General features: G+C 39.8%; 2 protein-coding genes and 1 pseudogene across 5 annotated transcripts; 2 read left to right on the forward strand and 1 right to left on the reverse strand.

Moving 5' to 3' along the window:
• Positions 1 to 24,601: 24,601 nt before the first annotated feature.
• Positions 24,602 to 467,232, reverse strand: KCNN2 (potassium calcium-activated channel subfamily N member 2). 4 transcript variants are annotated; one of them, XM_072728791.1, is made up of 9 exons: positions 466,973 to 467,104; positions 353,104 to 353,176; positions 296,287 to 296,372; positions 125,978 to 126,396; positions 61,428 to 61,569; positions 48,259 to 48,369; positions 34,509 to 34,636; positions 28,254 to 28,323; positions 24,602 to 25,203 (listed from the first exon to the last, which is right to left on the reverse strand). In XM_072728791.1, the coding sequence occupies exons 4-9, from the start codon at positions 126,388 to 126,390 to the stop codon at positions 24,916 to 24,918; spliced, it is 1,152 nt and encodes a 383-aa protein (XP_072584892.1). In that variant the 5' UTR covers positions 126,391 to 126,396; positions 296,287 to 296,372; positions 353,104 to 353,176; positions 466,973 to 467,104; the 3' UTR covers positions 24,602 to 24,915. The 4 variants fall into 4 exon arrangements, with proteins under 4 accessions (XP_072584892.1, XP_072584888.1, XP_072584890.1 ...); XM_072728787.1 differs by lacking the exons at positions 296,287 to 296,372; positions 353,104 to 353,176; positions 466,973 to 467,104 and adding exons at positions 165,070 to 165,165; positions 165,783 to 167,077; positions 167,850 to 167,933; XM_072728789.1 differs by lacking the exon at positions 353,104 to 353,176 and having other exon boundaries at positions 466,973 to 467,232.
• On the forward strand, positions 167,068 to 172,129 carry LOC140594833 (uncharacterized). The gene is made up of 2 exons (XM_072731917.1): positions 167,068 to 168,074; positions 171,901 to 172,129. The coding sequence occupies exons 1-2, from the start codon at positions 167,068 to 167,070 to the stop codon at positions 171,992 to 171,994; spliced, it is 1,101 nt and encodes a 366-aa protein (XP_072588018.1). The 3' UTR covers positions 171,995 to 172,129.
• LOC112932458 (probable ATP-dependent RNA helicase DDX43 pseudogene) lies at positions 454,677 to 456,534 on the forward strand (annotated as a pseudogene).
• Positions 467,233 to 576,716: the final 109,484 nt, after the last annotated feature.

The following is a 576,716-nucleotide window of genomic DNA, read 5'->3' on the forward strand; positions in this document are numbered from 1 at the left end:
AGGTGAACAGAGTCATGAGCGCCAGCAAGCACCATCAATTCTAGTGGCTCCAATATAGTGTTTGGGTGCTCGCAGTGGGCTAAATCCTACCAAAAAAAAAAAAAAAAAATATATATATATATATATATATATATATATATATGCGCATTAGGTCAACCTTTACCTTTTTTTTAAGATTTCATTTATTTGAGAGAATACATACAAACAGTGGGGAGGGGCACAGGGAGAGGGAGAAGCAGACACCCCACTGAGCAGGGAGCCTGATGTGGGACTTGATCCCAGGACTCCAGGATCCTGACCTGAGCTGAAAGCGGATGCTTAACTGACTCAGCCACTCAGGTGCCTCAACCTTCACTTCTGAAACAGCTCTGGGTGTTTTGCCACTGATTTACTGTCTCTGATAAGCAAATACAAATGGTCTCTAGAGACCATTTGGACCATTTGTATTTGCTTAACCACTGAGGTCTTCAATCCAGCACCTCCTAGGAAGCCTTGCATGTAATGGGCTTGGGCTGGTAGTGCTGGTCAGGCTTAGATCACAAAAATGACTGGGAGCTTAAAATGACTCCTCTCATGTCCAGAAAGCTCTGTCTCATCTTTCTTTTTCCCCAGTATTCCTAACCCGGCCTACAGCATGGTGGCCCTTTGGCCCATGGTAAGCCTCTGGAAATGTGGGGATCTGTGAAAAAGCCAGTCTGGGAGTTAGGAGACCAGCCTCCAACCAGAGTGTTGCCCGTTACCAAGGTCTGTGCTTCTGAAGATGCTTCACCAACTTGAGACCTGGTTTCATCTCCTGTAAAATGGGAATCATTTATCTAACAAATTCTGCTGGTCGGTGTATCATATAGAGATTGGTAAGACTGACTTGTTCCATGGAGGCTGCCAACGTTGTTGAATCAAGGGACATAAACCATGATCATAATGGGTTTCATCGGCACCATTGTAGAAGAGCAAAGGGTGGGACAGGGCCAAGAAAAGGCAACAGCCCACCTTCCTAGGGAAGCCAGGACATGGTTTTTTTGTTTTTGGATTAAAAAAAAAAAGATTTTATTTATTTATTTGTGAGAGACACAGAGAGAGGTAGAGACACAGGCAGAGGGAGAAGCAGGCTCCTCACGGGGAGCCCAATGCGGGACTTGATCCCAGGACCCCAGGATCATGACCTGAGCCCAAGGCAGATGCTCAACCATGGAGCCCCCACGTGCCCTCAGGACATGTTTTGTTTTTTTGGGGGGGTTTTTTTTGTTTTGTTTTGTTTTGTTTTTTTTAAGATTTTATTTATTCATTCATGAGAGACACACAGAGAGAGAGGCAGAGACACAGGCAAAGGAAGAGGCAAGCTCCATGCAGGGAGCCCGACGTGGGACTCGATCCCAGGGCTCCAGGATCATGCCCCAGGCCGAAGGCAGGCGCTAAACCACTGAGCCACCCAGGGATCCCCAAGGACATGTTTTGAATTGGAACTGATATCTGTTCTATAGTAAAAGGTGGGGATTTAATGACCAGGAAAGAACACAGTTCCCCTTTGCCAGGCATACATTCAGAGCCTTTCAGGGCCAGGCAAGTGATATCAATATGCAAAAAGGAGTGGGGTAGACGGGCTACTAAAGGAGCCTGTGGCACACTGTGGGGAGAGGGGGTGTGTGTGTGCCTGTTCAAAGCTGTTCAAGCTCAAAACAATTTTCTATAAGCTTGTCTGACCTAAGAAACCAAATCTGTGGGCAGATAGTGGTGATTTTGTGCATAATGTGTTTGAGGAACACAGTGCAGGATGCCTGGGGGTGGGAGGGAGGGGCAGTTGGCACAGTCCGGGGAAAGTCCGAGGGAGGAGAAGTATTTGGGAGTAGGTGGGAAGGGCCTTCTGTGTTGGCTCTGTCAGGAGTCTGGCTTTTATCTTGTGGACAATAGACAACTGCATTCTTTAGTTAGGTGAAATGACACACCAAGGTTTGTTTTGTAGGGTAATGTCTCAACCTGGAGAGAACAAGAAGAGTGGACTAGATGTTGAGGGCTTAGACACTTTGTGCGAATCCGTGTGAGCATGGTGACGACCTGAGCCAAGGCAGTGACCGTGATATTGGAGAAGGGGTTTAGGAAAAGTTTAGACTTCTGAGGCAGAATGAAGCTGGTCTCCTCAGGGCTCTTTCAAAGGAGTGACATGAGTGAGTGCAGTTTCAGCCAGCCCTGTGAGGTGTGGATGGGAGGTGATTTTAATCCCTCATGTGGAGCATGGCTGGGGTTGGGGTTAGACAGCCTGTGTTCCTCTGTCACTGTCAAAGCCTCTTGGTCACTCAGTGGTCTGGGTGAGAGAGAGAGGTGGGACTGGATCCCTCTGAGGCTACCCTCTGGGTTGCAGAAAAACGGCCCTGACCCCAGTCTAAGCCTGGCCATTTCTCCAGGCTCTGGATGCTTGGGATTTCCCGCTGCCCCCATCAATGTTTTTTGTTTGTTTTTTTTTCCTGTGAGCATTCCATTTTCTTCACTAAGAGAAAAAGCAGCAAAGAACAGACAGTTAAATCTGCAGGAATGGTACTCCATGGTAAAAAAATAAATGAATAAAATTTAAAAAATAAAATAAAATTAAATTAAAATAAAATAACAACACTAATACATGTTACAACTTTGAGCCAGGATCTGTTAGACTGCTGCTATAGCAACCGCAACAGAAAGGATTCAACAAACCCCCTCCAGATACCCTCCTGAATCCATCTACCTGACAGTCACCCTCCTGGTGAGGCTGTCTCTCTTCCATGACACCCACTAAGTGAAGATCCAAAGCAAAAAGACAGAAAATAACATCTTCTAACAATCTGCTTGTCATTTAGAAAAAGCTCCCCATATAAATGTCATGGAAACAAGCTGTTCACGCAGAAAGGAAAGAAGAAAGCCCGGCCTCACTTGCTTCCCTTTTCAATTTTAATCTTCCTAATAAAAGGGTAACAGAAAGCAAATGTTAAGTGTTTGAAAGCAAATATCTCTGGAGCTTGGCCTCGGTGGGGTTCAGCCGTGTTCAGCCTGCTGGTAGGCTCCAAGCAGCAGGAGCCCCAGATCAAGCTCTCTGTGTGAAGATAAACTGGCTGCTCAAGATGCCATCCGGAGAACACAGAGAACTCAAAACAGACTGTTACACGAGACAATGTGTATTTTTCTTCTAGCTGGGACCAAGAGTTCTTGCTAGGGTACTGGCTGCAGGGCCAGGGCATTTCTGTTCAGTTAACAAGCATTCACAGGCACAGAGCATGGACAGTTCATTGTGCTCTGATCCTTAGAGGGATGCCCAAACACGTCATTCCCTGCTCCTGGGTGAGTGGTCCTACATGTCTCAGCAGTGGCAGAAGGCAGGTTGTGTTAAACATACAAGGACAGTGTTGTGGATGCTTGGAACCCAGAAGAAAGAGCCTCTCTTTTCAGCTAGGATGGGGGCGGGGGGGGGGGGGGGGATGCTACAGTCGTCAGCATTTGAATTGAGTCCCAGGAGGAGAGGCAGGGTTCTAACAGCAGGATGAGAGGAGGAAAGGGAATTGCAAGGAACACATTCAGTGGAAGCAAGGTCAAGAAAGTGAAAGGGGAATATTTGGGGTAAAATCATGGAAGGTCTTGAATAACCTATAAGTACAGTCCTGTCTGAACTGGAATAGTTCAGGTCCATCAGGGGTATGTGTGGTTAGCCAATATCCACACCCTAGAATCTACTGATTTCCTTAAATGCATAGAAGCTTCCTGAGAAAGGCACTTGATCCTGTCTCTGCTTAGGGTTGACCTATAGAGACAGGCATAGCAAAGTGTTGGGAGAGGCCATCAAGAAGCTAGATTGTAGAAAGAAACTGCAGAGCCTTCTAGGAAAGAAACTTCTATAAAATAAGAAAGTAAGCACAGTGAGTTAGACTAAGCATAATGTTCTAGGGGTCAGAGAGGAAATCTAAAGAGAATGAAGCTCTGTTGGTGTGGAAGAGAAGAGATCCATGATACCATGATCACCATGTCTGGGGAGGAAAGCCATACCATGGTGGCACCAATGCAAACAGCAGCTGAGAGACTATACGTATCTTTTTTTTTTAATTAATTTTTATTGGTGTTCAATTTACCAACATACAGAAAAACACCCAGTGCTCATCCCGTCAAGTGTCCGCCTCAGTGCCCGTCTGAGTCCTGAGAAGACTAGGAAGTTGGGGAAGGATCCCTAAAAGGAAATGGGTTCACACCTGAATTTATCCAATTGGAAAATGCTATAAAACTGGAGAGATGACAGGTTTAACACTTGAATATATAAACTGATGACATACAAGGAACATTTGGAACTATGTGTAGAATTTGTGGATGATTCCATGGGCAAATTTTCAAAGTGCATTCTGCAGAACGCTTGTTCGGAGCAGGCTCACACTAAGCTGAGTATCTTGGGATGGGAAGAGACCGAGATGTACAGAACAGTGAGGAGACCTTTGCAGAAGACCAGGAAAAATGTGAGGCTCTGGGCTTGGCAGGTTGGATGGGAAAAGGAAGGAGGGACTGACAGGAAACATTTCACTGAAGAAACATCCACCAGGGAGAAAGACTAGTTGTATGTTTGATTGGTTGATTAGACATGAATGAGAGAAGAAACAAGAATGAAGAAAAAAATTATTGTAAACATTTAAGAGTCAGGAAAATACAGCATAGCTACTGAGTGAAGGGGCTTTAGAAACAACTGGATTTGATCCAGCCTCCTGGGCCACTTACTAGTGAGTGACCTTAAGGACATCACTTGGCCCTCAAAAGTATGTTTTGTGAGGCACAGGGTGGCTCAATCAGTTTTAAGTATTGCCTTCGGCTCAGGTAATGATCCAGGGTCCTGGATCAAGCACCATATTGGGCTCCCTGCTCAGTGGGGAGTCTGCTTCTCCCTCTCCACCCCACTCATGCTTTCTCACTATCTCTGTTTCTCTCTCAAATAAATAAATGAGATCTTTTTTTAAAAGCGTGTTTTGTAATCTGCAAAACAGAATAATGTCGATATCTGAAGCTTAGCTCTTGGGATTAAATGGTATATTTTATATAACATAGTTAAAAAGATAATTGCCACAAGGAGGAATCAGTTTGTGGAGAAAAGTGATAAATGTGTATTAAATAGTAATAATACCAGATCTTTTTACAAATCTTGATGGATAATTTTCTCTATAAGGATATTTTACAACTTCCATTAAATTCACTCTTAGGTATTTGATATTATGCTATTGCAAACTGTATCTTTTATTTTTTAAAAAAAATTAAAAATATTTAATTTATTTATTTACTTATGAGAGACACAAAGAGAGAGGCAGAGATATAGGCAGAGGGAAGAAGCAGGCTCTATACAGGGAGCCTGATATGGGACTCCATCCTAGAACCCCAGGACGTGGCCTGAGCCGAAGGCAGATACTCAACCATTGAGCCATGCAGGCATCCCACAAATTGTATCTTTTAAAGATTATTAATTTATCATTATTTGTTGCTGATTGGCTTTTCTTACTAGCCTTTACCCAACAGCCTTACTGATTTTACCAATTTTATAATTAAGTTGCAAATTGCTTTTTCAGTATCTATGTACATAATCCTATTGTCCACATGACTATGTTATTGCAATAATACTATGTGAATAGTATTTTTTCTTTCCTCATAGTCCTGTAGTTACTTCATTTCCTTTATTGCATTGTTTAGAACTTCTACATAAGTGTGATTAGAAGTGGTGATAGGCATCCAGTCCTTCACCTGATCTCAGAGGGTGAACTTTCAACATTTCACCATTAACTAAGATGTTTATTATAGGTCTTGTGTAGATTAAAGAAGGACTTTCTTTTCATAGTTTGCCAAAGTTATTTTAATGATACGTCATTTGCAAATATCTTCTCCCATTCTGTAGGTTGTCTTTTAGTTTTGTTGACTGTATCCTTTGCTGTGCAGAAGCTTCTTATCTTGATCCTAATAGTCCTAATAGTTCATTTTTGCTTTTGTTTCTTTTGCCTTCGTGGATGTATCTTGCAAGAAGTTACTGTAGCCGAGTTCAAAAAGGGTGTTGCCTGTGTTCTCCTCTAGGATTTTGATGGAATCTTGTCTCACATTTAGATCTCTCATCCATTTTGAGTTTATCTTTGTGTATGGTGAAAGAGAGTGGTCCAGTTTCATTCTTCTGCATGTGGATGTCCAATTTTCCCAGCACCATTTATTGAAGAGACTGTCTTTCTTCCAGTGGATAGTCTTTCCTCCTTTATCGAATATTAGTTGGCCATAAAGTTGAGGGTCCACTTCTGGATTCTCTATTCTGTTCCATTGATCTATGTGTCTGTTTTTGTGCCAGTACCACACTGTCTTGATGACCACAGCTTTGTAGTACAACCTGAAATCTGGCATTGTGATGCCCCCAGCTATGGTTTTCTTTTTTAAAATTCCCCTGGCTATTCGGGGTCTTTTCTGATTCCACACAAATCTTAAAATAATTTGTTCTAACTCTCTGAAGAAAGTCCATGGTATTTTGATAGGGATTGCATTAAACGTGTAAATTGCCCTGGGTAACATTGACATTTTCACAATATTAATTCTGCCAAATCCATGAGCACAGAATATTTTTCCATCTCTTTGTGTCTTCCTCAGATGAAGGGCTAGTTTCCAAGATCTATAAAGAACTTATTAAACTCAACACGGAAGAAACAAACAATCCAATCATGAAATGGGCAAAGACATGAACAGAAATCTCACAGAGGAAGACATGGACATGGCCAACATGCACATGAGAAAATGCTCTGCATCACTTGCCATCAGGGAAATACAAATCAAAACCACAATGAGATACCACCTCACACCAGTGAGAATGGGGAAAATTAACAAGGCAGGAAACAACAAATGTTGGAGAGGATGCGGAGAAAAGGGAACCCTCTTACACTGTTGGTGGGAACGTGAACTGGTGCAGCCACTCTGGAAAACTGTGTGGAGGTTCCTCAAAGAGTTAAAAACAGAACTGCCCTACGACCCAGCAATTACACTGCTGGGGATTTACCCCAAAGATACAGATGCAGTGAAACGCTGGGACACCTGCACCCCGATGTTTCTAGCAGCAATGTCCACAATAGCCAAACTGTGGAAGGAGCCTCAGTGTTCATCGAAAGATGATGGATAAAGAAGATGTGGTCTAGGTATACAATGGAATATTCCTCAGCCATTAGAAACGACAAATACCCACCATTTGCTTCAACGTGGATGGAACTGGAGGGTATTATGCTGAGTGAAATGAGTCAACCGGAGAAGGACAAACATTATATGTTCTCATTCATTTGGGGAATATAAATAATAGTTAAAGGGAATAGAAGGGAAGGGAGAAGAAATGGGTAGGAAATATCAGAAAGGGAGACAGAACATAAAGACTCCTAACTCTGGGAAACGAACTAGGGGTGGTGGAAGGGGAGGAGGGCGGGGGATGGGGGTGACTGGGTGACGGGCACTGAGGGGGGCACTTGACGGGATGAGCACTGGGTGTTATTCTCTATGTTGGCAAATTGAACACCAATAAAAATAAATTTATTATTAAAAAAAGTTATTTTAATGAATGGATATTTAATTTTGTCGAGTGCTTTTTATGAGTCTGTTGAAATGATTGTGTTTTTCCCTTTGTTCTGTTAAATGCAGTGAATTTTGAATCACTCTAAATTTATATGTTAGTCCACTTTTCAATTCTTGAATAAAACTCAGATAGATGGAGAAATATATACATATATAGATATATGATAAATTTATTTAGTATGTCAGTATGTTGTTTTATAATTTTTGCATTGATATCCACGAGGCAGATGGGCCAGTAATAGTTTTTCTTGTCATATCCTTTTCAGATTTTGGTGTAAAGGTTTTCTGTCCTCACAAAATGAACTAAAAAGTGTTTTAAAATTTCTGTACTTATTATATTTATTTAAATGTTTGGTTGAATTCATTGATGTTTATCTAATCCTAGAATTTTCTGTTGTAAGGTTCTAATTACAAATTTAGGGTTTTTTTTTTTAATAATAAAGGACTCTTCATATTTTCTATTTCTACTTTTGTCAGTCTTGGTAAATCATATTTTTCAGGAAATAGTCTATTTTATCTACATTTTCAAACTTACTGCTTATAAAATGTTCATGATATCCTTTTAATATATTTTAACATCTGTGTAATCCTTCATGAAGTCTCCTTTATCACTTATTACATTGACTGTTTTGTTTGGTTGTGTGTTGGTCTTAATCATATTTGTTAAAATACAATTATTAATCGTAATAATCAAAAGTCAATTTATCAAAGTAAGTTTATTAATTAATCAAATGAGTTTATTAATTTTATCAATCTGTTCAAGAAACCAAAATCTGGCTCTGAAAATCCTCTGTATTTTATGTTTTCTACTTCTTTCATTTATGATAATCTGCCTATATTTCTAGTAACTCCAATTAATACTCTGTGTCTCCTTGTAAGCATAGATTTAACAGCATGCTGCAAGTTTGATGTTGTCAGTGAGGTTCCTCTGACATGGCAGCCTGGTAGTGAAGAGTTAGCTGTATTCATAAAACTGTGCTGTGTCTGAGGGACAGTCTTTGGGCCAAAAGCAATAGCCTCTATGCAGGCTCTAGGGCAGAAAAGAACTCATTGAAGTAAAAGAAGGCTAATAATGTTAATGAAGAGCAGAATGTTATCTGAAGCACAGACCAAATGTTAAGACAGCTACTGAACTAGAAGGCAGATCTGGAGAGAATATCCAGAATGGTGTATAAAATAACAAAGTGAAGTTAGGAGACATGGACTCTAGATTGAGGATTCTAACATTAGAATTTCAGGAAAGGAGAATAGAGAGAGATAAAAAAAAAAAAAACACATTTAAAAATAAGAGATATGGGGGTGCCTGGGTAGCTTATAGGTAAAACATGTGACTTTGGCTCAGGTCATGATCTCAGGGATCATGCCTAGAATTGAGCCCTGAGTCAGGATTCCTGCTCAGTGGTGAGTCTGCTTGTCCCCCTGCCTGCCCCTCCCCCCCAATAGTGTGCTCTCTCTCAAATAAAATCTCAAAGAAATAAAAATAATACAAATAAGAGAGTTTCTTCAGAATTGCTTAAATGGATGATTTCTTAAATTCAAGGAGCATATCAAGCCTCAAGAAAAATAAATCATAGAAATTAATATCTAGACAAATTCTACATCATAAGAAAATTACATCATAGATTTAGATAGAAAATTAGCAAGAGAAAAAAAGCCAAATTGTCTCTTTCAAAATTCACAAAAAGTTTTCTTCTAATTATGACAATATAAGCCAAAAAGCAACAGAATTTTATCTGGCATGCATAAAAGAATTCCTACAAATAGATAATAAAAGGAGTAATAAAATGAGTGAGATATCTATATAGATAGATATAGAGATTTATATATACGTGTGTGTATGCTAAGCTATAGATATATAGATAGAGAGATATACATGTGTGTGTGTGCATGCTAAGCATATATATCAATGCTAACATATATCTATATATATAAATGCTAAACATCACTATTGATTAAAAAATGTAAATTTAAACTACCCTAAGCAATTGCTACACAGCCACCAGAACAGCCAATATTAAAAAAGACCAACAATATCTAGTATTTCTGACAATGCAGAAGAATCAGGACTCTCCTATACTATTTTTGGGAATGCAAATAAATACAACCAGTTTGGAAAGTTACTTAGCAATAACTATTTCAACTCCTAACACTGAACATGTTCACATGCCCTATGCTTCAGCAATTCCACTCCAACATGGACATTTAACAGAAAAGTGTGCACATGTTTAGGGATGTTTATGGTAGCATTATTCTTAATACTCAAAAATTAAACATAACCCAAATGCACATTCATGGTAGAAAAGGGAAGTAAACTCTGATTTGAGTATATAATGGAAATACAACAGTATAAAGGAACCCCAGTAGTTAGTTCCACGCAGATGGATTTCACAGATAGAATGTTGTATGAGAAATGCAATTCACAAAGGCATACATACTACATGATTTTATTTAGGTCAAGTTCAAAATAAGCTAAAATAACTTCTGTTGTTAGCTTTTGGAATAATGGTTACCTTGGAAGAGGAAAGGTAATAGTTTCTAAAAAGGTCACAATGGGGGCATCTGGGCTCCTGGCAAAACGTATGGGGTTGTAATCTTATGGTTTGTGTACCTTTCTGTATGTCTGTGATACTCCAAAAAAAGGTATATTTTTTAAAAAAAGATACTAACAAATTCCTGAAGGAGGAAATTTTAATTTTAGGGTGAGCGAAGCACTCACCTTACTATGAAGGAAACACCATTAAAAAAATAAAAAAAGTAGGGGTGCCTGGGTGGTTCAGTCAGTTTAAGTGTCTAACTCTTGATTTCAGCTCAGCTCATGATCTTAGGGTCATGAGATCAAGCCCCACATTGGGCTAGTTCAGGTCATGATGTTGGGGTCATCCAATCAAGCCCCACAGTTGGGCTCCGTGCTGGGTATGGAGCCTGCTTAGGATTCTCCTTCCCCCTCCTGCCCATCCCCCCATGCATGCTCTCTCTCTCTCTCTCTCTCTCTCTCTCTCTCTCTCTCTCAAACAAATAAATAAAATCTTTTTAATAAATAAAAAGGAAGATGGAAGAAAATATTGACAGAAAAAAACAGACGTGAGAAAATTATAAAGTCAGAAAAGTTTAAGGAAGAAAGACAAAACTAGTAGGAACAGTATTTAGTAAAATTAAAAAAGAAGCAGTTGGAGCAAGGCCAAAATTTGGGTCTTTGAAAATACTGATAAAACAGGTAAACCTTTAGGGAAATATTATCAAGGTAAAAAAAGAAAAGAAGGTACAAATAAGCAATTCTAGACATTTAAACAGAGGTTATAACAATGGAAATGTATATTTTTAAAAAGAATACATGGGTAACTTTACTCAAGCAAAACTGAAAAGATAATGGAATTGTTCTTAGAAAATAAGAGATTTTAATTGACTCAGAAAGGAGAACTCTTCAATAGACCCAGAGCTAATTTTTGAAAACCTGAATCAGTGAGTGGTAAAATATCTTCTCACAGACAACCAGATGCCAGATGATTTTCTAGACAAGTTCAAGGGAACCTTCGTGTAGCAGCTAAGTCTGATTTTATAAATCTAAAAAGAATCCTAAAATAAAAAGGATCACTCCAGCACCTAACAATTACTTCCACCATGCCTAAACAGCATAAGAAAATAGATTATAGTCCAAAATCCTGTTAAGAACATAGAGCAAAACTTCTCAATAAGCTATTAGCAAATTAAAGTCTGCAATAACTCTCTCTCTCTCTCAAGAATAAATAATTAAAAAAAAAAAAAGTGACGCCTGGGTGGCTCAGTTGTTGAGCACCTGCCTTCAGACCAGGGCATGATCCTGGAGTCCTGGGATCGAGTCCCACATCGAGCTCCCTGCATGGAGCCTGCTTCTCTCTCTCTCTGCCTGTGTCTCTGCCTCTCTCTCAAGAATAAATAAATAAAGTCTTTAAAAAAAAATAAAGTCTTAAGCACCCATCTTAAAAAGTATAACCAAATTAATACAAAGGGTATTTCAAAACACATAAGGCCTACAGATCAGTAAACAAAATACTATCCACTGGGGGCAAAAAGAAAGAGCAAATGAGTGAATAGGCAGCTGACAGAGGAAGAATCCCAAATGTCCCATAAACATTGAAAGATCTTCCAACTCAAAAGTACAAGGAGACAGAACTTCACAACTATAAGATTTCCAAAGTTAAAAATTGTGTCAACACTAATAGTTGACAACTGTGTCATATAGTGTGAACAGTTTTCTCCCATAGGTAGGGTATAAACTGATTCCATTACTTTGGAGAACAACTTGACCACATTGGTAAATTTGAAAACATGCAAATTCCATTCCATTGCATAGCAGTTCAGGGTATATAGTCCAGAAGAGTGCTACTCCAAGTGGGGTCCTTATAGAGACATCACCCTGCAAATTGTCCTGACCAGTCCATGAAATGAAAACAAAAACTTGAGAGTAGGCATTTAGAAATTTTGATAGTAATTTGACATTGCCACATCATTTCTTTTGGGTTTTATGAAAGTTATCTGTCTACAGCCCATTGGAAAACTTAAAAATCCTTCCTTGTACATAGTCTAGAAGCACTGCCTTGTATCAGTTAACACTTGTGTGTGACTTGAGAGATACAATGATAATAGTTCATGGCATAAGAATTTTCATATAAGTATCATGTGTTAAGATGATAATACTGAAATTGACTTAATATCCATAATATACAGAGACACATTTATGAATTTTTTAATGTTGAGTCAAAAAGGGAATTAACAAAGTACATACAGTAAAATATATTAAATAACATTTTAATATTTAAAAATTATATTAAATAATGAAATATATAAAATAAAGGAAACATCCTATACAAACATAAAAGCAATAGGAAGACAAATATTAAGTTGAGGTTAATGGATACCTCTGGTGAGATAGATACCTTAAAAAGAAATAGAGTATCATAGGAGTACAGTGGATTTCAAATGTATTTATAATATTTTGTTTTTAAGACAGATTATTTTTCTATATTTTAGTATCTTTAAAAATAGTTTGTAATATCTTTTCAGAGATAAGTTCCAAAACAATAATTTGGTGACAGGAAGGCCCAACCACAGAGCTCCATCACTTTTGCTAGAACATCGTGGGGAGTGGTTGTAGCATAAGAGGTATAGACTTGAGAGGTCTTGATACACTTAGACTGCGGTTGTTAACATCCCCAAATCTCTGCTTAAACAATTCTAGTGCCAGGGAACTCACTACCTGTCAAGGCAACCTGTTCCATGTTGGAAAGCCATGATTAAGAGCTAAAAATTGACTTTGCAAGGTCTTGACTCCTGTCCATGTAGAATGAACCCATTCCTCTATCTAGGAGAGCCCTCCATGTATTTGAAGACACCTTTCCTGTCTTCCATGGGTGTGGTCTCCCAGACTAAAGTTACTCTGAAAGCCCTCTCCTTAACCTATAGTTGATCTCACATCCTACTTCACACAGAAACAGAGGTCTTTAGATTTGCCCTAACTTCCCTAACCCAACCTCCATACATGTGTATACCTACCTCAAGCTTCATAGACTCCCTTTCTGGATATTAGAATCAATAATTTCTATATTCAAGGGTGACGTTTCCCTGGTACTCTTGAGTCCATCCTGTTTCATTTTCTCCTGTTTCAACACTTACTCAGTTTCTGGTATGTTTTAAACATTTTCCCCATTAATTTGTCTTCATTAATATAAGAATAGATTTTCTTTAAAACAAAAAAAATCAGTGGGTGGTTCAGTTGGTCAAGCATCCAGCTCTTGGTTTTGACTCAGGTCATGATCTCAGGGTCATGAGATCTAGCCGCATGTCGGGCTCTGTGCTGGACGGGGACCCTGCTTAAGATTCTCTCTCTCCCTCTCCCTTGGCCCCTTCCCCACTCCCTGCTCATGCACACACACACTCTCTCTCTCCAAGAAAAAAAAAAAGAAAGAAAAAAAATTAAAAACAACAACAAAAAATTAACCAATAAGGATGAAGTGGAAGTCCTCCTTGATCACTCCAACTACTTTTTACTCCTGCCCAGAGTAATACTTTTGGTATATTCCAACATATTTTTTCTATGTATTTGCACATATTTATATGAATGCAGAGATATATACACCTTGTGTGTTACATAAGTGGGATAATAATTCATTTATTTTCCAAACTTAGAAACTCTGTATACCCTTTAACTAAATTCACAAGTTGTTAACATTTTTCCATATTGCTCTGTCAGTCTCCCTTCTCTCCAGTCCACACTTCTGCCTCATTGTACAGGTCACATTTTTCTGAACTTTTGAGAATGAGTTGAGGACATTATGTTCCTTTATGATACATTTTTGAATGTGTATGTTTTTAAGAACAAAGACTTGTCTTTTATCACCACAATATAGTTAGCAAATTTAAGATTGATACAAAACTAGTACCTAATCTGTGGTCCATATTCAAATCTGGTCAATCATCCTGTAACGTCCTTTATAATTTGTTTTCTCCTCCTCATTAGAAAGCAGACTTGCATTTAGTTATATCTGATCAGCTTCCCATAATCTGGCTTTCTTTGTCTTTTCTAAAATTGACACTGGGGCACCTGCGTGGCTCAGTGGTTGAGCCTCTGCCTTCGGCTCAGGTCATGATTCCAGGGTCCTGGGATGGAGTCCCACATCAGGCTGGGAGCCTACTTCTCCCTCTGCTTATATCTCTGCCTCTCTCATGAATAAATAATAAGATCTAAAAAAAAAAACCCAAACCTATAAAATTAATATTTTCAAAGACTGGTTAGTTGTTTTAAAAGTCAGTTGACATTTCTTTTTGGTTTATGTCTTTGGGATTATCTGATAGCTCCTCATTACTAGATTCAGCTTATGTATTTTGGGTGGATTATCACATAAATGATATATCTTCCTTTACTGCCTCATATCAGGAAGCAAATTACACTGGTCTGTGCCATTTATGGGGATGGTATTTTTTTTACTTAAAGAAGTAGTCACTAGGTTTGCCTTTCCTTTATCCTATTTTTTCCCTTTTTAATTTTAAACAGCAAAATTACGATGAACCATTTATAATTAGTAAAATAATGTTTTGGAAGGTATGTTGATACTATGTAAATAACCATCCTGATCTCCACAAACTTTCACTGACTTTAAGGAAGAGTTTTGTTACTTTTATTTATTAAGCAAGTACCTAAAAAATTTCTTTTAATTCCGTTTTTATTCATTTTATATGTATCAATTTTATATTTTATATAAAATATATTGATTTTATATTTTTTATTCATAAATTATTTTAAACTATTTTTTAAAGATTTCTTTATTTGAGATATATATATATAGAGAGAGAGAGAGAGAGAGAAAGAGAGAGAGAGAGAGAGAGAAAGCATGAGCAGGAGGAAGGGGCAGAGGGAGAGGGAGAAGCAGACTCCCCACCAAGCGGGGGTTCAATTCCAGGATGCTGGGATCATGACTTGAGCAGAAGGCAGACACCCAACCAACTTAGCCACCCAAGTGCCCCTTATAAACTCTTAATATCAGTATTTATTGATGAGCAGTCTGATGAGCAGACTCTCCCAGATTTGTGTACCTTGAGGCTCCACTTTGTGTCTCTCATCTCCTTCATATCCTCTTTTGAATGTTTCGTCCTTTCTGGTAGAAGTTGTTCCAAGCTCATCTTGAACTTTCCTGCGCTACTTCTGTAATCTGCTGCTTCTACAAGGAGAACAGTATCCAATATTTAGTGGAGATTGGTATTAGGATTTCAAGGTCAAGCATGAGGTTTGGGATTCTTTTGCTGCTAGGTCTTTTCAGCAAACAGAATTAGGAAGTGAGTACACAATCATGTTTATTTAAATGTATATTTCTACCTGTTTCTAAATCCATGAATTCATACTGATGTCTCCAATACCAGTCTAATACCAGAGGACTCTTTCTAGCCTAGCCCCACTCTGCATTTGGTTTTGTGTGTGTGCATGTGTTTTTAAGATTTTGCTTATTTATCTGAGAGAGAGCATAAGCAGGAGGGAGAAGGAGAGAGAATTCTGAGGCAGACTCCACGCTGAGCACAGTGCTCAATGCCGGGCTTGATCCAGGACCCTGAGATCATGACTTGAGCCTATACCAACACTCGGATACTTGACTGACTGAGCCACCCAAGTGTCCCCCCACCTCCCCGCCACTGCATTTGGAACTCCCCTCTCCAACAAGGAGAAACCCACTCCTGCTCTCTTCAATATATTTGTTCATCGAGCAGCCGGGTGGCTCAGCGGTTTAGTGCCGCCTTCAGCCCAGGGCGTGATCCTGGAGACCCAGGATCGAGTCCCACGTCGGGCTCCCTGCATGGGGCCTACTTCTCTCTCTGCCTGTGTCTCTGCCTCCCTCTCTGTGTGTCTCTCGTGAATAAATAAATAGAATCTTTAAAAATATACATTTATTCATCTTCTCAACCTTCTGTATACTGAAAGCATTTTTATAACCAGTAACCCCCACACTACTGTGACAAAAAAAAAAGCATAATAAATATCTTTAGACTGAGGTTATTTCATTCAAGTAAGGTCTATAGATTGATTACTATTGAGCCAAATATTAATATTTTGTTTTTATAATTATACTAGGGTTGTGTAAGATGTTAGTATCGGGGATATGAGTAGGGATATAAGGAGACCCTTGTTCTGTTTTTTTTTTTTTTTTTTGAAGCTTTTCTGTAAGTCTATGATTAGTGCAAAATAAAAAAGTTATAAAAAATTACTGTTTGTTTCCCCACCTGAACACATACTTTGAGATGGTTATATTTTTCATTTTTTTGAATTTTTTTAATATTTTTCATTTGAAATGTAGCAAGATTTATTTAATTTTGTTGGTAGTCTGTTTTAGGGTTTTTCCCATATTCTCACTGATATAATTGTTTCTCACTGGTAAAATTTGAGCATATAAAACATTGACATGGTTTAAAAGTAATAATTACTAGTAACACCCAGAGAAGTGTCACCCACCCCCATTCTTTCCACCCTATTTCCACGTATCCCCTGTAGGTATACAATTTTGTTACTTTCTGGCTTATGTGTCTAGTATTTTCTGTTGCAAAAATCAGCTTGCTTTTCTTCTTTCTCCTTTTTATACAAATACACTCTATGTACATCTTTACACTTTGCTTGCTTGACCTCTATCAATAAGTTCTTGATGCCACTCCCTATCTCTTCATCGGGATCTTCCTTATTGTTTTACACAGCCACTTGTTCTATTTTGAGAAAACACTATAAAATGTGAGCATTTATGTTACATGCAATGTTCTGCAATTACTGGTAATGTTGTAATTCACCACCTCACTTGTATATTCTCCTGTAACATTTGAAGTTGTATCTTCAGAGTCAAAACCTAGAAGAGAGCTTTCTGAGTCAAAAATAAGTGTCGTTTTCTTAGACATTGCCAAATTTCTTTCTAGAGGGTTGTGCCCTTTTACACGCCCACACACACAGGATTGAAGTGCTTATATACCCACTTCCAGTGAATTGGGCTGTCAAACATTCCACTTTTGCCAATTAAATGGGTGAGAAATAGTCGATCAGTGTAGTTCCAATTTGCATCTCTTATTATAAATAAAATATCTCTTTATCCGTTTAAGAATCATTTTATATCTCTTATTTTGGAAAATCACCTATCTCTTACCCATTTTAAAATTTTTCTATTAGAATTTTCAATCTTTCCCTCTCAATTTATAAGAATTCTTTCTCTAGGGGAACCTGGCTGGCTCAATTGGAAGAGTGTGAGACTCTTGATCACAGGGTCATGAATTCGAGCCTGGATGAGGTGTAGAGGTTAAATAAAAACTTTAAAAAAGTTATTTCTCTATATTAATCGTTTTAGTCCTTTCTCTGTGATGAATCCTGCAAATATTTTCTTGTAGTTTATCAGCTACTTTTAACTCTGCTTACAAGCTTTGCTGCTATGTAAAAGTTTTTTTTATTTTATTTTATTTTTTATTTTTATTTTATTTTATTTTTTTTTAAAGTTTTTTATTTTTATGTAATCAAATGTATCTGTCTTTTATTACCTCTGGATTCCAGAAAGCCTTTCATTATACCTAGATCTTAAAGGAATTCATCCATATTATATTTGAATACTTGTAAAACTTTAGTTTTTACATTTAGCTCTGTGATCCATTTGTAATTAAGTCTTGTATGATGTAAAGTATGGATCTAATGTCTTTTTAAAATTGCCTATCCAGTTACCTCAGGCCATTTATTAAAAAGTACATCTTTCATGTTTCTACTAGTTCTTGGGCCTGTTCTGATATTATTTATTTTTCTTTCAAAACCATAACTATTTTTTTCTTCCAAGTTTTTTAAGTTCTAGTTAACATATAGTGTAATATTGGTTTCAGGTATAGAACTTAGTGATTCATCAGTTGCATACAACACCTGGTGCTCATCACAAGTGCCCTGCTTAATCCTCATCACCCATTTCACCACCACCCCCAACCCTACCTCTGGTGACCATCGGTTTGTTCTTTATAGGTAAGAGTCTGTTTCTTGGTTTGCCTCCCTCACCTCTTTTTTCCCCCTTGGGTTCATTTATTTTGTTTCTTAAATTCCACATATAAGTGAAATCATGTGGTATTTGTATTTCTCTGACTGACTTATTTTGCTTAGTATAATACCCTCTAGCTCCATCCACATTGTTGTAAATGGCAAGTTGTCATTCTTTTTGACGGTTGAGTAATATTCTATTGCATCTTCTTCATCCATTCATCAGTCAGTGGACATCTGGGCTCTTTCTATAATTTGACTATTGTTGATAATGCTGCTATAAACATCAGGGTGCATGTATCCCTTCAAATTAGTATTTTTGTATCCTTTAGGTAAATACCTCATAGTGCAATTGCTGGATCATAAGGTAGCTCTATTTTTAACTTTTTGAGGAACCTCCATACTGTTTTCCAGAGTGGCTGCACTAGTTTGCCAAAACCACAACTGTGAACTTTTTTTTAACCCCCCAGGCTGAAAATACGTCTTAAAAATCTCCTTTTTCTCTTTTGTTTCTGGTAGTTTTGCTTTAATTTATATGCTTTGCTATTTAGTGCATGAGACTCATGTCCACCTTCTCTGCAGCATGAAATAAACTTTTATCAATCTAACATGAGCCATCCTTTTGTGATTTTTTTATTGTTTCCCTTGAATTCCATTTGCCTGACATGAATATTGCCACCGCTGTTTTTGTTGGTTGACACTAGTCTAAACTCTCCTTGCGATTTGGGTTTTAACTTCTCCTATCATTTTCTTTTATATGCCCTTTATAGAAAGCTCATGGATGTGTATTGTTTTCAATTCAATCTTAAATTTTCTCTTCTTTAAGACTGCAAATTCATCCATGGTTACTTATTGCGAAGTTGTAAGGTTTCATCTTACTTTGGAGTCCTTGTTTTAGGCTTTCTCATTTTTTATGCTTTCTTGCTGGGGTTTTTGTTTGTTTCTCTGAAATCATTGTAATCTCTAGCTTTTTAATTATCGAAAACACCTGTTGCTTCCTTTATTCTCCTTCTTATAAGCAGACTTTCATCAGCTACCTTTGTAAAGGGCTTTTCCTTTAAAAATGTAATCTTTTAATTTTATATCAATAAAAGGCTGCTTTTTAAAAAGCAGTATTTGACTTTTTACTAATATTTTACTTTTTACCTTTCCTCCCAACTGCATTCTAAGAGCAATAAACCCTTTGTCACTAGTGTTCTCTCTCAAGTGAAGTATAATCTCCCAATTCCCTGAACATGTTTTAAAACCCATAGAAATATTACAAAATCAAGTTTTTAAAAGAAATCAGTGAACGGTGCCCTTTTGCAGCCATGTTATATTCTTTCCCCTTGCAAACTCAAAAATAAAAATATGGGCTCACTTGACACCTTTTCTCTCTTCACTGTTCGTTTTCACTCTGAGGCACTGTTATTTTACCCAGCAGAATGGTTAATTTTGGTTTTATATTCCCAAAACCCACAAAAATAAGAATGTCCGACCTAACATTTCCATTTATAAGCAGTAAAACAAAAACCAGAATAAATGAGATAGACAATAGGTTCATCTGTGATTCAGAATTTTGCATAATCACATTACATGTGTAAAAATTGGAGAGACAGGCATGCATCTATTCTAGCCCCTCCTAAAGCGATGGTAGGTGGCACAGTGAAAATTCTGGTCTTTTAGAATAATGTAGATTTAGAATGTTATGACCAGAAGGTGTTAGATTTTTGTCGTACATTATACCAAATGTCTTCTTACTAAAGCAATTTTGATTCTTCCTGTACAGTGAAGATATAGATGTCTTTATTTTAGTGTCTCAAATCATCCCTCATTTACCATCTGAACAGGGCTGGTGGCCACAGTCTCTCTAGCATGTGAGCTGCTGGCTTTTGTGAACTGATCCAGCTTCAGTAGAGGTAACAGGTGGCATTGCCTCAGAGTAGAGGTGGCCACACTGAGTTTGTTCTGTCACCTGTTTGATTCCCTTGTCACTCATACCCACAAAATATTCCACAGTGCGTGTGCATTTTTCCTTTGAGCTAAACTAACTTAAATGAATTCAAATATTTCCATTCTTTTTGTTAAATATTTTTATTGTTAAATAATTTATACACCCAACATGGGGTTTGAACTCATGATCCCTAGATTAAGAGTTGCATGCTCTATTGACGGAGCCAGCCAGGCGCCCCTCAAATACTTCCATTCTTTAACCTTAGCTGAGGGCACTAGGTTTTTGTTGCTACAAATATGTGAAGTAACATGACTGACTTAACAAGAAATCTCTTTTTTAAATTTTTAATTTTTTTAAGATTTTATTTATTCATGAGAGACACACAGAGAGAGTCAGAGACATAGGCAGAGAGAGAAGCAGGCTCCCCTTGGGGAGCCTGAGGTGGGACTTGATCCCAGGACCCTGAGATCACAACCTGAGCCAAAGGCAGGCACTCACCTGCTGAGCCACCCAGGTGCCCCCAAATCTCTTGTTTTTTTAAAAAAAGAAATATCTTGTTTATAGATTTTGGGGGTGGGTGGGTAGCAGACCCCAGGGAAGTTGATGATTAAGTATTTGCACTATGGAGAGAGACAAGGTCTGCTTTCCTAACGAGGAGTTGAGGAGTCAAGTTATTAACAAAGGGGGAAGTCTAGAGAGAGAAAGGATCCCTGTTCAGCTTTCTGCTTGGCCAGCCTGCTGATCACTGTCTTCCTCACACCCAACTTACAGCTGGACAAGTTGAGCCAGCTCCAATCCAGAATGCCTAACACTGCCAGGACTAGCAGCCCCAGGAATTCCTCATTACTTTTGTAAACCCCTTCCCTCAACTCCACTATGTGGGGACCATGAACACTGGGGCAGAAAAAAACCCATAACTAGAAAAAAGGCCATGCCTGGGGCGGGTGGGGCAGGGGAGAGAATTCATATTATTTCTAAAAATTTGAAGTGGGAAATATCTACAAAGTTATAATCTTTATTTTCTATTTCTGGGTTCACTGACCTGAGACCTATTTCACAGAAGTCCTAGAAAGTAGCATTGATGGGCTTGCTTTTTCTTCCCTGACCTAAAATATTGGAAAGGAGCATGCCCATCAAAGGCTCTGGCCAACATGTCAGTGTGGTGGAGAAGTTGCTGGTGTCCTACCCCTTGTTGCACTGGCTCCCTGCCTCACAACACATACTAGGATTCATTTGTCAAACAGCCAGTGTTTGATAGTATTTTCTTAGTGGATTGGCTCGACAATTCCATTAGAACTCACAAACTGTATCCATGAATTACAGACAGGGAGAAGTATGTAGAAGCTCACCAAAGACAGGGATGGGTTTGGGAAAGGACCCTTTGGTGCAACTCTTGGGTGACTTTGTAGTCCTAATCAAGGATTAGGACTGTGTTGTAATGACTAATGTGTTGTAGTCCAACACAGTCCTAATCAAGGATCCCAAGTCCTCATGTGGGACACAAGCAGCTTCCACACTTCTGGATCATGTTTACCAACAGATTTTGTGGGTGGCAAGAGGAGGAAAGAATAGAATCACAAAGACAAAGCATATGTACCTATTGATATTCTGGATCTAAATCATGTTACCCTACAAATAGCAATAGGATCAGGAAATGAATAAACAAATCCAGAGTCTAGGAACTTCCTTTAAGAATTAATTAAGCAAAGGAAAGAATTTATAAACTATACTGCCAGGTATTAAAAGCGGCAAGATGGGCGGGTATTAGGGGTCTTTGGCATTTATTGCCTTATACTGGAAATGGTAATAAAAAGTGTTTACCATCTAACTAACTAGATGTTAGTCTTCATAAAGGCCCTCTGGTATCTCTTTGTGCATTGGTTTTGTGGCCGAGAAGAAAGGGACTCAGTACGATTAAGGCTGTTCAAGTGCATGGAGCTAGCAAGTGTCAGGACTCAGTTCTGAACCCTGTTCTTTGAACCTCATGCTTCTTATACTTTCTTATTCTGCCTCTCAAGATGGGGCAAAGTTGAGAAATGGCAGGGCTGTAAAATTTTAATCCACCCCTTGAGATTTGTATTAAATCTAACCCACAGGTTTTATTCCCCACTTCCTATCCTCTCTTTTGGAACATAACACCCTCTTTGGGAATATAATTATTTGATTATTGCAGCTGTTTCGGTGTGAAATCTCTTGGAAAACTATTACCAAGGGAGGAGCAATTGGGGAGGAAGCAGATACAATTTCCTAGATCTAGTACCTGTTAGAGATCTGGTTCATCCTCATTTCTTGATACAGGGGATCTTCTTCATTAGGGCCAACTTGTGACATTGTGTATTAGTAGGAGAGGTAAAGACAGTTACTGAGGAAGGAGGTACTGTTGCAACTCAAATGATTTGTGGTAGCCATTTGTTCTCATCCTGGCTACAAAGAAACAAGGAGGCCCAGTTGTGGTAGGCTGGCACACTCGATTATTGTTAGAAATTGTGACAAAATGCAAATTAGAGCAGGGCATGGATCCCCACAAGACAGTAGTCATCTGAGGAGCCTGTAGGGGATTCAGTCTCATGCTAAAGGCCATGTGAGAGGAGACTGTGGTCACGTTGCAGGAAGAAGGACTCATTCAGCAAAACGTTGACCACAGCATCCACCTGATTGATGGGTTCCCTCTTCTGCTACATCTACTTTGCCTAAAGACGCAGTAAAAGATTGATCAAATCTGGGGTGCTAATGAATGCCAACCCATAGGAGCTGGATAAATACAAGGCTGTTAATTCTAAAATCTAATTTCTGGGATCCCTGGGTGGCGCAGCGGTTTCGCCCAGGGCGCGATCCTGGATACCCGGGATCGAATCCCACATCGGGCTCCCGGTGCATGGAGCCTGCTTCTCCCTCCGCCTATGTCTCTGCCTCTCTCTCTCTCTCTCTGTGACTATCATAAATAAATAAAAATTTAAAAATAAATAAATAAATAAATAAATAAATAAAATCTAATTTCTTTTCTCTGCTCTTCAACTATATGTTATTTCCCTAGCCTTGTAGTATATTCTGGGATGGTGGTGCTAATTGATGCATACGATGATCATTAAATTACCTGCTATTCTGCTTTTTAGTCACCATAGAGGTAGGACATATAAGAATTAACTATACCAATTGCCGGAACAAATCAATCATCTTTCAAAGTTTCTCTCTTTCTTACATCCAGTGTTTACACCAAATACTGGATTCCTGTATGTAACCCAGAATACATAAAATTTTCATTTCATCCATCATCATTTCATAGTCACCCCCATGATGTAGGAGTTTGAAGTTCATTTAACTCAGCAATATGTCCCCAAAGATGTGCTCTGTTTTTAATTTATTAAGACTTTCTAGGCCTCGTCTTTGTCCTACCCAGACACACATAGGATGTGTGAATGCTTTTCTTTCCAGGCACTTTGGATGGATAACACCTTGGTCTTGAATGGAAATGTCTGATTTTTGCCTCACTTATGGAGAATAGTTATGAATGTGATTTTATTCATCTAATTATGCAAAGTGATGAGCTTGATCACTCTAGTTTTGTGCTAGAGAAGAAAAATACTTGGTGTGCTAGCATCTTGAAGCGTGGTAAGGTAGACACTAAAGGGTATGATGTAAAATAAAGGGGAAGTGAGCAAAGGCCGATTTCTCTGAAAATGAAGGAGTATATTTTAAGATTTAGGTCAATCCAAGCAGATTGGCTGAAGAACTGTCCACATTGTGCCTTACTTTTGAGATGTGTTACCCCTGCCACTGCAGATAAGCTCTTCCTATAGGCTCTGGAGACCATCAGCAGGTGAGGAATTCCACTCTGCTATTCCCTCTAAGATGGTTCTGCTAAACCCACTCAATTCTTAAATTTGGAAAGAGATGTGCTGGCCACAGTTAAGCACCGCAATTCACCAAACTCCCATGAAACAAGTGTGATAAAAATCAGGAAATTGACTAGGCACCATTTACTTCCTTGTACCAAATATGTAAGTACAGACCAAGAGGGGACCATTTGCTAGGTGATAAGGGACATGTTGGGTTTATGTCCATTATGCTGTTAGGAACTATGCAAACGGATGTGTGTGTGAATACGCATGGAATCCAAACCAAGTGCATCCTGGGGCTTCCCATAATAAACGAATACAAAGGAAAAGAAGAAATAACTTGTTTTGACCAAAAAATCTTCAATGTTAGTTCACAAACAGTGGTGTACCCTGATACTTTCTTTAGATACATTTCCTGGTAAACTGGGGATAAAATAATGTTTGAAAGCATCTGTGCATCCCTGGTCTATATATATACCCCAGCTCCACCCTCCACATAATTTGGAAACAAAGGGAATTAGAAACTAGACATCATGAACTCAAAAAGAATAGTAAGCTGGCCGCATTAAATGAATGTGACAATAACATTTCATGATGGGGGAAAATCTTTGTGAATAGAGTACAGAGCGATTAAAAGCCTTCTTCCAACTGGCTAGACAGGGTGATGAAAGTTATCAACATGTGTCAGATAACCAGTCATTTTAGCTTGAAAACAAGGCAAGAAGTGAACCTTTAGAAATGTCAAGTGACCAAACAAGTATGTGCAGAAATTAACTTTTTTTTATTATATATCATATAATGTAGTAGTAAAGTTTGTTTGAAGTGCATGAATAAAAAGTTAGTGAAATTACAGGAGGAACAATCTATATAGCAATAATAGGTGCATTCCTTGTGCATCTGAAAGGAAAAGAAAGAGTTTTCACTCATTTTGGCCTAAAACTTAGTGTCAGGTTCCCAGGATTCTGACATCAGAACCCGGATAACGCTGATTAGAACCATAGGGGCTTTACAATAAAAGCTAAAATATTGACCATATGATGGCAAAAAGTCTTATTTTGTGGTTAACTGATTCTCTTCTAGCTACTCTCTGATGAAGTTGGTGGCGCTGTGGAGGAGGACCGCCGTCTCCTGGACGAGGACCGGGACCGCTCGGCATTGTAGGTGACATGCTTGTCATAGTTCTCCATCTGAGCCTCAATGAAATCTCTCTGCTGTTGCCTGATGGTCTGGCTGATTAGCCCAGGGAGGGCGTGGATGCTGCCAATCAAAGTCTCTAGTTTTGTTTCCACGGTAACAATCCTCTTCTCAAAGTCTTCACTCCGTTCGTTTAGGTCAGAAATCATGTCATACATGATGTTCTGGGTCTGCAAAACAGGATGGGAGACGAATAGAGAAACCAAAAACAAAGGTTTCAGGACACTTGCCCTGGAAGCAAATGGTCAATTCTCACAGTCTGAGGACCGGTTTCCTTTTGGTGGCATACAAAGAAACAAGGGCATCAGCTAACGGAACACTTTACTTTGCAAAGCAGATTCAGTATGTCTGTTCAATGCCAAGATTTAGAAATGTAAAATCTCTGGGTGCCTCAGTTGGCTAAATGTCTGACTCTTGGTTTTGACTCAGGTGGTGATCTCAGGATTATGAGATTGAGTCCGGTGTTGGTCTCCATGCTGGGTGTGGAACCTGCTTATGATTCTCTCTCTCCTTCTGTTTCTTCCCTCACTCTTTGGAAAATGAATGAATTTTTTTTTCTTTTAAAATTCTTTTAAAAATGAAATTAAGGCCTGAAAATGATCTTAGGCCTTAATCTGAGGCAGTTGCAGAAAATGTCATATAGATACTGCTGGTGGTATGCCCAGTGATTTTTGGTAGTGTAGAGACAAAGTTGTGATTTAATATTTATATAAATCTCTTAATGGCAGTTACAAAAGTTAGCAATGTCAAATTCATTTTGCAACATATAATATTTATTGGGGCAAGGCTAATTTTTAACATCAAGCAGATTTAAAGAACAATATGCAACAGTACAGAGGGTACTAGGATGTAGCAGAAAATTCAGAAGTTGTAACATGAAGGAAGTTTAGGACAAATTAATTTGGTCAAGTAATTTAGTAACTTAAAGCAAGAAAAAGTTCTGAAAGATCTTTTGTGGTCCTCGGTTTCAAATTATAGACTCTACATTGGGTCACATAGCATTTTTTATAGGTAAAAAATTGGGGGAGATTAAGTTACCAGTCTACACTGTTGGCTACAGGTTTATCAGAGCTGAGTGGTCTAAAAGAGAAACATGTTCTTGGTCTCCAGCAAATCTTGAATTGATTGTCTTGATGAAAGGCTATTCATGGGGATCCCTGAGTGGCTCAGCGGTTTAGCACTTCCCTTCAGCCCAGGGTGTGATCCTGGAGTACCAGGACGGAGTCTCGCATCGGGCTCCCTGCCTGGAGCACGATTCTCCCTCTGCCTGTGTCTCTGCCTCTCTCTCCCTCTCTGTGTCTCTCATGAATAAATAAATAAAATCTTTAAGGAAAAAAAAAAAAGAAAAGCTATTCCTAACTTGGTCACTCGATTATGTTTCTGGAGGGCACAGAAAGGCCAGGAAGGGAAGGACTGAGATATGAATCGTAGTCCACTGCTGCTCTTCCTAAGTTTCAAACCCTTGGTTGAAACTGTCCATCCCTCTATAAAATATACTCTTATCTACTTAATAACCTCTGAATGATTATAAGTGAACTGATTCACTAAAAGAGTTTACTATTCAGGACACAGACACCTAGTTTGAGCTTGGTCAGGGACACAGAGCACATTCACATTATTTTTTACTACATGGTCTTGAGATTATGTGAGCCACATCCATTCATTCAGAAAATACTGAACCCTTATGGCATGACAGCCTTGCAGCCATAATAAGCAGCATGCAACTAAAATAATTTGAAAGAAATAGCACAGCATATATCTATGAGCATTTTGCTTTGTAGACAGACTCCTGAAGTGACATTATATAGATTTATAATATTATATTAATTATATATTATCCATAATTACATATTATACATAGTAAAATGTTATATTATTTCCAGGAGTCTGTGACATCTTTGTTCAAGATGTGTCCATGTGTGTAAATATTAATTGAGAACATATTCAAGTCTCATTTATGTGTGTTGCCCACCTTAAATGCCAACGGTAAGTCATTGAATTCTTTATCTTCTAAGACCTCAAATATTCAACTTTTATATACTTGTATGTGTTATTGACATACATTAACATGAATATAATTTAGTTATGTTATTTCATGAGACTAGGACAAATAGGTATAATTTTCATAGATGATACTGGAGGCTTTTTAAAGGGCATAGCTGGTTTGTTGAACAAATAAGATGTACAGGTCCAACTGGAGTTGCCCCCTTTTATTATTATTATTTTTAAAGATCTATTTGTTTATTTTGAGAGAGAGAGTGCATGTAGGGATGGGTAGAGGAGCCAGAGGGAGAGAGAATCTCCAGAAGACTCCCTGCTAAGCTGGAGCCCAATGTAGGGCTCATCTCAAGACCCTAAGATGATGACCTTAGTCAGAGTCAAGATTTGGATGCTTAACTGACTAAGCCACCCAGGCACCCCAGGAGAGAGCTGTTGCCTCTATAAAAGCATTTGTGTTAAAAGGGTAAGAACTCCACACATGCTATTGTAATGCCTCCCATGGAATTAGCCCAGGAAAATGGAAGGTTGTCATTCTTGGCAAATATTCACATTTTTAAAGTGGAGTTGATTTGAAAGGAACAACTGAAAATCAACCAGATGAATCTTGTGTGACAGAAGACTCAGGAGACTATCAATGTACTTTTAAAAAAAAGTAGTATGATTTTTCAAATAAGGATCATAAAGCTTATTCAAAAAGAATCATAAATTATAAAAGCTGATTCCATTTTTTGGGGGGGAATGATGACTTTCGTGTTATGATGTAATTTCTTACATTTAAAAAAAAATTTCAATGCCACAGGCTTTTGAGTGGGCTTAAAGCAAATGAAAAATAATTTTATTGATGAGTCCTAGGTAGCCCTGAACATCATGGTCAAACCCGCGTAGGGTGTAGTTATGCCCTTAGAGGGATGAGACTGAATGACAAATATGAAACCAAACAGTATTGCTTCATGTTCCACTTAGGTTTCTTACAGTATTTTCAAGTCCCTGTAAATAGGAAATTTTTTTAGAATGGGGGTTGAATAATTTATGTAGGTAAAGAGCATCTGAAGGAAAAGGCTTAGAAAAATTCTAAGTTGGGTCATCATTTTGAGGGTGGTTAGTTGGCTTGATGCATTAAACAAATTTGGGGTGTCTTCCTCCTGAAGCATGATCAGTTAGGGTGCAGTGCTTCATTCCAACAGGCCTCATCACGAGGGCTTGAGACCTCCAAACTTACCTTTGCCAGGTCCACCAAGGTATTGGCTTGGTCATTCAGCTTCCTCTGCTCCATCTTTACACTTCTTAATCTAAAAGACAGAATCTGGAGTCACAAGGGCTCCTTCTTTTCCACTGCAATCATATGCCTTCCAAAGAGCATGCAGAAAATCGACAAGAGCAAAGAACTGCATGGATAATGCCTTGAATACTTGGGGTCAAGTCCAAACTGGTTATGTATCTGGTACAATGAGAAGCATGCTTCCCCAACACCGCAAAAAGGAAAGGAGAGAGAGAGAGAGAGAGAGAGAGAGAGAGAGAGAGAGAGAATATGAGGTGTCCTTAGGACAACTATTTCCCAGGGAGTTAAAAGTTGAACGGAGAAAGGCTCATAAGGATTTAACCATATGAGAAAAGCCAAAACATTCCTTAAAATCCCAGTATCGTTTCAAATAGACATAGGAAGAAATAGGCAAAGCGACGGGAATTTCATCAATGTTCGGGCAGTGAGCACCTTCCTATGCCTACATGACTGGATACGGGGCATAGCCCTGTTCAGTTGGAGATGGATTGGGTTAGGTATTTGAACCTGATGAAACACAGTGATAAGTGAGATTCTTATTAGCAACAATAAAGCTTTTATTCAACCAGCAGCACAATAACTCAAAACACATAATTCCCTTATTCTTCATTCTATTGTGCTTGACTTTTATCTTAAGCAGCCATGAATTTGAAGGGGAGCCAGACCATTTCCTGGGGAGAATTTCCCTTAATTTTTTTATTGTAGATAAAAGTCAGCGGACAATTAAAATGTCTGACAGATGGGACTGCTACTTGTAAAGTTACTTTTAGATACTTCGAAATATCATTGCGAGTATCTGACAGTCAAAAAGACCACTTTAAAAAAAATATTTCTGAATGAAAATTCTTACTATTCCTTATCTACTGTAATATTTCAAAAAATATCTATTCATTGCTTACTCTGTACCAAGAAATTAAGATTTTTCCAACAAGAGAAAAGTGTTTTATTGTTCTTTAAGCCAACAATTCCAAGCCATGCTCCAGGAGAGGAACAAGACTCTCTCAGCTACTTATTAAAAAAAAAAAAAAGGCCACGCTCACCTTATTTACCTTGATGACACATTGTTTGCAAAATATGGTGTTGATGTTGGGAAGAATAATCTCAATTTCCCAATTTAAAATGAGAGGTAATTACAAAAAAAAAAAAAAAAAAAGGATAAAAAAAATTCACAGGGCAAGATTTTACTGCCAGGGAGATTTTTGCAACAAATGTTCATGATGTGCAGTGATTTTTGTTTTGAAACTATGATATCCAATATGTCACCAAATCTGCTTGACAGTGAAGATAGAGTTCCTTCTGCCAGTATGGGTTTAATTGACACCTGCCTATAACACGATATTTAACCATCTGAAACAGCTTAGGGTTATAACTTGTGGTTGTGAAGTCTGTGTTTCTCTATTAGGATGCCTGGAACTATGTTAATTGGCTCCTTTGTGTGCTAGTCTAGAGATGGAATGTGTTTAAGTGTAATAGGAATTTACAAATATGAGTTTAAGTCTAACACGTCGTTGAGATAGGTTTCTCTAAGTACTTAACAAGGATTACCGTTCTTGATGTAAGCCTTTTAAAAACAAGTCCCTGACCTTCCCCCTGCCAAAAAAAAAAAAAAAAGGGAAAAAAAAGAAACCTTGAAACGTGTGGAGGTCATTCTACAGAAATGTACTAAAGAGAACAAAGGCGCGGGATACTGGCTCCATCCTCCCTGGCCCTAACTTGACCTTCGGTTTCTTAATGTAGGAAAGGAAGTGGGTTAGGTTAGGACAGTGTTTCTGAAGTGCTGGATTTATCCCAGCAGAGGTGCTCGAGAGGGCTAAGTGACACTCAAAAAAAAAAAAAAAGAAAGAAAACCTTGAGTACTGAACCAGATGGAGAGACAGTTATTCTCTTGAATTCTCTTCCAATTCTTGATTATTACAAGAAAAATGTCGCAGGCTGGTCCTATCCTGTTTTTATCTCTCAACACCTGCGAGTCTCTCCTTTTTGAAAAAAAGAGAGAGCAGGCTTGCAGCTGAGAGCTTTCTGCGGCAACAGTCCGTGTCTAGAATTCAACTCCAGTGTTTCAATTGTCGGCTGATGCCACCTTTGCCTCTCCTGGCTGGGAATGGTAATTTTTGTGATAGGGATTTGCATCAGGCTTTGTTTTCAAATTTAAGTAATAGAATGGTAGGCATGTGAGTAGTTCAGGTTTGGGGAACAGTCAGAAGCCTCCAGCTACTGGTGAGCGAAGTCCTGAGCCTGGCCAGTATCCAGGGCTGGTCCCTTAGCTGAAGTGGAGACTCTGTATTTCAAACCACGAAGCCTCCTTTGCTTCTCTTTAGTTCCAATATTGTGTTTCTGACAGTAGAATTTTGCCCATTTTCTTTGCAACTTGTCTGGAAAGCTGCCATGGAGCAGCCCTATTTGATTGGAATCCCTTGAGCTCCCTGAACTCAAGTCATCTTGCCTCACTGCTCCTGAGACTGCCTGTGCCCTGGAACTGGCAGAAAAAGCCTGCTTAAAGCTGTAGCTGCCAGAATAAAAGGTAACCTGCAGATGTGTATTTTACTCCCTGCCCCAGATAAGAAGAATAAGGAACATATGTTGACTTCTTCCTTGTGAACTTCACTTATCACAGGAAAATATCATGATTTTGGATCACATTTCCATAGCAGCAATCAGACTACTAGAATTCACAAATAAAGGATCCGCTTGGGTGCATGCAGCCGGTAGAAAATTCTGCAAATGTTGAGGGGAGTGGCTCACACAACTTACTTCCGAGCTCTATTTTCATTTTGTTGAAATAAAAAGACAAAACAAAAGAAAAGAAACTGTAAAATATTCCAGAACAAAATAACACAGTGTGGCGTTCAGTAGTGCACAGGGGGCTCGATTCATTGGCTGAAAGATCCTGTTAAAGTTCTGCAGGATTTTGGAACAGTGATCAAAGAAAAAAACTGTTCAATTAGATCACCATCCTTCTCAGCTGTGAGACTGTCCCACCTGAAACACAGCACTTTCTCCAGAACTAGGGTTCAGAAGGTGGAACCTCTCTTGGGTCATTATGGCCTCTTTGATACATGGTGTCTAAGGAAAAGACAGGACCCATTTGGGCCTCATGTGAATGTCTTAGGGTTAAAAGGGCAATACTCCCAACAACAGGATCATAATGTTGTCGGTGTTTTGGGAAGGGGGTACATCTCTTCTGATTTGGGGCCGTTTAGAAGTCTGGCATTCTGGAAAGTGGGTAATCCAAAGGCTCAGCATTAGAGAAATTCCCTTTTACTGAATTTCTCAGCTTGGAGACAAGTTCCTGTTGATTGCTGGGTCTGTAGTTGAAATGGAAGAACGATAAACTTTAAAAAGGTAAAGCTGATACCAGAAAAAGTGCTCAAAGGTCTAGAGAAACAGAATGCTCCATGGCACTATAAGTGATGATCCCAAAAGATCCGTACCGAAGAGGACGGGGCCTGGAGGAGCAGGCATGTCTAGAGGACCCTAGGGGAGGCCATGTGTCATGGAGAGATGCTAGGAAGAAGGGAGTCCTGACAGAGCTCCGGAAAAGCTCTCAGGACACATCAGAGGATGGGTGAGGCCAGCAGAGCTCTAGCAAATGAATTTGTCAATCTGTGTCTAAATAGTGGGCAATGGGAACCTTGCCCTGAAGAATCGAGCCCTGTGTGCTTTCCTGCATGACTTCACTCACTAACTTAAAATGAGAGTTTAGGCATGATTAGAATAATCTAGCCAAACCCAGCCCTTATAAATTCTCAGCTATACTTTTTTTTTTTTTTTACAAAGTATAAGTACCCTCCCACCTCAAAGGAAATCTGATAACCCCAAAGTAAATTATAAAACAATTCAGAACGTTTGCATTGCTCAAAGCTTCTATACTTCAGAAGTACATGTTGCTACTGAAGAAACAGAATGAGAAATGTCTGCAAGAAGCAGAAGAATCATGAATGGTTTCCTCTGTTACTCCACCCCGCAGCAGTTTGCTGGAAGCCCCATGGAACCGAAACCCTTAAGATTGGGTCAGTGCACCTTCTAGCAATCTAACTTCCAACTTTGCTTCATCCAGTATTTTTTTCTAACACATTATAAAAAATTTCCAAACCTATAGCAAAGTTGAAAAAAATTTACAGTGAACACCCGTAGGCCGCCCTCCACCCCCCGCCACCCGAGATTGGAGCATAAATGACTTTGTGACAAGATACATTAAGTATATAAATACCCACCATTCACATGCGGCTACAAAATTATTACAGAAACCATCAAAGCAGTTTTTCCAATAATTCCGTTATATAGAAATTTGTCAATGGCACCAAAGGCCAGTCCCGTTTCATTGTCTAAATAATAGGTACATGGAACTGACAGAGGGGTTATAAATGTGATCCCAGAGAAAATGGGATGTGTGGCCGCTGGACCCAGGGATGGACCACACCTACCCACCTCCACAGGGGTAAGTTTTCTTTTTTAATATGCTTGAACAATATAGGTTAGTATTGAAACATTAAAAGTACAAAGAATGATGTTTCCACAGTATGCCACAGGTATCTCGTATATGAGTGTTGGGTTTCTATGTGGTACGGCTGGGTGGGGTGGTCGTGTAGGAATGACCACTCTACCAGGAGAGGTGTACTTGGGGAACCCTGAGGAGAAGACTATCCTCAGAGGTGAAGGCTCAGCATCTCTCAGCGGACTCGCTCTCTAAGATCTAAACTTTAAGGAATCAAGATATGGAGGCTCCTAGGGGGTGGCATTCGGTTGTAAGGGCAGTCTTGATCTCCAGAAAGCAGTTTCCTCTTGGGAGTCAGATCTGAGCCAGGATTCCCCAGTGTTTCCCAGACTTTGACAGAGTATTATCTTAACATTCTAGCCTTTCCTTACAATGGGATAAAAAAGAGTTGGGGCCCCAGTGTGAAGTCCCAGAGATAAGAGAGAGATGATGTCACTTTGGTGCTGGTGGCAGCAAAAACATGACTGAAGAGCTCTGAGTAGCCATGAGGGCCAGCTACTCTACTGGACGTGCAAAATCTCCCTCTGTTTTAGACCTCAGGGTGCCCTGATTTTATTCTCATTAAGGAAGGTAGCAATTTCTAGACATTGTCCACATGTTCGGTGATAGCTATATAAAAACGCACAGTTGGATGGAGAGGTGACAGGGTAGACATTTGAAAGCTTAGTGACCTCCCATGGACTCTAAGTGTGGTATGTAGAGTCTGTACCACCTGAGGATATTGCATGAAAAACTCCAGCTTCAGAGCTTTCTGGTCTGCCATGCTAGGCAGCTTGAGAAAGGCACATCTTGCTGTCTAATGAGGATGCCTCGTGTTTACCCATCTTTCCGTAATTTCCCTGGTAGGCTGAATGAGGAAAGCTACTTTTTCTGACCCACGAATGTGACAGATCTGCTCTTCCCCACACAGAAATGGCATTGAGCTAGGACCAAGGCTGCACAGCCTCAAGACTGATGCCCACAGGAAGGTACTTACGGTAAGGACGCTGCCAGCCTGGGGGAGAAAGAGCTGGTGCTTTCAAGTCATTATTGAAACTCACTACATAGGCACTTGTCCTTTAAAAGTCTATGATAGTTATATACAGCAGAACAACAAAATGGCATGAAAAACTTAAGCGGAATCACGGTGGTCTGGATGAAGTCAGAATAATGATACAAAAGTGGAAGGCCTAAAGGCACTATATAATCTATAATGGACACATAGCATATAGAAATTCCCCCAAGTCCTGAGTAAAGACTAATTAAAAAATACAACTATTAAATCAAGTGCCTATACTACCTTCATATAAACATCTTGTTAAAAAATCCAGATATGTCATAAAATATTAAATGTTTTTCAAGATTTTGCAGTAGATACGAACTAAACATCTTAGAGCAAACTAGACGAATAACTAAGCTACATTAAGAAATACAATTGCAATGGAAAATATTGTTTCTAAAGAGAGAAACTGAGGAGACATTTTAATTAATATATTAATGACTATTCTCCCAATAACGAATGCTTTTTAGTCCTCAAAAGAATGGACAGTTTTCTCAGGCTTTCATTTATGGAATTACTAAATTGCCAAATAATGTCTTCTGGGCACAGACATGACAATGTTTTCTTTTTCCCTCTCTCACGAGAGAAGAATGACTGAGTGTGAGAATTCAGACCCAGAGCTACACAAGCAGGATGACAATGAATGAGAAATGGTACTTACTGATGAATAGCTTGCAAGAATTTTCGTTGATGTTTTCTTACTTTTGCATGATCTATCTTTTTTACTAGCTTGGTATTTTTGTAAATTAGCCATGTTTCCCTGAGTACATTGGCAGCTGCGTTTTTCACCTGTTAAGAAAACAAACAAACGAACAAAGCAGTTGATAAATTCCAGAGCAGAGTCCTTTGCAACGTGGCTGGGGGTCATATTTGTCAACTGAATGATCATGTTTAGCTCTGTTTAGTAACTGTTTCTCAAATATATGTATTTGTCTTGAATCTGTGCCTGTTAAAAAGTACCTGTTTCTATCTGGAAACCACATTTAAAATGGAATATTAGGGAGGTACTGATCTCTTTCTGGGACAACCTCTACCCCTTAGGAACCTTTTTATTCAACCAGTTCGTTCGTTCGTTCGTTCGTTCGTTCCTTCCTTCCTTCCTCCCTCCCTCCCTCCCTTCCTTCCTCCCTCCCTCCCTCCCTCCCTCCCTCTCTCTCTTAAGTCAAGAAGTGCTTGTCACCTGTCTGGCAAAGCTACAGGAAAAAAAGAGGTGTTGATTTCCCCACCCCTTAGTGCAATTGTTATCACCATGTTCTTCATTTCCCTGGAGGAAGGCAAAGTGCCAGAAGGCCAAGGTGAATCTTGTCTTTTGCAAGCTTGTTTGGCATTTTTGGCTGCAAACTACAGGAAGGGTATGTTTCCACCGCTGAATGTCCAAGCAGACCGATTATTCTTCTGCCCTCCTGGGGTGACTTAGCAAACTGTTTGCCTGTTCACACACTTTTAATGAGCTAACTGACAGAGAGTCTATGTTGTCCTGATTTTGTTGGTTGATTTAGGTACACTGCATTGCAAATGGATGAGACAAACCTGAAAGATCGAAGTATTTTAGTAATGCTGCCAAGACCTATTGCTGCTGTTGGAAGGTGTGAATACTTTCTGGTAATATTCAAGCATTTGCTTTCTTGATTAGCATCCTCAACAATTCCTGAAACCTGAGAAAGGCCCAGCCAGGGTCATGTTCAGCCTCTTCCCTGCTCACAGTACAGGGTCTGATGACTCAGAAGTTTCACTTAGGCTTATTATTAATAACTTCCTCTAAAAAGTTGACCCATGAGGCAAAACATGAGACTCTTAACTCTAGGAAATGAACTGAAAAAAAAAAAAAAAAAAAGGAAATGAACTAAGGGTTGCTAGAGGGGAGGTGGGTAGGGATGAGGTAACTGGGTGATGGGCGTTAAGGAGGGCACTTGATGTGATGAGCACTGGATATTATATGCAATTGATGAATCACTAATCTCTACCTCTGAAACTAATAACAAGAACAAAAAAGTTGATCCATTGAATTCTTCTGAGTGATGGATGAAGGATGTTTCTGTGGGGGCTGGGTAGAGGAAGATGACTTTGTAAGAAAGGCAAAGTGGTGGGGAAGACAGAGCAGTGAACTGGACTTGAAAAATGGTTCTAAGTTCTTGACTTTGGACTAACCAACTTGGGCCAAGGAGACTAGCTAAACTTTGTAGGAAAACAAAACTTTGTAGTTTTCTCTTCCCAACATAAGAAGAGTAGAGAATTATTTCTGAAGTCCTTTTCAGGCCTTAGTTTTCAATAAGGAAGAGTCTTAGAATTATAACTCAGGTCCCAAGGATGTGTATGTTTTTCACTTTTAGCATAGAAAACATCAGGTCTGGTGGCTGATGGTGAATCCTGTTTGTGCTGCTATAAAGGTTTCTTTGTGTGAAATTGTATTGCTAGAACCTGCTTTAAGAAGATGACTTGTTTCTTAAAACTGCTTTTAGCAGTGGCTTTGCTTTATGATGCATTTCCTCTGGATATTCAACAGACTCTGCAGAGAGAACATTCATTCTGAAACCAGCAGAAATATGGCTGAAAACCTTAGGTGCTGAGCACCAGCAGTGCATCCAGGAAACATCACCACCATCTGCAGTGAAATTAAAAGGTATTCCAGTGAAATTCTTGGCTCTTCATTCTTAGAGAAACAGATTTCTCTTCTTTACAGGGGTAGGAGTCACCTTTGGGAAGGCTTTTCCATCTGCTCTTTATGTCCTTTTCAGAGGTTAGGATGCTATGTAGGTGACCAAGGGTTGTGGACCTTGATTTTAAAGGGAGAGGGGCTGGAAATTACTGGCCAACACTGACTGGGATTGGAATAGACCCTTCCCCACTAAGTGACAGAAGGGCCAGTGAAGGGAAGTCTCAGCTGTCTGAACAGCTTTGGCTCCCCGGAAGATAGTAAGGGGCCCTGGTGGATGCCTCCTCCTTGATTTTATCAGCTCAAGACACAGAGGAGGAAGCTAGAAAACTTGGGAAAAACAGATGGGACAGTAACACAGCAGTTGAACATACTAATGTTTGCAAGAGAACATAACAACTGATTTTTGCTGTGGATTCCCACCCATAAACAGCAAATGCCAAATTACTCAAGTTCTTAAATCTTTAAAAAGGCGATTTGCTGCTTGTCCTCAATGTATTTTAAATGATTTTTTTTTCTCTTTGGGATGGTGGGGAAATGGCCGAAGTGGAGTAGGGAACCTCTATTTCTGAGATCATTGGGGTGGGTAACACCTCCAAAGTCTTCGTGGCAGGATTGGTATGCACAAAATGCTCATTGCAGTTGACAGGCTAAAAATGAAAATGATTCCTCATTTGAAAATGAAATCCCTACAGCTGCTTTTAAAAACTGTGAGACAGATGCATTTATGTTGAAACATTCCCCTTTCTAACTCCCTAATAGGTTTTGAAACACAAGAATAAAACTCTGAAGGCATCCCACTTAACTGGTACTTTTCAAGATGGAGGCTACACAACAAACATCCAAGAGTAGAAACACGTACTCTCTGCCTAGTGATCACACATGTGTCCAAGATAAGTAGGTTTATCCAGTCCCTCTTAGGGCCAAAAGGGAAAGGGAACAGTGAGAAAACAGGGTAGGAAGTATCTCTGTGTTCTATAAGTTTGAACAATGGTGCAGGATTGTTACAGGGCAGGATTGTTACAGGGCAGGATAGCCAACTGGAGAAAAGAAGTGGGTCTACATCATTCAGATGAAAGGGAAGTTGATTTAGAGGGCAGGTTTCTTTTGTTTATGAAGTTAAGAACCCTGCCATCCAGTCATCTCACAAAATAACCCAAAAGCTCCCTCTTGCCCTTTGGGGGCATTTACAAACTCTCAGAGGGCAGGGGCCTTGTCACTAATCTTTGTGTCTCTCTAGCTCCATGCTTTGGGCATAACTGGTACTAAATATTTGACACCATAGTATATACTTTGTATCCAAAAAACTTCTAATCACAAACCACAGATACATATTTATCAACCAAAGGACCCTTTTGATAAAAAGGGTAGACAGGTTACAAAAGAGACCCAGGATCTAAGTCTTCCCTAATAGCCATTTATGAATTCAACAAATTTATTAAGTGTCTACTACATGTTAGACACCATGATAGTTGCTATGGGGGGAATCCTAGCTATGGCCCCTCCAAAATTAGTAGCTGTAATCATTCTAGTGCCAATTAATGGGCCAACACACCACTGTGAAATAGAACTTCTTTCCTCCACATCAAAAAATAAGGAGCAATAGAAGGGAAACATGAACACTGGCTCTGCCTGACTCATGCTCAACTCTAATTAAAATCTTTATTCAGAAACATTTTGAAAGGCATATTAATAAGCAGGTATTTTGAGAAAACAAAGGCCAGAAAAGTAATACTAATTAAAAGTAATAGTACTTACCCAGATGCCTTAAAACCACCTTCATAGGTAGAAAGAATATGAAAATGTTCTATTGCTGATTTATAGGTAATAATAACAAATTAAAGCCATAGTAGTAAAGTAAACAACATTGTTAAGTGTACTAATATTTGATAAACCATAAGAGCCCTGAAAACTGATTGGCTTTGAATTGAAACTTTGCTTTGCTCAAACCTATTTAGATACCTGTTATTAGAGCCCTGTTTTGTTTTGTTTTTTTTGTATATTTTTTTATTGGACTTCAATTTGCCAACATACAGTATAACACCCAGTGCTCATCCTGTCAAGTGGCCCCCCCTCAGTGCCCGTCACCCAGCCACCCTAACCCCCACCCACCTCTCCTTCCACTACCCTTGTTCATTGCTCAGAGTTAGGGGTCTCTCATGTTCTGTCACCCTCTCTGATTTTCCCATTTTCTCTCCTTTCCCCTATAATTCCTTTCACTATTTTTTATATTCCCCATATGAGTGACACCATATGATAATTGTCCTCCTTTTGACTTACTTCACTTGTTTTAAAGGGTACTTTGTTTATAATTTTCCTTTGTTTTCGACTACTTTGATTCTTAAAGAAGAAATCTATTTCTCTGGCTTTTTTCCTCTTGCCTCTTCCTTCAGAGAGTTATTTTGGTGCAGTGCCTCTGCTCTTCTCAAATTTAAAAGGATGGGACATAATCTCTGACTTAAGCAAGAGAGTTTCCTGCTTCTCATTCTCCTAACTACAGTAAAATGTGTAAAATGTTGCCTCTTGTGCTGTGGGCAGATGTCCCCAGGATGCCTGGGACAAACATAGATAACGTTTCCAAGCCTGGACATGGACACCACATGCCGCCTGTGTCCCTCCAGAGCAGGTATGTGGTTGGGTGAACACTGTAGCTTTGGAACGGGTCAAGGCCAAGTGAACCCATTTTGTGTTTTCACCCACTGGGCTCTGTCACCAAGCACAAGGTAAAAGCTAGACAGATTAAATCCTCCAGGATCTCTGTTCACTTGCTAAGATACAAAGTAGGAACCCAAATTATATAACTGCATAATGATGTTCTTATTAGGGATCTTATTGCGAATCCTTAACAGAATTGGAAACACCCACAGTGGACATTAATATGTATAATTATCTTTTGTGGTACACCTAGCTCCTTTAAAAATCATGGCTGGGCTATCAGAGTTGCTTACTTTCATGTTCCTTTCCCAAATGGAAGTATGCAGAGGGCCAAACTCCAGGATTTCTTCTCAGTTCAGATGCGAATGAAGAGTCATAATATTTCCATAAGATAAACACACCACCTCTGTGAGGGGATGAACTGCAAACCTACAAAATAGCTGGTCCTGTCTCACCCAGCTCCATGACAAATTATTGCATTTTCATTTTGAAATCATTAGATCATTCTGGGTACATACACCTACTTGGCCATTTTTGACCTGCAGAGCGGCATGTAAACTTTTGGAATTACGTGGAATAATCTCTCCTAATATCCTATGCAACAAATAGTGTGTCCTGCTTTCAAACATACTATTTTATGTGGCTAATGTTGTCAAACAGAGAAACCATTTCTGTATGAAACTGTTCCTCTGGAAACTTGTGTACAGTGAATAATTTTTCATGGAAATTGTTCAATTCAGCTAAGAGACACAATGAGAAGCTTAGAAAGTTACATCTCTTCCTGAAAGAATAATCAGATGCTTAATATTCATACTGCTTCTTCCTTATAGTCCTCTTCAGCTTTCAGGATGTCTATAATCATTACCCCTGTTGACCATCAGGGAAAAAAAAAAAAGATTTCTTCTGTGTAGTGTTTCAGGCCAGAGTTGCAGTTTTCTCTCATAAACAGCACCCTTCAATCTGTATTTTTCACAGATTGCAAAACTTTTGGAAACTGTATGGTGTTTAGGTTCTTGTTTACTTTTGGTTATGTCCCAGAAATCATTCTCCATCATTCAGAAGCTTTTTGAACTCTTTTTTATATTTTAGGCGACCATAACATTAGTTGGGTGTGTGCAACATGGTGACTTGACACAAAATGCTCAGCATTAGTGCAGTTACCATCTGTGTGTCACCGTACAAAGTTGTCACAAGAATATTGACCATATTCTCAATGCTGTACACTTCATCCCCATGACTTACTTATTTTACAACTGGAAGCTTGTATGTCTTATTCCCCTTCAACTATCTTGCCCATCTAAACACCCCACTCTCCTCTGGCAACCATCGTTTTGTTCTGGGTATTTAAGAGCCTGATTGTTGCTTTGCTTTTTTGGTCTTTATCTATTTTTAACTCTGTTTATGCATTTAATTTCCACATATGAATGAAATCATATGGTACTTGTGTTTGAATTATTTCACTTGGCATGATACTCTCTAGTTCTATCCATGTTGTTGCAAACTGCAACATTTTATTCTTTTCTATAGCTGAGTAATATTCCATTGTATATATGTATCACATCTTCATCTATTCATCTATTGATTGAAACTTACATTCCTTCCATTATCTTAGTTATTTTAAATAATGCAATAAATATAGGGGTACATATATCATTTCTAATAAATGTTTTTGTTTTCAGTACTCAGAAATGGGAGAGTGGATTGTATAGTATTTCTAGTTTTAATTTGTTTTAGTCACCAGCATGTTGTTTTCCATTGTGAAATGGTGGAATGGTTTTCCATTCCATTTTACATTTCCACCAACAGTTCATGAGGGGTCCCTTATCTCTACATCTTCATCAACACCTGTTATATCTTGTCTTTTTATCCTAACCATTTTCATTTGGATTTTCCGAGATGACAAGTGATGTTAAACATCTTTTCATGTACCTGTTGGATATCTGTGTTTCTTCTTTGGAAAATCTCTGTTCAGGCCCTCTTACTATTTTTTAATTGGGATTATTTGGGGGTTTTTTGATGTTGAATTATATTAGTTCTTTATATATTTTGAATATTAACCCCCTATTTGTCATTTGCAAATACACTCTCCCATTGAGTAATAGATTACCTTTCTGTTTTGTTGGTGGATGGTCCTTTTAATGTATTGGTCAATGTGGTTTACTCATATTTTGCTAAAGATTTTTATATCTATAGTTATCAGGAATATTGGCCTGTAATTTTTTTTTTTTTTTGTAGTGTCTTTGATTTTGGCATGAGGGTAGTCCTGACCTCGTAGAATGAATCTGGAAGCATTCCTTCCTCTTTCAACTTTTTGGAAGAGTATGAGAAGAGTAGTGTTAACTCTTTGTTAAATGTTTGGTAGAATTCACCTGTGAAGCCATTTGGTCTTGGACATTTGTTGGGAGTTCATTATTGTTATGGGTTTAGTTTTACTACTAGTAATTGCTGTGTTCATATTTCCTACTTGCTGATTCAGTCTTGGAAGATTGTATGTTTCTAGGAATTTGCCCATTTCTTCTAGGTTGTCCAATTTGTTGGTATATATTTTTTTGTAGTAGTCTCTCATAATCCTTTTTATTTTTGTCATGTCCATTGTTACTTCTCCTCTTTCATTTCTAATTTTATATATTTGAGTCCTTGCTCTTTTTTTGATTGAGGAGTTTGGTTAAGGGTTTATCCATTTTCTGAACTTTTTCAATGAACCAGCTCTCAGAGTCTTGATTCCTTCTATTGTTTTTTAGTCTTGATTTCATTTACTTTGGCTCTAATGTTTAGTATTTCTTTCCCACTACCAACTTTGGGCATTATTTGTTCTTTTTTCTAGTTTCTTTAACTGTAAGGTTATGTTATTTGTGATTGTTCTTGTTTCTTGAGGTAGGCCTGGATAGATATAAACTTCCCCTTAAGAACTGCTTTTGCTGCATTCCGAAGATTTTAGACTATTGTGTTTTCATTTTCATTTGTCTGTAGGTATTTTTTAAAATTTCTTCTTTGATTTCTTCATAGACCCATTGATTATTTGGTAGCGTGTTAGATAGCCACCATGTATTTTTTTTTTCCAGTTTTTTCTTGTAATTGTTTTCTAGTTTCAGAGGACTGGTTGGAAAAGATGCTTGTTATGATGTTAATCTTCTTAAACTTCTGAGACTTGTTCTTTTACCTAATATGTACTCTGTTCTGGAGAGTGTGCCATGTGCACTTGAAAATAATACGTATTCTGCAGTTTTTAGATGGTATGTTCCTTATATATATGTTAGGTCCACATGGTCTAATGTGTGTTCAAAGCCACTGTTTCCTGGTTGATTCTGTCTGGATGATCTATCCATTGATGTAAGTTGGGCGTTAAAGTCCCCTACTATTATTGTATTACTCTCAACTTATCCCTTTATGTCTATTAACATTTGCTATGTATTTAGGTGGTCCCATGTTGGGTATATGGATATTTACAATTATATCCTTTTGTTGGACTGATCCCTTTATCATTATGTAATTCCCTTCTTTGTCTCCTGGTTTGTCTATTTTGTCTGATGTAAGTATTGCTACCCCAGGTTTTTCCCCCTTCCATTTGCATGAAATATCTTTTTCCATTCCTGTACTTTTTAGTCTGTATGTGTCCCTATGTCTAAAGAGAGTCTCTTGTAAACAGCATATAGATGGGTCTGTTTTTCTATTCATCTCATCACTTGGTGTCTTCTGATTCAATCATTTAATCCACTGACATTTAAAGTAACCATTGATGGGTATATACTTATTGCTATTTTATTGTTTTTTGGTTGTTTTTGCAATTCTTTTCTGTTTCTTCTTTTCTTGCTCTCTTTTGGTTTGATAGCTCTTGGTAGCTGTATGTTAGGATTCTTTTTATTTTGTGTGTATCTATTACAGGTTTTTGGCTGTGGTTACAATGAGGTGCCTATATAATATCCAGTGTATATAACAGTCTATAGTAAGTTGATGGTTACTTCAGTTTAAAGGCATTCTAAAAGCGCTACCTTCCTAGAGGGGTGCCTGGATGGCTCAGTCTGTTAAGCATCCGACTCTTGATTTTGGCTTAGGTCATGATCTCAGGATTGTGAGACCGAGTCCTGCATCAGGCTCTGTGCTGGGTGTGAAGCCTGCTTAAGACTTTTTCTCTCTCTACCTAAAAAATAAATAAATAAAAGCACTACCTTCCTTCCTTTCTTTCTTTCTTTCTTTCTTTCTTTCTTTCTTTCTTTCTTCTTTCTTTCTCTCTTTTCTTTCTCTTTTCTTTCTCTCTTTCTCCCTTTCTTTCTTTTCTTGAGATCTTATTTATTCGTTTGAGAGAGAGAGAGCAGAAGCAGGGGGAAAGAGAGAAGCAGGCTCCCTGCTGAGCAGGGAGCTCAACTCCAGGCTCCATCCGAGGACCCCAGGATCACGACCTGAGCCAAAGGCAGACATTCAACCACTGAGCCACCCAGGTGCCCCAGAACATTTAAGTTTTAAGTTTAGTCATTTCAATACGTGTTATGCTGTCAGCCTTTTTGGGTTTATCTTGTTTGGGTCTACTTCCTGGACCTGGATATTTGTTTCTTTTCCCCAGGTTAGAGAAGTTTACAGCTGTTCTTTCTTTGGTAAGTATCCTGCCCCTTTCTTTCTCTTGCTTCTGGGACCCCTATAATGTGAGTTACCCGGTCTTCCATCTATTTCCTGCCTCTGATCTGTTGTTGATTCCCTCTAGTGTGTTTTTCACTTATTATTGTATTTTTCAGCTCTGATTGGTTCTTTATATTTTCTATCCCTATTGAAGTTCTGAGTTCACCCCAACTCTGGTAAGCATCTTGAGGACCATTACTTTAACTCCTTATCAGGTAGGTTACTTATCTCCATTTTGTTTGTTCAGTTGTCTTAGATTTTGCCTTTTTCTTTCCTTTTGAATCTATTCCTCTGTGTCTTAATTTTGTCTCTCTTTGCTTATTACAATGTATTAGGTAGATCAGCTATGTCTCCTGGTCATGAAGTATTGGTCTTACATAGAGAGTGTCCTGTGGGGCCCAGTAGCATAGTCAAATCTGGCCACCACAACCAGGTACTCCGAGGTGTCCCCTGTGTTGGCTACATGTGCTCAGGCTTTGACTGCTCTAGGACCACTGGTAGATGGAGATAGCCCCCCTCCCTGGGGCAGTAGCTGCTTCAGGGGGATGCTCACTGGATGTAGTTGGATCCAGTGCTAGCAAGGTAGATGGAGAGTACCAGAATTGGCTCCTACAAGTCTGGCCAGCCAGGCTGAAGGAGGGCAAGAAAATGGGTGTCCATCAGCCCTTCTATTCCTGGAGTAAGCTCCTACCAATTTGAATTCAGAAGCTACAGGGACTCATCTTTCTGGTGCAGGTTCCCAGTAATGGTAGATGCCCCATGTGGGGTTAGATGCTTATAGTCCTTAGGTAGGATCTCTGTGCCTGTCATATCCCTGGCCATCCTATGGGTTACTCTGCAGGGGATTTGGTTCTCAACCACATCTTTGCCCCTTTCCCATGTGGCTTTTTCCTTATGTCTTTAATTGTAGAAAATCTGATCTGCTAGTCTTCAGGTAATTTTCAGAGTCAGTTGCATTATCTTTCCTTGTAGCCTTGGTGTATCCATAGGAAGAGGTGAGCTCAGGATCCCATTATTCCATCATCTTCCAGTATTTTAGACTTTTTATTTAAAAAGTTAAAATTATAAATGGGCCCATTTAGAAATTCCATAAATAACTGATGGAATCAAGTTCCAAGTAAATGATACTTGTTAAGTTGAAGAGGACTATAAAAGAGCTATATTTTCATATATTGTATTGATTATAATAATGAAATGGGTATCATAAATGAGAAATTTGTTTGATTCTAATGCCATTTTAACACTTGTACCTCTACTGAGTGACATTTCGCCTATAAAATTCAAGCTGTCAGCAAGTCTGCTGGAGTGCCATAAGAGATTTCTGTCCCAAGTAATACTGCAAAGCAGCTACACTTTTAAGAAGTAGTAATGAGGTAATATAATTAATAAAGCATTGTGGAGAATGTGAATTTTGAAATTAGAATAGTATTTCTTACTAAAAAAGCTTTCTATAAAGAAAATCCCTATAGATAATGTTGCTTTAATACAAGAACTTAGAACAACTGCAAGAAAGACTTGAAAACGTGTTCTATTTGGGGAAATGACACCCATTCACAAAAACCAAAGGAAGTCATCTAGATCCGCAATCCTCCAAAGCAGACCAGGAATGGGTTTTAGGAGGCTCATGAGCAACAGAAGCAAGAACACAAGTACATAGATCTTCCATCTGTTTGCTGGAGGCACAGTAAAAGCTTGAAATTCCCTGAGTCGTGGGCTATATTTCAGTTCTACATCCTCAGTGGTTAACGCAGAACCCCAACTATACTAGGTATGCTGTATACTTTTGTTAAATACCTATTATAGTAAATTGAGTATATATAAGGAATATCCCTGGGGAATAACCCATGAAAGCAGCAGTTCTCACCATGGGCAATTTGGTCTCATAAGGGGACATTTGGCAATGTCTAGAGGTATTTTTGGTTGTCACAAGTCAGGAGAAATGCTATTGGCATCTACTAAGGATGCTGCTAAACAATCAACAACTCACAGAGACATCTGCAGAACAGAGAACTATCTAGTCCCAAAGGTCCATAGTTGGTTGAGTGACCCTGGGCTAAACTAATTCAATTCTAAAACCAAGCTAGAATATCTCCCAAATGAACCTGGGAGACCTGTACAAGTATCACAGATATCTTCATCAAAGGTGTTCTACTGTGGGTTTGAACATCAGTCTGTTCAGAAGTAGGATATGGAATAGCAATAAGTTGAAGAGGACTATAAAAGAGCTTTGAGCCTTTTCATAGCCTAAAGTCAACCTAAAGAAATTATATGTATGCTTCTTTTTTTTTAAGATTTTATTTATTTATTCATGAGAGACACACAGAAAGGGAGAGAGGCAGAGACACAGACAGAGGGAGAAGCAAGCTCCCTGCAGGGAGCCCGATGTGGGACTCAATCCCGGGATTCCAGGATCACGCCCTGGGCCGAAGGCAGGCGCAAACCACTGAGCCACCCAGGGATGCCATATGCATGCTTCTTAATTTTATTTATTTATTTATTTACGATAGTCACACACAGAGAGAGACAGAGAGAGACAGAGAGAGAGGCAAAGACATAGGCAGAGGGAGAAGCAGGCTCCATGCACCGGGAGCCCGACGTGGGATTTGATCCTGGGTCTCCAGGATCGCGCCCTGAGCCAAAGGCAGGCGCTAAACCGCTGCGCCACCCAGGGATCCCCTTTTTAATTTTTTTTTATTTATTTACGATAGTCACACACAGAGAGAGTATGCTTCTTAAGTTAAAACTAAGTACCTACTTATGAGACACGGAGGATTCTGCCCCAACATGCTAACTTGGTTTCTCCTATTTGTGATCCTGTCACACCTTTTGTTTTTGTTGCCAAAAAGATTTACATGTTTGGGCTATTTTGTATTCTCATGTCGTTTTCTACCTCTGTATGGCAATAAGTCAATTCTTGTGAAATTTATAATGTGTAATCTTCACAATCAGAATATTTGGATCATACAAGGGACTCTATGGAAGAGTTCTTTTGATACTGCACAACTTTTGATTCTTAAACATGACTCTTACAGTACGGAACTCATCCAAACAAGCCCAGGATGAGATCCAAAAACGTATGGCTCCAATTTTGGATTGTATGTGGACAAATAGTCTAAAAGTCATGTATTTGCATCTCCTGGTATATTTTTGAAAGTGATAAGAATCCCAGCCCTCCAATCAGTTCTGCACTTATGTCTCTCCTTGTGCTTTTCTGTAACATTACCCATGTTCTTGAGTTTGGAGAGTGAGAGGAAACTAGATGGGATACATCCAGGCCAAGAGCATGGCGTCTACAATCGAGTGGCTGAGAACATCAAGAATGCACGTGGACCTTCCAACTGCAATAAAGTCACACAATAGTGTCTGACTTAGAAATGAACAAGGTAATTGGAATCCATGTTTCCATTTCATAAATAGAACCGATAAGCATAAATATTTGCAGAGAAGTGACTGATCTATTGGGAAGTATTTACCAAGGTAACTTTTAGGTTTACAGACAAAATCAGAAGTGAGTAAAAACACTGAGAAATGAAACTCTGCTTCAATCTCCATGGATTCGTTTATGGGTAAATTTACCAAATGACATTATATTTAGTTAATTCAATGACAACCTGACTAGATTCTACTTTGGGTTATGCAGCAAGATGACACTGCTATAAAATAATTCTTTAATATCTGACCTTTTATTTTGGTTTCTCACGTAACTATTAAGAGAAGCTGAAAATTTAGTGGAAGTGGGATACAAATCTTTTCCCTTTGATATAATGACTTTGAACAAGTTATCTAAGTTCTCTGTTATCTAACCTCTCCACATTTCTAAAATGGGCATAATACTAGCACTTCCCTTATAAAGTTGTCTGAGGATGGAACTAGCTTCCATGGGTGACATGCTTAGAGCCAAGCTTTGCATAGAGTGGGTGCTCTGTAAACACTGTGATTACTGTTTTCTACCGTAGTTTTCCCATGGGGATGCTACACTTCATCTTTTGCACAGCCTTTAAATCACAGAAAGAGCCTCCTATCTCTGCTCCTACCTTCCTTGAGGTCCTAAAAGTCATTGGCTGGTTCTTATTGTCATTGCAACCCCAGTCTTTAGAAGAGTGGTTCACAGAAGCTCAATAAAACATTGTTGAACCACTTTCCTGTAAAATTTCTAGATTACATTGACAGTGTGTTCCTTCCTACTTGATTACATATTGCAATGTCCCTTCTCATGTCCTGCAAACTTAAATGTTAAGTGTGCCTATTTATTGAGATTGATGTGATCTGTTTTTATTCTTTAGTAAATACCAAGGTCATCCAATTATTTCCTCCTTGACCTAAAGTTAGGATGAGTCTGTTCTCAATGTGAAAAAAATGGAACGGATTCCAAGAAGGCCTTAACTGGAAACCATGTCATTTTAGCTTCAGAGGTCAAAAGAAAAATCCTATTGCCCAACATGGAAAAACACACAATCATATTCCCTTTGAAGATCCAGGGATGATAACTCACTCTTTTAGTCAGCTGAGTATCCATCATGAAGTTGTGCACGTGTTTTTCTGCTTTGGTAAGTTCTAGCTTCCTTGCCACCACAGCGACCACCAGGGCTGTGCAACCAGCACCCTGAAAACCACAAGAGAAGAGAACCCCAACACATTATTACTTTTGGTCTCAGTGACATTAAAAAAATCATAATTTTAAAAAAATATTTTATTTATTCCTAAGAAACACAGAGAAAGGGGCAGAGACATAGGCAGAAGGAGAAGCAGGCTCCCCACAAGGAGTCTGATGTGGGGCTTGATCCCAGGACCTGAGCCAAAGGCAGATGCTCAACCACTGAGCCACCCTGTGCCCCCAAAAATGTTTTTCACCAAGTAGAGAAGTATCTAGAGATAAAACTACAACAACAACAACAACAACAACAACAACAACAACAACAACAAAACACTGTGGCATTTAATGCCTTCAATAAATATTACCAGAAATGCCTGGTCAGCAAGCACCAGCAGTCTGCCTGTAGGTGGGGATCTAAAACTTTAGTTCATTTATTTTAAGACCTAAAACATTGATATTTGAGTCAAACATATTTTAATCATATGAAATAAGTAGTAAAGGAGCAACATGTGGAAATTTCAGAGATTTCTTAAAACATACAACAGAGCATTTCAGTTATATACCTAGAAGTATAATAGGAAACAATAATAGCTGAATAAATGAATATAAACGCATGGAGTAGAAATGACAACTGTTCTCTAAAAAACAACATTGCATAATCTTCCCTCAACATACGACCAGAGGTCTTCAGGCCAACTAACTGTGTATGCAACACAGTGATTTGAACCTGGACAACCGAGCTATCTAGTGCTGAAGGTAAGGGATAACTATGCTATTCCTGATGTTTACCAGGACCAAGAAAGGCAAAGGCTACTTTTATTTGGACAAAGATCAGCAATGTCCCTTTTTAAATTATAGGCTGCTGTGCTGATCTCCTAGGAAGAGACAGGAGACACTGTGTGGTACCCCAGGGATTAGAGTCCTGCTGCTCCATGATCACGTGCATGAGGTCTAGGGTCTTCTTAACTCTTAGACCAGTGATCACATGCAGGGCCAGGAGGCAGGGCTGTGGTACCCCTGAGTACCCCCTAGGCAAAGTCATGCTGCTGCAGTTACCTCGTGGGTTCTGGGAACAGCCAACCTTGTGGGAGCAAAGGGAGCATGTGAGAACCTACCAACCAACAGGTTCGTGAAAGGGATGTGGGGCCATGTGGACAGAATCACTCCCTTGAGAGGACCACAGGACAATAGAGATTACCTGACTGTCTCAATAGACAGCAATGAAGGCAGAGTTTAGGCAGGAGCCACTGAAGATGGACACCAACAGCGCAAGGTTACAATATATGCAGATCTTTCAGCAGACTTGAATTTTCTTTAAAAAGATTTTATTTATTCATTTGACAGAGAGGGAGAAGGAGCAGGAGCAGGGGTAGCAGCAGAGGGAGAGAGAGAAGCAGGCTCTCTACTGAGCAGGGAGCCCAATGTGGGGCTTGATCTCAGGACCCCAGCATCATGACCTGAGCTGAAGACAGAGGCTTCACAGATGAGCTACCCAGAAACTCCCAGACTTGAATCTTTTAAAACTAGTTTTCTTTTATTTTTCTTTTTTATTTTATTATTATTATTTTTTAAATTTTTTTATTGGAGTTCAAGTTGCCAACATATAGCATAACACCCAGTGCTCATCCCACCAAGTGCCCCCCTCAATGCCCATCACCCAGTCACCCCAATCCCCTGCCCACTTCCCCTTCCACTACCCCTTGTTCATTTCCCAGAGTTAGGTGTCTCTCATGTTTTGTCACCCTCACTGATATTTTCACTCATTTTCTCTCCTTTCCCTTTATTCCCTTTCACTTTTAAACTAGTTTTCAAAAGCATCCCCTTTGGCTATATAAAATAAGCCAAAATGGTAAGGTGCTCATTGGATAGCTATCCAAGAGAGCCCCAAATTCCCATAAGGGGACCTGGTTTTCCTCATTCCCAGTAAGTCTGAAAATCACTAATTATAAAAGCAACTCTGTGCCTTATAAACATGGTAGTCTCATCTTCAGTAGTGAATACTGAGGCATGGGATTTACTCATAGCATGTCCACATCCATAATTTGGCCATTTTGAAATTTTATTTCTATAATGCTTAAAGGCAGCATAAAATTTAAATAAGCAAGTCAGAAAATTAGATGCATTATTTGCTCCTATTTTTAAAAAGGATCCACATTTGGGAACAAATTTAAGGGAGTGAGAGACTTGTACTCCAAAAATTTAAGACACCAAAGAGTACACAAATCGATAGAAAGATGTAGCTTGCTCATGAATTGGAGGAATTAAGATATCCATGCTATTCACAGTACTCTACAGATTCAGTGTAATCCTTATCAAAATTTCAATGGTATTTTTCACAGACCTAGAACAAATGAGCCCCAAATTTTTATTTAACCATAAAAGACCTCCCAACAGCCAAAGCGATCTTGAGAAAGGAGAACAAAGCTAGAGGTATCATGCTCCCTGATCTCAAACCACAATACAAAGCTATAGTCATCAAAACGGTATGGTACTAGCACAAAAATAGACACACAGATCAATGGAACAGGATAGGGAGCACAGAAATAAACCTATGCTTCTATGGCAAATTGACAACAAAGGTGACAAGAATAAAAAATGGGGAAAAGATAGTTTTTTTGATAAATGGTGTTGGGAAAACCAGACCACTTTCTTATACCATCCAAAAAAATAAACTCAAAATGAATTCAAGACCTAGATGTGAGACCTGAAACCATAAAACTCCTAGAAAAATAACATAGACAGTAAACTCTTGGACATTACTCTGAGCAGTAAATTTTGGATTTGTTTCTTTAGGCAAGGGCAACACAAGCAAAAACAAGAAATGAGGTAACATCAAACTAGAAAACCATCCACAAAGCAAAAAGCAATCTACTTAGTGAATGAAGACGATATTTGCAAATGATAGATCCAAGAAGAGGTTAATATCCAAAATATATAAAGAACTACAAAAAAAAAAAAAAAAAGAAGAAGAAGAAGAAGAAGAAGAACTACAACTCAACACCCTGAAAAACCAAATAACCTGATTAAGAATGGGTAGGGCACCCAAATAGACATTTCTTCTTAGAAGACTTATAGATGGCCAGCAGACACACAAAAAGATGTTCAGCATCACTAGTCATCAGGGAAGTACAAACCAAATCCACAATGAAATACTGCCTTATACCTGTCAGAATGGCTAATACCAAAAAGACAGAAATAACAAGTGTTGGCAAAGATGTGGAGAAAAAGGAGCCCTTGTGTACTGTTGGTGGGAATATAAATTGGTGCAGCCACTATGAAAACCAGTATGGCAGTTCCTCAAAAAATTAAAAGTAGAACTACATACAATCCAATAACTCCACTTTTGAGTATTTATCTGAAGAAAACAAAAACAGTAATTTGAAAAGATATACACATCCCTATGTTCATTGTAGTAGTAAAGTAGCCCAGATACAGAAGCAACGTGTCCATCAGTAGATGAATGGATAAAGATGTTGTGTGTGTCTGTGTATGTATATATGTGTATATATATGTGCATGCATGCATACAATGGAATATTACTCAGCCATAAAGAATGTGCTCTTGCCATTCAACAACATGGATGGAATGAGAAGGTTCTATGCTAAGTGAAATAAGTCAGAGAAAGACAAATACTATATGATATCAGTATATGTGGAATTTTTAACAAACAAACAAACAAACAAACAAACACAACAGAAACACAGAGAACAAACTTCTGATTTTAAAATAAATAGATCATGGGGATATGGAATACATTCTAAGGAATATAGTAAATAATATTGTGATGACTTTGTATGGTGACAGAGGGTAACTAGACTTGGGATCATTTCATAATGTATAGAAATGTTGGTTCACTGCATTATATGCTGAAACTAACATAGTATTATGTATCAAGCATATTTCAAGTTAAAAAGAAAAAAAGGATGGCCCTTGGAGGCATGTACATCTATTTTGTTCACTTGCAAACATTTGCCAAAAAAATCTAAATAGTTTCGGTGTACTGATAAGGGGCTAACCTAAATCAGTGAATGGGATCAGTAGCCACTCAAGATGGCCATCCATACCTGACTACTGTAGTTAGCATTTGTTTGAGATATATGGGATCACCTGTTGCAAGTTGCTCCCAGGGTGCTCGTCAGAAACTTATGAGAAATTCAAGAGCAGTGATGGTTTCTGAATAAGCAGAGAATGTAAAAATCGGAGGGGCTTCCACTGCTTAGGGAGAGAGAGCTGTGAGCGGCAGTTGGCACTCAAAGTTGAATATTGTTCTCCCCTGGCAGGTGGCCCATGCTGAGATCCTTCTGGAAAGAAATCAACATTCTAACAGGAGTGGAAAATCACTGGTATCAAGAGCCTTTGAAAGTCGATTTTTATTTGTGTTTATTCTTGGGCTTTTTTTTTTTTCTTCCTGATACTGGCCCATTCCCTCGTGGAGTGTTCTCTAGCTCCCCAAAAGTCTTGTGCACTAAAGTGAGTACCTCTGTTGCAAATTGCAGAAGCAGGTAAGTCTGACAATTTAGGAATTATTCAAATTCTTTACCTGTATCTGTTACTCCATTATCCTAACTGTACCCTTTAAACGGTATCTGAAGGGCCACTTAGAAACCTCCTTCTGTTCAAATATGGTCACGCCTTTAGTTTTATTTTAATTAGGGAAACCATAAACTCCTATGCCCCCAAGTCCTTAATATTCATAAAAGGATTCCAAGTGTATAGAATCTGGTTTCAAAGATGTAACTTAAAAAAAAAATTAGAGGTATACAAAATGAGGCCTGCTCATCCCTGAAAGCTTTCTGGGGTCAAAGGAAATCCCTGCCCCCATTAATGGTTGTACTGATTTTATTGTCCATCCGGTTCCCTGAAGTGAACACAAATGAAAGTAAACATGCTTTTACAACATTTTCTCCAAAGCTTGTCGTCATCACAATGGATGTAGAAACAGTTGGGATGAACATATGTTACTCTCTGAAATGAAGATCTCTGTATGCCTTTAACAAGATGAGTCATATTCCTTTCACCAAAGTCAGAAAATGTATCCTGGTTACTTGTCTCCCATTTCATTTACATTTGATGGAAAAACGAAGCAAATCATTGGCCTATCCCTTCAAGATACTTGGGCATCTAAACACCACGTGAAGAAAACACGGTATGTTTATGAAGCTGATAGATTCAAGGCAGATGTAGAGGTTCTCCTTAGCTGGTGTATCATCTTTCCTTCTAACAAATTAAATGTTGCAAGAGAGAGAGAGGAAGGAAGGAGAGGTCTTGTCCTTAGGAGGTATCATTACTAATGCCCATTGCCCTAACCAGATCAAAGCAAACAAATGACAATCAGCAGAAGCAGAGGTTGAGCCCCAATACCTAGAGAGTCTGAGCTGCTGCCAAATGAAAACACAGTCTTTTCTCCACTCTGTATTTCCTCATCCTAGCACAAAAATTGTAAGCCATGTTGTACTCCAGAATGTTCAGAAAGAAGTTCATCTTCCCCAAGATCATTTTAATACATTATGCTTGAAAAATCAACATCCTAGTCGTTTTACTTCAGGTCACCTGGCTATGCTCATCCTGCACATACTTTCAAGAATCATTTTGGAAAACCATTTTGGGAGCAAGCTTTAACAATTTAATAATGCAAGCAATGGAGAAGGGAAGTTCCTTTAAGAGCACACTGGGTAAAGGTTTTGATTCTTACTTCAAAAGGCAGCTGCCAGAGATTTAACATAAATACTGAAATGTGTAATTTTCTTTTAGAAATTCCAGAATCCACAGCCTCACCAAGAATGACTAATGAAAAAATGCTAGTGTTCAAAATACTCCAGTGTTAAATTAGTTATCTTCCTGCAAGTCTTATACTAGCTCCTAAAAGCTCAAACTTTCAGTGCGATAGCCAATTTGTTCAACTAACAGTAATTAAAATTTATCAAAATATAGTCAATTTGAAAAAAATTGCACTTTTCCCCTAAAATACATCCAAATTAATAAAACAGCTTTAAGACTGATTAACTTTCATTTAAAAATATCTGCATATCCTCCAAAAGGAAGGTAAATGAGTCTTTGGCAATAACTGCCCATTTTTCTGTCTCTGGGGTTGACTGATTCAATATCACGGAATAATAAACACATTTTACTGCATTTATTGTCTGATGTTTTCTTTTTTATGCAAATATGTCTACCAATCACTTCTGACAAATAAAATTTTATAAAACACTCAGCTTTATTATTATGTCCCACTGGAATTCTGCAAGATCTCCTCAGGTCATGAAAGTCAACAACAGTCAAGATAATTTGGAAGATAAATGCCCCAAGTTTCTTCAAAGACAAGTCGGTATTTGCTGTTAGGAGGGCAGAAGTCAAGTCCAATGTCCTCATCCAGGGGAAGAGGGGACAAGAGAGGTGTGTGTGTGTGTGTGTGGTTTTCTGAGGTCAGTGAAAAAACCTATACCTGGAAAACCCCAATCTCCTTTGGAGTGATTTGCTTGTTCAGCTCATTCTTGTACTTGGATGACTGGAAAGAAAGAAGTGGTGCATAAACCTGGTCATCAACAATGAGTCATGCCTGGGTTTAAATCTCCTTATTAGCAATGGTGCCAGCATGAGCGCATGTATTTTAAAGATGGGAAGGGTAGCCCTGCTGCCAAATAAAAATGCTGAGAGTTGAGAAAAATTAGGTGGAACTGCAGAGTCAACATGTCAAAAGCTAGAAGGTCACCACAACTTCCAACTCCACTCGTCTGGACCTGGAAGAAAGCAGCTATTATATTTCTTACAAAATATTCCCAGGAAGAAATGAAGGTCCTTCAGGCATTGGTGGGGATTTTGGCCTTAGGACTGACAAGGCCCATCCTCCCCACCTGCTCCTCTGCACAAAACAAACTATTCTAAGAATTTAAAGATAGGCTCTCCTCACTGAGCCTTTATTTGATGAGATTCACTAAACACATGTAAACCAAAAACTTTTTCAAAGTTATTATTGGAGATTATCAAGTTGTTATTCGATATTAAGCACCTTATGTCAAATTATATTAACACCTATAAAAAGGATTCTGGGGTGGATTGTTTTGTTTTTGCTTATTCACACAGCAATATCAAGAACTGACTTTAGTTTCTCAGGATATCTATGTCCACTGGCAGAGGGAAAAAAAATCTCCAAATGGAGAGACAGTAGCATGAATAAGTAGCACGAATATAACCAGATCTGAGGTTTAGCCCTCCTGAATACCATTTTCTTTATAAGCTTTGGCTAATGTATGTCTGTGTTCTGGAATATTCTCTGACTGAGTGAAGAGTGTAGGGTTCCTACCCTTCAGAATGAAAACTGACCTCTGACGATTGACTGAGGTGCCATGTAACCTCAAATCAAGACCTTTCAACACTGGGTAATATGATGGCAGCAGGATTATTATCCAAAGGTCTCATCCTAAAATGGTATACAAGTTCCCTGAATAAAATTGAACAATTCACTGGTGCTGTGATTTTTACATTGTTAAGAACTGCAGAAATGGTTGGAGAAAACCTTAATCATACTTCTGAAGTGGACTCACTTGTGTTCAGGGATCCATGGGGGACCACTTATCAGATAATAATCCATGTCCCAAGGATGGGGCAGATAATACTTCACATTTTAAGGTAATTTTGCCAAAAAATCTAGTCATTTATAGTCTAGTTAAAGGGCCTGCAAGAGATGCCATAATTCTACAGAGTAGACAAGCAAAATGACAAGTGACTAAATGACCTGCATTCTCATATAAGACAAGAGATACTCTTTCACCAATGAAGCTCTATTCTCCTCTTGAAACAATCCTATATATTCCCAAGCAAGGGGAAATTAAAGCTTTCAGCATGTATTTTGTCTATACATACAGATATGAAAGGGTAGATAGGATAACTTTTTAAATGCTAAGCAAAACAATTACCTTCTCTACATCAAGTTAAGATAATGAGAAACCAGCTGACAAAACGCTAAGATACCAATGATCTAACAACGTTGTTTGCCCAACTCCTTCAACCAACAAAATAAAGCCATTAAGAGCTCATTGCACTGGTTGTTATGACATCTACACTAATGAAGCGTCAGGTCCTTGGGAGGACCCCACAGAAGGAAGACAGATGAATAAAGAAAAAAACCTTCATGTTTTCTCTGGAAGGCTGATGAGTGACTATTATGCAATCCTATGAGTTCATATTTTTAAAATACTGTCCAGGAGAGAGGAAGTGATCTTTTGTCTCTTCAGTTTTACTATTAGGTAGATCTTGGTAAGAAGGAAACTTCTGCTGGACTTGTCTGATCTATCACAGTATAATACTTCCATCTAAGATCATCTTACTTTAGCATTACCATCATTATCTGTGCAGGATATTGTAAACAGTGCTGTAAAAACAAGAAAAGCTTTGCACAACTGTCTTGGATTCACAATTGACATCTCGGGCGAGGAGAGGTTATTTTTTGATAAGGCCGTTTGTTTGTCTCTTAGAATATTCTGGAGAATTCTGTCTCTTCGCCATTTAACAATAGATTTCTGCCCAGAGCACTGCAGATTAATCTTAATGTCCTTGGAACCCAAAATATCACTCATGACACAAATCAGCTATTTAAAAATTTTAAATTATAGTTTAATTTTGGGTTTTTAACTAATGAAATGTGAACATCTAAGAAGGTGCCATGAAGTAATTCACTAGTTTCAGGAGTTTTCTGAAGAAAGGCAGTGCTCATTTCTTTATGTGTACATTTTGAAATGGGAAAGCTTTATAGATGTTAACATTTGGAATGACTGTATCTTAGGTCAAAATAAAAAAAAACACACACATAAAGCTATAAATTCTATCAATTTCATAAACACAAGAACCAGAAAATTCAAATATAAAAGAACACAGAGAAATACAGCACTTCAGAGATAATATACAAGATGATTCAGGGATGACCCTGTCCTTTCTCAAGAGTGTTGTAAATTGTGCTTCTTTTTCACAATTTAGTAGGGACCAGATGGAGAGAGAGAGAGAGAGAGAGAGATGGCCCATGGGAAATCTGACACTGTGCATTTTACCTAAACAGGCATTGCAAAAGCCCAAGGGGGAATAGGGATATAAATGCCTGAAATAAAAGGAAGTCATGTCTGGTTTAGATAATCCCAAAGAGACAAATTGGTATTTAAATTTCCTGAAAGCAAAAGCAAAAAAAAAAAAAAAAAAAAAAGTATCTGGCAAAACACATTTCATCTTAAGGAAACTAACCATTTCTGTGGGCTGTGAAAACAAGTTAGCTTCTTCTATATATCTTTACTGTCAGCCAAACACTCTCCATACCAGTTTGTAGGTAACCTGCAGCCAAGCACTGTCAATACCCAGGAAATTTACGGGAAAGTGTCAGCTCCTGGATCTCTGATGCCTGGTTCCATAGGAAGTTGCTTGGTCTAGGGATAGACACAATCCAACTCCATGCAGTGTTTTGTGTAAGTTAGCTCAAGATTACTAAATTTCTCTACATGCAAATAAACCATTTTTGATGGGGCCAATTAAGAAATAAGTCTGTTCGAAGGGGGACATGCACTCCAATATTTACAGCATCAATGTCCACAATAGCCAAACTATGGAAAGAGCCCAGATGTCCATCAACAAATGAATGGATCAAGATGTGGTGTATATATACAATGGAGTATTACTCAGCCATCAGAAAGGATGAACTCTTGTCATTTGCAATGACATGGGTAGAACTAGAGTATTATGCTAGTGAATAAGTCAGGCAGAGAGGATAAATACCATATGATTTCACTTCTATAAGGAATTTAAGAAACAAAACAGATGAACATAGGGGAAGTGAAAGAAAAATAAAATATAAAAACAGAAGGAGGCAAAGCATGAGAGACTCTTAACTATAAGGAACAAACTGAGGGTTGTTGGAGGAGAGGTAGGTGACATGGGGTAACTGGGTGATGGGCATTAAGGAGGGCACGTGATGTGATAAGCAGTGATGAATCACTGAATACTACCTCTTAAACTGATAATACACTATATCCTAACTAAATTCAACTTAAGAAAAAAAGTTTTTTAAAAATCTGGTCTGTTCCTTACACAGGAAATGGAGTGGAGCTACTCAGCCTAAGAACAGAGCGTCTGTTTCATCATCATTCTAGAGGGCAGCGATGAGGTCACTGTGAATTTCAGGGCACATATCACCTTTGTTTTCATACAGAGCAAAAGTTGATTATAACTTCTATTTTTTCTGTAAAGTAGGATCAGTAGTGAAACTTAAGCAAATAAGTAGTTCAAGTAACTAAATAAATGATTTGTGCTGTCAGGTGAAGCTGTGGAGACTGTAAGGACGAAGAAAAAAAAGCGAGGAAAGCTAGAAGTAACAAGAAGATCTGGGCAAGGTTAATCTCAAACCTGGTTCTGATCCACAGCATATTAAGCTATTTGCATAAGCCCTGAGTCATACCTGATTCAACAATAAAAAGAAGGTTGGGGGTGGGGGGGGACACCTTACCAAAAAGGAACACCAAGGAAATTGTTTCTAAGAAGCTTAAGGGGAAAGACTCTGCAATTAGCAGTTCTGTTTTTATAAATAGCATCATTCATGTCCCTCGTGGGCTTGTTATGGCCCTCCAAAAATACATCCCTGCAAATTTTATTTCCCAAAGCATTATGCTATATAATAAAATGCTATTTTCTGAGGAAAGAAGAGGAAGTGACCCAATAGTTAACAGGACAGACCATAACCATCGTCATGAAAAACCAAGTTCGTTAAAATGCACAGAACTATATTTTCCTTTTATAAGCAAACAATGTTAAATGATAAACCCAGATTATATTCTTGACAACTGGGACTTGAAATTAGCATCTTGTTTCTTCTGGTGACCTTAAAATTGGCCCCAGATTTTATTTTCACATCTAGCTACCTTATCCCTGGTCAGTACTACCAAGTGGGAGAAGAACGTCCCCACTCTATCTATGCCATGGGCACTCCAGCTAGCTCTAACTCTTGGAACAATCTTCCGAGGCAGCTGCTACAAGGGTACAGGCTGCCCTGGCTACCATTCAAAGGCCCTCCTGTGGAGAGCTTATCCCTCTGCTGCCAACCTGGGGGTGGACACAGTGGAGGCATTGGGAGGGATGCCTAACTTCAGAAATTCTGGGAATTTCCTGCTTAAGGAGCTCCCGGTACCAGCTCTCATATCCTGATGTCGGCAGAAAACCAAAGAAGCATCAAGATAATGCTTTTCGCTGTAACCAAACTATAAAAAAGCAGAGGAGGAATAAAGAGAACCTGGGTCACTGAACACAGAGCATCGACTGGAAGCTACACCTGGCTTAAACATTTCAAAGTTCATTCACACTGCATTATGATAAATTTGAGACAATTTGCTGCCCTCCCATCTTGATCTACCTAAAACACATGTCACAAACTAGTCCTGGTCAAGTTGTAATGTGTAAGGAGTAGGGATCATGTCTGTACCTGCTCTGCCTCCCAGAAGAGCAGTGGCATGCCGGGCATCTGGGTGGCTCAGTCAGTTAAGCATCTGACTCTTGATTTCAGCTCAGGTCATGATCTCATGGGTCATGAGGTTGAATCCCACACTGGGATCCCCACTGCTTGGTATTCGCTCTCTCCCTCTCCTCTCCCCCTCCCTCTACCCCCGACTCATGCACTCTCTCTAAATCAAGCAATCAATCAATCAATCTATCAGTGACATATCATCACAGGCAGCAAATCCTTCTCAAGAGCTCCCCAAGACCTGGCCTCCTATCCCAGCCTCATGCCATACCACTTCCCTACCTGACTCTGTGCACTCCTGGCCCAGTGGTCTGGCTCGAAGGTCCTCCTTGACTCACTACCTTCAAATATTTCCTCCTTCTGGATGCCTACCTTTGCCTAAAGCCTACCTTAGCTTTACAAGTCAACTTTCCAGGAATAGAAAAAGGAAAATATTATTTTTAAAAAGATTTTATTTATTTATTCATGAGAGACACAGAGAGAGAGAAAGGCAGAGACACAGGCAGAGGGAGAAGCAGGCCCCATGCAGGGAGCCCGATGTGGGACTCGATCCCGGGTCTCCAGGATCACACACTGGGCTAAAGGCGGCACTAAACCACTGAGCCACCAGGCTGCCCAAAGGAAAATATTATTAAGAAAATCATAAGGAAAACACATTTACTGTACTTTACTGTACTTATTGGGGAAAAATCTGCATATAAGCAGCCCCATGCAGTCCAAACTCATGCTGTTCAAGTGTCAACTATAGTCTAATTCATTTAGTGAGAAAATGCAACTCTTCAGCCCTTCAACACACTTCAAAGTAGGTTATTATGATCCACATTTTGCAGGTAAGGGAAGTAAGTTTTTTTTTTCTTTTTTAAAGATTTTATTTATTGGAATGTCTGGGTGGCTCAGTGGTTGAGTGTCTGCCTTCAGCTCAGGGTGTGATCCCAAGGTCCTGGGATCAAGTCCCACATCAGGCTCCTTGCAGGGAGCCTGCTTCTCCCTCTGCCTCTGTCTCTGCCTCTCTCTCTGTGTGTGTCTCTTAGGAATAAATACATTTTTTAAAATAAGTATTTTATTTATTTGTGAGAGAGAGTGAGAGCGTGAGCAGGGGAGAGGAGCAGAGGAAGAGGGAGAAGTAGGCTCCCAACTGAGCAGGGAGCCAGACATGAGGCTCGATTCCAGGACCCCAGGATCATGACCTGAGACGAAGGCAGGTACTCAACTGACAGAGCCACCAAGGTGCCCTGGGAAGTAAGTTTCAGAGAAGATAAATCTACCCAAGTTTACATAGCTAACAGGACAACAGCAGAATCCTTTGAAATGAACTTCCTGGTTGAAGCTGAAGCTCCAAGACCAGATTTGCTCATCAAAATTAGTACATCTTCCACAAAGAGCAACCCAGCAGCACTGCATGCTTAATGGAGCTGCAGCATGGTAAGAACGAAGATGAAAATCAGTGATGTTTTCTCCCAACCTAGACCTGATTATTCATGCTTCGCTGCTTGCTGTCGGGAAACGAAAGCTTATGATCACATGGAATGCCTTCATGATCTAAGAGTATGAGTAAAAGAAACAAAATAAAGAGACTTACCATAATTCCAGTAAGCAAACAGACTCCTTTCCCACAGTATGTGTTAGGTACCATGTCACCATAACCAATGGAGAGAAAAGTTATTGATATCAACCACATTGCTCCAAGGAAGTTGCTAGTAACATCCTGTTGATCATGGTACCTGAAAAACAGCAAACAGAGTGCCAGGCCTTTATAATTAATCTACAGTAGGGCTGCCAAGGGCAGTTGGATGCAGACCAGAGATTTCACTAAGTAGTTTCTATAAACTGATCTGTGTGGAGGTTTTCTTTCTCTCCTTCCTTCCTTCCTTCTTTCCTTCCTTCCTTCCTTCCTTCCTTCCTTCCCTCCCTCCTTCTTTCTTTCCTTTCCTTTCCTTTCCTTTCTTTCTTTCCTTTCCTTTTTTTCCTTTCCTTTCCTTTCCTTCCTTCCTTCCTTCCTTCCTTCCCTTTTTTTCCTCTTTCTTTTTAAAGATTTTATTTATTTATTCATAGGAGACATAGAAAGAGGCAGAGACACAAGCAGAGGGAAAAGTAGGCTCCATGCAGGGAGCCTGATGCAGGACTCGATCCCGGGACTCCTGGATCACGCCCTGGGCCGAAGGCAGGTGCTCACATCCCTGTGTGGAGGTTTCCAAACCTCAGTCGTATGTGTAAATACAATTGAGGTTCTACCCAAACAGTATGATGGACATCAGAAAGTTTCTCAATGTGAAAAAGTCTGAAAGGGAAACCATAAAATACGACAACTGCTTCTCTCACTGGTGTAAACTTATGAATGCACATTTGTCTCTAAACTCTGCCCAGACCTTGCTCATGGCTCATCATTCCTTGATGCCCACCCATGTGCCTAACTTATGGGATGCCATGCAGTACTGCATGCAATCTGCAACCCACAATCTCTCCGCACACCCTTACAGTAGCTGCAACCCTGAGACTCCCTCTGCTTAGACTGTCCTATTCTACCTTTATTTCCATGATGGTCCAACCCCTAGTCAGCCTTCCACTTAAATGCAGGGGGGAGTGTCTTCCATCTGCTCTTATCCAAGATCCTCCCCCACACTCCCTCAGCATCCTGCATCTTCCTCCATCACTGGTCAATACTGCAACTGTTGACCTGGAGGTAGCCGCTGTCTTCCTTAAAGACACAAAATGTGCCACTGATTGCATAGTCCCTGCCCAGAACCCGAGATTAATAGAACTTACAGCCTCACACTTACACACAAGAAGCTTGCAGTCAGAGAGAGGGAGAGAGGGGTACATTTATCCTAATTGGTCTTGGTGCTATGAAGATATTTGTGGTGAGGAGGAGGGTTTTCATATCAGAAACAGATACCCTATGATGTTTCGGTTGAATCAGCAGTGACCCTGGCCCATCATGGGAACACTGTTGTCCACCATGCATACAACACTGAGGCCACGTAAGTTGGTACCTGGAAGAACTTGCCCTGGATGCATGTTCTATGTCACTGAGGCAGAGTGGCCCTCCTCTGGTCTCCGTGGCAGTCAGACCCCAGACTCTGGTCACCAGAGGCATTCTCGGCTCTTTGCCCTTCTCCTAAGGACTGCCTTCCTTCCCAGCTGCCAGACACCACTGGAGAGGGTTTTCCTGTCCTCATGCCTTGCTCTCCAAAGCGTGCTGAAAATCTCCTACCTTGCACACACACGCACGTGTGCACATGTGCGCACACACACACACACACACACACAGAGCTTACTCAAGGGTATCCTGTGAGCCACTGGTGTTCGGAGGGCAGAAACCTTCACTGGTTTTCCCCCAGTGAAATGTCACTGACCCAGCTGTGGGGTCCCTTCTTCCCAGAATGGCCAGGCGGAGGGAGGTCAAAATGCATTCCTCAGTTTCTGGGAAAATAGAAGAGTGCATTTACCTGGGAAACTTTGTTAAGTACCCTGTGCACAGGGTGATGTGATCCGTGGCACACCTGAGTTACAACATGGGCTGAAAGGCTCTGTAAACTGCTTTGGGGGCATGCTCTGCCTCAGTAATAAGACTTCTGTGGGAGAATGTGGTTTTTATTTTAAATAAGACCCTCAGAAGCTTTAGCTTATAACTCTTTCATGATACTGGGGATCTCTATTGAGTATCCTTCATCAAGCAAATTGCCTAAAACAGGGAATGCATTACCCAATAGAGAGAAAGCAAGAGCATCCATGCCCTACTCAAATTTTAATTGTGATACAAAGCTTCTTCACCAAGGATGATCTACAGAAAGATCGGACACATTTAAGAGCTGAAGACTCTATTTCATTGATGTATATAAAATATTTGTGGTGTTCAGGCCTTGACTTGCATTGTCTATTACTACTCGGAGACCTTGGTAATAACCCTTTTGGCTGAAATAGCTCCTGTCTTTACCCTCTCTATATCCACAAAGTATCCTCAGTAGCTCAGAAAAATGTGATCATGTCCCAGCAAAACCCTCAAGTTATTGGGGTGAGCAGAGTGAGCAGAACACATCTGCAAGGCACAAGAGACTACGAAGAAGAGTTTGAGATTTAAAACTGTAAGCAAAGGGTCTCTAAGGGGATCCTTCATGGCTGGTTTCCAAATCTCAATTCTAGCATGGGTGTGGAAATCTTCCCAATCCGTTCCCTCTGAAACACTTTTGACTTGGTTTCCAAAGTTTGGAGAAGTAAACAATTTTGAAAATTGCACTAAAAAGCATTCACTAGAACACTGAGGCAAGCCAACACCTCTTTAGTTGCTGGCTTTAATACACAAGTTGTAAATACACAAATTTCTCCCATTCTCATCTGTCTCTTCGCAAAGACTCTCAAGCATGATGCCATTCTGTCAAAATTTATTACACCCTATGCACATTCTTTGGGGCCAGACACTGTCATCCTATAGCAGAGGGCCTACTTAGAAATAAACTTTCTAAGAATTGGTATTTTAGGGGCTTGGGACTCCATGGTAAATCATTCTTTTTTTTTGCTTATGAAATAATAAACCTGCCTAAAAGTAGCTTAGAATGGAAAAATAACATCTCAGACTAATGTTTATGTTACATTCAGACATACTTAGTTGTGAACAGTCAAGAGGGAGATAATTAGGGAGCTGCATCAGACACTATTTGAATAATCAAGATTTCTTTCCTGGCAACTCAAATATTAAACTTATCAGCAGGATGATATTATCGCTTACAACACTGCCAGGTTTGGCATTATGCCAGATTCACACCACTGTGAGTGATTAATATGCACAACTTAAACGCTAAAGAAAAATTTCAAGACATTTTTACAGATGTTTACTTCACAAACTTAACTCAGGCAATTGCAAGCTTCTTCAAAGTCCAACTTCTGATCAATATGAATACTTAGTTAAGTAAAAATAGGACAAATAAGAATAAAATTAGAGCATGGAAGGCCTGATGATCTCAGGGTTTTAAAATAAGAACTCTGGGGTTTAGAGAGAAGACTTACTGAATTGTTTTACTGCAGTGCACACTTCATAGACATAAAGGTTGTGAGATCAGCTTTGAGGTTTGAAAAGAAGCAAAATATTCCTTTTCTTAAGTTTCCATTCATTTTTTTCATTGTTGACTGTGGATCTACCACTTTTTCTTAAATATGGCGGTTTTCTATAATACTTGTTTAAATTTGCCAGGGTAATCTTTCCAAGGGCATTAGGAACTTCTTCCCTAAACGAGGCTGACCCTGCCCTATGCCCCTAACTACCCTCCCCCCAGTACCTTTCCACAAACAATAGGAGCTTTGGCCACAGGAATGGCTGGCACTTATTGCCATCCTCTTTCATGGTTTTGTTGACAGATGTGTTTTCTTCTTCCTGGAAACAACCTCACCCCATCCTAGCCTTGATTTATACTTTGAGAATCTCATCATCTGTCTCCTTTTCCAGACTCCACAGAGCTTTTTGGGTAACATGGTACTCCAGGCTGCTTCTCTCCCTGCAGAAGTCTCTTGCTGAGATCTCTAACACTCTCAACCAATGTGAACCTTGGCTATAAGACATATAGTGTATAATTTGCTCATCTAACGTGCCCCTAGAATCTTAATGATGAAGAATTTGAGGACAAAAATTATGTCTTTATTGAATTAATTACCGTGGCAATAGGAAACATTTGTCCTCAAATTGACATGCCTTTGTGGCCATATGCTAGGTCTTCAGGATTAGATACACAGGGATACAAAAAGGGGACGAAAATGGGTCTTGCCCATCAATCAACATGAATCAGATCTGTCACATTCTCTTCCAAGATCTGTGTGCAACTTATAAGGTATTTTTACACTTATAAAAATAATTCAACAATGGAGTTTAAGAGTGACAAACTATGTTCATTAATCTTTTTTTTTCATTAATCTTTTTATATTAAACATACCATTAATACTACAAATGGCAAAAAGATCTCATCTCAGTTGTCAGCTTTGATTTCAAATGCTAGCCTTGGTAGTGGAGTAAAAAACATTATGAAGATTTAAATGCATGTGATTAATCCACCATCAGTTTTCTCCTGTGAATTCATCTTTCTCTCTGAAGATACCACTAAAAGGAAAGTAAGGCAATAACTCCACAAGAGTAAAGTATAACTCCTCAAGAACAAAAAGAAAGGAAGGGAAAAATCAGAGGATGAAAAATAACATATTTTTATATAAACCAAAGAATACGGGCAATTCTGTTTCTAGCCAAGAAAGACTAACAAGGGACTGCATCTATACTGCCTCCTGAAACAACTACAAAACCAGACAAAGTATTTGAAACAACAGTTAACAAGACATAGATCATCAAATAATAAAGGACAATGGTCCCTGAGAGACAGTAAAGTACCAAAGTGGTAATACAGTTACGCTGGCTTACTACCTGAAAAAAATCCCCAGGATGCAGCTCAGGAGGGAAACTGGGCAAGCCCAAAGGTCTCCCCAAGTTCAGGGACAGAGCTGGAAATCCAGGGAGGCCAGCAGTTCACAGGACCAAAATCCAGAGAGCATAAATCTGCACAGAGGGAGATCCAGAGGTCTGCACAAAGGTCTCCTCAATTATTCAGCTGAGGACTGATCAGTACTTGGATGTAAAACCCCAGTGCTGGAGAAACTGAAGTATTATTTGCAAAATGGTTCAGTATCACTTGAAGATAGGTTGTAGTAAGTGGTAACAATGTCAAGTGAAGAGAGTATAATTGAGTTACAGTGTACCAAAGTGTATAGGTATGCTAGAACCCTCAAGGAACCATTAAAATAATACCTCAGAGAGTAATAACTGATAACACAGTAAGGATAGAATATGGAGAACATATGGGAACAAACAGAAAAGAAACAGCCAGAGGACAGATTTATCCAAGCACATCTGTAACCGTATTAAATATAAATGGCCTAAATACCTCCAATTAAAAGGCACAGATTGTCAGAGAACCCAAGGATAGTTCACAATTTGGAGAAACCTGTTATCATGCAGAGTGGGTAAGATCCAAAGTTGAAAACAGACAGCTGATGATGTCTAAATACACTGAACAATAGATGCCCAGGTCCTGTCCCTGTCTGGTACTACCAGACAACTAACAGGAGACAGGAGTTTATTCTCTGGGGATAGACTGGAGATTCTGACCCAGGGTCCAGTGAAGATCAGGAAAGATGTTTGGGGCTTGAAAACATGGGGATTGAATAATTCAAGTTTCCAAACTGAACAACAGCACCTCTAGTTTCCTTTCTTCACTCTGTATCCCCGACCCTATAATACAATTCAATAATAGAACTCACTATTACAGAGAAAGAATATTTTCCTTTGGAGAAACAGAACAGTTTCAGTGAAGAAAAGAGATTCATGTATAAACATCAAGGATTCCCTAATGAAAAATGCAGCTTTCTACTTGTCCATCCTACAGGAAGTTTCACCACACAATGAGCTCCTCTCCTCACAAAGAGCTTCCAATTCCCATTCCTGAACATGAAAGATCTGCAAATGATTGACACACATTTGCAGTATATTCTCTGTAGAAAAGATGCAGACAAAAAAGAGGAGGAGCAAAGAAAATAGAAAGGAAGAAAGGCAAGAAGGAAGGGATGGAAGGAGGGAGGAAATGAATAATCATAATATAAGAAGAATATAAATTAGCAGAAATCTCCCAGAAAGTAGATGGAAAAGACAAGGGTAAAAGAAGGAAAAAGATAAATTCTCAGAGAATCAACACAGAGGGCCTAACAACTGAATTTCCAGAGCAACACAGAAAGTGGAGGGAAAGAAATGCAAATGTTCTTTTATTTCTTTGGTTTTCCAGGAAAACTCGAAGGCAGGCATCTCTAAGGTTCTAGTTAGTATCTGCACACAGAATAAGAAAAGACCCATGCTATTGGGAGTGGAGGTGGTTGCATTAAGTTTTTAAGTATTATGGGCAGCCCAGGTGGCTCAGCGGTTTAGTGCCACCTTCAGCCCAGGGCGTGATCCTGGAGACTGGGGATCGAGTCCCACATCAGGCTCACTGCATGGAGCCTGCTTCTCCCTCTGCCTGTGTCTCTGCCTCTCTCTCTCTCTCTCTCTGTGTGTGTCTCATTTAAAACACACACACACACACACACACACACACACACACACACACACCTTTTAAGTACTAGGAATAAGGAGATCTTAAAGAGTTCCAAAGGGAGGAGGCAGATCACAGCTTAACAATGGTTGCCTCTAATAGGATTTAATTGTTTAAGTTTTGTGTGTGAATTGGGAGAGGGGACACAATCTATTTCTCCTGGATTTATAGAGGAGAGGGATAAACAATTTGGGAGAAGGAACTGAAGAGGCACAGCTCAGCCCCACTGTCTGCTTGCCCACAGAGCAGGCATCTCTGGCTCTCTATGTGGTCAGCTCCCCAGGCAGGGGTGACTCTCCCAGATTATGAGGCGTACCTACAACTTCATTGACTTCAGTAGTGAATCACCGGAATACTCAGCAGCCCATGGGGCTTTGGGTCAAGTGGTAGAACCCAGATCTGCTTTATGTCAGTAATGCAGCTGGTATTTTGATGTCTACCAGCTGAAGACACAGAGAAGTGAGAGCAGGATGATAAATGATCTCTCTCCAAATCCCAACTTTGTGCATATAATTTGGATTTAAAGTAAAAGCAAATAAAATAAATGATTCAATTAATAAAAATCTAGAAGCACAAAAAGAAGTCCAATGAAGGCACATACCGAGGTTCAAAGGAGAAAAGTACTGAGTGACAACAGCTAAGAAAGGAGGGGTGACCTGTATCTCTGATCTGCCACCAGTCCATGTCACAGGTGGTCACCTGTATCTGTATTAGAATCACCTGCAAAACATTTAAAAATAACTGTGCAAAAGCCTGGTATCCCATGACAGGGATTTTTTTTTTTTTTTTTTTTTTAGAGCTCCCAGGTGATTATAATGTTATCAAGGCTGAGAATAATCTATGAGCTTTCCTTCAGAAGTTCCTCATCCAATAACATGCAGAACATCTACATATAAGAGGGAGCATGTCGATGAACAAAAAAAAGAGAAGTGTTTATGAAAAGCCTAAAATATAGGAAGGTAGAAAAACCAATGGCCAAGAATGACATGGAAGCTATGATGGATGTGACTACAAAAGGTAAAGGCCAAGCAAGATACAATGTACATAACAGATTGAAAGTAATGATAGGAACATGGAATAATGTAGTACTGCCACCTTAAATTATCATCTTAAATTCAACTAGAATGTAGAACCCAGTAGGTCCAAACACGTTACTAAGTACCTCTCTAAGCGAGGGTGCTCTAAAGTGAGAACAGATTAATCTTATGTATAAAACTACTCTGTAAATGGTTTACACAAAGTTCCTTCAGGCCAGAGAATGTGAACGGCCTCAATGGATGTGATTCTCTTCTTTGCTTTCCTGTTTTCTATCACTGAGTTGTGAAAACACAAATTGGGGGCCCCCATACATTGACTTCCTTCTACTGATCAGCATGTCCCAAGAAAAGGGGCAGATAGAGCCCAACTTTAATTTAGGCAGGAGCCAGTTCTGATTTTCCTTAAAAGTATAATTCTTTATTAACTTTAAAACACTAAAATGAGTTTTCTATTTTGATTTCATTTTGCTCCTTTACCCTTGCACATTTAGAATGCTTTCCTCTCTTCTGTTAATTTGGAAATGTCAAAAGGCTAAATGCTTCTCTCTCTTCTTCCCTCCTTCCTCCACTTCTCCCTTCCTTTTGCTTGTTGCCCACCTGTTCTCTGTGTGTATGTGTGTGTGTGTGTGTGTGTGTGTGTGTGTGTGTGTAGAGGGAACAGTTCTGTAAAATGACTGATTTCTTCTCATCTGTTAACCTTGGCTAATGAGAATTTCATTCACTATATGGATACAGAAGATTAATCTTTGGGTAGGGACCATCAGTGGATATGTTCTAAGGGCATAAGCTTCCTATGAAATAAAGCTAAAAGTCTCTACAAGAAAAGAAGAGGATAAGAGAATGGATTTTCGAACTCGAAGAATTACATTATGTTACCCTGAAAAGATGTTGTCTCTCAATTATTCAGTCACACATTTTCATTTATGTGAGAATAAGTGAGTTCGGAAATGCCTGTTACCAGTCTCAGTTCTCTATAATTACTGGACATGACCTGTAGGAAGACAATGGTATCACACTATGACACCCTAAAAACATACTTGAAAAGCCTTCTCAACATTTGGGCTCTTTGGTGAAAGGGTTTGGTGAAATATGGCCAGCTTTGGAGAGAACTTCTAGGTCTGAAAGCCATGGTGGCAAGTCTGGTTCCTAAAAGTGATGATGGAAGACCCTAGGGTATGCATGGCCATCAGAGATTTCCCTGAGCAGAGAACGCCATTTAACCTATGGTTCTCAATCCTAACAGACCTGATGCCTTCTTTTAAGATCCTGAAATGGAATTCAAGTAGTATACCTTATCCATACATAGGACTTATAGGAACAAAAATCAGCTTAACACCCTAACTTCAATACAGAGAAGCAAAATAGGAATACTTTACAATAAAGTATGTATTTCAATATCTAAATACTTGGGTATTTAGACTAACTTAGAAGACACAGGAGCAGTCAGTTTGTTTGCACCTTTTTTGTAAAAGCACTTGAATGCAGCTCAGTCCAATGAAAGTGAACTGTTCTGGCAATTCAAAAGCCACAGGGGCATGGTCAGAGCTGATGTGATTTTTCTGAAATGTGAAAAACTTCTGTCCAAACCCCAAGTATAGCAAATGACAACACTCCCTCCATTTACACATTATAAATAGGGTATAAATTATATTATTATAATTCAGGTCATAAATACCTTTTCTAAAAATGAAATATATATTACAATTGAACAAAAATATTTTGTTCATATTTAAAGTGGATTTAGGTCTAAACTATAAAAATTATAAACAGGGTTTTAGTATACAGAATGTCTAGCAGTTCAAGGTTGGTTCAAGGTCAAGGGGGACACAGATCCTTTGTTGGATGGGACTGTCCCAGGCACATCAGAATACAGAGCATCCCTGGCTCCACCCAGTGATAAACAAACACCCTTTTCCAAAAGGGCTCCTACCCTCAGTGAGAACCACTGGTCTAGAGCTTCTGCTGGGGTTCTTCAACAGCCGTCAGAAAATCTGGAGCTGGCTGCATGTCAACATGTCTGGAGAGCAGCCAAACTAGAAAACCTTGGAATTTGGCACATATTATATTCTCAAGCCCCTGCTGCTCCCCAGGCAATCCAAGAAACATCCAGTTCCCGAACAATGTTATAACCAAGGCTAGCATCCCTGACCGAGTTTCTTTTCCCTCTTGGCTTCTTTATTAATTTCCTGACCCTTAGGTATTTAAATTTTCCGAAGCACCTTTCATTCCTCCAGCTCCTGCTCTGGGCCAGGTACCTCACACACTGTGAGCTCCCCTCCAAGGGGCAGGTAGAGGCCCTGCAGAGATGGAGCCATGCGGAATCAGACCCAAAGAATCCCCTACCAGAAAGTCAATTTTCCAAATAACACTTAATCTAGTTCATGTCTGACATATGTCAGGCTCTGCCAATGGCAGCTAGAGCTTGTCTACACTGGCCCAAAAGGCTCTAGTTTTAGAAGTCCCTGGCATGATCTTCCATGGGCCCAGCAGTCTGCAGACAGATTCACCTTCCTTCTGGGAGGCTGAGAAGATTGGTGGGAAGGGCAGTCACTAGGTGGCAGTGCCACACCAGTTTATCCTCAAGACTGTCCAGCAGAATTTGGCCACATCAGTGCCAGAATGAGGGCTGTTGTAAGGGGCTTTCCTGGGAATACCTTCAAGTCAAAGCTCCTGCCCTGGCCATCCTGGAAGCAGGGCATCCTTGGAAGCCCTATCTCATGGGCATTGTTCCACATGAGACACAGCAGTCACAGGTGATACAGACAGTCCCAGGCCACTCCTACACCTGGGAGCCCTTGGGTATTACCAAGAACCTTAGGGACATGTCTTGAGGCAGGGTGGGTATGTTGGAGGGGGAGGAAACAGGGAGAAAGAGAGAGAGAATGTATGTTTGTCTGTCTAGACACAGACTCCATCCCAGATCCAATGTAAGTAATCTAAGCTCGCAGCTGATCTTTACACTTCAGCCCCCAACCTGAGAATCTCTAGAGCAAAGACCAGACTTTATCTCCTAAGTCTGTAGGAAAAGAAAAACAAAAACAAAAAGTAACCAACACCTGTGGTTTTCTTTTAAACTTGTCCATGTTGCAACTGAACCCACATTTGAGGATACAGAACTTGCGGTCTGTTTACGGACCCGAGATGGGGTCACGGAAGGAGGGACAGCTGTGCATTCGGGGCTGATGCCCCATTTGTTAGCGCTGTGCCACCCAGAGCAGCGAGTCTGTGTGACCCAGCCGTCCTCTCCTCCAAACACGAGGATCCTGCCATCTACCAGCCTGTGGCTTCGAGCCTCGGGGACAACGACAAGCTCTCCAAAGGCGGCCTGATGGATCCAGAAACACTGCCCGAGTGGCCGCAGGCGCGGGCCCTCCAGCTACAGGGGGACACGGCCCTTGCGAGCGCGCCGGCCTGCACACGGGCAGCCTTGGGTTTGCCCCCTCCTGGCACAGGGGACCAGCACCCCTGCGGGATGCCCAGAGCGGGAAGAAGACTGCAGGAAGGATGGGCAAGAAGGAAGCTAAGTCAGGAGCCGTCTCAGCACCACCAGGCAGAGGACATCAGTGCGCAAAATACACGGAGAGCGGGCAGGAAGGGGGATGCTCGGCCGGAAGCCCAGGGGAGGCCTCGAGAAGCAGAACCGGCTGACAGCCTGCCTGCCTCGGCCCTTCTCTCCTCCAGCCTCCCTGGCGCCCTTCCTCCTGCCACGGCACCGCTCGCCACCCTCAGGGGGCCCAGGGAGCAGGAAGGCCCGTTTCTGGATCTGGCATCTGCCAGGGACCCCTGAGAAATTTTTGGCAGGGCTGTTGAGGGCTTTCAGGCAACTGAAAAAGGATACGGCCCAGGGATCCCGATCAGTCTACTCCGAGATGGCCATCGGCAGGGAGGCAATGATCACGCATTGATTCTCAATCTTTGATTTTCAAAATCCAAGCGAATGAAAGTTCCTACTTAGGACAGGTGATGACAAGGCATGTGAGCCTCCAGCGCTTCACTGTTCTAGGCTAGGCTTCTAGGGAAGCAAATATTCCTCAACGTCATTCTTCCCCACCCCCCCCCCCCACCCCCGAGAGAGAAGCAGAGAGTCAGAACACTGAGCCACCAAACTGAGAGATGGAGAGAGTGGAGCTGAAGGTGACTCTGGCATGGCACGAGAGAAGGACAGAAAAAATCACGGATTTTCTGAGAAGGTAATGTGCAAGGTTTTCCTGTTACATTTTCCCACTTCAGTTGTAAAAATTAGTCTGGGAGAGCCTCCTTTTTTTTCTTTCTTTCTTTTTTTTTTTTTTTTTTTTTTTTGGTATTTTAAAACTTTTTATTATAAAATGGGTCATATTAATTTTTATAAATTTATTTTTTATTGGTGTTCAATTTGCCAACATATAGAATAACACTCAGTGCTCATCCCATCAAGTGCGCCCCCCTCAGTGCCCATCACCCAGTCACCCCCACCTCCCCTTCCACCACCCCTAGTTCGTTTCCCAGAGTTAGGAGTCTCTCATGTTCTGTCTCTGGGAGGGCCTCCTAATTGTACCTTGCTTGCTTCAGCATGGGCAGCTAAAATACAGTCTGCAGTGCCAAAACATCAGGAACTGAATGAAAACACAGGTCCAGGTTCATGCAAGAGGAGCACATGTGGGTCACAGGGCCTCGCCCCACCTAACCCACCGCCATAGAGGGTCTCTCAAACCCCTGCTGCATCAAGCGCCTAAAGGTTTGTACCTGGAACAGTATATTTATGAAACCCAGAAAGATATTTTCATACAGGCAGAAGTGAAAGAAGAGAAGGAGCGAACCATAGCAGAACACAAGAGGAGGTTCAGAGTACCAACAATGAGAAAAGAAATTGTGGTAATGACTGCGCATAAAACTCTGGCTAAATGCACACCGGTGAGTGGAGAAATCACTGCATGAACTATCTTCAACTGTAGCCGGCCTACTTATGAACTTACAAAAATTAAAAAATCAATCTCATTTTTGAGCATGAAATAGATCACGTCGCTGTCACTAGTTCCTATGAATGTTGCCAACTATGCCCAAAAAAGAAAAATGAGAAGGCAAAAAAAGCCCATTCAACATGCTTTCATTAGACTTCAATTTTTTGTATTTGAAATATTTAAAATGGCAATCCAAAAAACAGCTCCTGGCTGAATGGCCACTGTATTTGGAAGCCAGGCAGGGAGAGAGAGGGCACACTTAGGAAAGTAGGCTACGTTCTGAGCTCACCCAAATACAATGGAAAAATAGTTGCTGATACCAAAGACAGCAGATATCCCTACCACCAATACCACCAAAGAATCAAAATTTTAGCTTGCCAAATTGGTGAGATTGACTTTCTTTGTTTAACCCAGAGAATTCAGAAATCCATAAAAAGGAATAGCACACAAAGAAGCCTGAATTGATGAAGACCTCCATGCTGGGACTGTTTGCTGGGTACCAAAAGCCATCAGGGGCAGAATTACAACAATCCAATAAACCCAGGAGCTTAAGCTGGATTGTGTAATGCGTATCTACCACCTCTTTAGTACAACCACCCAGCAGTGATATGATCTTCTTAAACTCTATTCTTCAGCTGTACTAACCAAATGTGAACCTTACCAAGCCAGAAGTGTTTCCTTCCACTCAAATGACCAAATCAGGCTAACAGCCACCAAACCCCTAGCCCAGATGTAAGAGCTCGATCTAAAACATAGAGTTTTCTGTATGGTACATTTAGGTGGCAGAGGCCTGGCCCTGCAGGTAAAAGTCAATCAATCAGTACTCACTTTCTCACTCCATCGCGCCAAATTAGATTAAGAATTGCTAAACTCACAGTTTAGCAACCACAGGGGTGCCCCGGGGGATAAAGCATTTGAGTCTGCTCTACATAGGCTTTGGGGCAGCCTACAAGTGTCTGACTGCAAACATTACCCATTAGAAGGGGAAGTATCAACTACCTGCCAGCTCTGTCCCAAAGGGCTTTCTGCAAAAATTCTGAAAATGTTCCATATCGATGCTATCCACTTCAGCAGCCACCAGCCATACGTGCCTACTGAACACTGAAAGGTGGCCAGGACAAATGAGAAACTGAGTTTTCAGCTTTATTTCATTTTGACCAATTTAAAATGAAAATTGAATAGCCGTATGGGGTGACTGGCTACCACACTAGACAGTGAGGAACAGACGGCCAAGTGGGAACAGGAAAGCCACAGAACACACATAATCATGCCTTAATAGCACAGTTCATTTTAATTCAGCCATAGCATTTGCTCTAAACCTTCTCTCTGCCAACGTGAAATGAGAAAAAGGAGTCTAATTCATTCCCTGACTTTCAGGACGTGAAACTAATAGCTACATCTGACACAATCTTCTATGCTCCGTGGTCATTGTCCATGGCTTAATTTTTTGTTGTTATGCTTCTTAGGTAAAGAAGCATTTTAAAGAAATAAGTTGAATTTTGATTAATGTGTGCGTATCCATTCATTCCAACATCCAATGACCTCAGAATTCATGGGCTGATGGTACTCAGTGGCACCGAGGCCAGGAGGGGAGGTGAAGCAGCCCTGCCTACTGGACCTGAAATCCACCTCAAGTGATCTTTATCTCCACAGGCTGGCCAAGCACCCATGTTCTTCCAGTCGGCTTTACTTTTGTCACTTTCCACGATCCTGCCTATACTGAGGGACATAGCTGATGCCCAAAAAGGACCCACAAAAAAGCTAGTGTAGGTCAGGGGCTTTCTGGGTGGGCAGCTTTCCAAATCAAACATCCTGAACCAGAGTCTTTCTCTCATTATCAGTATTCCAGTTCTGCTCACTTGGCATCCTCTTCAAACAATGACTGAAGTGGGCTACAGTTCATATAGGTACCAGGTCAATTTTGTCAACTGTTGAGTGACATGTGTATCAATAGCAAATTATAGGGGGAAAGAAGTCACGAGGATAGGTGCTGAGGTGATCTTTTGTTACTCTGAGACTTTTGATGCGTCAAAATTATTTTGAACCTGATGTTCCCATGGTGTGAATATTTTACTTACGCAGCTACTTAGCTCACACAGAAATAGTTTCAAAGCAGTGTGAAGAGTAACGCAGCCCACAATGGCTTTCTTTTACTCAAGTTGCTTTAATTAGCATGTTTGTTTCTTGTATATTTTACTCAAAAATAACATGTTCTTAGAGTCTATCACGGATGTGAAAGCAGCTAAACACTTTATGAAAGTGTGGACTTCTAAAATTAAAGCAATTCAGTAATAACTGCCAGACATTTTTGCTTAGTAAATGGGGGTAAGGTATGTTGTAGGGCATGTTTGTTTTCATTTTATCAAGGATTTGATTCTCAATTTATATGCATACACGTGTATTATTAATATACAAGGTATTTAACCTTCAATCACTTGGCATGTGTCACTTTATATACTGTCCAGAGCATGTATCTTCCACACCCATAAACACACTGTATATAGGTATATAAGCTACGTTACTACTGCATTCAGAATTACAATTTCCATCATATACAACTCAGGTACCACCTGAACTTTGCTTTCTGAGAATGACCAGGAGGGACCCCTGGTGGCCTTGTGCTCGCTTAGGAAGGGAACATAATGCATAGAAAATGAGATCCTGAGGCGCTGGGTTAAGCATCTGCTTTCAGCTCAGGTCATGATCCCAGTGTCTTGGGATAGAGCCCTACATTGGGTTCCCTACTCAGAGAGGAATCTGCTTGTCCCTCCCCCTCTTCTTCTCCCCCTCTGTCTCTCTCCTCTCTGTCTCTCTCAAATAAATAAGGAAAGAAAAGAAAGAAAGTCCTGTACTGTGCAAGCCAATGTACTCAGTGCAGTAGAGGATGCTAAAAGGAAATTCATTTGGGGGCAGAGGGGGGGTTGGCCAAAAGGCGCAGAGGGCTTCCCCAGCTCTGTACCCTAATTCTCTGACTCGAGGAGAGACAAGTGCAGTGCTCACCACCACATCTGGGGTGCACATAGGCCTCTGGGGAGGCTCGGGTCAGCGCTGCATCCAGACATACAAGTGCTACTCTGTTTCCAATCGGTACCATTTATGCAACACACGGCAGTCCTCCCTCCACATTCCTCACCTCCAGAGAGCAAGCTGTGCCACATCGCACAAGCTGGGGTCACCTTTAACTATGCCACATCCTGACAATCAAGGAGCCATCATGCTGGGAGGACATCCACTTTCAAATGTTCCTAAATTAGAAGCCCTTTCTTTTAAAGTTTTTATTTATTTATTCATGAGAGACACACAGAGATACAGAGACATAAGCAGGGCAGAGGGAGAAGCAGGCTCCCCGTGGGAAGCTTGATGTGGGACTTGATCCTAGGCCCCTGGGATCACAACCTGAGCCATAGGCAGATGCTCAACCACTCAGCCACCCAGGCATTTTAGGAGCCATTTCCTCAGGGCCTGGCTTCTGCTGGCCTCTCCAGTCTTAAATCTTGCTGGTCTGACATGTGCATTGTGAGCTCCAGTGGAAGTAATTTCAGTGCCATAGGGTCTATGCTATTCCCACATCTCAGGGCTTCTGCACTCTCCTTTCGTCTATTACCTTAAGCCTCTCTGAATACCTCACTTCAGGCCTTCACATCCTATCTCCAAAGATTTCTTAACATCTCCCCCCTCTCCTCCTCCTCTTCCTAAGGGTGGGCCGTGTGTCCCCCTCTATCTGGTCCTGTGATACCTGTAACCAGTCCCACTGCACCCGTAACACCCATGTTCCTTAGGAGGTGTACGCTGTGCCCTGTTCAAAGCTTTATGCCCAGTGCCACTTTGTCCTGTGGCTGTTGCACAGCAGATACAAAAAAAAAAAAAAAAAAGGATTTTTAGTTAGTGAATAAGTGAAAGAATCCCTTTATCCACCGTCTCTCTTCTTCTAGGACTGAGATGACAAAGGCTGAGTCAATTCCAACAGTCTCCTTTCTCTAGTCTATCTTTTGGCATCCCCTTCCTCCCTGATCCCTGGGTTAGAGGTATCTAAAATGCAAATGTGACCATGCCATTTTGTCTCACAACCTTGGATGGCTCCCTCTTTTAGGAAGCAAAGTCCTATTCCCATAGCATGATGTCCAAGGCCATTTGCAATTTGGTCCCAGTCCTACTATGCCTGGCATTTTTTTCCTATCACCAGCTACCTACCGAGCTCTGCTGCTCTTGTCCTTGGCTTCTAAATGTCCTTAGTTAACTTCACAATCCCATCTGAGAGATACTTCCTACCTCCCTTAGGCACAAGTCCATACAGGCATCACAGCATTTATGTCAAAATGTAATTTAAATATTGTTATTTATTTGTCTTTTCCATTGGTCACTAAGAACCCAAGTGGGGACTGTCTCTAAAATCCCACTGACTGGCTCAGTACTTGGTTCCCAGCAGGAACCCAAAAAATGTTTGTATAATGAATTACACAAAGTCCAAATCCTAAACGCTAGGGAAGTTAATTGCTTTAAATAGGAATATAAACACCAGATAGATAAAAGGTAGCACAGTGGTATTTTTGTCATGTAGCCAGAGAGTAAGATAAATTTATTACTTAGAATATTAATGCCCATGCTTTTACTTACAGGTTTTTATTGTTTCCCGTGGTGGTATGTTGTAATTTGTTGATTGCTTATGTGAGTCTCCACTTCAAGAAATTTAACAAAATTTATGAATTAAAAGGAAACGTGGATTTTATATTATTTTTCTTTCATAATCCAAATCCTATCAACTTAATTAAAATTATTATTACCCTTTCCCCAGGGTAAAAGGACAAATTATTTAATGCGTAAGATACTATGTATTTTAGGCATTTGCCAATGTATGATTCTTGTGTTCTTGTACTTTTTAAAACTCTTTAGTTTGACTTTGACTCTAGAAGAAAGATGTTCCTTATATAGTCCTAATGAAGCAGCATGATTCCAAAATTCTTTCCATATGTGAATAATGAAGATTATGTGCCAAAACACTAGAAAGAGCCTAAGGGACCTACGCACTAAAAGAGAAAACGACTTTTATATATTTATTTATTTATTCATGAGAGACACAGAGAGAACGAGAGAAGCAGAGACATAGGCAGAGGGAGAAGCAGGGTCCCCATGGGGAGCACAATGCCAGACTCGATCCCAGGACCCCAGGATTATGACCTGAGCCAAAGGTAGACGTTTAACCACTGAGCCACTCAGGTGCCCATAAGAAAACAAATTTTAAAACGACTCTTATTACTGTATTAAATACCTCCAAGTTACTATCACATATGTGTGTCATGGATAAATAGGAAGGTGCCTTGGTTCCACAGGGTCTAATGATTACAAAAGTCACAAGACAAAGGGGAACACAGGGCCGTGCAGAAAATGAAAAAGCAATACAGTCTCCTGATTTTCATGGCAATCAACAGGACAACTTACTATACACAAGATGTAACCCGTAAGATGCAAAAGCACTTAGATTAGGAAAAAAAAAAACAAAACTTCTCCTGTTTCAGTTTAGAGTAAGAAAACTGCAATATGCTAGTTTACTAAAACTTATATTTCTTCTCTCTGAAGTTTTTTCCCTGCATATTCACCATCTCCTTTCCCTGTACTTAGGAACTGACAAATGGATCTTTGAATTCCTCCAGTTCCATCCAAAGGCCAACCCTTTCATTTAGCAGCTAGAGAAACCAAAGCCTGGAAATGTCCAAGGTGGCTGAACTAATCGTCGGCAGCCAAGAGTGAGCACCCAGGTCTCTTGCTTCCGGCCCCACACTCAGGCTTCCCCTCCTTACCTCTGAGGGTCGCCAATGGGCATCCAGGTTTCAATACTTGCTACCCGTGGATCTATTCCATGTGCCTTCCCAGACGATTTCTACTATAAAAATTTTAAAAGCTTCTAAAATCAGTACTCTTCATTAAACTGCTTTCCTGAGAGCCCTCAAGGGCAGAAAAATAATTTTAGTAAAATCCTCTTATTCATAAGAAATTAAATATTTTATGTCATGGATAATTTGAGATCCTTGTGTTCTTGTGCTTTTTTAACTCTTCAATCCGATTTAGACTCGGGAAGCAAGACATTCCTTACGTAATCCCAATGCAACGGCTCCTAATGATTCTCAAGTTCTTTCTGCAGGAGAACAATGAACATTATGGGACCAAATGCTGAAAATAACCAACAAGACTTCCACTGAAGCAGAAAAAATTTAAATCAACTGTGAGTACTGCATTAAAGACCCCCATGTTCTCTAGCATTTAAATAGTCATTCTCTTGTAGAAAACGCTTTAAAAATCTCTTGGGCTGGCTCTTAGAGTTTCCTAAATGAGGATGTTATCTGCCCTTCTGACCTTATCTGTACACAGTATGTTCTCAGACAGCGTTACTAACATGTCCTCTCTTTAACGTGAGCTCTTGGTTCATGGCTGTCTGATATTCTCAAGGACACCTGACAGCATCAATCCTATTCAAAGGACACTTTAGTTTGTTCTACCATAGCATTCTCTATCCCATTCTGGGGCAGTCACCCCTTTCCAACCAGCTGGTACTGGTGCACATCTTCAACTATCCTGGATGGTGAACCTTAGGGAAAGGTCCATGGCCAAAGCTTTCTTTATTCTTTAACTGCCCTCCATCAGCCCTGACAACACCTGGCAAGCCCTGTTAGAGATGGCAAGTACTCAAGAAACATTTGCTGAGTGAGGGCAGGAAGCAGCCAACTGCGCCCCAATAGAGAAGCATCAGGGAGGTCCAGGCTGGTGAAGGCTCTTGGTACAGTGCAGAGCACATTCAATACATTTCTGATCATTGAATCCCAAACAACGAGGTGACTTACTGCATCAAACCAACTTTACTGCTTATATGTATTTTTTGTTTTCTAAAATTGTCTACATAACTGTCCCTGTCCTCCTAACTTGACTAAGTAATACAGATGTTAGTTTTTTTCATGACTAACATGATCTTTTTCTCTATTGGGCTCTAGATAATTGTTCAGCTGTAACAGTGACACTGCACTGCTCACTATGGTTTCTGATATAGTACCCTTTTCACTGTTTTGTGTGTTTATCCTATTCCCAGACAGCCCGGTTGTCACTAACTTGTTAGGCCCACCCCAGTGGCTCCCTTCTCTTTCTGATTTACAGTTGTTGGAGATGAAATTCTGAGCTGCGCTAAAATCAAGTCTCATCAAAGGCAAAAAACTCTCACCGAGACTGCCAATTATTATTTTTTCCATGAATAAAGCACATCACAGATTTAAGACCTGTATTTTTGGCTATCCACTGACAGTCTTGAGTCTTTCTTAGTTGAATTCTGGAAGAACAGGATGTTAGATAATAGATCACCAGGAGCAAAGTGAGGTGACCCAAGGTCATGTACCTCTTGTGCGAAGCTTTTGTTTTAGACAGCAGATTTTATCACAGTCATCTATTATGGAAGGACACCTGCATGTGCTGTCATGAAAACATATCTGTGATAGCCTGAGTTAAAAAAAAAAAAAAAAAACAGAATGATGTAATCAAAAGAACAATCCTGTTTTTGCTTTGGAAAAAATTCTTTATCAATATAGAGTTTGGAAGGATGTAGACTCTCTATTGACATGGAGTTTTTGTTAGGGCAAATAATGATTATTACCAGAGACAGAGAGGCTAAAAGGGGATGATTTTAGTTTAGGTTTAGTTACCTTTAGAGTTTTGGTTGCTAATTTCTCTAAACTGTTGTTTAAGAATATGCACTATGTACACTGATGCTAATTCTATAAAATCTCTTGGAGACTTATTTCATGGACTACATATGGTCAATTACTGAAAAAGTCCATGAATGCTACAAAGAAACATATGACTCACTAATTGCTGGCTACAAGGTTGAATATATGTATATTAGATTGTGTTGTGTTAAATACTCTATAAGTCATATATATATACACTAACTTTTTTTTGCATGACCCATTAAATGCTGAGTTATATTAATTTTCCACTTTGATGGTTCATGTGTAAATCTCTGGTCCTACTTTGTTAACTGTCTTATTCTATGTATTTTTGAAGCTATATAATTAGATACATAAGAGTGGTTTAGAATTACAATTATTATATCTATATATATATTAGAATTATTATATCTGGTGAATTGTACTTTACATTATCTAATGGTCCTTATCAGTAAAATGGTCTTATCAGTAAAACAATAAAACAATAAAAATTCTTTGAAGACTTTTATCTGATATTAACAAAGTAACACCAACCTTCTTTTGATTAGTATTTGCCTGCTGTGTATTTTCTCATTTTAAAATTTTTAACCCATTCATGTACTTTTTGTTTTAGATAAATCTCTCTTATTTTAGACTCTAGACAGGTAAAATTTAAAAGAAAATTAACAATCTCATTTACAGTGACTACCAGTATCTGTGGGTTTGTTTCTCTCATCTTACTCTGAAATTTCTAATTGCCCAATTTGTTAAATGTTTCCTCCATACCACATTTTTTCTATCCCCTGTTTGCTTAGGTATTATACATTCTTCTACTATTTTATTGGCTTATCCTTGTAACTTTCAACAAGACTTACTTGACTTTAGATTTCAGGTCAGTAATCCACCTTCCCCTGAGCCGTTCATGGCCAGTGGAAGGCTTGAAATCAAATCTTCTCTGAAGGATATCCTTTACAAGGCCCTTTAGGGAGGATCTGTTGGTGGCAAATACCCTCCTGTTCTTATTATCTAAGAATGCCTTTCGTTAGACCTTGTTTCTTTAATGAAATTCAGGTAGGTATAGAATTCTAGATCTATAGATACCTTCCTCCAGCCCTCTAAAGATATACCACTGTATTCCAGCTTGTTTTCTTAAGTTGGAATATCTACCTAGATAGGGAAAGCAATCAGTGTGACAAGTTTCCTCTCCAGATTCCTTTTAAGATCTTTTACTTAATGTCCTATAATTTTACTATATGTGGACTTCTCCACCCTGCTTGGGATTTGTTAGGCTTCATCACATCCATTAAAAAAAATTCCAAACCACATCCCCATTTGCATGATTTTCTTCTTCTGGAAGTCTAATCTGAAGTACTTAAGCCTTGTTATACCCACATACCTCTTCATTTCTTTGGTATTTTCCACGTACTTCCAGAGACAAGGAACAGGCAATATTTGAGAAACAATTCGATCTCCAGTTTACTAATTCTCTAGGAATTAACTGTGTTTGGTCTGCTACTTAGCCTATTCATTGAGATGCCTGTTTGGCTCTTTTAAAAAGTTTTTCCTGGCCTTTTTCATAGCATTCTTCTGCATTATGCTTTTTTTAAATCTTTCTTTCATCCATTCAGACGTGGTTTTGTTTTTTCGCCCTCTTCTACATATTTAAAGTTCTGGGGCGGTGGACATGGTGTTCAATTTTCCTGTTATTTCTGCTTACTCTCTGGATGGTGTGTATCCTCATGTACTCTGCAGCCCTGGTTGGTTGGTGGGGATGGCGGAGGGCTTAGGTCTTCTGTCAGGAAAGACACCCTGCTGGGCCTGGCTTGATTTGTGTCCTTCTATCGGAACCTGTGTTTGCATCTGCCAGGTGACTCAAGGTGCTGCTTACCAGGGACTGAAATGATGCTTTCTCACCATGTCGTAGTCTAGATTCCAAAGCAAGTGTAAACAGGCACACATTACATATTCTTCAGAGGAGCCCACCACCCATTCTCAACCCCACCAAACAGATGCACCACCCAGACTGAGACATAGGTGTCTTTTTTGTTTGGCTGGTTTCCTTCTGTGATGGGAGATTTTATACCTTGTCTACTCGTTCATTTAACATTTACCTCCTTAGAGTGGTGTTTTCCAAACTGCTGTCAAGTCCCATTAGTAGACAGTAAAATCAATTTAGTGTGGTGGTTCTCCACCTTGGCTATGCATTAGAATTACCCAGGGAGCTTTTAAAACCCTGACTCCCAGGCCACAACCAATACCAATTAAATCAGAATTGCAGAGAAGGGGACAGGCAAGGTCTATTTTTTTAAAGATTTTATTTATTTATTCATGAGAGACACACAGAGAGAGGTAGAGACATAGGCAGAGGGAGAAGAAGATCCCTGCAGGGAGCCTGATGTGGGACTCCATCCCAGGACCCTGTGATCATGCCCTGAGCAGAAGGCAGATGCTCAACCACTGAGCTACCCAGACATCCCAAGGTCTATTTTTATAGCTCCCGGGTGACCTGAATAAAGAGCCAGGATTGAGAACCGCCATCCTGACCAGCATTCTACAATAAAAACCAGCATTCTACAATTAGAATGGAATACAATACAACAGAGTGTACATTAACATTAACATTGGGTACAAAATCTGCTGTTCAGTGCTATGTGTGTGATGATGTATCATGTTCTAATATAAATTATATTCTTTCCCTTTAAAAAACAAAACAAAACAAAATAAGCTTCTTGGTTACCAGGATTAGATGCAGTCCTCAGAGTAGCTGAAGCTTGGGAAGCAGTTTTTTACAGAAATTTCTACTGAAATTTTTTTTTTTTTTTTTGGTCCATGTGGAGATTTCCCTGGCTTTCTTGGATGTTCAGCTGTGCATTTCCATTTTCTCCAGCTCCTCTGGGCATTTTGTAAAAGATCACCAGGATGTCAAATTTACCATATTGCTGAATATGGAATTCCAGATTTCTTTATACATTTCTTGGAACTTTATTTCAACGTGCACTAGAACACTGAAGTTAATTTTACATTAATCATGTGCTGTGATTATTCTTGGTTAATATCAATATATTCTACAAAGGCTGAAGGATGGAGTCATTACTACTTCTCCCAATAAATTGGGAAGGGAGAAGGCATCATAGAGAGTATGTTTGTTGTTGCTGCTGTTGTTGGCATGGTTTAGCTAGCCACTGGGAACAGGAACATGTGAGCCCTTCCCAAAGCTCTTCTGGATCTGTTTTTTGTTTTTTAAGCGAGATGTGAGATTAAGGATTCTGGCTGTTATACCCTTTGTCTATGCTGTCCCCAACACATCAAAAGATATCACAGACATATTTTTCTCATACCGCCATGTCCCATCTCTGGATTTCAACACTTTCTCCTATCTTAATCCACCCAAATGTCACTGACCCAACCCAAATTCCATCCGGCTACCAGGAGTGATGGGAATTAGTTCCCAGAGCATTTTGTCCAATCCTGGCTGGTGCAAAGCATCTCATGATCTAAGACTTTTGACCTCCCTTTATGTTACTGTTGTGGTACTCCTACATTTTCAACTGTGAATACAGTGTGTTCTCCTGCAATCCTTACGTTCAGAACTGTCACACCTGGACCACATGCTGCAATCTGGCAGATTGCCGGCAATCTGTTTTCTCTCTCCGAGGAAGTACACAGCTGTACAGTTGCTTCAGAAATACTAAGGTGGTAAAGGTGAAGTGAAGTATATTAACAGATTGAGGTAAGGTGGGGCTTTGGGTTTTATTTTGATTTCACTGAACTGATCAAAACATCTAAATATGTTACTAGGCACAAGGAACTGGATGATAATCCTTTGAGGAAGGAAAAAAAGCAAGAGAAATGGAACTAGAGAAGAAAATGTTTAGGAAAAAAATAAGAGAGATATAATGCTTAGGAAAGAAAAAGAAAAAATCAAATTACTGCCTACTCAAACCCCGTCTTACTCCTCAGGCACTGGTGCTTGATCCCCAGGACCCCCAGACTCACACAATCTGCCACTGTCCCAGAAGGGCGGGGACCCTCTTAAACCAGAGAGTCCTACCAGGATGCTGGTTCTTTTTTCAAGCTTTGTTTGTTATAGGACAACAAAGAGTTGGAAAACCCCTTGAGTTCATCAAAGAGGATTTGAATTGTGTAACACTCTGAGAAGTCCTCAAATGTGTAAATGTAATGCTCTCTGATTTGCTACTTTTAGCTCTTTCCATCTTTAATCTGAAATTTAAGTTAACCGTTGCAAAGGAGTAAGTAGATTTTGCAGAGCATTGTTTACTTAACCATAACTCAAGAGTCTTCCCTAGGAAAAGCAGCTAGGTTAAATTAGCCTCTTCCCCCAGCTGTATTAGAGAGAGCCAGTACATGCTCTTACCTCAATCAGAATATCTAAAATTTAAATAACTCCCACTTCATGCATATCCTCTTTGTCCCTCACTCTCCCCATTTCTCCCTCTTTCTAGCAGACACTGTTTTTCAATTCCTCGACTGCTCTTCCATTGTTCTGGGAAGAAGTCCATTTAATTCTGTGTACCAAATTTATTATGCTTTAAATTATCTCTTGGGCAATTCTTACAGATTCTATATATAACCAGTTCTGTAGTGTTGGTGCCAGTTTTTCTTCTTGATAGCTTTCTTTGGATGAAAGAGTTGTACTTAGAGCCCAACTTTTTCTTACAACACACGCGCGCGCACACACACACACACACACACATATGTGCACGCACACACACACACGATTTTATACATGCTAAAAAACCACACAGTCAAAACACAAAAATCTAAATCTGTGCTGTCCAGTATGGGTATGGGAGCCAGAAGCCAAAAGTGCCTGATTAAATTTTTTAATTCACAATTTTTAAAAATTAAAATCTATTCTCTAATAAATGTTCGGCACATTTCAGAGGCTCAACACTCACAAATAGCCAGTGACTATCATACTGAATGCTGCAAAAGAACTGTCTCATCACTGTAGAAAGTTTTACTGGACAGCACTGTTTTAAAACTATCTATAGAATTGGAAGTAACACTGGAAAGCTGAAATACATGATTCACTGATTTTTTTTTCCCTTTTTATCCCTTTCATGCCTTCTTTTAACCAAAGGGTAATCTACAGACATGTCTTTCATTAAATGTCACTGTTTGATTTAGTTCAAAAGATGGAGAAACAGAATATCATTAAGGATAAAAACAAACAAACAAACAACTCTCAGGTATGTGTGTCCAGGTAGAGTTTCAGCAAACATCACGGTCAAAAGTCAGGACTTCTTCCAAAGCTGACTTCTTAGGGTTGATTTTCTAAAGCTGTATCCACCAAATCACTATCATTATACACAAGTAAAAAACCAAGACTGGTCAATTTAAGACATTCTCTGTCCTCCTAATTTGCTAATAGTTTAACGGTCCCTAAGGGAAAACAAGAGAATTGCCTGAACTGTTTTATTATCACATCTATACACTCGAGTCCAAATCCGTGTGTTATAGCTATCTCGGTGTTGACAGAAAACCATTCTTAGAAACATGATCCGGATAAAATGCCTAAAGCCTCAGAAATACCAGGAAAACCAATATAAAGTATTAAAGCCACTTTGATATTTATAACCTAGAGCCGGCATGGCCTTTTCTTAAGGGAAACTCCTTAATTTTTAAGTTTGAGAATGATGAGCTGTGGGGTATGATTTCATATTTCACCTATGAGGAGCTGACCATTTGAGCAGAAAATGCAAAAGGCAACTTTCCAGAGTCCATGCAAGCATATTAAAATTAGCCAGCTCCACAGCTAACCAGTTCCAGGTTTGCAGCAAAAGTACTTGCACTTGGGGGGAGAACAAGGACAAGCAGAACTTCACGGCACACCTTATTAAGAAGCTTAATAACTAGAAGAACAACAAAAGTTCAAGTGCTTGTTGATTTATCTAGTTAATGAACTGTGCCTTCTTGATGATACACCAAAATACAGAGTTTGTCTGTAGAAGGGGATGACTAAATTTTGTCTTTATATTTGTGTACAAATTCAAAATCAAAAGATTTAAAAATAATTATCACCCAATACTTCATGTTCCTGAAGTCGTGTCAGGGGAGGCAGAAGGGGGAAGAATCTAAGGAAGTTGAAGTGAATAAATAAAATTAACTAAATTAAGTGGGTTCTTGGAGTTACAACATAGACAATTATGTGATGTTTAAACTTGGGTCTTTGATCAAATTAAAATCTTTACACGTCTTTCAAAAGAAAAATGTGGTCAAGAGTTAGGTGTGCATCCCCAGGATGGAATACTTCACAGGAATTAAAAGTGATGCTTCTAGACCTCCTGGGTGTAGTATGACAAGAGGCTTAGAAGGTGTCACTCTCATAGTCACATAAAAGGTGAAAACCAGCTACTCTTCTTCAATCTGGCAGAGATGTGAGGTCCAAGGGCAAAGCACCACCCTGGAAACTACAGTCACCAGTAGACACAGAAAATGAAAGCTCACTTGCTCCAGAAGCTGCTCAGAACCAGCTCGGATGCCAGTATCCCATACGAATGCTTCAAGTAAAAGTGACTGAGTAATTGGTAGAATCTGAGCATGAACTAACCAAGAGAGAAAGGCTCCAGGAGGCCTGACCTTCAGTGAGGGTAGGGCATCACACTCTCATGGCCTTGGCCTTAAGGAGCCCCACTAGGACCTCAGGGGACAGATCTTAGAGAAACCCCTTCCTGCTTCCAAAAGGGACAAGGGGGAAAAACATATTATAGTAAGCCCAGAGCATTTGGTTCTCCTCAACAAAAATTTTTTCAGCATCCCCAGCCAGGGAGATACCCAACTCCAGCCCCAACAGGGTCTGACATGGGGGAAAGCGGGAAAGCAGAGTGGTACAGCCACTTTGGAGGACAGTTTGGCAGTTTCTTACAAATCTAGGCATGCTCTTATCCTATGATGGATCAAGCATACTTCGAGCTATTTACCCAAGTGAATTGAAAATTCAGTGCCTGCTTGCACAAAACCTGCACACAAAATGGTGATGGAAGCTTTATTTATAATTGTCAAAACTTGGACGCAACCAAGATGTCCTCTAATAGGTGAAGGGCTAAGCATATTATGGAACAGTGGAATATTATTCACTCGTAGAAAAGAAATGAGCTATCAAGCCATAGAAAGACATGGAGGAAATTTAAATATATACTAAGTGCGAGAAGCCAATCTGAAAAGGTAACATAGTGTATGATTCCAGCCCCATGACATTCTAGAATAGGCAAAACAATGTAAGCAATTAAAAAATCAATGGCTGCCAAAAGGTTTGGTGAAGAGGAAGGAATAGATAAATTGGGGAAGCACAGGGGATTTTTAGGGCAGTGAAACTACTCTATATGATACTGTATTGATATATTCAGGTCATTATGCATTTGTGAAAACTCACCGAATGGACGACATCAACAGTGAACCCCAATGTCAACTCTGGACTCCGCTTCCCAATGAGGTGTCAGTAATGGTGCATCACCCATAATCAGTGAACCACATTGGTTCTGGCTGTTGATGGTGAGGGAGGTTGTGCAGGGGAAAGGAGTTGCAGGACTTTGTGGGAATTCTATTTTCTGTTCAATTTTGCTGTGAACCTCAAACTACTCTAAAAGATAGTCCATTAAATATAAAAATGCTTCTAGATACAATTGATTGCAGTATGATAATGTGAAAGAGGTCCGATCCTATATGCAGTATGACCCCAACTGCAGAACAGGAATTAGGTTAAGCAGTGGGTTGAATAATGATGAGGTCTCTGTAAGTAAAAGAGCTCACAATCTACTGAAAAGGACAGTCATCAAGACAAAAGGTCACACAAATAAACATACAGTTGTAAACTATAACAAGTGTTTTCAAGAAAGATCCCAGGAGCTCACCATGGGAACTAATTTAGAGAGGGAGTGGGAGGAAGGTGGTCATAAGGGCCAAATGATGTGACTTTGAGGAAGTGAGACTAAGGCTGGGACTTAAATGAGGAGTAGGGATTAACATGTAAAGAGTTGGATGAAAGATCACATACGAGGACTTCTGTCACAGCATGGCTTAGGTGTCCCTCCCTGGGAGAAAAAGATTAAGCACGGTAAATGCATACAGTGGGCTGCATGGCATTAGGATGGACAAGCTCAGCTTGCAAACAGCAACCCACATGGATCCCCCAACAGTGTCAAGATGGAAAAAGAAATTGAGTGAGATCTATCATCCAATGACATTAACGAAATTCAGAACTCAGAAACACATGCGCTCACAGAAAACATTACCCATCTTTCAAAGACAGGCAGATCTCAAAACATATACTTAATAAAAGCAACTGGCTTCCTTGAAGAGGGGAAATAATGAAACTAATAGGGACTTAAAAAGGTCGTATGAATTACAGAGTGTGACAAACTCTATGACAGGAGCACAAAAAAAGAAAGATGACACAGGAAGGGGGATATTCTGGTAAGCGGAAACATGATCCTCCAAGGCAGTAAGGCAAGCAAAGTCCTGGCTTTTCGAAGAGCCCAAAGTAGGACCTGTGTGGTCTCCAGAGTAGCGGAAGTTGGGGGGTGGAGAGGAGAATGCAGCTAAATATGAAGTTGGTGGGGGAAGCATAGGCCAGGCCAGTGCCTCCTTGGGACCTCACAGAGGGCTCAGAGTCTATCTTAGCTCAGTTTTGAGAAATGGAAAGCCAACAAATGGAAATATTTTTTAAAAAAAAAATTTAGGAAAGATAGTAGTATTAATATTGAATATAGCCAGGTGAAATTCTTTTAGGTGACCTTGTAAAAATTTTACCTGTGTTTAAAAAATAATTTTATAATAAATAGGTGCTATTTCTGTAGATGAAAACTTGAATTATAGTGAAACATGGCTTTCCAAAGTGTTCAAAACTAGCATTTAATAGGTTCAAGAAACAGAATTAGAATTCTACTTTAGAAAGTACCAACAAATTCTGAGAGTATAAAAACATCTGCAAATATGCCTGAAAGAATGAATATTTCCCTTTAATGGATGAAGTGGATTCATTTAATGCTTGTTCCTTTAAAGCATTTATTACTTTTTATAAGTGTTATTAAAACATGCTTTCATTACTCTAATAAGAAAATCCCCCATAAAACTGAGAGAGTAAAATGAAAAACCACAGTCTAACAAAATTACTTTGTAAAATTGAGATTGATAAAAAAGCTATCATTTTTCCACTGGATAAATATAAAAGATATAAAGAAACAGAGGAAGAGAGAATCATCCTTGATCAGCCCTTATATGAACTGAAATGTATATAGTTATCCTAACCTGTAACAGAATTAGGCCTGAGGTATTTCATTAGCTCTGCTTTATCTTCGCATGCACATTTTGCCCTTTCAAATAAGAACAAATGCCCAGCATGATGTGTTGCAATTCCGCAAGCTACAGAGGCACATGAAATTTAGGTCTGAAATAGCACTTCCAAATTAATGCTACTAATTTATCTATACATGTCTATGACGGATTCACTCTGTAATGATGAAATGCTAAGTAGGCCACAAGGCCTCATTAAAAGATTAAAGAGAATAAAACATGAAAGTGTCTAAAGGCCTACAGGTGATTTACTTCACTCCCCACCTTATTAATAAGGCTATCCTTGAGCATTCCAAACCAATCTTCAAAGAATTCTTAAGACAGAGAGTTCCTTTATCTGGAAAGGCCCCATTTCTTGAAAGCTGCAAGGAAACATTCCAGAAGAAATCAATACACAGGATGACTACTCTTCTAGAGTGCTATCATCAATTGGAGTAAAAGAGCTTCAGATAATAGACCTATAAGACTGAGACCAAGATGAGCATTATTCAGACTTTAATAAATGAGTAGGATGGATCTGGTGGTAATTTAGAAGCCAGAAAAATATCTGCATAGCCATGGAGGCTGAATTGTCATCTGAGATCTACTACTCCACCCAATGGACAGTCCTCACATTGGCCAATCCCACTCTCACTCCACCTGGTCCCATTTCATGTTTTCCCCTTCTCTTCTTTCCCCTCTTCAGTCTCAGCATACCCAGTGCACCCACATGTGAACTTTTTTTGTTCTTGGTAACTGGAAAATATTTCAAAGGAATGGCAAGGTTCCTGAAGTATCTGCAGAGAAAAAAGACTTGGCAGGCTAAAATTCAGGCCAAAGTCCTGGCGAAATTTTCTCTGGGAAATGAGAATGAGAAGAGACCATGGAAAGAGAAGATGGTATGTGCAGTGGCAGGACAGAGATGACTTCAGGATTTGTAGCATGACAGGCAACAGGTTTGTGCCCACTTCGTTCATTTATAAGGAATCATTGAGGGACACCTGGGTGGCTCAGCAGTTGAGCATCTGCCTTTGGCTCAGGTTGTGATCCCTGGGTCCTGGAATCGAGTCCCACATCAGGCTCCCTGCAGGAGAGCCCTTTGCCTATGTCTCCCTCTGCCTATGTCTCTGCCTCTGTGTCTGTCTCTCATGAATAAATAAACAAAATCTTTAAAAAGAAAAAAGAAGGAATCATTGAAATGTTTCCTGTCCCACAATAAGCAAGTATTTCTTGTAGTCCAAGAAATGTGAAACTTTCTTGTCCTCTGAGATTTATAGTGCTTTGACCTATGGAAAGAGTCAATATTTCCACTAGATAACCTGGCTAAAAACTGACAGAAAAAACTGGACAGGTAAAACTATAGCCTCAAAATATACCCTAGTAGACATGGTGTGATATGAACAGCCAAGTTATTCTCTTCTCTTTGCCATATGAAACCATTCAATACACAAATGTGAAAACATTCCCACTGGAGTGCTTTTCTTCACCCCACAACAGCAATACAAAATGCTACCATGTTTTAAAAACTTGGTTCAAATGACTTCAAATATTTTGACATTCACATTTAGCATATATTTTTTAAAAGAGCAGGATGGGACAGAAGGCCGGAGAAGAGGCCTAAAAAGACATCAGTGAATTCTACTAAACATTTAAAGCAGAATAACCAACTCTTCATAAATACTTCCAAAAAAAGATCAGAGGGAACGTGTCCTAACTCATTCTACTAGCTACTGTTTACCTGATACCCCAACCAAAGACATCACAAGAAAAAATTATAGACCAATATGCCTTATAAATATAGCTATAAAAATTCTCCAAAAAAATACTAGCAAACCAAATCCAATAATTTATTAAAAGAATTATACAACATGACAAAATGGGATTTACCCCAGGAACACAAGGTTGGTTTAACATCCAAAAATCAATTAATGTAACATACCATATTGACAGAATAAAAACCAAATCACATGATCATCTAAATAGACACAGAGAAAGTATTTGACAAAGTCCAACACCTTTTCATGACAAAGACATTCCATAAACTAAGGAAGGAAGGAAACTTCTTCGACCTTCAAAAAGGCCATCTATGAAAAATCACATCTATGAAAAATTCCACATCTAAAAACATATTTAATGATAAAAGACAACACTTTTCTTCTAAGATCAGGAACAAAATACTTGGTGCCCACGCTCACCATTTCTATTCAACAATGCAGGAGACCTTCTAGCATGGCAATAAGGCAAAACAAGAAATAAAAGGCATTCATTTGGAAAGGAAGAAATGAAACTACCTCTATTCACAAATGACATGATTTTGTACATATAAAACCCTAAGGAATTCACTAAAAATATTAGAACCAATAAGTTCAGCAAGGTGCCAGGATTGAATATATACAAATATATTGTATACTCGTAACAATTCAAAACTAGGGTAGCCCGGGTGGCTCAGCAGTTTGGCACTGCCTTCGGCCCAGGGCCTAATCGTGGAGTCCCGGGATCGGGCTCCCTGCATGGAGCCTGCTTCTCCCTCTGCCTGTGTCTCTGCCTCTTTCTCTCTCTCATGAGTAAATAAATAAAATCTTTTTAAAAAATCCAAAACTAAAATTAAAAACCAATTCCTCATTTAAAATAGTATCAGGAAGAATAAAATATTTAGGAATAAATTCAACTGGGATGCCTGGGTGGGCTCAGCAGTTGAGTGTCTGCCTTGGGTTCTGGGATTGAGTCCCGAATCAGGCTCCTTGTGGGGAGCCTGCTCCTCCCTCTACCTGCATCTCTGCCTCTCTCTGTCTCTCATGAATAAATACAATCTTTTAAAAAAGGAATAAATTCAAGAAAAGTACAAAACATATACTCTGAAAAGCATAAGACATTCTTGAAAGAAACCAAGGAAGACTTCAATAAATGGAAAGACATACTATGTTCATAGAAGACTGCATATTGTTAAGATGGAAACACTCAGATTAATTACAGATTCAATGCAATCCTGACCAGAATCCCAGGTATTGCCTTTGTTGACACTGATAAGCTGATCCTAAAATTCATATGGGATTAGAAGGGACCCAAAATAGCCAAAACAATCTTGAACAAGAGGAACAAAGTTGTGGATTCATACACCCCAATTTTGAAACTTACTCCAAAGCAACAGTAGTCAAGACAAAGCAGTACTGGAATAATAACAGACACAGAGATAGCAGAATAGAAAGTGAGAATCCAGGGATGCCTGGGTGGCTCAGTGGTTGAGTGTCTGCCTTTGGCTCAGGGCATGATCCTGGGGTCGAGTCCCACATCAGGCTCCTTGTGGGGAGCTTGCTTCTGTCTCTGCCTATGTATCTGTCTCTCTCTGTGTGTCTCTCATGAAAAAATAAAATTAAAATAAAATAATAAAATAAAATAAAATAATAAAATAATAAAACAAAAATAAAATAAAATAAAATAAAATAAAATAAAATAAAATAAATAAGAAAGTGAGAGTCCAGAAGCAAACGTATAAACCTACAGTCAACTTATTTTTAACAAGCAGACCAAAAGCATCCAATGAAGAGAAGAATAGTCTTTCAACAAATGGTGCTGGGATAATTCAAGAGCCACATACATAAGAATAAACTTGGACTCCTGTCTCACGCTACATATAAAAATTAACTTAGAGTGGAGCAGCATGGGTGGCTCAGTGGTTTAGCGCCACCTTCGACCCAGGCCATGATCCTGGAGACCCAGGATCAAGTCCCACGTCAGGCTCCCGGTGCATGGAGCCCGCTTCTCCCTCTGCCTGTGTCTCTACCTCTCTCTCTGTGTGACTATCACAAATAAATAAATAAAAATTAAAAATATACAACTCTCAGAAGAAAATTTAGGGATAGGTCTATATGATATGGAGTTTAACAATGGATTCTTAGGACATTGAAAGCAAGAGCAACAAAAGAAAAAATACATGGGGCTTTATTTAACACTTCTGTGCTTCCAAGTACACTATCTAGAAAACGAAGAGACAACCCACCCACATAATGGGAGAAAATATTTGCAAATCATATACCTGATAAGAAAATATCTAGAATAGTCTCCAAATATGTAGTATATATAAAAAACTCTTGCAACGTGATAATTATAAAAACAAATAACTCAACTAAAATATGAGGAAACGTTCTGAATAGGCATTTCTCCAAAGAATATATACAAATGGCCAATAAGCATATTAAAAAAAATACACATGGTCACAGGCCTCTGGGGAAAGGCAATCAGAAGAACCACAATGAGACATAACATTACATCCAGTATGAAGGCCAGAAGAAAAAGTCAGATAGTAATGAGTGTCAGTAATGATGTGAAGAAATTGGAACCCTTATACATTCTTGATAGCAAAATGGTGCAGCCACATTGGAAAACTCTGATAGCTCCTCAAATGCTTAAACATAGTGTGACCACATGATCTAGCAATTCTGCTAAGAATAGACCCAAAAGAACTGAAAACATATGTCTACACAAAATCTGGACATGCATTTCACAGCAGCATTATTCAAAATAGACAAAAGGTGGAAACAACCTGAATGCCCATCAACTACTGGATATTTAAAATGTAGTAGATTCATACAATGGAATGTTACTGGGCCATAAAAAGGAATGAAGTACTTAAATAGGTGAATTATATCTCAATAAAGCCATAACTTAAAAAAAATCAATAACCTAAAATGTACACAGTGCAACAAATGTTGACTGTCATTCACTAGCATAACTCAAGGGAATGAGCCAAACCCATGGGAAAGGATGTAGAACTCAATTATGCATTCAGGGAAACAGCTGCAATCAGGTAGGAAAAGTAGGTGAAGAAGGAATGTGAAAGTGGGTCTAGATGGTAGATTAGGAGGATGAGAACCAATTCCATCTGAGAAAGGTAGCCTGAGTTCCCTTTTCAGAGCAGCTATAAGAAAAGGCCTGGCATGTCCATCTGCAGCTTGGGTACAACTACTGTTCAGATTAGCACCTGCTCAATGTCCTGCATCAGGCCTCAGGGAGCAGTGAGATCAGTACTTCAGACTCCTGAAGAAAAGATCTCTCCTTAAGGCTGGCTAAATATTTGAATACTATGTAAGCTTAAAATTTAATACAAATAAGACCATAGGTCAACCCTTTCATATTAGTTATGTTTTAGGTTCAGTTTAAGAATGATCTATTATTTCTACTAGAGATGTAGAGATATGAAATATTTTTTTAAAGGCTTGATTTATTTATTCATGAGAGACACAGAGAGAGAAGCAGAGACATAGGCAGAGGGAGAAGCAGGCTCCCCACAAGGAGCCTGATGTGGGACTCGATCCCAAGACCCCAGGATCATGCTGATGCTCAACCGTTGAGCCACCCAGGCATCCCAGAGATATAAAATGATTTTACTAAGTTTGTAAAGCAGTATTAGAATATTTAAGTGAATGTGATTTGCTAGAAGTTTAGTTGATTAGATTAATAAGAGTAACTGTTAGAGAAATTTGGCTTGTTCGTGTTGTAAATGTTTCTTGTGGCAACTGAAATGCCTAAATAGAAAAATGAATACATTAAATTACAACAGAACTCATAAGAGTGAAGGGAATTCCATTAGCCAAGTTTATAAATGAGAGCTACTGTTGTAACAATTTATTCTGATCACCTTGAATTAATCAACCATTAAGAAAAGAAACAGTAAAGCTGCTTGTTTTTTATTTTACTATATTTATCAATAGTGTATTAAGATTTATAAAGTTAAGCTTAAGTTCTTAAGGGAAACTAGGTCTTAAATATGTAATGTGAAAAAGATTAAAAATTTACAACCTAAGTAACATATACTCTTCTTACGTTAAAAAAAAAGGCCCTATTCAGACTTTCATGAAAATACTCATCTTTACATAAATCTCTTTAAACAAGAAAAGCAAAGAAAAAAATTCATTCATTCCATAAAAGTTCTGAAGTTACTGAGACCACAGCAGTAACTAGAAAAACTCAAGTCTCTGCCTGCGTGGAGTTTACATTCTATTCGGAAGAGACAGGCAACAACATATATTTATGTATTAGATAATATTTCTAAAAACATAATTACATCACACAAAGAGCGGAGGGCAGAGCAGCATAGTGGCTTAGAATACAGATTGTGAAGACAGCTGAGCTCAAATTCCAGCCCCAATATGTAAGCCATATGATCCCAAAAAGTGCCTCAGTTTCTTCATTTATAAAATGGAGATAATAAACCTATGCTATAGGCTCCTAAGAAGATGAATGAATCAGTGTTTGTAAACCACTTAGAACATCGCCCAGTACTATGCATATTTTGTTATAGAAAATGTCAGGTAATGAGTGCCATGAAAGAAAATAGAGCAGAGTTAAGGGGACAGATCTGATACCTCTCGGAAGGGACACAGAATAGTTTTAAATTATACTGTCAAGACCTATCCCCCTAAAGAGCGACTATCTGATCCAGGGGCTTAGTGTGGTAGGGAAGAGTCTGTTGAAAACTGGGAAGGGCACTGGGACACCCGGGTGGCCCAGCAGTTGAGTGTCTGCCTTTGGCTCAGGGTGTGATCCCAGGGTCCTGGGATTGAGTCCCACATCAGGCTTCCCTGCATGGAGCTTGCTTCTCCCTCTGCCTGTGTCTCTGCCTCTCTCTCTGTGTGTGTCTCTCGTGAATAAATAAATAAAATCTTAAAAAAAAAAAAAAACTGGGAAGGACATTCTGGGCAGAGATGTGCAAAGGCCCTGAGGAAGTGACGCATTTGATGAATGTCAGGGAGAGGAGGAGGTTCTGAATGGTTCTGATTAACAAAGTCCTATTATCTTGTTTAAATTTTAAAAGGATCTCTGGCTGTGTGGGGAGATCTGACCAAAGAGGCTGGGGCAGGTGGCTACAGGAGCCCACACCAATGGCAATCCCAGGAGTAACTCTTTACAACCTGTTTTCCCCTAAGAATGAGACACAAGGGTGATGTGGACTACAGTGATAGCCAAGGAGGTCCTGGAAGCGGATGGACGCAGGAGACAGTTTTGAAGGGAGAGCCGACAGGATTTGCATGCAGGATGCTTCTGACTGCCAAGAGCCTTCTGACTTGAAAGGTGGCTCTTGGGCCACCAGCATCAGTATTACTGGGAGCCTGTAAGTAAGACAAGCCGAATCTCAGGCCCCATGCCACACCTACTGAATTGAAATTGCATTTAGCATCTCCAGGTGACTTCTCCGCTCAGGAAAGGTAGAGCGACGCTAAATTAGGGTGGTGCCTTGGGGTCGGGGATGGTGCAGGACAGAGGACAGGAACCCGGAGCTCAAGGACAGGGTGACAGACATGCTGCCTCTGTGGGTAACTGAAGGCCTCAGGAATGACGGACGTTGCAGAAGCGCTGGGGTGTCTTAAGGAGTAGAGAGAGGAATGCTGGTCTGGGAGTAGAAATGGGGAGCAAGGACATCAGCAGGACCTCCAGTGTGTGTCAGGTGTGCAAGTGAAAACAGCCTGCCCCTGAGGAAGCTTCCAGAAAAGCAGTGTCCTCAGCGGCAGCCTGTCTAGGTTACCGAATGTAACACTAACACACCATCCGACCCACAGCTGTCGAGATGCCAAAAGCATCAAGGAGGGTGGCAGGTTTGGTTTCTTTGGGTTCTCTTGACAATTCAAACATAGTCTGCAAACACCTGAGTCTCTAAACATGAAATGCTTTAACAGCATGCAAAAGTTGATTTAAATAACGGGCTTGCAGAAGTAAGATAGTGAGGTATGCGTACAACTTCAAAGGCACTGGTGAGACTCTTTTTCAGTTGTTAAATAAAGATGACAAAAAGCCTTTACACATTAAGTCTTTAAAAGATTTTATTTTAATAAACCTCTATGTGGCATATTAAATATTATTGGGGTGCCTGGTGGCTCAGGCGGTTAAGTATCGACTTCAGCTCAGCTCATGATCTCAGAGTCATGGGATGAGCCCAGGATGGTGGGATCCAGCCCCATGTCATGCTCTGTGCTCAGTGTGGAGTCAGCTTGATCTAGATTCTCTCTCTTCCTCTTCCTCTGCCACTCTCTCTGCTCATGCTCTGTGTCTCTCTCAAATAAAATAAATAAATCTTTAAAAAATATATTTTAAAAAATATTAACTTATTAAAGCCTCACAACACCTACATACCCGACTTAACATATGGGTAAACAGAGGCAACACAAAAATTCAGGTAAGTTCCACAAGATCTCATAGCCAGTAGAGAGTGGAATCAAGCTTCAAGATCTGTGCTATAACCACTGTGCACCTTCTTTTGAAGTCAATATATAAAGGTGGCTTTTAAAAAAAATCAGACACTCACTGGAACAAAGGCTATATTTAGAGTAACTCCCCGTTATCTGCAGGGGGTCCGTTCCAAGACCCTCAGTGGTTGCCTGAAACCTCAGATGGTATTGAACCTGGTACAAACTACATATTTTCCTATACCTACAAACTTGTGATAAAGTTGAATTTATCAATCAGGCACAGGAAGAGATTACCAACAAAAACCAATAATAACATAGAATGATTATAATGTACTATAATAAAGGTTATGTGAGGGTGTCTGGGTGGCTCAGCAGTTGAGCATCTGCCTTCGGCTCAGGTCATGATCCTGGGGTCCTGGGATCGAGTTCCCCATCAGACTCCTCACAGGGAGCCTGCTTCTCTCTCTGCCTGTGTCTCTGCCTCTCTCTCTCTCTCTGTCTCTCATGAGTAAATAAATAAAATCTTTAAAAAAAAAATAAAGGTATGCGAACGTAGTCTGTCTCTCTCTCTCTCACTTGGCTGTGCTCAACCTTCTTCTTGGGATGATGTGAGATGATAAAATGTCTGTGTGAGGCAATGAAGTGAAGGGAATGACACAGGCATTGTGACATGGTATTTGGCTACTAGTGACCTTCTGATAACATGTCAGGAGGAGGATCATCTGCTGCTGGACCTTGGTTGACCGCGGGTAACTGAAACCGCGGATGGTGGGGAGGGACTGCTCTACTCCCAAGGCAGACTTATCCTACCTTCACTTCAGACAGATAAGAAATCAATCTTATATTTAAAGAGCCTTTGAGAAGGCCAGGTCCTTACGTCCTTTGATAAATGATTCCAAGGTCGAATGTATCCAACTGCCATGGTGCTCTTCCTTGCACTGAACTAACTCACCCTAACTTAATCTCAAACATTCTTACTGCAATTCAAACACACTTCCCCCTTGCAACTTCTCCAAAGACCAGCCTGCTGGGCTCTGAAATTTGAAATCCATTCCATGTCAGGGACACCTGCATCACTTTTTTTTTTTTTTTCCTTTCACATCCTAGAAATTATCTGTGCTGAATCATTACATTCATTAGGTTAAGTCCAACTGTGATTCCCTTGCTAATCTTTGCTTAACTTGCAGCATTAGAAATCGGGTACATCAAAGGTGTTGTGGCAGCGTGTCCTTATGTGACTTGAGTGGAAAATACCTCAGTGGTGAGGCTCTAGGGACAAGCAAGTGTCACCAAGGAGATGCGCTGTCCCTGGGCCTCACTCTCAGTAAACACGACCCAGAGATCCTGGCTAAATCTATATGGGGGACCTGAATCTGCAATGCTGGTCTTACAAATCACCTCCACCTGTGTCATTAGCTAGCGACAACCAGAGTATCTGCAGTGATCACAGGAATGCAATAATAAGAATTCAGTGTTTCAGTGCATTAAGTGTCTCAAGTGCTGGGAAATAATGCACCACCAGAAAGAAGCAAATGTGTGCAATGATCTGCCTCTGTGGATTTCACCTATGCCAGTAACATAAACCAAAAGGGAGTGTGGGGATCTTAAATTTACAATGCCATATCTTTAGAATCCCTGGAATTTCTTTCAAAATATTAAAAAAAGAAATCCACTCTTGCTATCATAAAAATAATTAAAGTGAATTTGGCACACGCACCGTTACAGGGCACTCATCTGTAAAATTCATTGGTCTGTTCAGGAACATTTGGAGTTTGCCCTCCCCTGCTTCCCTAGTGCCCCTCCATCACCCTTTCACTAAATTTTATGAACATATAGTCCAAAGTCCCTAACGCCTGCATGGCTGATCCCTGTACACCAGCTAGCAAGTTTGCAAAGTACAGTCATCTCCTAAGGTCAGTTGTGGTGGGTGCAAGGGCCAGGCATGCTGCTTACCTGTCAGGTAACCAAAGTCAGGCTACCTCAACTTTCTCAGACTTTCCAGCTATAACTTGAGAAAAATCTGCATTTCCCAACCTTTTTTAACTTACCATCCCCCCTAAGGAGCCTTTTTAAAATTTAACCACCCCCATGATATTTTAATATCATTGGATACTATAGATCTGATGTGTCCTTAATGTATATTTAAAGGTTAAACATAGAGTCAAATTTGTTCACCCCTCTTCCCACCAAGAACCCATGTCTGCCCCCTCCAAGTGATATCTCCCTTATTGACAATATATTAGATAAGGATGTCTATTTTCCAGAGTAGTTCAGTAGAGAGCTAATGCTCATGATTAGGCACCAGGCATTGCCCACATCATTCTCTCATGGAGCTGATATCTTAGTGGTTTAACTAAGTATACCAAGCCTCCCTGAGAGGGTGAGACCTGTTATTCTTTACCATAATGTAGCACTCCATTCCACACTGCTAGACTGGGCTCCACAGTATAACCAGATCAGCGAAACTTGGGTCACATTACTAAAGACAGATCTCTAGAGCATCTACCAATAGCCTCCACCTCATCACAGAGAGCAAAGCCCAAGATCTCACTGAACTTATTAGTCCAACTCCAGTATTTTACAAATGAATAAATCAGATCCATTTTCAATGTGTATTTTCTTTTTACCTAAATTTTCAGGAAAGAGTCAGTCCACGGAGATACAGGCATATTTAGATATTGCAGGCAGTATGTCTCTGTAAAATTCTTTTTTTTTCTTAAGATTTTATTTATTTATTCATGAGAGACACATAAAAAGAGGCAGACATAGGCAGAGGGAGAAGCAGGCTCGATGTGGGACTCATCCCAGGACTCTGAGATCATGACCTGAGCCAAAGGCAGATGCTCAACCACTAAGCCCCTCAGGTGTCCTCAGTAAAATCATTACAGAAATATTTACATCCTTTCTAACTTGTGAAACTTTAGTAAAGGAAAGGCAAAAACATAATATTCAATGGTGCTCTAACTCGACAACATAATTCAAGCTTACTTAAAAAGAAACTCCTTTACGTTGCTAATTTAATGCAAAAAAAAAAAAGGCTGCTTGATATTTAGAACTGTCTATGGAACAAGCTTTATTCATTTTTCTGTTCCTCCTCATTTCTGAACTTTTCAGAGAAGCTATGGAATCACAAAACCGAAAAAAGACTACAGCTCATCTAGAGTCAGATACAATCATTTCATGGGCATTAACCAAAGGGAACATTACCCTCTCTTCTTTTCCCTGCAAACCAAAGTCCAGGGTTGGTTCTTCTTGACTAAGGAGAATATGAAAATCTTTGTCTTCCAGCTATTTTTAGGAAGAAACACTATTTGCTCATTTCTGCAGAGGCTAAATGAGTAGACCGAAGACTCATTCTCAAAGCATTGCAACTCTTTCTCCTTCCCATGTGAAATAAAGCAAAATGATGCCCTGAGCAGCCAAGAGGCAGAATTGATCACTTACTAGGACAATGAAAAGTGGAGGTAGCACCCAGCAGGAAGGTGACCCCCCCACCCCCACCCCAAGGACAGGGTTGAAGCAGATGCTATCAGGAGAAAAAAAAATACAATCGAGCTCTGGAGTTTGTTTCTCTGAGCTGCCCACGAAGTGGAAGCAGCAGAGGCAGAAAGACATTGACAAGTGCTCCTGGACTGTGACAGGTCACCTAGCAGAACCCGAGTAAGTACCAATTTTCTCCACATTCCCACAACATCCAAGGGGGTATATTCACATAGGTGCCCCTAGATCAGCCATCCCCTCAAACATTTTTGAAAAGAAATGCTTTACCACTAGTTTTTCCTCTTGTACCGTCAGCTGTGCTTACGAGTCAAGGCCACCTCTGGCAGAAATTGTGTGCTCCTCAGGCGGATCCAAAGCACACGCTAGAAGGGCTGCTGGGTCTCTGGGAGATGCAGGAGGGAGCAAGGCGATCAGCATTTGCTGCTTTCGCCCTGCCTTCTCTGCACCTGCTCATCCCTGTCTGATGTCCCTGGGGGGCTGGGTATAAGCACACGGTTTTGTTTGGCTTTGAATGCCTGTCAAACCCTTCAACCCTCTGAGGTCTGAGATCTGAGCTAGGGCTGTAGCGTCGTGTCTCACCCGTCCCACCAGCAGCAAGATGGTGTAGCAAACTCCAGCACTCTCTCTAGCACATTCCCCTGGTTTGTCACCTATTTATGGAACAGTTACATGTGCCCGGCCCTGGGCTAGGCACGCTGACTCATCTACAGAGGAGTCCACACAATGGCACCTGTCATTGTTCTGAGCTAGGACCTGAGACAGCCTCACCTGGTGCAGAGTCTCTATGTGGTTGACAGGTGGATACATGAAGCAATGCAGGAGAGAGAAATGACTCTGCCTTAGAGAGCCTGTGGTCTGCGGTCTGACACAAACAGCCATCATAGTATAGTCCCAGGTGGATGGTGAGGAGAGGTGCTCAGGTAGGGTAGATTCGAGATGAAAACACATGAGAAGCTCCAAAGAGAAAGAGACATAATTGCAACTTAAAATCTGTATTCAAGGGTACCTGGGTGGCTCAGTGGTTGAACATCTGCCTTTGGCTCAGGTCATGATCCCAGGTTCCTGGGACTGAGTCCCACATCGGGTTCCCTGAGGGGAACCTGCTTCTTCCCCTGCCTATGTCTCTGCCTCTCTCTGTGTCTCTCATGAATAAATAAATAAAATCTTTTTAAAAATTTGTATTCAAATGTAAATAGTTAATTGAACTACTCCAGGCATCATCACACAGAAGCGACTCCATTTTTGTGTCAAGTAAACTCTGGTGCCACTAACCAAGCTGCCAGATGATTCTCATTTCTTAGTCTAGTGAGGGTTAGAACAGGGGAGGAGGAAAGTCTCCCCAAGAAACTCAGGTTTAGTCAGCCAGGAAAGACACTATAATTTTTACGGTGCTCTGAAAGAATTTTAGCATATTTAAAAATAGAAGAAACTGGCCCAAGGACAGAATAGGCTTTTTCAGGAGTTGGTAAGGGCATCCTCTGAGGTTCTAAGTATGGCTCGAATGACACTTTGTATAGTTGACAGGATTTAAGAATTAAATTAATAGTTGGACAAGATAACCTTGAAAATCCCTCTCATCTTCCAAAATCCTGTGACTTGGACACAAAGATGTGCGCATTTTAGGACTGTTGGTGTAGGTCATGTAGAATTAGGAAATGTGGAACCTGGGGCACTTGGGTGGCTCAGTGGTTGAGCATCTGCCTTCAGCTCAGGTCATGATCCCGGTGTCCTAGGATCGAGTCCCGCATCTGGATCCCCAGAGGGAGCCTGCTTCTCCCTCTACTATGGCTCTGCCTCTGTGTCTTTTATGAATAAATAAATAAAATAAAATCTTTTTTAAAAAGGATTGTGGAACCCTTGAGATGTGCAAGAACAAGAGTGTATTAACTCCTAGCTGAATCTTCCTAATAGTTATGAGTACCTGAGGTTGCAATATCTTGAGATTTTTGCAAAGTTCAAAATACTAAAAATCATAATAGTTAAGCTCCTTATTCATACCAAAACCTTGGGTAGAACAGACTAATATCTTCCATTTATTGAATTTATTGCCATTTATTCACCAAGCTTGTTCTCCATACATAGCTTTATGTCCTACTTCATAGAGAACAAAGGTGATATATTGAGGATTCACTTAATTTCCCTTTCTTTGGGGAATGCCTGGCTGGCTCAGTAGGTGGAGCATTTGACTCTTGATCTTGGGGTGTGAGTTTGAGCCCCATGTTGGGTGGAGAGATTACTTAAAAATAAAAAATCTTTTAAAAATAAAACGTTAAAAAAATGTTCCCTTTCTTTGGGTCTTACCCTATCTCCGCCTCTTCCCATCTCTTTAAATGAAGGTGGTACCTGAGCTTGTCTTAATGACCTTATTTTCTTCTTTCAATATCTTTTGAGCATCTTCAGAATAAATCCCTTCACTGCCCCCTCTTCAACTCTTTCTTCCTGGGTTCAGCATATCTGTAGGTCCCTGTAACATTCACACAAGTTAGAGTTTCAGATTCCTCTCAGATGCCCATATATCACTCCCTCGGTACCTGGCCCACGGAAGGATCTGTAAAAAATTAATAAAAGGAAATCTGAGAATGGAAGCAGATGGCCAGGGGGAGGAGCTCTCACACCCTACACTCTTGTTCAATTGCAGCTCCTACTACTTTACTACCAGTGGGAAAAATAAAGGTTTTCCTTTTCCCCTAGCAACAGCCCAGCCAATGAGAGGCTGTCACAGCTCAGCCAATGAGAAGCCACCATACTTCAAACTCCCCCCCCCATTACTCCCGCTTTGCTCTGTAAAAGAGAGATTCTCCCTCAGTTCCATAGATTCGCCTACCCTTTTGCAGTAGCTTACTTATCCCAGATCGTAATTCTCTGCAATTCTCAGACAAAACCATTTGCGCTGGTGAAACCACTGGCAGTTTCATTTTTAAGGTTAACATATCCATCCCTTAGTCTGCCCCCCCCCTCTAGCCTCTCTCCTGGTTTTCCTCTTCCCAGCTGCCCATTACAACAGAGCTGCCGGGGTTCTCCTTCCAAAGTGCAGCAAGCGTTTGCATTACTCAGATATCCTAAAACCTTTCCAGTGTCTGTTGGAGAATTTCCAAACTGGTGGATGTAAGCAGTGGTCCAGGCTAAGGTTTCCAGAGGTATCTGAGATGCATGTTGCTAGCACAGAGACTCTGGATTTAAAAAATACCATATATCTCAGTAAGTCATTTATTTTTATTTCAATTCTCTTTGGGTCCTTCTGAGAAGTCTAAGAAAAAGCATCCATTTAGGGCTAGTAGGTCAAGATCCAGCCTTCGACACTTGCTAATATCCCTTTTGTGACAAGCCTACAGGTACAGCTCAGAGCATACCTGAAGGAACAGTGTCAGATCAGAATTTAGTAATGGTGTTGGGTTGGCTGGATTTATTGAAAGCAAGTAATATAGGTTTATAAGTTCCTTCTTCTCCAGTAAAAGTATTTTAAAAAACTAAATGTCAATTTAATATGCATTCTAATAAAATAATGCAGGTGATGTGAATGTCATGAAGAAGGCATTTGGGAGCAGGCCTACAGGTGAACATCCAGACCCCTTGGCCTCTTGGACATCAGCCCCAAATTAGGTGATCTCCACCACAGCTCTTCATAAAGTCTTTACTGTGGACATAGCTGCTTTCTGCCCCCCCTGACCATGCCCTGTACTTTCTCTTATCCATACCCCTTACTTACTATGCTGTTCCTGCAGTACTAGTCTACTTCACTTTGGGCCCTTCTGAAATTCTATTTATTTTAAGCCCCAAATCAAATGTTTTCTTCTCTAGGAAGTCTTCCACTAAATCTCAACATTATGATTGAATCATCCGTGAGCTTGTCCCTCAGCTGTGGTACTTACTTTATTTTCTCTCATAATAGAGTTTGTTTCCAAATTTACCCTACAACAGCTGACTCTTGAACAACTCAGTGCTTAGGGGCACTGACCCCCCTCACCTACCTATGACTTTTGGGTCCCCCAAAACTTAACTGTTAATAGCTTACTACTGATGGAAACTTAGCGGTAAGAGTCAATGAACACATATTTTATATATTATATGTATTATATACTATATTCTTACATAAACTAGGCAAAAGAATGTGTTATTAAGAAAATCATAAGAGAAAATACATTTATAGTGGTATACTGTATTTATCAAAAATATCCACATAAAAGTGAACCAGTACAGTTCAAACTATGTTATTCACAGATCAACTGTATATTGTAAATTCCTAGAGGGCAAAGACTATGCCATTTTTATATTTATGCTCCTCACAACCAAATAGGAATGCCAACATATATATTTGTAAATGACATAATGGGTAAAAATTTTCTATCTCGTCTTGTTGCCTGATCCAGAGCCCATTTGTAGCTTTTTTTGTTCTTTTGATAAAATGAATACCTTCAGAAATGGATCTTAATATACATATGGACAACTCTAACTCGAAAACAACTTATAACACACTTCTTAAGTCCCCTGAAGAGGTGAGATTTTTATTAGTCTCCTTAATTAAGCTCATAGGATTCAGGGTTTTGTTTTGTTTTTCCTTTGTGTGTGTGGAGGGAAGGAAGGAGGGGGGAACATGTGGGTGGGGAGCTGTGTTCCAATCTAATTAGATCTGAGGACTTAGGGAAAGGACCTTAAGAATTAGCAAAACATCCAGAATTAACCACTCATTCTCTCATCTGACAATTATTGACTGATTGCTGGCTTTGCTCCAGGTTTCATGCCTGGTGCTATGTAGAGAGAATCAAAGCCACCAGCCCTCCACTGCAGGAGTCAGGCATGAATCCATTACACAGTGCTCCACGAAAATGGGGCTATGTACCCTGTTGCTTTGCTTCAGGGGACTCTCAACTGACAATTAATAAACTTATTGAACACCAGTATTTTGCCAACTGGGTCCCAGGGACTTGTATACTTCTCTGTTTTAACTTTACTTGCCACAGTAGATGATTTATGACTTTCACCTCCTAAGATAGTATCTGGCCAATCAATAATGACCAGCCCTGAGGCTCATAAAACTATGGACACTAATGATTATAAAAGTGCTGATCATTTGCTTGGTGACATGCCAAGTGACCTTGGTAGAACTTGCTTTTCTGAACACTTACAGTCAGATTTGTACCAGTAACCTAGGAGCCTTGGATGATGGTCTGCTCTGAGACAACAGTTTAAGGCTGAGCCCAAAGTCAGTTGAAGGTTTAAACACGTCAGACTCAGGAGCTTGACCTCATCACCATAGTGGCCATGATGAATGATCTCACCCTGAATGCAAAGGATATTCACAAGGGAGTGCTCAAATTTTTAATAGATATGTGTGTGTAGATATATGTATGTGTATATGTATACATATATACACACACACACACATAATATATATATGTATTGTATATAATACATAGCATACAAACATAACTTAAGCATAATTTAATATATAGTATATATACTATATGAAGGTATATACCTTTTTGAATGCCCAGCCATTTCTAGTCCTGAAGAGATCTGCACATACACAGGCTTTTTCTCAGTTTTTTGGAAGCCTAAGTCATTCTCAGCCAACTCCCTAACATGGAGATGCCACCCAGAGCGGCTCAAGCTCTCTCTCTGATGTAGTCATATTTTCCCTTTGTGCCTAGTGGTCATTTTAGAAAAGACCGATGAGCACAATGGTTTTAATAGAAAACCACTGAGCAAATACCAATAAGGAGAAACTGGGAAACCTAACAGTGATTCTAAGGCAGTGCTTCCTGGCAGAACATACCAGGAAAATGCACTTGAATTTGAATAAAAGTGGGCAAATTACAGATACCTTCTTTTAAAACTTAATCTATGTTAACAAAGCTTAACCCACATGTGGGCTTTCTTTCTCTTCTTTTTTAATGTTTCACCTAAGTATGTTGGTTCACTAGTAACCATAACTCAGGATCTCCTCCTTTCCAACAATCTATAAAAAGGAAATATAATATATGCTTAAATCAAGAACATCCAAAGCTATGTGCAAAACAGATTGGAAGGTGGTTAAGACAACTTAAGGCTGTACTGGAAAGGTACAGAAGTGTTCAGCATTCAAAAAATGAACTTGTTTTGGGAAAGACATGTGATGCAATTTTAAGTCACATCCCACCTGTCTTAAATATGAAAAATGTATCCATCCAAAACATTGGGGAAGGAAAGGGGAATATTATTTCTACGTTGCTTGAAAACTGCAATGAAACAACAGTCCTCTGAGGCCAGAGCAGCCTCAGCTGAAAGGAGATGAATCTACAGGCACTATGAAGGATCTAATGGAATGAGGAAGGAAGGAGGGGGAGTGGTGATATGACGATCATATGAAATTCTTACCAGGCAACAATGCCACTGAAGTTTTTGGATCATCTATAAAAAATGTTGTGTGAGCAATTTCTTAATATAAAATGTTGCCACAATCATGACATTGTTCCAGATGTCTGGTACCTTTGCTAAATTACAGCTTCCTCCTTTCTACTCTTCTGAAGGATAAGCATTATGTTGATGGAAATGGCAGCAATGCTTACAAGACATAGCAAGCAAACCTCATGAAAGGACAGTAAAGATGCATCTAAGAAAATCAAATGGGAATTATTTTAACGTCTTGCTGGTGAATTCCTCCCATGTTAAGCAACATAAACTAATTTGATAGGAACCATACTGAATTCAGAAGCAGAGACCATAGGACCAAGACAATTGTGGTATTTTATGATGCTATTTCATTACATAACAGATATAAAGGCCGTTTCACCTTGAAAGTGCCAAGACTAAACAGCACGGAGTCACTGCTTTACCCACAGCTCAGCGTACATGTTGTGGAGAACAACACTGCAAAGAAGACTTTAGATTATTTTCCTGGTCAAAGGAAAGTCATTCTGCCAATGTTCAATGACTTTTGAAAGCTTTGGTTCTAAATCCATCCCAGGATCTGCTCCTCTACCACTTCCAGATTAGATTTCTTAGTGACTTAGTGTTCCTACTGATGTTACCCAAGTCAGTGAAGTCAGAACCAAGAGTCCTCCAATAGGGCAGGGCCCTTCTTCCATATCTTGCTGCATTAGCTTTAGGTGGATAGAGGAGGTAGTCCTTGTTTAACATATATGAAAAATGAGTTCTACTGGGTTCTAGATAGAACTAGTCCATATAGCTTAGGTCACATGTTATGTTAACATCCATATGATACTCATACCTATCACTTGAGCCAATGTCAATGTTTCTTCCTTGGTCACCACAGTACTTTAATATTTAGTCATTAAATATATTATAACGGCTAATAAAAAAAAACCCTCCTCATTTAAGCTATGACAAATAGAAATTCATCGCCTAAACCTCACAGTAAAATTAGAATTTAAGCAAAACTGGATGAAGGGCCATGAAAAAAACTCTAATGTTATCTTTCAAATAGCCCACTTGGAAACCCCTGCACTGCTGTAGGGATATCTTACTTGAGATATGACTGTATGAGGAATTAAACCTGATGAAGCTCATGATGCTCTTTTTCAGAGGGCTGTCTTTGGGATTCTCTGAAGTTCTTCAGACCATGTTCAGCAGCACTTGCTGGTGCATTTCCAGCAAGAGCAATGCTAGGTTACATATTACTATTAATGAGACTTTCAGGAAGTACCCATGGCACTAAAATACACTGTGGGACTCAATGGACTGAGTTAGGTGACAAGGAGACAACAACAGTAATTTTAGAATAGTAGGTTTTGAGAAGGAAAAGATGGAATGCTACCTTAGGTGTGCTCATGTCATCTGCATGTTTCTCTGCACTGCTCTATCACTAATGTCACTTCAGGATGGGGTTCCCTCTGTCCTCCCTTTGCAAATCCCGGTTAGTGACTATAACACACAGATGCTGAAAGCCCACAAAGCAAAACACAAGATAAAAGACTGCAAAATTCTGTCAGGAGTCTATGTGCTCCAACAGAGTAAATAAAAATACTTCCAGGCTGAACACTGAAAAGGGTTTCAAGCAGTGCTGTATCATGCCTGTTACATTTCTGCGAGGTCTTCTGCCTGTCAGTTTAGCATATTATGAAGATTTCAGATTTCCAAGACCAATGTGCCTGCAGTCTTCAAAAATTCAGCAAGTAGCCACAGCACTAAGGCAAGAAAAAGAAATAAAAGGCATGAAATTGGAAAGGGAGAAGTAAAACTGCCACTATTTGCAGACCACAGACAGAAACCCTGAAGCCTCCATCAGAAAAAATGTTAGAACTAATAAATGAATTCAGTAAAGTAGCAGGACATAAAATCAATAAACATGTGGCATTTCTGTACACTAACAATAATAAGCTGTCAGAAAAATAAATTAAGAAAGCAATCCCAATTATAATCACATTAAAAAGAATAAAATACTGAGGAATAAATTTAAGCACAGGGATGAAAGGCTTGTACACTGACAACTTTAAAATACTGATGAAAGAAAGTCAAGACACAAATAAATGGAAAGCCATACCATGCTATGAACTGGAAGAATCAATATCATTAAAATGTCTATCCAGCTCAAAGCAATCCACAGAGTCAATGCAATCCCCACTAAAATTCCAATGGCATTTTTCAGAGAACTGAAACAAATTATTATAAAATGTGTATGGAACCACAAAAATTCCCAAGTAGCCAAAGCAATCTTGAGAAAGAAGAACAAAGCTGGAGGTATCAGGCTTCCTGATGTCAAACTACACTACAGTTATATTAAACAAAACAGTAAGTTTTGGTCATAAAAGCAGACACTAAGATCAATGAAACAAAACTGAAAGCACAGAAATAAACCTCCATATATATGGACAATTAATTTATGACAAAGGGCCAAGAACATACAATAGGGAAACGATACTATGTTTAACAAATTGTACTGGGAAAACTGGACAGCTGCATGCAAAGGAATGAAATGGATCACCACCTTATACCATACACAAAAATGAACTCAAAAAAGATTAAAGACTTAAATGTAAGACCTGATAATATTAAATTCCTAGAAAACAAAAGCAGTAAGCTGCTTGACATGTATCTTAGTGATATGTTTGTGGATCTGACTCCAAAAGCAAGGAAGACAAAAGCAATAATAAACAAATGGGACTGCATCAAACTAAAAACCTTCAGTACATTGAGGAAAAACGTCATCAAGATGAAAAGACAACCTACTGTATGGGAGAAGATACTTATAAATCATATATCCAAGAAAATGTTAACATCTAAAATATATAAAGAACTCATACAACTCAATAACTTAAAAAAAAAAACCCTGATTAAAAAGTGGGCAGAGGGCAGCCCAGGTGGCTCAGTGGTTTAGCACTGCCTTCAGCCCAGGGTGTGATCCTGGAGACCCAGGATCGAGTCCCACGCCAGGCTCCCTGCATGGAGCCTGCTTCTCCTTCTGCCTGTGTCTCTGCCTCTCTGTGTCTCTCATGAGTAAATAAATAAAATCTTAAAAAAAAAAGTGGGCAGAGATGTGAATAGACATATTTTCCAAAGAAGACATACAGATGGCCAACAAACACATAAAAAGGTGTTCAACTTCCTTAATCATTAGAGGAATACAAATCAAAAAGCACAATGATATCACAAAGATATCACTTCCCATCATTAGAATGGCTATCAAAAATATAAGAAATAAATGTCAGAGAGCATGTGGAGAGAAAGGAACCCCAATGCACTGTTGGGAGGAATGTAAATTGGTGTAGTCATTCCAGAAAACAATACGGAAATTCCTTAAAAAATAAAGAATAGATCTCCCATATGATGCAGCTTTAGGTTCTTTATTCGAAGAGCATGAAAACACTAATTTGAAAAGATATATGCACTTTTATATTCACTGCAGCATTATTTACAATAGTCAAGATATGAAAACAACCTAAGTATTCATCAACAGATGAATGGATAAAGAAGGTGTGGTATATACATATGCAATGGAATTTTACTCAGCCATAAACAGGAATGAAATCTTGCCATGTGCAACCACATGGATGAGCCTTGAAGGTATTATGCTAGGTAATGGAGAAAGACAAATATCATACGACTTCACTAATATGTGGAATCTTGAAAAAACAAATGAGCTAACAACAACAACAACAAAAATACAAAACAAACTCAAACAGAGAACAGATCGGCAGTTACCAGAGGGGAAGGGGATTGTGGAGCGGGTGATATGGGTGAAGGGGGTCAACTGTACAGTGACAAATGGTAACTAGACTTTTGGTGGTGATCACTGTGTAATGCACAGTTGTCTAATTATAATGTTGCATATCTCAAACTTATGTAATGTTACATACCAATGTTGACTAAAAGAAAAAAATTCAGCAAGTGCTATTTTTGCCCCTGCTTCAAAGAAATTTTAAATTAACACAGAGTTGCTCATTAAGCTTTGTTAACTTACTAAATAGTAAAACTCTAATTGCTTTCAAATGAACCAGTTTCTAGAAGATACTAAAATCAAGACATTAGAATTTTTCCCCATTTAAGATACATTATTCCCATGGGAAGTATTCTTTATGTCTCTTGGAGAGTTAAACTCATGACATGAAGTTACTCATGAAGCATTAGTAGTCAGCCCTCTATTCTTCTGATGGGCACACATCTGTGCAGAAACACCTCGCAAGTCCTCATGGAGTGATAGTAATTGTCACTGCTCTTGATCTGATAGAACTAGAAGACTCGTAAGATCTTACAAGACCCATGTATTAAAGGGTTCCGGGCCCGCTGGGATCAAGATGTTACTAGACATGGTCTTTATCCTTGCAGTTTGATTCAAGCAGGGCTTTGTATCCTCATTGGTACAGCATGGAGAATACCCTAGGCATTCAATACTTTGACACTGGAGAAAATTCATCCCCTCACCTAGCCAGGATCAGATGAAAGTTTGGAGCATGTTATGCTAGTGACCCAGGACGTCTTCCTGTTCTTCTTCAAGACCACACCAACCTGCCTATCATGGCACCTGCATCCTTTCTACAATACAACTGCATACCTATCCAGAACACCTGCCCCATCACTATATGTGCCAATGACAGGATTCCAGAGGACACAGTAGGTGAACGGTAGATGAGAAGAGGAAGAAAAGCTATCAGTCCATAAAAAATGAAGAATCTTTAAACAGGAATACAAAGCCTGACAGACTCTCAATTCACAGGGACATCCTGAGCTTCTTAGAACCTAAAGAACCAAAGCAGGACCGCCTGGGTGGCTTAGTGGTTGAGCATCTGCCTTTGGCTTAGGGAGTGATCCTGGGTCCTGAGATCAAGTCCCACATCAGGCTCCCCTCGAGGAGCCTGTGTCTGCACCTCTATCTCTCATGAATAAATAAAATTTTTACTAAAAAAAAGAACCAAGGCAAAAATGCCTTACCGTCCACTAGAAAGCCCAGTAGGCAAACGAGAAAAATAACAGTAGTAAATCTAAGAATACTCGTTCCTTTTCAGAAAATACACACAGTAAGCCAGATTTCTAAGGGCTGGCCATCACTAAGCCAGATTAAAATTACTGACCAAAGCTGATCTTTCTGTATTGGATGTTTTGTTTAGTGATGCTTTCTGGGACAAAAGCATAAAATTACCCCAAAATAATAATAAGTGGAGATTCAGGATGATTCTCCATAAATACCTAACCCAGCTTTGGTTTTGTTAAAAACAGAGAGCTTATGATTACTAAAATGCCCAATCACATGAAATATTAGGAACCTTTTACTTAAGTCAGGAAAGTTATTAAATTTAACTTTTCACTCTGATCACTGCCAAAAGGTATTTTCTTCCAATCCAGCTTGATCTGAATACTTTGTGCCTTACTTCGTGGCTTTCATATTTACAGACCAGACCATGATTCTTACATGAAGGTTTCATAAGAAGTTCTAAAGCCCTGACACTAGATATCACAAAGTCTGCAAAAATTTATTTTTAAATTGTATCCTCGTCTGTTAGACTATTCAGTACAATTCTGTTAAGCTAAAATGGCACTCCTTACATAACACAGAAAGCTTTTAGAATATTAAATCTATGACAAACAATAGATATTAGGAGTGGCTACTCAAAAATCTCTTGGCTCCTGAGCCAATGTGGAAAACTGAATGTCAGATATCAATTGCCACTTCCCTGTGAGTTGTACTATGATATCCTGTCACTCTGATACAAAGCACACTATGAAGAAAAATCAATCAATGGTCATCTGGTCAGGCAGCCCATGGCTAGAGCATCACTCTTCCAAAGACATGACACCAGACTGTCAGAGAATTCAGTGAGGTCACATAAAGGGGCAGGAGGAGGAACTTGGTTTTTAACAATCTTTAGCTGTATCTCTAAAATGGGGTCACACCTGTCACAGACATTTACCCTTGGTCATGAAGATACCTGTAGATCATTTAAAACAAATTACTGCCTAAATTGGGAAGAAAAGAAAAGAATTTTAAATATCCCCATTAGAAGCAAGTCAAGAACCTAAGGATTAAAGTGATAGATGCTCTCTGGACTTCCATTTTCACAGTGACTACCATCATCATAGCGATGCAAGACCTGGACAGATATTTTTCAATTCAGGTTGAATAAACAATGTGCCTTGTTCTTTCCTCACTTTCCTGTAACTAGCAAATGGTAGATACCAGAAACACAAGGCTTTAGGGTAGCAAAAGGCAACAAGGAGAAGCATACAAAAGCAGAAAAACTTAACAAGGGAGTGTAGCCTTTTCAAAGAGTTCACCATAGCTCCCTGGGTGTGTGTAGCTGGCTTTTTATCCCCTTGGCTTTCAGAGGCAAAGCAAGACTGCTTTAGTGAAAGACAAGTATGCATGGCTTCAGAAAACCACAGCATTCAAAAAACACATGAATGAAAATGGAAAGACAAGCTGCAGAAAATATTTGCAAATCACACATCTGAAAAGGCCCAGTAATCAGAACATAGAAAGTTCTTACAATGTAGTAAGACAAACAACCCAGTGTAAAAATGGGCAAACGCTTTAGATGTTTTGCTGAAGAAGGTACACAAATGGCAAATGATCACATGAAAGGTGTTGGCCATCACTGGTCATTGGAGAACTGCAAGTTACCACTACAATAAGGTACTACGTTGCACTCACTAGAATGGTTATAAGATTATAGAAATAAATATATGTGTGCATGTGGAGATGACCCACAGTGTTGTCAAAGCTGTGTGATAAGAAGCGGAACCCTCACAGAGGCTTGATTTCTGACAGGAAGGCAAGATAGTGTGGGCCACTTCTAGATGTCTCCCCAAGAAAAATAAAACCTGTCTTTCAGAGACTTCTGTGCACAAGTTCACAGTGAGTCTAGCCATCACAGCCTCCAAGCAGGAAACCTTCTAAAAGTATATCAACTGGTGAATGAGTGGACAAAGTCTGGCGTATCCTTATAGTGGAATACTACTTGTCAATATAAAGCAAACTCAATGCAATGACAGGAATGAACATCAAAATCTTTAAGCAAGATCAAAGAAAACACTATATATTATCTGATTCCATATCTATAAAATGCTCAGAAAAGCAAGTCTATGGAGACACACAATATAACAGTACTTGCCTGGAACCAGAGGAGCAGAGACTTCATGCAAACGAGAACAAGGGGTCTTTTGGGGGGTGATGAAGCTTTTAAACCTCAACAGAGGTTAGGGCACTGGGTGGTTTAAATGTCTGACTTTGGCTCAGAGTATGATCCTGGGGTCCTGGGATTGAGGCTCCTGTCAGGCTCCCCACAAGGAGCCTGCTTCTCCCTCTGCCTATGTCTCTGCCTCTGTGTGTCTCTCGTGAATAAATAAAATCTTAAAAACAAATAAAGGAAAATAAATAATTTAAAAAACTCAACAGAGGTGATGGTTGTATAGTTCTCAACACTTACTAGAAAATGACTGAAATAGACACTTAAAATAGGTATAGAAGCTATATCTCAATAAAGTTGTTTAAAAAATGGAAGAATGACAAAAATCCTCTTTTCTTCTTACATTTTAGTCAAAAATATGGTGAAACTCTGCATGAGGTTTTTTTTAACTCCTTTACTTATTCACCAAGCATTTCTTAAGTAATGACCATGTTCTCAAAATGGCTTTGACCTCACCACCATACTAAGTATCTGAAGATTGCGCCTTTTCCGGTTAGCCTAGGAATTTGTCAGTGATCAGACTATTTATTAATCCGTGGGCTTTTGAATCAGGGACAAAACAGGGCTGGACGTGGCAGAGTGGGAGATTTCAAGGACTGCCATTCCCCTTTGTGAAGGCTAGGTATGACTCTGCCTGGCTGGCAAGCACCAGAGAAACAGTTCATCTAGTACTTACTGGGGAGTCCAGCCAAGCATCCTGCCTGAACAACAGGAGGTGCTCTCTCCCCCATCATCAGCTCTGGGATATAATTCTAAAACCCACTTCATTTCCTGAATGGATAATCATAACATGAAGCAAGCCCATTAATATGTACTAAGGTTACAAAAGTTTAACATTATGATAGAAGGCAGATTTGTCCAAGCTCTGGAAATGCTCAAAATTTGTTCATTTTATTGCTTATAAAGGCACTTTTCTTGTCGCAAATTGCTTTTGTTTTTTTAATGCTATTTTGCCATAGATCACATTAAACATAAAGGATATAAATTTTAAAAAGAAAAAAGAATGTACAAAATCCTGCAGGCAAGTGGGGAAAAGTTGAATTTTCTCCAGTTGAGCCTTATAAATGTTTAAGAAATATATTAATTTTCTTAAAGATAAAATAGCATGAAATGTCAGGGCATCTAGATTTAGACTTTATATTTTTTCTTTTTATCTGGCACAGTTATTCTGAAGCTCCAATGCATAAGAAAGCTGCATAGTATTGCATACACACACCCAAATGTACTATGTGGATTTTCCAAAGTTAGTAGGCAATCAGGACCCATATTCTATAAAATCTGTACATCAGCATGAATGTCAGGATGGGAAGGACTATAATTAATTCACTATAAGACCTGCAAGGTTAGATTTCTGAGCTATTTTTGGCTTCATGTTTGTTGTTTGGTGTTTTGTTCTTGGGTTGGTTTGGATTTTTTTGTTTTGTTTTTTTTTTTGTTTTGTTTTTTAGCTTGAATGCTGGTATTTTCAAACTGTACTTTTCAAAACAGGATCTCAAAGTATCTTGTCAACAAATATTAATTCTCATTGTTTTCTTGGGAGATTGATAAAAAAAAAAACCAAACAAACAAAAAAAACCAAAAACAGAACACCAAATCATATCTATGGAGGAATGAAGAGAAAACTGAACTTGACAAAGTATTGGCTTTTTTTTCATAAGACTTTAATGATCAATTTATTTGGCAAACAGTATACTGAGCATTGATGCTTTCCAAGTCACAGATGCATGATGAATGCTTTCAAACTGCTGACTTTTATAACTTGAAAGGGCCCATTTTAAAGTTGTGACTCATTTATGAGTCCGAAAAGGCTATATCCGTATGTATGAATCAGACTCTGGAAGTCTAAGTTTACAAAGTAACACATTACCATCAACTACAAATTACAAATCCATTGATGAAATGCTTAGAGTTTACTTAGCAACAGCTGAAACTTTAAGTGGTAAGAAATAATCTAATTATCCAGTACACCATGATCAATCAAGGTATTAGCAGGATGCTTCCCCAGCATTGCAATGGCTATTTTATGACTACTTTGACAACTACTGAAGAAACTTGATCCCAAGTAACATGCTTCCAATTTAAGGAAATCAACAGAAAATAAAGCATTTCTGATGGTCAAAGTTTGAAAAAGTGTAGACCTCCCAGTGAGTCTCCTAAAAATATAAAATAAAATCATGGATGGCAGATCAAGAAAGCAAGCTAACATTCGAAAACAGCTCCCTATTTCACATTTCCCTGTGGTTGATCCTATATAAATACATTTTTGAAATAAATAGAGCAAGTGAGACTCAGATGCCATTTATTTATTCCACCTTGAAAAACTGGCTTATATCATATTAAAAAAAAAAAAACTAAAACTCCTTTGAAATGAGGAAGTTCAAAATTCGAATCCAGATCATTTAAACATTCTATATAGTTTATCACCTATTAAAAACTGAAGTTGTTTTATTCAAAATCATGCTCTATAAAGAAGAAGTCAAAAATGTCTGAGTTTAGAAGAACAGATTCACATCTGGTTACAAAAAGGTAACCACAACAATCCTGACTTAATTTTCTAAATGTCAATAATGACCTTGCAGGAAGAAGGGTATATTCACGTTACCTTAGTATATACAAAAATGACAGGGTATTCAGGACCTGTATGGGATGGAAAGTGGAACTCCAAATCATATATCCTCTATGAAGTGGTGCTAAAATTGGCCCTTCTCATCCTGCAAGGGCTTTCCTTATCGACTCCTTCGTTAATACTGATGTTGGAAGACATAACAAATCCTTGTGTTAAAAGCAGCTATTTTATATAAAGTTTATGTTGGATACAATTTTATTATGGGACATAATTTGACTATAATATTCCACAATATACTGTTATAATAAGGGAATTTCAGCTGCATTTCAGAAATCATTTTGGCATTAAATTTCATTTCAGGCAATTAAAAAAATGTAATGTAGGAGACTATTAGTGACAATTTTCTTAATTATTTTAAAAACTTAACTAAGAAAAAAGAGAAATCTTATGTGATTAATGCAAGAAATAAAACATATTTTTAAAACATATATTTAAGACTGAATAATAGATTCTAAACACAACTAAAACTCCATTCCTCAGTTGTCTTTGATAATTTTTTTGTCTTTGATAATTTAAAAAAATAAATACTGATTTTATAATATATATTGTTATATTATAAAAATAAATATTTCTATATAATAAATACTTATTACCTATATTTATCTATTAGTTTTGAATGGTGAAAAGAGTTTATTCTTAATCTGTCTAAAATGCAGTTTAGTTTATGAGAAGCTCTACACAACTTCTTCCATTGTTCATTTCTCCAATTTTCCCACTTGGGAAAAGGGCAAACCATTCTAAAGCCATTTTGAGAAGCCTTTTTGTCTTAACTAATGCACACTAGTTAAGGCATACTTAAGCACTCTCAAAGATAAAGCAATGAGATAAATAAGAACAGCCAATTTAGGAGTATCTGGGTGGCTCAGTCAGTTAAGCACCCACCTCTTGGTTTTGGCTCAGGTCATGATTTCAGGGTTGTGAGACTGAGCCCCATGTTGGGCTCTATGTTCAGTGCGGAGTCCGCTTGAGATTCTTTCCCTCTCCCTCTGCTCCTCCCCCTGATGCTCATAGGCATGCTCACTCTCTCTCTCCAAAATAAATAAAATCTTAAAAAAAAAAAAACAGTGAATTTACCTGACCATGAATGTCTTAACTAAATTAATCTTTTCTAGCAACAAATAGGACCACGCATCTGACATTTGTACATTTTTACGTTATTACAGATTGTTTGTGTCTGCTTCTTTCCATGGTAATACTGCCACCAAGGTCCCCAGCTCCCCAAGCTTTACCCTTTCTTTCTGTCCATCCCAAACTCAGCCCCCACATCCACATTATAAAACTTGTAGAAATCAGGAAAATAATATTGTGCAGAAAGTTAAAATGCCTTTCCATCTCTGAAACTTCAGTTACTGATATGTGCCAACTCTGGTTCCCAGATGTGGCCAAGTCAACGTTCCTTTCCTTGCCTGGATACATCCAAAGTACATACACATATAAAATCTTCTGAGAACCCTTATAGGGGAAAAGAAAAAAACAAAACAGAGCAAAACACTTTCCTTTGTGTAACACAGCCCCGGCCCACAGTATCCTATCCTACCCCTTTGCAAAACAGTTTCCTCAAAACCATGTCCAGTGAAGCACACACTTGCATTGAACACTCACCCATGCTCTTCACCAAAACAGTGAAGCCTCAAAAGGTCAAAATGGGATAATTCCCAGCTTTCAGGACCCCAAGCTATGGGGTTCAGACTTCCTGTAAAACATAAATGTTCCTGAAAGTTCTCTTGATACACCTGATTCAATGCTGTGGTCTATGTCTGCAAGACCAAAAAAATCATTTTAACAGCATCAGGTCATACTTTATGGGTTGTTTTATAAGAAAGTGTTCTTTCCAGGCTTGAGATCCACCTCAACATAAAGCCAAAACAAAACCAGAGAGAAAAGGGACACTGGTCTGGGGCAGCCTCCGCAACAAATGTAGGCTACAGACATAATGTCATATACTTGCCACTCAGCTTCTTCCTGCCTTCCACAGAAGAGGGGGTTAGGGGTAGGAGAAGGGAAGGAGAGAAATAAAACAAAAAAGGAGTTTTTATTTCTTATAGGTAAATCAAAAGTACATGATCTGTCAGGAAAAATAATACCACCAGGAAGAGAAACATCCTACAGGATGTCCTCCTCATCAGTACGCAACATTTTTTCAGAAACCTCTAAATGTGCTATGCTCTGTGGAAGGAGAGGGATAGGTCTGTGAAACAAACTTCTCCCAAGAGCCATGTGCTTCTCTCTCTCTCAAAAGCTCCCTCTTTTAACCATTTTCTTAAAAAGATTTATTTATTTATTTGAGAGAGAGAGAGAGAGAGAGAGAGAGCTCACACATGATGAGGGGAGGGGAAAGGGAGATAGAATCTTAAGTAGATTCCAAGCCAAGCATGGAGTCCAATGCAGGGGTTGCTTGATCCCAGGACCCTAAGATCATGACCTGTGCCAAAATCAACAGTCAGCTTCTTACCCAATTGAGGCACCCAGGTGTCCTAAAAGTTTCCTCCTTATAAAAAATATTCCTAAACTTGTTCTAATTTACTAAGAAGAGAATGTCTATGAGGTATGAATCCTCCTTTACTATGGAGAGAATAGTGGGGTTCATTCAAATCCAAATCCCAAACCAAAGAAATAGGAAAGCTGTGTTGTATGAAGTACTGCAAATTTAACAGGAGGAAGGAAGGAAGGAAGGAAGGAAGGAAGGAAGGAAGGAAGGAAGGAAGGAAGGAAGGAAGGAAAGAAAACATCTAAGGAAGGGTAAGATGTGAATGACATCTATCAAAATCAACTTTGTAAAAAATAGGGCTAATTTCTTTTTTTCTTTATATCTTACAAGTTACTATCTGGAGATTTTGTGCAGCAAAATGGGAAATCAAATGAAAAACAAAGTGTAGAAAATCTACTATCACAACACTGGTTAATGATTTTATTTTCTTTTGCACATTTGTACAATTAGGAAATGTTACCTTTGGAAGAGGAAAGCCTATCGATCCATTTAGTTTGCAATGAAGCAATTAAGACAAAAAGAAGTGAGCTGGTTGGCCTGAGGGCACACAGCCCCTCCACTGCACCAGTGGAATGAAATCCCAGTGTCCCAGTCCAGAGTCTGTTCTCCCTCCCTACCCTGCGATGCCACAGTATGTTCCCATTATGTAACTGCTGGCAACAGACTCTCAGTCTTCATATGAAATGGGAAGTTTTCACTTTCTAGTGTCTTTTTATATGAACACAGGACTGGCCTTTCACCTAACAATCTCAGCATGTTAAAAAACACACATACTTTGTGCTGCTAGGAAGGTGTGGCACAGTTTGCCTTAGGCATTCTGAATGTAGTGAAGATGGGTTCAAACAGTTAAGATGGACCACTTTTGAAAAGAAAATGTATGGGATGTACACAGTTTTGAGGCCACTTATTTCCTACCCTTGGGGAGCAGATGCACGAGGGACCACTCATACAAATGTATATACGGTTAAACTATGCTTTTATCCCCAATGTAATATTACCTTTAATTTTCAACTAAGAGTAGTTTTCATAAACTGGGTTTATCAACTAGGATTTTCCATATTTATTCTTCAAACTTTATAGGTACATCCACTCCAGAAAATATCATAAGCCTCTAAATACCATGACAGCTAGCAAACAAAGCCCTACCATAAGGAGTCTACTTTTGTTTGAAAAGAAAACTTTAATCCTTCAAATGCCACACCTATGAAGAGGTCTAAAAAAGATTGAGATACTTGATATTAAAAACTAATCACTACAGAATTTCTTATCAAATAGGCAGACTCAACAAATATGCTGATCTCAGCTCCCTCCCTAAACCCCATTAAAATGACGGTAAATAATTTTAAAAGAGACAAAGAGCACAAACCCATAAGGACAGCAAGAATGAGTGGCAAGACAGTATTAAGAGAGCTCAAAAGCCAATAGACACATAATCACTGACTTACCTGACTTGAGGAAGGAGAATTCTAGACCTGGAGTGGTGAAAAATCATGAAGCAACCATACTGGAATTGAGAACCAACCCCCTATCCCGCCCGAAGACTCAGTAATCCTTGGTACCAGTACCTCTGCAATTGGAGATTGGGACAGAGCTTTAAATGTGAGGACAGCTTCATATACCAACCACATAAAAGCAGTTAGATACCTAGATCCCCTTCTCCAGTTTTTGTAACTATAGTACCTTTTTCCAACTGGCAAAAGCCTAGAAGTTTGTTGTCTGGAGAGGCAAAACACAAGGTCAGTGGGTTGACTGCAGAGTATCAAGCATCATAGGGAGTAGGCTACTCTACTACAACTAGGAAAACAAAGGTTCACAAATTAATGGTTGAGACCTCTTCTCTGCCCTTTCAGTTCGCAGTATGCTCTCACCTAGGCTTACACTCTCAAGGCAGGACAGGAGAAGCAACTTCCCATGCCTGTCAGATTGCTCAGAGGAAACAGAAAATACATCAAGATACTAAAATTGGTGTTCTGTACCCGCCACCCCCAATGATCCTGTTGGAAAGCCCACAGTTGACAGCTTTTAGATTTGCACAGAAAGTTCCACTCACTCAGCTCTTGAGTGTTTCACTGTCAAGTATGAACAGACAGTTAGGTTACCTAGCTACTCAAGGAAAGCTAGAAGCCAAAACCAACAGAAAAATGAATCTTTGGGGGAAACAGTACATATACAAAGGGAAAAAAAATCTCAAAAATTATCATTAACATCTATGAACACATAATGTGTCTAAGAACAAAAGTACAATGCTATTTTCTTCAAAGGGGGGCACTTAGGGACGAAAAATGAGACACTGGAAATTCATATACATTAAAAAGAAATTAAATTCCAACAGAAAGCATGGAAGATAAGACTAAGGTTATCTTCCACAGACAGAGCAAAGACAGAAACAGAAAATATAAGAAAGAAAACAGAGAAATTATAGAACTAATACAGGAGGGCTAATATCCACACAACAAAACAGAGGAACAAAAATCATTAAATAATTCAAGAAAACTTCCAAGAGCTGAAGGACATTAATTCCAAGATTGAACAGGCCCATTAAATTCCCTACAGTCCTCCAGATTAAAACAGATTCACACCAATATGCGTCCTGCTGCAACTGTAGAACCCTGATTCCAAATTTCCAAGGAAAAAAAGGATCAAAAAAAATGAGAATAGTAACAGACTGATGGATCCTGGATGCCAAAGGAAAATAAAGCCTTCAATATTCTGAGCAAAAGTGATTTCCAATCTAGAGTTTTATATCCAGACCAATTATCAAAGAAGCAGTAAAGAAGAATGGCCATTATCTGCAAATTCCCAAAAAAATCTCTCTCCCCCCCCTCCATGCTACCTTTTCTTAAAAGCCACTGGAAGATGAATTCTGCCAAAAATGAAGAAAAGGTGGAAAAAGACAGAGAAATGGGGTTTGAGAAAAAAGGTACCCAATATACAAAGATGCCAGAGGAAATTCCCAGTGTGATAGACAAGCAGGTTAGAAGTCAGAATTGGTTTTCAAGGTGAAATTGACAGACTGTTCAATATACATGGATCTGGCCAAAGAATACTTACATAATCTGGAAGAATGTAGGAAAAATAAAAAGATGTGCAGAAAGAGCAAAATGCTAATAAGATACTACACACTGTTCAATCACAAATGCGGTTCACATCGTCATGAGGATGTGAGTGTGGAATGTAGATCATTGGTGTTTACATAACTTCTTGGGAAGATGGTAATTACTCTTCTGGGGAGTAGAATCTTAAAAGTAGTATTTATGTGTGAAAGAAAACAAAAACCTCAACTTTCATAAAATACTAGATGAAAAACCTAGTAGTGGTAGCAAAATAAGCAATATTATTCAGAAATATGAAGAGTAATCACCAAAAAAAAAAAAAAAAAAGACTAAAAGATCTTTGAGTGGTTGCTTCTGGAAAATCAAAATGGGGAAAGGGAATTGTAGGTTTACTATTTTTGCAACAATTCTCATACGGATATTTTTTCTTCATTAAACCATCTGTGTACATGTATACCTTTGAACCTGCAAAAGCTAAATTTAAAAAAAAAATCCAGTGGCTACAAAGAACATCCTAATATTTAACAGTTCTATAAACTACTAAATCGGTCCTGTCTATTGCTAATTTCAACTTGAATTTTCTTAACCAAGGTCACATGAGGTTCTCCCCTCATTAGGACAGAGGTCCTCCTATTTATGTAACAAATCTATTTTTGTTTGTTTGCTAAATGGCAAACAAACTAATTTTTTAGTTTGACGCTACTACTAATTAATTCAGATTCACTGGATGGCTCCTAAATTCTGAGAATGTGTGTCTAGCTCTAAACCACCAGAGCATCTCAGACAATAAAACAAATACATACCTCCCCTTCTCTCTAACTGCTGAGCTCAATAAAAAACCAAGTATTATACCTATAAGCTCCTTATCAGTAATCAGGTGGACACTGTGTAAATAAGCACTGCAATCAACAAACCACACTGAGGTATTTCCTAAAGTTCAGACAGCCCCAATCACCACTTTTCCACTAGATTTCTGTCTCAACAATAATCCATACTATGACCAAAATGAATCAGTATTACCATTCAACAGACATTTCAAATGGAAATCTCCTATAAAATTCTTAGGTCTCCAAATTTTGACACCAATTATAAAGACAGCCCTCACTGAAAACTGATCAAATCAGAAAGATAAATACATAATCAGGGCACTTGGGTGGCTCCATTGGTTCAGCGTTTGACTCTTGATTTCAGCTCAGGTCATGGTCTCAGGGTTATGAGATCAAGCCCCGAGTAGGGCTCCATGCTGGGCATGGAGTCTGTGTTCAGGAGTGCTTAAGAATGTATGTCTCCTCTCTCTCTCTCTCTCTCTCTCTCTCTCTCTCTCTCTCTCTCTCTCCCTCTGCCTCCCCAAAATCCCCTGCCCTCCCCTCGCACTCTCTCCCTCTATTAAAAAAAAAAAAAAAAGAAAGAAAGAAAGAAAAAAAGAAAGACATAATAATCAAGGCATTACTGTAAGAACAAATGTTAAGTAAAGTTTGGTCAGGCTCGTTTAAAACACCAGAGAATCCAACATTTTCAAGAATGAGTCACTGCGTGCCTCTGGTCTGAAATGTGTTCTTCCTCCCACTTCCAAATCACGTTCCCAGGAAAAGAAACAAACTTACCTTTCACAAGCTCGGACAGTCCATGCGGCAATTATCCATAACGAGATACTAAACACCAAGAGTACAGTTCCTGGACAGATAGTCATTAGAGTCTTCATAACAAAACGGGTATTGAAGTTTATCTTATTCAGTGCTCCGATGCTTCGAGAGGAGGCATCGGTGAAAAGTTTGCTATGTAAGAGCATGACTCTGGCGATCAGATAGAGTCTTAAGAACATCGGTATAGATAAAATAATGTCCACATCGGCGGTGGTTGTGGATGGGGCATAGGAGAAGGCAAGCCGGGCCGTCCATGTGAATGTGTAATTCCCAGGTATGGGATGGATAGCACACACCAGTATTTCCAAGCAGATGAAGAAAATACGCTCATAAGTCATGGCTATTCTCCAGTCATCTGCTCCGTTGTCCACCATGAACAACTGAAAAAATAAAGTAGAAAGTCAGCTTCAGTATGGCATGAATGGTCTACAAGGGTTAGTGCAGAGTTGAAAGATACATAACGCATGACTCTTAGCGACTGTGGCGAGCTAACGGGTGTAAAATGCTTAAATGCTAGCCAGGGACGCTATTTTGAGAAAATGGTCTTGGCACGAAAGGAGGACTGCATCTGGCAAAAACCGAAATGAGAAACTTGCTCCACGGGAGCTGAAATTATTCTGGGGTCGATGCTCCCGCAGGATTGGGTCAGTTACATCATTTTAAGAGAAGGGGTTTGGGGGCTGATGGGTACGGCGATCCTGCCTGGATGGAGCCGTACTGGACTTTGCCTTAGGAGGAATCTGTTCTCCTCATCAAGCATCTGGATCTAACCCTTTCCTCAGTTCTAACCATGTTCCAGGTGGAATCTATTTACAGTGCCTCTGTGGTCAGCTGTAGCCTGTAATGCAACTGCACATGAGCGCCCTTACAGGAAATCTCATCTGCTTCGGGGACAAAATCACAAGGGACCACAGACAAATGGGGCAGAAACATTTCTTCCAGCTTCTCCACCTATTAGTCTACCTTCTCTTGTCTTCTCTTCTTCCTCAGCCTTCCCTTTGATTATTAACTCACTTCCAATCTTTCTTTAAAGATTCTTTTTTAGAAATTTCTAACACTCCTCACACCACAGTGAAAGAAAAAGGAAATAGATGTGTAAGTAGATAGAGAAAGAGACAGGCAGGCAGGGGGACAAGAAAAGGGACAGGAAAGAAAGTTTGCTGTCTTCACTGGCTTCTCAGTAAACAGGTCCACCAGGCTCTGGGAGTCCGTAAACAACCAGAGGCATCTGGAACTGTGCGGTGACATTTCTGACTGCACGGTGACTTGTGGGGGCTCTGGCATTTAGAGCCAGGAAGCCAGGGGTGCCAACCACGCTGCAGTTCTGGGAGTCCCACGCACAAGAAGGACCTGTCTGCCAGAATGCCAGTGGCGCTCCCCCACTAAGAAAGATGACATATTCTGTGCCTTTTGGTAAGTAGGAGACTCTTGGGGAGCAGTAAGCAGAAAGCATGAGATGACAGTCACCCAAATGAGAACAGTGCCTCCTCAGGTAAATGAATCGCAAAGGAGGTGAGCAGAACAGGTCTGCTCCCTGGCTGGATCCCATGTACTCTGCTCTTCTAGAGTCAGGAAAGCCATCTTCCCATTTTGGCTACAAATTCTCATTCCAAGTTAATTAGTCTGCAGGGCATAGCTATTTCCCATGGTGCTAGTCCAACACTGCCATCGGTGGCACTTTGCAAGGACAGGAATCTGACAACAAAATTTACCTGGCACCTCGAGGAGGTGGATAACCAGCAGAATCTCTCATAAACATACCAAATTTTAACAAATTCAGTTAGATTGGGCAATATAATGGCTTATGGCATATGCCTTTGTCATAAGTTTTCATCTAGGGACCTTGCAATGTTTGACAAATGCTAATAAACATGGTATTTTTCCAGTTTCCAGTAAAGAAACAGATCACAAACACAGAGCAGGCCAAGTGGGCTATAGAAATATCCTTGCTCAGTCTCGCCACTTCCAATAGCTCGTTGGCATTAAGGAATAATATATACAAAAAGACTGTACTGATATAATAGTAGGAACCTGCTCAGCTTTGCACCAGTGAGTGTTTACTGGGTACTGTATAACTCTAAAGGAATGTGATCCCAAAATTTCTTAAGATGTTTACATCCAAAAGAATGTGCCCTCAAACTAGTTACTCTGAGAGGCTATATACATTCCAAAGATGCTGTCACTGCTCTCTTTAGAAACTGCTGTCAGGGCCTGGCACAAGCCACATAAGAAAAACAGTTCTGTTATTTAAATCCACATTTCCATTTCTACTGAAAACGGTATTACCCAGCTTGATTGTCTACTTTCTTCACCAAACTTGGCTCTGGATGCCTTGGCAAAAAAGTCAAAGCCACCCCCAAAAACTCCACCCCAAGACTCCAGATAGCCATAAGCTGTGCCACAGATTCTGCGTGCAATTCCAAGATAGCCTTTCCACATACCATTCTGGGCAAGAGCAGCATAAATGCAGAAGTACCTTCCGGGATCACTGGGGAAGAAATGCCAGGTTAGGTGAAGAATTTGGATACTGCTCCCCAAGAGTCTCCTAACCTTTCCAGGACTGGCCCTCCCTCCATTACTCACAACACACCTGCTCCTCTGACTGCCCACGCTGCTTCTCACCCATCACTTCACCTGGGATCTCACCAACAGCCTAAGCAGCCTCCCCCTTTCATCTACAGGTGGGTCCGCCCAGGTAACCTCCAACCCTGGATTCAACAACCAGGCTGCTACAGGTGGACTGGGGCCACCTGTGCCTTTGTACTCAGCTGAACTCTCAGTATCCCACGGGACCGTTCTCCCATCCTCCCCAGCACCTGCTCTGAACCATCATCTTTTCCCCTCACCATCTCTTGGCACCCCTCTCTCTCTCAACAAGCTGTGCCCCCAAGATCAGAAATGCCCTCTACTTTATACTTCAGCAAGTTGGTACTTGCCACATCTCACCTTTTTCTGCTTGTTTTCCTTTTCTTTTGTCCAACCTGTCTAAAGCAATACTGCACCCCAAACCAGGTCTTCTGCGCTGAGAACAGGGTTTCTGTGCTTCCTGCCTCAGCAGAGTACACAAGTAAGTGCAAATCTCAACTGTGAGAAACGAAGGAAAGCAAACAAACAAGAACCCCCACTGGCTCTGCACTGCAGGTGATACTCATTTTCTCAACTTGTTTTCAGAATTCCCCCAACACACCGCCCATGGGGCTTTGGCCCCCACCAGCCCACTAACACTATTCTTGTTAAGGACACTTGAGATACCTTAATTATGAAATCTAGCCCTTCCATCTGACTTGTTACTTGATCTACCTGACATCAATCACCACTTCCCACCTAAAAAAGATCTCTTCTCTCGGCTTGTTTCATATATAGTTTTTTTTTTTTTTCATCTCCTGCCACTGCGAAAGATCCAACCCTTTCCTTAAAAAATCCACCTTTCTCCTCCCCAACCAAGTGCCGCTGCTCTACTATGTCCATCTCTGACTTCTATCATTCTGTCCTATCTTGGGAGATCTCTTCCATGCCTTCCATCTCCACTACTAGAGTCTTCTACTGGAAGCTATCCTCCATCCTTTAATGACCTCTCTAAAATGTGCATGATAGCAGCCCATCGTCCTCAAGATGAAGAGCATTCAAACAGCCCCCATTCTACAATCTGCTTTTCCCTATCTCTTCAAACTCAGTGCCTACTGCCTCTAATTGCAGGGCTTCCAGAACACACTACCCCAATGGTGCTTCCATGATTTCCCATGGCCTGAAAAGTCTTCCCATCTAGCAAATTCTTACTCCTTTAAGAGCAAACTCCATGGTCACTTCTTTTCAGGACATTGGCCATGCCCTAGCCAAATCTATACATCCCCACTCCTCTGCTCCATACTTCCTCTATGTGCCTCTTAATGGTGCTTATTGATACCAGAGGACAGTAACAATTTCTTTGGAAGATTACCACCCCTACTCATCAGTGAGGCTCCTCGAGGACAAGAACCACACTTATTAAATGAACTATCCTAATCACTGCATAGGTCCTAATGTTAATTGGGTAGCTCACGGGAGATGGGAATACTAAAGCATAATACAAATGAAATAAATGTACATCATTTCTCAAATTTGTATACATGTCCTACTAAATGCTAAGTCATTACAGCAACATAATTTTGCAATTCCACAGGAAATCCAGAGAATATTCTTCTTCAGTAACTTCCCCAGAAAAATCTTTTATCACAGAGTTGCTTTTCACCACAAGGGGCTTAATCGACACCCAAAATTAGTTTATTTTGGTTTCATTTTATCATGGTACCTATTTCAGTGCTAGAGTTAAGGGAGAAAAATTTTTTCTCTTCTACTTTTCACATAATCCCCAGCCTTAATGGCTGCTTATCCTTTTGTTTATCCTTTCATTTGCTAAATATCTAGTGTACTGGATACACACGATGCACCAGGTAATGTGCTACTAGCCATATAGCAGGATTTACAGCAGATAAGAGGTCAGCTCCATGAAGCTAACATTCACCAGGAAAGAGAGACAAAGTCAAGAGAGCAGACCTGGAGCAATTTAATAAAGTAATTACGTCTGTGGACACTGCCATAAAGGAAACACTCAAGAGATGAAATAGGGAAGAATAAACTGGAAGTGACAGCAGATGTGGGCATCAGGGAAGACACGTGGAGGAGTACCATTATCAGGAGAGCCCTGGATAAGATGGAGAACCAGCCATATAAACAGCCAGGAGAAGAACTTTCTAGGCTGGGGAAACAGCACGTGGAAAGACCGTGGGCTTCACAAAGCTTAGCGTGCTTAAGGAAATAAAAGGATGCCAGAGTGTCTGAAACTAGATGATGACTGGGCAGGCTGGAAAGAGATGAATTTGAAGAGACAAATTGGGATCAGACGTGCAGGGCGCTGTTGGCCACAGTATTGAAACTGGATTTCATTCCAAGTGCAGCGGGAGCCCACCGAAGGGTATCAGGCAGGAGGGGGATATGATCCCGTTTATGGCTGTAGGAGTTCATCCTGACTGTAAGGGAAGCCAGGGGACACAAGGGAGGCTACAAGGGAGGAAGTTCTACTGCAGCTGATTGGTTGTAGTTAATATCCCTCTGACCTGGACTGGGGGGGTGGGGGTTGCCATGGAAATGGAGACAGTGGGCGTGCTAGAGATAGAGTTTGCAGATCTTGCTAGAACTTGCTGATGGGCTGAATGTGGGAGTGATAAAAGAAAGAAAAGAATCATAGGTGGCTGAGCCTATGAAAAACACAGTGGATGGCCTTGCCATTTCCTGACTACAGTGGGCTGGTGGGGGGAGCAGGGGAGGAAAGGAAAGATTCTATGTTGGCCACCATCATCTGAGTACAGACGCCAAGTAGGCAGCAGTATATGCAAGCCACCGAGAAGCCTGGACTATGGGGATGAACTTGGAAGGTATCAGCATCTAGGTACTTTCCTCAGATGAGGTAGAAAGAAAAGGACAGGACACATGACCTGCAGAACCCCAAATGCAGAGGGCAGCTGGAAGGTCAAGCTGGTCTATGTGCGAGGAAGACAGCAAAGTGTTTGAGGGGTCAAGAGTGGGGGCTGTCAATCGAAACTGCAAAACAATATACTTTCTGTATCCTTCTAAACACTGCAGTTATCAGTTCAACAACTGATCCCATGTCAAGCATTCAAACCCACCTACAAAAAGCATTCCGATTATATTCCATATGATCAATATATGTGATAGGATTCTTTTTAAATATTCATTTATTTATTTGAGAGAAAGAGAGAGAGAGAGAGAGAGCGCACATGAGCAGGATGGGGAGGGGCAGGAGGAGAAGTAGGCTCCTTGCTGAGCAGGGAACCATCCCATGACCCTGGGATCATAACCTATATGATTGGTTTTTAGCTCACTTTTGAGGGACTTAGAGTAATCCCAATGACAGATACTAAAACATCTTTATATTCATTTTTCATGTGGATGTTCATAAGACAGGTTTTAAAAAGCAGGCATGACAGTTGACCATGCTCACCTTCCAGAGCTGTGGTCAACAGTCTTCACCACAGGTCTAGGGTAACCTGCAGGCATAACACAGAATGTGTCCCCAGAAAATACCCTCCCACAAGATTCATCTTCCCAATGCAACTGTTTTATAACTGCTCTGATGCCCAAAACATTATATTCAAAGCCCACTTTCCAAGAGGAATTGGCAGTGAGTGCCAGTAGCAGGAAGAGGGTTTGGAGTGTAGTGAGAGAGGCCTGCCTCAGGATCAGGTCACCTGCTGGCATCAGGACCTCTCCTGAGCCAGCTCTCTGGATGGAGGGGTTCTGATGCAGAAGCCCTCACTGCCTTCTCCATGGGCTTTTCCCCCCTCAATGAGATTACAAGACCTATGTCAGATCTGGGACAGTGTCTTACACAGCCTGCATTTCCTTCCTAGTAAAAAACCCTTGGCAGTACTCAGCGCAAAAGTGGTGCTTAAAAACACAGATACTGAGGAGCGCCTGGGTGGCTCAGCAGCTAAGCATCTGCCTTTGCCTCAGGTCATGATCCTGGGGTCCTGGGATCAAGTCCTGTATCAGGCTCCCAGGTTGGAGCCTGCTTCTCCCTCTGCCTATGTCTCTGCCTCTCTCTGTGCCTCTCATGAATAAATAAATAAAATCTTTAAAAAAATACTGAATAAAAATGCAGTCATGGATACAAGTAAATACAGATGCAATAGCCAGAAAAAGTAAATATAGGTAAACTAGTCAGGAAAATTCTATAAAGGAACAATAATAATAAGGGAGAAGATACCCCCATAGATTATTAAACAGTCATAATTAAAACCATGTGCTACTGGCATATAAAATAACTGAGATACCAGAGGAATAGAACAGAAAATCCAGGGGATCCCTGGGTGGCTTAGTGGTATAGCACCTGCCTTTGGCCCAGGGCGTGGTCCTAGAGTCCCGGGACTGAGTCCCACATCGGGCTCCCTGCATGGAGCCTGCTTTTCCCTCTGCCTCTCTCTCTCTTGCTCTCTCTCTCTCGTTCTCTGTCCCTCATGAATAATAAATAAAATCCTTAAAAAAAAGAAGAACAGAAAGTCCAAAACTGACCCAATACCCTGAGAATTTCATAGAACCATAAAGGCTGACAATTACATCAGGGAGGACAATACAGTGTATTGAAAAATAATTTGAGAACAACCATGTAGCCATGTGGAGAGACAGGAAGTTGAACCAGTGCCTTATAGCAAATACATCAAGAAAAAACCCAGGTGGATGAAAGATTTAGATATTAGAAAGATTTAAAAAATGAAACTACTGACATAAGAAATCACATAAAAGGTGCCTGGGTAGCTCATTGGTTAAGCATCTGCCTTCAGCTTAGGCCATGATCTCAGGGTCCTGAGATCCAGTCCCTACATGGCTCCCTGCTCAGTGGGGAGTCTGCTGTTCCCTCTCCCTCTGCCCGCGTGCGCTGTCTCTTTCTCTCTGTATATGTCAAATAAATAAAATCTTTAAAAACAACAAGAAATCATGTAAGAATTGTTTCTGTAAGCTCACAAAAACAAAGGCCTTTTAACTGACAAAAACACCAGAGCCTTAAAACATGGATACATTTAACTACATCAAACTTCTGTTTTCTGTACCTGGTCAAAACTATAATAAAAGGAAGTTAAAAAGACCAATACCATGTGGGGAAAATATTCACAACTGTTCATACAAACGACTCATTTCCCTAGTATATGTAAGTTCCTACAAATCCTTAAGAGACAAGCAGTCCACCCCCAAAAAAATGGATAAAGGATATAAACAGGAAGTCATGGAAAAGGAACTCAAAAATTTTTTAAAATATTTTATTTATTTATTTGAGAGAGTGAGTGAGAGAGAGAGAGAGAGAAAGAGAGAGAGCAAGAGTCGGGGAGGAGCAGAAGGAGAGGGAGAGGGAATCCCTGGGTGGCTCAGTGGTTTAGCGTCTGCCTTTGGCCCAGGGCGTGATCCTGGAGTCCCCGGGATCAAGTCCCACATCAGGCTCCCTGCATGGAGCCTGCTTCTCCCTCGGCCTGTGTCTCTGCCTCTCTCTCTGTGTCTCTCATGAATAAATAAATAAAATCTTTAAAAAAAAAATGGAGAGGGAGAAGCAGACTCCCCTGCTGAGCAGAGAGCCTGATGTGGGACTCAATCCCAGGACTCCGGGATCAATCGTGACCTGAGCCAATGGCAGATTCTTTACTGACTGAGCCCCCCAGGTGCACCGAAAAATGTCTCTTAAACCTTTTTTTAAAAAAAAAAAAAAAAAAAAAAGATGCTCAACCTCAAACATTGGAAGAAATGATTTTTTTGACCTGTTATGTTGCAAAAAGATCAAACAGCTCTGTAACACACTATGCTAGTAGACGGATGGGGATGAAGCTATGCTCATACATTGTAGGTGGAAGGATACACCCATATGACTCCTGAGGGGGGCAGGCTGCCAGGTCAGAAAGGGACATAATCTTTGACCAACCAATTCCACTTCTTCAAGTGAAATGTTTCCTATTGATATATTTGCCCATGTGACTGTCAACATAGAGGATTGTCTGTTAGAGCATCGCTTGTATATTAGCAAAAGATTAGAAATGATCTAAATATTCATTACTAAGAGAAGGGGTTCAACACATTAGGGACTTCTACAAAATGGAATAGCAGGGTATTAGAACAAGATAAGGCAAACTGTTAAATGCTATTGAAGAAAGTGATCTAGGAGGTAACTGAGTTTAACAGCTAACACAACTCTACTACTTGTATAGTTTTGTTAAGGGGGAGAACGTATATTTCTATGTGCATAAAATAGCTCTGAAAGAATATTCTAGAAACAATGATAAGTATGGCTTAGGGGAGCTGAACTGAGTGGCAGGGGATCAGAAATGGAAGGGGGACTTTCAATTCCACAATCTTGAATACCTTTCTATTTCAGAGCCATGTAAATAAATAAATTTTATTAATTAATAGGTTAATTAATAAAAATAAGGAATCATTATTGGTACCCAAGAGATAGAGGAACAGTGGGAAAAAAATCAGGTCGTGAGACATTCACAAGCATCCTCACAAGCAGTCTCCATGTGGAAGACTGCAAAACCAGAAAGCCCTAGCCACAAATACAAGCTACAGAACAAAACACAGCGAATCCAACTTATATCTAAAATATTCTGCTGCTAAATGAAACCTTGAACCATGACATTACATAACTGTTTCTAGCAGCATGAACAAAAATAAATAAGCTTTCTTGGTTAACCTTTAAACCAAATATTCAATAAAACCAAGCTCTCTCTTTTTCGCCCCGTTCGGTTATTGAATGCTTCTATTTGTCAAATTGTGTGGCTACAAAGATTAAAAAGCCTCTCGGTGTTTGATGAGGAAGAGAAATACAAATGAATGTTTACAGTGCCTGTGGAAACAGCCCCAGCAGAGGAGGGACCAGGGGAGGAGGCTCCCTCATGGGACAGGACATGGTACCTACACACCTCCCTTCCTCTCCTGGATCGTTCATGAAAACCAGGACCATGACCTTCCAAGTTCAATTCTAGGATATCAGCAGGATAATGGTCCCCAAGAAAATTCAGGGCAATGTGTTCATCTGAAAAAAAAAATGCCCCTTCCTGAAAAACTGGCTTTTGTATAAAAGTGAGTAAAAAAGCCACTACAGACACAAGCCAAATAATGAGTCTCTTTACTGAAGTCTGGCCAAGACTAAGTCAACACCGAAGTGAGAACATGACTGCCCATCGCAGATTGGCCAAAGGACAAACAAGGAAAGAGAGAAGTCTTTTCAATGGCCTCACTGAAATGTCCTACATGACCCTCCGCCCAGAACCATAGGAGGCAGATAGAGGAGAGCTATGTTCAGAATTCACGTTCAATGTCCAGTCCTGAGCAAAGAAACAAACAAACAGCACTGGTATTTGTCATTCTCTTGCCCCAAGCCTGTTACCTTTCCTGGCTTTTGGAGCCTCCCGCACACTTGCACTGCCCTGAGAGATTCCTGCCTCTAAGAAGGAGGTTTTCAGAGCCAATGTAGTAAAGTCATATTCACTGGAACTGCTCACTGCTCCCTGGGCAAAGAGTGTGGGCAAACCAACTTGCCTGGAATGCAGGAAACCAAAGGCTCAGATTCCAGATATTCTAACTTGTCATATGACCTTGAGAAGTCATTTAAACTTCATGGACCTTATTTCCATCATCTGTCACATGGAGATAATGTGCTTTGCTGTCTCTGAAACTGTTTGTGATGAACACACATTGTATATCATGGATCACCTGTCAATCGGCTAACCCAAAGCCATTCCCATCCCTCTCCTCCCTTGGTCGTCTCCATTCCAGAAATACCCACGTTCCCACACTCTTTTGCAGGTGTGCATAGCCATGTGATGCAGCTCTGACCAGAAGTCAGAGCAAAAGATTGTTGGAGGACTAATTAGGTGGGCTTTGCTTTTTTGGGTAGGATTAACAGCTGGCTGGCAATGCTCTCTCTTCCTTCCCTTCCTCTAACCCCAAACAAGAGGTGATGCTGGGTGTGCAGCAGCTGTCTTGTGACCATAAGAAAAAGGCCACAAGAATCACAGGAATGCCAGCCCCAACATCTGAAGCCACTGAGCCAGGAATCAATCGTCCTATTTGTGCGAGCCACTCACTATTAGCTGGGGGTTTTCCCCTATTTGAACAGCCAAAAGTCACTGCTACATTTAACTTAATACACATTGAAGTGCTGTGTGAGGCTCCATAAAAGATAAAGAATAATCATTAATTAAAACATTTCATGGAGAGAACGGCCAAACAATTCAAAAGGGATGCATCTCAATTATTGGAATTTAAAGCACAGTAACTATTGAGCAGTGGAGTTACTTCTGGGTGGGTGGCTTTGGTTCATGCCTTTTAAATATCAACCAACTGCTCAGAATATCGTGTAGTGTGACTCATAGGAAACACACACACATTTTGGAGCCAGAGAGGCTTGGATTTCATTTCTGGCTTGACCACTTACTAGCTAAACGGTGGTGTGCAAGATACTTAATCTCTCCAAGCATTGGTTTGTTCATCTACAGAAATTTAAAATACTGTCAATCTCGTGTGGTTATTGATGAGGCAAGAGCCACTCTGCTGACCTGAATAAAAGTGACCCTATGAATAAGTAATAGTATTCCATGAGCCTTCATGGTAGAGGAGGAAGGGAATTTGGTAAGGAAGGTCATTAAAGCAGTTAGTGTTGAAAAGAGTTCTAGAAACTTCCATTGGCCCTGTTTTTAAATGAATTCTTATCGTTTGCTCAAATTGGGAGTTTCTGAAATTCTCCCTTCCTGACTTACATAAGAGCTCTACCTACAGACCAAAATCCTAGAACTACCTGCTGAGGTCCAGCAATAGGTAAGGTTATCATAAATCTATACCCTGCTGCTCTTATAACTTATTTAAAATCTTCACTCCCTTTCATGTGGCTTTTCTCAACTGTGTCCACATCTCCTGCAGCCCTTGGGCATTTTACACTTGGTGATGTATTACCAGGCAATTTTTCTCATGCAGCCTGGGAATTTATGTAAGTTCACTCTAGAAATTACTTCTGAACTTCTCCAGAAAGCAAAAAGAATTCTTCTTCCCTCCTTGGCTTCTCCCAACAGTGATGTCAGAGAAAACGCTAAGGTGAATGGTTGAGGAGCCTGTGCTCTAGGATCCAGATTCTGGCAGATTTATGTCTTTACTTTCCACCTCTGACTAGTTCTGTGACTTCAGGAAAATGACTTAAACTTTCCACAAATCTCAGTTTTATCATTCAAGGAGGGTCTAATCACAGCATCTCTCTCATGGAATCGGACAGTGCTCAACAAATGTTAGTTTCCTTCATAGTAATTCATGTCAGTACTGGGACCACAGCTGGCCTCCCATGAATGAATGTACTCTTAATGAACTATGGAGTAAGATGAGAAGGACAGACATACTGACACCACTGGTTATAGCTACTGGAAAGGATAAACCACCAGATTAGAGGAAATGAGAAATTGGAATAAAATTCTTCCAGGGTCACTTTTTTTAAAACTAGTTTTTCATCAACAACACTTATGTTGACCATATATACATTTTTGAGAAGTGTCCTCAAATCATTTTGGTGGTTGGTAGGGGATAAATCTTAAGCAAAGTAAAACAGGTGCAGCAAGTCCTAAAAAGCCACGAGATAACTAAATATGAACCAACTCCGCTGATTCGAAAAATTCAATCTGAAATTATAAAAACCGCATATTTTCATTTGAAGCATTATAGTAATTATTGCTGCATAGCTAAAATGTTTTATCATCCCCTTAGTTTTTTTAAGTGCTTAAAAAGCTAGCTAAAAGCCAGTCACATTTATTATCTCATTGTCCCTTATAACAGTCCAATTAAAGGACAGACAATTGAAAGAACTTGGTCACGGTCACAATTACGAATTACTGGGGGGGGGGGGCTGGCGGGGGAAACGCAGTTCAGGTTCATGCCTTCCAGCATTCACATCCTTTGATGAGGGCATCAGGCTGAACTGAAAGGTTGGATGCAGATCAAATATTTATAAAGCACACGCTTCCCCACTAATTTACATTATGATTTCTAAAATGTCACATCTTCACTCCCTGATGATCCTGGGTGACGGTCGTTGTTTGGACCTCCTATTTCTCTAGCAGGAGCAAACACTTGAATAAACCCACACGTTGCACTCAATGTCCCATGGTAACAGAAATAGACTGCTTCCAAGTTCAGGCTTTCTCCAACTCAGATATCCTTCATCCTTGATGCATTTTTCTTTCTACCTTTGGTTGTACAGAGCCTCAAACTGTACACAGTACTTGAGATGAAATTTGAGAGCTGTTTTAAAGTGTGTCTGACTCACTATATGTTTATAGGGCCAGGCACTGCTTTGACCTGTTAGCGTGTGTTCATGGACTTAAAACAGATAACCACTCAAGAAGGTAAATACTGTTACCATCATCCTCATTTTAGGAATGAAGAAACAGGGTCAGGGGTTAGAGAATGAGCCAACGTTGTATGGTACTGAAGGAAAAGGCTAGAATATGAACCCAAGCAACCCAGCTTCACAACGCGTGTCCAGAGTAAAAAGACTGCTGCCCATCACTTAGCCAGTCATAAAACAATTTTAGGGGTGCCTGGGTTGGCTCAGTTGGCTAAGCATCCGACTCTTGGCTTAGGCTTAGGTCATGATCTCAGAGTCCTGGGACTAAGCCCCACATCCACATCCTGTTCTGCACTCAGCGGGAAGTCTCCCTCTGCCCCTCCCCCTCCAAGTGCACGTGCATGCTCTCTAAAAATAAATAAGAAAATCTTCAACAAAAAATAAAACAATTTTAAGAACACACACAACACAGTAACAACATCAGATGAACCTATATGTTATTGACAAGCCTGATTATCTAGGGCTCTAGCAGGTAACCAAGGAGAAAATGTATCAATAGAGAAGCAAACAGCATTGAAGGAAGGAGAATTACTACATTTTGTAAATCAGTTGTAGCTAGAAGTAGTGGCAGAGAGAAAAGGCACTCAACATACACACACACACACACACACACACACACACACACACACACACACACACAGTAAAAAGCAGATAGAAGGTCTCAAAAGACCGAACAATCTTCTACAGCTCAATCACCAAAAAGACATCAGCGCTTTATAATACAATGCAGTATTTCATGTTCCAAAAAGTAATGCTGACTTTTAACACAGCCTCCATGAGATTCAACAGATCCTCTTCTTGAAATCAAGAGTGTACAAAATCATTATTCCTATGTCTACATTTTAGAAATGCTTCGACCTAGACTGTTAAAATAAAAATTGATGTGAAATAACTGATTATCCTCTCCTTCAAAGTTCTACAAGGAAATAAGTCAGCCTGGCTGTCTCCACACAGGTAAGCTACCTTTCAAGGAGGGAAAAAAAAAAAGGTGAAGGGTGTTTTCAGACACAAAGATTAAGAGCAGAAGTGGCTACTCCAAGACATGCTAAGAAGGAAGAAAAGTGAGAAGGAAACCAAATCCAGAAGGAAGGAGCTTGAGGAGCCAAGAAACAAGTCAGCATGCTAGTAAGGCTGAATAAAAACTGACTGTAAATCATTACTGTCAATAACATAATCATAATGGGCTAATTTGAAGAAGGTTGGAAAAGCAAGATATAAATAAAATCTTGGACATCAATAATGTAGATGGAGGGAGGAAAGGGGATTAGAATGGAGGTTTCTAAGGGTCATTGCATTGTGTGGAAGAAGAGGAATTCTAATTTCAGACATCACTAAATATATATATTTGCTAAAAATTAAAGAGTAACCACTAAAAGAGAGGAAACAAATTGTGTAACATCCAAGGTGTTGGGGGTCGGGGGGAAGAATTTTAAAAAATCTTCACATCACCCAACATAAAGAAAGAAAGGAGAAAGATAGAAGCAGTGGGAAACATTTTGAAGTCAAAATAAATATCAGAAATAGGCACCATAATAACCGTTGCTATAATGAATGTAAATGAACCAGCCTTAGCCTATACATCCAAAGTATGATGCTGAGTGGGGAAAAAAGCAAGTTGTAAAATAACAGGTATAGCATAGCATCTATATGAAATGTAAAGAATTACAAATACTATAGATGGGTTATAAAGACATTAACATTTAGTGAACATATAAAACCATGAGCTGGAAGGCTACGCACACTATTCTGAATGGCAGGTGCCTCTATGGGTAGGAGGAGAAAAATGTGATTGGGAAGAAAATGAAGAACAATTCATCTTTGACTCTGATGTTCTTTTTCACCTACTTCACCTATGAGAGATAAGATCTGGAGGGAAAAGGAAACAAAAGAGCCCTACTGCTGACAGGCAGAAAGCAAGGGAGCCTCTGGGAAGGAACCACTTCTGAAATGTCAGGGAAGCTCCTCTAAGTCTCCCTCCCAGCATGGGGCTCCAGGCCTTTCTTCTTTCCTTTCTGGCGGACAACAAAAGGTTGTCTGTTGGAACTGAAACCAGGGAAGAAGATGTGAAGGAGGAGTCTCCAGAATGATTCTTGGAGCTTAAGTGCTCAGCCTTGGCAACTGGGTAAACATCCCAGAGGCCCAGGATATGAGAGCCCAAAGTACAAACCACAGGGAATAATTTATTTAGATCTTTTTTTAAATTTGAAATTTTTCTCAAGTTAGTTCCAATGGAGCATTACGAAACACATTAAACCCAGCCTGGTGACAGTCAAGGTTAAGAAAAGTGTACTACACTGTAGCTTAGTGTTTAATTCCTCAAACTTCCTTTTTAAAAAACATTCTACTTTACTCTTCCGTGGCTGCCATGCGCTGTTATATTAATAGTTACTTTCCTGATTTTAAAAACAACACAACAAAATAAAACATTAAGCGTCAAGTCTGTACAACTAGCCATGCCTGTAATTAACTGTAATTAAGTCCAAATCATGACTCCCAGCTCGGAACACCTACACGGTCAGACCCATCAGTCAGGGCTGGTACTGGTGATTTGTAATAAAGCTTAAACCTTATCAATTTGTATGCTTTGAATTTAAATCAGTCAGGTATTTTTTTCTTACTGTTTCATTAAAAGGGAAATAATCAGGGCACAATGAAGTTTGGTTTTCTCCGGAACCCATAGGAGGTCCATTTTTCTACCCTAACACAATGGGAAGTGACACATATCCAGTCATGACTGGATCCCATGATCACCAACTGGCCTGACATATAAGTATTGATTGATCCTAAAGGTAGAATGTAGAAAGTAAGGAATGTAGAAAGTAAAGCCCCACGTACTTCTTCTCAAGGAAGATTCCCCATCAAAAAAAAGAACCACCAACCTTGCTGATAAATCAGTGGTGGTACATAGAAGGTAGAATTGGGGCACCTGGATGGTTTAGTTGGTTAAGCATTTGCCTTTGGCTCAGGTCATGATCTCGGGGTCCTGGGATCCAGCCCCAAGTTGGGTTCCCTGCTTCTCCCTCTGCCCCTCCCCCCAGCTTGTGCGTGCTCGCTCACTCGCTCTCTCTCTCTCTTCCTCAAATAAATAAATAAAACCTTTTTAAAAATAGAGAGGAGAGGGACACCTGGGTGGCTCAGCAGTTGAGTGTCTATCTCTGGCTCAGGGCACAATCCCAGAGTCCCGGGATCAAGTCCCACATCAGGCTTCCTGCACGGAGCCTGCTTCTCCCTCTGCCTATGTCTCTGCCTCTCTCTGTGTGTGTCTCTCATGAATGGATGAATGAATGAATGAATGAATGAATGAATGAATGAAATCTTTAAAAAAATAGAGGGAAGATTCTGTGGTATAAGAATTCTGACAGGAGGAAATAATCTATTTGTGGTCACTTAACCACCTAGGTCTTTACCTTATATATATGACATCACCTGTCCCTTAAATTCCTTAATGTTTATATTAAGGACACAGCAATTAAGAATCAGAGAAAGAAACCCCGCTCAATCCTTCAGACGGCAGGAATTTTAAAGTTCCCTATTCCTTTTGAACACGTTAAATTCAAAAGTAAGACTACTGCCAAGATGTGATACTGAGGATACGTGATTGTTAAATTGGCAGAGAATACACACAAATCTGAGGAAAAATAAATAAAAGAAACCAGTTTATTGTATATTCCTACACTCTAAAATTTGGAGAGAAAACAAAAAGATTGCTTAGCCTATCATAACTAAGATTTCAAATTTTATGGGGCAAACATTTTGAGCCTATACTACAGGTCAGACCATAGTAGAGACACAAAATCAACAAAATTGTCCATGATGTCCAGAAGCTCACAAGTCAGGAGACCAAAATCTATAAACAACCGTTTAAGTTCTGTTGAAAAGGCTCAACCACACTTGAGCGATTGTGCTCCTGGGCCAGTCACTTCTGTCTACTTCACTTTCTGCAGTAAGATCATAATCCTACTTCACTAAGTTATTAAATGATTACAAGATAACCCAAGTACAGCCCTTACATGGTCCCTGACACACAGAAAAGACTGAACAAATATTACCCGGGGCATCCTCACCATGACTTATAAGAGTAGTAGATCAGTACTGGTATATTATATGATGCTAACATAGGAGAAGGACAAACTAGGTCAGGAAAAGCTTGCCAGAGAGAGAGACCTGAACTGGATCCAAAGGCAGATGGATGAAAGTAGTAGATTCCAGAAAAAAAGGTGTAGCATATACATAGAAAACTGAAAGAACGGCAAGGCTTTCTCCCAAGAGTTAAGGAAGGCTCCAATGGGGGGTCTGCATGTCTGTATACAGGGGTAGGACAGGCTGCCCTTAACAAATTATGAGGCTGAAGGGGTGGGAGAGATCAGATCACAAAGAACCTTCCAGGGGGCACTTGGATCGCTCAGTTGGAAGCATCTGCCATCAGCTCAGGTTATAGCCCTGGGATTCTGGGATCAAGCCCCATATCAGGCTCTCTGTTGTCCCTCTTGCACTCCCTCTCCCCCTAATTTGTGCTCGCTCTCTCTCTCTCTCAAATAAATAAAATCTTTAAAAAATCATTCATTCATTCTTAAAACACGAACCAATCTGTGCACGTCAAACAGCATAATGAAGACAGTTTCCTTAACGATTACTTTTGAAATGGAGTAACTTCTTCATTCAAGGCTTCAGAGTTTATCTGCACAGAGAAGGAAACATGAATGATCTGTTTCAGGTAGCAAAAAAGGGATGGCAAGTATGTGTCACCCAGGCTGTCACTCACTTCCCTATCCTCTCCTCATGGCAGCTATAAGTAACCAATCAAGGTCTTGGCCAGTCTGACCCTTCTGGGGGCTAAAGAATCATTCTCACTTCCATGCTACTACAGACAGTGACCAACAACTGAGAGGAGTTAAGAGAGGAAACCTATTTGCCACATCCAGCTAGAATCATCCATATCTCCTTCCCAAGAATCTTTCCCTGGACCACCATGCCATGTGGTTTGGTTGAGATATATGTAGCTCCATTAGGGAAATACGTGAAGAAGTTGTCCGATCTGAATAAGGGGCTAAGGTGGGAATCCCAAAGTACAGTGCAGGCTCAGGCACCATCTGGGTTTTATTATAGTCCTCAGTGATCTTCTACCTCACCTTTGCGGATCATTAAATATTGGCTTCAACCCCATCTCTGTGGGTCTTTCTGAACACCCATGTAGAGACCGATGAAAAGGACTCAATAAAACATATTATACAGGACAATTAGTTATGGATAAAAATGGTTCTACCACAGTCTCCTTGCATCAACTTGGGTGAACTGGAATCATGTAAAATTCAGAAGAAATGACTTCCTTTATATTTATTAAAGTAAACTAAATGTCTGAGCATTGTCAGTTTCACATGATTACTTTGTTACAGTGGTTACTAACTGGACATGGAAGATGGTGCTTTTCTCGAATATTCCAGGTGAAATCATTTGAAAGCAGTAAAGGCTGCGGTTGCAAAAGAAAAGAAAATGCAAAGGTAGAGATGTGGATTTCAGGCTCAATCTTGCTACTCACCAGCTGAAATAAGAATTATAATCTATAAAAAAAGAATCACAATCTAGATTAAATGAGACAATATGTATACATATACTTAGCACTGTGCCTGTTCATAGGGAGTATGGGACACATATTGCCTATTTAGATACATATTAGTGCTTTTACCTTTCCAAGGAATAGTCATAAAGCTGTAGCTAACAAACCCTGTCTTCTCTCTTATGCTGTTCATCAATTAGTCATGTCTGTGGTCTTCTATTCCCATCCCATGCCCACTCAAAAGCATTAAGGATGTTTATTAAGTCTTCCATTATCTTGCCTTCACCTCACCTTCTCTTCTAAGACCGTATTTCTCCTCAGGCAGTCAATCTTCAGTATATTCCTTAAGGAATATCACTTCGTCTCATCATTACCTTTGTTGTCAAATCTAATTTTTGAGATAATCCCCAAATACTATAGGAGGTAATTACCAAATTCAGAGTTGACACATGCAGACTTCATTGTAGCCTCGAGGCTCCAATTCAGGAACAGGAGACTTTACTAAGAAAACCTAGCCAACCCCTTACTATAATGGCACAAAACCCAAAGACACAGTCCTTCCACTGGATGTCACAGATTGATTACTGTAGCTTAACACCCAGGAAGACTAGAAAACACTTTACCAGGACATGCATTTGTTCCTATTAATCTCAACTGCTAGACTCAAGAAGGCTCACACATTCAACCGTGACACTAAACACAAACAGCCCAGGCACAGGCTCAGAACATGAGCAGCTCCAATCACATGAGTTGAACAGAAGCAAGCTGCTATCCTGGGAGTGGCTGATTTCCAGAGATGGACACATGACAGGCATTTTTGAGAGCAGCTGCCATCTATCTGTTTGTTTTATGGCAGGAAGCTGCAAAAATGGACGAGGGACTAAAAGTCTCTTATTAAACATGAGAACTACAGATTCCTGAGAAAGGAACTGTCTCCCAGGTGCTTTTTCTCTGTTGGCGTTCTCTCTTAACCTCCAGAGAAAGAGGCATCTCTGCCCCCTGCCTGAAGGCAGTTATATGGGTCTGTTAGTGTGAGTATGTGAACCCAGAGAACACAAATGCCAACATGTGAATGAACATAAGACCAGGGACTTACTTTTGTCCTCAGAGATGGCAATAATCTCCTGTAGACACCTACACATCAGACAATGAGAACTCCAATTCAGGCTGGCAAATATGCACCATAAACAACAATTTACCATATTTACTAAACTTCTCAAATGGCTGTCTATCACACAAAGGATCAAGGAAGACAGCCAACTTGGAAATATGATGGATGCCAATGACAGTCACCTACTAACTAAAAAGCTAAGAAAACCTATTTTTCCTTGAGAGAGAGAGAGCGCACATGTGCATGAACAGGGGAGGGGGAGTGTAGGGACAGAGGGAGAGAGAGAGAATCTCAAGCAGGCTCCACACCCAGTGCTGAGCTTGACACAGGGCTTGATCTCACCACCCTGAGATCACAACCCCAGCCAAAATCAAGAGTTAGACACACAACTGACTGGGTCACCCAGACACCCGATGGGAAAACCCATTTTAAGAGCCATAGAAGGCAAAGACTTTACTGCAGATTCTTAATAAAGGAAACCATATTCCATGGCCTTCTATTCAATTCCACTGCACAATATTTTCAAAGCCTCATTCTAAACCATGATTAAAATATGGGAAAAGTTATATACACAAGAGAAGATCAATCTCATGGCTCACCTATTAATAGATTGATAGTCTATATTATCTTGCAAGTACAATTCTCCAGATCTATGAACATTCTCATATTTTTCCAGGTTAAAGAAGAATCTGTGCAATCAACAGATAGGTATTGATAAAGGAAATTTTCAGCTTTTCATGTTTGTGGACCCTTCTCCTGGGTTCCCAGGGAAAGCTATACTTAAATATTTACCAAGGTCAAAAATGACTCTGCAAAACATCAAAGCATGGGCTCTATTTCTGCCCCAAATACACACTGTGTATCTGCTTCATTAAAATAATAACCAAAAAGGAGCAATCTGAACACAAAAGATAAGAAAAAGGAAGAAACTTCCCTGGTTTCCATAATATTAAATTACATAGTCCTGCATATACTAGAAACTTAAGGTAACTTTCTGAAATGTCCTTTGTCTAATGACTTGTAACTTTTTATATAAAAAAAATGAATGTATATAACCCCACAGAAATGTTCCCTTGCCTGAGCACTCTCTTCTTTATGAACATTGTGTATCCTGGGCAGCTGTCCTAATATGAGCTCGAATAAAAGTCACTTCCTCTCTGGGCGCCTGGGTGGCTCATTGGTTAAGCATCTGACTCTTGATTTTGGCTCAGGTCGTGATCTCAGGGTTGTGAGATTGAATCCCACATGGGTCTCCATGCTGGGTGGGAAGCCTACTTGGAATTCTCTCTCTCTCTCCCTCCCTTCCACCCCCACCCCTGCACACTCCCTCTTAAAAAAAAAAAAAAGAAAAGAAAAAGAGTCTCTTTCTCTCTTAGAAATTCTAAAAGGTGTGTTCATTTTGTGTTGACAGTCTCACCCACACCCTGGTTCAATTCCACAAGAGCAATGGATAGAAGCCTACAACAGTGCAGCCTGTGATGCAGCTTGGTGGCAAAAATATGCCCTTGAGAGGTCATGCATGGGCACACAAAAAACTCAAGGAGGCTGTGACACTCAATTATACAGAATGACAATAAATGCAAACACTGCTCAATAAAGGAAGAGAATCAAGTGACTGAAGTAATCAAAGGAGGCTTCCTAGAGAAGAGGATGTCTGAGATGAGCTGAAAAAGTCAGAGGGTGTTTTGTAAGGATCAGGAAGTCAAAGAGGATAATTGCAGTGGGAGACTCTGCAATCGATCATCTTTCAGGGAACAGTGAGCCTCAAAGAGAAAGGCTCTGCCATCAAACAAAAGTATTGGAAGCTAACCTATCACCTATTAGAGCCTCCTGATTCCCAACCTCCTAAAATGGATCCAGAGCCCTACTGGAACTGCAGAGAATCACTTCCACATTCTTTCAGCCAAATGTACAAGATTTGTCTCTATAGATACAACTACTAAAAATAGAAACAAATACACAGCTACAACTTCAACTAATGACACGGTCACCAGACTGGGGTCCTTGGACCCAACTGTAGACACGAGGCTGGACCCAAAATTTAAAGGCACAGGCAAGGCATAATTGGGTCAACAGGTGCAGCTGAAGGGAAACACAGTCCCGACAAAGGTGTGGGGCTGACTCCCCAATGATGGTCAGGGAACGTTTCACAGGGGCTGATGCGGAAACTGAGTGATACCCAAGAACACAGGGTGAGGGCAATCCCAGGAAACTGGGTGCAGGTGCACAGGTGCAGTTGAACAGTACATGCTGCTTCCTACTTGGTAGATTTCATTTGCATACTAAATCTCCACTTCTGGGCATGTTTTTTAGCATTAAAATGAGGGGAAAAGTTGGTGAAAAGTCATAATTGGCACCCATCCAGTCTTGGATCAGTTTGAACAGATCTGGCCTTGCTCTTTGGTCTGTGCTCTCCTCTACAAGAAACAGATTAAAACTCAGCAGCCAGTGTCCCCCATGGCTGTTGCCAAGGTCTCTGTCTCAATATCTAAGTACACTTTTACTCACTTTAATATGTAGTTTTTATTTTTAATTATTTTTAAAATATTTTATTTATTTATTCATGAGAGAGGCAGAGACACAGGCAGAGGGAGAAGCAGGCTTCCTGCAGGGAGCCTGATGCAGGACTCGATCCCAGGGCCCCAGGGATCATGACTTGAGCCAAAGGCCGACGCTCAACCACTGAGCCACCTGGGTGCCCCTAATAAATGTAGTTTTTAATACAGAGTCAAGCTGAATTACAAATAGTGAAAGCTAAATTTTTTGAGTGGTACAGAAATTATGAATAGAAAAATACCACTGAGTAGAAAGAGCTTATGCTACGATAAAGCATGTTTATTAAAATATTGTTAGTATTCTATGGCCCTTACGATCTCTTCTAAGATACCTTATTTCCCATACATGGTCAATTATCTGTCAGTAGACTCAGAAGCAGAAGTAGCTATGGCTGTTCCCATTTCAAAGACAAAGACACAGGGATGACTTAGGTGACTGTCACAGAGATCACAGTAAGTGTATGAACATTAAGAAGAAAACCACAGGCCCAGCACCAGGGTGGCTCTGTGGGTGAGCATCTGTATTTGGCCCAGTCATGTTCCCAGTGTCCTGAGATCGAGTCCCACATCAGGCTCCCTGGGGAGGGGGGTCTTCTCCCTCTGCCTGTGTCTCTGCCTCTCTCTCTCTGTCACTCATGAATAAATAAATAAGATATTTTTTAAAAAGGAAAGAAAAGAAAAAGAAAACCAGAGGCCCGAAATGGCATCACTTATGTTAAAGCCCTGTGTTAGCAAACCCAGACCTAGTACCTAACCTAAATGCAATTTCAACATTCCCCTCCGCCACACAACCTTCAACTAGCTAAACCAGAATTTCCTAGTTATAATCGCTCACAGACCCCTTCCACTCCCCTTAGGAGGGAGACCTTGCCTAAAGCAATGCATTCCTTGCTAATTCCCTCTCTACCTTGAAAAACCTACCATTCTGCACAGCCCCTGGGAGCTCCCCTCTACTTGCTGGATGGGATGCTGCCTGATTCATGAATAATGCCATTTAGATCTTCAGATCTACCTGGCTGAATTTTGGTTTTTTTAACAGATCCCTACATGCAGATACTTCGGGTGTGCTACCTGGACCGCTCAGCCTGGGAATGTACAGCAGGATCAGACACAGCACCTGCCCTCCGGGAGCTGCCAGCTGAGGCAGGACTCAGAGCCGGATGCACGCTGCTGTATTAATGCCTCCGCTCCACGGCACCGAAGGCTACATATTAAACCAGATGCTTCACCATTCTCCTGCACCCTGACTGTCCCCAAACCCGTCCAGTCCTAACAAAGGTCATGATTAATGATGGCAAAGACAACAAAGTCAACAAGAAGGCTACAGCTCGTGTGATTGCTATCTGTCTAGCACTGGGCAAAGCATGCAATCCCAGTATAATCTTTACGGCCATTTCACGAGCTATGCCCTCTTCTCCCCATTTGATGAGAAACTGAAGCTCAGAGTGGCTAACAGGTTGTCAGAAGTCACTGGGAAGAAGTTAGGAAAACCTGGGTTCAAATTGAGTTCTGTTTCATACCAGGGCTCATCATCACGGTGTTCAGCCCCAGGGCAGCCAGAGAAAGGAGTGCAGGTCCATCAGACTCATGAGGAGGTGAAGCAGGGAAGGCTACCTAGCAGGATTCTTGGGGTGAATTTTCACCCACCACCAGGATTGGGACAAATAAAGGGGAAAGGTATTCCAGGCCCAGAGGCATGGAACAGAGTGCTATCTTTCAGGAACTGCAAGCAATTGGGTATTGCCAGAGCAGAAGAGATATATTCAGGGCCACGACCATGGCTGAGTGGGGCTGACAGGCAGATGAAGGCCAGATCACAAGAGCTGAGTTATGACGCATGTACATTAAAGCTGTCACCCTGACAACAACAGAGGGCCATGGAACGTGATGTGACAGGCTCAGATGTACCTTTGGGGAAGACATTCCTGCTGTGGGGACGATGGACCACCAGAAAGAAATGAGGTGCAGGGGAGAGAGATCAAGCATTAATGTGCATTAAAAATGATGAGGATAAGAAGCAAGGTAGAAATTCCTGAAAGGGGCTTTACATATTTCTCTGAGATGATTCTGTGCTTTACTTACAGTGTTAATGTACTGTATATTAAAAACATATGCAATATTACACTACAATCCATAATTTCACGGATATTATTACTTAAGATGAAACTCAAAGAAGGGAATTAATTTAAAAAAAAAATACTGAATCAGGGAGCCTGGATGGCTCAGTTGGTTAAGTGTCTGGCTGTTGATTTTAGCTCAGGTCATGATCTCAGGGTCCTCCCTCAGTGGGGAGTCTGCTTGGGATTCTCCCTCTCCTCCTGCCCCTTCCTCCACATGCACACATGCTCTCTCTCTCAAAAAAAATCTTAAAAAGAAAAATACTAAAAATAATAGTCTAAATATTCAAATATAAATAATATATAACATATACTATTACTCTAATATATTTTATATAAATATTTTATATAACATTGTGTAATATACAACATATAATTACTGTGTTAGGTTTTACTTAGTATGTTCTATGATATATATTTTATGATTATATATAGCAATATATTGTCACAGGGTAATACAGAAGTACATATTGTAGAAGCATCAAAATATGTTATATATAATATTATATATTATATGTAATACATTGCACATTATAGTACCACAATATAATATGAAATATAGCATATAATATAAACAACATAAATATAAAATAGTAAATAAATGTAAATAGAGTAGACATTGCAGGAGGACCAGGAAAAAGTTAAAGTTCAGGAAACACAGAACTGAGGTATTTGAGAAAGTCACCAGAAAGCAGGGGTAATGCAAAAGGCACTAAGAAGGAAATGTCTTTAGGATCCTGTGAGTCCACTGGGAGGAAAGGAGGGAGGAGGGGGTGGAAGAAGAGTCAGTTCCCTCCCTGGAACCCTAGGAGGTTGGTCAGGAGAGCCCTTTGCTAGGTAAGCCAATGTAGGGCAAGGAGGAGGCCTGTGAGAATGGTAAGGGGGAAAGGGCCAACAGGCAGCTAGGAGGGGTGACGATTATCTATAGGAAACGGAATTTTAATCATGAGGGAAGAGAAATAAGCAAATCAATCAATTATTCATTCCAGACTTAAAGAAAAATTCTGGAAATCCAGACCTAAAGAGAAAACCCAACACTCTTTACTGCTTCCCAGCTTCATGTGTGATTTTTTTTTTTTTTCTGGTAAAATATGGAGGTAGAGAACAGTCAACTATACAACACTTGCTGCAAAGTATGAAACAAGTGAGCCTCCCTTCCTTGATTGAGGCCAGCCACAGCCATGGTGTCCTGAGCCTGACACCACCACCAGCCTAGCTTCCCAAGCCCAAGTTACGGGGCATCAAGGAACAGACAGGACCAGCCTCCCATTACGGGCAGGACCTTGAGCTCTGGGGTTCTCAGACTTCCCATGGAAGTAGTTTCTACTACAGCCACTCGACCCGCCTGGGAGGACCTAAGTCTAACTCCAGTACGCCATTTCACCTCAATCCCAGAAATGTAAGATCCGGCAGGGAGCCGGAGGACTTAGGTCATGCAGAAGACTTTCCTTTATAGAAACCATACTTGCCAGGGATGACTGGGTGGCTCAGTGGTTGAGTGTCTGCCTTTGGCTCAGGGCATGATCCTGGGGTCTCAGAATTGAGTCCTGCATCAGGCTCCCTTTGAGGAACCTGCTTCTCCCTCTGCCTATGTCTCTGCCTCTCTCTGTGTGTGTCTCTCATGAATAAATAAATAAAATCTTTAAAAAATACAAAAAAAAAAAAAAAAAAAGAAAGTCAATGAGAGGATTTTAAAATCCTGCCCTTCTTATCTCCTCAGTAAAGAGGGACACATTTGTAGCACTTCACTGTAATGCCCCTCACTGTGGTTATGAAAAAAGAGGACTAGGATCATTGACTGCTTTGACCTCACTGGAAATGTACAGGTTATCCCTATACCTCTAGAGGACAGAGGAAATTAGCAAAAATTCACCCTCAGCCTGGGAATGCAGCTAGAGCACACCTCACAGAGGTTCTCTGAGCTTCTCAGCTCCATCCCACCAGCCTCCCAAGCCTCTCCCTTTGCAATTGCTTGGTGAACTCCCATGTGGCAACCAGTCCTAATTCAGGTCCTGAAAATGAGCCTTCATCCCACCTGGCATCTCAGTGAACATCTCCTTGTGGCCACATGCGCTCCCGCACAATGATGCAGAGAAGCCCTTTTGCTACTGGACACACGTTTGCTGCTGACTGTGCTGTGTGGTGTCCACACAGGATGTTCTGACACAGGTTTGAGGGATGGAGTCCTACACGCACGTCCGCTTTCCCTCTGTGGCCAGTTACATAAGGCTACAATGAGATGGATTTGGATAAATTATTTTGAAATAATTTTAGCTGCCAGTGAAGCAATTGGTGTACAGAGGATCAGACCAAGCAAAGATCGTGAACACAACAGCAAGTGGGCTTGATCTTCATCCCCCAATGCGAGGAACACCCAGGGGATGCATCCGAGGTGTAAAGCAGAAACACGGCCAAAGTCCAATAACTGCCAAGTAGGTACAGTTGTCACCAAGGGATAAAAGAGATCATGTAAAATAGATTCGCTGAAGAACAAAAAGAAAATAAAGAAGATGGAACCTTTCTAAAATGACACAAGAAATATGTAAGAACCAGTCAATCAGCTCCAAATCGAGACTATTTTTTAAAAATATTTTTCATCCCTAAATGCAAGTGCTATGGTTTCCCTCCTCCTCCCCCCTACTCCAACAAAACAAGCACATTAGGGATTTCTCTTTGTATCGTTACTGCTTAATTTGTGAAAGTCTGGCCAAATGCACTTTCATTAAGTATCCTTTTTGATATTGACAAATGAGAACAAACAGTGAAGTTCTAGACTGAAATATTAATGAGAAAGAAGTAGAAGTTCTGTTCAAAGTATTTTCCAACAGCAGCGTTAACTTTTGAAACATCAGCCACAGGTTGAAGCCTGAGCTAAAGCTTTCAACTAACAGCATATTTAACTAAATAAATGTAACTCAAGCTATTCTCATTTCAACAGACAGCATTTCATGCTCCTTGATACAAGGATGTTTCTCTCAAGTAGGGGAAGAGTTACCAATACAAAAATCGACCTATGGCAAGTTTCTAAAAACCAAAACTTTTAGCCTTAAAATTGCATGGCTAAATCCACATAAACAGGTTCTCAGTAAAAGCTTTGCTTGGGCATATGTCTAGAGGTCTAAGGCCTTTGAAAAAGCATGAAGTGATGATTCTAACCTCCAAAGCCATCACTTTTATATTGCTGCTTCAGTAACACTCAGCCTAATTTCTATTTTTCAATATTTTAAGTAATCCCTGACCTTAAGAATAAATTCAATAGTAAGACACAATATCCCTTAGCCACTTAGCAAAAAATGAAGCAGTGTAAGCATTTGGTCCTCACGTATTTTTGCACCCTCACCACAGGAGACTCTAATCTGAGGAAACAACTACCCAAGGTCCAAACCATGAGAAACACATGATAGTGTTTTAGTGCTTAATGCCTCCTCCCCAAAATTCAATGTTTGTGTCAAAACTAATATACAACTATTACATAGAACTCCCTAGGAAGACCAAAGCTTTCAGAAGGAAAGAAGGCTACCTCAGTGACCATACAAATGTCAATAGTCAGATGACTTGGAAACAACTCCATCTTGACACCTACTGGACAAAACCACTATGGATAAATACATTATTGGGCAAACATGCTCAGAATAATCCAGAAAGCAAAGGACAAATGATTGCTATAGAATGCCAGCTGTTAAAACTTGTCAACAACAGTTTGGTTCAGTGTTCATCATGTCTGAATCCTAGTGTGCTTTATAGATTCAAAAAGCAAAGTCCAAAACTCACCCATCAATAACACATTGTTCAAAAAGAGCCTGGCATAATACAGACTCAACTAATCATTATCTGACATGGAACAGGAGAGATGTAAGCTCTCTGAGAAAAAGTCAATCCAATCACTGAACCCAAAGATACTTGTCATATTTGTACACAAAAATTCTCCATTCCTTCAGAATGTTGCTCTCCAAGCAATGTGGCAGGGAGTGGTGACCTACTAAACCAAACTCTTGCCAAAGACAAACGCAGTGCAGAAAAAAAGCAAGTGTTTTGATTTCCATATCCTGTAGCCCAACAGTGAATATGGAAAGAAATACTGTCAGTTACAGTCCTTTACACGCATGCCTTTGGCTGTTTACTACCTCGCATCCTTTAAGCAGGGGGTTAATACCAGAACTTTCCATTATCCAAATTATTCCCTTTGCTTACGTTTCAGAGCACCTCACTTAACTCTTTTAAGTCACCAGGGTCCTAATTAGTGATGAGGAGATGCCATCAGCTAGGGCCTGGGTGCCTGAAGGAGTTAATGAAGCTCACAAACAGCTTTATTTTCAGCATGAAGCCAAATAGATGGTAGGTTCATGGGGGAAATGGCTATTTTGGTAAAAACCGTTAGCCATAACATTATAGAGCAGTTTGACACTGGTTAACAGACCTGAAACCTAACAGCCAAAATGAACACTTACCTTCTCAGGGAGCCAATGTGCCCAAAGGGAGCATGTGAAGGAACTCAGTTAAAAATAATATTGGCTGCCCTCAGTAGATATCAAAGCTTGTATTTAAAAAAAAAAAAAAAAAGAACACATTCTAGATAGTTAAACTAATGAACACTGCTCAAATGCCCAACTTTTTTTTTTCCTGTTCCCATTCATAAGACTTGTAAAAATCAGCCAATCAACCAGTCATCACTATTTTCTAAAGTCCAGAGAGGCTAAGCACCAATTGCTTCCCTTCACCCCAACAAACTCCAAAATAGCTAACAATAACCATCAGCCGACGTCGAAATTGCGCTTACCATGCCAGCCAGGGTTCCAAGTGCTTGGTATTTATACTTATTAACTCACATAATCCTCATAAGAACCCGATGAGATGACGGGATGAGCACTGGGTGTTATTCTGTATGTGGTAAATTGAACACCAATAAAAATAAATTTATTAAAAAAAAATTTAAAAAAAGAACCTGATGAGAGACATACTCTCTCTATTCCCTATTTTATAAACAAGGATACCAAAGTACAGAGAGATTAAGTAACTTGTCCAAGGTCACACAGCTAATTAGTGGCAGAGCTGGGTATGAGCCCAGACAGAATGGCTCCAGAGGCAGTGCACAAAGCCACGAGGCTCTGCTGCAGAAAAACAGCAAACAACTCCAAGGAGGGTCGGATTGCTCTGCTCAATGAGAAAGTTTACAGAGAAAAATTTCAGAAATTATGATTTGTACAGTTTCCTATAATTAAAAAGACTGGGAACAAAGTTACCTTCCAATACCAGCTCTCACACTGTTCCTGCATAACTTTAATTGTTAAACAGGGATATGCTTTTACAAACCTGATTAGCTAGTGATTTAGAAACCAAGATCATGGGGAAGTAGGAAAACAAGGCCAACTATAGACAAGTAAATTCCCAGACTCTCGAGGTAGTACAGTAAGCCAAATACTAACCAGTATATTTTACCTAGACCTCCAGAAAATGCTATAATGGGTTTCTTAATGAAATGGTTTGTAAGCACTTTAAAAATGAAAGCACCAAGGGCAGCTGGGTTGCTCAGTGGTTGAGCATCTGCCTTTGGCTCAGGTCATGATCCCAGGGTTCTAGAATCAAGTCCCTCATAGGGTTCCCTGCAGGGAGTCTGCTTCTCCCTCTGCCTATATCTCTGCCTCTCTGTGTGTGTCTCTCATGAATAAGTAAATAAAATCTTTTTTAAAAATGAAAGGACTGATACAAACTTTTGGGGGACAACTTAGAAACTGTGAATTGTCTTAAATAATATCCTCAGTAACTTCTCTCCTGGCAATCTTTCCCCTAAGAAATCATCAGAGATGCTCACAAAAGTTCATCTGCAACAGTCCTCATTATAGAAATGGTTTTAGGGGCACCTGGCTGGCTCAGACAGGGGACAGACGGTGTTGTGACTCTTGATCTCCGGGTTTTAAGTGTGAGCCCCCACATTGGCTGCAGAGACTAGTTAAAAATAAAATTTTTTAAAAATTATTTTAAACAGGGTTTTTTCTACCTTTTTAAGCTTCCAAAGTAAGGGAAAGGATTAAATTGATTATAGCCATATGATGGGGGAAAAATATGGCATGGGGAAATCCATAGAAAACCACATGAAAAGAATTCCAAATTTCTTTCTACAGATCTACAGCAAATACCATGTCCATCTACTTTGCATAAATACATTAGAACACAAATAATAATCATCTCTGGGTGGTGAGACCACACTAACATTCTTTCTCACGTTTTCTTTATTTTACCAATTTTCTAATACAATAGTTATTAATTTTATACTCTGAACAGGAAAACGAAATTTTTAAGAGGAAAGGCATTTGGTCACAAAGGCTACATCACAACGCTTAAAATAATAAACACTTCAGTCTTGTTTCCTTCTTGGATACTGTTAACAGACGGGGAGATCGCAAGGTTACAGCTCTCACAGTATACGGGGATTCAGCTAGGGATCTGACAGTCTCCATGACATTCTGGTAGAGAAACGTGGGCTGGCTGATAGTTAGGGTTCACAGAGTTGTCATTACTTGAAAGGCTGTACCAAATATCATGAATGAGCAGATGTCTCACAGCAAAAAAGTTCCTACTTCTGAGCTCTGACCGTGGCTCATGAACTCATGCCTTGAATTCCCAAGGCACATTTTTCAAACTCACAACTAGCCAGAAGCCGGGAAGAAGAGTTAAACGTATCAGTGGCAGGTGTGCAAATCAGGTGGGGCCATTAATATTGGCCACATTTCTGGAACACAGGTTAGCACGAATTTGCATCTTGCAATGGAGCAACTCTTTAGTCCATCCCACAGCATTTTCTGAACTGAAACATGTGTTTGTCAAGAAAACATTGGAATTACGATTCAAATAATTCTGAGGCTGAAACACTAGTCTGAAACCAAGATGCTACAGAACAGGGTACTCTTGGTTCAATAGCAATTTTAGGAATCTTACTTGGTGATGGTTCCTATGGCGCAATGACCATCTCAGACCAGTACTAGTCAGTATCATGTAGCATCTTTGAAGGAGGAAGGTAACAGTTCCATCTGAAAGTACCTGGGGACGTTTCTAACTTTCCCTTTGGAAAAGGGAATTCAGCAGAACAGAGTTAAATACGGAAGAATATAATCAGGGACATTGTAAGTCTGATCAGGAACATTCAAGGAAACTAGGCCTATTTAATTAGGAGGGCATTTAAGGGGAACTAACCAATGTTTAAATGTTTGCTCTGTGATTCTGTGAAGCGGGGTGGGGGGATCAATTTATTCTACTATACTGGAAACTGCAATCTGTCTTCTTTCTCTACCACTCCACTGAAACTGCGTCAAGGTCAGCAATGACCTTCAATTTGTCAAATCCAAAAAGACACTTCCCAACCCCATTTTAACTGACTTCACAGCATGTGATACATAGCACTGCACCTTCCTTCACGATCCTGCAATCTCCACATCAGGGACAATTCATCCCATCTCTTTCTGCTCTTCTTCCTTACACAACCTCTAGATGTCTAAGGTTGATCAACGCTTGACCTTCTTCTCATCTTTATTCTCACTCAGTGACTTTATCCATTCTTTTCTTGTGAACCCTAGCTTTCCCCGTAAAATCAGAAGCCTTTTAAATGTGTTCTGCCAAAACAAACTCCCACCTCCCCATCCTTACCCTTCACTGTGGGTCTTCCTCTTCTCAGCACCATGCATTCAGCTGCCCCAACCAGAACCCTTGGATCTGTCTTTGCGACATCCCTTGTCTCCACCTGTCACATCCCATCCAGGGCTAGGAAGTACACTCTACCTCCAACACAGGTCTCAGGTCCGACCATGAACATCACCTTCCACTGTGGCATGACTGGCCAAGAACCTCCTAAGCATCTCCAGACCAGTCTCCACACAACATCAGCAAAAAGTCTGCTTAAACAGTATGTTAAATCATGACTCTCCCATGCTTTAAACTCTTTAATGACTTCCCCCACCATGCACTTGATAAAGAAGGGGAAAAAAAGGCTTGAAATCCTTATCATGGCCCCACAACTCTGCAGTATGAGAATCCTGCATCCTCCCTCACTCCACCCAGTACTGTCCTCCTGTTCTCCCCCAACTTGGGCCACACTGGTTTGCTCTCATTTGTTTAAGTGCAGGAAACTCCCTTTGGTCCCGAGGCCTTAGCACAAACTGTTCCCACAGACTCTGCCAATTGCTGACAACTTCTTTTCTTGTAGGTTTCAGTTTCAAAGTCAAATCCCTAGAGAATGCTCCCCCCAATTACCCTCGGATGTGTACCACCGCCCATTCCTCCAAGTACTTTCTATCTCAGCCCTTACAGCCCCCCTGACAACATTGATCACAACTAGCAAGGATTGTGTTTCTTAACATGTGCCTCTCTAACTCAACCTTGTGTCCTTGGAATGTCACTTCCAAGAAGGAAAGGGACCTTCCCGTCTTCTCCTCTATCAGATCTGCAAAGCTCAAAAACATTTAAAATGTTGAGCATGCAAGGAATAAAACCAGAGCTGACCTCAACGTAAAGAAAATCTTCCTAAAATTAAGAGTTGTCTGGCAGTGGAACAGCCAGCCTTGTACAGGCCAACTGCCAATCATGGGAAGACGGTGCAAGCAGAAAAGTGGGTGACCACTTTCATCGAAGATGACATCAAGGGCTTTCCCATGCTGGGTGGGATACTGGGCCAGGTAATCCCCTCCACGTACTTGCTAGTTTTATAAATAGAATTCTTAAGGAGTTTCGGGGTTAAAAATATACTCCCAAAGCAGCAGGCATCCTATTATTTTTTTTCTTGAGCAGCAATTCATTCAAAAGTAGCCTCACAAAGCCACTTCATATCCTGACCATAAGTAACTTTCTGAAATTGAATCAGCACAGGCTCCCTCTGCATGCCCTGCTAGATGTGGTTTAGGACATCGGCAGCCCATAGCCCTCTTCTTCCCCAGCTGTACAAAACGTGGCCCAGAAATAAGCTGGCAGATCACAGAAATCCACTTGTGGTACACCTAAAATTGCACTCTTCATTCATTTGTGATGCTGCTCTGTAAACATACCACGATCACTTTATTTAGTGTCATACCCATTAATAATGCAGAGATCTTCACACGGGCAGGCAGAGAAAATTAGTCCTGAGTGATTTCGTTACTACAGCGTATACACAAGTCAAAGGGACCGAGAGTCCCATTACAAGTGATATAGGAAGCTACTGGCAACATCGGTATCAGCCCAGGAGCTAACCACCACACAACAAAGCAATTCAGGCAAGTTCCCTGCCTCCCTATCTTTTGGAGTCTTACAAGTTAACTGGTAATTCTCATCTACCTCACTGACAAGAGCAGAGACCTTTTGAAGAACCAATTAAAGATTTCCTCCCTCTACTCTCTCAGCTTCCTTCATCTCTGAATTTAAGTAAGAAAAAATTAAAATGTGGCAAATATTTGCCTTTGGTGGCATCTTTACAGTGACTGTTAAATCTGTCAACAGATCATTATAAGGTACCACCAGACACCACAAAGTGCTACAAATAAACCTATGAGGCCATGAGCTTTGTCCTTACATTTTTTTTCTTCAAAATAGTTTTTTATAGAAAAATAAACCTTTTTAGACTTCAAAAAGCTAAAGATATTTAAAATCCCTTTTTTTAATATCTGGGGTTAACAATGCTGTGGGGGAATAATGTGTGAGGATGTGGTGAACATAACCCCTTTTTGAAGGGCTGGTGGGCAATACCTTTCCATTTCAAACACAAACGCCCTTTGATTCAGCGATCTGACAGCTGGATATTTACCATATGCACATACTCTAATTAGTAGTTTAAAATAAGTACACAAGAATGTTCATTTGTAGTCCTGCTTATAATAGCAAAAACCTAGAAAACTCAAAATGCCTATCAGTGAATGCAGTACATCCATAAAATAAGATCACGTGCAGGTGCTATAAAAGAGAACGAGACAGGTGTTTATGTGCTGAGGAGGAAAAAACTCCAAGATCTATCAGGAAATAAAAGCAAGGTTTGTCTGTATCTAAACACATCTAAATATTCAATTCTGAAAACTCTGGAAGAGTATACGAGAAACTTCAAAGTGGGTGCCCCTCAGAAATAGGTCTGAAGGTAGAGAGGATGTGCCTATCCCATTTCTTTGAAACTCTTCTGTACTGTTTATTCTTACTATATGTATTATTATTGTATGAATAATAATAGCTATATGCCATATTATCTGCGTGGTCTGGAAGCATCCACTTGCTCTGTGTAGAAGTGGGAAAGTGAGCATCCTTTCCTTTCCAGGAACCACAAGGCAAATCAGAGTTTACAAAGTGGGTGCCTAGCCACTCCTCTCCAACCAGAGCCTTTCAGACATTGCTAAGGCCCTTGCTTTCACTCACTCCTTCCTCTGTGCAGCCTAGATGCATGAGCAAAGAGAAAGTTTAATTTCTATTTTTCCAGCTTTAGATCTATGTCACCCATCACTAAAAAGCTAACTTGGAAGAGGAGTTTAGCGCATTGCAAGAGATATCAAAGAACAGCAAGTGTTTTCCTTTAATGCTACTTATTATATAATTATGCTTTTTCCAAGACAAAATCAAACAAAAACATTCACTTCAAAGTATGTACCAGCGATTCTTCCAAATCCCATGAAAACCTGGAGGATCGAGGTCCAAGGGACTTTCTTGATTTAGAATCGTATGTTTGTCTATCTCAAAATACTACCCAACTCTTTCAACTAAAATTGCTTCCATATGAGAAATTCTAGTATACTGAAGTTGAAAAGATGGAAGTGAAATCTATGTTCAAATTTTCTGATGTTGAAGATTTTAAATGGTAGTTGAATTTGATTGCGTACTTGTTCCTTCCATCCCAGACATATTCCTGATCCCACAGAGGAGAGGAGGCAAAAAGGAAAGTCATAAGATGTCATCCCTCTGTTGTTATTATTTGACCTGAGACATAAGAAGGCAAAGCCACTTATTTAGTATCAAGTGACCTTTCCAAATCACATTAAAACACACACACACAGACACACACAAAATCCCCAGAGTGCCTTTTCTTTGTTGGAAGGCTGTGATACACAGGCATTTTACTCATTTCTTTTTACATCATTCATTCTTGGATGGGTTTTTTTTGTTTATTTTTGTTGTTGTTGCTTTGGCTTTACTGATGGATGTAGAAAGTAAAGCCAAATGTCTACTGGAAAAAGGTCTAAGATCTACTTAGCTGAAAACCTGCTCCCACTAAATCTAATTTTGTATAAGCATTCTGACACATAGATTCACAATAGTGATTTCATCTTGGGTGGGGGCGGGGTATTCAAACAATTAGTGACATGGACAAACTAAGGCCTGATGCACAGAGCTGTCTGTGGTGCTGAAAAATGATGCCAAAACAGCAATGTACTGAGCTCTGTTCTTCCAAAGCCTCCTCATTGCACTATTTTAATTCAAGCACTTCCGACCATGACTCACCTGAACCATCTTATTTTGCCAAAGTGTGTATAAACATTTTATAAAAGGTCACACTGACTTGCTTTCCAAGGTTCTTCATGGAAATGTCAGGGCCTCCCCAAGCTTCGTTAAGCAATTCCGGTGGACAGAGAGCCAGAACATATCTATGACACTTTGTCTGACTGCAGTGAGAAATCATACCATATACCAGAAGCCCAAACTAGCTAGCTCTCCCTATCCAATCGTCATGCTAGTATACTAAATGGAAAAAGAAAAACTGTCATTTTAGACTACATGCTCCATCCAAAGACATGCTCTGATTGGCAATATAACCCCTACACTTATTTCTTTCCCTCAAAGGTACTCCGTATGTTTGGAATTGTTAACAGTAAACTGACAAGTGCCTACTTGCTTAAAACTTATGAAACAAATACACCTAGAGCAGTGACATCAATGAGTAAGAAAGGGGCACAATGCATAATTTTCCAAACATAGATAACGTAAGCCTGTGTGCTTAGTTTCACTAAGCTTCAGGGTCAACTATTTTGGCAGCATGGCTGACTCTATTATCTGGATAAATTAGTACATTTTTTTCTGTTTCTTGACTTCTAGCTGAGGGTCCTCATGTTTATTTGGTCCTCTTTCATTTCCAATTTTTTTAAGAAGCATCTCAGATAAGCATCTGGAGCTTCAGCATAAGGAAGAAATCCCCCCTCAGATAAAACACTGAGTGGAAAAGCTATAACCAAAACAACTGAATGATACTATCCAAGCATCTATTTTGAAATTCTCTTAAGTGTGTGGTTTTTTTTTTAAGATTTTATTTATTTATTTATTAATGAAAGACACCGAGAAAGAACGCCAGAGATTTAGGCAGAGGAAGAAGCAGGCTCCATGCAGGGAGCCCAATGTGGGACTGGATGCCGGGACTCCAGGATCACACCCAGAGCCAAAGGCTCAACCACTGAGACACCCCAGCAACCCATATGTGGCTGTTTTAACAGATACTATATCATGCAAAATAAACCCAATTTTTAAAAAATCCAACATTCTGGGATATTTATGTTGAGTAGAGAAGTAGAGAAGAATAAAGAAGTTCACTGTGCTTGTAAGTTTTAGAGGAACAACCCAAGTCCTCATTTTTGCCACCAATGCTATTCATCTTCTAATCAATATTCCCATGCATTTGTGCAACAGACATAGTCCTCAAAATGAGCCAGTGAGTGGAATTCCAAGTGTGAAAAACCCATAAAAATATGATTTATTGCATTTTTATTAGTTTCTAGAAGTTTCAAGAGTTCTAATATGGTATCAAAAAGTTTTAATAACACATAATTAACATTTGGGCTATTCTTCACAAATTCCTATAAGTTACTTTTTAAAAATCTCCCAATAATCCTTTAAAAGTCAGTGTTTTCAGGAAGACACTTTGCCCTCGATGGGACTATCACCCAATGTCTCCCCAACAAATGCCTGTTTAGCTGTGTACTTTTCAGAAGGAATGGACAGTTGTACAAAGCTAATGCTCAATAGAAACATCAGCAAGTTCTCTTTCACAGTGAACAAAGTAAAACCACTCCAGGCACCAAGAAAAAAAAAAAATAGTTGTTTTAAGTCACTTGATTTTTAAAAATACCTGCGAAGATTTTACAACCACCTTTTAAACTTAACCTATTCATATGATGAACTTTTAGATTTAGAGAAAGACACCATGAACCAAAAACTGTCCATGCTTCAGGGCCGCTGGCAAGTACCAGACCACACCACCGCAGGAATCAAGCTGGACTAGAAGGTAGAGGACAGAGCCAGGTCACATTCTGCCCTGCCCAGCTGTGTGACCCAGCCAGCCATGTACCTCTTCTCACTTTGGGCTCCCCATCTTTAAACTGAGTCAAAGTACCATTAATTCTATTTTGTTCCTCCCAGCTCTGAGTGTCTACTCTTGAAGTCAAAATGAGAAGATGGACTCATCATGTGTAAGTCACATTTCAGTATCACTTAAAAACGTTTGAAAGAATCTCAGAAGACCACTATCACAAGCACCGAATCAAAATGGGCCTCCGTGTCAATTACTGAAATGTTAGAGTTCTGGTACGGGTCTGTCTTGTTTTGCCAGTGCAGCTTTATTACTTACCTCTAATTATGCTCACTCTAATTCTCATTTTCTAACTTTCTCCTTTCAGAAGGACACTGTTCCAAGTCTTTGCAAATGTGAAAATGAGAAGAGGTCATTCTCCCCTCTCATTCAGGGTCATGGGCATCTTTGCACAATAGTTAAAATTGGTTTCTTTGTGATTGCTAATGACTAACCTCAAACTGAATTAACGTAATTAGTATTAAATTTAAATGGCAAGTTCTATATGATGTTTTAAATTTAAGGGCAATCCCTAAAGAAAAGCACCCGAAATTTAAGGGTTTAAGAGTTCCGACAAATATCTAACAACTGCCCCCCCCAAAAAAATAAATCAGAAAATATGTATTAGTGTAAATTCTAAACTAGAAAATCCCAATCTTATCTTACTTCATTTTTGGAAACTCGAGTCATTTTAATTCACAAACCTTAATATTCCTTTGACTGAAGCCTACAGCAAAGAAAACAACTCAAAAGATAACCTATGAATTTTATACGAGTATTCTGAAATTGTTAGTAATAGCCAAATCCAACAACAGAGTTCCTGGCTGCATTTAAACAAAAACATTTCCTAACAAGACTGCTCACAAGGGCAGTGGCCTTTGCTCTTAAATGACTTTTTTTTTTTTTTTAAAGGCAGTGTAATGACTGCAGCTTAAAATCTACCAAACTACCACATATACAGAATTTGTATTCTGACCTTTGTATTAGAACAGATTTTTTTTTTTTTCTTTAATGCTTGGGGACACAGAAAGAGTTTGAGCTTTCCTCGGGTCTTATTTACATTTACTAGCTACGAATGTCATGAGCCTATTTTCTTCTCTAAGCTACATTATAGAAGATGATACAGATAGATGGACACTATCTTCCATAATGACGCACCCACTGGGGGTAGGTGTATCAAATGAGACTTCGTGTTTACCCTACAGATGAAGGCTAGGACAAAACTGGCCTTAGGGAAAACAAATGCTGGGTCTGATTTAGGGAAGGATATCTACCTGAAGAAGAGAGGGGAAAATCTTCAAGCGTTTAACAAATACAACCCAGGGGCAAATGCAAATTTACATGCTGCACTGTTTTGTTTTGAACTTCTTGAAAGAACAGGTCAGGTGCTAAGGCAAGACTAGAGCATGTGCCTTCTGTAACGTCAAGCAAGGACAGGAGGGTACGGGAAAAGCTGCCTCGCGCTTCTCCAGGCTGGCGGCAGCGCCCTGGGTCATTCACAAAGAGCAGAATCCAAGTTACCTGTATTTCCCTGGCGTGGTACACGATGATCAGCCCGAGCAGGATGATTGTGGAGAGACTGATAAGGCATTTCAGAGCTAAGGAATACAGTGACGCCTGTAACACAGTCAGACAGAAGCACTTTTAAGAAACCAGTACTTTTAACCACCTTCCAGGACCAGCCCCCCTCACCGCGCCCCCAACGCCGGAGTGGGGGTCGGTCAGTCCCCGGCCCGCGAGGTTGAACTCCCAGGAGGAGGAGGAGGAGGGGAGCACCTGTCTTGGCCCTGTGATCTCTCAGACCACTTGGCCTCAGAGGGAAGCGAGAGGAGAGCGGGGCAGGCGGAGGGCCCGGCAGCGGGTCGGGGCCATCACAGGCTCCAGCACCGATCCCGGGCTCTTGAAGCCCAGCGGGACTTAATCCTGAGTTCAAGCGCTCTGGGTTGAAAGGGTCTCCTAAATCCCGAGCACCTGGAAAGGAAAACAGCAACCCCCCCCCCCCGCCCCCCGACTCCTGGAGCCAAATATCTAATGTCCCCAAACGCGCTGGACGCTCCCTGCCTTCAGAACTTTGGTGCGCGCGGAGAGGCTTCCCCAGAGTCGCCCCGCGGCTTGGGGTGCGCGCCCGAGCGCCGCTCGCTGTCCCGGCGGGCGGGCGGCTCCCACCGTCCCGGGAGGCTCGGAGTTCCCTGCAGGGCCCGGCCCCGGAACGCCGCGCGGGTTCGAGCGCCTACCTTGTCGTAGGCGCCCCACGACAGCTCGGTCTCGATGACCATGACCACGATGCCGAACATGCCGAAGATGAGCGCGTAGTCGCTGAGCCGCTTGCGCTTCTCGAACAGGGCGCGCCGGTGGCCCAGCTTGTAGCCGATGTTCTGGTTCTTCTTTTTGCTGGACTTGGTGCCGCTGCTGCTGCCGTGCCCGCTGCCGCCGCCGCCGCCGCCGCCGCCAGCGCTGCCGCCGCCGCCCGCTCCGTAGATCGCCAGGTTATTGGAGTTGTTGTGCTCCGGCTTGGACACCACGATCTCCGGCGCTGAGGACGAGGCGGCGGCGGCGGCGGCGGCTGCAGACGGGGAGGACGCGCCGCCGCCGCCGCCGCCGCCGCCTCCGACCGACGCGGGGGGCTGCAGGGGCTGCGCCTCCGAGTCCATCTCGTGCAGGTTCCGGCGGGACGCGCTCAAGTTGCTGAGCGGCCGCATGACGCCCCCGTTGTACCTGCAGCTGCTCATGGCTATTTCGGTGAAGGGGTTGCTCTCGCGGCGCGCCTGGGGCTGGTGGTGCTGGTGGTGCGCCGGGTGCGGGTGGTGGTGGTGGTGCGAGAGCGGGGGCCCGGAGCCCAGGCTGCCGAGGCTGCCCGTGGGGCTGGCGGCGGGCTGCAGGCTGTGGCACTGGTGGTACTGGGAGGCGGACGCCGGCTGCTGCGCGTGCTGCTGCCGGAGCGCACTGGCATGGCTGGACGGCGTCAGCTCGCTCACATTGAGCTGGCTGCCCCGGCGCGACGAGCAGCAGCAGCAGCACGACGAGCCCGACAGCGGGGACGAGGCGCGGGTCCGGAAGGCGCCGCCGGGCGAGGAGGTGCGGAGCAGCAGGGACAGGTTATCCCCCGCCCCCGCCCCCGCCGCCGGGGCGCCGGAGGCGGCGCAGCTGTTGCACCGGAGGCATGGGCTGCTGCCGCCGCTGCCCGGCTGCGGGTGCGCGAGGTGCGGGTGCTGCTGCGGGTGCGGGAGGGACGCGAAGGGCGGGCACGGCTTGTCCTGGCTCTGTGGCTGCTGCTGGCAATGCAGGTGTGACGAGCGCGGCGGCGGCGGCTGCTCCGAGAAGAAGCCGCGCTGGAACTGCAATGGGGTTTCCATGTCAGGGCTGTTAAAGCTGCAGGGAGACCAGGCGGTGGTGCACCCTGCGCAATGCGTTATGGTCGGGAGCGGGGACTCCTGCTGCTGGTGCGAGGAAGGGCCCATGCCGGCTCCGGTAGAATCCAGGCGGCGAGTCCGATTGGTCGCGCGCACCAAAACAATGGGCATGACATCACCTGCGGGGACCGACACGGAGCTGCGGCGCGCGCGGCTTGGGGGCGCGAGTGACAGGGAGACGGGGGGGCTGCAGGATGAGAGCCCCGGGGTGCGCGGGCGGGCGGGCGGGGAGCACCCCCGGGCCGGGCGGCAGGGCTGCCGGGGGCAGGGGCGTCCCTCCCTCCCTCCCTCCCTCGCCGCCGCCCCCCAGCGAGGGCCGCACGCGCGGGCCGACCGCCTGCCCACCTGCGCCGCCGCCGCAGCACGTCGGGCCACCCCGCCGCGGGCCAGGCGCCGACCCCGCCGCTCGTCCGCCCGCGCGCACGCCTCGCCCGGCCGCGGGCAGCAGCCCCCTCGCCTCACGCCCACCTCCCCCCGGTCGCCCCGCCGAGAGTGGGCCGCCGGCTGCCGGCCAAGGAGCTGCGGGGGCTCCCGCTCGGGAGAGGAAAAGTTGGGCGACTGGCTGCGCCCGTGCGGCAGGGCTTGGGGAGCGCCTGGGGCCCGACCCTGGGCCGGCGGCTGCGAGCTGCGAGCTGCGAGCTGCGGGCGGGCCCCACGCCCCGAGCGGCCCCGCCGCTGGGCCCCGGCGCCCGGGCGTCGGGATCCGCGTGCCGCGCTCCGGGCCGAGTGCGCCGCGGCGCGGGGAGGGTTAACCGCCCGGGCGCCGGGGCCGGGAGGGTGGGGGCGGGGCCGGAGGAGGGGATCCCCGCCGTCCGCGGGAGGAGCCGGCGCGGGCTTCCCGGGTCCCCCTGGCGGGGGCGGAGGGCTTTCCCCGCTGCCGCCGGCTCTCACTGGCGCCTGCTGCAGCACGCGAGGGGCTGGCGCCCCCGGCTCCGGCTCCGGCTCCGGCTCCGGCTCCGGCGCTCAGGCCCTCCGGCCGCCCCGGTGGGTGGGTGCGCGGGCTTCGGCGGCGGCGGAGCGGCGGCTCGCTCGAGGGTCTGGGGGCTGCTCAGCGCCGCCCCCGCCGGCGTCTCCTCTGCGCTCCTCCTCCTCCCACCTGCAAAGCACAGACACCAAGTAAAGGCGGGTCGCGGCGGCTGGTGGGCGAGGGGCCTGGCGCGGGCGGGGTCGCGGGCGGGGTCGCGGGCGGGGAGAACCTCCGCAACCAAGGCCCCGGCCGAGAGCCCGCGCCGCGGCCAGGGCTGGGGCTTGCGAGAGCTCGCTGAGAATCAATTTACTTTCTAGTGGGCCGATAAAAATTGCATTTTGTGTTCTCAGCGAATTTCCTGCAATGTGTTCTCCTCTTAGGGGATATACCAACCCAAAGCGGTAGGGGACCCTTTGCTACTGCTCCATCTCGGGAGCTTCTCAGTCGTATTTCTTGGTAAACTGCAATTCCCCTCTCCCCGAAGCGGACGTGAAAGAAACAAGCCAGCTGAATATGCGTGATTTCAATGCATGATTTCTGTGACCGAGATTATAATGAATTAGACCAAGAAATGAGAGTGTAAGCCGATCACCCTCATTAGGTAATTGGAATTCTCAGCTGGATCCGATTTCTTGATATTCTACTCGGCAGCTGCCCTGAAGTTGCTTACCTTGTCCTAAGTGTGTGTGCGCGCGCGCGTGCGCGTTTTCCATGCCGTGGAGTGAATAATTCATTTTAGGATATCCTTTGGACACGGGTTAGACAATTTTAATGTCTTGTTACATGCAAGTAAACATCCAGAAGAGAAAAAAAAAAGAAAAAGGACGGAGTTGTTTTTAGGCCCATTATTCCTCCGCTTAAGATAATGAGTATTGTCAGAAATTTACATTTTTCGATTATCTTGGTCAAGAGTAGAATGTGAATAGCTAAAAAACGGAGCCAGCATTTTATTTTGATACTCTATCCTGATTTCTGGCAATTCAATAAAATTTATTTAGAATTATGAAGTTTACTGAATCACTGGGATGGCTGAGGAGATAGTGCATGAATTGCATGGTGAGCATGACCACTAAAAACAATTCTAATAAGCTGAATTTGAAATTGTAAGGAAAGCTTTCAAATTAAGTTATTCGCCTTAGGATGTGAAACAAAATGCAACTCAAGCACAAAATCAATCATACATTTATTTCCACTTTGTAATACATTCTATAGGCTTCTAGCTCTTGCTCTATGCAACTGAGTTGAATGAAAAGTTTGATTTTGTTTTATGAATTAAATTCTTCAAGGGGGGCACCTGGGGGGCTCCGTGGTTGAGCATCTGCCTTTGGCTCCGGTCATGATCCCTGGGCCCTGGATCAAGTCCCGCATCAGGCTCCCCACAGGGAACCTGCTTCTCCTTCTACTCATGTCTGTCTGTCTGTCTTTCTCTCTCTCTCATGAAAAATAAATAAAATATTTTTAAAGAATATTCTTCAAGAAAGTGTTCCCATGGTAAGTTATTTTCCTTAGCATTTCATAAATTTAGATGAAAGATGACACAGATGCCTCCCCAAATATCAAGATTGTTGCCAGCAATCAAATTTGATGTAAGGTTCTAGAATTACTAAAATACCATAGGTAATGGCTGCATTCTATTTGTCAAACTGATGTTCTCAAATAGCAAGTTCAAGGCTTCACACAGAGGATGCACAAACAATAACAGGGACAAAATATTGTGTCTTTTGCCCTCTATATTTCTATGCCTTGGTACGGGATTAGGCGCAGTGACATTAATCATGTAGAAACAAAGAGTGTTTACTAAGACTTATGACAATGATATATGGAATTCCTATAGCTCACAAAGGGGGCTCAGGGTGAGGATGGGAGGCACAGAGTAAGAAAGAAATGGAGATTTGACCCACAGCATGAGGAGTTGTCAGGATACCAAAACTCAGATTCATAATGTTTCTGCTCAGCCAATATTAAAAAAAAAAAAAAAACTCATGAAAAAATATTGTGAAACTCATTGTGACTGGAGAGAGAAGTCAGATACATATCAACTTTCTGTTTTAAGGAATCATCTGATCACATACACCCAAAAAATTGCCTTACTAATAAATGTCTGTGTTTGGAGAGTATGGTAATCCTCTATCAGTATTATCATGAAAAACCACAAGATGCCCCCTAACACCTTCACGTTTCATTTTTCATCTGTGACCTCATAACTTGCGGGTTTGGGGCATCTTACACTATTGGGTTATGACAGGGGCACATTTAAGAAGTTCCTGTTTTCATCATTCTTCTCTTCTTTATAATATTAACAAATGAATTGCAAACTTAGATGTCAACCTTTAAAATACGGACACCATAATTTTGCCTTTTTTCCTATAAAGGATTGTAGAGATTACATGTAACCAAGTCAAGCAGTTGCAACAAAGACAATGTTGTCCCATGGGGATGGCGCTGTGCAGGTAATAGACATTCATTTATATCTGTAAGAACAAGGAGGGAGAGAGCGAGGGAGAGAATGAAGTTTGAAAGAAAAGTCACAGAACAATGCCCTGTAACCTCTGACCATAAGGTTTTAGAAAATGACATTTGCTTCTCTTTCTGCCGCTGAGATATAGAAGTGCTGGAATTTCTCTAGTTTAACACCAGAGGTCATACTCATCCACAAAATGCATTTAGAATCTCCTCAATTAGTCACCTTCATTTCCAGTATCATTTTTTTAAAATTACTTTTTTTTTTTTAATTCTAGACTAGAACAACCGTGTCCCCAAGTCTGTGGTATTTCAAGATTGCCAATATGCACATACACATAAGCCCCTTCCCACCCCCTCCCAGGCATGCTTAACAGCAGTCTTAGAAAATCTGTTTTCCCAGACCACAGGGGCTTAGAAAAAGCTGTAGGTCCCTTGTACTCGGATCCCTTCCTTTACCCAGATTGACGTTATGCCACTGTTTACAATTCTCTGTTTCCTAGAAATTATTTGTGCGCGCTCTCTCTCTCGGTTCATTCTTCCTTCCAAACCAGGACTCCCCTGAATTTGGATGTTTCTAATCTATTTCCCGAGGCAGGCAGAGCAAGTGAGGCAGGGAGCCAGGGCATCTGTTACCCACACTGAGAAGTCTGAGGGAAACTCTGACCTACAAAGTAAATGTTTTTCTGAGATTTTCTTTTTTCTTTACCCCAGTGAGAAAATTAGTTGGTGGTGCCAAACAGAGAGGCTGTGATAAGACACAGCCTCTCTGAACTTAGTTCATATAGCAGCAAATACAAATGCAGAATCAGGGAAACATCAGAATTATTTTCTTAGCCCAGTAACAGGCCCACGTTTCCCAAAACAGAACCATTAAAAGGCCATAAGAACAGTTATTTTTAAACCACAGATTGTCCTAACTTCACAAGAGAGAATCCATATTTGATTTGACTCCTACAGGCTTGTACTCCACTAGTCATCCGGGAATGGACAGTAGTGGCTTGTCATTACCATTTACTTCCTTTGAATGGCCACTGGCATGGCTGGGATTCTGTGATTCTTGACTGTTGTCCTCTTGTCGACTTCATCTGATCATCAGAATAATTTATAAGGATCTAATACAAGTCTGCATAAAATGGCAGTGCTGTATGCATGAAGGTCCAAGGTGCCTACTTAAAAAATAGAGAGATTCTGGGCTATTTATACAGTTTTCTGCCCACTTTGCTGGCTGATCTGGCATTCCTTATTGTTGGCAACATCCCTCGTAGAAGCTGAAGGCCAGTGAAGAGTATATATTGGCACAAACAAGCCTATTTTGTCTTTTTATGTAATGAGGGGGATCCCATGCTCAAGCTCCCTGCCTTGTGACTTGAAGGAACTTGTCAGCAGTCCTGCAGGGACCCAGCCAGTTACCTTCTTGCTGCTTCTCCCATTATGCCAAAGAGTAGGGAGAACCATGTTACCGTAAGAGCCCCGTGGAGAATTTTTCTAAAAGCTGTTGTTTTTTTTTTCTAGTATCTCCCCTGCAGGTGTTCCTGCCCAGAAGATTTTGACACCAGACCACAAAAGACTACCAGAAACCGGATCAAACCAGATGGGCCCAAGATGATGGACACAGTGGGCCAAATTCACATTATTCCTTCATTATGCTACATTAACAAACTAAAATCTCCTCCCTAAGGGCACCATGACAGGAAACCCCGAACCAAATACAGAAGAGAAAGGGATGTGGCCTAAGTTCCTAGACACCTCCACCCCTTCCTGAGACTCTCACTGACATTGGGCATCCCCCCTCAGCCTGCAGTCATATCATTTATATCCTCTTAGCTTCTTGATGCCCCTGGAGAATGAGCTCCCTTTCTCCATTCTCTGCCCATTGGATCAACTGTCTGCTTGCCATCAAATACCCTTTTGTTACTTGACTATTTGGCCAAAGGTTCTGAGTAAGAAAGAGTCTACCAGTTTGTTAACAACCAGAGAAAGGAAGCCAAACGGTGTGCTGCAAGAAGAGAGAAACCAATATGTCTCACAGCTGGGGTCAAGAGTCAGCAAAAATAGGACCAGAGATATGCAAAACTATCCCTAAATTCTGAGGTCAAAGCTTCCACATGGTGATCCCAAAAGTGCCAGGGTTGCTCAGTGCTAAAACATAATGAGGCTACAAGAGTTCTGGAAGATTTATTTTCCCCCTGAAATCCAGTTTATTTCCCTACTGTTATTTGCTCCTCTTTACAGGATTAGTGCATACAATGCATTAGCTCTTTCTTCTCTTTTCCTCTTAATCCATTCCATGGGTTTATTCATCAAACCCTCTGTTTTCCTTTTGCTTCTCTACTGCTTGCCAAACAGGCTCAGGAAATCATTGTATCCCCTTTGTCTATCTTTGTACTATTGTCACCCCCTCTGGAACTATTTGTAAATCCCCATTCTCCAAGTAATCACCTCAGGACAAGAAGAGAGCTGGTGCCCACTTATAGGAAGGGAAAGAATCACAATTGGTTCTGAGTTGAATTAAACATAACCAGTGTCATCAGCAACCAAATACTCTACATGCTAATAAATCTTCAAGATTTGCATTTTCATCATCATCTAATACACCGGATTTTTCTTAAAAAGGACTTTTGTTCAGTGCTCTTGCTGTTGCATTTTATGGCTGTAAATTCAGTAGCAGTTTTCCTCTGCTATTTTAATTATTGTTGTGCAAGAATTATCCATATGACACAAAACAATACATGTGATACAAAGTATCAGAAAAATCTGACAGATACATACTAGACAAGACAAAACTATGTGACAGTGTTTTCTTCTTGCTACTTAGGATGAGTCCTAGAAAATTTTTTAATTAGTTAAAACTATTGGATTCTTTGAAGTCCTCTTAACAAGGAGTATGTCTAGCCTCAAATAACAGAAAACATCGTAATTAGGGAAGACTTTAATGCTTTTGATTCAGAGGTTAAGACATCATCAGGGTTCTGGCAACTTTCCTCAGCTATATTCCCGTCATTGCCTTTCTTCATAGACCCTGGCTTAATCCTCAGGTTATTTTATTTACTGCCATGGTGGGGAAAATAGCTGTAGTGGTCCTAGGCTTCATATCCACACGTCCATCATTTAGAAGGAAGCAGATCATCTTGTATCCCCCACCTGCCAAACACATCTACTGACACATCTCCTGACATATCTATTGAGCCAGTTTAATTCATAAACCCAGCTCTAAACCATACTGAGAGAATGGTTAAAGAGAGGTACGATGGGAATGACTTACCAAACAGAGAATGCTGATACAGAGATAGAAATTATTAAAGAGAACCAAATGGAAATTCTGGAGCTGAAAAGAACAATAACCAAAATAAAGTATTCACTTCAGAGGTTCAGGAATACATGAGTGGTCAGAAAACAAAAATCTCTGAACCTGAGGACATCACAAGAAAACCACAAACTGATGGCATTTATGAATATATATGCAAAGATCCTCAACAAAGTAGAATGAAACTGAATATGGCAATATATATGGAAACATATAAAAAACATATAAAAATTATATGCTGGGGCACCTGGGTGGCTTAGTCTGTTAAGCATCTGACTCTTGATTTCCACTCAGGTCATGACTGCAGGATCTTAAGGTCAGCCTGTGGCAGGCTTCTCTCTGAGCATGAAGGCTGCTTAAAATTCTCTCTCTCCCTCTGCACTGCCTCCCCATTCACATGGGCAGTCTCTCTCTTTTAATTAATTAATTAATGCTATGACCGAGTGGGGTTTATTATGAGTGTAAAGGTTAGTTTAACATTCAAAAACCAATTACTGTGATTAAAGAGTGTAGTTGTCATAATGAGCACCAGGGGCTGTAGGGAAGTGCTGAATCACTATCTTGCACACTTGAAATTATTACTACACCAAATGTAAACTAACTAGAATTTAAATAAAAACTTAAAAAGAATCTAATATAATACAACATATGAATAGAATAAAGGGCGAAAACTATACAATCATCTCAATAGACACAGAAAAGCATTTGACAAAATTCACAATACTTTCACGATAAATACAGCCAATAAACTAGAAACAGAAGGGTATTTTCTCAAAGCAACAATAGACATCACTGAAAAATTCACTGCTAATATCATACTTACTAGTGAAAAAGGCTAAATGCTTCCTAAGATCAGAAACAAGACAATATCTGTTCTCTCTGCTTCTATTAAATATTGTACAGGCAGTTTTAGCCAGTGCAGTTAGGCAAAAAAAAAAAAAAAAGAAGAAGAAGAAACAAAAGACATCTAGATGGGAAGGAAGAAGTAAAACATAGATGACAATTTTGTATACAGGAAATCTTAAGGAATATAATAATATCTCAAGGAAGATATTAATAAAACTAACAAGCTCAGCAGATTTCTGTATACTAAATTAACATTAAAAATCAATTTTAAAAAATCAATTTTATTTTTCTACACTAGCAATGAGCAATTTGAAAGTAAAATTTAAGGACACCTGGGTGGCTCAGTGGCTGAGCATCTGCCTTTGGCTCAGGGCATGATCCCAGGGTCCTGGGATGGAGTCCTGCATCAGGCTCCCCATAAGGAGCCTTCTTCCTCTCCCTGTGGTCTCTACCTCTCTTTCATGAATAAATAAATAAAATCTTTTACAAAATGAAATTTAAAAACAATTCCATGTGCAGTGCAACAAAAATATTAGAAATATATCAACAAAAATGTGACACTTCTACTCAAACTAAAAAAATATTGTTGAAAGAAATTCAGAGACCTCAATAAAGGGAGGGACATTCCATGTTTGTGAATGAGAATATTTGATATAATTAAGATGCCAATACTCCCCCAAATTGATGTACAGATTCTTCAAATCCTTATCAGAATCCTAGATTAATTTTTGGAGAAATTGACACACTGATCCTCAAACTCACATGGAAATGCAGTAGCTCAGAATAGCCAAATAATCTTGAAAAAAAAAAAAAAGTTGACGGGCTCATAGTTGTTGAGCAAAAATTTACCACAAAGGTACAGTGATCGAGATAGTGTGTAATGGAACAAGGATAGAGATGTTCATCAATGGAATGGAACTGAGAATCCAGAAGTAAGCTTTTACCTTTATGATCAATTGATTTTTGGCGAACATGCCAAGACAATTCAATGGAGGTAAGACGGTCTTTTCCACAAAAGGGGAAAATGTGGTAAAATCTAAACCCTTATACGTGGCTGATGAGGGTGTAAGACAGTTCAGCTGCTTTGGGAAACAGTTTGTCAGTTCCTCAAAATATGAAATGTAAAGTTAGCTATTTATTGATTAATTTATTGATTGATTGATTCATGAGAGACACAGAGAGAGAGAGAGAGGCAGAGACACCGACTGGGAGAAGCAGGCTGCACGCAGGAAGCCCGATGTGGTACTCAAACCCAGGACCCCAGGATCACGCCCTGGGCCAAAGGCAGGCGCCAAACCTCTGAGGCACCCAGGCATCCCTAAATTTAGCTTTCTAACCAGCAATTCTACTGCTAGGTAGATGCCCAAGAAAATACACATCTACACAAAAAAACTTGTCCATGAATGTTTATTAGAGGCATTATTCATAATAATAGCCTAGGGTTGGAAAGGACGCATATGCCCATCAACTGCTGAATGTATAAATATAATATGGTATACTCTTACAATGGAATATTCTTCATCAGTAAAAAGGAATCAAGTTTTGATGCTTTGCTACAACTTGAAGGAGCCTTGAAAATGTGTGAAGAATTGGGACACAAGGGTGGCTCAGTGGTTAAGCATCTGCCTTTGGTTCAGGTCATGACCCTAGGGTCCTGGGATCGAGTCTTGCATCAGGCTCACTGCAGGGAGCCTGCTTCTCCCTCTGCCTATGTCTCTGCCTCTCTCTCTCCATGTCTTTCATGAACAAATAAATAAAATCTTAAAAGAAGAAAAGAAAATGAGTGAAGAAAAGCCAGTCGCAAAAGATCACATGTATGACTCCATCTATAGGAAATATCCAGAAGAAGCAAAGCTATAAATGAGAAGTTACATCATTAGTTATCCTGGGGCACTAAATGGAGAGTCACTCTAATGCTGTTTCTCTTTAGTGTGACAAAAATATTGAAAAATTTGATTGTGATGATAGTCAACTCTATGAAGACACTATTACTGATTTGTGCACTTTACATGGATGAATGATATGATATGTAAATTGTGTCTCAAAAACTTGCGAAAAACTGATGAGAGAACTCCCCAAACAAACTCAAATATGGAAGTAATGGGAAATGTATCACTGAAATGACGGGATCAATTTAAAATGAATATTGGCAAAGTAACAACTGATCCATCAGATATGGGAAGAGCAAGGATAAGTTTTCCTCAGTGGCACAAGCGACTATTAACCTATGCATCTGAAGGCATTTGAGGATTCAAGACTTTTTTCTTGTGAGACTCTCCTTGGGTGGGTTATAAATCCTGAGTCTTGTGGCTCAGTGAATATCCTAAGAATTTCAATTCAAAAAAAAAAAAAAAAAGAGCCATTTCAATAGAAGAAGGAGCTGTGGCACTTTTAAATATGGAATGTACATTTCTCGTCCTGACATCTAAGTAACAGAGCAGGTATATTTTGTACTGAATTCTACAGTTTAAAAAAAATCACTGTCCTCAAATGATCCCAACCAATGAAGGAACTAGAATTAAAGCATTCTCCGAAGATGACTGGCAGTCATTACTTGTGGCCATTAATTAATTTTCCATGTGATGTCTTAGCTCTATCACCCTTCAGAAACTCAGATGTATACTTAAAATACAGTGAGACTGAAGCCTTTTTTAAGAGGTGGCAGTTTGGGAAGTACAGGCTCTCAGGCTTGAGGGTTGGCAGCCAAAGTGCACTCCACATGCAGCCTGCAGCCTGTGGTTTGGCTGTTTGAAGCTTACATCTTAAAGGACTCAGCAGTCAAGGAGACATAGCACGAGGCAGGCACCGTAGAGGTGGCAGGGGTCTCATTTGATATTGACTAGTGACTGTAGCACCCAGATGAGACTTAATTCATCGCTCACTTCAAAAGACAGACCAGGGGAGTCGGAAGCCCTCTTATGAAAGCCCAGACAATACTGCAAAGCTGTCTCTGTCTCAGGGATGGTTGTCTGGGGGAAGCTCGGAGCTGGGTATTTTGTCAGAGGAATGCAAAATCCCTGACCACTTCCCACTTTTCAGGAAAAACTAATTTGCTCATGGAGTTGGTGTTTTAGCCAAGATAAAAGCCATGGTTTTGCTTAAATGTAGTAAATACTTTGCTAAGAGTAAAACAAAACAAAACTTAAAAAAAAAAAAAACTTTTTTAGCAGCCCCATAAACAATGGGAAAAAGATGTGGGAAAGAGAACATACTCTGTTCTCAAAGATAAGTTATATGAAGTGTACCAAACTGTTGAAATAAGATTAATCAAAAAGGTTTTTCTGGCTATTAACACGCAGAGTTCCAAGATAAAGGACTCTTATATTTCCTGTTCTGGATTTTAGCTTTTGGCTTATCCCAAAATCAGGGCTTTGGAGGACACTAGAGAAAAATTAGTCTTAAAATGAGCCTTACTTACAAGTAAATGGTGGAGTCTGCCATAATTTGTGGGGGCCCACTGTCCCCCTCACCTGCCTGAGTGTTGGCTTATGCAGTTCCATTCAGAGGGCAGAGGAGTTACATAAGGTGGCCTTTCACCTCTTTCTTTTTTTTAGATTACTATTTATTTATTTATTTATTTATTTATTTGAGAGAGGAAAAAGAGAAAAGCAATGAGCAAGGAGAAAGAAACAGACTTCCTGCTGAGCGCAGAACCTGATATGGGACTCAATCCCAGGACTCCGAGATCATGACCCTAGCCAAACACAGACACTCAAACAACTGAGCCACCCAGGCACCCCTCCCCTCATGTTTTAAAGAATATTTTTTTAACTTAATTTTTTTTAGTAATCTCTACACCCAATGTGGGGCTTGAAGTCATAACTCAGAGATTCAGAGTCGCATGCTCTTCTGATTGAGCTAGACAGGTGCCCCCCATCAAGTCATTTTTGTCCCTTTAACAAGCACCAGAGAAAATATCATAGGTTTCTATGTCTCAGGCTTATGGTCCTTAGGAGGCCCTTATGGTCTATTTTCTTCTCTTTTCTTTTCTTCTTCTCCACTCCCCGTCTGCCTTTTTTGTTCCTAAGAGGACTCTGGATTTTCCTAGGAAGCAGCCTTTGTCTCCTTCCAGGTTCAAAGAGGATCTTGGTTTCAGCATCAACAGGAGAGTTAAAGGAAAAAAAGAGAAGGATGGAGTATGTCTGATAGCTAACTAGACAGACCCCACTTATCAGCAGACTGCAATAGAAAATAGGCAAGAAAAGGAAACATTAGTTTATAATGAATATAGTGGTGCACAAAACACAGATTATGTCCTCAAGAAGCTCAAAGCACAAGACACGTGTTTCTTTCTCATTCAATTGTCCTTAAAACTAGGAAAATTGCTTCAAAGAAACCTTTAGGAAGAACTTCTAAGCCCTGTTCATGCAGTTGACACAACTCAACCTTACAAAACAGAACTTACTAAATGTAAGAAACAAAACTACATAAATACAGAATATTATATAGGAGATATAGCTTTTTAATCTCAAGATAAAGTTTCCCTAAGCAAATGACTAAACCCAATAGCCATAAAGGAAAAGAACATAAGATTTAATCTTATGGCATTATGAAACATTCCATAGGAACCAAACCCAAAAAGACAAGTGCCATATTTAACAGACAGAATATTAACATCAAGAACATGTTTTTTTGTTTTTGGTGGCACCTGGGTGTCTCAGTCGGTTAAGCAGCCAACTCTTGATTTCAGCTCAGGTCACAATCTTAGAGTCATAAGATCAAGCCCCGCATCATACCAGGCTCCACACTCAGCAAGGAGTGTGCTTGAAATTCTCTCCCTCCCTGTCTCTCTGCCCCTTCTCCTCCTCTGAAAGAAAAAAAAAGGAAAAAAAAATTTAAAGGTCTAAGAGATTGTAAGAGAAAATGAAAAAAACAAACCAGATGGAAAAATAATAAAAGGGCATGAACAAGCAATTCTAAGAAGATGAAATTAAATGGTCAAAGAAAGAAAGAGGAACTAAATAGTCAAAGAAATGCACATTGAAACAAAATATTTTTTCCATTACACTGAATGATAATTATATATAAGGCATTGATAAGGATGCAAGAAACCAGCTTTCTCATCCACCAACAGATAGGAGTAATTGGTAAAGCCTATTTGGTTTGGGGCGAAGGGGATTGTTTTTTGTTGTTGTTGTTTTGGCTTCTTAACCAAAAAACAGACTTTTAACTCTAGAGAGCAAACTGATGATTACACCAGAGGGGAGGTGAATGGGGGCCTGGGTTGACACAGGTGATGAGGATTAAAGAGTGCACTTATCATGATGAGCACTGAGTAATATATAGAATTGTTGAATCACTATATTGTATACCCGAAACTCATATAACATCATATGTTGAAATAAGAAAAAAATTAATAAAAAAATAAAAATCATATGTTAACTATACTGGAATTTTTTTAATATGCAAAATAAATAAAAAATAAATCCTCTCCAAAAAAATATTGGGTGGATGAAAACAGAAGTTTTTGTTCGTTTCTGTTAGAAATTCAGGTGCACCTTAGCTAGGTGGTTCTGGCTCAGGGTTTCTTTTGAGGTTGAGGATGAGGCTCAAGATGGTTCACTCATATAGCTGACAAGTTGGTGCCTGCTACCAGCAGTCCTTAGGTCTTCACCACACAGACCTCTCTGTAGGGCTTCTTATGGGTCTTCATAACACTGTGGCTGGCTTTTTAAGAGCCAATGACTCAAGAGAGAGGAAGTGTCTATTATGATGTAGCTTCAAAGTTACACACCATCATTTTCACCATGTCCAGTGGTTGCAAAGGTCAGCCCTATTAAGTGTGGGAGTGAATATGATCATGACTATGGGACAAGAAATACTGAGGCCATCTTAGAGACTGACTGACACAGTCTACCCTGCAGTCCCTAATAATTCACCTCCCTCCCACATGCAAAATACACTTACCATCTGCCATGGCCCCCAAATATCTCACCATTACAGCATCATTGCAAAATCTAGGATCTTATCATTTAATGAGATGAGGCTTTCATAGATTCAGTTCATCTTGATGTGAGAACCTTAGAATGAAATACACAAGTTTTCTGCCCCCACCCCATTCCCAAAACACACAGGTAAGGCATTACAACATAGGAAAGGATAACTTTATACACACTCTCACCCAAAAAAGGAGGACATGGGAGTAGAGGGGTGAGAATCACTGCCACATGGAAAATGTGACATCTATAGAGAGCATGCTGGTAGTGTGTTGATTGGGATTCAAGGCTCAGGAAAGATTCCTCAGGACTCTCAGCTACTCTCTAGACTCCTCTGAGTTATCCTGCTCTGTCCATACCTGGTGGCCCAATTTTGCAGTTGAGTAGTTTCTGCAGTCCGCTACTTCCCTATAAAAATTCAGGATCTGAAGGCCCCTTCTCCTGTTATGTTATCTCAACCCCTTTCCATTCAAGCTGGCAGCATTTCTGCCAGTACAATTCTCTGAAACACCATGTGGGGCTCCACAGAAACTTATTGGAGTTTGTCGTTAGACAAAAGTCACACCCACAAGTCTTAGACATAAATCCTGTCATACCCTGGCCTGCTCCTGGAGCTGCTGGGGACAAGGCATTAAACTTCATTGAGGGCCATTGCTTGCCTGAACAGTTCTGAGGCAGCTCCTTAGATCGTTCTGCATTCTAAAAAGAATTTTGGGGGTGCCTAGGTGTCTCAGTCTGTTCAGTGTTTGCCCTTAGCTCAGGTCATGATCCCAAGGTCCTGGGATCCAGTCCTGCATTGGGTTTCCTGCTCAATGGGGAGTTTGCTTCACCTTCTCCCTCTGCCCTTCTCCCCACTCATGCTCACTTTCACTCTCTCTCTCAAATAAATAAAATCTATAAAAAAAAAAAAAAGAATCTTGCAGTCACCCCTTTGGCTTCACCCTTGTCCAATGGTAAACTGACACTGCCCTGGATTGATCTTGCTTGGAGTCTACTTCTTAAACTCCGGCAACATTTGCCACCATGAAAGACTGTGAATCTTCTGAACCAGCAATCCTTGGCTCTCTTCTATCTGACGGTCCTAACTTTATCTTCTCCCTCTTCTCCTGTGTTTTACAATACGCAGCGAGCAGCAGCCAGGAGTTTGGCATGCTGCCTGGAGTTCTCCTCAGCCAGATCACTCAATTCACTGGACACATTTGCTAGCTTCCACATTACCCGGGGTGACAATGTCACTAAGCTTTCTGCAGCTCAAGGAGCCCATTTCTTCCAGTGCCCAATAACATTTTTTTTACATTTTCCTTTAAGTCTTCACAGGCAGCCTCATGACAAGTCATTAAGTTTCTTCTAAGGGTCTCTCTTCAAAGTCCAAAACTCTCCTCCGAGTTTCTCTGGCTTCTTCCCACTGCCTGGCTTCAAAGCTTCTTCCACATCTTAATTTTTGTTATGGCAGCACCCTACTTCCAGATACTAAAAATTGTTCTCCATTGCTGCATAACAAGTTCCGTGGCAGCTCAAAGCAATCAACATTTATCTCACACAGTGTCTGTTGGTCCAAAATCCAGGAGTTGATTCACTGAGTGGCTCTGGCATAGGGTTTCTCATTAGTTTGCAGCAATGTTGACAGGGAATGCAATAATCTGAAGGACTGAAGATTACCTTCCAAGACGGTTCACTCACATGACTTCAAGCTGGTGTTGGCTGTTGACTGGTGTTGGCTGTTGTCGAGTCTGAGTTCTTTGCCTTGTGGACCATCCACTGAGCTGCTCGAATGTCTTTAGGGACATGGTGACTGGTTCCCCTCGGCTCTCCCCCACCCCGCACATCCCAGGCATAAAATATGTGCTTTGAGGATACCGAACAAATGACTGACTTCTCTTGCCCACTCATGATGTGGCCATTTCCTGACACAGAAGCCATACATCCTAGGAGTACAAGCAACTGGGAGGCTGCTTCTTTGAAGTAAAGTCTTCTGGCTATGCCTATGCCATCCCATATTCCAGCTTTGTTTGTTTCAGGAAGGACTGCTTCCATGTCTACGAGCCCGGGCACTGAGAAAAGTTGCAGAAGGCTTATTTCTTCAGACACAGGTTTCTCCACAAGTGATGACTCTCTACAACCCTATTTTAGTACCTGTTCACCTGGGAAGCATGGAGCAAGCTGAACACATCCAGGAAAGAGAAGACTTTTAACATCGGCACTCAGGCAGGTGGCTCTATGTTGCATGGCCTGAGCCTACATTCAACCTCCTCTATCTGAAAACCAGTTTAGTAATACCCACCAAAATGTTAAATATACACCTTTTCACTTATGTCCAGTAACAGGAATCTCTTCCTTAAAAATATTTGCACGTATGAGCAAAGATACATGTACAGTGGTGTTCCCTGTCGTGTCGATATATTGTAGGGAAAAAAACGCTTACCAAAGAATACCCTACAATGTTTTTTAAAGGATGAAAAAGACTTCTATGTAAAGAAATGCAGTGATTGGGGCACATGGGTGGCTCAGTGGTTGAGTGTCTGCCTTTGGCTTAGGTCATGATCCCAGGGTTCTGGGATTGAGTCCCACATCAGGCTCCCTGCAAGGAGCCTGCTTCTCCCTCTGCCTGTGTCTCTGCCTCTCCCTCTGTCTCTCATGAATAAATACATAAAATTTTAAAAAATGCAGTGATCACTAACACCTACCATGAAACAAAACCAGTAACAGAACAATTCCTGAGTGTGATTCCCCCACATGCAGAAAAAATCATGCTTCTATTTATATAAATTCATAGGAGGGGCACCTGGATGGCTCAGTCAGTTAAGCATCTGCCTTTCTCAGGTCATGAGATTCTCCACCCCCACTAGACCAGCGCTTCCCAAGATGCTGTGTCATCTCTGGCCACAGAATCTGGCATATGGGTGGTGTCCAAAAAGTGTTTGTTGAATTAATGTTGAATTAAATTCATAAATTAAAAGTTGCTGCTTTAGGAAAACAGAAACCCCTAGAAGCTATGCAAGCATTCAAGATTCACAGCATGGTTTCTTTATTTGTCAATGTATTAAGTAAATTACTAGGAAGGGACATCAGAGGGATTTGACAGCCTCTCAAAGTACCTTATACAGAAAGCAGGTGGGTACAAATATTATATATACTGTAGTGATTCACTGGTATTTGCAGGAGGGAGCCATTCCCCACCTCTCCACACTCACCACACATAACCACATATCTCTGACCTCAAGTAGCCAAGATATTACATGCAGTCTTTTCTTAGGTCCATCCACTTTGAAGTGATGAACATTCTCCCTGCCACTCTGACTTCCTTACTCTGTTCTTTTCATTCCCCACTTGTCTTAATCAGCTCGGGATTCTATGACCAATGCCACAGACTAACCAGCTTGAGCAGCAAAGAGAACATTTATTTCTCACACTTGTGGAAACTGGCAAGTCTACAATCAGGGTGCTGGCTGATGTGATTCCTGGTGAGAGACCACTACCTGGTTTATATACTCACATGGCAAAGAGAAAAATCCTCCCCTTTTTTTCTACTAAGGGTATTAATCCCATTCATGAGCATTCCACTTCAGTGATCAGAGTTTCTCCAAATAGCCTCCACCTCTCCAAATACCATCACACTGGGGATTAGATCTTCAACACATGAATTTTGAAAGGACACAAACATTCAATCCATAGCACCAACCAACCCCAGTATTCATTCTCTTCTATGGTAAACTCAAGAGTTTCAGATGCACCTGACATTTCCTCCATATCCTACCAGTCTTATTGATCTGAGTCATAGTTGAAAGAAGATGTATTCAGGCCTCAACCTTCCTTTTATTCATTTCTCCTTATGCACATTTATGCTTTAATATTTTTAGGACTGAGGCAGTAATAATTATTATTTTCAATAACCAAACACACATAAGAACTCAGTTATATGGACCCTCTTAACCATGCAACCCATCTTTCCAGAATTTAGCTAAAGACTGAGAACAAACTACCGCCCTTAGGAGCCAAATATCAATGTCAGAAAGCCTAGGCTGGTTATCCATAAGCAAGCCTTCCAACCTCCAGTAATCCTGATTGTCTGTTTTCCTGATCCACCACATATCAAATTCTAAAGATAAGAATAAAGAAATATTTATTGATTTATTGAGTTTAATCAAGTGAAAACAGCAAGACAAGGAGGAATGACAATAGATTGCTTGAAAAACTACCTAATGGTTAATTTATAAACAAAGCAATGTACATTCAGATTCATACACATGAGAACTAAAAAATCACCTTAAGTGGTGATTTTAAGAAAGACCACCATAAGTGGTCTTTCTTACTCAAATAATTCCTAATGTCATCCTTGAATTCTACATGATGCTAATATGTATTTTGCTGATGTGTTAGTTGGGGTTCTCAAGAGAAAAAAATAAGACACACATATGCGCACACATGCAGACACACACATACAGTTTGTTATAAGTAACTGGCTCACACAATTATGGAGGCTAAGAAGTCCCAAGATCATTAGTCAGCAAGCTGGAGACCCAGGAGAGCTGGTGGTATAAATTCTATTCCAACAGTCAAGAGGCATGAACCCAAGAAGAGTCAATATTTTAGTTAGCATCCAGAGGCAGGAAAAGACTGCTGTACCAGCTCAAAGCAGTCCAGAAGGACAAGTTCTCACTCACTCAGCCTTGTTGTTCCATTCAGGCATTGGAATGATTGGATAAGGCCCACCATATTGGGGAGAACAGTCTACAAACTCGAATGCTAATTTAATCCACAAACACCCTCACAGACATGTCCAGAATGATATTTGGCCAACTGTCCTGACAGCTGACAGACAAAATTTACTATCACAGATGATAATCCTGTGTGATCAAGAAAACTTTAAATTATGTACACCATATCCTATGTAATAAAACAGGAAAGCATAGAACTCCTTTTTGAAGAATTATCTCCAAAATTACTCCAATCTCCAAATTACTAAAATAAAAATCTTAGTGCTATAACCTTTATCTCAGACTGTCGATTTTCCACAAATAATTCTAGCTTTCTAAAAACTCACTGTAGTTGAGAATTTGTTAAGGCTTTATTGTGGAGAACCCACTTTTAGGTCCCATAGGTTGGTATGACTACTAGCTCAGAAGGAATCTTTCTGGAAGGAATCTTTCATATACGTGAATATGATGATTGGTACACAATGATCACCCCACACCCACCTTACATATATCACATGACTTGCATGAGATTAGACACTTCTATAATTCTTGATATTCTTCAATAATTCTTGATATTGATAAAGATATATCTTTAGATATAGCTTTAGATATAAAGATATATCTTTATCAATTCACTGACGCCTTTAAAATGTTAGCAAGCTCTAAGGGAATCTATTAATTTGCTTTTTATGATCACCCTCACAGCATTTTGCCTAAGGAGACATTTCAATACAGTGTTTCATGAAATGATTAAAAGAACTGGGAAAATAAAATTCTGGGGATATATGTTTTTTAATAGTAGGAACTTTTCAGTTTTTGCTTCTGCCTTATTTTAACAAATGGCAGATTTGTGTCATTAACAAACTTGAAAATACTGAAAATACTTGAAAATACCTCTACAATTTGGTCATAAAACCAAACCTAAAAACAGAAAATTCTATAAACCTTTGTCATTAGTATTTTATGAGTAAAACCTCTGGCTAATGCCATATTTTTTATCGACATTTGATCATATTCAGGCTATTGATCATTTTAATGGAAGACACTTGCTTGGGAAAGAAATATCAACCAAGGGAAATGTGTATTGTTTTTGATATATATAATACATGTTATCTGGATATTATATAAATAACGTATATCAGTATATATATGATATATATATGTGTGTATAAAATCAGCAGTCTTCAGATCCTAGTCATCTGGCACATAATCAATTGGCTACAAATAATGAAAATATTTGTACAATACATTATAATTTGGTTTGCAAGTGAGAAGTTAGAAAAACCTAAATAGAACACAACTAAGCAATGACAATCTGCTCAATCTTTGGGCAAGTGATCATATGAATTTCTCTTAGGTGAAGGAGAGATAGAATCAATAAAATCTCTTTTGGGGGAAAATGTTAACTTCTGCTTTATTTCATAATGCTTATGTTCAGTGTCTAACATTTGGATGTGGAGGCAGAAAGTCCTGAATTCAAATCCTGATTGAGTCATGTATCCACAGGCACATGTTCCATTTTTTCTAAGCAAAATGTTTTCCATTGTATGTGGCAGGATTAGAGGACAACTAACTTGCATGCTGTTTTCCCTCTTCCCTCAATCTTTTCAAGAGGAATCTAGGATGTTGTATCCAAAACTGGGACTTTCCTTACCTAGCACAGGGAGGCTGATAACTGGGCTTTATGGTTTGAAGGTCTGGGTGGAGGCTATAAACTCAGACACCAGAGGAGCCTAGCCTGAAACAAATGAATAAATCCCTTGGGGTGGGACCGGATAGGGGTGACACTGAGAGACAATCAGTAGTCATGGTAACTGAGAAGCATCTGTCACACCTGAAGGAAGCTGACCCAACTCATCTCAAGCTAGCTGTTGCCACCAAGGTCTGTAGGCCCAATATTGCCAGGTTTCCTGTGTTTTTAAGATAAGTACAAATCTAACATTTTATGTTAACTCTCTCAATTTTAAAATATTTGCAGCTTAATTAAAAAAATATAAAGCAGTAAGTGAGACATGTTTATTGCTCAAAGGGCAAGACCTCAGCCTTCTCGAATATGGCATTATGGCAGTAAGACTTCTGCAAGTTAGCTGTTTAGGTGACTGTGAGGAACCAGGCCAGATCCTGTAGCTTCGGGAAACTTCATGGTGATTCTCCTCACCTGGGTTTGGCAGAAAAGAAGAACCACCAGTAGAGTTGCCCACCTCTGAAAAGGCCACGCAACAGCAGGGGCTGTCATCTTCAAGTCTTAAATGGCCACGCAACAGCAGGGGCTGCCATCTTCAAGTTCTTAAATGGCCCAGCCCAAGGCCAACCAGACTCTTCATATGTCCCAGAGTTCATGGTTTCTTCTTTATGGGTTTTCTCTCTCATGTTTCTAGAATAATGTCTTCAGCAACTTCTATGAAAGCGCACACTGGGAATCACCAGCTGCCTCCCATCTCACTAGCTACCTCCACCACCTTACCTTCAAACCTAGTGGAAGTGCTATATCTCAGGCTGTTGGGGTCACCAATTGGGGCTGGCGACAGGGAACTTCCAGCTCCCACCCCTACAAGGAAACCTCAAACCCAGAAAAAAATGCTGGATTTTCCAAAACTCTAACTGTAGTACCATTCTTCATTCTCCCTACTGGTTATATCTAATTCTATGGGCTGGTTCTGGCACCTAATCTCCTCAATACGGTGATGTAGAGAAGTCAAAAGAGCTGTAGAAGAGAGAAGACCAGGATTGAAATCCTGCTCACCCATTTTCTTGGCAGACTACTTAATCTTTCTCAAAGTTCAATATTTTCATCTGTAAACAGTGAGGACAGTCTCTACCTTTCTGGAGTGTCATGAGAATGACCCCTTTTTGGTACTTATTCAAGGTGCCAACACAGATTAGACATGAACTGAAATATTCAAGCTCTTTTACATGTACAACAAGAATATTGTGTTTCCTTGTCCCTAAATATGTATTCATATTCATAAGGGATTGGTGGCAGCTTGGTTACACTTTATCATCACCTCCCTGTGCTTATTACTAATTCATGGAAGTCCTTTTAGCTCCAACCAGTTTTTGGTAGGAGGGTTTCATGTGGAAATAGCACTTGAATAATCTGTGTTCACCTACCAAATTGTGCATAAAACTAAAAAAGGAAAGAAAAAATGTAAAAAACAGATGTGCATTAAACTAAAGAAGGAAAGAAAAAATGTAAAAAAGTGTTGGCTTAATGAACCTTTAAAAAGAAAAACCCCGGGATCCCTGGGTGGCGCAGCGGTTTGGCGCCTGCCTTTGGCCCAGGGCGCGATCCTGGAGACCTGGGATCGAATCCCACATCAGGCTCCCAGCGCATGGAGCCTGCTTCTCCCTCTGCCTGTGTCTCTGCCTCTCTCTTTCTCTCTGTATGACTATCATAAATAAATAAAATTAAAAAAAAATTTTTAAAAAGAAAAACCCCTACTCATAAAAGGTCCTGCAAAAGATATTCAAAGTACATATCTGGCTGATTTTGCTCAAGGAAATGACTTGAAAGCCTTTGAGAGAAAGGAAAACATAACCAGTCTCTTCAGCTGCTATAAATTCAATACATCTAATCTTTCATTCTCAGAGACTGGCTTGATCGGAGGTACAATTCAGACTTAGAGATTTCATTAATTTTTCTGTCTAATGACTGAAGGCACACCAAATGTCAAATGAAACTTTTAATATGTAAGCTTACTTGTCCCAGAAAGAAATCTAGTTGGACTGAAGTTATAAAATCATGCTGGGCTCTGCATGTTAAGATTCAACCCAAGCCAAGTACAGAATTTTTTTTCCAGCATTAAAACCCTATTGACTATGGTTATTCACCAAGAGTAACTTGAAATTATCACAAATCAGCCAGCCTTGTTATGGCAGTAAGGTGAGCTCTGGCTGCAGTCTCAAACTTTGCATATTTGGACAAAGGAGCCACTAGTTACACAGTCATAGAGCACGCATGATAAATCTTTCCTGATCATTTCCAGGAAAGGTTAACTCTGCATAGTCTTGGTCCTTAAATACATTATGTTTAGTTTTTTTCTATGTCAACATGCTTTTCATAAATAACTACAAGTTCCTTTATTACTCTATGCAGATGTTCTCTTCTCTAAATCCACAGGATACCTTTCTTCTGTTTCGATATCACCAACTAGAATATTCACTAGATATCTCCACCCCAGTGGGTTCCAATACTTACACATCTCATGTCCCTCATAGACTTTATCCACCTCTTAATTTCTTGTCTCTGTTTATGGCACCCTGTTGCCCATGGCATAAATCTCTTTCCCTCCACTCTGTCCCTTCTGTCCAAATTTTAGCTGGTCCCATCAATACTGTCTCCAAAATGTATCTCAGATCTCTTCACCTTGGTTCTGGTTCTCTCATTTTGATCACCAGAGCAACTTCTTAATGAGCCTTATCACTTCTACTCTTGTTCTTCTCAGATCTATTCATTATACAGAAAGCAAGGGTTTTGTTTGTTTGTTTTGTTTTGTTTTGTTTTGTGCAAAACTCCAAAAATCAGATCGTATCATTTTTAAAGCAATTAATGATCTTTCTCAAGTAGCTTTCCCCACTCACCCCCCCCCCATACATTCTGCACTTCTGTTCCTTATCTGGTTCCTCCACAACTAACAAATAGTAAGTATTTTATCTATATGTTTATTTTTCTCAATATGTTTCCTTTACTAGGATGTAAGGAGTGTTGGTATAATGTCTGTTCAATGATTCATCCCTAGTATATAGGACAGTGGATGCACATAAATTTTGGAATGAATGAATGAATACCTAGAGCTGGTGACAAGATGACTAAGATTATTTGAGTACTCTTTATATTACAGGAATTCGGGTTGGCATTGCTGATACAATATCCAATTCCTTTATGAGTAAGAATTCATAACATGGCTTTTAAAAGAACCTAGATATCACTTCATTTTCTGCTCTCCTGAACAGATCATGCATACATATACATACAAACATTTATAATGATTTCCTATGCTCTTCTTGAAGACAACTAGAGCCAGACACACTAACAGTTACCAAATGTTCTTCTCCATTTAATGGCTATTTCTTTCATGTGATTGCTTTAAACATATTTGCTTTCACTAACCACTTTGCAAAATTTGGTGAATGGATCATTCTTACTTATATACAGGTAAAAGCAATTATCACCACCCTTCAGCCTTAACATCAAACATTTACTTTAGGATGTCTTCCTGAGTTAATTTTAAATAATTTTCATCATTTAAATTTTTTAATTTTTTATTTATTTTTTTAAAATTCAAATATAATTAACATACAGTATTATATTAGTTTCAGGTGTACAATATAGTAATTCAACACTTCCATACAACACTCGGTGCTCATTAAAAGTGATCCCCATCACCTATCTCACCCATCCCCCACTCACCTCCTGTCTGGAAACCATCAGTTTTTTCTGTAGAGTTAAGAGTCTGTTTTTTGATTTGTCTCTTTTTTTTCTTCATTTGTTTTTTTTCTTAAATTCTACATATGAGTGAAATCATATGGTATTTGTCTTTCTCTGACTTACTTCACTTGGCATGATACTCCCTAGATCCATTTATGTTGTTGCAAATGGAAACATTTCTTCCTTTTTTACAGCATACATATTTTTACGGTGTGTGCATAGGTGTGCATATATATATACATATACACACACATACATGTATATGCACACACATACATAACATGGTTTCTTTATCCATTCATCCATCGATGGATACTTAAGTTGTTTTCATATCTTGGCTATTGTAAATAATGCTAACGAACATGAGGGTGCATGTATCTTTTTAAATTACTGTTTTCTTTGGATAAATACCCTGAAGTGGAATTGCTGGAGCAAGAGTAGTTCTATTTTTAATGTTTGGAGGAACCTCCATACTGTTTTCCATAGTGGTTGCACCAATGTACATTCCCCTCAACAGTGCTAAAGGGTTCCCTATTCTTCACAGCCTTGCCAACATTTGATATGCCTTGGCTTTTTGATTCTAGCCATTCTGACTGGTGTCAGGTGAGATAGCATTGTGGTTTTGATTTACATTTTCCTGATGATGAGTGATGTGGAGCAACTTTCAAATGTTTGTTGCCCACCTGTATGTCTTTTTTAGAAAAATATCTATTCTAATCTGCCCATTTATAAATTTGACTGATTTTTTTTTTTTTTTTTTTTTTTTTTTTTGCTATTGAGTTGTTATGAGTTCTTTGTATATTTGGGATATTGGATCCTTGTCAGATATATGATTTACAACTATTTTCTCCCATTCAGTAGGTTGCCTTTTCATTTTGTTGATGGTTTCCTCTGCTTTACAGAAGCTTTTTAGTTTGATGTAGTCCTACATATTAAGTTTTGCTTTTGTTTCTTTCACTTCTGCTGTCAGATTCAAAAATCCATCACTGAGAACTACATCAAGGAGACCTAAGTTAATATGATGCCTAGGTTTTCTTCTAGGAGTTTATGGTTTCAGGTTTTGCATTCAAGTATTTAATCCATTTTTGAGTTAATTTTTGAGCATGGTGTAAGATACTGATCCAATTTCATTATGTTACATGTGGCTGTCCAATTTTCCCAACACCATTTATTAAAGACACTGTTCTTCTCTCATTGTATATTCTTGGCTACTTTGTTGTAAATAAATTGACCATATATGGGTGGGTTAATTCCTGGGCTCTGTTCTGTTCCACAGAGTCTGTTGTCATGCCAATACCATACTATCTTAATCGCTATAGCTTTATAATATAGTTTCAAATCAGGGAACATGATGCCTCAAATTTTGCTCTTCTTTCTCAAGACTGCTTTGAGTTCAATGCAAATTTTAGGAAAATTTGTTCTAGTTCTGTGAAAAATACTATTGGAATTTCGATAGGGATTGCATTGAATCTGTAGATTGCTTTGGGTAGTATAGACATTTTAACAATATTTATTCTTCCAGTTCATTAGCATGGGATAGCTTTCTATTCATTTGTGTTTTCTTTAATTTCATTCATTAACGTCTTGTAGTTTTCAATGTATAGTTCTTCCACCTCCTTTCTTAAACTTATTCTGAGGTATTTTATTCTTCCTGATGCAACTGTAAATGGGATTGTTTTTTAAATCTCTCTTTCTGATAGTTTGGCATGAGTGTAGAGAAATCCCACAGATTTCTGTGAATTGATTTTGTATCCTGCAACCTTATTGAACTCATTTATTAGTTCTAACAGTTTTTTGATGGGATCTTTAGGGTTTTCTATATATAATATGTCATCTTCAAATAGTGATGCAAACCTCGTAGGTTAACAATTTGGACGCCTTTTATTTTCTTTTTCTTGACTAATTGCTCTGGTAGGACTTCCAGTGCTATGTTGAATATAAGTGGCAAGAGTGGACATTCTTGTCTTCTTCCTATCTTGGATAAAAAGCTTTCAGTTTGGGATTCCCTGGGTGGCTCAGCGTTTGGCACCAGCCTTTGGCCCAGCGTGTAATCCTGGGGTCCTGGGATCGAGTTCTACATCAGGCTCCCTGCATAGAGCCTGCTTCTCCCTCTGCCTGTGTCTCTGCCTCTCTCTCTCTCTCTCTCAGGAATAAATAAATAAATTTAAAAAAAGAAAAGCTTTCAGCTTTATCACTTTATCATTTCCTTCCTTGAATGAATTTAAAAAGCTCACCTCCTAGGGCTTCCTCCTGCAACTCTGATCCACTGTGTGGAACGTACTCCAAGTCTTTGATAGGCTATTACATGTTTTTGTCTCCTAATATTTTCATATTCATACATCTTATTTCCACCAAATGTGCAGAGAGAATTCATCTTCAGGGTTGCTATCACTATTTTTGGAAATCTTCCACAGAGTCTAGCACGGTGCTGGGCCATTTGGTCAGTTATTATTTTTACATTTTGATTAACAAAGTATTTATAATAGTTTAAAGATTCATTCATGTAATTGCATGGAGGTACAGTTTATTAATACTCATTGTTCAATATTTATATGTAGTTGCATTTTATATAGTTTTATAGCTTATGCATACAGTTCCTTATATAATTTATGTAGAACCTTTCCTCTTCTTTTGTACTACTTTCTTCTTTCTTTTTGTATCAAGATACTGTACTGAGATATTTATGTTTTGTTGTTTCTAGTACAGAAATTAAAGAGAGATGTTTCATCTTCCTCTATACTAAGAAGCCCATGTTCTGAGTCTAGGTTCCAAAGTTTAAGGTGTTTACAAATGGTTTTAGCTAACAGAGCCAAAAACAGAGACTGCAGAACACCCAGGGGATTACTCCTCCTACAGGCTATTTGGAGAGTACAAGAAAATTGAAGAAGGCTTGTGCTAGAGGGAATTCACAACCACTTCCACATTTGGAGAAGAGACTCTGCTTCTCTGAGCCTTGGGAAGCAGTAAAGCTGGGTGGGTTGTGATGAATGCATTCTACAAACAGTGACTGTTTTCCCACTTGCGTATTTGTAGCTGAGACTAGTTGATGCAACATAATGCTTATGGCACCCCAATGTGATGGATACATGTGCATCCACAGAGCTGTTGGAAGGGCAGGCATGGGACTGGGAAGTGTAAGCTTCCTGGGATGGCAAAAAGAAAAATAACTCTCTGTCATTTATGCAGCAAAAAGAACAAAACACAAGTGAGTAGGTTAATAAATTATCCTGCCTGGTTTTGCCCCAAACTTTCCAGACTTGGTAAATAGCAACAAGCTCATAAAATTAAGATGGCATAAGAAGTGCTCTAGACTCCATGCCTCAGGACAGTATATAAAGGAAGGAATTGCCTTTATATGTATCTACTTTACCCAGCACCTGGTGGGTGTTTAAGGATTACAACAATAATATATCCAATACGTGGCTTTTTATCTCCAGAGTTACTAGGAACAATAAATCCAAGAAACTCTAATACATCTGTAAAATGAAAGGGTTTAGAAGACAGCCAAGAACCTCCCCCAATGTTTTCTGTTACTGAAACCTCCCAACAAAAATAATAAATGTCATCTACAGAAATCTAGAGCTCCATCAGCTGGTGACTGTGTTTATCAAGTCACTTGCCTGGAAAATGCAGGAAGCCGACACCTGTGATACCCAGTCCCCATGACACCCAGCACAAATCAAATATACTTTGCTCAAACACAATAGACTGCCCAAGAGAGCAAAGAATCTCTGCACTGTCAACCTTTAGAAGAAACATTATTTTGAAAAAGAAGTACTGGGACACCTGGGTGGCTCAGTTGGTTAAGCATCTGCCTTTGGCTCAGGTCATGATACTGGGGTCCTCGGATCAAGTCCCACATTAGGGTCCCTGCTCAGCAAGGAATCTGCTTCTCTTTCTCCTGATGCTGCTCCTCCTGCTTGTGCTTTCTCTGTCTCTCTCTTTCAAATGAATAAACAAAAATCTTTTTAAAAATACAACTTAAAAAAATCTTTGTAAAATAAAATAGACAGTTGATCCACTTCTTCCCTAGGGTTTTTCTCTGTATTCTCATGCATACCAGCATTTCTTCTTCCCAACTATAAACTTTCACAGGATGTGATGGCCACATGTTGCCAAATAAACATGAATTTTTACAGGTAAGAGTACCCACTAAGGTTAACAAGGCCAGTATCATCGTCAGGCAAGGCCAGGTAGATGCTGGATAAATGCGAGCAGGGAGAAATGGATTCCGCCGCTGCCCCCCATGCCCCATCCCACCCACAGGCATTAAGTGACTCTGACATAGGCACTGCCCTTCCCAGTCCACATTTGTGGTGACACATCAGTGAAAGCAGGCCAAAAGGAATACTATCTGGATGAGTCAAGGGAAATATGGCAAAGAATGGTTTTTTGGATTCTGTGAATGTTTACTTCAATCTATCAAAGCAGTTGAGAAACTAAGAGGTGCCCCTCTATTGAGTTGTGTTCATTGGCTTACTAAGTACAGACAGTTCTGTCACTGTGGGGTAGCTGGGCAGGAGCCCAGGATCACCTCAGATCTTATTCTCCTCAGATCTGGTTGAGTGACAACCCAAAACGACACACTGCTTATCACGACAATGAAGCCATTTCATGATCTCTCTCCAGCTTTGTCAAATCACTGCTCTCCTCACTCCCTTATCATTTAGCCTTACCAACTACTACAGTTTTCTGGTATTTCCCTTCTATGGTACTGTTGGTACTGGTACTGTATGGTACTGTTCCCTTCTATGGTACACTTGGCTCCTGTTCCTCAGGGGCTGGGGACAGTAGAGGAGACCTTTTTTCCTCTGTCAGTTAAACTCGTATCTGTCTGTCTGTCTATCTGGCAGCTGAGGAGCCTGGCATACATATTTCAGGCAGTGGTAGATCATCCCCTTTCTGCACTAAGTAATTATCCGTCTGTCTCTATCAGATGTTCCTGGCTCTTCTACTCAACCCTGTTCCAGACTGTGACCTCCATAAGGGGACAAAATAGCTTCTATTTTTCATCAGCATGGCCCCTGACATTCAAAACCCTAGAATTACATGAATAAGCAAATGAAATGAAATGAATGAATGAATAATATCTGTGCCTCCTGTAAACTCCCAAAGAGCTCATACATACATACCTCTCTCTGGTGGAACTTTCAGGTTTTCAGCTTTTGTATTGTAGATTATTTTTGCATACATGAAAACTCCAAGCTCTATTCTCAGCAACCTGTGAATAGATCTGCGTTTGGTTCTCCTACAGCCCCAACTGATAGAACAAGCCCTTGAATCCAACAGGTGTTCAACAGTGAATAGGCTAAACCGACCAGTAGGTGTTCTCTGAATAGAAGATCATTCTATGTTTGGAGAAAATTTTGAATACCTTTCAAGGAATGCAGTCTTGTTACAGACACGTTTATAATTTAAAATGTGTTAACCAACTGTAGTCTGATAGATGTTTATAGAGAACATACTTGCTCGCTGTTGAAGAAGAAAATTAATCATTGTTTTTATGTAATCAGTGCCTCTAACGTCCTTGAGGGTACTTGAAAGCAGTTGATTTTCTTAAGTAGATTAATTATTTATAATTTAAATTTACATAGTAAATTCTGCTACAGAGCAGAAAGCCCCTTAAAATGCCACAAACTCTACATTAGTGGGATTCAAATTAATGAGGCTCCTTTGTTTCCCGACGTTTGGCTAATATTAACAAAATACCAAAAAGTCTTCATGGCCTTCAAATGGCTGACTCATTGCTAGTGAGCCTCATCCCTGTGCCACACGCCTTCCTCAGACTGAGAGGGGAGGGGAGGAGGTTTGCAGACCACCTCAGCTTCCATCACTCAGTAACCTCCACCTCTTCCACTTCCAGCCCACCCACTACTCTCTCCCTCTCTCCCTCTGTGTCTCCAAACTGTAGGCTCTTCTAGCTCTTTTTCCCCTCCCAAACACTCCTTTATTCATTTTTCATTTCTATCTCCTTCCCCCCAAGCCTACCTTTGCTTTTTCTCCACACTTCACAATTTGCCACCCTTACCATCAGCCTACACCCAGAAACAGGATGGCCCCTTTGACAGTTCTAAGCAGAACCATCCAGCTACCTGTTGGCTCTGCAGCCCTTCAGCCAGGAATGGAAAGAGATCCAACAAGCCACTAGAGAAGCAGAGAATTTGATGGAAAGTTAACTCACGATGAGAAGGTGGGTGGCTTTGTCAAAGGAGATGAGGGTATCGTTACTAGCTGTTCTTCTCACACTCTGTCACCCTTTAATAAACACCGAGCACCCAGCACCTGCTGATTTTCTCTGCCCTCTACCGAGATATAAAACTGAGTGAGTCAAGGTCATCCAAACCAGCAGGGAAGGATGGCCTAATGTGGGAGAAAGATCCCATTCGCGGGTAATGAACACACAAATAGCAAGTCCTCCAGTGTGGGTGAGTGCCCACAGGAGCCACAGGAGGAAGCAACCACAGCCAGCAGAGAACAGTTCACAGGGAAGTGATTTGGGAACTGTACGTCGATGGTTGACCGAGCATCTGTCAAACAGACTAAGGACAGCCTGCTCCAAGAAAGGGGACAGACTTTGTAGAGGCTCGGAGGTGTGAGAATCCTATTACATTAAGGAAGGAACCCATGAGGCTGTTATCTAGAGGAGGAGTGCTTCAGGGTGGGAGGAAGTGAGGAAGTGAGGCAAAAAAGCTTTGACAGGATCACTGGGGCCACTCTGAACACTCTGTAATGCTGCATATAATTGAGAGTCTTTGATTTGTTTTTAAGATCTTATTTATTTATTTGAGAGAGAGAGAGAGAGCATGGGCGGGGGGTGGGGGACAAGGGGAGGAGACAGAGGGAGAAGCAGGCTGAGCAGGGAGTCTGAGGCAGGGCTCGATCCCAGGACCCTGGGATCATGATTTGAATAAAGGCAGATGCTTAACCAATTGAGCCACTCAGGCTCCCCTAAGTTAGTCTTTGAAACAGGAAAGTTACACTATTCAACTTTTTAAAATGAGATGAATGCTTAAGTGAAGTCTGGGCATTGCCAGGAGTTTGAAACCAGTCTGGGGGCATATGTGGAAAATGTGTGGAGCATTCCACTAGAGGTGTGTGTGCACGGGGGAATGTTTACAATGGGGAGCGGGGTGGAGTGTTGGTAAGGAGCCCCTTGGGACAGAACTCATCCCTGTGACGTGCCTTATCTGGGCCCAGTAAACCTGACACAGGGCTGCTCCTTAGGTAGGAGAATGGAGAAATCTGGGTGCAGCCGGCTAAGAGAACAGAACTCACAGGGGGCAGGACCAGGCTTCCCTTCTCTGCTGCAAACCACTGCAGAGGGTGGTGCTCACAACAGAGTTGCAGGGGTGCTACTTGCAGAGAAAGACTGTGCCCAGCAGAGTGGTAGGAGAAACCATGGCACCCCAAGGAGCAGCATCAGGGTGCCACCGTGTCCAGCAGAGAAGCGGCAGCAGGCAGGGGCTCAGACTTTCTGGAGCCCCCAGATCCCTCAGGGAGCTAGACTTGGCAGGCAGCCGGGTATTCCGCACTAGGAGATGGGCATGCGGTGCCAGAGGCATTCAGGATGAGTACTGTTAGTATCCATGGAGAGGAGAATCCTAAGAGAAATTCTGGCTACAGAAAGAACAGTTAGCTGGTAATACAGGAGAGGGAACACAAGCACAAAGATGCGTTGTGAGGCTACTGGAATGTTCTAAGTAAAGAAGGATGAGGACAGGCATAAATTTTGGGTAGGGTTAGGGGAATATACTTAAAGTTGGCTGAGAGACACCGTTTGGACCAGCCAAAGAAATGGATGGTGAATGTCCGGTGGGATTTGCTACCCAAGGGCTGACAGTATGAGAAGCAATGATCAGAAGTGTCTAAAAGCGACCCTGGCTATCCATGTGGCCTTGGTTACATTGGTTTAGCTAGGATCAGTTGGAGGTAGGAGGATTCTCCCTATAGGAAGGGCTGCTCCAAAGTTCAGTTTCCTATAGGAACTGTGACTTCTTCACTGCAAAGGGAGGACTGCAGCTTCCTTTGGGCCCCCACGTGAGCAGTCCCTAGGTCACACCTGGAAACCACTGGCATTCAAACAGTGCCACTGTTTGGCACCAACATCTCTGTTTATCCCCCACAGATTGTTTTCAAGTCTTTCCTTCTTTGATCACACTCACACACACCAAACCAAGAGAATGACAGTCAGGGAAAGTTAGGGACATGAACTATCTGACCAAGGCATCCTGGCATGGTGGGAAGAAGGCAGGAAACTCAGGCTGGGGCCTTTCTTCTCTTGCTACTTCATGGCTTCTTTAGTTCCTTCTGTCCTCGGTGAAATCTATTTCTTTTCCTTTTTAAATCTTTTATTTCTTTATTTGGAGTAAGGAGAGCAGAGGGAGAGGGACAAGCAGACTCTGCACTGAGCACTTTGATGTGAGGCTCAATTTCATGACCCCGAGACCATGACCTGAGCCTAACTCAAGAGTTGACAACTTAACTGACTGGGCCACCCAGGGGCCTCCAGCAAAGTCTACTTCTTAACCCATGCTATTGTGCTGCAGAAGAATTAGTCTCAGACTCGGAGTATAACACGTGAGAGCAGGTCCATTAAGGGATCCACCTAGCATGACCCAGGGCAAGGTCTTAGGAATAATTCCACCAAAGTTGGCACATCCTATAGCTATAAATTGTAGTAAGAGCATGCTACATGATTAGGACTGGGTTTAGACAGAGACCCACCAAAAACAAGACAAAAGCCATTCACAAATTGACCACTACTAACTATATTGATGGTGACACAAAATAAAACATTCTAAGCGCTCCACCAGCAACCTGGATGAGTCTTGAGGTACAGAGTAGTCATGAATGTGCCCAGAGTCTTCAGACCTACATCTATATAAAAGGCCATTTGCCTCTTCAGTTTGTGATGCCCATAGGTTTTTTTGGTGAAAGTAAAATCAGGTGACATTCACATGGATGGGCAGACTCAGTTTGCAGTCTTTCTAGGAGGGAATTAAAATTAACAGGGTACCAACCACTTGCCACTTACTTGTATTTTCATGTGGTTCTTTGATTTATAAAATTAGACTAGCTGAACACTCCTTTTGGGACTGAATAACAAAGATGACTGTGATTGCCAAATGCTGCCTCATCTTTGGTCCCAACAAAAGCGTAGCACAGAAAGAGCACAGATTGAGACCCTTGAAATGATAGTGATGACCAACCCACTGCCAATACCAGAAAATTCTACGAATTTCTGGTAGTTTCTACAAATCTACGATTCTACAAATTTAGTTTGATCTGGCCTTCTGTAATTTATGTAATTCCAAGCTTCTCTCCACTGCACTATTTCATTTGTTCACTTGTTTTTGCTAGTTATTCCTTAGCTCTTCTACAATAGTTGAAATCAACTCAGGGAGAGTCAATGGTTTTCTCAGGATAGCCTTGCGATTTTTGTCTGTGCTTTGAAGTGATATAATTATGGCAACTGTGTTAACAGATCAAAAAGCACTGCACAAAAAATGTTTACCCGAATCCCACTCTGTAGCAAAGAAGGACATTCCAGAAGGACAGATTGGTTCTGGGAGCTGTGGAACTCTGCTCCCAAATAGATGCGTCTGAAAAAAGACCAACTTGCAAATATCTATTTCAAGGGAGGCAGATGAGAAAATTAAAACCAATGATACTTTAATCCCCACTAAGACTTCATTTCAATTGACTAATCACAATTTGTCTTGGAGGGCAGATTGCTGGGATCGTATATCTACTTTGTATCATATCAAGACCAATAATTCTTTTCATCTGGGTTCTGGGAAATGTGACTTTTTATTGGCAGGGAACATACTGTTTTCAACTTTTTCTTGCTTTGATCGCACTTTGTGTGTGTGTGTGTGTGTGTGTGCATGCGTGTGTGTGTGTGTGTGCCCTAATTTGCTCTTGGCCCCTTTAATCTGTCTGCTTTCTGAACAGTATTTGGTGGGAGGCACTAGGTGAAGAAAGGAGAGCCCTCCCCTTCTGCAGAATGTTCTTTAGCTTATAAACAGCATCTCTCATCCTCTGAGAGTCAGAGTCCAGGGCCACTAACAAAACAGAATCTGGTAGGTCCCAGAAAGAAAGGGCTGCCATAGCCATGAGGAAGCTTGCCAAACAGAGAAGCAAGAATGAGACCCATGACTTGGAAATCACAATAGATCCAAAAAAAAACCCCATAATTTTAAAATAGGACCTCCATCACAAAATCCTTTATCAGGATGCTGAGTGTGGCCACACGGCTGTGAAGGCAACCCGATGTAGGGAGAGAGCTGAACCCGGACCAGAGGGCGGGAAGGGAATTCTAGCCACGTTATGGCAAGGGCTGGTACTTAGAGAAATTAAGGAGAAGCACGGTTTTCTAGATGCACCCACTCTTTAGCCCATGGCTACAGGAGGATCTGGCCATAATATGCCCAGTTTAGAAGCCCATGTTGAGACAGAAGAAAGCCCACACTCCTTGGCCCTCTCAGTCTGGCAGAAGCTCCATCTCCTACTATTCTCTCCTGATGACCCATAGTCCCACGTCATCATCTTTCTCAGTGCCCTCAGATTGTATTCCTCGCCCTCAGCCTCTGGCTACTCTGTCCATATAGCTTCTTTTACCTAGAATGTTCCCTTTACACCCCCACCCCTGCCACATCCTCTGTAAAATTCTACCCACCACTTTGGTCCAGTTCATACTCTCCTAGGGCAGAATGAATGCTTCCCTCCAAAGACGCCCTCTGCCTTCTCTGTCTCAATATCTGTCTCTGCTCCTCTCTTTCTCCCCTACTCCCCCTTTTTCTTTCCATACACCCCACACACACACCCATTCACTCTTTTCACCCCTCCCATCCTCTTTCTCTCCCTGCCACCCCAGTCCCTCCCTCTCTCTCCCTCTCCTTTTCTCTCCCAGCGACTTCAAAATACTCCAAATTCTGGAAGCTAGAAGTTTTCTTCATGATTTGTTAGGTGGCAAAACTGGAATTTACTAGACTAACTGAAAGTTACTCATAGTCTTGACTTATCCCTTCTGTTATGAGAACTCATGCATTTTCTGCAAGCAAAACAAAACAAAAATAAGGACAAAAGGACATGAGTTGGATCACAGGTTACTATCCCAGGCCCCACTGGAAATAGGAGATAATATTTGGTATTAGCAATGCTAACACCAGGAACCAGAAGTGCTCCTGGAAATATTCCACACAAGCCTTCCCCTTGGATGCCCAGACAGGCTTAGGCAGCAATTCTAGGGGAGAAAGAGTTGCCTGAGCCCTGGCCCAGACTCAGAACCAGACAGGTCATGCTTCTCATTTCTCCCCTTTCAGGGCATTGTGTAGTCCACCAAGTGGCCTGAGGATGTCCACATATGTCTCACTGATTCACTCTATTAGACAAGAGGTTCATCTGCAGGTCTTTCCTGGATAATCCCATCTCTGGTCTTGGCTTTTGCTGAGCTGGCTGAGTGTCAATGTCCTTAGGCTTCCCAGCTGCTCCCGGTTTGATTGAGGGGATCTCTTAGTCTACATATTTTCTGAGCCATTAGCAAAAGTTTGTAGAACAGCACCCTGGGCTTTTTCCTGAGAGCATGCTTTCCTGACAGTGAACTTCTTAACTTCAGTACCTTTTGAAAACTATATAGGCTGCGAACTTCCCCCCTCATCACATCCCTGTTCTTTTTATCTCCTCAATGTATCTCTCTTCTTGTGTTGTACTGTAAATAGCAAGAAGAAACCAGGCTGCAGCTTCAAATATTTTATTTGGAAGCCTCCTCAGTGAAATAACCTACTTCATCATTTATAAGATCTGCTTTCCACATAACTGTTAGGGCACCATCCTGCTATTCAAGATCTCCTGTTCCTCACTTTCTAATAACAGTTCTAATTTCCTCTGGAGCTCTCATTAATAATGCTTCTAGCACCCATCTTCTAGAACAGTCTGTCCACAAAGATGTAGGTATTCTCTAGGGCAGTTTATGGCATTTTTTTGTTTTTGTTTTTACCATGTTTCTCACTTTGGAGTCTTTACTAGGTCGGTCAATATCCATTTTCCTACAAACAGCCTGTTCCAGACAATGCTGGCACTTTTTTTTTTTAATCATGCTTCTCAAAATTCTTCCAGCCTCTGCCCCCAACCCCAATTCCAAAGCCACTTCCATATTTCAGGTGTCCCATAGCTGCATCCCACATCCTAGTCCCAAAATTCACATTAGTTCTTATTGCTTTTATAATATATTATCATGAATTTAGTGGCTTAAAACCAATATATTATCTTACAATATAGTTCTTTAGGTGAGAGGTCCAACATGGATTTCTCAGGGCTAGAAACCAGGACCATTCTGGAAGCTTTGTGGGAGAATCCATTTCCTTGCCTTTCCAGCTCCTAGAGGCCACAAATATTCCTTGACTCTGGTCCTCCTCCTCTATATTCTTGCCTTCATCAGCACCATATCTTTCTGATCTGTCTTCCATAGTCACATGTGCTCTGACTCTGAGCACAGCCAAATAAAGGCTGTCTACTTGTAAGGGCTCAGTTGATTAGATTAGATTGACCAGGACAATCCAGGAAAACCTCTGCATCTCAAGGTTCTTCATCAAATCAGATCTGCAAAGATCCTTCTTCTACCTCAAGTAACAGATTCACATGTTCCAAGGATTAGGGCATGGACATCTGGGGGACATCATTTTGGGATACATTATTCTGCCTACCACAATATTACTTACTTCAGATTTCATAGGATTTGGGACACAGCCTGTGAAGAATAGGTCAGAACAAAAGTTATTTTTTAATGGGGAAGACAAAAAGATGGTCAAATTAATGATGATTTTTCTTTTTTTTTAAGGTTGTATTTATTTATTCATGAGAGACAGAGAAAGAGGGGGGCAGAGACACAGGCAGAGGGAGAATCAGGGAGCCCAATGCAGGACTTGATCCCAGGACCCCAGGATCATGCCCTGAGCTGAAGGCAGACACTCAACCACTGAGCCACCTAGGCATCCCAATGATCATTTTCATGCACTGCATTTTAGTTTATACTCAGCAAACACTTGCTAACCTATTAATCAGGGTTCTAGCAATATTAGGTATATGAAAATAATGTCAATGTTTTAGATTTTATAGGACTTTATAGAATCCACTGTGCTTTCAGATCTCAGTGAGAGCTGATTAATGATTTATAATAATAAATAGAATTTATATTTATAATAATTAATAATATGATAATCAATTATATTTATAATTATATTAATTTATTATTGATAAATTGTGAATTAATAATCAGTGCAATCTGATTAAATAATTAAATCTTTTAATATGTTTATATCATGATATGTATTCTTTCCATTCAATGTTTTCTGTCCTGCTATCAACTCAATGCAGATGCAGTATTTGGAGCTTTGGAAGGCACCAAAATGAGATGAATACTTGCATTATTTTTAATATATAGGTAAGGAAAATATATTTCACAACTCTGGCAAAGTTTTGCAACTGGTTAATAGCAAATCTAGGTTTAAACCCAAGATGTGTGACTCCAGAGTCTGTGCTCTTGACCACTATGCTTTGCAGATTCCTAATGAGAAGATTTACTGTTGATGGTAGCTTTATAATTAGGTAACTCTAATGTAAGCTGGGCTCCTCATTGTCCAGACTGAGCAGAGGCTCACTTCAAAAAAGCATAGTAATTTTGTTGTGTCCAAACACATTACCATCAAGATGTCAAGTATATCTAATCTGTAAAAGAAGTAACAAAGGAAGGCTTGCAAAAGATCACGAAGGTTCTCTTTAGACCAGTGTCTCTCACTCTCAAGCTCTCTTACATGCTTAACTGAGGCTTCCAAGCATCTGTAAAAATATTCTGCTCCTCTGCTGTCCTGGAACCAAGTGTGTGTGTGTGTGTGTGTGTGTGTGTGCATATGTGGGCTTGCAAACACACATACAATAAATCCCCAAGTTCAACAAAAAAAGCAAAGAATACATATCTGATTTATAACCCTTAAACTGTCACTAATTAGTATCTTTACTTTTAAAATAAATGGGTATGTCTACATGGGAGTCAAATCTCCATCAAGTTCTAAAAATTCAGGTTTCAAGTAGAATTTAGAGATTACATTAAGAAAAATCCCAGGTTTTACTTGGAAGATCATAAAAATTCTGAGACTTAAAAAAGTTTATTAGCCTACTAACAGTATTTGTAAGCTACTGAATCCTTCTGGATTTTAGTTACATGGACCAATAAGTGAAACAATTGGACTAGCAAAATTTTAAGGTAACTTTAAGCACAAACATCCTGCCATTCTTGGTTAAGTAACTCTTACTACAGTGGGTTCTACAAACTCATTTTGAAATACAGCCAAGAAATGGAAAATTCAGGGATCCCTGGGTGGTGCAGCAGTTTGGCGCCTGCCTTTGGCCCAGGACGCGATCCTGGAGACCCGGGATCGAATCCCACGTCGGGCTCCCGGTGCATGGAGCCTGCTTCTCCCTCTGCCTATGTCTCTGCCTCTCTCTCTCTCTCTCTCTCTCTCTCTGTGTGTGACTATCATAAATAAATAAAAATTTAAAAAAAAAAGAAATGGAAAATTCAAACTATTAAGTCTTCATGTCATTTGTAACTTGGTTGTAGGCTTGATTGTAACAGGATATAGAACAGGACTTCCAATTCTCTTAGGCTTTCATGAAAGGATTTCATTTAAATCTTCTAACTGAGGAAAGGGGGCAATAAATTCTACCATATTCTGACAAGAAAAACTGGATACATGTCTGCAACCTTCTGTAAAGTGTCCGGTGGCTCTCACATCTATGAGCTGATATAAAAGAAGGCAAGAGATCCATTATTAGAGCAGAAGCTTCAGGAAGGATCTTTCATAGTTGAGAAGAACATTGTAGGACTTACTCTTTCTTCCATGGGCTTCCAATTCTCTGCTACCAAATCAAATGAGGGGAGGCCAAGAGAACTGCTCATAAAAAACTGGTTGTTTTCCAGAAAAGGAGACTTCTGTCTCATCATCACCACCCTGCTGGTTCCTGAGCTGAAGAAACAGGTAGGCCTGTTCCATGCTGCTACCAGAGAAGAAAGAGTGCAACAGAGTTCTTGGCAGAGCCCAGGGCTCTTGAGGTTTGTAAGCACATATAGGCACAAGATTCCTCATCTGTAGAAGATGAAGGTGGGAACATGTTTAGAACACCCCTTAATATAAAATGAAGAGAGAGGACAACACTTATGGCAAACAGCACTTCCATAGTTTGGAAAAGCAGAGTTTCCCAGCAATCAACCCAAGGCTCAAGAAGATAACTCAGCTCATGGTGTACTGAAAGGACCTCTGTGCACAGAGGTGGAGAACACAGAGAGGCATCAACTGAGGCAGGAGCTGGGGAGGATCCTGAAGGGTCCAATTGGAGACTATCCACTCAATCAGGAACTTGCTGTACAATGTGGGGAACCCTGTGCAGAGGGTGTCTGCTCTAGTGAACCTCGTGAAAAAGCTAGCTTGCTTTTTGCCATGCTTGCCATGACAGAGAATATTTGACAGGTAAGAGAACTAAAAAAAAGCATCATCTTAACAACGAAAAAGGGACCCTCTGCTCCCTTTCCTGTCACTATCTGCAACCTTATGCCTTTTCTTGAAGAAGTAAGGAAGGAGATGCATCAAGCAGTGAGAGGAAGAGACCATATCCCTCCCCACCCCCACCCTGCCCCATACTCCCAACTCTGGCTATGGAATCACCAGCTGGGCCAGATCTGGTGAGGAAGGAGAAGTTTGGAATTGGGTGAATACTTTACAAGTATCCAGTTAAAATAGACTGAGGTATTTCAATTTGTTTTGTTTTAGCCTTCACTGATCTAATATTTTCAAGTACCCAGAAAAAGTCTGGAGGTTGCCCGAGATATTACTCAGATCCAAGGAAGTAGTGGGAAAATAAAGCTCTTACCTGATCTCACCCACGGGAGCCCCCCCATACAATCCACCAGTTGATTTACCCTTGAATCTTTTCCTCCTTAAGGATTAATCATTCACATTGGGGGAGGTGTAGCAGAAATGGGGATCCGCTTTTATTTGTGTTAAAACTTCCATTTAAGAAGACAATGGGATAGGGGTGTCTAGGTGGTTCAGTGTTGAGCGTCTGCCTTTGGATCAGATCATGATCCCTGGGGTCCTGGGATCAAGTCTGACACTGAGCTCCTCACAGGGAGCCTGCTTCTCCCTCTGTCTATGTCTCTGCCTCTCTCTCGTGTTTCTCATGAATACATAAATAAAATCTTAAAAAAAGAAGAGAAAAGCAGAACGTATATGTGATGCTGCGGTAAGCATTTTGTGCCCATAATCTAATTTACCTGAAGTATGTAGCACTAGAGCTCTTTGACAGATAAGATGAACCTCCCAGGTTAATAACTTATGTAAAATCACACATATATTGGGGACCCTGGGTGGCTCAGTCATTTAAGCGTCTGCCTTTGGCTCAGGTCATGATCCCAGGGTCCTGGTAATGGGGGACAGAGAGCTACCTGAGGACAAAGCATAAGGTGACACCCCACAAACAACACCCCCCCCCATATGTGTGACATTCCTCAGGAAGTTTCCAAGTGTCTTAATGTTAATGCCTTGCTAGAGGGAAAACAACCTTAACTTGACAATGGCAAGGCCTCCAAGTATCTTGTAGGTCCTCTTTGGCACTTGAAAGTTCTTTTAAAAACCTCCCTTTTTTCTTTCCCCTGCTGCCAAGTAAATAATCAGCCACCCCACACAACCCCGGTGCAGCAGCTCTTCCTGCCCCCAGGTCCTGTCCCCGGGCTTTAATAAAACCACCATTTTGCACCAAGACATCTCAAGAATTCTTTCTTGGTCATCGGCTCCAGACCTCACCCCACCAAGCCTCACCTGCACTCCAAAGCTTCATCACTGGCATAGAGCCCCGAGCTGGGCTCCTCCTCAGCGGGGAGTCTGCTTCTCCCTCTGCCCTCCCCTGACTTGTGCAGGCTCTCTCTTTCTTGTTCACTCTCTCTCTCTCTCAAATAAATAGTCTTTTTAAAAAATAAATCAATCAAGTAAAATCACACAGGTATTAAATGATAAACCTCACAGAGGAATCCAAAGCAAAACTCCACACCAACCACTACCAACCATGCCCGTGTTCACAGCTTCAAACAGGCAGTAAATGCTGTGAGAATTCCTGCTGTCAAATATAAAACAAATCTCTAACTTTGCCTAACAGGGTAGCACGCCCACTTATTTCTTCTCCCTGCCTCCAAATCTATAAAGTACTACGAGATCATTGTTTAGACACGTACTAGAATGTACTGACCTCTACGGTATTTTATAAATGTCTTTAGGCTTCCTTATCACCCGATAATTTTAAGGCATTTTAGGTATGCTTATGAAGGAATTCAAATGTCACGTGTTAGGGGCACCTGGCTGGCTCAGTTAGAAGAGTATGTGACTCTTGATCTCAGGGTTCAGGGTTCAAGCCCCACCTTGGGGGTAGGGATTACTAAAAAAAATAAATAAAAGCTTTTTTAAAAATGTCACATGTTAAAGTTATGAGCAGAACTGTCAACTCAAGAGATTTTACCAGGAAATCATTTTGGGGCTATCATATGTGTTTTGCATGGAAGTGGAAACATCACTTAGGGGAAAAAAAGAATCAAAATGGGGGACACCTGGGTGGCTCAGTGATTGAGCATCTGCCTTTGGCTCAGGTCATGATCTCGGGGTCCTGGGATTGAGTCCCGCATTAGACTCCCCGAAGGAAGCCTGCTGCTTCTCCCTCTGCCTCTCTCTCTCTGTGTCTCTCATGAATAAATAAAAAAACTTTTTTAAAAGGAAGACAATGAGGCATCACTGTTGAATACTGTCTCCACAATTTCTATGAGCTTCAAGGAGAGAAACGAGGGACTGGAAATGAGAGAAGTCTTTCCCCAACCTCTGTGCCAAAGCAAACTCTTGATTCCTTCCTTTGACTAATAACCAGGAGGAAGATGGAGAACTTCTACAAGCAGATTTTATGATTAGCACATAAAAACCACAGAATGAGACAGAAGATGGGATGGTGCAAAGCCTCTCTGATTTAAATTTCTTTAAAAAAAAAAAAAGAAAAAATGGTGCTATGTTAGTATGATAATGGGACATGGAGTAAAACATTGTAAAACATATTTTACAGAGTTTGACTTAGGAGCAAGAAATAAATAAATAATTGTGTTATACTATATTTTGCTTAATATGGATGCAACATAAGTCAGGATTTTTCCTAAATGCATAAAGATTTATTTACCATGAACAAGGAATATAATCATCGTGGCAGAAGAATAGAGATTGTCATATAAAACAATGACTTCCTACCCGGCCACTCATCTCAGCTTTAAGTGTATTTATGGGTATTAAGGGACTGCCTTTTATCTCTGTGAGCTTCAGGCTGTATTCTAAATTGCTATCTATGAGAGAGTTATCCCTCCTATGAATTTCCACTATGTTCATACAAATAGCCAAAAGATGATAGAAAGTCTAGGTTTGAACTGCTAGGAGGTGCATTTGTGTAGGGTATGGCTTCCTTCCCTTTGCAGGGCTCTTTGGGGAAACATCTCTCCCCTAAAGGAAACCTGCCTGCTAGGTTGCTCAGGGCGGATGCCACAATGCAGAAGGGCTGAAGCCCCATCCCACCGAAGAGAACATGGTAGGAGAATGACCACGAAAGAACCCAGCAGACCTCTCCACATTCCCACTCAGAATGTAGTCTTGCTTCTGAAGGTCACTGTTTTATAGACTTTATTCTCCCTATTTTGGACAAATTGCCTATTGGAACACAGTAGGGATTTCTGAACGTATACCCAGAGCTTCAATATTTTATCCACCGAGCTCTGGACATGGGGAGATGGGGATACATCAGAAAGGAGACTAGAATGACAACATTTAGATAGCATGACTGAGGCCTCACTCAATATCTTTGAGCCCCAGTTTACCCACAGGTGAACCATGGTTCTCCAAGGTCTCTTTCATCTCTGGCACTTAAGTTGTTGAATGAAAATGGTGGAAAGGAGAACAACCAGAACAATAAAATAACACAGGCCCATAGGAAATAAGCCTTTCCAAGGAGCAGACGGCAGGGAATATGGAGGAGCAGTTAAGAAGGAAGAGAATTTCAATGCAACTGTAATTTATACCCACAGCATATAAATTTAGTCAGTGAATCCTGAGCAAATTTAAGAGTACAGGAATAATATAATTAAAGTGCCTATCAACCAGTGAACAGTAATGTGGAATAGTAATTTATACATAATAACTTATATATACAAATTACCAATATAATTATATGCTCTCTACAATATAGCATTATGATATTATAATTGTTAAAAGTATATAATTACATACAATGGTATGATAATATAGTATACATACTATAGCTACGGTTTATATTTTTTTTGTCTTGACTCTTTCAGATCTGGCATTGTAAATATATACATTAAACAAAATGTATATTCTACTCTTACCTATGTAAGTGGCCATCCATCACACTTTATGGAGACAGAAAGATGTTACAAGACAAAATTAAAGAAAAAATAATGGGTGATCATAAGAATTTAGCAATGGACTTCAAATATTCCAGAACAAGCTATAGACAAAATCTGCAGACAGGGCACTTAGAGTGCCTGTCTTTAAACTCTGTTGACTTTTCCTCAAAACACAGCTTTATCCTGCCTAGGCAAAAAAAGAGATCAAACTAATAAGCACTCCCAGAAAGTAGAAATGTGGTGAGTTCCACCGAAGAGCAGACAGGTAGCAAGCTGGACATTGTCAAGGGCAGAGCAGCCATCAGGGCCATACAGTGTGATTGCCTGATGCAGCCACGCAGAGATGGAGCTAAAAGCATGGGGGTGACACACAGTGATTTACAGCTCTGATACACTACAGCAGATATCCAAGTGTACTGTTGGTCTGTTGTTTCGTCCCCCTGTTAGCTCTGTCCCTTCTGGTCCCCTTTCCCTTGTCTCTTCAGGTCCTTACAACCCATTTCATGGTCACACATGAGCCTCTGTGAAGATTGGCAGGCACACTGCCCATGGTGGGTAGTTCCTTGGCCACATATCATGCCTATTTTGCTCAAAATGGCATTATTATGGAATTGCACATAACAACTAATGTATAAGCCACTTCATTTCTATTGGTATTCCTTGAGTCCTGTGACATCCAATGAGCTTCTTGCTGCTTCCTGTATTACACCAACCCCATACTGACTGATATCACCAACAGCCTCCTGACTCTGTATGGCACTTCACCTCCCAGAGCTACTACTTCTTGCTCGAAGAATGGCATTCATCACTAGCAAAGTCTTCAAAATTCCTGCTTCCTCTAAGGCCTGCTGTGGCACAAACCTCATGGAGGGGTAGACTCTTCAGAGTGGGCAACACTACCATGGCATAGCTAAAGCCAAAACTGGGGACAGGATGGTGTCAGATATGAAAGTAAAATCCCAAGAAGAATCAAAGGCAGAAGCAAGTTAATCTCCAGGCAACAGAGGTTCAAACCCAACAATGACCATCAAAGGGAGAATGGATCCTTTTAGCTATTTTTATGAGCTTTATTTATTTTTTAAGATTTTATCTATTTATTCATGAGAGACACACAGAGAAAGGCAGAGACATAGGCAGAAGGAGAAGCAGACTCCTGGCCAGCAGCCTGAAGTGGGACTCGATCCCAGGACCCTGGGATCATGAGACCTGAGCCAAAGGCAGATGCTCAACAATTGAGCCACCCAGGTGCCCCTGGAGCTGGGGCTTCCAAAGTCAAAATCACCTTGGAGTGGGTGTTGCTTAAATACAAGTCAATGAAGAAATGATACCCAGTAGAAGCCTGAAAGGTCAGATGATGTAAGCTTTGCAAAAAGTGTATTCCACTGAGATGGATTTGAGACATTACCCAGCTGACTTCCAGGAAAAGAAAAAAAATGACACCAAGAAGCTACCAAATTTCTGCAGTCCAGACAAGCTTCTATTTTCTTTTTCACGTCTACAAGATCTTGATTGGCTATGTCTCAGAAGCAGAAAGCTATGGTAGCAGCAAAGAGTCAGCTGGGGGTCACTGGGAAAAGAGATCAAGGAATGAACCAACTGCCCCAAAGAAAACAGAATGAAACCCAAAATGATCTGGGAAGAAGTTGCAAGGACACAGCCCTCCTGAAAAGCCCCTTATGGAAGGCATTTGTGGGTCTCAGTGGGCTTTAGTCTGAGCCCAGAATCTGGAATTTATTCTATAAACATTTACAAAGTGACTGCGATGATTCACAGAGCACCCTGCCCCATTCTCTCCCTCACCTTCCCTTTGGGCCTGTATGTATTTGATCTCAGACAGGACCACAACAGTCATGTGTGAATATACCCACATTTATAAATTATACATATGAGCCTTAATATGACAACAATTTCATGCCAGCAGGTTTTAAATGGCTGGGCTGAAAAGTCATTTGTGTTAAATATCTAGACACATGTTTTTAACATGACTGGTGGTGATGTAGTTTCTAGATAGATTCATTTCTGGGTCCACATTACCATGCACCATCATTCCTGAGGACCCTGGAATACCTCCAATAGCTACCCCTAATAACATCGGATCAAAGGAAAAATTCCATTCAGCAATTCCTATGGAGGGAAAGAATTCAGTTGCATATCTGGAGGTCTAGGTCTCCCCAGATGGCCAATCTTGAAAAAGAAACCTATCCTCTCCAAGCCTAGATTTTGGTATTTGTATGGTGAATGGGTTAAACCAGTCTAATGATTTCAAAATTTTATTTTCTGAAGTCCTCAGTTTCCTAGAGGTGTCTTAGATGCTCCTTTGGGGGCCAGGAGGAGGCTCAGGTGACCTCTAATTCCAAGAAAACAGTTCTGCTTCTCTCTTGTATATTGGGACTCTGCACAGGATGTCACGGGATAAAAAGAAGTTTGTTGCTAAAAAGGGATTTTTAATAACACAGACCTAATAATACAAGTACCATGCCGTACCTCCTATAAGTCAGAAAGTCCTCTGGCTGATTCTACTTGGGGGGGCTCCTGATAGAAGATGAAATTCTAAAATAGGTTACAAAGGTGGGGCTCCTAGGTGGCTCAGCTGGTTAAACTCTGACTTCAGCTCAGGTCATGAGCCCAGGGTCCTGGAATTAATTAAGCCTGGCTCCCTACTCAACGGGAGTCTACTTCTCCTCCTCCTCCTGTCCCTCCCCCAACTCATGCTCACTCTTTCTCTCTCTGAAACAAACAAAAATCTTAAAAAAAATAAGTTATAAAACTGATGAACTATATAAGGAGTGTGCTAAATAGCCTTCAGGGCTGTCAATGTTTATCAGTCCTGTGTGCATAAACTTACTGGAGACAGCCTCTCGATTTGAGGTGCTTGGTAAATAGAAGGCTGACGCTGGATGGTTTTCTTGCCTCCCTTCAAGTCCCACCCTCAGGATAATACCTGGTCACTACCAGCTTCCCTGCTCTGTGTATCTGTGTATCTTGGATAACCCTTGCTTGCATGAATAGAATGTTCCAGTAAAATCACTCTGCAGAAAAGCTCCTCTATTCAAGGACCCAGAGAACCCTTAAGGGTTCTTTATGTTTCTGTTGTTATATCTTTCTAGATATAACCTTAGAAAGGGCGTTAACAGGGTTCCTTGATTTTGAGAAACATATTTCAATGATCAAAATATTCAATTAGTCCAAATCCAATAAAATAAAGAAATTTGAATAGTCCTCTGAATTTGTAGTAATAGGAGCTGACAACTATCATAGTCTGTTTTTAATCAGTGCTGCTTATTTCATGAAAGATGAAAATATAGTAAAATATTTCATTTTCCAACCATCTAAGCACTGAAAAGAACAATAAAATAGTATGAATCCTAAATGGTAAAAACAGCCCCATTTTTTTAAAGCATAGAAGTGAGAGATGAAAAAAACAAAACAAAACAAAACAAAAAAACGCCTGCCTTCCATGGGTAGGAAGCATAACGCTGTTTAATTGTGTCCCATGGGATGCAGTAAACTTGTCCTTTGAAAGCTTTGTAAAATAAGTACTAGCACTGCATTTGACCAGATATTTAAATAACTGGAATTAGTCTTCTTATTATTTTGAGAAAGAGGAGGAGAAGGGGCAGAAGGAGAGAGAATCCCAAGCAGGCTCCACACCCAGCATGGAGGCCAAGGCGGGGCTCAATCTCACAGCCCTGAGATCACGACTGGAGCCAAAATCAAGAGTTGAATGCTCAGTCGACTGAGCCACCCAAGGGCTCCTGGAATTATTTTATTAGGTGCCTGTAATAACCAGTAAATGTTATCTGAACTAACTGGCTTCACCAGGTATAACAGTTTATGGGAATATGACCCACAACACAACACACAAGGAAACAGGAAAGCAAGAGATGCTCATGTCTTTGTGGGGTAGAGACATTTGAGAGCAATGAAGCACTGATGAGAGGACTCTGATGCCTATGGGCCCCCATTCTAAGAAATCTCGGCTGGGGTCACTGATAGTTTTGAATTCCACTGAGTTAGTGGCCTATGAATCAAGCTAATCAACCCAGTGAGTACATGGGATGGCAATCAAACCTGTGTGGTCTCACTAGGAAATCTAGCATCAGTGACATCCTCAAGTCTGCTGTTTTATCTATGGCACTTGTGGCTTTAACCTTCATCGTTCAGGGGGCTGAGAGCCCCAGAAGGTCTTTACCATGTAGCAATTTATCATTTTGTTAAGGAATACATTTGACTCTCATGCTTCAAGGCTTCATATGCAAGAGGAAGTCCCTTAGCAAGTGAGTGCACCTAGGTGGTCTCTACATACTTATTCCTCCAGCTGGCTGGTTTTGTTCTACACTTTTGCTCCCTTGGCAATAACCTTCTGGGGGTAAAATTCATGTTCTTCTCAAAAAGAAAATCTTCAGGCAGCCCAGGTGTCTCGGTGGTTTAGCACCGCCTTCAGGCCAGGGCCTGATCCTGGAGACCCAGGATTGAGTCCCACGTCCTGCTCTCTGCATGGAGCCTGCTTCTTCCTCTGCCTGTGTCTCTGCCTCTCTTGCTCTGTGTGTGTCTCTCATGAATAAATAAATAAAATCTTAAAAAAAAAAAGAAAATCTTATGCTAATTCAGTGATGAAATGAAGGGGAAATAATGTAAATCCAGGGCATGGTTCTTAACCAGATTTTTTTTTTTTAATTTTGAAGGGAGAACCGCTATGTTGGCAAAGAAGCACTGTGTTAGAGAGGGCAAGAAATTAGATGGTTGCCAGGAGCTGCTGGGGGAGAGGGAGGTGGAGGGGAAAGAAATGAATAGGTGGAGCCCAAGGCATTTTCCCAGCAGTGAAAAGATTCTCTATGTTACTGTAATGGTGGGTATATGTCATTACATATTGGCCAAAGCCTAAGAAGTGGACAACCCAAAAAGAACTCTACTGTAATATAGACTTTATATTTTAGTTATAGTTAATAATAGTTAATAATAATAATATATCAATACTGGCTCATCAATGTATTATATTAATAAGAAAATTATTATATTAATAAAATTATGTGCAGTAGGAGGAGTGTACATAGGAACTCTGTGCTTTTTGCTCTACTTTTCTATAAATGTAAAACTGCCTGAAAAACAAAAAGTATTCATTTTAAAAACCGCATCAGAAGGTGGCTCTAACTACACACCAGGGACAACTCCATAAATATTGTAGAAACAGAAAAATGATCCATTTCAGCAAGTGCTTACACCAGGCGCGGAAGTGTTTATCAAACAAAAAATAAAATGTTCATCAAAATTAAATATATAGTTTTCTCGTAATGATAAAAAAAAATAATAAACCCTTTTACTGAATAGCAATACTGGCAAACGCCAAAGCCTATACAAATATTTCTACAAAGTGACTAGTAAAATCGCCGGAATGACCTTTTCCACATGTAAATTTTAGGAAGTGTTTTTATCAACGTTCCACGGTGTGAAATTAACAGGAGAGGCCACATAACTGCAAAAACAGGCCTTCAGAGTGGAAGACAGGAAATGCACGTATACTAAAGGAAGGTGCCTTTTGCAAATGTGTGTATCCAAGAGGGAAGAAGAAGCTGTGTAGTCTAAAAACTCTGAAGGCAGGCCATCTCCTCTGATACCTTACTGATCGGCCCAGGATCTTAGGGTCACCTTCCTGAGCAGCTGTGACCCACCTCATGCTGTTGTGCAATCCATTTCTCCGTCACCTTCATCTTTGTCCACACCTCAGAACATCTTATCATCACTGTAGCGGTTTTTGCTAATTTAGATTACTAGCAAGAGATTATCAGGCAATAAAGGGTTGGGCTTATTTTAGCAATGACTGCCAGTAACAGCTCTATATACATGCAAATGACTCGAGCTCATATATCTAGAACTGTTAAGGGTCTGAGAATTTTCATTAAAATCTTCAGCTATTTTTCTGCGGAGAGGGGAAATGAAATGTTCCCTGAAATTAATCAATTCAGGATTCTTGAAGACCTCGGGAAGATTCCCTTGTGAAAGAGAAGGTCTACTTTAATTTGAAGGCATTGATAACATTCAGTGTCCCAGCAGAAGGGAAAGTGAAAATTCTCTTGTACTTCAGAATAAAAGTTCGAATGATGGAGCTAACTGTTCAGGAGCAATGTTAAGTGGAAGCCAACTGAACAAAAACCAAGAAAATGTGTAATAGCAACTCATGCTAATATCTTCTTTTCTGCAGAGATCAAAATAAAATTTCAGAGAGGCAGGGGAGCTCATGAATATAATAGCAGGACAGCAAATCTGAAAAAGCATGTTTCCAGCTCAAAATGTAATTAACCAGGCACTTTGCAATTACTGACAATTTGGGGGTTTCAGTCTTATCACAGATCTTCCTGGAGCTACATATGTTACTGAGAAAATTAGCCATGTTCCATAGCAATAACAAAGGCATCACTTTGAAAAGCACCACATAAAATAAACATCGCCTCAAAAACTGGAAGTTGCTAGGAAATTATGTCAAGTGCAGTCCTCTCCAGTTATATCGGATTTTTTCCACTTTATATCTTCCTCAATCATTAGGGCTTAACCCCTACAGGAATTTACACCAGGATAGCTTACATACTTCCGCCACCATAAATTTTTCAGGGGTTCCATTCCATCCTTAGAAGGCCATAGGCATCAGTGCTAAGAATTTTGGGCCAGGTCAGCTGTTCTGGAAAAGGGCAATACTGGTGTTCTTGATCATATGGGGGTTTGTACTGAACAGAAGATGGAACTAGGCTGGGTCCGTGGGGATATTCACATTTTCCTGTTCTGTTGCTACAGAATGGAGCAAGAGGGAAAAGGCTTAGTGGCAAGCCAAATCCAATGATTTGAGTTATTTTAAGAAGAAGCAATTCATTGCACTGGTTGCCAAACTTAAAATGCCTGGACAGCCTGTTCAAAGAGCCAGCAGCAGGAAGAGATCATGCCAGAAATTCATGCCAAGAAGCAGAGTGAGAGCTGGGGCAGTTCCCCCTCCTATGAATTAGCATTTCAATGGTCCGACTCACTAGGGGGCTGAGAAAGTCTTGGAGATTTCTGAGCTACCTCTATTGGCACCGTGGGTTCCTAAGATCTTTCTTTGCATTTATTCCATCCACTCTCTACAGGTGGGTCCTTGATTCATGGATACAAACAGGAATGGATAATACCGGGAAATAATTCATTGCAAGGTTTGGATTTTTCTTCCTTTTCATACCAAGAGCAACTGTGTGTGCTACACCTCACAGAAGCCGAAGCATCTTTGCATTCACTGTCTTATCAAACCTCACTGCACCTGATGAGATAATATGACTCTGCCCATTGATAGATGAGGAAGTGACTCTCAGGGAAACTGGAACTGGCCCAACATATCAACATAATAAGTAGTAGAGCAAGAATTTGGGAATCTAATCAAATTTATGGGAAATGAAATGAAATATTCATTTCTAATCCACGCACAAATACATTAGTAACAATGGTAATAAAATGAGCACCTAGTAAGTACTAAGTATTTTGTATGCTTGACTCCTTGAATCTTGAAAAAGCAAAGTAGAGGGGAAGAAAAATCTTTCCATCAGGGGCACCTGGGTGCCTTAGTGTTTGAGTGTCTGCCTTTGGCTTAGGTCCTGGTCTAGGCGTCCTGGGATCCAGTCCCACATCAGGCTCCCTGCAGGGAAGCCTGCTTCTCCCTCTGCCTGTGTCTCTGTCCCTCTCTCTTTATCTCTTATGAATAAATTAATAAAATCATAAAAAACGGAAAACTTTCCATCAATGCAAGGCACAAAGTAGATCGAGATGACATGAGAATGATTTTCCAGGAGAGAGGGAGCCTGCCAAAGACAGTGAAAATAAACTTTTTCAAAGGAAAATTTTAATCTTCATACAACTATAAATGAAGAAGACTCTGCCAAGGGCCGCTGGCCCAAAAGCAGCCTCTCACTGGATAGTTTCCACAACCACGGTCATGGTTATTACACTGTTGAGATTATTTTATAAATCAGTCATTGCTAAATAGTGATTTTAATTTCTGGAATCCAAAGAGTATCTTCATCAACCACAAATGAGACAGTAAATGAAACAGTATTTTATTTACATTTTTACCTCTTACTTCAATAAACCACAAATATGCCTGGGTTCAATCATTCTGAAATCAGCGTCCTTATCATTGTGGGAGGAAGTCTGCCAACTCCTAACATAAAAAAAAAAAAAAAGCACTTGATGCAGAGCCATGAGATCACTTAAAGTTCATGTAGGCTTAATGTTAATACGGTTTTCTTTCAGCCAGTCATCACCCTCATTTATAGAAAAGTAGAGTCTTGAGCCAGCAAGTTTCCTTGTTTCCAGACTCATGTGATGCAGTAAACTGTCAAGTGGTTGCAAAGGCAGTAGACTTTGATTGATGAGCAGCTCACACATTAAGATATATTGGACCCTAGATCGTGCTGTACCTCATTTCCTGGCACACACACGCCCTCAGAAAAAGGGAAATGAGTTTTGCTTTAAAAATAGAGCACTTTACTAGACTCTACTTCCAACTGGCTTTACGGAACAGGAAACTATGATTTTATCTGTCCATTTCCATATGTAGTACCAACCTTCAAGAACTCATAATTTATGAAATACCTGCATCTTGACACAGTCATGGTTGCTATGTCCTGTCTCTCTGTTCAGAATTTTCCAGTTTTCTCTATTTTAGTCAACGGCCACTTGAAAAAGCTTAACCTTTAAAAATTTAACCTGATTTTAGTGCAGATCCCATCCGGTCCCCCCTGGAAACAGAGTCTCTAAGAAAAATGACACATTCCCCAAATGTTGAGCTGCCCCATGTTTATGAGTGGAGGGATACTTTTAGTTTGTAATGTGTTTTAAAACCTTTAATGTGGCTTAAAGATTTTTTCTTTTAGTGGAGAAAAGAAAATTAGACTGATGACTTCTGCACTGCAGGACTGGTCTCCCACAAAGACATTTCTGAAGGGCAGTCCTGTGTTTGTGCAAGGGTCTTTCATTTGTCATTTGGACTAGACCATCACTGGAGCACTGCGGTTTCTGTGTATTGTGATGGTTCCTCCTCTCTCCTCCCCCCTCCGCCTCCCCTTCCTCTTCCCTCTCACTCTCCTCCTCCTCCCCCTCCCTGGTCTCCCACCACCTTCTCTCTCTCCCATGTTAGTGTGCAAACACAGGAGGGCACATTGCCAAAAGACAGAAAGGAGGACTTCAGACTGTCCAGAATATCTCACAAGGGGAACAGAATAAAAATTGGCACATAAGACTTGGACAAAACGTGCTGGCTCTGCTGCTCACTGCCTTTCTTATTCATGCACTGATGTTAGTGTACACTAACTCTGTCCAGAGTCCTTGATGGGATACCCGCGCTCCACTACAGAGTCAGACCTGAATTCTCCCTTTCAAGCTGTCCTCACCTTGGTGAGGGCGCTGCAACAGGCAAGTAGCAAGAATCTCAGACAGTACGGCTGGAAGTGCTAGAGAAGAGGCATCAAAAGCTTTAAAGGGGGTTGGTTCCTGCAATTTGAAAGTAACATGGAAGGGCTTGGTGAAAGGAGTCCTACTGGGCTGAGCCTTCAGGAGAGCAGAGCTGTTCCCTCCACTGGGTGTACCATTCCATCCCTACATCACCTTTCAAAATACAACCTATCCCTTCAAGGCTCAGTGTGGACCCTAGCCAACTTGTCAAGCCATTCTTGATGCTATACCAGAATCCGTTCATATTTTCTTCCCACGTCTTTTGAGGCAGGAATCACTTTGCACCTTCTCTCCTATAACATCTGTCACATTCTTTCTTGTGTTTTACTTGTTGGTACACTTAATGGCTGGCTCTCCTGGACAGCTTGCTCTCCCCAGCCCTCCAAATTCTTCATGGCATCTAACCGGGCAGGTATCAAGCTCCCGAGTGGGTCTTTCTGACAAACATATAAATGAGCTCATTTGGTCTCCTTTTCATCGTGTCCACTGGTCTATCACAACACTTTCTTGCCCTTTCTACAAAGGAATAATTCACACTACTGTTGCCCTCTCCTTTCTAATGGGGGGGGGGGTAGAATATGTTAAGAAGCTTCCATGTATACAGTGAAACCTGGGCTCACAACGTAAGGCTGTACTGTGCACGTGGGTGTCTTACAGGACTGCATGTAACACAGGAGGACAATCCAGTATCTAAACCCTCATGCCATATTATTATACCACTTCCCACAAGTGATCAAGGTGAAAGTTGGACTTGGCTTTGATAATGGAGTCTAGTTATGTAATATGATGGACCCTGCCTTTAACAGTAAATTGCTATTTCTTCTGAAATATACTGTCCCAATTTTGTCTGCCTCAAGGGAAACTGTTGGCCCATGTGAAGCATTTTAAAGGTGATATGCAGGCTCTCAGGCCAGCCTAAGTCAACAAGTATAATTGCTGACATGGCTAAATTCAATATATTGGCAGCTAGTTCACTAATGGTAAAAAAATAGATCAGACAGTGAAATTAATCTCATTTTCACCTCCATCAGGCCTAAACCAAATATTGGAATGAAAGATTCTGGTTTCTTTAATCTGGAGTTCTGGCGTAAAGACAACTGTATAACCACCAAATCCTTCGATACTTATTAGAATATGAAAACAACTTTGCCATAAATTACTATTAGCAAAATTTCACTTTCCCATTTGGAAAGGGAAAAATTTAACATTGGATTTGGGTTCTGTAAATTATTCATCCATCCATCCATCCATCCACCCATCCGCCCATCCATCCTGGTGTGAGTCACTGCTGTGCACTACTTTGGTGATCTGGGTGACTATTATGCAACATCTTCCATCCTTCCAGCTCCGATTTGCTAGAGCCATTATCATTACCCCTGTTCCATGCTAGTGTAGACTGACCTCACTCATGCTATGTCAATGCCTCAACTTGAAAAGTGTCTTCTGGCTTCCTGTTTTGGGGGTTCTCCAACTTGGGCATATAGGACATTTGTGGGAACACACTGGACACTCACACATGTATAATGCAGAATTTCAGGGGATTTCACGACCATGAGGCTATTCTTGACCAACATATGCTTAACTACCAGGCATCAGCAAGGTGGTCAACTTGATAGTTCAATCTCTTACAATCTTTATCTGCTTTGCTGCTTGTCTTCCCAAGCCCCCATACCCGTTCTCTAGGATCACTTCCCAAATAAACAACTTGTATACAAGTCTTCATCTCAAGCTGAGTCTTCAAGGAGAATAAGGATAAAATGGTTGGTACCAAAACTGGCTGCAGAAAGATGTTATGATGGGATCTGGAGCTGGATCACTTAGTAACCGAAGAGCAAAAAGGACCCATTATTGGTGATGCAGTGGTGGCCATCCCTAGCATGTGGTGGTGTCAGAATTATTCTCGGACATGATGGATTGGGATAGGGTAGGAGAAAGCCACAGCAAAGCCTGATATGGGGAGAGCAGTTCCTTCTCTGGGAGAAAATTACTTTCACAATGAAGGAATCAGCTAATATATACCTGGAGAAATGCATAAGCTGTATGTGAAGAGGGATCATGAAAATTTTGAAGTGTAACGTAGGAAGGATAAGGCTGAATAGGGGTTATGAAGAGGAGGAGGCTGATGGTGAATGTCCTGGCAGGTACCCATGGATCCAGTCCTAACATGCTGCTTGGAGGGCTTCTTGAAGATAGGCCTCAGTGATGGCCTACAGTAAATGAAGTGGAGATGCTGAAACTGTCTTGATAGAGTATTGAGGTTAGATGCTTGAGGAGGCAGGAGTATCAGGAGGGACTTATATACAATCAGAGAACTTGCTCCCTATTTTTTCATAAGGGCCCAGAGAATAGCCACTTCATTAAAGCAATAAAAAAAAAAATGCACTGATAAGGGTACACTGCCATCTTTGAGAACCACATAGTGTGGTGGCTGTCCCCTTTAGATGAGAATTTAAGATAAAAGGATCTACCAGAGGATTGATTGGGTCCCATAGTGTCAATGAGGATGGCAGGATTCTAGAATGACAAAAGGAAGGTGAGTGGGATTTAACCATCAGAGACAAGGCTGATGTAATTATCACAATGAACAACAAGTTGAAAGTGCTAACCAGAACCACAGGACTTAGAATTATTAGGAGCAATATGTATATAATCACTAGTGTGTTACCTAAAAACAAAAACAAAAACAAAAACAAAACAAAACCAGAAATAGGCAAGCAGAATTCTGTTGTCAGTTGCTATAATGGAAGAAATCATGATCCCTCATCCTGTCTCCAGATCTGAGCCAGTCAAGAGAACCAAAACCTGATGAGATAATTCTGCAGTGCCACTATAAATGTGAACAATATTCTCATCGTCTTCCTCAAAGGTATCTACAGCCGGGAAAAGATATCCACTTTTTTCAAGGATCACTGGATACACACTCTAGCACTGACAATAGGGGTACCAAAGCATCCTCGCAGTCTCATTATTTTTTTTAAAGATTTTATTTATTTATTCAGAGAGAGAGAGAGGCAGAGACACAGGCAGAGGGAGAAGCAGGCTCCATGCAGGAGCCTGACATGGGGCTCGATCCAGAGTCTCCAGGATCACGCCCTGGGCTGCAGGCAGCTCTAAACTGCTGTGCCACTGGGGCTGCCCCTCATTATTTTTTTTAATTATTTATTTCTTTTCATTTAAATTCAATTTAATTAACATAGAGTATATTATTAGTTTCAGGGGTAGAGTTCAGTGATTTATCAGTTGCATATAATACCCAGTGTTCATTGCATCACATGCCCTCTTTAACACCCATCACCCAGTTATCCTATCCCCTCACCCACCTCCCCTCCAGAAACCTCCATTTGTTTCCTAGAAATCAGTCACTTTTATGTTTGTCTCCTTCTCTGTTTTTATCTTATCTTTCCCTCCCTTCCCTTATGTTCATCTGTTTTGTTTCTTAAATTACACATAGGAGTGAAATCATATTTGTCTTTCTCTGACTTACTTCACTTAGCATAACACCTTTGCATTCACATTATTGTAAATGGCAAGATTTCATTCTTTTTAATGGCTGAGTAATATTCCATTGCATACATATACCATATATTCTTGACCCATTCATCTGTCAATGGATAGCTGGGCTCTTTCCATATCTTGACTGTTGTGGACACTGCCCTAGCAGTCTTATTATTAAGTGGGGACTGAAGGAAAACTGGTGACCAATGTATTTCTGTATATCCCCAAGTACATCCCCACTGGGTCCTCAGACACATCCTGTGCTTATTTTCCTGAGTTCTTAGTATATAAATTGTGCAACCTATGATTAGTAGCTAGCAGAACTTTCACTTTGACCTCTGACCAATGAAACGCGAAACATTTTTGTAGAAACAATTAACTCTAAGCGTCAGAAACTGCCCCCCCCATTAAAATGAGAAATTAAATTAGCAATAATAACATACTTTAGAAGGGATTGCAGAGATTACTACCACGATCAAACATTTAATGGATGAAAATACTCCCCATTGCACTGAACATATCTCTTTGGTCTCTACAAAACCAATAAGAGGTTTTTATTTTTCTTAAGATTTTATTTATTTATTTGAGTGAGCGAGCCAGAAAGAGCAAGCACGATAGTGGGGAGGGTAAAGGAAGAGGGAGAAGCAGACTCTTCCTCCCTGCTGAGTGGGGAGCCTACCTAAGGTGAGGCTCAATCCCAGGACCCTGAGACCATGACCTGAGCCAAAGGCAGATTGCTTAACTGACAGAGCCACCCAGGCGCCCCTGAAACCAGTGAGAGTTATGATGCATGATAGTGCTTACCCAAAAAGCCAACCAAATTGCACCTTTAATCATAGCTGCTGCGCTGAAAGAGGTATCCTACTAGAGATAGAGAGATCAGTGCAGACTCTGGCACTTGATATGCATTCAAGTCTGATGAAGGATATGTAGCTGGTGAGCGCATCTTAATTCCCACCAGTAAGGAACTCAAAAGCAGTGTATTTTTATGTGATACAGGTACCGGTTCACATTCACTGTTTAGCTCCTGGGCCAGGAAAACTCTTCGTCACAATACACCCTGTAGGCACCTTATGCAACTTGACATGCCACAGAATACCATGCCATTAACCAAACTAATGACATTGTGTTATCAGCTGTGATGACCAGGAAACAACAATTACCTAACAGAAATGCTCAAGCCACAGCATGGGGACTGGATCCCTGGGCCAGTTACAAATTAATGCCTCAGCTCCACATCTACCCAATGTCAACCACTTCAGTAGGAACATTCCGGAACCTGGGAACATTCAAAGCATCTCTCCTTCACAGTGAGAATATTGTAATATTCAATTTGCCAATAGAGGGCACTGGAGGACACCGCAAAGGGAAGGGGCTACACTCCACAGTTCAGGTATGTGGTTGCTTTGCTGCCTCTCACTCCTGTTCTGCAATTAGCAGAAATGCATGTGTAGGGACATCCAGAGATGCCTCTCCATAGCTGCAAGCCCAGAGCACACAAGTCGTTGGGGATCTTGCAACCACAGCCTTGGCACAATGACCACCTCACAGAGCCCCCTGGATATAAACACAAGCACCCTGGGCCTTTGGCTCTCCTGCTGGTGAGCAGGCTCCTAATTAATGTCCTGACTCCTCCTGTTGGCCCACCCACCGGCCTACACCCATCTGCAGCCTAGAGCCTTGTTCCCTCTCCTTCCCAACACTGAGGACCATCTACCACCTGGGCAAAGTAGCGAATTCTCTGCCACGTAGTGGGCAGCAACCATATGTATTCCAGGAATTTGAATCTCAGCCTTGTGAAGGGGACCCCTCAGCAAGTTAGGTCCTTCCTTGCATATTCTCCTTCAACCCTAGGATATTCTTGAGAATCTTCTTTAAACCCCTATAGTTATTCTCCTTCTATAGTTAATAATTCCTGGTATTTCACTTGCCCTGTTCAAATTATTCTGTTTCTGTGTCATGATTATACCCTGACTGAGGCAATCTCAAAAAAAGTCAGGGTGTGCTTACTTAGGCTAATATTTTGGGAGTTCAGTGGTCCGTGGCATGCTGGGGTATCTTCCCTAAGGTAAAAGACAAGGGTTATACCTCAAAATCTTCATAAATAAGAGCCATAGCACTTGGTGGGTCTCACTAGATTCTGAAGGCACCATACACAGCTTTAGGCATGCTCTATGACCCTGGTTTTGAAGAAGCACTTGATCATGAGCCATCAAGTGATTGCATGACCAGAGTTCCCATCATTAGCTGTTATAATAAAATTCACCAAAATCAGTAAGTGAGAGCAGACTCAATTGGGATGAGTATGTTGGAAAGGATATATTTGTGGTTAAGCCTGAATGTGTCCAAAAGGCCTAAGAACACCGCATGATAAGATGACACAGGCTTTCTGGGCACCTATTTCTGTTGCATGAACTCCTTTCCAACTCACACATATGGTCTTATGAGAAGTTCCTGACAGCTAACTGCTGGAGGAGATCCTCAAGCCTGCTTTCCCAGATGGGTTGGCTGAATATGGTATCAGCCAACCCATCTGAAAAGAGACAACTCTTGTCCATAGCCCCACTCTGGGGTAGCTCTAAAGGACAGTGATAAACAGAAACTCTTCCAGTGAGCACAACTTTGACCACTATGCTTGTTGTTCATTTTGTATGGGAGAAACATGGCTTGAATACGGATATGTATGGTCTCCTAGACAATGGTGAATGGCTTGGCTGGTTGTTGAGGGGTCTAGAAAGGATATCACTGGAGAACTGGAGACAAGGAATTCTGGAGAAGGGATGCTTGGGTGGCTCAGTGGTTGAACATCTGCCTTCAGCTCAAGGCATGATCCTGGGGTCCTGGGTCCGAGTCCTGAATCAGGCTCCCTCTGACTATGTCTCTGCCTCTCTCTCTGTGTCTCTCATGAATAAATAAATAAAATATTTAAAAGAAAAAGAAATTCTGGAGAAGTATGTAGATAGACCTATGGCAGTGGTAATAAAGAACGGATTTTTGTGTCCATCTTAATCTCCACCAAAGAACGTTCCTTACAGATTCAGCATCCTTTCTCAGATATTCCAGTGGTGTTACAATGGATTCATGCATGAAATAGCCATGACAGTTTAAAAAAACAAAAGGAGGCTACCCCTGGGTCACTTCCTCTCATCAAGATAAGGTTCTTCAAGATTCCCCTCATATTTGCTGTTGCTCTAGGTTTCTGGCTCTCTCTTTCATTTTTATTCCAACCTTCTGGAAACATGAATTTACTTAGGTTGACCCTCCTTCCTCATAGCTAATCATCCATCCACTCCATAACCTCTGGCTGTATCACTTTCCTGGCCCTCATCCCACAGCACCCATTTTTAAAATGATACCAGGGACTTCTCTGTCCACTAAAATATGAAATGGTCTTAGGCTTAGCTTTCTTGAACTCTCTGAAATTTGGTTCTTTTTCTCCCCACTGTCCTTTCTTGCTACTCTTCTCTGAAAATCAGTGCTGTTTTCTGTTTCTCCTCCTTCATTGACCAACCCTTCTCCCTCTGGGGATCCTCTTCATTGACTGGATGTGCTCAGAGGCTTAGTCCTCTGCCCCATGCTTATTTTCTGACTATACTTTCCTTCCTAAGTGATTTTATTCAAAATGAAGTATATAACAGTGTTTGGCACTGTTTTTCATTACTTTCTTTTTATGCAAACGACTCCTAAATCGTATCTCGGCCAGAACTTTTTTTCCAAGGGCAAGTCACAAATTTCCATCTACTGGAAGGATTTCTCTGTTTGCATATACAATGGGTAGCTCAAATTCACAATGTCAAAAATACAACACATCATCCTTCCTCTTGAGTCTGCTCTGGATAGTGGCAATGACAATACTTCTGTACTAATCACTTCTCTTTTTCTAGTGCCCTAGATCTAATCAATTCCCAATTTCTATTGGCTTGTCATTTCATCCATCTTAAATTTGTTTTATCCTACCAATTTTCATTATAACCCTAGCTAGGTTCCTATTTCTTACAATATACAATATTTCTTGCAATAAGTTCTTAAAGAGTGTTTCATATACTGTGCATACTCATTAGAAGTTTGTAAAGCACAAATAAGGAAATGTCACTTTCTTCCAATGAATTAGTGGCTCCCAGTTCTCATGTTCAAGATTCTTGGCTTAGTATTCAAGCTCTGGCCTCTGCCTGCCTTCATAAACCTTTTTCCACCAATCTCCCCTCATAACCTCTACTTCAACACAAACTTGGGCTGCATGTGGAAGGAGAAATCAGAGTGTAAAAACCAAATACTCTGTGTGCAAGTCTGAGCTCTCTAACTCAATGACTGAGAGATCTTGTGCCAAATCTGTAGCCTCTATTTCTATAAACAATGATGTTCAGTTTTTCTCATTGGAAAAACAATATAATTAATACCAACCACAAAGCCTTGCTAGAAGAGTTAACTATGATACAAAGCCCTGAGCATAGCATCTGATACCTAGTGGGAGAGCAATTAATACTGTTTGGTTCATCTCTTCTCCCTTTTTCAATATGTCCCGAGATTTACAGACGCAAGCCAATTCACCAGAAGCCAACTTGCCCCATGGCCAGTATGTCTAATTGAATTAACTTTTTGGCAAACTGGTTCCAGTAAACTTGGATATACTGCCTCTCCTCTGTGTTTTGCTTGAGATGGTCCTACCTGCCTGTGTGTTGTTGTGTATGGTGCCTCTTCTAGGTCTTTCAATGTACAAGTCTTCTATCTTACATCTGAACTTCTGCAGTGGCTTGTCTGTTCTTCCTCACCTTCTGAGCCTAACTAATGGTCCCTGCAATGCAGAGTAACAAATGCTGGGGTAACTTGTTTATCCTTCTGAGGGCCATTGTATTGTTGACCTGCTTCAGAGATACTTTGTCCCAAACTCGGGCTTGCTATAAATTGTTTGCAGTGACCTCCTGGCAGAAAGCATAAACCCTCCAGAATACTCGGCATCAGTCTAAATGCTCAGAACTCTCAGCTGCATTGGTGGAGTCACAAGGTACAGAGAAGTGTCCTTTCATTGTCCTCTCTCAGGGGAATTCGGTGTACAATAAATAAAGCAAAATTCTATATATACCCTGCCATTTGTTTTGTCCGCCTTTCTTTGTCAACCATCCATTCTCATTACATCCAAAAGTTAATGTCTATCGTCTTCTGTTTCTTCTCTTGTAATTACTATTTCAATTGCCTTGGTTCCTCTACTACTAGATGAAGAAACTCTTTGTGATTAGGGACCTCATGTCTGTATACTTTGTCTACAGCAGCATCTATCCAAAAGAGTGCTTTGAATGAAGTAAGTTCTAAGTAACTATGCTTGGAATGAACAAATGTTCATGATGTTGTATTAGATATGGCAAGATATGTAAAGAAAAATAGACAAGATCTCAATCCACAAGGAAAGCACCTTTTAGGGGGAGATGTAAATTACTTACAAAATGAACTGCTAGGGCAGCCCTGGTGGCTCAGGGGTTTAGTGCCGCCTTCAGCCCAGGGCCTGATCCTGGAGACCCGGGACCAAGTCCCATGTCAGGCTCCCTGCAGGGAGCCTGCTTCTCCCTCTGCCTGTGTCTCTGCCTGTGTGTGTGTGTGTGTGTGTGTGTGTGTGTGTGTCTCATGAATAAATAAATAAAGTCTTTTAAAAAAATGAACTGCTAATAACCATGCAAGGTCAAGCATCATTCAAGTTCAATACTACAAAAAGGAGGCGCTGTGGGGGACATCTGCACCCAGCCAAAAGCACTGTGGGCAGGCGTCCTCCATCCAAAGTAGTTCTAATGCACATACTCCAAGTCTTAGGCAGGTGGAAAGAGACTTCTCTGAAGCATGACAGATGTGAACTGTAATATTTTGGAGTGCTACTTAATGCTAAGTATCAGTATGCTCAAATCTAAAATACCGATTCATACTCCCAAGGATTTTTTGAAGGGAGGATCAGAGACAATATAGGTAAAGTGTTTTACTTCTACTAGTGACTTAACAAACATTAGTTGTTATGTATTTTCAGTCAAATAAGCAAATTTGGGTTCACTCCAGCAGAAAAATTTTGCCAGCTTGTTACCCAGTGGTTTTGAATCTGTCCCATGCTGAGTAGATCAGTTCTTCCTCCTTCTCTAGGTTTCCATGAAATAACTTCTCAGCTAAGAAGCTAAAGAGGACTCGGATTCCTGTCAGGCTGAGGAGTGCTGACTGCAGCCAGTGTTATGTTGTGTCAGCTTGGCTCCCACACGAGCCTTCTCCCGGGAGTTCAGTGCAGGTGTCTCAGGAGGCAGCTGTGAAGAAAGCATAGTATGTGGGGAGCGGGAAACAGTACCACTCTCAGAACCACCAGCAAGACCAGGAGAAGGGCAAGCCCATGTCTACCAACAGGGTGTTTCATGGCATCAACATTAGAGAAGAAATAGATCACAAGACAGCTCTTTGTAAATGGAGGAATGCCTCCAACAAACGCCCTCATCAGACCTAGGAAGAGGGAAAGGACAATACAGAAATTTCTCTTGTACCATCAAATAATTCTAAACATAATAAAAGTGGCTACCAGGCCTTATGTAATTTTCTCAATTAATCCTTTCAAGAAACAGTAAGTTTCATCATTCCCATTTCACAGAAGAGGTTAAATCAATGTCCTGGGCTACAGAGCTAACAAACACTGATGTTGCAATTTCAATTGCAGGGGTCAGTAAGAGCAGTTCCAGGTAGAAGACACTCATTAGAGAACTTACATACATAGGAACGGAAGGACCTTCAGGAATAGTCCTCACATCACAGGCTGAAAACAAAATAAATACACAAAAACAAAGATACAGAATCAAGAAACTGAAATTTTACTTTTTGAAAAAGCTCTTCTACTATGAATCATCACTAAAAACAGGACAGTTACTTCTCAGTAGCTGTTGTTTTTACATTGTCATCAAAGGAAAATGAAAAGATCTCCCGTGACCCCCTCCCCTCTATATTGAGAGCATAGGCACAGTCTAGTGCAATCATGCAAAGAGGACTGGGTAACAAAAGGGGGAATGGAATAGAAGAGAACTCACTGAGCAAGTATGTACTTGAAAAATACTTTCTGAAGGCAATGAGAACTCTTGAATTGAATTTTTGTGTCCCTCCAAAGTTCTGGGTTGAAATTTAATCCTTGATGTAATGACATTTGGAGGTGAGGACTTTGGGAAGTGATTAGGCATGAGGGTGGAGCCCCATGAATGGGATTAGCCACCTTCTAAAGGACCTTAGAGAGCTCCCTTACCCAGTCAGCTACATAAGGACACAGAGCAAAGAGAGCCCTCTAAAAACCAAGAAGTGGGCTCTCACCTGACACCAAATCTGCTGGCACCTTAATTTTGGACTTCTCAACCTCCAGAACTGTGAGGAGTAAATCTCTCTCATTTATAAGTTACCCAATCCATTGTATTTTATTATAGCAACCCAAATGGACTAAAGCAAGTACCCTCTTGAGGGAAATGCTATTTGTAATCAATAATTATACCTACAAATATATGGATTAACTCCTGCCTCAGCTGTGCTGGAGGTGGAACTTATTACAGAGAATATTCTCATTTCAACAAAAGCAAGCCACCAAAGATAACATCTTTTCTCTTTTCCTTTTCTTCTTATCAAACTTGTACTTATTCTTCAAGAAATAGCTCAAGTCCCACTACTTGCAGAAATAATACCTGATTTCCCTTGCCAGAATGAAATTTTTCTTTTCTTTAAACCCCTGTAGTGTTTAATATCTGCATGATTCTTGGCATTTATTATGACAGCAAGACAATGTTTTGAAATATTTCTTAATGTAATTGCTTTAAAGCCTGTATTTTACCCTAAAGCCCTTTTGCAATTAAATCTAGACTTAAAGACCGAGGTCAATTGCTCCAGGGAAGAAAACTCTGAAAAGAACTCAGTGAGAACCAAGAGTTGATCTCCAGGCTTTTAAACTCCAAATGCAACTTTTAAAAAACCCATAGTGGGTAGAGACAATGGTTCTGAAAGACACTTTTGAATCCAAGAGGCCCAGCAAGTGAGTGAAAGGCTTGGAGAATTTTCAAAACTTTTCTTGGAAAACCAATAGCCAAAGCCTGAAAGAAGAGGCCATAAGGTATGTCCAAAAATAAAATATTAGAGGAAGAACTGATGGTCATGTAAGAAAGGCAGGAAATGTTGACTATGAGGAAGGTAGGAGGGCTGAGTAATGGGAATAAGGTGGCCAACGAAACCCCATCCTTGTATGAATCACTGCCAGGCTCTTAGGGTACAGCCCAGGGAACTGGAAGCCCTCCGGGAAACATTCCTTTCCAACACGGCCCCATATATAAGGCAATGATGGAGGGGTAGGAGATGACAGAGCAGATCTGGAGACAATCTCACAAAGTCTGGTTTAAGCTTTTCATCATTTTCAAAAATTTGTTCAACATTTGGAAATGGGGCCCTTGTGAGATAATTAAATCTGGAATGTACTCTGAACCAATCAGAATAACCCTATCTTTTTTGGCTCAGAATTGATTTGGGAAGGAGCATGAAACTCAGACCTCAGCCAATTAGAATGTGATGTTCTCCCACATGACCTGAGTTGGTCCATTCATTACATCTGGTATGTGTCAACGAGGAAGGGTGTAGCCCTGGCTGCTGCTAACAGGTAGAGAGGAGGCAGACTTAGGATAAAACTAAAGTAATGGAAAGAGCAAGAAAATAATACAAAGAAAGAATGATAGAGAGGAAAGGAGAGGGTTCTTGGTGGCATTATTATGCCATTAAATTAACCTTCACCCTCTGGATGAATTACTAATAAATTCCTTCTATTTGTTATGCAGGTTTGATCAGGTGTTTTGATACTTCCAAATGATTCAAAGTGGTGACTTATTACCGAAATTCCTCATGAAAAACACTGTACAGCTGAAATGAATCCACAAAAGAGGTATCACACATGATACAAGAAACCTTTATACAGTTTCTTGTCTTCTTAAAGATACCTTCTTTAAGAAAGTCTTCTTAAAGATACCTCTTTATACAAAAGAGGTATCACACGTGATACAAGAAACCTTTATACAGTCATTCCTACAGTTTCTTTTTGGTACCTCCAAATTATAGAATTCTGGGAAGCAGAAAATTTGAAAAAGGACAAAATAAATCTCCATCCAAGAACAACTTTTTGGTACAAATTGTTTCTTTAATTTGATTTTTGGTTTCAATCAGGATAATTTCTTATAACATATTTGTAATGATCTTTTCTATCATAGTTTTTCATCCTGGTTTATTCACTTAATATGTAATTGCAGGAATAAGCTTCCCAACCCTAAAGCCTGAAGCTGCTGGGGTTGGGGGGAGATACCACTGGAAAACTGACGCAGATTCAAATTGTGATCTGGTGATCACCTGGGAGTGTGCTGGGATTGCCACTCTGCTTTGTAGCTGGTGAGCTGGTGGGCACAGGCCTTTGTGAGAGTGGAAGGCAAGGGAAGTTTGGCCCAGTAAATAGGAGTAGTTCTCCAGTGGGATCTTTTGCCCACATTAAAGAACTTGTATACTTTGCTAGTGTCTACTGGCTTCTTTCCCTGAGTGCTACTGTGACAAGCCGATGGTAATGATGATAATAATAGTAACTCTGTGCCAGGTATTGTTCAAGCAGTTGACATATACTAAGTCCTAATCTTCATGGTCATGATACAAAGGAATCACGTCATTTTACTGTTTTGCCATTCCCATTTTACATATAAGGAAACTGAGACACAGGTTAAGCAACTTGCCCAAGTATATAGCTAAGGCCTTATGCTTCTATCACTGTGCTGGCAAGCCTTACTTGTTAGATACTACACAAATGATTCAACATTTTCCATGTTATTATAAATACTTAATGAAGATTATTTTTAATGACCAAATAAATATTATATCTTTTACATAACCCAACCTCTCTTTTGTAATATTTATTTTCCATTTTTAATTTCATATAAAATGCAAATATATTTGCACAGAAACACTTTTTCTGTATTTATCATTACTTTTAAGGATGCATTCTCAGAAGTAGAATTATGAAGTGTAATAGTATGAGTATTTTAAGGCTCTTGAGATAAATTGCAAATTTCTTACCAAAAGTGTTATGTCAAGTTACATCCCCAATAGCAAAGTAGGACATGGTTCTCTTTCATCAAAATCCTACTATCATTAGGTCTTATTCTCTTGTTAATCAGCTACGACAGATTAATAGTACAGAATAATACCCAATCATTCTTTTTTCCTTTGTTTTTTTTAGTAAATGTTCTGTAATAATTAAGAAATGTAGACAAATGATATGATCTCACTAATAAAGTTAACACCTTAAAATGTAATCCTGTATTTAAAATGTCATTTTGCATCACTGAAATCATGAATTAGTTATGCTTAAGAAGAATCCAAATACTTCACAACTACACCAGTACTAATTCTTCCATCAATATAACACCAAGGAAGTAGCCAACGAGGAAATTTTCACAGAGAGCCACTGACATAAAATGATCTCCTAGATTTCATCTTTCAATTGAAAGAACAAAGATTATATGCAGGGAGGAAAAGAATGAAAAATATATCATCACATGTTGATGTTAAAGTATAATAATTTTTCTCAAAAATTAAAAAAAAGTTTACTCACTAATTCTTCCTATTGAGAGTCTTGATGCTTCCATTAACTTTTAAATGTCCTTTCCAGTTGATGACATAAACTAGAGCCTTGAGAAGCTAGAAATAGCTCTATCCATGCTCCCTCCTCCTCCATTCAGTACTTGATGGCCTCCCTTAGGGATGTGCTTGGGCCAGATGGCCTTCAGCCCAACTTCCTGTAAATATCCATTTTTAATAATAATTAAAAATACTAATTTTCTCTTACCCAAAGCCATTTCTATAGAGACCTCTTGGTGCTATACTGACACTAATTAAGCCTGAGAAATGAGGCTTTCTTTCTTAGTCTTACTAACTATCTAAAGGTTTGTCCCCAAAGCTATTTTTTTTTAAGATTTTATTTATTTATTCATGAAAGACACACAGGGAGAGGCAGAGACATAGGCAGAGGGAGAAGCAGGCTCCCTGCGGGAAACCTGATGCAGGACTCAGTACCAGGACCCGGGGATCACAATCTGAGCTGAAGGTAGACACTTAACCACTGAGCCAGCCAGATGCCCCCCAAAGCTATTTTTTTATAGGATAAGCAGTAACATAAGGCAGAGTTTCTTTTTTTTTTTTTTTTAATTAATTTTTATTGGTGTTCAATTTACCAACATACAGAAAAACACCCAGTGCTCATCCCGTCAAGTGTCCACCTCAGTGCCCGTCACCCATTCCCCTCCAACACCCGCCCTCCTCCCCCCTTCCACCACCCCTAGTTCGTTTCCCCGAGTTAGGAGTCTTTATGTTCTGTCTCCCTTCCTGATATTTCCCAACATTTCTTCTCCCTTTAAGGCAGAGTTTCAACCTCTTCCTTCCATCATGACACTGAGATGGACTTGCATCATTTAATTCCAGTTTGGGCCCAAGATGCCACCAGAAGAGAACATTGTCTCTTCTCCAGACCAGAGATGACTAGAAGGGACTGAGGTTGCCCGTTTCTTTTAACCTCAGAAAACAACATTTACTCAATGGCTTGGTGCATTTTTTTTTTTCAAACTCAAGAACAAACCCATTAAACAAGGGCTTCACCTATGGTCCTTAGGCCTCCAGAGGGTCTGGGGATAGAATTTCATGTGTTTGTGAGTTTGAGTGGGAAGATTGGCACCTTAATTTTCACTAACTTTTAACTGAGACGTATTATTTCCTTTATTTATGAACCTATGATATTGTCACCAAGAAACATGACAGATTTTTTATGTCACATTAGGTTATATAGTTATCTTGAAATATTGTTTATATACATTACTACTTTGAGATTCTGGTAGTCTATTTAGGATTTTAGTTTAAAATCCCATATATTGCTACATCACACATTTCAAGGTATTTTAGTACCTATATTCTCAGTTTTCCTTTATAATCCAATGTACCTTATTTTATGTACAAAAACATAACAATATAGCTAATTACAGCAGAATGCAGATTCTTCTCAAGTTCACTGGTACATTTTCCAGCACAGATCATTTCTTAAAGCCATGAAATAAATCTCAGTACCTTTAAAATGATTGTAATCATACAAAGTATCTTATCCAACAGCAATGAAACAAAATAAAAAATCAGTAACAGAAGGAAAACTAGTAAATTCATAAATGTGCAGAAATTAAATAACACAGTCTTAAATAATCAATAGATCACAGAAGAAACCACAAGGGAAATTAGAAAACAGAAACAAATGAGAGCATAAATGCACCATTACCAAAACTTGTGGGATGTGGCCAAAGCAGTGCTCTTAGGGAAATTCAGAGCTATAAATGCCTACATATACAAAGAGAAACTGCTCAAGTCAATCACCTAACTCTACACCTTCAGGAACTAAAAAAGAAGCTAAAGCCAAGGCTGGCAGAAGGAAAGAAATGATAAAATGAAGAGTGGAGATAAATGAACTAGGAAACAGCAACATAACAGAGAGAATCAATGAAACTCAAAGTTGAATCTTAAAAAGTTCAATACAACTGATATACTTTTAAGTAAACTGGCTGCAAAAAGAGGAGAAAGACGCATAAAACTAAAAACATGAATGAAAGTGGAGATATGACTAATGACCTTAAAGAAAGAAAAAGCAAAAGAGAATATTATAAATAATTATAAACAAATTAGACAATATAGATGAATAGAAATTCCTACAAATACACATTTTCAAGATTGATTTGGAAAGGAACAGAAAATGTGAACATACCTATAACAAGTAAAGAGATAATAATCAGTCTGCCAGCTAGGAAAAGTCTACAACCAGGCTTCATTGGTGATTTCTATCAAACATATAAAAAATAATTAATACCTTTCTCAAACTATTCCAAAATAGCAAAACAGGAGGGATCACCTGCTAACTCATTCTATTAGCCTGGTATCAGCCTCATACCAAAGCCAAACAAAGGTATCACAAGGTAAGAAAACTATAGGCCAATGTCCCTTGACCAATCTTGAAAGTGGTCAAAGCAATCTTGAAAAAGAACAAAATTGGAGGACTGTATCCTGATTTCAAAACTTAACAAATCTACAGTAATCAAAACAGCATGCTACTGATTGATATGTAGGCCAATGAAAGAGAATTGAGAGTCTAGAAATAAACCCTTTCTCTATGCCCAATGGATTTTAAACAAGAGCACCAAGACCATCAATGGGGAAAGATTAATCTTTTCAACAAATGATACTGGGACAACTGGATATCCACATGCAAAAAAATGAAATTGGACCCCTACCTCACACCATATATAAAATTGTCTAAAAATGCCATCAATGGTCAAAATAAAGAACTAAAGCCATATGATAATAAAAATATAGAGGAATAAAAAATATAGGAGTAAATCTTCATGACCTTGGCTTGGCAATGGGTTCTTAGATATAACACCAAAAGCACCTGTAACAACAACAAAAAATTTGATAAATACTTGAACACAGGTATTTAAACAAACAAAACAGACACGCAGCAGCATTTTTTGTAATAGCTAAAATGTGGAAACAACCCAAATATCCATTAATGAATGAATAAATAAATACATCATGGTATATACACAGAATAGAATATTGTTCAACCACAAAAAGGAATGAAGCCATCATACACCATGAGTAAATCTTGAAAAAACCTTGAAAACATTATACTAAGAAACCAGACCAAAACAGTCACATACTGTTTATCATTTAACATAATGATACATAGTATCATTTGTATGAAATATCCAGAATAGGTGCATCCAGAGAGGCAGAAAGCAATTTGGAACTTCTGTTTTTTCTTTACATGTCAGTACAAAGACAAAGGTAATATCTAGCTCTAAATCAGAGATTGCTGAATGTATGGCCAACTGCTAATAGACATTTCTGTTGTGATATTCTAGAGGCACTTCAAAGTAATCATTTTTTTTTTTTTCTAAACCTGTTCTTCTGGCTTCCCATATTAGTAAAGGACAGTCTCATCCACTCAACTTGCCTAAGCACTAGAAACTCATTATCATCTTTATTTCACATCCTCCCTTGTCAAGTTGTCCTGCTAGTTATATTGGTCAACTAAAAGGTCTGAAACAATGCCTGCCCCCTCTTCTGTCCCCACCAATTTCCTTTGCATGGCTGTTGTTCAGGCTTTTTTTTTACCTAGAACACTGAACTGAAATGTTAAGTGTTCTTGTATTTAGTCTCTGCCTATGCTAAAATGTTAGTCTCCCTCAGAATTTCAGATTCTCCTTTTCTCTCTTCATCAGTCTTCATATTATCTCTGGATGATCTAATTATTTTTCTTAGGTTCAATTTCTAATTGACTCTCTGAGGACTCCTAAATTAATACACATCAGATTTCACAAACTTAGACTAGTCTGTTGAATACCCTTGCAAACATCTCTAACTGCTTCTCTGATCCCTACATGAGGATGTCCACAACTGAACTCAGTCTTCCTCCCTAATGTCACTCTGGCCCTGTGAATTCCAGCTGTGTGGGTGGCACACGATCTACCCCAAGATTCAGTATAAAATCTGCCATCAAAGGTGGATTTATCATGAAGCTAAATTGAGTGAGGCCTAGAAAATTCTTAGGATTTTGCATTATTTTGTGTCCCCCCAAACTATATATGCTTCAGACCTATACAAATCAGGATCCATCTCTGCCTGCAAGGAATCCTGTACATCTCTCTCTTAATTTCACTTAGGAGAACACTGAGATGTTCTTTTACTTACACAAGAATATTTAGACCTGGGGCACCTGGGGGGCTCAGTCTGTTAAGCATCTGTCTTTGGCTCAGGTCATGATCCCAGGGTCCTAGGATCAAGCCTGCATTGATTGGGCTCCCTGCTTAATGGGAAGTCGGCTTCTGCCTCTGCCCCAACCTCTGTTTGTGCTCTCTCTCTGGCACTCTCTTTCTCAAATAAATAAATAAAATTGTTTTAAAAAAGAATATTTAGACCTATTTCAACCCTTTCCATCTTCTTCTGTATAATGTAGTAATTTTAGACTTGACCACTTATTACCTGGAAGACAAAAACAATTTCCTAGTGATCTCCTCACCCTCGATTTATGTCCACAATAAACTCATCTATACAACCTGCAATTGTTGATTCAAAATGATAGAAGAAGAAGAAGAAGAAGAAGAAGAAGAAGAAGAAGAAGAAGAAGAAGACATAATAATAACAAGAATAAACACACAAACATCACTTTGTGAATCCACTACCTAATTCTCATCTATTTTTTTAGGACAAAATCCAAGTTCCTTAGTGCGGCATTTAACAACTTCCATGAAATGGCCTCATTTATTTATCATTATCTTCCATATCCTTCCTTAATTATCACAGTCTTGTGTTTATGTTCTTGAAATGTTAATCCACTTGCACACTTCCCCCCAGACCACTGTTATTCTTTCTTTTGTGGATTTGTTCCAATTTTCCCCACTAATTGGAATTATCTGCATCTTCCACCCAACTGTATGAGTTTGCTCAGGCTGCTATAACAGAAGAAGCCCAAGGGATTAAGCAGCAGAAACATACATTTCTGGAGGCCAGAAGTCTGAGATCAAAGTGCCAGCATGGTCAATTTCTGGTGAGGGCTCTCTTCCTGGTTTATAGACGGCTGCTTTCTCACTGTGTCCTCATGTGACCTCTCCTTGATGCATGTGTGTGGAAGGTAAGGGGAGATTGAGCTTCTCAGTGTCTCATAAAGACACCAATCCCACTGGATCAGGGCCCCTATGTTTATGACCTCTTTTAACCTTATTACATCTTTCCATAATTTCTAGCATTTCCATTTGATTACTTCTTATCATTTCCAGCTCCACTGATATTATTCATCTGATCATGGATGTGGTTTACCTTTTCTACTAGAACTTTATTTAAAAAGCATTTTTACATTTTTCCTTGGATTATATTTTTACATTTTATGAAATTCATTTTACTTTTTAGTACTCTCTATACCCAACATGGGGCTTGAACTCAGAACCCTGAGATCAAGAGTCATATGATCCACCAATTGAGCCAGCCAGGTGCTCCTCAACTAGAACTTCTAACTTTTTAATCTACTTATAAGTGAATTCTCACCATCAGCAGATGAGGATAGCTATACTCAATACAATTGTAGCCCTTTGTCTTAGATGCCAAAATGAGATCATTTCCACTGAACAGAAAAACTTCCAAGTGCCAATTATCTAATTGATTAAATGTAATTTTATTAACAAAAGCCAACAATAAAGAAATTTGAAGAGAATATTTTAGAGTACAATAATTTGACATGAAAAAAATACTAAAACCTTTTTTCTGTTATCTGGAAAGATCTAGAACTACGGTGTTTAATGTACTCTAATACTTTGAAGAAGTGAGAATATTTTGTTCTTATGTTTAGACATTGATAAAGGAGCTTATATATATGTGTGTTAAAAGCTTACATATGGACATAAAAATAACTAACATTTATTGAGCATTTATTAAACCATAAATGCCATGTATCATTCTAATTGTTTTATGTACATTAATTCATTTATTCTTCATAATTACTCAGGTGGTACTATTATTATCCTCACTTAAGACATTAAGAACATGAAATATACAGAGAATAAATCATGTGGCTTAGATCACACAACTAAGAAGTGCAGAACAGAGATTCCAATTCAGGTAGTGTGGCTTCAGTACCCACACTCTTTTTTTTTTTTTTTAAGATTTTATTTATTTATTCGTGAGACAGAGAAAGAGAGAGAGAGGCAGAGACACAGGCAGAAGGAGAAGCAGGCTCTATGCAGGGAGCCCGATGTGGGACTCTATCCTGGGTCCCCAGGATCACGCCCTGGGCTGAAGGCGGTGCTAAACTGCTGAGACACCTGGGCTGCCCCAGTGTCTTAACTGTAAAGCCTGTAGAAACCATAAAGGTGAAAGGGGTATACAGGGGAACACCAACCCATCCCTTGTACTGCCAGTTAGTGCCAAATATGGGAAACATCGATCTTTTTGCCCACTGTTGGAATAACCGCCCAGAGCTTCAGGGTAAAGTTCATCCATAAATTCATGTAGTGAATACATTCTCTCATGCTGGGACATACCTGCCTATTTTTCATCCAATACATCTAGGAAGATCTCAAACCATACTGCGGATGAAGGTCCACAGGACCACAGATGGAGACCTCATCAGTTAGCAACACTCAACTGTCCAGATCTGTTTTCAGTGAGTGGCCAGTGAAAAATCATCACACATAGGATAAACACTCATAATCTAAAAGGAGAATAACAAAAAAAAAAAAAAAAAGGAGAATAGGAAACTGCACAAATGGAAAAAATCACAGCTTGTACTGAAATAGAATTAGTACTGGAAATGAGTTTTTAAAAGAAGTCTAATTATTATACACACACAGACACATAAGCAAACACACAATCTTCCACTTTTGGTAATGGCAGACTAGGTAATTTGCACTAAGCCTTTGTTGAGGACCTCTAAAATGGTTGGTAAAGAGCCATGAAAGATCTTAATTAGCATCAAAGATCCAACAAGATAGGAAATTTATTGCTGAGAGGATAAAGCAAAAACAAATGCACTAGAGACCTTCTTTTCAGAGGTATTTTGCTTTGTAGGTGAAGCAACTGAGAGCTGGAGTTCTTTAAATTGAGAAAGAGGGAGGTGTTAAGGACACTAGGAGTCAGTACCCTGAATAATATTCCCTCTTCCTTAGGTGTCACTTTCACAGCAATTTGCCTATTCTTGGGGAAGGGGCTTAAAAGCAAGGAGATCTTTCATGAAAATTTCAGGAGCTTAGGAGGACGGGTCTGAATTTAGTGCCCACCAAAACTACTAATGTAACATAAACTCTTCTTGTGGTAGAGACACAAGGGCTAAACTCTATTTTGGCAATAGCTCTGAAAATCCTCAACCCTTGATTCCAGACTGCTTCACTCTTAGGTACCTGTCATGAAAGCACAAAACTCCTCTCTGGTAGATTTTTTTTTTTAATTTTTTTTTTTAATTTATTTATGGTAGTCATACAGAGAGAAAGAGAGAGAGGCAGAGACACAGGCAGAGGGAGAAGCAGGCTCCATGCACCGGGAGCCTGATGTGGGATTCGATCCGGGGTCTCCAGGATCGCGCCCTGGGCCAAAGGCAGGCGCCAAACCGCTGCGCCACCCAGGGATCCCCTCTCTGGTAGATTTATTCTAAATACCACAGTATATCTCAAAAATAATTTTTCAAATAAAATTTTCAGTTAACAATAAAAGACTATATGACAACAATAGTCAAAATCATTACAAACTGTAGACAAGAGAAACAAGTTCCCTGTTTATGCATCATTGTCAGATGTAGAAAGTCATGTAGTTATAGTTGCTATGATCAATGAGATATAAGCTCAATTTAAGTATTATGATAAGTCGTTGCAAAAAATAAAATCTGATACTGACAATTTGAAAAATAACTAGAAGTTATAGAACCAAAAAATACAATAATAAACTCAAAAACTCAATAAATGGGTTTAACACCACTGAAGAGAAAGTTAATAAACTGGAAGATTGATCAAAAGAAACCAGGTGGAAGTGTAGAGAGACAAAAATACAACGCATACATCAGACAGGGTAAAGCACATAAATAATGTGGTCTATACATTATTTTGAGTTCTGGAAGGAGAAAGCAAATGAGACAGAAACAGTGTCTGAAAGGAACTGATACTTGAATTCAGAGTCTTTATAATGCTAATGTAAGTGTGATTTTCCATGAGAGGCATTCAGCAAGTATTGCAGTCCTTAATTCATTCATCCTAAAAATAGTATATATTGAGTACCTGCTATGTCCTGGTCACTGTCATATTTATGGAGGATAAAGCAACAAGCAAAATAAAGACTCTTGAAGAGCTTATATTCTCATAGTAGAAACAATAAATAAAGTATTATATAATGTAATGTCAATTTTTTTTTAGTGTCAAGTAATTTTGATTTTTAGAAGGCAATTAAAAGTGGAGTAAAAGGACCAAGAGCAATGAATGAGGCACTATGACAGATAAGATGGTCAGAAAGTACTTCTCTAAGGAGGTAACTGAGTGCAAATCTGTATCAAATAGGAAGGAGGCAAGTACAGGAAGATATGTGTGTAGAACATTCAACGAGGAGGGAAAGATCAAGTATAAAGGAATAGAGGCTGAAGGATGCTTGGTGGGCTTTGAGGAACAATAAGAAGGGCCACTTTGGATGGAGTGGCCACAAAGACGGAGGAAAGGAATAAGGACAGAGTTTCAGGAAGTGAGGCTGGAGAAGTTGTAAGGGATCAGATCCTGTAGTACCTTGGAGACTTTGTTTGTTTGTTTTTTTTAAAGATTTTATGTATTTACTCATGACAGACACACACACACAGAGACAGAGAGAGAGAGAGAAAGAGAGAGAGACTGAGACAGCGGGAAAGGAGAAGCAGGCTCCATGCAGGGAGCCTGATGGGGGACTCAATCCCAGGACTCCAGGATCACGCCCTGGGCTGAAGGCAAGCACCAAACCACTGAGCCACCCAGGGATCCCAGAACCTTGGAGACTTTGGATTTGATTCCTTTTTTTTTTTTTTTTTATGATAGGCACAGAGAGAGAGAGAGAGAGAGAGAGAGAGAGGCAGAGACATAGGCAGAGGGAGAAGCAGGCTCCATGCACCACGGGAGCCCGACGTGGGATTCGATCCCGGGTCTCCAGGATCGCACCCCGGGCCAAAGGCAGATGCTAAACCGCTGCGCCACCCAGGGATCCCTGGGTTTGATTCTAAACATCACTACCACTCCCTGGAAAGTCTGAACCATGAGACTGATAAGATATGCTCTACATTTCCAAAGGATCACTCTGATTGTCAAAGAACAACAGATTGTAAAGAAGAAAGGGTAGGGACTGGTGGAACTCTTACCAGGCCATTTGCACAGCCGAACAAGAAAATAAAGTGGTTTGACCTACAGAGGAGCAGCAGAGGTACCGCCAAGTAGCCAGCGGTCAGTGTATATTTTAAGCATATTTCCAATTGCCTTTGGAGATGGACTGAATGTGAGTTATGAAAGAAAAGAAGAAAAGGACAAACGTGAGTAGGACTCCAAGGTTTTAGCCAGCAAACTTAGCACCTGAACAAATGGAGCATTCCTATTGTGGAGGCCGAGAAAAATCAAGGCCATTCCACCTCAAGTTTAGCATTAGCACAAGTACAGCCATCTTAGGCCTCTGGGAATAAGAGCTGAACTTTACAGGAAAAAACTGCAGAATGTCCTAGACAGAGAATCCCATATCAGAAAGACAACAGAGCCCACGCCCATGGTAGAAAGTTCCATATTAGAATGAAAACAGAGCTCAATGCCCTTGAAAGCCCCATATCAGAATGTAAACAGAACTTGAGAAATTCCTCCACCCCTTCTGAAAAATCCCCTAGACCAGCTCATTAAAAACCCAGCTGTAATCCAGTTCCGGGTCCAAGTCCCTGCTCTGCTGTGTCAGGTATACTTGGACCCAAGCTGGAGCTTCCTAATAAACTCTCATGCGCTTGCATCGGTGTTGGCTCCTTGGTGGTTTCTCGGATTCGCAATCTTGGACACAACACTATTAAAATTAAGAATGTAATAAGGACGATAGCATCCATAATTTGTCAACAGTGTACTAGAGATTCTGGCTAATACAGTAAGAAAAAAAATGAATACTATAAATATTGGAAAGGATGAGACTTATATTTTTTATACTTCATAGGATATCTATCTTAAAAAAAAAACCCAGAGAATAAACTGAACAAAATCAAGAATACTAATAGGAAAATCCTGTAATGGAACTGGATATAAGCCAAAAAAAAAAAAAAAAGAAAGAAAGAAAGAAAGAAAGAAAAACAAAGAAAGAAAGAAAGAAAAACATTATTAACAGATTTCCTATTTAGCAGTAGTAAAACTCTAAAATACATATGAATGAACCATAGGAAAAAAAATGTATAAAACCTTTCAAAGACAGTGACATATTGTCTTATTTTGGCATGAAAAGATTTCTAGCATTTACCAAGTGAAAAAAACTCAGAAATTTATAACCCAGGATATTTAGTATCATCTCTTTAACAGTCACCAAAATTATGTGGATTTGAATGTATATATGTGTGTGTACAAAATTGTAGTTATAGCAAAAATGTAACATTGTAAACTTCTGTTCATTGATTAATGGATAGGAAGAAGCTATGATTTAGGAGAAGGTATTTTCTTTACCCCATCTGTATAGGGAAGTGTTGTTTACAATAAGGATTATAAAGTTTATAATAAGAAAAGAAAAAATGATTTTATAAAAGGCATAACCATAATTCCTGTCAATAGCTGGCATACTAGTTAACATTTATTAAATACGAGATAATTCACTAAGGTCTTCACATGTATTAATTCATGGATTCCCCATTTGGATGATTGCTGAGCTTTATGACATCAGTGTGAGAATTTTCCCCATTTTACAGGTGATAAAGTTGAGGCAAAGGGAAATTGTTTAAGTTCATACAGCATGCAAGTGGCAGGGTCAAGTGTGGAATGGAAACAGAAGCCCACGCTCTTATCTACTCTACTGACTCTGAATAAAAATAGTCTTATGCATCACAAATAGCCTACAAAAAATAGTCCATATTTAAAAAGACAGGGATTAAAAGGGAAGACCATGTTGAAATGAAAAGAACAAAGCATAAGCTGACAGGACAGATGACTCAAGATTAAGAATTCCTACTTCACAATAGATATTAAACTTCTCTCTGGAGAGAAATTACTCTCATTATGTATTTACCCTGGGAGAGAATTCCAGGACTTTAACATTTCTTCTTTGTGTTTTTTCTGTATTTTAAAGCTTTTCTACGGTCTATGCAATTTATTTAATAGTAAAACTGCTACAAAGCATTCTGGGTACGGATATACCAGATCTATCAAACATAAAGGCCCAACTTGGAGATACTGAGAGTAAAATATGACACAATACAACACCCGTGGATATAAGTGAATCCTTAGTGATTCGCACTGTGCTTCAGCTTCATATACATCAACTGTTTTATATTAGTGACTTTACATGTATTAGTGAGTACAGAAACTCCCAATAAGATGTCAGATAAGTAAGCTTTTATAACATGTTAACACATTCTTGCCTTGAAGACTAAAACTTGACGTATACATCATGGATACTATCCATATTGTCAACGTTATTATCAGGTTAAAACAAACTGCTCCATACAGGTTGTCTGCTTAAAGTTACCATACAATAAAAGTGCCTCAAGACTGGAATAAGAGCTCATATGATTGTTGTTTTTGTTTTTTTAAGTAGGCTCCACATGCAGCATGGAACCCAATATGGGGCTTAAACTCAAGACCCTGAGATCAAGACCTGAGCTGAGATCAAGAATCAGATGCTCAAACAACTGAGCCACCCAGGAGCCCCAGATTAGCAAATTCTTATGAAGCGCCCACAGTTACCCAGGAAAAAAAAAAAGCGAATCAAAATTAACCAGGAAATTAACTTTTGCCTATGCTATTCTGAGTCTGAGTAACTTACCCTCACTTACCCTCAGTTTTCTTTATTCTTTTCTTTCTTTCTTTCTTTTTTTTTTTTTTTTTTTTTTGCTTAAACTAATAGATAACATTCCTCCAAATTTGGAATCTAAACTGATTAAATAGTAAGAATGGTTGCTTTCACTATTACTATAATTAAACCTAAAGCAATTAAATTATTTTCACTATGAATTCTGTCTCTATATTTTAGCATCTGATGGGCAGATTTTCACTTTCATTGGGAGGTAAAACTTTCTTACAGAGAACCAGATTTTAGCCCTGAGGTTCACAGACAGACTTCATGGAGTCCTCAGATAACCTGTTAAGTGTGAATCTGTGTTCATGTTCAATTATCTAAGGAGATAATAGTATTCAACCAATCTAGAATGGGTCTGTGTGCTCTCCCAACCAAACAACGAGAACACAGACCAAAGAGTTAACACTGCGACTTTATCAATCAGCAAAAAAGTAAAGTCTAAGCTAAGAACTTTAGAGAAATTGCTTCAAGAATTTCCCTTCAGGAAAGTCCATGTATTAGGCTAACTCAGAAGAGTTGGTGTAGGAACGGGGACTGGGAAAATTAATTGAAAATTCTATCATGTCAAATGCCTTTGGAGAAGCTTATTGGTTATGTGTGGGTCGTAGTTTTAGGCCATGCAGTCACAGAAAATTCAAGATAATCAGAATAAACGAGTAGGAGAGGAAGCATTTTTTTGGGCTGACAAGACTGGGGACCTCCAAAAGGCCAATCCCAGGCCAGCAACCTCCCAATAACGCCGCCTTGCCGCCCACCCCCATCTTCCCACCAACGCCACATTTGCTGCCCTACCCTAACTTAGCTTACAAGACTAGTAACCCTTGCCCTAATTGGAATTGTGGAGGCCGAGAAAAATTAAGGCCATTCCACCTCAAGTTTAGCATTAGCACAAGTACAGCCATCTTAGGCCCCTGGGAATAAGAGCTGAACTTTACAGGAAAAACTGCAGAGTGTCCTCGGCAGAGAATCCCATATCAGATCTTAAGAAACTCCCCCACTCTTTCCCCCAAATTGGAATGGAAAAAATTCCTCCACCCCTTCTGAAAATCCCCTAGACCAACCCATAAAAAACCCAGCTGGAACCCACCTCGGGGTCCAAGTCCCTGCTCCGCTGTGTCAGGTAGACTTGCATCAGTGTCAGCTCCTTGGTGGTTTCTCAGATTTGCAATCTTGGGCACAACAGGAATGTCACCCTGCCCCCATCTTCCCCGCCCCCAAAATTCTATAGACCCCCTGTGGTTTGCCTGGGCGCATCTTCACTCACCAGCCTGCGACTTCCCCCGCTCTCCCTCCCCTGTGGGCCAGAGAACCTCACCCGAGAGCGCGTGTCCCATCAAAAGCCTGTTTTGACAAATTTTTGCCTGACTTCTCTATTCCATTTCACTACCAATCGGATTAAACCTGACACATTTGAGACCCAGTTTACGTAGGGGTAGAGTATGGCTTTCCAACTGCTTGGAGAAACATGAATGACAGGAAGAGACACATTAAGGAGAAGAGAGTACTCGTGCATGCAGATATGTTTCATAAAAACAGCTTGCAGGAGGAGCCTATACGTTTTTCAAAGTTTTATAGATGAACTTATGATCTGAGGGCAAGCCTCGTGGACAGGAGGCTCCCATTGCCTCCAGTCCCTGGGAATCTCAGAGAATTCCCCACAGATATCTGGGAGAGCTGGGACAGGATGGCTTGTCTCTCTTTCCTATTCTGCACCTGCTGCCCTGCCAGTGGAAACAGCTCTTCCATCCTGCACTCACATTCTTGAGGTGAATTCCTCACCTTGAGCTCTAAGACAGTAAAAGCATAAAAGTAAAAGCATATCCCTAGCTTGCCAGTACCATCACCAAGAGCCAATTATTTCATAGGGACTAGACCAAATAGTTCTATCTGGAGAGAAATGACCCCCGAGACCTGGCCTCAGAATGTCAGGTGGGATTCCAGGGAGTGGTTCTGGTCTTCTAAATCCCCAGCAATCCAGGAGGCACCTCTGTTCATGATCCACTTCCTCTTTTCTTTTGATAATCAGATATCCCCTATAAAGTACCAATCCATCCCACGGAAAAGTGAAAGGGGCTGGGTTGGTCTTTGCACAAAGAAGTTCATATTAACCCATGCAGGTGCAAACTCAGAAGGAGGTGCCTGGGTGGCTCAGTTGGTTATGCATCTGACTCTTCATTTCTGCTCAAGTCATGATCTCAGGGTCATGAGATTGAGCCCCACATCAGCTCTGTGCTCAGCAGGGAGTCCACTTGAATTCCCTCTCCAGCTTCTTTCCTTGCCCTACCCCCTCAATATAAAATAAATCTTTAAAAATAAGATAAAATAAAAGCGTAGTGAGGCAGAAGGTGAGGGATGAAATCATAGTGAGCTCTGCAGCTCTGAGGGTGGTTTTTCTTGTTTGTATTAAACACATTGGATCTGTTGGTAATTGGAGAACTGGAATACAAATCAAGGAGTTCTACAGAGAAAGGATAATAAGCATAAAGCATATTAGTAATAAAAGTTGGTGACAGAAATCAGGAAAACACAGGTAGAAAAGCAAGCAAATGCATGACAAATGAACTGGTACACATGGCAGGGCACTTTTCAGAATTTGCCAAGAGGCCTGAGCCTTGGCGAGTGTTAGTGCATTGCTGTGTGCCATTCAGGGAGCAAACCAGGTGATGAGGGAAGCATCAGGAAGGAAGCACTGAGGGTAGGAACCCAAGGAAGTAGCATTTCAGATGTTGTAGCATAACTGGGGAGGGAGCTCCTTGCAATGTGATGAAGTTTTGAAATATAGGTGAGGTCCAGAGCCGATGACCAAGAATGAATTCTTGAGACGTCTTTGGTGAAAAATGGTGGTTTTATTAAAGCCCAGGGACAGGACCCTTGGGCAGGAACAGCTGCTGCACTGGGCCTGTGAGGGGTGGCTGGTTACATTACCCAGGGGTTAGGGGAAGTAAGCAAAAGAGAGATTTCAAAGGATTTTCATATGCTAAGGAGGACCTACCAATACTGGAGGCCTTGCCATTGTCAAGTTAAAGATTGTTTTCCAAAAAAAAAAAAAAAAGATTGTTTCCCCCCCCAGCAAGGCATTAACATTAAGACAATTGGAAACTTCTTGAATGTCACAGATTTCCCACCCTGAGTGGTGGTGGTTTGTGGGATATCAGGGATATCAGCTGTGTTTTGTCCTCAGCTAGCCCTGCTCCCTCATCACAAAGGACATAACGTTTTCCCAGAAACAGGAGTCATCATATCTTTGTTTATGGTGTAAGAGAATGGTCCAGTTTCAGTCTTCTGCAGGTGGCTGTCCAAGTTTCCCAGCACCATTTATGGAAGAGACTGTCTTTTTTCCAGTGCATTGTCTTTCCTGCTTTGTCGAAGATGAGTTGACCCTAGAGTTGAGGGTCCATTTCTCAGTTCTCTATTCTGTTCCATTGATCTATGTGTCTGTTTTTGTGCCAACACCACACTGTCTTGATGATCACAGCTTGAAGTCAGGCATTGTGATGCCCCCAGTTTTGGTTTTCTTTTTCAACATTCCTCTGGGAAACAAACAGAGGGTTTCAGAAGGGGAAGAGAGTGGGGTGATGGGGTAACTGGGTGAAGGGCACTAAGGAGGGCACTTGATGAGAGAAGCACTGGGTGTTGGCAAATTATATGTTGGCAAATTGAATTTAAATAAAATATTTAGCAAAAGAAACAGTAGTCATAAAGCCTCCTGAAGACAAAAAGAGAAACCCTGATTTCCTCTACATAAAGAAAAATCAGTTAACTTTAGGTTGACTCAAAAAGTCTGCACCTACACCTGAGTGCCTGAATTAGAGGCAATTTACGTAACTAAGTCTGACTTTAATGTAAATAGTAACAGGATTGGAAATTCTTTTTCCTCCTCAAAGGAAAAACCTTTTAATCACTATCCAAAGAATGGTGAGGGTTTCCTCAGGGAAATAAAATCATTTTTATCTAAGAGGACAAAGGAGATTTAAAAAAAATTGGTCTGTGGTTCATTAAGCAAAATTATTTTAAAAATTATATTTTAAGAAAAACACCACGATAGAACAGTAAGGATTGGTTCTCAGTGTATTCTATCTTCAAATTCAGGGTCAGCCACTACTTTTGGGGGGCTCTGGTCCCTGAGAGTTGAGATGGTTTTTCCCTCCCTTGATATATAATATCAGTGACTTTGTCCACCCTCAAATGGATACTCAAAAAAAAATGTCATCACCAAGAGCAGGTCCAAGAGCTGGAGAAGACTCGGTCTATGGTATTTGGGGGAGAGTGGCAAGTAGACCTGGATATGCCTTCCTGGGCAACTCTGCCTATGAAAGCCTCATGAAGAAATAAAGAGGGAAGCATGCTCATGTAGCATCTTCATATCAGTTACCCAAATGGGACAAAAATAGAAGCTGGTTGGAAATGGAATTCTTACATTGTCTTAAAAATATGTTGTAGAGATGTGGAGGGAAACCACAGAACTTTACCTAGAAGGGGGCTGCTGGTGAGAAATGGGGGAAGAATAAATATGATGGCATTCAGTCAGCAAAAGCTTGAGATACTAGAATATTCTCACCCTTGATTGTGTGCAAGGTGAGACACTTGTGTATTTTTTTTTTAAAGATTTTATTTATTTATTCATGAAAGACAGAGAGAGAAGCAGAGACACAGGCAGAGGGAGAAGCAGGCTCCCTTTGGGGAACCCAATGAGGGACTTGATCCCGGGACTCCAGGATTACAACCTGAGCTGAAGGCAGATGCTCAACCAATAAACCACCCAGATGCCCTGGTAAGACACTTGTGTAAAGTGTGATTTGGCTTATTCTTCTGTCTACGAGTCCACATTCTCCTAGACCCAGGTGTCCCTCCTGTGACACGAAATAGGAAACATGACCTGGGAGGGAAGTCATATGAGTAACGCAGAACAAGAAGTAACAGCTGGAAGCAGGATTGTCCAAGAAAGAGCCTGCTCTGGCCAGAAAAAAACAGATACACTTGTAACGATGAAGGTCTGGCTGTTTGTAGACGGAGCAGAAGTATCAACAATCCAGCCTGATTATCCCAAACAGCTCGTCCTGAGAAACATCACTTAGACCTCCCTTAAGTTATATCAAACCCTCGGAATAGATGCTCTCTACCTCAAAACTCTCAGCGACTTGGTTTGAAGACCCACAACACAATGAGATAAGATGCAGAAGACGCATCACTCACAGCAGACACAGTGGCTGCCCACAAGTTATGTGTGGCCACGGAGCCTGTGAACTGCAGCTGGTCTGAATTGGGATATGCTGTAGCTGCAAAACTATTCACACTGTTCAAGGACATCAGACAAAATAAAGTGCAAAATATCTCGGTAATTTTTATGCTGATAACATTATTATGATAACATTTTGGAATACTGGGCAAAATAAAAGTATTATTAAAATCTGCTCTCTTCATGGGGTGCCTGGAGTGGCACAGTAACTCTTGATTTCAGCTCAGGTCATAATCTCAGGAGTGCAGGATCGAGCCCTGCACCAGGCTCCATGCTCAGCATGGTGTCTGCTTGCGGTTGTCTCTCTCCTTCTGCCTCTGCCCCTCCCCCCCCAGCTCACACACACTCTCTCTCAAAATGAATAAATAAAATCTTTAAATAAATAAATAAAAATCTGCGCTTTTCTTGGCTTCTAAAAAATCTAAAATTACACAGGTGGTTTGAATTTGTGACTTGCTCTCTACTTCCAATGGACAGCATGGCTCTAGAGGCCCAAAGAACATTTCCTCCTGATGGTGGACTCAGTTTTGTCTTCTCTTATCCTGCGGGGCAGATGCAAGAAGTTTTGCTTCTCCAGTGCGTGGCACGGGGCTGAGTGCAGGGTAGACAGCCAGAGCTGGTTGCCTAAGGACCATATACCATATGCCGCATGTGGGATGGTAAATGCTATGTGTCAACCTCACTGGACCATAGGGTGCCCAGACATTAGGCCAAACATTATTCTGGGTGTGACTGAAAACAGATGGCTTTAACATCTGAATTGGCTAAGTGAATAAAGCACATTCTCTTCCTTCCCCACTAATGTGTGTGGGGCTCACCCAATCGGTTGAAGGTATTCACAGACTACAGGTGCCGAGTAAGAGGGAACTCCTTCTGCCTGAACTGCATGAGCTGGGACACTGGTCTTTTTAAATCCTAAGATACAGACTGAAACACTGGCTCTTCTTGGGTTTTGAGCCTGCCCGCTTTCAGATTGGAACCTGTACCATTAGCTCTCCTGATTCTCAGGCTGTGGGACTCACATATGAACTATACATCTACTCTCCTGAGTTTCCAGCCTGATGGCTTCTCAGCCTCCATAGTCATGTGTGTCAATTCCTTATAATCAATCCACACATGCATACGTGAATGCATGAGTACACACCATTCCTATTGGTTCTGTTTCTTTGGAGAATCCTAATACAACACGTGTAACATTGGCTAATTTTAGAATACAATCTCCCACAAAATCACAATTTTAAAAATTAGTGAATAAGAGGCTAGTTTTCTGAATATATTTTACAAGTGGAATTTACACAGATAAATTCCTCTTAATCTCTATTTACTCCTTAAAAGAATCGTATTTCCCTCACAGGGATAATGTGTTTGACAAAGGGAACAATGCCTAAGAATGCATGTGGTCCCTCAAAAACTCTCAAAGATTCTCCAGTTAAAAATCATTTAGTCCTGTCTTCTTTCCATACATCGAAACTAAAAGTCCAGTAGTGGACATAATGAAAAGATCTACGCTCATTGAAGAACTCATATGCTGAGTTAGGTTTTCAAGCAAGAGGTAGAATTCACCTGACATGCTTATATCCTTGAAGGCACCTGAACCCCTTGTCATCACTTTCTGGGACTAGGAGGCAAGGATATATGACCTACAGGCCAAGGAGGCAAATAGGGTCTCATGGGTGGATCTGCCATTATGGCTGCCATTGGTGTGGGATGATTCAAACACAGTATGGCTTCTCACAAACAGCTAGCAAGTTCAGAGTCCCATTCCAGGCCTAGCACCCTCTCCACTCTGTTTATGGTGCCACCTCTTTGCAGTCTGTTTCTCTTAAAAACAATTTCAAGTTTCTCTTAAAATAATTAATGCCCCCAAATAATCACCCAGTGTATTTTTTTTCCAGTAGGCCCACAACCATGACACAGTGACACCAGGACAGGGGCTTCCCCTGTACCATCGATAGGGATGATGTGACCCATCCTTTGTCTTTCTTATTGCTGTTATGCAACAGTTCATTGTTTTCTGACAAAAACCTCATGACTTTTTCATTTATGTTTCATGAGATATGCTTTATATAAACAGGTCAGTTGATTTCTGCACTTTCACCTCATGCTTTATACTTGGACAAACTAAGCACCATCAGAAGGAAAGCTCAGAAGTGCTGGGATTATGGAACATGAAAGCAGGAAAACATAAAGCAAGCCTTACAATTCATACTCAGGAAATGTCACCAAATGTGTATTGTTAATGATCATATCGTGGGTATGAAGAAAATGCAGAGTTATAGAAATGATGATAAGGACAGGAACTTCAAGGAGTTGGGGAAAAGATGAGCTGTTTCCAACTATAAAGACAGAGTCAGTCATTAAGCATATTTAGCTGGGAGCCCAAAATATCATTTAATTGGAAGGAGGCTTCCTAGTCCCTCAATGAGGTTCCCAGGCACTTCCTCATTAAACCGCATGACACAGCTGTTGAGTAGGGAAGGTTCTCAGCATTCCCTGGGGAGGCCAGCTTGGCAGCCCTGCCTGCCCATGTGGCAAGCTCAGGACAGATGAGGCGGCATGAGGGGCACCATCCCAACAACCCCTTTGCTGAAAGAGGATTCCTTGGAAGCTCCCAACACCCCTGCTAAAGAAAGAGGCACATGTACAGTCTACAGGGTGCTGGTTGCGTTGGCCATTTTATTCTTTGATCTCTTCATGCCTCAGCAAATAGAGTTGCTTTTCAGAAAAGGGAGGATTTCTCATGTGAACTAAAGGTCAAAGACTGAGTTTTCTGTATTTTATAAACTAAGACTAAGAATTAAACATAGAGTTGTCTCAGTGGGACAGGGCGAGGCTGGTTGTAGACTGCCAGAGGAAGAGGTGGGCTGGAGAAGCTTTGAGAACTCAGAGGGCAACCCAATACAGAGGGTGGAAGAGAGAGACCTCTCTGTCATACAGGAACAAGTGTGTAATAGGTGCGGCAGATTTTTTTTTTAAGATTTTATTTATTCATGAGAGACACACAGAGAGAGGCAGAGACACAGGTAGAGGGAGAAGCAGGCTCCATGTAGGGAGCCTGATGCAGGACTCGATCCCAGGACCCCAGGATCATAACCTGAGCCGAAGGTAAGATGTTCAACCACTGAGCCATCCAAGTGTCCTTACTTTTATTATTTTTATGTCTTTTTGAGACTCTCTTTGGAAGTATTTTCTGTAAGATCCAGAATGGGGATGATATTACAGAATCATAATATTCTAGAGTCAGGGTAATTTGGAGATTATCTGGGCCCATCACTTTCCTTGTAAATAGGAGGACTGAAGTCCAGAGAGGTCAATCATTTTTCCAAGGCCACAAAGCTGGATGGCGGATAAGCCACAAGTAAGATCCTGTTACTCTTTGTATTACAACAAGCATCCTGTCTAAAGTTATGATTTAAAATGACTCTGAGGGCCACCTGGGTGGCTCAGTTGGTTCAGCAGTTGGCTCTTGGTTTGGCTCAGGTTGTGCTCTCATGGGTCATGAGATCAAGACCCGTACAGGGTTCTGCACTCAGCACAGTCTGCTTGAAGATTCTCCTCCCTCTGCCCCTCCTTTCAACTTGTGTACGCACTCTCTCAAAAATAAATCTTTAAATACATAAATAGATAAATAAATAAGTAAAATGACTTTGAAAATATTCAATATTGACAATAGTTTATTTTAAAAAATACAGGTTTCAGCCAGTACCCGAAGCACTTCTCAGGCCCAAATAGAACATAATTTTAAATCAACCCCATAAAGAAGTTACTACTATTTTTGCAATTTTACAGGTAGGGAAACTGTAGCACAGTGAAGGAAATTTCTCAAGATTGTTCAGTAGCAGAGCCAGGATTACTCCCAGGCAGTTTGGCTCTGAAGCCCATCCATCCTTTTTTATCCACTCTACTATAATTAACTCTCTTGAAAAATGTCTTCAAGGCCTCTATAAACTTTGGAAGTCATCTAACATTTTTGTATTTTAACTGCAATTTGCTTTAATGAACCAAAACATTAATTTGTTAAGTGGCTGGCCTTGAGCTGTAATTTGCCCTTTCCAGAGTCTGATGCTCTTGAGAATTGATACTTTTTCAAGATCAACTACAAAGAATACTTGTTGATCCACTGAGTACAGAGAGGCTACCTCCTCCAACAGGTAATTTTTTAAAAATTGCCCCAATGAGGAAGTCTGGCTTGGAAATAATAACGGGTAAGGATAGCACCAAGTCCGATTGGAAAACACAGATGGCAATAAACAAGCTGCCAACACTCAGAAATTATAAATTGAGGGACGCCTGGGTGGCTCAGCGGTTTGGTACCTGCCTTTGGCCCAGGGCATGATCCTGGAGTCCTGGGATTGAGTCCCGTATCAGGCTCCCTGCATGGAGCCTGCTTCTCCCTCTGCCTGTGTCTCTGCCTCTCTCTCTCTGGGTCTCTCATAAATAAATAAATAAAATCTAAAAAAAAAAAAAAAAACAAATTATAAATTGAACAGGAATCTCTTAAGGTATGGGCTAGAAATTGCCATTCCCCATACTGAGATGTCTTTTAATAAAAGCTATGTCACCATAAGGCTTTAAATGTTTAGCAAAGTGGGGAGTTCCCCCCTACTTGACAGATGAGATGCCACTCAAGTCATGAACTGCTTCTGAAAGCTAATTAGATCTTTCAAAACAAAAGCTCAACAAAGTGGTACACAGCACCCTGTGTTCTGAATGAGCCTCCCCTCATTTGCCAGGCAAGTTTTCCAGATGTGCAGTTCATTCAGGACCAAGCACCACAGCAACCAGCACCACATCCCCAGCTCTCCCGGGGCCCTCTGTAGAATGGCAACTGCCCGGCCATGGACTGTGCATTTGTGAGTGAGACGTGAGAGCACGTCTTCTGAAGTGACTTGAGTCCATTTTGCCATTCCCAAGCATCAGAGTCTCTAGTAAATGCACACAGCCCTTGGCAGTGCATAGGCAGCATGACCAGCCTGCACCCTCTCCCAGCTCCTGATTAGTCATACACTGCCATGGAAATAATTATGAGAGGAAACCCCACCTCAAGTACAACCATTTCCTAGAAGGCAGGTGCAAAAGCATCACAGGTCCTGCTCTCGGAAATTCAGTGATGTTCTGGTTCTCTACTTTTGGGCCCTCCGATCGCACTTTGGATGAAAGGTTCACCCTAAGGCCAGCACATACTATTCTGATGACAATATCAGCCTGTCTGCTTCTAGACTGTGTGCCTGGGGCCTGCATTCTGGGATGAATGGGTGGCAGGACCACGACAAACTGGGGTTCACACCTGCTGGACTCCTGGATGCTTGTTTCTAGAAGGACAGATATTTCTTCCAGGCCCTTACTCTCACCATGAAAGGGCAGAAGGGCCCATGTAATCTCTGTAGCCAACCGGATGTCTTGAACACAACTTACTTCAGCCATGGAGAGGTACTTATATCATCTCTGCTAGTGAATCTTTAGATGTAGATTTAAATCACCAGGCTGAGAATCTTGAGGGAGTGGTTCACATACAGTGTATTCTTAGTTTCAGATGTACAATGTAGTGATTCAACACTTCCATACAACACCGGGTGCTCATCATGACAATCTAGCGATCTTGAGACAGGGAATTCCCAAATGGAGCTCTTTAAATGTTAACAAAACACCCAAGAGCATCCTATTACTAATGTGTGCACCAATGTTTGTCACCTGATTATTCTGAAGTGTTTAAAAACATGACCACCCTGGAGAAGCACAATGGTCCAAGAGACAGCAGCAGTCACACACTCATGCCACATGGTCTCAAAGGAAAAGCTTCTCCTTCTCTCTGCTCTGCAGTCTCACCTGATAAGGCTTAAAACAGACCTGTGGCCTTACTCCATGGAAACATTGGGAAGACAGGAAGGTGGGAGGGTTGCCAGCTTTCCACATGCAAATAAAAGCCACCTGAGTCTCCTGGAATATTCTGCTGTGAGGGGAAACTTGGGTAGAAGGGGAGGCAAAATCAGACAAAGGAGGGAAAAAGATTCCCCAAAACTGCTCTCAGGGAAAAGAGAGCTGAAGGCACCAAGACAGACTTTCTTTTCCTTTTTCTCATTCATTTAAAAAAAAGTTACTTATTCACATTCTACTCTGTCACAGGCACTGTGCTATCAGGATACAGAAGAGGACAAGATATTCAAGGTTCTTGCTCTTAAAGATTTTACTCTTCAATGAGGAAAGACAGTATCAGCACACATAAATCAGCCCACAAGCAAATAACTACAGACACTCATTCAGCAGCATGATTTAAGTTAAGAGCTGATGGACAAGCAGGGGGTAAAACCATGGAAAATCTGGAAGAAGGATTATAGAGGATAGGAGGGGATAAAGCCAAGGGACTGAGCTGTAGAGGAATCTCAAGATTGCACTGGAGAGGGAAGCCAAAAGTCCACGTGTTTGTTTGTTTTTTGTCCCCTTAGAACCAATTTTCACCCCCTTGAAGGTGATATCACTCCCTCTTATGGAGAATGCATGATGTACATTTAGCAGAATGAAAAGGAAATGCCACCTATATTCTAGCCTTTGTATAGCTAATAACATGACCTTTGCATGGTTCCATCATAATTTTTACAATTTTTCCCCATGAGCCAAAAAGAGAAAGACTCCACATTTTTTAAGTTTTTATTTAAATTCCAGTTAGTGAACCTACAGTGTAATCTTAGTTTCAGATGTACAATGTAGTGATTCAGCACTTCCTTTTTTTTTTAAGATTTTATTTATTTATTCATGAGAGACACACAGAGAGAGAGAGAGAGAGAGGCAGAGACACAGGCAGAGGGAGAAGCAGGCTCCATGCAGGGAGCCTGATGCAGGACTCAATCCTGGGCCAAAGACAGGCACTAAACCACTGAGCCACCCAGGGAACCCCTGATTCAACACTTCCATACATCACCAGGTGCTCATCATGACAAGTGCACTCCTTAATCCCCATCACCTGTTTCACCCATCTTCTCACCCCTCTCCCCTCTGGTGACCATCAGTATATTCTCTAGAAGGACTCTGCATTGTTTTAAAAGATTTTATTTAGTTATGAGAGAGAGGGAGCACAACTGGGGCGTGGGGCAGAAGGAGAGGGAGAAGCTGACTCCCTATTGAGCTTGATCCCAAGACCCTGAGATCATGACCTGAGCTGAAGGCAGATGCTTAACCAACAGAGCCACCCAGGCGCCCCAGGGCTCTGCATTTTAGACCAGGAAAAGGCTTTGAAATTTAACTCTAAAAGGAGTGATGTGGTTTGATTTACTTTTTAGAGAGATCACTAGCTGCTGTGTGGAAGAGAATGGGCACAGGAAGACTGCTAGGAGCTACTACATAGTTTGAACAAAGATGGCAGCATCTTGCAGTAGAGTGGCAGAAACACAGAAGGCAGAAAGGAGACAGATTTAGGATAAGTTTTGAGGTAGAACTGATAAGATCTGCTGAAGAACTAGATGTGCTAGGAGTGGAAAAGAGGAGATAAAGATGGTATTTAGAGTTTTTTCTTCTCCTTCTAATACTTTGAACAACTTTTGAATCACAGAGTCAGAGGCCAACCTGAACCCTGGTCTAACTACCCGCTAGATGTGTGTGTGTCCCCATGGCCTCCAAATGCTCAATTTATACCTTTACTACCTCTGATATATTAAAATACCTGCAACCTCAACCTTTTGCAACTCTGGCTGTAGTGGCCATCTTTCACCTTGCTGGACTGAAAATCTGATCCTTGAATCCTCTCTGCCTACAAAGATAAAATCCAAATCTCTTACAAAAGCATAAGGGCCTTTCCTGATCTGGCTCTTGCCTCCCTACCTCTCTCCCTCCCTTTGTCTCTATGTGTGTGTGCATGTATATATGTGTGCACATGTGTGTGTGACCTCCACCCCTGGATGTTCTTCATTAAGGCTGTAGCAAGCAACTTACATTTCCCAGAACACACCATGCTTTCCTTAAATTGCTTTCTTCCTTCTGTCAAAAGCTCTCCTTAACACCTAATCCATCTAGAAAATTCCTTTTTGTCTTTCAAGAGTCTAATGAGTTTCCCCATACATTGTCTCCTTCAGTCAAATTTTAGTTGGCAAGCTCAGATACAACACCGCACTGTACTTGTGTCTCACTCACACATCTTCCTCTTCTCTGGATTGTAAACTGCTTGAGGGAAGGCACAGGTAGCCATCCTAGGTTCTCCTCTTTGTCTACCATGTAGTTTTCAGTGACTGCTATCTACCAAATGATCAATAATCGCTCATTAAAAAAATGAAAACCCTTTACCTTATTTCCATCAAGGAGCCACCTAGCGTTTACATAAATACCTTTACTGACTCTGAACTCAATATGCCTGTTCCATATTTTTATCCATCCCTTTCCATCCACTCATCCTGGGCTTCTTTGCTTTTTAAGTTTTTCACATATCTATTAAATACCACAGAGTTAAAGGGGTCAACCAACTAGACAGGATCTCAGTTTTCATATTATATTCAAATATGGAGGAGGGATAGAGTAACAACAAATAAGCAAGGAAAGTATATGTGGTAGTTTCATAAAGAAAATTATACAGGTGGAACTGATAAAGCAACTGAGATACTTAAATTTCAGGAAGTGCCTCTCAAAAAAGGTGACATTTGGAATGACATTTGTTTGTGTTTTTTTTTTTTAAGATTTTATTTATTTATTCATAGACACAAAGAAAGAGAGGCAGAGACACAGGCAGAGGAAGAAGCAGGCTCCATGCAGGGAGCCCGATGTGGGACTCGATCCCGGGTCTCCAGGATCACACCCCAGGCTGCAGGCTGTGCCAAACCGCTGCGCCACCAGGGCTGCCCTGGAATGACATTTGAAGAGCACCTGGGTGGCTCAGGCGATTAGGCATCTGCCTTCCACTCAGGTCATGATCTCGGGGTCCTGGGATGGACCTCTGTATCAGGTCCCTGCTCAGTGGGGAGCCTGCTTCTCCCTCTCCCTCTTGCTCTGTGATCTCTCTCTCTCTCTTGCTCTCACTCTCTCAAATAAATAAAATGACATTTGAAGGATTTAATAAATAACTAAATAGACATGTGAATGATTAAAAAGAGAAAAAGGATCCAGCAAGATGGGGGTAAGAAAACGGCAGACAGCAGGGTCACTACTTCAAGGGCTCTAAGGATTTTCAAGGAATGGAGGCACTCTGTGGTTGGAGACTCAGAAGCCGGAGGGTGAATGGCAGGGGTCGGCTTGGCAGGTGGGGCAGGGGCTGGATCAGGGTGTGTGCTGAAGGCATGGGATGGAGTTTAGATTTTATTCTAAGCACAATGGAATGCCCCTAGGGGATGGCAATCTGGGTAGTGGCATGACTTGAATTACATATTTCAAAGGGTGCCTTTGGCCGCTGGGAAGAGCCTGTATTAGGAAAGCCTAATGGGAAAGCAGATAGAAGCAAAAGAAGGCTGGTATCTCCCGGAGGTAGAACCGATGTGAACGGAGATTTGAAAGCCTTTCAGCTATTTGAATCAGCTTGTTGTCAAGACAAACCTCCAGGTCTTGTTTATGGATACAATGTGATCCCCTGCTGGCCCTACTAGTCTTCTTCAGCTAGGGGCTCTCAGACCAGGCACAGTTCAGAGCATGTCCAAATTCGAAGACTGTTCCCTCCCTTAGCCCAAGACAAAGTCCTTCTGTTATGCACCCATAGTCACATGAGCCCTATGGGTATCTCTGGGACTCTTAGTCAACACAGAGAATATCCTATACTAATGTTATTAATTTATGGAGGCTCAGAGCAGGACTTCATTTCTATCTGCAATAAATTCCTCTCATTAAATTCATCCCATCCACCAGGAGCTCTCTACACACACCCGGCATCCTAGCTTCTCATGTTCACTTTCTTCTTTCTATCCTCCAGCCTCCCTCAAACCCAACCTCCCCAGGAGCCTCTGTGTTTGAATTAACTACTGAATTTATTCAACCACAGCAGGTCCAGAAAGGTCAGCTATGGTTCAATCTAAGGACTAAATATTTTTTCTAGAGAAAAAGGGGACTGCTTAGATTTCTAATTTAAAAACAAAATCTAGGGATCCCTGGGTGGCGCAGCGGTTTGGCGCCTGCCTTTGGCCCAGGGCGCAATCCTGAAGACCCGGGATCGAGTCCCACGTCGGGCTCCCGGTGCATGGAGCCTGCTTCTCCCTCTGCCTGTGTCTCTGCCTCTCTCTCTCTCTCTGTGACTATCATAAATAACTAAAAAAATAAAAAAATAAATAAAAACAGAATCTACTTTGATCTTGCTATTGATGAATTAAAGTACTTGTGCATTTTTGTAAGCTGTATGAATATCAGTCTCCTCTTTGAATCAACTGGAGAGTTAAGCTAAGGAAATGATGGATGGGCTAATGGGAGACATAATTAGCCTGGGAAAAGAGAGTTTGGGGAGAGGGGGAGAAGACCAGGATTTGGAATTTCTTAAAGACACTTCCCAATTTTGATCATTTAGCTCTGGTTTTTAATGAGTGCAAGTACCTATAGATATGATTCTTAGAATAACAGGTCTGCAACATATGCCAGAGAGGAGTGTCAGATCGTCGCATCACTGCTTGGGACCTTCTGTTTCCTCCTGTTTACCTGGTCTTCTGCCTCCTTTCTAGAACATGTCTATAGGAGAAGATCTTTCAATACCACACTTCTGTGGCACCTCTTCCTCTCTCCCTTCAACTCCATATCACCACCTCTGCCCTCTAACCAAATACAAAGGACAAGGCAAATTTAAGGTAAATAGAAGTTTCCCCTACTTTAAGCTCTGGCATTTGGTGAGCTATGCCCTGGAAACAGACTACTCTTTAAATGTGGCAAACCAACAAATTCTTATTGATTTACCAGAGTGAGTAAAATCCAGCCTCATAAATTCATCAGATTACTTAAGATTTATTTCAGGTAAAACCAAGCTTATGGGTAGCCATTGAATAGGGTAGTAAAATCAGAACGTTCAGCATAATTGCATATGGATTTTCTAAGATTTTGAAAACATGGCTGATCATTTTTTTCCCTCTAACTAAATGAACACATTTCATTTAAATAGGTTTTTTTTTTTTTTAAGGTACAGTTTCAGGAGATTAAGGGATACAAGGATAAGCCCTGGCAACGTGGGGCAAAGAACGAGTGTTTTATGGCACAGTTATGATAAAGAAAAGGCTTAATCCAAGTGCTCTATTAAAATACAGAAAAAAAAAAAACCACACTGTAAGCTAAAAAGGACCTAATACCTCTTAGGATTACTTTTTTTTCTGAAATATTTACTATGATAACTTCTTTGTAAGCTCCATTCTGTAGAGAGTGGGGGCTGTTCCAGCTCGACCATTTTGCTCTATCAACGGGTTTTTAAAGAAGATCATTCTGCAGAAATTGAATGACCCATATGAGGGCATAATTTTGATCTCTCTGACTAAATATCAGTTTTAAAGAAATGAAAACTGTCATTTCAGGGAAGCTAATATCTGCTGCTCCCCACAATCTCAAAATCAGTAGAAGAAAGGTTTCTAATCTTTACACACACAGAATTCAGACACTGCATTTTGGGAGGTTTTTTTCTTTCTTTTTTTTTTCCCCCCTTCAGATAGAAATATTTAAAGGTCTTTTTTTTGTTAAGATTTTATTTATTTATTTGACAAAGAGAAAGAAGAAAGCACAAGGCAGGCAGAGCAGCAGGCAGAGGGAGAGGGAGAAGCAGACTTTTTGCTGAGCAGGGAGCCTGATGGGGGGCTTGATCCCAGGACCCTGGGAACATGATCCCAGCTGAAGGCAGACATGTAACCAACTGAGCCACCCAAGAGCCCCTGATTTTATTTTTTTTAAGTAGGCTCCACACCCAGCGTGGAGCACAACGCGGGACTTGAACTCACATCCCTGAGATCAAGGCCTGAGCTGAGATCAAGAGTTAGATGCTTAATGGACTGAGCCACCCTCTAAATAATCTATAGCAAAATACTGTGATATATTTACAGTTTCTTTTTCTTCCCCCCAGAAATATTTTCATTAGATAAAAATATTTTTTGCCAACGAGCCTCAGAATAAAATACTCATAAACTTTATTAGTAAATAACAACTATGTGTGCCATCAAGTTTCTCTTGCTCACCATCTTCAGACCTTCCCCAATGAAGTCCCCTTACAGGCATTTTGCTTATGATAGAAAATAAAGGTCCTTCAAGCAGAGTGCCAAGATTTTCAGATTAATTGCAAAATAAAGACTCAATAAAGATTTAACAAGCATCCAGCCATCTACTACAACCATGAAGCTCGTTCTGAAAAAGAATTATAAAAGATTCATAACTTGTGAAAAGCCCGTGGTGCAAACAGGGTGGAGATGGAACAGCAAAAGAAGAAACAAGAAGGCAAATAAGGAGAGATCTCTTTCTCCTCTTCAGATGTCCTTTCCAAAAGCTTGTCAACAAATGAGAAAAAGCACATTGGCCTTGATTATGCCTGGGAGCTCTGTGAGCAGCTGGATAAAAGATCCTCCCCTTACCTGTTGCACTTCTCCTCTGCTTCTGCTCTGCTCCGGTTTGGAAGCTAGCTCCAGCCTCCCTGTGGGCTTCCCCCCCCCCCCCCAGGGGGGCTCTGCCCCTCCCACAGGACAGACATTCCTGCACAGCCAGCCTGGTCTCCAGACCTTACTTTTTCAAGGGTTGAAGGCACTAGGAAAGATATCTAGGTCTGCTGCCCCAACATCCCAGATGGATGGAACAGCAGTCTTTAGATTCTGCTGGGGAAGACAATCAAAAGGGGAAAAAACAAAAAACAAAAACACCTGCTACTTTCCTCTCTGACTAAACATGGAAAAGAATCCTATGGGCCACTTGAAGTGTACACAAACTCTATTTAAGAAGTGCTAACCTCCCAGGGCACCTGGGGTAGCTCAGTGGTTGAACATCTGCCTTTAGCTCAGGTCTGGGGTTCCGGGATCGAGTCCTGCCCCAGGCTCCCTATAGGGAGCTTGCTTCTCCCTCTGCCCATGTCTCTGCCTCTCTCTCTCTCTCCTTCTAATCTTCCATGAATGAATGAATAAGATCTTAAAAAAAAAAAAAAAGTGCTACCCTCTTGCAAACAGATACACAGCCATTCAGGATCGAGGCAGTTTTCAACAAGCCAGGAGAAAGACCCTGCTTATGGAAGAGATGCAGGTGCTTACGGTAGGTGGGTCAGGGACAGCTGAGTGAGGTTCACGGCCCTCACTGCTCGCTTCTCTTTCCAGCCCCAGCCCACAGCTCCTGGGACCATCCACACAGGTCCTCACAGCATCTCCCCATCGCTCCTTCCATCCTCTGTGTTCCACACACAGTAGGAGGAAGCATTTCCTAGGACGCTTACCTTCCATAAACTGATTTTTAATGTTGCGATCTGACCTTTTCTGTTAGCTAAGTAGAGAAGAAATCCTCAAATGAGATCAGACTAAGGGTCTCCTGGTGCATTTCCCCTCCATTGTAGGGCCCATCTTAAGCCAGCTTCACTGCTGGAAAAGCAAGCAAGGAAGGAATATACCCATGCACATGGGGAACCACCTTCCTAGGATCCAGAACGTGGTAGGTACTCATCATAAATCCTTTTTGCCTCAGCTGGGAGACAAGGCAGAAAGAAATTCTGTCATTGTAAGCTTCTCTGCCTACCTATTTCTCTCCATTCTCCCACATTACTATGTATTCCTTGCCTGATTTTTGTTGCATGTGTTTAATAACCCAACTGGGAATATAAAGAAATACATGTTAATAGAAAAATACTTTTAAAGTATTACAGGAAACAGAGAAAAGCTGTATAAACCACGAATAAACTATGTAACTATATTATTCTATTTCTCCAGTTAAATGTAGAAAATAAACTCAGACTCAAAGAGAAGTAAAAGAATCCATACCTTCAAGGTGCGGGGACCAAAAATAACCAATGAGCGCAGTATAATTGTGAGAAAATATAAAATATAACTGACAGGTGGGATGCACATGCTACCCTATCTAGTGCACAATTTTATTTAAGAGAGTTTTTTTAATGTTACCAAAGAAAAGGCTTAATGAAGTCATTTTTTCTCTTAAGCAGTAATGTAGAAAGAACCAAAAAATCATAATAACAATAGCAAAAATAATACCTACCATTGATTTAGTGCTGTTTTGTGCCAGGCCTTATACTATGTATTTTCTATAAAAAAATTTTTTTTACTATATATTCTTTTCATTTTTTTATACTTATTTATTTATTTCAGAGGGAGGGATGGGGCAGAGGGATAGGGAGAGGGAGAATCTCAAATAGAAGGCCCGTTGAGTGCAGAACCCAGTGTGGGGCTCAATCCCAGGACCCTGAGATCATGACCTGAGCCGAAATCAAGAGTCAGACACTTAACTGACTGAGCCACCCAGGCGCCCTGATGTATCTTCTTGAATCCTTAAAATAACCTTGCAAGGCAGGTATTCATACTCCCACTTTACAAATATGTAAACTGAGACTCAGAGAATTTAAGTCATTTGTTCAACATCAGACGTCTAATAAATAGCACAGAAAGAATCAAACCAAGATCTGTTTCATAAGCCTCTGAACCTTCCATTAAGCTGTGGGGACTGCCCATCCATCTGGATCAAAGTTACAAAATCAGATGTTTAGAAAGGCTAAGGGGCAATAAAAATGGGAAAAGAAGGCAGGTTGCAATAACAGTTGGCACCACAACTGAGCATTGAAGAAAGGTCTGTGGCAAACTGAAGAGCTCTGGCGCCCTCCTACAAGGAGTCCATTTGATTGCTACCAGGACACCATGTGGAACCAGCATGACAGAAGCTTTCAATTAATCAGAGGATTTGTAAATCTATATATTTTTTGGTGAAATCATTCTATTTTTTAAAAGATTTTATTTATTTATTTATTTTTTAATTTTTATTTATTTATGATAGTCACACACACAGAGAGAGAGAGAGAGAGAGAGAGAGAGAGGCAGAGACACAGGCAAAGGGAGAAGCAGGCTTTCTGCAGGGAGCCCGATGTGGGACTGGATCCTGGGACCCCAGGATCATGACCTGAGCAGAAGGCAGACCTGAGCCAAAGGCAGACACTCAACCACTGAGCCACCCAGGTGCCCCCAAATCACTCTATTTTTTAAATAGTGGTGCTCATGTGGCTTACCCATGAAAACCACATCAACCTTCTGGGCACCATTTGGCCTGGACATGTCCTTAATAACTTAAAGCCACAGTAACCTGCTGAGTTGCTCCACTCAGGGAGTCACAGTCTTCTCAGCACTGTGGGTCAGCAAAGAATGGTCTCTGGACAGTTGTGGAGATGGACTCAGCTCCTTTCAATTAGTACCAGACGGAGTAAGTACGACTAGGTCACACCAATGTGGCTCTCAGTGTGGTCCAAAATAGACCATGGCACCATTCACTCTGAATTCTGCCTGCACATTTCACAGACTCTTGCCTGCATTCCTCTGGGGCCCTTAGACTTCATTAGATCATTTATAGGGTCCAATTACCAGCCGTCTCCTGGATGCCATTTTCATCAGACTTACGGAGATGTGCCTTGTGTGCTCTACCTTTTCATGGTATCAGCTGACATTTCCATCCAAGTCCTGAAAATGTCTCTAATTTTGTTCCGACACATCAAAGGAGAGAGAGCAGCCTTTCATTTCTAAAGCTCTGGTCTCAGAGAACCTTTGAAAATGAGCTCAGCACTAAGCAAGCTGGCTCTCTGCTCTTCAGTGAAAGAGATACTCCCAGTTCTCCGGAGACCCTACGTGGGTGAGCTCAGAAACCCAAGATCCCAGTCATGAGGAAGCAGTTCCACCAAGTTCCCAATTCGAAATCCAAATGTGCTAACAGAGAGCCTTTCTGTCTTTGGGGAGAGGCATCAATTAAAACAACAGTGAAGCTTGTTTGCAATGTAATAGTCCTTTTACTAAAGCTTGACCCAAATGCTCACACTAGATTTGGTATTTCCAGTCTCCTTACAGGCCCATAGAAGACAAAGATACAGAATCACATGCTCATTAAAAGATTTCTCCCAATTTTCCTAGAGTCTTATTAGAATTTTATTAGACATCTCCATGCTGAACTTTGTATACCACAATGAAAACCACAGGAACCAAGCAATCTAGGCGAGGCTGCCTGAGTTATCAGAAAAGCTCACACAAGGAGAACCTGACAAGTATCCAAAGTCACAGAGATCCTAAGCCACTCCTGTAACATGTAACCTGAGATGTTAAATTTCAGCATTTCTAATTTGACCTGTGAATCCTCTCCTCAAGGTTTTGATCCATTTTATATATATATATATATATATATATATATACACACACACACACACACACACACATATATATACACATATATATATAATGGATCATATATATATGATATATACATATCATATATATAGCAGTAAATCAGCTTTGCCCACCTCTTGCTGAAAAACAAAACAAATGCTTCCCTTTGATTTCTCTCTCTCTCTCTCTCTCTCCCCCCCTCTCTTTGGAAGCTAGGGAAAAAATTTTTTTAAATTCTTAACTGTTGAGGCTTTTATTCATTCAGCTCAACTCCAACTTACACCTATTTTAATGGCTGGATTGATTTTTTGCAAATGTGAATCTATTATAATATTGTCAGGGAAAAATTCTTTTTGAACAAAGACAAAGAACCTTTAGGGTACCATGTTTATATCCTCTACAAAGTTAGTCCCTGGCACTTCCAATTCACAACCTTAACAAAATTGTTTACTCTTCATGGCTAAACAGCTAATCAGAAGAGCTTCAATGAATGTGTTAATAATATATTCATTATCATGGAAGCAAGCCGGTAAAATTATTTGAAAATGTTTGCTTTAGATAATGTATAATATCTTCCTCCCAGATCAGAAATCCAAGTGATAAGTAGTTGAGTTTAATGTCAAAAACCGTGTTTTCTTCTCTGTAAATACATTCGATATCATTCTCTATCTGGTAAATGACACTACAAAACCATATATACTTATTTTTTGTTTAGTTGCCAGGAAATAGAGCCTAACTTACTGCAGAAGCAATGCAATCCTTCACAAAAGCACCTAGAAACATCTATGCCTTCTGTTTCCTTGAAACAGACTCTGAGCTCTTTGGCCTGCAAATACCTTACTTTTTATGATCATCCACCTCCTATATATTTTTTTGGGAAGTTGGTCAAGCATACACTTTATATTAAGTGTAATTTTCCAAAAATAACTAAACTTCTCACTAGCCTTGCAGTTCTGAGATAAATTATAATAGATACTCTAGGTAGCATTTGATGGTACAACTATATTTGGTCAGCATTCTACTAAACATGATGGGGAGCTTTCTTATCATTATGTGGATAATACCCAAAGAAATTGTGTGTATGTATCTGAATTAGTTTGAGCCCCTACTACTCATTTTCCCCTTTTTTGCTCATGTAACAATTTGGATGAAGTCAGGAGTGTTATTATCCAAGAAGGTCTAGGATTGATAGCCTTGAGTGAAACACCTATGACCCAACCCAAACAATGAAGGAAGCCTGGGGCCCCTCCATGGCAGTCAGCCTACTGGTGAAGAGCCTATGTCGTGCTCTAGATCATGATGGAAAGCAAAAGGAAAGGTCAGAGACTCAGCTGCAAAGCATAAAGACAATACCACATTCTGAAAACAACTGTGCTCAGAAAGGCACAAGGAAGGCTTCCAATTAAACTTGAAAGAGGTAAACAGCAAATCTAGAGATCCACCTGAAACATAACCCCTCTTCTGGAAAGAAAAATAAAAAACACAACTAAATCAATAATAGCTACTTTCCTGAATGCTTGCTAGTGAGTCAGACAGACACTGTTGTTAGCAATTTCCATAGATTAAATAATTTATCATATTTGATTAAATCTAGGCTTCTGTTGATTATAAGCAGCATCATTACATTGTGTACCACTGGAAAAGAAAAAAATGATATGTATTAGAACACAGCATTGATTGTATAGTGTACTCTGCAGAGATGGTAAAATATTTTTTAAGCATGCATTTTTTTTAAATTTTAAGTTTGTGGGATCCCTGGGTGGCACAGCAGTTTGGTGCCTGCCTTTGTCCCAGGGCGCAATCCTGGAGACCCGGGATCGAATCCCACATCAGGCTCCCGGTGCATGGAGCCTGCTTCTCCCTCTGCCTATGTCTCTGCCTCTCTCTCTCTCTCTCTCTGTGTGACTATCATAAATAAATAAAAAAAATTTTTAAAAATTTAAAAAAATAAATTTTAAGTTTGAGATACGGTCATTTTACAAGTCTATTATGGAAATAGGCATTATTTCTTATCTCTGACTTTCAGATGAGGAAACTGAATCAGTGTCACTCACCCATGGTTAAAGCACTAGTTAGGTGGAAAAGTGAGTATTCAAACCTAGGCAGTCTGGCTCCACAGACTGTGCTCTTAACCACCAGGGTATAAACCTAGCCATATCCCATTTCCAGCAATATTGGTACCTTCCAAGGCAACCCATTATAGTTCTGGATAATTCTTAGAGTTGTAACAAATAGTAACAATAGCCACAGCAGAAGCAATGATAGCTACCACTTATATATACCAGGTAGGATGCCAAGTGCTCTACAACCAGAAACTGGCCAAGGGACCCAACCCTGAGCCACACACGTATGAGTCTCACCAATCACCTGTTGAAAACAGAGTCTCCAGGGCCCTTACCATGAACGTCTGATTCCTGCAGGGCTAGAGTAGGACCCAGAAGCCAGATATTTTTTTTTTAATTAACTTTTATTGGTGTTCAATTTACCAACATACAGAAAAACACCCAGTGCTCATCCTGTCAAGTGTCCACCTCAGTGCCCGTCACTCATTCCCCTCCAACACCCGCCCTCCTCCCCTTCCACCACCCCTAGTTCATTTCTCCAAGTTAGGAGTCTTTATGTTCTGTCTCCCTTCCTGATATTTCCCAACATTTCTTTTCCCTTCCTTTATATTCCCTTTCACTATTATTCATATTCCCCAAATGAATGAGAACATACACTGTTTGTCCTTCTCCGATTGACTTATTTCACTCAGCATAATACCCTCCAGTTCCATCCACGTTGAAGCAAATGGTGGGTATTTGTAGTTTCTAATGGCTGAGGAATATTCCATTGTATACATAAACCACATCTTCTTTATCCATTCATCTTTCGATGGACACCGAGGCTCCTTCCACAGTTTGGCTATTGTGGCCATTGCTGATAGAAACATCGGGGTGCAGGTGTCCCGACGTTTCATTGCATCTGAATCTTTGGGGTAAATCCCCAACAGTGCAATTGCTGGGTCGTAGGGCAGGTCTATTTTTAACTCTTTGAGGAACCTCCACACAGTTTTCCAGATATTTTTAGAGGGGGCTTATAAAAAACATCACTCTATCATTTCAATACCTTACAAAGTAAGTATGATTGGATCCACTTTGTAGCCACATCTCCTCCACTGGATGGCAGAATCCCCACTTGGCTGGGCTTGCCAAACGCGGGCTGTGTTTTCTAAAATATGCAAATTAGCATTGTGGGAGTGGTGGGAAGCTTACAGCTGTCCTAGCACCAAACCTGAGGAAAGGATCACTTCTTCTAGGCTCCTGACCTGATCTTTGACTGCCCTGGAGGTGGGGCATGGGACAGGAAGTGTGGCCTCTGGGGGGCCCCCCCGCTGCTGTGTTCACACTGGAAGGATGAACCTGAAGGAAGAATTTTAGAACATACTGCCACAAAATATACCACGTTGGCATACTGATTATTCTGGGCTGAAGCACCTGAGAAAGAGCAGATGCAGGCAGGACTCTCCAGCCTCCCATTCTCTCTCACTGTACATCCTATGATTTCCTCTGAGAAAGGTGCCCTCCCTGGACCAGGAAGAAAAAGAACCCCCTTATCATCAGAGCCTGAGAATCAGTGGCAAGTCAGGACCTGTACAAGCAAACCTACTAAATTAACCCTTAGCTTCCATCAGTTCCCCTAGATTTCCTAACCCCATGATTAGTAAACTGTCCCCACCATTTATAAGATTATGGACCTAACAGCTTAGGTCTCCATCCGCCTCTGAAGATGCCCGAGTACAAGTACAAATATTAAATAAAACGTGTATGTTTTTCTCCTATTCATGTATCTTATACCAGCTTAATTCTGAGGCCCAGTTGCAGAACTGTGAAGAAGATCAAGGAATTTCTTCCTTCCCTACTGAACCACAGGTTGGCCAGGAGTTGGAAGGACAGGAGGGTGAAGTAGTTGATACTGAGACACATTGCTGTAGAGAATCTGAGTGCGTGTTTACACTGGGATTTTCCACTCCTGAGATGAGTGACTGCCACTAGATGATGAATGATGCAATGATCCTCTCTGTCCCAAGCCTTACTGGGAAAGGCTTACCCAAACGCACTGAACAAAGCCACTTTGATTCCTGGCACCAGAAGCCTGTTCTCTTTTGCATCCTGGCATAAGGAACCTGACAGTAGTCTGCCTAACTCACCTGTCACCGTTTCATCAGCCTCCTCTGGCAACCATTCCCAAGCTCACCCAGCCCCTGCTGATTCAGAAGGAAGGGACAGTGCCCAGCATGTTACCTTTGGCCCACTCTAGCACAACATGGCGGCGATCCAACCTACCCAGTGCCTGTTCTTGGTTGAGGAGAAGAAATCCATCTGGGACAGATATTTATAAACACTGACATTATTTGTGAATATTGCAGATGATTAATACTTAATCTATTGGGTGAAGATTCAAAGGGGCTTCCCTGTGTTTACATACTCTTAATCCCTCTGTGAGGATAATAGACACGGGGCTCTCTAGAGACAGCTGAGAGGCAATTTTTTGACATATTTTCCCAGAAAGTTTCTAACACATTCTCGCTGCTTTTTCTAGGATTGTCTAGACTGGCACTGGATACCCCAGTCACAGGTCATTGAAATGTTTTCTTTACTGTCCAAAAATATCCTAGGAATAAAAAGGCTGTTGGGGTACTCCAAAGACACTCTTTTAGATGCTCCAGGCACAGTCTTTTGAGATAAGACTTTATCTGTGGCTCTCAATTAAGCACTCCCAGAGCAAGAGATCAGGAATCATGCTTCTCAGGCCACACCCGCAGAGATGGCAATCCAGGTCATGATATGGTTTTCTCTGGCTCCATCTCCAGCTGCCATCGAAAGATCTTGCTTTGAGATCCACCTTCACAAGAGATCCCCACAAACTTATTATTCTAGGATATTCTCAAGGGTCATCTACCCTCCTCGGTAACACTTCGAAGTCTGCTACTTTCTTCACGTCCTGACTTCCCTTGGTGACATCTATGGCAGGACAACCATCAACTGGTGTCCAGTGATGAAAATGATGCCCTCTCCAGCTTCTTCCACAGGACAGATGTGGGCAGGTCTGTCTGAGATTCAAAGAGTCGTTGCTCTAAGGAGCTCCCACGTGTCCCAATGTATTCCCTGCCACAAGTGTTATTCTACGCTGTACTGGGTCAGTCTCAATCCCAATATATTTTATAAAGATGTATAAAGATTATAGTATAAAGATTAGCTTGGCATAGTTCAGACCTTCATAAATTTCAGTTGCCCCCTCAACAACACAGTTAAATTTCCATTACCACAGCATTTTAACTGCGAGAAAGTGTACAATGCACCTACTTTGCTGCTACCTCTACTACTCACAAAGAGACTTCTCCCAAAGCCTCCCATTGATTTGTCATGGTCCATATGGGATTCAGTTTATTTTTTTTTTTAAGATTTATGCATTTATTTATTCATGAGATACAGAGAGAGGGAGAGAGAGGCAGGGACACAGGCAGAGGGAGAAGCAGGCTCCATGCAGGGAGCCCGATGTGGGACTCGATCCCGGGACTACAGGACCACACCCTGGGCCAAAGGCAGGCGCTAAACAACTGAGCCACCCAGGGATTCCCCTGGGATTCAGTTTACACAAAGACAGCAAAGCAGGCAATTGTCCCCCGACTGATAAACTTACATGATATTTTACAAAGCTGGTAATGGACAGAGGGAAATGATCAACCAAGATGCAATTGCAGGAAAGAAACAGACACAAAAATTATAACACTGGGAGGAAAACTGTAATAGAAGACAACTAGGCTTGCAGAAGAAAAGAGTGAATTGTGAGAATGCTGATGATGTCAACATTTAAGAGACTCTGATAGGCAGCCAGAGAGATTTGGTGAAGGTAAATTTAGGGATTAAAGAGTAAAAGGGAATTTATGGATTATATTTATGTTCTAGTGGATCCTCAGTGGCTCAGTCAGTTAAGCATCAACTCTTGATTTCAGCTCAGGTTATGGTTTCAGCCCCACGATCCCAGCTCGATTGTGGATCGAGCCCCATGACAGGCTCCAGATTCAGTGTACAGTCAGCTTGAGATTCTCTCCCTCTGCCCCTCCCCGTGCTCACCTGCTCTCTCTCTCTTGTTCTGTAAAAAAAAAAAAAAAAAAAAAAAAAAGTGAAGATGTTCTAGAAGAAGTGATATGAGAAAAAAACCTTTCCATTAAAGGAAACCTTGGAGCAATTTCATGACACTGAAAGAGCAAATGATAGAGCATAGAAAGCTAATCCATGCTTAGAGAGCAGCATGACAATTGACCAAGGCACAGAAAAGACATCCACTCCATAGAGTAACGTGCTTGACAAGAGGGACAAAGCAAGCACTGTTCAAGCTATTTTTACTAGATTGTTGACAAAGAAACAAAAACTTTAGTTCTCAGTATTTCTAATGTTTTAAATGAGAGTGTACTAAATCTAGTTTTGCTATGTCCTCATTTCTCTACATATTTATAGCCAACAGCAAGAGAGTTTTTGATAGTTTGACAAAAATTTTGAAAGCTCTTGGGACAATCTTAATTTTTCCCATGGATTATTAAGATTGCTATGCACATTTCAGCTTGTACACTCACTGATCTTGCACTCCTGCGTGGAGCATATACCACTTAGACAATTTGCTATTATGTAACTTGCAGCCTCTTTTGTCTTAGACTAAGTGATAGCCGCATGATAAACACTGTATCGGTCCTCTTTTCTCTTTTCTTTCTTTTGCTTCTTTTTATTGTATTTTATTTTGTTTATTCATGAGAGACACAGAGAGAGAAGCAGAGACACCGGCAGAGGGAAGCAGACTCCCTGCAGGGAGCCCTAAGAGGGACTCGATCCCAGGACCCCAGGATCACGCCCTGAGCCGAAGGCAGACACTCAACTGCTAAGCCGCTCAGGTGCCCCTTTTTCGCTTCTTCTTACAAATCAGCTGAGATGTTCTATACCTACCACCATGCCCACCAACTCACTATGTTTCCTATATACACGCCTCATGGATGCAGGCACCACCTTAGATGCTCATGCTAGAACAGAATGGAGAAGAAATACATCTGTATTTACAGAAGGGCTCAGGATGTCTGCTAAATGCCACCATGGAGAGGACTGTGCAGGCATGTCCTCAGCAAGTTCAGGCTACCAAAAACAGATGAGGTGATTTCGCTATTTTTTGCAGCTGATCTAACTACAGGATGGATAACTTGAAAGTGGATCCTATATCTCTCTTCATTCCTGGTCCTTTCATTAAAAATGCCTTCAGAAGTTATGCAAGAGGGCAGAAGTTATTCACTTTGGGCTACATTTCCAGCACTTTGCTAGCTTTTTGGTGCTGGCCAATAACAGAGCCCAAGTGCAAAATCTTACTAATCAAATTCTATAGTGCCCTTTTCATCTAAATGGACCTAAAATATACAGACAGACAGACTTTTGAAAGTGTTTATTGGCAGAGTATGACTGAGATAGACTCATTCCTCAAGTGAGTAACAAGGGGATTTAGGAAGGTTTCTATCACTGGTGGGGTCAGCACAGATATTTCCTTATTCATTTGGTCCACATCCCTCTTTGGTTCTATTCACTAGCTGGGATACCATCTTACCATTTCCAGGTCACATATGTTTTGCTTGATTTTTGTCCTTGGAAGGACGTGGCAAATCAGAGAAAGTATGTTCCAACAAAAGAGTTAATTTTGTTCTTATATTGATTAAGAACATTCCAGTAATTCATGGATTTAGATTTGAGAAATTACTATCAACTGCCGTTAGATGATAAAAAAGCATTACTTATTGAGGCTTCTGGATGGAATTAAAGTAATTCATTTGAAAGTTAAAAACCAACTGGCTTCAGAAATCTCCTTGGGATTATGATAATCACAAATGTTTTCCTGCTTAATCAGCCTTAAAATAATGTACAATCAGACTCAGGAGTATGATAAAAAATATTAGATTTTTTAGTTTTACATGACGATCATGTTGATTTTACTTGGCATAATTATTGATTGTTGTATAGCCTTTCTGGGTTCTGAATGATTTATTCTACTCTAGAAACAATTCAGTTCAGAGGCCAAAATATATCATTATAATAGGTAGAAATTCACAGACATGAAAAATGACCTTGACATTATATTTCTTTTCTAAATTTTCAAAAAACACAGTTTACTTCTACCGAGAAGTTTAGACTGCTCTTGCTGCCTAAGGAATCACAAAATAATTTTACCAAATAGGATATATAATCACCCCAAATTACATTTATTAGATGTTTTTTATGCATATCAACAAACAAAAGGACAGCATATGGCAGCCTTGTTGATATTAGATACACTTTTGCCTCCAAGAAGTATTTGAGTACTTACCGAGGCAGATTTACAGAGAGAGCTACTTTTGGAGGAAGTTTAGAGAGAACCTTATAGAGAGAATTAGAGAGAAAGCCTGCTGACATTCATGAAGGTGGGAATTAAAATCAGGGAAAATTCAACCAAAAGATCAGTGGAGACCAGAAATCAAAATCATGATGCTGTATCAAAGCCTAAAGATCATCCTGATGCTACAAGCAATCATTTCTAGCCTAGGAAATCTGTTTGTAGGTTTTAATATCCCCAAGTGATTTGGGGCCATACCGACTCACCTGAGCTTTAGAGTGAATTCCCCATGAGTTTCAATGGAGGTGGTATGGGCAAACGGGGTGATAGGGGATGAGCACTGAGTGGCAGCCCCAGAGGACAGAAAGTACACTCACTGGCTGGTTGTGGACCATATGTCAATTCATTCTCCTCCAGTCTGCTATATGCACCTTGGCAAGGTTGTTTCGCCATCCTGACCTTGCTTTTCCCATCTGTGAAATGAATGACTTGCACCATGAATACTGAAATTTGTTGATCAAGTTGCTTATATTGTTCTTTCACTGTCAGAAAAGCTGTTCTAGAAGAAAAACAACTCATCAGAGCTGCTTTAAACAAACACACAGCTATCCTGTGGCTGAAAGCAGGCTGTGTGGGAAATTAGAAAATCTACTTTTGATACAGTTTCCATGTAAACTTGGGCAATTCATCTTCCCTCTCCGAACCTCTTGTTAGTAACAACAGTCTTGAGAAGATTAAATGTAATAATATATGTGAAAGGCTTCTGTGAAGTATAAAATGCTACACAATTGCAAGGTGTTTTATTACTTGCCTGGAGAGGGATCACATCCATCAATAATCCTGCTAACATTCCAGGTCATTCTAAGTCTGACCAGACACCCAAATTCCTCTCTGCCTCCCTCACCTGCATACCAAATGCCACTTCAGTGACAGCAGGACCAGAGTTTTTGATTAAGGAAGAAACTTACCCTGTTTTTACCATAGAGTATTTATTTTCATCCAATTTGACACCTTAATCTTCCTTTATTATTTTAAGGGCTTAAATATTTTATCAGCACCTGCTTTTGTCTGATGAATTTGTTTGCAACTGGCTGAGCCCTTTAATTGACAATTCTTTTTAAACAGCTAATGCATTGTAAACCTGTTATTTCTTGGCTTTTATGCCGAGTAATTTGGCAACCATTAACATTTTTTTTTGCTTTTTTTTTATTTAAGTGTTTCAACTTGCAGAGTTATGACTGAGTTACAGAATAATCCAGCAGTTCCAAGAGCTCCAAAATGAAGGCACCATTTTAAACAAACCAACCCACTAAGAAAATAAATTGGAATTTATGACTTTAGGGACCCATAACCTGCCATATTAAACTCACTAAGTACAGTGTCAGGTAGCACAGTTAGTGGAAAACATAAATATAATACCAGGAACTGTTAGAATTATCCCAAACATCAGCAAGGAAACATGACTGGACTAGTGTCTGAAGAAGTCCACACACTTCCTTTTTCTCTTTCTTTCTTTCTTTCTTTCTTTATTTATTTATTTTACGATTTTATTTATTTATTTGAGAGAGAGAGAGTACAAGCAGGGGGAGGAGCAGAGGGAGAAGTAGACTGCCTGCTGAGCAGAGAGCCAGATGCAGGGCTAGATCCCAGGACCCTGGATCATGACCTGAGCCAAAAGCAGATGCTTAGCTGACTGAACCACCCAGACACACCCACCTCTCTCTTTCTCTCCCTCTCTGTTTTTAAAGAAACAAGCAAAAAGTCTTTCTAGCTATTAGGTCCAAAATTTCTACTGATGGTCCCATCTGGAGTCTCTTGAATACCTTCTCCAACAGGAAAATGATGCAGTCACTTTACCCCTTCCTGTTCTTAGGAAATCCTACAATTTGAGGACAGCCCTGAGTCTGCACATGAAGCGCCTTTAAAGCTGTCTTTTCATTCTGGATTTGGGGGATCACATCTTCAGGAGCATTAATCAAATACATACATTTGTATCTCAGTTGGCCAGCTGTTGAGGTGAGATATGCAGGTGTCACCAAGAGTCAACAGTAACCATAGTCATCTTGCAATTACTTTCGGTGACTCCTTTCTTTTGGGAGCTGTAGGCACTTGTAATCTGCAAGTGGTGGAAGACAGGGATTTAAAAGTGCTTTTTATACCAATAAGGCACTCTGGAGGGAAGCTTGCTCATCTTCTGCTTACTCCAGCCCAAAGTAAAACTTGCTTTGGCTGTCTGCGATACATGTGTAAATTGTTATGCAGCTGCATTGATATCAAAGATCAGTTTAAGTTTCTGTTCTCCATTACTTGCCATTTAACTGTGGAATTTATGATACCTTTCTTCTAAGCCATGATCCAAATAAGTCAGATAAGGGCTTTTTTTTTTTGAAAAAGAGATTTATTTATTTTAGAGACAGAGAAAGAGAGCAAGAGTAGGAGGGCAGAGGGAAAGGGAGAGAGAATCTGAAGCCAACTCTGAGCAGAGCCCAGAGCTTGATCTCATGACCCTGAAATCATGACCTGAGTCAAGACCAAGAGTTAGCTGCTTAACCAAATGCACCAGCCAGGTACCCCAAATATTTTTCCTTTTCTGTATGAAATATATTATGTACCAAGAATTTTATATGGATGCATTATTCTTTTTTCTTTTCTTTTTTTTTTTTTTTTGAATCAGAGTGTCTGATGGTAGACTCAGGAATTCGTATTTATTTTATTTTAAAAATTTTATTTATTCATAAGAGACAGAGACAGAGAGAGACAGGCAGAGGGAGAAGCAGGCTCCATGCAGGGAGCCCGATGCAGGACTCAGTCCCAGGTCTCCAGGATCAGGCCCTGGGCTGAAGGCGGCACTAAACCGCTGAGCCACCTGGGTTGCCCTGGGTGCATATTCTATGTTTGTTTATTTTCTGACATCCCCACTATTATTTTAGTTCCACGAGATGACAGAATTTGTGTTCACAATTATATTCCCAAGTAGCTAAGCAGCATTTGACACATAGAAAATACTCAATTACATTTGCTGAATTAACAAATGAATAAGTGAGTTCTGAGCAATGCTTGTTGAGACCCACATGTTGCAAAGTAATGACTAATTTGATTTCTTTCTTTCTTCCTTTTATCATTAAATAATTTGTAATTTTTGTAATTGGAGAGGGGTGCCTGGGTGGCTCAGTCAGTTAAGCACTGACTCTTGATTTCAGTTCCAGTCATGATCTCAGCGTCGTGAGATCGAGCCCTGCATCAGGCTCCATGCTCAGCCCAGAGTAGGGCTCTCTTTCCCTCTCCCTCTGCTCATGCTCTCACTTCCTCCCTCAAATAAATAAATAAATCTTAAAAATAATAATTTGTAATAGGAGAAAGGATACAAAGAGGGTAGGATTTTTTTAAATTAATAATCTACCCTCTCTACATTGCACTCTGCCTAAGGAATCCAATGTAATATTTTTCTATCCCTTTCACATGTTCACAATGATACAGAGATAGGTTTCCTTCCTTATTGCCTTTCTTCCTGGGTCTTCTCCTTTCCCTACTTCTCTTTCTTTCTAACATTTATTCTGAAGTATCTTTTTTTCTACTTTCTGTAACAGATTTCTCTCCAGTTCAATAGAAATAGATTTAACACTGGGTCTTTCTAAGGACAGAATATTTAAATTAATGTAACCGTTCTTCTTTGCTAGACATTCAGGTTATATCTCAATTCCTGTCACTGTAAAGGATGTTTATGTAAATATCCTTGTATACGGATATTTACAGGGAACTGGATTTCCATCTGTCACATAAATTACCAGAATGGAATTTCTGGGTCAAACCTATGCATGTTAAGGATATATATATATATATATATATATATATATATATATATACACACACATATAACAGACAAACTCATTGCCTATCATAGATGGTATAAATATTTTTATGGAGCTTATTGTTTTACTTCTAACTTTGTCTATGCCACTTTGGGGAGTCAACTCTTCATGAATCTCTTGACTTTCTGTCGCCTGAGCAGAGGCATTGACTGCCTGTGTCCTGCACTATCCTTATCAGGATGTTTGTACAGAGAAAGCAGGACAGACAGAGATAGTGCTTCACTCTGGAGAAAAAGGTACCCATGCATATTGGCCATCATAAAAAATTCAGTCTCTGAGTTCTCTAATCTCTCCTATGCCCCATAGTACTGACAAGTGTCACCTGATAATCTCTGCTTCACTAAGTGGGAATCAGGGCTCTGGAAACAAGTGCAAGAAAATGCTCTGGCTGCTGCTGGCTACAGTACTCTGGTTACTGCTGTTCCTGTGAGCAATAAAGTCCATTGTCTCTGAACCAGGAAACATATCTTCTGTCAGCATCTGTAAAATGGTGGCAGGCTAATGTATTAGGTTACAAGTTGGTCAAGTCTCAGATACTTCATGGTTTTAAATACCTATACACAGGTTAAAAAAAACTGATAGCACAATATGTATATATTTAAGCTTTCTGAGTATCAGGTCTCATTTGGATGGTCTTTTATACTCTCAGATTATGCAAATACTGTCATAAATTTTCTTCTAATTTTTTTATGTTTGAAGAGTCAAAACATTACATTTTTTCTTCCATGGGACACCAATCTTTATTAAATAAAACATCCTTTATCCACTGAATGAAAAGTTTACTCTTATTGTACACTAACTCCTCATACATACTTGAATCTATTTGGGAATATTTTAGGTTCCACCAACCCACTTATTTATATTCTGGTGAAAATAAAATAATGTTTTGATTATAACAGCTCTGTGTACATTTTAACTTTTGTTAAGGCACGACTATTTTTAATGTTTTACTGCTCTTAAACATATATCCTACTGTATGGATTATTTGAAGTAAATTTTACCTATTTTATAATAAATCCATTGAAATGCTGAGCAGAATTGCATTAATTTATGTAATATGTTTGGAATGACTACTATTTTGTGATATTCGATCTTTTTATCTAGACATTTACTATTTGATGTTAGTAAGTACTTTTATAATATTTCATGCCCTCCTTATATAATTATCTTCTTTTCTCAGTGCTTTATGCTTATTGTTTATGTTTGGATTAGAATAGATACAGACACACACACACAAATTATTCTCTCCCCAAAATAATCCATATTAAGTAGATATTGCTGGTTTGCATGAAAGCTATTAATTTGTATATAAATGTATATGTATTTTTTAAAATTCAGCACTTTTATCAATTCCCCAATTCAGCCTAAGTGTTCTTAATAAAGCCTCTTGAGATTTCAGGTATGTTACCAGTGACTTTTCATTCTTTTCAAATATTTACATAGATTTTCAAGGATTTAAAAATTATTTGTCTGATTACATTAGATATAATTGTCAAAACAGTATTGCACAATAGTGTTGATAAGTATATACCTCTCTTTGTTCATGATTTTACTGAATATGGTTTTCTTTTTAAAATACAATGACAAAGGGCACCTGGGTGCCTCAGTGGTTGAGCATCTGCCTTTGGCTCTGATCATGAACCGGGGGTCTTGGGATTGAGTCCCACATCGGGCTCCCCAGATGTAGCCTGTTTCTCCCTCTGCCTGTGTCTCTGCCTCTCTCTCTGTGTCTCTCATGAAAAAAGAAATAAAATCTTTAAAAAAATAAAAATAAAATACAATAAGTATTTATATAAATAGTATTACCACGTTTAAGTAATTTTCTTCTATACTATAAGTTCTTATGAGGAATGACTGATGAACATTAGCAGTGCCTAAATTTTATATAATATGTAAATATTTTTAGTGGCATCTTATAACTACATATTTGTAATTTTAAATTTTTTGACAATATATTTTGTAATTCAATTCACTAATGTTGAACTATACCTGCATTCCTGAAGTAAACTTCACTTACAGGTTACTATTCTGTTAATATGTGGCTGGATAGATAAGCTAACATTTTATTTAAACTTTCACGTCAATATTCATAAGTGAAATGATCTTTAGTTTTCTTGGGGGGTAGTATTTCTAACAGAGTTTTGGTATTAAAGTTCTACTGATCTCTTAAAATGAATTAAGAAGCTTCCTCTTAAAAAAAATAAATATTCCCTGGATTCTTTAAGTAACATAAGAATTACACTTAAAATATTTAGTTAGAATTCAACCATAAAATCATTGCAGTCTATTGCTTCAAAAAGTTTGGATTTCTAATCACCTATCTAATATCTCCTATGGCTCCTGTTTTTTGGTGTTTGCAGCTGATGATTCAAAGGCTCTAACATCTGCAGCATAAACTGAAGGTCTCAGAAGGTTTCCTCGAGAAAACTGGTAAAATAAGTGGCCGGGAAGAGCTAAGTCCTACCGGAAAAGTACTGGAAAATTACTTCACTAGCAGAGCAAAGAACCATCTTTCTTACTTGGACCTGAGTAACCAACCAGTGGACGCAGCAAGATAACCAATGAACCAAATGGTTGAACCCAGATATGCTCCATTGTCAAGTACTCCTTCAAGTGAGAGAGACCAGAGGAATCACATGTGGTCCCATCGCATCTTCTTTGTCCCCATATTGGCTTTGCCCCAGTGAGTCTCCATTATAAAGCAAGGTCAGGAAACAAATTTGTCATTTCCTTCACAGAAGTCAGTTTTAAAGCTCCTAAATATATTTCCCTCATGATTTCAATAAGCACCTCCTTTCTAGTCTTTATTCTTCATGCCAGGCAACTTTCCCTTTCTTCGTTCTCAGTCTCTCTGGTGGCTTTTTTATCAGGCAGTGAGAACATGTCCCTGATGCCCGTCATCTCCTACATCATTAGGTTTGTAACTTTATCTTTGCTTCTAGCTGTACTGTTGTCCCAGTTCTTTCAAAGCTACACGCCCACGCCAAGCATGGGCTTCTTTCCATTCTGCTCGTACTGTTGCTTTGAGTCACCAGAAATCACCCCCCGAAGAGCACACTATCTCAGCAGTGGGCCCTTCCTGAAATGATTTAATTGCTTCTGATGCAAGCTTTGAACCTCTCTCGATCATCAACAAAGTCAAAATTGAATCTGTTGTTTCAGAAAGTGAACCATGTGCTGCAAGATGTACCACCAAGAGATGAGATGCGGCTCTAATAATAAAGACCATACCATCAAGCTCAAAAAAACACAATTAAGTCACATCAAAGATGGCCAGAAGGACTGTTTCTACTCTGTTTTCCTTCATCTCGGCCCAACACAGAAGAAAATAGGGAAACACTTCAGGAGAAAAAGGCCTTGGCATTTTGATCTGTGTAAAAGGAAGTAGATTGCTCAGGCTGGAAAGACACAGGTTAGCGGAATTACATTCCAAAATAATGTGAATTGCTATACCTACTCCTCAGGGTAGAACCTGAGAAATTATTTTTTTAATTGAATATTAGTTCAATAGAGAGCAATAATCCAATTTTTTTTTTATCTTTCAACCCTAAAAGCAAGAAAATTATGGGTCGTTGGGGGAACACTGCCTATTTCCCAGGAAACAAAACAAAATGAAGGACTGTGCTGCAAATCTTCTTAAAAGAATAACTTACATGAGGATAACAAAGTACCTTTCTGAGGAAATTTCTCTGTTTAACTGTGTATCACCTTGACACTGACTCTTCTGACCTTTTGCATCTGAGTCATGTTTCTTGCACTCGATACATGTGCTAGAGTTACTGTATACCAAATACTCATTGTGCTTCCCAATGTGTCCCAGTCTCCTTTGTGTTGACTCTGGAGCCATGGGGCTTGGTTTGGTTAATGGGCTATGAGTTCAAGGATCACTTCTGGACGGAGTCACTCAAAGGTGGGTGGGCTTTGTCCATTCTTCTACTCCTCCCTATGCTGCTACAATCTACAATGAGGCCACAGGGTAAGAACACAGCATGACAGGATTGAGGGCTCTGTCACCTAATGGAGGAGAGCCTCTGCCAATCTATAGAAGGCCATGTGAGAGTGAAAAATAGACCTGTCTAGGGACGCCTGTGTGGCTCAGTGGTTGAGTGTCTGCCTTTGGCTCAGGTCATGATCCTAGGGTCCTGGGATTGAGTCCTGCATCAGGCACCCTACAGGACTTCTTCCTCTATTTAAGTCTCTGCCTCTCTCTGTCATGCATGAATAAATAAAATCTTTAAAAACAAACAAACAAACAAACAAACCTGTCTAGGCTAAACCACTGAGATCCAGGGCTTTATCTCTTGTAGCAGCTAGCATTAGTTACCCTAAATCATACAATGCATAATCACAGGATATTAGGGTAGAAAGGGATTTATGAGATTACCCATTCTGGTATGTTTCATACTTTTTTTTTTTTCACACTTCTGATCATACTTAACAACACGAAATATAAGATACTTTTTTTTTTTAAGATTTTATTTACTTATGATAGACATAGAGAGAGAGACAGAGATGCAGGAAGAGGGAGAGGCAGGCTCCATGCTGGGAGCCTGATGTGGGACTCGATCCCGGGGCTCCAGGATTGTGCCCAGGGCCAAAGGCAGGTGCTAAACTGCTGAGTCACCCAGGGATCCCCGAAATATAAGATACTTACTGATTAAAACAAAACTGATTTGTTAGTGGTGTTGATGGGTCTCCTGGGTTCCCAGCCTTCTCCCTACTTCCCCTCCCTTACCTTCACCTTCAGCTAGTAAGTAATCTCCAACATCTACACCTCCACAGATGCACAGATGGAGGTCACCACAGGACAGTCTGAATCTAGTCTAGCTCTTTCCATTTACAGAAGCTCTAGGAACTTCGACATCCTGCCCAGGTTCTTTCTCATATAGAGAGACAGAACCAGGGCTGTTTTTCTATGTATGTGTGTGAATTTTTTCAACCCACACCATGAAATGAAGGTACCAGATAGTGAAATTTTTAAGGAGAAGGATTACGACATTGGTTTACTGCTTTATCTCTAGGGCTTTGCCTATCTATTGATACTCAGTGAACAGTAGCTGGGTGGATGTTTATCAGAGGATGTATTGATGCTTGCACATATCCAAGACACCAATATACAATTCAAAATGTAAATGAGAAGTGTTTCACTCATATTGGAAATCAGTTTGGCATTACCTCCTATAGCTAAACAACCACATAACTCCTGGGACCCAGAAATTCCAATCTTGCGAATTTATTCCCAAGAGAAACATATGTGCATGTACAATGGAATCCCCATTCAAGAATATTTGTAGCAGTACTGTTCCCTATAGGAAGAATTTACTGTGAATAGTGATCTCCCATTGGAGAGCTGATGACTACGATTTCAACTTGTGTGAAATGAACCAATTATAGTAACAGGAAACATACAGATAAATCTTGGCAATGGACTATTATAAAGGAATTAATTCCCCAGAGATTACAAACAGCATGGTATTTTTATAAACTTAAACAACAATAAGTATGCATACATGTCTTTAAATCTGTGTGTAATACACATGGAGGCAACAGATGTGCATTTCACATACACAGAGTAAGGCAGGTTAATAATAAACACATGATTCCAGATCATTATTAGGTTGGATTACAGGGGCAAAGGCAAGGAAGACATATGGTTAGATGCTAGTCACTATTTCTGAGTTCTTAGCTTTTACTTTAGATGCTGGGTTCACAAGTACTTGCTCATTTTAGATAGTTAGACAGATAGATATAGACCCAAAATGGGTATCTGATTTAAATCTTACTACTGCGATTAATCTAAATCTGAGCCTTAGATCTGAAGGAGAAGAATACTGTTAAAGAAGGTCAACGGATTTTAAGACCAAAAATATGGAGGCAAAACTTGTTTGTCTATTCCTCTGTAAGCACACCAAATACACACTTAAGTACTCTACTAAGGGAAAATTGGCACTTATCTGTTAATATCAGTAGCTTTTAGGAAGATAAAGAACTATTCTAGGTGATCTGAAGGGTACAAGTGGCAAATGATACCCAATTGGAGAATAACAATGGATTCTCATGCCCCAAATAGGAGAATAATATCTATGCTTCATTCAATTATGGATGTTTACATACATATAAACACATACCCTTCACCTAAGGAAGATAAGTTTGAACCAGAATAGTTTAAATTGCTCAGCCTCTGAACACTTCTCTACTTCTCATTTCACATGCTCAACACCAGCATGGTGACCTTTCACTCTGACTAGTTTTCTTCTCTGATTGGGTAATCTTGAGCTTACCACCCAGGTTTTTATACCCTAGTTTCTCCATCAACTTTTGTGAGCATCAGGAAATAAATGAAAATACCAGCACAGTGTCTGATATTTAATAGTTGTCCAAGAAATGTTGACTGAATTTAATCTTGAGGTAGACAAAAAGGAAAAGAATATTGAACACATCATATTCAGTGATGCTTCAAGCAAGCTGCAAGGTGATGATGCAGAGGTGAGTCCTTTACAAATGAGTAGCTAAGCCTGTGCCTCCACCTGCCCCTAAATCTGTGCATCCAGAATCATAGAAAAAGAAATACGTATACACGTCGGCAATCCATAGATAGAGTTTAGAGGTTTTCTATTAAATAACCAATGTTTGTTTATAGAATATCTTGAGTTTCCAAGTAATGGTTGTGTTCTATTTGGCACTGTTATAATGAAGGTAATGAATTTCATCTTCATTTTTGTGCTAGAGTTCCATTAAAACATTTACTAAAATTAGGGAATTTTTAAACCATGGAAATATAATTGCATTAATTATCCCTTCTCACCCTCAAATGTTTTATAATGAAACTAAATAATGGATGCAATAATAAAGCAAAGTACAAGTTAGATTTGCATATTTTATAAACATGCTCAGGAGAGTAACTGTGCTATTTTGCTGGGAATGGTAGTTAGGTTAATCATGTGTTGATGAAAGAGAGAGTCAATTTACTTGGCGCAGGGAGGGGCACAGAGGGGTGACTTTGAAATGATGTCCTGGTGTCCTCCTTTGCTCTGATGAGATAGAAGATGAGAAAACAAAGCTTTCAAAGTCATATTCACATTTGCAAAGATGCTAATTGTGAAACTTAAAGCAGTTTCTCCATTGCCCCTCATGTGGGCCATAACTACATTTAATTCACTTAGTGCAAATCTAGACAGATTGAAAACCTCCTTTCCAAGCTTTAGTTCCTGAAATATCCTGAACTTGCTTAATGAAATAAAGACTATTTGTAAAAAGAGTGGAAGAGGCCAGTGTAGTTGACCAGTGTTGGCTCCTCCATCCACTCCAAGGAGATACACTTCTCACAAGGTTGGCATCCTGCTCTGATGCCTACATCCTATGCCCTAAGGGTAAGAAGAATGTAGTCCTGGCCACTGTTCTCATTCCCCTCTCATCCACAATTCCTTTAAAACACACATAAAACTGAGACAGCAGATCCCTGATAACTGTGAAGTAAGTAGCACAGTGCATTTTTAGATTAGTCACCCTCCAAACCACATCTCACTGGGTGAAGAGTCTATGAATAAAGAAGCACCCTAATTCTTCCAGAATTCTTTTGTTAGATATATTACATTAGTTCAATATAACTGATGTAACAAGGCCCTGGGGAAGAAAGAAAATGACATTTGAGCAGGACAGAATATGCTATGTGGAATTCTGACTGAATCTTAGAATTTAAGTAGAAACAACATATCTGCCCTGCAGTCCAATCTGTTTATTTGAGCAGAGAAACTTCCCATCACACATGTAGACCAAGGACAAGACCAAGGTCAGCCTTTTCTGCTCATTGGAAATTCTAATTGTAGATAGTTTGAGGATGAGAGAAAAAAAAATTGCACGTGACCTATGGAAAATATTGCCAATGAAGGTAAAGATTCAAAAGACAAAAGCTACTTCTCAAAATAAGTTAGACTAGGGCTCAGAAAAAAATTTCCAGGAACTGTTGACATCTTCTATAAAGTTCAAGCTACTTGGTCATTATGAAATAAAAGGAGACTGTTATAATAACTAGTTGAGGTAAGAAGTCAAAATAAATGAGAACAAGATGGATTGCTTAAAAAAAGAAAACAAAATGCTATAGCCAAGTTAAAATTCATGTTGGAGACTGTAACAAAAAGCAGTTCTATGACACACATCAGTGAAGTGTATGAAAAATTCTAGAGCCTTCTCAGAACTCAGAAGAATGAGACACAATTAAAATAATGCAAGAGGAAATGGCTGATACAGAGAATAGAAGACAGAGGAGAAAAACATGCAAACAAGAGGTTTTCTTAAAAGTAAGAACAGAAGAATCAGAATAAAAGCAATCAGAAATAAAGTATACCCAATCTTTTCTAAGCAAGCTGAAAAGTCTTATTGTGTTCTGAGTTATGACCGAGTAAAATGGCCCTCTTGATTCAAATGATAAGAATAAAGGAAATTCTGATATTTCTTTGAATTGTACAAATAACGAAAAAGTTTTGCATATATTAGTTCAAAAAAAGAAAGTGGTTTCCCATGAAGAACCCAAATAGGCTAGCTCTAGACTTTTTCAGCATATAATAAAATATGAAGAGTCAAGGAAGAAACATGTAAATAATGATCAGATAAGATTGTGGCCCAATTTTTAAAAATGCTATGGAAGCTTTTTTTTTCATGAACTAAGGTAGAAATATGTTCTCAGACATGTGAGTGATAATGTACCACTCACATTATCACTTCATGTACTTCATGAAGTACATGAAGAAGTATTCCAATCGACCCAGAAAGAGCATAATCAAGGAGTCAAAATTGCTTACCATTGTAAAACAAAAAAAAAGGACTTCTAAGCAGTAAAATCAGTTTTAAAAGGCTAGAGACTCACTTCAGTGTCTGGTAAGAATAAATATTATGTTAAAAAATTACTCTGATAATTAATAATAAACATTTTCTCCTTCAAAATCATCCTTCTGCTTCCATGAACAATACTGAAAATCACTTGAAGAGGTCTTATGAAGACTCAATATCCTTCCTTCTCACACCATGTTCTGAGTGTTCAGTATCAATTTCCTGGAATTGACCTTTACAATAAAACGATGTCACATCACAGCATTAAAGAACAGGACTTAAAAAATTTTTTTATTTGTTTTGAGAGAGAGAGAGAGCACGAGCAGAGGGACAGGCAGAGGCAGAAGGAGAGATAGAGAATCTTAAGCAGACTTGAGCTCCCTGAGCACGGAGCTGGAGGCAGAGCTCAATCTCACAACTCTGAGATCGAGACCTGAACCAAAATCAAGAGTCAGATGCTTAAGGGACTGAACCACCCAAGTGCTGCAAGAACAGGTCTTTTTAAGATAGAGATGGTAACTCAGTGGGAATTCCTTATTAAAAACTTCAACAAACCAAGATCATCTCAAGACAATAAAAAAGATGTGACAAATTTTGGTTAAGCCTGATTTACTGTGATGTATTCCTCATTGCTGAATACAGTTATGCATCTTCCTGAATACATAAGAAAAGTATACTATAAATAGGATGATACAAACCTGGATGACTATTATGTGGACAGATTGGAAAGCAATACACTAATATGAAAAGATTCCTATTGGTTACCAGTGACTATTTAGTTATGTTTTTAATGAAATTTTTATAATTTATAAAGGAAGAAAAGGAAATACTGCATGATTTAAGGTGGACCATTAATTTTTATATATTTTATAACACTAATTCAGAATTAAATTTAATGTAATAACTTGTAGGATAAATAAGATTGATGATGTGTTCTGATCTTATTTCCAAATCAGACTAGACCATTAATTCTCTATTCAGTGGAGCCTCTTGTCGTAATGGTTTACTCCTATGTGCCATGTTTTACTTCAACTCAAAACAATAAAAAGTCTGGCCAAATAGCAGATTCTCAGTGGAATTAAGATACTGAGAGTCCCATAAATTTTGCAATATTCTTTATCTTTGGGCTATTGGTACAAGATTAAAAGTATAAAAAACATTTAAATCAGTGGATTAAAATTGTACTTTTAACTGAATTCAATACTTATAACTCAATTCGCTTAAACATATTTTTGCCAATTCAGATGCTAACAGCCATGAATCCAATTAACCTACAGATCTACCTGTAACAACCTAATGCCAAGTACATGGTGTTAATAGAAAAACAAGGCATTTCATGGGATAATAGGAATTGGAAAAGAGGATTATGAAGGGATTAAGTTATCCAGTTATGGACACAGCCCTGAAATATTCACCTTTCCTTACTGCACAAAATTCAGCCAACCAACCCAGCCTAAATTTTCTCTTAATTGGCTGTCATAATTTTTAAACTGTAACTGGCAAACTTAATTCACACTGGGGTTAGAAAAATATTAGAAGCAAAAGGCTAATAAATGTGACCATGGTGGTCATTATTAGCATAATTGATCACAATGTCATCTACCATCAGCTGAACACATGGAAAATCAAAGAACAGACCAGTTTCCCCAGGTAACTCTAAAATAAAGACATTGGGGCACCTGGGTGGCTCAGTTCGTTAAGGATCTGACCTAGGCTCAGGTCATGATCCAGGAGTCCTGGGATGGAGCCCTGCTTTGGGCTCCCTGATCAGCAGGGAGTCTGCTTCTTCCTCTCTCTATGCTGCTCCCCCTGCTCATGCTCTCTCTCTGTCTCTTTCTCATTTTTAAATAAATAAATAAAGTCTTTAAAAAATAAAAATTAAAAAAATAAGGATGTCACTAGTCTATAGGTCTATCACTGTATCTCTCAGAAATGAAGACTCCTAATGTATTTAAACTTACCCTTCAAAATTCTATTTCAGAACTACGTTTAAAGAAGAAAACTAACTGCCAATCCAGCTCAAAAGAATTTCAACCTCTTCTTTTCAAGGCAAATTCTTTAACTTCTACTGGATCTAAATGCCATTGTCTGCTTTTTAAGTCTTTATAACAGGTTAGTACATCTGTCTAAAACACCTGACATTCCATCCATACAAAAAGAGAAAAGACTGTGAAGTGTCTTCCAGCAGTGAGGATGTATCTAGTTCAAGTCCGACCCCAGGGCTCTATCCTTTCTCAATCTCCATCCTCATTTCTGGCTTTAAAATGGGACTCTGTTCCCTGTCCCATCTACCTCAGATGGCCCCGTGTTTCAGGGGTCCAATTGCTGCTACCTTTTTCGGCAATGCCATAATGGGATTTTGACTGATTCCAAGAATTAAGTCTGAACAACACAAGGTTATTTTGCTCTGTTTCAAAAAAGTTTATAGATTTAACTGTTGAGGTGCCTGGGTGGCTCAGTCGGTGAAGCATCTGCTTTCTGTACAGGTCATGATCCCGGGGTCCTGGGATCAAGTCTCGCGTTAAGCTCCTTGTTTGGTGAGGAGCTTGTTTCTCCCTCTCCCCACCGCCTGCTTGTGCTTTCTCTCTCTCTCTCTCGAATAGATTTAACTGTTGCTTCCACATCTTCATTTCCTAAATCAAATAATGACCAATAGAATTTTCTTTAAAATGCCTAAAATACCTGAAAAAATTTTGATGACTTGCAAGTGAAACACAAGAGTATACAAGGTGGTTAAGATAAAGATAAAGAGAAGGGGTCTTTTAGGGAAAAGGAGAGTGTAACTAGGCCAGTGGGAATGTACTTGCTGTATCTGAATACTAGGTTAAATCAAGAGCTACTAATAACAAAATCACAAGAGGAAAATGCAAGAAATGGTTGCAGAAATTTTATTAGATGACAAAGAAAGCAAGCTAGTAGTTTACATTTTCTAGGAATCAAAATTCTAGAAAGAAACCGTCACCATCATGTGAATCCTACAAAAATGAGCACAGAGTATCACACTGGAAAATATCTTCATCTGAAGTTCTGAAAAAAGATCAGTAAATCTGTGTTCATTTCTAGGGCAATCATCTATTTTTGGAGCTTGACTTTTTCTATTATTTAACTAATTCAATAATTGATGTAATTATTTAAATAATTAAGAAAATAAAATTCAATTCTCCTTGAACTATTTTCCTTTATTGATATATTCAGGAAAATGTATTGAAATTTTTAAAAATATTTAAATATTAGGTATTATGCCATTCAACTTATAATTTATTGCTGTCACTGTCTTTCATGTTTAACAGTAAAAAATTCTAACATTTGTAAAGAGAAAACACAAGTGACAGATTTTATGTGTAAAAAGCAGACAGTCATAATATGAATTTAAATCATATAAGCCCAAAAGTCACTTTTTTCCTTGTGCATGATTCACAATATTCTGCACTTTCTGAACCCCAAATAAAATAATGAAGAAAAACAGAGAGTGAAAAATCATGAATGGATAATTTTCAAGCAAAGAGTTGAGTAAAAAAAGCTCCATTTACATACCAGAAAAGGAGCAACATAAAAGAAATTATCAAAATATAAGTTCCAGGCAATATTCTGCTATTTGGTCTATGTTTTGATTAAAAAAATATTTCTAATTATTGATATTTAGTGTAATTCCTGCCAAAAGTAGAATATAACATCAGGATTTTATTTCAAAGAATAAGGCAGGTGGTTACATGGTATACATTTTAAGCTGATTGCCTTTTAAATTTCTGTGCTTGGGATCCCTGGGTGGCGCAACGGTTTAGCACCTGCCTTTGGCCCAGGGCGCAATCCTGGAGACCCAGGATCGAATCCCACATCGGGCTCCCGGTGCATGGAGCCTGCTTCTCCCTCTCCCTGTGTCTCTACCTCTCTCTCTCTCTCTCTCTCTCTGTGTGTGTGTGTGTGTGTGACTATCATAAATAAAAAAAAATCTTAAATTTCTGTGCTTGAGAACATTTAAAAAATTGGAAATGTGGTCACTAAACTTACTTTTATTACTTTGGTAAATTATTTGTTATTTTGGTAAATTCAAGATTTTCTCTTCTACCCCGCATGTTAATAAACTTTATATAACTGTATTTTGCTTAGATGAAGTAAGCATTCAAAAGTAATTCACCTGTTCTTCATTTTATTTGAGACTTCTATTGAGAAGAGGCTCCGCGTTTGCTCATTTTTCAGTGAAACAAAGTTTGATTTTAAAGAAATTGAAAGGACATCTCAAGACTGGAATTCTGTTGCTCCAACAGAGCGTATACCTGAACTTCAAATGTCTTAATTACTTAAATAAAAATGTATTTCCTTGTTTTTTTATCCTTCCCCAAATTACACGCATGTATCAATCCCTACTAAACCTGGGGATTTCTTCTCCTTCATTGTCATCATCATCATCATGTGCATCTGGTATAGTATGCCCTCAAATGTTTATCAAATGAATGAATGAATCACTAAATACCTGTCTACTATGTTTCAAGAACTATATGCTCCATATATACTTTACACGGGTACATGTTTTATATTTAATAGCCATTGCAACCTTGCAAGTTAGGAATTCCAATCCTCATTCACACAAGGGGAAAGAGGTATGTGGAGATTAATTCAAAGTTGGTATCTTAGTGCTAAGAGGGAAAGACCTAGGTTTCATAGAGTTTTGTTCTGTTTTGGTTTGTTTTGTTTTTTCTGGTTCTGAGACAGGCTGGGATTCTGAGGGACTTGCCTTTTTAGAGAAGCAGATTTTGGCAGGAGGTTGCCCTGGGTAGGCCTAATCTCATTAAAATTTCAGTAGGTTTCAAAACAAAAGCTCCTTGAACATGTGTCAATCTGTTTATTGTTTTTATAGGCATTTGTCTTACTGGACAGGAACTGGCAGAAAACCCCTCGGCCCCCTCGGGTCACCTGTTCCTTTAGCTCACCTGGCAGGTGCTGCATGCAAGCAGGGAGCCAAAAGCCACAAGCTTGAAACAAACTCCAGAGTCCAATTTGCAACAGGCTGGCTCCTGCAAAGACCAGACCAGACCAGTCACAGCCACAGTGCATCCCACCTCTGACCTTTCACTGACTTTCCCCCTCATTATAATGGTAAAAGACTTAACATGCAAATGAAAGGAGGTATGGCGTAGGCGGTCACACTCTCCTGGGACTCCCCGCCCTCACCTGCTTAGCCAGGTGCCTTTGAAATGTTCCCTGGAGAGTGTTCAGGGAACAGCCGGGTATCCTTCTTCCTAAGGCTGTCTCCTTCACACCTGGGCATGAGTTTGCAATAAACAGTACCTGCCTTGCATCTGTTTCTACACGGATAGTCAAAGAACCCCAAGGTCATTTACAGTTCCGAATTTCACTCTTTTTCTACTAAGCCTACTAAAAATTATGAAGGTACTTAATTGTAGTTTTTCAATTCAATTAAAAATTCTGTCAAGTCGAAAGGTACAATGATCAGTTCTCCAGAGGGCAGGAAGAAGAATGCACATAAGCTCTCCCTTCAAAGACTTTGCAATCTTCTGGGAGGCCAGCTGGGTGGACAATGAATGATGATATTCTGGTAGAAGCCAGAGGGAAATAACATGTCGAGTACTGCAGTTCAGAGCATTGTAGAAGCGGGAGTGGAGCAGAACGTTGTCTCTGACAGGCGAAGGATATAGGGATGCTTCATGGATTAGAAGGAAATAGAACGAAGTCTTGAAGATTAAGTACAGTTTGACAGGGGACATTTTTAAGCAGAGGGAATAGCAGGAACTTACTAACTGCTATCAATGTTACGCATATAGCAGGTTGGACAAAGTCTTGGCCTAAATAGCCTGCATTCTACAGGTGAACTGAGTAAAATACCAGGAAAACAAACAATTGAATCAAAACTCAAAGAGCTGTAAGAAGTTTGTCTTAGAATGAGTGGTCTGGAAAATGAATAGGTTAAAGACAAAGAAATTCACCTGTGATTTGACTGGGCTGTCTTCCTTTACACAAGAGCAGTTGTTCAAGAATGTTCATTATTAATAAGAGCAACAACAATGAAACAGGCATTATCTTAGTAAGTACCAGCTACTCTGAAACGTTGTGTAGCTGTTTAAAAGAAGGAGTTAGATCACCTTTTTGGATTATGAGTCCTGGCACTCATCAGCCTGCCCTAAATGATTAAATATTTGAGTTCAAATATAGACACCCTGTGGCAGCTCATTCTCAACAAGTAGCCCTATCACCAGTTCTAATAATTGAAAACAGTGAAGGTGAAGCAGTAACACTACACACACAAGACTGGGACTCTATCATAACAGACTTGCCAGGATGTATCAAATAAACACATATTTTTGAGACCAGAACCACCTGCTTTAAAAAGTCTGGCTTCTTAAAATGCCTCAGCAGTCAAGAGATTGTGAACGTAAGTCATGCCTCTCTAAGGTAGAATAGCTCCCCTCTCCATGCTTTTGCTTTCTCTGGTTTCTGTGACCCATACATAGTCAACCACAACCTGAAAATATTAAATGAAAAATTCCAGAAACACACAATGTATAAGTTTTACACCAGGAGCCATTCTGAGTGGTGTGATAGAACCTCAGGCCAGCCTGCTCTGTTCTGCCCAAGAGGTGAATCATCGCTTTAACCAGTATATCCTTGCTGTATATGCTCCCTATTCCTTTGCCACTTAGTAAACGTCTTAGTTATCAGATTGACTGTGGTGGTATTACAGGCTTATGTTTCATTAATTCCTCATTTTACTTAATAATGGGCCCAAATGGAAGAAGAATAATGTTGGCAATTTGGATGTGCCAAAGAAAAGCCATAAAGTGCTTCTTTTAAGGGAAGCACTTAATAAGAAAAAAATACTGTATGCTACAGTAAGAATGAATCTTCTCTCCATGAAATGGCAAAGGAAAAAGAAATTTTCACAAGAAAACTTTGCTATGCCTAATTTATAAATAAAATTTATCTTAGGTATGCACATATAGGAAAAAACATAGTATATACATGATTTGGTGCTGTCCACTGTTTCTGACAGCCCCTGGGGGTCTTGTAACATCTTCCCTGTAGATAAGGGAGGACAACTATAATCAAAAAATTAAGCAAAGCACCCTGACTATTAGTGCCAGTAATCTAAATGTACCCAAATGTGGGGTGGCCAGCTAGTCAGGGAGCAAAAGTATAAAAGAATTACCCCTAGTCTGCTAAGATGAGGATTTTACCACCAGGATGGAGCTGCCAGGCCATATTTGAGATTTCCCTAAATAAATAATAGGGCAGCAATGCATCCTGGACTCAGAAATTGCTTCTAGACTGAACAAAGGAAGGTGAGAAGCTTGTTTCTGTCTGCTACATACAAAAATAACTGGGTGACATATCCTGAAAGAGTATCTCATTAAGAACTTTATCTTCAAAAGTATGTTTCTATTTTCCAACCAAAAATCATTTTTTTGTTCTTGTCTTAATAAAACCAGAAAGTATTTTTAAACTTAAGTTATTTGAGGGCCTAAAAGACAACTCCACAGAAGACTATCTCCCCAAAAAGTATTCACTGAAGCTTGAAATAAGTTTTTAAAAAGGTCAACAGTGTAATATGTTTTAAACTATAGATTCATTTTTATCACAGTGTGCTGGTAAAAAACAAACTAGGGATATAATTCTCGGCTCTGATACTTAATCCCAACAAAGTGCTGTCTCTCATAGGAAACTATCCTTAAAGTTTAAAAAAGAATATATTTATTCACTCAGGAAATATTTTTGAGCACCTTCTATCTATTAGTAGGCATATTAATAAACACTGGATGAACCTTTCCAGAAGTCACAATGACAAATGAAAAGTTACTCTGTAGGCTCTTTTTTCCTCAAACTATCAATATTCCACATCCCTTTTCTTAGCATAGGTCAGCTAGTAAGAGGAACGAGCAGCTAATGGTTGAAAAAGAGTCACTATGTTGAAAATAGTTGAAGCCAGAGGCAGAGAGGAGAGTCCAATTGAAGTAAATTTAGCTGGCCTAACTTTAACATTTTTTTTCAATAAATTACCATGTTTTACATTTGAACCAAATAACATATTGTACTGTTTCTACTCACTGCTATTGCTTATAGCCCACTCCATTCCTTGGATTCACTTTTCCTCTTGCTGGGGTCCATCCTTTTGTAGTTCTCTCAGAAACAATCTGTAAGAAATAAATTCTATTAGACTTTGTCTGAAACTTTATTTCATCTTTACTCTGGAAAGATAATTTCATGTTGTATAGAACCTCAGGTTATAAGTCCATGTACAGTAATTCTTGGCCTGTACAAAGTAATAGTGCTAAGGGAGGAAGTGAGGGCTGAGAACTAGGTCATGGGCCCCTTAGCTAAGTCATGAAATTGAAGGATAGCTTCCACCAGAGAGTCCCAAGTTCAATGTTACACAGAAGTGTCCTATAGGGTAGTGATGCCACAAGACTATAGAAAGGATTAGAGTTTTCTTTTTCAGTGACCATTTGGGTCACTGTCTCTCAGAGGACCTAAGTCTTTCTTCAATTCGGAAGATACTTTGTCATTGTTATGGTTCTAATTTTTTGAATATGTAAGACATGTTGGAGCAAACTTCTTGATTGATCTGATCTGGCTCTTTAACTTTATTCTCATTTTTTAAAAGTTTATTTATTTATTTGAGAGAGACAGAGAGCAAGCACATAAGCCCAAGATGGGGGAGGGGCAGATGGAGAGACAGAATCTGAAGCAGACTCCCCACTGAGTGTGATGCCCAATGCAGGACTCAATCTCACAACCCTGAGATCATGATCTGACCCATAATCTAGAGTTTGACACTTAACTGACTGAGCCACCCAGGTGCCTCTTTCTGTCACTTAAAAAAAAATTCTCAGTGTTTTGTTCTGGGTCTTCCAAGGTATTCATTATCTCTTGAGTTATATTCATCCGCCAATTTAAAAACAATGAGAATTTTCAATTCCAGGGTTCCTGATTGGTTCTTTTTTTGTTTTCCCTGTTCTTGAGTCACAACCTGTCTTTATATTTCACAGTTCCTTTTTCCTCTGTTATGAATATTACTTATTTCTACCTCTTTTTAGAATTTCAAAAGTACTTCTCTTAAAAATCTGTTTGGGAAGACTGCCTTAGAATGATAATTCACTCACTCACTGAATTTTACTGGCCACCTTTTATGAAGTTTTGTGTCTTTCCTCTTGGGTAAGATTTTTCTTCTCTTTTGCTCCCTTCCATAAGTGATGCAGCCTGGAGATACTCTAAATATATATTTTAAAAGATTTTGTCCAACATAGCTATGTCAGGGGTGTTGAGAGAGGAAGTCCATGCATTAATTAATGACAGAATTTTAATCATATTCAAATATACATTTCTGATGCATTATTTGCTAAACCAGGAGGTGTGCAAAAATATAGGTTTGGTTTTCGAGGTTAACATTCAGAACTTTTTTTTGCGAGATCAATGTTTCTAATTACACAGTCCAGAGATCAGCAAACTATAACTCATGGGCTTAATCTGACCTGCTACCTGCTTTTATAAGGCCCAACAACTAAAGATTATTTTCTCATTTTTAAAGAATTACACAATTGAAACCATATGTTTAGGCCTATAAAGCCTAAAATATTTATGATTTGGCCCTTTACAGAAAGTTTCCTGATTCCTGACACAATCTATCATCAGATGCCATCCAGTGATTTTTTTCCCCTGATATTTAAAAATAGATTTTATTTGCAAGAGCTTTCTGTTCACCGCAAAATTGAGTGGAAAGGAGATTTTCCATATACTACCTGCCACTTCCACACCCATAGGTTGCCCCATTCTTAACATCCCCCATAATGGAGCCGCTTTTATTACATTTGGTGAATCTGCATTGACACATCATTATTACCCAAAGACCATAGTTTACATTAGGGTTCACTCTTGATGTTGCACATTCTATGGGTTTAGATAAATGTATGACATATATTCACCACTATAGAATCGTACCACGTAGTTCACTGACATAAGCACCTCTGGCTCTGCCTATTTATCCCTCCCTTCCTGTTAGCCCCTAGCAACTGCTAACATTTTTACTATCACCATAGTTTTGCCTTTTTAAACAATGTCATATAGTTGGAATCAAACAGGCTTAGTCTGAGGAGGGAACCTGAGAAAATAAGTTACTTTGTGATTTTGATTTTTCCTCACATTGTTGAAATTTCAAACTATTTTTTCTTAGTAATGTCAGATGGAACAGAGAAATAGGAAGTTATCAGTTGAAAAATAATGAGTCAGTGAATTAAGAATATTTGAAAATCACAGATAGGAACATCCCAGGTGAAATAAATTCATCAAACCAACAATGTTCTTTTCAATAAAATAACTGAGTTCTACAGAAGTTCATTATGTTGCACATCTGAAAATAATATATCAATTATACCCCAATGAAAATGAATCAAATGCTACATTTGTCTCTGAGTATAGTTTGGGCAGCAAGTTAATTAATAAAAATTCTCCCAATTCTAAGTGATGGACCCCCAAGATTTTGTTGTTTCTTAGTCTTATTCTGGGTACAAAAAATTGCTAAATGCTTTTGGCCCAAACAGAAATGTTCCAGGGCAAAGTCATAGCTACTTCTTAACATAAAAGTGCAAAAGAGCTTCTAAAATTGTTTGCAGGGCTATTTTCCCAGCGAGGGAAAGGGTACAGGTGACATTTAGTTGGTGATGACAGAACAATCCATTGTTGTCATCCTGTCTCTTCCCAGAGACAGGGGTCCAGGAACTAATCGATACAGAAAGACATGGTGATATTTTTGACATGCAAAGAAAATGGTTCAAGTACTGAATGCAAACGGAGGTCTGACTCTCTAAAGTTTTGTGTCTTGGGTTCTAATCTGATTTATTGATTCAACTGCAGTGACTATACCTGACTCTTTTTCAAATCATGGAGACATCATGGTCTCTTCCTGCCTCCAGAGTCTTAGTCCCTAATCATGCGGAAAGGGTTTTATATTGCTGAGCATAAGGACTATGTTTCCTAATGAAAAAAGTAACTCTCCTTTGCTACTCTTTATCTGGCTACCGGTTTCTTTCTCCCTGCTGAATATAAAGTATATTTTCCACTTTAAAATCACCCTTTAGAAATTTTGTTCTTATTCACCATGGCAGAGAGGATAAAAAGTGATTAGAGTTTCCATCCGGAGCCTTGGATCCTGGTACAGCTGACAAGTCTATACTATGGTAGGAATAAAATCTTAAATGATTGCTATCATGCTGGCTTCCTATACAATACAAAGACAAGCTGTGAACCGAATCCTTTTGAAAAATGGAAATATTTCATTAAGTCTCTCCAAGTTACACTCTTGGCGATGGAAAATCATTCTGTCACCAAACCAGTACATTTCTACTCCTTTCTAAGCCCTTGGCTATGTGGAGGTGATAAGCAAACCTTTCTTCTGATCTTGGTTCCAGATGAATAATATGAGAGATGGCATCTCATTATTCACTTGGAACTGATGATACCATCTGTTTTTTGTTACCAAAACCATGAGGCTGTAACAAAAAAGTTAGGCACTGATGACTTCACTGATGTGCCCCTTTTGATTGACATTGAGGTTGCTTCTAAAATTTTTCCTCAGAGAAAGTTTTTCTTAAGGTGTTGGAACATTGAAAGATCCCAGGTTATGGCTTACAACCACATTCATTCTTTAACATAGTGTCCATGGCTGTTTTCATGCTACAATAGCAAAACTGAATAACTACAAGAGTCAAGACACACAAAGCTTAAAATATTTACTAACTACCAGGGCACCTGGGTGGCTCAGTTGGTTAAGCATCTTGCCTTCAGCTCAGGTCATGATCCCAGGGTCCTGGGATCAAAGCCGCATTTTGGGCTCCTTGTTCAGTGGGGAGTCTGCTTCTCCCTCTCCCTCCGCCTGATGCTCTGCCCTCTTGTGCTCCTCTCTCTCTCTCTCTCTCTCTCTCTCTCTTTCTAGAATAAACAAATAAAATTGTAAAAATATATATTTACCAGAAAAGTTTGCTGGCCCCTGGTTTAGAGTCCTGACACTATTTAGGACTTTCTCTTACATTTTGTGTGAACTTTCTATGGCTCAACTTTCTCATCTATAAAATGGGGAGAGAAATAGGAACTTTCTCATGAGGGTTCTTATGAGGATGAAATCAGATAATGTATTTGAAGCACTTAGCACAGGGTCTAGGGAAGCAATCAGCTTCTTGTTTGAAGTTATCAGTTTGTACTATTTCTTGTAAAGCAGTTTGTATAAAGGACAAGAGCATCAAACCCAGGCTCAATTTGTATGGCACAAGTTCTTATGCTGTCTTAAGCAACTTATTGTACCTTTATTTCTTATCTAGATAATAAGAATAAAGAAAGCTACCTCAGAGGGTAATTGTACCACGATCTACCAAGGAAGATAGGAGACCAAATGCATGCCCCCTGTAAGGTCTCCCAATGTTCAACTAAAAAAGACAATAATAGAGTAAAAAGGCCAAATTCTGCAAAATCTACGGATGCTGGTGAAGAGATGAAGCAGATAAGAAATGTTACCATATATTTACAAGCCAGGAAGCAGATCATGAAGTATGAATGATTAGAGGAAGCTGAAAGCTAAATGTGGATTGTGGGGGGTGGGGGGGAGTGTGCAGATAAAAATCAAGTCAAGCCCACTTCAAACAATTTCGTGCTACACCTGCCATCTCATGTAAAACTCCCCACAGGACCTGCCTATTGCTTAAGACACTCCCTCACCCTAGTCTAGCTGTTAAGCGCACCCTTATGGGAAACCAGCCCACAAAGGAATGCGGAACCTCTAACCGCCAAAAAATGTAAACCCCGTCTTTTGCCCGCCAAACCTGTGCACCAATTCTAACCAGAATGATAGGCTAGTTCAAACGGTCACTATAGGGTAAATTATAATTCAATTGGCCACCTGCGTATGGACCGACATGACCATGCAACTTTCTCTGTGTGTTACAATCTCATTGGCCACTGGCCCCTATAAAACTGCTGTGCTTCTTAGTCTCGGGATCCAAGTCCCTGCTCCGCTGTGTCAGGTATACTTGGAACCAAGCTCGAGCTTGTGAATAAACCCTCCTGTGATTACATCGGTGTTGGCTCCTTGGTGGTTTCTCGGATTTGCATTCTTGGGCATTACACTCACCTCCTCCCATGGACACACCAATGCTACAACTAAATGCAGAGCAAACATGACAATGATCTAAAGACTAGCATGACAGCTCTTCCACAGCTTAAGTGTAGCAGGGGTAGGGACCCACACCTCTAGCCTGGTGACCCACAAATAGAAGGGGTATCACAGGCATGGAGGTCCTCCTGAGGAACAAGCAAGCACCCCCCACCAACTACCACTTATTAAGCTAGTATAAAGTTAAAAGACAAGAGTAGTACAATCAGTTATATATCTATAAGTAGTTAAGGAATACACAAAATAAAAAGATGTAAAATTTTATGTCAAAAACATAAAACCCTAGAGGGGGAGTTAAAATTTAGTGCTTTTAGAATGCTCATACTTAAGTGACCACTGACTTAAAATAGTCTGTTTTATACATAGGGTGTTATATAGGAACATCAGTGGTAACCACAAATCAAAAACCTACACAAAATACACAGAAAATAAAAAGAAAGAAATCAAACATAACACTAGAAAAAGTCATCAATCACAAGAGAAGAGACCAAGAGAAGAAATATGAAAACAACCAGGAAATAATTAACAAAATAGCAATAAGTATATACCTATGAATAATTACTTTAAAATGCAAACTAAATGCTCTAATAAAAAAACATAGGGTGACTGAACAGATAAAAGAAGAACCATTTATATGCCACCTATAAGACACCCTTCACACCAAAAAACATATACAAACTGAAAGTGAGGGAGAGAAAAAGATATTCCATGCAAATGGAAATGAAAAATGGTTGGGGTGGCAATACTTCTATGTCACAAAATAGATTTTAAAACAGGTTGTAACAAGAGACAAAGAAGGGCATTTCATAATGATGAAAGGATCAGTCCAACAAGAAGATATAACAAATGTAAACATCTATGCACTCAACACAGGAGCACCTAAATATATAAGCAAATATTAGCAGACATAAAGGAAGAAATTGACAGTGATACCATAATACTGGGGGGCTTAAAAACCACATTTACATCAGTGGAGAGATCGTCCACACGGAAAATCCTTAAGGAAACAGTAGCTTTGAATGGCATATTAGATCAGGTAGGCTTAACAGATAGATACAGAACATTCCATCCAGCAGAATACAAAGTTTCAAAGGCACATGGAACATTGGCAGGAAAGATCACATGCGAGGCCACCAGACAAGTCTCGAAAAACTTAAGGAGATTAAAATTATATCAAGCCAACTTTTCCAACCACAACAGTATGAAACTAGAAATCAATTACAAGGGAAAAACCTGGGACACCTGGGTGGCTCAGCCATTGAGTGTTTGCCTTCGGCAGGGGGCATGATCCTACGGTCCTGGGATGGAGTACCGCATCGGGCTCCCAGCCTGGAGCCTGCTTCTCTCCCTGCCTGCATCTCTGCCTCTCTCTGTGTGTCTCTCATGAATAAATAAATAAAATCTTTGGGGGTGGGGGAACAAGGGAAAAAACCTGGGAAACCACAAACATGTGGATGCTAAACAAAACACTACTCAAAAATCAATAGGTCAACAAAGAAATCAAAGAAGAAAATTTTAAAAATACATGGAGGCAAATGAAAATGTTAACACAACAGTTCAAAATCTCTGGGGTGTAGCAAAAGCAGTTTTAAGAGTGAATTATATGGGTAGCCCGGGTGGCTTGGCGGTTTAGCGCCACCTTCAGCCCAGGGCCTGATCCTGGAGACCCGGGATTGAGTACCCCCTCTGGCTCCCTGCATGGAGCCTGCTTCTCCCTCTGCCCGTGTCTCTGCCTCTCTCTCTCTCTCTCTCTGTGTCTCATGAATGAATAAGCAAAATCTTTAATTTAAAAAAAGAGTGAATTATATATATAATGACACATGCCTACCTCAAGAAGCAAGAAAAATATCAAATAAACATTCTTACTTTATAAGGACTAGAAAAAAAAGAAACAGAATCCAAAGTTGATAGAAAGAAAATAAAAATAAAGATCAGAGAGGAAATAAATAGGGACCAAAATGAATAGTAAAGATTGATGGAACCAAGTATTGGTATTTTGAAAAGAAGCAAACTTGATAAACCTTTAACCAGGCTCATAAAGAAAAAAAAAAAAGAGCCATATAAATCATATCAGAAATGAAAGACAACGGATACCACAGGATAACAAAAGTTTATAAGAGACTAATAACACACTGGACAATTTAGAAGAAATGGATAAATTCCTAGAAACATGCAATCTTCCAAACCAAATCAGAAAGAGAGAATCTGAATCAAACAATTAATAGTAATGAAATTGAATTGGTAATAAAAAATCTCCCAACAAACAGGTGTAATCCAAGATGGCTTCACAGGTGAATTCTACCAAACATATAAAGAAGAGTTAAGACCTATACTTAAACTATTCCGAAAACTGGAGAGGAAGGAACACCTCCAAATTTATTCTATGAGGAAAGAATTACCCTGATAACCAAAAAATGAACACTACAAAAAAATAAAAAATTACAGGCCAATATTTTCGATAAACACAGATTCAAAACTTTTAACAGCATATTAGAAAACTGAACTTAATACTGCATTTCAATGAATCATACACCATAATTAAGTGGGATTTATTCCAAAGATGTAAGGATGATTTAACATCCTCAAATCAATTAACATGATAGACCTCATTAACAAAATGAAGGGTAAAAATTGTATTATCATCTTAATAGATGCAGAAAAAGCATTTCACAGAATTTAACATCCATTTATGATAAAAACTCTCAACAATGTGGGTGTAGAGGCAACACACCTCAACATAATAAAGTCTATACATGACGAATCCATAGTTCAGATCATAGGTAATGCGATAAGCTGAAGCCTTTCCCTCTAAGATCAGGAACGGGACAAGAATGCCCACTATTGCCAATTTTATACAATATAGTATGGGAAGTTCTAATCACAGTAATCAGACAAGAAAAAGATTTAGCATCCAAACTGGTAAGGAAGAAATAAAACTGCCACATTTATAGATGACATGATATTATATACAGAAACCCTAAAGATTCCACTACAAATCTATTAGAATAAATAAATTCAGTAAAGTTACAGAATACACAATTAACATACAAAAATCTTTCATGTTTCTGTATACTGATAACCAACTATCCAGAAAGAGAAATTAGGAAAATAATCCCATTTATAATTGTATCAAAACAATGTAATACCTAGGAATACATTTAACTGAGGGGATGAAAGACCTGAGCTCTGAAAACTTAACACAATGATGAAAAAAATGAAAGATAACACAAATAGATGTAATACATACATCTAGATGTAATACATACCATGCTCATGAATTAAAATAATTAATATTGTTGAAATATCTGTACTACCCAATCTAAAAAGTCAATACAATCCCTATCGAAAATATCAATAGCATTTTCCTTTTTTAAAAAGATTTATTTATTTACGTGAGAGAGAAAGAAAGAGAGCATGAGTAGGGAGAGAGTTAGAGGGAGATGTAAAGGGAAGGAGAATCTCCAGCAGACCCCCTGAGCACAAAGCCTGATGTAGGGCTTGATCCCACCACCCCAAGACCATGACCTGAGCTAAAATCAAGAGCTAGACACCTAACAGATAACTGAGCTACCAGGCACCCCAGAAAAATATCAATAGCATTTTTACAGAACTAGGACAAATAATCTTAAAATTTGTATGGAAGAACAAAAAGTCCTGAATAACCAAAGCAATATTGAGAAAGAAGAACAAAGGCAGAGGTATCATGCTTTCAGATTTTAAACTATACCACAAAGCTACAGTAATTCAAACAGTATGATACTGACACGAAAACAGACACATCCATGCTTATATGGTCAATTAATCTATAGCAAAGGAGGCAAGAATACACAATGGGGTGAAAGACACCTCCTCAATAAATGGTATTGGGAAAATTGGACAGCTGTATGCAACAGAATGAACCTGGACCACTTTCTCACATCATGCACAAAAATAAACTCAAAATGGATTAAAGACCTAACTTTTAGAACTGAAACCATAAACCTCCTAAAACAATATATCAGTACTTAACCCTTGGACATCAGTCATTTTACTATTCTCTGGGATCTATCTCCTTAGGCAAGGGAAACAAAAGCTAAAATAAATAATTGGGACTACACCAAACTGAAAGGCTTTTTGCACAATGAAGAAACCATCAACAGAATGAAAAGGAAATTTAGTGAATGGGAAAATATATTTGCAAATGATATATCCAATAAGGGGTTAATGTCCAAACTATATAAAGAACTTCTACAACTGAACACCAAAAAAATAAGCTAATTTAAAAATGGGGAGAAGTTATGACTAGACATTTTTTTCAAAGAAGGCATACAGATGGTCAACATAGACATGAAAAGAGGCTCAACATCATCCATCATTGGGAAATGCAAATGGAAACCACAATGAGGTATCACCTCACCTGTCAGAATGGCTAAAATCAGAAACACAAGAATCAATAAACGTTGGTGAGGATGTGGAGAAAAAGGAACCCTCGTGCACTGTTGGTGGGAATGCAAACTGGCACAGCCACTGTGGAAAACAGTATGGAGTTTCCTGAAATTTTCAAAAATATGATCCACTAATTCCACTACTGGGTATTTACTCAAGGAATGCAAAAACTCTAATTTGAAAAGACATATGCACCTATGTTTATTGCAGCATAACTTATAGTAGCCAAATTTTGGAAGCAGCCCAAGGGTCCATTAATAGATGAATAGATAAAGATGTGGTACATCTAGACAATGGAACATTATTCAGCCATAAAAAAGAATGAAATCTTGCCATTTCCAATGATGTGGTTGGAGCTAGAGAGTACAATGCTAAGTGAAATAAATCAGTCACAGAAAGACGAGTACCATATGATCTCACTCATATCTGGAATTTAAGAAACAAAACAGATGAAGGAAATGGATTTTTAACCAGAATGTTCTCTTTAGCCAAACTATCAACGAAAGATCTATATAAAGTAAATTAAGCAATGCAAATTATAAAATAAAATAAAAACCCCCATAATCTCATTCTTGGTTATTTCCTGTAAGATGTGCTGAACAAGAAAAAAAATATTAACCAAAAAAGAAGAGACATCATGGTTTCTGGAGACAATCCAGGAAGATAGAGGGTTTGCAGTATAGATTTTAAATATCCCTGAATTAGCCCTAAGGAAATAGCAAATGGGATAAACCAAGCAAAACTAATGGGAAATGTCTACAACAAAATTGAGTGACAGTGTACCTCCCTACATCATGAAGTATGAGTATGAGTGATTGGGAAAGAACCACTGGAACAGCAAAGACCTGAATTTTATCAGCAGCCATGTGGGAGGACATATATGGTGCAGGGCAGGGGAGACAAAGGACTTCTGATGGCCTTCTAGCTAGAAGACCTAAACATTTATACATTTTCTATTGGATTCCTGCTCTCAAATTAGTTAACAACCTCCTCTCCCTGCCCTCTTCCCCAGCATCTAATTTAAAGGAAATTCTTTTATCCTCAGGAACACATCAAAGGCAATTATTAGGCTCATGCTAATTTTTATAAACTCATCCAGTGCTCCCCCCATCATTATTAAGTTGTATTATGTATCTGTATTGTTAGATCATATTGCCTTTACACATGCTACGCCTCCCATAACTCAAGGACATTCATATAATTTACTAAGTCAGAAAAGTTTTGAAAGTTAAGGGACCACTATTAATCAGGCCAGGGCAAAAGGCATAAACTAGACTCTACTGGCAATTTGCATATGTCATCATCTTACTTATAATAATCATTAAGTCTTAGTACTACAAGTACATGTCTATTTCATGCTTATCACCTGTCCTTACACTGGTATCTCTAGTTATTCTCATCTTTTAAAACCCATTGTCTAGTAAATTCTGCAGGAAAAGCTCACGATGACAATAAACCTGAGTCTCTGCCCATTCATGGACATTCTATCCAGCCATTATACTTGAAGTTCAGGTAAAATGAAGATAAAATGTGTTTCATATTTTCTTTCATTAGTAAAATTTTTATACCAGCTTTATTGAGATAATTCACATACAGTACCATTCAACCATTCAAAGTTTACAGTTCAGTGTCTTTTAGTATATTCACAAGGTTGCTCAACCATCATCCCAATTTTAGAACATTTTCATCACTATGGAAGAAGCCCTGTCTCCATTATCCATCATTGCACATTTCCTGTCAAAGTTTCCAGCTCTAAGCAACCACTCTTTTCTGTCCCTATAGATTCACCTGTGATGGGCATTTCATATAAATGGAATTGTGCACTATATGATCTTTTGAGGCTGGTTCCTTTTACTTAGCACATTGTTTTCAAGATTTAGCAATGTTACAGCATGTACCAGCACTTCATTCCTTTTTATAGCTGGGTAATATTCCATTGTGTATGTAGGATAAAATGAGCAAAATTAACATTCGAATGTAAATAAGAGCTGACAAAAATTTGTAAGAAATGGTTTGAATCGGGGCACCTGGGTGGCTCGGTGGTTGAACATCTGCCTTTGGCTCAGGTCATGATCCCAGGATCCTGGGATCGAGTCCCACATTGGGCTCACCATGGGGAGCCTGTTTCTCTCTTTGCCTAAGTCTCTGCCTCTTTCTGTGTGTCTCTGATGAATAAATAAGAAAAAATAAATGGTTTGAATGATTTTTTCTTTTATCAGCATTGTCCTTGATACGGTTATCACATTAAGTATAGGGCATATATTCATTTAACATTTAATACATAATTAATAACTATATGATATATTTAATATAATAAAATACATTTAATATTTTAATAAGAAGTATCATACTTTATTTAATACAAACTAATGCAAAAAAAAAATACAAACTAATGCTTATTTTAATACAAATTCAACACTTAATTGAATTAAAATGTTGTGTACCTTATGAAACCAACCACAAATGCAATTATCAATATGGAGGAGTAATAAGCCCTGTTCAAGGTTCAGGCATAGACACAAGAGATGATAGAAATGTGGCTCATGGATTTTTTTTCTGTCTACAGGGGAAATACTCTCAATAAAATCGTATTTTAGTATACCAATCACTATCACACCTTAATCATTGCAGTTTTTCCAGAGCAAAGGAACTTCATATTCAGTGAACAAAGCCCTGAGTGGGCTAGGTTTCTAAGTGAGAAATGGTTACAACTTTTGAGGTCAAGCATATACGTGAGAAATAGTGAACATATCAATTATAATAACTGAGGCATAAACTATTTACCTCTTTGTGTTTCTTTTGTCACCACCAGTAATAACTATAATTTTGTTCCACTGGTATTTAGAGGCTTCTTAAAATTTAGATTTAAATATTACTGTAGTACTATCATTTTTTTTCACTTTAGTTATATGAATACTAAAATTCACTCAAGTCAGGTATGGTAATCAGGGCATGTATGTGAAGAAGAACATTATACCATGATCATGACTTGATATAGTTGTGTTCTGCAGAGAGGAACAGTTTTCAACACACACAAGATATTTGACTTTGTGGAGTTTTTAGCCTAAGAATGGGTTTCCAAGCCTGGCTGCTCATGGAAGCCTTGCTATATCTAGGGAGCTTTTAAAACATTTTGATACATGAGCTTCACCCTCGGAGATTCTGGCTTCATTGGCCAGAGGTAGGGCCTGAGCATCAGTTTGGCAAAAGCAGGCCAGCCCATTCTAAAATGCAGCCAAGGGTTGAGATCCACTGTTCTAGAGGGACAGACAGACTGAGCAATACAGTTTAGAGCCATGGAGTAGATCTGGCCCTTCAACACCATCCTCATGTATTTCAACAGCAATGAAAGATGCCAGCACGGGATGGATGGAAAGGGAGGATTGAGGGGAACTATCACTTAGTGACCTTTATTCTCTCCATGAAGTTAAAGGTAAAAACTTTCACTGAGAGTGAGAAACGGAAGAAAACTTAAGAAAAGGACAAGGGTGTAGACTGGTTTGCCCCAAAGGTTGGGAAGAAATGACAGCTACACAACAAGAATTGAGAACCAGATAGAGAAAGAAATCTTGAATTTATATCAACCTACCTGATTTGTAGCTAGGCTGGACTTTCTGTTCCAGATGACAAGAAGAATCTATGTCTTACTTTACCAACAAAATGTGAATTATTCTCATTTTTATTTTAATATCTGAGCCCACACGGTGATGTTGGCAATATTATCTGCACAGACTCAGTAAGCAGTATTTAAAGGCCAGGAATCCAGTGAAACCTCCAGCATAATGAATTGCCATTGTAGATGCTTGTTCTGACACACACTGCCTATATATCAGCCTCTTCTGGGTCTTACATATATATAAATCACTTCTGACTCAGATGGCGCTTTTGGTTTAATGACTAAATTCGCTATTACTTTGATTCTTTGTGATTAGACATTCCCACTCCTTTCTAGCAGGTAAATGATAAGCCTGGGTAAGTTTAGAGTACTGGGTATCACTGGAGAGATGGATACCATTTAAGAAAATTGTCTAATGTTTTCTTTCCTCAAACTGCCCTCCAGAGGTAAACACAAACAGACTTAACATTCCTGAAAGTCATTCTGAGAGAGACAACGTATTAGGAATGTTCTTGTTTGCCTTTCCTTCAAGCACAAGAAAACATTACAACAGCAAATTAAGAAAGGCAAAGGGAGCAGACATGAACAAGATTGCCCCAGACAAGATGTCTAACAAAGGTGCCGAAGATGTTAAAAATGAAGCAACATGCATTTGCTGAGAATTTACCAGTCATTCTGCAAAGATCACTCAATTTAATAGATATGGATATAGAAAGTTGGCCAACAAGGCAGGGCCACTGAAAACAACACATACACCATGACCAGAATCATGGAATTCACCTTGGCCATTCATTATTGTCAATTCCTCCTTTTACAAATGAGGGGACTGACTCTTACAAAAGGTAAAACCTTATTTAAGGCGTGGTTAGTCCACTCTGACAAACAAGGCACCCGGTAGCCATGTTATTTATGGTGGTGAGAAAGTGAACACAAGGCTGTCTATATGTTCAGAGAACAGTTACTATCAGAGGTCTCCTCAGAGACCCAGGTCGTGCTATACGCCAAGCAGGAGCTTGTCACAAGGGAGCTAGGTACAAATACTCTTTCCTAAGGTCCCACCAAGACCAGCTTCCAAGACAGAATCCACCACAGATACCCACTAAATACGTTTTGAGTGCAGGAAATAGCCTACAAAAATAAAGAGGGGTATGGTGAACAGGCATGTATGCATCTCGCTGGGCACAGCAGAAGAAATTGTAAGTGAGAAATATGGAAGAAAAGGCTCACAATCCAATACAGCAACTAGGGTCTTGCTGATGGGTCAAAAGACTGGCTTGGCTGGAGTGGAGAGACCCAACTGAGAAGGAGTAGAAAGTGAGAGGAAAAACACAGACTGGGGGCAGACCTGTGTCAATCCTTGAGTCTGAGGCTGGGATCTTTTCATTCTACTGTGTGGGCAAAAGAGAAGAAAGAGGGTATAACAAACAGCTGAAAATCTTGGTGACATCAGTATTTGAGGAGGGCTGCTGTGGCCTTATGAAGGATGGACTGCAGTCAGGAGAGGGACACAAGGGGCCCAGTCAAGGAACTGCTATCCCAATGCTGGGTGAGCTGTGATGATGGCTGGGACAGGCTGAGGAGGGTGATGCTGGGGAGAGAAAGCAGGCTCTTGAAGAGAAATTCAAAGAATGACCTGGATCTGGTGCTGAAGAGATGTGGGTAGAAGGGAAGTAGAGGACAGGAGAAAGAAAGGTGAGTTGGAGAACCAAAGCCTGGGGCAGGAAGAAAGATGGTGTCACTGAGAGAAATAATGGGCTTTGGAGATATGAATGGAGAAAACAGGCAAATTTGGTATTTGACACATCAAATTTTGGTGTATCTTCACATTAAAAATGGAAATAAACACAGAAAGGTTGGAGATTAGGAATTAATCTTGGAAGAAGGGAGTATGTCTTTGGGCACCTGGGTGGCTCAGTGATTGAGTGTCTGTCTTTGGCTCAGGGCATGATCCCAGGGTCCTGGAATCGAGTCCTGAATCGGGCTCCTCGCAGCGAGTCTGTTTCTCCCTCTGCATATGTCTCTGTGCATGTGTCTCTCTCTGTGCATGTGTCTCTCTCTGTGTCCCTCATGAATAAATAAATAAAATCTTTTAAAAGTGGGGGGTGGGGGAGTCTTGAGAGCTCCAGATGTGAAAGTTCATGTATTGGGGGCTGAGAGTCCAAGACACAGAAACAGGTGTCTTGGTGAGGCAAGTAGGCAAACAGAGTAAGAATATTCTTGTTTCAGATGGAATTGTCTACTGGTACAAATAAAAACAAAGCAAACAAACAACACAATCAGAGAAGCCAGATTAAAAACCAACTAACTAGCATTTATGAGAATTTTTATAAACTTTGACCTTCAAGTCTTTCCTTTAATTGAACTATAAGGAACAGTTACGGTAGGCAATCACTAGTTGGTACTATTTAGTACATTAACAAGCTTGCTTTTGAAAAATAACACTTTCTCTCTCTGTATCCTATCCAATTATCTGTAGGAGGCAGATGCCTTTGAAAAGGAATGACTTAGCTAATTTTTTAAAACCCTGTAAGTATTATCACTTACAGTTTTTAATATACCGTTGAGAGCAGTGAGAATGTGGATATTTTAAATTAGGCGTAAAATACTGAGAAAGAAGTATTGTCTGTAAAATAGAAACTATCCTTAAGTGAATTATATTTAACTCTTCAATTCATTGGGATTGAAATAAGTTCCCATAGGTCCATTTTGGGGGGCTTCTTTCCAAAACAAGAAATCTTCTGAAAGGTCTTTATTCTGGTAGTTTGTTTTGCTTAATATTCCATTTTCATTTGTGATGATTCTATTGTATTGCTCTCCTTTACTAACCACAGTGACCAAGGCACATTCCTTTTCATTCATGCTTCTTTTCCTTTTTTTTATAGGTTATTTAATACTGCATAATAAGGTAATTAGGCCACAACCCACTGCATACCAAACAGTGTGGGAATGATCCCAAAAACACAAAATAAAGTTAATATAACATAAAAATGACTGTGCAGCATATAAAGAAATCATATTACTGGTAAATACTTTAGTGTCATTAGAATCCACAATAAAGCCTATTAGCAAACTTAATATCTTTAGTGTCTTCTACATGGGGTGATTTTAACCAGACTCTTTCCAAATGGGTTTTAAAATATTTTTCTAAAAAGACAGAACCTCAAGTTTAAGTACATTTCCTATTAGCTTTCTGTGCTGCCCAACAATCAAAATTGAGTCCATTTTACCTCTACACAGAGATGGACAGTGTTTTACCAAAACACAGAAGTGAATTAGAAGGAAAAAACCTGAAGAATCTTCTCAGGCTTTGGGCTCCATTTATGTTTGCTCTTTCCTGCTACTCCTCAGAGGGCTTAATAGGCATGGTGTTCTCCTTAGTTCACATTATCAAAGAATTCTGCAAATTGTGTTCAAAGTGACTCTTCTATGCAACAACGGCTAGAAGTGATCTCTTCTCCTGAGCTTTGGAAATTATATTAAGGACAGAGTAGGCGATGCCGAGGTAACAAACTGACCTTGCAATCTCAGGGGATTAACACAACAGAGTTTTACGACTTTCTCACTCTACCTGTCTAAAACTGGCAAGCCCAGTGATCTGCTCCACAAAGTCACCCAGGCTTTTGGGGGCTCCACTGTAAGGTAACCCTTTGCTGTGGCAAGGAAGGCAGGCCATGATGAATTCTTACCCCAGAAGTGTTGAACATTAAAAACTATCTTTATATCCAGGAAGTTACCTCTCTTGGAAGGTAGCTCCTTGAGCTCAAATAAGGACTTGGAAGCAAGAGACCTGTGGGACTTTGGACAAGTCACTTGGTTTTTCTGGGTCTTGTCCTGGACACTTAGATAACTTAGATGAGATTGTGGGAAGAGGAACATTAAGATGTTAGAACTTTGTCCTGTTACACAAGGCTCAGGGCTTTAGACACTGAGTTCCAATACAGTTTTTTTTTTAAGATTTTATTTATTTATTCATGAGAGACACACACACACACAGAGAAAGAGGCAGAGACACAGGCAGAGGAAGAAGCAGGCTCCATGCAGGGAGCCCGACGTGGGACTCAATCCCGGGTCTCCAGGATCAGGCCCTGGGCCTGAAGGTGGTGCTAAACCACTGAGCCACCTGGGCTGCCCTCAGTATAGTTTATGACTCAACTTACAATAATCACAAAAGGTGTGATGCTAAAACAGAATTAGATGTTAAACCCAAGGAAGCCAAAAAATCTGAAACTTTCTTCCCTCCCTCCCTCATCCACTGCTTGAAAATATTTTCCACCCAGTGAAAGAGCCTTGAATAGCAAGGAGGGCAAATATGTAATGGATTTCCTTTCCTGTTAGGTTGGAATTGCTTTGTTAAACCTTTGTCAAACGAGGATGCTTTCAGAGTTTGGACCCAAGTAGGTCCTCAGAAAATACACTAGAAAAGATGAAGGTCTCCTCCTTGTTTGTGGTACAATATCCGATACTTATGATTTTTTTAATGCTAAACAAAAAGTACTATAATGTCCAATAAAACCAGGATTCTTTAATGTTTTTGGTGGAAACTGCTGATTGTAAATTACTAGGAACTCACAATGACAAGATAACTTTTTAGAACTCTCAGAATAAAAAAGAGAAGGAGCCCCATGTTGATAGTGGAGTGGTTCTCTATTCCTTACCACCATGCTTATTGCCATTATGTGGATATGGATAAAGTGCTATATTAGAAAATTATCAGAACTAATAGGAAAGACCTAGAAAATTGGTTTATTTGGGGCATAATATGATATCTTAAAATACCTCTTTCTCTGAGTCATGATTAGCCTGGTCTTTGCTTGACTCTCATAATATGGGGAAAGCCCCATGTCCAGTGAAATTAATTCTATCATGCAAATTATTTCTGCCTTAATTCCAACCATAGGGCCCATGGCTACTGGAGGGAAATATAATTAATACATTATCAAGATTATAAAGCTGTATACTACGTCTGGATTGGGAGTGATATCTCCGCTCCAGTATTAAATCCAGGTAGGAATCAGAGGCCATTACCGGGTTTGGTCTGAAATTTAATGCCATGTAACAAGGCATTGCACAAGCAAACCAAAGGATGTGATGGTTTGCCTGAGTAAGGTTCCAAGATACTGTTCCCAAAGTGCTGTCTGTGGAAGCTCACAGACAGTAGTACATCACTGTTATATACGAACCAGAGCAGATTCAGTATAATGTTATCTACAATTTTTATCAGATTCAGACTCCACATAAATCTCAATGAAGCCATCTGTGTTCATGGAATAGCTAAGAACTGGCAGACAGTGAGCCCATAGAGAAGAAGCTATTTATTGAATATACCTCTACAATTCCATTTCAGGTTACTAACACTGAAATGATCTTCTTATAAAAATAAATCATCAAACCAAGAGTGAGACAGGAAATAGAAGGAAGCAAAAAAAAAAAATCATGGTATTTCAGAATCTTTAAAAAGGAAGGAAGGAGCAGGACTTTGCAAATGAAGGAGTAAGGAGCTGGGCAGACTATCTCCCGAGAAAAACAACAATTAGTGCAAATTATAAAAAAAAAAACAACGATTAATCATACATGTGCTCTGGAAATCATCCTAAACGCATACACAGCCAGTAGGGAGCCATTCACCACCACCCCCAAAATCTACTACATCTTACTAAAAAGAGAAACTGTGGTATTTGAGCTGTGACTCAGTCCCTTATACCCATTCCCCAGCTCCCAGGAAGCTCAGCTCCAGGCACGTGCAGCCAAGAAGACAGGAGCTCCCTTTGTTCTACCAGCTCTCAGTTTGAAGCTCTGGATTCACCACAGGAGGACTAGGTTTCTGGCACTTTTTGTCTCCCCCCTCTCACAAGCCTCATGTTGCAGAAGTTCTGTTCCAGGCAGATGAGGCCAGCAGGACTGGGTCTATATTCTCCACCCAGCTGCCACTCGAGGTGAAAGCTCTACTCCAGGCTCTGTTGGCAGAAAGTGAAGGGGCCTGACCCCCCTGTCTCACTCACTCATAGGCTAGACGTTCCACACTGAGAGGGGCAAGGTGAAAAGGAACAACTGGGAAAAATAGCCAATTCAGCAATGATAGTTGGAAACTTTATTACCTCACTTCCAACAATAGGTGGAACAACCTGGTGGGTGATAAACAAAGAAAGATAAGACTTGATGAATTCTATACTCCAACCAGAACAGCTCTCCCTGGAATATTCTACTGCACAAGAGAACACACAGTCTTCTCAGGCACACACAGAACATTCTCCAGAGCAGACAATACACTCAGCCATTAAACAAATCTCAATGTATTAAGAATAATTGAAAGAATAGGATGTATGTTTTTTGATCACATAGGAATGAAATCAGAAACCAGTAACTGAAGGAACTTAACCATGCTAAATAACCAACTGGCCAAAGAAGGAATCACAAGGGATACTAGAAAATATTTTGAGATGAAGAAAATGAAAAAAATCAGCCAAATCAGTGTTCAGGGTGAAACTTATAGCAGTAAATGTCTATGTTTACAAAGAAGAAGGATCTCAGTGAGTAGCATCATGTTCTATCTTAAGAAACTACGAAAAGAAAAGCAAACCAAATGAAAAAGACTGAAATTGGGCTAGTTCCTCACTTCATATACAAAATTTAACTAAAAACTGACCATAGAGCTAAAATTCTAAAACTCTTAGAAGAAAACAAGGAGTCATCTTGGGCAAGGTAATGGTTTCTTAGATGTGCCACCAAATACCCAAGTGACAAAAAGGAAAAAAAAATACAAAAATTAGACTATACTAAAATTTAAAACTTTCACATGGCAAATAAACAAGGGTTGGGGGAAATGTGGAGAAACTGAAATCTTCATATGCTGGTAGGAATGTAAACATGATATAGTCATTTTGGTGAACAGTTTAGCAGTTCCTCAAATGGTTAAACAGAGTTAGCCTAAGATCCAGCTATTCCACTCCTAGGTATCAACCCAAGAGAAATGAAAACATATGTTCACATAAAAACTTGAATATGAATATTCATAGCAGTATCATTCATACAAACCAAAAAGTGACCAACAGATGAATAGATAAATAAAACATGCTATATTCATATAATGGAATATTATTCAACCATAAGAGGAATAAAATACAGATACATGCTACAACATAGATAAGGCCTGAAAACATGCTAAATGAAAGACGCCAATTATAAAAGACCAAGTATTGTATGATCCCATTTTTATGAAATCTCCAGAACAGACAAATCTAAAGAGACCAATACCATATTAGTGGTTGCTTAGAGCAGAGTGAGTCAGAAAAAGGGGAGAGATGGGAAGTGACTATTAACAGATATCGATTTCCTTTACAGGGGATGAAAATGTTCTAAAATTATATTATGATGATGGATGCACAACTGTAGAAACATTCTAAAAAATATGGGCTTTTACAGTTTAAGTGGGTGAATTGTATCGCTTATGCATTATATCTCAATAAAGTTGCTTAAATTTTGAAAAAAAAAGAAAAATGTATAATTTTTTTTCTAAGTATAGTCAACATGCATTGTTATATTAGTGCAGGTATAAAACTCAGTGATTCAACAAATCTACATGGTTTTTTTTAAGATTTATTTATTTATTCATGAGAGCTATAGACTGAGAGAGAAAGAGAGGCAGAGACACAGGCAGAGGGAGAAGCAAGCTCCTTGCAGGGAGCCCGATAAGGACGCCATATGCTGGATCCCGGGATCATGACCTGAGCCAAAGGCAGGTGCCCAACCGCTGAGCCACCCAGGCATCTCAACAAATCTTCATGTTAAACTTTGCTCACCAAAAGTGTAGCTACCACTTCTCACCATACAATACTATCACAATACCATTGACTATATTCTCTATGTTGTACCTGTATTTCCATGACTTATTCATTCCATAACTGGAAGTGAGTATCTCCCACTTCCCTTCACCCATTTTGTCTGGACAAAGAAGATGTGGTAGATATATACAATGGAATATTACTCACTGATAAAAAGGGTAAGATCTTGCCATTTGTCACAATATGGATAGATCTAGAGGGTATATGCTAAATGGAATATGTCAGAGAAAGACCAATACCATATTATTTCACTTACATTTGAAATCTAAAAAATGGACAAATAAAAAAACAAAAAGCAGAATCAAACCTATAAATACAGAGAGCATAGGACATATTTTTATTTACTAAATTTGTGTCTTTCTTAGCATTTATGTTTGCTAACTATGGCAACTTTAACCTAGTGGATGAAGCTAGTTAATGAAATATCCAGACAATCACTTGGCATTCATAAAGGCTGGAGAATAAGAGAGAAGCTCCAAGAGATGAAGACTGGGACAGAAGGAGAAGATAGCTGGGGCAAAACCCGGAAGAGCCTATAGCAGCAGCAATTTAGAGGACTTGGTAGCTCCATTTTAAAGCCTTGTGTAAGGAAATTACTAAAGATACATATCTACTATGGATAGAACATGAGATGGTTTGATTTCTTGGCTGCATGTTTAAGCAATATAAGCAATATGAAGATTATTTCCTGGCTAACATGTGACCACTGGTAATAGTTACAAGAACCAGCACTTTCAGGGAATCCCAAATGATGACCCTTTTTTACTGGACCTCTCAAAAGTTTAAAGTCCTATATTCCCATTCCCAATGATCCTGAGACATCTCTAGAGCAGCTACCCTATGAAATCCTCTTCCATGAAAGAAAAATTGAACTCTCACTGCCAGCTGAAATCCTCAGAAACAAGAGAATGAAAAAGGAAAAGCTGTCAAAGTCCACACATACACAGGAGTGAGTTGTCCCCAAGAACTTGAAAATAGAGTAGGTACCCTCAGAATTAAACTAGCAAAATCTACCCTAAATCAGTGTGATTTACCACTTGGGGGAGTGAGTGAAGAAATAATGTGTCACCGACACATTAGAAAACAGTCAAAAAATTCAATCAAAGGGATAGGAGTGTGACCTCCAGGAGGCAGACATGGGAGAGGCATCTAGAATGCAAATATAATGGAATTTGTCAAACATAGACACCCACATAAATAATTTCAGAAGGCAAAGCTAGTGGTGTCCATTAAAGCAATGTTGTAAAAGTACACATCTTGGTTAAGTATACGGAGGTATTAAAATTTGTTTGACTGGAAACTCTCCAGGAACTTTGTTAATAAGTTGAAAATGTACTGGTCAGACTGATCTAAGTAGTCAGGTCATTGTAAATCAATAGTCTACATTCTGGCTTGTGCACATTAGGCTCTGTGGGCTTGGTTCAATGTGACTCCATCCCTGAGAGGCAGATCCACTCTCACCACATTACTAAACCAATCTGGTTAGTGTTTCACAATTAATGTTTCATAGTTTGGAACACTCAAAGCCATCTTCCAAGCTGTGGTGAATGGCCCAAGGAAAGCCTTTGGTGTCCTGTCTGGTCAGCCAGCCAAACTTCACAGGGCAATGCCTCAGGGCTCACTGCCTACCTCCTTTGAACAAAAATGCACAGAATTCCTAAGCCAAAAAACATTCCTTAAGTGATTTTACAGGCTTAAGTTTCCTACTTATTGCAGGCAAACACTCCAAGCCATAAATAAAGCATGGGGATGCTTTGGATGGAAAAGCAAATGCCTCAAATAACAGATGACTGCTGACAAAGAGGTAACGTATCTCAGACAGTTTCTAAACTCTTCCAGCTCTTGATTTTCAGCCTTCATCTAACTTCCAAAGACTTACAGAAGCTTTATGCCTTGTATACAATCTGAAAAATTAAGTCCAAATCTACAAATAACTCAATTCATATAATACTACCAACAACTACCACTGAGCATTTGTAGAGTGACAGATATTCAGCTCCATTCCTTACATCTATGTCTTGCCCTGTTCTTACTGAAAGAATCAAGGACAGTCATCAGGGGTGTGTTTGGAGCATGCTAGCTCCAGTCTGCAATATCAATAAGGTCTGTACTGCTTGCCTCATGATTTCATCCTAAAAGGGTCCAGTTGTCTACTTTGAGAGCCAGTAATCTTGGGTTCCATGAGTACAGAAGGGGCTACAGAAAGTCATAGCTCACTCCCTCTCTTAAATTCTCATCCTTCTCTCATCAATAGCTCATCAAAACCATGACATGCAGATGAAAGAACCATGACTACCCCAGTTTGTCTCTATGGTACGATTTTTTTTGTATTTTATTTCAATCATTATTATTTCATAATTATACATGGGTAAAGATGGTTATATTTTTAAAAATCTACATTCTTGTTACCCAGAAGTAATAAATGTTAACATTTTACATTCACTCTCATTGAAAAAAAATCACTAGAGTTATAGTAGAAGCTCACAATATATTGTTTCAAGTTTTCTTATATTTCTACATTCTTAAAATTTGTGTGTTAATAAGTGATATACAAAATGATTTTTTGTGTTTATAAAAGTAGATAAATGATATTTATACCATATGTATGCTCTACAACTTGCTCTTTATCAATTTTTTTGAGATTTTATTTACTTATTCATGAGAGGCAGAGCCATAGGTAGAGGGAGAAGCAGGCTCCCCATGGGGAGCCTGATGTGGGACTTGATCCCAGGACTCCAGGATCACGACTTGAGCCAAAGGTAGACACTCAACCACTGAGCCACCCAGGTGCCCTATCACTCAATATTTTGGAGGGCTGTATCTAGGCTGAGCCATATAGATTAAGCTTATTAATCTCAAAAAATTTCAGTTATCTGAATATGTCGTTACTTATTTATTCATCAATTTGATTACTGAGGGTATAGTTCAGGTGCTTTCAATCTTAGGTGATTTCAACAGAGCAGCCATGAAGATATACAAGATTCCCTGTAATGTATCTTTTTAGAAGCAATATGGCTAAGTCATAAAGTATGTACATCTTCAGTTTGTTTTGTAAGGAATAACTCAGTTAATATATTCAAATGATTAGCAGTACATGGCAGGGAACAAGCTTGTTTGAGGTACAGGGCCACAGATGTTTTACACTTTGATGTAACTATCAATCCTGGTGGGGTCTTCTGTATCTTGTCTTAGAGAATTCCTTCCCTACCACAGTGTTACAAAGATTTTTTACATTTTTTGGTCAAGTTTCTGAACTTTAGTATTTCACTTTGAGATCTGTAATTCATCTGTAATTTGCTTTGGTATATGTTATGAGCTAAAACAGCAATCATCACAATACCATCTTCTCCCCAACTGACTGGCAATGCTGTCTTCATCATCCTATCCCAAGATTCCGTGTACATGTGGCTATTCCCTGGCTCTCTATTCTATACCACTGGGATAAATATTCAGGTTTCTAACTTTAGTGAGCCTAGTTTCATTTTTAAAATGGAGATGAAAATCATACCTATTTCATAGGTTACTGTGAAAACTAAATAAATTCACATATGCAGAGTTCTTAGAACAGCACCTGGTAGATTGTGAGTAAAATACACAAGTTACCTATTGTGATGGTTGATTTTAAGTGTCACTTTGACTGGACCGTGAGGTGCCCAGATACTCAGTCAAATATTATTCTGGATGAGTCTGTGACAGTGTTGCTGGGGAAGACGAACATTTGATTCTGTAGACTATATAAGCCAGATGCTCTTCCTAAAGTGCGTGGCCCTGACCTCATCAACTGAAGACATGGATAGAACCAGAAAGCTAAATAAGAAGGAACCTCTGCCTGAGCTGGGGCATTGGTTTTCTGCACTCAGGCTGGAAGTCATACCATCTGCTCTCCTAATTCTCAGGCCGTGGGATGCAGAATGGGAACTACACCATCAACTCTCCTGGGTCTTAGCCTGCTGACTGCAGATCTTGCCACTTCTCAGCCTCCATTTTTACATGAACTAACTCATTATACTCAATCTTGATCCATCAATATCTCTCCCTTCCTCTTTCCCTCCCCTCCACTTTTCCATTTCTCTGGAGAACCTTAAGTTTATATTACTTCCTGATCTTTGGTATTGTGAGTTTTCTTTATTTCTTCAGTTTTTCTTCATTTACTTGGGCCTTCGCTCTTTCATATGATTTTTGGTATCAGCATTTCAAATTCCTCAAAAGGGCGCTAGGGATTTCAATCAGAAATGCACTCAGATCACAGATTCGGGAGAACTGAGATTTCACAAAACTGAGTCTGACCTCATGACTAGCTTCTATCTCTTTCTTTGAGTCTTCTTTTATTTTTCCAATTAAATATTCTGATTTTCCACATGATGAACTTAATATAGGTTTCTATTTTTTTTTCAAGATTTTATTTATTTATTTATTCATGAGAGACAGAGAGAGACAGAAAAGAGAGAGAGGCAGAGACATAGGCAGAGGAAGAAGCAGACTCTATGCAGGGAGCCAGACATGGGACTCGATCCCGGGTCTCCAGGATCAGGCCCTGGGCTGGAGGTGGCGCAAAACCACTGAGCCACCTGGGCTGCCCTAATACAGGTTTCTTTTGACTTTTTTTTTTTTTTTACTGTATATTGTTTTTATTGGAATTCGATTTGCCAACATACAGCATAACACCCAGTGCTCATCCCATCAAGTGCCCCCCTCAGTGCCTGTCACCCAGTCACCCCATCCCCCCATCCGCCTCCCCTTCCACTACCCCTTGTTCGTTTCCCAGAGTTAGGAGTCTTTGTGTTCTGTCTCCCTTTCTGATATTTCCTACCCATTTCTTCTTCCTTCCTTTCTATTCCCTTTCACTATTTTTTATATTCCCCTAATGAATGAGACCATATAATGTTTGTCCTTCTCCGATTGACTTCTTTTACTCAGCATAATACCCTCCAGTTCCATCCACGTTGAAGCAAATGATGGGTATTCGTCCTTTCTAATGGCTGAGTAATATTCCATTGTATATCTAGACCACATCTTCTTTATCCATTCATCTTTTGATGGACACCGAGGCTCCTTCCACAGTTTGGCTATTGTGGACATTGCTGCTATAAAAATGGAGGTGCACGTGTCCTGCCATTTAACTGCATCTGTATCTTTGGGGTAAATCCCCAGCAGTGCAATTGCTGGGTCGTAGGGCAGTTCTATTTTTAACTGTTTGAGGAACCCCCCCCCCCACAGTTTTCCAGAGTGGCTGTACCAGTGCACATTCCCATCAACAGTGCAACAGTGTTCCCCTTTCTCTGCATCCTCCCAACATTTGTTGTTTCCCGTCTTGTTAATTTTCCCCATTCTCACGAGTGTGAGGTGGTATCTCACTGTGGTTTGGATTTGTATTTCCCTGATGGAAAGTGATGTGGAGAATTTTCTCATGTGCTTGTTGGCCATGTCTATGTCTTCCTCTGTGAGATTTCTGTTCGTGTCTTTTGCCCATTTCATGATTGGATTGTTTCTTTGCTGTTGAGTTTAATAAGTTCTTCATAGATCTTGGATACTAGCCCTTCATCTGATATGTCATTTGCAAAGAGATGGGAAAATATTCCATGCTCATGGATGGAAGAATAAACATTGTGAAAATGTCTAGCTACCCAGGGAAATTTACACTTTCAATGCAATCCCTATCAAAATACCATGGACTTCCTTCAGAGTTGGAGCAAATAATCTTAAGATTTGTGTGGAAACAGAAAAGACCCCGAATAGCCAGGGGAATATTGAAAAAGAAAACCAGACCTGGGGGCATCACAGTGACAGATTTTAGGTTGTACTACAAAGTTGTGATCATCAAGACAGTGTGGTACTGGCACAAAAGCAGACACATAGATCAATGGAATAGAACAGAGAACCCAGAAATGGGCCCTCAACTCTATGGTCAACTAATATTTGACAAAGCAGGAAAGACTATCCACTGGAAAAAGGACAGTCTCTTCAATAAATAGTGTTGGGAAAATTGGACAGCCATGTGCAGAAGAATGAAACTAGACCATGCTCTTACACCAGACACAAAGATGAACTCAAAATGGATGAAAAATCTAAATGTGAGACAAGAACCCATCAAAATCCTAGAGAAGAACACAGGCAACACCCTTTTTGAACTTGGCCACAGCAACTTCTTGCCAGATACATCTATGAAGGCAAGGGAAACAAAAGCAAAAATGAATTACTGGGACTTAATCAAGATAAAACGCTTCTGCACAGCAAAAGAAACAGTCAACAAAACTAAAAGACAACCTACAGAATGGGAGAAGATATTTGCAAATGACATATCAGATAAAGGCCTAATACAGGTTTCTAAAAGATTTATTCCTAGTTACCAGTTTTTCATTATTACGGATGAAAATATTTTACAAATTCATTTTTATATTGGAGCTGCACAGGATCCTGTCAAGTCTTAGGTACAGATCTTGTGTTCAACAAGCTTGCTGAATTTTTTATTGCTTTTTAAATATACTTTAGTTTATTTTTTATTTATTTTTATAATTTATTTGAGGGGTACTCTGCATGTTCTGTGTACACACTGTTTAGACTGCAGTATATGCCAGGGCTGCCTTTCTCTTTTTTTTTCTTATCCTTTTACATTTTTAGTATTCTTATCTTTTGCATTAAGACTTCCAATAAAACTTCAATACTGGCCTATTATCAATGTCCTAGCCTTCTAAGACACACAAAAAACGTATATGACATAAAGATAATGTTTGCCTTTATGTCATATACATATGTCATATACATGTTTGCCCCTGGAAACATGCTCTAAGAAATAGGTTGGCAGGGCATTTGTCCAGTTGACTGCTCTGATCTGAAAGAATCAAGAGGGCCAAGTGGTTATAGCCTGGATGGGGTCCCTAAGCTAGGTCCCACCACAGGGAAGATTGAAGCCCTATCACCCTGAGTATTTACATTTCAACTTGGGCACCTACATCTCTCAGTCTTAAAAGCTGGAAACATCAGCCATTTCTCTGGCCCTTGGAAACACATATTTGCATTTCAAAGGTAACACTGAGAATCAAGGTTCCTTTCTATCCTCTCGATTGAGTAAAAATACATTTCTTTTCTTGCTTCAGGGCAGGAGAGTAGCTGTCTCCTGTACATAAAAGGAATACATCCATTGCTCTCCATCTCACACATGAGTCTCAAGGCTACTTGCACAGGAGATTGTTCCATGTGGGTTTTACTCTGTTACCTTAGGGGCAGAAGGGGAAGCAGAGGTGATGTGCTTATCATTCACTATAAGGTAATAAATAATATATCTGTCTCTCATCCAAAACACCTCAGAGGCCATTCAGGATACAACTAATAAATATCGTTATTAAAAATTCACATTAATAGATTTTTCTAATGTTAAATCACTTTCGCCTTCCTGAGCCAAACCCTAATTGATGATGAAATATATATTTCATTTTAAACATTTTTTTAATTTGTTTAAGTAATCTCTATACCCAATGTGGGGCTCGAACTCATGACCCTGAGATCAAGAGTTACATGATCTTCTGAGCCTGCCAGGCACCCCTATTTTAAGTATTTTTAGTTTGGATGAAGCAGCATTTTATTTAGAACTTCTACATCAATGTTCATGTACAGAATTTCTTGTGAATTTATGTCCTTATTTTATCAAGTTTGGTATTAAGGTTATACTAGCTTTATAAATGGTTGGGTGGCTTTAGCTTCTTTCTCTCTAACACTGCACAGAATAAAAATCACCTGTCCCTTGAAGGATTGCTTTAATATATTCTGTAAAACCACCTGTACCTGGTGTCTTGATGAGGAGGACAGGAAAGGGCATCTCCAGGTTCTAAATCTTTAGTGCATAGTGTTCATTTAAGTCATCTTTTATCATGTGTGGTATCCAAAGAAATTGTGCATTTCATTTATGCTTTCAAAATTACTGTCATAAACTTTTATACTAGGTGCTAAGACCAATATAATTATGCTTGTGAGTTTCCAACTTTGGCACATTAGACACCTTCCTGGATTTGCATTAACTTTGGTATCTGGGATCTTCCTTTCTAGCTTTTGAACTCAGACAGATTGACTAGTTGATTGACTGACTGCCTGACTGGGCTGACTTATTTACCTTCTCTTATATTTTATCCAGCCTCTAATGTGTCTGGAACATGAGTGACATTTCTGGTTTCAGCTCATTCATTCATCTTGACCAGAAAAGCACACTTCATTTTTCTCTCAGGGATTCTGGTTTTAGTCCCATTTCTCAGCTCTTTATTTCAATTTCTGATGAGTTAATGTTTATAAAAGTCTATTTTCAGGGCACCTGAGGGGCTCAGTCAGTTAATCATCTGACTCTTGGTTTCGGCTTAGGTCATGATCTTAGGGTTGTGGGATGGAGCACCACCTTGGGCTCCATGCTCAGAGTGGAGTCTTCTTGGGATTCTCTCTCTCCCTCTCTCTGTCCCTCCACCTGATCACATGTACGTAAGTTTTCTCCCTCTAAATAAATAAATAAAGTATATATTTTTAAAAGTATATTTTCTACTATCAAGTACAAAAGTTTCTCATTTGACTTTCCTGGGGTTACACTACTGTAGCCAAATCTAAAGATATCAAATTCCTAGGCAAAAAAAAAAAAAAAAAAAGTTTATAAACATGTACTTAATTAGCATAATTAAAACGTAATTTGTCAGTAAGGGACAATGAAGATGGCAGAAATTCCACAATTCCTCAGTCAAGTGAAAGAGGAAGGAAATTGACTTAGATTTGCTAGAAATTGAATAATTGATCAGCAACAAGAAAAATATAGAAAAGGGAACAATATGAATCATATCGGGTTTATATTCTGCCCTAAAATGGCCTCAGCTACTGAATTTATCTGAATTACATGTAAATCAAAATTTTCAACCATCTCTATAATAAAGTCACCATCCTATTTCAGCATGTTCCCAACACAACAGTCTTCCACCAGGTCAAACAAAAAGTTTTACCCAAACCAGCTGATAAGCACCTCATAGCAATAATCCTTTCACTTTGGCCCCTCCTTACTGTTAGTCAAATTCCTTGAATTCTGGGCAATCATCCAAATTTTGTTGATGAAAAAAATTCATCTCATTTCCCTACTGAATCAATCACTATCTTATTTTTTCAAGATTGGCATATGGCCTTTAATAATATTCACATATAAGGATGAACAGAATCTCAGGTCTAGTAATTATAATTAACATTTGTGTTTTTGGAAGAGTATATTAAAGCCAAAAAGGGCTAAATAGGGGATCCCTGGGTGGCTCAGTGGTTTAGCGCCTGCCTTTGGCCCAGGGTATGATCCTGGAGCCCAGGATAGAGTCCCACGTTGGACTCCCAGCATGGAGCCTGCCTCTCCCTCTGCCTGTGTCTCTGCCTCTCTCTCTCTCTCTCTATGTCTATCATAAATAAATAAAATCTTTAAAAAAAAAAAAAGATTCTCTTAAAAAAAAAAAGGCTAAATAACTTGCACTGGGACACATCCATGTATACAATGTCAGAGCAGGCCTTGAACTTGGTTCTACTTATTCCTGGTCCTGTACCTTCCCCACTGTATCACATTCCCTCTCCTTTTCCTTTTTCCTTTTTTAAACTGCAGCAATTTGAATCACCTAGAAAGTAGTACAAGATGCTCATGAAAATTCAGAGCCATATTTATTTGCCAACAATCAGCCATCTTTTGAAAAACTGAAATAAATGCTTATATTAGCAGCATTTAAACACTGAAAAGGGCTTTGCTAGACTCAAGGAGATTTATGGTTCCTTATAATTAAAATTTTCTGTTGTAAACAAGAGATTAAAATGAAAGCTGCTACATAATGCACAGACATGTTACAAAAAAACGTACACAATGAATATTATACCTGTTACAAAATCAAATCCAAAAGGAGTTATAAAAAAAATATATATAAAAAAAAACTAAAAAAAAAAAAACAAAACAAAAGGAGTTATATTAGGGACAGTCTGAAATCTCACAAATTATGGTTAATCTGGTTAAGAGAAAAGGAGAAACTAACATTATTTGAATGTTTACGTTGTGCCAGGAGAGTGGGGAACATTTTTTTTAATAAATTAATTTTTTATTGGTGTTCAATTTACCAACATACAGAATAACACCCAGTGCTCATCCTGTCAAGTGCCCCCCTCAGTGCCCGTCACCCATTCACCCCCACCCCCCGCCCTCCTCCCCTTCCACCACCCCTAGTTCATTTCCCAAAGTTAGGAGTCTTTATGTTCTGTCTCCCTTTCTGATATTTCCCACACATTTCTTCTCCCTTCCTTTATATTCCCTTTCACTATTATTTATATGAGAGTGGGGAACATTTTATATCATTTGGCTCAATTAATCTTAAAACAAATGGGAATACTAGAACTACTGAAGTTATTATGACCTTATTTTTAAATTATCATTTAAAAATAATATTGTTTATATGTTGATATTTTTAAAATATCAACATATAAACAAGCATTCTTAACAAATGTCACAGCACAGAGCCACACCATAATAAAGTACAACTCATATTGGACATTTCAAACGTTTCTCAAAACTTCTGAAAAACATAGCATATAGTTTGTTCATGATTAGAGAATTTGCAATCAAAACATCTTCAAGTTCCAAACATTTCTTTTCTTCCTATATGTTTTCTTATAATGTTTTGATTTGACTAAATTGCTTTATTTGCCTGGCACTGCCAGGAATTTCTCAACATTGTTACCTATCTGATAACATTTTTGGATTTTTCCAATTACAAAATCACTTCTGAATTCCTCACCAACCAAAGCATTTCCAAATGCTCCAGGGTAGTCCTGGTGACTTACAGTATTTATTTATCAGCTAGGCATTGTTTTTAAAACACAATGGTACTCTGAGTCCTTTGAGGAAAGATGAGCTCTTCACCTTTCACAATCCTTAGGAACAAACTAAAACATCTAAGTAACTTAGAAGGCTGTAGATGTAAAGACAGGGAAGGGGAATTAAGCAATATAATCCAGTGGAAGGAACACTGAACTAAAAGCTATTAGGCCATATCTGAGACCTAACTGTATCACTACCAAGGTGTATATATCCTCTGGAAAGTTATTTTACTTTTATATGGCTTCATTCTTACATTAGAAAAGATGAAAAGTTTAAAATCAATGACCTAATTTTTCACCTTCAGAATCTATAATAATAGCAAAGCAAACTCAAAATAGAAGGAAGAAAACAGTACAGATCAGATTAAAGAAATTAACAACATGGAAAACAAGTAAACAACAGAAAAAGTGTAAAAACTAACAATTAGTTCTCTGAAAGGTCAGCAAATTTAAAACCACCTTGGTATTTTGGGCAAGTGAAAAAGGGAGAACACACAAATTACTAACAAGAACAAAAGTAGAGTTGCAACTACAGATCCTACTGAGATAATAAGAAAATTATGATAAATTTTATACAACAAATTCAACATTGAGATGAAATGGACATATTCTTTAAAAAACACAACTTACTAAAACTGACAAAAGATGAATTAGAATATCTGAATATTTCTATATTTATGAAAAAATTAATTTAGAGGGACACCTGGGTGGTTCAGTGGTTGAGTGCCTACCTTTGGCCCAGGGCATGACCCCGGAGTCCCAGGATAGAGTCCCACATCAGGCTCCCTGCATGGAGCCTGCTTCTCTCTCTACCTATGTCTCTGCCTCTCACTCTCTCTGTGTGTCTCTCATGAATAAATGAATAAAATCTTTAAAAAAATTAATTTAGAGTTTAAATTTTTTCCACAGAGAAAACTCCATGCAATGATTGTTTTACTACAGAATTTTTCCAATATATAATGAAGGAAAAACACCAATTTTACATAAAGTCTCATTAAACACAGAAAGAATTCCAAACTTATTTATGAAGGCACCATGATCCTGATACTAAAAAAATGAAAAAGATACTCTAAAAAGAAGACTACAGATAAATAACACTCAAAGTCTTAAAGATATTAGTCAATTAAATCTAGCCATACAAATAATATATCATAATCAAGTGAGGTTTATTTCAGAAATGCCAGATTAGTAGAGCACTTGAAAATAAATCAACTGTGATTCATTCTACTATTATAAAGGAAAAATAGTTAGGAAAATTTCAATAGATTCAGAAAAAAAATATTTCACTAACTTCAGCTTCCATTTATGATGAAAATGAAATAGTCTCAATGAACCAAGAAAAAAAGAGAGGTTCACATTCTGATTAAGAGCATCTGCAAAAAACCTACAGTTGACATTACATTTTAGGATAAGGTATTAGGGATCCCTGGGTGGCGCAGCGGTTTGGCGCCTGCCTTTGGCCCAGGGCGCGATCCTGGAGACCCAGGATCGAATCCCACATCGGGCTCCCGGTGCATGGAGCCTGCTTCTCCCTCTGCCTGTGTCTCTGCCTCTCTCTCTCTCTCTCTGTGACTATCATAAATAAATTAAAAAAAAATTAAAAAAAAATATAGGATAAGGTATTAATGCTTTCCCCCTAAGTTATGGAACATGAAAATAATTTCCAGTCTCAAAACTTCTATTCAACATTATACTGACAGTTGTAACCACTGCAATAAGTTAAGAAAAAGGAATTAAATTCATAACCAACAGAAACAAAGAAGTAATATTGTCACTATGTGCAAATGGTAAAACTGTTTATGTAGAAAATCCTATAGAATAGAAAAAAAGACTACTAGAAACTAGTAAGTGAATTTAGTAAGGCTGAGAGGTAAAAAATCAATTGTATGATTTTATAATAGCAGCTAACAGTTGGAAATGAGTTTAGGAAAACAATTTTTTACTCTTGTGCAAAAACATATAAAATATTTGTAATAAAATCCTCTATGCTCAAAACGGTAAAATATTTCTGGAAGAAATTAAAGAAACCCAAAAGAAGTAAAGAAATAAACACTTTTAATGGATTAAAAGTCTCAATATTGTTAAGACATAATTTCTTGTCTGTAGAACCAGTTCCATCGTAATCTTGCAGTCATTCTGATTTTATATAAAAATATAAAGAACCATGGATTCATAGCTATACATTTAGAAAATAGTGATGTTGAAGTCACACTATTTGATTTCTAGGCTTACTATAAAACTAGAGTTAGCAAAGATAGATTAACAGACATGATCAATAAGTAGATCAATGGAACAAAATAGAGAACTTATATAGGATCCATACCTCTAGGGCATTTGGTGTTTAACAATGATGTCAAGGTAATTCAAAGGAGAAAAGAATGTCTTCAGTAAAGAGTCCTAGATTAAATGGATAGCCATAGCTTTAAAAAAAATAACACAAGTTCCACCCTCACACCACACACACCACAAAATTAAATTGAGGTGGATCATAGATCTAAACATAAAAACTATAAAGATTTGGAAGATAACAGAGAATATCCTTGAAACTTCCATTAATAGGAAGCAGAAAGCAATAATTATTTTAAAAGTTGAGAAATTAGACTTTATCAAAATTAGAAATTTTGGCTCAACAAAAGATATCATTAGCAAAAATGAATATACACTGGGGAAAAAAATAAATGCACAAAGGACAACCATCCAGAATTTAAAGAAGTCCTACAACTCAATGATTAAAAAACAAAAAATAGCAATCTAACAAAAAAAAGGCAAATTACTTGTAAAGATTTCACAAAGAAACAAATAGTCAACGAACACATTTAAAAGTACGCAGTATCTAATATATAGTCAATAGTATTGCAATAGTGTTGTATGGTGACAAATGGTAGCTATACTTGTGATAAGCACAGCATAACATTTAGAGTTGTTGAATCACTATGTTGTATACCTGAAACGAATGTAACAATGTGTGTCAACTATACTAAAAAACAAAAAAAGTGCCCAGTATCTTTATTCATCAAGAAAATGGAAATTAAAACTGCAAGGAGCTATCAATACCTCCTATATACGGCTAAATTTAAAGACTCTCAAAACCAAATGTTGGTAAGCAAGTATATTACTTTAAACTGTCATGCAATGATACAACCATTTGGAAGGAAGCTCTGAGAGTTTCTGAACAAGGAAATATACTAACACTAAAAACATGTCTACTGTACCACCAAGGAATTTCAGTACTCTTTACCCAAGAGAAATAAAAGATATGCCCATAAAAAGACTTGCATGAAAGCATGTACAGTGGAGGAGGTGCAAGATGGCAGAAGAGTGGGGTCCCCGAGTCACCTGTCCCCACCAAATTCCCTAGATAACCTTCAAATCATCCTGAAAATCTACAAATTCGGCCTGAGATTTAAAGAGAGACCAGCTGGAATGCTACAGTGAGAAGAGTTCGCGCTTCCATCAAGGTAGGAAGACGGGGAAAAAGAAATAAAGAAACAAAAGGCCTCCAAGGGGGTGGGGCGCGAGGAGCCGGGCAGAGGCCGGGGCGAGTGTCCCCAGGACAGGAGAGCCCCGTCCCGGAGAAGCAGGAGCTGCACCAACCTTCCCGGGCGGAAAGGGGCCCGCAGGGACTTGGAGCAGGACCCAGGACGGCGGGGATGCCCTCGGGCTCCCTGGGACACTAACAGGCACCTGCGCCCCGGGGGAGTGCGCCGAGCTCCCTAAGGGCTGCAGCGCGCACGGCGGGACCCGGAGCAGCTCGGAGGGGCTCGGGCGGCGGCTCCGCGGAGGGGGCTGCGGGGCGGGAGCGTGAATCCAACAGGCAGGCCCTGGAGCACAGGGCGCCGGGACACAGCCCAGGATCCAGCCTCCCCCCGGACAGGCAGAGGCCGGGAGGGCCCAGGACAGCGAGGACAATCCTGCCCCAAGCTAAGCAGATCAGCGGCCCCGCCCCGGAGCCTCCAGGCCCTGCAGACTGAGAGCCCCGGAGTTACTGCAGGAGCTGACTCCAGGGCTGCAGAGCTGGCTGCCGCCACTGTGGTTGTTTCTCCAGGGGCCTCAAGGGGTTAACAACCCCCGCTGAGCCCTGCACCAGGCAGGGGGCAGAGCAGCTCCCCCAAGTGCTAACACCTGAAAATCAGCACGACAGGCCCCTCCCCCAGAAGACCAGCTGGACGGACAAGTCAGGGGAAGTCAAGGGGCGAGATGCAATCCAAACTAGAAGTTCTAACGATGAGGGTTAACGAGGTGGAAGAACGAGTGAGTGACATACAAGACAAGTTGATGGCAAAGAGGGAAACTGAGGAAAAAAGAGACAAACAATTAAAAGACCATGAGGATAGATTAAGGGAAATAAATGGCAGCTTGAGGAAGAAAAATCTACACTTAATTGGGGTTCCCGAGGGCGCCGAAAGGGACAGAGGTCCAGAATATGTATTTGAACACATCATAGCTGAAAACTTTCCTAATCTGGGAAGGGAAACAGGCATTCAGATCCAGGAAATAGAGAGATCCCCCCCCCCCAAAACCAATAAAAACCGTTCAACACCTCGACATTTAATAGTGAAGCTTGCAAATTCCAAAGATAAAGAGAAGATCCTTAAAGCAGCAAGAGACAAGAAATCCCTGACTTTTATGGGGAGGAGTATTAGGGTAACAGCAGACCTCTCCACAGAGACCTGGCAGGCCAGAAAGGGCTGGCAGGATATATTCAGGGTCCTAAATGAGACAAAATTGCAACCAAGAATACTTTATCCAGCAAGGCTCTCATATAAAGAGCTACCAAGACAGGCAGGAACTGAAAGAATATGTGACCTCCAAACCAGCTCTGCAAGAAATTCTAAGGGGGACTCTAAAAATTCCCCTTTAAGAAGAAGTCCAGTGGAACAATCCACAAAAACAAGGACTGAATAGATATCATGATGACACTAAACTCCTATCTTTCAATAGTAACTCTGAACATGAACGGGCTTAATGACCCCAATCAAAAGGCGCAGGGTTTCAGACTGGATAAAAAAGCAGGACCCATCTATTTGCTGTCTAAAAAAGGCTCATTTTAGACAGAAGGACACCTACAGCCTGAAAATAAAAGGTTGGAGAACCATTTAACATTCAAATGGTCCTCAAAAGAAAGCAGGGGTAGCCATCCTTATATCAGATAAACTAAAATTTACCCCGAAGACTGTAGTGAGAGATGAAGAGGGACACTATATCATACTAAAAGGATCTATCCAACAAGAGGATTTAACAATACTCAATATATATGCCCTGAATGTGGGAGCTCCCAAATATATCAATCTATTAATAACCAAAGTTAAGACATACTTAGATAATAATACACTTATACTTGGTGACTTCAATCTGGCACTTTCTATACCCAATAGGTCTTCTAAGCACAACATCTCCAAAGAAACAAGAGCTTTAAATGATACACTGGACCAGATGGATTTCACAGATATCTACAGAACTTTAGATCCAAACTCAACTGAATACACATTCTTCTCAAGTGCACATGGAACTTTCTCCAGAATAGACCACATACTGGGTCACAAATCGGGTCTGAACCGATACCAAAGATTGGGATGATCCCCTGCATATTCTCAGACCGTAATGCCTTGAAATTAGAACTAAATCACAACAAGAAGTTTGGAAGGACCTCAAACACGTGGAGGTTAAGGACCATCCTGCTAAAAGATGAAAGGGTCAACCAGGAAATTAAGGAAGAATTAAAAAGATTCATGGAAACTAATGAGAATGAAGATACAACCGTTCAAAATCTTTGGGATACAGCAAAAGCAGTCCTAAGGAGGAAATCCATCTCAATACAAGCATCCACTCAAAAACTGGAAAGAACTCAAATACAAAAACTAACCTTACACCTAAAGGAGCTAGAGAAAAAACAGCAAATAGATCCTACACCCAGCAGAAGAAGAGAGTTAATAAATATTCAAGCAGAACTCAACAAAATCGAGACGAGAAGAACGGTGGAACAGATCAACAGAACCAGGAGTTGGTTCTCTGAAAGAATTAATAAGATCGATAAACCATTAGCCACCATTATTAAAAGAATAAAAAAGTCTTATTAAAAAGAAGAGAGAGAAGACTCAAATTAATAAAATCATGAATGAGAAAGGAGAGATCACTACCAACACCAAGGAAATACAAACGACTTTAAAAACATATTATGAACAGCTATACGCCAATAAATTAGGCAAACTAGAAGAAATGGACGCATTCCTGGAAAGCCACAAACTACCGAAACTGGAACAGGACGAAATAGAAAATCCGAACAGGCCAATAACCAGGGAGGAAATTGAATCAGTCATCAAAAACCTCCCAAGACACAAAAGTCCAGGGCCAGATGGCTTCCCAGGGGAATTCTATCAAACGTTTAAAGAAGAAACCATACCTATTCTACTAAAGCTGTTTGGAAAGATAGAAAGAGATGGAGTACTTCCAAATTCGTTCTATGAGGCCAGCATCACCTTAATTCTAAAACCAGACAAAGACCCCACCAAAAAGGAGAATTACAGACCAATATCCCTGATGAACATGGATGCAAAAATTCTCAACAAGATACTAGCCAATAGGATCCAACAGTACATTAAGAAAATTATTCAACATGATCAAGTAGGATTTATCCCCGGGACACAAGGCTGGTTCAACACTCGTAAAACAATCAGTGTGATTCATCATATCAGCAAGAGAAAAACCAAGAACCATATGATCCTCTCATTCGATGCAGAGAAAGCATTTGACAAAATACAGCATCCATTCCTGATCAAAACTATTCAGAGTGTGGGGATAGAGGGAACATTCCTCAACATCTTAAAAGCCATCTACGAAAAGACCACAGCAAATATCATTCTCAATGGGGAAGCACGGGAGCCTTTCCCCTAAGATCAGGAACAATACAGGGATGTCCACTCTCACCACTGCTATTCAACATAGTACTGGAAGTCCTCGCCTCAGCAATCTGACAACAAAAAGACATTAAAGGCATTCGAATTGGCAAAGAATAAGTCAAACTCTCCCTCTTCGCTGATGACATGATACTCTACATAGAAAACCCAAAAGCCGAAAAAAAAAAAGAAAGAAAGAAAGAAAAAAGAAAACCCAAAAGCCTCCACCCCAAGATTGCTAGAACTCATACAGCAATTTGGCAGCTTGGCAGGATACAAAATCAATACCCAGAAGTAATGGCATTTCTATACACTAACAATGAGACTGAAGAAAGAGAAATTACGGAGTCAATCCCATTTACAATTGCACCCAAAAGCATAAGATACCTAGGAATAAACCTAACAAAAGAGGTAAAGGATCTATACCCTAAAAACTATAGAACGCTTCTGAAAGAAATTGAGGAAGACACAAAGAGATGGAAAAATATTCCATGCTCATGGATTGGCAGAATTAATATTGTGAAAATGTCAATGTTACCCAGGGCAATTTACACGTTTAATGCAATCCCTATCAAAATACCATGGACTTTCTTCAGAGAGTTAGAACAAATTATTTTAAGATTTGTGTGGAATCAGAAAAGACCCCGAATAGCCAGGGGAATTTTAAAAAAGAAAACCATAGCTGGGGGCATCACAATGCCAGATTTCAGGTTGTACTACAAAGCTATAATCAAGACGTGTGGTACTGGCACAAAAACAGACACATAGATCAATGGAACAGAATAGAGAACCCAGAAGTGGACCCTGAACTTTATGGTCAACTAATATTCGATAAAGAAGGAAAGACTATCCACTGGAAGAAAGACAGTCTCTTCAATAAATGGTGCTGGGAAAATTGGACATCCACATGCAGAAGAATGAAACTAGACCACTCTCTTGCACCATACACAAAGATAAACTCAAAATGGATGAAAGATCTAAATGTGAGGCAAGATTCCATCAAAATCCTAGAGGAGAACACAGGCAACACCCTTTTTGAACTTGGCCACAGTAACTTCTTGCAAGATACATCCACGAAGGCAAAAGAAACTAAAGCAAAAATGAACTATCGGGACTTCATCAAGATGAGAAGCTTTTGCACAGCAAAGGATACAGTCAACAAAACTAAAAGACAACCTACAGAATGGGAGAAGATATTTGCAAATGATGTATCAGATAAAGGGCTAGTTTCCAAGATCTATAAAGAACTTATTAAACTCAACACCAAAGAAACAAACAATCCAATCATGAAATGGGCAAAAGACATGAAGAGAAATCTCACAGAGGAAGACATAGACATGGCCAACATGCATATGAGAAAATGCTCCGCATCACTTGCCATCAGGGAAATACAAATCCAAACCACAATGAGCTACCACCTCACACCAGTGAGAATGGGGAAAATTAACAAGGCAGGAAACCACAAATGTTGGAGAGGATGCCAAGAAAAGGGAACCCTCCTGTACTGTTGGTGGGAATGTGAACTGGTGCAACCACTCTGGAAAACTGTGGAGGTTTCTCAAAGAGCTAAAAATAGACCTGCCCTATGACCCAGCAATTGCACTGCTGGGGATTTACCCCAAAGATACAGATGCAATGAAACGCCGGGACACCTGCACCCCGATATTTCTAGCAGCAATGTCCACAATATCCAAACTGTGGAAGGAGCCTCGGTGTCCATCGAAAGATGAATGGATAAAGAAGATGTGGTTTATGTATACAATGGAATATTACTCAGCCATTAGAAACGACAAATACCCACCATTTGCTTCAACGTGGATGGAACTGGAGGGTATTATGCTGAGTGAAATGAGTCAATCGGAGAAGGACAAACATTATATGTTCTCATTCATTTGGGGAATATAAATAATAGTGAAAGGGAATAGAAGGGAAGGGAGAAGAAATGGGTAGGAAATATCAGAAAGGGAGACAGAAGATAAAGACTCCTAACTCTGGGAAACGAAGTAGGGGTGGTGGAAGGGGAGGAGAGTGGGGGTTGGGGGTGAATGGGTGACAGGCACTGAGGAGGGCACTTGATGGGATGAGCACTGAGTGTTATTCTGTATGTTGGCAAATTGAACACCAATAAAAAATAAATTTATTATTAAAGAAAAAGAAAGCATGTATAGCAATTTTATTCATATTCATATAAACAAAAACTGGAAATGGCCAAAATGCCCGTTTACAAGTAAATGGATAAACTGATAGATTCATACAAAGGAATACTATCCAACAACAAAAAGGAACCTTGGTGAAAGATCTCAAAAATATTACAGTGACTGACGAAGTGTTAAACCATAAAAGTACATATGGCATAATTCCATTGATATGAAGTTCTAGAACTGGCAAAATGAGCAGGAGAAATTCAGATCAGTAGCTATCTCTGAGGGGTTTGTGGGAAATGAACTGAGGGAATTTTCTGGAGTGATGGCAATATTCTGATTCTTATAGGGGCTTGGGTTGCAGAGGTATGTATGTACACTGTTGGAACTTATCTAACAATACATTCAAACATTGTGCATTTGGTATCCTTAAGCTTTCTGCATTTAACTGTATATAAGTGTAACCTTAAAAACAAAAGAACCATAAAAATATGCATGCTAAAGTATGGTGGTGGTGGTGGTGTACTAGTGTCCACAATTTACTGTATAATGAGTAAAAATTCAGTAAGATGATGGATATACAGAAACAAGGATAGATGGATAGTGATGTGATAAGGGTAGTAAAATGATAATTTTAGAGTTAGTGTATTAGTTTTTCACTGAAAAATTTTTGACCTTTCTATATCTTTGAAAAATTTTAAAGAAAACATTAGAAAAACTATGACTAAGACCTACCTGATTTGGAAGGTACAATCATGAATTTGATAAATTTTCAGGAACCCTTCAACCCTTAGTATTTCTTCTTCAAATCACTTAGAGTGACATTAATCATTAAGAGATATTAGCTTTCCGAATGCACAATATTCACTTCAATTTTTTTATCCCTGTTCACATATTTGATTTTCTCCATTTAAATCTGTGCCCCATTTGTTTTCTACAAATTATCTAGATAAGTTGCAGAGTATAAAGCACAGAATTTTTAAAATATTTTATTTATTTATTCATGAGAGACACACACAGAGAGGCAGAGACAAAGGTAGAGGGAAAAGTAGGTTCCCTGTGAGGAGCCTGATGTGGGACTTAATCCCAGGACCCCAGGGAACATGACCTGAGCCAAAGGCAGAGGCTCAACCACTGAGCCACTCAAGTGCCCTAAAACACAGAATGTTAACCCAATGGCCTTCTTAGTGGACAATCATAATTATTTAAGGAATATACATTTACTTTGGTCAAATGGATGCAAGGGATGGGAGTAGTTCAGAAACCAATTTCAACAGAAAAAAATGAAATGTGATCTCTTGAGATCATTTATATCAAAGTTAAGTCTTGTAATTTCTATGTTAAAAGAGAGCCTAATTCTACTGAGAAGAGGATAATTAGTTTTGGTGAAAGATTTTAAGCAATAGCAGCAGCATTAGAAATTATAGGTCAAATAAGTATTTTGTGTATTTTTGTTGTTTTTCTTTTTCTTAAGAGGAGTCTTTTTTTTAAATTTATTTATTTATTTGAGAGAGAGAACACATGTGTGGGTGGGGGAGGTAGAGAAAGGAGGGGCAGAGGGAGAGAATCCTCAAGCAGACTCCCCATTGATTGTGCAGCTCAATGCAGGGCTTGATCCCAGGACCCTGAGATCATGATTTGAGCTGAAATCAAGAGTCAGATATTCAACCAACTGAGCCATCCAGGTACCCCTTAAACACTTATTTTGGATGGGATTGTGATTAACACTATAGTCAGTGCCAGAATGAAATAAAATTGAAATTAAAGCTGCATTACCTTTACTAAAAAAAATGATTAAAATAATAGTAAAGAAGAGAGCCCATTCCAATAATTATGCATTGGTTACAGAACTTTCCAGAATTATAGACATCTTTACTAATTTAAAATCAATGAATATAAGAGCTTATTTGAGCTATTTAACTCCTCTGTCTTTTTGGATCCTAATTCAAACCAATTGATTTTAAAATGACATTTCTGATATCACTGGGGAAATATTAATGGACGGCGTCTTAGGTGATATTATGGAATTATTGCTAATTTGTGTGTGTAATAATGACATTTAGTAATCTTCAAAAAAAAATCCCCACTGTCAAAATAGTATAAAATGTCTGATAGTTATTTCCCTAGTCTACTCTACTGTGGAGATCCTACAAATACAGTTGGATAGCTCTGATTTGTGTAGAGGATGTTGTGGTGCACCAGCCAGTTTGGTCCTGCTTCAAGACCAAGCCACTCATTTCCCCCAGCTGTGGGAGGACTGGTTGCTAACAACTCACAGCTGAGTCCCTTCACAGACACTGAGCCCTGCTGAAAGCCCCGCCTAGCCTAAGGTTGTCCATCTCCCCCTGGGGGAAGTCTACTTTCAATGACTGTCTGTTAATGGAAGACAAAACCCCTTGCCTTGCTTTAACTAGGCATGATTCTCAAAGTCCATCTCAGACTAATGCTCCCGCCAGGATTGGCTTGGACTCTGTTACAACTACATCTAAATTCAACTGGTTCTGCTCAGTCCTGCTTCCTCACTCCATTAAAAGTGTAGCTCCTAAGAGCAGTCCCCACCCATGCATATAAATCTTCATTCCAGAGTCTGTTTCAGAGTTCCTTTCTCAGGTAACCTGAAACAGACACAAAAAGGTAGCAAAAATGTTCACTGATGGATTGTCCCCAACAAAAATTCTTCTTCTACAAAATAGAAAGAGAACAAAACTAATACTCTGTCCTCCATTTGGCTGTGATGACTCTTTGCTTCCTGCCATCAGTAATAATCAGCCACTAAGGCCTTTCTCCGTAGCAATCCCAGTTGCCAAAAGTAATTCCAGTAGCTCTTCAGGGTCATAGACAAGCATCCAGAATGTTTCCCTGATCCCATGCCTGAGTGGAAAAACCCCTAATTGCCCCTTAGCATCTTCTCACAGCACAGTGAGATGTCTAGAGTTCTAAGATCCTAGGGAGTGATAATCAACGTGGTTGGAGCAGAGATTTCACAGTTCATGCCAAGCCAGAACAAACCTCCAATCTCCATTTCTTTCAGGATTCACAATATGCTCTGTCAACCCCTGTAGGCCAAGTGTGCTTCTCTAACCTCTGCTCCAAAAAACCTTACATCGTGAGATCAGGAATTGAGCCTGGTTAAAGGCCTGAAATAGAGGCCCTCAACGAGTGTGGTTGAGGACAGCCCTAGCCTTTTGTAAAAACACTACCTCTGACTTCTTTGCTTAAAAGCCCTACAATGTAATTGCTTCCCAAAAGCATGTGTCACACAGTCTCTTCTGTTTCTTCATCATAGTAGTTTTATGATCATATCTACATAAAAGTAAATTGGAGAAATAAAATTGTTTTTATTTTCATATAACATGATCACATACATAGATGACCATATATCTACATATGTGTATGTAAGAAATCTACATATGTGTGTGCAAAAAATCTACAAAAACATGTAACTAAGGAGGAAATGTGGGAGGGTGACAGGATATAAGGTAATGTACAAAAATCAGTAGTATCTTTTACATATTAACAACAGACAATTAGAAAATGAAATTAAAAAAAAACAAAAAAAAAAATTAAAAAAAAAAAAAAAAGAAAATGAAATTAAAAACCCATTTCATTTACAGTAGCATAAAAGCCATAAAATATTTATAAATAAAGCATGCATCCTTCTCATATTGCTAGAAAAATTAAAGAAGACAAATAAGTGGATCCAGTGCTATTCAGATGTCACTCTTCCCAATTAATAACCCAGTGGACATTTTTTATAGAAATTAATAGTTTAATTCAAAACACATATAGAAATGCAAAGGTCATAAAAAATTAAAATTAATCTTGACAAGACTGAACATCCAATAAAACATCACTAATCAAGAAGTCAGATATTCATTATAGTAAGTGACAAAGTAGGAGAATGCAGAGATACAGACTTACACAATAAATTGATTTTCAATAGAAGTGTTAAAGCAAAGTCCTTTGAACAAATGGCAGAGGAACAACTGGTTATACATACAGGAAAAAAAGATGAGTTCTGATCCCTACCTCACACTGTAAAAAATATGAATACAGGGTAGAAAATAGACTCAAATGAGAAAACTAAAACTATAAAGCCTTTTTACAAAAATAGAGTATCATCTTAAACTACAAATAGGCAAATATTCCTTAATTCAGACACATAAAGTAGTAATCATAGAAAAAAAGTTTAAATTATATTTTATCAAATTAAAAATTTCCCAACTAAAGATGCCATTAAGAAAATGAATGCAGTGAATTCATTAACTGAAATTACACAGCTAAGACTTGTGCCTTACAATGTCAGTAAATTTTACCTACAAAAGAAATCACTATTTAATAAGAATAAATATGGGGATCCCTGGGTGGTGCAGCGGTTTAGCGCCTGCCTTTAGCCCAGGGCGCGATGCTGGAGACCCGGGATCGAATCCCATGTCGGGCTCCCGGTGCATGGAGCCCGCTTCTCCCTCTGCCTGTGTCTCTGCCTCTCTCTCTCTCTCTCTGTGACTATCATAAATAAATAAAAATTTTAAAAAAAAGGTTTAAATAAGAATAAATATGAAAGCTTAAGTAATTGATAAGTGTCACTCCAGCAGAATTCCTCAGAGAGAGCTTCCTGGCTAGCCTTTTCCCATCTTCAGCTGGAGTATTCAAGCTCAATCCATAAATTCAATTGAGATATTAATGGGAGGACTTTCAGAGTGTGAGTGTGTGTGTATAAAAACTTCCCTATCCAACACTTTTCAAATTTCTCATTCCTCTACCTCATTATACACGTACATATAGCATGTATATATAACATATATAATGTATAATATATAACATGTATATATAATTTATATATATATGAATTGTATTCTGACAATTACCATGGAACATTTAAATTAATTTTTCAGGGAAATATAAAACATTAGCCTCCTCTCTTTTTTAATATATACTAATGTTTTAAATTCTTTTAAAGAAAATGTATGCTTTTCTTCACTGATTCAAAAACATCCTTTAAACAGTATCTTCAGTTCTCATCACAAGGACAAAATTCTTTTTCTTTTCTCTTTTCATATCTATGCAAGATGATGGATGTTAATTAAACTTACTGTGGTCATCATTTCATAATATATGTAAGTCCAACCATTCTGCTATACATATGAAACTTATACCATGTTATATATCAACTATATCTCAATAAAACTGGAAAAAACTAATGTTTTCTATTACTTTCTAATCATTCCATGTCACAATTCAAAAACAGTATCTGGATAGCCAGGTTTTTGAGGTAAAATAGTAATAGTGTCCTCATCAGCTAGGTTTTAAACTAAAGAGAGGGGCAGCCTCGATGGCCCAGCAGTTTGGCACCGCCTTCGGCCCGGGGTATGATCCTGGAGACCCAGGATCGAGTCCCATGTTGGGCTCCCTGCATGGAGCCTGCTTCTCCCTCTGCCTCTCTCTCTCGTTCTCTCTCTCTCTCTCTCTCTCTCTCTGTCATAAATAAATAAATAAAATCTTTAAAAAAAATTAAACTAAAGAGAGGAAAAATATTACCTATCACAATAAGCCTCTTTAATAGAACTCAGGTGTGTAAAGCTAATTTTAAATCTAGAAAGAATACTTACTTGTTCCTCTCTCATTATGTATCAGTTATAATATTTCAACATTAATTACAGGAATATAAAGAAAAATAGTCAATTCAAAAATAGTTCATCAATGATGAAAAGCAAAAAGCATACAAGAAAAGACAACCTACTGAATGGGAAAAGGTATTTGCAAATGATGTATCTAAGAAGGAGCTGATACTCCAAATGTATCAACAACTTGTACAACTCAAAAACAAAAATATCCATTAAAAATGAGCAGAGTAAGACATTTTTCCATAGAAGACATGCAGATGGCCAACAGACACATGAAAAGATGCTCAACATCACTCATCATCAGGGAAATATATATCAGACATATATCCATAGTGATGTATCACCTCACACCAGGCAAAATGTCTAGTATATACAAGACAAGAAATCAAAGTGTTGGGGAGGATGTGGATATAAAGGGAACTCTCATGTTCTTGGTGAGAATGTAAATTGGTGCAGCCACTATGGAAAAGAGTATGGAGGTTCCTCAGAAAATTAAAAATATTTAATTGTATTAAATTGGATAAAAAGTTCTGACATTAACCACCGGGGGTGAGTGTAATAATTTAACAATTTCTGATTGGATATAACATGCAAACCAAATGCAAAGAGAACTCAATTTGAGGGATTTTTTGGTATTGCTATCTTACATTCACATTTGGACAGAGACAAACCTTTCTGCTTCAGCAAAGGTTGCTCGGAAAATGTCTCAGTGGCCTTGCACACATTCAGGCCAATCCTGCTGTCACCCACTTAGGCTTTTAAGAGTGCAAAGCTTGAAATTGCTTATTTCATCTTATATGTTCATAAATAATTTATGTCAATTCCCTATGATCGCATGCTGTTTAATGAGTTCTAAAGATTTTTCTAAAGAGAAGTGAATAAAATCTGTTTATGTGATAAGTTAACTCATTTTGTAGAGTATTCATGCTTGGTTTATACACAGCTGGCAAAGAAAACCACCAAAGGAGAACCATTTCAAAATAACTCTGAGGCACTGATCGAAGGGTGTGGAAGCAGTGCGAATGCCAGAGAACTTTCCTAGAAGACTCTCCAAAGCAACAGAACTTCAAACCTGGTCTTTCTCCTACTCTGAAACTTCAACAAAATGTCAACGACTTCAATTACTGAGAAAGAAATAATTCTTCAATTATTAAGAAAAATGGATTCACAGCTAAGTACTTGATTTTCTTCATATATTTGTTCTTTTAAACTCTGATGAAGCCTTCAGATGCACATGTCAGTCGTGCTAACTTATTCTTTGATATTAATATGACCGTGGCTTAGAAACAGTATTTTTACAAGGAACATTGCTTTTATTTAACTTTTCATTTAAAAGTAAAGCAAGGAGGAGCCTGAGTGGCTCATTTGGTTGAGCATCTGACTCTTGATTTCAACTCGGATTGTGATCTCAGGATTGAGTCCCCTACCCCACCCCATTGGGCTCCACACTTGGGGTGGCAGTTGCGGGGTAGGGGTGAGGCTGCTTGGGATTCTCTCCCTCTCTCTCTGCACAACCTGCTCTCTCTAAATAAATCTTTTTAAAAATGAAAAATAAAAAAATTAAAATAATAAAATGAGAATAAGAAGGCTAATATTTCTCTTTTAAAATTCTTATTAAAAAAAAAAAACAACACACACATGCTTGTTTAAATGCAAAGCCCCCGAAATTCACTGTGTATATAGTTAGCTTAAAAGATAAAAGCAAAGGATTCAAGGAGGATTATACTTATTAGGATTATAAATATTGCCTGAATATATTGCCAGCTGTAATTGTGACAATAAAGGAAGAGATTAAATATCAGATATAGCAAAGTTTGTTCCTAGACAAAATGAGACTTGGTAGCAGTGACTGAATCAAGTTCTCTGTGGTGACCAAGGGCTCAAGTTGAGACTCGAAGGGGGGAAAAAAATGTCCATACAAATTTGGGAGATGGAAAGAGCAGCACAAGTGTGATGAATGTGCCCAAACTATTTTGCTATTTCTTATTCAATGCCGCTCTTACATTCTGTTTTGTTTTATTATGCAAAATCTTGGTAAATTCCAGTAAGGGAGCATCTGGGTGGCTCAGTGGTTGAGCATCTGCCTTTGGCTCAGGTAGTGATCTCAGGGTCCTGAGATCAAGTCCTGCATCAGGCTCCCTGCAAGGAGCCTCTGCCTCTCTCACCGTGTCTCTCATGAATAAATAAAATCTCAAAAAATAATTAAAATAAAAAAATAAAACTATTACCAGAATTAGAAAAATAGAAGGTCATAGATAAGAAAAAGAAAAGAGAATTCAGTTGCCAAGTATTTCTGGTCATAATTCAGAAGATACATCAAGCCAGAACAGGAACATACAACCTAAATTTAATACACCCACAAGGGGGAATCCCTGAGTGGCTCAGCAGGTTTGGTGCCTGCCTTCGTTGGGGGGCGTGGTCCTGGAGTCCCAAGATCGAGTCCACGTCCAGCTCCCTGCGTGGAGCCTGCTTCTCCCTCTGCCTGTGTCTCTACCTCTCTCACGCTCTCTCTGTGTCTCTCATGAATAAATAAATAAAATCTTTAAAAAATAATAATAATACAGCCACCAGATGTGACCTCAACAAAATGACAAGTGAAACTGTAACTCCATGAGTAACCTAAATTCCAGCGCGAGATAAAATGCAATGGGAAATTAACTGCCGTATTCTTGGACTGTTAAGAGGAAGCACTTAAAAATATCAAAAGAAGAGTGTTATATAAAACCAAGCGAAGCCCCCTTAAAGACTAAATGAATTGAAGTGGGAAGGTTATGCATTTAAGATGTTCCTATCACAGGGGACATAAACAGAACAGGCTTGGAACAGGCTTTGGAGGAGGGAGAGGTGATTGTATCTGGAATTCTTCATCTACAGCTTTTGATAATCTCCTAAAAGCTCTGAAAATTGTTTTACTTCCACAAAAACTGTCTTCAACACATCGGATCACACAGTCTACCCTGAAATGTAACATGATTTCACAGCTGTGCTGTGTGAGAATCCACTTGTCTTCAGATGGTCACGTTCAACCACCTGATGAAGTAAATCAGACCAAAGCGAAAAGCAATTGCCAGTCAGCAAATAGTGTACGGAACTATTGTTGGTCTGCCCTCCTTCTGTATATTGTAAATATGAACTTATGAGCCTCTGTAGAAGTCCAAAGATATGTACATCAAGAAGTCTGTATATTTCTTATTTAAATGCTGACAAGGGACGCCTGAGTGGCTCAGTGGTTGAACATCTGCCTTTTTGGCTCAGGTTGTGATTCTGGGGTCCAGGGATCTAGTTCCATATCAGGCTCCCTGCAGGTAGTCTGCTTCTCCTTCTGCCTATGTTTCTGCCTCTCTCTGTGTGTCTCTCATGCATAAATAAATTTTAAAATCTTTTAAAAAAGTAAGTTGGATTGTTTAAAAAAATCAAAGGAGCCACATTTAAGGTCAGTTTTAATTGTCTTTCACGACTGAATGAAAAACACTACCAGGCATTAAAATTGCAAAGGTGGTCTAAATTTGATGGGCTTCTCTAAAATGGACAGATTTGGGCAACCTGCGTGGCTCAGCGGTTTAGCGCCACCTTCGGTCCAGGGTGTAATCCTGGAGTCCTGGGATCGAGTCCCACGTCAGGCTCCCTGCATGGAGCCTGCTTCTCTCTCTGTCTGTGTCTCTGTCTCTCTGTCTCTCTCTCTCTGTCTCTGTGTCTCTCATGAATAAATAAATAAAATCTTTAAAAAAAATAAATAAAATGGACAGATTTCTGCACTTGGGTCACAACCTCTGCTGTTTTGCAAAGACCTCAAAGTATTTCTTTCAAAGGCCTTTATTTAAAATAATGTCTAACTGATCAGAATTATTCCTTTCCTTTTCTGGTCTTTTCTTTTTGTTTATTTCCTTGAGAAAAGAGTATTTTCAATAAAATATTAAAACAGAATAGTAGGATAAGTTCCATCCTGATTAATTACCCATTTTAACTTTGGAAGTAATTCTAGGTTTCCACTGAGTTAGCACAATTTTAATTAAAGCACTCCAGGGAAAAGCTCTAATTATTATTGTTAATAGCTTAGACTTACTAATGGTCTATTTTTCTGGACCAATTTTCACACGTTGCATCATATATTCCAAAGAAACCAGCTAATGTACCAAATTTTACCTTAGGTCCACCACAGGAGCACACAATTATTTCGATTCTAGTAATCCATCTTAATTTTCTTGTGTAAAGTGTGACATGTTAGCAGTATTATAACCCAACCCAGATTCAATAATCCAAAGATATTGGATGCCTGATTTTAGGGTGTGGAACACAGATGCAGTCACTGTGGACCATTTATTCAATATTTCAGAGGTGAGTACAGAGATACATTTGGGGAAAAAAAAAGCCTGTTTCCCCTGGTACAATGCAAAAGAATGGATAAGAAGTTGCTCTTTGGAGAGACATATGTTCTGGAGGCGGAACAGTTTACTTTAAGAAAGAAAAATATTTCTACCTATGAACAAGGAAATGTTTAAACACTATTAAGAATATCAATTAAAGGTCTGAGATTTAGTGAAGTTCCATATTAACTTGTAGACTTTTATCTTAATGCTCTTAAGACCAGTCTGGTATTTTACTGGTTCCCTTATTAATTTATGTGTTGAATAAAAAATGGTTGGCATGTATTAATTTTATATTTAAATGAGAGTTATGACTAATAACTTACAGAACTACTAATAATAAGTGATGCTAGCATTGCCTTATAAATGCATCGTCAAAAGCAATCCCATTCTTCTCAGTCATATGGGTGATGTTTTCTTCATGATATTTAGAACTTGGAAGCATCTGAAGAGCTCTGGCCCCCACATGAGTAAAATGTTTTATGAACTACACTTAAATATACAACCTTATAAACTTAAACTCTTCCAAGCCCTGGATAAAGCAGGCTCCATGATTATTTCACAATTTTCTTTGACATGAATGAATAACCAATTATTTCCAAATGAACAAGAGCTTAAGGGGCAGGATAGTGAAAAAGTTAGAATCAGACATGGTATAAATGCTTTGTCTGCAGTGGTTCTCAACTTGGGCAATTTTTACTCCCCAGAGGACACCTGACAACATCTGAGGTCATGATTAGCTGCCACTACTAGGTGGAAAGTGCTACTGGCATCGTGTGGATAGAGACAAGGGTTGCTGCTAGGGATCCTATGTTGTACAAGATGGCTTAAAATGTCAGTAGTGTTAACACTGAGAAACACTGGTCTATCATACCAAGGCAAAGTGAGCAAAGAAATTAGGAGGCAAAAAAAACAAGGGAGAAGGCAATTACAAATGAAATATAATTCTCCCCAATAAAAACTATGTATGAGAATATTACATCAGCCTAAGAAATAGTACAGCAATTACCTTCAAAACGCACTGTTTTCAGGTAATATAACTTGTGATTCAGTTCAGAATTGATGTAGAACATTAAGAATAGCAAATTATTTTCATTTTTCACAATAACTTTGGCAAAATGGCAAATTATACGGCAATTCAACTCAAGTACAATTAGCACTTGTTTTATGGACGATGTTAACTCTAAAAAAATGAAATATTTCATAGATTCAATTTCTTTTGGTCATTTACTACATGAATTTTGAGGCCAACTATCTGTTTTCCCCCTGGAGGGTATGTGTCCTTAAGAATACCTATACATTATGTCTCCTTTCATCATTTGAAACTAGATTGAAAAATGATTTCATCTATAGAATTATAAGCACTTCCACCAGGGTTGTCATGGTAAAGAGAATCCTACCAGACTCTTCTATTTGAGCACAAAGAAAACCAAGAAAATCCTCACCTTTTCCAAGCTCTGTCCATGCCACCATATTCAATTATAAATCTTTTTCATCTTTGTACATACCCTGGATTTTTTTTTAAGAATCCATTCCAAGATTCATGAGCACATTATTTTCAAGAGGAAACAAAAGTCCTTATGTTCATAATATCACAACTTAATGCTGCAGAGTCTCAAAATCTAGAAAGGTAGTTTGAGGCAGAAACTGACCTCCAACCATCAGGGAGATACATCGAAGGTGGGGGAAAGTAACATTTTCCGTATGTGTTAGAAGAATATTAAAGTAAGAATTCCAAAAAATCCTCATCTATAGAGAAAATGATTGATAACATTCCAGTCTTTTTTAGAAAAACATGTCTAAAAAAAAAAAAGAAAAGAAAAACATGTCTAAACCATTGCCTGAAACTACCTCTCTCCAAACATCACATGGTGGCAAGTAAAATCCCCCTGCAATAAATACCAGTAGGTGTTAAAAGTGAATTGGCATTTGAAGGAACTAAGGATTTTTAATTATTTCCTGATGGAGCATACAACAAGACTCACAAAACCCACTGAGGAGGCTTTGATTTCACATCCTGAGAGGTCAAATGAAAACTTCCCATTCCCTGCCTTGCCTTGAACTGGATTCCTTTTTTTTAAATTTTTTTTAAATTTTTATTTATTTATGATAGTCACAGAGAGATAGAGAGAGAGGCAGAGACACAGGCAGAGGGAGAAGCAGGCTCCATGCACCGGGAGCCTGACGTGGGATTCGATCCCGGGTCTCCAGGATCGCGCCCTGGGCCAAAGGCAGGCGCCAAACCGCTGCGCCACCCAGGGATCCCTTGAACTGGATTCCCTGTCCAAAATCCTCTCAGGGATGGAACATATATTAACCCATGACCAGAGGAAGCAGGCCTTTTGGATCTAATGAGAAATTGGACTTCATGAAATGCTATTTCATTGTGAAGGAAAATGGACACATTCGTCTGCCAGGGCATGCCAGATACAGAGGTTTTCTGTTGCATCTGAGCAAACACAGGATGCCTGACTGTAACTGAACTCTTTGAAATATACATCAAAGCCCATGCAGTGAGGAATAAATTATTCTCCTGTTGTGGGTTAAAGGATCTCCCATCCCTGTTGTGGGTTAAAGGATCTTCCATTTCAGGCAAAAGTCGGTTCAGAAGTGAAGCATACATACTAGAAAACTTCCACGGTACACAGTTAATATGAGACCCAGCAAAGGTCAATTCCTATAATCTACTCTGAGTGTTCTTGTCTAGGGTATTCTAAACCCTGTAGCGCAGTCATTAGGCATCTACTGTGCATCTGTTTGTGACACTGCTTGGATTGAAAGCACATTTATTGCAGGAGGCAATTCTGTAGAAACATTTTACAAGTTGTTTTCTATCAAGTAGCATAAAAGTTTCCAGCAGAGCTCATGTAGCTTGGAAGCCATAACAACCATTAATAGCTTATAGTGGGGCACCAAATTTGCCAACGGTCCCTGGGTTTTCTAAATTCATCTCTTCAACACTTTGGTTTCAACTGTCCTTAATTTTGAGCTACTGGAAGAGAATAAGAGTCATAGTTATGTTATAAGAAATGTTCCATTTAAAAGGCATCTCAGGAAAATGTATCCATTTAGAACTTGTTTGTGAAAACCAGACACATAAAAGCTCTTTCCTTATAGTCATAGAGACATTTTAGGAGAGTTAAAATAAAAAACATTATTTCATAACTACATTCTTATTGAATTCACCGTCCCATTGCCAGTAAGACTGATGATTTTCTCAGGCATTTTTTTGATTTGGTACTTTTAGGCAAAAGTCTGGACAACAAAGAACAATGTAATTAAAATACTCCATAACATTTTGAGCACTCATCAATCCCCTCAAAGTGAAGCATTGATATTTGAAGGTCTCACAAAGAAAATACATGGAAAGTCTCTCTTCTGAGAAGGAAGCATTGTTTCCATTGGAATTCTTCAGAGTTTCCCCCTTTTGAATTTCTGGTATATTAAATATGACTTCATAAAAATGCTACAAATTCAGAGATCAGTCAATGCAAGACCTGAAGATCATACAAAGTAGGGTATGTAATGAAGTTTGAAGGTCTTCAATCTTCTTCTTTTTTTTTTTTAATTTAGAAAGCAAGAAAAAAAAAGTGTGCATGCACAAGCAGGGGAGAAGAAGAGGTGGAGGGAAAGAGAGAATCTCAAGGAGACTCTGCACTGAGCATGGAGCTGGACATGGGGCTCTACCTCATGACCCTGAGATCATTACCTGAGCTGAAAATCAGGAGTCTGAAGTTCAACCAACTGAGCCTCAAGTCTTCAATCTTCTGCTTCTACCTATAGGTCCTAAAGATGTTCCTGAATATGGTCACTAAGAATTAAGTCTAAGTTGTTAGCTGTAGCACTATTTGCAATAGGAAAATGTGGAAATCACTCCAAGGTAATTAATAAGAGGATATGTAAATAGACAATATTATAAACTGGAAGAGACATCGAGATAGTCACTTATGAGACTAAATTCACATTGAATGTACCAATGTGGAAACATTTTAAAATATATTAAAGTGAAGGGACTAAGTGGAAAATTCTATGCATACATGCAGATACATTCCGTATACAATAATGTACTATGTATATGGAGCTATGTATGAATCATTCCTCTATGTTTCTCCCAGTTGAAAGCTTCCATTGCGGAGTATGACTCCCACAAACCATATCTCTCCTCATCTTCACAAGGCCAGGGTCATTCTCTGACAAGAACCTGTAAATATTCTAATGACAGATAAAAGAAAGATGAGGGAGGACACGCCTATTCTTCCTACCCTATAAAAATCTGTTAACCTATGACCTTTGATGCATAGATATCTGTTAGTGGGAGAATTCATGATTAAAATAACCTAGTGGGTATTAAGAAGGCTGGAATAAAGGGGGGTGGATCAGTTAGTTAAGCGTCTGCCTTCAGCTCAGGTCATGATCCCAGGGTCCTGGGGTGGAGCCTCCCCATCAGGCTTCCTGCTCAGCGGGGATCCTGCTTCTCCGTCTGCCCCTTTCCCCAGCTCGTGTTCTCTCTTGTGTGTTCTCTCTCTCTCTCTCAAGCTTGCTCTCTCTCAAATAATACATTTTTTAAAAAAGAAATCTGGAATAGTCCAAGACTCTGGCTTCATAGTTTATACTGTAAGTCTTAGAATATCAAAAATGAGATTAGAACCCTAGGAGTGAAAGCACCATTCCTAGCTCCTTTATTAATATTTATTAGGTGCTTTGCATGATGCCTTGCCCATAATAGACACTAAATAAATATCTGTTGAAGTAACGAATGGTGCTGCAGTTCACTCTAAGGTATACATTGTTATGCTGGGATAAAAGTGAGGGTCATGCAAAATTGAGAAGCAACCAGAGAAGCCATTACAGTCTTCTCCAAGGGATTGTCTACAAAGTCTCTGTGAAAAGTTTCCTTCTCTTCCTCAGGCTTGGCATGGGATGGCATCATAAGATCAATAAAATTTCCTAAGTTCCTATGACCCAGACCAGATTCCATGTTTTTCATTTTTACTATTTTACCACAGTTAGAGGTGCCAATACCATACACCCTGCAAATTGGAAACATAGTAATAAGTTTTCTTCCCATGCAAAATTTAGCTCAGTTTCAGGCTACCCAAATTCAAAGAAGTCATAAAGACTTCAGCCATAAAATGACCATCCATAGGTCAAAGAGTACACTTATAATCACCATGCAAAAATCATTAATCAGTAGTCCTCAAGGTATTCATAATTAGGGTCAGGCATCAGGGAAAAAGGATGCAAAAATATGCATTTTGTTGTTGTTGTTGATGTCTTTTCTTAACATCTTCCATGGTGTGAGCTGAGGATGAAGCTCCTCGAATGCCTACCTCCTTCATAAAAAATGGATTTTGCTTTGGTACTTTTAGACATGGTCATTGATGCATACAAGAATATGAGCCCCCAAAAATGAAAAACTAGGGACCAGTGGAATATCAATACAAGAAAGTAAGGATTAGTACTTGAAAGTCAGACCACAAGGTCTTATTCAATTGTTAAAGCTGGGGTAACAAATATGACTTCGAGCCTCCTTGTAGGCCAAAGCATAAAATGAAATACACTCAGAGCATACATATAAGAAAAACAAAACAATTCACAAAAGAAGAATATCTTGAGATCTTGGAGAAATATTTTTTGTAGATTTTCATAGGAAGCACACAGTTATAGTCCAAATAAGCTGATTTGTAAAGGTCTGACCAACTTCATGGACACAACTAAGGACGTCAGAATCAATTTGTATAATGAAGGGTTTGGAAAAATTGAGAGATTTTGAGTTTGCATTCTCAGATAAGACATTAGGTACATAAAGGCATGCAGAGATTGTAAGTGAAACGATGGAGAAAAATATTCCATGCAAATGGAAACAAAAAGGAAGCTGGAGTAGCAATACTCTTACCAGACAAAATTGACTTTAAAACAGAGATTGTAACAAAAGACAAAGAAGGGCATTACCTAATGATAAGGTGGTCAATCCAAGAAGAAGGCAAAACATTCATAAATATTCATGCATCCAGCAAAGGAGCACCTAAATACATAAAGCAAATATTAACAGACATAAAGGGAGAAATAGACAGTAATACAATAATAGTAGGGGACTTGAATACCTGATTTACATCTATGGAGGATCAATTAGGCAGAAAATCAATAAGGAAAGATTGGCCTTAAATGACACATCAGACCAGATGGACTTCACAGTAATAGACAGAACATGTTATCTAAAACCTGCAGAATATACATTCTTTGCAAGGGCACATGGAACATTCTCCAGAAGAAAACACATGTTAGGCCACAAAAAAAGTCTCAGTAAACTTAGAAAACAGAAATCTGTCAAGCATCTTTTCCAACCATAATAGTATGAACCCAGAAATAAGTTACAAGGAGAAAAGTAGAATAAACACATATTTGTGGAGGTAAATCAACATGCCACTAAACAAGCCAGTGGGTCAACGAATCAAAGAAGGCATTTTTCATATGCCTCAAGACATATGAAGATTGAAACACAATTTTCCGAAATCTATGAGACATAGCAAAAGTGATTCTAAAAAAAGAGGGAAGTTTATAGCAACATAGGCTTACCCCCAGAAACAAGAAAAATCCCAAAGAAAATATCTAAGTTTATATAAAGGAACTAAGAAAAGAAGAACAAAGCCCAAAGTTAGTAGAAAAAGGAAATAAAGATGATAGCAGAGAGGCCTCTAGGTGGCATAGTCAGTTAAGTGTCAAACTCTTGGTTTCAGCTCAGGTCATGATCTCAGAGTCCTGGGATCGAGCCCTGTGTTGGGCTCCATGCTTAGCCTGGAGTCTGCTTGAGATTCTCTCTCTCCTTCTCCCTCTGTCTGTCCTCCTGCTCACATGCTCTCTCTCTCTCACTTGATCTCTCTCTCTCACTCTCACTCTCCCTCTCTCATAAATAAATAAATAAATAAATAAATAAAATCTTTTAAAAAATCCTAACAGAAATAAATGAAATAGAGACTAAAAAAATAGAAAAAAAATCAATAAAACAAAAAATGGGTTCATTGAAAACACAAATGAAATCAATAAACCTCTAGCCAGATTCATCAAGGAAAAAAAAAAGGGCCCAAATAAACAAAATCAAAAATGAAATAGAAGTTACAACTGACATGTGCAGACTACAAAGAATTGTAGGAGACTATGACAATTATACTCTAGGAAATTGGAAAACCTAGATGAAATTGATAAATCCCTGGAAACACAACCTTCCAAAACTGAATCATGAAGAAACAGAGAATTAAATTGAATCTCGTTTAAAAAAACCCCAATAAACAAAAGTCCAGGACCACATGGCTTCACAGGTGAATTCCACCTAACATTTAAAGAGTTAATACCCATTCTTCTCAAATTATTCCAAAAAAGTTGAAGAGGAAGTAATGCTTCCAAATTGATTCTATGAGGTCAGCATTATGTTGATATCAAAATCAAAGATCACACACACACACACACACACACACATGCACGCACACATTACAGGCCAATATCTCTGATGAAGGTAGATTGAAAATTGTCCAAAAAAATATCAGCAAACCAAATTCAACAATGTATTAAAAGGACTATACACTATAATCAAGTGGGATTTATTCCAGGGATACAAGAATGGGTCTATATGCACAAATCAATCAATGTGATATACCACACTAATAAAATGAAGAAGAAAAAATCCCCATGATCATCTCAATAGGTGCAGAGCAAGAATTTCACAAAACTTTACATCCACTTATGAGAAAAAAAATCTCAACAAAGTGAGTATAAGTATACAGGCAACATACCTCAACATAATAAAGTCCACATATGACAAATCCACAGCTAACATCACTCTCATTGGTGAAAACCCAAAAGCTTTTCCTCTAAGAAGTCTGAATACAAACACTTTCTCAATGAAGTTTAGTAAAAGGGAATCTAACAGTGGCAAGCTGAAATGACTAATTCCTATTCCTCATGAAGAGTATTAGCCTGAGAAACAGAGGCTTATGATTTGTCAAGGATGGAGCTGCCTTTGTAATTAAAAGAAATGCTCAATTAACTTGAGGTTTTCATTTTTAGAGGCTCAAGGAGCCTCTTTTAGACAAAAATAGTCCAGCCCATTTTGAAATATATGATTAAGGACAAGAGGCTTTCTCCATTATAAGACTCTACTATAGCAAAGTGGCATGGGCAGAGAAAAAGAAATTGGCCATCAAAGCCACACATATAGAACTTATAATCAGCCTCACGTATATGTGGAAACTGGTGTGTGTGTGTGTGTGTGTGTGTGCGCACACACGCATGTGTACACACATATGCATATATGGCATTTACAACACTACCTAGATTATGTGTATATCTAAAAACTGTAAACAAGAGGCCATCAACAAAATGACTATACATCAAGGAATAGCTATACAATGGCATAATATTCAGCAATAAAAATTATGAACAACTACTATTTGCAATAGCATGAATCAACCTCAAAAATCACGATGCCAAGTTGAAAGAACCCAAGCAAGAGAGTACACACTAAATGATTCCATTTATACACAATTCTACAGCATGCAAATTAATCTAAGGCAACAGAAAGACAGTGGGTTTTTGCATAGGCATTGGGGTCAAGTATGGGATGGACTGCAATGAGCAGGAGGAAATTTTTCAGGATACATATTCATTATCTTGAGTGTGGTGGTGGTTTCTTGGGTGAATACATAACTTAAAACAAGTCAATATGCACATTTTCACAGTTTGTACTCCAATTATAGCTCAATATTGTTTTATGAGAAACATCTGATTCAAAGAGAAGAGGTTCAAACTATAATAGAAGGCATCATAATGATTATTAGTTCATCAGCAAGCTGGAATGGGTTACAAAACCAAGTAGACGTTCTTGGCCTAAAGTAAAATAAGAGGAGAGGAAAAGAGAATCCATGTACATATAGACAGATTTGCTGGAAGCAAGACAGTTTTCTCATCTCATCACTTCTACTTGACCTGAAGCTGGCAAGATTACCTGCCCAGAGTGAGCGGGAGAGATGGGAGTTAAAAAAAAAAAACAAAAAAACAAAACAAAACAAAAAACAGGGAAAGCATTGCAGTTGCTGTTACTGTAGAACAAATCAAACATAGTGGCATAAGATAGCAATCAATTTATTATGCTCAAGAATAGTGTGTGTCAAGCATATGAGGAGGGCATGACAGAGATAGCTTATTTCCACTCGAAAATGCCTAGGATGTCAGCAGTTCTCTTGAGAGAGAGAGAAGAAACTCAATGACTAGGGCATGTAGTCATCTGAAGGTTCACCATCTCACATGTCTGGAGATGGATTCTGGCTTTGGGTCAGGTTTCAGCTGAGGTTATTGGCTAGACCATCTACACATTGTGGCCTGGAGGCTTTCCAGAAGACTAGCTGGGCTTCCTCACAGCACAGTATTTGGTTCTAGGCCAGAACAAAGTCTCCCAAGAGAACCAGGTAGGAATTGCACCATGTTTTATGACCTACTTGAAAGCTACTGCTTTGGGGATCCCTGGGTGGCTCAGCAGTTTGGCACCTGCCTTCTGCCCAGGGTGTGATTCTGAAGTCCCAGGATCGAGTCCCATGTTGGGCTCCTTGCATGGAGCCTGCTTCTCCCTCTGCCTGTGTCTCTGCCTCTCTCTCTCTCTCTCTCTGTTTCTCTCTGATGAATAAATGAATAAAATCTTAAAAAAAAAAAGAAAGAAAGAAAGAAACCTACTGCTTCAACAACACACCTGCCCAAATTCAAAGAAAATGAACACAGACCACCCCCACCCCCACTCTGATGGAAGAAATAGCAAAGTCCCATTATTATACCAGCCAGTGGGATATTGTGGTGACCATCTTTGGGAAAATCTGATTGGCTACAGAAAGTCTGGAAAAGTCGTTATATGTGGAAGAGTAGTAGTGAGTTACATACTGCCAGGCTCCATCTAAGGCCCCGTTAGTAATATCTAAATATAGTAGCACCATCTGCTCTACTGTGTGACTTTCCCTGGCAGTTGTAAGTTGCTATGGAATAAATACCAAGAAAGCAAAGAGCAGAGCCCATCAGGAGCAAGAGTTTGCCAGATGTGAAAGACCAGAGCGGAAAGAGAATTAAGAAATCCTGGCAAGAGTATGTGAATCATAGAATTAAAATAGGTAAGAAGAAACTTCTTTGAAAATTGAGGATTAGGGATCCCTGGGTGGTGCAGCGGTTTAGCGCCTGCCTCTGGCCCAGGGCGCGATCCTGGAGACCCGGGATCGAATCCCACATCGGGCTCCCGGTGCACGGAGCCTGCTTCTCCCTCTGCCTGTGTCTCTGCCTCTCTCTCTCTCTCTCTCTCTCTGTGACTATCATAAATAAATAAAAATTTAAAAAAAAGAAAATTGAGGATTAACAACTAATGAGACAATACACGGATTGCTTATTCCTATCAACTGGCAAAGTTAATAAGGAAAAAAAAAAAACATTGGCAAAAATCAGAGTATGCATAGAACTGGGATTAACAGCACAAAGCCTGAAGCCAGACTACCTGGGTTTGTACCCAACCCTTACCACTTACTTGCTTTGTAGTTTTAAGCATGGCAAACTCTCTGTGCCTCAATTTTTGCATCTGTAAAATGGGATAATAGTACCTCCCTCATGGAATCATTAGGAATATCATTTCTTATTATATGCAAAGCCCTTAAAACAGTGCCTGGCATATAATAAACATGAAATAAGTGCATTATCAGTATTAGGCCTAAATAATTCTTGGTATGTAACAGCTTCATCCAATGCCTTCTGCAATTATACTTTTAAAATGGGCTATAAAGCTTATCCCTAATAAAAGAGAAGGCTGAATTATTCTCAACTAATAGGACCCTTGCACGTCTAAGTTTAAATATGTATATCTCAAAAGTGCACCTGTCTTAAAAACTCATTCCTAGTCACAGAATTACAGTTTTCACGCACATATGCTAGCTTCTTCTTAGGATTTGTTATGCTTGACTTTTCTTAGAGGCAATATCATGATTGTCAGATAACCTGAATTTGGTAAATTTCCAAGGCTACTGCTTCTTAAATACATTCCAGTTTCATGTCACCTCAAGACTGTCCAAAATAAGTTTAGAATCCAATAGTCCTGATTATCCATATCAGCATCCACATAGAAAGGATATAGTCAGTTTAACTTACCAATAATTGTTTAATTAGAAAAACTATAGCACATAATTTTGATGTTACAATGGAAATATAAATCTAAATTGTTTATGACTAAGGTAACAACAGATCATCTTAATCCAGTTAAAGGATGCATTAGTTCTTAATACTGTAAGGTACAAGTACACCTTATGCTAATTTTTGACTCAATCCAGTCCCAATGACATGCATTAAAAAGATTTCCTGACTGAATCTGATTTTGGGGCCACTAATTTGTTGTAAATATTTCATACTTTTTTAAAATTTTTTTATTGGAGTTCAATTTGCCAACATATAGCATAACACCCAGTGCTCATCCCATCAAGTGCCCCCCTCAGTGCCTGTCACTCAGTCACTCAAACCCCCCACCCACCTCCCTTTCCACCACCCCTTGTTCACTTCCCAGAGTTAGGAGTCTCTCATGTTCTGTCTCCCTCTCTGATATTTCCCACTCATTTTCTCTCCTTTCCCCTTTATTCCCTTTCACTATTTTTTATACTCCCCAAATGAATGAGACCATATGTTTGTCCTTCTCTGATTGACTTATTTCACTCAGCATAATACCCTCCAGTTCCATCCACATCGAATTCATACTTTTAAGTTGGATTTACTATGCGACATCTCTCAAGAAGGTAATGTCCAGGTATCTTTCTGAATATTTCTGTAATCCCTCATGTAAGATATAGTACAATTCAATGGAAATTGGCAATTCATTGGAAATTGGCAATTCATTTATTCTGAGAATCAAGTTCATTCCATAAGTTCCAAAAGACAACAGACCCTCCCCACCTTGAATAATGAAACACCTACTGCTCCCAATATTCTGCACCCACAAATGAAGTAAAGCATATGAAAAATGAGGCACAGTAAACCTGCTAGCTCCCAGTTAATATCCCAGCAGTAGAGCAATACCGTGTCTTCTGACCACATCAATAATTACAATTCATTGACACGTAAATATCTGTAAAGCATTTCATATGCATTTTCACCAATGATCTTCACATGGGAATCCCTTAGCCAGGCTAAACTGTACATATGAGAGGGCACACACCCTGCCTCCCAATGTTGCCAAGACCATGAGGGAGAGCAGGAAGAAACAACCTTCCTAACACTTTGGTTGAAGGGGAAAAGACTATGAAAGCAATCAGTAGTGAAATCCACACAAAACAGACCTGCAAAATGCAAAAAAGCAACATGCAAAATATTCCCAAGGGCAAAACATCCTATTTCCAGATACAGGCAAAGTAAGAATATACCTATAATGTGATCAGTCATCATAATGTACCTGAAAAAATTCTATGACATACAGAAAGAAAGATGTACAGAGGGATGATCTGCTCACAGGAGCCTGGTTTTGGAAATATCTTGCGTAGCAAGCAACCCAAAAAAGCAACTTTCAGTGACCCAGAAAAAAGCCTACAATAGACAATGCTGATTTACATATACCACCTGGATGGCAGTCCTATATTTCTCCCTGAAAATAAGTAAACTGACGTTTCCAGCATTTCTAGAAAGAGGTATTTGCCGTATGCTTGTGGAATCAGATTTCTAAGCCTGCAGTGTGGGCAAAAAATCAGTCCAGAGGTCTCAGTCTTACATCCTGACTTGTCCTGTGGTCCCACCCCCACTACAGCACACCTTCTCATCTCACCAGAACCCTAAAATGGCTTCAGTGTCAAACCTCCTAACACAGAAGGCTTTTTACAAAATCTGAAAGCGAAGTTTTTGTAGTGACTAACATCTCTGTTGTGGATTCCTATTTCCCTACACATGCCATCACAGTGGTATTCCTCAGGGTCTTCCCTTGCCCTTTCTTCTGATGCTTCACCCTCTCCTATCCCATAACCTGGTGACCTGGGTGTCATCCAGGATCCTAATAGCAAACAGATGGCACACTCAAAGTGGGGCAAATCATGAAGAGGTCACCTGCAAAGAAGCTATTCACAAAGAAGTGGACAGGAAATGAGGGACCTTTACATGATAGCGCAGTAAGCTGGGTCAGGGCAAAGGAAGAACAATCACCAACCCCAGACCTCCAGGGATTAAGAGCATGATGACTGAAACGCTGGAGAAGGCTGTGTAGAGAAGATCAGCCTGAGAGAAGTGACCTTCAATTGAGGGACATAACCAGACCTAAGCAATCTCCAAGGGAGAGTAGTGGGTAAATAAATAAATGTGATTTCACTCTCCCATTGGCTCCCAATGATCTCCTTCTGGGGATCATTGGAGAAATTCTCCATGGGTTGTTCCTATTTCTCACATCTTGAGAGCAGAGGCACTGACTGCCTTTGTTAGAGACCCCCTTTCCAAAGATGCTGGGAGAGCACACAGTCTTGGAAGATAAAGATTATTGTCTCCCTCCAGAGTCAAAGGCAGGCATACTTACTGCCCATTATAAAAGATTCAGGTTTTTAAGCTCACAGATTTCCTGTACTGGTGCTACTGGCCTTCTTCACATTGTCTTGTGGATACATTACAGTTTGGGGGACAGACATAATCAAATGCTGATCCTCTAGCTACCACTATTGCTGTAAGTGATATAGTTTATTACTGACCAGGAGCCCAGGGTCTCCTTAGCTTCCGTGGTGAGCTAACTCGTTCACTCATAAGTAAGGTAAAATCTCAAGCCCTTCATAGTTCTTGACAGAGGTCCCTATGGGCAGAACTTATTCTGAAGTCAGAGGGCAGAACTATCATTGATCCAACTATCTGGTTGATCCATAGAGCTCAGCCTTCTGTAGAAAAAACAGAACAGAGAAGCACATCTGAAGAGGCAAGTGAAATGCATCTGCCACATCATCTAAACACTACTGACTGTCAAATCTTTATCTCTGCACCTGATAGAGTATATCCTGAGCTTCTGACTCATACGTCTAATTGTTCACCGGCTGTCCCAAGGGCATCCGACTCCCAAGGTTTCCAATCTCAGGGAATGACACCACCATCTATCTGTCCAGTTGCCCAAGCTGTGTTTTATTCTTGACTCCTCCTCCTCCTCCTCCTCAAATCTCATCTTGTCAATATGAATCACATCTAGTCTGTTCCTTGCTTTTCATCTCTATGACCACCAGCGTGCCAGGGCAACACCATCTCCCTGTTGGGAGACATATCCCCTTGAGCTCTCTCAATACTTCAGCCACATTGATCTTCTTCCAGGTCCTCCTATTAGCTCTGCTCCCTCCCCTTGGCATGTCTTTTATACATGCTGACTTCTTTTCAGGAATGTTTTCTCCTTCTTTTTGTAGGTAACTCCTATTCATCCTTCAGCCCTCTGGTCGAGTGTTTCTCCCTTAGAGATATCTCCTCCAGCCCCTCAGCTAGGCCATGTCTTTCTTTCCCCACGAGGCTATGTTCTCTGTGAGGGAAGGAACCAGTTTATTCTTGTTCACCATGATAGTGCCAGCTCCAAACACAATGCCTTCACAGAGTAGGCTCCAGTACAGATATGTCACATTGACGAGTACAATGAAACACAGTGGTCAGGGGCAAGGTCAAATAAAGTATCCCTCCAATATGCCTATTCTGTCAATGCTCAATGGAGCAATAAAACATCTGACTCATCTAACATAATATTGGATCAGAGGATCGCTTTTTGAGCTGCTGGGAAATTCTTAGCAAAATGGGAAAATTGCCAAAGAAATATTTTCAAGATGTATGAAACACAGATAAAATAACTTTTAAGTGTTCATTGTGCTGAAGTAAAATTTAATATCCAAATATTTTTCATGATCTTCTTGACATTTTTTGAAACCTAAAACATCACTTTTAAAAAAAAATACATGACATTTTTCCCAGAGCAATTTGAACCTAAATTAATGTAGCAGAAACAGAAATGGTAATTAGAACTATAACTGAGCCATTTTTATTCCTATTGCAAAGTATTTATTCTCATCTACAGTGTCTGAGCTTTGACTTTCTGGTTTAATATCTGTTTTATATTTAAAAAGAAATGCGTAAAATGAAAAACAGGGACCAGCTCCACATTAGTAAGAACGCAATATAATTTATCTGTCACTATCTTATTGCTCTAAGAACAGGAACAGTTTCATTTCCTTACCTTTATCTACAAAGGTACAGTGTTAACATTGCATGAACACAAACATTGGTATTCTCACTCCCTTTTTAATTGAGAATTGAGATAAGGAGCCTATTCCCTTTAGTACCATGCAGAGGTTTTATTTTTCTCCACAGTCCCACCAATCCCAAAGCCAAACACCTGAACAAGGCATCAGAAACACATCTTTCCACCTTCAAATTTTCAGTTCAGGGTCAGCAGCAGCAGCTAAAATGGCAACCATAGGACAGCTTGGCCACCAGTTGAGAAGCAAAAAAAACAAACAAGATTCCATGAAACTTTTTATTTTGAGGAGAGGGCATTCATAGTTCTTCATATGCTTAGTTTGATTGGGCTGTTCTTTGAACTGATCAATTTTTTTTCAGGACATGTCTCTCTTTTATGTTTTTCTTCATTGCAGCTGAAGCTGTCATGGACAGCAAGGGCAGATCAGCAACACCAAATCTAAAACTGATTTTCCTGACATTTCTCTTTTCAACCCACTTTCTGCCCCAATAGTAGGGGGGGGGGTGTCTCTGGAGCCAAAAAACAGTGTAATAAAGAAATATTGGGTTAATGGAAGGGAATCAGTGGTATCTGAGATTTGTCCCTGACCTGTCACCACATAATTTTAAACTCAGTTCCCAAAATTTAAAAAAAAAGGGTGACAAGTTTAACTCTACGGTCCTTTAAGCTCTGTGATTTCTATTATTATAAAGAAACAGCCAAAAAATGAAAAAAGATCACTTCTTTCTCAAGTGGAACTTAGAAATATTTTTGGTCCTCAAAATTTGTCACTGATATTTGGTTTTTAAAAAATAATGAGGATGATGGTAGCTTTTTTGCAACAGACTATCTGGTATCAAGGTATCAAGAAAAAACATTTTTGTTTTTTTTTTCTTTACAGCCATTGATAAGTACACATTTTAAAAAAGCAAAAATTCCAAAGTGTTCATAAGCAAATGTCATCCGACAAGCATGAATTATTTGTGTAATGTTTTGCTTGCTTAAGTCAATTTCCTTGCTATCAAACTAGAAATTTACACTGTGATCAAAGTAGGAATTTCTATCTAAAATTTAGGTGGTAAAATGCGAAGTTCATTTATATGGATGGTGACAAATATGTGAATCAAATTACACACAGAGACTTTCAGGGACTCATTATTCCACAGCTAGACATTACTTTCATACCAAGTACCTTTGAGGGGGCAAACAGCTCAGAAAGAATATGTGGGTACAAAGTATGGACAGCAATTCCACAAAGCCCCTAGCTCTGTGAGATCCATAAAGAGTATCAGGCCAGCAGGGAGCACTAAATCTAGTGACTAGACACAGACTTTCCAGATCTAGCTCCAAACAAAAAGTTCATTGAGGGGCTATCAGGCTACTTGAAAATAAACCTCATACTGTATGCCAACAAATCCCCAAATTTTACTCTTAGGATCTCTGTAAAATGTTAAAAACTAGTGAGGAGCCCAGGAAAGCCTCCATCTCTATGGGCTATATCCAGTATTATTTACCACACAGGAAACTAAAACTGAGCAATCTGTTAAATATGCATGTATTAATTAGTTTTAAAATAACAGTAAGAAACCATAGTATATCAGAAGAGAGATAATAGTTATATGAAAAATAATATTGTAAAACAAAAAAAGACAGTAAATGGCACCATTTCACACATTTTGCCAATCTGTGTCTGGCTTAACAGGAAACAACTGTAATCGTCTATGTGCTTCTGCATTTGATCCATTAAAATATGTTGCTTTGGTTGAAGCATATGAAAAAAAAAAATCTGGTCTAGTCCAGATATAGTGTTAGAAAGCAGGAATATTTTGACTTTTCATTCAATTGTGGATATTCTACATAAACTCTTGAATGAACCTAAAACAAAGTTTCTGATAATTTGTTAGATTTAAAAAAGCAACTTGTTGATCAATATGTAGAACTTCTGATTTTTGAAAAATAAATGCCCAAATGTATATATGAATGTGTAAATATGGTCCTGAAAGCATACAGAAAAGGTCCTGAAAAGTAAATACTATGTTTATTTAACTTCTAAAATATGCATCACATATTATTGTATAATATGTTATATGTGAATATTACTATTTAACTTCTCTGGTAATTTGGAAGGAAATGGTGGTCCCAAAAAGAATGACAAGCAAATTATGGATATGTTTTATTTTCTTGTCGGGAGTCTCTGTGCCTGTGTGTATGTACCTTTGTTTTTCAAATTTAAAAAAAAGGGGGGAGGGAGTGGGTTGGACAGGAAGCCAGGCCAAGTTTCAGGCTTTTGAGCAATGCCTAATGCCAAAAGACAATGGAAAATTTACAAAGTCTTGGTAAAAATGGTTTTTCTCAAAATTCTATCTCTATCAAATAACTTACTAATATTTGAAAACAAGACAAAGTTCTCATATAAGCAAAGTATACAGAAGAAACACCATCCATATGTCCTCTTGAAAAGCACTTTAAAATGTAGTCTAGCCAGGTTAGAGAGGAAATTCCAAGTGAAGAATAGACAGGTTGCCACGTACAAGGATTAATCACTAAACATGCTGTCCTCTACTACAGGATGTCGTGCATTTCAGGTACTATTACAGCAGCTCAGTTACTCAAGTTAAACATATAAAATAGGTATTGGGACAAGCAGAACTTCTAGTGCAGAACCTATGGTACATATTTCCTTGGCTTTTGGAACTCTCTATACCACTAGTCTGTCAGAAAGTGTTACCACAAGTCAACTAAAAACCCTTCCGACAAGTGAAAGTTCATAAAGGAAAAATCTAGAAATAAAACTGAAAATCGGGACCCTCTGACCAGTGTTTCTCATTCTCCTTTGCTTTGTCCTCATGTATATAACTCTCCTCCTCCTCCTCCTCTTTTTTTTTCTCCCTTACAGATGTCAAAGTCCTATCCCAGAAAATCTGCTTCAGCAGACTGAGTGGAACTTGGCTATCTATATTCATTAAAGTTTCTCATTCAGGCTTGAGAGTATGGAGATCACTCTAAATGGAGGTTATCTTGGAGGAGTAGGTCAAGTTAATAGTAATATCGCTGTCTATTCATCTAAAACTATACATTCCACATCTCCTCTTTCAGAGGAGAAAGAGATTTGAATTTGCCATTTAGTTACTAAACCTATGATCTCAATTCAATTGGAAGAGTAGCACATACAACTTCAAGGAAATTTTATTTTCTGACTCTTGATAAAAAAGTACAGAATTGTGTAAGTCATTCATCTACTCAAAAAATGCTTAACGAACACCTCTAGGTCCCAAGTACTGTGCTGGATGGTGGAAATAGGATGGTGCATAAAGTAGATACATACCCTATTCTCCTAGAACTAAGATTCTTTGTCATACTTTGTCATAGATAAAATATTAACTCACTCAAGACAGCAAATATACTTACAAAATATTCTCTGGAGATAGAGAGTATATCAACACATTTCTTTGAACAAATGTACCAACAGAACATTCATTGGATTCACTGTCAATCTGTTTTCTGACCAAAACAATACAAAATTTCAACAGTTGGTCTGAAATTTTCTCCACATGTTTGAAAAATATTAATGTTTTTAGCTATAAATTTAGATATTAACATGATAAAAGATATTAATCTAAATAAGATTAATGCAAATTTTGGCCACCTGGCCAACATCTAAGATAAATGTATTGAGTTAATATATTTTCCAAAAATTCTGTTCTTTGGAAGGTTAAATTTACTTAGTTCCATTTGAAATATTTTTAAATATTTCCACATGTTCTTCATAGCAAGTGACTTAAAAACAACAAACTTCAGTGTATTTTTCAGCGTTGTAATTATTCATCCCATTTCCTCCAATTTTTTCTTCCAATGTTTCCATTTTCCCCAATATGCAATACCATTATATGTCTTTAACATTATGCAGTAGAATGCAAGCCTCCCAAAACAGGCCTCTTTGGCATAAGTATTCTTTGAGCTGAAGGCAATCAAGACCCTGCACACTCAAGAAAAGGTTTCCCTTGGGAAGGGAGTGGGGGTGGAGGTGGTGCTGTTCCATTAAGAGAACAATTACCATTACCAGAGATTTTTTTTTTTTTTTAGATTTTTTTTTTTTTTTCATTTAAAAGACTTAAATCTACATGTCAGGGCAAACATCTGATTACCTAAGAACTCCATCTTTTCCTCTTAGCTTCCTATGAACAGCCTCCCCAATATGAAGCCCTAAACCCTATACTTTTCCCTAGCTCAGGATGGCATTTAAGCCTCAATTGCCTGGCTGCCTTTGAGTCCCCCATCTTTATGGGGCTAGGGTAGAAGTAAAATTATTTTTCCTACCCTATGCCTATTTATTCAAGCAATTCTTGTTTAATTCATTTCTTTTTAATATTTTTTATTTATTTATTCATGAGAGACACAAAGAAAGGCAGAGACATGGGCAGAGGGAGAGGCAGGCTCTCTGCGGGGACTCTAATGTAGAACTCCATCCCAGGACCCTGTGATCACGACCTGAGCCAAAGGCAGGCGCTCAACTGCTGAGCAACCCAGGTGCCCCTATTTAATTCATTTCATCTTTCTTCATAAATCCTTTTGCCGGCTCCTTATAATTCTTGTGGCTCTTTTCTGATTCCTTCTAGAGATTTCTGGAGCCAAAGAAGTGGTCAGTGCTTAGCCTGTTGCATTTCTTTGAGACTTAGGTAAGAATTATGACCACTCTGTCCTAGGTCATGTTGTTTCTGTCTATAAGATAAACTATCATATCTAAGCTCCATGGTGCTATGCTAAATTTTCATAATTTAATCTAACTCTTAGGTATTTTTTGGCAGCCTCCTCACACAGGATAAGATCTATGTGTCTGGTTTACTTCAAGTCAACATAAGTTAAAATGATGTGTCCAGTGTCTACTCATCTGTTCTCTGATGTGTGCATGAAGGATTTCTATGTACTTAGAAGGGAACAGGGGAAAAAAGAGGCAAACATAATGGATCTCTTACTGAAAAAAAAAAACTGCCATAGTGTTTTAAGAAATATTTTGGGCATATACTTACAAGTGTGGGGTGAGTCAACTATTAGTTATTTTTTTTAAATAGTGTTTCTCACTACACATTGACTATATTCTTTTCCCTATTACGTTAATGGAAATAGGTGAACATCATGGTCTGTGCATGTAAAGAGCCAATGATTCAATTGTAGGGAAAAACTATTGAACTGACAGCCAATATTAGAATATTGGTCCTAATATTAATAATGGCCTATCATGAGTTTGGTGCTATACTAGATACGGCATGAGAATGAAAAAGCAATTTCTACTGACAAGGAAGAACAGGAAAGAGCAGCCGATATGGTTGTGAAATGTGAGCCCGGGCTCAGACTCTCTGAATCAAATGTGGCTTTTATGCTTCTTAGCAGTTTGACTTTGAACAAGTACTTGAACCCTGCTAACTCTGTCTTCCTCAGAGGTTCAGAAAACATATAAAGCTAAATTGAATGCCTCCCATTTACTACAACTTACTTAAGGTTAATGCTTCCTATCATTACGTGATTTACATAAATTATCTCATTTAGTTATGATTTGTCTTGTGAAGCTAGAGAGCTGAAGTCACACAGGAAGGAAACAACAGAAGTGGGACTGGAACATGCCGTTTCCTTCTGTTTTTCATTAAATTTGTTTTAATCGATACACCAACACAAAGGTTTATAAGTTGTTCTAAAGGGATTATGAAAACCATTATCTTTATAGGTCTACCTTCCTCATCCCCAAAGTTGGCTGACTAGAAGTCTTTGAGCTATCTCTTGCTTTGCATTTACCTTTGCATCAGTAAATAATTGTGTTTAGGTCTCTGTAAATGGTAGGTGTTCATCTTTTCTGATGGCATGGATGGAACTGGAGGGTATTATGCTAAGTGAAATAAGTCAATCAGAGAAAGACAATTATAACACTTCCACACCACATCCACCATTCCCTCTCCTACCAATCTCATTGGTAGAGTAATACATTCTATTCAGCATTTACATCATCATGACAATTTAATATTAGTGCCTTAGTATACTTTGATTATATTTTTCTTGCACAACCTTCTTGTTTTCTTCAAATGTAATACTGTTTTCACTTCCCACATGCTTAACATTACTGTGTTTCCACTCCTGTTGATTCTCTAAATCTTTCAATGTATCCAAATATTCCAGGTATTCTTTGTTGTCACTTTTTTCTATTGGAGACATTGCTCTCAGAGCTTTCTGATCTGTTCCACGCCAAAATAGTGGCCCTCTATGCTGACCTCTAGCCTGAGTCTGTTCACTCTCTTCATCTCTTCCTTGAATTGGATTCCTTATTCCCTAAATCTCATTAATTGCTCTTTATGTACTCTCTTATTTTAGTGAAGCAACTCCCCCTGTGGCTTCCCAAGAAAGAGTTCTTAGGAGTTAAAATGTTTTAAGGCTTTGCATGCCTGAAAATATTCCAGTCTTCCACACTTTACTGATAGTTTTGACGGGTATACAATTTTTGGTTGGATATAGTTTATCCTCAACACTTTGAAGAGATTACTCCTATTTTCCAGCTTCCAGTTGCCATGAGGAGCTCTGAAGTTCTTCTGATTTCTGATCCTTCATGTGTTACCATCACCACCTCCATCCCTCTTCATGTTTCTAGGACCTTCTGTGTGTCTCCAGGATTCTGTTTCAGGATGCTACACCTTGATGTGAGTCTATTTTCATCTGCTATTCCAGGAAACTCAATTGTTTGACTCTAGAGATTTTTCTTGAATTAATTTTTAAATGTTTTCCTCCATTCTAGTTTCTCTTTCAGATATGGTACTTTCACTACTGAATTTCTCAATTGACTTTTCTTTCCAATTTCCCATATGTTTATGTTAATTTCCAGGAGCTTTTCTCTGAATATTACTTCAAAAACTGTATTTTGTTCTTCCTTCACAGAGCCACAGTATTTTCTCTTACATCTGAGAAGTAATGATCAATTTCTCTAAAGCTTTCATTTTCCTTACTAGCTTCCTGTAATTTTTATAGTCTTTTTGTGGGTTTTGTTTTGAACTCTTTTATGTTAGACACTCCCTCAGGTATCTGTTCATTATTGACTATCTGCTCATATCTAAGAAACTGACTGGAAATTCTGTGGGCTGCCCAACCATGGTCTTTATTTTGAAAAAAAAAAAAGATTTTATTTATTTATTCATGAGAGACACAGAGAGAGAGGCAGAGGGAGAAGCAGATTCCCCGTGGGGAGTCTGATGCAGGACTTGGTCCCAGGATCCCGGTATCAACCCTGAGCCAAAGGCAGATGCTCAAACACTGAGCCACCCAGGTGTCCCTACAATGGCCTTTATACAAGGGAATCTGGCTCTTATTTTACTAGAGAAACCTTGGTATCAAAATCTTTAAATATTGTTCTTAGACTTGTTAGAAATCCCAGAAAATAATCTTCCAGTTGCATTTTGTGAATGCAAGGGGGGAAAAGGTCTGCAGGGGAAGGTATCTTAATATTCATATGTAACATTGCATTTAATATCCATGTTTCAGTTTGGTTCTCTTCCCTCATATGCACCACATTTGTCAACACCTGGTTTTATTATCTACAGAGAAGAGTCTTTAATTTACTGTTGACTTGGAGTAAGCACAGTATTCAATGGAGGGGACACTGCTCCATTAAGAGTCTTTCAGTCAGTTATTTTGGTTTTAGCACCATCTTACCCTCACTTTCTGAGGTATCCGAGGCTACCATATTTAGGGCATATTTGAGGTATGCTGTGAAAAAGGGTGCTTCCTGTATTTCTCTGTGATTGGCTTAAGATTCAACAATCTCAGACCAACTAAACTTTTGCCTTATCTCTAAAATATTCCTGATGTTGCTGACTTGCCTCTCCACCTCTATTTTATGCCTTACTACATTTTTTTTTTACTGGGATTTCAGAACATGATTCAGGAAGGATATGCATCTGTGCTAGATATATGTGTTTTTGTCCTACCTTTAACCAGAAGCCCCTGGAATTCCATGCATTTACCACTATTCCAGCATAGAGAAACATCACACAATGTACTTCACTTTTTTGCATTTCCCTGTTTTTGGCTTTCCTTCTGTTCAGTGAGAGACACTCTGCCCCAAGGAAAATTAGAATTATTATAGGTGGAATACCAAGGAAAAGTACTGCAAAAGAGGCTCTTTCAGGAAGAAAAGCAAAACTGTCAAGCTTTCAATTACAAGAGACATAGTTAAGAGAGAGAAGAAGTTTTCTAAATTAAAAATTTCCCAATAAGTTTCAAGAATCAAAGCTAAAAGGACTCAACATATGGCTCTTACCATAAACCGTGGAGTAAAAAATTCCTGCTCTACAGATGGTAATAATAATTCCTTGCTAGGATAGAGTTACTAGCCTGGAGAGAGGGGAGGGAAGTGAGAGAGCTTAGCCCTGAGCCTCTCAGGACTGGGTAGAGAGAGAAACTGGTAAAAGAACACCTCAGGGGTCACCTCTGTGGCTCAGTCAGTTAAGCATCTGGCTCTTGGTTTCAGTTCAGGTCATGATCCCAGAGTCCTGGGATCAAGCTCTGGGTCAGGGTCTGTGCTAAACAGGGAGTTTGCATGGGACTTTCTCCCTCTATGCCTCCGTATGCTTCTATGCACTCTGTCGATCTCTCTCACTCTCACTCTCTCTCCCTCAAATAAATAAATAAGTCTTTAGAAAAAAAAAAAGAGCATCTCAAGATGAATTGGGAATCTCTGAGCAGGGTACAGGAAAGTCAGTTGCCACATGGAAATCTGAGCAGAGTTCTCCTTGGAGATTACATCAGCCAACAGGGTTCAGGCTCAATGAAATTGTATAACTAGATAAATGTCATCTTTAAATGGAATGAAAATAAGTAGAGAACTGACTCCGTACAATAACAAACTAGAAATATACTGGTTATCTCCTTGTGATATAAGAAAAAAAATCACACATGTGCCTGGGTAGCTCAACTGGTTAAGCACTTGACTCTTTATTTTGGCTCAGGTCATGATCTCAGCATCATGGGATCAAGCCCCACAACAGGCTCCACAATCAGCAGAGTCTGCTTGTCTCTCTCCCTCTGCTTTTCCCCCTAATTGTGCTCACTCTCTTTCTCATAAATAAATAAATACATAACACAATCTTTTTTTGAAAAAAAAAAAAAGAAGAAAATCAATCTATATGCATTTTAAACCATCAGTAAAATACCAACAGGCTCCTTAAAAGGTCAGGATGCCCACAATGTTGGTAAGCATTGATAACCTGTAGAAATATGGTATTAGTATTAAACATCTATTTTCCTTCAACTGTTAGGATCTTCACTTATTTATAATTATATTCCCCATATGAAGATCTGAATTTCTTTTCAATAAATCCAGAGCAGCTTTCACAGACCACAAAGTGACACCAGAGAAGTCACCAAGAGGATGAAGCTATTAAGATCCCAGTGAGTCTGTGACCACAGGGGTCCTCTGTGACCAAGGATCACAGAGAAGTAGACAGTGTAGCACTTGCTTCCCTGGGTTTCTCTAAGTACAAGGGAAGTTAACAGACCACATAAAGTTGAGCTCCCCCACTTTTTGTTCTCTAAACAAGTAATTTTAAGGAACAGCAATAAACACAACCGAAATAGCAAATCAAAAGTAGTCAGTGCCTATGCCAAATAGAAGTTCTATTACAGCTGACCCTCGAACAACACAGGTTTGAATGGCATAGGCCCATGTATATGAAGATTTTTTCAATAAGTATGTTCAATAAGTATATTTCAATAAGTATATTTTTCAATAAGTATATTTATTTAATAAGTATATTCAATAATTATAAGTATTTTTCAATAAGTAAATATTTTGGAGATGTACATCAATTTGAAAAAACTCAAAAACAAATGTCATAGCCTAGAAATACTAAAATATAAGAAAAAGTTAAGTATCTCAAAATGCATAAAATGCATGTAGATACTAGTCTAATTTATCATTTACTACCATAAAATATGCACAAATCTATTAGAAGAACTGAAGATTTGTCAAAAATTATGCAGGCACATGACATCATACATGGCACCATTCATAGTCAAGGGAAATATAAACAAGCTTAAAGATGCAATATTAAATCATAACTGCATAAAATTAACTGTAGTACACACTGTCTTACTGTAATAATTTTGTAGCAACCTCCTGTTGCTATTGTGGTGAGCTCAAGTGTTGCAAATATCTACTTAAAATGCCATGTGACACTAATTATCTCTGCCTGAACAGTTCATCTCTCCAGGAAATTGTTTGTTATGGTAAAAAGCGATCTCTCGTCGCTCTCACATATGTTTCATCATGCTTAGAGCAATACCATAAACCTTGACTAACACCATGGGACCCATACAAAGTGTCACTAGTGATGCTTGGAAGTGCTCCCAAGAAGCAAAGGAAAACCACAACATTACAAGAAAAAGTCAAATTGCTTGATATCTGCTGTAGATTGAGATCTGCTGCAGCAGTTGCCCACCATTTCATGATAAACGAGCCCAGTGTAAGAACCATTTAAAAAAAAAAGAAAGGAAATTTGTGAAGCTGCCACTGCTCATACACCAGCAGGTGTGAAAATCCTGCACTTTTTGCAAAATAATTTTTTATCTTCTGTAGAAAATGCAGCTTTTATATGAGTGCAGGATTGCTATAAAAAAGGCCTACCTATAGATTCTAGTATGATTTGAGAAAAAGCTAAGTCATTATATGATGACTTAAAGAAAAAGGAAAGTGAATCAACATTTTTCTAGATATGTCTCCTGAGGCAAGTAAAACAAAGGCAGAAATAAACTACTGGGACTACACCAAAATAAAAGCTTTTAGGGCACCCTGTGTGGCTCAGCGGTTTACCGCCACCTTCAGCCCAGGGTGTGATCTTGGAGACCCGAGATCAAGTCCCACACTGGGCTCCCTGCATAGAGCCTGCTTCTTCCTCTGCCCATGTCTCTGCCTCTCTCTCTCCCTCTCTCTGCATCTCTCATGAATAAATAAATAAAATTTTAAAAAATAAACTAAAGCTTTTACACAGCAAAAGAAACCATTAACAAAACAAAAAAGCAACCTACTAAATGGGAGAAGATATTTGCAAATGATATTACCCCAAAGGGATTAATGCCCAAAGTATATAAAGAATTTATACAGCTCAACATCAAAAAACAATCTCATTTAAAAATGAGCAGATGATCTGAATAGACGTTTTTCCAAAGAACTACTACAGATGGCCAACAGACACATGAAAAGATGCTCAGCATCACTAATTGTGAGGGAAATGAAAACCAAAACCAGAATGAGACTTCACCTTACACCTGTCAGAAGGGCTAAAATAAAAAATAAAAATAAAAATAAACAAAACAAAACAAAAAAAAAACAAGAAATAACAAGTATTGAGGAGGATGTGGGAAAAAAGGAATTTTCATGCACTGTTGGTAGAAATGAAAACTGGTGCAGCCACTGTGGAAAATAGTATAGAGTTCCCTTAAAAAATTAAGAATAGAACAACCATATGAGCTAGTAATTTCACATCTAGGTATTTACCCAAAGAAAACAAAAACAGAAACTCAAAAAGATAATACACACCCCTATGTTTACTGCAGCGTTATTTATGAGAGCCAAGATATGAAAGCAACCTAAGTGTCCATCAAGAGATAAAAGGATAAAAGGGATGTGTGTGTGAGAGACAGAGATAGAGACAGAGAGGCAGAGAAATATTATACAGCTATAAAAAGGATAAGACAAAAAAAAGAGTGAGATCTTGAGATCTTGCCATTTATCACAACATGGATGGACCTAGAGGGTATTATGCTATGTGAAATAAGTCAAAGAGAAAAAGACAAATCTCATATCATTTCACTTAAAACAAGTGAATAAACAAAAAGTAGAATCAGACCTATAAGTAGAGAGAACAGATCGCTGGTTGCCAGAGGGGAGGGGGTTGTGGAAGATAGATAAAATGGGCTAAGGGGAGTGAGAGATACAGAGTTCCAGTTATGGAACAAATAAGTCATGGGGAAAAGGACACAACATAGGGAATATGGTAAATGATATTGGAATGGCATTGTATGGTGACAGATGGTAGTGACACTTGTGGTGAACACAGCATAATTTATAGAGATATTAAATCATTATTTTGCATGCCTAAAGCTTATGTAATATTGTGTGTCAACTATACCCAAAATTTTAAAAAATTGTTTGTAACTATGAAAAGAAAAGGAGGGTGAAGGATCTAAAGCTGGTAAATTTAGTGCCAGCAAAGGATGGTTTGATAATATCAGAAAGAGCTTCGGTTTAAGAAATGTCAACATAGGGACACCTGGGTGGCTTAGTGGTTGAGTGCCTGCCTTTTGGCCAGAGCATGATCCTGGAGTCCTGGGATCGAGTCCCACATCAGGCTCCCTGCATGGAGCCTGCTTCTCTTTCTGCCTATGTCTCTGCCTCTCTCTCTCTCTCTCTCTCTCTCTCTCTCTTTCATGAATTAATCAATCTTTTTTTAAAAAAGAAATATCAAGATAAGAGGAGAAGCAACTTATGCTGACCAAGAAGCCTCAGATGAGTTCCCAGATACCCTTAAGAGAATCAATAAGTAGAAAGGATATCTGCCTGACTAGGTTTTTAATGCATACAAAAGTACCCTGTTCTGGAAAAAGATTCCACAAAAGACATGTATGAGGAAGGAAGAGAAGCAAGCACCAGGATTTAAGGCAGGAAGGGAAAGGCTGACTCTACTATTTGGTGCAAAAGCAGTTGGGTTTATGAACAGGACTGCCCTTGTCTATAAAGCCACTAACTTCTGAGACCTGAAAGAAATATATAAGCACCAACTGCTAGTCTTTTGGTTGTACAACAAGAAAGCCCGGACAATAAGAACCCTTCTTCTAGATGGGTTCCATCAATGCTTTGTTCCTGCAGCCAGGAAGTACCTTGCCAGTAAGGGACAGCGTTTCAAATATCAAAAATCTAATATCAAACTCTTTTGATATTAGACAATGCCTCTGGCCACCCAGAACCCCATGAGTTCAACACCAAAGGTTGTCCTCAAACACGATATCTTTAATTATGCCTTGAGATTGGGGGGTCAACAGCTTCTGGTCACCAGTAGGTTATTAGATTTTGGGGGATTCAAAAATTATATATGGATTTTCCACTACACAAGGGGGTTGGCACTCCTAACCCCTGCATCATTCAAGGGTCAACATTGCTATTGTAATTTTCAAGAAGTTTGTTTGTTTGTTTTTGAGCAGAAAACATGTTTTATTGAGGAGTAGATACAGAACAACACATTCTACCAAATGTGGGGAAGGGTTAGCTTTGGTAAAAGGCCTTTACCCCTTAAGAAAATCTGCAGTGAAGTCAAGTAGGTATTTTTAAAATAAAACAGCAGATAAATCTTATGGCACAAAACGAATCATAAAAACAAAATTCCCTGGTTTCTATTAGTCTATTCTCTAGGGCATGTTATGCTAGTAGTGGCTTTAGAATGATTACAGAGTGATCTACTCCAGAAATAATAAATAAATATAACTAGAATCAGAAACAATTATAAACAACAGATTCACATTATGTTTCTTAAATTTAGGCAAAGGCAATAAAACCACGAAAAAATGTACTTTGATATTTCTGGTTTTGGAATAATCCTAATCAGTACTGGAAACTAAGGGAGTATGAGTACAGCTCTCTTTCTTGTTTTCTCTTCCCAGTTAGACCAGGGTGTGTAAAAGGTCCTTTTCAATAGAGCATGAGTGTTCATTTGTCTTTTAGAACAGTCTGATCATAAATGAACTCAGCATGACCTTCTACGGTTATGGTTAATTCTTACACTTGTTCATGACACAAAATGCATTTCCAGATGCCATGAAGAAAATCATTGAGTAGGGGTACATGGCTGGTGCAGTTGGTGGAGCATGTGGTTCTTGATTTCAGGGTTGTAAGTCCAAACCCCATGTTGGGTATAGAGATTACTTAAGAAAAAAATAAGAAAAATCATTAAGATTTTATCTTATTTTATTCTGAGTAGAAAGGTTATCTTGCCTGAACAGGTTCTTGAAAGAAAAGTTTTAATTTCTCTAGCAAGCCATTTCTCTTGTCTATATTATTAAAAACAAAGACATTAAACAAGACCTTACTGAAGACTAATTTCTGTGGCACTTAATCTGATGCTTTGTTATTTATCATTATGGTCAATCCATATTGCCAGGCTCCATCAAGATGATTTGAAATCACAATGGAATATCAGAATATATGCTTCTCTAAAACCCAAAGGATAACACATTAAGGATGACAGAGATAAAAACAAATAAAAAACATATAGCAGCATTATCTATAATGTTCAAATTATGGAAATAGCCCAATATGTGTATGTGTGTGTGTGTGTGTGTATATATATATATATATATATATATGTGTGTGTGTGTGTGTATATATATATATATATGTCTGTGTGTATATATGTACACACACACACACACACACACTGGAATATAATTTAGCCATAAAAGAATGAAATGTTGCCATTTGCAACAATGTGGATGGAGCTAGAGAGTACAATGCTAATTGAAATAAGTCAATTGGAGAAAGATAAATACCATACGATTTCATTCAAATGTGGAATTAAAGAAACAAAACAAATGAGCAAAAGTAAAAATAGAGACAAGCCAAGAAACAGACTCTTAACTGTACAGAACACATTGATGGTTTCCAGAGGGGAGGTGGGTAGGGGGATGAAAGAATGTGCAAAACAGGAAGGGGGATTATGAGGTACAAAATTCCAGTTTTAAAAATCAATAACTCATGAGGATGAGAAGTACAGTATAGGGAATATGGTCAACAATATTGTAATAATGTTGTATGATGAAAGATGGTGACAACACTTACCTTGGTGACCACTGAATAATATATATAGAATCATTGAATCACTATGGTGTACACCTGAAATGAATATAATATTGTATGTCAACTATATTTCTATTAAAAAGAAAATTTTTTTAAAAGTACAAGGCCCACCACAAAAAGGGTGTACAAATATAAGACTGAGCAGGTAGGATGGGACCAGGTTGAGCAGCATCATTAGCATCTCCCTTTCTGCCAATATCTGAGGCCACTCTCCCAAGAATTCATGGCAGGCTCCCAGATTTTTGTAAAGATAGGCTAAATTATTCATACCAATCCTTCCTCTGAAAAAAACTTTTACAAACCCAGATAAAACTTAAACAATACCTTCTTTATTCAACTGAAAAGCTGAAAAGGGAGCGAGGCATACGTGGCCAAAATAACAGGAAACTGGAGATAGAGAGCTAAGTACAGCCTGGAGACCACATTTGCCATGTGAATATTTTCCAAACCAGAAAACTGTTTTTGATAAACTTTTACAATAAAAAGAATACAAACCAAAAGTCAAGACGTACATAAAGTAGAGAGTCTAATATGTAGGGAGAAAGACCTGTACAGATGTAGCCTTAGTATATTGGATAAAATTTGAACATGTCGTTTTAAGAGTGCTACCTAGGAAACCATACAGGTTTTCCATTTACTTCTGGATGTTCACAGCTTTTTGTTGTTTATTTTGTTTTTAAATAGGCTCCACACCCAGCATGGAACTGAACATGGGGCTTGAACTCAACCCTGAGATCAAGACCTGAGCTGAGATCAAGAGTCAGATGCTTAACTGACTGAGCCACCCAGATGCCCCTACACAGTTTTATTTTTGACCCAGAAAATTAAGATCACTCATTTGCCACAGTTTGAAGCTTGTCCCAGACTGAGGTCAAACTCTCTGAGCTACTGGGTGCAGCAAGAGTAATCAGATCAAATCGCTGAGGGTTTTTTTTTTTTTTTCCAATGACTAGTGTACATAGACTTACAGGAATACCTGTGCCTCTACAGACATGCAGTGTTTGTCATACATGCCTGGAATTGAGGTTCTCTGAATTTACCCTTGTTATATGCTGCATGGGTTGTATTAGCACTGAGCCATAACGACAAACTCTGCAAAGCATATAAGCTTCCTTATCCAGTAAGAAGAGACAAAGAGAAGCAAAACTGGATAAGGATATCCAGATGGACCATAGGCACAAGACAGACTAAATCTAACTCAACTCTGCAAGTCAGAGCTGGCAGCAAATCTACAAAGCTGAGATGGCAAAATAGCTTGGCATATAGTCAAAGAAGCAGAACTACAGGATGTTAACCCACCAGAGCTGGGAGAGGACTAAGATTGTGGTAGGCAAGAAAAAAAAAAGCTAAATCCTGTTTGAGCAGCTCCAACAAGAAGATGCAAGGCCTCTACCTCTTCCCCTGATCCTCACCTTCCTGAATGAATGCAATAATGGTGTAAACCCACATTTTCCCATCCTGCTTAAGTTCTACTAGTGCCTAACTAATCAGGAAACAAAGCTAAGGCAAGGGACTCCTGGGTGGCTCAACGGTTGAGTGTCTGCCTTCGGCTCAGGGCATGATCCCAGGATCTGGGATCGAGTCCCACATGGGGCTCCCCTCAGAGAGCCCGCTTCTCCCTCTGCCTATGTCTCTGCCTCTCTCTGTGTGTCTCTCATGAATAAATAAATAAAATATTTTTAAAAAGAAAGAAAGGTAAGTAAGTATCCCCTCCTCATTCTTAGAGAGACTATAGGCTTGAGGAAACATATACCCAATCATGGATGAAGAAACAGAAGAGAGAAAAGAAAAACTATTTGCGGAACTCTAAAACAGGGGGAAAATGTGTGTAGCATGATAAGCAGATTTAAAGAACACATTTATTAAGCTTTATATCCAAAAAAATGACAAAATTGTAAACAGCAACTTCTTTGCAGTCTTAAAGATTGTAGAGAGCAAGGTCAGGGTGAATACATGCCTTAACAGGGAATATTTAGTGCTGTTTCCTCCAATGCCAGAATGCATGGGGCTGGGAGGAGGGAAGGCTCTCCCAATAACATCTAATAACACTCTTGAAGAACTTTGTGTTTGATGTGCTGGGAGATCCTGAGATCCGCAGGAAGAGCAATTCTATCAGAACACAGCAATGTGTAGAATAGAATGCAAGCAAAACACTCCCAGATCACTTTGGGTTGGTTCCTCATGCCCAAAATACAATGGTCTAAAAAGCAGGTCTCCATGCTGGCCAAGATTATATGTGCTGAGAGGGAGGAAAGTGGGTTTCTGCTATGTGATGAGGAACCAGCAGTGAAACCAGGGATGCCCTGGGTCCCCTCGGAGTCCCACCCTGTCCAACAGTAGTGGTCAATGGGAAACTCTAGCCATATAACAAAAAGATGACCATCCAAAACTCAGATCCTACTGGAATGAAAGAGTGGGTCACCAGCTAGATAAAGAACACCATCCAGCTAAAGCTGTAACAGAGGGGCAGGGAACATAGGATGGGTGGTAGAGGAAGACCAGTATAATGGGGAAGGAAGAAGGCCATATGACCAACTACAGAATCAGAGATCTTAGCAGATATATTTTATGTCACTGAATTGTTTCTCTAACCTTCCTACCCTTTAGACCTTCTAGCCAGCTTATATGAAAGATCTAATGTTTTAGGTGGGGCTATGACACACTGGCATTTGTTTCTAATGCAGCTGATGTGACTTCAGGCATCTCCTGTGTTGGGTTCCAACCAGAGGAAGGAAAAAGAGTGGATACTGAACAGCAAAAGGAACTTCCACTGCTTATTTTCCAATGCACCTCCTGTCTTACAAGCTTGTCATACACAAATTTCATCAACCATCTCTCTTTACCCTAGATTCCAGTGAGGTTTGGCCAATGAAAACCCACAGCAGGAGTCAGTAGAGAACAAGGAGAGTAAGGTTCAGGGTTCTGCTCTCCTCACGCCCTCCTGTGTCTCACGATCCTTCTCTTATACATAGTCTGTGTGCTCAGTGCAAGTCTCATTTATTCATTCAGCAAGTGCTCACTTTGGCAGCACATATACTAAAATATTCATTCAACAAGTATTTATTGAGAGCCTATAAATCTCATCTCGTACTGGGGATACAGCAGTGATCCCAACAGAAAAAGTCCTCCTCCCCCAAGGTTACATCTGGTGATGGGGAAAGATAAACAAGGTAGATAAATAAAATACAGACATACCACACTCTATTGTGCTTCACTTTATCGCTTTTTTTTTTTAATTGAAGGTGTGTGGCAACCCTGCCTTGGGCAAGTCTATTGGCACCATCTTTCCAAAAGTATTTGCTCACTTTGTGTCCCCCTTATGCTTGGTAATTCTCACAATATTTCAAACATTTTCCTTATTATTACATTGGTTATGGTGATCCGTGATTATGACTGGCTGAAAGTTCAGATGATAGTTAGCATTTTTTTGTCCATAGAGAATTCTCCAAGGATATACTTTTTTTTTAAGATATATCTAAAAATGCCATTGCACACATAACAGACTATAGTAGAGTGTACACACAACTTGTATATGCACTGGGAAACAAAAAAAATCGCTGAACCCCTTTTATTACCGTGGTCTAGTACTGAACCCTCAATTTTCTGAGGTATTCCTATGTTTATACTGATAGATGTGATAATGCTGAGAAGAAAAATAGAAAGTGCATGCATGGATGCATGCATGTGTGCATGCGTGTGCATGTATGTGTATGTGTGTTGAAGGTGTGGGCCAAATTTACATAATGTAACCAGGGAAGAAAGGCCACATGGAGCTAGAGACATAAGACCAAAAGGAAGTAATAAGGCAAGCCACTCAAGTTTCTGAAAAGGCATTCAGAACAGAGGAAACAGTGATCACACCCTCCTAAGGCAAGCCTGCTTCCCAAAGACCAGATACAAGGTCACTGTGATTGCCAGGTGGAGAATGGTGAGAGGTGAGGCCAGGCAGGTAACTGTGGCTGGGGTGGGGAAAAGCAGTTATTTGAGCTTATCATTTCCCCTGAAATAACTCCTATTCTCCAAAGGCACATACACGACATCCCTTACATCCCCACCCACAGTGAATGTGCAGGGGGCAAATCATGTTACCAAAGCTGTGGTTTCTACATGCAATAAGGTCCTCCAAAGGCACACTGTCCCTTCCCTCATTGCCCACAGTGAATTCCAGTTTTGCAAATCATGTTCTATAATTTTGTATTTCTGGGTCTCTAAAGAAAAGTTAACAATATTCAAGAATTACATGTGACACTGGGGGAGAACTTATTTTATGAGGTCATTAGAAATCCTTTTTCTTTTTTCTTTTTTTCTTTTATTTGAATGTCCAATAAGTTTCTGATGTTATGTCTCTGGTAATTTCAATCTATTTACCATCCCTGCCTCAATACCATCTTTTTTATGGAGAACCTCTTAGCTGATCAAAGGGAAAGAAAATAAGGGAAGTCAATGAAATATATATTTTATAAAGCTTAATAATGACAAGATGTTTGTGATACCTTGATTACTGAGATATTGACTTTTCAGCCTAAGAGCATTTCTACTGCAAAATCTTGAGAAGGAGAGAAAATGGGTAAGGATAAGTTGGGTTGAACCAGCAGCTGTGGAAATGACAAGACTTGGCAATGCCGAAAATGCCCATTAGGAAGAACAAGTAGAAAGCATTAGGAAGCCAGAGTGGCTACATAGGCATCCCTGACAGGGAAGTATATTACAGGCATCTATTTTAAAATGGAACTAGGAGCATACAGTGTAGTAGAAATACAACAGAGGAGCATGAATCAATCTTCCTTCCTCCTCTGCAGGGAGACTGCTTCTCCCTCTGCCTATGTCTCTGCCTCTCTCTGTGTCTCTTAAGAATAAATAAAACTTTAAAAAAAACTGGATTTATCCTTCAGTTGCACTGTCCATTTTATGCATGTCTTCCTTCCTTCCTTCCTTCCTTCCTTCCTTCCTTCCTTCCTTCCTTCCTCCCTCCCTTCCTTCCTTCCTTCCTTCCTTCCTTTCTCCTTGGAGTGATAAGGGGAGAGTCAGAAGGCAGAAGGAGAGAGAGAATCTCAAGCAGGCTCCATGCCCAGCACAGAGCCCGAAAGAGGCTGTATCTCAGGACCCTGAGACCAGGACCTAAGCCAAAATCAAGAGATGGTCACTTGAACAACTGAGCCAACCAGACACCCCAGAAGGAGCATGAATCTTTTAAAGCAGCCTGAAGATCAAAGTCAAGAATGGTCTGAGGCTTAAGGAAAAGGCTGAAGACAACCTGACAAAAAGCATTACGAAAATGTACCTCATGGAGTGATTAAAGAATCTGTCAAAAATTCCAGTGAATTAGAGATATAACAGATCTTTGTAAAAATAAATGATCTCATTTAAAAATGGCCAGGACATCTGAACAGACCTTTGTCCAAAGAAAACATACAGATGGTCAACAGACACACAAAAAGATGCTCAACATCACTAATTACCAGGGAAATTCAAATCAAAATCACAATGAGAGATCACCTCACATCCATCAGAATGGCTAGAACCAAAAAGACAAATAGAAGGTGAGGATGTGGAGAAAAAGGAACTTTTATGCACTGTTGGTGGGAAGGCAAACTGGTGCAGCCACTGTGGAAGAGTATGAAGTTTCTTCAAAAAATTAAAAATAGAACTACCCTATGATCCAGTAACCCCCCTACTGGTATTTACCCAAGAAATACAAAAACACCAATTTGAAAAGATATAACCACCCTTATATTTATCACAGCATTATTACAATAGCTAATATATGCAAGCACCTAAATGTCCATAAGTAGATGAATGGATAAAGGGGATAAGGTGTATACATACAATGGAGTACTATTCAGCCATTAAAAAAGAGTGAGATCTTGCCATTTATCACAATGTTGGTAGACCTGGAGAGTATCATGCTAAGTGAAATAAATAAGTCAGACAGTGAAAGACAAATACTGTATGATTTCACTGATAGGTGAAATCTAAAAAAAAAAAGAAAGAAAAACATACAAAAAGCAGGAGCAGACCCATAAACAGAGAGAACAAACTGGTGGCTACCAGAGGGGAGAGGGGAGAAGATGAACAAAATGGATAAACTGAAGTAGGAGTAATGAAAGGAGTAGGAGTCCTTCCAGTTATGAAAGGAGTAAGTCATGAGAATAAAGGCACAGCATAGAGAACACAGTCAGTGGTATTGTAACAGTGTACGGTGACAGGTAGCAGCTACACTTGTGGTGAGCACAACATAACATATAGAGTTGTTGAATCACTTTGTTGCACACCTAAAAGTAATGTCACATTGTGTGTTAACTATACCTCAATTATAAACACACACACACACACACAAAATACATGGCCTCAATAAAAGTGCTGCCTGGTTTACTTATAATCTGGATTTATCCTTGATGGGGTACCTGTGCAGCTCATTGGTTGAGCATCTGCCTTTGGCTCAGGTCATGATCCCAGGGTCCCAGGATCAAGTTCCGCATCAGGCTCCCTGCAGGGAGCCTGCTGCGCCCTCTGCCCATGTCTCTGCCTCTCTCTGTGTCTCTCACAAAGAAATAAAATCTTTTAAAAAAAACCTGGATTTATCCTTCAGTTGCACTTTCCGTTATATGCCATCCTTAAACCATGTCTCTCACATTGTTCTCTGCCACACATAGGATAGATGGATGGACACGTCCTTTTCTAAAAGTCCCTAATTACTAATTGCAGAAAATACCAAATCTCTGCGTCCCCAAATACATGCAGCACACCTTTCCAAAGACAGGGTGTTCATCTTTTACTTAAGAGTCTGCTTTCCTCCAATGTTCTTTTTTTTTTAAGATCTAATTATTTATTTGAGAAAGAGAGAGAAAGAGAGAATGAGAGTGTATGAGTAGGGTAAGGGGCAGAGGGAGAGGGAAAAGGAGACTCCCCACTGAGCAGGGGGCCCAAAGTGGGACTCAATCATGACCTAAGTCAAAGTCACACACTTAACCTCGAGCCACCCAGGCACCCTTCCAATGTTCTGAACTAAGTATCTGATACCAGTAACTTCTCACCCCAGGACAGATCCTCTTCCAGTGTCTGCAGCCCAGCAGGCTCCCTCCCACCTTTTCTCTTCCCTCTGGTTTTCCTTCTATGCCAAGAGACAGGGTGGTTCACATTCCTCTCCTTTTCATTGGGGAGAATAAATTCCAGCTTTGAGTCCAAGCTCAACACAAATCCTCTGAAGAGCAGTACAAAGCTCACCTATTTCCTGAATACCACTAATAAATGCCCTTCCTTACAGAGCCATCCCTAGGGTGTGAGGGACCCTTAGCAAATAATTTTGTGAGGCCCCTGTCTAACACTAGCAATTTGATTTTTTTTTTTGAAGTACAGAATTCATGGGGTATGGTGATTTGTGGACAAAGAGACAAAAAAAAATGAGTAGAGTGGAGATACACATTGGTTTATTTTCTAATCAGTGCATGTAAAATCTCTTTTTAGTATCTAGGTACCATCTCTTCCTGTCCCGGACCAGGTATCATCAATTCACATTCTCCACTGCCATACACATCATTCCTGGCTAATATCTATCACCCCCCATAAGAAAAAGGTAGCCGTGCCATTATTACTCACAATGCCACCATTGAAAGAAAGGTAGGACTTTTTGCCTCTTTATGAAATGAAATTTACGAAATGCTGGTTACATCGTTACTCCTGACACTATTATCATCTGCCATGCCAGGAACATGGGCTTCCACTGACTCTCACAAAAGTATTTAGTGTGCTCCACTGACTCAAGCCTTAATCTTACTCAGAGGATGTGGGAAAATGCAAATAATTAACTTGTGTTATAATTATGTTTAATTTACTTTCGAAATTGTATGGTATACGTATATAGTACAACACATGTTGTCTTTGAGCTCTTTAAGACACAATCACAACATTCTTAAAAATGTGATCCTTCTCAGTGTTGACCTCACCTTTGTGTTTCACACACTGCCACTATGGGGAGGATAAAAGAAGCAAGGAGAATTCTCATTAGGGCAAGAAAGGTCTTCCCCTTGTCCAGCAACCTGGGACAGCATGAAATCACCATACAGATCATAGGCAAGAGAGGACATCAGTTGCAAGGGTCCACTGGCACTGCAAATACTTGAAGGGAGATAGATACAGCCACCCCTAAGGACAGCCCAACACATGGTATGAAACCTATAGAGGGGATGGGACAATTGCTCTGGATTCTAGCAGCAAGGGATCATGACTACAAGATCCCTGCCTCCAATTCTGCTATTCTTAGGTGTTGCAGACTGGAGGTGACCCTGCATTCACAACATGGGTAGGCAAGAGCCAACACATCCAAAGCATGGGTCCAGATAAATGGCTCAAGTCCAAGGGATGGTGGCAGACCACAGGTATAGGTCATAAGCTCATCCTGCATCCAATACGTGTAAAAATTACCCAAGATGATTAGGTCAGCACCTTCTAACAGCCCAATCTTATGGGAGGTCACAAATACAGTACTAGCCATAGGAGTTATTAGCTCACCAGGCTACTCTTTGAAACCAGAGCCCAGCCATATGAACACTACCATGGAGTCCTGGGATAGTCCCATAGGCCTCAGGGTGTCTGGTCAACCTGTTACATGGATGTGGAGAACTGCGATACTCCAAGGTTGAAAATGGGACCAGGGCCCACTCATATCCCAACCCAGGCCCAGGACATCCTGACTAGTTGGCACTAAAAGCCCCCTGGACAGTTGCAGTCATCAGAGGGGGATTTAAAATATTGCAAGCAATGCACAGTTTAAGGTACATGGCACCTGAAAGCATGATGTCTGGGGCAGATCTTGCCCAAGTCTAAAGACAGCACTCTTCCCAAACATAGCAGCTCATACTTGTATGCCATGGCAGAGCCATGCGGTGTACACCTACATATACCTCCTACTTCACATTAAACTATATTTAATTAAATAGGTATGTCTTGGTACTCCACAAAGTGGCAAGGTGTTTCACCATTTGAACAAATATGGAAGATAATTATTATTTAGTCTAATTTCCAATAGACTAATTTAGTCTCTTTATTTTCTTCTTGACAATACTGAAGCCAAGGTTATCAGTCACGTGGCATTTCCTCTCCACCTCTACAACCTACTGCTCACTCTCTGGCACTAATCAGGTTGCAAAGTACAAAGCTGCCTGCCCACCACATCCAGTGCTGAGGCCTTGATTCCTTCTGCTTAGAACAAGATACTGGTCACCATCAGTACCCAATCAACATCTTCCCAAGAAATGACCCAAATTCCCATAACATGGACAGTGCTGAGAGTTCCCTTAGCTCTATTCTGATACAGAAATTTTACTACATTAGGAACATGACAAACTAGGTTTCAAAATCCAGAAAATCCAGGAAATCAGAGCCTCAGCATTGACCTCATGATGGGATAAACAAACAGCAGCTGTGATCACTCCAGTGTAATCCTATTAATCACCACGGCACCAGAATAAAATAGGAGACAAACCAAGCCTACTGTACCAGCACTAAATTAACTTCCTCCAACTCTGCCACACAGAGGAAACGATTCATCATTTTCAGGCATGAAGCTCATTTTCCACATGAAAAATGAACTTAAGTATAATTTAATGAACCTCAGAAAACAGGTACCTTTCCATAATGTTTCGGGATTTATATATATTTTTAAAAAATTAAGAGCTTCCAGTTGAAAAATGATCAAAGACTACAGTATGGCCCAAACTGAAATTCTTTTTTTTTTTTAATTCATTTTTAAAGAGCTATGGTTGGCCTTTCCTGGCACAGATTTCTTTTACATTTTTTATTGAGTAAATAAACAATTGCACCTGTGTGTGTGTGTTTCTTTTTGTTCTTGGTGACTTTCCATCTCCTAGTGGCATAATGATGATAATCTCCAGCATCTCAACTCTCAACACCTAATCTAGACACCAAGATATAGTAAACCTGCCTGTCTTTCTTGCTCAGCATGGCCACTCAAATAGAGTGTTGATGCTACAGTCATTTTGCTAAGTGATGAAGGATTTTGGGAGCTCCGTGAATTTTAAGGACATTTTAGGCTCCTCTCAAAGACCACAGACAAGCAGAGACAAGCTCCCTTCTCGGGAGCTATGAGTGTGGTTCTGGGTCCACAATGAGAGCCATTTAGGATATGCAGATCTTAAGTTGGGTCTTGAAGGGAACAGAGCATGTTACCACACACAGAGGTGGAAGTAGGGTGCTCCAAGAGATGGGATTAGAATGCTCAAAATATAAAGTATATACTTCATAGAAATTAGAGGGAACCTAAGGTTATCTGCATTTGTTGGCTAAATAATAGTGACTAAAAACACCATCTGCTAGATATATCAAAGGCAGATTAAAAATTGGTGTACATAAATTCATGTTTTGGGGGTTGAAAAAAATTTTTAAATGAAATCAAAGCATAAAGAAGGCTTTTAGTTTAAAAGTAGCCAATTGGTTGCGGCGGGGAGGGTGCTGCGCAGACACTTATACCTAACCTTCTAGCAGTGCACCACACTGAGTTCTCCAGAGGACTCTCTCACTCTCTCACTCCAAGTCTGCTAGTCTCAGCTCAGGGCAGATTTTGTTAAAGCCTCCTGTGCCCCACCCCTCCCCAGCCAATGAGTGTGAAACTACCCCACACCCTGACACATCCACCTCAATGCACCCCCAGCCGCCATTGTGTGCTGTTCCCAACCACTACTGAACACTGGGCCCAGTCATGCCCAGCCAATGTCACATGCCATGCCCAGCCTTGTACTCTGTAACAACCCAGCACGTTGACCCTAGGCCCCACAGCACCTGGGGGGGTCCAGTATTAAACTTGTGGCTCAGTACAAATTTTGCTAACACTAGCTCCCTGCTCTTAAGTTCCCCAACAGGTATGTCCCCTCAGAGCTGGTTTGCCTGCATCCCAATAACACCAAGACCAAGAATAGCCCAAAATAGGCAGAGAGTCAGTGTAGACAACTGCACTAAAAGGAAAAGTGACTCAGACACAACAGAGTATGTAAACAACACACACAGGATAATCTCCTGAGGTACCAGGTTCTAGTGAGCAGAAGATACTACACTGCAGGGCACTCCAGGACCTCTTCATAAAGTCACTATTTCAAAAGCAGAAAACAGAGCTGACTTTCTTAACACAGAGAAACAGACACAGAGAGGCAGAGAAAATGCAGAGAGAGAGAAATTTACCCCAAATGAAAGAACCAGACAAGGCCAGGGCCAGAGATCTAAACAAAACAGATATAAGTAACATACCTGATAGAGAATTTAAAGCAATGATCATAATGATTCAATTGACTTGAGAAAAGAGTGAAAGATGTAACTTAGACTCTTAAAAGAGAAATAAGGAATGACACAGCAGAGACAAAAGGCACGATAAATGAAATGAGAAACACATTTGTAGGGATAAACACCAGGCTGGAAAAAGCAGAGGAATGAATTAATGACCTAGGATATAAAATAAAGGAAATTAGCCAGACTGAACAAAACAGAGAGAAAAGAATTATGCAAAATAAGGATAGACCTAGGGAACTCGGTGACTCCATCAAACATAATAACATTCATATTACAGGAGTCCCAGAAGAAGAGACAGAAAAGGGGGTTGAAAATTTATTTGAAGAAATAATAGCTGACAACAGACATCTAGATGCAGGTGGCACAGAGAACTCCCATCAAAATCAACAAAAGCAGACCCACAACAAGACACATTTTAATTAAACTGGAAAAATACAGTGATAAATAAAAAATTTTTAAAGCAGCAAGACTAAAGAAGACACTCACAAGGGAAAACCCATAACATTAGCAGGAGATTTTTCAACAGAAACTGCAAGCCAGAAAAGAGTGGCATGATGACATGATATATTCAAAGTGCTGGATGGGAAAAATCTGCAGCTAAGAATACTCTATCCAGCAAGGCTATCATACAGAAAAGAAAGAGAGAAGGAGTTCTCAGACAAACAAAAACTAAAGGAGTCTATGACCACTAAACCAGCCTTGTAAGAAATACTAAAGGAGACTTTTTGAGTAGAAAGGAGAGACCAAAAGTGACAGCGTAAAGGTAGGAAACACAAAAACAGTAACAATGAATATTTCTTTAAAAAGTAAGTAAAGAAACTCACAAAATACAAGGATATAAAATATAGTAGCATACATCTAAAATGTGGAAAAGAGACAAGAAAAGAATAGGTTCAAACTTAAATAACCATCAACTGACTATAGACTGCTATATGCAGAAGAGGTTATATACAAATATAACAGTAACCATATATCAAAACCACCAATAAGTATGCAAAGAATAAAGAGAAATAAATCCAAATATATCACTAAAGAAAATCAGCAAAACAAGAAAGAGAGAAAGACAAGAAAGGATCAGAGAAAATTTTCAGAAATATCCACAAAACAAATAATAAAAATGGCAATAACTACAAATAAATACAAATCTATCAATAAATACTTTGAATGTAAATGGACTAAATGCTCCAAACAAAAGACATAGGGTGTTAGAATGGATTAAAAAAATAAGACCCATCTATATGCTACCTATAAGAGATTCATTTTTTTAAAGATGTTATTTATTATTTGAGAGAGAAAGAGAACATGAGTGGAGAAGGGGCAGAGGGAGAGGGAAAAGCAGACTCTTAGCAGGGAGCCTGATGCAGGGCTCGACCCCAGGACACTTCAATTATGACCTGAGCCAAAGGCAGACACTTAACTGACTGAGCCACCCAGGCATCCCAAGAAATTTATTTTAGACTAAAGGACACTTGCAGATTGAAAGTGAGGGGATTAAGAAACATCTATCACACAAATGAATATGATCCTGGAGTCCTAGGATCGAGTCCCATGTCGGCTCCCTGCATGGAGCTCGGGCTCCCTGCATGGAGCCTGCTTCTCCCTCTGCCTGTGTCTGTGTCTCTCATGAATAAATAAATAAATCTTTAAAAAAAATAGAAAAAAAAAACAAAAAAACAAAAAGAAAGCCAGAGTAGCAATACTTATATTGGACAAACTAGATTTTAAAGCAAGACTGTAAAAAGAGACAAAGAAGTACACTATATAATAATAAGGAGAACAATCCAACAAGAAGATGTAATAATCATAAATATTTATGTATCCAACATAGGAACATCCAGATATAAAATAATAATAACAAACATAAAAAACTAATCAATCATAATACAATAATAGGAGGAGACTTTAGCATTCCATTTACACTAATGGACAGGTCATCTAAACTGAAAATCAACAAGGAAACAATGGCTTTGAATAACACTCTGGACCAAATGGGCTTAACAGATATATCCTGAGCATTCCATCCTAAAGCAACAGAATAGACATTCAAGTATACAGGGAACATTCTCCAGAACAGATCATATATTAGCCCACAAAACAAACTTCAAGAAGTCTGAAGTCATATTATGCATCTTTCTGACCAGAATGCTATAAAACAGAAATCAACCACAAGAAAAATCTGGAAAAACCACAAACACATGAAGGCTAAATTGCATGCTACTAAACAATAAATGGGTCAACCAGGAAATAAAAGAAGAAATTAAAAAGTACATGGAAACAAATGAAAATGAAAACACAACAGTCCAAAACCTTTGGAATGCAGCAAAAGCAGTTCTAAGAGGAGAAGTATATAGCAATACAGACCTACCTCAAGAAGCAAGAAAAGTCTTAAATAAACAATATGACCTTATACCTAAAGGAGCTAGAAAAAAAAAAAAGTGAATCCTAAAGCCAGAAGGAAGGAAACAATAAATATCAGAGCAGAAATAAATGATATAGAAACCAGAAACGGAACAGATCAATGAAACCGGTGCTGGCTCTTTGAAAAAAAAAAAAAATCAATAAAATTGATAAACCTCTAGCCAGACCGATCAAGGAAAAAAAGAAAAAAGGATCACATAAATAAAATCACAAATGAGAAAGGAGGAATAACAACCAACATCACAGGAATACAAACAATTGGGACACCTGAGTGGCTCAGTGGTTGAGCATCTGCCTTCAGCTCAGGTCATGATCCTGGGGTCCTGGGATTGAGTCCTGCATCAGGCTCCCCATGGGAACCATGCTTCTCCCTCTGCCTATGTCTCTGCCTCTCTCTGTGTCTCTGATGAATTAATAAATAAATTTTTTTAAAAAAGGAAATACAATTATAGGAGAATATTCTGAAAAGCTATATGCCAACAAACTGGACAACCTAGAAGAAACGGATAAATTCCTAGAAATATATACACTACCAAAACTGAAATAGGAAGAAATAGAAAATTTGAACATAACCATAACCAGCTAAGAAATTGAATCAATAATCAAAAAACTCCCAACAAACAAGTCTGGGACCAGATGGCTTCACAGGTGAATTCTATCAAACAATTAAAGAAGAATTAATACCTATTCTTCTCAAATTATTTAAAAAAAAAAAGAAGAGGAAGGAAAACCTCCAAATTCATTCTATGAGTCCAGTGTTGCCCTGATATTAAACCAGGTAAAGATACCACTAACAAAGAGAACTATAGGCCAATATGGATGTAAAAATCCTCAGTAAAATACTAGCAAACCAAATTCAACAACACATTTTTAAAAATATTCACCATGATCACATGGGAAAACTGGACAGCTACATGCAAAAAAATGGAACTGGACCACTTTCTTACACCATACACAAAAATAGACTCAACATGGATTAAAGACCTAAATGTGACACCCGAAACCATAAAAGTCCTACAAGAAAACACAAACAGTAACCTCTTTGACATCGGCAATAATAACTTTTTTCTAGGCATATCTCCTGAGGCAAGGGAAACAAAAGCAAAAATAAACCATTGGGATGCCATCAAAATAAAAAGTTGCTGTACAGTGAAGGAGACAACCAACAAGACTAAAAGGCAACCCACTGACTGGGAGAAGATACTTGCAAATGACTTGTCTGATAAGGGCTTAGTATCCAAAATATATGAACTTCTAAAACTCAACACCTAGGAAACAAATAATCCAATAAATAATGGGCAGAGGGGCACCTGAATGGTTCAATGGTTGAGCATCTGCCTTTGGCTTAGGTCATGATCCCAGGGTCCGGGATTCCCCCATCGGACTCCCCATGCAGACCCTGATTTTTCCTCTGCCTGTGTCTCTGCATCTCTCTGTGTCTCTCATAAATAAGTAAGTAAGTAAATAAATAAATAAATAAACAAATAAATAAATAAAATCTTTTTTAAAAAAAGAGAAATGGGCAGAAGACATGAACAGATACATTTGTCCGAAGAAGACATCCAGGTGGCCAACAGACTCATGAAAAGATATTCATCATCACTCATCACCAGGGAAATGCAAATCAAAACTACAATGAGATATTACCTCACACCTGTGGCTAAAATCAACAACACAAGAAGCAGTAGGTATTGTTGAGGTTGTAGACAAAAAGGAACCTTCTTGCAATGTCGGTGAGAACACAAATTGCAATAGCCATTGTAGAAAACAGTATAGAGTTTCCTCAAAAAGTTAAAAGTAGAACTACCTATGATCTAGAAATCACACTACTGGATGTTAACTCAAAGAATACAAGAACACTAATTCAAAGGGATACATGCACCCCTATGTTTATAGTAGAAGTATTTACAATAGTCAAGATATGGAAACACCCCAAGTGTCTACTGACTAATGAATGGATAAAGAAAATGTGATGTATATATACAATGGAATATTCTTCAGTGATAAAAAACAATGAAATCTTACCATTTGCAATGACATGGATGGAGCTAGAGTGTATTATACTAAGCTAAATAATCCAGTTAGAGAAAGACAAATGCAATGTGATTTCACTCATAGGTGGAATTTAAGAAACAGAACAAATAAGCAAAGGAGCAAAAAGAGAGAAACCAAGAAGCAGACTCTTAACTACAGAGCACAATCTGATGGTCAACAGAGGGGAGGTTGGTGGGGGAGATGGGTGAAATAGGTGATGGGGATTAAGGAGGGCACTTGTCATGAGCACCTGGTGATGTATAGAAGTGTTGAATCACTACATTGTACACCTGAAAATAATACAACACTGTGTTACCTCACTGGAATTTAAAACTTTAAAAAGTAGCCAATAGAGAATGAAATTCTATAACATGAAATTCTAAAAGAAAATTCTATAATATGCAATTTCCCCCAATTATATATTTTTTATATAACTGATCACTTTTATATATGCTTTAATTGTCTGAACACGGCATTTTACACCCCCATGGTACTCTTAAATATACGTAGCATCAGACAGTAAGAACAGCCAGTGATCTGCAAGTCTGAGTACTGAGCTCTAGGACTGGCTCCTTAGCCAACCCACTGCAAAGCTTTGGCTACATCTAGAAAACTACTGTAACCAATTTAGGAATAAATGGATTCTGCTGCCAATATGCTTTTTAGTAGTATTTACAGAGCACTCAATGTCTCCATGTTAAGGAATCAACACCTTTGGGGGATTTTTTGGATGTTATTCATCACAACCACCTGTAAAGTCATTATTATTATCCTAACCTTACATATGAAGAAACTGAGGCTCTGGGATCCGAGTTCAGTTCTGTCAGCCTCCGAGGCTTAATATACTTAACCCCTGCCCCATCCTGCCTTCATGTTGTCTCTGGATGTGACACCTTCTCCAGACCTTCCTGAGTTTGGCAGAGTGAGAAGGATGCCAGCATCCAGAACCTGGGAATGTGTGGTGTTTGATTTTGCTTGACAGGCCAAGATTATCCAGTAGGTATGTAGGGATGACTTTCCACCCTATCAATGTTTCCGGTCGTGTGTGTTTGTGTATAAATTTGAGTATTACTGTTGATATGTTGACGTGTTGTGACTGGGAAAGGGAAAGGTGGCAAAGAATGAATTCCAAATAGCTCACCATAGCACTAGGGTCCCTAAAAATGATGAGAGGCAAAGATCTGCCTTTCCATCAAGTTGGGGAACTCTATGGAGTAAACCTTTCCCTTTTAGAGCACTCCAGCTGCAGAGCTATAAGTTGGTCCAGCCAAAGACTGTACCAGTGCAGAACCATTCTGTATGACACAAACCTTTGCCTACAGCAAAGCCAGCCTCTCTGCCCTCTTTGCAGATATATCAGCCTCATACTATCCACCCATTGCCCCATACTGGCTTTGTGACTTTGGGCAAGCCAACTGGCATCCCTGAGCTTCCTTCTTCAGCACAGTACCTATCTGTGGAGATTAGTCAGAGAATGCATGTCACACCATGGCACAGCGCCCTGTACCATATGAAGGCTCAGAGAAGAGCAATGATGTTACTAGCCATCGTTCTGTATTGGTTCAAGTGCTTCATCCCACCAGAAAAGCTTCCCCTCCTCTTCTCAATGACCTTCCTTCACCCTTCCCCCCTCCTTTCAGGACAGGTGACATCTTCTTTCTTCCAGGCTCGGCTCATCTCTTTTAAGGACACCTGGGTCCACACATACTTCCAGACAGTCCCAGGCACCTAAGCACTTCAGCATTCTCCATTCATTTCATAGGCAGACTACCATCACCCAAAAGCATGTTGCCACTACTAAAGAAAGAGTACCCCAGGCACTGGTGCTGGCTACTCCCGGGGTGAGGACTATGCTATGATATCCACTAGTGTTTACTGGGGGAAAAAAGCCAAGGCACTCAGAGAGTTGTTGAAGCAAGCAGAGCCGGTCATGTAGAAGACTGGGTAACACAGAGGTTGCCCTCCCTAAGCCTTGCCGATAATAGCCCAGAGTAGTCACCCAGTGCAGGGACAATAGTTAAAGAGGTTAGAAAGCATCTAGTGCTGCCCTAAATCAGCCACTGTTCAGCTACTTTTAAGCAAGCTTTTCTTTTATACTTAGTCATGCCCAATCTCTTCTATAAAAATAAAGCCAGAAATTAAATTCCCCTCTTGGCTCTATGCATTCATGCTTCCGAGTTCTACTGTGTCCATAGCTGAATATCTACCACTGTCAAGGTCACAGAGCCCTCTTATCCTTCTTCCAAGCAGAGACAGTGACCAAAGACCATTATCAAACAAGAGCTGTCTGCCTCTTTCCCTGCGTGACTTCTCATATTCATAGAAGCAGATGGTAATTTTATGATGAATCGACTGAACGGGTGAGTAATTGTCCAGGGAAGCAAAAGATGAGGACATGTCCTCATCCCTATAATCCAAGAAAAATTCTTTCAACAGCAAAAATAAATTGATGGTTGTTCCAAACCGAAGTCCCCTACAATTTGCCAGACAAAAAAAAGATAGAGTCCAAGAAATTTACCAAAATCAAATAACAGTGGGAAATGCCACCTGTAAGTGTGAACAACTAAATATTGTTTTAAGTTTCAAAACGGGCCTAAATAATGCATTTGTAATCATGTGCAGGAAGTAATGGATGTTGCTAAATCACCTCCTAGACCCTTTGGTTAAGAGAGTAAACAGCAACTCTCTTCTGACAATTTTCCAGTGAACCCATTTTTTCTATATGAAACTAATCCCAGTCAAATGATCACAGAATCAATACTAATGAAGATTTTTTTAAAATAACAATTTACTTTATCCTCTACATATGAGAAATTCAAAAGAAATCCAAATTCTACAATGTCTCCTCAATGTAATTTGTGAGTCACTTTCATTAGGTAATGAAAAAAACTTCCATTCTTTTCCTGAAACTAATACTATGTTATGTTAACTAAAACTCAAATAAACACTGAAATAAACAAAAAAAAAATTTCCAAATGTTGAAAACTTCTCCCTTTGCCTCTGACTATGAGAATACCCATTGTTTTCTTTTCCCAGTACTCATTCCCCCCTCCCTGACAATGATCCCCTGGTTTCCCCATAAGGATTCCTCTGTCTCCCACTTTGCTCTTTTCCCCTGGTGGGGAAAGCAGAGAGGAAGGGGGTGGATTTCCCACCGTGGCTCCTGGTGAGCATTTCACAGCCACTTCATCTGGAAGGAGCTGAAACCAACCAGACTCTCCCTTAGCTCATGTCTTCTATTCTCTACCTTTGGCTGCTTTCTGCTCCATCTCTACAGACCTGCATTCCCCACTTTTTCATGCACATGTCAGAATGCCATGCCCCATAGCTCTAAATTTTGTAGTTTCCACCTCAATCTCATGCCAACACCTACCAGATATCTTTACGAACCAATTCCTTTTTTAAATATTTTACTTATTTATTCATGAGAGACACACAGAGAGAGGCAGAGACACAGACAGAGGAAGAAGCAGGCTCCCTGCTGGGAGCCCGATATGGGACTTGATCCTGGGACCCCAGGGTCAGGACCTGAGCTGAAGGCAGGTGCCCAATCACTGAGCCACCCAGGTTTCCCATTATGACCCAAATCTAAAAGACCAAGAAAAAGACTAATGAGCACATATTTATCTACCACTGGACCAAGCAGCTATCACCAAGAGTGTATGGGTAAGCTTACAGTAGTACAAAGTTGGGTGGCCCATTCCTTATCAATCTGGGATCAAACACCAAAAGAGAGGGTGGGTCCTTTGGCTGGGTGATAGCCCAAAGGCTACCTACTACAAGCTCCACAGATTGGCTGTGATTCTAACAAGTTGGCAAAACTTGGAAAGTCTAGGTACCAAGATGTGTTAAATCGATGTATCCATAGCCAACACTAACACTGATGTCATCTTCTATAAAGGATCATCCAAATAAGTGATTGTATAGGATTTTCACAAGGCTTTATCATCAACCTCATCTTCTCAATGCCTCATGCAAAGTCTCCTCCAACAGCTAATTCACAGGAGAGAACATGAATTTGTTGTATTTATAATTTGCACAATACTAGCCACAATCTGAAGAATTATAAAACCACTTTGCAAGAGATAAATGCCTGGTATTTGAAATGATGTTTACAAGGCAGGTTAACCAAGAAAAAGGTGACTTGTGTCAATTAGAGAAGTTCAAAGTTTCCTGGAACATCTAAATTATTGTCCAGATTTTGCTGCTTGGAAGCATATATTTTACAAACCTAACCATATGGAATAATCATAGGTTTAGTGAATTTAATGAAACCCTGACATATTACGCAACTGATTTAGAGCAAAGAGATTCCCAGAATGAAGGAGAATTCGAACTTCTCCACACCATGCTATGACAGAGATTCCACTAGTTGATAGAAAGGTAGACAGGTATCATTCTATTTTTATTTATATATATTCTGCCAACTGACACTGTAAAGGAGAAAAAATATACTTTATGACATAATTTAGCAAACAGCTCCATTCATCCCCCATGAATCCCAGCCATTTATTCAGCTTAATCCTGTGTTGCCTTGCAAATTTCTTTTCTGAGGTAGGTCTAAATTTACACCAGCAATCTAATTCCCTTCTCAATTTCTCTTTTACCTCATTGTCCTCTATCCTCTATTTCTTCTCTCTTACTGTTAGTCCCATTGCAGTGATTGAATGCCCCCCCCCCATCTACTGCGACCATCCAAGACAGAAATTCGGACAATTTAAATTTCTCTCTCTTTTCCACCCATAACATTCTAACCAAACAAAAAGCCATGTCCAGTCTCTCCAAGACTTACTTTTTCCCTTATATAGACTTACTTTTCAGAGAACTTTTAAGGTCACAGCAAAATTGACGTGCAGATTTCTCATATATGTCATTATACATAATATGAAAGTCTGGGGTATATTCAATGGTTTTGACAAATGTATAATGAAATGCATAATCCTTGGCAACCATCAATCTTTTTAGTGTCTTGTTAACTGTGCCTTTTCTAGAATGCCATATAGTTGGAATCATACAGCATGCATCTAATGTTCCTCCATGTGTCTACATGGCTTAATAGCACATTCCTTTTTAGCACTGAATGATATTCCACTGTCTGGATGCACCAATGTTCATTTATTCATTCACCCACTGAAGGACATCTCGATTCCTTCTAAGTTTGTTCTCTAAGGTTAAGAGTATTTTTTGGTTTGTCTCTGTTTTTCCTTTATTTGTTTTGTTTCTTAAATTCCACATGAATGAAATCAATGGTGTTTCTTTCTCTGGCTGGCTTCTTTCACTTAGCATTATACATCTAGATCCATCTATGTCACTGCAAATGGCAAGATTTCATTCTTTTTTATGGCTGAGTAATATTCTATTGTATAAATATACCAAATCATCTTATCCATTCATCTATTGATGAACACTTAGGCTTCTTCTTTAATTTGGCTATTGCAATAATGCTGCCATAAACATAGGGGTGCATTTATCCTTTCAAATTTGTGTTTTCATATTCCTTGAGTGACTATCCAGTACTGTGATTACTGCATTATAGGATACTTCTATTTTTAACTTTTTGAGGAATCTTTCTACTGTTTTCCACAGTGGCTGCACCAGTTTGCTTTCCCACAAACAGTACCCAAGGGTTCCTTCTTCTCTACATCCTTGTCAATACTTGTTTGTTGAGGTGTTTTTTTTTTTGTTTTTTTTTGTTTTTTTTTTTATATTTCAGCCATTCTGACAGATATGAGGTGATCTCTCATTGTAGTTTTGATTTGCATTTCCCTGATGATGAGTGATGATGAACATCTTTTCATGTGCCTATTGGCCATCTGGATGTCTTCTTTGGAGAAATGTATCTGCTCATGTCTTCTGCCCATTCTTTAATTGGATCTTTTTTTGGTGTTGAGTTATAGAAGTTCTTTTTATATTTTGGATACTAAGCCTTTATCAGACAGGTTATTTGCAAATATCTTCTCCCAGTCAGTAGGTTGCCTTTTAGTCTTGCTGGTTGTCTCCTTTACTGTACAGCAGCTTTTTATTTTGATGGAATCCCAATAGTTTATTTTTGCTTTTGTTTCCCTTGCCTCAGGAGTCATGCCTAGAAAAAAAGTTGCTATAGCTGATGTCAAAGAGGTTATTGTTTGTGTTTTCTTGTAGGATTTTTATGGTTTCAGGTGTCACATTTAGGTCTTTAATCCATGCTGAGTTTATTTTTGTGTATGGTGTAAGAAAGTGGTCTAGTTGTTTCATTCTTTTGCATGTAGCTGTCCAGTTTTCCCAACACTATGTATTGAAGAGACTATCCTTTTCTCACTGGATATTCTTTCCTGCTTTATTAAAGGTTAATTGACCATATAGTTGTGGGTTTATTTCTGAGTTTTCTATTCTGCTCTATTGATCTATGTGTCTATTTATGTGCCAGTACCATGCTGTCTTAATTATTTCAGCTTTGTAATATAACATGAAGTTTGGAATTATGATGCCTCCAGTCAACTGTTTTTTCTACATTCTCAGCTATATCCTTAGAGCTTGTAACAGTGCCTGGCACAGATGAGGGACTGAGTAAGCATTTGTTAAGTAAGCAAGTGAGTTCTACCAATGTAGTCCAGGACCACAGATACAGTCTGCATTGATTTAATGTTTCACATACAGAGCCATTCTCCTGAATTCCTATTTCTAATCTAAATAGTTAGGGATGCCTGGGTGGCTCAGCGGTTGAGCATCTGCCTTTGACTCAGGGAGTGATCCTACAGTCCTGGGATCAAGTCCCACATTGGGCTCCCAGCATGGAGCCCGCTTCCCCCTTTGCCTGTGTCTCTGCCTCTCTCTCTCCATGTCTCTCACGAATAAATAAATAAATAGTTAAAAATAAATAAATAGTTAATAGAGAAACCAGAAAAATAAAAATATTTATTAAACCTTTGGAAAAGGGACTTTTTGGTTCGCTGTGATTAGCACTAATCAGTTGTCCACAGTACCTTTTATTTTTTTTCTCCTGTACATTGTATGTTATTGCAACTGCTCCTTTCATTGGTGATTTTAACTTGGATGATGAGGTTGAGGCCTGACTACATTAATATCCTCACATACATGAATAATTATTATATGAAAGATTCTAGGCATCTGCTAGTCATTCTGAATAAGAATTGTCTTAGTATGTAGCCAGAAAGAATGTGACTAGACCTAAGTACTTCACACTGATTAGATATTGAAAATCTCCTGAATAAGTGTAATAAATAGTCAGTCCTATGTGGAGATCTTTAAAGGAGAGAAAGCAAAACTTTTTCAAGTTTTAAAAAATCCTTTAAGAAATTCCTCAAAAAATTAAAAAGAGAAGTACCATTGAATCTAGTAACTCCACTACTAGGTATTTATCCAAAGAAAACAAAAATAGTAATTCAGAAAGATATATACACCCCTATGTTTACTGTAGCCTTATTTACAAAAGCCAAGATATGGAAGCAGCCCAAGTGTCCATCAATAGATGAATGGATAAAGAAGATGTGGTGTATATATACAATGGAATATTACTCAGCCATCAAAAAGGAAAGATATTTTGCCATTTGCATAACATAGATGGACCTAGAGGGTATACGCTAGGTGAAATAAACCAGAGAAAGACAAATACCATATGATTTCACTTGCATACCACTTGATTTTCACTTGCAATCTAAAAAACAAAACAAAACAAAACAAAAAAAAACAAAGAAGAAACAGACCCACAAATATAGAGAACAAACTGGTGGTGGTTGCCAAGGGGAGGATGGTAGGGATAGGCAAAATGGGTGAAGGGGAGTGGGAGATAACAGCTTCCAGTTATGGAACAGTTATGTCACCAGGATCTAAGGTCCAGCATAGAGAATATAGTTAATGACTACTGAGCACAGCATAGACTTGCTGAATCACCTTGTTGTACAGCTGAAATTGATATAATACTATAGATCAACTATACTTCAATAAAAAATTAAAATAATAAAATACAACAAAATATACCCCAAGGAGAACTGAACTGCCTTCTATGGTTTCATAACCATGTCTGCTCTCTGCATCCTGATTCCCTCTCTATCCTTAGTATGTTCCTATCCGATTTTGAATCAAAACATAAAACAACTGAGACTTAAGCTAACTGATTAATCTCTGCCTTTCAAGTTTGCAGGTATAAAAAAATTATCCAATAGGAAGAATTACTTTCTTTGAACTGAGGAGTTGGAAAGAAATGCCCTTATCATGTGCAGACCTACACATTGTGAAGTAATAGGTGCTCCCTCCCATGTGCAAAACTGATGTTCAATTCTACAGAAGTTATTTTAATTTAGTCTGAAAAACAAAATAAAACACAATATAGACATTTCCTGTTTCTCCACCCACAAGCTGATTTAAATTTTCATCTTTTAATTGGGCTTGTAATGTAAAAAATGCTCTTTACATCTACAGTCCTTTGAGATTGTTTTTACTCACTTTATATACTTACTAGATTAGCCCCAGAGAAATGTTCAAGGCCCAAAGTCATCATAAAAAAAAAATTGGCAAAAAATAATAAGAATAATTAAATTATATCCGTTGTTTTTGCCAAAGTCCTGGGGATCCTGGAGACTTTTTTTTTTTTTTAGTAAGACTTTACTTATTTATTCAAGAGAGAGAGAGAAAAAAAAGAACAGAGGATAAGGTAGGGAGAAGCAGACTCCCCCCTAAACAGGGAGCCTGATGCGGGGCTCAATCCCAGGACCCTGAGGTCAGGACCTGAGCCAAAGGTAGCCAACTTAACCAACTGAGTCACCCAGGCACCATGACCCAGAAGACTTTTTAAAGCATATGTAACATTCTGGTCGGTTTATTTCTCTTTGTTATTTCACTTTACTCTCATTCTATGCCTTTCTCTGGGTGATCCCAACCAAACATTATCAGAATTACCAATAGCTCATACTTTTTTTACTCTGCATTCTAGAACTATCTAGCAATTGCTCACCTGACATTTTCCTTGGACATTTCCAATACCTCTTCAAATGCACAAATATAAATTTTAACTCCTTATCTGCTCCTAAATTCTCCTTCCCTAAAACATGGGTCTCTTCCAGCATTGTTTGTTTCAAGGACTGGAACTACCATCTACCCAGTTGTACAAGCCAGAAAGCACTGCCTGCCTCAGGCCTGCTGATTTACACTGCCTCAAGTATTATTAAAATTTACTTTCTATATTTCCAGTAGCACCACCCTAGCTCAGGCTACATTACCTTTTACAGCAACATCCATCCTACTGATCTCCCTGAACCTTCCTTTGCTCTCTTTTCAACCCATTCTTGCCTATATAGACAAAGTGGTCTTTGAAACCCAAATATGTCCCTTGATCCCGATAATGTTTTAGGAAAAACAATGAACTCCTGAACATGGAATAAAATGTTGCTTGTGACCATGTCCTTTCCTCCATAAGGACCCATGACTAGGAAGTCATGACTCCCCTTTTCTATGCTGTACCTAGAGTCCAATATTTACCAAGTGTTGGTGAATAATTGATTTGTCTGACCTGTCACTAGGCCATTCCAGCACTAATAGAGTTCAAAGCACCATAGATGCTCCACAAACAATGGTTCAGATGGACAGATGACCTTTCACTGAAGGATAAGTAACTAGGTATGATTTAAGAAAGAGATACAGAACATCACTTTCCTAAGTAACTTCTACCTCTCCTTTGGATATTTGAAATTCCAATACTAAGACAGGAGCTCTTTTATGCCACCATTTGAAAGGAAGCTTAAAATAGAAATGCCCTTGGGAGCTGGGGGGAAATGCATTTCCTGGAGCTCTAGAGATGGTGTGTCAGAGAGAAAAAGCAACCCTGAAGGGAGGCTGCTTTTGTTGCCATGTTCCCTGAGGCCTCGGAGGAATCACCAGACAACAGATTCTGCCACATTTTCTATTGCAAGCCCTGGCTCTCCTCAGAGCTGCAAGTTTCCTTACATCCTGGTCCCTAGATTCCTTTCTGTCTGATGGCAAGAGAAATAAAAACCTTAGTTGCTCTCTCCTAAAATGCTTCCTCCAGTTCTAATATTCTATATGCAATGTTGTTATTCCTTAGATCCACGTTTTTATTGTGCTATCCTGTCTCATACTGTCTCCTTATTTGTGTTCTTGCAAGTCCCTCCTGGAAACTGAAGCACCTCTAGAAATCCCCCAAGCCTTGACAGGGACCTGCAACTGCTGACAAAACCCCAGATGGTGAACATCTGTTTTGTTTGCCTGGATTCCCTATCTCTGTCCTCTATTCCTATTGGGGCATTTCGGAGACTCATTTTTGGATGCCCTGGATGGGCATCAGTTGATCGTTTATTATTCAAACCCTTCTCCTTAAGACTCTCTGCTCTACATAAATGTACAAATCAAATTACAAACTCTGGTTCCTCCCTATTTGTCCCACCCCATTGCATTTCTTTGATCATATGCATTTGTGCCATGGCTCTCTAGGGTGTTATGACTAATATAGAAAAGTTGTGCATATCGGGAGAGGGGATGTAATCATTTTTGAAACTAGATGTGGTGGACATACTCTAAGATGGCCCCAATTATCCCCCACGCCCTGATATCCATATCTTTGTATAATACCCGCCCCGTTTCCCCGAGTGTTGGCAGGGCCCATAATTCGTTGCTAAGCAAAAGGATAAGGCCAAATTGATAAAAAGCCACTTCCTCAATTATGTTACTTAAAATTTTAACTCTTCCTCCTGGAAGACTTTCTCCATTGATTCTCTCCATTCCTGGCTCTAATTTTGCTGCCCTCTGGAGTGGTCTCCATGATAGAGAACTGAGAGTGGCCTGCAGCTGAGCCTATAAGACCCTCAATCCAAGAGCCCACAAGGAACTGAATCCTGCCAAGGACCACATGACCTTTGAAACAGAGCCCTCCCCAGTCAGGGATCCCATGAGACCCCAGACCTGGCTGACACCTTGACTTAGCCCAGTGGGAGATGCTCAGAGCTAGCTCATCTGTCCCCAGAGTAACCAACCCAGAGAAAGTGAGATAATAAACGTAGATGGTTTGAAGGTGCTGAATTTGTGGCAATATGTTATGAAACAATAAATGACTAATATACTGGTTATTAAAATTACACTTTACCTGGTGATTTTAAAGCTCAGATTCTTTCCCACTACACAGAAGATAATCGGCACACTTACCTGGGTAAAAGACTAGGATAATGGGGGGGGGCGGCCGCAATCTGGGAATCAGGAATATGTCTAATTTAATTATCTGGGAAACCCTGAGCAAATGTTTAGCCCACCCAATTGGGGCCTCTGTTTCCCTATTTAATAAAGATTATGAGACACAAACTGGTGGCCTATGGAATTCATACAGTCACCAAATTCATTGTGCCCCTGGGTGAGACTCACAGTGCTTATTTTTTCAACTAATCACCAAAATTTAAAAATAAGGATATCTCACATTTTTTAAAAAATGAGAAGTTTTTAGTTCTTCTTGAAAAAAACTACACAATTCTGCCTTGTCGGACACCCCTAATTTGCAGGTGAATGGCTGCAGCCTATTTCTGGGGGCCCTCACTCTCTAGCTCAGCATTGTTTCCACCAATCTTGAATCCCCTGAATAAGTATTGCTTCTCTTTACTATGTACACAAAGTATTTTCTAAATAGCATTAAAACATGAAATATTTCAAATGCAAATATGTCTTTCAAAAGTGGGACAAAGAACACTGGATACAAAGGAAAGCAGGTTCAGGTTAATCCCTAATCCCTTTCTGTTTGACTCCTGGAGACCTCTGAGTTATAATTCTTAGATTAACCAAGTGTATATAGGATGTATAGGAAGAAAATGCAAAACACTGATGAGAGAAAACAAAGCAGAAGGAAAATAAATGGAAAACTATTTCACAGTCATGCTGGAAGACTCAGTATCATTACAATATTAATTCCTCCAAAATTGATCAATGGATTTGACAGGATATCAGCCAAAACCACAGCAAGCTGTTTTATAGCTGTCAACAAATTGATTCTAGAATTTACGTGGAAAGGCAAAGACCTAGAGCATCCAACATAACACCGAAGAACAAAGTTGGATGACTATTATTATCCTAGTTCAAGTTCCACTATAAAGCTACAGTAGTCAAGACAGCTTGGTATTGACCAATGGAATACAGACCAATGGGGCAGAATAAAGAGCCCAGAAATGACACACACAAATATTGTCAACTTACTTCTCAACAAAGGCACAAAGGCAATCCAGTGGAGAAAGGAAAGTGCTTCCAACAGATGGTGCTGAAATAATTGGACTCCCATATACAAAAGATTGAACTTAAGTACTTTCCACTTTACATAAAAATAACTCCAAGTGAGTCACAGACCTAAATATAAAAAGGCAAAATATCAAACTCACAGAATAAACACAGAAGAAAATCTACATGATCTTGGATTTGGTGATTGATCCAAAAAGAAAAAAGCTAATGTTAGTTCCTATTAAAATAAAAGCCTCTGCTCTGAAAAAGACCATGTAAAGAGAATGAAGAGATAAGCCATGGGCTGAGGCAAAATATTTGCAAAACACCTATCTGATAAAGGGTCTCTATCCAAAATACACAAAGACTCTCAAAACTCAACCATGAGAATGCTAACAATCCAACTGAAAAACAGAAAAATAAAGGGAGAACTCAGTAAAGAACATATACAGAAGATAAAGACGCATGAAAAAAGCTGCTTCACAGCATTTGTCATTAGGAAATATGCAAGTGAAAACAAGATGCAACTACCTATTAAAATGTTTAAAATCCAAAATACTGATAATACTAAATGCTGGCAACAAGAAGTGTATGCAGAGCAACAGGAATTCCTTCATCAGTGGTGGAAATGCAAAATGGTATGACCACTATGGAAGACAGTTTGGCAGTTTCTTACAAAGATAAACATAGTCTTACCATATGATCCAGCAATTGCACTCCTAAATATTTACCCAAATGATCTGAAAACTTCTGTCCACCCAATGCTTTTATGCTTATGTTCATAGAAGCTTTATTCATAATTGTGTAAAACTAGAAGCAACTAAGATGTGTTTCAGTAGGTGAATAAATAGTTGTGATATATCCATGTAATGGCATACTATTCATGGACACACAATACTGAATGACATATAAAAAGGAGATACCAAGGGGCACCTGGGTGGCTCAGTCAGTTAAGCATCTGACTCTTGATTTTGGCTCAGGTCATGATCTCAGGGTTGTGGGATTGAGCCTCTCCATGCACTGAGCATGGAGTCTACTTGGGATTCTCTCACCCTCTCCTTCTACCCCTTCCCCTGTTCATACTCTCTCTCTCTAAAATAAATAAATAAAATCTATTTTAAAAAGGAGAAGGACACCAAGTTATTAAAAAACATGGATGATTCTTTTTTTAAAGGTTTTTTAAAAGTAATCTCTATACTCAACCTGGGGCTTGAACTTACAACCAAGATCAAGAGACTCATGCTCTACCAACTGAGCCAGTCAGGTGCTCCAAAAACATGAATGAGTCTTAAATGCATATTGATAAGAAGTCAGTCTTAAAGGCTACATACTCTAAAATTTCATTTATATGACATCATAAACACAGAAGTACGAGTCAGTAAATACATCAATGACCACTGGAAATCCAAGGAAGGGTATAAATGAAACATGAGGGATTTTTAGTGTGGCAAAACTATTCTGTGTCATATCATAATGGTGTGTACATGTTATTATGCATTTGTCAAAACCCATAAAACTTACAAGGAATTTTAACGTACACAAACTTTAAAAAATCCTTTAGGTATTCAGGGAATACCAGAACGGAATGCAGATTTTGATAAAAGAATCTGTTTTGCAAAGGTATAAAACTGAGGAGGTTAAGGAAGAAGGCAAAGATCTAAGTAACTTTGGAAATGAGTGGAAGTTGTCAGACTAAAGACAAAAAGCATCACATGTAAGCATTGTCCTCCAGTCTAGCGGTAGAGAGAAACAATGCTGAAAGCACTATTCATACATCATGGAATCCTAAAATTGAGTAAATGGATGGCTGGTGATGGGAACCAGGGTTTCTACTGCTGGAGTGGGAGGTTACAGAAAAGGCTGGAATGATCCACATGCTACTGGATTAGAGTTGGACACATCTGTAAGAACACGTTTAGCTTCATACAGATACAGAGAGATATCTAGATCTAGATGTGGTATATTTAGGGGTTCAGATACATGTATTTCATTGCTTTATCAGCTAAGGAAACCTGGAACCAATGCTACCCCCATAGCCATGAGTTAACTAAATCCTAGATTTTATTTTTATCTTTTTTATTATTTTTTTAAATTTATTATTATTTTTTTAAATCCCATATTTTAATTTGCAATTACATTCTCCAATAAAAGAAACCAGGGCTCCTTGGAGAAATGGCAGATTCCAGGGGTGGAGCTAGAAACATACCAGATGAGCCTGGAGCATCTGGTAGCATAGAAAGAATAAAGAATTGCTAAAAAAAAATCATTAACAAGAGCAACAAAGAACAGCACATGATGGAAGTATGTCAAAGGAACATAGAAGGCAACTGAAAAAGTGTCCAATGTCTAAAGTTGAAATAATATGCACAAAAAAAACATAAAGTACTATGGGATTATTACCCAGTGCATACAATAACCACCTAGTAAGTTGTGTTAATGTAAGCATTGTTGAATGAACATAGTAAATGATAATCAACTAAGCACCTTTGCAGAAAATCACATAGATACCCTTAAGAAAGTAGAACATCAGTTTACAGCCCTTGAAATGTGGATTGCACATAGTAACTTCCCTCTAATGAGTATAGTATGGAAAAAAGAATAACTTAAGAGTGGAGAAACCTGACAAACTACCTCAATCCAGGTTATCAGGGATGATATTAAGCATGCAAAGTCATGTTAACAGCCTGCACCTTTGGTATGTGATCAGAATGGCCCTTTACCTCTGTGGTCTGCCTCCCAAAAGCTTATCATCAGAGTCTATGTTACTTTAAAAAATTATCTTTAATTAAATAAAAACCCACAGCAGATAAATTACAATACAAGAGCAGAATACAAAATACCTGACCCATACTCTTTTAAACTGCCAAAGGCATCAAAATCAAGAAGACTGAGAAACCATCACAGCCAAGAGAAGACTAAGGAAATAAGACAACTAAATGTAGTATGATATCCTGGATGGGATCTAGAACCAAAAAAAAAAAAGTAGGTAAAAATGAACTATGAGTAAAATAATAGGCTTCAGTCAATGATAATGCATCACTATTGGTTCATTCATTAAGCTAAACGTACCACACTAATGTAAAATATTAATAGAAGGAAAACTGTATGTGGCATATATGGGAAATTTACTATCTTTGCAATTTTTCTGTAAAAAAATTTTTGTTTTTCTAAATCTATTTTCAAGTAAGAAGTGTATTTCAAAAGAAGGCAAGATAGAAACTAGAAGATATATTCACAGTATATATATGACAAAGAACTTAACCAAAACATATTATTAAGAACTCCTGCAAGTCAACAAGGAAATGAAAAACAACTCATTTTTTTAAAAAGATTTTATTTATTTATTCATGAGAGACAGAGACAGAGAGAGAGAGAGAGAGGCAGAGACACAGGCAGAGGGAGAAGCAGGCTCCATGCAGGGAGCCTGATATGGGACTTGATCCCGGGTCTCCAGGATCGCACCCTGGGCCAAAGGCAGGAGCTAAACCACTGAGCCACCCAGGCATACCCCAACAACTCAATTTTTTAAATGGGAAAAAAACTGGAATACTACAAAAAAGAAGATATGCAAGTGGTCAGGGCGCCTGGGTGGCTTGGTCAGTTAAGCATCTGCCTTCCAAGTCATGATCCCAGGGTCCTGGGATCAAGTGCCGCTTTGGGCTCCCTGCTCAGCAGAGAATCTGCTTCCCTCTCTCCTTCTCCCTCTCCCCCCTTCTCATGCTCTCTCTCTCAAATGAATTTTAAAAGTCTTTAAATAAAATATTCAAGCAGTCAATAAGCATAAGAAATGGAGCCAAACATCACTAGTACAAATGAAAACTATTGGGATAAAGTACTTTACAACCTTAACCAGATAAAATTAAGAAGACTAACAAAAACAAATATTGATAAGAACGTGAAGCAGGTGCACCTCCACATCCTGGGACTATAAAATATATAAACCACTTTGGAAAACTATGTGGCAATTTCTTCTAATTTTAAATGTACATCCACTTTATAATCCATTATTTCCACTCCTGCTCACCCAAAAACAACAAACATGTATGTTCACAAAATGACATCTTCAAGATTTAAGATTGTATATGACTATGTTATCACATAGTTGCCACACATATATCACATCTATACTTTAAGTATAGACATGCCAAATGGAAAACAACCCAACTGTCAACTGAGAGAATTGATACATTTTGACTTATTCATTCAATAACATATTACTCAAAAATCAAAAAAGAATAAACTGATACAATGATATGGATCAATCTCAGAACCATTATGTTGGGACGAAAAACCAGATTTTTCTTCCAAATAATACAATTACTCTTTTTCTTTAAAGTTCAACAGAAGGAAAAGCTAATCTGTGAAAGACATCAAAAATGCATTGGAGATTGACTGGAAGAGAGTACAAGGGATTTTTTTTTTTAGTGTGATGAAAATATCATAAATCTAATATTGTTGACTATATGGTCATAACTTACACAATTATAAAGCTTAGGATATGTACAGCTTGCTGTGCATAAATTTTGCCACAATTAAAAAAACACACAAGAGACACAGTGATTAATTTTATGGATATAAATTCAACTATTTAAGTGAAATTAACAATTCTTCCATCTGGGAAAAGAAACCCTCAGCCAACTACAAATATATGTAAACCATGAATCTAACAAAACACACACACACACTCTCTCTCTCTCATTACAGAAAACTTCTTACTGACAGAATAACAGAAATCTTTCCCTCTGAGATTTCCCCTGCACTTGTATTCACAACAAAAACATCAGTTCTATTCCATGTTGACTGCTGTGGAGAGCCTAACTAGATAAAAGAAATACAAGTTATAAAAATTGAGAAACCAAGACCTAAACCTATCATTATTTGTAAATGACATGTTAAGATACAAATTCACCTTGAGTAAGGTCACTGGATACCCTATATGCCAAAATTAGAAAAGAAAACTTCAAAACAAATGCATATCTAATGGTTTTAAGTATCACTGAACACTTTGTAGTAAATCTAATCAAAGAAATGTAATAAAAAATACTGCAAAACATGGAGAAATCAAAGACCGACATAAAGAGAGATCTGTATTATGTTATATGCAAGGATTATAACATTTAATATTGTAAAGTTTTCAAACGACCTCAAATCAACGTAGTCAATGCAATCAATGTAGTCAATGCAATCAATGTAGTCAATGCAATCCCAATCAAAATTCCAGCAGTTTTATTTTGGGTATAAATTGGCAAGCTCATTGCAAAATGCAAAAGATAACCTGAAGGATAAACACTAAGAAAGGAAATCATAAAGGAGAACAGACTTGGAGGAGTTACACTAAGAGATAATCAAGTTTATCGTAAAGATACAAGAGCAAAAACGTGGTAGTGCTGGCACAAGAATAGACAAATATACCATTGAGGAAAAACAGGGAGTTTTGAAGCTAACCCACCTCTGTATGGCTACCTACTTTATAACAAAGATGCCACTGCAGGCCAAGAGCAAATAATAGTTTTCTCAACAAACTGTACCAGATAAACTGGATATTCATAAAAAAGGGGAAAAAACTTGACCCTTAGACTTCATACATAAAAATCAGTTCCGGGGCACCTGGGTGGCTCAGTGGTTCAGCATCTGCCCTTGGCTCAGGTCATAATCCCAGGGTCCTGGAATTGAGTCCTACATCGGGCTCCCCGTGGGGAGCCTGCTTCTCCCTCTGCCTGTGTCTCTGCCTCTCTCTGTGTATGTCTCTCATGAATAAGTAAATAAAAATATTTGAAAAAAATCAGTTTTAGCTGGATGAAAGACTTCAGTCTAAAAGGTAAAACTAGAAAGCCTGTGTAAGACTACTCAACCTTCAGGACCTTGCAATTACCAGACTTCTTAAACAAGAAACAGTATCAAGCATAAACCAAAAAAGTAAGTCAGACCTCATTAAAATGTAAAATTTATGTCCATCTGAAGTTCTGGTTGAGAGAAGAAACAAAAAAGAGAGTAAGAAGATAAACCACCAAGTGGAAGATGTTCTCAATATATGTTCCTGATAGAAGACTCACAATATAAAAAAATACTGTATAAATCAGTAAAAGAAAGCAACAAGCTATTTTTTAATGTGTAAAAGGATGGAGCAGGAATTTCACAAAAAAGAACATTCAGATGGCCAGTAAACCATTACAAAAATGCTTAATTGCATTAGTTATTAGGGAAATATAAATTAAAGCAATAAAAATATGATATATACCTGCCAAAATAGCTAAAAATAAAACAAACATAATAATATCAGGTGTTTGTGTGGATGAGAAGCAACAACTCTCATATACTGCTGCTATTATTTAAAACTAATACAACCACTTTGAAATTACTATAACCACTTTGGAAAACTCAGAAAGCTGTGCATTAATTCTAGGAGCCAGCAATTCCACTCCTAGATACATACCCTACCTCAAGGAATGATACATGTACAATAAAAGATATGTCCAAGAACATTTATTACAGTATTCTTCCTAATACACAAATAGTGGAAAACCACCCAAATGTTCATGAACTGTAGAATAGATAAACTGTAAAATCCAAACAATGGAATATTATATGGCAACGATACAGAACAAAGTACTGCAACATGAAACAGCACATCATATATCTCACAGATGTAAACTTGACTTAAAGAGACTAAATACAATGGAGTCTACTGGCTGTAATTCCACTTATGTTAAGTTCAAACAAATTAACCTGTGTTGCTATAAGTCAGAGCAGTGGTTCCTTTTGTGGGGATTGTTGACTGGAAGGACCTTGAAGGAGCCCTCTAGAGAGTTGGTGATACTCCCTTTCTTGATAGGAATGGTGACTGTATCCATATGTAAGAACTCATCTTTTGTATATAACTTTATTTTACTTCAATTAAACTGTATGCCAGGAAAAAAAAGTAAAAATCATCCCAGAGACCAGACACAAAATGATCAATGTACCACCTTGTCTCAGGGAGTTTATGCTGAGTTAAACTGCTGTGGAGTACCTCAATACTACATGGCCCAAACAACTTACTCCCATCCTTGCCATTTGCACTAGCAGCTTAGAAAATGGTTAAATTCATTTTTCACCAAAAAAAGGTAACTAGTGCAATTTATTTTATTATTTTCTTTACTACTGGTTTTTTTTTGGGGGGGGGGGTAGACTTAAAATAGCTTCTAATTTTGAATCTTGGCCATCAGACACTGATGTTCTAAGGTAAGGGCCTCAAATACCATGATTTTGAAGACTCGTTGTATTGAAAGGAATAAAGTTAAACTATTTTCAACCCAAGCTTTCTCAACATTTATTCATAAAACAATATCTCCACCTTGGCCTAGGAAATGAATTCTCTTTCTGATTTGTATATTGATTCTCAACATCTGCATCTATACATGTATATAAGGTGATCACTGGGACACCTGGGTGGCTCAGTGGATGAGCATCTTCCTTCAGCTGAGGTCATGATCCTGGGGTCCTAGGATGGAGTCCTGCATCAGGCTCCCTGCATGGAGCCTGCTTCTCCCTCTGCTGTGTCTCTGCCTCTCTCTGCATCTCTCCAGAATAAATAAAATCTTTAAAGAAAAAATAAGGTGATCATTTATTTTTCTCTGCTTTGGTTTCCACTACCCGCCTACATCTTCCAAGCTGTTATTCTGCCATACAAATTTGGTCTTACAAGGCTTGCTGTGTGAATTTTATGTCTTCTGAGACACTGCAGTTTTAATTCTGGCAAGGCTACCAATTGCTCAGTGACATTCTGGGACAGGGATGTAGAGAATGATTGACTGGACTTTGCCCAGTGAGGATGGTAGGCACTATCACTCTCTTCAACTCTGCTTTTCCTGAATAAAATTGTTATTCTTTTATTTATAAAAAAGCATCAGTATTTGGTTACATGGTTTTGGCATTAGGGAATAAAGCTAAGAGCAAAATATGAAGAAACAGCAACCTCTAAAATGACAACAAAATCATTTTGAATCAGGCCATGGTTCTTAGATCATTGCATTGAAAATATCTGTGATGCTTATTAAAAGTTCAAAGGCTCAGGATGCCCTGGTGGCTCTGTGGTTGAGCGTCTGCCTTCGGCTCAGGTCATGATCCCGGGGTCCTGGGATCGAGTCCCACATTGGGCTCCCTGCATGGAGCCTGCTTCTCCCTCTGTCTGTCTGTCTCTCTCTCTCTCATGAGTAAATACATAAAATCTTTAAAAAAAAAAAAAAGTTCAAAGGCTGAGCCTCCTCACAGGGCCACAGAGGTGAGCCCTGGGAACCCCAAGCCCAACAATTCCTTGAGTGATACTTATGCTTACTGTAACTAACGTCTGAGAATCAGGAGACTAGGTCCTATTGAAGGCTTGTAATTGGGGCACCCGGATGGGACAGTCAGTTAAATATCTCACTCTTGGTTTCTGCTCAGGTTGGGATCTCAGAGTCATGACCTCAGGGTCATGAGGTCATGAGGTCAAGTCCCATGTTGGGCTCTGCACTCAGGAGGGAATCTGCTTGGGATTCTCTCTCCCTCTTCTTCTACCCCTCCCCACTACACACTCTCTCTCTCAAATAAATAAATACATCTTTAAAGGCTTGAAATTACATACCAGAGAAAAGAAGGTCAAGTACTATAGTCTATTCATCATGGTCCTACTGAATTTCACAAAGGCCGTAAACTACTAATGCTCCCAGTGTGGTCTCCAGATCACTAGCATGAGCATCACAAAAGGCCTTGTAAGGCCCACCCAGACTCATTGAATCAGAAACCCTGAAAATGAAGCCCAAAAATCTGTGCTTTCACAAACCCTCTAGGTTATTTTGACACATACTAAGGCTTACAAGCCATTGCCCAACCACCCTCCAACCAAGAAAAAAGTCTACAGATTCTTCAGTCTCCATTTACTAATGAGCTATATCACTACTATATTCATATGTTGCCCTTGCCAGAGAATATAATTGAATTTTTAAAAGGAAGAGCACAGGCATAAATTAGCAAAGTGACCCAGAAATGATGTTTAAGATCAAAAGTTTTATGGTGCTGCTTCCAAATGTCCGGACATTTTGCCTCTAGCACTGTAGAGACTGACAGGGAAACTGCACCTTGACATTAATTACCTGCGTATAATTTATTATAAAGTAAATGCAATTGCTTCCCCAAGACTTCAGGGCTCATTCTCCTAAGGGAAATCTTCATTTTATTCCAGGAAGAAATTATTTCCTCATTCTAAAAATAAAATCTGTACTGGACCTAAACTACAGGACCCCACGTACGCATTCCTTCATTTTCAGAAGAAAAAGAAACAGAGGGAATGGAATGATCTCTGGAAACTGCCAATATCTGTGACACTTTTCCTTCACTCATCAGAAGAATCTTTTGGCAACCATCCTTCTATGTCCATTCTTTTCCTGGATCCTCAAGGAAATATTATCACTATAAGAACACAGAGGTATGCACTCATAAGTGGAGGTGCTTCTGCTGGCTACTGTCCCAATTTATTATGGTTTTGCATTTCTTTCTGAATTTGAAGAGAGATTCACAGGTAATTTTAAAATAACAAGTTTACAATTTTAAATAAAATTTGTTAGATTTATTAAAATACATAAAAGTATATAAAAAGAAAGCACCATGGCCCATAGTCATTACCAATCATCATCCTGTTATTCAGAGAACTTCTGTTAACTTTTTCAAAAAAAAACAAAAATAGGGGAGCACCTGGGTGGCTCAGTCAGTTAAGCATCTGCCTTCAGCTTAGGTCATGATTGCAGAGTCTTGGGATGGAGCCCTGCATTGGGCTCCCTGCTCAGCGGGGTGTCTGCTTTTCCCTCTCCCTCTGCTATTCCTCCTGCTTGTGCACCCACACACATGCTCTCTCTCTAATAAATAAAAAGAATTAAATAAATAAAATTTAAAAAATAAAATAGGGATGAATGCATGCGTTTTAGTTTAGAAAAACTAAAACAGTACAAGAAAGTATAAAATTAAAAGACTCTTCCCAGCCCTTATTCTCTCTCTACAAAGTTAGCTATTGTTAACAGATTCATAAAATTTCAGAATAAATAATGTGTATATTTTTGTTTATGCAAAGATAATCATATTATGTATAGTCTTAGGTTATTTAAAACCTATCACCAGTTCCACTGTAAGGATATTGCATTTATGTAGCATAGAAGTAGAGACAGCTTCAATTTCCAAAGTATTACAAATTAAAAAGGAAACAGAATCATTAATACTTTAAAATTTTAGAGACCTTCCTGTGCAACTCAATTGAAAAAACCCCAAAATTAAATAAAACTCATTAATTTCTGGGAAAACAAATCATTTGGAATTAAATAGAAGTAACCTAGAAGTTTGCCTGGACAAATTGTTTCTGATATTCAAGGAAGAGATTGTTCTTGTGCCATGAAGTAATTTTCATGCCATGTCCTCTATGCCATGCAAATTTCCAGGTTGCAGAAAAAGAAAGAAAAATTACAAAACAAGCATAACCCACATATGCAAATTTGGCAAATTCAGCCTCCCCCAAAAAACAAATCAAAACCAAAGGCATGGATAATTCTTATTTGTAAACTAAAAATGTGAAAAAAATAAAATACTAAGACCAAATAGGTTTTATTCAATTAACGACAGGATGTCTTAACAGGACATCTATTTTTACAATTTATCATGCAAACTACCACACTGTAATACCTAGAAGGCAGGAATCAGGACCTTTGGAGTTCTTTATCACTGTAAGTTCAGTACCAAGCACAGGTGCCTGGAACAAAATTTTAATAAACATTTCTTAAGTTACCAAAGAAATCAATAAGTCAATGATAAAAATCAAAGGAGAAAAGCTTTGAGTATTAATAAATGTCCAAAGTTATTTGAAGAGATTCAACATCTACCCCTGTTGAAGAAATCTTACACTATGAATATTAAGACTTCCCTGATACAAGAAAGAACATCTAAGCCAAACTGCCACCAATATCATGCTGAATAAATTATTGGACATATTCTTCTAATTCAAAGTCAACAGTGGCCATAATTTTGAAAAAACATTTCTAGAATTAGGCCAAGAAACAAGAGTGGTAATATTAATAAGGAAAAATTATTATTTGCACAATATTCAATCGTTTACTCAGGAAATCCAAGAGAATTAAGCTTTCAAAAAATCAACTGAAAAGGATTGGCAGGTAGGGTGAACCATTAACAGTAGAAATTAGATGTTGGTACATGGCTGTTCACTGAAAAATGCTTTCACCTTGGGTGTGGGCGGCCACGGACTAGCTGGAGTAACTGAACCAAACCAGGGCCGGACTCGCGTCCCTCATTCACTCAAAAGGCTCGGGAGCGTAAAGGGTGAATAGTTGGTTGACGCTTGAGAAAGGGCTTGAGCAATGGTTCTCAGAGCTCGCTTGTATGTGATCGCCCACATAACACAATAGATACAATTTATTCTGGTCTGGTCATAAATGTAAATAAGGGTCATAAATGTAAATGTAAATGCTGTCCTTGCTGGTCTGTTAACCATATCTAGTATTCCTTTCAAGTATGCACATCTGGAGCAACAAGCTTATCTATTTACCAAGGTCTTCTGGCACCAGTGGGTCTGTCTTGCATGCTGAGAAAGGGGAATTTTGGAGGGTTTCACAAACATGCTAAAAATAGATACCTTCTTAGCTTTGTTTTGCTCATGCTATAAAATGTTGTAGAACCTTGAATAAAGCTGGCACTGCTTGGACATCATCCACTGTGTCCCTCCTGTCCCCATCTCTTTACTTTTATTTTCCTCATCTCCTTACCCTCGGGACCCTGATCGTGTTGCCCCAGAGCGCGCAACACTTGGGACACCTGGGTGACTCAGTGATTGAGTGTCTGCCTTTGGCTCAGGTCGTGATCCCGGGGTCCTGGGATCAAGTTCCACATCAAGCTCCCAAGAGGGAGCCTGCTTCTCCCTCTGCCTATGTCTCTGCCTTTCTCTCTGTGTCTCTCATGAATAAATAAATAAAATCTTTTTTAAAAATGTTTGCACCCTTGCTTGAAATTTTTCAGAGTAAAATATTGGGGAAAGACGAGAATTAATACGATATTTCAGCAGCATGGTCAGTTTAACAAACAAACACAGATTAAACAACTACAGTGACCACAATAACGACTTTGGAAAAACAACAGGTGAATTGTCATATTTGACAGACAGAAATAATATATAGAATACAGAACATCTTCGAATATAGAATATATCTCAGAATAACTGTACAAGACAGAGTATCTTAGAATAACTATTTAAAAAACGTGGATGAAAATTACAAGTTCTGTTTTAACTAACTTGGACAAAGAAGCCAAATATATTTTGCCAACCAAAACCAGCTAAGGCCTGAGGACTTACTTAGACTTTCATGAACTTCCTTCAGGGCTAATTTGAATTTCTGAAAATTTCATAAACCTAATAAAAGAAGAAAGCAAATATGATAATCCATTAGCAACAAATTACCCTAGTATTCTGACAGCAAAAATTATGTGAAATATATTTGATTTTTTTAATAAAATTACAATATAATCTGATTAAACAAAAGCATTATTACTTAAACATTGCTATAAATGGAAATACAACATATCTTGAGTTTTTAAGACTCTCTCAAGATTGACTTGTCATTTTATCAATTCAATTTTGACTTACAGATGACTTGTATTACTCTGAACAGGAAGAACAGTGGGAGCAAAGAGGCCCAGCAAATAGGATGCTGTCCAAGAAGCTGATATATTCTTGCTCTGAGCCTCTTTGCTTTTGCTTTTAGCTTATAGCTTTTGAATATGTAGAAACCTCATGTCCAGGTCAAACATATTTCTGTAATAATTCTTTACATTTCAGTTATTTGTATTGGAAACCTCAAGAGCTCAACAACCAAAATATCCCTGAAGACACACTGCCAGCAATGAAAGGGCGGGCTCTGTGGGTGGGCAAAGATGGGTAGGAAATAATTGCTGCCCTCTGTAATTGACAAACTCCAGTCTAGGGTGAGAAATTACTGGAGTTTACACCATAGCAGAGTTGCCCACAGAATGTTTCCCAGAGGGGATCATTGCACTTATGATGAATGAATCTATTGCAATTTAACATATTCATTAATGAATCACAGGAGGCAATTGAAGAGGTGACACAGGACAAGTCACCTTATCTCTTGCAGCCTCTAGCTTTTTTCTCTTTTTCTAAAGATTTTATTTATTTATTCATGAGAGACACAGAGAGAGAGACAGAGACATAGGCAGAGGGAGAAGCAGGCTCCTGGCGGGGAGCTTGATATGGGACTCCGTCCCAGGACCCCGGGATCATGAACTGAGCTGAAGGCAGATGCTGAACTGCTAAGCCACCCAGGTGCCCCACCGCTAGCTTTTCTTAGTGTTTCTTTGCAACAGGGTGATTTCCACTCCCTGAGCATGGTCCTCTTGCTCACTTTCAAGTGTTGGTCTGAGCATTCTTCCTCCCTCTCTCTCCCCTTTCTGTGCTTTCCTTAGCCTCTTTTTCTTTTTTTTAAACACTTATCCAAATCTATTTTTTTAAAGATTTTATTTATTCATGACAGACGCAGAGAGAGAGGCAGAGACATAGGCAGAGGGAGGAGCAGGCTCCCTGGACCTCAGGATCACGACCTGAGCCGAAGGCAGACACTCAACCACTGAGCCACTCAGGTGTCCCCTCAGCCTCTTTTTCATCTCAGAGATGTAACTTGTTTCTCTGGATGTCTCCCCTCAATCTCCTAGTTTTGAAGTAAGTGCCCCTACTATGAGCTCCCATAGAAACCAGTCATGTTGCTTTTTATCACTTGTATGTTTACCTGTTCGTGGTTGTATTTTCTTCTCTAGACTGACTGGTTTCCAAGGTCTGGAGCTGTTTCATTTTTTTCACTATTTTATCTCCAGGAACTAGGGTGATGCAAACAAATGCATTGCACTTCGTGTTTTGCAAACCACAGCAGGTGCCATTGGTATAAACCATTAGGTGAAGGGCGCCCCCTAGAGACAGTCCTGTCATATATGTCTTAAATACCTGTGGCATGAATGAATATTAAACCAAATATTCCCTGAACTCCTTCCTATTTCTAAAATTCTGTAACTATTCACAAATTTATAAAATGAATACCACTGGGTATAAATTATAAAAGTGGCCAAACTACATGCATAAAATTTACACACATATCAAATAATATTCACTTTATAATCTGAAAGGATATGTGCACCCCTATGGTTCCTGCAGCAATATTTACAATAGCCAAGATAAGGAAGCAAGCTAAATGTCTATCCATAGATGAATGGATAAAGAATATGTGGGGTGTGTGCGTATGTGTGTGTGTGTATAAAATATATATAATGGAATGTTACTCAGCCATAAAAAAAAATGACATGTTGTCATTTGCAACAAGAAGATTGGACCTAGATGGTATAATGCAAGTGAAATAAGTCAGAAAAAGAAAGACAAATACCACATCATTTCACTCATGTATGGAATTTAAGAAAAACGAACAAAGAAAAAAGAGACAAACAAAAAAACATACTCTCAAATGCAGAGAAAAAAACTGATGGCTACCAAAGCGGAGGGGGCTTGGGGGATGGTGAAATAGATGATGGGGATTAAGAGTATACTTATTATAGGGGCACCTGGGTGGCTCAGTGGGTTAAGCATCTGCCTTTGGCTCAGGTCATGATCCCAGCATCCTGGGATTGAGCCCCACATCAGGCTCCTTGCTCAATAGGAAGTCTGCCTCTCCTTCTTCTCTGCCCCTCCCCATGCTCATTCTCTCTTTCTCTTGCACTCTCTCTCAAATAAATAAATAAAATCTTAAAAAAAAAAGAGTACATTTATTGTGATAAGCACTGGGTGATGTGGAGAATTGTTGAACTATATTGTACAACTGAAACTAATATGATACAAAGTTAATTACACTTTAATAAAAATGAAAAAATATTCAGCTTAGAATTTATATACAATCATATGAAATAACAGTTTTATACAATCATATGAAATAACATAGTAATAGTGAAATGTATTGAAGCACTTAATAGAAGTAGATACATATGCTTGTATATATAAATATTATACAAATATTTTTAAAAGATCCATAAGATTTTATGTAAAGACATAAAATTTTGTATCACTATGTCCCTATATGTTTAATTTATTATTGTCACTATTCTTTCTATGTTCAAATTGCCCAAATTTGGCCAGTGGGGGTCTTTCCTAAACCTTTTGACATCTCCATATTCTTACTGTTCAGTAGAGCACAATACTTTATGCTTAGTTTTATATCTTCCCCTAACCCAGAATCTTTAATTTCTGTAAGAAGCCTTAGTCTCTTCTATTTATTTTTTTAAAGACTTTATTTACTTATTTATTCATGAGAGATGCACAGAGAGAGGCAGAGAGACAGACAGAGGGAGAAGCAAACTCCTTGCAGGGAGCCTGATTCAGGACTTAATCCCCTGACCAGAATCACACCCCAAGCCAAAGGTAGACATTCAACCACTGAGCCACCCAAGTGTCCCAGGCTCTTCTATTTAGAAACCAAGGCTTGGGCTCTAGGTATCTCAATGACACTGGGATATGGGGGACTCATTGCTTCTAGACCTTTTACGTACACGGCACACACACACTATATATATGCCTACAAATACGATATGTTCGTACTGATACATCCGAGGCAAGAATCCCCTCCTCTCCTGTTTTCATTCATATATTTATTTTCCTTCATCCACAAAAAGAATCCTGGCTTCCAAGAACAATATATGCACTTCTTTGATTAAACCTCTAATACACAAAATTCAGCAATACTACATCCATACCACTTCCAACAAATTTACCAAATTAATCTTTCTTCAGAATTCATTTTGCTCTTAGAATATATTCCACTGGGGGCACTGGAATGGCTCAGTTGGTTGAGCATCTGCCTTTGGCTCAGATCATGATCTCAGGGTCCTGGGATTGAGGCCCACATCGGGCTCCCTGCTTAGCCAGGGGAGCCTGCTTCTCCCTCTGCCTCTACCACTCCCCCAGCTTGTGCTCTCTTTCCCTCCCCCTCTCCCTCTATCAAGTAAACAAAATCTTTTTAAAAAGAGAGAGAATATATCCCACTAATGGGATAAAATCAGAGAACCCTACATAAAAGTGACTTGGACTATTTTCTTTTTCTTTGTGGTTATAAATATGATGTGTATTTAAAATCCCCTGATTTTAGAGATTTTCTCCATTCTCTGCGATTCATTTCTCCTTTTTGAAGATGTAAAACATTAACATGGTTCAAAAAGCAAGTCTACATTAAGACTACACTCAGGTTAGGCATCTGCCTCATTCCTGTCTTCCCTACTTTCATTCACTGTTCGTAGGTAATTCATTTCATTTCACTTATTGCACATGAATCTCTAAGATTGAGGTCTATAGGGATGTTTAAGTTGGTAATGAAGATAAAATGATAGATGGTAATTTGGGAGTACACAGGGCATCTCCTACTCTTATGACATTAATATCAAAGGAGCACATTTCAAACTGTATTTTCCTATTTAAAGCACATATATTTTAATGACTTTATTGAATATTATTTTTAATGTGCTATAAGTCAAATTATTGCTTTAAAAGGTCATTTAAAAGCAATCTTTTCTATGTGATGACTATTCTAGCATCAATAATGGAACTTAATTAGAGAAAAATATGATATTCAGTCATTCTATAGACCATCTTTTTGACTAAGTGGCTTTTGAAAAGTAGGGGCTATTATGTTGAAAGAAAAATTATCTGGGCAAAAAAATTAATGTCTTTCCCCAGAAGAAAAACTTATATAGCCCCACTGTCAATGAATTCCAAACATGAAATTAGAAGACTCCCCTTGCAGTCTTGACTCTGCCCATGGTAGTTGTTGGGACTTGGGTAAGACATTGTCCCCATGCCTCAGTTTTCCTATCTGCAAAATGGGTATGAGCTGGGAAAGGAGAGTACCATAACTTTTTTCAGTCTGCCTCCCATAACCCATAACTCATAACCCATAACCAGTAATTACTTTTTAGGGCTTCTCAATCTTTATTGTTCAAATGATTCACTTTGGGCCACTTGCTATATGCCAATTGTGAGCCCTTATAATATAGGCCTGGGCTAAGGCTCAGAAACGTCCATTTTACACAAGTGTTCCAGGTGATGATAGAACTGCAGGTAAATAGGCCCTTTGAAGAACCTTGGCCTACATACTCATGTATGTGACTGGCCCCAAGCTGAACAGGCTTTAATCTTAAAGAAGGAACTTGGTTGCCTACATGCTCTCATTCCAACAATTCTGAGCATGTTTCTTTGCTTAAAGAAAATACTTCTCACATCAAATTAGATTAAGTATTATTTGTAGAATAAAGTCAACCCTTTGGAGGAAAGTATCATCTACAGTAAAATTCCTTCAAGTCATTCATATTTTAAAATAAATAAATTTGTCAAGCTATGCAATCTGATAGCTGGGAAGGTATTGGTGAATTAAACCAAAGCCCCAATCATAAAATTCTGAGGACCAACATGTTTTGTTCACTGTCTGACAATGAGCTTCACATCAGGTTCAGGACTGGAGTCAAACGTCTTTGCTCCACATTTCATGTCACGTTCATGGAATCACAGAACCTTTCTTTGAGAAACCCTTCAGAATAAAAAAGAAAAAGGTACATGGACATGTCCTGATTCCTGGAACCCGTGAATGTTACCTGACATGGTTAAGAAAAAAAATTTTTAAAGGCTTTGAACCGGTGAATAAGGACCTCGGGATGGAAAGATTACCCAAGTAAGTCCAATATAATCACAACGGTCCTTAAAAAAGGATCAAACAGAGACAGTCAAGTAATGAAGCAAAAGGAAAAAAGGTGAAGAGCCAAGGAACAAAGGCAGCTCCCAGAAGCTGGGAAAGGCAAGGAAGCAGATTGTCTCCTAAAGCATCCAGAAACAACCAGCCCAGCCACTGCTTGCCTTTATCCCATTTTGGATTTCTGAACTCCAGATTACACGATAATAAATCTGTGTTGTTTTAAGTGACACTCTTTATGGTCATTTCTTACAGCAGCAAAACAGAAACTAGTATAGGGAGTCATAAGAGATCTAGGGAACTGGAGACCAATCAGCAGCAAACGGAGAGGAGGAACCAAAGAAGAGACTGATGAGGTGCTTAACAAAGGTGACTCACTTGGTGACTCTGGGAGCAGCAAGTGGCCAGTCTCAAAGCTTAAGGCAGAACAGAAGTCTAATTAAAGAGTTTGAACTGCCCACCCCCCCCAAAAAAGAGTTTGAACTCTAATACTTTAAATGAATAGAGAACTTTGCTTTATCCACAAGGCACAAATGAGTGTTCAACATACACAGAGGACACTTGTAATTCACCAACTACAGGACACAGTGAGTTTCCTGGCAATGCTAATGGATTTGCTCTTTGCTTTCACTGCCCTTTTAAATGCTGTTACTCGTTTTCAGGTCAATTTATAATCTGACCAGACTAAAATTGACTGGACACTCTAAGAGCCACCCAGCCAACCACAGCTACTTCCCACTATGTGAAAACTAACTTAAGATTAATATTTAATTTATCATGTCACCTGGGGCAGAAGAATTATTTTAAAGGTTTATATCCAAAATAATCTGTTATCAGGCCTAACCATTAGACTAGGTTTGCCCTTTAGACTTAATATATTCAGAGTCCCTTTACAGCCAGAGATGTAATTGCCAGAGCAGAGAGTCTGACTGACCTGAGTTCAAAGCTACCCCACTTACTAGCTGGGTAATCCTGAGCTAGTTACAGGATCCCTGTCAGATGGCTTCATCCTCTATAGAATGCAGGTAAGAGTAGAGTCTGCTTCATGAGAGTCAGGGAAAGATTAAATGGGACAGGGTAGAGAAAGCATGCTTCATTCAGGTGCTATAAAAGGATTAAAAAATGAAAATGAATGCTGTAAAAGGATTAAAAATGAATGCTGTCTCTGAGCTTTTTCACCTCTCTATCATGGTTTTCAATCTGCTTGGTGGATCCCCAGAGTGTCTGGCAGAGTTTCAGAGACTTCCTGCTGAGGAAGAATGAACCCCACGGGGCTCTGGATCCTCCACACCACTTGCCACTAGAGCTGCCACCTGCAGAAGATGTAAAACTTTAGTCCAATAAAGAAGCTTGATAATAGTTCTATATACTAAGTCAGGGAGAATTTTTTGCTCTCTGCCATGTCCATGTCCTCTTCCCTATCAAACACATGGCACATCATCTGCTCCCCATTCCTGGTGTAGGTTTGTAGGGACTCCCAAAAAGAGCCTGCAAGGGCTTCCTTGTCTTTGGATAGAAACCTGAGCCCTGGCCCTGGGAGTGGGATGGGGATGTGGAGGGAGTGAAAGAAGAATGTTGGGGATGGGGGTGGGCGGGGGGTGGAGCAGAGCTTGGCAATAACAAGAGGATGAGAGGGACCATCCTGAGGCTACAGAGATCCTGCTCACATCTGAGGAAGATTAGAAAGGTCTGCCACTCTAGGACAGCCTCATACAGGTTGGAGAGGTTGGAGAATGATACCCCATGCAATGCCTCTGGGAGGTATGTCCTAGCATCATATAACTTGGTTACAGGTCTCCTCACCATACAATGCAAGTCCTTATTTTGATTGTACTATGTAATACAACTTTTAATTTCAGATTGTGTTACCAAATCAGCCTAGGATCCAGTGCCCCATAGCCGAAGTAGGTACACAGTTCACTGTTTTACATCCCTTAAACTTCCAACCTTGGACAGCCACACAGAAATAGATCACATTGAGCATGTTCAATGCCTGATTCCACCAAAATGTGGCAGTGAGCCTTAGAGAAAGGTAGTCTTTGTTGGGGGATATCTGAGATCCATGCGCAGGATCCTGGGGCCTGGGGAGCTGCAAAGTCATGGTTTTTAGCCTGTGTCTGTTTGACTGCTGAGCCTGGCACTCTGCCATTAAATTATGCTGTTCCTGGGCAGTGGTCTCAGCCTGTGGCTCCAGGGGACCAAGTGATGGCAAGGTGTCTGCAAATCCGAATGGGCACTTTCTTTAGGCCAATATAGAACACAGCCTGTCTTTAAATATACGTATTGGTAGGGGCACCTGGGTGGCTCAGTTGGTTAAGCATCTAACTCTTGATATCAGTTCAGGTCATGATCTCAGAGTCATGGGACTGAGCCCTATGTTGGGCTCCATGCTAAGCCTGCTTGGGGATGCTCTCTCTCCTTCACCCTCTGCCCCTCTCCCCTTAAAAAAAGAAAAAAAATACATATGTAGTGGTGATATGCTTGATAAAATACAGACTCCCTTAAAGAAATGTAAATGATCTGAACAACTGAACTATTTTAGGTACCATGCTGAAATGATACAGCAGGTACATACACTGGGCCCAATCTGGAAGTCAGATAGGAAACACTGGGACATGGGCAGATATGTCTACAGGTGAGTAGAATATATAAGGAGAAGAATTCCACCCCGAGGAAGAAGAGCTAAAAGGCATTAGGCAGACCAAATCCTAGAGAATGCCAACCAAGCAGAAACACAAGGTAGAAAATGTTGGTGAGGAATTTACAAACACACAGATGATGGTGAAGAACCTCTGACATAATCTGAATTGAATCTCAATTCTGCCACTTGTTTTATGACCCTGTGAAATAGAACGTGTCCCATAGAGCCTTTTAGGACAGAATCTGTCATTCCTTCATGTTGCCAAATCTGCCCCAGGATCCAATGCACTAAGGTCAAAGCTGGTGCTCTGTTTCACCTCCAAGTTACCATCCCTCTAGGAGATGCACAGGGATGTTCTGCACATGATGTGAAATATGTATGAAGCATTTGGCAAATCTCACCCAAAGCCTTGTTGTGAGGTTTAAATGAGGTAACACAGAGCTGGGAACCACACAAATGGTCAGCCTAATGCCTGCTTTTGAGTGGGTCTTTGGTCCTCTCTCCACCTGGGACCAGTGAGGCTTTATATTTAAGCCTGCCTTGAGACAACAGAGGTAAATGGAAGAGGTATCTCTACAGTTACAAAAAGCTGTCACAGATGCTTCCCTTCTACTCTCTAAGAGAGGGCTGAAGCAAGTCTCTGGCAGACTACCTATAAAACAAGACAGAAGATTCAAAGCAAAGAACGTTCTAATAGCCATGAGAAGGAGCAGTTGGTAGAGAAAAAATAGCATTTAAAAATATACAAGCAGATTAATACCTAAAAGAATAAACTGTGCATTTTTTTTTACATCTACAAACAATCAACAGCGAGTCTCTAAGGAAATGATTTATGTCAGGAGAGCTCCAAATCAGAAAGCAAAGCAGGAGAGTGGACAATAGATCTTAGAAACATTTCTACCTTATAATGATCAAAACAGGTTTTTATGAAGTCTGGGGGGCTTCAAGTGTTTCTCTAACATTCACTCTTAGAGCAGCCTTTTTGTTCAGCAAAGTTGCACTGGGAGTGCTAATGCATTTAACCTTTCAGAATCAGATTCCTTGAGGAGCCTGGCTGGCTCAGTCAGGAGAGCATATGACCTTGATCTCAGGGTCATGAGTTCGAGCCCCAAGACTGGGCATAGAGATTACTTAAAAATAAAATCTTTTTTAAAAAATCACATTACTTGTTCCTTTTCTTTTCTTATTGTTCACCACATGTGGTATCCCCTCCTCAACTCATAATTCTCAATCTACTTCACTGTTATATGGGTTCTCAGGATGGCAGGGACCATCTAGGGGCATGAAGACAAGCCAATAGGAGTTGAAACAAATAGGGAGAATCCCTTCTTCCTCTGTCACCTGCCCACTAAAGGTGTCTTCTGAAATATTGGAGATCCCTTTTAAGATAAAATGGTCAGCTTAGGTCCATCCTGAGCATCTCCTAAATCAGATTTCAAATGACTCAGGTCTGCTGGATGTGGTTCGATGGGTAGTCTATTCTGAGAGGAAAATGTGAAGTATGGGAATCAAGCAAGGTCTTAAGAGGCAGTATAGGCAGTTTCACAACAGAGCCAGGGAGCCTCATGTCTGCCATCCACCTACTGGAGTGTGAGCAGAAGAGCTTATACAATCACGTCTCAGTCAGCCACAAAAAGAAAAAACAACAAAAACAACCCAAAATAACACCCCAGATGTTTCTCCTCGAGCAGCCTGGTAACTGGCAGACAGAATGGTTAGGTGTAAAGAGAACAGGCTTTATTCAGGTCTTCCCTACTATTTATAGTTATAGATTGGTTACTTAATCTTACAGAAGCTCAGTTTTTCATCCGTGAAAAGAAACAAATATATCTGTAATGGGGACAACTCTTTAGGTTCCCAGTGGAAAAAAAATTTCCCCTGTTATAGACTCCATGTTTCTATACCCCCAAAACACATACGCTAAAACACTACTCTCCAACAAGATGGTGCTAGGAGGTGGGATCTCCAGGAGATCATTTAGGATTCAATGACATTATGGGGGTAGAGTCCTCATGGATGGGATTAGTGCCCTATCAGAGTCACCAGAGTTGGCTGCTTCTCTCTGCTCACTGCCACACAGGAGAATAAGGAAAAGTCAGCAGTCTGTAGCCTGGAGGACGGTTGGCATCAGCAAATGACCATAGTGGCATCCTGATCTCCAGCTTCCAGCCTCCAGAATCATGAGAAATAATTTTGTTGTTCAGAAGCCATTCATCCTATGGTACTTTGTAACAAGGTACTATTGTGCTCTTGTTAGTGAACGAATTAAGATCCCCCATCTTAAACCACCTTAAGAGAAAAGGAAAGTATCAGCTCATGAAACACAGATCAAATGTGGCTAGATCCCAGTGTGCAACCTGTTGAGTAATTCCTACCTTTTTATTCCATCTAGGCTTGCCTCAACATCTTCAACTCATTCTAGCCCACTCTAAGCAACCTAGATTTTCAAAGCAGCTCCATGTCCATCTGGCAACACAATCCTAAAGGCAAGAGGTTATTCCTTCTCCATCAATTTCAGCAGGAAATTGCCAAGGGGAGTGCTTACAAGGCCCAGGAGAGCCACATGCAATCTCTTAACCAGTCCCCGCAAACAGGAAATGGTAGTGGTTATTCTGACCAACCAGACTCCATAGCCAGGGGACTGAGATTCAGTCTTACTAGAACCCGGTGAGCAGGGTGAAGATTTCCCTCAGGAAAATTGGAAGGTTCGCATCAGTATCCAAGGAAGGCAATGAGGAATATGTGCTAAGGAGAGAAAACTATAGTTATCACAGATCTCTACAGTATCTCTCTCAGGATGCTCATAGGAGGATTAAAATAATGCAAAAACTATTTTGCAAACCATAGAACTTTATTCAAATGTTCCTTGTTTGATTTAATATGCAGTTTAATCTCATTCAAAAACTGTAAAGATATACCGAATATGATATAAAGACAAAGAATATTATGAGAGGTATTAGATTTTTTTCACTGTGCCCAACTCTGGTGATAGGGCTTTGGGTTCTCAGTAAATCTCAAGACTTGGGAGTCCACAGTATCACAGTTTGTTCAGGTCTAACTGAGAGAAGAATTCCTTCTGAGAGATGGTTGAAACAGAAGGTGATTAATTATAGACTTTGTTCACCAAGGAAATTTATCAAGAGTCCCAAATATACAGGAATGATTACCATACAGTCTTTCCTGTAGGACACATAAACTTCTGAAGGGTTTATCCAACCTCTCAATTTGAGATAAAGATCCATATCCATTCTCTGCAAGGCAACAAAACTATTTCTCCTTAGGTTATAAAGATATTGACGTACTTTCTTTTTCTGGAAATTTTAGTTCACTGTTAGGATAGGTAGGTGTGCCACAGAAGAAACTTAAGAGAATCAAAAGATCCTATTTTTTCCCCTCACATTTAGGGTTTCTGGACCACTGTAAAACTATTAAGATTTTCTTGAATCCTTACCCAACAACGTATAGAGCGCTACAAGACAGATCATTTATTTAATCTTTGACCATAAAAATCTATGGAATTGCCTTTCCTCTAAATACATGAAAAGATATGAGGAGTGACAACATAGGATAGGTCACATTCTAAAATTCAGCTTTTGGGATCCCTGGGTGGCGCAGCGGTTTGGCGCCTGCCTTTGGCCCAGGGCGCGATCCTGGAGACCCGGGATCGAATCCCACATCAGGCTCCCGGTGCATGGAGCCTGCTTCTCCCTCCGCCTGTGTCTCTGCCTCTCTCTCTCTCTCTGTGACTATCATAAAAAAATAAATAAATAAATAAATAAATAAATAAATAAATAAATAAATAAAATAAAATTCAGCTTTTCCCATTTAATTACGGGATGTCTACTGATTCAAGCCTGTCCGTTGTTCCTGAGATACAACCATGAAAATAAATATCCTTTCAACCTGGAACCTCTCTCACACACACACACACACACACACACACACACACACAAATACTGTAAAACAAAAACTGTAAAGATATACCGAATATGGTATAAAGACAAAGAATATTGAGAGGTTTTAGATTTAATACCACAAAGGTATTAAGAAACATTTTAAGCAAGTAACATATTCAAATCCCTGATTTATATTTAAAGTATATGAAAGGAGAACTGACAAATTCTGGAAGTTTCTCCAACTTAAATTCTACTACTCTTATTATTTAAGACATTGGTTTAATGCACATTATGTAATTATGTAAGCACAAGCTAATTCTCAATAATTATTGTTATAGGTTTCCATAATCCTTTTTCAGCAATTGATGGGATAAAGTATACAAATCAGAACAATAAAGAGGACTTAAGAAAAAAATACTATTAGCCAATGGACCTAAGTGACATTTACAGAATCATCTCCTCAAGAAATGCAAAATAATATCATTTTCAAGTGCACTTGGAGCATTTACCAAGTTTGATCATATTCTGGATTATAAAATATGTCTCAATAAATTTAAAAGGATTGAAATTTTACAGAGTATGTTCTCCTACATGACAGAATTTTTTTTAAAGATTTTTATTTATTCATGAGAGACACAGAGAGAGAGAGAGGCAGAGACACAGGCAGAGGGAGAAGCAGGTTCCATGCAGGGAGCCTGACATGGGACTCAATCCTGGGACTCCAGGATCACACCCTGGGCTGAAGGCGGCGCTAAACCACTGAGCAACCCGGGCTGCCCTACATGACAGAATTTAACTAAAACCCATTTTCTAAAATCTGAGATTCCAGTAAAATTTCAGGAGACAGGATTAATACACAAAAGCCAATTGCATTCCTCTACACCAGCAATGAACAACTGGAATTTGCAATTAAAAACAATCTCATTTACAAGAGTACCCAAAAGTGAAATACTTACATCTCACATAATATGTCCATAATCTCTATGAAGAAAACTACCTAACTCCAAATAAAGCAATTAATGAAATCTAAATAAAGGAAGAGATATTCTGTGTACATGGATTAGAAAAATCAATATTGTTAAGATGTCAGTAATTCCCCCATTTGACCTATAAACAAAATTCCAATCAAAATCTCAGCAATATATTTGTGAATCAACAAAATGATTCTAAAGTCTCCATGCAGGGCAGCCCGGGTGGCTCAGCGGTTTAGTGCTGCCTTCAGCCCAGGGCCTGATCTTGGAGACCCGGGATCGAGTCCCACGTCGGGCTCCCTGCGTGGAGCCTGCTTCTCCCTCTGCCTGTGTCTCTGCCTCTCTCTCTCTCTCTCTCTCTCTCTCTCTCTCTCTCTGTCATGAATAAATAAACAAAATCTTTAAAAAAATAAAAATTAAATTAAAAAAATAAAGTCTCCATGCAAAGGCAAAAGACCCAGATTAGCCAACACAATAATGCAGAAAAAGAACAAAGTTGGAGATGAGACATAACCCAACTTCAACGCTTAATATAAAACTACCGTAATCAAGACAGCATGGTACTGGCTAAAGAATAGATACATTTATCAATGGAACAAGAGAGAGAGCCCAGAAATTGATTCAAAGTTAATTAATTGTTAACAAAGGAGCAAAGGTAATTCAACAGACAAAAAATAATCTTTAACAAATGATGCTAGAACAGTTCGATATCACACACAAAAATAATTAATCTAGACATAAATTTATATCTTTCAGAAAATGAATACAAAATAGATCATAAACCTATATGTGAAATAAAAAATTATAATATTCCTAAAAGGTAACATAAGAGAACACCTAGGTGAGCTTGGGTTTGGTGACTTTTAGATAAATACCACAAGTTTGATGCAAAATTGAAAAAAAAATGTTAAGTATGACATCATTGAAGTTAACAGTTTCTACTCTGTGAATGACACTATTAACAGAATGAAAAGACAAGGCAAAGGCAATGACAAGGAGAAAATATTTGAAAAACACATATCTGATAAAGGACCTGTATCTAAAATATACAAACACTTTTAAAACTCAATGATTACTGCACACACACAAAAACAACCCAACCCAATTAAAAAATGGTCAGAAAATAAGAGAAATTAGAAAATATTCTGAACTGAATGAAAATAAAGACACCAACTTCAAAATTTGTAAGATTCAGCCAAAGCAGTGCTCAGAGGGAAATCTATACCTTCAAACCCTTATTCAAGAAAGAAAAAATTGTCTGAGATCAATGATCTAAGCTTTTATCATAAGAAGCTGGAAGGGCTAATTAAACACAAAATAAGTAGAAAGGAAATATAATAAAGAACAAGAAATTAAATAAATAAATAATTTGAAAAATCAATGAAATCAAACTTTTTTCAAAAGATAAACCTCTAGATAGGCTGATCAAAAACAAACACCATTAAGGATCCTACAGAATCATACAGATAATAAGAAACTATAATACAAATAATGTCTTATGAATACATTTGTCAAAATAGATGAAATAAGCAAATTCCAGCAGACTCAAAACTTACAAAAGAAATTAAGAGTCTACAACACAGTTTCAGGTTTATTAAAGAAACTGAATAATATAATAAAATTGAATAAAAACCTTCCCCACACAGATCCCCCCAGACCCAGGTCTTTGGGAAAGATGCTCCTAGTGGCTGATAGACTATCTCTCCCAATAGCAGCAACTGAATGTGAATCCACTAGGGCTCCTTCCTGCTAGGTCTTCTCTTCACAAAATAGGTAAATTCTAACCTATGAAACTCAGAAGAGCAAGGGGTGAGCCTACTAGAAATGCAGGTATGCATCACTGAGGACAGAATGGATTGGGAAAATCTAGATTATATATTCATTTCCCATCACCCCAACCCCTTAACCCCTGCCCCTGTGCCTGTGTGTCTCTCTCTTAAATAGCTACTGCTCACTGACTTTCCTCTTAGACTTTATGGTTGTGGCAAGAAACATCTGGGAACTGCTTCAGTACATGATCTTTAAGATTCCCTCCTTCTTTTTTTCCTTCCTTCTCTTCCTCCCTGCAATGATTACTTACTGACAGCCCTTTGTGACAATGAGGTAAGCAAAACTGAACATGACATTGGTCTTCATGGAGTATGTGATCTCTATTCTAAGGCATAACAGACGGGATGAAACAAGAACAGCTAGTTCTTAGGTGACTCTATATGCTCGCTATTGTTACCCCATTGTATAGCTAAGGTGCCTGAGATTTGGACAGAGTTAGTAACTGGCTGAGGTTCATAGAGCCAGAAAGGAGAGGGTTACATTTGAGCCTAGGTCTGCCCTACTCCAAAGCCCAGGCCATTTCCACCTTGCTGTCCTGCTAAATTAAGAAAGAGCTTGAAATGATCTTGATTACATATTATATCTCACTAGCAGAGTAATAGATCTGTATTTTATCATGGCTCAACATGCTGTATGATATTCACTGCTGGTCTGTTATGTTTCTGAAGGGCTGGTTTTGAAGACTTTTATTAGAATACCTTTAAAATTCTGATCAATTGTCTGAAATGCAAAAATCCTTAAAATACTTTTCCCCTTCAACTTTGAGGTAGAAATAAACTTCATTTAATAGAGAGTGTCCTTGACTTCACTCAGAAGCTCAATGAGTGGATGTCTCTGCAGAGGTTTTTACACAGGCTATTAGGAATGTGGCTATGTTGGAGGCTGGAGGTTGTAAGGTATGAGTATACTTAGGCTATAAAAGTCAAATCTACTCCCAAGTGAATTTCTCATAGGGTCATAAGGTTGATAGACATATATCCCAAAATGCCATATTCTTTCTCACTAATAATTCTGATAAATGCCTTCTCCGTAGGTGATGTCAGCAGATGCTCTAAAGTAACAGGGCTTGCTGTACCGAGTCCACATTTCTGGTCTGAAATCCCAAACCACTGGCAATATAGTCCAACTCTACATTTCCATGCCTCACCTGCCATGGATGCCTCCCCCTACATACCTTTGATTCAGCCACAGCAGAAAGCAAACCACTTTCTAAATATTCTTCTAAGCATCCAAACTCTCTATAAATGATATATCTATCTCCACCTTGTAACGGCCTATAAGGGTCCACTACATGCTCTTCTCTAAAATCCCATCCCCTTGAGGGTACCTGGGTGGCTCAGTCGATAAGCATCTGCCTTTGGTTACAGTCAGGATCCTAGGGTCCTGGAATGGAGCCTCACATCAGGCTCCCTGCTCAACGGAGAGTCTGCTTCTCTCTCGCCCTCTGCCCTTTCCCCCTTCATGCCCCTCCTCCACACTCATCCCTCTCCCCTGACGTGTGTCCCTCCCCCATCTCGTGCTCTCTCTCTCTCTAATAAAATCTTTTAAAAATATAAAAGAAAAGAAAATCACATTCCCATGGAAATTGATCCTTCCTTCAACTTAGATTCCTGAGAATGTGTACAACTATCTGGTTACCCTGCTCATCATGTGTCCACATCAGGATGCAGGGCATGGGAGAAGGAGTCTGACCTGTGTCCTCCTCTCTTTTTAGATTCCTAGTGCCTAACTCAATTATGACCCCAAATAGGCACTGAATGCATAGTGAATGCCTGAATTAAGATACATGGAAGGGAAATCCAGCCAAGAACCAAAACTTCACCAACAGGCTTGTCAACAGAACAGGATGAGTCTATCCCTCATCCTCCATCTACCACCAGAGTCATTGCTCTGTAGGGTCATGCGTTCCATATTCTAATTTACCTTAAATCATCAATGTAATTCTCAACTTGGGTTTCCAATTCCAGGCCAGACCCTCAAGGAAGTTTTCATTATTTTTTTAAATTCCTTTTAATCACTTTGTGATACCTATCAGAAGCTTGAAATTGAAATGTTATGACCAGACTGCCCTGATTTTCCTGGGCTACATTTCCACAAGGGAGGGTCCCCTCGGATCTGTACTGTAATTGACCTGATCATTTCCCTAGAGGAATGTTTGTCTCATTTGAAGCAGCATTATTAAACCAGGAACCAAAATAAAAGAATATGCCCAGACTGACAGTCACCAGAGGAGATGCAGGTGGGGTTGGGGCGTGGGAGCGGGAGAATGGATGAAACAGCGGATGGTAACTAAAGAGTACAGTTGCCACGATGAGCACTGAGTAAGGCACAGCACTGTTGAATCATTATATTGTACACCTGCAACTGATACAACACTATGTTAACTAAAATATAATTTAAAAATTTTAATAAAATTTAAAATATATCTGTATATATACCCAGAAAGAAAAGCTTGGGAATGTTCTTAAAATACACCAAAGATAAAGTCATGTGTATGAATGAATGAAGTCTCTTCCAATCTCTGTTTCCAAGGACACAAAGTGACCAATGAAGACAGGAGCTGGTCTTCCTTGAGCCCTTTCTCATCCTCTGCCACAGGGAGGCCTCCTGCTATTTGGAGCTGAGAGATAGGTTCACCTCTCCCCGCACCTGCTTTGTGTCTGGCAGCGCTCTTTTGATGATAGCACAAAGGGCCCCCCCCCCCCCCCCGCCGCTCCAGGGCAGGGTGGGCCTGGGCCTCCCACAGAACACAGATCCATGCTCCTCCCTCAGTGGCTTCAGACCTTGCTTCTCCTGTTTCCCAAGCATTGCGAATGAAAGCCAGTTCCAATGATTATCCTGAAGGTAAAAAGAAAAAGGAAGGTTTCAAAAGGGCCCCCTGTCACCTGACAGCAATGTACAGAACAGGAGGGCAGAGCAGCAGGCCCTGCGGACCCCCGACAGAGCCCTCTGCCTTTTGATCCTAGGACACGAATACCCCAGCAGCTTTAATGCCCTGCATCCTATATACCCCGTGGTCCCTGCAGTAAACAACCCCATGATTCAGGATCGGGTGTGGCAACTGTAGCTGTCCACACTTGCTACCACACTGAGCCTCAGTGCCACATGAGGTCCGAGGGGTTTTGGGGTGGTTCTGGGGTCCCCCATACAGAATAAGCATGCTCTGGTGTGGAATCAGCATCTGAGCTAGGGCAGGCCTCACCCCACCCTCCAAGTGATAGCGGTGAAAGGTTCCATAATGCACCACGCCAACTGCATAAGACCCTGCTTGGCTAGGAGAAGCTGCTTAGGGCTCCAGACACTGTAGGGCCTGCTTACACTATAGTTCCATCTTCACAGTGTTCCTCAGATGAAACAGCCATCTCAGTAGAGTGATAAAAGATTTAAAAGGGAAAATGGACATTCTTCTACCATCGCCATCAAATGCCTTCCCAGGGGTAATTCACTATACACATCAGACTTTTCATTCAGCACTATGAACACATTTTTCCAAAAACCTACACTTGTCTTTTGGAAAATGTTAAGTGATATTAAAAAATCAAAATGGATTTAAAAAAGATATGGAAAGGGTATGAGGGTGGCTCAGTGGTTGAGCATCTGCCTTCGACTCAGGTCATGATCCCAAGGTCCTGGGATCGAGTCCCACATTGGGCTCCCTAGGAGGAGCCTGCTTCTCCCTCTGCCTATGTTTCTGCCTCTCTGTGTGTCTCTCATGAAAAAAATAAAATCTTTAAAAAAAAAAAAAGAGAGAGAGAGAGAGAGCTGGAAACAATCCCTAGTTATAGAACAAGGAGATGTGGCACTCCTGTATCAGGGGACCTCAGACCAGTGACAAAGCTTTCTATCCAAGGATCCTCCTTCATCAAAGAAGAAATTGGAATATATGAACTCTAAAGGTCCCTCCAGCTTTCAAGTCACATGTATTTTGGTTTTGTCCTAATTATTCCTCTCACTTTGTCCTAATCATTATGACATGGGCTTCTCTGGGAGATGCCAGGAGGGATGTCCTCTCCTTGTGCGGTCAGCAGCAGAGCTGCCCCTTTGGGCACTGACATCTATCGAAGATGCCAGAGCACCAGAAACTTGAACCAAACAGGAATGTGAGTGAGGCAGGGTAGCCAAGAATATTATACCTCACAGAATATCCATAATATACTGGGGAGGACCTGTCACCCCAGGACAACTGGAGAAGAATTTAAGGAAGGGTGGAATCCCTACAAAGCCCTAACAGGGTAGAGTAGCTACCTATTGTTGAATCACAGACCATGCCAAGCTTAATAGCTTAAAAAAAAAAAAAAAGAACTATTTATCTGGCTCATCAGATTCAGGCTGGGCACACAGCAGGCCATCTCTCCTGTTTGACCCCCATGGGCTCCAGAAACACCACCTGTAGTGAGCTCAGTGGCTCTGCTTCTGGCTCAAAGCTGGGCTCTGTGACCTCTCTTTATCCAGTGAACTAGTCTAGGCTTGTTCACGCAAAACCAGCAATATGGGTCCCTAGAGCCACAAAACACGAGCCCAGTGTGCAAGCATTTTTCAAGACTCTGTTTGAAGCATGTTTACTCCACTCCCCACCGGCTAAAATAACTCACATGGCCAACCCAGATTTAAGGGGTAAGAACACAAACATGACCCCTCGACAAGAGGATTTATGAGTCACATTCTAGATACAGGAGTGGAAGGAAGGGAGAGAATGTGTGGCCATCTACACAACCCATCATGCAGGGAAATATGCACTTGTGCCTCTCAAGGTGACTTTATTTGTATTCCCAAGTTCACGCTGCCAAGTAAATGGGTGAAATGATCCCGGCCTTTTACTCAGTAGCAGGTTTTATAGTAAAATTTCCATGAGAAATGAGATCTGTGAGCCTGCAGATCAGAGAGGAATTGGAAATTCTTTTTGCAAACTGTCGACCTCCCCAAAGCTTTGGGACTCTGTCCAAGTTATCTGTGGAAATGCAAGGAAATTCCTCATAGACAGTCTGCTTCTTTATCTCCTATTATTCCTGTCCTTCTGAAATCCAACCATGTGAGCTCATGCCTTCAGGCAAATCTCCCAATGACACCTTTAAGAAAGCCATGAGTCATCACCACCAGTTGCAATTTTCAAATCTCTGAAATGCACGGCTGTGAACTATACATCTCTTCTGATCTCCAGTCTGTGTCTGGCAGTTCAACTGAGCAGGATGGCAGCTTCAACTGACACTCATTTAATTCATGTTTCTTACTAATTAATGGTGCTCTCGGGACTGAGTTAAGAGTGTAGACACAACAAAGATTGGACGGAGGCAGGACAGGAGAGGCCAGAAATGCACCTGCCCTCTTGTATCTTGCAGTTCAGGGGCACAAAGCCCAGTCACTTCTGCTAGAAATCAAGTTCAAGAACTTCCATTCATTCTCAAAATCAAGGTGAACTTTGCACTTTTAAACCAGGGTCACTGAACCGCTTTTCATTTCCAGAGCCTGGTCTCCTCCCCAGAGGGTTTAAGAGGGATGAGCTTTCCTCTTTTCCCTGTTAAATTGTCACCAAGCTATTTTTAATTCTGACAGTGTCCTGGAACTCCTTCTGAGGACATTAATTTCTTTGGCAGTTGAAGAAAAAACTCTGAGTCAATTTTCTCTTACATGGAACCTGTGTCTCACACTTCAAAGGAAGCTTGCTTCACCACGTGGAGCTGGGGCATCGCAAAGGCAGCTTGAACACAGGGCCCAGTGTCATTGCCCCGAACATTTTCCTTTTAAAATCCGCCAAGGCCTGTCCTCCACATATTTGAAACAAGTCAAGTCCACTTTTAGCCTCTGGCCCATCTGTCCTTTCAAATGCTTGGTATTTTCTGCTTTATTCAACTGCATGCATCATGAGGAATTTTTTGTCACTTTTTTTTAATTGACAATTCACAGTACTTGTCTCCTCGTGGATGTTTTTTATTTTAGTAGGCTCCCTTTAGATTCTACCCACCATACTCCCCAGCCTTTAAAACTCATGCGAGATTAAATCTATTGGTAAAATTTTACAGAACACATTAAGAGACAGATTTTGGTGGAGCGTGCCTCTTCTCAAGGCAGATGCCGTCAACTCAGAAGCTCAAAACAAATGAGTTCTATCTAGTTTTGTTCATTAGTTTAAAATCCCTACATTTTTATTGAGACATGCAGATGGCCCATGGGTACATGAAAATATGCTCATTATTAATCATCAGGCAAATACAAATCAAAACCACAATGATATATCACCTTGCAGCTACCAGAATGGCTAAAATCAACATGAGAAACAATAGGTGTTGGTGAGGATGTGAATTAGAGGGAATCCTCTGCAGTGTCCCTGGGAAGGCAAACTGGTACAGCCACTGTGGAAAACAGTATGGAGTTTCCTCAGAAAGTTAAAAATAGAGCTAGCCATGATTCAGCAATGCTACCTGAGTATTTATCCAATAGAAGCTAAAACATTAACAGAATGAAAAGACACCTGCATCCCAAGGTCATTGCAGCCGATTTATGATAGATAAGACATGGAAACAACTGAAGTGTCCATCATTGAATACACACACACACACACACACACACACAAACACACACATGAATATTATTTCACCATAAAAAGGAAAGATCTTACCATTTGTGACAACACAGACGGACCCTGAGAGCATTATGTTAAGTGATGCTAAATGAAATAAGTCAGAGTGAATAAGACAAATACTATATGATCTCACTTACAAGTAGAATTAAAAAAAGAGAAAACAATAACACACACCCAGACACACACACACACACACACACACGCACACGCACACACACAAACTCTGAACTCAGATACAGAGACAAGATTGCTAATTCCCGGAGGCAGGGGGTACAGCATGGGAAAAATGAGTGGAAAAGGTCAAAGGTACAAAATTTCAGTTATAAAATAAGTCATGGGGAGGTCATGTACAACATGGGAACCATAATTAATAATACAGTATTGTATATTTCAAAGTTGCTGAGAGAGTAGATCCTAAAAGTTCTCATCATGAGAAAAAAATGTATAATGTGTAGTAACAATTGTTAACTAGACTTACTGGGGTGATCATTTTATAATATGCACAAATAGCAAATCCCTATGTTGTATACCTGAAACTAATGTTCTATGTCAATTATATCTCAATACAAATTCCCTTCTTAGACCCTCACAGAAAATAAAAAATCAACTAGGCAATTTAAAACAGAAAGGGAATTTCTCTTCGAAAAACATATAAGCTTCATGGGACACCTGGGTGGCTCAGTGGTTGAGCATCTCCCTTCAGCTCAGGGTGTGATCCTGAAGTCCCACATCGGGCTCCCTGCATGGAGCCTGCTTCTCCCTCTGCCTCTGTCTCTGCCTCTCTCTCTCTGTGTCTCTCATGAATAAATAAGTAAAATCTTTAAAAGACAAAATAGAAGCTCCAATAAATCTCAAGCAGAATTCTGGAAGTTGTAGATATTAACCCTAGAGGCCCATCTTGAGAAGCTCAAAGGAAAATTAATTTCCATTTAACCACCAGAACATATTCAAATGGAACCCCTTGTTACAGTGGACCAAGTAAGGAAATCATATTTTGTCTACTGAATTTCTAGTTGTTTGTTTAAGCAAGTGTTAGGCACAGCTTATTTTTTTATCATGGAGGTGGATACACCATATTGCTTTCTTTTTTGCCTGAAATAGCTTTATTTGTATTTACCATCCAATTTACTAGTTATTCATAGTTATTGAACATCTTGTATAACAGATCATAGACCTGCTTTCAAGGGGTCTCAAAGACAAATGTAAGTAGTGAATTAAATGTGATTTTCTGCTGACATATATTTATTTTGTAGGGAGGAGATGGTGGTCACAGACAGAGAGGGAAGTAAGCATAGGCAGGAAACAGTTGTTTTACTATTACTTAGGTGTGTGGGACTGTAAAAGGTAAGGCTCTTTTTTCCACACTGAACCAGATTCTAAGAAGGTTATTATAACAGTAAGTTATAACCACAGAAATACTCTCAAGAGCCATCAGTGAAGTCCATAGTAATCGAACGATCAGAATGAAGTCTAGAATGCAGATTCATAGGAAAAGAGTGAATAGGTCAGGCATATGAGAAGCTACTCCAAGGCAAAGAAATTGTGCAAATGAATTAGGGAAAATACAATCAAGCCAATTAACAACCCACATGCTTATCCTTCGTTCTATAGCAGAAAGAATGCTGTACTCCTCAAACTAAGCCTCTGGCACTTAACTGGTGGGAATATTCCAGTAAGGTAAGTGCCACTGAAGGCAAAGAAGACGCTGGCTAAGGGAACACAGAAGTTATTACAACTGCCTTGGATTTCATTTTATATATGTGTGTATGTATGTGTATGTGTGTGTATGGTCTATCAGATGGCCAAGCCACATAAACTATAATAAAAAGCTGCCTCCTATTCATAAGTGACCACAGAAAAGTCACTGTATAAGCAGTGGTCGCCATGCATGGTCTTGTACCCTATAAGACGGTAGGCAGAAGACAAAAACTGCTGTAAATGTTATCTGAAAATAGATATTCTTAGCACCACAGAGTTTATATAATAAACATTTATATAGCACTTACTTTTTTAAAATATATTTTTAAAGATTTTATTTATTTATTTGAGATATGGAAATAGCACACATGCGTGCGCTAGCGCAAGAGAGAGAGAGAGAGAGAAAGAGAGCAAGCACTCATGCCCAAGCAGGAGGAGTGGCAGAGGGAGAGGGAGAAGCAGACTCCCCTTGAGCAGGGAACCCAATGTGGGACTGGATCCCAGGACCCCAGGATCATGATCTGAGCCAAAGGCAAATGCTTAACCTACTGAGCTACCCCAGGTGCCCCTATAGCACTTACTTTTCAATCACTGTTTTAAAAACTTTAAAAATACTAATTTATTGATCTTTTTTTAAGTAGGTGCCACACCCAACGTGGAGCCCAATGCAGGGTTTGAACTCACAACTCTGAAATCAAGACTTGAGCTGAGATCGAGAGTTGGATGCTTAACTGATGGAGCCACCCTTGTACCCTTAGCTTATTGATCTTTGTGGCTACCACATGAGGTAGGTACTATTACCTCCATGATACAGATGAGTAAACTGAGGCAGAGAAAGTTTAATTAAATTTTCCAAGTTCCAGGAGCCAGCCAAAGGTAGATCCTGGATGAGAACCCAAGCAGTTTGGCTCCAAAGCTCACATGCTTCACAATTACACCATTCCACCCTGAGTGTGACTAGGAGGAGAACCTGATAGTGTCCTCCTAGCAGCAGCCCAGGGAAGATGCTCTAATTCAAAGCAAAGGCCACCACCTACTGAGAGCTTTCCATATCAGCACCAAGATAAACATTCATTCTCTTTCCTTCCCCAAACCCAGTACACAGGCTCTGTACATATGAAGATTGCAAGTGAAACACCAATGCATTTTTGCTGCCTGTGGCAGCAGATACCATATTTCGACCTCACCCTTATGTCAGGCCTCTGGAAGTTGCCTTCCTCAGTTAGAGGGTGGGAAACTCAGACAGCGTTCCCTGAATCCTTTCAGCTACAGTACAAGCTTGTGACTGAAGTTTTTTTCAAATAGACACACCTTCACAAAATGTGAGTGAGGGAATGAATGTGATCTGGCACCCCCAGAGTGGGGCTTCAGATTTCCTGACAAGGCTGGAGGTGGTGAAGGTCCTTCTGAGGCAGGTGGAATGGAGCGAGAATGTTCTTAATAGAAGTAGTGTCAGTGGGGTGGCTCTTTCACCCTGGCTGTGTGCTTCTGAACTGCCAGGATTCCTGAACTATTGCTCCCAAGGTAGATTCTCTGGGCCTTCCAGAAATTCTGGGAGCTTTCTAACATCCTTTAATAAAAATTCTTCCTGCTTAAATTATCTATGGTGGATTCTCCGTTTGCAACTAATTAGCTTTACTTATATAATCTAATACACACACATATGTGTGTGTAATGCCTAGCACATCAAATCCCAAGATCTCACAAAAAGCATTATTTTGCATCAAGCTAGTGTTAATAAAACAGAAAAAGTAATTAATTTTAAGAAAATATTTTAGGACCGGGGTGAAGCACATGAATTCTGGGGGCAATCTGCTTGGGTTTCCACCCTGGATCTACCATCAACTGGCAACTTGAAATTGGAAAATTTTAATTGACTTCCATATGAATGCCTGGAATGGAATGGAGGAAAGGCCTTCATTCCTCACACTTCTCAGTAATAAAAAGTATCATTTCCACAATTCTCTGCGTAAATACACTGACATCTGACAGAGAGGTTTGGTCATCTGCCCAATGTCACCCACTAGGGAACACGAACCCAGGTCTGTCTCCCTTAATGACATGTATCTGTAGGATCATGCTCCTCTATAGCTACAGTCGCCAGATACAACGGATCACTTATCATTAGGGCTTACCGCTTCATCACCATGAGTTGGATTAGTTTTCTGAGGATGCTGATAATCACTGAGAATACTGGCAAAATATGAGCTTCTGAACCTGCAGAAACTAGAACCAGCTCCTGGCGAGTAATAGAGGTGAACCCACTAGGGCCTCAGATTCCACACTGGCACAGAAACCACTGGGATTATTTGAAAGGTTTCAACCCTGTGCATGACCAGATTTCCATTTCAAAAGATGTCGTGATGCCTGGGAGCTGGGAACCTGGTGAGATCGGCAGGAAGCCCAGTTAGGAGAGAATCATCACAGTCTGAGGCTGAGATCCTGACAGCCTAAACTATCAAGGCAGGAGGGAAATGGAAAAAACGGAGCAGGTATACATGTGATTAAGGAAGTGGGAGATTGCCATTGTACTCAATTTAGCAGGGACATGGTGAAAATAAATGGCATCTTGGTACAATGTAAATGTTTGAGTTATCTCCCCCAAATTCACTCAGAAATGAAGAGGTAGGAAAAGGCTGATGCCTTCTTTCAATAAATCAAACTTATAATAACCTAAAGGCAGTTACATAAAATTACACATTACATACTTATTATATAAAATTGTAATACAGCTTTCTCTTACTGCTATCTTTGTATCACAAAAGAGATGCACAAGGAGATGCACCTGGGGACAGGCATGACCACTTCATCCTCCCTTTGCTACACTACTGACCTTCAGCTGAGATGAGCTGATGAGGGAACAACAAATGGGAGCAGCTGGCACAAACCATGGTGGGTAGTGGCAGAAGCAAGTGACACACCACTCCTACAGTGGCTCAAAAACAAAAAGCACCTCTCAAGTTAGGATTGATGAATGGGAGGTAGGCAATTGGCATTCCGAAACAATCTGCACTACTGTTGAGATTTTCAACCTATACCCAGAAAATTATACTGCTGATGACCTACATGGCCAGTGTGGAGACCACAGGAATTGAGGGAACCAAAAAATAAGACTGGCCCCAGAATCTTACTAGCAAGAAATTCAAAAAAATTATCATGAGCCATAAGTGGTTCCAAAGTCCTGGAAATCTAGAGTCAAAGGGTTTTAATCCAATGTTTAAAAATTGGAGCGATGTTGACACAAGTGCTTCTGGGAGGTCAATCAGTAGTTTATCCACTACCATAAACAGGTGAAGAGGCAGCACACTAATTCTTTTGGTGGGGGGAAGGGCGGTGGCAGGATGGAATCACAAGGAAGCAAGAGTGAGGCAGAAACCAAAGGACAGCAGATAGGATGGTGTACACAGCTGAGCTGGTAATGGTTTCATCCAAAGCTGACCTGGAATAGTCAATCAATAGGACTGCAGACCATATGTAGCCATAACATTTTTATGTGGCCATAAATTTTCTGTTAAATCCCTATTCCTTCAATATCTTATAAGCTCAAAGTTGAGTTTCTGCCCAAGCCTATCTCCTAGAAAGGGCAAATCTTCCATGTAATATTCAGAAATTCATTTAATTGTTAATCTTTAAAGACAACTGATCTCAAGGCTAAGGCCATTTATTGGAAAAGATATTTGTTAGAGTATGTGATGGCAAAAACAGTTTTTTGCTTGTAAACAACTTCTGTAACGAGGCTAAATGTACTTAATAACTTTGTGACAGTTAACTGTCAACCATGACCTTTGTGACTTTGTTATGATATTCTGTCATCAAGAACTTATCTAAAAAATCTCCCTCCTAGAGGGGTACATCGGTGGCTCAGTGTATTAAACAGCTGCCTTCAGCTTAGGTCGTGATCTCAGGGTCCCAGATGGAGCCCTTGTAGGGCTCCTTGCTCAGTGGGGAGTCTGCTTCTCCCTCTCCACCTCTGCCCTTCCCCTGCTCATGTTCTTTCTCTCCCTCTCTCTCCCTCTCAAATAAATAAATAAAATATTTAAGCAACAACAAGAAAAAAATCTCCCTCCTGGAAAAAGCTCACTGTTGTTTACAAAATAAATGTGTTTCTATCTGTGTTGTTTTAAAGTAAAACATAAAATCTCATTCGTCCACCCTTGTAAAAACCATTCGCAATATATAGGATTAATGATCTATGGGAACAAAACTATAACCGTAAAAACGTGAATGGAAATTTTGAAAAAGTCATGAATACCGTGAAAGTGAATAGCATGGGGAGATACTCTCAAATTAGAGTAGATAAAGCAGGAATTGAATGCTATATACAATATTCCCAGACCCCTGTGTGGGAGGAATGGAGGATGTACACACATACACAGAAGAGAAAAAAACAACAGCAGTGAGCTGACAGAGGATTTTGCTAAAGCCCTTAGATATTTTAATTCTTTCCCAAATTTCTACATTACATTCTTATCAGGTTTTCAGAATTAAAGTGAATATAGAAATACCTTACATGGAGAGTGAGGAAAGGTAGTCAAAACAGAGATGTTTAATGATTCACTAAATAGAAATCTAATCATTTACATCCTTCTAGCATAAAGATTGTGTGAACAGAGGGTTTGATTCAGTTTAGAGAAGTAACTCACATACAACAGAGGCAAAACCAGGTGAGTTTGTTGAAAATGTAGGTTCTTCTTATTGGTTCAAATTCACCAAGTCTGGGTAAAACCAGAAATCTGCTTTTTGTCAAGTTCCTGGTGATCCTAATGCAGTGGGTTATGGCCAAACTTTGATAAGGACTGGCCAGAAAAGAAGCCCACAATGCCACAGAGACTCTCAGTGTACCACCCAGGAACACTGCTGCTCTGTCCTCTGATTCCCAAGGCAGATTCTACCGTGGACCATTACACTATCTCTCGTTGTTCCAACTCATCCTCCTTTAGCAGAGTTTCTTATGATTGTTTTTTCTTGTTGCTTGCCTAAGAGGAGAAAGTGGACTGTTCTGTCAACATGGGAATTTTAGATTATTTGAATGTCCCTCACATACTGAGTTAATACATCAGCACTTGGTTTATACATCAGTCTTTCTGGGCTCACTTAATATGAGTCTACCCCTGAAACTTGGGTCTATTGTCAGGTAGCTGGCAAAACTGGGTATGTGAGTCCTCAAAGCTGAAGTCTTTTTAACCAGGAGGTAGTGAGCCCCTTTCCTAGAGCAGCAGGTATTTGTTCTTTTGCCAGCCTGACATCCTTTTCCATTTTTTCTGTACAGCATCTTGAGTTTTCCCAGGGGAAATCATCCCTTTTCTATTGATTCTCCCCAAATATGAACAGGGCCTATCTATTTAAACTCAACCCTAGAATTTTCATTAAAGCAAAACTAAGCATTCAAGGTAAACCATAGCTCTGCTAGTGCACGTCACCAAACCATGAGAGAGTATCATGCCAGAAAATGAAGCCATCATGGACAAAAGATGAACCAAGAGTTAGAGATAATATAAGAGAAAGAAAAAGGGAGAGGGGAATTCACAGCAAGATGGTGGAAGAGTAGGGGTCCTCAACTCCCCTGTCTCACAAACTTACCTAGATAACTTTCAAAACATCCTGAACACCTATGATTTGACCTGAGATTAAAAAAGAGAACAGTCCAAATGCTACAGAGAGAAAAGTTTTTGCTTCTAACAAGGTCGAAAGATGAAAAATAAAAATAAAAAAGAATAAAGTTGGGGAGGGGAACCACGACTAGCAGGGCTAAAGTAGGGCGGTGAAAGCCTCTGGGGCACAAAAGCCCAGCCCTGGACAAGTGGGAACTTTAAAAATCTGCACTGGAGTTTTCCCTGATGAAAAAGTCATCAGCAGAAAGGTTGGGCAGAATTCCAGAAGGGGCAGTGAAGCCTCAAGATTCCCAGAGTCACTATAAGTGGAGGGGAGCCGGGGGGAAAGTGCACCACAAACCGTGGTCCAATCTTGGTAAAGGGCTGGAGCACCACAGCCCTCAGGGCATTTGGGAGAAGTCAGTCAGTTAGGCAGGCTGGCTCTGGACGGAGGTGGCTATACCCCATTCCCTCGGGATAGGTGGCCCCCAGGAGTGTGGGTCCAGCAGCACAGGGCCCCAGATCCCAGGGTACCCAAAGGACAAAGCCGGCTATTCTCCATTCCCCCTGGGACAGGCTGAGGCAGGGAGGGCACAGGAAAGTGAGAATACTCCTGCTGCTGGGCACCCCACAAGCTGTACACATCAGTGCACCCAGGACTGGCCCCAGGAGCACCTAGGCCAGAGTGGACTGGGAGCTTTGGTTAGTTACTTGGGGGAGTGTGACTCCAAAGCTGAAAATCTGGCCTCCACCATTTTTGTTTTTTCTTCTTTGTTTCACCATGTGCCTGGCAGAGGCCTCCCAGGATAAACAGCTCCCACGGAGCCTGGCACCTGGTGGGGGGGCAGGGCATCTCCACCCAAGCACACACCTGAGAGTCAGCACAGCAGACCCCTCCCCTGGAGACCATCTGGAAGAAGGGGGGAAGAGCAAGTTCTTGACCAAGCAGCACTGGAAAGCTCCAGGTCTGATGGAAAATAGTATATAGAACTCGAGGGTACCCCACCCCCTTTTTTTTTCTTTTTCCATTACGACTTATTTTTATTACAGACTAAAAATTTCCAGTATTTTACCAGCTCTGCATTTTTAATTTTTTTTCCTTTTTGACCTTCATATTTCTACAATTACATGTCTTAGATATATTTTTCACTTCTGGATTCCTTTCAAAGTATTCAATTTAATTTTGGTAGATATAGAGATATGGGTATTTGTTTTCTGCTTTTTGTTTTTTCTGCCTTGTTTTGTTTTACAATGGTGGAAGTTGGTACCTTCTAAAACATGACCAGCATACACCCAGAACCAAGTGGAATAATGTGTTGGTTCATTCTGTGAGATTATATTCTCTCTTCCTTGCCATTCTGCCCCCCTATTTTAAAATGCTTCTGTTTTGTGGTCAATGTTGGGGCTTTCAATAAACATTGCTAGTTTGTATAAATTTGGGATTGAGCATCTTCTAACATACAGAACAAAATACACTCAAAGCCAAGAGGATCACCCTCTAGGACCCCTCAGGTAGACTACATTCTCTCTCTGCTACCACTTCCTCACCACCACCATCTCCTTCCTTATTTTTTTTCTTTTTCCTCTTTCTTTACCTTTTTCTTTCTTTTCTTCTTTGTTTTTGGCTTTTTATTTTTATCAGTTGTTTTTAAATTTTGTTTCTCACCTTAGTGGTCCTTTTGTTTTATTTCTTTCTGTTCCTCTTTTTCTCTTATTTCTGTTCTCTGACCTTTTTGGAATCATCTAGGGTGTATTTAACTTAGATTGTGGCTGATATTTTTCACTCAGCCCTCTCATACAGCCACTCTGCACTGGACAAAATGACCAGAAGGAAAAGTTCACCACAAAAGAAAGAACCGGAAACCATCTCTGCCCCAGGGATACAGATTTGGATTTCAATACAATGTCAGAAATTAAATTCAGAAGTACAGTTATAAAGCTACTGGTGGCTCTGGAAAAAAAAAGTGTAAAGGACTCTAGAGAGGTCATTAGTGCAGAATTGAGATCTAATAAGGCGAAAATTAAAAACAGATTAAATGAGATACAATCCAAACTGGATGTCCTAAATGCTAGTGTTAATGAGTTAGGAGAGAGAGTGACTGACATAGAAGACAGGTTGATGGTAAGGAAGGAAGCTGAGGAAAAAAAGAGAAAAACAATTCAGAGACCATGAGGAAAGGCTTGGGGGGAAAAAATGATAGCTTGAGAAGGAAGAATATATGTCTAATTGGGATTCCAGAATACTGAGAGAGAGAAAAGATGACAAAGTATATTTGAACAAATCATAGCTGAGAACATCTCAAATCTGGGGAAGGAAACAGGCATTCAGAGCCAAGAGATAGATAGGAACCCCCAAAATATCAATAAAAACCATTCAACACGTCAACATTTAATAGTGAAACTTGCAATTTTCAAAGATAAAGAGAAATTCCTAAAAGCAGCTCGAGACAGGAGATTCTTAACTTATATGGGGAGAAATATCAGATTAATAGCAGATCTCTCCACAGAGACCTGGTAGGTCAGGAAGGGCTGACAGGATATACTCAGGGTCCTAAGTGAGAAGAACATGCAGCCAAGAATACATTATTCAGCAAGGCTCTCATTCAGAATAGAAGGAGAGAGAAAGAGCTTCCAGGATAGGCAGAAACTGAAAGAATATGTGACTACCAAACCAGCTCTGCAAGAAATATTAAGGGGGACTCTGTAAAAGAAAGAGGAAGCCCAAAGAAATTATCCACAAAAACAGGGACTGAATAGGTATTACGATAACACTACATTCGTATCTTTCAATAGTTACTCTGAACATGAATGGGCTAAATGATCCCATCAAAAGATGCAGGGTTTCAGAGTGGATAAAAAAGCAAGACCCATCTATTTGCTGTCTACAGGAGACTCATTTTAGACCTAAGGACACCTACAGCCTGAGAATGAAAGGTTGGAGAACCATTTACCATTCAAATGGTCCTCAAAAGAAAGCAGGGGTAGCAATCCTCATATCAGATAAATTAAAGTTTATCCCAAAGACTGTAGTAAGAGATGAAGAGGGACACTCTATCATACTGAAAGGATCTATCCAACAAAAAGACCTAACAATCATGAATATTTATGCCCCTAATGTGGGAGCTGCCAAGTATATCAATCAATTAATAACCAAAGTAAAGACATACTTAGATAATACACTACTAGTAAGAGACTTCAACATGGCACTTTCTGTAAATGACAGAGCTTCTAAGCAGAACATCACCAAAGAAACAAGGGCTTTAAATGATACACTGGACCAGATGGATTTCACAGATACACACAGAACTTTGCATCTGAACGCAAATGAATACACATACTTCTCAAGAACACATGGAACTTTCTCCAGAGTAGACCACATACAGGGTTAAAAATCAGGTCTCAACTGATACCAAAAGATAGGGATTGTCCCCTGCATATTTTCAGACCACAATACTTTGAACTAGAACTCAATCATGAGATGAATTTTGGAAGAAACCCAAACACATAGAGGTTAAAGAGCATCCTAAAAGATGAATGGGTTAACCAGGAAATTAGAGAAGAATTAAAAAGATTCATGGAAACTAATGAAAATGAAAAACAACCATTCAAAATCTTTGGGATACAGAAAAAGCAGTCCTAAGAGGGAAATACATCACAATACAAGCCTCCCTCAAAAAATTGGGAAAAACTCAAATACACAAACTAACCTCACACCTAAAGGAATTAGAGAAAGAACAGCAAGTAAAGCCTACACCAAGCAGACCAAGCAGGAAAAGAGAGATAATGAATATTCGAGCAGAACTCAATGAAATAGAGACCAGAAGAATTGTGGAGCAGATCAGCAAAACCAGGAGTTGGTTCTTTGAAAGAATTAATAAGACAAACCATTAGCCAGCCTAAATTAATAAAATCACGAATGAAAAAGGAGAGATCACCACCAATACCAAGAAAATAAAAAACGATTTTAAAAACGTATTATGAGCAGCTATATGCTAATAAATTAGGCAATCTAGAAGAAATGGATGCATTCTGGAAAACCACAAATTACCAAAACTGGAACAGGAAGAAATAGAAAACCTAAACAGGCTAATAATCAGGGAGGAAATTGAATCAGTCATCAAAAACCTCCCAAGACAGAAAAGTCCAGGGCCAGATAGTTTCCCAGAGGAATTCTATCAAACGTTTAAAGAAGAAATACCTATTCTGCTAAAGCTGCTTCGATAGATAGAAAAGGAGGAAATACTTCCAAACTCATTTTATGAAGCCAGCATCACCTTGATTGCAAAATCAAAGACTAGTATCCCTGATGAACATGGATGGAAAAAATATCATCAAGATACCATCCAATGGGATCCAACAGTACATTAAGAGGATTATTCACCATGAACAAGTGGGATTTAACCCTGGGATGCAAGGATGGTTCAGCACTTGTAAAACAATCAGTGTGATCGATCACATCAACAAGAGAAAAAACAAAAACCATATGATCCTCTCAATAGATGCAGAGAAAGCATTTGACAAAATACAGCATCCATTCCTGATCAAAACTCTTCAGAGTGTAGGGATAGAAGGAACATTCCTCAATATCTTAAAAGCCATTTATGAAGAGCCCACAGCGATATCATTCTCAATCGTGAAAAACTGAGAGCCTTTTCCCTAAGATCAGGAACACGGCAGGGATGTCCACTCTCACCACTGCTATTCAACATATTACTTAGAAGTCTTAGCCTCAGCAATCAGACAAGAAGAAACAAAAGGCATTCAAATTGGCAAAGAAGTAGTCAAACTCTCCCTCTTCTCAGATGACATGATACTGTACATAGAAAACTCAAAAGACTCCACCCCAAGATTGCTAGCCCTCATACAACAATTCAGCAGTGACAGGATACAAAAATCAATGCACAGAAATCAGTGGCATTTCTATGCATTAACAATGAGACTGAAGAAAGAGAAATTAAGGAATCAATACCATTTACAATTGCACCCAAAAGCATAAGATACCTAGGGATAAGCCTAACCAAAGACGTAAAGGATCTATACCCTAAAAACTACAGAACACTTCTGAAAGAAACTGAGGAAGACACAAAGAGATGGAAAAATATTCCAAGCTCATGGATTGGAAGAATAAATATTCTGAAAATGTCAATGCTACCCAGGGCAATTTACACATTCAATGCAATCCCTATCAAAATACCATGGACTTTCTTCACAGAGTTGGAACAAATAAGATTTGTATGGAATCAAAAAAGACCCCGAACAGCCAGAGGAATAGTGAAAAAGAAAACCAATGCCGGAGGCATCACAGTGCCGGATTTCAAGTTGTACTACAAAGCTGTGATCATCAAGAGAGTGTGGTACTGGCACAAAAACAGACACATAGATCAATGGAACAGAATAAAGAACCCAGAAATGGCCCCTCAACTCTATGGTCAACTAATTTTCAACAAAGCAGGAAAGACTATCCCTTGGAAAAAGGACAGTCTCTTCAATAAATGGTGCTGGGAAAATGGGACAGCAATATGCAAAAGAATGAAACTACACCATTCTCTTCACCAGACACAAAGATAAACTCAAAACAGATGAAAGATCTAAACATGAGACAAGAATCCATTAGAATCCTAGAGGAGAACACAGGCAACACCCTTTTTGAACTTGGCCACAGCAACTCCTTGCAAGATACATCTATGAAGGCAAGGGAAACAAAGCAAAAATGAACTATTGGGACTTCATCAGGATAAAAAGCTTCTGCACAGCAAAAGAAACAGTCAACAAAACTCAAAGACAACCTACAGAATGGGAGAAGATATTTGCAAATGACTTATCAGATAGAGGGCTAGTATTCAAGATCTCTAGAGAACTTATTAAACTCAACAGCAAAGAAACAAACAATCCAATCATGAAGTGGGCAGAAGACATGAACAGAAATTTCACCAAAGAAGATATACACGTGGCCAACAAGCACATGAGAAAATGCTCCACATCACTTGCCATCAGGGAAATACAAATCAAATCCACAATGAGATACCACCTCACCCCAGTGAGAATGGGGAAAATTAACAAGACCGGAAACAACAAATGTCGGAGGGGATGTGGAGAAAGGGGAACCCTCTTGCACTGTTGGTGAGAATGCAAACTGGCACAGCCACTCTGGAAAACTGTGTGGAGGTTCCTCAAAAAGTTAAAAATAGAACTGCCCTTCGACCCAGCAATTGCACTACTGGGGATTTACCCCAAAGATACACAGATGCAGTGAAATGTCAGGACACCTGCACCCCAATGTTTATAACAGCAATGTCCACAATAGTCAAGCTGGAAGGAGCCACGATGTCCTTCAACAGATGAATGGATAAAGAAGATGTGGTCTATATACACTATGGAATATTACTCAGCCATCAGAAAGGATGAATACCCACCATTTACTTTGATGTGGATGGAACTGGAGGGTATTATACTGAGTGAAATAACTCAATCAGAGGATAGTCATCAAATGATGTCACTCATATGGAAAATATAAGAAATAGTGAAAGGGATTATAAGGGAAAGGAGGGGAACTGAGTGGAAAAAATTAGAGAGGGAGACAAATGATGAGAGACTCCTAACTCTGGGAAACAAACAAAGGGTTGTGGAAGGGAGCAGGACAGGGGGTTGGGGTAATCCGGTGATGGGCAGTGAGGAGGGCACTTGACTGGATGAGCACTGGGTGTTATACTATATGTTGGCAAATCAAACTTAAATTTAAAAAAAGAAAAGCAAAAGGGGGAGGATTTTTTTATATGACTGCTTCAATCCTGGATACAGTTGGTCCTACACACAGCTTTTTGTCTTCTCTGAGCCAACCTATTCTCTTTTTTGTGTCTGCTGGAACTGGATTTCTTTCATTTACTAAAGCAAAGAGTCAAATAAAGCAATGCCTCTGTTAGGTTCACATACAGAGTTTATGTTCCATTCAGCAGCAACCATTGGGTCCAAAAACCTATCACTCATTCAGGGGGACACTTAGAAAATCCATCCTCCTAGGAAGCAGAGACTATTCCCTGGACGTCAAATGCATGCCAAATCTCCTTCACTTGAGAATAAGGTGAATGCAGCAATTGTCACCAGAAAATGATACCCCAGGTGTAGGGCTTCTCTTTTCCAAAGACCATGCACATTCTTGGCCAGCCCTGGTGGCTCAGCGGTTTAGCGCCGCCTTCAGCCCAGAGCGTGATCCTGGAAACCCGGGATCAAGTCCCATGTCAGGCTCCCTGCATGCAGCCTGCTTCTCCCTCTGCCTGTGTTGTGTCTCTGCCTCTCTCCCTCTCTCTGACTCTGAAGAATAAATAAATAAAATATTTTAAAAAATGCTATTGATATGTAGTAACCACCCAGCCTCATAAAATAAGAGAACATTCCTTGAGATTTACATTTGAAATCTCCTTCTCTGTTTTTTTTCTTCCCTGTTGAAAAAAAAAAAAAAGACCTGATGAGGAAAAGAGGTAACACCTCATCAAGAAGGAAGTTCAGAAGTGACAGCTCAAAGTTGTCCACTTATTGCAAGACTATATAAAGCATGTACACCCTACCTTCTCTACCACAAAGACTTAGCTCTGCAAAACCGTAAAATAAGAACCTTTGAACCTTGGGGATCAAAGATGAAAACAGAGCTGCTGTGACCATTTTGCAAATGTCCAGGGAGAATGTCCTATTTGGTGGGATGACTGGGAGGGAAAAGACCAGTGACAAGGAACCTTGCATTTGTGTTGGAACGGCCACTGCACATATGGCTAATGGCAGAATTGGAATCTATACTTGTGGATCATCTCAGCTTCAGAATATAGTTGGCAAGAACAGAAACGAAGTAAAAAGACAGCCCATGGTATTTGTTTTGGTAAAAACCAACCAACCAAAGAACATTTATCAGATACCCTCAAACTTTTATTCTTCTCTGTCTCTCCTGGTGAGCATCTCATCCACACACAGGTATCCTTCTACTTTGGGGACTTGTGTGGCACTGTGCCTGGATCCCCGGGTAGCCACTCAGTAGTATCTGGCATCAGCCTCTCCATGGGGTAAGAGGTGCTCAATAAGAAATAAAAAAAAGCTATGTTCTTCTTTCTTTTTCTTTCCATAAACTACCCCACAGAATAGTTCTTCCTTGCAAGCCTTCTGGAGAAGTCCCACATGCCAAGTAAAACGTGCATGCAGTGACACAGCATGCCCTATCCCACTCAGCTCACTGGTCAGCGCAGCTAGTGAGAATATATGTGGCATTGAACAGCATCACCTTACCTTTTCTCTTGCCTTGTTCACCCCCACACTCCTGGACTGCACATCCTGGACAAACTGACAGTGCTCTGAACCCTGGCTTGGGCTCTGCTTTCTAGAGGATGCAAGCGCAGGCATTGTTGAAGCTATTGTGTTGACAAGGCTGAAATCTCTTTGCACAGTATCACCAATAATTCTGTTGATATAATTAATAATTTTCCGAGAAAACTACGATGGCACCATGGAGTGGTACAGACCCGGACTGGAGCGACATCGGACACGCGGGATCTTCCTTACAGAACCATGCAAGGCAAGAAGCAGGTGCCAACGTCTCGTCATGGGTCGTTGCTTCTCGGCGAAGCTCGGCAGTGTCCCGGGCTCCAGAGAGGAGGTCGGCTGAGGACCCGAATCGAAGAAGTAGGGAGGCCAGTAGGGGTGGCAGGGGCGGCCTCCGGCCTCCAGCAGCCTGTGGCCGCTGGTCCCCGGGAACCGCCACTCTGCTTTGGATTGAAGAACGTGTGGGTCAGCGCTGTGATCGGTCGTGGGGGGTCCAAAATAAAAGACATCCAAAGTACAACAAACACGAAAAATAAAAGCTTTTCCAGAAGCAGAGGTCAGAATTTTTGGGAACAGGGTGATGCAAGCAAAGGCCAAAACAGTGATAGATAATCTTGTTCAAAAACAAGAAAATTACAATTTGAAACCCAGAACTGACTTACCTCCGATTAAGAAAAACTTTTATAGGCAATCAGAAACAACAAGTTCAATGTCACAAGAGCAAGTAGACTCTTAGAAGAAAGAAAATAATAATATAATGTGTGATGACTTGAAAGAAGGCCAGGAGCTCCATATACCCAATCCTACTTGTAAATTTTAGGATGCTTTTCAGTATTATCCAGAAGTTATGGAAAACTTTAAAAGGGCAGGATTTCAAAAGCCAACGCAATCTAGTCATAGGCATGGCCAATAGTTCTACAAGGAATAGATCTCATTGGAGTAGCTCAAACCAGAATGGGGAAGACGTTGTCTTACTTAATGCCTGGATTCATTCATTTGGACGTACAGCCTATAATTAGAGAAAAAAGGAATGGACCCAGCATGTTAGTCCTCACACCCAAGAGGGAATTAGCACTTCAGGTAGAAGCTGAATGTTCTAAATATTCATATAAAGGCCTTAAAAGTGTGTGTATGTATGGTGGTGGTGATAGAAATGGACAAATCCAAGACCTTAAAAAAGGAGTAGATATTGTTATTGCAACTCCTGGGAGGCTGAATGATCTACAAATGAATAACTTCATCAACCTCAAAAGTGTAACCTACTTGGTATTAGATGAAGCTGACAAGATGCTAATGGGATTGGAACCCCAGATAATTCAGATTTTGTTAGCTGTGCGCCCAGATAGGCAGACCATTATGACAAGTGCAACCTGGCCATATGCTGTCCGTCGACTTGCACAGTCATATTTGAAAGCGCCAATGATTGTGTATGTTGGCACTTTGGATTTAGTTGCTGTAAGTACCATAAAAACAGAACATAATTGTCACCACAGAAGAGGAGAAACGCTCTCATATCCAATGTTTTCTAGAAAGCATGTCTCCCCAGGACAAAGTCATAGTGTTTGTCAGCCGAAAAGCCAAGCCATTGCTAACCATTTATCAAGTGACCTAATTCTGCAACATGTATCAGTAAAATCTCTTCATGGCAATCGAGAACAGTGTGACTGAGAGAGCATTAGAAAACTTTAAAACAGGTAAAGTAAGAATATTGATTGCCACCGACTTGGCATTGAGAGGTCTCGATGTCCACGATATCGCACATGTCTATAATTACGATTCCCCCCGGAACATCGAAGAATATGTACACAGAGTGGGGCATACTGGAAAAGCAGGGAAGACGGGGATATCTATTACATTCCTCACTAGAAATGACTGGAAGTTGCTGGCAAGTTAATTAATATTCTGGAAAGAGCACATCAGAGCATCCCAGAGGAACTTGTGGCAATGGCTGAGAAGTATGAGGCAAATAGACTAAGAAAAGAAATGGAAAAAAAGTTGGGGAAACCCCAAGGAAAACTCAAGAAGTTTTATTAATCTCCTTGTTGAAAAGTGGTGCCAGCCTATTCAAAGATATCAAGATTTTTTTAGAGCTACACTATTTAGAATATCCAGAAATACTGGGAAAATGCTGGCCCACTATGAAGAGACAATGGATTCTTAAAAGAATTGTGTTTAAAAGTCTAGAATTTGACATTTTATACTTTCTTTAATAAAATCAAAAGTGTTTAAAAAATTAATTTTCTTTTGAATATTCAGCAATATGGGTTTGATTGGCTTTGCACTTCAATTAACCTGGAGACAGTAAACAGAAAATTCATTTACATAGGGCCTTCCAAAATGCTCCCCTTCTATTTTTATTACCATTAAGTGCAAAGAAAACACTTGTGTTTGGGGTATATGTTGTTCTGTAACAAACCACTCAAAATGAAATGACTTAAGGCAGCGATGAGGGGTCCTACATGCTTGTTTCCGATCCTGGTGGCACCAGCTGGGGTCACTCACGCAGCCAAATTCAGTTGTTTTCTGGGCTGGGTGGGCTACGAGATCCAAGCAAGTGTCATTCACTATCTCTGCCTCACTTGCTCCTTCCTGTGGTGGCTCGCCCTCCCCCATGACCAGGCGCCTCCTCACACAGCACTGTGTGCTCAGGATAGTCAGATCTCTCACACGTGGAGGCTGCCTTCCAAGAGGAAAGAAAAGCTACCAGTTCTCTTATGGCCTGGGCTCTCAGGCTTCAGAATTCACTTTCATTGAATCTTATTGTCCAAAGCGAGTCACAAGAGCAGTGCAACTCAAGAAACAGATCCCATCTCTTGATGTGAAAATGGCACAGGTGCAGAAAGAGGGAGGGAGGGCCACCATCTTTGACAACCATCCAATATGGGGATCCTAAGACTTGTCTGCAGAGTAGAATCATCAGGGGCCTTCAAAAACTGTAAGAGCCTAGGTCACACCCTGTAAATCAATTAACTCACAATTGGGTAGGTGTAAAACACAGGCAGTTGTTTCATTTTTTTTTCTCTTAAGCTCCCCAGGTGATTCCAAAGTGCAGGCAGGTATGGATACTCTGATCTACCATGACTTGTGAGAAAAGGGGTTTAGAAAAGCTTAGGAGGGATGCCTGGATGGCTCAGTGGTTGAGCATATGCCTTTGCCTCAGGGTGTGATCCTGGGATCCTGGATTGAGTTCCACATCGGGCTCCCCACAGGAAGTCTGCTTCTCCCTCTGCCTGTGTCTCGGTCTCTCACAAATAAACAAATAAAATCTTAAAAAAAGAAAAGCTTAGGATCCAACCTGGGAGTCCTCAGTTGTACAAGGTAACTTGTCATTTCACAGCATACTCAGTGGCTCGTCTTGGGTTTAAAATTTAAATGAAACACAATGACAAAGCAACCACAAGAAGCCAGCCTACTATGTTTTCTGAGGGACTAAATTTCCTGTGTGCCTGGGAATGAGTGTTTCCCTGGAACACAAGACTTTCAGTGCCAAAGCCAAGACTGTACAGGTCAATCTGGACAGCTGGTCACCCTATACATTGCTTTACCTGCCTCTGCTCTGCAGATCACATCCTGATGACTTTGGAACTGCAGTTCCACTGTTACCAGTGAAGTTTCTTCAAAATGAATGACCTAGGCCAGTGCTGCTTGAAGCATGTTCCACGGACCAGCAACATCAGCACCACCTGAGCACTTGTTAGACATGGACATTTGGTGAATTTCTGACACTGAGTCAGGATATCTGGGAGTAGAGCCCAGCAATCTGTGCTTTGAAAGCATGAATTCAAGAAGCACTGGTCTGGTCTGCCTGTGGTGAGATGCTTTCATCTTCTTCGATCTCTACCATCCCCCACAAAGCAAAATCAGATTTTGAGTTTGCAGTAAAAGGTAGAAGAAGCATAGCAGGAGGAGTCAATCAATGCTAACTGGCCAGATATGTCTTGACCAATACAGCCAGCATCTTCAGACATACACATGATAATCATCATGTGAGGCTTATTTTTTTTCAGTCATTTATTGGAGGGGCTGTATAAAACCATTTTTACACCCACAACAGATGCTGGAGTTTGGAGTGAAGGGTGTGCTGAGCACAGATGTCTGCAGTTGGCAAGGCCTGTGTCCTCCAAAGCACATCAAACCCATTAAGACGATTCAGGTGGCAACATTTTCTCCAACGTGAAGATGAAAAAAAATCTCAAAGTTAGGCAGAAAAATCAAGTTTGATCCATGATTGGATGTTTTTTTAATCTGAATTTACAGTAGGGATAATGAAGTTTTCAACAATTTCAAAATGATGCTCTTTTGAACTAGTTTGGGCTGACATGCACCTATGTACAATGGAGAGTGCTCCCAAGCAAATCAATACCCTAAAATTTTAACCACAGTTAAAACAAAAATAAATGTTTTAAGGACTCATCTGTTTATATCCAACTGACATAAATACATGAAGAGAAGACTAGAAGGCAAAACACTTTGTTAGTCCCATTATTGCATGAATTGAAAGTAAAGCAAAGGTAGTTCTTTTTTTTTTTTTTAAGATTTTATTTATTTATTTATGATAGTCAGAGAGAGGCAGAGACACAGGCAGAGGGAGAAGCAGGCTCCATGCAGGGAGCCGGACGTGGGACTCGATCCCGGGTCTCCAGGATCGCGCCCTGGGCCAAAGGCAGGCGCCAAACCGCTGCGCCACCCAGGGATCCCCAAAGGTAGTTCTTAAAATACTCACACACACACTGTAATTCAGGCTTTTTACTAATCAGACTACTTTCCCTGCATATGGAATAAAATTTTCAGTAGGATTTCTTTACCAGTCAATTAACATATAACTTGATCCCTAACTCAATGAAGCAAATGGAATTTAAAAAACCCTTTCCTGAACTCATCTTTGATACATGATGGCTTTTATTTCTCAGGTTTTCCCAAACTTCCTAGGTAAATTCAAAGATAATGACCAGTTAACTGGTTTTCCTCCTGAATAAGATAACATCATCAAAGCTATTGTGGTAAGGTTAAAGATATGAGGAGAGAGGTCACTCCTTCCAGATTTCTTGACCTGCTACCGTGAAAATCCTGGTCTTGCTGCACTGCAGGTCTGGCAGGAAGAGTCTGAGTTGCCCCACCCACACAATCTGTGGGCAACAAAAATACTAGATATTATCTCCCACAAAGATAAAACATACAGAAGTAGACTGGAAAAAAACACGTGCTCTCAACAAACTCACTTCCCCATGTTATGGTCACATGACAGGTACATCTGTGAATATGGGTTCACATATGGGTGCCCAGAGTGACTCAGAGCAGCCAGAATTGATGAGGAGTGAAGAGTGAAGACACAGAGTGGCCAGGAGAGCCCTGAGGGTCAGAGAAGGGCCATGAGGGGGCATGAGCTACACACAGCAACTCAGTCCAGCATGCGGCAGGCCTGTGGGCACTGGGATGGAGTGAAACCAGGAAGAGGAGAGAGGACCAGGGCTTGAATGAAAGGATCCGAAGCAGTTGGTACAAATGAAGGCCAGTGAATTGCAGGCATTATTTGATAATCACCAGGTAACTGCTTGGGCCTGGCCACCACATGCCTACCACCCCATTCCCACGGGACCACGGGTTGTGTTGTCCTTCATGGCATCCCGTGCCAGATATCCCTGCTAGGCTTCCCCTGCAGGACTTGCCTTCCCAGGACCCTCCCGGTGCCATGCCTGAGGAGCTGGCCCTGCCCTACTGCATTTGGGCCTGACAAGGTCCTCCCATGTCACCACATCCCGTCACTCTGCTGTTCACCCATATGTGAACCCATATTCACTTGCCCTAACTACATTTTTTGAAAAGGCATATTCCTTAAGTAAATAACCATAAGCAGATTTTATTCACTGCTGTATTCTCTACGGAGGACTTCTACATATTTCATAAGCAAACCCCTGTCGCTAAAACCTCTCTGTTAAAGTATAAATACTTCTCCATTTGTAAGGAGGCTAAAGTGATTTGTACATTCTTTCATCAGCCAAGAGAATAGTCCAGCAATGTTACTGAGAAATGAAAAGATTCTTCTTCCACTTCCTCCATTTCCCAGCTGCTCAAGCATAACTCATTAGCTTCTATCACTGATCCCTTCTCTCAAGGGAATCATCATGACCATCACCATCACCATCATGACCCTCCTGGCCAGTACTAAGATGGCGGCCTGGAGATCAGAAGAGTTGCACAAAGCCCCAAGCATGGGATGAGCTGTCAGCTGCAGTCTCCAGAGAGCAAAGGTCCCAAAAGGGAAACTAAACTTGGCCATCCAATCTGAGGGTGTGAACCCAGAACCAAAACGAAACCCCAGCCCCCAAAGGTGGTGAGCCAGACTCCTAAATAAGAACAACAGAAGGATGATGGAAGAGGCTGGAAGACAGGTTATGGCAGTGTCCCACATAAGCCACTCTGCCTTACTTAAAAGAAGCTACTCACTGGAGTCCAAGATTTCATTCATAAAATGAGAACAGTAAGCTCTACATATTTCATAAAACTGGTATCAAAATCACATGAACTAACTCAAAGAGAACATGATTTGTGCATTGTAAATACACGGACAGACAAAAGGGACCCTTGCTAGTGCCAAGTTCACATCATGCTTCCCAGCACTGGGAGGGGATGCAGGAGAGGAGGGGTTTTGGGGTTGAGGGCCTGCATCAAAAGTGATCCCATGAATGTGTAGATTCTCATTGTCTATTTATCTGCCTCCCTAACTAGACTTCGATTTCCTTGAAAGCAGAGACAGTGTGTTAGTCATCATTGTGTCTCCATTTACATAGGAAGACATTCAATCACAGTTTATGGAATGCTCAATGAATAAATTCTGAATACTCACTGTTATCCGGACTCCTGGCTGGCCATGAATTATGTGCAGTAGAAAACCGCCTGGCGTAATGTGTGAAAGAGAAGCTGCAGGTGCCCACATGCCCAACTCCCTATCTGCCACACATGGCTACTACCTCGCTGCCAGAGCCCTGGCTCCTCTGGATAAGGGATCTAAATGCTCAAAATTAGAAGCATTCCTTGAAGTCAGGCAACAAAAGAGGCATTGATAATGAAACATCCTGGAAGATCATGATAGTTAAACTTTAGACCCAAATCCCACGCAGGCATTATGCTAAGAAGCTTTACCTCATTATCTAATGTAAAACTCACAATGCCAGGGGCACCTGGCACCTGGCACCTGGCTCAGTCAGTTGAGCATGTGACTCTTGATTTTGGCTCAGGGCATGATCTCAGGATTGTGAGATGGAGCCGCATGTCCAGCTCTGCACCAAGCATGGAGCCTGCTCAAGATTCTCTCTCACCCTCACTCCCTGCTGCTCCCCCCACTCACTTGCACACGCGCTCGCTCTCTCACTCTTTAAAAAACAAAAAAAACAAAAACAAAAACAAAAGCTAACTCACAATAGCAAAAGACAGGAGGTTTTGTTCCTATTCACATTTTATAGATAAAGAAATGGAGCATCTCAGAGAGGTTCAGTGGCCTACCCACACTATATTCTCTGTTCTTTCTCCAAAGCCCTACTACCATCTTCAGCAATACTGAACCTAGCTGTCTGAGCAAAGAGAGGTCCCTGTGCTTTCATTTTCAGTGAGAATGAGATGGTCTCATCTTGATCAGCCAAGCAAGAGTCTTTCCTCCTCCTTGGTATCTTCTTTCTGCAATCTGCACACATACTATAAGCTAGACACTGTGCTGGTGCTACAGATGGGACAGTGAGTAGGGATGAGGGGTGGCCACTTGAGGAGAGGGGACAGACAAGCAAGATGTGAACTGCAATGACATGGTGGCTGGGAAACTCGGTTTCAGCAGAGTGACGGGATGTGGTGACATGGGAGGACCTTGTCAGGCCCAAATGCAGTAGGGCAGGGCCAGCTCCTCAGGCATGGCACCGGGAGGGTCCTGGGAAGGCAAGTCCTGCAGGGGAAGCCTAGCAGGGATATCTGGCACGGGATGCCATGAAGGACAACACAACCCGTGGTCCCGTGGGAATGGGGTGGTAGGCATGTGGTGGCCAGGCCCAAACAGTTACCTGGTGATTATCAAATAATGCCTGCAATTCACTGGCCTTCATTTGTACCAACTGTTTCGGATCCTTTCATTCAAGCCCTGGTCCTCTATCCTCTTCCTGGTTTCACTCCATCCCAGTGCCCACAGGCCTGCCGCATGCTGGACTGAGTTGCTGTGTGTAGCTCATGCCCCCTCATGGCCCTTCTCTGACCCTCAGGGCTCTCCTGGCCACTCTGTGTCTTCACTCTTCACTCCTCATCAATTCTGGCTGCTCTGAGTCACTCTGGGCACCCATATGTGACACTGGTCCCAAGACCATTGGTCACGTCCTCCTGATGGACTGGCACCATCAGAATTGCTTCCCCCATATAAATAATAGTGAAAGGGAATATAAAGGAAGGGAAAAGAAATGTTGGGAAATATCAGGAAGGGAGACAGAACATAAAGACTCCTAACTCGGGGAAACGAACTAGGGGTGGTGGAAGGGGAGGAGGGCGGGTGTTGGAGGGGAATGGGTGATGGGCACTGAGGTGGACACTTGACGGGATGAGCACTGGGTGTTTTTCTGTATGTTGGTAAATTGAACACCAATAAAAATTAATTAAAAAAATAAAATAAAATAAAATTTAAAAAGAAAAAAAAAAAAAGAATTGCTTCCCCCTCAAGAGGAGTGAAAACCACACAGCCTCCACATTTAGATATTGGTAGGGCCCAGTCCCTAGAATGTGTCCCCTCTATTTCTTCACACTTAAATTGTTAATCTGTTCTATCATCTGGTCAACCCATATTTATCGATAATCTATTTTACTTTACACTCTGCCAGGGGTAAAAAAGACAAAATATCTCCACCCTGAAGGAATTCACAGTGTGACATTGACAATCGAGTGGAGGAACTTGCACTCTACCGCATGCAGTCTTATAGTTCCCATTTTTACGTCTATCTCCCCAAATTCCCCCTTAAGCTTCAGACCCACACCCAGTTTCCCCATCAGACATTTTTACTGGGCCCTCTAACAGCATTTCAAAATTAACCACTCTATAATATGACTTTCTTGTCTTCTCTGTTCTTCCTCTTCTCTGTAAACAGCATCAATATCCTCCCCATCAAATAAAAATCGTTACCTTTGACTCCTCTTCTTCCCTTTCAAACCCCTACATCCAATCCATCAATAGTTCTATCCATTCCACCTCCAAAATAGGTCCTGAAGATACTCATTTCTCTTCAAGCTCATTCTCACCACCCTGATCCATCACTGGGCTGTTTCTGGCCTACAGAGCCCAATGTACACATTTGAAAAGGTGCCCTTCTCCAGGCCTTCATGGGCCTGGCACTAAACTATTCACTGGCAAGCATAGCCCAGGCTAAACAACAACCTCCACTTGACCCTCAGATTGGCGCATCAGGGAGTACACAACCTGCAGAAACACGGTCACACGCCCACCACCATCCTCTCTCTACTACTGCAGTGGCCTCCCAATTGATGATCCCAGTCTGTTCTACACATAGCATCCAGAGTGGCCTCTTTTTTTCTTTAATTTTGTAGCCCGGTGAAGGGCTTGAACCCATGACGCTGAGATCAAGACCTGAGCTGAGATCAAGAGTCGGATGTTGAACCGACTAAGCCATCCAGGTGCCCCCCAGAGTGGCCTTTAAAAATCTTAAACCCAATAATTTAATCTTTCTGCTCAAAACCTTCATTCTCTACCTTGACCTCCAAAGTCCTGCATGACCTACTTGCTGGCCCACCCTGCCTCTGACCATTTTTCTTGTCCTTCAACACATCAATCTCCCTGCCCTCTAACTTGAGATATCTACTTGTGTTCTTTCCTACCTGCCACTTTGGATCACAGTACATAGAACAGGATTAGTCTTACTATTTGGTTTAGCACCTACTGTCATCATTAGCCCATGCATTCCCTGTCACACATCATTACTTACTAGTTGTTTTTAATAATGAAATAAGCATACCTGAACCTAAGCCAAAACACAGCTGGGACCTTGCCAATGACTTGGGTCTAACTAACCATATGGTCCCCCAGCTTCTCACCACTGGATGGAGGCATAAGCACAGATCCCACATTCCTCAACCTCTTGCTTTCCTATTTCTATAACGTTATTGCATCTATACATATATTTGACCTTTAAACAACAGGAGTTTGAACTGCATAGGTCTGCTTATACATGCATTATTTTCAATAAATGTGTTGGAAAAACTTTTGGAGATGTTCAACAATTTGAAAAAACTCAGAGATGAACCATAGAGCCTAGGAACTCCAAAAATACTAAGAAAAAGGTATTATCATAAAAATACAGTATATATTACATATAACACAGAAAATGTGTGTTAATCAACAGTTTATGTTATCAGTAAGGCTTCTTCATGTGCAGGATGAAGGTCAACAGTAGGCTATTAGTATACATTTTGGGGGACTCAAAATTATTCATGGATTTCGATGCCCCAACCCCCCATGTTGTTGAAGGGTCAAGTGCATAAATAGTCCTCAACATTTAGGGTTTTTTATTTCAGTAGTATTTAATGTCATAAAAGATTATCATACTGTATGTAATCTTTGAGACTTAACTTTCATTTAATCATATATTGCTAAAATCTAATCATATTGTAATGTCATTTGCTTTATTCATTGTTGACTACTGTATAATATTCAACCATGTGACAATATCACAACATTCATCCACTCTTCAGTATAGATGCTGGAGTTCATGCCAGGTTTTCATCGTTAGGCCACACTGAGATATCCTTTTATATCCATTTGGTTGGCCCCAAATTAAAAAGTCTAACATTATTAAGTGCTCAAACAGGATGTGGCTTCACAGGACTTTCCAGAATCACTGGTGGGAGAATGAATTGGTACAAAGACTTCAGAAAACAGTTTAGCATTATATCCTAATTTGAATATCCATATACTTATGATCAAACAGTTCAATTTGCTTCCGGGGTTATACCTGTGAGAAAGTCTTACAAGTGTTTAACAGAGAACACATACAAGATATCTCAACGTGGCCTTGACTGGCATTTGCCTGATTACTAAAGGTAATGTTTGTCACTTCCTATGCTCCCTGGCCATTTATGTCCTCTCCTCAATGCTTTGAGATCTCAGCCTGAATATCCAAAAGCCACCCACAGAGAATCTCCCTAGCCACCCTCCACGTGCAACCAACCAGTCTCCAGGACATCACTCTATTCCCTTTCCTTTGTGGTATCTGTTATTTCCTAAAATTATCTACTTTGTTACCTGATATATTGTCTGTCTGTCTCCCTCAACTAAAATAAAAACTCCAAGGAACTTTGCTTGGTTTGTTCACTCCTCCATGTCCAGCACCTAGAACAGCGTTAAGCACAGAGTGGATCGGTAAGTCTGTGAACACATTCAGAGTTGTGTTCCACAGTCAGACGCAGGCACTCTACGTTGCAATCTCAGCTCCCTACTACCAGCTGTGTGATCATGAACACATCCCTGAAATCATCTGTTCCTGAGTTGCACATGTACAAAAGAGATCATAGTAATCCTTGCTCCATGAGCTCCTTGTGAGGCTCAAATGAGTTAATACTTGCAAAGTTCTTAGAAAACACCATAGACACAGCGAGTGCTCCATAAATGTCCATCACTATGATTCATGTGTGAATGTCATTATCACTACTCCATGACCACCCAGCACAAGGCACCAAACCAGTCTGGCCCTAATGAGCTTCCTCTTCTCCAAGGGGTTCTATATCTCCCTGGTCCTACAGATGCCCCTTCCCACAGCCTGGAGGAAAGTGGAAAGTACTTGGGAAAAGTTTAGGGGGATGCTGCTTATTTTCCCCCCAAAAAATGGCCTGGTCATCCCACACATGAAGAAGCTGAATATCAGCACAGAGCAAAGGCTCAACAATGCTTCAGGAATAAATGATTCATGAGCCATCAATCCATACACCCTACAACCCCAGCATTGCGTTACACACAGAATCACAACATTCTCCCTCTCTCCCTTTATTTTGGTGCATATTTTCCAAGGGAAGAAAGAGAAGTCAGAATAGGGGGATGGCAAAGAAATAAAAGTAGGTTGGATAAGGGAAGTGGAGAGCGGAGAAGTAAGAGGCAAGGGTAAAAGGACAGAGAAAAGGGAAGAGGTGGAAGGGAGATGGGAGATTTCGGGTGGCACTGAGGCCCTGGCGTCTAGTGTAGGACACAAAAATGCTGAAAATAAAAACCGAAGGGAGTCCCTCCACCACCACCACCTACCCCCGCGGGAATTATTCTCTTTTTAAGGCATGAGTAGGGGAGGGGGGAAAGGTAAAGCAGAAAGAGGCCCGGAAGGGGGGAAGGGGAGGAGTGGCAGCCCAAGGCAAACTTAATTTCACCATCCTGCCTGGGAGAGGGTGGTCCCCATTAAATCCGAGCAGTCCCCCCCCACCCCAGTCAATGTCACCTTAGTCGAGAGCTTACCTTGTTGGGCCACCAAGAGCCCCGCTCCATCGGGGGCCTTCCTTGCCTCGAAGTGATGGCAGGTGCGGCCTGGGTGAAATGCGCCAGGAGCCAAAGCCCAAGTGGGATTCACCGGGAATTCGGGCAGGTTCCCTGGGAGAAACTGTTTCCATTGGAGAAGGCGCGGGGAGTCCTGGCCGGGGACCAGCTGCCTGTCCGGGTGTCAGGTTCCGTGACCGCTCGCGGCCCGGGGGGGCGCCGCGCCCCTCCCTCCGCCTCCCGGAGTCGGGTGCGCAGAGCAGGGGGGGGGGGGGGCTGGGGGCGCGGCGGGGCTGCTCCGGCCGCTCCGTGGGAGGGCCCCGCTCCTCCCGGGCTTCCTCCGCCCCGAGCGTGCGCAGCACCGAAGCGGCTCGCAGGCTGCCCTGCCGGGGACCGGGGACTCCCTCCTCGTGGGGTCCTTGGCTGGCAGGGACGAGCCCCAGCGGCGGGACTGCCGACCCGGAGGCTACGGCGGGGTGTGCCTGTGCCCCAAATAACCAGCCGCGCGCACCCGCGCACACGCGGCTTCCCCTTGACCGTCCCCTCCCGGGGCAAGTGACTGTTCTCAGGCGGCGGCGGCGGCGCGGGGGAGGGCGCGGGGGAGGGCGCGCTGCGCCGAAATCCGGCAGCCAGCATGATCCCACCCCCAATTTGGGGATGGCTTTAATTTCAAGGTTGGGACTGAAGCCGCTCGAAGGCAGGAAGGGAGCGGGTAGGGGACCACCGGACCGCATGCCCGCGTGCGCGCCTGTGTGTGCGTGTGCGTGCGCGCGGCGGCCTCCAGGCCGAATTCCGGGGGTTACCCAGGGCGGGAGGGGGGGGAGGGGGAGGGGAGGGGCGGGAGGGAGGGGGAGGGGAGGGGGAGGGGGGGGCGGGGGGAAGGCACCCACGGGGCGGCCCGGCGGCGCGGGGCTTACCGCGGCTTCCCCGCCGAGCGGAGAGCCCGGAGCCCCCCCCCCCCCCCCGCGCTATTTATAGCCCGACCCAGCGCCGCCGGCGCCCTCCAGCTCCCGCCCTCCAGCTGCCGCCCCGAGTCTCCCGGAGTCTCCCGCCTCCCGGACGGCGCCGGCGTCGCTAGCCCTCGGCTCTCTCTCGGGGCTGCCGTGCGGTCCCGCCTTCGCACGTGCCACCGCCACGTTTCAAATAAAAAGAGAGGAAAGAGAGGTGGGGAGCGGTGCGGGGGGCCAGTCCGTCGTGCTGGGACCTTTTGTTCCCAGATGCCTGGAAGTGGAAACAGAATTCTCCGTAGGTTCATGGGCTTCGGGCTCGGTTCACATCTTCTGCAACACTCGACCTGGTGGGGCTTTTGTCTGCCAGGCACGTTGCCAAAAAAAAAAAAAAAAGGTATGAAGCCATTTCAAGAGCATCGAAAACTCACGTCCTCTGCCCTCCAATCCCCCCGTAACTGGGGGTCGCCAGGGCGTCTGCCCGCATGTCCACGCACCCCGGCCCCGTGTCCAATCCCACACCAACCCTGCAAAGGAAACCAGCTAGTTACGGTGCTGCGTGTGGGCTCCCGGCCCCAGGGGATCCGGGTAACTGGAGTAAACAACATCTGTCGTCCCAGTGGTACCTTCAACCTAAAAGGGAGCGTCCTGCCGCAGTCTAGAAGGTCCGGACGCTAACACTGTGCTCCCAACCCTCTTCCTTCAAGTACTCCTTTCTGAACTAGCTACTGAGCCCCTGTGCTGTGCAAAGTCCCAGGGTCCCCCCCACCCCCCGCTTCCTCTAGAACTTAGGGGGGAAGCCTCTGTCCAGCAGGTGTGGGAGGAAGCCTGCAGACCACCCAAGGGCACTCCTGCAGGTCCGCAGTAGAAGTGCTAAGCTCCCCCACCTCTACCCCACCCTTCCCGTCCTTCATTATTCAGTTTCCAGATTTTTCTAGGAGAACTGATCCCAATATAGTAAGAAGTTATTATTTATTTAACTGAATTTAAGGAGAATGATCCGAGAAAGGAGCTTCTAATCATTGAACTCTCCAGTTATCTATGGGCTCAGCAGAAACTCCCTTTCGGTGTAGATCCTTGTCATTGAAATGCTTTTTCCCCTGTATTCACATCCCTGCCCTAGGGAAGAGGAGGTCCTGGATGTCCCGTTTCTGGGATAAGTAAGGATGCAAAGGTGCATCACGCAAAAAAGCAAGAGAGAGGACCTGGAACCCCATGTCCCTGGGTTGATCCTGGCTGTTTATATAATCTTGCTGAATGGATTTTATCCATTTGCACTTTGGTTCTTTGTCTGTAAAATATGGAAAATCGTGCTAGCACGTGGTTCTCATGAGAAAAAATGAGATAATCTACCTAACTTCCTTGGACCAGTACCTGGCCTTTGATGAAGCTCAGTAGATACTACATATTATTATCACTGTACAAATGTGAGCTGTAGTTGATTTGGTTGAATTTGTACTAAGAGGTATTTAAGGAAAATCTATTCCATCTCTGTAAATCCATTATCTAAATGGGTGTCTTTTTCATTGTACTAAAAGCAGATATACATGGGAGGCCCCTGGTCCCTGATCCCATCTTTTCTTCTTCCAGGGGAAGAAAACATTCCCTCAAAAGGCCTTTAAAAACTCCTGCTGCTGAGGCACACTCTGACACCGAGTAAAGGATTGCCTGCTTATAGTCGTTCACTGATGTTGTGAGGATAATACTTTGACCTATGAAAAGTTCTTTAAACATAAAAACACTCGGTGAAGTTTTCCTAGGGATTATGAAGGGGAAGTATTTCAATTTAACTGGAAATTCTAAGCTCAGTCGAGGTTGGTCCAGGGTCTTTCCCTTTCTAAAAATTAAACTCTAGGAGGTAGGAGCTAGGTCCTGTTAAGAGTAGTTCTGCAACAGAGACTATTAGTCATTGACCCTGGTATCCATCTCCCTTTCTTGAGAAGAGAATCCTTGATTTTTAGACATGCAGTCAGATGTGGCCTTCAGATTCTGGCCAATGAGATATAAAATCATATGGAGGCTTCCAAGAAGCCCCTGTCCTCCTGCCCCTGCCAAGATACCTGATGGTAGTGGTGGTTTTGTACTGTGTCAACCTAGCTAAGCTGAAACAGTGCTTCCCAGAATCCGCTTCTCAGTATGGTTCTGGGCTAGGATGGGGCACGGGAAAAAAGTGCACAGGGTTTGGAAGGTAGAAGGGAAGCAGCGGCCATGTTTGTACTGGGAAGGTCAATGCCAAGTCAGGTGATGTTGGAGCTCACATGCTTTGTCATGGATCTGTTGGCTCACCTTGTCAGCATGACAAAGCAACTAGGTCTGTAGCAGTTCTGGCTAGATCCTGCTGCTTCTCTAGCTCCTGAACAAAGTGCATGCTAGCTCCACAACGGAGGGTACCAGCTTTTCCTACGCACCAGCATCAGAGTGGAGGTCAGCAGCAGCATCAGAGTGGAGATTTGGAAGTGGAGGTGGAGGTGGTTAGAGATTAAGACAGGCTCTCCTTTGTCCTTGTGGGTTCCAGTGTGTCCCTATTCTTTCTCATGATGTGTCTGTATCAGTCAGGGTTCCACCACGGGGACAGAACCCGTAGGAGACATATATTAAGGAGAGAGAGAGAGAGAGAGTGAATTATCACAAAGAAGTAGCTTATACTGAAAGCTGGTGAGACAAGTCCAAAATCTGTAAGGCAAGCCATACAGGAAGGGCAGGGCAGGCTGGACCTCTCAGGCACGACGTAAAGCTACGGTCCAGAGGTGCAATTTCTTTATCTAGGAAGTCTGAGTTCTACCTTCTAATTGATTGGATCAGGCCCACCCAGATGATCGAGGATAATCCTCCCTACTGAAACTGACTATAGACTTCAGTCACATATACAAAATATCTTCAAAGCCCCAGATTCGATGACAAGGGACAACAGCCTAACCAAGTTAACACAGAAAACTGACTGTGAAAATGCCCATCTTTCCTTCCAAAAGGCCTGCCTGCTATCTTCAGGCCCAGCATCATACATGGCACCAACACAGAACATAAAGAGTTTAACTCATGTCCACAGCATTTCAAACCCATATTGTTCAACAATCAAGATCAAGTATATTAGGCTTGCCATTGCTTTTGCTGGCACTCTAGTTACAGGGTTGCATAAGTTTTGAGTGATCAAAAGGAAGCAACAAATTTTAATGTCTAACCCTAAGCTCTTAAGGTAGATAATACTCAAGTATACCAATATCCAAAGTTTCTCTAATTTTGAGTACACAGAGGATCATACTTCCCCACGATGTTTTCCAACTCTCTCATCCTGAAGCCACATGTGGAGCCTCCCCACGGGGAATGGCATAAAGTTGTAACAAAATCCTAAAATAGGTGGGGCTGGCTTAACTAGTTGTTCTGTGGGTAATGGGGGAAACCGATCATGAAAGTTATAAAAACAGTGGAAAAATATGTGGTAACGTTGTTACCTGCAATAACTTGGGGACAGACTATGGACCAATGAATAAGCAGTGGTGGAAAATTGGTGACAAGTTTGGCAAAGAGTTATATGAATAAACCTCTCCGAAAGGGCAGACAATGTGAAGATATTTGTATACCATGGGAATGTTCAACAAAGAGTTACCTCAGCAGAGAAGGTCATCATCTGGTGGTCTCAGGAACAAAGTGGACATGATGGCAGAGATGGTTATGCATAGATTCAGCAACATGGATTTCCATTCACCAAGACTGACCAGACTATGGCCCTTGCTGAGTGCTCAGTCTGCCAGCAGTGAGAACAAAACTGAGTCTCTATTACGATACCACTGCCCTGGATGACCAGCCAGCTATCTAGTGGCAGGCAGATTACATTGGACCACTTCCATCATGACAGAGCAACATGTCCTTCATACTGGAAAACAGACTCTGGATATGGATTTGTCTTCCCTGCATGCAGTGCTTCTGCCAAAACTACCATCTGGGAACATACATAATGCCTTATCCACTGTCATGGTATATTCCACATGGCACTGCTTCAGATCAAGGAACTCACTTTACAGCAAATGAAGTGAGGCAATGGGCCCATGCTCATAGAGTTCACTGGTATGGCCATATTCTCCACCACCTTGAAGCAGCAGTCTTGAGAGAATGGTAGAATGATCTTTTAAAGACCTAGCCAGAGTGCCAGCTAAGTGGCAAAGAACTTGACCAAATTCTGTTCTATGTTTTCTGGAAAGTAGAAATTAAAGATGATGAACTTGGATATTTAGCTGAGGGGACTTGAAGGTGCAAAGCCATTTCCTTAGAAGAAATTGTTTATAGTAAAATGAGGGAGAAGACGGAGAAATTCATTACCAAGCAAAAAGGAACCAGAAGTCAAAGATTTAGAAAGTGTTCAGCCAATGCATATTGCAGGAAGGAAGGAAGGGAGGGTAAGAGGACGGGTGAAGGGGAGGAGATGGGAGGGGAGAGGAGGGGAGGAAAGATGGAAGGAAGAAGGATGGGAGGTTAGGAGGGAGAGGAACGAGGTAGGAGGGGAGGAAGGAAGGAAGAAAACAAGGAAAGAGAAAGAAAGAGAGAAAGCATGTCCTAGAGAGAACACCAAGGGTGTGGTTGGAAATTATTTCATAAAGAGATCATAGGTTGCACTTATCAGTGTAAGCAGCCATTTGGGCAGGAGTGAGGCATAGAGACAGTATTATGCCAGCAGGGGCACTACCACTATGGACTAGAGGGGGTAAAGGCAGGATGAACCGAAGCAAGACTATGGGAATTCTGGGATTCTACAGGATGGGACAATAGAGCTATCTGGCTGCCAACATGCATTACATGATCATTCATGAAAGAGAAAGAATGGTCCCAAGGGTGATTCAAAAACCACAAGGCTGTCACTGCCATCACAGACCTAGGGGCAGGGCCATCTCCTCCTTGTTTTCAGAAGGTAAGGCTATCTCGTCATTTTCATGGGGCCAGGGGCAAGGCCATGACACAGAGCCTCAGAGGACAGTGCTGCCACCCAATCATGCCTCAGTGGGCTTGGAGAGCAGAGAGGATGGAGCCAAAAATGAGGATTCTTGAGCCTTCAGATCAAATGGCGGGAGGGGGGCAGGGAGTCGATCTATTGAAATTCATCTTGCTAAGTAGGGGACTTGCTTGGAAACTGTCACCCCTTTTGTCCTGTCATTTTCTGCCTTTTGGAATGGGAATGTCTGTCCCATGCCTGACCCACCATTACGGTTTGGATGCACCTAACTTGTCTGTTGTCAGATTCACAGCTGGAAAGAAATTCTGCCTCAGGCTGGATCTCACCACCAGTCTCACCCACTCCTGGTTTAAATTTGATATCAAGCTGAGACTGTGGAGCTGGAGCTGATGCTAGAATGACCAGAATCTGGGGGGATTGCTAGGAGGAAGTGAATGTTTTTGCATATGAAAAGGACATGAATTTGGGGGGGCCAGAGAGCAGAATTGCACAGACTTGAAATGAGGGACTTCAAAATTCCATTGTCAAAGCCCTTGTGCCCAGTGTGACTATATTTGGAAATAGGACCTTTATGGAGGTAATTAAGGCTAAATGAGATCATAAGGTTGAGGCCCTGATCCATTATGACTGATGTCCCTTATAAGAAAAGAGAATGAAAGAGACAGACACCAAGGGCCAACACACAGAGAAAAGACCAGATGGGGACACAGCCATCTGCAAGCCAAGGACAGGGGTCTCAGAAGAAATCAATCCTGCCAGCACCTTGACCTTGGATTTCTAGCCTCCAGAAACTGTGAGAAAACACATTTCTGGAGTTTAAGCTACCCAGTGGGTGGTATTTTGTGACAACAGCCCTGGAAGATGAGCATAGGCCATATGTGACAAGGTAAAATTTTAAAAATTAAAAAACTTTAAAAGTTGAGCCCATAAAAGAATTGGCTGGCTTCCAAGTAGAACAGAGTAGAGAGAAGACAAAATATTCAGGGTCTTGTGAAATATTCAGGGTCACTGTTATGTGACTTTGAAGAATAAAAGGTAAGCTTAAGAATGCCTTTGGCGGGGGCGCGGGGGGTGGGGGCGCCTAGGTGGCTCAGTTGGTTAAACATTCAACTCTCAGTTTTGGCTCAGGTCATGATCTCAGAGTCTTAATCTTGCTGGGCTTGAAATCAAGCCCTGCATGGAGTTCCCCTTAAGCTCTGCACTCAGTGCATAGTCTACTTCAGATTCTCTCTTGCTCTCCCTCCCACTCAATCTCTCTCTCAAATAAATAAATAAAATCTTTTTAAAAATGTCTTTAAGAGACAAATGATCCTATTTTTAAAAATCAACTTTATTTACAATCAAATTCATAGATTGAAAGGAAATATCCAATACGTACATAAAATACATATGAGTTCTGTATATATTTAGAATATATATAAAAAATACATTTAGAATATATATAAAACAAATTTATATATTTAGAATATATATAAAATAAATTTATATATAAGTATAAATTTATATATAATTTATGTATAGAAATAAAATTTATATATTTTATATATAATAATATATTAAAATTTAAAATATTTAAAAATAATATATATAATAATACATATTATATATATATTTAGAATATATATAAAGAATCTTAGAACTCATAACAAGAAGACAAATAGCTCAATATAATATGAACCAGAGATTTGAATGGACACTTCACAAAAGAGCATATACAAATGGTATAAGGGCACAGTTTGATAACTTTGGGCAACTATATGTAGCCAATAGAAATATAGAACATGGGATCCCTGGGTGGCGCAGCGTTTTAGCGCCTGCCTTTGGCCCAGGGCGCGATCCTGGAGACCCAGGATCGAATCCCACGTCGGGCTCCCGGTGCATGGAGCCTGCTTCTCCCTCTGCCTATGTCTCTGCCTCTCTCTCTCTCTCTCTCTCTCTGTGTGTGACTATCATAAATAAATAAAAATTAAAAAAAAAAAAGAAATATAGAACATTTTCACCTCCCTTTCCCAATCTTTCTCTACCCTAGCCCCAATCAGCAACTGATCTGCTTTCTATCACTATAGATTAAATATGGTTTCCTTAGAATCTCATGTAATAAACTCACACAGTATGTTTTCCTTTGTGTCCAGCTTCTTTTACCCAGCATAATATTTTAAAAATTCATCCATGTTGTTACACATATCAGAAAGTCATTATGTTTTCTGCTAAGTCCTATACCATTGTGGGAACTACTATAATTTTTTTATCCACTCATACTGATGAAAATTTGGGTCGTATGCAGTTTTTGTCTATGAAAAGTAAAGCTACTTTGAATAATCAGATACAAGCCTCTGTGTAGACACATGTTGTTATTTTCCTTCGGTATTTCATCTAGATCAGAATTGCTGGGTCTTATGTATGTGTTTATCTTGATAAGAAAATGCCAAAGAGTTTTCCAATATGGTTTTATCATATCATATCATATTATCATTTTATCTTCCCACCAGCAATATATAACAGCTCTAGGTACTCTTCATACATCATTAACGTTTGGGGTTCTTAGTCTTTTCATTGCAGCCATTCAAATTTCTGTATAGTGGTATCTCATCATGAATTTAATTTGCATTTCTCTGATGCCTAATGATGTTGAATGTTGTTTCATGTACTTACTGACCATTTGTATATGTGCTGCCGAAGCGAGCATGTTACTGACCATTTGTATATGCTCTTTTGTGAAGTGTCCATTCAAATCTCTGGTTCATATTATATTGAGCTATTTGTCTTCTTGTTATGAGTTCTAAGATTCTTTATATATATTCTAAATATATATAATATATTATTATATATAAAATATTATTTTTAAATATTTTTAATTTTAATATTTTAATATATTATTATATAAAATATATAATTTTTTATTTTTATATATAAATTATATATAAATTTATACTTATATATAAATTTATTTTATATATATTCTAAATATATAAATTTATTTTATATATATTCTAAATGTATTTTTTATATATATTCTAAATATATACAGAACTCTTATATGTATTTTATTTATGTATTGGATATTTCCTTTCAATCTGTGGTTCCTATTTTCAGCCTCCTAATGATGTCTTTCAAATAGTTCCTGTTTTAATAATGATAAAATATTTTTGGTGTTTATAAAAAAAAACCACTTTGCTTACCCTAGAGTCATAAAAGTTTGTATCTATACATTCTTCTAGAAAGTTTACAACTTTACCATTCATGATTATGTGAATGATGCATTATTTCAAGTTAATTTTTGTATATGACATGAGGTAAACGTCAAAATTCTTCTCCCTATACATATTGCAAAATATAAGCAGAGTTTGGCTGGCTCAGTTGGTAGAGCATGCAACTCTTGATCTTGGGGTCATGAGTGTAAGCCCTACATTGGCCCAGAGTCTAATATATATATAGGTCTGGGTCTGTTTCTGTTGGCTGATTTTTCTTCGAATTATGAGTCTTATCTTCCCAATGTTTTGTATCTAGTGATTTTTTTTGTATCCTGAATATTGTGAAGTTCATATCGTTGAGATTTTTTATTTTGTTGTCATCCATTAAGGAGTTTGAACTTTGTCCTAGTGGACAATTAAGTTACTTGCTGTCTAGTCTGATCCTTTTGACTCTTGTTTGTAAGCTTTATTAGGGTCAACAGTAGCCCTACAACTGAGACGTGGCCCTTCTTGGTTTCTACTGAGTGGTTAATAGAAACTCTTCACCGTGGCCCTTAGTGGGTTCTGGGAACTTTTCAGTTCATGGCTTCCCAATTGTCCTCAGTTGAACTTCCAGAATTTCATCCCATGCACAAGCAGATTGTTGGTCAGCTAAATAGCCCAGGGAACTCATAGTCAGATTTCTGGAGCTTCTTTCTGTGGCATTTTTCCTCTCTGGATCTCTTTTTCACAATTTCTAGCCACTTGAACACCCTGAATTCTTAAATCTGCCTTCTAAACTCATTGAGACAACTGTAGTTCTTTTTGGCATCTTTATCTACTTCATAGTTCCAAATGTGCCTCCAGGTAGAAAGCTAGGCTGTCGTAGAGCTAGGCTCATTTGTTTTTTGTCAGGGATCATGATCCTGTGTAGTTCATACTCAATGTCTAAAAACAGTAGTTCCCCAGTTTTCTAGTTGTATAAAGCAGGAGGTGAAATCTGGCCCGGGTTTCTCCATCATGGCCAGAAGTGAAAGTCCTCATTTGCAACTTTTTCACTTGAGAAAAAGGCTCAAGACTATGTGTGCAAGATCTGGCTCTTGCACCAATGCCAACAGACTTGAAGTGGCTTCCATTAAGTCAAAGCAGACAGATACGGATGTGCTTGACCAATCTTGTCCATGTAACAGTTGGGGAACCTTGTCCTAAAAACAAGGAAGAGTATGGATCCCAACTGATAGAAACTGATAGAATCAAAAAGACAAGATCCCTATTATATTTTGAGAGAGCTGTCCTAATAAAAGAACCAGAAACCTATTATTATTTCAGACCCAAAATGACCCTTGGTCACCTGGATGCCCCCACACAGAAAATGATCTGATCAAAATAACAGAACATTCCACAGTGTTCATTTCAGATTTGGCCAAGCAGTAAAATAGAAAAAGAAGACCCTCCAAGAGCACAGAGCTAAGGGCCATGGAGTACAATGAGCAAAAGATTTCCTTCTAAAAGTATTCTCTGGGTCTAATTAAGAAGCAATCCTCACTCCCAGATTACATGGCCCTCACTATATCTGCCAGGAGTCACCATAAATTTCTGAAATAAACATTTCTGAGATGAAATGTACAGTGATGCCTGTGTGCCTTCCATTTTTTCTCACCATAAATGGGGTTATTGATTGCTGTTATCATATCTTCATCCTACCCGTGTATATTGGGTAAGGGGCATAGGATGGAAGGAGATAAATTATGTTTTAATTTCAGAGTTCTATGGATAAACAGTGACCACATCTGAATCTATAACCACCACACATTATGCTTTGATAAGAACACTTTGCACCACTCAGAGATCCTGGACTTTGATCTTCATGCCATGATTAAATGAGAATTGGAGATCCTCTCCCTTGGGAAAGGTTGAGTGTATAACATGGTGGGAAGAATGAACTGAATATTTGGTCATCAGATTTGTGGTCTGTGAGAAGCATTCCCAGTGCTTGCCAATATTCTCTTCTTTTACTTCTGGCTAACTGGATGGCTACACTTTTCCAGCCCACTGAAATTAGGATCTCTATGCGAAATACGAGTGAAAATGCCATATGTCTCTTTGGGGCAGAAGTATTTCATTCCATTTCAAGATTTCTAGCTCTCTCCTCCTCTATTAAGTTGGATTCTAAATAACCCCAGTTGAAAGGGCAGTATTACAAGATAGTGTTGCCTCCATCAAACAATGTAGAACAGATGCCCTTGGCCAACCAAATTGTATATCTAGCTTAAGCAAGAAATTCAAATTCAGGAACACCTAAATGGCTCAGTTGGTTAGGTGTCTGTCTTTGGCTCAGGTCATGATCCTGGGGTCCTGGGATAGAGCCCCACATCCAGCTCTCTGCTCAGCAGGGAGCCTGCTTCTTCCTCTCCCTCTGCCACTACCCCCACTGGTGCTCTCTCTCTCACTCTCACTCGCTCACAGTCTCTCAAATTAATTAATTAATTAATTAATTAAATTAAAAAATACTTGTTCATTACCTGCCTTCCTTGACAGACCACAAATTTCATGAGGGTGGGGATTGTCTGTTTTATCTACTGCTCTATGCCCCAGGACCTAGGGCAGTACCTAAGATAAGGTAACATTTTTTTTTAATATTTTTTTTAATTTTTTTTATTTATTTATGATAGGCACACAGTGAGAGAGAGAGAAAGAGGCAGAGACACAGGCAGAGGGAGAAGCAGGCTCCATGCACCGGGAGCCCGACGTGGGATTCGATCCCGGGTCTCCAGGATCGCGCCCCGGGCCAAAGGCAGGCGCCAAACCGCTGCGCCACCCAGGGATCCCCATTATTTTTTTTTTTAAGATTTTATCTATTTATTCATGAGAGACACAGAGAGAGGCAGAGACATAGGTAAAGTAGGCTCCCTGTGGGGAATCCCTATGTGGTTTTATTTTTTTTATTTTTATTTTTTAAAGATTTTATTTATTCATAGAGACACAGAGAGAGAATGAGAGACAGAGACACAGGCAGAAGGAGAAGCAGGCTCCATGCAGAGAGCCCGAGTGGGACTCGATCCAGGGTCTCCAGGATCACACCCTGGGCTGCAGGCGGGGCTAAACCACCGCACCACCCGGGCTGCCCCCCTATGTGGTTTTAGTTAATAACAATTTAATGCTATTAAATTCCATTTCATAATCTCAGAGCAATAACTTGATTCTGTTTCCATAGTCCTATAAGTAATAAAGATTATTACCACTTATATAGCTCAAAATCATTCATATCTTCAAAAGACAGAAGACTTATACCAGTATTTTCAATACTGGGCCAATCCTGCAAATAAATACTAAACTTGCCACAGACACAAAATTTAATTTTCCTCCTCAAAAATGAGTAGACAGTGAAAGAAAACAAAATTTTTCACCCTTACCAAGAGGGACAAATACTGTTTTCTAGTGACTGTGAAAAATACGGTATAGACTAAGTGGACATTTTGCAGAATATCAAATGTTAACACATACAAAATGTACTCCCTGGAAAGCAGTGATTTATTTTGAAATGTAGTGGGGTTACAGTAAAATCAACATATGCTGAACCAATGGAGGGAATGTTATTAACTTATGATTTAATGAATACTTTATCTAAAATGTAGTCTTTGCTAATTGATTAAAGTAGTGAGATAGTAGGTATTTACTTTATACTTAGAGCAATTGCTTTGAAAAGGTTAAGCTTTATTAGCTTGTTGGTCAACTTGTATTTTAATAATTGAATTCAAGTGTTGGAGCTTTTTTGAGATCTATTATGCCACAGTATCATAGTGGACCAAATACACTTTGAATGAACATTTTACACAATATGATAACTTACCAAAAAATTTAGGAACATCTGCTATGTATTGTCTCTGATTTTGAAAGAAATCTTATTCTAGTTTTTCTTTTATGTGCTCTGACTGAAGAAATAAATAACATAGGAGTCTGCAATGAAGACAAATAAAACTTTAACATAGGTAAATGTGTGTCTATAATCATTAAAAACAGTAATATGAGGGCAACTGGGTGGCTCAGTCAGTTATGCAACTTTTTTTTTAAAGAGATTTTATTTATTCATGAGAGAGAGAGCTAGGCAGCATAAGAAGAAGGAGGAGCAAAAGGAGAGGGAGAAGCAGACTCCCTGCTGAGCAGAAAGCCCAATGTGGGGCTCGATCCCAGGACTCTGAGATCATGACCTGAGCTAAAGAGAGACACTTAACTGACTAAGCCACCCAGGTGCCCCAAGTGACTCTTGGTCTCAGCTGGAGTCTTGATCTCAGGGTTGTGAGAACAAGCCCCATGTTGGGCTCCACTTAAAAAAAAAAGTGGGAGTGGGTGGCTCAGTCCATTAAGCAACGGACTCTTAATTTTGGCTCAGGTCACAATCTCAGGGTCATGAGTAGAGTCCACCATCAGGGTCTGGAATGAGTGCGGAGCCTGCTTAAGATTCTCTCTCTCCTTCTCCCTCTGTTCCTCCAAGCTGCAAGCACACATGCTCTTTCTAAGAAAAATTTTTTTAAAAACAGTAATATAATAATAGAATTTCTTATAAGCATCTGAATCTAAAGCTTACTACTTCCATTTCTTGAAGTAATGACAGTCTTTGAATTTTGCATGTAATAGTGAATTCAAACTTTTGGACTTCTACAATTAGCTCCTTACACTGAAATAAACAGTCAGGGATACAAGGGATTTTTCTTCATTTTCCTGAGGCCTGAACCAAGGTTAACAGTAATTTGGCTACAGCTGTGTCAAGCCCCTCACTCTAAGGCAGGGCAGGTTACTCTCCAGCCAGAGAAGTCAACACAGGAGGAGTTGATTTCCCAACAACAGCAGGGCAAGTTCAAAGATGGACCAGTAATCCACCTTAAAATGCTGACAAAGAGTAGTTATCAAACTAGAATTGAATACTAACCAATGTGATATTTCAAGAATGAGGATGAATAAAGCCATTTTCATGGCCTGTAGCTTGTCACTAGAGAAACCTGGAAAAATTGTCCCAGGACAAAAACCTGATGATCCCAGAAGGAAGGTCAAAGGTATAGAAGAGAGAGAATGCACAGAAGGGTAAACATAAAAGTAGTGTGTCCTTGTGGGAATAACTCTGTCATGTTTCCAGGGAGATGTGCATGTTCTTCCAAATCCAAATCCCAGGAAAATCAGTTGAGACACTGAGAAAATTGAGAAAAGCATAATTCTGCTGTGAGGCTTAAAGTTTAATCAATACAGCGATGTTACTGGTGCAAAGAAATTTACCAACATCGGGTAGAAAGCAAGCAAGCAGGAAACGCTAGCAGGTGCCTGGAGGGGGGACAGAAGTCATCATGATCTCATCAGTCTGGCAGAAAGCTGCCACCCTGTTGTAAGTGTGCCCTGTCTGCTGCCACCAAGTCACTCTTGCAAATAACATTAAGAAATATATACATGTAATACACTCCCTGCAAATCCTTTGAGTGGCATTCTAAAAAATAACAAGTTTTGGTAGCCAAATAAGTTCTCATATTGGCAATGTTGATATGTGATTCTGTGAGGTTCTATGGTTTTGCTAGGAGATTAGAATGTTACTTTTTATTGAGACTGCCCAGTAATTGTTGCTGGTTTTTCTATGGTTTGAATCTTCACTCTAGGCTACCCATAGAGGAAATGCAAAGCGAGAAGATGTAAATATTGAATGCTATGATGGAATATTCTTTCATAAAATCAGAAACTGACCTAAAATCCAAATTAGTACAACAATATATTAATTTCAAGAGTAAAATTAAAACCAGAGCAAGCAGACGAAATATTTTTAACACTATCAAATCATTGTAAAAGGACATGGGCTTCAGGTGCCTACCTGGCTCAGTCATTAGAGCTTGTGATTTTTTTTAAGATTTTATTTATTCATGAGAAACACAGAGAGAGGCAGAGACAAAGGCAGAGAGAAAATCAGGCTCCATGCACGGAGCCCAGTGTGGGACTCAATCCTGGGACTTTGGGATCACGCCTTGGGCTGAAGGCAGGTGCTCAACTGCTGACCCACCCAGGCATCCCAGATCATGCGATTCTTGATCTCAGGGTCATGACTTCAAGCCCCACGTTCGGTAGACATTACCATTAATAAATAAATAAGCCCACTAAGATGTGTATAGCTTTAAAAAAAAAAAAAGAACATGAGCCTATATGAAGGATATATGCCCTAACCCCCAACTTAAAAAGGCTTTTGGATGCACTCAATAGTTTGATTAATATCAGCACAAACGTAAGAAATTTTTCTGTAATGATATAATACATTTGTACATTTTATGGTTGAACCATAAGGAACTGCTGGTTGTATGTAGGGGTGTGTTTGTGACAGTGAGATAGAGAGAGAAGGAGAGAATGAGAGAGGGCAAATAGGGCAAATGTTTCAAAAAAAGTACTATGGTTTACAGCTGCAGCCACAGCTACTGTGATTCTCACAGAGAAAATTATACCCATAATTACTGACATTTGAAGAAAAATAAATGACAGAAGTTAGACAAAGAAAATCAGAAAAAAATGTAAATGAAATAAAAGGAATGATATATTAAGATCAGAAATAAATAAAACAAAATACAAACATATAATAAAAATGATCAACAAAATCCAAGCTGGTACTTTGGAAAACCTACCTTTAAAAAATGTTGGCCAAAATGAATCCAGGAGAAGAATGTAGGCATAAATAAATAATATTAGAAATGCAAAGGGAAACAGAACTATAGACAGAGCATAGATTTAAAAAGACAAGAGCATATTATGAAATTTATATGGTAATACATATTTTATAATATATGAAAACTTAGATGATTTGCACATATTTCTAGAAAAACATAAAAGACCAAACAGATTTAAGAGGAAATAAAAAATAAGAAAGTAAGAAACTAAATGAGTGGTGAATATTCTTACTCATGAGGACAGCATCAAGCCTAGACCAATTTTTAGGCAAGTGCTACAAAATATTGTATTTAATACAAATAGTTATAATGGTAGTGATAATAATAATAATAATAATAATAATAATAACAGTAATACTAACTACAAGATTAAACAAACTGAAGGGAAAAAAGAAGAAATACAACCCAACTCATTTTAGGAGACAGATAATCTAACACGAAATGTGACAGATATTCTAAAAATACGAATTATTGGCTGTTTTTAATAACAATATATACACAAATATTCTAAACAAAATATTAGTAAACTAAAGGAGCAATATAAAAAACAGATATTGTGATGAAGTTGTACCATTCCAGAAATGGAAAAGTGATCAATCATTAGATAATCTCCTAGTTTATTAGTAGTATAATAAGAAATAGAATTTTTTTTAAGTAGGCACCATGCCCAGCATGGAGCTGAACCGAGACTTGAACTCATGACCCTGAGATCAAGACCTGAGCTTATTAGATCAAGAGTTAGTCACTTAAGTCGACTCAGCCTCTAATGCAAAATGTCTTTATACTTAATTTATATAATTAACATAATTAATTGTTTCTTTTTCATTAATATAAATATCCAAAAGACATAAAATTTCCTTTCTGTGAAGCTTTAGTTATGCTCTCCATTGAAATTTTTTCTCATTTTTTTCACTTTTTTTAAAAAAAATTTTTATTGGAGTTCAATTTGCCAACATACAACACTTAGTGCTCATCCCATCAAATGCCCACCTCAGTGCCCTCACCCAGTCACCCCCACCCCCACCCACCTTCCCTTCCACCACCCCTAGTTCGTTTCCCAGAGTTAGGAGTCTCTCATGTTCTGTCTCCCTTTCTGATATTCCCACTCATTTTCTCTCCTTTCCCCTTTATTCCCTTTCATTATTATTTATATTCCCCAAATGAATGAGAACATATAATGTTTGTCCTTCTCCGATTAACTTATTTCACTCAGCATAATACCCATCCACGTGGAAGCAAATGGTGGGTATTTGACGTTTCTAACGGCTGAGTAATGTTCCATTGTATACATAGACCACATCTTCTTCTTTGTTTTTTTTAACCACATCTTCTTTATCCATTCATCTTTCAGTGGACACCGAGGCCCCTTCCACAGTTTGGCTATTGTGGACATTGCTGCTATAAACATCAGGGTGCAGGTTTCCCGGCGTTTCACTGCATCTGTATCTTTGGGGTAAATCTCCAACAGTGCAATTGCTGGGTCGAAGGGTAGCTCTATTTTTAACTTCTTGAGGAACCTCCACTGTTTTCCAGAGTGGCTGCACCAGTTCACATTCCCACCAACAGTGCAAGAGGGTTCCCCTTTCTCCACATCCTCTCCAACATTTGTGGTTTCCTGCCTTGTTAATTTTCACCATTCTCACTGGTGTGAGGTGGTATCTCATTTTGGTTTTGATTTGTATTTCCCTGATGGCAAGTGATGCAGAGCATTTTCTCATGTGCTTGTTGGCCATGTCTATGTCTTCTTTGGTGAAATCTCTGTTCATGTCTTCTGCCCACTTCATGATTGGATTGTTTGTTTCTTTGCTGTTGAGTTTAATAAGTTCTCTAGAGATCTTGAATCTAGAGATAGATTCTATCTGATAGGTCATTTGCAAATATCTTCTCCCATTCTGTAGGTTGTCTTTGAGTTTTGTTGACTGTTTCTTTTGCTGTGCAGAAGCTTTTTATCCTGATGAAGTCCCAATAGTTCATTTTTGCTTTGTTTCCCTTGCCTTCATAGATGTATCTTGTAAGGAGTTGCTGTGGCCAAGTTCAAAAAGGATGTTGCCTGTGTTCTCCTCTAGGATTCTGATGGAATCTTGTCTCACGTTTAGATCGTTCATCCATTTTCAGTTTATCTTTGTGTCTGACGTAAGGAGAATGGTCTAGTTTCATTCTTATGCATGTGGATGTCCAATTTTCCCAGCACCATTTATTGAAGAGACTGTCCTTTTTCCAGCGGATAGTCTTTCCTACTTTGTTGAATATAGAGTTGAGGGCCCATTTCTGGGTTCTCTATTCTGTTCCATCCATTGATCTATGTGTCTGTTTTGTGCCAGTACCACACTGTCTTGATGATCACAGCTTGGTAGTACAACCTGAAATCTGGCATTGTGATGCCCCCAGCTCCAGTTTTCTTTTTCACTATTCCCCTGGCTATTCGGGGTCTTTTCTGATTCCACACAAATCTTAAGATGACTTGTTCCAAGTCTCTGAAGAAAGTCCATGGTATTTTGATAGGGATTGCATTGAATGTGTAAATTGCCCTGGGTAACATTGATATTTTCACAATATTAATTCTGCCAATCCACGAGCAAGGAATATTTTTTCATCTCTTTGATCTTCCTCAGTTTCCTTCAGAAGTGTTCTGCAGTTTTTAGGTTATAGATCCTTTATGTCTTTGGTTAGGTTTATCCCTAGGTATCTTATGCTTTTGGGTGTAATTGTAAATGGGATTGACTCCTTAATTTCTCTTTCTTCAGTCTCATTGTGAGTGGATAGATATGCCACTGATTTCTGGGCATTCATTTTGTATCCTGCCACATTGCTGAATTTCTGTATGAGTTCTAGCAATCTTGGGGTGGAGTCTTTTGAGTTTTCTATGTACAGTATCATGTCATCTGAGAAGAGGGAGAGTTTGATTTCTTCTTTGCAATTTGAATGCCAATTATTTCTTTTTGTTGCCTGATTGCTGAGGCTAGGACTTCTAGTACTATGTTGGATACCAGTGGTGAGAGTGGACATCCCTGTCGTGTTCCTGATCTTAGGGGAAAGGCTCTCAGTGTTTCCTCATTGAGAATGATATTTGATGTGGGTTTTTCGTAGATGGCTTTTAAGATGCTGAGGAATGTTCCTTCTATCCCTACACTTTGAAGAGTTGTGATCAAGAATGGATGCTGTATTTTGTCAACTGCTTTCTCTGCATCTATTGAGAGAATCATATGGTTCTTGTTTTTTCTCTTGTTGATGTGATCTATCATACTGATTGCTTTACGAGTGTTGAACCAGCCTTGCATCCCAAGGATAAATCCCGCTTGGTCATGGTGAATAATCTTCTTAATGTACTGTTGGATCCTATTGGCTAGTATCTTATTGAGAATTTTTGCATCTTTATTCATCAGGGATATTGGTCTATAATTCTCCTTTTTGGTGGGGTCTTTGTCTGGTTTTGGAATTAAGGTGATGCTGGCTTCATAAAAAAAAAGTGAAAGTATTCCGTCCCTTTCTATCTTTCAGAACCGCTTTAGTTGAATAGGTATGGTTTCTTCTTTAAATGTGTGAAAGAATTCCCCTGGGAAGCCATCTGGCCTTGGACTTTTCTGTCTTGGGAGGTTTTTGATGACTGATTCAATTTCCTCTCTGGTTATTGGCCTGTTTAGGTTTTCTATTTCTTCCTGTTCCACTTTTGGTGGTTTGTGGTTTTCCAGAATGCATCCATTTCTTCTAGATTGCCTAATTTATTAGCATATAGCTGCTCATAATACGTTTTTAAAATCATTTGTATTTCCTTGGTATAGGTGGTGATCTCCTTTTTCATTCATGATTTTATTAATTTGAGTCTTTTTTCTTTTTAATAAGGCTGGCTAATGGTTTATCTATCTTATTCTTTCAAAGAACCAACTCCTGGTTTTGTTAATCTGTTCCACAGTTCTTTTGGTCTCTATTTCATTGATTTCTGCTTGAATCTTTATTATCTCTCTTTTTCTGCTTGGTCAGCTTGGTGTAGGCTTTACTTGCTGTTCTTTCTCTAATTCCTTTAGGTGTGAGGTTAGCTTGTGTATTTGAGTTTTTTTAATTTTTTGAGGGAGGCTTGTATTGCGATGTATTTCTCTCTTAGGACTGCTTTTTCTGTATCCCAAAGATTTTGAGTGGTTGTTTCTTCATTTTCATTAGTTGGTATGAATCTTTTTAATTCTTCTCTAATTTCCTGGTTGACCCATTCATCTTTTATCAGGATGTTCTTTAACCTCCATGTGTTTGGGTTTCTTCCAAAATTCATCTCATGATTGAGTTCTAGTTCAAAGCATTGTGGTCTGAAAATATACGGGGGACAATCCCTATCTTTTGGTATCAGTTGAGACCTGATTTGTGACCCAGTATGTGGTCCATTCTGGAGAAAGTTCCATGTGTGCTTGAGAAGTATGTGTATTCAGTTGTGTTCAGATGAAAAGTTCTGTGTGTATCTGTGAAATCCATCTGGTCCAGTGTATCATTTAAAGCCCTTGTTTCTTTGGTGATGTTCTGCTTAGAAGGTCTGTCATTTGCTGAAAGTGCAATGTTGAAGTCTCCTACTATTGGTGTATTATTATCTAAGTATGTCTTTACTTTGGTTATTAATTGATTGATATACTTGGTAGCTCCCACATTAGGGGCATAAATATTCATGATTGTTAGGTCCTCTTGTTGGATAAATCCTTTAAATATGATATAGTGTCCCTCTTCATCTCTTACTACAGTCTTTGGGATAAGCTTTAATTTACCTGATACAAGGATGGCTACCGCAGCTTTCTTTTGAGGACCATTTGAATGGTAAATGGTTCTCCAACCTTTCATTCTTAGGCTGTAGGTGTCCTTGGGTCTAAAATGAGTCTCTTGTAGAGAGCAAACAGATGGGTCTCTCTTTTTTATCCACTCTGAAACCCAGCATCTTTTGATGGGATCACGTTCAGAGTTACTATTGAAAGATATGAATTTAGTGTCATCATAATACCTATTAAGTCCCTGTTTTTGTGGATTATTTCTTTGGGCTTCCTCTTTCTTTTACAGGGTCCCCCTTAATATTTCTTGCAGAGCTTGTTTGGTGGTCACGTATTCTTTCAGTTTCTGCCTATTTTGGAAGCTCTTTATCTCTCCTTCTATACTGAATGAGAGCCTTTCTGGACAAAGTATTCTTGGCTGCAGGTTCTTCTCATTTAGGATCCTGAATATATCCTGCCAGCCCTTTCTGGCCTGCCAGGTCTCTGTGGAGAGGTCTGCTGTTAATCTAATATTTCTCTCCATATAAGTTAGGAATCTCTTGTCTCTTGATGCTTTAAGGATTTTCTCTTTATCTTTGGAATTTGCAAGTTTCACTATTAAATGTGAAGGTGTTAAACAGATTTTATTGATTTTTGGGGCAGGGACCTCTTTATCTCCTGGATCCGAATGCCTGTTTTCCTCCTCAAATTAGGGAAGTTCTCAGCTATGATTTGTTCAAATATGGTTTCTGGCCCTCTGGCCCCCTTAGCACTCTCTGGAAGCTGAATTATACTTATATTTTTCCTTCTGAGGCTATCACTTATTTCCCTTAATCTTTCCTCATGGTCTTTTGTTTTTCTCTTTTTTTCTTCAGCTTCCTTCCTTGTCATCCACTTGTCTTCTATGTCACTCACTCGTTCTTCCACCTCATTAACCGTTGTGGTTAGGACCTTCAGTTTGGATTGCAGCTCATTTACTTTTTTTTAATTTTGGCCTGATGAGATCTAAATTGTGCATTCATGAAGTCTCTTGATTCCTTTATGATTTTTTTTCCAGAGCCACCAGTAGCTTTATAATTGTGCTTCTGAATTGGGTTTCTGAAGCTGAATTGTAATCCAAATTCTGGAACTCTGTGGCAAAGAGTACTGTTTCTAATTCTTTCTTTTGTGATGAGTTCTTCCTTCTAGTCATTTTGCTCAGTGCAGAGTAGCTGTATGAGTGGGGTGAGTCAAGAATATCAACCACGACCTAAGTAAATTTCATCCTAGATGATTCTGCCAAGGTCAGAGAACAGAAATTGAAAACAAAGATCAGAACAAAATAAAACAAAAGGACCACTAAAGTGAAAAAAAATTTTTTTAAACAAAGTAGTAAAAAATAAAAGGCCAAGAATCCCAAAGAAGAAGAGAAAAAAAAAAGAAAAAAAGGGGGGGGGGGACTGGGAGATGGTGGTGGTGACAAAGTTGTAGTGGAGGGAGAATGTAGTCTACCTGAGGAGTTCTAGATGGTGATCCTCTTGTTTCTGAGTATATTAGGTTCTGTATGTTAGAAGATGCTCAGTCCCAAACTTATATAAACCAGAAATACTTGTAGAAGTCCCCAACATTGACCACCAAAACATAAATGAGATAAAACAGGGGGGAAGAATGGGAATGAGGAATCTCACAGAATGCACCAGCACGGTATACCACTTGGTTCTGGGTGCAAGCTGGTCATGTTTTAGAAGGTATTAACTTCCACCATCTCCTAGAACAAAATGAGGCAGAGAAAACAACACAAAACAAAACAAAACAAAACAAATCTTGTATATCTCCCAAAACTACATTGAGTATGTTGAAGGTAATCTAGAAGTGGAAAATATATCTAGGACCTGTAATTGCAGAAATATGAAAGTCAAAAGGGAAGAAACTTAAAAATGAAGAGGTGGTAAAATATTGTAGTTAAGGTGGGAAAAGAGAAAAAAAATTGGAAATTTACAGTCTGATATAAAAACTGGAGTTGTATGGGAAAAGGAAGAAAAAAAAATAGGAGGGCAACCCTCTCGTTTTATACATTGTAAAACCCTGGACTTCCCCTAGAGCTTTCCAGCGCTGCTTGGTCAAGAACTTGCTCTTCCCCTGTCCTTCCAGCTGGTCTTCTGGGGGAGGAGCCTGCTGTGCGGATTCTCAGGTGTTGTACCTGGGGGAGCTGCCCCGCCCCCTGCCGGTGTTGGGCTCAGTAGGAGCAGTTGACCCTGTGAGGCCCCTGTTCCCTGGCGCCCGCCCCTCCCAGGCACAGTGTGACACCAGGAGGAAGAACCACACTGACAGCGGCCAGCTCTCCAGCCCTAGAGTCAGCTCCCGCAGTAACTACCGCAGTCTCCCAGTTAGCACTGGCCTGGATGCTCCCAGGGTGGGGGGCGCTGATTTGCACAGCTTGGGGGCGCCGGGTGGCAGCAGGAGAGTCCTCACTGTCCTGGGCCCTCTCTGCCTCCGCCTGTCGGGGTGTGGGGGGGAGTGCAGGATCCTGGGCTTTGTTCCCCAGCGCCCTGGGATCTGGGGCCTGTGCTGCTGGAATCGCGCTCCCTGGGCCACCACTCCCGAAGGCAGCAGGGCGCAGCCCCCTCCACCCGGAGCCCCCCCCCCGACCGCCCGGCTTCTCCCCTAGGCCCCCACCCCCGGGCGCTCCAGCCCTTTACCGAGATCAGCCCACAGTCTGGGGCGCTCTCCCCCGGGGCGCACTACCTCTCTTAGTGACTCCGGGAAACTGGAGGTTCCACTGCCCATCCTGCGGCTCTGCCCAAGTTCCCTGCTGAGCATCTTTTTGTCCAGGAAGAATCCGGTGCGGATTTTTAAAGGTCTTCTTCTCTGGGACTGGGCTTCCCTGTCCTGAGGGCTTTCGCTGCTGCCCTTAGCCCGGCTCCTCGCAGGGGCCCTCCCCGACTGGATTCTTCCCCGCCCCCCCCCCCCCCAGCCTTTCTACTTTGTAAGAAGTGGAAACCCTTCTCTCTATAGCATCTGGGCTGTTCTCTCTTTAAATCTCAGGTCTAATTCATAGGTTTTCAGCATGGTTTGAAAGTTATCTAGGTAAGTTAGTGGGGACAGGTGACGAACGTGAAGACCCTACTCCTCTGTCATCTTGCCCCACCCCCATTTTTTCTCATTTTTTGAAATATAATACTCAACTTCCATTTTTATTTCCTCTTAAATACACACATTTTTAGTAGTGAATTCTCACTTTTCACATTGTTAAAATTCTGATTGTTGGTTTTATTAGATTAGGATTAGAGAATTCAGCCTGTAAATTTTCTACATTTTATAATTTATTATTGTTCAGGTATATGACTGGTTTAAGAAAAACAGCAAAAAACAAACAGTTCCACGAGCATGAAAAAAAAAAAACAGTGTATTTTATGGTGCTGTACAGTTCTGTATCTATACTATGTTTCTATCTCTCCAAATAGCTGTAAGACTCTAGATATATATTTATGTTGGTTGTATTATTTAATCCATTAAATTCAGAAAGAAATACATTAAGAGGCATCAATTTATTTGATCTCTTTGTTTTGTTTTTTCTTCTTCTTTTTACATTTTATTTAAAACAATTTCCCAACATATAGTATAGTTCATCTCATCATGTGCCCTCCTTAATGATCTCTTTGTTTTCTGAGGGCTTTATGCTTCATACACTCAGCAGTTCTTACTTGGCGATCAAAGTTTGTGGTCGTCTTACCTTCTGGGTGGATTGTAACTTTTATATCACCTAACATCCCTCCTCATCTCATTAAATGCTTTTGGCTTTGAACGTCCTTTTTTTATCACATCAGATACATTCTGGGTTTTCTGGCTTGCCTTGTGTATCTTTGCTGCATCTTTTTATTTTTGACATTTCCTTCTCCTTTTGTTTCAAATGTATCTCTTACACATAATGTGAGTACAGGATTTTTGTTTTTTAATTCATGAGAGACATAGGCAGAGAGAAGCAGGCTCCCTGCAGGGAGCCCGGTGCAGGACTGATCCCAGGACCCCAGGATCAAGGCCTGAACCAAAGGCAGACGCTCAACCACTGAGCCACCCAGGTGCCCCAAGTATAGTATTTGTGACTCAATCTGCCAGTTTCTGTCTTTTGATAGGAGATTTCAAATGGGAATTCAGCACTTCCGTTATATTGCCATAAACAATATACATGGCTTTATTTCCTCCATCTTTATTTTCACTATTTAATAAACTCTGTAGTTTCTTCTTGTCTCCTCTTTTTTTTTCATCCTCTCCATACTTTGACTGAATGAATGAACACTCTCTCCATTCCACTCCCCCTCCTCAACGGAAGCCTTCCTTTTCCTTCTGGTCTCTGTCCTAGCTGACCAGATAAAATATTTAGATTGAGGTGCTTATGCTTTACCTGTCACTCCTGGGTTTTACTCAGATCCTTTAGAATTGTAAGTACCGGGACGCCTGGGTGGCTCAGTGGTTGAGCGCCTGCCTTCGGCTCGGGGCATGATCCTGGAGTCCTGGGATCGAGTCCCACATCGGGCTCCCTGCGTGGAGCCTGCTTCTCCCTCTGCCTGTGTCTCTGCCTCTCTCTCATGAATAAATAAAATCTTAAAAAAAAAAAAGAATTGTAAGTACCTGGCTAACTCATTAACATTTACCTGACCCTTCATCTCACAAACTTCAATTCTTTTCATGTACATTTAATCACTAAGAATGAAGGGCTCCTTGCTGTTCTGTTTCCTCTCCTCAATCTTCAGATTTCTGTTTTGAATCAATGAGAGCATTTGCTTTAAAATAGGCACAGGGGTTGTGGAAGGGGGTTGAGCCTGGCTGGTTCTGTCTGAAGAGCTTGCAACTCTTGATTTCAGGATCATGAGTTTGAGTCCCACATTGAGGGTAGAGATTATTTAAAAATAAATAGAACTTAAAAAAAAATAAGGCATGGATAGAATGCTCTCTGACCACATTTATGTTTCAAAATATCTTTGTCTTCATTTTCTATTGCTACACATCAAATGAACACAAATCTCACAATTCATAAAACCACAGTGTGATATAACCTCACATCTGTTAGAATGGCCATCATCAAAAAGAGAATAGATAAATGCCAGGTGAGGACATGGAGAAAAGAGGACCCTCCTGCACTGTTAGTGGGAATGTAAACTGGGTCAGCCGCTTTGAAGGATCATCAAAAAGTTAAAAATAGAAATACCATATAATTCAGCAATTCCAATTCTGGGAATATATTCAAAGGAAATGAAAATACCAATTTGAAAAGATACCTTTCTCCGTGTCTTAACTATCATAAATGCTGCACCTATGTTCCCTGCAGCATTTACTACAGCTGAGAAATGGAGACAGCCTAACTATCAACCAGTGGATGAATGGATAAAGAAAATGTGGCATATATACACAATGGAATATTCTTAAGCCATAAAATTTGAGGATGTCCTACCATTTGTAACAATATTGATGGGCCTTTGAGGGTGTAATGCTAAGTGAAATAAGTCAGGAAAAGGCAAATACTGTGTGATCTCACATTCTATGTGGATTTTTTTTTTTTTTTGAGAGAGAGAGAGAGAGATCAGACTTGTGATTACCAAAGGCAGAGGATGGGGTAGAAGGATTGGAGGAAGATCATTAAAAGGTATAAACTTCTGGTAACGAGATAAACAAGTACTAGGAATGCAATGTACATGATGACTATAGCTAACACTGAGGTATGACATACAGGAAACTTAAGAGAATAAATCCTAAGAGTTCTCATTGCAAGGAAAAAAATTTTCTTTCTTTTTATCATATCTATAGTATACGAGATAACAAATGTTAGCTGAACCTACTGTGATAATCATCTCACAATATATGTAAATCAAAACATCATGTGATATGCCCTAAACTTATACAGTGATGTATGTCCGTTATTTCTCAATAAAACTGGAGGGGAAATGTTACAATATAAAGCAACACCCATTTATTATCTCATACAATTATGGTCAGAAATCCAGGCAAATCCAGGCTAGCGTCTCTGCTTAAGCTTTCATGAGGCTGAAATCAAGATCATGATGGGTTCCTATCTGGAACTTCTGGATAAGAATCCACTTCTCATCTCATTTAAAGTGGTGACTAAATTTGTTTCCTTGTAGTTGTGGAACGTGGGTCCTCACTTTCTTGTTGACTGTCAGACAGGGCCACTCAGAGCTCCCAAAAGCTGCCCACATTCCTCAGGATGTGGTCCCCCTCATCCTCAAAGCCAGCAGGGTGTGAATCTCTGACTCAGTCTTCTGCTACTGGTCAGAGAACACTCTGCTTCTACAGAGCTCACCTGATTAGGTCAGACTCATAATCTCCAAGTTAAGGTCAACTGACTTGGGTCTTTGATTACATCTGCAAAATCCCTTCCCAGCAGTATCTAGATTAGTAATTGGATGAGTGTTTGACTAATGAGGAGAGTGCACTGTTAGGGGCTTATCTTTATAGTCCTGCCTATTAGACTCTCCTCACAGATGAATGATAAATGATACATCAACCAGAAGTTGAGTTATTGGGTCACAGTTCTTCCCTCTCAATGACCCACACAATTTATTCCACTATCTACTCTCTAGTGTTGCTGATAAGCTACTGGGATGCTTTATAAATAGCACCTTTTTCCCCCCTGCTGGAATCTATTAAGAATTTCTCTGGAGCCTTTGAATTGAGGATACTTGGCAGAAATCTCCTAGAGCTATCCCTCCAAACTCCTTACATGATTATCTGCCTCTGTATTTTAGCTGTCTGTTGTGAGATTTTTTTCAAAGTACTAATTCTGTGTTCTGGAGAAACCATCCTCCTTTTAAGTTCATCTATCCAATTTTCAAAGGCAGAAAGGATGGTATCTTGTTCCCTAAGAACTTTTAATGCTTCAGTTTTATCTCTTTGAGTGTTCCCAGGGGTTTTTATTTGAATTCCTTTCCATTAGCTCTAGTTCATTTGGAGCCATCTGTTCTGATCAGCCAGGTCCTGCTCTTCCATGTTGCACAGTCCCCTTGAATGGGTCATAAATTTTCTTCACCTGCTCATGGTCCTATCTTGCATCCACACTGCGCAGGTCAGGCAGTTGGGGTCTCCCAATTGTGGCAAATCTGCAGGCATAGCATTTTCCACACTTGTAAAGACAGGAATGTAAAATGAAAACCTCTTACCTTTTTTTTCTTTTTACTTTCTTTTTCTTTTTCTTTTTTTTTTTTTTTTTGAGGTACCAAGAGACTCTTTCCATTCTTCATATCTCACAGAAGCAGTACTCTCTGAACCACAGAAAAGGGGAGCAGTTTTGCTCATTACACAGCCTGCCCCCTAGCCCCACAGAAGAATCAGGAGGCCCCTTCTAAGACCTCACTAAGGGAGCTCCTCTCAACGAGGAGCAATGACATTTCTCTGCCTGTGGGCCTTCAGGGCACTGTCAAATTTATTGTCTTTGTCCCAAGTTGAGTCAAATCCAAGAGTTTCTAGAAAAAAATATACTAGGATCTAGCACAGCTTTGGTGTTTTAGCTTAAATTAGCACAATCAGGTAAAAATATATTAATAAATACATTACTGATATATTTTGTTTTAGCCTAGCTGATAGTAAACAGAGAAAACATTCTAGCAAGATCCCAAGCCAGGTTTCTAGGAAAAATGGCAGCCCAGGGGCCTGACCCTAAAAACTTCCCACTTTTGACTCTCTGGCTATGCATTTAGGAAAGATGAAGCTGCAATCTTCCGGGCTCTGGGAAAAAGCAAAGATTAGCAGTAGAGGGGAAAGTTTGCTACACTCATAATTTTGAGGTTCAAGCACAAGTTTTAAGACTCCCTGAAGGAAAAAGACGTCCCTTTAAGCAAGCGGATGACAGTAGATGACTATCTGAGAACAATCTTTGCTGCAGACATCAAGAAGAGCAAACCTCCCTTGTGTCTGATGCCTTATTCTGCTCAGAGTGACACAGAGCCCAGCCCCTCCATACCCAATCTCTCTTTCAAACTAGCATGCACACACGCCCATGTGTATACACACACACACACACACACACACACGCGCAGAGCAAATGTTTTCAGAGATGGGGCAATACAGTTAACCCTTGAACAAAATGGAGATTGGGGCACCAACCCCCCTGTGCAGTCAAAAGTCTGAATATAGGGGCACCTGGGTGGCTCAGTGCTTGAGCGTCAGCCTTTAGCTCGGTGGTGATCTTAGAGTCCTGGGATCGAGTCCCACACTGGGCTCCCCGCAGGGAGCCTGCTTCTCCCTCTGCCGTGTCTCTGCCTCTCTCTGTCTCTCATGAATAAATAAATAATCTTTTAAAGAATTTGAATAAAACTTCAACTCCCCAAAAACTTAATTACTAATGGCTACTATTGACCAAAAACCTTACCAACAACATAAACAGTTGTTTAGCACATACTTTGCACTTACATGTATTATATACTGTCTTCTTACAATAAACTAAGCAGGGGGAAAACTGTTATTAAGAAAATCATAAGAGGGGCACTTGAGCGGCTCAGTAGTTGAGCGTCTGCCTTTGGCTCAGGTCATGATCATAGGATCCTGGGATTCAGTCCCTCAGGGAGCCTGCTTCTCCCTCTGCCTGTCTCTGTCTTTCTCTGCGTGTGACTCATGAATAAATAAATAAAATCTTTAAAAAAAAAAAAAAGAAAATCATATGAAAGAGAACATACATTTACAGTGCTGTACTATAAAAAAATCTACATATAAGTGGACCCACACAGCTCAAAGTTGTGTTGTTCAAGGGTTAACTGTATATTTATGGCAATTACGTTTTAGTGTTGTAGTTACAGATCACAACTACTTCCTGTAATTTTTTTATATTGTCTAAAATTTATTTCAGGAGAATAATTTTTTTACAATAAAAAAGCCATCTTTTATAAAGTATTATGGCTGTTACTGCCCTAATTCTTCCTGAACCGTAGGAGAGGAATACTTTGAGGCTACTGAGAACCATTGTCTTGCTGGGAGTTTGGGTTTTTTTTTCTTAAATAGGCTCCCTACCCACTACAGAGCCCAATGTAGAACTTAAACTCACAACCATGAGATCAAAACCTGAGCCAAGATGAAGAGTGGGATGCTCAACTAACTGAGCCCCCCAGGGACCCCCTAAGAGCCCTTATTTTTTATGGGATTGCTATTTGGTATTATGAGTTTCACTGAGTTGGTTGTTTGGATTGCAAAATCAAAAAAATCAAAGTATTTGGAAACATCAATGACCAAAGCATTTGAAAATATATAGGTAACTGCCTTGCTTTTATTATTAAAATATTAGTGTTTGGGGGTGCCTGGATAGCTCAGTCTGTTACGCATATACCTTCAGCTTAAGTTATGATCCTAGAGCCTTGTGATCCAGCCCTGTGTAATTGGGTGCCATGCTCAGTGGGGAGTCTGCTTCTCCCTCTCCCTCTGCCCCTCCCCCCTGCTCATGCTCTCTCTTGCTCTCTCTCTCTCTCTCTTTCTCTCAAATAAATAAATAAAATCTTTAGAAAATATATTTAGTGTTTGGTAAATACAGCCTTTCCTGATGCACAGGTCTTATTACTTGGATTCAAGACACTTAATTCCATAGAACAGCTCAGTCCATAGAACAAATGACTCTTGATCAAGGGGTTGTGAGTTCGAGCCCCGTGTTAGTTGTAGAGATTATTAAAAAAAAAAAAAAAAAAAAAAACTTTAAACAAAATACTTAATTCACTGCAAAATTAGCTAGGTTACTACAATACATAAAATCAAAACAAACAAAAAGGGGATGACTGGGTGGCTCAGTGGTTGAGCATCTGCCTTCAGCTCAGGGTGTGATCCTGGAGTTCCGAGATCGAGTCTCAAATTCGAGTCTCAAATCGGGCTCCCTGCATGGAGCCTGCTTCTCCCTCTGCCTGTGTCTCTGCCTCTCTCAAGAATAAATAAATAAAATCTTTTTAAAAACAAACAAAGAGGAATATAGTCTGATGCACCAATATTTTGTTCTCTTTTCTTACCAAATCAGATATATAGACATCGCAGATTCACTCATCCATCCACCACCCATCCATCCATCCACCCATCATCCATCTTTCCACTCAGCTATTAAATAAAGATATTGAAGGCAAGGCACTGTGATATACACAGTGAAGGAAGTACTATGGTCCTCCCTTATTTGTGGGAGATACATTCCAAGATACTCAATGGATGCCTGAAACCATGGATAGTACTGAACGTGATATATATATATATATCATATATATATATATATATATATCATATATATATATATATATATACACCATGTTTTTTGCTATATGCACATACCTATGATAAGGTTTAGTTTCTAAATTAGGCACGGTAAAAGATTCAAAATAACTAATTAATTATAATAATATACTATTAATATTAATAATATACTAATAATATGCTATTTTTTAAAAGTTAATGTGAATGTGCTCTCTCTCTCTCTCAAAATATATTGTGTGCTGTATCTACCCTTCTTCTTGATGTGAGGTGATAAAATGCTTATGTGATGAGATGAAGTGAGGTGAATGACACAGACTTTGTGACATAGTGATAGGCTATTGCTGGTCTTCTGACAATATGTCAGAAAGAGGGTCATCTGCTTCTGGACCGCATTTGATCTTGAGTAACTGAAACCATGGATAAATGGGGACTACTATACCCAGAGAAAGCCCTGATTCTCCTTAATCATAATGTAATCAGGGAATCAAATGGTATAAGTTTGAAACCTAGAAATAAAACAAGTGTATAACAGGTTAACCCCTCAGTCATGATAAATTAATAAGCATGATAAAGCATAAGATATTAAGAAGCATAAGTTATTAAGTAATTATTCCATTAATGGTATGGAATTTGTTTAAGCAGACCTTACAGAAAATGGACTTCAGCTACACTGCTAAAGAAATAAAAACACCTTTTTTTTTAGAAAGATAGAGCAAAATAATCCAAGAAAACAGAAAAGAAGAAAAACGCTGTAGCCAAGGTGCCTACCTCCACAGGTGATACCTGGTGAGAACGCCATTTGCATCAGCCCTGAGGTCACGGGGGCATCAAGCCTTCCCAGAGAGTGAGAGTCTTTACATGTTGCCTCAAATTCACAACAATGGCACCTTACTGAGCAGAAAATTAATGAGGGGTGAGTTTATGGTTGATTTACTCTTTGAGGTGCTACCAGACTCATCTCTTCTAGCCACTGTTCATTATGTATTCATGAGCCAGGCCGGCTATCTTTCATCCTTTATTGTATTCAGGGAAGGAAAAAACCCTGCATGAAACCATTTTCCTGGCTGAACGGGTGAAATAATTTAAAAGCCAATATGTTGGCCTGGCAGCTTGTCTAACAACCATGAGACTCTCTGCAGAACAATAATTAAAGTAGCTCTTTCTTTATTATGTAAATTAATCATTCACTTTTTAACACCAGGTGAATGTTTACGTTTATATGGAATGAGTACTGAAGATAGTTCTGCCATTCAGAAAGTCACCTCTCATCAGTCTCTCACACTTTCATCCTAAAGTTACTGCCTGGCTGCATTCCTGGGGACCCAATACCTTCACTTACATAACCATAAGATCCCACAATAAGATTAAAACTGTGTTTATACTGAATGACAGACATTGTAAAGCCAAGCATCTACTCAACAGGATCAAAAATATCCACAAGGGCAAGAATGTGCATCTCTCCTCCTATACATCCTGAGACTTAATAAGTATAAGCAATAAGTTAAGACCCTGGGGCGGGGAGGGGGGTGTGCCTGGCTGGCTCAGTTTATAAAAGGTGGGGCTCTTGATCTCGGGGTTGGGGTCTGGGAGCCCCATATTGGGTGTAGAGATTACTTAAAAAAATAAAAACAAAATTATTTGGGCACATGAGGTCCCACCACGGATCTTTTCACCATCCATCACAATTCTCTTATGCTTATTTCCCACCTCCCTTGCTTAGGCTCTATGCCATTGCTGCAATCACTTCTTGGTCCATATGCTCAATCCCCTTGCCTCTGTGACACTCAACTCACTGTATTTCATTGTGATTTTAATTTGCATTTCTTCAAAAATAATGATGTTGGGCATCCACCCACATGTGTTCAGCCACTGAGATATCCTTTTATGTCAAGTATCCCATCCATTTTTTTCATTGGGTCATTTGTCCTTTTTCTATCAATTTGCAGTTCTTTGAACATCCTAGATATGTAGCCTTGGATATGTATGTATTTTTTAAATGTCTCTTCCCAGGCTAAACTGTATCTTTTCACTCTCTAATTTGGTAGTTTTTGATCAACAGATATTCTTAATTTTAATAATGTCCAAGTGATCATTTTTCTGTTATGATTATGCTTTTTAAGTTCTGTTTAAGAAGTCTTTGCTAATAAGCTTACATTTATGAATTTCTCACTGAGAAAACAGAAGCAACCCAGCTTTTATACCCTGTGTAACAACAAATCCAGCAAGCCACCTGCTCTTCAACTCATATACTCTGTCCTCCCTCCTACTACAATAGATGAATTTTCCCTGCTCCTTACCAAGGCCAAACCTGCTATTGCCTCCCATCCCCTCTTGTCTACTTAAGATCTTCTGTCTTGCAAATATCTTTTTTCTCTTCTGCATCAATTTTCCCTCTCTACTAAATCATTCCCATCAGCACACACATGTGATTTAATGTCATTTTTGTATCTATCAGGCTACCAGCAGGAAATTCATAGCACCAAATTATAATAATTTGAGAAGGATTAATAAAGAGACCATTTATAAAGGCAAGGGTAGGGTATAGAGGAACATGAAAGATACGGAGTGCCATGCAATTTGTAACAGTGACATTGTTACCAAGCCTAGGTTAAGATGACTTTTTATATAATCCATGTAGATTCACTTCCTGTGCCATAGAAAAGAGTGGAGAAGGCTAGAGATTCCTTTACCGTGACAAATGGCAGGTAGAGAGCAGACTCTGTCCCTTCACCCCTCCAAGACTATTCTTATTTTTCAAATGGGTGGAAAGCATCTGTCCCCAGTAGAAGGGACACATGTTTAATTCCCATATTAGCACAAAGTGATGTAAGTGTCCTCATACTCCCATCTGAAATCTAAAATGTTAGTATTCACAGTGTTTTTTGTAGAAGGCAAGAGAATGGGAATAAGGAAAAATAATTAAGAGATTACAGTCCCTTCCTCAAGCAGCTGGTGCCAAAAACTACAGGGGTACTACTACTGCCTTTTCTATCACTCATTCCATGTTTCCCTCAAATTCCATTAGCACCTTGGCTGGATGCAGTTCTTTATATAGAGAAGCAACCAAAAACTTCATTCCTGTAAAAATCGGTATACTTACTGGTCATATTATTGACTGCCAAAGTTTTCCATTAACCGATACTACTGGGCAAGAAAGGGGTACTCCAATCATTCTCTTGGGTTCCAAATACAATCTCTTTTGCCCCAGAAACACAATCCCTCTTGGACATTAAGATCACCTACCCCAGTTCATACAGTGACCGGTTTCTTTGTCTGTTTGGCAGCATGAAAAGCCCAAAATGGCCAGGGGGTGGTCTCATTTTTCAATTCATCAGAACTATGACTATATTTCCTTGTGGAAGCATTCCTCTCTTAGGCACTGAGATTTCCAAACTTATCAGCCATGAGGAATGGAAGCAAAAACAAAACAGAACAAGGGAACAAAAACAGTACAGGGGAGTGTTTAGGGATAATAGCAAGAGAGGCTACTCCCACTTTCTCCCTTGCTTTGATGCATTTTATGGGGAAAGTACCATATACTGGCTGTTAGTTTAAGATAAGAATTTCATCCTTCAGGACAGCAGATATCAATCCCTCAGGATGCTCTGCTCCAGCTGGCCCCATGACTGAGTCTTTACTTAGCATTCTGCTATTCTCTTAAGCCAACTACTATATGGTGGCAGGGTAAGACCATTTCATGAGGATGAGCCTCACTTTCTTTGCCATGAAACATGTCACCTGGCCAGAGGTGATATTGCATGGAATACGTTGGCAATGAATAAAGCAGGTATTCTGCTAGTCCACAAATGGTAGTGCTATTGGAAACCCTGCAAGCAGAGAAGGCAAATCCCTTGTGAAGTATGCCTATTAGGGCAAAGTGATGTACTCTGCATAATGGGAGTGGTGAAGTAGAATTAATCTACCATAAGGTAGCCAGCTTGGCTGGATAAATGGTACCTACCAGGCTCAGCATCAGTCTTGGATTTTTAGAAGGTTGGACTTTCAGCATAGCAGTAGCCAGATCACTTGAGGTAAAGAAAGCCTATGAGTAGCCTCTATCCCAGCTGTTATGGCCATGTGGTACATGGATCCATTAGGTTGGTCCCAAGGTAGCTGGGAAAAGAAGCTGACATCTACAGAATGAGTCACACCCAGCCCACCTGATTTCTGAGGGTCTCCTTCACAGTAGTTGGAACACATACACCTGGGACATGAATATCTTTATACTCTGTGCCATTACAAGAGGAATATCCACATCTCTTGCTTCTAGAAGTCTTTCTCCATAATTTGCTGATTTGTTCCTAATACCTGAGCAGCAGGTCAGTATGCTAGCTCCTGTCCCCAAGTCAGTGAAGATTTGTACCTTAGGCTGTCTAACTTGACACCAAGTGGACAAGAGATGTACCACCTTAAGTTCTGCCCATTGGAAGAATCTCCCTTCATAGTGTCCACCCCACCCCCAGCATCTCCAGTCAGAGCACAGTATAATAGTGGTTTCTCCTTAGCACATGGGGCAAATACACCTGTAACCAGGACCACGCTTTGCCCTCTTCCTTTAACCAATCAGAGGGAACCAGTTATGAAGTCATAGGTGTGGATTGAGGAGAGGCAGTGAAGCATTAGAACCAGGTACCACGGGATCTGAGCCACCTGACCCTGCAGCCAACTCTTGCCTTTTGGACCTGCTCAGACCCAGTTCCCCATATTGCACTTCCATTTTATAACAGAGTGTGGCTGGACATGTCCAATTTTATGTCTCAGTGAATTAGATAACACAATTCATGACTGGCAGCGGAGATCACGTACTCAACTTGGAGACCCAGAGCCATTTGTTCTGTCTCCACCAGGATCCAGGAGCCAGCCAGGAGCTGTTGTGGTTTTTCTGTTTTGTTTTGCTTTGTTTTAAATACATAAAATCGTTGGTTGGAGAAAGATGACAGAACTTCCCCTAAAACCTTCTATTCTCCTCCTGTGGTTTGTACAATATATATTCTTAAAACTCATTTTATTTGTTTATTCTTAAATATTTTAAAGTAAATCAATGCATCTTGATATCACAACCCCAAATATCTTAGCCTGCACCTCTAAAATTGAAAATGTTTTCTACTTAGCCAAATGAACTTCACTGTACTTAGCAAATTAGAATTCTTTAATATCATTTCATACTTGGTCCATATTTAAATTTCTTTAGTGGTGCAAGAAATGTTCCTTTTATTGAACTTATGACACGTGCAACTTTTCTCTTGGCTTGACGCTTTTTTAAATGAAAAGTTGGGGGGGAAAAGGCACAAACAGGTAAAATTCAATTAAACTGTCTAAATTACATACCTAAGTGTCCAAGCTTCAAAGAAAAGCAAGTAAATGTAGGATACAGTAGTTAACTCTGGGGAGAGAGTGATTTCACAATTGGAATCAGGTGCTAAAGGGGAGCCTTGGAAAGTTGGCAATGTACTATTCTTTGACCAGGATGAGGGTTATGTAAAATTTTCTTTATGAGTATTCCTTAAATTATAACCACAAGCTTATGCATTTGAAAACAAAGTTGTGATATAACATATGAATAATTTTAGTATATTAAAACATAAGATTATATCAAAATATTTTGGAAAGTAAACTGACATGCAATTGTTGAGCATTATTATAATGAATAAAAAGAAAAGAATAGAGCATTCATAGCATCTTGATTGATAGTGGTCAAATCTAAATAAAGGTGGCTTTTGCAATGTGTATTGCTTAAGTTCAACCTATCAAAAAACATTACTGAGGATCTATTCTTGAGGAGAGCATTGTAATAATGACATTTTTACATAAAGCCATTGGCCTATATCATAATTTATGACCATAAATTTTAAATCCTGTTCTGTCTGGTATTCTAAATGCATTATAAAATTATTATTACCACAGTTTGTTTTGACAAATGTTCTAACAAAAGCCATTTGAAAATTTTACAAGAGGACTCAGGAAGGAAGTTTTACAGTTATAAAATATTACTTAAAAACTAAAAATTTCCCTTCATTGTCAAAGACCAATGCACATATTAATCTCTTGGTGAAAAGAGCATGCCCTAGGCTCTCCCAGGGAGTACAGCTACAGAGTGGCTTAGCAGGTTGCAGATAATAGATCATTTCAAGATTTCCATTTCCATTTCCCTAGAAAAATGAGTGGGAAATATCAGAAAGGGCCACAGAACATGAGAGACTCCTAAGTGGGAAACGAACTGGGGTGGTGGAAGGGGAGGTGGGCGGGGGGTGGGGGTGACTGGGTGATGGGCACTGAGGGGGGCACTTGATGGGATGAGCACTGAGCACTTCTATATGTTGGCAAATTGAACACCAATAAAAAATAAATTTATAAATACGCTTCAGACTCACATGTCTATGGAATCCTGGGGAAAATTTCTCTTTCTCAACTTTTGAAAATCAAGGCCATCATTGAGTATATGCTTAGATTTGTCAACCCAGCAGATGATAAAAATATCCCTTCCAACTGCTTGGATCAGCACATCAAATCCTGACTCTTTAGGGGTATAGCCATAACAATGGGTATTTGGCCCATTTGAGCCTTATCTTTCATCTCTTTTCAAACTGCCTTAGAATTTACCCCCAATTTCTCTCTAGGCTCCTCCTGTTGATAGGGAATGCTGAGGTCTTACACATTTTTTATCTATAGGCTATCTTGCTCTGAGCAGTCCTTCTATTTAAGCCTCCTAGCTATGCTGATTTCTATAACTGCCCAAATGTAATAAGAGATAGTAGAGATAGTGCTGAAAAGAACCCATATCAGTTTGGGAGCAGGTACACCAAGTGTAGTCATGGAAAGGCTTTTATGGAAGTCCCCCTACAGGCAAAGGGAATTTAGGGGAGCTTCAAGACTTTTTGATCTTGCCCAGATGAGCCCAGATGTCTCTGTGCTATGTCTTGGGGTCCCACTTCTTCCCCTCCTCTGCCCTTAACTCAGTGTAGGAGACAATGAGGTCTTCAACTCTGCAACCCTTATAATCTGCCCTGGGATCAGCCCATAGTCATATCTACCCTGAAACATTAGAAGTCAAAGCATCACTTCAAAGCTTTCATAGATACCTTCAGGTCTTACACGTGTTCTTTATTGAATGCCCATGGCCTTTAAGGGTCCCCATGTATGCTAAGACCTTATTATGAAGCCTGAAGGGTCCACATCTTTATAATCACATTGTGGATATAGTGACAATATTTTACCTTCTCACTTTAGTCGAGCGTACCAATGATAACCTGAGTAGTTATGATTCCACTACTTGCTGTAGGTTACCATGTTCCTCACTCACTCCACCACCATCACGGAGATTCTACTACTTCAAAACAAAGAGAAATGTCATCCAGGAATACCACTTTGAATTCCTGTTCCTTGAGGTCACTTTATTTAAATCTTCTTTGGTTTGTTTTAAAATTTTTATTTATTTATTCATGAAAGACACACAGAGAGAGGCAGATGGAAAAGCAGGCTCCTTGCGTGGAGCCCAATGCAGAACTTGATCCCAGGCCCCTGGGATCACATCTGAGCCAAAGGGAGGTGCTTAACTGCTGAGCTACCCAGGCAACCCAAAATACTCTTTGAATTACTATAAAACTGTGCTGTTTTAAGCACTAAGTCTGTGGCAATTTGTCACAAGTATCAATAGAAAACTAATATATCCACTAACAGGTATTATTCCAGGGCAGGGTCATCTTCCTTTGTTTCACTGAATGGCTGGCGTATAGTTTACCTAAAGGGGAAGTTTAAATTTTTTTAGTTTTGTTTTTATTTGATGGAGATATAGCTCTTGACAAATTCTAAGAGGGACTAAAAAGTATTTTTCATCATAAGTTGTTTATACTTTTTATTGAGTGCTTATTATACACCTAGCTCTCTCTCTCAATAAAAAAATTAAAAATAATTAAATACATACATACATTTTAATTACAACCCCAGAAATCATTACCTTGAAAAATTACTATTACTCTTCCCTTTAAAACTATACAAAGTCTTGAAGTGATTAAGATACTTGCTTAAGGTCATGGAGTTAATATGCACCAGAACCAAAGGCTAAGTCCCAGAACTGTAGCAATTCAAAGTCCACGCTCATTTCATGACACAACGTGGCTTCCACAGAGCCAACGACATCTTACTCAAAGACCCTTAGCTAGATCATGCTGAATTCTTCTTTTAGTATATCAACCAAGGAATGTATACATAATATTAAAAATTAATGCCTACTGAATAGGATATGGAAAGAGAGGGTGTCAATGAGCAGCCCATTTATCCCAGCCCTTACTTTCAATTTACTCACCTCAGTTTGCCCCAGTAAAGAGAAACTTTTAGGGAACCAGAGACATGCAGTAAACACAGAGTCTAGTCTCTCAATTATTGCCTGGATCACATTAAATCAGGTTGAATCTAATATGGGGCCTTCCAGGCCTATTTTAGGAATTACAGGTCAAAGAATGGCTGTTAAAAATTGCAATATGATTAATCCATTGACAAGGAGCTCAAAGTATCACTTTCTATCTATGAACCACGGAATTGGAATTCACATCCTAGAAACATTGGCATACATGTTTATCAAAAGCATATTCCCACCTATAGGCTCAGATGAACATCAACTTGATGTTATTAACAATGACAACTATGAAAGTCTGTTTTACTAACAACTAACTTTATTTGAGCCTCCCCACATCCATAGGTTTAAAACCTAAAAGAATGTACATCCATAGGTTTAAAACCTAAAAGAATGAACTAAAATACCACACGCTACAGAACCTTGTGGTTGAGATTCTGGGACAGTGTTTTCTTATCAAAATCCATTCATTTCTCAATAACATGCTCTATAATCGGTCCTTACACAGATAAGAAAATTGAGTTCACAATCAGTTTTTACCCTTTGAAATTGTATGGCTCTGCTGTTATAAATAACCAGCATTTCATTTCTATCAGCAAGAGCTTACAAGTGATTGACTCTGAATGGTCACCTACATAGAGGATTGTCAGAGTGATTTCTTCAAGATGAGAAATGAGCTGGGCAACCCAGCTCACCCAGGTGAGTGGGCCACCGAGGCCCCCATTCATCACATCCACATGCTGTTACCATGTGGTCTTCATGCCATTGGCCCAAAAGGCAGGACCCAAAACACCAATGTTAAGTTGCTAAAGTGATGTCAAACAAGAAAGCTGGTTAAGATGTAACCACACACAATTAGAACTAGAATCTAGGAAACAGGACTCAGACCAAGAATAAGTGGCCCTTTGTCAGTACAAATAGATTTTTTTTTCAATAGCAAAAAAGCGCAAGAGTGACACTTGGTGGCCATTACAGGGCATCACAAAGGACTAAGCCATAGGGAATAAGCTCCTCACTAGCCTCGCACTGGGGAGTTTTGTTTTGTTGTTTTGTTTTGTTTTTACTTTTTTATTTAAATTCAAATTGCCAACATATAGTATAGAACTATGCTGTTTGTGGAGAAAAAAAGACCCACATTTGCAAGAAGAGTATTATTCTTGTTCTGGTTAATAGCTAAGTATCAGAAGTGACACCACACCACAGCTGTTTTGAATGAATACAAGTTAGTGTGTCCAAAGAAGGATATTTCAGGAAAAAGAAAATAATCTTTAGAACATGAACTCAGGGTCATCTGGGTGGCTGAGCAGTTGAGCGTCTACCTTCGGCTCAGGGTATGATCCCAGGCTCCTGGCATTGAGTCCCCACATCCGGCTCTCTGTGGGGAGCCTGTTTCTCCCTCTACCTATGTCTCTGTTCTCTGTCTGTGTCTCTCGTGAATAAAAAATTTCAATCTTAAAAAAAAAAGAACACGAATTCAGGTAGCTATTAGGAGTCTGGGCAAAACTTTTCTATGACAAACCACAACTTTAAATAAAGCCATTATCAGCCTCTGTGCAGAACTTGATCACTCATTCCAACACACAGAATTTAACATTGTCCCAGGGCAAATGCCTCTAACCCTTGTTGAAATAAAAATAAATAAATAAAAATAATAAAAAATTTAAAAACTCTCTTAGTAAGATTTCTGAGCAGGGCGCCTGCTTGGCTCAGTGGATAGAGCATGCAATTCTTGATCTTAGGGTTGTGAGTTCAAGTCCCATGTTGGGTGTAGAGATTACTTAAGTAAATACATCTTTTGGAGGGGGAGGATGGCAGAGAAAGGCATGCATGAGCAGGGCAGGGGGTAGAGGGAGAGAGAGAATCCCAAGCAGGCTCCATGCTCACGATGGAGTCCAACATGAGGCTTGATCTCACAACCCTAAGAGCATAACCTGAGCTGAAATCAGAAGTGGGCCACTCAATCAACTGAGCCACTAAGGTGACCCTTAAATAAATACATCTTTAAAAAGAAAGAGAAAGAAGAAAGAAAAAGAAAGAAAGAAAGAAAGAAAGAAAGAAAGAAAGAAAGAGAAAGAAAGAAAAGAAAAAGAAAGAAGAAAGAAAGAAAGAAAGAAAGAAAGAAAGAAAGAAAGAAAGAAAGAAAGAGACTTCTGAGCATAACCAAGTTAATTTTCAGTCACTTTAACCACCTTGTTATCTTTTATCAGATAAAGCCCAGACCAAAGAGCCCATTTCAAAATATTTATCAAGTAAGTGCATCAGTGAACAAAAAAAGTGCAAGTAAATGGAAATCAGAGTAGTTTATGAAACACCAGTCCAAGTAAGGAAGAACAAAGATAAACAACTTTGAAAACATAGCTTTCAGGTGCAACAGGAAACTAGTTTCCAAAAGATATCAGAGAGGGCTATATAGTCCCGCCTCATACTCTGGAAATAGAGATGCAGGAAAATGTGTTCTAGTGAGTGTATGGGTATTTATGCCTAAGGTGAACATCAGGCACTCATTTGCTATTTGAAACAAGAACAAACTATTTCCTTTCTCCACGCTTCATTGACATTCATAAAATAATTAGATGTAGACTGGATCAGCAGTTCCCAAACTGGCATATGAGAGTATCCCTTAGAGTTATCCCAAACCCTCCAAGTGGAGAGTGGGCATGGAGAGTTTTAGGAAAATAAGTATCAGAACCTTCAACTTGTTTTTTCTTTCTTAAAACTCATCTGCTGGAAAAGTTATCTACCTTCCTCTCCCTCACTGCCTTTTACTATAGCTCTTTACCCAGTCTGCAAGCAAAAGGCATACCTTCAATCAGCCTTGAATCTTAGATATATCTTCTCCGAGGTACACGTTCAGAGTACCAAACCAAGGGCTCAACCACTAGTTCCTTCAATCAATGGATACTCCATTCACATTATTTCATATATTTTCAATAAAATATTACATTTCATGCTTAATAATTATCAATATGTATTATCAATATTGTTTTGATCATGTGTTAACAATTATAATAACTCACTCAAAAAAACTTTAATTCTTACAACCTATGCTAACAATAAATGTTTTAAAAAATTAATTACACATACATAGTTACAGAAATGTATAAAAGGATGGCCAACATCAATGAAAGGCTTTAAGAAATAAAGTTATACTATATTCAGATAAAATTCTACGTGGCAGTTGAAATGGAAACGCAAGTTCGGGAAGAAACACTGATAATGCAAAACGACTAATTGTAAGAGAATTTTTCATGTATATTTTAAAGGATGTTAGGGATTATCAAATATTTGTTGTTTATATTCTATTGTAGACATAAAAAAAATGATGTTTTATTTTTAAATGTCAAATTTTGCAACACATCAGAAATCACAGTCTTCCCATTTATTTGAACCTAGGACAAAAGAATTGTACGCCAATTTTAAAATGCGAACATTTTCCAAAATTCTGTTAGAGGGTTTGTGACCATAGAAGTTTGAAGGCCGTTGAATTGGAGTATTTCTAAATCTTGTCTTTCTCCTTTCCTATCTGCTAGCTTTAATGCTTTATAAGATAGTGCAAGTATTATGTGGGGCCTTTGGGTTTTGGGGGTTTTGTTTTAAGAACACATGATCTCTATGGGAATCTAGAAAGAACAGAAGTCTGTCAACTGGGAAACTTCTGATTGTCCAGGATAGAGGACTCTGGGTCCTTTACTCTAATCAACCTTCACTCAACAATATCACTCTAACAACAGAATAGAAAATCACAAGCTTACACCCAAAAAGGAATAATAATTTCTTAAAACCCTATTTTGGGTTCCATACACAGGCTTCCCAATCTATCAAATTCTGATTCCAGTGCAAGAATGACAAGTCTTTGTCTTCTTAAAACTATAAAGAGATAAATAGCTTATAACTAGAAATGACCAGAATAATCAAATTTTAAAGCATTCTTACTAAGTGAACAGTCTTTCATATCATAACAGTTTCAGAGAAAGATGACTAATAATTGGCAACACAAAGAGGTCATAAGTACTTTGTCCATTTTATTCAGCTTCACCTTGACCTCCCTTAGAATTTAGGGTCAGGCAGTCTTTGGGGTAGCAGATCTATGGGGCCTATAAAGAGGACCACATTTTTCTTAGGATCAGTGTCAAATGGCTGTCTGCCAAGCTGCCAGTATGTGGAGTTAGAAATTCACCAATGGAAATTAAATCAAGCATTTTAGATCCATGGTATTTGTGAGCCAGCTTTGAGGAAGTATTCTAGCCCTGCCTTCAAACTCTCTGGGGTGCAGGAACAGATGGGAGAGGCAAGGGTAGGATAGCAGACAGAAAGAAAAAGTCCACAGTTTACAATGTAGCTTGGAATAGGACACTGATCAGTGTCTGGGTGGAAATAGAGAGGCCACCAAACAAAAGTAGGGAGAAAGGGGAGTCAGACACTAGAATCGCGTATTTGTTAAAACAATAAATCTGTGACAAACTAAATAACACATTCCCCACCTTGCCCAACAGCAGTCGAGAACTGTGCCTAGGTCAGTTTTCTATCCACATTATTGAGCACACAGACTGGTACAAAGTCAGTGTTTCATCCACTATGTTTATTTCCAACATACCTCAACTCCACATGTCATGGGCCAAGTGTGCCATTCCAGATCCTTGGAACTCTGAAGCTCTCACTCTCAAGGAATTGTTTGCAGGCATTTAAAAACTGCCTGAATAATTTTTACAGGGCATGACTTAACATTTTACCACTAATAAAGAATTCATTTATGAAACTCCCTCACAGAGTGATGATAATTTGTCTTAAATCTTTAACGTGGCAAGAGAAAACAAATTTAAACACTAGTTTAAAAATGGAAATGAGCTATCTAGAAGTGAGTGGAATCTCGGTCTCAAATGATATTAGAAATGGCACGTTATTGCAACAAGTTACAGTAAATAGAACCTCTGCCTGTGGACAGTAATAGTAGCCACCAATCATTGCCCATTTGCTACTTATCCAGCACCGTACTAAATCTTCATGACAATCCTGTAAGTACTGCTATCTCCCTTTAACTGGGGAAAAAAACAAAGCTAGAGGAGTTATTTGACCTGTCTGTGGTCAGAGAAGTGATAACTGAGAGACAGGGTTCACAGCCATTTGGAAACCTTTAGAGGGATTCCAGAAGAATCTCCAGCCCTGAGATTCAGGGGCTGTGAGCTAATCTCCCAAGAGCCACGAGAATGGCTTGCCCATAAATGGACTGTATAGCAATGAAGAGAGCTGGAATGAACAGTGTGGGTGTCAGCCCTCTGCAGCTGAGCCCTGCACTGTTCTGTGTGAGATTTTACTGCATATTAAGACTCCAGCAACTTTTAGTGTGGGGGACTGCTCTCTCATTACACATTTTGATAGGCTTCCCACTGTTCAGCTCTCCATTAAAAGCAAGTGCGATATACATTAACCACGCTTCTTTAAATCTATCCATAATTTAAGACCAGCCCAATTGGACCTGAAAGATTTTTATTTAATTTTTTTTTATTTTTTTATTTAATTTTTTTTTATTTTATTATTTATGATAGTCACAGAGAGAGAGAGAGAGGCAGAGAGATAGGCAGAGGGAGAAGCAGGCTCCATGCACCGGGAGCCCGACGTGGGATTCGATCCTGGGTCTCCAGGATCGCGCCCTGGGCCAAAGGCAGGCGCTAAATCACTGCGCCACCCAGGGATCCCGACCTGAAAGATTTTTAACTATTCAGTTGCCAGATTTTTGGTTTTTTTTAAATGACTTTTTGGGCAAAACCTAGAATAATGCAAAGCATTTTCTGCATTCAGAAGCCTACGTGATGGTTGGGATTTTAATTCTATTTGTAAAATAAATTGCTTTTCAAAGAAGTCTATGGGTAACATGTTCAATACATGTCAGATTTCTCAGAGTTTTACAACATAATATCCTTGTTTTCTGTGCCTGTCTACTGCTTTTTTACATAAAAGAAAGCAATGAGATTCAGCTCTTGAAAAGCACTTGCTCTTGCCACAATGCTCATATAGGTATACCCTGTAGCCCCAAATTCATCATTTAAAGTGTATAAATACTTTCTTATAATCATAGGATTGGAGGATCTACTGCTGAAAGTACCAGGTCAGCAAGTAGTTAGTTAGTTAGTTAGTTAGGAAAGAGAGAAACAGAAAAGGAGTGGGAAGGGGCAGAGAGAGAGAGAATCCCAAGCAGGTTCCATGCTCAGCGCAGAGTCCAACATGGAGCCCAACATGGGGCTTAATTTGACAACCCTGAAATTATGACCTGAGCCAAAATCAAGAGTGGGATGCTTAACCACCAAGCCACCTAGCAGTTGTGTTATTTAAATGTACCAGGTGGCAAGTATTATTTAAATGTTCTAGGAAACACCAGGCTAGATTCTGAAGTAGAAAAAAACAATTAGCAAATGACTGAAGTAGGAGAACCAAACATTTGGTATTAAAATAACTTGGCTGACACAGTCTGCTTTTTCACCCCAGAGCACGCCAGATCTAGCCAGAGTCACTGAAGAAACTGCAAAGTACAAATACAGCTAGGGCCCTTTGTGAAATAAACGCAAATGGAAAGAACACCTTTTTTTTTTTTTTTTTTTTCAAAAATATATAATGTATAAGCTTGCAGTTGTCACTTGTCCCTTTTTCCCGATGACGCAGTCAGGGACATATGTGGGTATGTGTTTAGTTCTGTGCATGAAATTTATCCTGGAAACCTGGCCCAAGATTTAGCATCTCAACACGACTCCAGAGCAATGCTCTAAAGCATTGCCATTTCTTCCCTGTGTGACCTGTGTGACCATGGAAAAGCCACTTAGATAAGGTACATGTACTTCCTGTAGAAGGTTGTTTTTTTTTTTTTATGAGGTATTAAGGAACTATATTTAGGACATAGAGCAGGTTTTACAAATACTACAAAAAAAAAAAAAGCAGCTTGGACATGAAAACCCTAGGGAGAAAGGAATTGCCCGTGAGGGACTGGGACACAGGACACAGAAGATGTACATTGTGTGACACTCCCGAATATGCTCACCACCCTGCAGCTGCCACTGGAGCACACACCGCAAAGTCGCTAAGACTTCAGGGCATCAACATCTACCACCTCCCTCCTTCCTGCAGAAGGTTGCTTTGAGAATTCAGTAGAATACTATACAGTGTATCTAACACTGTGACCGGTGCGCAGAAAATGCTCAATAATGTGTAATAGCAGTATATGATTAGACTTCATTAAAAAAAGAATATAAATCTATAAATTCAAAAGATTGGTCATTGGGGTCAAGTAGATCTGCATTCAAATCTAAACTCTACTCCCTCCTGTTGATGTAACTTTGAGAATGTTACTTAATCTCTCTGAATCTCCCTTTCCTAAATCTTTTTTTTAAATGGACACATATTTGACATATAACGTTCTATGAGTTGCAAGTATACAACATAAGGATTTGATATTTGTATATGTCACGAAACAATCACCACGATAAATCTAGTTAACACTCGTCACCACACAGTTACACATTTTTATTCTTGTGATGTAAATTTTAATCCTTCCATTGGGCTGAGTAAACTTACAGTTTGTGATTACTGGAAAAAAACAGATAATACAAATCAAGTGTCTAACATTACAATGGTGACACATAAGAACCAAATAATGGTCTGTTGCTGGTCAAGGAGGTTGAGGGCCCCAAATGAATGAATGTCTCTAGCTCTGAAAGAGCTTCTATCCTTATACCCTGAGAGGAAACACAGCAAAGGAAGAGAAAGAGCAGGAGTAAGAAACAAAGAAATGCTGAAGCTTATGGACACAAAGGATGAAAGAGAAAAGGAGAAAAAAGTAATGGAGAGTTTGGTGTGTCTGGGTGGCACAGTCCATTGAGTGTCTGATTCTTGGTTTCAGCTCAGGTCACAACCTCAGGGTTGTGAAATGGAGCCCTGGGTCAGGCTACATGCTCAGTGGGGAGTCTGCTTAAGATTCTCTCTGCCCTTCCCTCCTTCTAAAATAAACAAATTTAAAAAAAAAAAAATGGAGAGTCAAGGTGTGTTCTAAAAGTAAGGTAACAACTCAGAGATGATGAACTAACTCAACTTCATTTGGCCCAGACCCATTTTTTTATAACACCCTGCAAAGTGAGGGAGGGTTGTCATGGGGTGCTGGCATTAAGGGTTGTGTTGTCTTTACAGAACATAAAAGCACTAATACAACTAACTCAATGTGTGCCTGCTTTTTATCATCACCATAGTCCAATGTGGGGTATAAACAGATCACCAGGTTTTGGCCTCTTAAGCAATTGATCATTCCACATTTTGTGTTTGCCCTTATGAGAAATGTCAGGTGTATTATATTTAGTGAGTACATTTCCTTTTCTCTTGTATTCAGAATCATTCCATGGGTAATATGCGAAGGTGTTTTTTAAGCCGACTGCTGAAATACTATTTCCTCATATGAAGACATTTCCTTTGTATGGACTTTACACGAGCATTTTATACTAGAATGAAGACATTAGAGACATAATGTGTCACAGCTTAACAAGACTGTCACCAAGAATCAGTCCGAAGTAGTTTGCACTCTCAGACAGCCAGTCAAGCAGTTAATGATGGAGCAAATCCCCTAGTTAATTTGTCAACTGAAAACTCTGTAGTTAGGAGCTTCATATAGCACATCGCCTGCATCCTACTCAACAAACTGTCACCTAAAAAATCCCAGAAATGGCTGATGTGTAAAAATCCTCTCCCTCTCCTTTCAAATGGCCGCTTTCTGGGAAAAAATGGTATTCCTGTCAATGCTTTTCCATGCCCCAGTGACAAGGCTGATGGACAACAGGTGGATAGAGACCAACAGCTTGCCAGCCTACTCAGTGTCCTTGGAAAACCCAATGCAGTGAGTGAGGACATTCCCGCCACCATGGTGAGGGACCCGCACCAGGGCAGGTAAATGGGAACATGTTCAATGCATAACTGACTTTTTTGACCATTCTTACTAAATTCAAAATGTCACAGAGTCAAAAGCACAATTTAGCCATAAAATCACTCCTAGAAAGTCAGCATGTATGATCTTAAATATTTCCAAGGGATCAAATGACAGAGAGCAACAAGGGGTCTTCCCACCATCTTCTGTGGGTAACATGTGGGTGATGCATGGGAAGCAGAATGAGTCCATGACCAACTAGATACTGGAATGTCCCCACTGCTTAGAGGCCCCACAGTCTGGACTTATGCCTGTCAATACCTGAATTTGTTTCAAATGTGTTTCCAAGTACTAGGAGCAACATACAAAGGGATGGGGAAGACACTGGCAAACAATGGAGGGACAGACGAGTGGTTGGGTTGGATATAAAATAACTCCTAGATTCAGTCTTGAAAAAAAAAGTGGGCTTAGTAACGACAAAAATGCTAAAATTCATCTTGCTGGTTACAGAAGCTGAACTCTGTGCACTTCATCTAAAGCTTTCTCTTCGTTTCCTTTTTTTTAATAGAAGTATGGTTGGCCTACAATGTTATGTTAGTTTCAGGTGTATGACATAGTGATTCAGCACTACAAAATACTCCCCACAGTGAGGACGGTCACCATCTGTGACCTTAAAAAGTTATTACAACATTTTGACTATATTCAATATAGGCTGTACTTTTCATTCCTGTGACTTATTTACAACTAGAAGCTTGAACCTCTTTACCCCCTATAAATATCCCCAATATCATCCATCCTCCCATCCCCTCTCCCTTCTAGCAACCACCAGACTCTTCTCTGCATTTATCACTCTGTTTCTGTTTTTTGATCCATTTGTTTTGTTTTTCAGAATCCCTATATAAGTGAAATCATACAGTATTTGTCTTTCTGTGTCTGGCTTGTATCACTTAGCATGATATCCTCCAGGTCCATCCACATCATTGCATAATGGCAAGATTTCATTCTTTTTTTATGGCTGAGCCCTATTTCATTGTGTATACATACCCTATCTTCTTTATCCATTCATCTGTTGATAGGCACTTGGCTTGTAAAGCTACTTTCTTCCTGTGCCACTTTTCTGGGGAAGCTATCTGAGAAATTCAATCAGCTACGTCTATCACCCAGCTCAGCGTCTTGGAAAAATAGTCTTGGAAGGGACATAGAGAGCATCTAGTCTAATAGCTTCCCTTTTAAAAGGAAAAGTAAGGTCAGAGCAGTAAGAGGCTTTCCCCCAAGGTTACAAGTTAAACTGGAGGTAGAACTGAGGCCAGAAGCATGTCCTGATTCCTCGAGCAGTGACATTTCTCATTACTGGGGATGCGACAATGAACAATGAAATGTGCTGCTCAGAAATCACCAGACCAATTATTCTTGTTACAAGGCTACACTGGAGTTTCCCTGTGGAGGGTGTTTTAGGACTAAATTGGGAAATGGCATTTTATTCCTCCCTCGAGAGGTCTGTTATAAAGACCTGTTCTGACATTCTGATTATTCAGGGGTCTTCATGCTCACTTCCAACCCTGGAATTCACTCTGGGGCAACTCCCCAACGGTCCTTGACCCTGCTCACAATCACATTCTCTTATGCTGAACTTACCTGTCCTGAGCCCCCTGCTCTCAAAGCCTCAGCAAACATTTGGCTGGAAATCTGATAAATTAATCTTTTAAACTCGCACCACGAGATTTCTTAACCTGTCTCCACCTAGCTGACTCTCTGGATCAGGCGGCCCTGTCCATCCTCTCTGAGCCCTCAGCATACTGAGGATCTGGGTGTGTGGTCTGTGTGTTTGCAGTATCCTGTGTATGTGTGCATGAGTGTACCTGCGTGTACACAACACCTTTTTTGACAACGACTATATAAGGGACAGTGAGAATTTCTCTAATATATTTCTGGTTTCACGATGTGTTCTTAACCAAAAGCATGAACCCAAAATAAAAACAGCTAACGTCTGTGTACTATTCCTTTCCCTTCACATCTTGCCAATAATTACTAAAAGTTGGGGGATCCCTGGGTGGCTCAGCGGTTTAGCGCCTGCCTTTGGCCCAGGTCGTGATCCTGGAGTCCTGGGATCGAGTCCCATGTCGGGCTCCCTGCGTGGAGCCTGCTTCTCCCTCTGCCTGTGTCTCTGCCTCTCTCTTTCTCTCTCATAAATAAAATCTTTTTAAAAAATTACTAAAAGTTAAGGTTTCCGAGACTTAAAATTTGATTGCTTTGTGATGGAACACATTAGGTCTGAATGGAAGAAATCGCTTGCTGACCATTCATTGTCTTAACCAAGCACATTCCCCATCTGGAGCTATCTTTCTCAAGGAAGTACTATGGCATTTATATCATCCAGGATTTTTTTTATTATCTGTTTTATATTTATTTTCATCAATTTTGCTACAAACATTTTAATGTGTTGAATTGCTTCCAACATTTCATTTTTCATTAGGATAGTTAAACATTTTTATTTCTGCCTTTTATTTCAATTCTCTGGATTTTTTTTTTTATTTTTATTATTATTTATTTATGATAGTCATACAGAGAGAGAGAGAGGCAGAGACATAGGCAGAGGGAGAAGCAGGCTCCATGCACCGGGAGCCTGATGTGGGATTCGATCCCGGGTCTCCAGGATCACGCCCTGGGCCAAAGGCAGGCGCCAAACCGCTGCGCCACCCAGGGATCCCAATTCTCTGGATTTTTATGAAGTACCAGGAATAGCACTTTTACTTCTTGGGGGAAATGTCTCCTCAATAAAGCACCACATTGATCATGTGTTGAATTCTGTCTACCTGAGCACAAAGCAAATTAATCCCGCTCTTGGGGATTATTGACAGATTGGAAGAAAATATAAAAACAGTCTCCTGGGAAGCTCTGACTTATTAGTGCTTGCTGAGTCGAGATCATTTAATAAGTTCAGAACCAACTACTTGTCTTCAGTGAACCAACAGAGTCAAACAGAAACTCAAACACTCCCTAGACTTTAAGAAATGCTGCTCTTCTCTCATACACATGCATTTTTAAACATTTTGAGAATTTTTTTTAATGTTTATTTATTTTTAAGTAATTTCTACTCCCAAGATGGGGCATGATCAAGAGTCGCATGCTCTTCCAACAGTGCTGGCCAGGCACCCCTGGAGAATCATTTTAGACTCACAGAAAAGTTACAAATATTGACAGAAGTTCCTATGTACCGCATATTCAGTTTCTCCTAATGCCAAAATCTGACATTAGCATGGTGCATTTGTCACGACTAATGAGCCAATATTGACGCTATCTTCAACTAAAGTCTGTACTCTATTCCTATTTCCTTAGTTTTTAACTAATGCGTGTTTCCGTTGCAGGATCCTTTTTAGAATATTTAAAATAAATATTCTATTTATTTATTCATGAGAGATACAGAGAGGCAAGCAGAGACAAAGGCAGAGGCATGCTCCCCCACAGGGAGCATGATGTGGGACTCAATCCCAGGACCCTGGGATCACAACCTGAGCCAAAGGCAGATGCTCAACCACTGACCCACCTAGGCATCCCCCGTTGCAGTACCCTATCCAGAATATAAAATTACATTTAGTTGACATGTTTCATTCACTCCTCTGAACTATGACAGTTTCTCTGACTTTCCCGTGTTGGTAATCACTTTGACAATTTTCAGTGGTACTGGTTAGCTACTATGTGGAATGTCCCCCAATTTAGGTTCGTCTGATGCTTTTCACATGATTAAAATGGAATTGTAGGCTCTAGGGAAGGAAGATCACAGAGGTCAAGTACGACTCTCACATTGTATCAAGGGTACATGCTGTCAACATGACTTAGCACAGATGATGTGAACATAGATCGCCTGGCTGAGGTGGTGGCTGGCAGGTTTCTCCAGTGGAAAGCTACTCCTTTTGGTTCTTTCCACACTGTACCATTTTGAAGGAAGTCACTATGAACAGTCTACACATAAGAATAGGAAGTTTTGCTCCATCTTTTCAGGAGGGCTCATCTATATAAATTATTTTTAGTTCTATGCAGAATATGTGTGTATTCTCCTTATGTATCCATTCAGTTATTAACTTACATCAGTACAGACTCATGAAAACTTATTTTATATTTTGTGTTATAATCCAATTTTAAAGCACTTATTTTTTTTCTCCTCAAAGTATTCCAGGTTTGGCCACTGAGAGCAGCTTTAGCTAGCTCTTGTGTCCCTTTGATATACTCCCACCAAGTAATTTGTTTTTTTGAGGACTTCCTTTCTGTTGCAACAAGATGCTCCAACATTCTCTGCCCCAACCCTAAAATCAGACATTTCTCCAAGGAGCCCTGTTTCTCTTTGCAGGAGGATGGTAGTGAAAACCAAAATCTGTGTGTTGGATTTGCTTATTGCCACTGAGGCAGCACTGCTTCTAGAGTCTGTCAGATAACAGAGTAAGAAATACTATGTATATATACTAATCCAAGTATATACACATATCTATATCTATCCTCTGATGGTCCTACTCTATCTCTCAAATGTTGATTCCCTTCCAGAACTGGCTGATTTGAGAAAATGATCTTGTGCTTTTGGATTTTTTTAACATTTGCTAAGAGTGCACGATTTTTTATTTATTTAAAGATTTATTTATTTATTTATTTATTTATTTATTTATTTATTTGAGAGAGAGAGAGTATGATTTGGGGGAGGGGTGGAGGGAGAAGCAGACTGCCTGAGGAACAGGGAGCTCAGTGCAGAGCTCAATCCCAGGACCCTGAGATCATGACCTGAGCTGAAGGCAGACACTTAACCTACTGAGTCATCCAGATGCCCTAGAGTGTATAATTTTTATTTGAAGAGTTGATTTGATAGGAACTACTCAGTCACAACCAGAATCAGGACCTGTTTTCTTATCTATAACACGGGGAATAATATCCATATGTTTCATGGTTCCTTTTGGAATTTTATGTATATAAAATAAAATAATACATATAAGAAATGTTTATGAACTGTACAGTACCATACAGGGGTAATTGCACAGATAAGAAAATTCAGGCCCAGTGAGATGAGCTGACTATTGAAATCACAGAGCTAATCAGTACCAAAACTAGGATAACAATCTATGCATCCCAAAACCCAGTCTAGTCCTGTTTCAGTCGTGCCATGCAAATATCCCCTTTTGCAAAGCTTGTCCTCAAGGCACAAGAGAGCCACCAGATGTATCCAAATTTGGTGAAATACTGAGTCAATTCAGTGTTTCAAAATTAGCCACAGTGGTTGTTTGCTTGAATAGACTATTTGACCAGTGACTCTAATAACAGATTACAGAAGTATTCAGAGAATCAGAAATGGCAAGCTATGTCTTTTGTTGGCTGAACAGGAAGTATAGTATCTCAGAGGTAGGAGATGCTCATAAGTGGTCCTTTGTGACTCTTCACTTCCCTCTGAACATCCCATATCCCCTTTTCCAACTCCAGGCTGGTCTAGACCCAATATTCCTAAGAGGTAAAATGAATGCCTTTTCTTTTGCCTTCCCTTATTTTATATTAGGTACTACAGATTGAAAATAAAGTTTCCTTTGAGTGAGATTATGTATTACTTTATTTTTGCCTATTACACCAGCTAAGATACCACACAGTTTGTGTGGGAACAGGGATGGGAATATGGGGTGTCTTTTCTTGTGTACTCCTCCAGCAAGAAAGTCACAGGGAGCGTCCAGATTCTCGCTAAAGCTGGTGAATTACTTCAAAGAACTTGGGTAAAACAAGAGGTGAATGGCAAAAAGAAGAAACTTTTCAAGAGGCTGTTCAAAGAACTTATGTTTTACCAACATTTATTATAGAAGGGCCTTGAAATCTTCAAATTGGATACTAAAATCAATGGGGATAAAATCTGCGGAATGTGAACAAAGTCCCTTAAGCAGTTACAAACTTTAAAACCCTTTCATTTTTATAGTTACCAGCTTAGTGCTAGTGTAGCTTTCAGCTAAGTTGTGCAGCCAATGCAAACCTTTCATCTTTGTCTAAATAATTCTGCACCCTTTATTGATCCTGCTCAGAACACGTGACTACTTACTTAAAGACCTTGTGTTTGGGAGCCAGACTCCCAGAGCAGGTTTACCAGGGTTGTGTTTGGCCAGCCCTGAAATACCATGCAAATACCCAGGCAGACAACTGGATACTTGGATTTCCTAGATCAGTGTTTTTCAACATGTGCTCTACATACTGACAATGTCAGAACAGATACTATTTCATAGGGAAATTTTTTTAAGACTTTTTAAATTTATTCATGAGAGACACATAGACAGAGGGAGAAGCAGGATCCCCATAGGGAGCCTGACATGGGACTCAGTCCCAGGACCCCAGGATCATGACCTGAGCCAAAGGCAGATGCTCAACCACTGAGCCACCTAAGTATCTAGTCCAGATGCTATTTCAAATGAAGATTCCTGGGCTTCAGACAAACTATAGTATAAGGATGTCTTGAGGGCAGTGCAGAAGAGAAACCCATATCTTTAATATGGGTGACAAGCCACTGTGATAACTAACATTTCCACATGAGATCTTGTGTATAATCAAGGATAGGGTGTTTTGATTGTTGTATTGGACCTTTGGAAATGTATTTTCAGGAAAGAGTTTGGTTTGGAGCATGACTACCTGAAAAGGAGCTCTGACTTTCGAGGTGTACATATCAGCTATGAAACTTTTCTATTTGCCAGTGTACCCCATGCTGATATGCCTTCTTTAGAAGAACACATGACAGCCCTTGTTCAGATGAAATTTGAACAAAATCCAAAATTCTTAGAAAATACATTCTGACAAGTCTTTATTTTTTTTCAATTTTTAAATTTTATTTAAATTCAATTATTAACATATAATGTATTATTGGTTTCAGAGGTAGAGGTCAGTGAATGATCAGTCTTACATAATTCCCAGTGCTCATTACATCACATGCCTTCATTAATGCCCATCACTCAATTACCCCATCTGCAGACCCCCCCTCCCCTCCAGCAACCCTCAGTTTGTTTCCTATGATTAAGAGTCTCTTATGGTTTGTTGCTCTCTCTGATTTCATCTTGTTTTATTTTTTCCTCTCTTCCCCTAGGATCCTCTGTTTTGTTTCTTATATTCCATATACGAGTGAGATCATATGATATTCTGATCTCTGATTGACTTATTTCACTTAGCATAATATCCTTTAGTTCCATCCATGTCATTGCAAATGGCAAGATTTCTTTTTTTTTTTTATGGCTAAGTAGTAGCCCATTGTATATGTATACCACATCTTATTTAGCCATTCATCCTGACGAGTCTTTAGGCATTCATTCATTGAACATGTAACTATCAAGCACCTATCGTGAGTAGCCATTGTTTCTGGCAAGAGAAATACAGTAATGAACAAGACAGATAATGTCTCTGGCCTCGTGTAGCTTGTATTTTAGTTAAGAGACAAATGCCTACATATATACATGCAGACAAATATACATACAGGTTTTCACCACTGCTGAGGAATAAAGGAAAAGGATGGTGACTTTCAGAGTGAATCAGATGTCAGTGAAGGAGAGATTTAGCTAGAACGTTGAGAACAGGACCATCCAAGAGGTTTAATCTGAAGAATGAGTCTACCAAACACTTCAGGCAGAGGGAACAGTAAACACAAAAGCTAAAGACATGGAAAGGAGGTCAGTGTAGTGAGAACTCTGGTGACCAAAGGGAAGCAAACTAGGACACGAGTTTTGATAAATAAGAAGGTCAGTCCAGGGGCGCCTGGGTGGCTCAATCAGTTAAGCATCTGCCTTCCGCTCAAGTCATAACCTTGAGATCCTGGGACTTAGCCCCACATTGGGCTTCCTGTTCAACAGGGAGCCTGCTTCTCCTTCTCCGTCTGTCCCTCCCTGCTGCCTGTGCTCTCTTTCTCTCTCACTCTCTCTGTCAAATAAATAAACATTTTTTAAAAATATTTTATTTATTTATTCATAGAGACACAGAGAGAGAGGGGGCAGAGGAACAGGCAGAGGGAGAAGCAGGCTCCGTGCAGGGAGCCCAACGTGGGACTCCATCCAGGGTCCCCAGGATCACACCCCAGGCTGCAGGTGGCGCTAAACAGCTGGGCCACCAGGGCAGCCCAATAAACATTTTTTTTTAAAAATTTGTAGAAAACCAACAAACCAATCTTTGCTGGGAGAGCAAATAATCCCAAAGGCTAGGGCTTAAATTCTCTGCAGCATCTCACCCATGTTTTACCTAACTTAGCATTCTTACTCCAGTTTTCTTTGCTTTTATTTTTTCACTGATCTTCAACACATCTGTGGCAACACATACCCCTCTTGGAACTAACTGCATGAGCGAGCTCATGGGTTTCCTCATTCATGAGTTAAATAAATGTATGATTTTCAAACAAATCATACAAATCATATATTTGCAGTTGGTGAGATGGACAAGAGGGGTTCACATGGGGACTTAAGAAGATCATCGGGTACCTTTTGGAGAGTGGATATAAAGGAGAGATGGTGGCAATGGAGGGATTCCTAGAAGTCTACTGCAGTAGCCTGAGCAAGAGATGAAGGCAGGTGGAAGAAGGGAGATGTCTGTGGAGACAGAAAGAAATGGATCAAGTTGAGAACAAATTTTTTAACCATCTATTTACTGAGGCTTTGATTGAATGGGGCTTATGGTAATACATCAGCTTTGACACAGGAACAACAGGGCGTAATCAAGAATGAGGGGCAATCAAGAAAAGATTCTATTAGATCATGACAATCTTAGGAGGGAAATCCAGAATATGAGATGATCTTGTAGGATGTGAAACACACACTCTATGACAGGTGAGAAATAATGCTTTTGGGGCCCTTCTTTTTAGTCCTACATGGAATGTCCAAATAAACTGAGAAGATAAAAATAAAATAGAAACTAAGTTGGTCAGAGCAGAAACAGGATGCTTATTAAAGTTCAGCGTTAGAGTTTAAAAACAGACTTAAATAGACTGTATTAAAAGCATGAGCAGAAAAAAAAACAGTAGGAGTCTCAAGAAGATATAATAAAAGTGCTTCAGTGATTGCCAAGGTTTGTAAGCAAGAAGTCCATTTTACTTAACATGTTTAGGAAATGTATAAACCTTCAACTCAGCATTTTCTCCTGGCCATGATTTTCAGAAACAAACATAGGGAAGGAACTGTGGAATCTTCCAGTTGTTTATCAAACCACTAGGAAATTCTATTTTAGAAGATTCATACAATCTCCACATCACTCTCCCCAAATTCATTTACTTTTTCAGTTGAATTCCAACACAATCAAATGGTTTTCTTTTGTATTTACTTCTTTTATCTCAGGAGCCAATTGATTCATTTCTTCATTCTACTACTCTAGTTTTGACTTTTCTGACAGCAGAGCCATAGACTATTATGAGCGATTACTCTCTGTACTAACCGTATTAGAGCCATAACAAAAGAGACCTTACTCTTGTTAATGAGTTAAATTTTGTCTGTAAAAGCACACCGGCCCTCAAATCCCAGAATCTGACTTACAAATGAGAAGCCCATGTTCAGATTCAGCTCCTCATGCATTAAATGTCAAAGTTAAAATAGCAATGGCAAATTATAAACACAGAATAAAGATATTCTGTCATTTTGGTGCATGTAGTAAGGAAAGCATGAACGAAAAAGAGCTCGTATATCAACAGTATCTCTGTTGTCTTGTTATTGAACCTTTATAACAGGAGGCCCCAAGTGATTATTCAGGTCTGAAGGTCTGGACTTACTAGGTAACATATCCATCAAAGCCAAGATGATGAAGGATAAGCAGCTTCTTTGTGATTAATAGGTACAAGAGCACAAAACAAAGGAGATTAAGAAAGCCAATGGGTTTTATTGATATAGTCAACCTCATCTCTCACCAAGGCAAAATACTCATTCAGCCAGCAATCCACTAAGCTGCTTAGAAAAATACACTTATGTCCCAGGTAAAGGCCTAACATGTGCTTGTATATGACAGCACTATTAGCAAATTCATGAAGGCCAATGAGAAATATTTGCTTAAACAAAAAATCACTATTTCTTAAGAGACCAAATCAAGATAGTATTACAATAAGGGAAGAAATTTTTATTTTATCTAGAAAACCCCTTGAGTTCAGGTAAAAATTATAATGAAGCAGCTAAAGGTTCAATCAAGAAAAAAGTTACATAACAATGCTAATCCAAGAAACTGCCTCTAGTTCTTCGTACGAATTGATTCTTTTTCTGTGTGTGAGTCTGTCTTATGGTAGCCAGATTTACCAACTAAAAATACAAAACACCCAGTTAAATTTGAATTTGAAATACACAACAAATAATTTTTATTATGTTTGATCATTTTTACTACCTATAAAATTATTTGTTATTTATCCCAAATTTAAATTTAATTGGGTTTCCTAGATTTTGTTCTGCAACTTAGTGTGCCTATGTATGTCTCTGTGTATTCAGTTTTCTTGTTACACACAAAAGCAGATAACATTTGTATATCTGATATCCTTAGAATTACAGAATTTAGAGCAGGAAAACACTTAGAGGTAATGTAGTTTATTAATTTTATTCCATAGTTAAGGAAACTGAGACTCCAATAACCTAAAAGACTTGACAAGATCATAGCCAGTTACTATCCTATTTAGAGAAGGAACTAGAATATAGTTGTCCTGGCTCCTGGTTCTTTCTCAATCTAGAATATATTTTCTCTCTTAAATATGAACTACCAGTTGGTTTTTCAGTGATATATTTGGGCCAGATTGATGCCTTCATTTAGACAGAAATACCTATTTACAAATCATTTCAGTTTCTGTGTACGAGATGGAACACACACACACACACACACACACACCAAAAGGAGAGTTTCAAAGCAGCATGTTATATAGTGAGAACATTTGTTATTTGAGGCTGCCCAATATACATCCTTCCTTTAAGTACAAGCATCCAAATTCCTTTCAAGGAAGGGCCTTTCTCCCTCCTAAATAAAGTCTGATGTGGCTGTTGATTAGGGCATCCATCCTAGCCAATGAGTGAGCGCATGACCAAGCTAAGCCAAGTGATAGTTGTCATTTCCCAGTCCCTTCCAACCCTCCACTTTTAATTTTGAGCCAAGAAACAAATACAATATTCTTCCACCCCCACCCTACTCCAGAAAGCAAGATGGTTTCAGGTTATTTATTGCAGTGAAGGTGACTGGGCAAGACAAAAGAGCAGTTCATACTTGCAAGAAGCTTTGGAGTTAATCATTTCCTTCTATTTAAACCTTGTTCCTTCATAGTCTTCCATAAATTACCTGCTTAGCTTAAAGAAGCAGAGTTGGTTCCTACTGCTTGCAACCAAGGAACTGTGATTGACACACAATATTTATATATTTCAAAAATTGAATTGTAATGCTGGCATGGAAAGAACTTTTAGAGTCAAAGGCAATCCATGAGCTAAGAAACGTAAAAGAAAAAATACTGAGTCACTGAGATTTAAAGTATATTAACTTTTGACTGTGTGGGTGTAAAACTGATCTGAAAAAGATGTCCAACTGCACAAAATCAAATGTAAAATTCAAACTATTATGTAGATTGCTATTAATAAACTTCCAAGGACATAAATACTAAATATAAATACATAATAATGACTATATTATATATTATTTGTAATAAATATAAATACATAAATACAAAAATCTAAATATAAAGTTTTTAGAAGAAACAAAGGAAAAAATTGCTTTTACCTGGGGTTAGGCGTAATTTCTTAAAAAGTTACAAAAACCATGAAGCATATAAAGAAAACACTGATAAATTGGACCTCACCAAAACTGCAAATGTTTGTCCTTCAAAAGACACTGTTCAGGTAATGAAAAGACAAGCCACAAACCACAGATGGGGGCGGGGGGATGGTGAAACTTTGCAAAGAATATATCTGATCAAAGATTTGTACCCAGAATATTTTTTAAAAACTCTCAAAACTCAAAAATAATAAAAAATGAGCAAAAGATTTGAACAGACACTTCACCAAAGAAGATATACAGATGGCAAATAGCCCATGAAAAGAAGTGCAACATCACTAGTTATTAGAAAAATGCAAATTTAAACACAATGAAAAATATCTCTCAACCAAGAGGATCCTAAGGATTCATGACAACTTAATGCAATTTGGTATTCTAGATAGCATCCTAGAATAGAAAAAGGAATTTGGAAAAATCTAAAGAAATTTAAATAAAGTATGGACATTATCAATATTGCTTTATGAGTTGTAACAAATATACCATACTGATGTAAGAAGCTAATAATAGTGGGAACTGAAAGCTAGGTATATGGAAACTTTTCATATTTTCAGTTTTTCTGTAAATCAAAAACTGTCCTAAAAAATAAAGTCTATTTGAAACACACATACTTATCCAAGTGGCTAAAATTAAAAAGATTAACTATACCAAGTGTTGACAAGGATGTGGAGGAATTAGCACTCTCATAACTGCTGGCAGAGATATACAACAATGTCGTAAAACAGTTTGACAAAACAAATATCTGATTACAAAAAAAAAAAGACTTGTATCCAGAATATATTTATTTTAAGCTCTTGCAATGCAACACTTAGAAGACAATCCAGAAAAAATGGACAGATTTGAACACCTACTTTACCAAAGAAGGTATACAAATACCAATAAGCACATGAAAAGACACTCAACATCAATACCTATTAGGAAGACACAATAACCACAATGAAATATCAATACATTGCATAAATGCCTACATTTTAAAATATTTATGGTACCAGCTACTAGTGAGGGTGCAGAGCAACTAGAACTTTCACGTACTCTTGATGGAAATATGAAATAGTATAATAGCATACACCATTTGGGAAACAGTTGGCTGGTTTCACATGAAGGTAAATTTACATTTACCATATGACTCAGCATTCCTCTCTTCTGTATTTATCTAAGATATAGAAAAACATATGTCCATACAAAGACTTGGAGGTGAATGTTCATAGCAGCTTTGTTCTTAAAAGCCAGAGACTGGAAACAACCCAAATATAAATCAACAAATGAACAGATTGAATGTGTAAACAAACTGTAGTATCACCATACAATGGAATATTACTTAGAAACAAAGGAATGAACTACAGATACAAGCAAAAATATCAATGAATCTCAAAACCCTTATACCAAGTGAAAGAAGCAGGGTAATAGAAGCTATATACCTAGTATTTCATCCATATGACATTCTGGAAAAAAGGTAAAACCATAGGGAAAGAAATCACACCAATAGTTATCAAAGGCTGAAGGATGGGGGAGAGGGAACTGACTTGCAAAGGGGCATGCACGAGTCACTTTTTGTGCTAATGAAAATATTATAGATCTTTTTTTTTTACTGTGCCATATACCTTCATTACTCTGTGCTATATGCATGTTCTTTTTTTAATAATAAATTTATTTTTTATTGGTGTTCAATTTGCCAACATACAGAATAACACCCAGTGCTCATCCTGTCAAGTGCCCATCACCCATTCACCCCACCCCCCCGCCCTCCTCCCCTTCTACCACCCCTAGTTCATTTCCCAAAGTTAGGAGTCTTCATGTTCTGTCTCCCTTTCTGATATTTCCTACCCATTTCTTCTCCCTTCCCTTCTATTCACTATTATTTATATTCCCCAAATGAATGAGACCATATAATGATTGTCCTTGATTATAGTGGTTATACATTTGACAAACTCATCGAACTATCCACATGAAAAGGCTAAATTTTATTATAAGTGAAGAATACCACCAAATACCAACCCCTCCCCCTAAAATTGAGGCAAACGTTGGAAAGAGAAAGAACGTAGTTCCAGGACAAATATTTAAAGGAATCTAACATGTCTGTGAAAATATAAAGGCTTTCCCCAGGTATTAAAGCTGAAGGACTCTGAAGCATAAATAAAAATCTGTGTTGGTAAAGGAAGGGAGTAACAGGTGTATGCAGAGAGGATTCAAAGTAGGGAGTGTAGTACACAGAAAAAATTAATGGTGGCAAGAAATATGGCACACCCCCATCTGAAGAAATGACAATTAGCTACAGGGATGGACATAGAAGCAGTGCTAGACATAGACAGGAACAAAATTTCGCAGCCTCAGGCATAAAAGATGGGATACAGGTTTCCAGCTTACTGAGCTGAATGGACAGTGGTAATGTCTCCTAAGGCAGGGACGCCAGCTTTGCAAGAAAAGATCATGAATTTGTTCTTGTATATATTGAATATAAGGTTCACCAAGGTGTACAAATATGATGAGGAAGGTAATTGAGAGTTGAGGTTAAATTATATTAAATTAATTATAGTCAAGCTACCTTGACCTATAAAAGCCAATTCATATGTTTGGATCCAGTAAGTTCCTGGAGCTCCTATCCAACTGAGTGATGTTATTGCATATATATATATATATATATGCATATATATATAATGTATATATATATAAATTATGCCTATATATAAATGATGTTATTGCCTATATATATACATATATATATATATAAAGCAACACTGAATATTCTTCAAGCATAATTACTGTAGCAACCATGCTTCATAATAGCCACTTATGAAGGATATAGAAGTTTCAAAGTTGCACATTATGGGAAATACTTTTTATGCATCGTGTATTTTTGGCAGTAGTTATTAATCATTTTCTTTCGAGACAAAGTAATTATGATCCATCATAGTAGTTGATATAAATAACCAAAGGAACTTGGAAAAGAAGCAATTCACCATTGGAGATTTGCCAAGAAATAAACTCTTCAAGTACAACTCATGATTGCTTCTCTGAAATCAGTTTAACTGCTTCGACAAGTCAGAGTCTAGCTTCTGCAACCACAAATAATCTATCAAATTCTTTCTGCTGTAATATCATATTGTTCAAAATTTTGCCAACTACTATTCTACTACAGGTATACAAATTTAACTCTGACATCAACTCCTTAACAAGAATAAGTTTCAAGAAACTATTACTAAAGGGGAAAACACATGTGTGCCTCATTAAATCAGAAGCATGAATTCCGATCCATAAATATGCTATTTTCATTACATTGTGAAAGGTGAGGAAAACACTATAGGTCGCATTTAAACACTATTGCTCTCTTGCTCTCTCACTCTCTCTCTCTCTGCTCAGAAACGTCTGTGCTTCAGATGACTGAAAATTCATGGTTGAAACTATCCAAAGGTGTCAACCTATAAAATCACGTACATTGATCCTGGTGCAATAAGAAACTTCCGTTTGAGACTTAACTGAACTAATTTATCTTAAACGTCAACAAAGACTATTTGTCATACTATTCACCTTTAAATTTCTTTGAGACATAAGCTGTCTACCTGCTGTTCCATAATTAACAAGTAGAATTATCAAACCAAAGAGATAGCAATACTACCTAATAGTATGTATAACTCTTCTTGCCATTATGCTTACAATTTGAAATCTGAATATCTGGGTTCTTTCTCTACAGACCACCTTTTGAATTGGTCTTTTATACCTAATAAACTGGTTAATTAAAAGCTAGTTAACATCTAAATTAGTTAGCATCTAAATTTCCTTCCATTTCAAAAATTCTGTGACACTCTGAAAGTCTGCAAAAAGAGGAAATAAATAAACTCGAGATTATTACATGACTACTGCTCTTCTAGAACTTTTCTACCAAAGTGATTCCAATGGCAAAGATGAGGATACACATCTCTCCTCAATGATAATCCTATAGGTTGGTTGCAGATATAACCTAAGGCAGCTTCCTGAAGCAGGATTTTTTTTTTAATTTCCAGATTTAAATCTATTTTCTAGATTTAATTTCTAAATTTAAATCCATTTTCCATTTATATTCCATAATATGTCCATATTGGGTTTAACACTCTAGCTAGATCTGTTTACTGTATAACATTGAATATTCCCCCTGGGCCACTAGATAATCCACAGCCTGTTTTGAGAAATATGTACAGATAATCCACAGCCTGTTTTGAGAAATATGTACAAACAGCCGAGAAAAAGAGTCTATGCCAGGATTGAAAGCTCAAGGTTTCAAGACTGAGGTAGGAAACACAAATGAGGGGCAACAGGCTGTGGTGACGGGGCTAGGGAAATCTCTGGATAAGCTAAAGGAACAGCTGTTAGCTCCAACCAGACTGCTACCCAAAGTGGCCAAATATTCTGATTCTTCAAGGGATGGGAAAAGATGGATTTTATATAAAACCTCTTCCCTTTGTAAAATACACTGTATACAAAATAAAACAGGCCAGCTGGCCAGATTCAGTGCAAAGCCTTCCTGGTTTTGAGTCCTTCCTTCTAACGTCTGCTCCAAGAAATGAATTCAATTACACAAAAGAGACAGCGTCTCCATGGAGGATGGAATAGAAAAACATTTTCAAAGGGTCAGAGTGAAAGCTATGGACTTCTGAAGGAAACAGTGGAATTTTTCTTCCCTTCAGTTAGATCATTAAAAGCAGAAAAGACATCAATTTTTCACAGTCATTATGGGCAGCTTAGCCTGCAGGCAGAAGGCTGGATCAGACAGGCTCTGGAGACTGACTTCCAGGATGATGGGAAAGTCATGCATTTTGTGTGTGCATTTAACCTTGGGATAATGACAACATATTTGAAAACCAGGCTGAAAAGCTATGGCATATAAATGAAATATATTGAAAAGCCACATGAGTACTGCATACATGAAGCTATGGTCCATATCTCAAACCATGGTATGGTCACTTCAACTTTTTCACCCGTGTGAGAAAGAAAAATATAGGAGGAGCTACTGACATTCAGAAGCTGGCCTGGCACCCACAGCAAGACTGTGCTATTCTTTGTTTGTTTAAATTCAGTTACTTAACATACAATGCATTATTGGTTTCAGAGGTAGAGGTCACTGGTTCATCAGACTTATATTAAACCCAGTGCTCATCACATCACGTGCCCTTCTTGATGCCCACCACCCAGTCACCCCATCCCTTCACTCCCCACCCCTCCAGCAACCCTCAGTTTGTTTCCTATGATTATTAAGAATCTCTTATGGTTTGTCTCCCTCTCTGATTTCATCTTGTTTTATTGTTTCCCCTTTTCTCCTAGAATTCTCTGTTTTGTTTCTTAAATTCCACATATGAGTGAGGTCATATGATATTCTGATCTCTGATTGACTTATTTCACTTAGCATAGTACCCTCTAGTTCCATCCATGTCATCGCAAATAGCAAGATTTCATTTTTTGACGGCTGAGTAGTAGTCCATTGTATATATATATACATCACATCTTCTTTATGTATTTATCTGTCAGTGAACATCTGGGCTCTTTCCATAGTTTGGCTATTGTGGACATTGCTGCTATAAATATTGGAGTGCATGTGCCCCTTAGAATCACTACCTTTGTATCTTTGGTATAAATACCCAGTAGTGCAGTTGCTGACTCATAGGGTAGCTCTATTTTCAACTTTTTGAGGAACCTCCATACTATTTTCCAGAGTAGCTACACCAGCTTGCATTCCCACCAATATTGGTCATTTCCTGACTTTTAATTTTAGCCATTCTGATTGGTGTGAAGTGGTATCTCATTGTGGTTTTTGTTTGTATCGCTCTGATGCCAGGTGATGTCTGTATGTCTTCCTTGAAGAAATGTCTGTTCATTCTTCTGCTCATTTCTTGATTGGATTATGTGTTCTTTGGGTGTTGAGTTTAATAAGTTCTTTATAGATTTTGGATACTAGCCCTTTATCTGAAAGAAAAATATAGGAAGAGCTACTGACATTCAGAAGCTGGCACCCACAGCTAGACCATGCTTTTCTTTTGTGGAACATTAACAAGCTCATAGCATACCAACCTCAGATAAGGCTACTCTGAGACGACATATTCAATGAGAAAAAACTAGGCTACTACATAATTTTTTTCTAAGCAGACACAAAAATCAAGGTCACTGTGCCCACCCACCAAATATCAAGCACCCCCCCTTCTTGGCTAAGATAACAGATGGTTACTTCTTTACCTGTTAGAACTCTATGTTCGTTCCAGTCTAGAGATAAGATTTAGATACTCAATCTCTCAAGAGATAAGATTTAGATATCCAACTATAGAATTGCCCCTGCTTTCTGACAGTTAATTTAGAGGAAAGCCCAGTGTCCTCAGGTCCTCTGCCCAATCATCCAACTCCTATAGTAGATTTCAACATTCTTTCACTAAGACATCCATGGTTTCCCCATGGTATGTGTTCTCCCTTGTTGCAACTGGTAATGAACCGAACTCATTTTACTACCAGTGTGCTCCTGCTGGGATCTGGCTTGAAGGACATGAACACATGTGAACACTCAGCATGCTCTACAACACAACCAACCCATTTGGGTCAAACGGTAATGACTTTGAAGGAGCTGAAATGATTCTCCCCAGCCATAATGCACTTTACCTGCCCGGTACTTCATGCTATTTCTGCTCCTTTCGTGGTGCTTGATTAGGCAATTTTTCGGTCTCTGATGAATGCAAAGGGTTTGCAGGCCTTTCTGAGATTCATTATTCAGGCAGCAGATAACCAATGTTTACACATTTACTTTTATGCAAACTTACTCAAAAAAACCAACGAGGTATAAACATTCCTCTTAAAATGATCAAATCACAAGCATTTGTGATTGTATTGTGGGGGAAACAAACAGACTTCAAGGAAGGCAGTGTATGATGCAATGTGTTCTGCACTCCCTTTTGGTTGCATAAAACACAAGCAATTACATTCCAAAATACTATTAAGCATGGCATTTAACAAGAAAATATATTCTGCTTTGTGTGACTTCAGAAGACAACAAATGGACTCATGTCTAGAACAGGATGTAATCTGGCAAATTTGCAGTCACAAAGGAATAATTACATTCACTTTGGTAAATGAGTGTTAAGACAGTGAAATGTAAAACCAGGACACCCAACCTTATTAGAAGCTTGCAGGTTTTCCCTGATATTCATTTGGGTGTCAACTCAGAGGGAGGTATACAGACATTCATTTCCAGTCTGAAATAATTTCAGAGTTTTTAAACATTTATTACGGATTTTAAAGCAGAACTGTAAAGATAAAACCAAAACAACAGCCCATAATCCTGCTGACCAAGTAAATGTACAGAAGCCAATCCAAACAAAATGGAAAGTTTACAAATAAAACATCTATTCTTCCTTCTCATTTCAAATTGTTTTCCCCAATGTTACCACTGTTAGTAATTTCTATGCATCCTTCGAAAAAGTGAAAAATGTTTAAATCAGATATCATGACACACTCAGAAAGATAACTTAAAAAAAGGAAAATGTAGTGTAATTCCAGACTGATTGATTTATTTATTCGTGAGAGACACAGAGAGAGAGAGGCAGAGACATGGGAGAGGGAGAAGCAGGCTCTCTGTAGGGAGGCTGATGCGGAACTTGATCCCAGGACCCCGGGATCACGACTTGAGCCAAAGGCAGACGTCCAACCACTGAGCTACCCAGGTGCCCCTGTGATGTAATTCCAAATGCTGGTCACTGCAGAGAAATCAAGACTCACATACACTGCCAGTCAAAATGTAAAATGGTATAGCCACTCTGGGAAATTGTTTGGCAGTTATTTATGCAATTAAGCATGGACTTACTCAATGACCCAGAAATCACATTCTTGGGCGTTTATCCCAGAGAAATAAAAATTTACACTAATACACAACACACACACACACACACACACACACACACATCTATATGTGAATATTCATTGAAGCTTTATTTATAATTGGAAAAACTGGGAACAGGATGGTTCAATAAATCCTGGTACATCCATATAATAGAACATACTTAGTAATAAAAAGAATAAATTAACTATACATGAAACAACCTGAATGATTCTCAAGGGCTTTACACTTAGTTAAAAAAAAAAAATCAGTCCTAAAACATTGCATACTATATGATTCCATCTATATAACCACCAAAAATGACAAAACTCCAGAGGCTAAGAACATACTAGTGGCTGTCAGAATGGGTGGAGTATAAAGGTATTGCATGATGGAGATCCTTTGTGCTGATGGAATCAATTCTATACCTTGATTGTGGTGGTGGCTATACAAATTCAATATGGGATAAAACTGCATAGAATTATGTGCACAGAGAGAAACACACACATACAGAAATGTATGTAAAAATAGTAAAAACTGAACAAGATCTGTAGCATTGCACTATTGTTAATTTTGTGGGTTTGATGTGTACTCTAGGTACACAAGCTATTACCATTGAGGGATGATAAATAAAGGGAATGCAGGACTTTCTACATTATCTTTGCAACCTCCTGTGAGTCTATAAAGATTTCAAAATAAGATGTTTTTTAAAAGACACACATAGCCCAACAGTATAGATTGGGATGCTTTTGGCTACAAATAGCAGAAAATTCTAATTCAATAGGCTTAAAATAATAGAAATATCCCACCATCTCATCTAACAAGAGTACAGAAATAGGTTAGCTCTGGAAATAATTAAGTGTTCATCAACCCAGGACCCAGGATTTTTCCATATTTCTACTGTCATCTTTGGCACATAAGCTTGGTCCTTTAGGCTAGCTTGCATCACAGCCTCAGGATGGTTATTAAGGTAGTATTATCAGATCTGGCGGTAGAGGGACCATTTCCAGTTAATATCTATTTCAGTCATAGAAACAAACATTTCCCAGAAACTTTCTGCTAACTTCCTTTCACATCCCATTGGCAAGGTCACATACCAACTGCTAAAGCATATTCTGGAATTAGGAGAGTTGGCGAGGAGAGTCAGGATGGGAGAAGGGTATGCAGGAATGGAACCACCACGAATCACAATCCATCCTTGGGGCTTGAAATGAATGTCTACAAGTAAGAGTTCAATAAGTTAAGGCACACGCACACAACAAAATACCATACAGCCATAAAACATGAACTAGATACTTATGGGTTAATATGAAAAATTCTCAAAACTCTAATAGGAGATGAAAAAACAAGGTATAGAATCACGTAAATAACACGGAGCATTGGGTGAATTTCTTTTAATGATAGCAAACAACGCTGGGGTATGGACTGAATGTTTGTATCCTCTCAAAATTCCTATGTTGAAATTCTAAGCCCCAGTGTGATTATACTAGGAGGTGGGGAACTTCGGGAGGCAATTGGGTCATGAGGGTGGAGTCCAACCATCTCTGGGCCAGGAAATAGGCCCTCTCTAGACACTGGATCTGCTGACACCTTGAGTTTAGACTTCCCAGCCTCTAGCACTATGAGAAATAAATGTTTCTTGCTTAACCCACCCAGTCTGTGGTATGTTTGTGAAAGCATCCTGACTTATTGACCAAAACTGGATATATTCTAATTCCAGAATTAGAATTGCTGTTGATTTTCTCCTTTAGAACCTCTGTTTTGGGATCCCTGGGTGGCTCAGTGGTTTAGCGCCTGCCTTCCACCCTGGGCATGATCCTGGAGTCCCAGGATCGAGTCCCACATCAGGCTCCTTGCATGGGGCCTGCTTCTCCCTCTGCTTGTATCTCTGCCTCTCTCTCTGTGTCTCTCATGAATACATAAATAAAATCTTTTTTAAAAATAAAATAAAATAAATAGAACCTCTATTTCATTCAAGAAAGCATATAATAGGGCAACTTCCCATATATTTAGTAGTACCCAAGCTATTCATTATTGCCAATTTAATAGATTTAAAAGAACACTCACTAGTGTTTGAACTAGTCTTTTCAGGAGCACAAGCATGAGCAGGGGGGGAGGTAGAGAGGGAAGGAGAAGCAGACTCCCTGCTGAGCATGGACACCCCGCCCCCCGAAGTGGGGCTTGATCTCAAGAACGTGGGATCATGACCTGGGCTGAAGGCAGATGCTTAACCTACGGAGTCACCCAGGCATCCCCTAAGGCCTTTTTTAAAAAGATAAAATTTCAAGTTGGGCCCAGAGGCTCAGTGATCCCATTTAGTGCAGTCCACCTCTGCTTACCCTGCAGCTGTGCCAGGTACACTGATCTTTTCCCTTAGAGCCCACCATAGCTGGCACATAGCACTATGGAGTTAATTATGACCTGAGATGGTCCATTTTGGTAATGTGTTGTCATTTCCAACTAAATCTCAAGTTGCTTAATCATGTCTTACTCATCTTGACACATACATTTTTTTGAATGAATGACTAAATTAATGAATCCATTTCCACAGAAGGAAATACTTCCCATTCTGTTCTCTGTTATGAACCATGACAAGCACAATACAGTGCTCAGCTGATAATGGGTCTATTTGTCCTGAACTGTGAAGCTGAGGTCTAATTGGTTTCAGCCACACTGCTGGCTTCCTAAAATATTAAGATAATGCTTTCAAGCACCCCATATTGTCAATTTATAGCCTATCTAATGAGAAGCCTATCATTTTTACTGTTCCCTTGAGTCCTCTGTTAATAATCATTCAATTTTTCACTCAACATTCTAGAAAGCCTAATCTATTGTTGTCAAAGCCCACACAGACCTGATACTTTGTACACGAGCTATGTTGTACATGCAGGAAGCTTAGAAGATTTTACACGGACCAACATGATTTTCAAGCCATCACTTGAGTGTCTATCAAAAATTACTGCCCCATTTAAAGAGGGATTCAAATAGCTTTGTCTTGAATGAATCGGTGGCTTGGTATGATCCAGCTTTCATTTTCTATGTCATGATTTGGTTTAATTTAATATTGACTGAACAAGCTGAGTAAATATAAATTGATTTTTTCAGGGACAATGCTTGGATCATTTGGCTCTATATGTGGCTTATACCTATTAGCCATTAAGGAGAGAAATCAGGAAACAGAAGTGAAGCAATGTTAGGCTCATTTGGGGAATCACTGGTCATCTAACATGTGTGCAGAAACTGACCTTGTCAAATTAGCAAAGGAAACATCAAGTGCTATGGAATTTAAAAGCGACATATTAGATATTGGAGCAAAGGTATACCTCAGACCAGTTGACTTAGAAAGAAAGCTTATTATCAGTACTTGGATCTTTCCTTTCAATGTCCAATCTGTTTGAAAAAGTACAGTAAAGGGCTCCTGGGTGGCTTAGATAGTTAAGTATCTGCCTTTGGCTCGGGTCATGATTTCCAGGTCCTGGGATCAACCCCAGCATTAGGCTCCTGGCTCAGCATCCCTGTCTGCTTCTCCCTCTGCCCCTCTCTCTGTTCATGCTCTCTCTCTTTCTCTCTCTCTCTCTCTAGATATAGATATACATATATATATTTGTCTCAAATGAATAAATAAAGTATTTTTTAAGTACAGTAAAATTTCTGATGACGTCATCTGGCTAGGAAGTGTGATACCATCATGATATATTCTAATTCAAGCACTCTAACTTGAGAGAGCCATCAACAGCTGGCATCTAGAAGAAGACTACAGGAGAAGTCAAAGGGTCTAGAAAATATGCCTTTGACGGAATAGTTCATACAGCCTGCATGTTTTGCCAAAAATATAAGACACTCACTTTTTGCTTCCAACACAGCCAAGAAGTACAGACTGGACCTGATCTTTGCAGATAACAACTATAAACTAGGGACATAATACAAAAAAAGGTAAAGTAGGGGCACCTGGATAGCTTAGTCAGTTAAGAATCTGACTCTTGATCTCGGCTCAGGTCTTGATCTCAGAGTCATGAGTTCAAGCCCTGCAATTGGCTCCATGCTGGGCATAGAATCTACTTTAAAGAAAAATAAAGAAGCAAAGCAAAGCAGAAATGATCTAGCTACAATAGAATGAATCAAAGAAGGGTTGAATCTGGGCAGAGTCACTTGGAAGGAGGAAGTTACTGTGTGAGTTACTCATGTGTAAAGTTTCTGGCCATAGTCAGAGCCATGGATTTCTCCAATCATAACTTTCTCTTTCTCAAAATACACTATGGTGCCCTATATCCCATATAATAAACTCAAACCTTTCCAATTATTCTTCAAAGGCCTTTGTGACAAGCCCTGACTGCCTCTACAACTTTGTATTCTTTCATTCAACAGGCTTTCAAATTTCTGGGCTCCCCTTCAGGCCAACTCCTTCTCTTGGGCACCGGGGCGCATTTCCATTTGCAAGTTCAAGAACATGGTTTCTCTACTTGACCCCTTTCTTGTCTGCCTCATTCCTTTTCTCCCTTAGTCCTGTATCCTTCCAGCTATGGCTCCAGGTCTTGGATCCTCTTCATAACAGAAGTCATTTTGAAAGAGTTGTTTATAGTCTTTCCATTTTGTTTCTCTTCCACCAATCCCAATTATGCCTTATTTCTCCAATCCCCCACTGAAGCTGCTCTTGCTAAGGTCACTAATGACTTCCCAGTTGCTACGTCTAGTGACTGATTCATAGTCCCCATCCTACTTGAACTACCTACTACCTTTTGTCACATCTGATTGCTGCCTCCTCTTTCCAATACCTTATTCTCTTGCCTCCTGGATGCCACATCTTCCTATGCTTCCTTTTTCCCAATAGATTTTCCATCTCTGGCTTCTTTCCTGGATTCTTCTTACCCTTTGAATCTCTAAAGATTTTGAATCCCTGAGAGTAATTCTTCCAACTGTTCTATTCCTACACTCCCTTCCTGGATGATCTCCTCTAATCCTAAGGTTTTAAATAGCATCAATACAATCAAGGATCACAAATTTTTATTACCAGACCTAAATCTTCCCTGACCTTCAGTCTGTAATAGCCCATTGCCTGTTCAACATCTCCAATGGGGATATCCAACAGATGTCTCAGACATTGCACATCATCAACTGAATTCCTGTTTCCAACCCCATACCCACTCTGCTTCCCAACATGTTCCTTTGGTGATCATCCCCATCTTGGTAAATAATAACCCTGCCCCTCCTGTTGGGGTCAAGATCAATATCTTAGCAACATCCTTCATTTCATTATTTCTCTCACACGTCAATATCCAAGTAATCAGCAAAACCTACTGGCCATACCTTTAAAATACACATCAAACCTGATCTTTTCCTACCACCATCCTAGACTGAACTTCATTATCCATAAACACTGGAGCCAAAGAAGCCATGGTTTGAAAACACCTTCCACCATCAACAAAATGCAGCAGAAAGGACTTGGTGTGCATGAAATATGATGAAACATATCACAGTGGAGGGAGTACCTCCCAGGGAATTAGATACCTAAGCCCCTGCTGTCACAGATGCTTGTGAATCTGATACTGCCCCTCATTTCACTTTTCCCACTGCTAGCACTGTACTGGTTCACTTACCACAGTGTATTATGTTTATACCTGGGTCTTCAAAAGGTCAAAAGCATTATTTCTTTCTGATGGGACTGAAGTAGGTGTTTCATAAGTGCTTGTTAGGACAAAAGTTGTTTTTGAAGGTTTTAGTTGGACTGGGTGAGGAGCCTACTGAATTAGGATTAGAATTAGAAGCTGAAACTAAGACCAGTGTAAGGAAAATTTCAGTAATCCAGATAGAAACCTAGGGAACCAATGCATATGGTGATTGGGAGATTAAGGCACTCATTGTGTAGATAAGTTTCTGTTAGAAGTGACAAGGACTGGATAAACAATTTAAGCATAAGGGAGGAGCCACTGGTGACCTTGACGTTTCTACCTGGGGAGAATATGTGGACAGGACTGCCATTAGTTAAGCAACGGAAAGCAGAAAGATGAGGTCTGGGGAGTGTAGGATTGGAAAAGTAATAAGATTCATCTTAGGTCTGTTTTATTAAATGCTTTTGAGCACTCTGTTGAAAATACTCAATAGTTACTTGGCAAAACAAGTGTCAAGCTGGGTTATTGATGGCAACTAACCCTGGGGCTGGATGAAACTGGCTAGAGAGTGTGCAAAGAAAGAGGAAAGGGTGGTCCTAAATTTTGGAGAACATCTCAGGGGCAAGTGGAGAAATCAATACATGTGAGATAGAAAGAGTGTACTCAGGAGACAGGAAAAAAACCAAAACAGTATCAGAAATCAGCGGGGACAATCCTTCAAGATGAAGGGAAGAGTTATCACCACTAGAGCCCACAAAGAGACAAAATGAAACAAGGACTAAGAGACAAAAACTAATAATTTGCAGTACATATTTCAGTTCTGTGGCCCAATAAAGAATTCAGATAGCAAAGCAATGTACAAAAGAATGAAATGAAAACAGATGCACTCTTTCCAGATGTTTTCTGATGTCGGAAGGAGAGAGAACATTAAATATAGAGGCAGCAAAAAATATAGAAAGAACGGGAGAGAGGCAGGACCAATATATATATATATATTTTTTTTTTTTTTTTCTTGGCAGGAGAGAGACTCAAGCATGTTTCTAGGGTCCAAAGAAGATGAAATCAACAATAGCTAAACATTCCAAATGGGGGAAAAAACAAAAAACAAAATTCCAGAGGAGACAAGGTTTTAAAGTACAAACTGAAAAAAAGAGCATAGAAAGGAAAAAAGGGCATATCATTCATTCATTCATACCTCCCCCCCCCAAAAAAAAAACATTTATTGAGCATCTACTATGTGTCAGGCACTGTTCTAGATGTTTGGGACACATCCATGAAGAAAACAAAGAAAGCTTATATCCTAGCAAGTTTGATAAGGAGGAGGGGACATAAAATAACAAAGAACACTCTAAATATATAGATTACAATTTGTTAGAAGATACCAAGTACCATGGAATAAAAACAGCATCGTAAGGGAGATTGAGAGAGTCAAAATAGGGGATTGGATTGCAAGTTTTTAATAGTATTGTCAACGTAGAGCTTATTCAAAAAGTAAGACAAATGAGGGGATATGCCATGTGTTCTATGAGCAAAAAAGAAAGGATGGGCACAGGCATAAATATGGAAGAGGGGACAAAAAAATTGTATTTTTAGTATCAGAGAAACAAAAAGATAAATTAGCTATCAAAGGAAGAAATATTGCTACAATTTAGATAGATTTCTTGTTGGGAGGAGCCATTAAAAAGAACTCCTCTCTTTCTCTGGGTGTTCCCCAGGGAGCCAAGCTAGTATCTCTGGCCTCAGTGTATTCCACATATCATGGTAGTAGGGTCACTGACAGGTCAGGAGGCCCATGATTAATTAACAGGATCTGGAGGTATTTGGCTCAGTCGGTAGAGCATACAGTTTTTGACCTCAGGGTCATGTATCTGAGCCCCACACTAGGTGCAGAGACTGCTTAAATAAATAAACAAACAAAAAGAGGACCTGCTTCCATCAGTCATAGTCTAGAGAAGCTAACTACAGAGTTCCAGCTTCACTATTACAAAAGAGCCAAGCAAGGAATTCCATAATTATTACTCATACTCTCCTTATTGATTTGTTCGGTCAGCCATAATCTACTATTAATATTAATTTACTCAAAGTGTTCATGCACATAGTAAATAAGGCCTCCAGATCACATGTGAAGCAAATCTAAATAAAATTACACACTACCTAAGGAATTCCTCTTTCAACTAAAGGCAGCAACCCCAACAAAGAAAAATCTGCCTGGTTGGCAAGGAAGTTTTTGAGGTTTCATAAGTATAAGAGAGGATGACTGCATACTTTATATGTCCAAATTTCTCACATGTTCTGTATTTTCCAGGACCAGTACAGTGTGGCTCCCAGTTGAAAATTGCATCGTTTTCACTGTACTGATAGATACTCAAGACTTCCCACAATGAAGACATCCGAAAGATGAAAACTCAGATGGCCACAAAGTCATTGCAGAAGCTGAGAGGAATCTCCATGCACCAGGAAAAGTGACAGGGTGAGGCTGACAAAAGCTATTCTGATCTGCCCCCAGTCTGAAAGAAAGCAAAGAGATGGTGTATCTCCTCCACCAACAGGGTCCTCACCAGGGACTCGGACTCTGAAAACAACACTTAAATATGGTCTGTTGGTCCTTAATTGTATTCCTCAAGGAAGCAGATCATGGCCCTCTTGGTTGTTTATATCCATTCAAAGGCAATAAATCATCAGGCCAAACTTGAGGGGTGAGGAGGCATGTGCTGACAGTGATACAGTCTAATCCAGTGTGTGTAGACCCTCAGTGAGGTGCTGTCATTGGACATGGAAATTCCTTGGCAGAAAAATCCCTGGCAGTGGTTCGCCCTGTAATTATAGCTTCTCATGGACTGCATCTGTTTAGAGTGTCAGACAGCCAAGAACTGGGAGCAAGGGAGGCTCTCACCTTAGTACAGTTAGGCTGCATTACACAAACGCCTGCTCAAAGTTAGGAATTTGGATGGGTGCTGTCCACATCAATCTCTCCTCTCAACAGTAGATTTGACAAGGGGATTTGACCAGTACTCAAGGTGACAATGAATAAAGCCAAGGGAATTCCACACATCTAGTCTTTTGACAAAGATAGAGTCTAGATATTTCCTGCCTTGTTGGAATAAAAGTGAGAAAAAAAAGCTTTGGACCTTTGAGAGTATACAGAAAGGGAGAGAAACATTCTCCTAAAGATTCAGAGTAATAGTGGGTGAGTGAAATGACTTATCACAAGAAATAGACAGTTATTTTGGGAAACATGTGTCCCTAAAGGACCCAAGAAACTATTGTCTATATAAAGAAAAATCACAAGAAGCAAAAGGCAAATTGCAAATACAACAGGGTAAGTTGCAAAGATATTCAATTAGGGTAAAAAATGAGCTTCATGCATTGCAAAACAGTAGAAAGAAATGAAAATTCCACCAGATGAAGTAAAATCCTCACTAAAGAAAGAAAAAGTAGTAGTGTCAAAGAATTTAAAATCATAGATGGGGGGGGGGGGGAATCTCGGGGAAGTGAGTCAAAGCCTAGGAATGGAAATATGCCTTTGTTGATAGAGAAAACATTGAAATAGGAGGTTTGATAGAAATAAGAAGGGAGAGAGCAAAATCCAGATCATATTTCTAAATCCCACCTGTCCTCATATCCCCATATTCGTTCCCATAGCCTCCCATATCAGAAAAGTATAATGGAAGTAACACCTCACTCTCAAAATATCATTTGGAGAGAAGGAGAAAACAGACTCCAATTAGGTATGATGAGTGCCAAGGAGAATCAACACACATTGTGTCAGAGTATAAAGAAGGTCTGGACAGAGTCGCTCAAACATGAGCAAGAGGAAGAGCAGAGGCATGGCATTTCTGTAAGTTTTCTGTGCTGAAGGATGTCTTCCATTTGCCCTCCTCCCCACCCTCTCTCTCTCCACCTCCTCCTGCATGCCCTATGCCCTGGAAGGTTGACCTTTATGCACATATGCCCTCTGTCTTCCCACCAGAAGACCCTTGAAAAAGATAGGAAAGGAGAAATTAAGATTAAGGTATTCATTCCCACTTCTCTCATATGACTTCCTATGACCATGGATAAGCTTGTCTCTCTATAGTAGGCCACCATTTCTACCAGTGGGCTTTGCAGTAGCTCTCTTCTCTGGCATCCAAGAACCATGCCCTCATTTTGTCTCTTCAGGTCTGGGGGTAGGAGTGGCTCCCTACTGTTTCTGGCTGAAGGGTGCTAGCTTTTGTTGGTTTGGGCATCCCTTACTCCTGTCTATATTTTTTCAAACAGTTTCTTTAATAAACTCCTTCAATTATGCCTGTTTGCTTGTATCATTCATTTCCTGCCAGGACTCCGACTAAAACATATCCTAGTGCAAATAAAGTAAGAGAAAGAGCATGCCAAAGAGAGAGAAATCACCTGGAATTTAAGAAAGTATAAACCAAGCAATAGAAGATTCCTTGAATATTTTTGCAATGGATTGTGGAAGCCTTTAACTCTATGAACAAGAGCTCAAGGACAAGACTATCAAGTAAAGAATGAAATTTATAAGGAGATATAAGAAATAAGACAATAAATTGATAAATAAGACATGAACTATTGTCATTTATTACCAAGGTAAAGATTAATTCCAGATAGCAAAAAATAAAATGAAGCAAATTAATGATGTTGAGAAAGTCACAATGACTACAAAAGAAAAAAATACAGCAATTAGAGAAGAAATTAGAGATGTAGAAGACAAACACAATACAACACAAAGATAATCAAGTTCTCTGAAGTAAACTCAAAAGTGATGCCCAAAATATTCTAATATCTTCAAGACTTCTCTGAAATGAAGGAAAAACCAAATCTGCAGATAAAAATAGCTTTTCTTTTTAATTAAATGGGTTGGTATCAAGATTTCTGGAAAATAAACTTTAATAAGAAAAAAGAACTCTTTAGGCATCAAGATATAGAGAACAAATTACCACAAGCATGAGAAATCACATCAGCCTCAGTCTCCCCCATAGCAATAATCAATGCCGGAAGATTGGGAGACATGTCTACATGGCTAAGGGGAACAAGTAGGAACCAACAATATCATGCTTAGACAAATTATAATTCAAGTATAAAACAACAAGAAGGCACTCAAATGTGAAAACATCCAAGGACAATAACCCCCACAAAAACTTTTGGAAAAAAAAAAATCGCCCATAATGAACTCCAGCCAAACAAGAAAAAAAACTGGAAATAAAACACAGAACAAGAGAAAAAAAAAAACTAGAAATAAAGCACAGAGCAAGAAAGAAGTTGATGCAGCAGGCTTGGTAAAAAGTAGAATCCAAAAAAACAAAAGTAGAATCCATTAGAAGATATTTGTAAATCATATATCAGACAAGGGGTTAATATCCAAAAAATATCAAGAATTTACACAACTGAACATCAAAGAACAAATAATCCAATTGAAAAATGGACAGAGGACTTGAACAGACATTTTTCCAAAGAAGACATACACATGGGAAGCAAACACAGGAAAAGATGTTCAACATCATTCGTCGCCAGGGAAATGCAAATCAAAATCGCAATTAGGCATCACTTCACACCGGTCAAAATAGCAAGAATCAAGAAGACAATAACAAGGTGAAGATGTGGAGAAAAAGCAACCCTTGTGCACTGTTGGTGGAAATGCAAATTGGTACAGTTGCTGTGAAAAACAATATGGAGATTCCCAAAAAAATTAAAAATAGAAATATCATGTGAGCAGCGCCTGGGTAGCTCAGTTGGTTAAATGTCAGACTTTTTTGTTTCAGCTCAGGTTGTCATCTCAGATTTATGAGATTAAGCCCTAGGCTGGGTCCCGTGCTCAGCACAGAGTCTGCTTGTTACCTCTTTCTCTGCTCCTCCCCTACTCCCAAATAAATAAATAAATAAAATCTTTTTTTAAGAAAATAAATACCACATGATCCAGCAATTCCATTGCTGTGTATTTACTTGAACAAAATGAAAACACCAATTTGAAGAAATCTATACACCTCTATGTTTATTGCAGCATTATTTACAATAGTCAAGATACAAAAACAAGCTAAGTATCCATCGACTGATGAATGAATAAAGAGGATGTGGTATATATGCAATGGAATATTACTCAGCCATAAAAAAAGAATGAAATCTTGTCATTTGTGTATTATGTAAAGTGAAAGAAGTTAGAGAAAGACAAATACCATATGATTTTACTTATCTGTGGAATCTAAAAAACAAAACAAATGAACAAACAAAACAAAACAGGAACAGACTCTAGATACAGGGAATAAACTGGTGGTTGCCACAGGGAAAGGTGGTCAGGGGGTGGGCAAAATAGGTGAAGGGGATGAAGAGAAACAAAGCTCCAGTTATAAAATAAATGTCACAGGGATGAAAAGTACAGTATTAGGGAATATGGTCAATAATATTATAGTAACTTTGTGTGGTGACAGATGGTAACTAGGCATCATGGGGATCATTTCATAATGTATAAACATTTCAAATCACTGTGATGTACACTTGAAACTAACAGGATATTGTATGTTGATAATTCTTCAATAATTTTTTTTAATTCATAGCATAAGGGCTAAAAATATATACCATCCAAATCCCCTTAAAACTTACGGACATAGGGATCCCTGGGTGGCTCAGTGGTTGACCATCTGCCTTTTAGCCCCAGGCATGATCCCGGGGTCCTGGGATCGAGTCCCACATTGGACTCCCCGCATGGACCCTGCTTCTCCCTCTGCCTGTGTCTCTGCCTCTCTCTCTGTGTCTCCCATGAATAAATAAATAAAATCTTAAAAAAAAAAACTTAAGGACATAGATCAGATAATCAACAAGTGGATCAGCACTGAGAATTCACAAGTTGGAAAGCTACTGTATAAAAGACCAGCAAGTTCCTCTCCTGCTGGAAGTGAATTCTAATGGCCAAGGCTCAACATTGGTAATGCCATCATTCAAGGATAGTGGACAACCTCACAACCCATGTGTATTACCATACATCCAGTTTCCCCATCAGACCTAAGATTTTAGCGATTCTGGGAAACCTTGGCCATGTGAAGGGATGGTGATGGTGTAGGGAACACAACACTCTGCTGAAATCAAGGTGCTGACTCTGAAGGTGGTTGAAGCCTGAGAATCAGGCCCTGTCCCAGGCAGAGGATCCACAAATGGGAGATAGACACACCAATGAGCTTTTGGTGCTCATGCTGGGGCATGCTTGAGGGGCTTCCAACACATGAATGGCTTTCCCTCAACAATTATTGAGCTCCAGAGCTGTGCAGGGTTGGAGGTTAACAGGCTAAGAAAGGAAATCCCTGGAGGCAAAGTGGAATTTTGTGCATTCCCTTGGTTCTTAAAAGAAAAGACCTATCCAGAGGAAAAGCCATATAAAATCAAAATCCCTAGAGGAAGTGAATAATTCACACTGATGAGCTACAATTATTTTGTTGGTAAGGAGAACACACCAATCTAAGCCAATCTAGAGACTTAATATCCAGACTCAGGCCCCAGGAGAGGAATAGAAAAAACAGAGCTTTGGTGATTATGTGGGGCTAGAGTGGCACATCTGGAGATTAGAGAGATTACAAACACTGCTGGTCTTCCCCCTAGACTAATCATCAAAAGTCTCTATCTCCATGGGATAGGAAAAATTCAAAGTTAAGCCTAAAACTTCTAGTTTTTCTTCTAGTAGAATAAGACTTCCATTGATCTCTCAGTCCTGAGACAAAAAAAAAAAAATTGCCACACTCTCAAATGAAAGCCAAGAATAGTCACAACCTTGGAACAGGGAAAAACCTGTAGACTGGGTTTCACCCAAACTACAGCTCATATGTGAGTCTGATTTCATCTCTGGCTGAATCCAGGGAATCATTTCTGTACTTTTTTTTCCCAGTAGAGGAAAAGGTAAAGCTTCTCCAATGGCAAATAGTATCATCTGCTGTCTCTGACTTTTTTTTTAGAGGGTTTGGGGAGGGGCAAAAGGAGAGAGAATCTCAAGCAGATCAAAATATTGGGGAAAGACACAGAATTTAATAAATGGTAATAGAAAAATTGACTATCCAGCCAGGGGAAAAATAGGCTTCTATCTCAACATTTCCCCATCTCCTGCCTCTGTATTTTTCTATGTATCCAAACACATTACTGTGCTCAAAAATAAGAAGTAGAACCCTTGGGGTGCCTGGGTGGCTCAGTGAGTTAAGCATCTGCCTTCGGCTCAGGTCATGATCTCAGGGTTTTGGGATAGAGCCTGAGTCAGGCTCCCCGTGAGGAACCTGCTTCACCCTCTGCCTATGTCTCTGTGTCTCTCGTGAGTAAATAAATAAAATCTTTAGGAAAAAAAAAGAAAGAAAATGTTGGAAGAGACACCAAGAGTGCTCCATCTCCAGAGATGAAAAGAGATGAAAAATACAAAGAATAAGGACCCAAAGGCATACTATAGCAGAATCATCTGAGTGAGAAGATATCCCACACATTTCCCCCTCATCCCCAGTCGGACTAAGAGACAATGAAAGCATTTGCCATCAGCAAGGACAAGAGACTATAAGAGCTTATTTGGAGGATGTCTAAGTCCCCGTAGGGTTATAAATATCCAGAAAGACTGGGGAATAAATGCCCAGATCTGAAATAAGAGGCCAGGAAGAATCACATGTTGCATTATATCATAAGAGTGTAACAAAGTTGCTTGTTAAGGTCAATGTGCTAAAATCAATATTCATTAGTTAAACCAATTAGGAAATGTGATTTTTTTAAAAAAAACTGTCTCTTTCAAAATAGAAACAACCGCCATAACATAATTGCAATTAAACATCATAAATCGAGTCACCTGGCTGGCTCAGTGGAGCACATAACTCTTTATCTCGGGATTATGCGTTCGAGCCCCACATCAGTGTAGAGATTACTTAAAAATAAAATTTAGGGGCACCTGAGTGACTCAGTTAAGTATCTGCCATCAGCACAGGTCATGATCCCAGGGTCCTGAAACCAGCCCTGCATCTGGCTCCCTGCTCAGCAGGGATCCTGCTTCTTCCTCTACCCCTCCCCTCTACTTCTGATTTCTCACTGTCTCTCTCTCCTCTCTCAAATAAATAAATAAATAAATAGAAATATTTTTAAAATAAAATATTTTTAAATAAAATATTTAAATTATTTAAATAAAAATTTAAAATATTTTTAAAAATATTTTTTAAATAAAATTTTTTTAAAATTGTAGTAACATGTAAGATCTTCAGAGATAAAAAATAAAAGGAACATAAAAGACTCGGATAAATGATAATTTTCTCCAAATTCATCTTAAAATCAATGCCATCTCAAAAAGATTTTACATGGAATCTGACAGGTTGATTCTAAAATTTATAAGGAGTGATAAGTGAGCAAGATTTATTAAGCACCTGTGAAAATAAAAGAACAAATTGTGTGAAGAGGGTAGGAGTTTTATCCTTACCAAATGTAAATTATGTTAGAAGGTAAAGAAGGTAAAAATAGTGTAATATTGCTGCTGCCAGATGAAACAAAGTACTGATATTGACAATCCAGAAATAGTCATAATTTCATATGGGACTATTACATGAAAAAATGACATTTCAAACCACGGGGAGAAAGATGTACTGTAATGTATTTTGAGACATTTAGTTACCCATATGAGAGAAAGGATAGAATTAAGATCCTTTATTGAAATAAATTCCTTTATTTGAACAAATTGTTAATCTCTAGATTTGCCTTAGGTTTCTATTTTTCTCCTGTGTATAGAAACACATGTACAAAGATGCTCATTGCAGCATGGTTTATAGTACTGAATAGTTTGGGAAAAAACCCAAATGTCTATCAAGTGGTTATGCTCCCAATTTAAGTTTTGCTTACGAAAATAACCATATCATAAAATACATGCTGTAGGTTTTTTTAAATGTGGGTACTAATACTGATAGATATTCAAGAATATTGCTAAGTGAAAAATGTGATGAATTCACCAAAAAGTAAAGGTAACTATACCAATGAATGGAATTTTAATGGAATTTAAAAGAGTGTAAAAATACACTATACCATCAGAATATAGATTTTTACTTTGTCTTCCATGTTACTTGTTTTTTACAGTGTTTGTGTATTACTTGAATATTTTTAAAAATAAAAATGCTATATAGTATGATTGACTTATCAGTGCAACATTGTTCTTTACACATATATTTTTATGGACATGGACTGGACAGACACAGGGAAATGTGAATTCACGTGCAGTATGGTTCCCAGCAACCATTTCAGCTTCTTTTGGTAGAAGCACCCACACAGTCTGTATAGAACGACCTAGAACCAGTTACAGGGGTGTGTGCCCTGTTGACCTAAGCCAATCAGCATATTCTGTCCATCTGGCACAGTGATAGACTCAAGGTTGAATTTCTGTTCGAATTAGACAACAATTTTGCTGGGTCTTGGAGGAAGAGTTGCAATCGCTTGTCCTTAAGTTGTTTAACAACGAGAGGTCCGGGAAAGCCACACCATCTATTTTATCAGGAGAAAAGCCAGTGGAAGAATGGACTTCATTCTTAGTGAAGACAGCCCAAAGAGGAAGAGAAACTGAGGCATAAAGGTATCATTTGATCCCCTAGATAAAACCAGGCCTCAAAACCTGAATACTTTGTAGGGCAATAAACTCCTCACATTGGGTAAGCAAAGTTGAGTTGGTTGGTTTCTAAGGCTCTTGCAAACAAGAGTCCCACTTGTCAGATTTCAAGTACAGTGCTCAATGGAAACAAATTTAATGTTATAGTTGTGCTGCTTTCATAGGTAAATGGAAGGACGAAAACTCCCAAGGATTTCCCATTTCCTACAGGATAAATCATATTCATCCAGCATTATTTTGCTAAGACATATTATGGGAGCCTGGGGCAAAAGGAAAAATCTGTAACACTGATCTTGTCTTTATTTAAATTTGAAATTTTGCTCCTCATGGATTTTTTTTGCACAGATTTGGGATTTTTTTAAAGGTTTCTTTTTTTAAAGATTTTATTTATTTATTCATGAGAGACACACAGAGAGGCAGAGACACAGGCAGAGGGAGAAGCAGGCTCCATGCAGGGAGCCCGACGTGGGACTTGATCCTGGGTCTCCAGGATCACGCCCTGGGCCCAAGGCAGGCGCTCAACTGCTGAGCCACCCAGGATCCCAGATTTGGGATTTTTTAAAATATTGCATTAAAATATCATTTATCTTGGGGTGTCTGGGTGGCACAGGTGGTTGAGCAATGCACGCTGGATATTGGCACAAGTCCTGATTGCAGGGTCATGGAAATAAGCCCTGCATCAGGTGCCACACTCAGTGGGGATTCTGCTTGAGATTCTCTCTCTCCCTCTTACTCTGCCCCTCTTTCTGCTCACATACACTCATAAATAAATAAATAAATAAATAAATAAATAAATAAATAAATAAATAAATCTTTAAAATATATATATATATAATTTAAAATTTCATTTACATTTGAGCTGTTTCTGGAGTCCCCTTAAATTTTGTATCTGAGGTGAATATCTTGGGTCCCTTCACCATAGTATCAGCCTTGTCCTCAGGCACTTTATCATCTGGGGCTATCCTAATCATCCATCTGGAGTGGACAATGTGGTGTACCACCCAATTTCCACCAGTCATGTAAGGGCTCAAGACTTTATCCCCCCACACCTGGGAGAATGGAAGGCTGACAGCTGTCATCTGGGTTCCTACCTCACTCCAGGCCAGTGCCCTTGGCTGAAGAGGGACACCTTGCCCAAGATCACACCCTCTACCTGGGGCAAGCCAGGTAACATAAACTGATGTGGGAATATAAAGGTCAGTAGAGCCGACCTGCAGGGCCATCTCAACTCTGCAGAGCCATCCTAGCTCTAGAGCTCCCTGTGTGGACTGGCTGACTCTACCCCATTGTTCAGCTTTTCTCTCTGCCCAGTCATGCTACCTTCCTTTTCCAACATATGCTGATCCCAAGAACATGTCTGCTTTCCAGAGAAGTCACCTGTAGCATCTATCTCATCTCATGTGATCTCCAGCAACACCAACCTCACTTCCCATCACCCCCAACAAATATCCTTAACTTCTGCCAAGGCTTGTTCTTCTCTCCATCTTTACTTTATGCTCATCCATGCATCTAGTTTTAGTGCATTGTTCTCCTTGTCCCTAAATTCCTCATCTCTCTCCTTGGCCATTTTAACCCCTACCATTTTCAAGACCTGGCACAAGACCCACATCCTACACAAATGTCTTCTCTATCCATACCAGCCTGCAACACCTGATTTTTATCATGCTTGTTTTTTTTTATCATGCTTAAATATACACCAAAGGATTCTTGACTTTTATCATGTTTAAATATACACCAAAGGATCAATGAGTTCTCCTGTTCCTTGCACCATGTTTTTTTTTTAATCTCTTGATTATTGTTAAAGGAGGATTTGACCTAGTTTAACATCAAGCTACCAGTGATGCTGCCAGAGCCAACAGCCCCCCTGGTGAAGTCCTGACTTTTACATCTCGTTTTTATTTGCTGACATCACGATGCCCACCTATTCACAGAGTGGACTGAGTTCGCTGGGCGACCTGTTTCACCTGCCTGGCAGGCTAAGAATGCATTTCTTACTTAATTTAGAGGCAAAGGGCCCTCTGAAGCCCTCCCTTCCAAGTCTTGATGGCTTGATAAGGATTTTCTATCACCAATTGTATTTTCTATCTAATAGCATCATATTTGAAAAAAAAAGTGTTAGTTCCATGTGGTAATTCTACAAAGAATAGAGGAGGCTTCCATGAAAGAGACAAGAGAAGTTTTTTTTACTGAAGTCCTGAAAAGCCAATGAATATTCATAATATGAATTTGGCTAAGGCCAGCCCTAAAATGACATGTAATACACTCAGTCCTAGCATTAATTTAGCACATTCTAGCATCCCCCGGAAAGAATCAAAAACAATGATTATCCAACTCCCTGAACAAGTAAAAACTATTTCCTGTAAGGAGAGAGGTTCTTTAACTTATTTATTTGGGAGAGAGAGAACATGGGAGGGGCAGAGGCAGAGGGAGAGAGAATCTCAAGCAGGCTTCAAAGAGTGTGGAGCCCGACATGGGCTCAGTCCCAAGGCCCTGAGATCATGATCTGAGCTGAAACGAAGAGTCACTCAACCAACCATGCCATGCAGGCATCCCAAGATTTTTTTTTATTATTGTACCAATAAAATCTTCTTTGATATCAACATTGCTTATTTTTATCCCATTTGATTCTCAAACAGTCCTGTGAATTAGGTTAACCTGCATTGTACATAAGGAGAAACTGATGGTTGGGGAGGTTAAAATATATATTGAATATCACAGAACTAATAAATGGTCACCTGGAATCTTGAATCCTACTCTCCTGGCAGCCTGAAGCCTTTTCTACTATGTGCACTGCCCTCAAGTGGATACTAATGTTTGGAGCTTTATCATTAAGTTATTTGCTCACAAAATGGAGCCAATATCTCAGGCATAACTGCCAGGAGAAACGCAGTTTGTTTCTGAGAGCCATAGCCATTAAGTAAGAACATTTCTTACTGCTACTCTGACAGCAGCTCTTGCTACAGGGACTCTTCCTGGTCATGAGAATGGCTGAGAGGCTGGTTCTCTCAGGAGGCAGGATGGAGTACTTTTTTCGTTCTTTTCCCCAGTGTAAATCAGAGCTATCGGCAGCTGAGCAGGAACTTTATCTCTAAAAGGGGAAGACAAGTGAGAGTCTTTCAAAAAGCTGACCATTATAAATAACTCAGCCTCAGCAAAGGGAAGAGATCATTTCCTTAGAGCTTGTGGTACCGAATTATAAGGTATCTCCACAAAGGAAAACTAGACTTTACTTTTCACATAAAGTGTTGCAGCTTAGAGGCAGTTGGCCCAAACTCCAGTTATTTACAGGGTGTTCCAAGTAATCAGGGGAAGAACACCATTACCCAACCATAGCTAATGGTTTTCCTCAAAACCCCAAGACTTTACCAGGTTTTCTAGAATCTAGATGCAAGATGGTGGCAGTAACACACAACAGTAGTTATTTTGGTGCCCAGTCTCCCCATTTGAGCCAACAAATAGCATTTTACAGCAAGCATCTGAAGCTCTCAGACCAAGGGCTTTCTTAACAGAGCAAGTATGCTCAGACTACAGAAGGGCCCAACCAGAATGGATAGAGAAGAGAGAGGGAGCAGCCCTGGACTGATGATGGATTGGGTTGGTAGACAGATACTCCAGCTTCCTTGTCTCCAAGGCAGAACAGTTCCCAAGTATGCTCTCCCCTGGATTTCATACATCCTTCAATGTGTAAGCATCCATGTGAGACAGCAATGCTGCTCCCCGCGGCCCTGTACCCCCCAGGTTGACAAGTATGGCAGATGTTTCCCAGAGCCCAGCGGAGCTGGGTATCACCAAGTAAGAGCTCATAAGCAGAGAAAGAAACAGTCACAGAGCTGCTGCTGAGGTATACCCCCAAGAAACTACATGAGAACAGTAAGAAAAAAAGAAAGAAAGAAAGAAAGAAAGAAAGAAAGAAAGAAAGAAAGAAAGAAAGAAAGAAAGAAAGAAAGAAAGCGAAGAAAGAAAACAAAGAAGAGTTAATTCCAATATACTTATAGTCTAGATACTATTTGGAATAGAATAATTAATATATTTTCCTTTTTTTCTTTAAAATTTTATTTATTTGAGAGAGAGAAAGAGAGCACAAGTAGGGGAGAAAAGGGGGGGGCTTGATCCCAGGACCCTGAGATCATGACCTGTACCAACAGCAGACACTTAACAGGCTGAGCCACCCAGGCACCCCTAGGATAACTAATATGTTTTCTAGATGATTATTTTTGGGCATTTTTTATAGAAAGCATATTCAGCAACCTTGATGAACTCTCTTATCTCATGTTGATTTTTCTGGGTTGTTTTCAGTAATGTAAAAAAAATACTATCATTTGCAAATAAAAAAATGTTTATCTTTTGCCTTCAAATTTCCTTAAAATTCCCTATATTGCACTTATGAAGACACATGTGAATACCATAAATAAAGCATTAGCTATCTGAATGGAATCCTACTGTTAATTAAAAACATATATTATTTATTAAAAGTAATATATTATGATCAAGTTGGGCTTATTTCAGGAATACAAAGAGTTGGACTTTTTTAATGTAATTCACCACTCTGGAGGAAAAGAGGAGAAAAATCCTATGATTACTTGGATTTAGGATGCTTGCTGGATAAAATTAATACAATCCTTAACAGCCATAAAGACTCTCAGCAAAGCAGGCTAAAAAGGGAACACCCTTTAACCTACAGTTATTAAAGGGCATATCCCTAAAACATACAATCAAAATTCTACATGATAGAGATGTTTTAGATGCATTGTTTTAAGATCCAGAACACAAGGCAGCCATAATCACAATTTCAGCCCAGCCTAATAGTGGAGGTCCAAGCCAATTCCATAAGGAAAAAAAAAAAAAAAGGAAATAAGTGTGGTGCCTGGCTGGCTCAATTGGTAGAGTGTGCAACTCTTGATCTTGGAGTTGTGAGTTCAAGTCCCATGATGGGGGCAGAGATAACTTTTTAAAAAATACTATAAAAGAAATGAGATGTATGTTTATTTTTATTGGAAACTACCAAACCATCATTCAGCCATTAAAAAAAGAACAAAATTTTGCCATTTGCAACAACATGGGTAGACCTAGAGGACATTCTGCTAAGTGGAATATGTGAGATCAAGACAAATGCCATCTGATTTCACTTATATGTGGAACCTGTCAAAACGAACATACAAACAAACAAACTCATAAAATAAATGAAGTAGAGAACAAAATGGTGGTTGCCAGAGGTAGGAGCTGGGAGGATGGGCAAAATAGGTAATGGAGACTAAGTGGGGGGAAACTGTCAAACTGTATTCCAAAATGGTTGTACCATTTTGCAACCCAACCAAAAATGTGTGCGAGTTCCAATTCCTTCATCTCCTCACCTATACTGTTATCGGCCTTTTTAAGTTTTGCCATTCTAATGGGTGTGAACTGGCACCTCATTGTAGTTTTAATTTACATTTCCAATATGATTAATGATGTTGGGCATCTTTTCATGAGCTTCTATTTTCTTTTGTGAAATGTCTATTGAAGTCACTCACTCATTTTTAAATTAGGTTGTTCATATTTGTAATTATTGATTTGCAAGAGTTCTTTAAATATTCTGGATAGGAATCCTTTGTCAGGCATACAGAGTGAATATTTTCTCCAATCTAACTTATGTTTTTCATTTTCTTAACATTGTTTTTTGGTTTGCACAGATTAAAATTTTTGATTAAGCCCAAAATTCCATTTATTTTATGGTTAGTGCTTTTGTGTCCTATGTAAGAAAAATTTTATACAACAAGGGCATAAAGATCTTCTCTCATTTCTTCTTCCAGAAGCTTCATATGTTGGTTTTTATAGTTAAGTCTATGATCAATCTCAAGTTATTTTTTGCAAATTATATCAGATCTTTTCAAATTCCTTTTTTTTTCAGACCCAATTTTTAACATAGAGCTGTCACCATTTGCTGAAAAGAGTATTCTTTCCCTATTAAAATACCTAGTGTTGGGGTACCTGGGTGGATTAACCAGTTAAGCGTCTGCCTTCGGCTAGGTCATGATCTCAGGGTCCTGAGATGGAGCCCTACATCTGACTCCCTGCTTAGCAGGAAGTCTCCTTCCTCTCCCTCTGCCTGCCGCTCTTTCTCTCTCTAATTTTCTCTCTCTGTCTCTCTGTCTCTCTCTCTGTCAAATAAATAAAACCTTTAAACAATAACAATAATAAAATACCTAGTATAATTAAATAGTATTCCACTTTCCTTTGAAATGTTGAGACATATGGGTGGTTTTCAGTATGGCTATGATGAATAGCACTGCTACATACTTTTAGTAGATATATTTGGGTGAACACATATACACATTTCTGTTGACACTGAAGGGGTTCAGGACAGGCTCCCCCAGAATGTGCCACTTTGGCATGTGGATTATGTCAAGTTGAAAGCACTTGAGACCCTGCAAGCTCAAGAGAAATGTTTGTCGCCTATCTTAACTTTCCTCTGAGATCCCAGACCCCTATCTTCTCCTTAGTTCAGAATGGCATATATACCTCAGTTTGCCTGGCTATCTTTGGAATTTCAATGACTGGGGCACCTGGGTAGCTCAGTGATTGAGTGTCTGCTTTCAACTCAGGGCATGATCTCAGGATCCCAGGATCAAGTTCCACATCAGGCTCCCTGCAGGGAGCCTGCTTATACCTCTGCCTATGTATCTGCCTCTCTCTCTCTCTCTCTCTGTGTGTGTGTGTCTCTCATGAATAGAATAAGTAAAATCTTAAAAAAAAAAAAAGAACTTCCATGTCTATGTGGATTTCCCATACATACACTTATTAAATTTTATTTTCTCCTACTAATCTGCTTCATGTCAATGTATTTCTTTAGTCCAGTTAGAAGGACCTTGAAGGAGACAGGAATTCTTCCTCCCTGACACTATCCAATGTAACAGTTACAACATCGGGGATATATATGTCTCACCTGAATAGACACTGAATTTTTAAAAGCATTAGTACCACATCTCTATCCATTGTTTATCTTTGTCATTTAAAGACAGGTGGGTGCATGTTTAAACATATTCCCTAAGATTTATTTCTATTTAGGTGTGTTCTACATACATCATATTTGAGCACCGGTAAAGCTCACAAGAGCTTTATAACATGGTAGATTTTCAGTAAAAGGATTCATGAATGATGGTGAATATGATTTGTAAACAGAGTAAACTCTTCTCACTGACTCATCTACTTATCTAGTCTGAAAGTATTTACTATATATTTGCCAAGTGCCCATACAGAGCAACAGTAGTTAATGTGCTGGATCACATCCCCATCTGTTCTCATCTGTTCCCAAACCTCCTATCCCTTAATATGTGTGTATTCAACACCATAAGCCGAAAAGAATCCAGTCAAGACACTGTTAGCTGGCATACCAAATTTCACATGTGCCAGAAAAGAGGCAGCCTTTACTATATGACAAAGCAAACAAATAAGAGAAGCATATATGTATTATATTTTTATATATATTATAGATATTATCAATATTATTATATATTAATGTTATATTAGTATTATGTTATATACTATACCATATTGTGTTCTCGTATATTATATATCATATGTAACATAATATAGATAGATATAGATAGATATCTATATATTTCCTTTGTGATATGGAGTATTCATCTGTGATGATCTGCCTTTCTCATCCAGGGCCACTCCAGAGTCTAGTCCCCAGTTAATCCTTATTCTGGGATGCCAGAGAAGACTAGCTTTTGAGGCATTCAGGGCATGACCACAGCAAGCACCTCCGGTGCTCATTTGCTTTTAAGATGCCACAGAGCCGAGATTTAAACTAAAATTCTAATTACAATCTTGGCTTCCACCATCTGCAATCACTAATTCATAATTCAGAAAATGTATTCCAGTGCAATAAGGGAACACTGTGGATTCATCAAAGGTATGATTAGGTTGGCTTTTGTTTCCCATTTCATCCTTAAGCCCTCACCTTTTTCTTCTCAGTCTAGACTACCTTCAAGTAATTCTCTGTCTCTCTGTCTCTGTCTCTCTCTCTCTCTCGGTGGTCTGAGTTAACATCTCTACTATCTATATGAGGATGAATCCTAAGTTCACATATCTAGCTTGGACTTACCCAACTGCTCCATGCCCATCCATTCAAATGCTTATTCCATAGAGTTTCACTTCCAAACTCGACACATAAGTGCATATGACCATCTTTCCCTTAAAATCCCTCTTTGTCAGTGCCCTATTTACTAAATGGCACCATCATCCACTTACTTGCTCTTGCCAGTACTAAGTGTGCCATCGTCGACACCTCCAATCACCAGGTCTTGTCAAGCGTGAATCCTAAACATCCCTCCCGTTAATCTCATCTCCTTAGTCACTGCCATACTTCAAGGCACCGTGGTTTCTCACTGAGAATATTACAATAGACTCCAGACAGGTTTACCTGCTCTAACCAGATTCCTTCTTCACATTCTGGGTAGAGCAATTTCCTACAGACAGAATGGATGATGTCTCTCTTCTTTTTAAAATCCTTTAATGCATCCCATTGTTCTTGGGAGGAAATAGAATTCTGGATTGGAAGCCTGGCTCCACCACTCAGCAGACATGGAACCTCGAACAGGTTATTTAATCTTTTTTATCTGAAAAATAAGGAAAACAATAGCATTTAGATTATTGTGGGGAATAAAAAAATTAAAATATACCAAGCATTCCGAACAGTGGCTGGCTCCAGAAAGTGAATGAATGAATGAATGAATGAATAGGAAAAAGAGAGAACTTCTGGAAAAAGAAGTCTATTCACAGTAGCTGGCATGATCTACCTCCTACTTTTCTCTCTAGTTTCACCTTACACTATTAGCTTCATTCATGGCTATGCTGTCTTTTACTTAATTTCTTGAAAATGTCAAGCTTTCCATAGCTTGAGGGACTTCCACCAAATGTTGCTGCTCCCTGAATTGCTCTTACCACCAACCACCACTGCCCTAACTCCTCTTTGAAGTGTCTGTCTGTTCCTCAGTGAAACCTTCCAGCACCTGCACCACACATCCCATCCAACTAGGTTGGATCCCCTTATTATTTGCTCTGGCTAATGGAATTCATAAAGCTGCCAGGATCTGCAGTATTTTACTATACTGATATAATAAAATGTTGTCTTCCTGCTAAAGACCTAAAAATAACCTGAAATCTCTTATCCTCATCAATGGACATACTACAAATCATGTCAACTGCAAGATGCTCTGGATGACAAAGAATATATTCCTCTGTCTCAGCAATTCCCAATATGGGAACAGAAATTTCTAAGCTTGAGATTCAGAAAGACTCCACCTTCTACTATACAGTAAAGAGCAATTCAGTATCATTGCCTCAAACCTACACAAAAAGGAGACAAACCAATACTTGCATTATCATTTGGGGTTTGTGGGAGAAGTGGAAGATCTTTACACTTGAATATTCGAGCCCTTAATTTATTCTTAATTCTGTTGTATGTCAGGATCTTAGAGAGTCTGCCTCTCCACAGAGTCTAGACTATCTCTAGCCCTCAAGGAGTGTTAAACTAAATTTTGTCTGCCCCTGAATAGTGTGCAACTGGATTTTGGCGGGAAACTGCATTACTAGACCACATATCATCTACTGATATCTCCTTCCAGGGAAATTAGTGGCTGAATGAGGGAAGTCTTAGGACTTAGGAGAGGAAAATGCACGTTATGCTTGATGAATTATTACCAGTGGAAATTAACCCTGGAATTATCCTATCCTCCAAAAGCTGATTTTCATCATAATGATTTCACATGTTTTGTTTCTGAAAACAGTTCCCCATTCCTAAAGAACTATGTTCTCTCAACCAGCCAGTCTGGTTTATAGAGAATGAGTTGTACAGTTAATAACAACATTAAATTATAAAGCCTTTTTGACGCCGTACATTTTTATAAGTTCTTACCACCTACAATTTTCTTGTCTCTTCATATTGCTTTTTTTAACAAATAAGAACACTTTCATTAAATGACAGACTCTGTGTGTGTGTGTGTGAGAGAGAGAGAGAGAGAGAGAGAGAGAGAGAGAGAGAGATTGAGCCAGGGAGTTGGGAATTAAATTTTCACTTTTTTGGAATGGAATTAGGAGCATTGGCAGCTTGCCATTATAAAATGAGTATATACCGGAGAATGTGAGGAGCCTGGGCCCACGCTGAGCTTGTAACATGTTGGCATCTAACCCTTGTTATGAAGTCAGCATATAGCCTTTGGAACAGGACCTAGGTTGTGTTCCAAGACCAAAAGTCCTGATTCTCAGAGGTGGGCAGGCTTTCATTAGTAAATGCGAGAATTTTTCTCCTCACCATTCAGGAAGGGAGGCTCGCCAGTTGCTGGTGGGCTTGCATATGTTTTCCAGAGGCAGCTCCTCAGCTCTGAGGCTGGGAACAGTGGAGTGAAAGGAGGAAAACGTAATATGTATTTGCATTCAACAGTCTCTGGGAGCCTGCCTATAAACTCCTCTGCTGCACAAGCTCAATGACTTAGAGTCTCAGAGAACTCAAGTTTGGTGTGTATGCTTTGCTAGGCTGTATAATATCTAAAGTCAATAACCTCATGGCTCAACTGAATGCATCCCTACTGGAATGTGAGCCCCATGAGAGAAGGTACAAGTCTCTTTGACACCAAATTTCCAGAGTCTGTAATAGTATTGAGCATGTAGCAGGAACTCAATAAATCTTTATTAGATAAGTGTTAATGGGTTTCGTCAACAAAGAACACATGTTATTACTTACAGAATAGATTTTGTATTAGTGGAATTATTCACTAAGAGGGGTTGCAATTACTCAGTACAACAAACTGGCAGCCATAGAGATGTGTTGTTCAATCTCTCTTAGAAAAAGAACTTTCTGCAGTGCCTGGGAAGCTTGGTGGTTTAGTGTCTACCTTCAGCTCAGGTCGTGATCCTGATTTTGTCTTAGTAGTGAGCTAATATTTTCCCTCAAATGAAACCTGCTCTTATCCCACCTAACAAAGTTTCAAAGCAAGCCCTGAAATTATCAACCATTTCCAAGCAACTCACTTGCGTGGGGAAAAAAAAAGCTCAAAAAATATTTATTAGAGTACAACAAGTCCTAAACACCTAACAAGGCAAAATTCACAATGTATAGTATATACTTAAAAATTACCAGCCAGACGCAGAAAAAAATAGAAGTTATCATTAGGAGAGGGAAAAAAAAGCACAAATAAAATCGATTCAGAAATTATAGAGATGTAGCATTAATAAACAAGGATAATTAAACATTGCTGTAATGAATTCCATATATTCTTGAATCTAGGAGAAAAAACTGAACAAGATACAAATTGGTCACAAGTAAAAGGGGAAAAAAAGGTATACCAGGCAAATACATGAATAGAAAGCAAGACTGTCTCTCTTATATCAGACAAAACAGATTTTTAAGCTAAAAAGAAAAACACACAGGAAAAAAGAGGGTCATTTCATTAAGAGGGTATAATAATCCTAAAGATTCATGTACTAATAACAGAGTTGCAAAATACATGAAGGAAAATGGGTAAAACTGCAAAAAAAGAAGTGGATAAACCATATTATAGCTAGATAATTCAACACCCTTTTTTTAAAAGATTTTATTTATTTATTCATGAGAGCACAGAGAAAGAGAGAGGCAGAGACACAGGCAGAGGGAGAAGCTCCATGCAGGGAGCCCAACGTGGGACTCGATCCCAGGTCTCCAGGATCACGCCCTGGGCTAAAGGCAGCACTAAACCGCTGAGCCACCCGGGCTGCCCTCAACACCTATTTTATAATAATTGATTCAACAAGTAGACAGAAAATCAGTAAAGACACAAAACCTTGAACACTAGTAACCAGCAAGGCCTAACTGACATTTGTAGAATGCAGTGACAAACCCAGCCTTTGCCATACCCAATGACAGCAAAATGCACATTCTCTTCAAGTGCATATGGAACATTTGCAAAGACAGACCACATTCAGGGCAATGAAACAATTCAATAAAGTTATAAGGATTCAAATCACACGCAGTGTGTTTTCTGACAACATTGGAATTAAGTTAGAAATCAAAAACAAAGATATTTAGGAAGTTCCCAAATAATTGGAAACTAAATAACACATTTCTTTTTTTTTTATTTAAATTCAATTAGCCAACATATCATTAGTTTCAGAGGTAGTGTTCAATAATTTATCAGTTGCATATAACACCCAGGTGCTCATCACATTACATAACACATTTCTAAACCTATGACTTGAAAGAAAAATCAAAAGAGAAATTAGAAGTTACTTTGAACCAAATGAAATGAAAATACAACAATTAAAAAGAATGGATGGCACAAGAGTGGTACAGAGATAGAAATTTATAGCACTAAACACCTATAGCAGAAAAAAGAAAATTTTCAAATTACTTGCCATTGCTTTCATCGATTTAGAAACTAGAAAACAAAGAGCAAGGCAAACACAAAATAAGCAGAATAAAAGAAATAATAATGATTAGAATGGAAATAACTGAAATAGAAAATAGAAAACAAAAGAGAAAATCAATGAAATAAAACCTGTGTCTTTGAGAATGAAAAAATTAATAAACTCAAAAGAAAGAAGATGGAAGGAAGGAGGGAGGGAAAGAAAAAAGAGCAATCCATCTTTCACAACATACACAAAAATTAAGTCAAAATGAACCACAGATCTAAGTTAAAAATCTATAAGACTTATAAAAGAATCCGGAGGAAAAAATCTTTGTGACATTTGTTTAATAAAGATCCATTTAAAAATCAATAAATCAAAAAATTTAAAATTGATAAACTGAACCTAATCAGAACTAGTGACTTTTGTGTTTTGAAAGATACTGTTAAGAGGAGAATAAACCAAGTCACAGACTTGAGAAAATATTTGAAAATTATATGTCTGATAAAGGAATTATAACCAAAATATGTAACGAACTCTCAAAACTCAATAATAAGAAGGCAACAATAAGAAATAATAAGACAGTAACAAATCTAATAAAAACTAGACAAAAGACTTTAAGAGATACCATCAAAGAAGATATGTACCAAAGAAAAGCATGAAAAGACTCAGCATCATAAGCCTTAAGGAAATGCAAATTAAAACAATAAAATGCCCAACTGGATTTTTTTTTAAAGATTTTATTTATTTATTTATTTTTTTCATGAGAGACACAGAGAGTGGCAGAGACACAGGGAGAAGGAGAAGCAGACTCCCTGCCAGGAGCCTGATGCGAGACTTGATCCCAGGACCCCGGGATCAAGACCTGAGCCAAAGGCAGACGCTCAACCACCGAGCCACCCAGATGCCCTGATACCAAACCAGATATGTTAGACTCTTATTAACCATTTCAAGTATTAGGATGTGGAGGAACTGGACCTTGGTAAAACTTCAGCAAACTATTTGCCAGTTTCTTAAAGTATTAAGACCACATGGTCCAGTCATTCCACCCCTAGGCATTTACTTAGGAGAAGAAAAAGCAGATGTTCACAGTGTTTATGTCAGCCTGTTGGTAATACCCCAAACTGAGACAACCTAATGTCTATCAGGAGCGAATGGACCAGCAAACTGTGATATACCTTTACAATGCAATGCTACCTAGCAATAAAAATAGCTCAGCAATAATTTATAGTGAGAGAAAGCAGATCAGTGATTGTCTGGGGTTGGAAGTTGGGAGCAGAAGCAGAAAGAGGCAGAAAGAAGGGATTACAAAGGGCAGAGGCAACTTTGGGTATGATGGAAACATTTATTATCTTAATTGAGAAGCTGGTTTCACAGGTGTGTACATATGTCACACTTTAACAAGCTGAATAACTCAAACATGTGCAGTTATAAATTTTATGTCAATTAGACCTGAAATCCATTTGTTTTTTTTAAATAGTGTATCATCCTGATCTTTGATTAACCAATTCCATCACAAAATGGCATAGTGTTTTTTCAAACATAGCCTAACAACGTGTTTATCATTTTCTTTCTTTTTTTTTTTTAATTTATTTATTTGCGATAGTCACAGAGAGAGAGAGAGAGAGAGAGAGAGAGAGAGAGGCAGAGACACAGGCAGAGGGAGAAGCAGGCTCCATGCACCGGGAGCCCGATGTGGGATTCGATCCCGGGTCTCCAGGATCACGCCCTGGGCCAAAGGCAGGTGCTAAACCGCTGCACCACCCAGGGATCCCCTGTTTATCATTTTCTAATTAAAAGTGATCTAGTGATGCATCAATAAGATTAGATTAGTATTAGACTCAGGGCTATATCCAAGCAAAGGCAAAATAAAACTGGCTTAAAACATTTTATTCTTTCATTGAAAACGTCCGCAGATGGATAGCCTGGGGCTGTAGAGCAGCTCCACAAACTGTGAGGAACCCAGAATTCTATAATTTTTGCCCCATCATGCATTAAGATTACTCCTATAAGACCTACCCATTATACAGTCAATCCAGAGGCAAAAAAAGAGAGAGATAAGCTTGCCTCTCCCTAAGGACACTTACTAGAAGTCACACGATACTTTTACTTAGATCTCATTGGCCCAAACTGAGTCACATGTCCACACCTACCTACAAGGGGTGCTGGGAAATGTAGTCTTTCAATGGCTATACGGTCCATTAAAAAATCTGATATGCCATTCGCAATAAAGAGAGGAAAACTAGATTAAGGGATAACTAATAGGCTCAGGTTTCCACAGAAGATCTATAAGTGAAAACACAAATAAGCATTTTCAATTCTGAAGGAAAAAAAAAATTCTGAAGATAAAGCCAATTTTCACATGTCCTCTTACACATTCACTCTTCCTTTCCAATATTTATAAGCAACAATGAAATAAAGAAAATTAGCTTCGGTCCATTATTATCATATAATGCATGTCTCTCAACATCTAGAACTAGTGTAAAATAAGCTTTGTTACAAAAGACTGCCACACCGTGGCTAATTACTTTGGTGGCTCTGGTTAGTAAAAATTATCTGTGAGACACACAAGTTTTTCCTGATGCATCAACCAAGGATATTCATGGAATCTGAGCAAGCTATATTAAACAGAGGTGCAGACCAGCTGCATATTCTCCTGTAAAGTTCAATGGAACCCTTTTGTCATCCATTATTTCCTCCATCTGTGCCAGGGCAGAGATTAATTACTGCTAAGTAGCTCCTAAGAATCTTAACGCTCAAATCAGGTAGGGCATGTTTGCTTGTGTTCATTTCATTCACTGCCAGTTTTGTTGCAGACACAGGCTGGGATACTGTGAATACAGAATGAGCAGTTGTTGCTACACTCAGAGTTTGGGGACACAGACTTGAATAACAGACAAAGTTAGAAACTAGGAGACAGAGGTAGATTTACATGTCCCATCCTTCTCATCCTGGCACCTTTGGAAGAAGATCTTTTAGTGCCCAGAGATTTCAGATTGCGAAAATTCAGCATTCCTAAATTGCCTAAATTCTCTGGTATAGAAAGAATGAGGGAGGGAGGAAGAATCAGAAAAGGAAACCATGGATGCCTAGATGGCTCAGTGGTTGAGCATCTGCCTTTGGCTCAGGTCATGATCCTGGGGTCCTGGGATTGAGTTCCGCATGAGGTTCCCCACAGGGAGCCTGCTTCTCCCTCTGTCTGTGTCTCTTCCTCACTCTGTATGTCTCAAATAAATAAATAAATAAATAAATAAATAAATAAATAAATATCAATCTTCAAAAAAAAAAAAAAAAAAAGAGAACATGACACACTTGACAGTTGCACCAACCTCCTACATTTTGCTTCCCCATGCTTCAATTCATCTTACCTAACAATGCCCAGGTCTCATCCATCCATGTGTTCATTAATCTGATCAAACACTGAGTACCTATATGGTACAACCAGGCCTTCTAGGAAGCTGAGAGAAGCCTAGGTCACTTCCAGCTTTTGAAGGGTTCTGGGGTGTTAAAATGAATAGCAGGACTTCTGCAATGATGCAGTGGGCTCAGTGAGCCCACTCCCACCAACACAATTAAACTGTTGAAAAATATGTACAGTAGACCATTGAGCAACATGGAGTTTGGCGGTGCTGACCCCTTATACAGTCAGAAATCCACACATCATACCCCCAAAACCTTACTAATAGCCTACTGTTAACCAGAAGTTTTATTGATACCATAGTCAATTAACACGTTTTGTATATTATTATATTATTATATTTGTACTCTTACAATAAACTAAGGGAAAGTATTAAGAACTTTATAAGAAAGAGACAATACATTTACAGTACTGCACTATATTTATCAAAAAAAAATCTGTATGTAGGAGGACCTGCATGGTTCAAATTGTGTTGTTCTAAGGTCAACTCTATAAAATAATCCTTTAAAGGTTCTGGAAATTTTCCTAAGGCATATAGCAAATGGAGAAATATGCATTCAACAAAACATTATTAAATTCCAGTAAGAACAATAAGAGTCTGTGGCATCTGAGCCAAGACCCACTCCATTCCCACCCACCTCCGATCGTTTCCATCTCATAAAGCTCTACCTCTAGTATGCATAAGCAAGAAGATGGGGGCTCTCCTTCCCCTCCAGCTCCCACTAGTCTGTAGCTCTGGTTTTACCCTGGAAGGAGCAGACTTCTGGTGTCATTCGTCATCCCCAGCTCTGAGTTGCAGAAGCTCTATATCAAGCCAAAAGGATACAATCTCTCTTCCTCCATCCAACCCCATGTCTGTGGTACAACAGACTCAGAATGCTGGGCCCTGATGACTCCCATCCTGGCTCATTTGTAAGAGTTTTTTTTTCTTTCTTTCTTTCTTTCTTTCTTTCTTTCTTTCTTTCTTTCTTTCCTCTTCTCTCTACAAAGACTTTATTAGCAAAAAATAAAACTAGTGCAGCACAAGAAAAGGAAAGGATTCTCCTTTCCCTCAAGGGCATCATTAGATCTTTCAAGGAGGAAGCAGGTTAGCACCACATGCAGAATAAATCCCAATGTACCAAATGGGTTGGAATCAGACTATCAACAGTGATCTGTGTCTGGGAGTACTGAGCTGCCAGATGTTTAATTCTTCGTCTTCATGTAGGGCTGCCTGGAACTGCCAGGTGTAAAGCCAGGGGAGAGGCAACAAAGTTCTGCCTCAAACTGGATACTTCAGCCCTCTGAGACCAACTGGAGGACAATGGCAAATACATCCCCTGGTCTCTGGGTCTAGCTGTCTGCCCTTTGTCACCTGAATTCTTTGATATCTGCCCTAGGCTATGGCTCCACTCACATCTTCACATCTTCCTTCTCCTCCACTGTGTGCATCACTGGCAGATGCATCAGAGCAGAAGTTCCAAGGCGGAAGGGGCTGCTCTCTCCTCTCCATTCCCACTCATAGAGTGTCACGCCCAGAAAGCAGCTCCCAACTCCTTGCTCACATTTGGTGCCCAGGACACTTTTCCCAGAGGGCAAGGAAAACCCTAAGAATAAAAAGTCCCACAGCTTTGCCTGAGGTGGGCCAACTTATTTGGAACAAAAAGTGGCAAACTCCATGTCTAAGGATGTTGTCAAAGGCGATGGAGATCTTGGTGGAAAACAGTGACATTGGGGGTACCTGGGTGGCTCAGTTGGTTAAGCATCTGCCTTTGACTTAGGTCATGATCCCAGGGGCTCTGGGATTGAGTCCCACATCAAGCTCTCTACTCCATGTTCCTCCCTCTCCCACTTCTCATGTCTGCTCATTCTCAATCTCTCTCTCTCTCTCTAATAAATAAAATCTTTAAAAAAAAAAAAAAAACAATGACAGTGGTTCCATGATGCACAAAATGTCAGAGCAGCCAGTTTAATAGCCACTCATGAGTGGCCACAGCGGGATGAGGCACACTTAAAAGTAGGCCAAGCTGTACAGATCCACCATCACAGGGTGGACAACTCACTGGCACGAGGGGCTCCAGCATAGCCTCTGACCAAACCCTGGCTGAACAATAAGCTGCTCATGCAGGGAGTGATTCTTAGGCAGCCAGGTTTACAAATAATATCACAAGCATTGCCAGAGTCTGGGAGACTGTGCCTTGACCCCCAAGCTCTGACTTCTCAAGAGCCACTGGAAAGAAGCTCCAAGCTAGTAGCTCTAGACTAAAGGTGGACAAAACTAACACACAAAAATGACATAATTCCCTGATTTTTAAAAAAAATTTATTTATTTATTCATGACAAAGAGAGAGAGAGAGAGAGAGAGAGAGAGAGGCAGAGACACAGGCAGAGGGAGGAGCATGGAGCCTGCTGGGAGCCCGACGCGGGACTCCATCCTGGGACTCTAGGATCGCGCCCTGGGCCAAAGGCAGGCGCTAAAATGCTGAGCCACCCAGGGATCCCCAATTCCCTGATTTTTATAGCAATAAACCACACACATCAATAAAGGCTAAAAACCCAAATGCCCCCATAAGGAGCCTCAACCGTGACTTTGGCCGAGAGTGGCTTAGGCTGAACCTTGCTGCAGCTGAGCTAAAAATAAAAATGGGGAGGAAAATCTGAGCAAGGCCATTAAACGCTGTGCACCTTGAGGGAAAGAGACTTCAGCTGAATTATAAACAAGTTAAATGGCCAAGAAAACACCACTACAACGCTGGGGGCAGGAGAGATTGGTGGCCGGGGCCGCTACAGTGTCATCTAAAATGTCCCTTTTAGAAAGATCACTAACAGTTGGTGGGGAGGACGGGGTGATAGGCTGGAAGTAACACAAGATGAGGGACAAGGAATCGGACTTTTAATTTCTGATGAAGAAATGTTGGTGACCTGAATGAAGGCAACAGCAGTGGGTGGGGAAAACAGAAAGCCTTATAAAGACCTAAAAGAAACAGTACTGACCAACTGGTTAGTGGGGATGGAGGGTTCAATTCAGAGAAGGTGGAACTGGGAATAAATCCGAGAAACGTGACAAGTGGACCCACTCATCTGCTATAATTGCTTTTTGACAAATGGGAGAATTTATGTCATATAAATTGTTCAGTCCGATATACTTCAGAGAACTTCCAGAGAAAATGTACAGATGGAAGATGTATCCAAGAGTCTAAAAATCATGGGCTTGAAGCCTTATGTTTGGGACTTATCAGGATACAGAGGTTGATAGAGGGTATGCAAGATCACATAAGAAGAACATTTAGGTGGGAAGAAAAAAGTCACATTTCTATCTTGAGTAACTCAAGACAGGACACATAGGGGAAGAACAAGGGTTTGGGCAGAAATGACAAGCCCCATCTTGTCCTAGTTGAGTTTGGAAAGACATGTGACACAGAGGAGGAAGTGACACTGGTCTGGAGGCTAGGCGCTGTGATCGCTTGAGAAGTGGGGAGGCAGATAGGATCCACGGAACAAGAATGGCAGCTCTTACAACCAAGCCTGCCACCACTCAGCTCAACCCTTGAAAAGTCACCAGGCTCCCTTTCCTCATATGACAAAGGAAGGTCCAGAACAAGTGATCTTTATATTTCTGTTCAGTTACAAAATTCTAATCCTCAAATTCAGCCTGCCATTCACGACCCTCATGCCCCTTCAAATATGGCACATCTCATCTCTTAGCCTTTGCCTGTTACCACATCTCTTGAACTGAACTTCCCTGAAATGCCCACCTCTCCTCTGTCACATATCATTTATAATACTTTTGGTTCCAAGTCCAGAAATCCTCATTTGAACTAGCCTGAACAGTTAAGTGAATTTATCAGTTTATGTAACCACAAGATGTTGGATTTCAAGGTTCGTGTATGTGTTAGAGAAGTATTGCAGGTCCATTTTTCTGCCTTTCTCTTTGCTCTGTGCCCCTGTCTCTGTGTCAGCTTCATTCTTAGACTTGCTTCCTTCATTGTGAACCCTTCAGTTCCCTGCTTCCTATCAATGCATTGCAGTCAGTAGCAACTTGAAGGAAATACAGCATAAAGGTCATGGAATTCCAAGAAAAATGCCTGTGATTTATGCAAATTCAACCCACATCTGCCATCCAGCAAAATGCTTCAAGTCCAGGTTATGTGAATCAATTATAATAGAAAGGGCACAGAGTTGCACCAACCAGGTTGAACCAATCAGAGTGTATCCAGGGAGTGGGGATAGAATCAATCCTATCCAGATGGCATTGCTCTGACCTAACAGAGGCACAGGATAGATGCTGGGTGGGGGTGGGGGGGTTCAGGAGGGAGGGGGCAATCGCAATGTCTTCTAAGTAGAATGATTGTACCTCTAGCTGTCACATCTTACCCATCTTTCAATTCTTCAGATGCCACTTCCGTTCTCATTCACAAAAGAAGGTGCAATGTTTCCACTTCTGTTCCATAGTCTCCATGTTGCTCATATTTTTTATTTTTTTTAAGATTATTTATTTACCCATGAGAGACACAGAGAGAGAGAGAGGCAAAGACACAGGCAGAGGGAGAAGCAGGCTCCATGCAGGGAGCCCAACATGAGACTTGATCCCGGGACTCCAGGATCACACCCTGGGCCAAAGGCAGGAGCCAAACCGCTGAGCCACCCGGGGATCCCTGCTCATATTTTTAGAACCTATTTTATCCTCCACTCTCTAAGCTCTTTTAGGGCAAGAACTCTGTCCTATTTATCTCAGAATTTTCCAATTCACCAACACAATCTAGCTCTAATGATGCTTAATGTTTACTGAGGAGCCCCTCACTGGCTCAGTGGGTAGAACATGCAACTCTTGATCGATCTCAAGGTTGTGAGTTTGAACTCCACCCACATTGGGTGTAGAGATCACTTTTTTAAAATCTTTATAAACAAACAAACAAATAAATGTTTACTGAACTAAATACAGGTAAAATACTGTGGATAGTTGAGATATGTAGCCTCTTTTTCCTTTTGTCAATTATGTGGAGGCACAAATCCGCCCTAGCTTATAGACAGGGATACCAGAAGTACAAAAATAATAAAGTAGGTCTTCAGGCAGTAATTCTCAACCTTTCAAATATTTTAACAACCTATGCCTTTTCCTTGGCTTTGTGACTCCTTAAGGTTGCGAATGACAAGATTTTTAATTTCAGCCACTTTATTATGGATGCTTATGCCCCTCTCACTTGATTTTAAGAACTGAACTCATGGAAAGAGCCTAAAATGTAAATATGTCACCTACCCTTTCCCTTTGGAATGACTGAAGACTCCCTCTTTTCTGCCTCCAAGAAAGGGAAAAGGGAAATTGGCTTGGCATTACCATTCAGCTCCAGTTTTAGGGGACCATGAAAGACTAACAGAAAAGACAAATGCTTTTGCAGAAAAGAATGAAGAGGGTTTGGAGGGAGGGGAGTTGTCTTGGCAAATGGAAGGGAGAATTCTGGGAAAACCTAAGTAAAATACACCCACACAAAGGTTTTGTCCGGTCTTGTGTATTTTCTACCAGCCCTTCAGAATAAGGTTAGGGCACTCCCTGCGAAGCGCTAGTGAGCCCCAAAGGCCCAGCTGAATCCAGTCCCAGATCTACAACCATGGAGCTGTCACACTGAGAACATTCTTAACAACTATCTACAGGTCTCAGGATAATGACGACCAGTCAGTATTTCTGCCACCTACACCACTGCCTCAGAGGGATCAATGTCTCATCCACCCACAAGCCCTGGGTCTGTAATTTAATTTAATTTACTTTAATAATTTAATTCAATTTAATTTAATTTAAATCTATTAAGTACCATGGACACTTCCTTAAAAGTACCCCCAAACAGCTAACATCAAAGAGAACATCAAAGAACAGCCCTATGCCTTCTCTTGAGGGGCTGAAGCAAATTCAAGACCCAGATGGAAGCTGTGGTTAGAGATAACTAGAAGTTATCTTTAATTTTTTTAAGATTTTATTTATTTATTCATGAGAGACAGAGAGAGAGAGAGAGAGAGGCAGAGACACAGGCAGAGGGAGACGCAGGCTCCATGCAAGGAGCCTGATGTGGGACTCGATCCCGGGACTCCAGGATCACACCCTGGACCAAAGGCAGGCGCTAAACTGCTGAGCCACCCAGGGATTATCTTTAAAACATGACAGTGAGTTTAGAGAACTTGTTTAGAGAACTTGAAAAATGAGCTCCACCCCCTGAAAAAAAAAAGAGATCCCCTGAAGTACTGGAAAACCAGAAATTATAAGCTTTTTTAAACATCATCCCAGAGACAGAGAGTAATAGACTGTCCTGGAAATACAAGACTATATTTAAGAATCAATAGACATTCCTATGTTAGCGTAACCTTCCAGACTTCTTCCCACTTCCACGCATCAGGAGTCTGGAAGTCACCACACCATCTCAATAACAAATAAAAAGCTGAACAAACCAAAAACATCATCAACTCTTTTTAGAACTGTAAGAGAATTGAGGTCACAGCCCCCTAGAATTGGAAAGACAGACAGACAGACAAATGTCAGAGAACACCAACATCCGCCCGCAGAAACCTCCATGGGAACACCAGTGAAGTCTATAGCCCAGAGATAAAGGCTCAGGGTAAAGACGGGGAGGCCTAATTCCTAGACTATATAGCTACCTCCTCTCCCTCACACCTCACCAGGCATTACTAAAGCCAGTTTATGGCAGTTCCCTTTATCGAGTTGGTCTTGTCTGGTTATCATGAAAACATTACAAGGCAGACCAAAGGCAAAAAAATCCACTTTGAAGATATAGAGCAGGTGTCAGATCCAGACATGGCAGGGATGTTAGAATTATCAGACCAGGAATTTAAAACAACCTCGATTAATAGGCTGAGGCTTCAAATGGATATAATAAAATGGCATGAGTTAACCTTCCAGAAGATTCCAGAAAGTTTGAAACTGTTCACCTTCCCTTGAGATCTATCTCTTGATCTTCACCTAAAAACAGAGTGGTACAGGCTGTCAGACTCAACACAAGGATAGGGAATCACAGACCATCAGAGCAGGGCAGGGCCTCCAAAAGTTGACCTTTCTCCTCACAAGGCTGTTCAGGAAATTGGTTATAACACTGAAGCAGAACCATGACTCTTGACCCCCCAAACCCCCTCACCCCCAGCTGGCATCAACTCTTCCCTCTGCCCTCTGTTTCCTGTTTTCACTCTTCCCCACTGCTCCACCTCCTACTACTCCGTCAACTCCAGAGCCACTTCAGCTTCAAAGAAAAGCTCAGGAACTCACTGCTTTGAAGGGTAAATAAGGGCTTAACCGTGGCAGGCTCCCCAAGGTGTCTGCATCAGAAAAGAGGAGCTTTCTGGCAATAACCCACTTCTGAAAGGGGATTTTAGAATTTTGATTCCAGGTTAAGGGATTTTTTTGCTGGGTCTCTCTAATTCCCCCAAATTTGACAGAAGCAGCTTAGCATGTACTCTAAAGCTGGGACCCAAAGGCCTGTTTCTTTCCCAGGGATCAGAGATTTTCACTAATGTGCTCTTTCTTTTTGATGTTTCTCCAATTTACAGAGTCCAGAAGAGGCTGATGCTTCTACCTTCCAAGAGGGAAACTGGCTACCGGACCAACCAGGGGTACAACTGCGGCCTTGACACAGATGACACAAACTCTAGTTTAGAACTATTTAAAAAGGGGGGTACGTGGGTGGCTCAGTAGTTGAGTGTCTGCCTTCAGCTCAGGTCATGATCCTGGGTCCTGGGATTGAGTGCTGCATCAGGCTCCCCATAGGGAGCCTGCTTCTCCTTCTGCCTAGGTCTCTGCCTCTCTCTCTGTGTCTCTCATGAATAAATAAATAAAATCTTTTTTTAAAAAAAGAACTATTTAAAAAGGAGTATCTTCCTTTTATTTTAATGAGTCCCCAAATTGAATCTTCCACCAGATTTCTGGAAAGTACAAAAACTAACAAATACTAGACTTGTTTTCCTTTCCCTAATCTTCCTTCTGCCATCCAAGGACTACAGAACAACAAAATGATCCTCCAAACAGGCAGAAAAATAGCTTTTTCTGTATGAATTACATGGATAGCCAGATACTACTCTAAGCCCTTGACTTACAGTGCCTGGTGTAATCTTCATGAAAATCTGGGGAGTTGGGTGCTATTTTTTTTTTATCTCCAAGTGACTGGTCCAAGGCTTTGTAACTAGGGAGAGGCAGAGCTGGAAACATCAGTGTACAGCCTCCTGACCTACTACTCGTCCTTATCAGAGACAGCCCAAAGCCTTCTGCTACCACACAAGAAAAGTATATCTGATTAAGCATGAATAAAGGAAAACTGTTGTTGTATAGATTTCAACGTTTTTACAACAGCAGTATAATTTAAGAGAGAGATGTGGCATCAAGAGAATAGAATCTGAAATCAGAGTCTCTACCTTGAAAGACTAGTTAAGCAAGGATAAGTTCCTGGAGCCCCTATTGGATCATCCATAAAATGATGATAGTAGCCAATATCTTAATCTGTATACAGAGTCATGGCACATGGAAGTTCTCCATAAACTGCTAAGACCCCATCCAAACAGCAGGAGCAATTACTTTTTATCCACAAATATGATTGAGCTGCAAAACACAAATCATGCAATTGCACTGATTGTACATACAAGTTAAAGTCTCTTTACAGAGTTAGAAAAATAGAAGGCTTTCATATTTGTGTTTAAAAATGGCATTGCACAATATAAAGATGAATGAGAAAATCCAAGGTGATCATTTTAATTTTTAATTTTTCTTTGCTTAGAATTTTCTTTTATTCATCTATTTATGCCGTCTTAGCATCTCAAATTTGCACTTTTTCCTGGTTTTAGAAAAAAAAAGACCCCATTTCTTCATTTTGCCCTGGCACAAGATGCAAAGGGCCCCACAAATGATGTAGGCAGGCTCAAGTTGGCAGGCCCCATCTCAAAGGCAGATTATATATAATTAAATTGATGGCGGCTCCCCTTTTAGCAGCATACTGCCCTGTGTTCCTATACATCCCCCAAGAGACACACCTATTCTTGACATCATTGATTATCAATACAGGATCATTCATTGTATGGCTTACTTGAGTTATTCAAGATCAAAGAACATATACATAATATTCTTCAGAGAAAACCCTACCTCTTTTCCTTACTTGTGAGCTTCTCCCACGTGGCTCTGATTATTTTCTCTAACATCTCACAAACCTCTCAACTGAAACTCTCATAAAACTTTTCCTCAAACCACCCATTGCCTGTTAATGGTACACATACTGCTTATTAATTGCTGAATTTCTTTTTCTACTTATATTTTTCTGCCAATATTGCCATGTCTTTGCTGTATACTGTCAGGTGTATATATTTTTCTGTATCAGTATCTGTCAGGTCTTTTTTGAAAAAACATATTAGCTATGCACAAATAAATTATTTCCTACAGTAAAAATATTTTTAAATTATAAAGGTTAAGACCAGCAAGGTATTTTATTTTTTTTAATTAATTTTTATTCAGCAAGGTATTTTAGAGATTATTAAGCTCAAGTTTTTCCAAAGTATTTCTTTTTACAATTTTATTAATTAATTAATTTGTTTGTTTATGAGAGAGAGTGCATGCACACAGGGCAGGGGTGGGGAGGGGCAGAGGAAGAGGGAGAAGCAGACTCCCTGCTGAGCAGGGAGCCCCACTCAGCTCTATCTGAGAACACCAAGATCATGACCTGAGCCAAAGGCAGATGTTTATCTGACTCAGCCACCCAGGCATCCCCAAAGTATTTCTTATGGATCTATATTTCGAGGACTAGTTAAAAGCCTCTATTTTAAAAAGAAAAAAAAAGTATAATGGAAGGTTTTTCTACAGTCAAATAATTTTTGGCAATGCTCGATAAAACAGTGTCTGGCAGGTTTCTTCACTGTAGCAAATCGTAGGGCTAATGTGCTTCATGAATTTCCAAGAAAGGGATGTTCCTTCCCGTGTTGTCCAAGGAACCATATTTTGAAGTAGTCCATAGAATATGCTTTAGAGGATGATAATCTATTCTGATATCCTGCCCCCCCCCTCTCTCTCTCACACACACACACACACACACACACACACACACACACACACACACTGCAAGCAAAGTGATTTTCCTTGTTACAAACAAGGCTGTAGGAAGAACCATGACCAAAGCCCACATCTCCTGACCCCTAGGCAGGGCTCCTTTCTCTACATCATAGAAAAATGAATACAAAATGAGTCTGCACAAACTTACTTTAATATAATTACCCTTACCTTCCACTCATTTCCACCTCTAGTCCCACAATTTACCATCCCTAGAA

The sequence above is a fragment of the Vulpes vulpes genome, chromosome 12, assembly GCF_048418805.1.
Source record: "Vulpes vulpes isolate BD-2025 chromosome 12, VulVul3, whole genome shotgun sequence".
NCBI lineage: Eukaryota > Metazoa > Chordata > Mammalia > Carnivora > Canidae > Vulpes > Vulpes vulpes.

Excerpts from the sequence above, each read along its gene's own strand:
- LOC140594833 (XM_072731917.1), top strand. The coding sequence starts at position 167,068 with ATGACATCACCTGCGGGGACCGACACGGAGCTGCGGCGCGCGCGGCTT. Across the intron at positions 168,075-171,900 it reads CTGCAAAGCACAGACACCAA|TATCTCCCCTGCAGGTGTTC; the intron begins GTAAAGGCGGGT and ends TTTTTTTTCTAG.
- KCNN2 (XM_072728787.1), bottom strand. The coding sequence starts at position 167,069 with ATGCCCATTGTTTTGGTGCGCGCGACCAATCGGACTCGCCGCCTGGAT. Across the intron at positions 48,370-61,427 it reads GTTTGCTTACTGGAATTATG|GGTGCTGGTTGCACAGCCCT; the intron begins GTAAGTCTCTTT and ends TGTGGTTTTCAG. Across the intron at positions 34,637-48,258 it reads ATACTCAGCTGACTAAAAGA|GTGAAAAACGCAGCTGCCAA; the intron begins GTGAGTTATCAT and ends TTTTCTTAACAG.